This window comes from Phocoena sinus, chromosome 17 (genome assembly GCF_008692025.1).
Source record: "Phocoena sinus isolate mPhoSin1 chromosome 17, mPhoSin1.pri, whole genome shotgun sequence".
Classification (NCBI taxonomy): Eukaryota; Metazoa; Chordata; class Mammalia; order Artiodactyla; family Phocoenidae; genus Phocoena; species Phocoena sinus.
Genome location: NC_045779.1, coordinates 63618231 through 64093013, shown reverse-complemented (window position 1 = coordinate 64093013; position 474783 = coordinate 63618231). Strand labels below are relative to the sequence as shown.

Genomic DNA, 474783 nt, shown 5'->3' with positions numbered 1-474783 from the left:
GGTAAGACCAGATGACCCACAGCTTGGGGCTACAGCATCCCCACTGTTTGTGTATAACGTGCACCAAAATTTGATGTTCTTTCTCTCTTAAGAGTTCCTTTGTCCCTTTGTTCCTTTGTACATATCTCTAGTCACTATAGCCTATTCCATCCCATATACTCACCACCAGGCTGTGTATATATCACGGTTCCAGGGATAAAGTGACCATGAAGTCTCTGCCTGTTAGGGTCTGGCAGGATGGACCGTGAGTGGGTTCCTGGAAAGACAGCAAAGAGGGTTTTGCAGCTGATAATCAAATAGTGTCAGGATTTAAGACTATTAAAATAAGGATCAAGCAAATGCTCTCCTTCCCAAATCCATTTTGCCAGGAAATGGCTTTTGTAGTGAGTTAAATGGTGGCCTCCAAAAAGGTATGACCATGTCCTGATCCCCAGAACCTGTGAATATTACCTCATATGGCAAAAGAGTGAGTATTACATTATATGACAATAGATGTTATTAAGTTAAGGATCTTGAGTTGAGGAAATTATCTGAGATTATCCGGGTGGGTCTTAAATGCCTCTTCAAGTGTCTTTACAAGAAAGAGGCAAAGGGAGATAAGATGGAAGAGGAGAGGACAGAGACACACAGAGAAGGCAATGTGAGGACAGAGGTTGGAGTGATGTGGCATTAAGCCAAGGAATGCTGAGGAATGACGATAGCCACCAGAAGGTGGAAGGGAAAAGGAAGAGATTCTTCCCTGGAGTCTTCAGAGGGGGCGAGGCCCTACTGACATCTTGGTTTCAGATTTCTGGACTCCAGAACTGTGATAGAATAAATGTCTATAGTATTAAGCCATCCAGTTTATGGTAATTTGTTACAGTGGTCCTAGGAAACGAATACACCTTTGATGGTGTGGGAACAGGCATACCAGTTGCTTGTTAACAAATAAAAACAACAACAAGAAGAAGAGCTAGTATTTATCGAATAGCCACTCTTTGCCAAACACCGCACTGAGCACTTTAAGGCATCATCTCAATTAACTGCGTGATGACTTCATTAGACAGATGTCAATGTCATCCAGAATTTTCAGAGGAGGAAGATGAGACTTGAAGAACTGGGTTACAGGGCTAATAAGTGGAGGAGCTGAGATTAGACCCAAGGTCTGTCTGACCCTTTCTGTTGGGTATCATCAGTGACCTCTCAAATTACTCCAGGCACAGCCCATTCCATCGGGTGGGAGAGTCAGGGAGAAGAGAACAGAGCAGAGGAGGACCAGCAGCTGAGCAGAGAGAGGGCCAGGGTTCCCAGGGGCACTTCAGCAACTCCACATGAGCCACCCTCAAGCCCTGCCCGGGGAAGGGCAGGGCTCGGCAGGTCTGTGGTCTGTGTGGAGGTGGGAGGGAGTCCTGGGGTTCAGAAATCCTCTTGGTCACTATTTAGAGCCAAAGACTGTCTTCATGGTGGCTCTCACTCCCCATACCTTCTGCCTTGATTGGGAGGGCAGCCAGGAAGCACATATTTCACACAGAGTGACCGTTATTGACTGATGTCAGTGTGGACAGTCCTCTGTCCTCTTAGACGAGGCCAAAGAGAGTCTGCCTAGATCCTGGTGAAGCCCCCTGTGAGGAGCCTGCTTGTCATGTCATTGCCATTCATGTCACCTGAAGGCACTTTAAGGCAATTTTCACTTCCTTTTCTGAGGTCCAGTTTCCCCTTGATCTTACATACCTGGCTCTGGCCTATAAACTCAGCTTAAGGAGCTAATTAATGGCAGCTCACAGGAAGGGGGAAAGTTGAGCAGAGCTCTCTCCTATACCAAGCTCGATTCAAAGTTCTTCGGGACCACCTGGGCACGACGAGCTTTGTGACGTTCCGGAGCTTTGCTAACATCATGCCAGTGGTACTGGGAGCAGAGAGGGCTGGGCTGCGCTGGAATCTAGGCATTTGCATGTAATTATTTGGGATGAAGGAGTTGTTGCGTTAGAGTAGCAGAAACAGGCTGAGGACTCCAACCATAATTCTTTATTATAACTAAAGACAATTGAGAGAAACTTGATCTTTTCCTATAGCCCACAGCTCACAGTACTTACAAGGAACTAAACTAATGGTAGAGGACTCAACATTTACTGAGCACCTTGGTATGCCAGGTGTTTCACACATGTTTTTAATTTAATTTTTGAAACAACTCAAAAGCATTATTTCTCACATTTTGTCAGATGAAGAAACTGAAACTCATAGAATTTATGTCAGTTGATTTGCCAAATATAACCAGTAAAATGACAGAACTGGAATTCCAATACGAAGCCACAGTCTGTGTATTGCCCCATACCATGCAAAATAAACACTATAATTAAACTACAATGTTACCCTTGCATGTACAATAGAGATGTGTCAGGGGCACTTGAAAATATCCAAAAGAAACATATACTGTTGTGCAATTAGATATGTAAATTTAAAACACTTTTTTTGGTTATTTTGGATAAATCACCAGGTATGTGCTGAATTTTAAGCCAAAATATCCCCAAAGTAACATTCTCCAACCTACTGAAGGGCTAACTGGCAGTGGCCATTGAAAAATAACAGGCATTTCTGCAGAATAGCACCCATTTTCCCTGGGGAGTGGCTCATCCTTCTGTCAAACAATATTTATTGAGTTTTTTGATAACCCCACAGGGACATGGAGAACTAGGTGTTGGTAGGGGACACAGAAATATAACAGAGGATACTGAGTAATAGATGATTTGGCTGTCCATCAGCCCAATGGCAGGGGTCTGGACCAAATGATGTCCCAGGACCATCTTCTGCCTGGACCTTTCTAGGTGGTATCCACGACCTCCCTGCCACTCAGCTCTCTAGTGCAGTGTACTTCAGAATGTGGTCCATGGGTCAAGGCTAGTCCACCAAACGTTTTTTACCAGACTAAGAGGAAATAAGTATAGAAGCTGAGGGTAAGTGCTTGGAAACATTTATAGCAATTTGACATTCATGACAATTTTGTTGTATTTTCCAAAAGTATTGATTACAATAAATTGGAAATTAAAATGTCTGTTCCTTCAGCACAGTTGGAGAAGCCCATCTGAGCATGCAAATTTAGTCACGCATAAAGCCCTCTGACCAACTAAAAATAACCAAAAAATGTGTTTTGGATGTACATGTATAATTATATGAATGCATCTACTTAAATCAGATCTATTCAAGTCTTCCTGACTCACCTGTGTTGTATCTGTCACATTGTTTGTTTGTTTGTTTATATATATAATTAATTATATATACGTATTTTTAATATAAATTTATTTATTTATTTTTTTGGCTGTGTTGGGTTTTCATTGCTGGGTGCAGGCTTTCTCTAGTTGCTGCAAGCAGGGGCTACTCTTCGTTGCATGGGCTTCTCATTGCAGTGGCTTCTCTTGTTGCTGAGCATGGGCTCTAGGCACATGGGCTTCAGTAGATGTGGCTCGCGGGCTTCAGTAGTTGTGGCTCACGGGGTCTAGAGTGCAGGCTCAGTAGTTGTGGCACATGGGCTTATTTGCTTCACGGCATGTGGGATCTTCCCGGACCAGGGCTCGAACCCGTGTCCCCTGCATTGGCAGGAGGATTCTTAACCACTGTGCCACCAGGGAAGTCCCACATTGTTTGTTGTTCAAAGTATTTATTTGTTTAATTTCACCATAGTATAGTGAAAATAGCATTCTATTCTATTTTTCTCAGGAAAAAAAATCCAAAATCCTTAGCAGCAAGCCAGGCCCTTAACAATCTAGCCCCACCTCCCCTCTCTAGCCTCTTCATCATCGTCTTTCATACTCTGTGCCTTGTCCAGGATGCTTACTCTGCCTGGAATTCCTCTTCCTTTCCTTTGCCTGTCAACTCTTGTTTTCAGTCTTTAAGGCTCAAGTCAGACCTCATTTCCTTCCCCCAGCCCTCTGCTCTGCTTTAGTCATTTTCTAGTCTGTGATCTCATAGTACTTTGCACGGGCCTGGTTCATAAGGCATATGGTGGTATTTAGTTATACATCTGCTGCCAAGTCCACGTCCTCTCCCTGTGCACCTAGCCTGAAACCAGTCATGCTTCAAGAATCAGACCAAAGATCGTCTCCTCCATGAAACCTTTCCACACCACAAATAGATTTAATAGCTTCTTATTATGCACTGTGTTTTTATTATACATGGTACACAGTTCATTCATTCACTGAGATCCTGTGTTAGATTCTGAAGAAAGTTTCATCACCCAAGAGGACAAAGACCTCACATTCTAGCGGAAAGAGATTTTTTTTAAAGGAAACAAATAATAAACACAATCATTTCAGGAGGTGATAAGTACTGTGAAGGAAATAAACCAGGGTGATATGATGGAGTGTGTTGGAGATGGGCCAGGAAAGTCACAGAGAGGATGAGGCCCGAAGGATGAGGGGTAGCCAGCTATTGTAAGAACAGGGACAAGTGTGCTCCAGGCAGAGGGAAGGGCAAGGGCAAAGCCTCTTGGGTGGGAACACATTTGCCACATTCCAGGGACAGCCAGAGGTCTGTGAGTGGGGCACAGTGACAGAGCAGGAGTGGGGAAAGAGCCGAGGTCAGAGAGGGAGGCAGGGGTCAGATCCCTAGGTCTTTGTAGCCCTCGGCAAGATAAGAGTTTATTTTAAATGCAGTGGGAATCCGATAGAGAAGGTGTGAGCAAAGGAGTGGTATAATCTAGTTTATTTCTCTCAGAGATCATTCTGGCTGGTATGTCAGGAGACAGCACTGAAACACCACTTAGGAGGTGATTGCAATAGTCCAGGTGAGAGATGATGGTGGCCTGGACCAACATGGGAGTGCTGGAAATGGGGACAGGAGGAAGGGCCCAGGTTAAGTTTCGGAAGCTGGGCTGACAGGAATGGGTCATGGTTTGGAAGTTCTACTGTATGTAATATTAGGATGCTTCACTGAAGGAATGTTGGAGTTCTCTTTGGCTCTGAATCTGGGATTTACTGAATGGTCCAAACAGAAAATATCCCAATTACAAAAATTTTCACCAGGGAAACAATGCAGATTTGATTACGTACTAGCAGGAGTGTAGGTGTTGGCATCTGAGTTGACAGGCATTTTTCTGATCCAACTCTGCCCTTATGTCAGAGGAAGAAAATATTGGCCCATCTTGGCAGAAAAACATGCAATATAAAGCCCTGCCGCTCACCCCAGAGACTGCCCTCTTGGCTGACAATGAATCAATATGATGCCTTGTTTGAGCTCCATAGTTTTATTCTAATATTAATCAGGTAAAGGTGTCCAGAAGACAAAGTGACAGGTCTCTGGACAAGGAAGGGTATGACAGTCAAGGATTCACTTCGCTGTTTGGTCCTTGGTTTTGGCCAGTATTTCAGAACTCCTTAGGAAGCTGGTGGAATCAAGATTTGAATCAGCATGACTCCAGAGCCTATGCAATGAACCCCAGGTACACATTAGTGGTGACTGAACACATTATCACGATGGATTCGGACACTAACAAGCAGGTGGATTGCAGGTGAATCTGGGTACCAATCACATTTCACCTTCCTGTGCTAAAGTCTGTGCCCAGAGAGGAATATGGTCACAGCTCTAGCAATGGTGATAGCTTCAAATATGTCGGCGAGCCCAACAGATCAGAATTAATTTTTAAAATTGGGGCAGGAAGGGTGTCCCTGGTGGCGCAGTGGTTGAGCGTCCGCCTGCCGATGCAGGGGACACGGGTTCGTGCCCCGGTCCGGGAAGATCCCACATGCCGCGGAGCGGCTGGGCCCGTGAGCCATGGCCGCTGAGCCTGCGCGTCCGGAGCCTGTTCTCTGCAACGGGAGAGGTCACAACAGCGAGAGGCTCGCGTACCGCCAAAAAAAAAAAAAAAAAAAAAAATGGGGGCAGGAAAAAAAAAGGCTTAGCTGATGATGCTTATAATGGTCAGTAAGACAAATGCTGATCTTTCTATCTTAAGATGATATTTCAAAAAGGCTTCTGTGATCAAAATTCATCAGCATGGTATTCATTGCAGAGACAATTTTTGGAATACTGATGTATGCTAGCTAACCAGCGTATATTGTACACCTCCTGGGAGCTAGGTCTGGGGGAGGGGGAAGGAATAGAGAAATGAGAAAGTTGTAGTAAGCGCCCTGCAAAAGGTCAGTTGTTCAATTGAGTCAGGTTTGGAGGAATGGATACAATACAGTGGTGGGTGTGGTCAAACCTTGAATAATTGGAGTAAACAAAGGGCTCTGAACACAGAGAAGGAAGCCAACAGTTTGTATGATTTATAGTGCAGTGTAAAGAACATCAAATTTGGGGCCAAATAGACTATGTTAGGAATCCTGCATATACCACCCACCACTGTCTTCACCTTGGACAAATCAGCCTAACCTCTCCAAGTCTCAGTTTGCCCATCCCTGAAACGGAGGATAATACTTATCTCCAGAGTCTTAGTGAGAAATAGATGAGATAAAATATATACAGTGTCTAGCACATGATTGATGCTCAAAAAACGATAGAAAATGTTAATATAGATTCTTAGGGAGAGTATGGCTCTACTATAATTTCTTTTCTCTTTCTGATAGAAAGTCACCATATTCTGGGTTACCTTAGATTCTCCAGGGAAAATAGAGGTTCTGATGTGAGTATCTGTCCCTGAATATTCTAGATGGACAACTGTAAACCCATGCGATGGGATGGGTGATGGCTCAAGAGCTGAGATGCTACGCCCGGGAAAGAATCATTAGATTCCAAATAAGCAGTGGGTAGAAAGAAAGCAGATGGGGTCTCCGGGCAGGAGAATTAGGGCAGAGGCTCATATGCAGGGGCTGCAGGGGACCACAGGGACCGTCTCATCCCACCTCCTCACCGTGCCAGAGAGGATCCTGAAACTTAAAGAGATAGTAATGATTCTGAGACTCCAGAGGCAGAGCTGGAACTGCAGCCTGGGTCCGTGGATTCTGTTGTTTTCCCTTTTCCTGTTCCTTGTTTCCTGAAGGCTCTGAAGGCAGATGGCAGTGGATGATTCAGACACTGAGCTTAGAAAGTCAGAGAAGAATTTAATTTCTTAGCTCAGCTCCTCTGCTTAGCTATGGGAAACTGCTACTTATATTCCATTTGAGAACGATTCTGTAACCATTAGAGCGCACTTGTCCGGACACAAGGCAGAAAGAAAGAAGCAAGGGCAGCAGCCCCTGATTCAATGTGCTAGCTGGAGCATCTCGAATGGATTCTAATTGGCTGGTTGGTTGATTGACTGAACTCTGTCTCAAACGTGGCCCGTATAAAATGATGTTCAGTTGCCAGAAATCTCTTGGTATAATTTGGAGAAAGAAATTAAAAATCATAGACTTAAAAAAATGTTGGAGTACAATTATTACATAAAAACTACCTAACTAAACCTATTGTCTGAGAGAACACAAAGGAAACTCCTTTCACCAAGCCTCAGGGAATATGTTGGTGAAGAAACAACTGGTATCTTTGAAAAATGCCTGAGGTGCTATTTGTGACGACCAGGGCTGGTGATAGAAGGCACTGCAGTTGAAGGGCCTTCTTGATTTCACTGAGGATCTGTGGGGCAGTGGTCATATGGCTGCACTCAGACACCAGAGGCAATGGCTGTACAGTCAGAGTAAGCAGCCTTGCACAGGTGCTGGCCCTAACAGTCTGAACTTGGATCCACAAGGTGTCTAACCCTATGGTGCCTCAGTTTCTTCTTTTGTAAAATAAAGCCACATCTCTCTAATTTGCTGAAGGATGATACGTATAACATACTTACCTAGCGCCTGGCTCATAACAACTTCTAGATAAATGGTAGCTATTATTAGCTGTAATTATGGGATTCTAGGGGCTGAACATTAAGGAGATAAGAGGGAGCCTATTTTCACTTCCCCTTCAGGCCCTCCCATTCCCCGTCTCTACTTCTCAGGTTCTTTTTTTTTGCAGTACGCGGGCCTCTCCCTGCTGTGGCCTCTCCCACTGCGGAGCACAGACTCTGGACGCACAGGCTCAGCGGCCATGGCTCACGGGCCCAGCCGCTCCGTGGCATGTGGGATCTTCCCGGACCGGGGCACAAACCCGTGTCCCCTGCATCGGCAGGCGGACTCCCAACCACTGCGCCACCAAGGAAGCCCCTCAGGTTCTTTTAAGGACCCTTGTGATTACGTTGGACCCACCCACTCAGATTGTCTAGAATAATCTCCTGATTTTAAAGTCAGCTACTTAGAATCTTTTTCTTTCTTCTTTTTTTTTTTTTAAGAATCTTTAATTCCTTCAAACAGTCTTAATTCCCCTTTGCCAGGGAACCTATGTAATCCATACTCATAGATTCTGGGGATTAGGACATGGGACATTTGAGGGGGAGGCATTATTTTTTCACAGTCACCAAATAGGTATATTACCTTAGGCAAGTTACTTAAGTCTTTAATCCTCCGTTTTCTCATTTGTAAAGCAGGAGTAATTACCCACATGTTGCTGAGGTGCTGTAAGGATTAAATGAGATACACACGTGTGGAGTACTTAGCACCGTGCCGTGCGCGTAATAAATGCTCAGTCTTTGTCACGTTCTATTTCCTTTCTCAAAAACAAAGTACACAATGTAGAGCTCCAAAGCCATAACGTCCTTAAATGACGCTGACGCGATGTCCTGGCCTTCCTAACGGATGGGACAGCAGAGGCTCAGGGGCTGCCTTGCGCCCGGGTCACGTGGTCCTTCCCTGTCTTCTGGGCCACCTACGCACACCACCCTCCAGGTTTCTGGCACTTGGCAGTGATTGTCCTGGGAAGGAAGTGCTCTTCTGGTGTCCCCAGGGGGACAAATGAATCACTCAGCGTGGACCTGGCAAACAGTTCATTCTTCTAAGAATGACGACAGTTATCCAAGAGGAAACAGCACTCAGAGCCCAGAGACTTGCTCTGGACACAGACGAAACTTGCAGTGATATTTACTGTTCCAGGTCCCTCACATTCCTCATGTCACTCGAGCCTCCTAATTTGGAGAAGGGGGGATGGGAGCCACCACCACGCGGCCACTGGGGAAACTGAGGGATGGAGGGCAAATGGCTTGGCCGCGGTGACACCGCGTCTCAGAGCCTGGATCCCAGCTTCTCTCCACGCCTTTTTGCCTTAGTCTCCTCTCTGCCAACAGAAGGTGGGAAGGGGAGTGGGCGGCCTCATTTAAGTCTCATCTCCTTCTCTGGTTTGCCCCCAACCTGCTCCTACCTCCAACAAGGAGGTGTTGCCACGGAGCACTTCCTGACCACACACCTGGGTAGGGTCCATTCACCCCAGGGCTCTGATGCCTGGCGACCAGTCCGATAAAGCACTTGGTGCTTTATTTCACTCAGTCTCACGCTGTTGGCCGTCCTGTGTTTGATGCTGATTTCTCCTAATTCCATGGGTGTAACTGAATTAATGAAAAGAAAAAAGAGGAGTAGGGAATCCTCTATTCAATGGTTCTCACATGAGGCAGAATCATCCCCCACCCCCCGGAGAACCTGAGAGCGTCGTGCAGGGCATTTTGGGGTATTACTGTGGCCTGGCGTCCATGGGAAGGGAGGCTGATCATCCTCCAGTGTGCCGGGAACTCACTCAGCACGAGACAGCGAAGAACTGTCTCACCCAAAATGCCAACCGCACACCCACGGCTCTCAGTGGGCAATCAGCTCTCGTGAAATTAGAACTACCTCTATTTGATGATCATCGTGGCTTATCTTGTAACTCTTCCTTGGGTGAGAAAAGTTGTTAAAGGTAAAGAAGAGCTATTTTTTTCATGAAATGATCGATTCCACAGCTCATTCGTAGGTAGCAGGGTGTGGTAGATAGAGCAAGGGCTGGGGATTCAGGGGAGGAAACAGCCATCAGTAACACAGATTCTGAAGCCGTGCCGCCCTGGTCGATAGTGTGGCTCTATCATTACTAACTCTGTGATCTTGGCAGGTTAGTCAATCTCTGTGCCTGAGCTTTTACTGTTTGTAAAGTAGGAACAACTGTAGCTACCTGGTTTTGTTGCGCCTGGCACATCATAAGAGTCTACTAAATGTTTGATATTGTTATTAAAATCACTACCATCTGTGGAACCTTGGGCAGGGCACTTCTTGGCTCTGTGCCTCTGTTTCTTTACAGGCAAGTGGGGATAATAATACCGACTTCAAAGTGTTTTTGTAACATCAAATGGGAGAACATATGTAAAGGGCCAAGTATGACACATGTGGTGCTCATGACAACCTCATGAAGATATCACCCCCATTTTACAGGTGAGGAAATTGAGGCACAAAGAAGCTACATAACTTGGCCAAAGATACAGCACTCATAAGTAGGAGAGCTGAGATTGGAGCCAAGGCTGTCTGGCTCTAGAGACAGCATGTCCAACTGTCGCAACCATTAGCTGCTTTTCATTACGAAGCAGCTGGAATAATACTCGGCAGCCTGTGAGCATTCCTGGCTGGCAGAGAGACAGTTCTGACCTTTAGCTGTGCCCTCCACCAGGCAGTGGCAGGATTCCCAGGCTCTTGTCCCAGAGAGACAGTGCTGTATGAGGGGTAGCTGGGAATCAGGAAACCTGGAATCTGGTTCTTGCTCTGCTGTTGCCCTGGCAACCACCGGAGGTCATACAATATCACAGGGCCTCGGTTTCCCTCAGGGGAAGGAGGTGAGTCCAGAGATGCTACAATGATAATGGGAAACTGGTGAAGGGACATGCCTTTGTGTCCCACTGTCTCTGTTAGCGTGAGCACCCCCCTGGGATGGTGTCATAATGGGACTTGCAACACAGCCAGTTTGGAGCAAAACCTCTGGTTTTCCCTTGGACTATGCACAAATAGGAGTGAGTTTCTACAATAACAAAGAGAGTCAATGTAATACAGGGGCACCCTCTCGAGGACCAGACAGCAGAGGACAAGTGTATGAAAAGCCTCGGGAGAGCGCTACCATCCATTAAGCACCTACTATGTGCCACGAAGTTCGAGTTCCTGGTCTTAGTCATCGACGATGATGAAGACCATGGTGATCCACCGTGTTGGCAAGTAGTGAGGGACAGTGGTTATCGGGTTAAGTCAATTTATGACCAAGACTTAGAGTCAGATAGACATGGAGCCAGGTCCCAACCCTGACATTTATAAAGAGCTGAATACCCTCCAACAAGATGTGTAATCTCACTCAGCATCTTCTTTTGTCAGATAAAGCCGTATTCCCTCAACATGTGCTGAGAGATGATACATGTAAAGTGCTCACCACTTTAATGTAATTATGGGATTCCAGAAGGAGAATGTTAAGGAGATGAAGAGGGGCTTATATCTCCTTTCCCTTCAGTCCTTGCCATACCCCCTCCCAAGTACCAGTTTTATTTATCACTTTAAGCCCAGGACTGTGCCCCAGGCTGCAATGGCCTGTCCTCACAATACTGGGGATGACAAAGTCCTAAAGTCAGACCCTTTCGCTCCTGCAGCAGGGGCTTTGGACCAGATGGGAAGTCTCCATAACAAAGTGGAATTGGGTGGGGGGGAGGGGAGGAGGAATTCCCTCGGCTCCCAAGAGATGCAGACATGGTTCCCAAACTTCAGCAGCCGTCAGAACCACCTGAGAGCCTGGTTAGGCCACATGGCTGGGCCCTGGTCCAGCGTTTCCCATTCAGGAGATCTGGGCTGGGGCCAGAGAATTTGCATTTCTAACAAGTTCCAGAGCTTTTGCTCTTCTCACTAAGCTATGTTGACTCTTACCAATTTGAAAGGATAGTAAATGCACCTTATTGAAGTGGTGTGATGGCCGAAAGATATTGATGCTACCGGTTTGAGGACCACAGTTGGAGAATCACTGAGTTAAAGAAAGGGGGTGGACAGACCTGGATGCTTCCGATGAATTTCTCTTTCTTTGAGAGAGTGTTTTTGTTTGTTTGTCTTCTCTGAGTCACCTAATGAATCATCCTCGGCTCTGCTACTAAGTATCACTTCTGAGCAGGCTGCCTTGAGAGTGGGGTATGAGACAGCCTCTGAAACAAAGCCCTGCCTGCAGTGAAGCAGGGCAGGGGGCCTGGGGCCCCTCAGGAAGTAGGCTCCTCCTTCACTCAGCTTCAGGGCTGTCCCTGCCTGCCTGCCTGCCTCACCAGAGCATGTCACCCTTCCGGGGTCAGGCAGGGCTTTTGTCTGAGTTGGGCTGACTCACTTCCTAGAGCAGAGCCAGGGCCACAGGCAATCGCTGACAATCTGGGGTAACTGGACACTGGACTCAAATAGACCCCTTGAAGCATGGACCACATCTTTTCCCACAGTGGCTGTTGGCAGGACGGGATGACCTGTGCCTGCTGCGTGAAAGGACACTGCTGAAGTTTGGACGGAAGCAGCCTGGTGATTTTGCCAGGTTCTCAGTTCCCTTGGATCTGCTTACCACCCCCGCCTCCCCTCCGCCCCCCCGCCTCCCCCCCCACCCCGCCCCGTGAATGGCATTTGATGGCACTTGTCAGCTCAATGTCAGTTGTCAACGTTGTTCTGATTTTCCATTCCTCTGTCCCCTCCTGTCCCAGGCTCCACCGCCCGACGTAGCTTGGCGCTCTTGGGTCTCTTCCACACAGGTAACTCTGACTCAGTGTCCCCCATGACGCCCGCCCCCCTACCCCATCACTCTGGCCTGTGTGTCCATCAGCACGTGAGGATGGTGGTGTTTTTCCATATACCTCTTTGGCTGCCTTATTGTTGATATTAAGCCATTTCAGCAATACAGATTCCTCTCATGAGAGAACTTTGTGACACTCCAGTAAATGCCAGGCACGAGGAAAGGTTTCCATCGTGTGGAGCAGAGTTGTGCCCCCCTCACATTTGTGGCGGACCCCCCTGGAGTCCTGGGCACAGGAGAACAGTAGGGCTCTGCATCTGACAGGAGTCTGTTCTGCAGAATCACAGATAAGCTCTTCCCATTTTTCTTCCAATGCTGCAGAGAAATGACAAAATCCAGGACCAGAGTTTGCATAGAGTTGGAAGAGATCTGAGAGTTCATCAGGCCAAAGGGTGGCAAATAAATTTTATTTCGTGCCAGTTGCAACTGACTGAGGGTGGCTGCAGGACACTCTGCATTAGAAGCCCAGTTTGAGCCCAGGGGGAAATGCTGCCCTGATCTATAGTCATGTCTGTCTTGGGCAGAGGATGGGAGGGTGGCCATTTGTGGATCATACATTGCCATCGCTGACCCAGCTCAGTTCTCTTCATTTATGGAACAGGAGACTAAGTCCTGATGAAATGGAAGGACCTTCCCCAGTTCACATAATTTGTTAGTGGTGGATTTAAGAAGAGGACCCAGGTTTTTAACATTAATTCTATACTTTTCTATTTGCACAGGAAGAGAGACTTTGGAAATATCAATAGATAAGCCTGAGTTCAAATCCCTAACCCATCATTTACCAGCTGTGTGACTTTGAGCATGTCACTTAACATCTCTGTGCTTTGCTTTCCTCCTTTGTTAATGGAATAAAGGCACCCATGTTATTACTGGGAGAATTAAATGTGACAATGGTATGTGTAGCTCAGGGCCTCACGCATAAATGTTTGATTTCTCTCCTTTTCCCAACAGAAAATGATATCCATTATTAAGATGACCTCCTTGGGAGCAATTTGCACACCACAGCAATGATTTCATTGTATACTTGTAGATCTGGTTTGTTCCCTTGTGAACTCAGGGTTTGGGACAAGATTACCACCAAGATTCCTCTAGATTTAAAATTGCTATGACTGTAAGTAAATAACTTTAAAGGATTTTTCTTTAGTTGTTTCTATGAGCTGGTACTTGGTAAATGAGCCCTGGAGGATTTCCTCGAGTCAAACCAAGGTCTTTCCAAGTGCAAAAGCCATTTACAGCATTCTAATCTCTTACATGTTGTGCAACTCATGGCCTGGGACCTTGGTACGTCACACTCCATTGTAGTAATGGGTTTTCTTCTCTGCTGCCTGCTGTGGACGTGTGTCTTGCAAGGGCAGGAATTAGTCTGAATCATCACAGTGTCCCAGCACCCCACACAGGGCCTGGGTGCTCAGCCCGTGGTGGCTGGCTACATCTCTAGGGGTTGAGGACAGGTGTCCCAGGCTTTGCTGTGGCTAGGGCTTAGGACTTGCAAAGACCAGAAATCAGTTCATCTGGAACTCTGGGACTCTGGCCCATTCACTTCCTCTCACAGCCTCTTGACTTTTCCACGCATGAAATGGGGAAGCTGCTCAGTGACTCTTCTGTCCTTGAGGCAGGGGCTAAACGGGCAATCAAGAAAGGCTGCTGCCTCTTGACAGGGAGCTGGATGGAGCCACACACATTGGTACGAACAGCTGTACCTCCTCTGAAAACCATTTCAGGTTAACCAAAGCATTCTGCCCCTAGGAGGAAGGGAGGGAGGGAGGAGAAATTGGGCCCAAAGAACTGGGCTCAAGTGAGATTTATAAATAGGAACATGGAAACTCACGGAAGGAGCCAAGCAGGGCAAAGGAGAGTGGGCAAGTCTCAGCAAGACCATTCTAAGATGTAAATAGCTAATAAGAGAGGAGCCAGATTTCCTGAAGACGCTTTGAGGGCCATTATGTAACTGTTTCCCCCGACTAGGATCACAGAAGCAGTTTGCAGCTGAGAAACATGGCCAGAGATGAAAGAAAGCTTTGGCGCTTACACTGCTCATTCATTTATCCAGGCAACAAACACTTCTTCATTGCCTCGTGTACACCTGACTGTGCTAGGTGCAGGGGAAACAATCATAATTAAGGTATCATCTCTGTTTCCAGGATGCCAGAATTTCACCAGGGAGAAAGACACATAAATAGCTTAGAGAGGCAGTTGTAATGGTCGCTATGTCCTGACATACACTGCTTTGTATTCTATAGTGTCTCCTGTGGTGCACATCCATTGTTCTGTCTGCCTGGAACTCTTCTGCTCCTCCTTGGCAATGTATCCCCCTCCTTTGGCGGGTATTGTCCCCTAGCCTGTCGTAGTCTGAGTAAGAGTGTATGTCTCCATCTCTCTAAATGCTGGCGATAGTCCGAGGAACATGCACATGGCTCAAGTCAGGACAATCAGAGTCCTTCCCTGGCATTTCTCTAACTGGAACTCAGAGAAAGAAGCACCTTTTCTCTCTGGCAGTAGAGCTGTGTTGGGGGGATCTTGTGCTGCAGAGACAAGTTTCCTGCTTCCAAAAGGCTGGCAGTTGAGAGAATGAAAGTGATAGACAGGGAGAAGCAGAGATAAGGTACACACACACACACACACACAGAGGGAGAGAATGAGAGAGAGAGAGAGGTGGGCAGCTGAGGGCATTTGAGTCCCTGGTTTCAGCTTTTGCTCTATTTCTCCAGTGGTTTAGAAACACCAGCTAATCACTTCCCTTTTGTGTTTCAGCTCAAATTCAGTTTCTGTCACCTACAACCAAGGGTCTTGACTAACACACCCTGCCCCCACCAGGGAGAAAGCCAAGGGAACTGGCATTAAATACCAATAATGGGCCAAACATTATGCTAGACAGTTAGCAAATGATCTCGCTTAACTCTCAAAATAACCTGAAAAGTAGGGCTCAGTAACCCCATTTTATCCTTAAAAAGAGAGGCTAAATAAGTTGCTCACGGTCCTAGAGTGAGTAAGTGAAACCGGAGCAGGGAATGGTGCTGAGCACTGGGCTAGGGCAGCAATCAAGGCAAGTGCTCTTCCTGATTCAAGCAGTTACAGGATTAAACACACAATCACAGATAAATACTTATACATTATGGTAGGATTTTTGAAAACAAAGGGGAAGGGGGTAGAGAGAAGTATTGGCTTAAGTACTGAAGGCTAAAAGATGGAAAGGGAGGAGGGAAGTCGGCAGCTAGGTGGAAAGAACGGAGAGTCAGAGGCGCGCCGGCTGGGAGCAGGGAGACCAGCTGGGAGACGGAGGCGACAGTAGCTGAGGTCGGGGCGGCAGCGGCCAGCGCTGGCCTGGGCTGTGAGCGGTGGAAGGATCTGAGGGAACGGCAGAGTCGGATGCTGCAGGACCTGCTCAAGGCTCAGACATGGCGGGGAAGAGAAATCAAGGCTGGCTTCCCAGTTCAGAGAAGCAAAGAGAGACCTCCCCATGCCTCGGCTGACATGGTGGGACGAAGAAGGGGACCCATGCCCGGGGTGCGCCGCCATTTTGCCATAGGGAGGGTGAAATGAAAGACGTAAAGAAAATATGATATTGTACTTGACATTCTGATTGCCGTTTGGGGGTGTGGCCAACTTAGTATAGCAGGGAAGACAAAAGTAAATGCAGTAAAATCTGTCTTGGAAGTGGGATTCCTTAGCAGGTTGAATGTCCCTGCCCAAGAGCAATGGCTGTGACAGTAGGTCCCATGAGGCCTGTCTCAGAGGACAATTCTTTTTTTTTTTTTTTTTTTTTTCCTGTACGCGGGCCTCTCACTGTTGTGGCCTCTTCCGTTGCGGAGCACAGGCTTCGGACGCGCGGGCTCAGCGGCCATGGCTCACGGGCCCAGCCGCTCCGCGGCATGTGGGATCTTCCCGGACCGGGGCACGAACCCGTGTCCCCTGCAACGGCAGGCGGACTCCCACCCACTGCGCCACCAGGGAAGCCCGAGGACAATTCTTTGCACACATCTCTGGTACTTGGTGCCTTTTTTAAGGAGGAAGGAAGTGAGGGAGAGAGAAATATTCTGATTCTCTAAACTACACCTCAGTCAGTCGTCCAGCTTCCTAACCCGGAAAACTCCACAGTTAGTGGGAGAGCACACTGCTGGTTCTCCTTTCTCAGCACCTTCTGAAAGTTACGTTAGTTTAATCCATTAGCTATGAGATTATTTCACTGCCTTCAACAAATAACAGAAAATACTTCACTTGTCTGTTCAATCCAGATTCTTATCATGGCCTCAGCCAAATTGTAAAAGGGCTTCCCACTTAGTGGTAATGATGCGAAGTGAGTGCTGTCCAGCCAAGCAGGTGTGCCTTGCACAAATCCAGGCGGTGTCATTCACAGAGGTGACAGTGTGCCCGGTGTGCCCTGGAGCTGAGTGTGCAAAACCCACACAATGAAACTCTGGCCTTATAAAAGAGGATCTCAATTCAAGTTCCGGCTTGATTTCTTAATGGTTATGAGAATCTCTGAATGAACCCCTACATCTCCCTGGGACTTAGTTCCATTGGCTGAAAAACGGGAAAGGAAGAATGGACCAGATCAATTTTTCCAAAAGTATGTTTACTGGAACACTCAATTCTGTAGGCTATTACTAGGTCTTATATGGAAAAAAGATTCCAAGATAAACCAACAAACAAAAATTAGATTTGAAAAGTTAAGATGGGATTTTTTAAATGGACCTACCCTAACCTATATGATAATAATGTACAATATGAAACAATAAAAGTGGAATTAAAATTTCAGAGTTTCACCAGAGTTTGACGTTTTTGGACTAGGAATTTATTTTTCAAGGCATGACTGGTCCTATACTTGCTAGTACATCACTTTATGGCTGGAGTGACAGTTAAAAAAATTTTTTTTTAATACAAATTATTTTGTAAAGTTATGATACTAAAATTAGAAAATACAGATCAGTGAAAGGGAAAATTGAAACTACTCAAGGAATAGAAATATTTATAAAGTACTTCATTTCAATGTAAAAACTAAAATCACCTGCCATTCAGAGAAATCCACACAAGTAACATTTTGTGCATTGCTTTCTGGAGATTTTCTCTCACTATATATTGGTATTGCCAGATGGGAGGATGATATTTGGCAAAGATCCATGATCCCAGATTCCTGAGTCGTGACCACAAGAAAACATATGCATAAAGGATGAGGCCAGACAGCACAAGCTTTCATTACACTGAGACTTTTGCTCCAAGTCCTATGATGCCCTGGCCGGGGCGCATGGAGGCTGCCTTTTATCCAGGTTACATGTATTCCAAGTGGTGGACACAAGAGATGGTAGGCTGAGGAGACACCATGGTCCTTCCCCTGTGTCAAAACCACACCTAAGTGCTCGGTATCTTACTACTTCAACGGTGAGGAAAATGTGTTCAGAGGCAGCAAGAGAGCACGTCCAGAAGACCCAGACCAGAGTTGTCAGAATCTCATCACCCCAGACCTTCTAGAGAAGGGAACGCACCTCACTCTTATTGCAACAGCAGTCTGAAAGAGTGCAGAGAACCCCAACAGACTGAATCCAAGATGGGGAACATGTATGTGCACAAAAGTGGGGTCATGCCATTCGATAGTAATCACCTTTTTCTCGGGTCATTTAACCTGAGGATGGTGGAATAACTGCTGTTGTCTTGTGACCTCTTAGACCACAAAGTTGGCAACAATTGATGATAGAGTTGTTGGAAAGATCTCTCACATTCTGAGCAAAGGGTGGAGGTGGGAATTTGGCACGGGGAGACGGACAGGGTTGGGGGGCTGATCTCTGAGGGTCCTCCGGCACTTGTGGCCAATCCCTCTGAGGAGTAGAAGGACTTCCAGCCCTTAAATTAGTGTTTCCAAGGTATAGGATGTGCACACCTGGTTCTACTCATGAAGATTTAAGGTCATCTACAGGCAAGGCATGAAACAGCATCAACTCAGAGTGAGGGAACAATTCCCTTTTCAATTTTATTTCAGCCTTTCGAGTTATATCTAGAGAAAGCAAGCTTCAGCAAGCAACACTATCTAGTTGGAATCTGATAAAATTGCTCCGTTTTCATAATCATCATTTTAAGCGACCATCAGCTGTTGCAAGAATTACAGCAACAGGGAGAGATCTTCCCGATATCAGTTTTCCATTCATGGTAGTCATATAAAGTTTCCTTTTAAAATGAGCTTAAGTTAAAAAGTGACTAGATTTAAAGAAAGCTATTGAGTAAATAATAACATGGCTGGAATACAAGTATGACAAAAACATGAAGGTGGAACACAAATGATTGAAGGTGAGGAGAGACTGTGGAGGGTAAGAATTTGCGTGAGGTGGGGATGTGCAAACTGGGGATTCCCTAATAAGGAAAGACTGTTTTTGTCCACCTCCCAGATTGGTTTTTCCAGAAAGATAATGACGCACACTAGGGCCAGATTTCCATGTCCAGGGAATGGAAGAGACACTTCTCTGTGATTCTCAGGTACTGTGAGGCAGGATAGAAATGTTGGGTATTGGAAGTGGAATGAGAAAAGGGAGCTGGAGTGGCTGGCAGAGCAGGAGGGGAGGTATTTTTGATGCATCCCTGGGGAGAATCAGGACAGTGAAGCAATGCATCCTGGGACTTGGGTCCTTCTCTCTGTTCTCAGGAAGGGAGACAAAACAAACTAGACAGCTGGTGGTGGATTCTGCCATGTTTTGCCCTGATATTATCATAGGCAAAGTTTCAGGTCTGTAAGCCCAAGCATTGAGGAGGGAGTGGGCCTCCGTGATATCTTATCGAGTGGAGGAATAAACACCCTGAGTTTCTACTTACACTGTTCCCCACATCCTCTCTCTGGAGTCCTCACTGCTGTCTGGAGAGGCTATCACTGGGGTCGAACCTGAGTTTTCACTTGAAGATTTGCCTACTTGAATACATCCCCTGGAAAAAAAACAGAGCTGCCCAGCAACACCTGTGACATATCAGTTTGACCAGAAAAACTTCAAGTTCATGAAAAAACTCCTGATTTTAAAATTACGTTCACATACATTGTCACATTTCTGAAAAACACTTCCAACAGTGCCTGAGGCATATTAAGCGTCATAGAGATGTTAGCTTTGTCGCTGTTGCTGTTATTATTGTTATTTTCACCCTCGCCCTGAGAGGAAGACAAGGCAGCGGTCAATATTGGAGTCATTTTATGGACAAAGAAAGAAACTCAGAGAGATTAAGTAACTTGTCTAAATCTGTACAGTAAATGAATGGCAGAGCCAGGACTTGAAGCCAGGTTTTAAGGCTATAAATCTCAGCTTTTAAAACATGATGAAACATCTCCACTTATAAAGTTCTCTCAACTGTGACTCCATTTGTCACCTCACAAGCCTCTTAGGCAGGTAGCACTGAGGCAGTGGAAGAGCCAGTCACAGCTGTAACTTCAAGTTCTATCGCTCACCAGCCCTGTGACCGTGAGCTGGTTTCCTAGCCTCGCTCTGGGCCCCAAGATTTTCATGGTAGATGGGCTGTGAGTGAGGATTGAGGGAGATACTTCGGTGTACGTCGAATACTCAGCACACGACGGCAGCTATTATAATCACAACAGGGTCCTTCTTCAGAAGAGAAAGGAGAACACATGTGACCTGCCCAAGTTCTTGGGTTTCCCAGTTCCAAGTTCAGGTTCACTGCACCATTCTGCCTCACAGTCAAAGTGAGGCCGTTAAAGAATATTGTTAGAACTGGGAGTTGGAGGAAAAGAGAAGTGGTGTGAGCCTGTTCAAAACTGAAAGCCCTCTGACAAGAAGTGTGAGGACGACCAGTATTGAAATGATCAGAAAGATCTGACTGCAAGAACATTTTAAATTCCCATTTTTCTAAGTATCTTCTCCTTAAACAAGATAATGCAAGTGAATCAATAATAATGAGTTCTCTTTCCTCTGAACACGTCCCAGAAGTAAATAAACTGACCAGGAAAAAGACTTTATTTCTGATGTTACAACCTTGGGGGAAATAGACCAATGAGCATCAAGCACTAATTTTGAAGGACAGGAGGGATGGGTGGAAAGACAGTCTAAGACTTTGCTACCCAAATTCTGGTCCTCAGACCAGCAGTGTGGGCATCACCAGGGAGTTTGTTAGAAATGCAGAATCTCAGACCCTGCCCCAGACCTCTTGAATCTGAATCTGCAGTAATACTGGGTCCTACCCCTGGAAGGTTGAAAGTAATTGGTCTGGAGTGTGGCCTGGACATTAGGATTTTCAAAGCTCCCCAGGTGATTCTAAGAGGACAAGCAGGGAGAAGAGGCAGAGCAGCTATAGCTGGCCTACTGTTATTCTGTTGAGATAACAACTTCAGACAACCTGGGGGCTCTGATTTTAATTGGAGACACTCACTATACCAGCACCAGTCCACCTGGAGCCGCTAAAGTGCCTTCAGCCACTAGCCACAGCCGTTTTGCTGACGCCAGGACCACAAAGACACGTTGCCATGAGCCACAGGCAGAGGTGAGGAGTGAAAACGTGAGTATCAGGACTTCTGTCTATTTCTGCCATCATCTGCTGTACCCAGTCAATAAGCCCAGTTTCTTATTTTTAAAAGTGTCCTATTGAGGTCTCGATTTGGTTGACCCATGGGGTGTGTTAGGCAGCATTTAGATGAATCTTAGGCTCAGAGCTTATGAAACTACAAATCCTTCGAGAAGAGGTCAAAGGAAAAGCTACTTTCTTCAACCACACTCTACTGAGGATTAGTTTCCTCTTCTCTTTCTGGAGTTGGTTTGCTTATAAATTGAACAAGGAAACACTGGACCCAGGTGAAAGAGATTGACCTCAGTGAATGGAGTTAAAGGGTGAACAGGACTAAAATGTAGAGAGGGTCGGGTACCAGCCAAGTATCTGCTCCTGGAGACATTGGAGAACAGTCGACCTAAATGTTAACTCAGGAGCGACCACTGTTCTGAGGGCTTTGCAAGATAAGCTGAATCCTCACCATAGCCCTATAATGTAGGAACTGCTGTTTCACTTTACAGAGATTATCACTGAAGCTCAGAGGCATTCAGCCAGGCCTCCACGGACTCCCAAGCCCATTTCCTCCCCTATACTCACTTTCCACCAAGAAGTAGCACATCAGCATTCTAAGACGAGATCATTTTAATTCTGGAAAAATGGAGGGATGATTTGCCAAAGAGGCCACATGGGAAGAAGAGAGTTAGGTAAGGAATAATATGGAAGCACTCTTCCGTCTGAGCAGCATTTAGAAGAGAAAAAACTTCCTCTTAATTAATTAATTATTTTCGATTGAAGGGTAGTGGATCTACAATACTATACTAGTTTCAGGTGTACGACATAGTGATTCAATAGTTTTATAGCTTATACTCCATCTAAAGTTGTTACAAAATAATGGGTGTATTTCCCTCTGCTGTAACTGCAACTTAACTTGGATGAGTCTTCTTATGGGGACAAGGAAATGTTCTTGTGGTCTTCGGTTTAGCACAATTTCATTGTAACAGGGCCGTGGAGTCCTAGGTTCCTGAGGACAAATGCTCCATTGCTTTTTGCCATTAGCAAGTTACTGCTGTTAATGTCAAGTGGACGTTCAGTGATTATAAAGTAGCAAAAAAATGTTCAAGTGCTTGCCGGCTGCATGCATCTTTTGCAAGTTTATTCAACCAGTGTTCACCAAGCGGATGCCTTTGTCTCACCCTATATTTTGTGTGTTATGGACACTCTCTAATTCATCCCTGAGGAGTGAGCACAGTATTTTATTTTATTTCATTTCATTTTATATTTTCTTTTGTCATGCCACGTGGCTTGTGGGATCTTAGTTCCCCGACCAGAGATTGAACCTGGGCCCTCAGCAGTAAAAGCAAGGTGTCCTAACCACTAGGCAGCCAGCAAATTCTCAGTGTTCCATTTTAGAGATGAGAACATTGAGGTTCAATGAAGACCTGAATTTGGTCTCAGACTGTCTAACTGTAGAGCTTGTCCTCTTTCCTGGATACTCTCTTAACTTTACAGTCCACAGGTTCTTAAACCTCAGTGGACATTTGATGCACTTGAGGAGCTGGTTAAAAGGCAGACTCCTGGGTCCTCCTCCAAGAGATTCTGATTCTGGAAGTCTGGAGTTGGGCTCCAGAATTTGCATGTTCAGTGGTATCCCCTAAGTGACTCTAATTCCAGTGGTCTGAAGACCACACTAAGTGATTACTGTATCAGTGCTTCCCCCAGACCCAGTTCCAAGAGAAGGAGAAATCCACAGCCCAACTGGAGGTGGCAGACACACAATGGATTATTATAACACAACATAGTAATTGCTAAGTGGGGGACATGTCCTAGGAAGCTCAGACTTCAGTTGTCCAGGTAGAAAGAAACATGGGGGTTGGAGGTAGGTGGTACAAGGCATGGTTGGGGAGTGTTGCACTAAGGTCAGCAGAACGACGGACCCTTCCCAGCACTATGTTGACAGCAGATACTCCCTTTCTGAACACAGGCTTCATGCCCTTGTTTCCTAGCACTGCCCAGCCAAACACCATTCACACACATCCCCTCAGGAATTAAGTCCTGTTGGTGGGCACTTCCGCAGTTCTCTGAAATCCATCCACTCTCTTCCATCCCACTGCTGTTCTGCTGTTACCTTCATGCAGCCTGCTGTCTCTCTCCTCTGCCACACATTAGCCTAGTCTAAAACGTCCACCTTTGCTCCCCTCCATTCATTGTCTACGCAGGATCCAGCGTGATCTTTTGAAAATGCAAATCAGATCACATCACCCCACCCCCAATGTAAGCTCCTCTACAGATTAAAGCCCCCAATCTTTATATATCCTGGTCTGCAAGCCCCTTTGCTATCCGGCCCCGATTATTTGGCATCTGTGTTGCTCACTTCCTCTCCCCCCAGCACTTCTTGATCCCCCATCCAAAGTCCCTGGCCTTTTGCAAATATTGTTCCCTCTGTTGAGGATGCTCTCTCCTCCATCTGGGTAACTCCTAGAGCATCCTTCTTTCGGGGTTCTGCTGGGATGCCACTTCCTCACGACCCCCAGTGAGTTGGGTGCCTCCTCTGTCCCCCACAGTCCCTGCGTGTTGCTCCTCCTTGCACTCTGCACTCAGCACCCTGAATTTTAACTGCTCACATCTCTCTGCTCGCCACGGGGCCATAAACCCCGCAAGGACAACGGCCCGTGGGTCGTGACCTCCCCGTGTACCTGAGCCTTGCATGGCGCTGTGCTCAGTCTGCACTTGTTTCAAATTGTCTGAGTGCATGAATGCACAAAGGTGGGCTTGAGTGCCACCTGCCAACTAGCCTGGTGGTTCAGTCTCAGAGTCTCTCCCAGCCTCATGCCTGAGGCCCCCTTTCTACTCACTTTCTTCCTGGGCCTGACGACCTGATGCAGTGCCCTAGAAATCTGCAGTTTTGACAAGTTCTGTCAGTCAATGCTGATGGAGGTGATTCATGGATCTCACTTTGAGAAATTCTGCTGGACCCCTTTCAGGCAGACCTAAGGGGTCGGGGCTTGTCTTCCATGTGGAAAGTGGGGCAAATGTCTGACCATGGGCCATGGAACTGAAGGGGGAGAAGAAGAGAGGATAAAGGAGGGCATAGGCAGTTCCTGCTGGCTTGTCCTGACGTTAACAACAACAGTGACATGATAATAATAACAACGAATATCATGGAACACGTATGATGTATTAGAGCCCATGTTAAATGCTGTGTGTGTATGGTCTCCTTTAATCTTTACAACCACCCAGTGAGTTGGGGACTATCATCCCCCTCTCACAGATCATGAGGGTTAGAAAATTTAAGTAATTTGCTCAAGCTGCTAGTGAGTGGCAGATCTTAAATTCAAACTTATTGCCCAATAGTCAGTGTTATTGACCCATTGGGATGAAGGAGGTCACACACCAGAGGACCCATGGGGCGTCTTACCAAACAAAGGAAGGATAGAGATATTATATGATTGGGGCAAGTGTGGAGTGTAGGTAAAATTTACAGTTGACCCTTGAACAACATGGGTTTGAACTTCACGGGTCCACTGATTTGTGGGGTTTTTCCCATAAATGCACACCATACTACAAGATCCATGGTTGGTTGAATCCATGGATGTGGAATCATGAAAATGGAGGGCTGACTGTCAAGTGTTGCACAGAATTTTGATGGTGTGGAGTTGGCATCCTTAGCCCTGGTGTTGTTCAAGGGTCAACTTTAAAAGAAACAGTTTGAATAAGCTCAAAGCAAACCAGATCTGCGGATGTAGGATCAACATCAGCTCTGGATGCAAGGTGGATGCGGACTCTTTCACTACAAAGAGAGGGTAGGTATGGACAGCTGAGTCTAGAAAAGCCTTATTGGACACTGTACTTGGGCTGGAAATGGAGTCTGTTTCTCTGTGTCAAAGTAACTTAGATTCTCCAGGCAAGGGTGAGGCATTTCATTCTTGCTGATAAACTTCAAACAACCAAGTTTCTGATAGTGTATGATTTTAGAGCCCAGAGTCTCTCAGTGTAAGAAAGTAGCAGTCACAAAGAAAGGGGATGTTATGACACTTTGGGGGCTATCTCAGCAGTATCCTGTTCTGGGCAAAAATATTGTCTCCTAGCACTCAGCCGTTGACTTCATCAACAGACTTCATCTGTCTGTTACCTTATTATTATTATTTTGTGTGTGTGTGTGTGTGTGTGTGTGTGTGGTATGCGGGCCTCTCACTGTTGTGGCCTCTCCCGTTGCGGAGCACAGGCTCCGGACGCACAGGCTCAGCGGCCATGGTTCATGGGCCCAGCCGCTCCGCAGCATGTGAGATCTTCCCGGACCAGGGCACAAACCCGCGTCCCCTGCATCGGCAGGCGGACTCTCAACCAGTGCGCCACCAGGGCAGTCCCTGTTACCTTATTATTTTATCTGTGTCTTATCTGGATCTATAGCCATTATCTGTCCTATCTATCTTATTTGTGTCTAGTCTGATGAACAGCCAGACAAATTTTTACTTTCTTATTCTGGGCTAATTTTTATTTTCTCAGGGCTTGTGAGTGTATTAGCTTCTTGTGACTGCTGTAACAAGTGCCGTAAATTAGGTGGCTTAAAACAATAGAAAAATTTTCTCTCATAGTTCTAGAGGCTAGAGGTCCAGGATCAGGAGGTTGGCAGGGGCTGGTTGTTCTAAGCATACTGTTCCCTGCCTCTCTCCTAGTTCCTGGTGGTTGCTGGCATTCCTTGGCTTGTAGGTGCATCACTCCAATCTCTTCCTCCATCTTCACATGGCCTTCTGCCTCTGTCTCTCTGTCTTCACAGGGCTGTTTTCTGTGAAGGACACCAGTCATATTAAATTAGGGGCCCACCCTATTCCAGTGTGATTTCATCTCAGTTTAGTTAATTAAGGTCACATTCTGAGGTAGCGGAGGTTTAAGACTTCAACATATCTTTTTTGGAGGACACAATTCACCTCATAACAAAGAACAGGACAAACTTGTTCCTGAGTCAGGACCTAGTGAGAATTCGTGCCTTGCCATGACTCAAGTGTGGCACGCAGACTAGCAGTTTCAGCATCACCTGGACCTTGTTGGAAATGCAGAATCTGGGACACCACTGCAGACCAATGCCTCAGAAAGCTATGTTTCAACACTATCCCCAGGTGACAGGTTTGTACATTAAATTGTGAGAAACAATGCACTAGCTGACAGCACGTGAGTGGTCCTGTGGACATACAAAACCATGTTTACATGGCCAGATTTGAACCTGTGTGCTATTAGGAATTAAGATCCTGAACAGAAGCTGTCTCCCAAAGAAACTACTCCATACCAGCAACTCTAACAGTGGCAAGGAACCAGAGATAACTGGTGGATTTGGGTGGAAGTCTTGCTGGGGTCTTAGGGTAGGCTGATGGAGGAAGAAGAGGGGGAGCCGGTATGGGGGCTGCTAGAACTCCCCCAGCTGCTTCCAAACCACGTGACCACCACTTAATACTCTGACTTCACTGTTCTTGGGGGTAAAGTGGAGTGAATACCTCTTACCTTGGTGACTGGTCTGAGAATTAAGGGTGAAAGTATGCCTAGAGAGTCTAGTACAGCATCTTCAGGAAAAAATGAAGAGTGACTGGGTCCACCCTTGGAGAAGAGGAAGCTTGACAGGTGGGGTAGCTCATTCAGTCATTTCTTCATTCATTCAGCATTTGGTACCTACGATGTGCTAGACCCCATCCTAGGCACTGGGAATACAAATAGGAGTAAGTCCTCCAGTGGTTCCCAGTCAAAGGGAGGAGAAAATGAGGCAGATGTTGAGGCATCAACAACACAGGCTGAATCAGGAACTTCTCATGGGGTGTATGGCGGGTACCGGAAGGGGCCTCCCAACCCCCGCCCAGCTTGCAGCAGGCACGCTAACTCTGGCCCCCACTGTGTGGTTTCAGGGTTCCCCACCTCATTTCTTCTCATTAGTTTGGTTCCAAAAAATGATGGATGTGAGCCTGTAGCTGCCAGATCTTAGAGTCTAACTGATTAAAAACAACAGCAGTGACAAGCAGGCAGCTTTCATAGAATGAAAGCCAACTTAATCATTTATCAGATGTTACTGTAAGCACGATGCATGGATTATCTCATCAACTTTTTGAGGCAAAGCTTTTGAGGCTTATACCAAGCTCTGGCATCAGCAAACCTAGGTCTGAACTCCGGGTGATTTGGATGAGTTACTTAACCCCTCCAAGTCTGTTTCTTAACTCATTTTTTTTTTTAACATCTTATTGGTGTATAATTGCTTTACAATGGTGTGTTAGTTTCTGCTTTATAAACAAAGTGAATCAGTTATACAATACACATATATCCCCATATCTCTTCCCTCTTGTGTCTCCCTCCCTCCCACCCTCCCTATCCCACCCCTCCAGGTGGTCACAAAGCACGGAGCTGATCTCCCTATGCTATGCGGCTGCTTCCTACTAGTCTATCTATTTTACATTTGGTAGTGTATATATGTCCATGCCACTCTCTCACTTCATCCCAGTTTACCCTTCCCCCTCCCATATCCCGAAGTCCATTCTCTAGTAGGTCTGCGTCTTTATTCCCATCTTGCCCCTACGTTCTTCATGACCATCTTTTTTTTTTTTTTAGATTCCATATATATGTGTTAGCATACAGTATTTGTTTTTCTCTTTCTGACTTACTTCACTCGGTATGACAGACTCTAGGTCCATCCACCTCACTACAAATAACTCAATTTCATTTCTTTTTATGGCTGAGTAATACTCCATTGTCTATATGTGCCACATCTTCTTTATCCATTCATCTGTCGATGGACACTTCCATTGCTTCTATGTCCTGGCTATTGTAAATAGAGCTGCAATGAACATTTTGGTACATAACTCTTTTTGAATTATTGTTTTCTCAGGGTATATGCCCAGTAGTGGGATTGCTGGGTCATATGGTAGTTCTATTTTTAGTTTTTTAAGGAACCTCCATACTGTTCTCCATAGTGGCTGTATCAATTTACATTCCCACCAACAATGCAAGAGGGTTCCCTTTTCTCCACACCCTCTCCAGCATTTATTGTTTGTACGTTTTTTGATGATGGCCATTCTGACCGGTGTGAGATGATATCTCATTGTAGTTTTGATTTGCATTTCTCTAATGATTAATGATGTTGAACATTCTTTCATGTGTTTGTTGGCAATCTGTATATCTTCTTTGGAGAAATGTCTATTTAGGTCTTCTGCTCATTTTTGGATTGGGTTGTTTGTTTTTCTGATATTGAGCTGCATGAGCTGCTTGTAAATTTTGGAGATTAATCCTTTGTCAGTTGCTTCATTTGCAAATATTTTCTCCCATTCTGAGGGTTGTCTTTTCATCTTGTTTACGGTTTCCTTTGCTGTGCAAAAGCTTTGAAGTTTCATTAGGTCCCATTTGTTTATTTTTATTTCCATTTATCTAGGAGGTGGGTTAAAAAGGACCTGTATGCAGAAAATTATGAGACACTGATGAAAGAAATTAAAGATGATACAAATAGATGGAGAGATATACCATGTTCTTGGATTGGAAGAATCCACATTGTGAAAATGACTATACTACCCAAAGCAATCTACAGATTCAATGCAATCTCTATCAAACTAGCATTGGCATTTTTCACAGAACTAGAACAAAAAATTTCAAAATTTGTATAGAAACACAAAAGACCCAGAATAGCCAAAGCAATTTTGAGAAAGAAAAACGGAGCTGGAGGAATCAGGCTCCCTGACTTCAGACTATACTACAAAGCTACAGTAATCAAGACAGTATGGTACTGCCACAAAAACAGAAATACAGATCAATGGAACAGGATAGAAAGCCCAGAGATAAACCCACGCCCATATGGTCACCTTGTCTTTGATAAAGGAGGCAAGAATATACAGTGGAGAAAAGACAGCCTCTTCAATAAGTCGTGCTGGGAAAACTGGACAGCTACATGTAAAAGAATGAAATTAGAACACTCTGTAACACCATACACAAAGATAAACTCAAAATGATTAAAGACCTAAATGTAAGGCTAGATACTATTAAACTCTTAGAGGAAAACATAGGCAGAACACTCCATGACGTAAATCACAGCAAGATCCTTTTTGATCTACTCATTTTTTTAAATGGGATAAAAATGGTACTGACAACAGTGCCTGGAACATGCCGATAATATTATTGTGTTGAATAGGACTGAACATTGTGTGTGTCAGTGGCAAGGGAACAACCAGCCACTGTTCTCTTTGAGAGACAATGGTGTTACCTCTCCAGTTCTCATCTATCAGCTGGGTATTCAGGAGCCCCTGTGATGCTTCAGCATAAGTCTTACTGGATTGCAGGAGAGAAAGGAGGAATCAGGCTTTCTATTTAGAGTAACAGTCAAATCGACATTTCTCAGACTTATTTCTAAGCCATTATGAAGAACTCAATGATCTGTGCTAATGAAGAGACATGAATATCACCTGGGATGACTTTGGGCTTGAGCTTCAAACTCATTTTAAAATTTGGACTCTGGCAGTAACCCAATTACCTGATAAATTTTGCCTCCTGTTTTCTCTCTCTCCTCCACCTGCCTTTCAGTGGAGGGGATACAAAAGTCTAGAAGGGCAGGAAGAAGGAGGCTCAAGTTGATACAAAAGCAGTTGGAAGACTTACCATCATCCTGCTCTAGTTTTGTCCTGGAACTTCTCTGATAATTATAGGTTTTCTGCTTTCCCCCCACACTGCAATTTAAGCTCTGTGAGAGTAGTGATTGGCTCATTGCTGTCTCCCAGGTACCAAGCACAATGTCTGGCACATAAAAGCCCAAGATCAGGGACTTCCCTGGCGGTCCAGTGGTTAAGACTCCATGCTTTCACTACAGGGGGCGTGGGTTTGATACCTGGTTGGGGAACTAAGATCCCACATATCGTGTGGCACGGCCAAGAAAAAAGAAAAGCCCAAGCTCAATAAATATAAGTTGAATGAATGAAGGAAGGAAGGAAGGAAGGAATGACATACTAAAGAAGTTGTTTTAACCCCTGACTATAATTCAACAATACTGTGGGCTTTAAAAAAAATCCAAGTTTTCAGATTCTCCATCCTGGAAATTCTGATACAGAAAGTCTGGGCATGGGGTCCAAGAAAGGGCACTTCTTAAAATCTACTCATATCTCTGGAAAGATCCAAGAGAAATTAGTGACATCATTTGCTTCCAGGGAGGAGAATTGACTGGTTGGGGGCCATGGAGGGAGATTTTTAACTGAATGTCCCTTTGCATTTTTTGCTTGTGAGTCATACATTACCAACACATAAAAGAAAATAAGATTTAAATTAAAGATTAAAAAACACTCTAGATGTACACCCTGATGTGCAGCCGGGGTTGAAAATAACCAACTGAAGACAAGTTGTTATGTCTCACCAGGAGCTGGGATTGGGCAGCCGGTTCAAATGTGGGCTCCCGTGCTGCTTGTGTAATGGGCTATCGCTGAAGCAGGCCAGGAGGGGAAGTTACTGCGCTGAGGTATGAGGTCAGTTAATCATCTGGGGAGAAGGAGCGGGGCTATTGTCTGTCATTCCAGGTGCTCAGGGACCTCGCAAGCCTGGGTTTGAGTAAAATAGGCAGGAAATTTCCTGTGCTCTGTGATAGCCACGCATTCAACAAGAAGCCGTCCTGTCTCCCTCCCTTTTTTTTAAAAATTTTTTTATTGCGGTAAAAGTCACATAATATAAAACATATTATTCTGACCATGTTTAACTGTACACTTCAGTGGCAGTAAGCACGTTCACGTTGTGCAACTCTCACCATCATCCGTCTCCCAAATTTTTCACCTTCCTAAACTGAAACTCTGCCCCCTTTAAACACTAACTCCCCATTCCCCCTCCGCCCCCCCCCCCCCCCCCCCCCCGCTCTCCCCAGCCCCCGGCACCTACCAGTGTACTTTCTGACACCATGATTTTGACTATTGTACGTACCTCATATAAATGGAATCAAACAATATTTGTCTGCACCTAGTGTATATTGGAATGCATTTTTTTTTTTTTTTTTTTTGTGGTACGCGGGCCTCTCACTGCTGTGGCCTCTCCTATTGCGGAGCACAGGCTCCGGACGCGCAGGCTCAGCGGCCATGGCTCACGGGCCCAGCCGCTCCACGGCATGTGGGATCTTGCCAGACCGGCGCACGAACCCGTGTCCCCTGCATCGGCAGGCGGACTCTCAACCACTGCGCCACCAGGGAAGCCCAGAATGCATTTTTAAGGTTAACTTAATATATGTCCTGCAAACAGACTGTACCTTCTCTTTTTTTTCCCCTGTGCTATACAGTAGGCACTCATCAAGATGACTGGTGAGTGCCCCTTGTTTGGTAGTCAAAAGCTCACCAAAAAATCAGATAAATTTTCTTCTTTGGCTCATCAGATTGGCAAAGATTAAAAGAATAATATCTAGCATTAGAAGGCTAGAGAAACAGAGAGTCTTATACACTGTGGGAGAAGACTGTGCTACTGGCTTACTGGAAAGCGATTTTGCAATTAAAGCCAAAACCTTAAAGGTAGTTCATGGTATGTTTTGACTCACTAATTCTGAATGATCTATCTTATGGAAGTATTCAGCCAAGTGAACAAATTTATATACGTAAAGATGTTGACCATAGTATTTATAACAGTGATTATATTAATATAAAATTATATTTACAATTTTCTATTATAAATGATAGAAAAATCCACCAATATAGGATCATTTAAATTATGGTACATACACACAGTGGAATGCCTTGCCACCATCAAAAATGTAAGAAGGACATCATGATATAATATTAGATATGCATACTAATAGTTCACTATTGAAAAGGTAGAAGTGATTTTTTTTAAGCTAGGGGTATTTTGTTTCATTCTAATCTGAGTGAACCACACATGGGTGTATTTTTTCCTCTGCATCCACAGCCTCCCAGGAGAGCCTAGAGCCCTGGCTCCCTTTCCATCTTGAGGGTCTATTGTTCTGTGTGAAAACCTGAACTTATAAATCAGATATTTGAAGAGTCGAGTCTTTGCTCTGTAAAATAATTCACTGTGGGTTTTCTTTATCTATTTACAAATAGCAAGGGCACCAAGTACATTTTGAATTTCATTTGATTTACACAATTTAGGAAGTAAGAAAGACTTCAGGAACCGATCAAATTCCAGAACTTCAGGGTGTCTCTAGAATCTTTTTTACACAACTTCTCATTGATGACTATCTCTGGATGGATGGATGGATGGATCTCATAGGGATGACGAGTGGGGCTCAGCCATACTAACAATAATAACCACTAGTATGGGGGAAACCTACAGCTTTTCCTCCTGTGAATCTTTCTTTACCACTCAAACAGAACACTTCACTTCTGATGCTTCTGGTCACCAAATGTGTGAAGTTTTTTCCGCACATCAAGCAATTCTCCATGACACCAGCTGAGTGTCCTACAATTTAGTTCAGTTTGGATACTGTTTACTGTTAACTATATCATTGATTTCTGATCTTTTCTTTGTTATTTTCCTTCCTTGCACATGGGGTTTAATTGCTTATCTTTTTCTAACTTTTTAAGATAATTTAGATCATTGAGAAAGTAGATAATCTATTTCAAACTCTTCTCCTTTTACTTACTGAGATATGATTGTCATATAACATTATGGAAGTTGAAGGTGCACAACATGTTGATTTGATACACTTTCTATACTGCAATATGATTACCACTGTAGCATTAGCTAACACTTCTATCACATCACATAATTATTATTTCTTTTTTTGGTGTGAACAATTAAGATCTAGTCTCTTAGCAACTTCGAAGTTTATAATACGTTATTGTTAGCTATAATAACTATGCTGTGGATTAGAACTCCAGGACTTATTTACCCACTAGTTGCCTTAAACAGCATCTCCCCAGTTCTAACCCGTCAGCCTACGCTGTTTTTACAAGTTCAGTTTTTCAGTGTTTCACTTTTAAGTAATATCATACAGTATTTGTCTTTCTCTGTCTGACTTATCTCACTCAGCATAATGCCCTCAAGGTCCATCCATGTCATCTCAAATGGTAGGATTTCTCTCTTTTTTGTGGTTGCAAAATATCCCATTGTGTATATACATCACACTTTCTTTATCCATTCATCTGTTGACAGACACTTAGGTTGCTTTCCTATCTTGGCTATTATATATAATTGCATGAATATAATATTATATTACATATAATAGTGCAGATATCTTTCCAATATCCTGTTTTCATTTCCTTTGGATATATACTAGAAGTGAGATCGCTGGATCATATGGTAGTTCTGTTGTTAATGTTTTGAGGAACTTCCATACTGTTTTCCATAATGGCTGAACCTATGTTCATTCCCACCAACGGTGAATTAGTGTTCCCTTTTCTCTACATTTTTGCTAACACTTGTAGTCTCTTGTCTTCCTGATAAAAGACATTTATCAATGAGCTGATATCAATGAGCTTTGATTTGCATCTTGCTGATGACTAGTAATGTCCAGTATCTTTTCATGTACCTGTTGGCCCTTTGGATGTCTTCGTTGGAAAATGTCTATTTAGGCCCATTTTTAATCAGATTTTTAAAAATTAAAATTTATTTTGAGATAGTTGTAGATTCACCTACGGGTTTTTTGTTGTCATTGAGTTGTATAATGTATAGCGTATAGTGATGATGGTAGTTGAGAATTCTATCAAATAGTGAGAGGTAAAAAAACATGAAAGTTGTGTTAAAATACCCAACTATGATTGTGTATTTCTCTCTTTTTTCTTTTAGTTGTGATCAGTTTTTGCTTCAAGTATTTTAAGCCTTTGTGATTAGGTACATACTCATTTGGGATCGTTATGTGTTAATGAATTGATACTTTCATTATTTAGAAGCGTCCCCTTTTATCTCTGGCAATAATTCTTTATCTTGACATCTACTTTGTTATCAGTATAACCACACCAGCTCTCTTATGCTTAGTTTTTCCATGGTATATCTTTTTCTATCCTTTTGCTTTCAAGTTATCTATGCCTCTGTAGTTAAAATACATCTCTTATAGACAGCATACTGTTGGATCTTGCTCTTTTAATCCAGTTTGACAATACCTGCCTTTTTTTTTTTTTTTTTTTTTTTTTTTTTTTGCGGTACGCGGGCCTCTCACTGTTGTGGCCTCTCCCGTTGCGCAGCACAGGCTCCGGACGCACAGGCTCAGCGGCCATGGCTCACGGGCCCAGCCGCTCCACGGCATGTGGGATCTTCCCGGACCGGGGCACGAACCCGCGTCCCCTGCATCGGCAGGCGGACTCTCAACCACTGCGCCACCAGGGAAGCCCAATACCTGCCTTTTAATTGGAGTGTTCAGTCCATTTTGATTTAATTATTTATATGGCTGGACTTAAGTCTGACTTACTGCTATTTGTTTTCTCTTTGCCACATTTTTTTTTGTTGTTATTCTTCTTCTTTTGGAACTTTCCTAAACTAAGTTAAACTAAGGGCAGATCACCTTGTCAAATCAGGGACTGAAATTATTGGAAGCCTCGGTCCTTGGAAGGCATATTCCATTTCCCATTTACTGTTATTCCTAAGTGGCCTTCCTGTTGTCCAACTAAAAGCCTTGCATATTTTTCAAGGCCCCTTCTCTGTGGAGGATCGTGAACCCATTTTATTTCCCTCTATTCCTATGAGAATCCCAAAAAGCTCTACTCTCAAGCTCAGCTTTGGTTTTGGAATCAACAGTTGAACTGAATAGAAAAGGAGCTCCATTTTCTGGTGTCACTTCCCCTGGCTGTGCCAGACTTTGGTCCTGTAAATTCTCTTTGCCTTGGTAGCTTTCTGATGCATTCAAATACGCATTATTTTGTGTAGGTTTTCTTGTGGTCGTCAGTGGGATAGTTGGTCCTAGTCATTGATGATAGCAAAACGCACCATTAATATTTATAGAGAAACCCACTCAGAAATGTCAAGGCCTTATCTGGAAATCTAGGCTGTGTAATTTACTGCTGTATAATTTGGGTAAGTCATTGCCCTGCCCTGAAATCTGGGTTCCGCTACTGGCCAAACACTCAGAAATATCTGTCCTTCATGTGTTTTGGGGGGCCTTACAGGGGTTCACCTTGAAAAGGAATTGTTTAATATTTTTTCCCTTCCTGTGGAATGAAACTGCTTCATCAGTCGTTATGTAATTAAGTTTCTGAAGCAGTTAAAAATTTTTATTATCTGGAAGTGTCCATTTGATTTAATCACAGTGTGTTAGGCAAATCTTAATTCTGTTCTGTACCCATATCTCTCCACAAATATTATTAGTTTTAATTTTAATTTATTTTAGCATAATAAAGATTTGCCCAAACCGCTAGTGACATTTTCAGGACATAATTTAAAATGTCACCTGTTATCTCATCAGCTTGTGATATTTATGTTGTTTTCTCAGAGTTGGAAGGAGTTACGTGTCATTATTGACTGATTTATAAGAGTTTGATTTAAGGAGACTTACAATGGGAATGTACAAGTAATTAAGTAATTTTTGGTTTCAATCATCCTAATCTAAATATTTATCACGTTATGGACTGAAATTTTTGTTCCTTTTTAATTAAAAAATGGGGGGGGTGTATTATATAAGAAAGCAGTCAGTGAAAATGGAGCCCAGAAGCAGAATGGGAGGAGAGCGGCTGGCTGGGAGGGCGGAGGAAAAGGTTTGAAGAGACTTTGAGGATGCTAAGAGAGGAAATCTTAAAAGTTCTCGTCACAAGAAAAAAATATCCTGTACCTGTGTGACGTGATGGGTGTTAACTAGGCTTACTGTGGTGATCATTTTGCAATATATACAAATATCAAATCATTATGTTGTGTACCTGAAAGTAATATACCTCAGTTTTAGAAAAAAAGAAGAGAAAAATAAAGCAAAACAAAAAAAAGACAAAATTTGTCATGGAAAAAGCAATGGTTTGGAAGTTAGGAGACCTGAATTCTAGTCTCTGGGCTTCTCCTAAACATCTCTGAAGCTTTGGGCAGATCATTTCTGCCAATAGGAAGCTCAGGCTGGTGAGAGTAAGGAGGAAAACAGTTGTCCACAAGACTGGTATCCCAGGGAGGTGGAGTGTCTCTTTCCCCAGCTAACTCTGAGAAGGACTCCCAAAGGAGGGCTCTCTGCTACACGTTCCCAGTAGGTATCCCACGGCTACTGAGTGTACACACTCTAAAATCAATCTACCAGTGACTTCCTATCTCTAATCTTCAGTTTTATATTGATAGGAGTAAGGACATTGAAATCAATCATCTTTAAAGCCCTTTGTAGCCCCTAAAATTTCAAGATTTTGAAAGAGAGTTTTTAAGGTTTAACTCAGCTTTAGAAGCTCTGGCTACCTTATAAAATTGACGCACAATTTTATGTGTTTGAGTGCATTTGTACAGATGTGCATTTTTCTGGGGAGAGGGTTCTTAATGCTGTTACTCAATTCTAAGATGTGCCATGAGCGCAAAAATATCAAGAAGCAAATGGATAATTAATGTAATCATACTAATTCATTTCATTATTATAATCGAACAAGCAACTTATTGACTATCTTTTATGTATTCATATGAACATGTAGATGAATAAGACAATTTAGCCACTAAATCATCAACAACATTGTATGTATTGTTTCTCCTAGAATGTGTTAAATTGGGTCAATGTTAGAAATTCAGGCTTCTAGTCCTACCTGTGGTGCCTGGCTGTGACTCTGACTCTTAGTTTCTTCAAATGGGAAATAGATTTAATCAAGTACATCTTGCTTACTCCTTAGGGGTGCCCATTCAGTTGGTAGACAGATTATACATAGCCCTATGCATTAGGCACCTTGCTAAGTACAAGGGATACAGCCATGAATGACACTGACAACCTGCTCCCATGGAGCATACAGAACAGTTTTTAAGATAATATGGGTTTGATTTTCCTGGGGTAAATATGCTACAGTGTGGGGTTGAAAAGTGGGAAATAGCAATATATGCTCTTATTCACCTCAGATCAGAGCCTGAACAAGTGTCTTCATTTCCCCTCCTTTTCATCTCTCTATATTTAATTGAACCAAGGAAATAAAGAAGCATTTAGACAAACCATGGACACACCATGCTCCCTGAATAAAGAACAGTAACAGAAATGGTAACTTTGAGATTTCTCTAAAAGACAGCCAAGGGAGTTTTGCAAATTGATCTCTGGGCTTTTGGGGATGTCCTGAGATGGACTTCCTAGAGTCTGCTGGGAACTGAAAAGGGTTGAGAGCACATGGTCATACTTCTCACTCAAGATGATAGATTGAGCATGGGGGAGATGCCCTCATTTCAAAAACACATAGAAATAATAAAAATATTTTAAAATATTCACATATAATTAATGAACATTAAAATTAAAAAGTAAATTTATATGTATAACTGAATCACTTTGCTGTACACCAGAAAATAACACAACATTGTAAATCAACTATACTTCAGTTTTTATTTTATTTTATTTTTATTTATTTATTTATTTATTTATTTTTGGGTGTGTTGGGTCTTCATTTCTGTGCGAGGGCTTTCTCTAGTTGTGGCGAGCGGGGGCCACTCTTCATCACGGGGCGTGGGCCTCTCACTGTCGTGGCCTCTCGTTGCGGAGCACAGGCTCCAGACACGCAGGCTCAGCAGTTGTGGCACGCGGGTTCTAGAGCACAGGCTCAGTAGTTGTGGCCATGGGCCTAGTTGCTCCGTGGCATGTGGGATCTTCCCAGACCAGGGTCGAACCCGTGTCCCCTGCATTGGCAGGCAGATTCTCAACCACTGCGCCACCAGGGAAGTCCCAGTTTTTAAAATAAATAATTCTTTTAAAAAAATGTAAGAAGGTAAAATTGAAAAAGAAAGTAAAATTATGTAATAGCATATTAAAATAAGGTAAAGAAATCTCAGCCACATCAGATACCAGGAGACACTGGAGGATCAGCCTCCAAATGTTGAGCATATGTGCCTTTGGTTTGTTTTCAATGATAAAATGATGTTATGGCTTATTTTATACAAATACAAAAACTAACAGGCTCTTCCTTACATCAGATAATTGTGCAACAAGGATAATAAATCATTGTTAAGGTACATGACTTCAGAACATTCTTGGGAAGATTTCCAAAATCCATTGGCTATCTAACATAAAAACAAGCTCTTTATTGAAGAAATCTGTTGATATACTTGATAGGCAGTTTCAAGGAATTCAGTGTATATTAAAAAATAGAAAGAAAGCAATTAGAGGATACGTACTTTTGAAGCTGAAATTCCTTATCTAGCCAACTGTAAGCGAGCGTGAAGGAGCGCTCTATTTCCACAAGCCTTCCAGGTGATTCTCGGGCGCACTGAAGTTTGAGAACCACCAGGCTTGAGCATTCTCTTGGTAGACATCCTAGGAGGGCTTCTCCTTTCTGAACGATTCACTCTTAACTCCTTCCTTCCTGCAAATGTTTGGAATTTGACTCACCTAATCTTTCCCACTTTTGCCAACACCCAGAGTGGGTTATATACCAGGGACAATGTCTTTACCTAAAAGAATGAAATTACAATGGGGCTGAGTTTCAGATACCCATAAGGCAGGTGTGTGTGGGGCACGAGGGGCTGAGCTAAGATGTGGTATTGGGGGAGCTGGGTGGCTTCCAGCAGCTACCTCATTCGATGGGGTGGTGCCTTCTTGTGAAGCAGATCTGGTCCATGGGAATGTGAATCATCCTTATCTTCCCTCAGCCTCAGTCCTCAAGGAGTGGAGGTTCCTCTATCTGAGTGTGTCTGCCTATATGTGTTTAATTATTTCTTTGCTCCAAGACAAAGCTTGAAATGGAATTTGCCATAAACTTATATGAAGGGAATGAGACCCACCTGCTGTTTTTCAAAGGGTTTATTTTTAGTCTCTTCAGCGGTTGCCCCACAGAAGCTCTTTAAGGAAGATCTTTTCTTCCTGCTAATTCAAGTGTTGACTGTTTTCTCTAGGTCTGAGTCCAGTTTCCTGACTGAAGGACTTTTGTCAGTTATAAAGTGTTTATTTTTCCCTTTGGGTAAAAGGAAAGAAAAATGCAAGTTTCTATCAGTCACCAGTAGAGAAGTAGCTGGAAGTTTTGCTCTTCAGTCCTAGCAGACTTGTCTTATCATGGTCCCATTATTGTCCCAGAGCCCAGAACTAAGAGGGGTGGGTAGAAGGTGGTCTGGGAGCCTGCAGAATCACTGATACCTCTCAGACTCAGCCTCAGGTTAGAAACTACCTTATTCATCTTTGGGTCTCCAGCTCTGAGCACAGGGATGATGGTGCTGACCAGGAAATGCCTTTCGGATACAAGAATGGATGAATGAATGAATGAATACATTTAAAATTTTCTAGTTGGATTGGTTTCTATGTATCCTGACACCTACGGCAAAAAGTCAGTCCCTTGATCCCGAGTTGCAAATATATAGACAGTATCCTACAGTATACAGAGCACTCCCACACTCACTGTTTGTGATCGAGGTCCCCAGGGGCACTCTGAAGCTTGGGGGAAAAGCGCCTCCCAGCTCCACTCTGGTTGAAGAGCCTGAGTCTTGGGGACATTTAAGGACATATATTCAGAAAGCAGCTGAATCAAGACCAAAAATCCATCTCTGTAGAATCTCCCGTCAGTTAGGTGAGTAAGAGAGCAAATTGTATCTTCAACCATGCTTGCTCAAAAGGTAGCAAATGCTACTGAAATGGAGAGCATAACATTAAATCACACTTTCAAGTCAGCAAAGATATTTGGGAATAGGATAGGGAAGGAATAGGATGATATAGTCTGTTTTGAGAGAATCCAGAGAAGTACTTAAGTTGATTACAATTGAGAAGGGGAGAGTTGTGGAATAGATACTTCTTAAAATTTGCAATACTACCATAATCCAAAGGTCATCCAGGGTAAACTTGGAATATGTTTTTCATTTTCCTTACTCATCTTTCCGCATCAATTGATAAATACTTCCAGAGTATACACCCCATCTAGTGTACAGGAGAAAATGATCTCATTTTAAAAATGGGTTTTATTATATAAATTACTGATCTTTTCTTATTCTTTTTGTTTAACTATAATTTAGTGGGTTTTTTTTTTTCTGATTACCATGTTACAGATGTTTACTTTAGAAAGTTGGGGAAAAAAATAGAAAAGCATTAAAGAACTTAAAGATCACCAGTAGTCCCACCATGGAGAGCATTTTTTTTTTTTTGTAATTCTATTTTTAGGTATTTATTTTATTTTATTTTACTGGAGTATCGTTGATTTACAATGTTGTGCCAATCTCTGCTGTACAGCAGAGTGACTCAGTTATACACATAAATGCATTCTTTTTTTAATATTCCTTTCTATTTTGGTTTATCCCAGACTGGATATAGTTCATTGTGCTATACAGTAGGATCTTGTTGTTTATCCATTCTAAATGTAATAGTTCTGAGAGGAGTACTTTTGAAATTGAGGGTAACCATTAGTTAGATCCATTAAACTTGTAACCTGCCATCACTGATCAAGCGCGCTTTTACTATTGCTGCAAAAAACCGCGTGCCCTCCAAGTGTCACGTAGCCTAAACCACAAGATGTTTGCCCTAGTTGCTTTTCAGGAACTTGTAGTCAGTTGGAGCTTGAGCTGGTAAGATTGGTTAGGACCACTGACCTTCCAACGGGGCATGCATGAATGTCCACTTGGTGACCTTTTGACCTCAGAGGACCAAAAACTCTACCCTCAGAACATGTTAATGCACCCATTTGCTGAACACGAGTCCCATGAAAAAGCATGTAACTTAGCTACACCTGCGCAGAATGGCGATTACCTCACCTTTTCCTTGTCCCCAATCACTGTTCCCCTTGCTCCCCATGCCTCAGATTTACCCATAAATGTCCCAAGCCCCTCACCTTCCGGGAGGTGGATCTGAGACTAGTTCTCCCATCTCCTGGCTTAGCTGCCTTGTGAATAAATCCTTTTCTCTGCTGCAAACCTTGGTGTCTCAGCGTTTGGCTTGCTGCACGTCTGGGCAAACGAACCTAGTTCGGTAACACTGTTAAGGTGGTGGTGTATCTACCTCCCAGATTTTATCCTCTCACCCACATCCCATCCACTAACGGCCCCAGTTCTCATCAGCCTAGGGGGAGCCCTGGAGCCACTGTAGGAAGAAACCCATCTTTCCTTCTCTCCACATTGTAGTTCCCTCTTGAGAGAGGACATATTTGCTAAGGCTTGAGGAAAGTGCAAGGTGACCAACTTGTGTTCTGATTCATCAAGGACTTTCCGGTGTTAGTCTTGAAAGCCCCACATCTCAGGAATGCTTCAGCCCAGGCAAACTGGGATGGTGGGTTTCTCTCTGTCTCCTCCTCCCACCCCATGAGCAGACAGGAAGAGCATGGACTCCTCCACTGGAGGGCTGGTGAGAGGCTAGGCATTCGGCAGCCACGCTGCTCTGCTGGGCAAGGTCAGGGCGCTCATTCACGGCAGCGCTCTTGCCTCTTGTTGCATCTGTGCCCAGGCACAGGCAGCCTCGTGAGCTCACCATTCTCTGGCAAGAGGTAGATTGGTTAATAAGTTCATCCTACCGTACTGGCCCATCTACCTTCCATGCAGGGCAGGGCAGGGGGATGATTTGCTGGAAAACCACGACGGTAAGCAAGTTACGGGGACCTTGCTGTTATTGATGAAACTGATTCTCTTGTCCCTATTTGGCCCCTGTGTCTATTGTCAACTGGCTACAGCCCAGAGGGAAGGGGAATGAGTAACGTGTGGTCCCAATCTCCAGCACAGCGGTGTGCCCTGATGGACACACCCCTCGAAAGTAATGAGAAGACTCAGGTTTGGGGTGTGGACGCTAGGCTGGGCTTCAGAATAAGTTGGCTCATTGTATTATGACCTACAGCTAGTATTTCTGAGCACGAACTGGGTGCTTTGTACAATGGAAAATGGGAAATATGAGAAAGATTTTTCTTTGCAGGAGAAGCCAGTTGGAAAATGAGTGTATTGAGTTAATGACTTGTGACTTTTACAACCAGCTGGTGGATTTTCTAAGGGCAGGCAGGGTGTGGCTGGAGTTGGCAGCTCTAGTTCACTGAAGGCTGAATCAGGTTCGGAGATGAGGTGTCTAACTACACCCAGCCTCGGCAATTGTGAGACAGGTGTGTCAGTCTTTACTCTCTTCACCTACTTGCCCTTCTTTGGCATTGTTGGCCCCCCCCATTCCCCTCTTACCCCACTCCTTAGACACCAAATACCATTTTTCAGGAGCTCTCTCATGTTTGAACAACTCTTCTCATCAAAATTGATGCAATCTTGGCAGCTTCTTACAAAACTAAACATACTCTTACTATATGATCCAGCAATCATATTCCTTGGTATTTATCCCCCAAAGCTGAAAACTTATGTCCACGTAAAACCCCACACACAGAAGTTTATACCAGCTTTATTTGTAATTGCCCAAACTTGGAAGCAACCAAGATGTCCCTCAGTAGGTGAGTGGATAAATAGACTGGGGTACATCCAGATAATGGAATATTATTCACTGCTGAAAAGAAGTGAGCTATCAAGCCATGAAAAGACAGAGGAAACTTAAATTCATGTTACTGAGTGGAGGAAGGAAGTCAGTCTGAAAAGACTGCATACTGTATGATTCCTGCTATATGACATTCTGGGAAAGGCAAAACTCTGGAGACATTAAAAAGAGCAGTGGTGGGCTTCCCTGGTGGCGCAGTGGTTGAGAGTCCGCCTGCCGATGCAGGGGACATGGGTTCGTGCCCCGGTCTGGGAAGATCCCACATGCCGCGGAGCGGCTGGGCCCGTGAGCCATGGCCGCTGAGCCTGCGCATCCGGAGCCTGTGCAAAAAAAAAAAAAAAAAAAAAAAATAATTGGCTGAAAGCTAATTTTCTAAAAGCCAATTCACCAACTGACCAAGTCACTGAATTATTGAGGGGTTTTTTTTCACATTAAAAAAAAAGTGCTTGTTGTTTATTTATTTATTGGCTGCATGCACGGCTTGTGGGATCTTAGTTCCCCGGCCAGGGATCGAACCCGGACCCTTAGCAGTGAAAGTGCAGAGTCCTAACCACTGGGCCATCAGGGAATTTCCCTGAATTATTGAGTTTTTACAAAGCTTTAGCTTCACCCTTGCTCCTGCCCCTGCTCTGGCCTCTGCTTCTGTGTGATTGGTGCTGATGGAGGGGAGAGAGTTGTTCTTATATGTGAGTTACCATCATACATATTTGGATGTGAACTTCTGCTTCTGCTCCCAAATCTGGCCAGACCCTTCCTCTTGCTCTGCCTTTCCTCTACCAATTTTTACTCAAATGGGTGCATTTTTCCTTAAAAGCAATTTAATAGCATCTCTAATTTTGAAGACACGTGCCTTGCCATTCTGCATCATTAAGGATTGCTATTGACTGTAAGCCACAGAAAATCTATCAGGTTAGGGGTCGTTTTTTTCCCATGTAATGGCAAGTCTGAAGGGCACCAGTGCAGAGCTAAAGGCTCCTTCATGCTTTGTGATGCACTATCATTGATCTTGGCTTCCATCCTCATGTGGAGAGATGACTGCTGCAACTCCAAGCATCACTTCTATATTCCAGAAAGGAATCAGGGGATTAGATAAAAGAAAAGAACTGTGTCCCCCTTTTGTCAGGTGAACCAGAACAATTCAAAACCTCCAGCCAGTGGACTTCTACTTTTTTTTTTTTTTTTTTTTTTTTTTGCGGTACGTGGGCCTCTCACTGTTGTGGCCTCTCCCGTTGCGGAGCACAGGCTCTGGACACGCAGGCTCAGCGGCCATGGCTCATGGGCCCAGCCGCTCCGCGGCATGTGGGATCTTCCCAGACCGGGGCATGAACCAGTGTCCCCTGCATCGGCAGGCAGACTCTCAACCACTGTACCACCAGGGAAGCCCCAGTGGACTTCTTAATGTCTGTCACTGGCCAACATTTGTCCCATGGCCACCCTAGTCTCTGCTTCTGTCCGTATATCTGTTCCTGCCCTGCTGGAGGTGAAATGATGATGGGTAAACTGTCCTAGGCCTGGTTTAAGGTTTTATTTAAAAGCTTCTGGGTCTGAGTAATCGAATTAGACTTTTTAGGAGGCTGAGTTTCTATAAATCAAACTGGGTCAAGAGAATCCCGACTTTGGGGTTATTACTGTTACCATCATCACATTTCTATACATCCGTCAATAGGACCTAAGAAAACTCAGTATGCAGAGGTGAATAAGGCACGATGACAAGTACATATTGATTGCAGGGCCAGATAAAATGTGTCTGGATCATAGGAGGGGTCCAAACAAAGTATACCGGGGTTTGGCAGAAGGAAAGGTGGGGAGGACCAAATGAGCAGAGCCTCATGTACTTCTGAGCGCGTTGTAAACTGACACTAATGCAAATTGACTTCTACTTTGTGGCCACTGTTGCTGCCTCTACATGCCTGGATCCTAACTGCTAAAACTCCAGCCGAGCTTCCTGAGTCAAAGGAAGTAGAGGGCCACCTGGGTGTTTCCTAAGAGCCCCAGGTGGAATCTTAGGAGCTGTAATTGGTTCTGGTGAAGGAGCTCAGGAAAGCCATAAAAATGATTCACCACAATCTGAATCGTGTTGTTTTACTGAAAATCACTTGGCTTACAGTTAGCAAGCGGTTTCATTAAATCATCATAAACATCACAAAGACTGGTACAGGCAGAAAATTAGATAATTCTTTAGGGAGAACACAGTCTATATCCAGTATATTATAATGTAATTATGCAGCCAGCAGAAATTCTCTCTACTGTGTATTAGAAGGAGTGAAAACAACGTCAAAAACACCACCACATATGTTGACCTTCTAATAGCTACTCATGACATCATCCACATTTGTAATTCTAGTGCTATAGAAATCTGCTGAAATTCTAAAGCCACGGTTAAGATTTCCCAGGCAGACACCTGGTTTGGAATAAAATAGCACCAGACTCCCCAGCAAAGTCCCTGTGTTCTACATGTGTGTTGACATCTCTAATTGCAGGTTAAAAAAGAAAAAAAAAAACAACTGGAATAAGGAGAGAAGATGGTTTAAAACCAAACAGAACTTCATTGTAATTAGCTATGGAGTCCTAATTTTTTGATCTGTAAATTGCAAATAATCATACCCAAATGTGGAAAGCATTACTACTATTCACCAACATCTGGTTCTCCTCTGCCTCTGGGTACAGGGTGGGGGGATTATAGTTCCCTGCTCCTTTGAATTTGGGCATGTCCACGTGACTCATTTTGGCCAATGAGGTGTGAGTGGCAGTGTCATGTGTTACTTCTTATGGAAGGCAGTGTTGGAGTCTCATTGCCCTGTTTTCCTGGCCGCATATTGTGGAGTTAGTGTTGATATGGAGGGTCCATATGACCAAAGCAGCCTAGGATCCCGGGCAACATGTGGAGAGTTGTTCAGACCCAAAGCCAAATCTGTGAGTGAGAAAAATTATTAAGATCAACCTCAGAGATGTGGGAGGTTGTTTGCTACTATAATATATCCTAGGTTATCTTGATCATAGACTCTTCATAGGGTCATCATATGGATTAAAGAAGATTATCTATGAAAATATCTAGTTTCCAGCTGCAACAAAGAGCTGCTACTGTTAGTATTATGTATTAATGAAGCACAGAGAAACACTTAAAAGGTGAGGTTTGGGCTTCCCTGGTGGTGCAGTGGTTGAGAGTCCGCCTGCCAATGCAGGGGACATGGGTTCGTGCCCTGGTCCGGGAAGATCCCACATGCCACGGAGTGGTTGGGCCCGTGAGCCATGGCCGCTGAGCCTGCGCGTCTGGAGCCTGTGCTCCGCAACGGGAGAGGCCACAACAGTGAGAGGCCCGCGTCCCGCAAAAAAAAAAAAAAAAAAAGGGTGAGGTTTTCAACAAATGGTGCTGGGAAAACTGACTACATGCAAAAGCATGAAGTTGGACCCTTACCTAACATCATATACAAAAATTAATTCAGAATGTTTCAGAGTCCCAAACATAAGAACTAAAACTATAAAACTCTTAGAAGAAAATGTAAGATAAAAGCTTCATGACATTGATAATGATTTCTTTGATATAACATCAAAGGCACAGGCAAAAAAAGAAATGATAGACAAATTGGACTTCATCAAAATTTTAAAAATTTGTGTGTCAAAAGACACTATCAACAGAGTAAAAAAGCAAGCCACAGAGAGAAAATATTTGCAAATCACATCTCTGGTAAAGTATTAATGTTTACCTTCTGTTACCAAGCAGGAAAGAGAAAATAGATATTTGGTAAGTAGCTAGCAGTTTCTGGGATGGTTGAGTGCCTCTACCCTGCCTGTTTCTTCACATAATTTCCAAATCTAAGTTCTATGAGTTCTATGCCTGGTTTATAAAGAGCTCAGTTAAATGTCTGCATTCCAGAAGTTGTTTTCTGCATTAGGGTGGGGGGATTTCTACTGTAAGAAGTGGCAAAATGAGAAAAGAAAATTGAAAATATCTGTGGAGAGCATGGATGAGAGATGCCAGCTACATTCTCTAGCCATCAAACACAGTGGTTCAATTAAAAAGAGAGGCTCAAACATGCATCCACACTGTTGTGTGTAAGATACTTGAAAGGTTTTAGGGGACCTGGATGGACCCCTAGGACATGGATGGACCTTAAAAAAATCTCTGAGGAATTTTCTGACTGGAGGCGGCCCCACCCACTTTAAATCAATCATTAGGCAGCTGCTTATAAAGGAGAGAGCAGGAGGGCAGGGGCGGGGCGTGCGGCAGGAGGGAGGAGTCTGGGCTTGGATCTTAGATCTGTTACAAATGAGCTGGGCGATCTTGGAAGTCCCTGCAGCTGTTTCCTGTCTACAATGTGAGGCTGTTGAGAAAAATCAGTGAGAAGATACATGTATTACTTTGTAATCTATAACAGCACACAGCAAACATTAGTTGTTACTTAAATAATAAGCTCTCACTAATTTGGATACTATGACATAGAAGACAGTATATTAGACATTTTATAATCCTCTACCTCTATCCCCAGTAGAGGTCCACTACCCACAACCACAAATGCCCAAACACAGACAATCCTAATAAGATGGGTATTAGCTTCATTTTACAGATCAGAAAGACAGGATTCACAGCTGTTGAGTAACTTGCTCAAGGTCACACAGCTAGTGTCTACACCCAAGTTTCAGTGCTTTTATCTCAGTCTCCAAAACCCATTTTTCTTTCCACTAGTACAACAATTCAGTGAAAAATAGAGAGTGCTCTTTTCTCAGATTGCCCTTTATACACTAGGGAGAGGAGAGACACAGGTTTTCTCCTGAATTGGAAGGAACTACTGCTGTGTTAAAGGAAAGCTGAATTTAAGAGGCTTATTTGGAAACTCCTGAGGCAGAAATGTGAGAGGAAGTGGCAGGGTCTTTTCATAACCAGCTCCCAACACACCTCATCCATTGTGCTTGAGAGGATTTTAATGAGTCAGGGAGGGACTGAACGATCCTTCCTTTTTTTCCTGAGTCAATTGTTGCTTGAGAGGCTGAACAACAAATGGAAACATCTTGTTCCAGAGAGAAAAGCGTCTGTGGAGCCTCCTTACTTCATATACCATAATCATCCCACCGACTTTCAAAGCTCTGCTGAAGTGGCTTTCAGGGTGGGCTGAATTAAAATGCTGGAGTGATATTCGATGTAGTAGATAGAATAATGCTTCCCCTTGCTAAAAAATTCCATGTACTAATCCCTAGAACCTGTGCATATGTTACTTTACATGGCAGTAGGGTCTTTGCAGATGCGATAGTTAAGGACCTTGAGGTAGGGAGATTATCTGGGTGGGTCCAATGTACCCACTTGGGTCCGTAAAAGCAAGACATTTCTGGCTATAGTCAGAGAGAGGTGTGACCACAAAAGAAAGGCACAGAGGGATGTAAACTTGCTGGCTTTGAAGATGGAGGAAGGGGCCACAAGCCAAGGAATGCAGAGCCTCTAGAAACTGGAAAAGGCAAAAAAACAGATCCTCCCCTAGGGCTTCCAGGAGGGAAGGTAGGTCTGATGATATCTTGATTTTAGCTCAGTGAGGTCCGTGATGAACTTCTGACCTACAGAATTGTATGATAAATTTGTGTTGTTTTAATCCACTGGGCTTGTTGTAGTCTGTTACAGAATCAATACAAAATAAATACACTTGGGAGTATTATTGGTTGAAAGTTTCTTAGTCCATGTGCCAGAACATTTCTAAAACATGGGTCTGATCATCTTTCCTCACTTCTAGATACAACTAGACTCCAAATACTGCTGATTCCACCTGTAGAAATGATACTTATGACAGTAGCTACTATCCTTTGAGGACTGGCTTCATGCCAGGCACAGGCTACACATTTTACATACTTTTTCTACAATCTACACGACTCTTGCTAAGTAGGTAATAATTCCTTTTTTTCAGATGAAAAATCAAGACTCAGAGATTGTGACCTGCCCAGGTAGAAATGACACAGCCAGGATTCAAATTTCCCTGTCCTCTCTGGCAGGCATCTTGGGTGCCAGAGATGGGGGTGAAGGTTGGGGAACCTCAGCAATGTTCCAGAGTCTGCTCTTCCTCTCCATCTCCATGGCCATGGCCCTGACACAGGTCCTCATCTCCCACCAGGGTTTTGACTACTGCTTCCTAAAATGTCCCCAGCCTCTGGATCTCATCTTCATCAATCCATCATGCACTGCAGGCAGAGCAACTTCTCCAATACCTAGACTGGTTCTTGCCACTTCTCTGTTTAAATTCTTCCGGGGGTCCCCACTTTCTGCTGCATAAAGTCCAACCTTCTTGGCTTGGCATTCAAAGCCATTCATAATCTGACTCTGAGTACAGTCCATCCCACTCCATGCTACAGACCCACCAACGCTCATTTTGCCCCAGAATATGCCATGGCCTTTTCATCACAGTATATATGAACTTCCTTATGTGATAGACAAGGAAAGTATAGATCAGAGATGTGAAGTTAGCTGCCTTAGGTCACACAGCTTGTATAAAGTAGAGTCAATACTAGACCCCCAATTCCCCATTAGACCACCCTGGAGCCTTAGAGAGATCATCTCTGATCCCTCCTCTTCCCTCCTCTGCCACAATTACTGAGTGAAAATAATCATCCTCTCTTGTGGGAAGGACTGCAGTACCTCCAGTCTGTTCTCCATGTGGAATAAAAATCTAGTCATTCTTTTCTACTGCTTAAAAATCCTTTGCTATCCACTGCCCTTAAAATGAAGACTGAAGCCGTTAAGGGTGTGGGCCCTTAGATGACCTTCCAGCCCCATCTCAGGGTCCTTTGCCTCTCACTTGGTACCCACCGTCTTTTAGACCACTTCATGTGCCTCACTCCCTCCCGCCTCAGGGCCTTTGCACATGCTATTTTCCTCTGTCTAGCGTGCTCTTCTTCCTCTCCATCTTTCTTCCTTATCTTTTATCTCCCTTCAGTCATTACTTCCCTAGGAAGCCTTCCTGATGGCCAGACTGGCTACGGGTCCTCCTTTAGATGGTCTTTCTGCTCCCAGTACTTTGCCCCTATTCGATCCATCAGTCTGTATTTATCTGTGTGTGATTATTTGATTAATATCTTCTGTCTATCAAACCCTATGCTCCTTTAGAGCAAAGATTTAGTTTATCTGACTGTGTACTTTTGAGACCCTAGAGTTAATCACAGCAGTTGGAACAAGGATGGAACTCAATAATTAGCTGTTGAGTGAATACATTCCCCAGCTGTGAAGTCAATCCCAATTTCCACTTATGTGTATTTCTGAGGGAAAAGAGCAAGAAAGGCACCGTTTCAACTACTGGAGACACAGAATTGGATATCATGTCCTGTGAGTTGCTTGGTGTTGTTGCTGGTATTAATTATGTTTTGCTTAGTTGGTTTGGGAGGAAAGATTCAAATGTTGTTAACAAAACAAAACCAAACCAAACCACTCTGGACCAAATTTAAGCAGCAAGAACAACTCTAATCCGTCAAATGAATAGATTTAAATTAATCCCCTTTAAGGACACAAGTAGGGACTCATGACAACTTCTTGGGAAATGGGTTTTCTGCTTCAAAATCTTTTTAATTCTTAAGCATAGTATCTTTAGGGTCAGGGCTGCACAATTAGGCCTAGAACATTATTTTATTTTTTTATACACAGGACAGGCCATGAGCAATAACCCATGTGTAGAACACCAGACAGAGCTGATTCCTAAATTATGCTTGCTTACCCCTTCTCCTGGCACATTTCTTATGATACCATCTGATCTGAAAGTGTTTCAAATACTTTTGCTAAAGGCTTTTCAGCATTCCAACATCTTTTGACATAAAAGTAGATTTGATGAGCTCTATTTAACTTAGAAGAATTTTCAATGTTTAGCTTGTATTTATTGTGGATTTGAACAATGTGCATTGTTTTGTTGACCTGACTTGTCGTTTTACTGTCCAGAATCCAGAAGAAAGTATAATACCTTCCTTCCAAATCTGTCCTAAAGTGATGCTGTTCTTTTCCTTTTCAACGTCACCATAAATGTATGTTGTGCTTTTTCCTAAACCTCATCCATGAAACACATTCCTTACTTAGTGCTCTAGAAAATAATTTTCCTAAGTCAATTTGAGGTCACCATTGATTACTATGGGGTAAAGGAGCCATTATTTCATCCTGCCCATGGACAAAACCATGACTTAAGGCTTTTAAATTGGAAAGGTAGTGGCAAGGGTTGGGGTAGGGCAGGACTGCTCCTCTCCCATCTCCTCCAAGAAGAGCTGATCGGTCCTTAGACATAGGGAGTGGCTCTTGGGCCCTCTGGGTTTATCCTCTTAGCAGCCTGCACAGTGCCTGCACAGAGCATACATTCTTATGCATTTACAGATGAGGAAGAAGGGAGGAGTAGTAGAAAGGGAAGGTCTGGGTCCTCCATGACCCTCTACGACGAGCCCACAACGATCCTTTGGCTGATGGCTCCCGGCAAGGTGTAGATGAAGAGGGCCAGGAAGATGATGAGGACAATCAGAATGAAACCGATGATGATGTACTTCTTGTAATTCCTCCAGATGAGGTGGTACAGGCACTTGAAGGGGGTCACAAACCAGGAGAAGGAGGTGTCTGGGCGCCTGAGAAGGAAGCAAGAGAAGATCAGGGAAGGGGCCATGTTGTCAACACATAGGAGTCTCAAGACCTCAGGAAGGATTTCTGACTCCCCATCTCCAGGGGCCCACAAAGAGAGGCCCGAGAACGGGCGAAGACCATGTTGCCTTGAAGCAGAAGCAAGCTAACATTTTGGGTGATAATGATTCCTCATCATTTTAAAAGTTGGTCTGGAGGAGGGCAAGAGTTTGGTTAGGACCCAGCCAGAGAACTGAGGGCCCTCTGTCTGTCCCACCCTGACCAGCTCAAGCCCTACCTCTTCCATGAAGCCCTTCCTGACTACCCCAGTCCACAATAATTCCCCTCATTCTGAATTCCTACCTCACTCATGGCTTGACTTACCCACTTTTTGAACCTAGCATATGTCTTCCACACTCTGATGGCTGTCTTAGGGACCTGTGTGTTCTCTCTAAACAGACTGAAAGCTTCTGGAAGGCAGAAAGCTTCTGGAAGGCAGAAATATCTTATATTTCTTTGGTGTTCTTCAAAGTTTTTTTTTTTTTAGTAGGTACACATTATAGGAGTTTAATAAGTAATTTTGAATTAATGAAGCACCAGTTATGTTCCTGACACTATGATAGATGAAAGGTAGGTAGAGAGAAGGGACCACCTACTCATCAAGAGACACTTGGGAGTCCAGGGAGGGGTAGGACAAATACAATTTGAAAGAGTATTTTGTGTACACATTTCATATCTATATATGTTTACTTTTTAATTGATATATAACCATGGTTTCAATTGAATAGGGTGACACTTGCTGCTAGTAATTCTACTTCTGGAAATTTATTTTAAGGTGATAATTTATAAAGGGGAAACATTTTTATCATATTATAATAATGGAAAAAAGGTAGAAGTAAATTAAACATTCAGTTACGGGGTGGCAACCAACTCAATTATGGGTATCAAGTCTATGGACTATTCCACAGCCATTTAAAAATCCTAATTATGACAACTATGGCAACAAAGCAAAAATTTTCAGCAAAGGATAAGTGAAATATGAAGATAATTTGGTATGCATAATTAGAGAAATAGTAGAAAAAAAATTCATGTGAAACTTATATTCCCATGAAAAAAACAGCAGAAAAAAACATATGAAATTATTCTAGAAGTGCTTATGTGGTAGTTCTATGGAAAAGTGTCCTGTCCATTTGCCAAACACTCTATAATGTTTTTGGAATATTTTTCAATTATAGAAACAAAAAGTTACACTGATTGGATGGTACCTATTAACTCCTCACTTCTCCCAGCGGGATGCTCTAGAGAAATGTTTTCATCCTCTGATATGGGGACCTCAGAGGGTCCTTCCCATTTCTGATGTCCCCATCCCCACCCCGTGACTTCACTCACTTGGGCTTGGCCAGGGGCTCTGGCTCCTTTCGGGCTTTTCCAACAGGATTTTTCTCAGCTTCTTCTGCCGTAACGAGGTGGAACTCAGCTTCAACCTTGCCCTGCACAAAGACAAACTCTCAGTTTCTAGTCACAAAGAACTTCTGGGGGCAACGCCGACCTTCTAGAAGAAGTGTTATCATGTGGGAGAATGTCAGGAAGGATTTTGACTATCCTGCTGCTTTATTTTGAGGAAATATTATCTTTTCGGCCCTGGGAGAAGCCATTTTTATGACCGACAATAAAAGCCCTGGCACGACGTTACTCTTGAGCTTTGTGAGAAGAGGGGTGTCCCACGTGTACACATAGACACACAAATGCTCAGTCACAGGGACTATTTCACTTGTAATCATTCAATATCTGCAGAAGTAATATGAATTACAGAAAGTAAGAATTAAAAGGGGGACTAATTACTTGAGTGGCAGAACCCTTTTGAATCTGCTACCCTCTTTCTTCTCTGTCATCCTTCCTTGTTTCTGTTGTCCCCCCTAAGTGTTCTAGAATTACCCTTTTATTCTAGCACTCTCTCTCCCCTTCTCTTCCCTCAGTAAGAAACAGCCTCTTGGGTTTGAAAATTATGAGTCATATGCTTCTTCAGAGCATTGTGCCAAAGACAGTGGCAGAGATGTAAGTCTTGGGTTATCAAAGGATGAGACAGGATGTCTGCAAAAGGTAGGAGTTATTCTTTCTTGTTCGTTCATTACTTTTGGGGACCCCCTGGATGCCAGGCACTGTTCTAGGCCCTGGGGACTTAATGATTAAGAAAAATAGGACCCTTGATCTCCTGGAGCTCCCGTTCTTGGTGGAGGGGACCCTCTCTCCTGCCTCCTTTGGTTTTGTGGATCAAAATTCAAGGTGATAGGAGGGACACAGACGTGGCTGGAGACTGCAGCATCACCAAAGTATTTTAGCCCCTATGATTGCTGTTAAACCTTGTCTTTTTGAATCCCATGTGGATGGGGTATTACCTGACTTCAGAGGCATGGTTGATTTCCCACCCCAGTAAAAAGGTCTAAGATTCTGATGAACCAATGGTCTTGTGTTAATTTACCTATACTCTCTGAAAAAGCCAGGGCTTTTTTTTTTTTTTTTTTTTTTTTTGCGGTACACAGGCCACTGTTGTGGCCTCTCCTATTGCGGAGCACAGGCTCGGGACACACAGGCTCAGTGGCCATGGCTCACGGGCCCAGCCGCTCTGCGGCATGTGGGATCTTCCCGGACCAGGGCACAAACCCACGTCCCCTGCATTGGCAGGTGGACTCTCAACCACTGCGCCACCAGGGAATCCCATGCCAGGGCTTCTTAACAAGCAAGTTTAGTTGCTGGAAGCCGTGAAAATGTAATCATGGGAGAAATTAGAGAAAAGTAGAGTATTTGGGGTGAGTTTGAAGCTGGAGAAGAGAGGCAGAGTCATGGTTGTCTGAATCAGTAAAGAAGCACAGTGGGCTTTTATTACAAGTGAAGTCATGAGTTCAGCTGTAGGTGATCTCATCCATTCTTTAGACTAGTACCATGACCCGACTCAGAAGGCATTAAATTCCTATGATCCAGAAATATTCCTTTAAAATATGTATATATGTGCTCTCTCGTTCCCATTGAGAAATTCTGGCTCCATTGGCAATGACTTGCACATAAGGCACTCAGGAAGTATTTGAAAACCAGGAAAGAAAGAATATAAAGCTTCTATCCATTCTATCACATCTATCAACAGTAGAGCGATAGTAATATAACTCTAACTGTAATTGCAATGCTTTATTGAGTGCCTGTTTTGTCCCAGGTTTGTTCTTTTTATCTATCATCTATCTATCTATCTATCTACCTATATCTATCATCTATTTATTACAGTGACTAGCAAAGTAGGTCTCCTTTATATTGATAGAGAAATGAAGCCATAAAAGTCAAATAACTTTCCCAAGGTCACACAGGCAATAAGTTAACCAACTGGAATTTGAACCAAGGTCTGTAAGATTCCAAAGCTCATGCTCTTTCCATTATAGCAGGCTGCCTCCCAACTGCCAGATAATTGGACTAGAAGTTTTATGAGGACCTTCCCAGCTCTAACGTGAGATGATTCTATGACTGTCTTCATCATGGCCACCTAAAAGCATCTGTCTTCTTGGGTCTTAGTTTCCTCATCTATCAAATGGCCAGAGGCTCTTTAAAGCAACTTGGCTCTAACTTCTAGGTTTCATGAAAGGCAGAGTTAGAGCCCACGGTGCCCCTGTAAGATTTCACAGCTGGAAGAAACCCAAGAAGCCAGCCCAGAACTCATGGCAGAGGGGCTTCCAATCTGCCAAAAGGGTTTATTTCCGGATGTTTTCCAGAGATGATCTGAGCGCCACTGAGCAATATATTTATACGCTGGGAGCCTCATCCAACTCCTCGATACTTGATAGAGCTTAAGAGTCACTAACCAATTGCTGGGCTCCAAAACGTTTGAAAGAGAGGACAAAAATCAACAGAGAACAAGTTAGGACTAGAGTGAAAGGATCATAGGTATGTTCATTGCCTAACAATAAGCTCAGCCAGAGTGCTGTATAACTTGCATGGTGGTATGTGAAGACATTATTCCATTTAAACCATTTGACAGCCTGGCAAAACAAATGACATTTTTATTCCCATTTTACAGCCCAGGAAACGAAGGCTTGATGATGTTTGCTAACTTGTGTTATAAAACTAAGATTTGTACCCAGGTCCTCTGATACCAAGTCCCATCCTCTGCTATTTTATGTGTCCAAGTGGCTCCTTTTTGTGGAAAAAAGCAGCAGCCTATTTAACAGTGACTCAATATACCTTTTCTGAAATGTTCAAGAGGGGCCTCATAGTCATTGCCATGGCTCCAGCATTAGAATGTATTTTTGATGTTTCAAATAAAATGTTGAAAAACACACTTGCTATATAGAAACACTGTTGCACAAAAGAAGCCAAACACAAAAGAATACACGGATGTGTGATTTCATTTAGCTAAAGAAGGAAATAGACATGATCAAATGATGAGGTTAGAGGTCAGGAGAGTGGTCAGGACAGGGGCAGGAGGGGTCTGGGTCACTGGAGAGGTTCTGCTTCTTCATCTAGGTGCCGATAGGAGTGTTCAGTGCGTGGAAATTCATGATTGGCGCACTCTTCTGTAAGGTATACTACTCGTTTCTGTATGTAAGTATATTATATTTTAATAAATTGGTTTTAAAAAGAAAAAAAAGAACGTTTTTGACTTCCATCTAACGACTTGCCTTGGGTAGCTTAAGGAATAGTATAGCATAGCGTAGCACAGGAATTGAGTGGGTACGATTTGGTGCAGACAAATTGGCATCTGAAATCGTGCTCTACCACTTACTAGCTGTATGACCTTGGGTGAGTTACGTGCCCTCTTTGAGTCTCAGTGATCTGGGATGTTAATAGCATGTACCCCATCAGATTGCTTTGAAAAATAAATGATACAACACTTATAAAGTGCTCAACTCAGTGCCTGGTGAATAGTAAACTTAAAAAATCATAGTTGTTAACTTCAACACTATTTTATGGACAGAAACGCATAATTTCCTGAGAAATATATTTTGCCCATTCAGAAAACTCCCAGAGAAGTCCCAAGGATGCATATTCCCACAGGAAAAAAAAATGCTAAGAAAAAAGGAGGCAGAGGATATGAAATTAATTCTGCCCTAGGCATAGCAGTTGTCAGCTAATATCATGAAAAGCCTTGTCCCCGCTTCACTGCCCTGCCTGAGCGGTCACAAAGCATTTATCTGGTATCGCAGAGGCAGCAGGGGAAGGTGTTTACTGACATAGTCTGGTAAACGCTGCTCCTCCTTCCGTGTCTCTCCACACAGAGGGTTCCATGTCCTATTTCAATCATCAGTATTCAACCAAGTACCAGGTAGAGGTCTTAAGCTAATAATATCCTCCAAATGTAATTTTAAATCAGAGCTAGAAAAAATGGACAGTGTGAGAGACTATTAACCTAATGACATCTATGGATGGAAGAAAATGATAAGGAAAGGGCCTAAAAGACTAGATTGGTTGTATCGTATCCATTGTTTATGGGCTTCAAACTTCACTGGGCCTGGAGAGTGGACGCTGGGGGAGGCTGAGAAGTGATTGTGTTCAGGTTGGACATGCCTTCTTCAGCAATAATTATTGCTTATTAAACACAACTGTCACTCATATGAGATGAGGCATTCTCATACATTAATGGTGGGAATGTGTACTGGTAAATCCTTTAGGAAGAGGAATATACACCTATACATACATACATACATATATATATATATATATATATACACACACATATATGTAACTGCACACATATATATGTATGTGTGAGTGTATGTGCATTACAGTATATAGTCATACTCTGGACCTGTGAATTCCATTTCTGGGTAGCTAATTAAGGAAATAATTCAAAACTCAGATAAACCTTTAATGCACAAAGCATAGTCATTATTCTTTTGGATGTTCAAATTGTCCTATTTTTCACAATGAGATGTTGTGTAGGAGGATATCCATAGTCTCAGGAGATGCATAGGGAGTCTTTAGGGGTAAAGTGTCAGAATGTCTACAACTTACTCTTAAATGGTTCAGCCAGTGTGTGTGTGTGTGTGTGTGTGTGTGTGTGTGTGTGTGTGTGTGTGTGTGTGTGTGTATACTATAGCCATATATTCACATATACAGACAAAATAAATATATCAAAATGTCTACAAATATTAAATCTAGGTGGTGGGTATATGGCTGATCACTGTACTATTCTTTCAACTTTCTTTCTGCATGCTTACATTTTTTTAATGCATGTATGTTGAGGGAAAACACGATTTAACTGTAGCATTTCTATTTTGAGAATACAAAGAATTGATAATATTCATAATAAAATGTAGGGGAATGCTCATTGTAACACTGAATAAAGCAAAATGAACAAGGCGTTATTTTTAACATAGAATGATCACTATTATATAAAATTAACCGAAATCTATGCATATTGGGAATAACCAAAATGTTAGCAATAGTTTTCTTTGGGTGATGTGCATATGGGTGCTATTTCTTCCTTTCCACATTTTTGTGTCTTTCAAATTTCCTATAAATGCATATAATATACTTTGTCTTAAAAATGCTCTTCACATGAAAATACCTCCCCTCCTCCACTCCTGGAGAATCTGAATTTGCCACATACTATTTAGATGATTTGTCTTTCTACCAGCTGCCTCAGCTAAGCTGTGAAATTCTGGGTGGCAGAAATGTGTCTTATTGACCATTGAACCTTTCTTTAGCTGCTAGTGTACATGGCCACAGTAAATGCTGACAATTGTTTTTCACACTAACCTGGAGGCAGTTTTAGTAGTTATGCTCTTGGGACTTACCTGGGCTACCAACTGTAGACTTTGTGAGATTAACCTGTAAAAGAAACTTCCTGATCTCCATCTTCTAAAGGAGTGATTTCTTTGAAGGTTGCTTTTAGTAGGATAATGCATATAAAATGCATAATGCAATGTGTTTCATGAAGAACATGTTCAATACATATTCCCTTTCCTTCTCCAAGGGGTACCCATTCTTTTGCCATTCCACTGGAGCTGTTTTTCACTTACTATCCATATTCCACACTAGGAGCTGCGTGATCCAAATGTCTAAATTACACTGCTTGTGTGTACAGATAAGCAGCTTTAAAAATAAGCCTGGCAGGTGGCAGTGCCCATAAACAAATCCCTCCTGGCTGCTGGTAATTGGAATAAGACAACAATGATGTTCTGACTGCTGGCTTCAAGGCACGGGAGGGGAGTTCATGCAGAGTTGGAATTAGAGAATGTCTTTGCTGGAAACACACCTTGGAGGCACCCAGTCCGGACTACTCATTTTACAGACATGGAAACTATAAAAATTAATAAACAGAAATCTCAATTAAAATAGAGTTGAGAGACCTGAAAGGGGAGCTCTCATGCCCTATGCTGATAGCAGAGCCTAATAGGAAGAAGAAAGACTTTCTCTTCTCACCTGGCAAGAGCTCAGCCAATGAGAGACAGTCATGGCTCAGTCAGTGAAAAGCCATGGACTCTGTTAACTATAGCACTCCCAACTTCCTTTCCCCCTCTATAAAAGAGTTCTTTCCATTTTTGCTGGGGATTTGCACATGGCTAGCCATGGTTGCAGACCTCAAATTACAATTCTTTGTTAACTCCAAATAACCCAATTTTTGCAGGAGAAATAACTAGCAGTCTATTGTTGGAGCATCTATCAGCACTTTATTCTTTTTTATGGCTGAATTCTATTCCACTGTATGGATATACCTGATGACATATTTAAAGCCGTTTAAAAATCAAAATGGAGTAACTATGGTTCAGGCATCCAAAATGGAGCCCGGTGGGACCTCCCTGGTGGTCCAATGGTTAAGACTCGGTGTTTCCAATGCAGGGGACCCGGCTTTGATCCCTGGTCGGAGAACAAAGATTCCCCACGTGTTGCACAGTGCAGCTAAATAAATAACAAAATGGAGGCAGGTGACCATTGTGGATGCAGTTGCAGACATGTTGCTAAATCACTGGGAACTTGAATTTTCTGAACTGTATCAAATTCTAGGACACTACTGGCCATCTTCAAAACAGTATCTGCTAGCAGCTGCTCCCTGAAACCTTGTAGTTTCAAAGGTTCCCCAACCCTTTTGCAACAATGTAATCATTTTGAACCCCAACCAGTTCTTGTTTAATAAGCCCCCTTACTTCTTGCCAGCTCCAATCCTAGTTCTTGACAAACAACCTGTGTAACCTTGCCCCATTTTGCTTTATAAGCATCCCCCATTTTGTAGTCCAACAGAACACAATTCAAATACTTCTTGAATCTGTGTCTCCCGGGCTATGGTCCTAACAAACCCCAAATAAGCACCTCTTTACTTCAATAAGGTCTCTGTTTCTGAAATTTCGGTTAACATACCACATTTTGTTTATCCATTCATCAGTTGATGGACATTTGGATGGTTCCACTTTGGGGCTATTATGAATAATGTTGCTATGAACTTTCAGAACACTGCTTTTTAAAAAGGTCGCCAGGAGAGGTACAAATTATTATGTATAAAATAAGCTACAAGGATATATTGTACAACACGGGGAATATAGCCAGTATTTTATAATAACTGTAAATGGAACATAACCTTTAAGAACTGTGAATCACTATATTGTACACCTGTAACATATAATATTGTATATCAACTGTACTTCAGTTAGAAATTAATTAATTTTAATAAATAAATAAATAAAAGGTCGCCAGTGACCTCCACGCTGTTCAACCCAATCGACACTTCTCTGCTTCTTATGCAACCACCCAGGAGCATTTGACACAAAGACCCAGCTGTCCGCAAAAGACTCTCTCCTCTCTGGGTTTATGTCTCAGCACATTTTCATTATTTCTTCCTACATCTCTGCCTACTTCTCTTTCTCCACTCGTGACCCTCTCCCACCCATTGTCCCCATTGCAGTGAGGGACTGTTTCCTGTGTGAATCAGATCCCCTCACCTCCCTGCTAGAAACCATTCACTGGCTTCTTGTTGATCTGAGACTGAAACCCAGAAACTCTTCAACATGGAGTCTGAGTTCTGCATGATCCAGCTCTGGTTTCCTCTCCACTTCATTGGCGTCACCCTCTCTTCACCCTGCTCCAGTTGTGTGAGGTTTTTGCTTGTTTGTATTTTAATTCTTCCTATGCACTTAACTCATTCTCACCTCAGGGCCTTTGCCTGTGGTGTTTGCTTGGTGACAAATGCACTTCCATATTTTTCCCTATGGCTCACTACTTTTCATTCTTTAGGTCTCAACTACAAAGGTTCACAGAAAGGTCTCTAACCGCTGTATGGAGTGGGAATATCTGCCTTGGATATGCCTTAACTCAGCACTTCCCAGCCCTTGTTTTAAGAATTTGCTAGGCAGAGCAATTCTCAGAGCTCCCTGAGGGTCTCTTTCTCACACTGTAATCCTCAGTTTGGCTCAAATAAAATTCACTTTTTTCTCTTAAAAAAAAAAAGAAGATTTGCTTTCTTGGTGTGCCTGTGGGTGACTCGCTGTGCATTTGTGTGTTCATCTATTTACCCTTGTGTGTCTGTCTTTGACATTGGACTATATTATTCTCAGGGCCTATCCTTTAATAGATGCTCAATAAATATTTGTTGAATGAAATGAAGAAATAAATTACATGGAAAATAGTCAATTAGGATCAAATGAAATAACAGAAGGGATCTGAACATATTTGGCAAACTCTGCAGGGCTATAAAAATATAATAGATGACTGCCATTATGTAATACATATATAATCACTGCCGTTTGTTTCATAGGAAAAGGAATTATGTCAAAAGGTAAGAATTTGGATTTCAGGACTTGGCATTCCCCATTTCCTGACCTCATATTACATTCTGACTGACAACTCTGACCAGTGGGCAGTTAGCTGTCCCCATGGGGATATTTCATGACTCCAGGCTGCACTCATCATGGTTCTTCTACTTGGAGTAGACATTCTCCTTTTCTTTATCTAGAAAAGGCCTTTCATCATTCCTTGTTCTTGAAAAATCTGTGCTGTGCCCTGCTTGACCCCTCAACATCCTCAGAGGGGATTAGCTCCTCCCCTCTTCCTTCCCTGTGTCATTTTCACTTTGACTATTTCATGCAGAATGTACTGTTGATACATCTGTCCTCACTGGACTCTGAGCTGGTTGACAGCACAGGCCATGCTTACTTCATTTCTGAACCCATCCATTCGTCAATCAAGTCACTGACTGAGCATCTATTATGTGTTAAGCCGTGAAGCCTGGAGCGGAGTACAGAGGCTGCCACGTAGTAAAACCTCAACGCATACTTGAGGAGACTGGAAGGAAGGAGCCTGCTTGGATCCTTGTTCTTTTGATCCAATCCCACCAGATGGGACTGAATTGAGAATGGAGGGAAGAGAAAGCTCCTAGAAAACATACTAAGACTAGACACCACGGAGTCAGGTCAGCAGCTCCCAGTTAAGTTCAAAGAAATCCTTGTCTTGTACCCATTGAGCCCATAGCACAAAGAGAGAGTAAGCAATCAGTCTCTATGCAGACCTGCTACCTGAAAGGTCCTGACTTGCGTTCGCTTTTGCCGTTGGGCACTAGGAACAGAGGAGAGAACACGCTCACCCCAAGAGGAGGACAGCAGTGAAAACAGGCCCCCTATGCTGGCCCGGTCCCTTTCCTCACCTTCACTGAGCACTTAAGTCCTCCACCCTCCCTTACAGGGGAGTGACGAGCGGGCTGAAAGAAAGGGCAAGAGAAGCTTTCTTCCTACGATTTGTGAAAGGTCCGAGTTCCTACAGCATGTGTCACACAGTATGGACCAAGTTGGCTAGGCAAGCACAGGGGTAAATGGCTCTCCTTTCTGCTAGTATCCTCTTGAGCAAGTTTTAAAAGGATGGATCACTTTTTAAATGGAGTTTCACGTTTTGAGGGTGAAGGGATGAAGCAGTTGTATTAAAATTGTACATTAGTCAGGACTTTATGCGTAATTTCAAGAAATGTTGAAAAAAAATTAATGCCGGGGCATATGCTGAAGGTAAGAAGATAGAAACCCAGCCTGATATAGATCACTAGTAAATCAAGCATGCTGAATGGAAGGCACAATGCATTTATACATTTTTCAAAATTCTCGCTTCTCAACAGAACCTCTGCCCTAAAGGGCTCTATGTCATTTTAGGGCACTTGACTTGAAGTTTACAAAATGACTCATTTAAAGAATATGAGGTCCCCTGCCTGCCCCACCCTTACCCCATCTCCTACAGCTGTCACTTACCATGAGTTCTTTGCTTTTAGTGAAAGGCCACCAGCCCCGCACACGCTTTTGCTGGAATATGGATATCTTGCTCTCCTCACTTGCATTTTCAAACTTGGTGAGGTCACAGTCTTTGGCAGCCTTAGCTGCTCGGGGAAAACTATTGAGGTTTATCTCCAGGGAGCCTGTGAAGAGATGTCCTTAACAGTTATAGAAGGGCTTGAAAATCCATCATCATCCTCATTCACCCACTCATTCATCCATCCACTCACTGGTCATTCAGTCAGGACCACATGGGATCCACAGGCATGTGCCAGGTACTGAGGGCACAAATATGACCAAGACATGTTTGGTGCATTTAAAGCATTAGTAATATGGCAGCAGGTAGAAGACAAGGGCAGAGCTACCATATGTAACTTTCAAACCTTAGTTTCCGGTGTCATCTGTTGGGCCTCTTCTCTGCTCCCTGAGCGTGATCTGGATTACGTGTCTATCCTTTGAGCTGTTCCCTGCCTTAGCACAGACAGCCTGTAAGAACCTCCTCCCCCGACCATACCTCTGTCTCTGAGCCCACTAAACTGCAGGTTGGGGACTCAGTCTTACTGTCTTGGTAGCTGCTCTCCAGTACCATCGTGGGCTCTCAACACTGTTTTCTCTTTTTAAAAATGTTTTATACATTTTAAATGTTGCTTTCCATTTACAGTTATTACAAAATGGTGGCTGTATTCCCTGTGTTGTACGATACCTCCTTGAGCCTATCTCACACCCAGTAGTTTGTACCTCCCTCTCCCCTACCACTATCTTGCCTTTCTCCCCGTCCTTCTGCCCACTGGTAACCACTAGTTTGTTCTCTGTCACCTGTGAGTCTGCTTCTTTTTTGTTGTATTCGCTAGTTTTCAACAGTGTATTTTCAATGAGTGAATATAAGCCAGAGTAAGATAATGCCACGAGAATGTTCTATTTCTCTCTCCTTAATAACCTTTCCTTATTTCGAAAGTGATATATGTTAACTGTGAACATTTAGAGCATGCATATTAGTTGAAATCTTTTTTTCTATTATTTTTCCACCTCCCGAAAGTTGACGACTGTCCTACTTATTAGTTCATATCCTTATATCAGTCTTTCTGTCTCTTTGGCTATCTCTGACTATCTCTTTCTCCTATAAAAATAAACCTATTTTTTACCAAAAGGGGATTTTTTCCTATACACTTTTTTTCACTTAATGCACCCTGCACAACTATCCAACTCATTAAATATTCTAATATTTTAATGGCTGCAGGGTTATCACTTACTGAGTGCTTACTATGTATGAAGCACTGTCCTTTGTTTTTAAATTATATTATCACATTTACAGCTCCCCTCTGAGGTTGTAATATTATTATCCCCATTTTACAGCTGAGGAAAACTGAGGTACAGAGGAGACCAGTAATTAGCTCAAAACATAATAGCTTCTTAGTAGTAAAGCAAAGGTCAATTTTAGTCTGTTTGAATATGTATCTTCCACCATAGGGATGCACCGTAACTTACTGAGTCAATCCCCTATTAAGGGCTATTTGGAGTGTTTCAATATTTTGCTATCAAAATTATTAAATAGTATTGAAATTACTATCCCTGGAGCTAACTCAGACTAAGTTCTTCAAAAGCTGGGACAAAACCCTCAACATTAATATGAGCTTGATGAAGCCACTGGCTTACCCAGAAAATCATCTGAAGACAGCCTTTCAAAATCCCAAACCTGAAGCACCAACACAGCTGGTGTCTTACACTCCATTTTCTCTAAGGAAAAGATGTTCTCCCTCTTGGTAATGACCATTTGCTTCTCTGCTGGGAGATACTGAAATGGAAATAGAAAGCGCCAGTTGAAGTTCCCCTCTCCAGTCAGAGAGTTGTAATGCACGTCTGTTTCCTGCTTGTCATCTTCCAAACCCTTTAACCACCTGAATAAAGACAGAAAAAGAATTAAACACTCAGAGCACATTATTCAGGCATCAGTATAATCAAGAGCGATTTAACTAGTTTCATTGTGGTCACAGATCCATGGTTTTAAAATTATGATATAGTTAGATTTAGATGAAAGCTTCCATTGAATCCGAAAGAGATAAATAGGGATCAAAGGGTCGGAAACTGAAACAAGACTCTCGGTCTAAGTCAGGTTGGGAAATTGTCTTCAGTTCTTGGGTAGATCTGAAGCCGCACTCAGTAAAAAGGGAGAAGTCAGGAAATGTGAAATGAAAGTGTAATCTGAGTTTCCTCTCACCTTGGGCGACCTCTTTATAACACGTACCATTTCTGCACCCACTACATTACATTGCTACATTACATAGGAAAATTATCTAACCTCTCTGTGCCTTTGTTTCATCTGGAAAATGGAAGCAATGACAATATCTAGTTCATAGAAATTCAGAGGAATTATATGAGATAGTGTATGTACAGTGCTTTGTGTACTCCAAATGATCTATTATGTTATTTCCTCTTAGTATTATCTGGTCTTTTTCCTCCATGCCAAGTATAAAGTAAGCTACAATGAATACATTTTCCCCTAGTAATTTATCCACAGCTAACTAATTCTTGAGAAAAAAGGTATTTTTAATTCAAACTAATTGATAATGCCAAACCACTTGCTTTCTGAAAGCAGACATCCCTCCCTCCACCCCAACCCACCCTGGGGCAGGGGAGGGTAAATACCCTTCTATTCCCAGAGGAGTGGTACCACTCGGGGTATGGGCACAATAATTTAGCTAAAGATGGTGCTCGGTCAACCAATATATGTGTGGTATCTCTTACGAGGCAAGGAGTGAGCTAGATGCTAGGGGAGTGATGGGAGCAAACAGGGATGGTTCCTGCCTTCATGGAGCTACAGTCATGGAGGGAAGAGGATGGAGGGAGATACGTGGGATGGCAAAAGTCACCAGTGAGGGATGTGCAAAGGCCCTGTGGAAGAAGAGGTGAGGACCCATTCTAAAAAGGGAAAGAAGCTCGGTGTGACTAGAGAGCAGAAGGCAAGGGGGAGTATTGATCCAACAAGATGAGTCTGGAGACATAGGCAAAGTCTAGTCATGTGTGATATTTTAGGACATATGAGGGATTTGGATCTTTGTCTAGAGAAAATAGGATGTCATTAAAGCGTTTTAAGTACAGGACTGATGTGCTCAGGTTGTGTTTTGAAAAGATAACTCGTGTTTCAACAATAGAGAACAGATTATTGGAGGCAAGACTGAATAGGGAGAGACCAATTCAGATAGTATTGGTATTTCAGTGACCCTAGCAGGAAATGATGGGAGGAAAAGATGATGATGGTGATGCGGTGAGGTGAAGAGAATGGACAGTGCTGACAGCTATTTTGGGAGTAAAATGAACAAGACTTAATAGTGTACTAGAAATGGGAGTGTCAGTGAGGAAGGGGGTTTCTTGTTGGGGGAAAACAAAGAGATACCAAAATAAGGCTGAGATGAATTGACTGTTTCTGAGATGAGTTTTATCTGAGGGTACATGTTTAAGTCACACTGTTTCTGATTCTCCACCACTTCACCTCCCTCCCTGATTAGGGGTGAAAAGGAAACCTACAAAGACATTTGTGTTATAGCCAAGACGTAAGAGAGAGACACAAAATATTTAGTTTCCTGAGTCCTAGGTTGGTAAAACTAGCAAACGGGAAGGTATAAAGTTTAGCTTTTGTACTAGGCTTATAATCTTCTTAACACTTAATCTTTCATCAATAGCACTACAGCTCTCTACCTCCTTCTGGTGTAAACGTGTTTTGAATGTCATTCAAAAAGTTTAAGCATCCAATATTTAACTGAAAGAGACATTTATATAATAAGACTTCCTCACAAAAATATTTCATGGGATAATCATTCTTAGCAAAATGACCAAATAAGGCAAATATTTGACAAAGAAAGTGACCTTATCTAACAAGGTGAGTAAGATGGACTCCTTTTGTGAGATGGTTAGGGGTTAAAGAGGTGAAGAGAAGGAAAGGGGGTATGGAGTTTGCTGGTAATCTTACCCTTTAACATAAATATCACTTGATTTTTGTCCTGTGAAGATATTCTCATCCTCTAAAATGACATCTTCCGTGTTCCAGATGGTCACTCTCAATTCATACCTGGGATAAGGGAAGGCAGACTTAGGGTGAAGACCTTGGACGCTGAGTCGATTGGTCTCTATGTGATTCTCATACTGCTTTGAGTCTATAAGCTTCCTCAACTTTACCAAGTTGAAAAATGTCAAGACTTAAGGTCTTCATTCCATCAAAACCACGTGTCCCAGCTGGAATCGCCAAGAACATGAATTTCTCTGAGCACATCCTCCTTCCATTAACCGACATTTTTCAGAATGTTGAAACTCAGGGGCTCCTACCATAAAACAGGGGCCACCATTTCAATCCCCACCACTACTATTATCACCACCACTCACCCCCTGCTGTACTTGGTCGGGTGGAAAGTGAGGCACGATTATCAGGTGTCAGCTGATTAATGTAATGTATCAGACACCAGATCAAATGACATGATCCTTTAGTCTGAGACCTTGGTCTCTTTCCTTGAAGGTGGGGCTGCAGGTTACTTACCCTTTGGGTTTCCTTGGCGAAATGTCAACAGGAGGTCCAGGCTGAGGCATATCTTTGGGAAACATGTCCACCCACATCTGCAGGCGGCCCTTGTTAAGAAGACATCCTTTAGATTTTTTGCAGGGGGGCATTATCACATGGACACTGACCATTCACGGTGTTAACAGATCCCTTTACTAGTAATGGATATTAGGTACATATAATATAATATAATGTAATATAATAAGGATATTATCCATATTATATTCAGAATATTTGTTGACAAAGACAGAACTTATATTTTTATTAAAAATTAGAACATATATCAAGAGGAGTGTATATCAAGAGAAGGGGAAGGGTAAGCAAAACCTTATTGCGCACCTACTATGTGGTAGACGCAGTGCTATGCACTTGAAAAGCATTGTCTCATTAATTCTTCCAATATCCCCACTAGGTAGATGTTATTATTCCTACTTGGCAGATGAGAAAATATCTTGCCCATGTTTACACAGGCAACACATAGCAGAGCCTGGATTCAACCCTTGTCTGCTGACTCTAGAGACCCTGCTCTTCTTACCAACCCCTAAGGATTACAAAGATAACACTATCTGTCAGAAGAATCATGCTTCATTGCTTCCAATGTACCTTAACATCCATTATCTCCATCAGTGCTCACCCCCAGCCACATTTCTGTGCTACACATAAAAAAACTAAGGTTCAGAGAAGTCAAAGAAATTATCTGAAGTCCCGTGGCTAATTAGTGGCAGAACAGGGCCTTCCATCCATTGCTTTGGACTCCATACATCAAAATGTACCCTGTTGCAAGGGATGTGAGAGCCCAGGTGGGGAGAAAGTCCAGTGGATTCCATATTCAGGTCTGTTGTATGCATGCTAATTGCTCCATCAGCTCAGGCAGGAAGGTGAGTGATCAACAAGGGCTGGGATGGTCAGGGGAGATTTTATATGAAGTAAGTGGGGCTTCCAAGAGAGTGGGAAGGATTTGTAGGATTTGGGTGAACGAGAGGGGCTTTGGCTAGGAAAAAAAAAAAGAGAATTTCCATGGGAAGGGGCAATGTAGGCGAAGAGTTAGCGTTCGGGAAGAGAAGAACCAATTCAATGGAGGATTATATCCCTAGGTCTCTAAAGAGACATTAACATTCACCGTTAACCAAGAAGCTACATCTGACAGGCAAAATGAAGGATACCAGTAACCAAAAGATTTCAAACATCTGGTAGTAAATCTTAGGAAATAGTCATAAGCTTCTACATCTGATAAAAGTTTATCCTTTCAAGACACGCCCTCACACATGCTATCACAAGGTTTATACCCCAGCATTGCTGGGATAGCAGTGTGGGAGTTCCTGCCCCATTATATTCAAGCCCACATGCTTTGCCCAGACTACACAGCGAGTGAGTCCAGAGCTGGGACAGAACTAGGGACTCACACTGCCTGGGTTAAATCCCACCTCTACTTATTACCAGCTGAGTAACTTTGAGCAAGTTACTTAAACTCTCTGAACCTCAATTTCTTCATCTTAAAAGTAAGGATTATAATAATTTCACCGTGAGGCTGTATTAAGAAATAAGCGTGAGGTGACACACACACCGGTTTGTCTAGGAAAATCGTGGTGTGTGCCCCTTGTATCAGCTTAATTATTAATAGTGCCTTCTTTCACTCTCAAAATGGCCATAATTTGGATAACTAAATCTATGGCCATCCTAGTTAGGTGAGATAATTTCTGTAAAGGGCCTAGGACATAAAAGCCAAACTGTCTTTTCCACACAGTTGGTTTTGCCAGTTCTTCAAGGTAAGCCTCCATCTATTGCTTCTTTGGGAAAATTAGTGGGCTGTGTGGTTACTGATAGATCTTTGGACAAGGTCTTGGGCACATCAGATGAGTTTTGAAGTTTCTCAAATGTCAGGATTCTTCAGAAAGAATGTGGTAACTCAAATCATAAAAGGGAAAGAGCACTAAATCCTACTCTGATTTTAGGGCAGAGTTTCTCAATCTCAACATTCGTTTGGGGCTGAATAATTCTTTGTTGTGGAGGGCTTCCCAGTACAGAATAGGATGTTTAACAGCATCTCTGTCTCTTCCCATTAGATGCCAATATCACCCCCACCCACGTGAGACAACCAAAAATATTTGAGACATTGCTAAACGTCTGGGACAGGAGGGGTAAAATTGTCCCTGGCTGAGAACCATTATTATACAGCACACAAGATTAACTTGTAGGGGAAAAGTCATTCTCTTCAGGGATGAACACTCTTATTGGGGCCAGAACTGTCTTGGCCACTACCTGCTCCATTCCTGGCTTATCCCTGTGGTACAGTGGCCGAGTTTCTACGTGCTCAGGAACCAGCCTACACCCAACCTCCGGGATATCCTCCCAAGAGTGTAAAACGCTGAGGGCCAAGTGCTCGTACGACTCCACCGTCTCATCTGCATGGAAGAGAGAAAAATAAAGAGACTTGTCAGATGTGTTCCTGTAAGGTGATAGTCATGGGCTGTCAGATGCGTTTTCAAACACTCCCTTAAAGGTTCATTTAAATATACCAAGGAACCGGGAGAGAGAAAAGACAGTGAAAGAGAAAAAGGACGAGAGAATGGAAAGAGGTAGGAGTAGAGTGGTGGGAAGGGGAAAGAGATTGAAAGTTAAGAGAGCCAACCTATCTACAAAACTGAAACAGACTCACAGACCTAGAGATCAGACTTGTGGTTGCCAAGGGGGAGGGGGGAGGGAGAGGGAGGGACTGGGAGTTCGGGGCTGGTAGACGCACATTATTACATTTAGAATGGATGAACAACAAGGTCCTACTGTAGAGCACAGGGAACTATAGCCAATCTCCTGGGACAAACCATAATGGAAAAGAATATTTTTTTAAAAAAGAATGTATATATGTGTATAACTGAGTCACTTTGCTGTACAGCAGAGATTTGCACATCATTGTAAATCAACGATACTTCAGTTAAAATAAAAATTAATTAAAAGAAAGTTAAGAGAGTGGGAAATGAGATGGGTTGACCAAAAGATCCAGAGCTCAGTCAGAGTCTTGGAGTACTGGACTCCCTTCACCCCTTGAATCAGACTCCTTCAGAGTCTACGAATCACAAACTTGGCTGCAAGGGACGAGAGAGGGTGTGTTTCCTGGAGACATAAAACTGTTTGCTAACACCATAGTGGGAGAGGGCCCGGAGAACCAGTGTGACCCTAAGCAATGTGGTGAAACAGCCACAATGTGTGCTCATCGACGTCTCTTGACTTTTCTCATTATTGCTTGGGATCTCCCGTCTACCAACACTTACTCCAGAAAAGATTCTCTGATCTAGCATTTTACCAAAAAAGGTAATTCATGACAAAAACTGCCAGGAGAAATGATACTCACAAAATAAGGCAAAAATTGTTGATAGAATAAAATCTTCTTGAACAAAGTTTAGGATGGCCAAATTCGACATAGGAAAGTTGAACCAAAAAAAGGCTACCAAAAGAATCTCCCAACAGCAGTCATTACAATCAGTAAAAGTCAATAGGGATGAACAAGTAATCAATGAATTAAATCTTTGTCAAAAAGTTTCATCAGTCAAGAACTGATCTTAATGAATATAATTTCAGATTTTTGGTGGGCAAGTAAACTGGTTAATCGTGAAATGTAGAATACCGACCAAGGGACTAAAGTGGCTTAATAGAGTACATTACAAAAAAGTATTTTTCTCACAGAAATTCATCAATATCATTAATACACTAAATGTCAATAACTCTGCATGCATGAACCTCTAAGAAGTTCTTGGGGCCAAAACAACAAGGTAAAAAGAAATCTTGGCATTGAAGTGGTGGGATCAACAGAGTGTCAAAACACCCTGTAGCAGGTACTTAATCGGGCTTTTTGCATCAGGAGCACTGAACCATATATAGGTAATTTTTAAGCATCAAATGGACAGGTGTGACAGTACAGAAATTGTTCTATATCCTTAAAGTAAAGGTGGCTTTTTTTTCTTATCCTAAATTTATGAAAGGCTCTCTGGGATCTTCCTGGTATGTCCTATGTTGCTCATATGGAAAAATCTGTTTCTTGGTGTTGAAACAGGAGATTGGTTGGTATAACACTTATGGGGGTAATTTGAGTTGTGTCCAATTATTTATTTTATGTAACATTAATTTTAAGGTATTGTCTATCTTCTGACACAACAATTCTACTTATACGATATGTACTGTAGACACATCAGAAATATGCAAAAATATGTGTAAGGATGTTCGTGGTAGCATTAAGTGTCACTACAAAAATGGACACAATGGAAATAAATGTCACAGCCATAAAATAGAATATTATCAAGGATTGTTTCAAAGAACAGAGAATTGTCATAATCTATTGGAAATAGAAAATGCAGAGTATAAAACTGTAGATATGGTACATTTAAAATTATGTAAAAATGTGCCATATTGCACACGTACTGTGCAAAATTTATATCTCTGTAAAGAAATATACCAGCACGCACCATGGTTATCTCTGAATTTGGGAATTAAGAGTGATTTTCATCCTCCTCCTTACTTTTCCATATTTTCTATTGTGAGCATGCATTAATTTTACAATAAATGAGCATTGTCTTCAGTCACCAATACCACTGAAAACAGGCTTTTCAAAAGAAGAGCCATGTCAGCGGGATACATTGGGGGAGTTACCTGTGTCCTCCTCGGTGAAGACTGTTTTTCCAGAAAAGACCTGGTTTCCTATCTGTATTTTCCCAGGGCAGAAGTAGGGGCCATCCAGCTTGTTGTCTTTGCAGAGCTTGGTGAGGATTTCGGTGGGTTTGGACGTGTCTCTCCAGGCATTGTATCCTTCTCTGAAAAGTGGAGGAGGGACAGAGGGTGAGGTCCAGCCTCCCTGGGAGCCACATCTGAGGTCCCGGTAAAAAGGACCACCTAAGGATGATCTGTGTTAATCCTTCAGATTTAACTTGACCTTCTACATGCTTGGGGCTAGTGTTTTCATTTTATCATCTTCTCTCTCTTCTGGTCAATACCTCTGCATAGTATGCTTGTACAAAAGGCAGAACTTCTGAGCAGCTTGACATAAACATTCCTTACAGGTAGTTTTGGATATTTTTTTAAAGAAATGCATCCTTTAAAAAAAATCTGAAGTGAAATTCACATAACAAAATTGACTATTATAAAGTTGACCAATTTGATGGCCTTTAGTACTTTCACACTGTTGTGCAACCACCACCTCTATCTAGTTCCAAAAAATTGTCATCACCCCGAAAGAAAACCCTCTACCCATTAAGCAGTTACTCCTCACTGCCCCTACCCCACCCAGCCTCTGGCAGTCACCAATCTGCTTTCTGTCTCTGTGGATTTCTTTGCAGGTAGTTTTTGTTTACTTTGTTCTGTCCCTAGCAGAATAGCTATTTGGCTGCTACTTATTCTAAGAAGAAAGCCTAGCTCATCCTTCCAATTTCTCTGCTTCTTTCCTCCCTTCTCCTCCTCCGCCAACTCATGTCACAGGCAGGAAGTCTTGATGTGCCGTTTCTCTAATCAGTTATTTCCTAGTGGTGAGTTTCTAAATCTTTTCAACCCCTTCTTCCCTTAAAAAACTAGCTGTTTGGTTAAAAATTATTAACTTGCAATGAGATGCTCCCTAGGAACCATGACCAAGCTAAGCCTGGATTTCTCTGCGCCCTGGGATGCGGGATTCATCAGAATTTAATTTGTTTAAGCATTGAAATAAACCAAAACATGGCTATAAAGCAGTTTTCCTCCACTGGGCCAGAGATATGAGGATCCTGAAAAGACTCCAAGCCACCCCCAGAGCCATACATAGGCCTCCCCAGAAATAAGTGCTCTTGTTTATTTTTAAAACTTCAGAGAACAACTTCCCTGACTAAATTATCCTGGCCCCTGCTAGTTCTACTGTCAGGAAATTCTCCTGAACAAAAGATCCACCATGTTTGCTTGTGGCTTCCTTTACCGACTTCAGAGTGAGCACAGCTAATCATTCTCTGCATGGTACCCTCTCAGGGACTTGAGAATGATGCAAATACACCAGGAGGCTTATAAATTCACTACAGTCCCAAAACTGAACCGGCCTTCTAGGCTCAGAGAAGAACAGGCCAGCAGTAGAGACTTGTCTGAAAAATCATGCCATGGAGGAAATAGATGCTCAGACTGTGTTAATGAGAGTGTAAATTGGTCCAACCCTTCTGGAGAGCCATTTGGACATATATATTAAAAGTCTTTAAAGTGTGCATTCCTTTTAATGGAATAAATCCATATCTATGGATGAACACTGAATGAATTATCAGAAAGGTTTGCAATGGCTTTTGTATGGGAATGTGCATGGCAGCAATATTTCTAATGGAATAAGAAAGAAAAATATAAATGCCCTGAAATTCAGGAAGGGAAACTGGTTATATCATTTTATAGTAAATTTATATAATGGAACGCCACTATTAAAATAATGACTTTGAAGAATATTTAATGACATCATAAAATGTTTATAAGGGTATAAGTCCAACAAGAAGCTTACAAAATTGCATGGATAGTATGAGTCCAACTTTGGGGGAACTAGAATAGAAAAAAATACTAAAAGGAAATACATACAAATTTTTTAATGTAAATTTTATCTCTGGATAAAATAACTTGAGCATCATTTTGTACTTTCCGTATGTCCTAAATTTTCTACAAGGACTATATATTACTTTATATTCAGAATAAATATTTCTAAAATTATACCATGGAAATCTAATGGATGTTTTTATATTTTCCTAGCTGATATTTGTAAGAGTTTTCTTCTTAAGATATTAAATATATCATACTTTAAAAAATAAAGCTGGTCTCTGTTGCTCTGTCTCATTTCTAATTGAACATTAAGGGAATGTAGTATTTTGATCGTAACTCAGCCAATATCTTTATTTAGACGCCTGCTGCTATTTTTGTCTTTTATGAAATTTTTGTCACCAAGAAAGGCAGGATTACATTTTTTCCTTCCAGATTGAGTTGGTGTAGTGTATTCTTGGTTATTAAAATACTCATAGCTTTGGGACTTTGAAATAGTAAATATTCGTGGTGTGTGAAATAGCATGATACATAACTGTATGATCTTAATTACATAAAAATGGATGCTTAGTCATGTAGATATAAAAACAAGACCTAGAAGGACACATCAAACGGTAAACTGCTTGTAATTATGGATGACTCTGTTTTTTACCTCTTGTGTTTTGGGTTTCCTATTATGCACATGTTAGCTTTTAAGAAATAAATGAAAAAAAAAAAAAAAGGAAAAAAAAAGAAAAAAAAAGAAATAAATGTTATTTTAAAAGCCTTAATAAAAGTAAAAATAAAGCAGATAATTTATATTTTAAAATTAATCAGAATTCAAATATCTTTGTAAAGAGTGAGAGCTGGACCCACTTTTCCCACATGTGTAAGATGGGGATAACACCTTAATGGGTTTTGAGAGAACTGAATGAGATACTCCATGCGAAGTGCATGGTATATTGTAAGCACTCATGAGTGTTTGTTGTAATTAACTAGGATATTGGCATTTGTATTATATTAGTCATTCTTCCGGCATCATTCCCCACTGGGAACTCTGTCCACCAGGCCCAGCTGATCTAATGAACAAATACAATTCAGCTCTTGACTCTTGAAGAACCTGCCCTGGGTTCTAAATCAGTTTTGCTTCCCCAGCCCCAAGTACCCTCAAGTGCAGTGAGCAGTTGCCCCAAACTAGCCCTGCTGACATGGAGCACATCTGAGATATTAAATCTGGGCCTTGGCTGGCCTTCCCAGCACATGGGCTGCAGCCTCAGAACACCAACAGTGTCTCCATGGGAGGAATAACTTACATCTCATATTGATTCTGCAAGCCACAGATGGCTCGGTGTTTGCTGTAGAAGCGGTTCTCCAGGTCAATCCTTGTCTCACCAATGAGGTCATCCATCCCGATCATGTCATGGTCATAGATCAGCACAGAGAGCAAGGACTCCTTTGGGAATGTGGCCTGGATCTCAAATGACCTGCCATCCAAGCAGAGGTTTAGGAATCAACAGCATTTAGTGATACAGAGAACTTTTCCCTGCTTCACTTTTAGGCCACCTACAGTCCATATGAACTCTACACTCAGCAACCCAGTTACTACTTAATGGGTGTTTATGTGGTTTAATTTTTCATTGAGATGCAACCAATTTCCAACTCTTTTGTCAGTTTTCCAGTAGCCAATCATCTCCTCTTTTGTGGGCCATGCCTTGCAGTCTTCAACTAGGGTGACAGCAAGAGGGAGAGGAAAGTCTTAGATTTTGGTCTCAAACAGGACTGATTTCTAATCTGGATTTTGAATCAGCCACTTGCCGGTTGTAATACATCGGGAAAGTTATTTCGTCGCTCTCAGCCGCTTTATGTGTAAATGGGGATAAATATGTCTTCTTTATAATATAGCAGAGTGGCTAAATGTGATAGTGTTTGTATAAACACAGATTTTACTTCCAGGCATTCAACCTGGTGCCCAATAATTCCCTTTCTCCTCCATTGTTGCTTCATCAGGGAATACCAGCTGGGTTTATTTGAAATCCTACTGACAATGGAAAATCATTAGAACACAGACTTGCAGGACTGGAATGCTGTCTCTACAAGATTATTCTGAGCCCCTTGAGAACAGAGACCTCTTCATCTCCACATTACTGGAGGCTGCACTTCACCTGCAGAGAGTAGACACGATAAATGTTTCCTTGAACTGTAAGGGATCTCAGAAATCACCATATCCAATCGCTTCATTTTACAGATAAGGAAACTGAAATCCAGAGAACACAAGGGACTTGCCCAGGATCCTAAATCAGGTCAAACTGGGATAAGTACCAGTTTCCTAACTCCTGGTACCGTTCTCTTTCCACAATCTCACCCCAATGCAGTGTTGAAAAGAATAGCAATGCTGTCGGATTTCCCGTGACAATGCATTATCCGTGCTACTGAGCGTTAGAGAAGATAATTAAGAATTAAATTGGGAGTGAAAGCCTGCATTTTAGGGAAATGTGTTCTTGAAAACAAAATCAAGGATACACCAGTGTTTCTCCAGTTGTTCCTGTCTCTGTCTGCCCTGGGACAAGGTGGGGAGGCTGGTCTGGGAACAAAGGACAGAGAGGATGCGCAGAGGAGGGGAGAACAGAGGACCCATTATTTCCCTGCCTGTCCTCAGGCCTGTCTGGGCTGCTGCCGTCACGGTCAGGTCCACTCCCACTCTCCAGGTTGCTAGGGACAGCAATCACAGCACAGCCTGGAGCCAATTAGCCCTCCCCAGAGAGAAAAAAGCAGAGATGCTGGACAGCTCCAGTGCCTGTAACTGACTGATGCTGGCAGCTCTTGCAGGCCAGGGATACAGCTATGCAAAAAAGAAATTCGTTTCTTCCACCTGAAGACACAGTATTGCCTCTCTGGGGCTCTAAGATTTGGATTTGAAACTGTAACTGATATTCTAGAGGCATCTCACAAGAAAGCCCCCAGCCACCTCTGAGCTTGGCCATCACCAAGCTGCCGCCACCAAGGAAGGATTTATTAAGTGCTTAACTGCTCCTGGCAACCATGACAGAGGACAGAGGGCTCAACTGTTCTGGTCCATCTCCCAGAGTTGTGTGCTATGTGCTCACAGGTTCACCTCTCCTGAATTTTCATTAGCGCTGCCTTAGAAAAACTACCAAAAACAGCTCACCATGGTTGGACTTCCAGTCATTCGGGGATAGACTAGGCTTATACCAACGTGTGTGTGTCATTGAGATAGGATCCCTAGAAACAGCACTGGTGTGAGAAAAGAGAATGCATCCTGAAATGGGTGAAAACTGAGCCTTGTAGAAACATTCAGTACCGAAAGCTTCAGAGCAAAGATGTCTCACTGTTTCTTTGCCCATTCATTCATTCTTTTATTGATTCACTTGTTCATTTGACATTTATGAGATATCCATTATGTGCCAGGCACTGTGGTTATTAAGAACATGAGGAACGACCAACTCTGACCAACTCTTCAGACATGTAGCCCCTCGGGATGATGGGGTCCCATGAAATCCCACTGAAAACTGACTGAAGGGTAGTTTGTCAATCTGTTTGTTCATTTGCTCATTCTACAAATATTTAAAGAGCATCTGCTCTGTGCCACACCCTGTCCTAGGCGCTAGGGATGCAGCATTGAACAGACTAGACCAAGTCCCTGCACGAATGGAGCTTACATTCTAGCGGGGAGATGGGAGACAGACATAAACACACCAATTCATGTCACAGGTTATGAAGAAAAGTAAAGCAGACCAGGGGCCAGGGCATCAGGGGTGGAGCCTGTGATATCCTCCTATGGGGAGGTCTCAAAGAGGAGTTCCCCAGGCCCCAGGTCGGGGATGAGAGCCCTCCACTCTCCCTGCTGGAACACAGATTGAGCCAACAATGTCTGTCCCTGAGTAACAATTAAATATACATCCAACAAAGCATCCACACCTGGTGGGCTTCTGGAAGAGGCTCTGAAATGCCAGAGGCAGGAGGGACTATTCCATCACCCTCTTCTTTTGTTTACCACAGCCATAAACGGAGGCTATAAAACCAGTCTAATTCATGGCACTGTGGTGAGAGCAGCTCATAAAACGACTGCAAAGCACTTGACAAAATGAAGTGCTGGTTACGTAAACAGCAGGTAATGATAAAGGTCATCTCCCGGTCAGGGAAGCAAGGGTAAGTTTCCCCAGCATGTCTTTTAAATCATTCTCTTTCATCTGAACAGGCAAGATTGTTTATTGCCTTATTTCCTTGGGAGCAATAAAATGTAAGAGGCTGGTGCTGATCAAATGTCAGAGGGTCCAAAGCTATCACAAATGTGTAAATGAATTTAAATGAGGTGGATAAAGATTTCATCCCAGCCTCCTTGTTACTCCGGAAAAAAAGACATTAAATACACATGAGATGTGTGCATTGCTAAAATGATTTTCAAGGGAGAGCAGAAGGAAGCTAATGAGTTTTGAGTATCTACTATGCGCTGTCATAGACAACATGCTAGGTGCTTGTCATATTTAATCTTCTAAAGGCGTCTGACAGTCAAGTATCACTGCTATTGTTTTACAGATGAGAAAAACTAGGACCAGAGAGGTTAAGCTGTCTGCATAAAGTTACTCAGCCTGTATGTGGCAGAGTGAAACCCAGGTCTGCTTGACTCCAGAGTTATTGGCAGTCAAGAGCACAAACCCAAGCAGGGAACATAAATGTGTGACATACCCGTTTAGAAGATAAATGGGGTGGTGGGGTTGCTGTGAACTGGAGAATGCCTGGTTCACCTAAACATAACACAAGCGTGATGCATTGTAAACACTTCGCAGGAAAACAAAACACAGGCGGGGGGGTGCAGTTCCACTTTTTGACTGCAGGGGTCACCTCAAATGAACTGCAAGATGATATGATGGAAAAATCTCTTTGGTAGAAGACAAAAGACCAAACATCCGGCCCCTTCTCTTCTACTTATGAGCTGTGTGAACTTGAACAAGTTTCTAAACCTCTCTGGGCCTTGGTTATCTTGTTTGTAAAAAGGAATTCTCTCCAAGGCAGGAGGCTGAATCTGTTCAAGTGGTGTCTTAACTTTGAGATCTGGGAAAATCATTATTGGAAAACCATGGCCGTGAAGACCATGCAGAACCAAGCTGCTGAAGGGACCGAGGAAAGAATTTAGCCCTTCTCCATGAAGAGAGGCTTGATTGGCTGTTATCCCGGGCAGGAGTCGGCATTTAATCTCCTGCACTGTTTGCTCAGACCCACACACGTATCCACACCAAACACCCTACAGCAGCACCATAAGAACAAATGCAGAGAGGACAATGCAATGAGACCCAGGTGGCCACTGACCTTCCAAATACCGGGTTCAGTTGTTTAGGGATGTATTTGTCCCGGTCTTTGATTTCAGTTTTGCCAAGCTTGACCACAATGTAGGGATCCGATTTGCCATCTGGATCAGCTGGACTAAGATTAAATGCCTGGAGAAGAGAAAAAAAAGCCCTTTGGTCCAGTGGTTCTGAACACTGGCTGGCACCGGGATCCCCTGGGAGTTTTAAAAAATACTGATGCCTGAGGTCTATTCCCAGACATTCTGATTAAATTGGCCCTGGACTTGGGGATCTTTAGAAGCTCCCTAGATGATTCTAGTGTGCAGCTATAAAGTTAAGAACCACTGTTTTAGCCTCTCTACTCTGCTGTTAAAAGAAAAGTTATCAGCTTTGCCCAAGTTCTACTTTCTCTGGAAAGCAGCCCTTGGCACAGAGTAATGAGGAATCTGCTGGACCAGGAAGCAGATGGCATGAATTTGAGTTCCAGTTCTACGTAGTCATGTGATCTTGGGCAAAACATGTCATCTCTCTGAGATTAATATGTAAAATTATGGGGTAGACCTAAAGCCTCCTCCCAGAAGTAGTGGACTCTGAATCCATGACCCCGTCAGTCTTGCATTTAGCGCTTGTCAGCTGAGAAACGATCTGTTTCCGTCAGGGAAGACCAGGGTAGGGAGCTGGTGAGGAAGGACATGGAGAAGATGGAGAAACTGCAGAGATGAGAGCTGGATAAGAAACAATCGCATTTTTAGGACTCTGTCTTACAGACAGGAGGGTATAAGCACACAAAGCTATATTTTCAAGGTTGTTCATTAGAACGTTGTTTAATAGCTAAAAATTGAGAACAACCTATATGTCAATTACTTAGGGAGAAACTCCATCCAAAATTGTCCCTCCCCTGCTGGCCCCATGGTCTAGTGGTCAAGATCCTGGTTTCCATCCAAAATTGTCCCTTCCCTATTTACTCTCGTCACCACATTGCCCAATTTTTTTCTTTTTTACTGAAGTATAGTTGATTACATCCCCCAATTTTAATTCTTTATTTAGCAGTTATCTCTGACATTCATCTTGCTTATTTATCTGTTGTTTATTTTCATACCCTCCTAATGCCCACACCACCCCCAATTAGTTATAATTTTCATGAGAGCAAGGATACTGTCTGTCTTGTTCATTACATTAACTCCAGGACTTAGGACAGGGTCTTTCCAATATTTGTTGAATGAATGAATAAAGGATACTACACGTATCCTTTATTGGATCCTTTATCCTTTATTGGATAACTTTACAAGTTACTTCTCATCTTTCCAACTAGACTGTGACTTCCTCGAGGGCAGGCACGGTGTCTTTTTCCGTCACGATATCCGTAGTGATTAGAACATGCCTGGCACATGGTGGTCATGGCCATGATGACATTGCTGCTAATAACAAAGGAAACATGAGAACTGCATGATGGAAAGGGGATGTTTAGTTGTCCACTGGCATTAAAGAATAATTCATCTTTGTTTTATGTTTCATTTCGGTTTCTAAAAACGATTTTAGGCAATTTAAGCAAAGAGTTAATATAAAATATAATGACTACAATCAAGTAAGATTATGAAAATCAACTCCAAGGTCAGGAGATGAAAACAAATACATGAACCATAAATGTCTAGTACGCAGTTGCTTTGATTGAGCACCAAATTTGGCCCCAAGCTTCCTGGCAATCAGACCAAAAGTTTCACAATTAGTGTTTAGTGCTCTCATTATCAGAAAGGAGGAAGCCTAGGGCAGATAATATTTTTCTTGGAAATACACTGGAAATGAAATTTCTGACTGCGGCAGAACAGAGGCTTAGCCCCGGAGGCGGGGGAGGACTGCACAGTGGCAGCTGCCCTGTTCTGCCCTGGTTCTTCCCGCTGTCTTGCCTGTGAGCTTCCTGCTTCAGTGCTACTTGGTTTCCTGCCCAGCTAGCAGGCAACCACAGAGAGCAAATAAAGCTACACAGAGCAGTCCTCTCAGCCTGGGAAATATTTTCGCTCAGTGAAAAGCCAGCAAAGGTCCATGTTACCAACCAAACATCATACCCTCTGTTATGGACTGAATTGTGCTTTCTCAAAATTCCTATGTCAAAGCCCTAACCCCTAATGTGACTGTATTTGGAGATAGGGCCTTTAGGGAGCTAATTAAGGTTAAATGAAGTCATAAGGGTGGTGGTTCCCAGGCTGTGCTACCTAATCCGATAGAACTGGTGGTCTTACAAGAAGAGAAAGAGACAACAGATTTCCTCTTCTCTCTCTCTCTCTCTCTCTCTCTCTCTCTCTCTCTCTCTCACACACACACACACACACACACACACACACATACAGGAAAGGCCATTTGAGGACACAGCAAGAAGGTGGCCATCTATAAGCCAGGCAAAAAGGTCTCACCAGAAACCAACTCTGATGGTACCTTGATCATGCACTTTCAGCCTCCAGAACTGGAGAAAACGAGTATCTGTTGTTTATGTCACCAATCTATGGTATTTTGTTATGGCAGCTCTAGATTAAGACAACCCCTCAGAGTAAACAAGGATGCCTCACCGCAACAATGTACACCCTGATCAGGACTTTGATGGGGTGGTTGGATGGAATCCCTTGCTGGATTCTCAGCTGCTTGCTGTCCTTGATGCTGGAATCCTCGGGGCTTTTGTAGATGCAGAAGGAGCCCTGGAACCACAAAGCACTACCCATTGAAACAAGATAGTCATATGCCCCGCTGAAAACCAACCATGTAGAGGAATCAATTATTGATACACGCAACAACTTGGATGGATCTCAAGGACATTATATAAGTGAAAAGAGCCAATCTCAAAAGTCTCATACTGGAGGGTTCCATTTATACAACTTTCTTGCAATTACAAAATTATAAAGATAGAGGATAAGTCAGTGATTGCCAGAGGATAGAGACAGTCACAAGCAGGGCATAATTATAAAGGGGTAGCATGATGGAGATCTTTGTGGTGATGGAATAGCTCTGTATCTTGTTTGTGGTAGTGGTTACACAAATCTACATATGTGATAAAAATTACATAAAACTATATACACACTATCAATGTGGATATCCTGGTATTGATATTTACATAAGATGTAAACAATGGAGGAAACTGGGTGAAGGGTCCACTAGACCTCTGTCTACCATCTTTGCAACTTTCTGTGAATCTTAACTATTCAAAATAAAGAGGGTTTTTTAAAATTAAAAAAAAAAAATGTCTAGGGCATAGCGCTGGGAAAAGGAGCACAGCCTGGGAACCAACAGGACCTGGGGTGGTGCTACTCTTGTCCCCTGGATGTCCTCGGGCCATTCACATAACCCTCCTGTATCTGTGCTTCTTCATGGTACATCAGTGAATCAGTGTTGGTACAGTACCACCCTCCTCACGGGGCTGTTACGTGAGAAACGAATAGGAGCATCAGATGGAATCCCGAGTGCCTTTTACATGCAGGGTGCTGAGCTAGTGTTTCCTCCCATTATCTCATTCAATCTTGGCTTCAGTATTTCTATTTTCAGATGCCGCAACCGAGGCTCAGGGAGGTCAAGTACTGCTCAAGATCACAAGCTAGTTAGGATTTAAATCCTAAATGAGGATTTAAACCCAGACTGGCAAGCTGCAATGCCCATGTGATTTCCAACACATCACCTTCATATAAAGGGCCCAGGCGTGCAGTAGGTTCATAGTGAGTGTCAGCTACTGCTTTGTGGTGCTGACACCGTAAGTCTGCCAGATGAAGGGTTTGTGTTGTTTGATTAATTTAATCATTCAGCTGATAGGCTTGTATAAATCATATGTTTGGTAGGTCAGGGGGTGGGAAAAGCAGAGTAAAATTAAGTGATCCCTTTAGGCAATGACTCTGCCTCCTCATATTCCACAGACTGAGCTCCGATCCACTTTACTGGCCACAAATCAAATACCTTGAAAGACTGGGGCTAGGTCTTGTGGGGTTCTAGAGAGGGAGGGGCCTGCAGAGAGATTAAGGATTTTCCTTACAGACATCGCACACCACAGTCCAACAGAATTGAGTCATATCCGACATTTATGGACAGGAGAGCCAGATAAAAGTGTTAACCTTGGAACCTGCCTTAAACTTTCCTATGACTCGGTCTCTGTCAAGGCCATGGTCATCCTCCGTAGACTTGCCTCTGAGCAGCTCAAAGGTTTTCACCCAGTCTTCAAAATTGTTGAATTCACTCTCCAGATCCCCATTGTATATCTTTAGGGAAAAGGGAGAAGAGTGTGCTCAGAGGAAGGAAAGCCCAGGATTGATTTAATGAAAACTGCCAAGATTCTCCAAAACCAGCCTTCGTATATGCCCCTTGGAAAAATCTAAGAGGCGCTGTTAATTTATCTTCAGCAAAATAAGGAATATGATTGACTTGGCATTCCTAGAACTAAGTACCACTCTGAAATTTATAAAACATTTTTGATAAACTTTGAAATTCCAAGAACTATAGCTAAACCAACAATATTTAAAATATAATACATAAGTATAAATGTGACAAAGCTTTTTATAGCTAATTGATGTCATTGAGTTTTGGATACAGACTACAATATTTTGAGGACATTCAAATTAAAAATATTCATTGAACATTTCATTCTTAACACATGTGATGGAATATTTGTTTTTATTATAATGCATGTAGACATGAATTTTCCAAGCAGAAAATTACATATATATTTTAGAAATGGAAAATTGGATTGAGTTTTTGATTGAGTAATATAATTAAATCACTTATTCAAATTTCCCATCAAAATTACTTATCTAAATTCATTATCTAGGTACATAATTTTCATAATGCCAATTTTCATATCCATCAATATGCCTCTAGCTAATAGTCTCTGGCTAATGTTAGGACTGGTCTGACGAAGCTGACTTTTGTAAGAGTTAAAACTCCTGCTATGTCGAGTCTGTACATATCTGCATGATGATGTCAAGCCCTGAGAGGTGAACCCAGGGGAACTCACACGCTGTAAATTACATCGTTGCATCCAGGCTAACCAAGTGAAGTTATGCCCCTTCTCAATAGGAGGATGTAGAAAATAGAAAACTAGCAAGCTCCACTGTCTTGGCTTGCATGCTTGTTAGTTTGTTACTCTGCATCAATGATTATAACAAAGACAAAGTAAGTTATTCAGACAAAGGTATTCTGGAGTGGACTGAAGCACTAAAAGAACGCCCACCTCCTGAGTTTCCCACCCTAACCATGGCCAAGATGGCTGTGTCCACACACCTGCAAGACAGCCAGGTTGGGGATTTCTTTTTCTCTGAGTTTCTTCTTGAGTATTTTGTCTTTCTTCTTCTTTGGGCCATCTATATTTACCACTACCTCGTCTGGTTTTGCCTCTGTGGGTATTTAGTGAAAATGGTTAGACTTCTTATGCTGTTGAGATGAGAAGAAACAAAGTCAAGCTCCCTCTTTCCCTTTGCTCTGGCATGTGTCATGACCCTTCTTTTAAGAAAGAAATAGTAACATTTCACTGTAGGATTTCTGCACATAGCCCTGCAGACCGTGCACTGAAGGAGCAGAGGAGATACCACTTATGCAGCAGCGCAGTGTCAGTGGATGCCCTGGGGCTGGCAATGTGTTGGCCTTCCCTGCCATATGCAAGAATTCATTAAGCTAGGCACGGAGAGGGTAAGTAATTTGCCCAGTCACCCAGCTAGCAAAGAACAGACCCAGGATGGAGTGACACCAAAGCTTTAGATACATTCCCTCTCAGATCTGTTTAGGAACTTGAGAATCATCTAGTTCAACAACCTCAGGCTCAAATATGCTAAGGGTCTAACACAATGTCGCAAATGTACTTAGATTATTCAGTAATTTTTTAGGAGCAGATGCTGGAGAAAAATCACCCAAGCTCCACTATTTTCTAGCTGCATAAACCTGGGCAATTTACTCAGCCTCTTTGTACTTCTGTTTTACTATCTGCAAATCAAGATACTATTGCTTATGTCATGGGGTTGGTCTTAGAATTAAATATGCTAGTAGGAGTGGCCTGAGGAACTGAGCTTGGCTCTGTTTTTCTCACTTTTTGTGCCACCTGAAACAGCACTTGGTGTTACTGTTGTTTTTAGGCCACGACTTACCGTTGGCTTACATCAAGTTTGTGGTCATTTCAAATTCCAGGGCTCTTCATTTGAACTTCTGCCAAACCAGATCTACCCAAACCCTGTCAACTGAGTTTTGGAAGCTAAATCCAGGTCACCTGTGTTAAAGTTTATCATGCTGGCTTTGGCCTGTCATCCCAGCTTGCTCCTATTTTTACTCTGCTGTTTCTGCATTAAGACTGTCAACATAGGGACTTGAGCCAAAGGGTCGATTTCAGCACTCAACTGAACTCAGGAGACCTGGGATCTGGTCTCCGTCCAGCTCAAATCAGCTATGTGACCTCTTTCAAGTGTTGCCATCTTCCTGGGATTATTTCCTCACTAGGGAAATGAGGGCTTTGGGCTCCAGTGTTGTGCCCATGGCTCCTATTTTAACATTTTCTCACTCACATGGCCTTAATGCATGTTCAAATGTCCCCAGAACAGCCACTTACCTGTGTTGCCTGTTTGCTCCTTGGAATTGCTCTCCTTTTCCTTTGAGAAAAGAGGGAGACGAGATGATGGACACTGTCTTGTCTCATTTATTAACCCTGACTGCTAACAGTTCTCATTCAATTATCTCAGCCCTCTGCATTTTAGAAGAATATGCACACAGTTCTCAGTAGCCCCCAGATGAAGCCTCACTGTAAAGACCTAGGACTTAAGTGCAGAGAGATGCCCTGCCCTAAAGAAGAGGCACCCACACCTCCAAAACCAGTGCCACCAAACTGTGGACGTCCTCGTCCTCTATGTGCAGCCTCCTCTCAGCTGCTGGGAAAGCAACCCCTCTCCCCACTGTTCTTCCACATCCCTGGAGCATCACCTCCATCTGCAACTATGAGTTTTATGGGCTGCCATGTTGGGTTGTTGGGTTTGTCCTGGGACTGGGGAGGTTAGCAGAGACAGAGGAAAGGGCTGAACACTCACCAGAAGTGGTAGTGTCCATCGTAGTAAAACGAGGGTGTTTGGAAGCAGGGATTAACATTTAGTTTGTTTATTTAACTATATGTCAATATTCATGGATAGTCCTAGATGAAGAAGTTATGGTCTTTCCCAATAAAGAATCAGAAGAGTTGCTACTCAATAAAATATGATGATAACATCTGAATAACTTTCCTTTCCATTTTTACTCAGGGATGAGAAGTCTTACCAGATTCAGCCACTGAGCTTTTGCCTGAGTCTCCAGACCCACTCCCCACTGGTTCTCTGGCTTATAACTCAATCCGTTTCTTATTCCATGTGCATGAGGCCCTGCTGATTATTCCCATTTGCTAAGGCCAAGACCTCTGCCTTTACTTTGATAATTTCCCATATGAACTTAGAAATCTGCTGGAGACCTGGAGCCCTTTGACCTGGAATCTCCAGGTGAACCTGAAGCCCCCTTCGCTGATGCCCACCTGTCCAGAGACCCATTTCTCTTGGCTAGACCTCCCTGAGGTGGGCAGATTCCCTGGATGCCATGATAGACTGCACATCCTGCCAGCATTTACAGCAGAGCCTGTGTCCTAGGGCCAGCTCCAGCCAGACAGTGAGGATTTGGCAGTACTGGACCCTTGGTCCTTTCAGGCTTTGAACCCTTCAGCAGTTAACAGAACCACACCCAAGTAGGGCCTACCTATAGCGGAATTTAAAAGAGGGGACAATGCAGGATTTGGGGTAGGGGAGGGTGGTAAATGGTTCTGTGCTCTTATCGAAGCCTTGACTCTCACAGCCAGGAGAGAGTCTACCTTCTGTGCTTTCTTCAGGGAGGCATAGTATTTCGACCACCAGTCAATGACGTTTTCAGCAGATTCATCCGCTATGGTCCTCTTTCTCCTTTTAGTAGACTTCCGAGAAGGTTTCCTGGCATCCTGGCAAGGGATGAAGGATGGATTGTTAGGTGTCAAGGATCTGCATGCTGGTGGCTAAGTGGTTTACTAAGGAAGAGGACATGTAGGTACCCTCGGGGAAGTGGATGGAGGTGTCAGCAAGTTTTGTGATTGCAGCTCTCTGTCCCTCTTAAATCAATAAAAGTTTAATAATCTGTCATCCATTAATGAGTTTATTTGACATTTATCAAGCAGGTATGAGATTTTGTGGTTGACATTGGGGATGTAAGGGGTAGACATCATCCCTACTTTTGGGAAGCTTCGAATTCAGTGGAGGAGACAAGCAGGCTACATGATACAGTGTGATATAGTAGAAAAGGAATTAGCTTCTAAACATAATATAAACGTTTATGATTTTATGATTCTCAGTTTCCTCAACTAGGAACAATAATACCTGCTCACTTCACTGTCATGAGGATTAAGTGACATAGGTAGACAATCCCCCTTTAGCATCACTTCTGATTTGAACAGATGCAAATAAATGACACCTACAACATAAGTGATGGGGGGATAGGAGAAGCAGTGTGATGCATACGTGGCAGAAGGGAAGCATTTGGGGAGAAAGTTGTGTCATGCCAAATTTATCGTGTACTTATCATCCATTTGCTCTCAGACATCTCTCGGGTATCTACAATGTGCCAGCCACTCTATCAAGTGCAGGGGATACAGAGATATTTTTAAAAATCATCTATGACCTGGTGAAGCCCACAGTTTTATGGTGGCAACAAACAAACTGAAATTTGCAACATGAAGTGGCAGGTACAATGCTGGTGGGATGGAGAGAACCCCGTGGGCTGTCAGAGAGTCACGCTGAGCCTGGATGAGATGGGAAGAGCCTGAGAAAATAGCCATTCATCTACCATACTGTACCTTTTATTTCAGCTTTTATAATTTGCTGGGCAGGGCATCTCTTAGGACTTTCTTAAACCTGCTTTCTTCTTTAAGTCAGTTGCTAGATACACCAGGATTTTGCCCTTAAAACTATGACTTAAAAGATTACTCATGTCCCCATTTTATGGTCTTGTGTACTTATCCATCTCCCCTCCCAGAATCTCAGCTGAGGATAAGTCTCACTTTTATTTAGACCAGAAGACGCATCTTTTTGGTCCCACGTGACGTTGTACAAAGTAGGTTCAAAATATTTGTGGAATAAGCCTTGATGAGGAAACCATTGTTTTTCCAAGCTAATGAATTAAGAGTTTCTGTTCAATTAAATACTGCTGTCACATTTGACTAGCACTTTAATTTCACATACACTGACTTATCTGATTCTATGACAATGCTGTGAAGTGGGTATTGGTGTCCCCGTTTTGCCGATGAAGAAACTAATGCTCAGAAATGTGAAGTTGCTTGCCATGGTCACATAGCTAGTAGGTGGGAGGATTAGTATCTAAAACCTCTGAGCAAACTCTAACGTGCCTTATAAATATGAAGAGGGATGACATTCCGACCTTAGCTTTTCCGTCTTTGGGTGGCTCCTGGGCTGCAGGTTTGTGTTCCGTCTCCAGCATAGGGGATGGGTCAGGGATATCAACCAGGCTGGCTGCCTGAACCTGGGCCAAGTCAGGTACCACTGTGGGAGGCGGCCCAATATCCACAAAGATTTGATCTGTTGGGAGCTCCTGAGCAGAGCTGGGGGTCTCAGAAGGCTCAGTGGAAATTAATGAATCTGAAATAGCCAAAATGAAAGTACATTGGGTCAGGACTTCCCTGGTGGCACAGTGGTTAAGAATCTGCCTGCCAATGCAGGGGACACGGGTTCGAGCTCCGGTCCAGGAAGATCCCACATGCCACGGAGCAACTAAGACGGTGCGCCACAACTACTAAAGCCCACGCACCTACAGCCCGTGCTCTGCAACAAGAGAAGCCACCGCAATGAGAAGCCCGCGTACCACAACGAAGAGTAGCCCCCACTCGCCACAACTAAAGAAAAGCCCCGCACAGCAACAAAGACCCAACGCAGCCAAAAATAAAATATAAAAGAAGTAGAGGGGACCGCAGGAAATTCTTCAGAAAGATCCTGCAGGCACCACGGTTTTGTAGCCCACAGCGCTAGAATCTAGAAGGAGCTTCCTACCTTGCACAACTTGGGCTCCATCCACCTGTGAGGTGAGGGCAAGGGGCTCCCTGGATTTATACAAAAACTGTTTCAAGCAGTTGATGGTGTAGGTGCCCACGAGGGTGCTCCTCCCAAAGGCTCTCCAGTCCACCACGCAGATGCTCAGGGGTGGGTGCAGAAGCTCATTCTCAGGCAGCTCCTGCAGGGAGAGGCTGGGGTGAAGTGGGGCACTGCCTGGGCTGACCTGTCTGGGTGTAGGACCAAAGCAAGCCAGGTACCCATCCTTCCTCTGTCCCTGCCTGTCCTTTCCCTACAGGTCACCCCTGCAGCTTGCCAGAGTCTGGAGCAATGCCTTCTCAAGTCAGGGAGTCATTACCCAACATATGAGGGATGGCACTAACAATTCACCCCAGGTGTAAATTGCAAAAATCACACACTCCCAAATTCTCTATGGCAGTAGTCTTCAATCCTCTTACTTTGTCATTACTGTATTTATCCGAACTTTCATCTCAGATGAACATTTATCCAGACCCAAGATATAAAGCAGATGAGAACTGAGCCATTTAAGATGGAGCTGAGCGTGAGGGGCCAGCGCCCCATCCACTTCTTTACCCTGGTGGACCCCGAGGCTCAACAAAGTCTGATTTGGAAGGTTTGCAAACACAGTACACGTTCTTAATTCCAGTCCTTCTTCATTCAGAATGTGTGTCCATTGGAGCTGACTGGGTTAGACAAAGCAAACTTTGACTTCACAGTTGGTTCCAAATCAGAGCACAGAAATAAACCAAAAGCAACAGGTGTCAAACATTGCTTTTGACACGCTATGTACAAATAATTTTTAAAACTCTAACCATTGTAGTAAGTTCCGTGACAGTGTCTTCCAGGCCAGTGGTTCCCAAACTCCAGTGTGTATCAGAGTCACCTGCAGGGCTTGTCAAACCAGAGGTGTCTGGGCCTACCCCCCAGACCCAACAGTTCTCTGGTTCAGTAGTTCTGGGGCAGGGCCTGAGAATCTGCATTTTATAATAAGTTCCCAGGTGATGCTGATAAACTGGGGGCCACACTTGGGAACCGCTGTCAACCTTCTTTGATTTACTATATGATCTACACCCAGAACCTTTAAAACAAAACAACAACAAAAGTCTGTTTTATCCCATTCTGCAATTCTGGCTTTTACTGAATTAAACTGTTCTTTCTTTGTGAGTAGTGGGGCACCTGACACTCTGAAACATCTCCCCAAGTCAGGTTCAGGAAGGAGTGGGTCGCATCTACGGAGATGAAGGGAATGAGCGGGTGGGGCGGGGGAGGGGAGAGACCCGCACCACTTCGAAAGCATCTGCCTGGACGCTGAAGTTTGGGTTGTTCTGGTAGCTCTGATCACACAGGGACTTGACTCCATGCCCGCCACACTCGATGAGGACCTGGGGACGATCCACCGAGAGGAGCTGCACCTTCTTCATTTCCCGGACTCCCCAGAAGAGAACCTGAAGAGAGGATGGCAGGGCTGTCACACAAAGGCCCAGGGAGGTGGCAGCAGGTGTGGCTCAGGTGTGGGAAAGTCGGCCATGCCAGCCTGAGAACCACAGGATGTTCTTCCAGGAAAGGATGGGGCAGCTCCTCGTGGCTCCGTCCGATCAGCTACGTCTCCTTCCTACCCCTCAAGTCCCCTGACACAGTGCAGGCATGATTGCAATGCACCAGTGCCCTTTAGTCCCAAAGAACAACCCAGTCCTTCCTGGCCCCATACCTCCACTTGGTATTTACTCAGCACTGGCCGGATGCTGGCAGGAACAGGGTAGATCTGGGTGACATCGGGTGGGTCGAGGGGAGGGAGCCCTTGAAGCCCAGACGCAGGGACCTACCACACAGATCGAGCGCTGGTTAGACATTGGGAGAGGTAAGGAAAATGAACGCTGCCACACAATGACCTCATTGGAAAGACTGTCACTGTTTTAACCAAAGGAATGTTTCCAGCTTAAAATGTAAATCAAGATGATGCATTTTGTCACAGTGAATAATTTCTTAATTTACAAATGCATTCGTTCACAAGGGTAATCAACATTTAGTGAGCACTCACAATGTGTCACAAATTAATAGTTTCATAAGCTTTCAGCGAGCTCACAGTATAGAGGAGAGGAAAAAAAGACAGATAGATCCTCATAACCTCATTGTATTTCATTCTTTTCATTTTTTCTTGAAAATTAATTATATAAACACTTATCTAAAGTTTAAAAAGAGCAATAAATTAATTTTAAAGCTTCATATTAAAATTTTGGAAAAGCAAGTTTTCAATTCATAATATTTTCTAATATCCTTCATACTTATTCTTTACCCTGTGGGTAATTTAGAAGTAGTCTCCTTAATTTCTGAATTTATGGTGTTGTTGTAGAAGTACTGCGTGATTTACAGAGTGGTCAGAAAAATATACTCTGTAGGATTTTAAACCTCTGAAGTGTTTTGAATGTTATCTGACATTATTGGAAGCAAAAAATTCTAGTAACACCTTTGCAGATGATTTATTCATTAAAGAATATAAGCAGTAAATATATAGGATTAAACATTTAAAAAATATCTCTGGTATCTAAATGTTTGCAGATATTATAGAAATAGGAAATAAGTAAACCTATAGACATTAAATAATAACTGAAAAATTATGAGTGGTAAAGTAATGGTTGAATGTTTTGAGTATGTAGGATAAATTCAAGTATTTTACAAATGGCTGAAATCTACTTTTTTCTGTCATTAAAGTATATATATTCAGTCAAAAAAAAAAAGAAATGACAGGGGAATTACAGCCGTAGAATAGAGAAGGGTCTCTGATCAGATTCCAAACCTCTGAGACTTAACTGTCCTCCCACTGTGCACTACAAGAGATTGATTTAATCACATAGAGACTAGTCATAATCAGTAAAACAGAAAATGAAGTCTTTTGAAGGCAGACCTCCAGGAAAAGGTGTTATTTCCTGTGCATTTGGAGTTGACAAAACCGCAAGAGGACAATTGCTATGCTTTATTGAAATCTCACACAAAGGACTTAGAAAGTCTCCTAAGGAAAGGGCCTTTCTCGTTTGTGGGCCACCCCACATTACCTTCAAGACCTGGCTCAACACGTCCATCTTTCAAGAAGCTACCCCTGATTTGGTCCCGGCCACTGTGGCCATTCTCCTAAACTTCAGTCCTTGGAACACAGTGTGTCCTCTCTGGAGGCTTAGTGCAGAAACTAGTGGACTGAGCCCGGAAACCAGGCTCTGCTGTGTGACCCTGCATGAGTCCCTTTCCCTCTCTGGACCTCAGATATTGGGCCAGCTGACCCTTCAAGTCCCTCAGGAGCCAGATGTTCTATTAAACATTGCTTTGGAGCAGGAGGTTTTCCTCGCTGGGGGAGTTTGCCTGACTTGGCCAAGAGGAAGCCTTTGTTTACTTCATTAGTCTCAGACTCTCAGGTAATGCTCCAAAACCAGTGAGTTCTTGATAAACGTTTATTGGCTGACACACATTAACTCTGTATGCTTGAAAAAGCCTATTTGCCCATCAAAACCTGTAAAGCACAAACATATCACCATTTCTTTTTCACAGACATATTCTAGCTGGCATCGGCAGATGTGGTTCAGTTAATTATAAGAAAGCCCAGAAAAAGAAGACAGCAGTCACTGCGAATGCCAAGTAGGCTCAAGATAATGAAGCCGCAGAAGGAACCAAACCAGATCAAGGAGCCGGGAAAAGGTGAGGTGAACACTGCCTGGCGGCGAGGAGGTGAGCGATCCAGGCTGCAAAACATCGCCTCCCTGAGAAAGCTAATTGCTCCTGTGGCTCCAAACGTAAAGCCACAAAAACAGCTGTGATGGTGGCACAGGATGGGGTGGTGCCTCTGGATGTGCTTTTAAAAGCACCATACGTGGGCTTCCCTGGTGGCACAGTGGTTGAGAGTCCGCCTGCCGATGCAGGGGACGCGGGTTCGTGCTCCGGTCCGGGAAGATCCCACATGCCGCGGAGCGGCTGGGCCCGTGAGCCATGGCCGCTGAGCCTGCGCGTCCGGAGCCTGTGCTCCGCAACGGGAGGGGCCACAGCAGTGAGAGGCCCGCGTACCGCAAAAAAAAAAAAAAAAAAGTACCATATGTTTTGCTCGTCTTGGGGTCTCTGCCTTCAAAAAATTTACAGATTAAGGGAGACAAGCTGTAAACAATTGCCTTTATCAAAGCCTAGATTTGGGACTTCCCTGGCGGTTCAGTGGCAAAGAATCTGCCTTACAATGCAGGGGACGTTGGTTTGATCCCTGGTCAGGGAAGAAAGATCCCACATGCCGCAGGGCAACTAAGCCTGCACGCCACAACTACTGAGCTCGTGCACCTCAACTAGAGAAGCAAAAACCCACACGCCACAACTAGAGAGAAGCCCAGGCACCGCAAGGAAGATCCTGCGTGCTGCAACTAAGACCCAATGCAGCCAAAAATAAAAATAAATAAATAAATCCTAAAAATAAAAGCCTGAATTAAATAGAAAAAGAGGCAAAGTGACGTAGGATGGAAGAGGAGAAAACATTTGACTGAGGTGGGGGAGGGGAAGTTGCCTGGAGGAGGCAACTCTTGTCCTGAACTGTGAGGATGATCAGTTTCCTAAATAGGTAAATAGAGTGCAGGGGGTGGAGTTGGCAGAGCAGGGAGACATTTCGAAATAGGGTGACAGCATGGCCAAAAGCAGAGAAGCACATCTGTGTGCTGAGGTCTGAGAATTCAGAATAGTCTGCTGTAAAGAGGCCACAGTACGTGCAGAGTAATTGTGCTGAGATGTGAGCCTGAAAAGGCAGTTTGAAGACAAATTAATTTGGGGAAAGCTTAAATGCTAAGCTATGGAAATCTGACATTCTCCTATGGGCTAGATTTTCTTTTCATGAAATATTAAGAGTTACCATGCAAAAAGAAAATATTTGTACTCACAAACATTTGGGAAATGTTGAATTTCAAAAAAGAAAGAAATTTCAAAAGTTTCTTTATAGCTGACTTCTCAGAGTCTTTACTATGGTAACGGGCATTTCAAAGTCCCAAGAGGGACATAATATGAAGAATTTCCCAAACTTTTTTTTTTTTTTTTTTTTGCAATACACAGGCCTCTCACTGCTGTGGCCTCTCCAGTTGCGGAGCATAGGCTCCGGACGCGCAGGCCCAGCGGCCGTGGCTCACAGGCCCAGCCGCTCCGCGGCATGTGGGATCTTCCCGGACCGGGGCACGACCCCGTGTCCCCTGCATTGGCAGGCGGACTCTCAACCACTGCGCCACCAGGGAAGCCCCCAAACTTTGTTTTTACTGTATTTAGAGGGACTTGTGTTCCAAAGATACAGATTTTGGGAAATGCTCCTGGAGATAAGAAACAGACTGTCTAAAGAGGAGAGTGGTATGGTGGACTTGCGTTCTGGAAGGAATGCGGAGGATGAAGCAAACAAGGAAGAGGAGGAAGCTAGGAGACCAGGAAAGAGGCCAGTGGAACGATCCTGATGAGAACGAGGGTCTACAGGAACAAGGGACAGTCACCTGGCTGGAACGACTGGCTTGCTCATGGATACAAACCCAGAGTGAAGAATTACAGCTGAGTGTGAATTCTCAAGGCAGAGAGTCTAGGAGAAAAGGGGGACAGTGGGCCAGGACTGGGAAAACAGGGTCAGCTAGCTGGGTAGAGGAGGAAAATGGAGGTAAGGAATTCAGTCTGGGGCACTGAAGAACTCAGGTACTACACCCTTCTTCTGAGACAGGGAAGCCTTTCAGTAGTGGAGACAGACGGGCTGAAGGTAAACCACCCACAGACGGAAACAGATTTGTCGCCGCTGGCGACAAATGATGGCGTTTTCCAGCTCCTGCCTTCCCGGAGTGTAGGAGATCCACATGCTGAGAAAGTGGCGTTGATGATCAAATCAATTTTTGCACACGTAATCAACTGAGAGGAAGTCCTAATGAAACCCTAATGAATTGTGTCTCTTCGGTTGCTTGCCTCTGACACTCCACTGTCAGTAAGCAGCCGTATCTCAAACCAGTCTGCCCAGCTCATGGTGGAGGGAGGGCGGGAGAATCAGAGGTGGGGCCGTGGAACTGGGAGGAAGCCAGGACCTCAGAGGGCCTGTTGGGATCAGCTGGTCCAGCCCCTCATTGATGGATTAGGGGACTCCCTTCAGGAAGCTTCATGCAATGAAAAGAGCAGTTGACTGAATCCCATCCAGTAAACCCGGAGCCTCAGCTTTCTGACATGTAAAATGAAAGCATTGTACTCAAGCTGGTTTTCCCAAATCAGTCATTCTTCTACCACTTTTACCACCTGTGTTATTATCTAGTAAACATTTTCATTAGCTGTAATTTCATTTTTAGAAAGGAAACTTCAAGTTGCTAAGTAAAACAGGTACCACTGGCCATCAATGGAAAGTAACTTTAAAAAGAAAACCAACGAAAACAAAATAATGTTATTGGAATATGTCATGTGTAGCGTTTCTTAAAATTTCTTTTCGCTATGTTTGGAGGGGCCAGTGTTCCAAGAAGCAGACTTTGAGAAATGTTCTTGTAGATAACACTGATGTTTCTTTAGAGGCATTGAAGCTGAAGCCTATGCTTTCTGAAAAAGAAAGGTTGCAGGTTAAGAAACGTGTTATACACAGATGGGCGTGAAACTTTCTTCTAAAACTACTTAGAAGGATCCAAAAAGGCAAAATTCCATTTACAACAATATGGATGGGCCTTGAGGGCATTACACTAAGTGAGATAAGTCAAAAAGAAAGACAATACTGTATGATCTCAGTTATATGTGGAATCTAAAAATAGAAAACAAACACAGAAACAGAGAGTAGATTGGTAGCTGCCAGGAGTAGGGAGGTGGGGAAAGTGGGTGAAGGTGGTCAAAGGGTACAAACTTCCAGTTAGAAGATGAATAAATTCTGGGGATCTAATGCATAGCATGGTGACTACAGGTAGAATAGTGTATTGTACACTTAAAAGTTGCTATGAAAGTAGATCTTAAAAGTTCTCACACCACACACACACACACACACACATACACACACACACACAAAAGGTTAACTATGTGAGGTGACGGATGGATGTGTTCATTAACCTTACTGTGGTAATCATTTTGCAATATATACATATATCAAATTATCATGTTGCCCACCTTAAACTTACACAACGTTATATGTCCATTATATCTCAATAAACCTGAGGAAAAAATGGCGACACTCCCTCGACATTAATTCACTGTGATTTAATGTTCTACCTGGTTTCAACCTAAGATTTTGACAACCTAAGATTTCGACTCATTGACGGCCTAAAATCACCTGGACTCTCAATTAAGGAAAGACTAGACCAGCTGATTTTGAAGATCCCTAATTTTATCTCAATAAACCTGAGGAAAAAAAGGCGACACTCCCTCGACATTAATTCACTGTGATTTAATGCTCTACCTGGTTTCAACCTAAGATTTTGACAACCTAAGATTTTGACTCATTGACGGCCTAAAATCACCTGGACTCTCAAGGAAAGACTGGAGCAGCTGATTTTGAAGAGCCCTTTCAGTTCTGACAGTCCATGTTTCTGTGCAACACACATCCATCTGGTGAGAGCTGGTTCTATTAGACTCTCACTTGGTTGATCATCCTGGAATCCCAGAAGCTAAGATTTGTAAGACAAAGATTTCACTAGTCCTTCTCTCCTCCCCTCCTACACTACAAGCATCATAGAGCTGGAGCTGACGCCTGTGACCCTGCTACTCTGTCCCTTTAAGAGCTCATCCAGCTTCAGTTCCCCTGAGAGAGGTTGCTGTTTCTCCAAGGCAGCCACTCCAGCCTTAAAAAGTTCTTCCTCGGGCTTCCCTGGTGGCACAGTGGTTGAGAGTCCGCCTGCCGATGCAGGGGACACGGGTTCGTGCCCCGGTCCGGGAAGATCCCACATGCCGCAGAGCGGCTGGAACCGTGAGCCATGGCCGCTGAGCCTGCGCATCCGGAGCCTGTGCGTCCGGAGCCTGTGCTCCGCAACGGGAGAGGCCACAACAGTGAGAAGCCCGCGTACCGCCAAAAAAAAAAAAAAAAAAAAAAAAAAAAAAAAAGTTCTTCCTCAAGTGGAACAAAAACCAGACGACAGTCAAAGGCTGATTGGGTGCACTTCAGAATTCATCTCTGTAGTCATATGCAGCTCCCAGGCCGCACACCTGGGCACTTTGGATTTGAGTACAAGTGTGTCTAACCCCGTAGCTAGCTGTTCCCGTCCTCTAATGCTCTTCAGCCTCTTCAGCTCTCGGGGGGAATCTGTACACTGGATTCTAGGCTCCGACCTGCCATATCCAGCGAGCCATTACCGTTCTATCCAGCTCAATTTCTTCACCTGAATAAACAGATAGGACTAGATATTTTGCTTTAATATTCCATGGTATAATAATATTTAATAATAAAATAGGTAGCATTTGTTGAGTGTTGATTCCACGCCTGGCACTTCAGGCAGGTTAATTATCATCTCCATTTTGCAGGTCAAACAGAGAGAGATAAAGCAGCTTACCCACAGTCGCACACCAGTAAGTGGTGGGAATGAGATCCATATTCATGGGATCCAACTCCAGCACCTTCCCTCTTACTCATTTGCTACGTCTTGGGAATGTTTGTCTTCTAGTTTCTGTACTAGAGATTTTTTTAAATTGGGATTTCTGGAAAATGTGCTTTCCTAGAGAGGGATTGATCTGACCCAAAGGGTAAGTGCCACCTGCCCTCAGTGAGTGCGATGGTCAGGGAGAGAAATCTCTCTGATACAGGCCCACCTGGTCACTTCTTTCCAGGTCACCATTCTGTCCTATTTGGTCCTTGACTGGACAGCCAGACTTGAGAGGCTCAGCTTCCCTCCCTAAGTATCCTGCCATTGCTTTCTGAAAAAGTCCTCCTAGACATATGTTCATAAATTCCCCGATGTCTTAGTGGGACAGACTAAGAACTCAATGTCTTTGGGAAACTTTGTGATACAGCGTAAGGAGCAGAAGGCTTTAAAGGTCTAAGGTCAGCTCTCAGCTCAACCACCGACTAGCAGCGTGACAAGGTAAGTCATTCAATTACATTAATCCTTCAGTTTACTATCTGCAAAATGGGAATCATAATCCCTACCTCAACAGGACTGAGGGAGGTTTCAGTGTGATGAGAGGTATGTGAGGCAGCAAACACAACACAGGGCACGTGGGAGTGTCCACAAACGTTTGCTCCCTTCCCCTTTTATATCCTCCTGTGGTCTGTATGGAGCTCAGGGTCTGACGCATAGGGCTGCTCAAGCATTGCTGGCCAAATCCACGTGGATCTTTCATCCTGGGACTCTGACTTGTAGCACGGAGGCTCTGGGAATAACCCGTCACCTGAGTTCCTAAATGGCATCTCCCAGATCCCCAGAAGGAGCCGTCTCCAGACACAGGACAGCAGGGAGGGACCACGCATAACGTGATGGACATACACTTCCCATGAGGCTGCTTCTCTGGCCAGGTAGACTAGATAGACGGCCAGTGCAGATATCACTTCTGGTTCACTTACCTGCAGCAGTTCAAATACAGCAAGGAGGTCGCCTCCAGAAAGGTTCCCGCAAAAGATGGGGTGGTAACACAGCCTGGGGGGCTTATAGTCCTGGTCAGCGAGTTTCACAACAGGAGCAGCCACGGTGGCACCCAAATATTCTGGCTTCCTCTAGGGCAGAAAAGAAATGAAGTTTTGTTCCTGGTGGTCACCTACCTGGTTCTGATCTGCGTCGGTGTGATTTTGTAATTAATCTTCACAAAACTGTCAGCCTCAGTGTCTCCCTCCTGCTACTGTCTCACTCTCTTCTTCTGCTAAGCCCCTCCCACCTCTTCCCACAGCCTTGGGGGGCAGCAGAATCCATCTGGGCTCTCAGGGAAAACCCTAAGAGGGTCATCTTAGGGGCTTCCTGGCTCAAGGCGATCTTAGGGGTTATTCCTTTCCTCAGTGTATTGAGTTCAGTGGAATAAAGTAAAAATAATCACCCAGGGTAGACTTGAAGGGGAAAAGGAGAAATAAGGTGGCACCAAATATTCCAAAAGATCTCCAGAGCAGGGAACCCCTGTGGCTGGGAACACAAGTTTGGAGTCCAGGCAAACGTGAGTTGGAGTTCCCAAATCTATTGCTTTGGAGATCTATGGTCTTGGGCCAGTTACTCAACCTTTTTTTTTTTTTTGCGGTACGCGGGCCTCTCACTGTTGTGGCCTCTGCCGTTGCAGAGCACAGGCTCCGGACGCGCAGGTTCAGCGGCCACGGCTCACGGGCCCAGCCGCTCCGCGGCATGTGGGATCTTCCCGGACCGGGGCATGAACCCACGTCCCCTGCGTCGGCAGGTGGACTCTCAACCACTGCGCCACCAGGGAAGCCCTCTAAGAACTATTTGGTGGGGTCACCTCCTGCCTCTTCCTCATCCCTGCTCCCAGGAGCCTCAGTCCACATTCCCCCACGAGTATCATGGGGCTGGAGCATGGGGCTGCTTTGCTATTTATCTCAGGAACTGCTGTATCCCCTGGCACAGGGCAGGCACTCATTACATATTTATTCAGTGAAAACTCTTGGATAAATGACCTCCAAGTCCAAGGGCAGTGCCCACATTTTCTTTGGCTGAGGCTGGGTTTTAGTACCTGCACTACTTCATTGCCTTTGGACTCACAAACAAGCATTTGCATTCCCGGCTGTAGAAGGAAGCTTGGTTGAGGTGGAAATGGGTTTAGCTCAGTCACACTTAAAAACTAACAAAGTGGGGCTTCCCTGGTGGCACAGTGGTTAAGAACCCGCCTGCCAACGCGGGGGACATGGGTTTGAGCCCTGGTCCGGGAAGATCCCACGTGGCAGGGAGCAACTAAGCCCGTGCGCCACAGCTACTGAGCCTGCGCTCTAGAGCCCGCGAGCCGTAAGTACTGAAGCCCTCTCACCTAGAGCCCGTGCTCCGCAACAAGAGAAGCCACCGCAATGAGAAGCATGCGCACCACAACGAAGAGTAGCCCTCGCTCACCGCAACTAGAGAAAGCCTGCGCGCAGCAAAGAAGACCCAACGCAGCCAAAAATAAATAAATAAATTTAATTTTTAAAAAAACCCTCCAGTAAGCTTTTGAATCTGCTGTTTCAGGACACGGACATCTTTGGAGAGAAAGAGGTTTGGCTAATATCATAACAGAAATGAGACAGAGCTGAATGCATTGTTTCAGGGCTCGGAAGCAACAAAGAAAGAAAGAAAAAAAAAAAGGTCCAGTTACAAGTGCTGAATCAGTGACAATATATCCATTCCTTCCAACCAGGCGAAATCAGTAAAAGACCTTCTATTTTCAAAAGGCATGGACATTTTTATAAGCAGCAATAAGGTATAGAACTAGCTGGGGGCTGTGTATAATAATTATATTCCTGAAGAAGTATATGTGGACTGAACTTCTGTGAAGCAGATTCTATTTAAATTGCAATCCAAAGGGAAATCTAAGCAAAAAACCCTTTAGTAAAGCAAATGATCATCATCCATTTCCCAGATTCTGCAGATCAGTGTTTCCCAGGTGAGGACTGCCTCTGGGCATAGTCACAGGCTGGTTAAATAAAGGAAGTTAGTTGAACAGGGAGTTTTTAGCAAAAGGCACAGTTAGTGCAGCCCTGGGACACTCACCACTGCGTCACTGTCATACAACTCCACCACCACTAACGGCGGGGATCCTGCCAGTTCCTTCAGGTCTCCGTGCAGCACCAGGTCATTGAACAGCAGCATCTGGTTCCAGGTGGGGGAGAGGGTCTGGGAAATGACCTGGAAGTTGAGGCCAAAAGAAAAGCAAAACATGGCTCGACTGGGTTGGAGGGGGCTCCGTGAAGGGTAAACAGGACACATTCTCATCACCATTGCTCACTTATTCCACATTCAAGCAACGATGGAAACTGATGTGCTACTGAGTATCAGATGCCAGGGATGCAGATTCCCTTCCCTGGAGGAGCTTACATAAGCTTCACGAGTAGAACTCCCACCTGATTACCACCCAACTTGCAAGCATAATTCCAACTCAATCCTCACAGTAGTGCTGTGATGATAACACCAGCTACCCTTTATTGAGCACGTACTGTGTACAGGCTGTGGTACTTCACATACACTGTCTTGCTGAAACTTCCCAACAATTCTGGGAGATAGAAATGTAAACCAAGGCTCACTCGCCGAGAGCCGGCACACGGCAGAACTGGGATTCAACCCAGGTCATCTGGCACCAAAGCCCAGGCTGCTAACTTCAACCATCCTCACCAAGTAGATGCTCATATTGTCTCCATTTTATGAAAGGGCAAACTGAGAATGGGGAAGATCTAGTGATTCTTCACTGTGAACAAATAAAATTTCGTCATCGAATACTCGAAAGTGGATTTTCAATCTAATATTCCTTACATGGAATTCTACTGTTTTGTGCATATTTATTCGACTGCATTGAACTGACCAGGGTCTTCAAAATAACCTTAACCATTTTGCATGACATCATTCTTTCTTCCATAGCAAACTGTGACATTGGAAGTTGGCTGCACCCATTATGCAGATGGAGAAACCAAAGGACAAAGAAGGACCACAACCCGCATAACTGGTTCAGAACCATGAGTGGCTCACCTAGGAGTGACTCAGAGCCCCCTGCCAGGCCATTCAGGTGGTACCTTCAGAAGGTAGAGGGTAATGAGCTTGCATCCTCTATTTAATTGGATGTTTGGAAACATGCCCGTTTCATAGAGCTAAAGGCTAAGGTTGCTTGCAGGATAGGTGCCTGTACCTAGGCAGAAACTGCCGCATTCATGTGTGAGGCCAGTCCTGGAAAGAGGCCACAGTCACAGTCTCCTGTGCAGGTAAATGGGTGATTTCTCAGGTTAACACAGACTGCACAGCTCCTGCTGGGTCCTGAGGAAATTTCCACACCACCTCTGCACTCCACTCTTACCTCTCACCATTCTCTCCAGGAAGGACTGGAGAGAGATCTGGCCTGAACTAACTACTGCTTAGATTCCAAAGCCCAAATAAAACTGTCATCTCAGAGCTTTACATCAAGAGCCATTTCTAGTCATGACATTAAATCACTTGCACTGTGGTTGCGAAAAAATATTTGTATTGCTCTTTTTTATGAGTCATAAAATATGCATTCCACAATTTCCTCCTTCCTTGCTTTTTGCCTTTAGAGTATTTTATGCCTCAGACACAGTGAGGTTTTGAACATAACGTTTCAGAGAAAATCTTAATTTTTTGGACAGGAGGAGAATGGCTTCAACCAACCTATGAACAGCAGTTAAGGCATTGCAATGCAAAGTTCCCCTGTGTCGGTGACTGACATCACAAAGAACTATGTGCTTTTATGTTGCTTTTGAAAATAGAAATGTGATCTTTTCTGCAACCTGTACCCAACAGTGTGACACCAAAGCAATTTATGATTCTCACAGCATCTTTCCTACAGAAATATTCTGATGGCTTCCTTGGCACTTTGGGCTATAACTGCCACTTGATAAGATTCCAGAGGCCAGCATTCATTCTTTCATTCATCATATATTTATTCCTTCAAAGTGCTAGGCTCAGTATTAGGCACTAACACAGCATCCTGTGCTTAGCAGGTATGCAGTAGCTACTTGCATGACTAAATGAGTGGATTTTGGCCTGTTCCATGATTAAAAGGATGATGTGGCCACCTTCGAGAAGTACTAAAACGTTCACCCAAACAAAATATATTGTCCCACTTCTCTGCCAAGGTGAGTACAGCTCACCTCATTTCCTCGGGGCTTCCTTAAGGAGTTGTGCTTTATAAACTTGTTCGGTGATGTTGTTGGAGAGATTATGGTAACACTTAAATTTAACGCTTTGAAGAAGGAGTGAGATACCATGGATGGAGTGTGGCTTTAGAATCAGAGACCCCCTGTAATGGAACCCTAGTGTCACCACCTGCCTATGTCCAACTTGGGCAGGTGATTTAACCTCTCTGATCCTTAGTCTTACTCATTTCAGTGGGGTTAGTACCCACCTTGTAAAGTTGTTATGACCACTGTCTAAGATAAAGCGTATTAAGTGCCTGGCATACAGCAGGTGCTCAGTAAGTGCTTGTTGTCGGCCCCCCTCCACCCCAGCCACACTCATTTATAAATGAGTAAACACTTACTGAATACCTACCACGTGCCAGCGTTGGTCACCAGGGTAACTCGTATCTAACAAGAGACCACTGGTGTCCTCAGGACTCAGCATCAGTCTGACTGCTTGAAATCTCAGCTTCCATGCCCCCCACCCTCTAAGATCCCCTGTCCTTCTCTTCTAAGCCTCCCTCTTACCACATAGTCCTTCTCCCTTTCTATCCCCAAAACCTTTCTCTTTGGGAGCTGTCTCCCTTTCCCTTTATCCTATCATGTCCTCAGTGGCATCTGGAATAGCCGGATTCCCCTCCTGAAAGATTTCGTACCACTAAGTCACTTATAAAAGATTGGCTGCAGGACCCTCCCTTCAGAGATAGTTCTCCTTGAGCAACACGGGGTCCATTCAGAGAAGTGCTACCAGGTGTATGGTGGACCAGCTCAGCTATGACTGCAGGGCCCCCAGGCTCAGCCTTCCCCACCTTGAAGAATGCACGAGTGGGGCATGTCACACACAGATCAGTCCCACCGAGGCAGCACACACTGGAACAGGAGAGAGAAACCAGAACCCTTTCTTACCAAAACGGAAGCAGAGTGGTTAAGCAAAATGACTTTGGAATTGGACCAACCTGGGTATCCATCTTGGCTCTACCATCTTCTAAATAAAGAGTCTCCAAGCTGTACCTTCCTCGTCTGCAGAATGAGGACACTAATAATACCCACCTTGGGGTTGCAGTTAGACGTAACCAAAAATGCATATAAAAGGCTTAGCATCATGCCTGTCACAGAGGGAGATTTTAAATAAATGAGAGCTATTATTATTAGCAAAAATTAGGTACTTGGTACAAAAGTATGGAGGCAAAGTCCAGGGTTCAACAGAACTTGTTTTCCCTTTCAAATGATTATTTGATAAACAAATGTCATCTGTTCCTTTGAGATATGCATCTAAATCAAATGAATATACCGTGTGGAGGTGCAAAATAGAAGGAGAACTACATAGCAGCCAAGGGAGCTCACTCAAACCCCCTACCCCACCCAGAGCCCTGAGATCACCTCTGAGGGCTTGGAACTCCACAGCTGTGCAGGCAGAGGAGGTCTCCAGGGTTTCCGCCCGCCCCCCCCCCCCTTTTTTTAAATCACACTGTGTGGCATGCAGGATCTTTGTTCCGCGACCAGGGCTCAAACCTGTACCCCCTGAACTGGAAGCTCGAGGTCTTAACCACTGGAGCGCCAGGGAAGTCCCAGGGATCCCCCTTTTGAGAATCCCCTTTGTTTTTGGTGGGAAGCCTCCATGGCAATAATAACGCAGTCACACAGGAGCTGTTATAAACAAGGCACTGTACTGGGTGTCTCACCCTCTGGGAGGCATATACAATATCACCATCCCTATTTTACAGATGAAGAAATTGAGGACAAAGAGGATTTTGCTGTCACACAGCCGATAAATGGAAGGGCTCAGACCTGAACCCAGGCACTACGGCTCTAGAGTCTATACTCTTAACCACCGCGCTATGTACTACCTCTTAAAACACAGGGAGGAGAAAGGAGTCTGAAGTTTTCTCGTTCTCACGCTCATCACCTTCCCTCTGATGTCTCTCCCGACTTCCCTCCCAGGCAGAGAGCTAACCCCTCTCTCCCTGTGGCCCCTGGAGGTTCAGTACTCTGGGGTTTATCACAGTGTGGCTGATTCGTCTGTACAGAGCACTGCCGAGCTCCACTGCTTCGTGCACTGTGCAGGAGTGGAGTCCGGAAGATGGCGGCGTGGGAAGACGCGGGGTCAGCGTCTCCACACAACTAGGGCGCCTGCCGGCCGCTGGTGGGAGACCCTGACCCCCAAGGAGACAGGAGGGACCCGAGTGAACCGGTAGGACAGAGGGGGACCGAGGGGGGAGGAAAAGTGGAGGCCAGACAAGATCGGCGCCCCTGAGGCCGGGGAGATCAGGAGAGGCAGGTGAGAGGGAGTCTCCGGGAGGAGAGGGAGAGGAGCGGAGGGCCTGGGGAGCCTGCTGAGCTCCCAAGCTGGTTCCCCCTGCTCCAAGGCCCCTCCAAGCCGCGTGGGTCCTTGGGAGCATGGGGGGGGGGCGATCAGGAGACACAGGCTGGAGAGGGGCCCTGGGGGGCAGCGGGAAAAGAGCGGAGGGTGATGGCCCCGCCCACTCGGGCCCCGGAAGCCTGCTGAGCTCCCAGGCCGGTCCCCTGCCCTCCAAGGTTCCCCCTTCCCCACCGGCCGTACTGGTCCTGGGGGCATATGAGAGAGGCCGGGGGGATCAGGACAGGCAGTCGGGAGGGGCCCTCCCAGACCCCAGACCGGAGGAGCAGGAGAGGAGAGGAGGGCGTTTTTCCCACCCACTCGAGCCCAGGAAGCCTGCTGGGCCCCCAGGTGAGGTCCCCTGTGCTCTGAGGCCAGGGTGGGGGTCACGGCTGGGCCCCTTCTGTTCCTTCAGCCTAAGCCCCACTCCCCACAGGCCCCAGGGCCTTTGCGGCCCTGTGCGTCCTGAACATGGGCCCCGCCGACTGCCCAAACCTCGCCCTTGCTTAGGCTCCGCCCTCCACAAAACCACCCCCCTTTTTTTTTTTCTTTTTTTTGCGGTACGCGGGCCTCTGACTGTTGTGGCCTCTCCCTGTTGTGGCCTCTCCCATTGCGGAGCACAGGCTCTGGACGCGCAGGCTCAGCGGCCATGGCTCACAGGCCCAGCCGCTCTGCAGCCTGTGGGATCTTCCTGGACCGGGGCACAAACCTGTGTCCCCTGCATCGGCAGGCGGACTCTCAACCACTGCGCCACCAGGGAAGCCCAAACCCCCGCTTTTTTTTTTCTCTTCCCTCCTCCTCTTTTTTTTACTATTGTGGTACTGATGTACCTTCCAGTTGCTGATTCATCTATAATTTTATTTTTACATTCTTTCTAACATATCTGTTAGTTTCCTAACAATAACAAAGTATTTTTACTTTGTTATTGTTCTCTTTTTTCTTGAATTTTTGAATTTTATTTTTTTATACAGCAGGTTCTTATTAGTTATCTATTTTATACATATTAGTGTATACATGTTAATCCCAATCTCCCAGTTCATCACACACACACACCCCACCACTTTCCCCACTTGATGTCCATACGTTTGTTCTCTACATCTGTGTCTCTATTTCTGCCCTGCAGAACAGTTTATATGTACCATTTTTCTGTTCCACATATATGCATTCATATATGATATATGTTTTTCTCTTAATGACTTACTTCACTCTGTATGACAGACTCTAGATCCATCCACGTCTCTACAAATGACCCAATTTCATTCCTTTTTATGGCTGAGTAATACTCCATTGTATATATGTACCACATCTTCTTCATCCATTCATCTGTCGATGGGCATTTAGGTTGATTCCATGACCTGGCTGTTGTAAATAGTGCTGCAATGAACATTGGGGTGCATGTGTCTTTTTGAATTATGGTTTTCTCTGGGTATATGCCCAGTAGTGGGGTTGCTGGGTCATATGATAATTCTATTTTTCATTTTTTAAGACACCTCCATACTGTTCTCCATAGTGGCTGTATCAATTTACATTCCCACCAACAGTGCAAGAGGGTGCCCTTTTCTCCACACCCTCTCCAGCATTTGTTGTTTGTAGATTTTCTGATGCCCATTCTAACTGGTGTGAGGTGATACCTCATTGTAATTTTTTTTTTTTTTATAAATTTATTTATTCATTTATTTATTTTTGGCTGTGTTGGGTCTTCGTTTCTGTGTGAGGGCTTTCTCTAGTTGTGGCAAGCGGGGGCCACTCTTCATCGCGGTGCGCGGGCCTCTCACTGTCGCGGCCTCTCTTGCTGCGGAGCACAGGCTCCAGACGCGCAGAGCTCAGTATTTGTAGCTCACGGGCCCAGCTGCTCCGTGGCACGTGGGATCTTCCCAGACCAGGGCTTGAAACTGTGTCCCCTGCCTTGGCAGGCAGACTCTCAACCACTGCGCCACCAGGGAAGCCCCTTCATTGTAATTTTGATTTGAATTTCTCTAATGATTAGTGATGTTGAGCATCCTTTCATGAGCTTCTTGGCCATCTGTATGTCTTCTTTGGAGAAATGTCTGTTTAGGTCTTCTGCCCATTTTTGGATTGGGTTGTTTGTTTCTTTAATATTGAGCTTCATGAGCTGTTTATATATTTTGGAGATTAATCCTTTGTCTGCTGATTCATTTGCAAATGTTTTCTCCCATTCTGAGGGTTGTCTTTTCGTCTTGTTTATGGTTTCCTTTGCTGTGCAAAACCTTTTAAGTTTCATTAGGTCCCATTTGTTTATTTTTGTTTTTATTTCCATTACTCTAGGAGGTGGATCAAAAAAGATTTTGTGGTGATTTATGTCAAAGAGTGTTCTTCCTGTGTTTTCCTCTAAGAGTTTTATAGTGTACAGTCTTACATTTAGGTTTCTAATCCATTTTGAGTTTATTTTTTTGTATGGTGTTAGGGAGTGTTCAAATTTCATTATTTTACATGTAGCTGTCCAGTTTTCCCAGCACCACTTATTACAGAGACTGCTTTTTCTCCATTGTATATCCTTGCCTCCTCTGTCATAGGTTATTGACCATAGGTGCATGGGTTTATCTCTGGGCTTTTTATCCTGTTCCATTGATCTATATTTCTGTTTTTGTGCCAGTACCATATTGTCTTGATTACTGTAGATTTGTAGTATAGTCTGAAGTCAGGGAGTCTGATTCCTCCAGCTCTGCTTTTTTCCCTCAAGACTGCTTTGGCTATTCGGGGTCTTTTGTGTCTCCAAATTTTAAGATTTTTTGTTCTAGTTCTGTAAAAAATGCCATTGGTAATTTGATAGGGATTGCATTGAATCTGTAGATTGCTTTGGATAGTAGAGTCATTTTCATGATATTGATTCTTCCAATCCAAGAACGTGGTATATCTCTCCATCTGTTGGTATCATCTTTAATTTCTTTCATCAGTTTCTTATAGTTTTCTGCATACAGGTCTTTTGTCTCCCTAGGTAGGTTTATTCCTAGGTATTTTATTCTTTTTGTTGCAAGGGTAAATAGGAGTGTTTCCTTAATTTCTCTTTCAGAGTTTTCATCATTAGTGTATAGGAATGCAAGAGATTTCTGTGCATTAATTTTGTATCCTGCAACTTTACCAAATTCATTGATTAGCTCTAGTAGTGTTCTGGTGGCATCTTTAGGATTCTCTGTGTATAGTATCATGTCATCTGCAAACAGTGACAGTTTACTTATTCTTTTCCAATTTGAATTGCTTTTATTTCTTTTTCTTCTCTGATTGGTGTGACTAGGACTTCCAAAACTATGTTGAATAAGAGTGGTAAGAGTGGACATCCTTGTCTTGTTCCTGATTTTAGAGGAAATGCTTTCAGTTTTTCAACATTGAGAATGATGTTGGCTGTGGGTTTGTCATATATGGCGTTTATTATGTTGAGGTAGGTTCCCTCTTTGCGCACTTTCTGGAGAGTTTTTATCATAAATGGGTGTTGAATTTTGTCAAAAGCTTTTTCTGTATCTATTGAGATGATCATATGGTTTTTATTCCTTAATTTGTTAATATGGTGTATCACATTCATTGATTTGCGTATAGTGAAGAATCCTTGCATCCCTGGGATAAATCCCACTTGACCATGGTGTATGATCCTTTTAATGTGTTGTTGGATTCTGTTTGCTAGTATTTTGTTTGGGATTTTTGCATCTATATTCATCAGTGATATTGGTCTGTAATTTTCTTTTTTTGTAGTATCTTTGTCTGGTTTTGGTATCAGGGTGATGGTGGCCTCATAGAATGAGTTTGAGAGTGTTCCTTCCTCTGCAATATTTGGAAGAATCTGAAAAAGATGGGTGTTAGCGCTTCTCTACATGTTTGATAGAATTCATCTGTGAAGCCATCTGGTCCTGGACTTTTGTTTGCTGGAAGATTTTTAATCACAGTTTCAACTTCATTACTTGTGATTGGTCTGTTCATATTTTCTGTCTCTTCCTGATTGAGTCTTGGAAGATTATACCTTTCTAAGAATTTGTCCATTTCTTCCAGGTTGTCCATTTTATTGGCATAGTGTTACTTGTTGTAGTCTCTTATGATGCTTTGTATTTCTGCAGTGTCTGTTGTAACTTCTCCTTTTTCATTTCTAATTTTATTGATTTGAGTCCTCTCCCTCTTTTTCTTGATGAGTTTGGCTAAAGGTTTATCAATTTTGTTTATCTTCTCAAAGAACCAGCTTTTAGTTTTATTAATCTTTGCTATTGTTTTCTTTGTTTCTATTTCATTTATTTCTGCTCTGATCTTTATGATTTCTTTCCTTCTACTAACTTCGGGTTTTGTTTGTTCTTCTTTCTCTAGTTCTTTAAGGTGTAAGGTTAGATTGTTTATTTGAGACGTTTGTTGTTTCTTGAGGTAGGCTTGTATTGCTATAAACTTCCTTCTTAGAACTACTTTTGCTGCATCCCATAGATTTTGGATCGTCATGTTTTCGTTGTCATTTGTCTCTAGGTATTTTTTGATTTCCTCTTTGATTTCTTCATTGATCTCTTGGTTATTTAGTAACGTATTTTTTAGCCTCCATGTCTTTGGGTTCTTTATGTTTTTTTCCCTGTAATTGATTTCTAATCTCGTAGTGTTGAGGTCAGAAAAGATTCTTGATATGATTTCAATTTTCTCAAATTTACTGAGGCTTGATTTGTGACCCAAGATGTGATCTATCCTAGAGAATGTTCCATATGCACTTGAGAAGAAGTGTAATCTGCTGTTTTGGGATGGAATATCCTATAAATATCAATTAAATCTATCTGGTTATTGTGTCATTTAAAGCTTGTGTTTCCTTATTAATTTTCTGTTTAGGTGATCTGTCCATTGGTGTAAGTGAGGTGCTAAAGTCCCCCACTATTATTGTGTTACTGTCAATTTCCTCTTTTATAGCTGTTAGCATTTGCCTTATGTATTGAGGTGCTCCTATGTTGGGTGCATATATAATTGTTATATCTTCTTGGATTGATCCCTTGATCATTATGTAGTGTCCTTTCTTGTCTCTTGTAACATTCTTTTTTTTAAAGTCTATTTTATCTGATATGAGTATTGCTACTCCAGCTTTTTTTTGATTTCCATTTGCATGGAATATCTTTTTCCATCCCCTCACTTTCAGTCTGTATGTATCCCTAGGTCTGAAGTGGGTCTCTTGTAAACAGCATATATATGGGTCTTTTTTTGTATCCATTCAGCGAGGCTGTGTCTTTTGGTTGGAGCATTTAATCCATTCACGTTTAAGGTAATTATCAATATGTATGTTCCTATGACCATTTTCTTAATTGTTATGGGTTTGTTTTTGTAGGTCCTTTTCTTCTCTTGTGTTTCCTACTTAGGGAAGTTCCTTTGGCATTTGTTGTAGAGCTGGTTTGGTGGTGCTGAAGTCTCTTAGCTTTTGCTTGTCTGTAAAGCTTTTGATTTCTCCTTCGAATCTGAATGAGATCCTTGCCAGGTAGAGTCATCTTGGTTGTAGGTCCTTCCTTTTCATCACTTTAAATATGTCATGCCACTCCCTTGTGGCTTGTAGAGTTTCTGCTGAGAAATCAGCTGTTAACCTTATGGGAGTTCCATTGTATGTTATTTGTCATTTTTCCCTTGTTGCTTTCAGTAATTTTTCTTTGTCTTTAATTTTTGCCAGTTTGATTACCATGTGTCTTGGCATGTTTCTCCTTGGGTTTATCCTGCCTGGGACTTTCTGCACTCCCTGGACTTGGGTGGCTATTTCCTTTCCCATGTTAGGGAAGTTTTTGAATATAATCTCTTCAAATACTTTCTCAGGTCCTTTCTCTCTCTCTTCTCCTTCTGGGACTCCTATAATGCAAATGTTGCGTTTAATGTTGTCCCAGAGGTCTCTTAGGCTGTCTTCATTTCTTTTCATTCTTTTTTCTTTATTCTGTTCCACGGCAGTGAATTCCACCATTCTGTCTTCCAGGTCACTTACCCATTCTTCTGCCTCAGTTATTCTGCTATTGATTCCTTCTAGTGTATTTTTTATTTCAGTTATTGTATTGTTTATCTCTATTTGTTTGTTCTTTAATTCTTCTAGATCTTTGTTAAACATTTCTTGCATCTTCTCGATCTTTGCCTCCATTGTTTTTCCGAGGTCCTGGATCATCTTCACTATCATTATTCTGAATTCTGTTTCTGGAAGGTTGCCTATCTCCACTTCATTTAGTTGTTTTTCTGGGGTTTTATCTTGTTCCTTCAACTGGTACATAGCCCTCTGCCTTTTCATCTTGTCTATCTTTCTGTGAATGTGGTTTTTGTTCCACAGGCTGCAGGACTGTATTTCTTCTTGCTTCTGCTGTCTGCCCTCTGGTGGATGAGGCTATCTAAGAGGCTTGTGCAGGTTTCCTGATGGGACGGACTGGTGGTGGATAGAGCTGGGTGTCGCTCTGGTGCGCAGAGCTCAGTAAAACTTTAATCTGCTTGTCTGCTGATGGGTGGGGCTGGGTTCCCTCCCTGCTGATTGTTTGGCCTGAGGGGACCCAGCACTGGAGCCTACCCAGCTCTTTGGTGGGGCTAATGGCAGACTCTGGGAGGGCTCCTGCCAAGCAGTACCTTCTGCTGCCAGTGCCCTTGTCCTCACAGTGAGACACAGCCACCACCCTCCCCTGCCTCTGCAGGAGACCCTCCAACACTAGCAGGTAGGTCTGGTTCAGTCTCCTATGGGGTCACTGCCTCTTCCCCTGGGTCCCGATGTACACACTACTTTGTGTGCCCTCCAAGAGTGGAGTCTCTGTTTCTCCCAGTCCTGTCAAAGTCACAATCAAATCCCACTAGCCTTCAAAGTCTGATTCTCTAGGAATTCCTCCTCCCGTTGCCCGACCCCCAGGTTGGGAAGCCTGACGTGGGGCTCAGAACCTTCACTCCAGTGGGTGGACTTCTGTGTTATAAGTGTTCTCCAGTTTGTGAGTCATCCACCAAAGCAGTTATGGGATTTGATTTTTTTGTGGTTGTGCCCCTCCTACTGTCTCATTGCGGCTTCTCCTTTGTCTTTGGATGTGGGGTATCGTTTTTGGTGAGTTCCAGTGTCTTCCTGTTGATGATTGTTCAGCAGTTAGTTGTGATTCCGGTGCTCTCGCAGGAGGGAGTGAGCGCATGTCCTTCTACTCTGCCATCTTGAACCAATCTCTCTCTTTTTTTTTTTTGCCACCCCACCTGGCTTGCAGGATCTTGATTTGCGAGCCTGGGGTCAGGCGGAAGCTCCTGCGGTGGGAGCTCTGAGTCCAAACCACTGGACTCACAGAGAACCTCAGACCCCAGGGAATATTCATTGGAGTGAGGTCTCACTGAGCTCCTCATCTCAGCAAAAAGACCCAGCTGTACCCAATAGCCGACAAATTCCAGTGTTGGAAGCCTCAGGCCAAACAACCAGTAGAACAGGAACACAATCCAACTCATTAAAAAAAAAAAAAAAATGTCACAGATGAAGGAGCAAGGTAAAAACCTAATAAAGGTTTTTATTAAGACCAAGTAAATGAAGAGGAAATAGGCAATCTACCTGAAAAAGAATTCAGAGTAATGATAGTAAAGATGATCCAGAATCTCAGAAGTAGAATGGAATCATGGATTGAGAAAATACAAGAAATGTTTAACAAAGATCTAGAAGAACAAACAGAGATGAAAAACACAATAACTGAAATGAAAAATACACTAGAAGGAATCAATAACAGAATAACAGAGGCAGAAGAACGAATAAGTGAGCTGGAAGACAAAATGGTGGAAATAACTGCCAAGGAGCAGAATAAAGAAAAAAGAATAAAAAGAAGACAATCTCAGAGACCTCTGGGACAACACTAAACACACCAACATTTGAATTATAGGGGTCCCAGAGAAGAAGAGAAAAAGAAAGGGTCTGAGAAAATATTTGAAGGGATTATAGTAGAAAAATTCCCTAACATGGGAAAGGAAATAGTCACCCAAGTCCAGGAAGCACAGAGACTCCCATACAGGATAAACACACCAAGACACATATTAATCAAACTAACAAAAATTAAATTCAAAGAAAAAATATAAAAAGCAGCAAGGGAAAAACAAAAAATAACATACAAAGGAATCCCCATAAGGCTATCAGCTGATTTTTCAGTGGAAACTCTGCAGGCCAGAGTGGCAGGATATACTTAAAGTAATGAAAGAGAAAGACCTCTAACCAAGATTACTCTACCCAGCAAGGATCTCATTCACTTTCAATGGAGAAGTCAAAAGCTTTTCAGACAAACAAAAGCTAAGAGAATTCAGCACCACCAAACCAGCTTTACAACAAATGCAAAAGAAACTTCTCTAAGAGGGATACACAAGAGAAGAAAAAGACCCACAAAAACAAACCCAAAACAATTAAGAAAATGGTAATAGGAACATACATATTGATAATAACCTTGAATGTAAATGGATTAAATGCCCCAACCAAAAGACACAGACTGGCTGAATGGATACAAAAACAAGACCCATATATATGCTGTCTACAAGAGACCCACTTCAGACCTAGGGATACATATATACTGAAAGTAAAGGGATGGAAAAAGATATTCCATGCAAATGGAAAACAAAACAAAGCTGGAGTAGTAATACTCGTATCAGATAAAATAGACTTTAAAATAAAGACTGTTACAAGAGATAAGGAGGGACACTACATAATGATCAAAGGATGAATCCAAGAAGAAGATATAACAATTATAAATGTTATGCACCCAACATAGGAGCACCTCAATACATAAGGCAAATGCTAACAACCATGAAAGGAGAAATCGACAGTAACACAATAATAGTAGGGGACTTTAACACCCCACTTACACCAATGGACAGATCATCCAAACAGAAAATTAATAAGGAAACACAAGCTTTAAATGACACAATAGACCAGATAGATCTAATTGATATTTATAGAACATTCCACCCAAAAGTGGCAGAATACACTTTCTTCTCAAGTGCACATGGAACATTCTCCAGGATAGAACACATCTTGGGTCACAATCAAGCCTTGGAAAATTTAAGAAAATTGAAATCGTATCAAGCATCTTTTCTGACCACAATGCTATGAGATTGGAAATCAACTACAGGAAAAAAACTGTAAAAAACACAAATACATGGAGGCTAAACAGTGCGCTACTAAATAACCAAGAGATCACTGAAGAAATCAAAGAAATTTTAAAAATACATAGAAACAAATGACAATGAAAACACGACAACCCAAAACCTATGGGACACAGCAAAAGCAGTTCTAAGAGGGAAGTTTATAGCAATACAATCTTACCTCAAGAAACAAGAAAAATCTCAAATAAACAATCTAAACCTACACTTAAAACAACTAGAGAAAGAGAAGAAAACCCAGTCAGTAGAAGGAAAGAAATCATAAATATCAGAGCAGAAATAAATGAAATAGAAACAAAGAAAATAATAACAAAGATCAATAAAATTAACAGGTGATTCTTTGAGAAGATAAACAAAATTGATAAACCCTTAGCCAGGCTCATCAAGAAAAAAAGGGAGAGGATGCAAATCAATAAAATTAGAAAAGAAAAAGGAGTAATCACAACTGACACTGCACAAATACAAAGGATTATAAGAGACTACTACAAACAACTATATGCCAATAAAATGGACAACCACGAAGAAATGGACAAATTCTTGGAAATGTACAATTTTGAAAGACTGAATCAGGAAGAATTAGAAAATATAAACAGACCTATCCAAGTAATGAAATTGAAACCGTAATTAAAAATTTTCCAAGGAACAAAAGTCCAGGACCAGATGGCTTCACAGGTGAATTCTATCAAACATTTACAGAAGAGCTAACACCCATCCTTCTCAAACTCTTCCAAAAAATTGCAGAGGGAGAAACATTTCCAAATTCATTCATTGAAGCCACCATCATCCTGATACCAAAACCAGAAAAAGATATTACAAAAAAAGAAAATTATAGGGGCTTCCCTGGTGGCGCAGTGGTTGAGAGTCCGCCTGCCGATGCAGGGGACACGGGTTCGTGCCCCGGTCCGGCAAGATCCCACATGCCACAGAGCGGCTAGGCCCGTGAGCCATGGCCGCTGAGCCTGCGTGGCCGGAGCCTGTGCTCCACAATGGGAGAGGCCACAACAGTGAGAGACCCACATACCACACACACACAAGAAAAGAAAATTATAGACCAATATCACTGATGAACATAGATGCAAAAATCCTGAACAAAATACTAGCAAACAGAATCCAGCAGCACATTAAAAGGATCATACACCATGGTCAAGTGGGACTTATCCCAGGGATGCAAGGATTCTCCAAAATACACAAATCAATGAATGTGATACACCACATTAACAAATTAAGGAATAAAAAACATATGATCATCTCAATAGATGCAGAAAAAGCTTTTGACAAAATTCAACACTGATTTATGATTAAAAACTCTCCAGAAAATGGGCATAGAGGGAACCTACCTCAACATAATAAAGGCCATATATGACAAACCCACAGCAAGCATCATACTCAATGTTGAAAAACTGAAAGCATTTACACCAGGATGAGGAAAAAGACAAGGATGTCCACTCTCACCACTCTTATTCAACATAATTATGGAAGTCCTATTCATAGCAATCAGAGAAGAAAAAGAAATAAAAGGAATACAAATTGAAAAAGAAGAAGTAAAGCTGTCACTATTTGCCAATGACATGATACTCTACACAGGAAATCCTAAAGAGGCCACCAGAAAACTACTAGAACCAATCAATGAACTTTGTAAGGTTGCAGGATACAAAATTAATGCACAGAAATCTCTGGCATTCTTATACACCAACAATGAAAAATCAGAAAGAGAAATTAAGGAAACAGTCCCATTTACCACTGCAACAAAAAGAATAAAATACCTAGGAATAAACCTGCCTAAGGAGGCAAAAGACTTGTATTCAGAAAACTATAAAACACTGATGAAAGAAATCAAAGATGATATAAACAGATGGAGAAATATACCATGTTCTTGGATTGGAAGAATCAATATTGTGAAAATGACTATACTACCCAAAGCAATCTACAGATTCACTGCAATCCCTATCAAACTACCAATGGCATTCTTCACAGAATTAGAACAAAAAATCTTACAATTCGTATGAAAGCACAAAAGAACCCGAATAGCCAAAGCAATCTTGAGAAAGAGAAACGGAGTTGGAGGAATCAGGCTCCCCAACTTCAAACTATATGTCAAAGCTACAGTAATCAAGACAGTATGGTACTGGCACAAAAATAAGAATATAGATCAACGGTACAGGATAGAATGCCCAGAGATAAACCCACGCACATATGGGCACCTAATTTACGACAAAGGAGGCAAGAACATACAATGCAGAAAAGACAGCCTTTTCAATAAGTGATGCTGGAAAAACTGGACAGCTACATGTAAAAGAATGAAATTAGAACTCTCCCTAACACCATACACAAAAATAAACTCCAAATGGATTAAAGACTTAAATGTAAGACCAGACACTATAAAACTTTTAGAGGAAAACATAGGAAATACACTCTTTGACATAAACCACAGCAAGATCTTTTTTGACCCACCTCCTAGAGTATCAGAAATAAAAACAAATGGGACTTAATTAAACTTAAAAGCTTTTGCACAGCAAAGGAAATCATAAACAAGACAAAAAGACAACCCTCAGAATGGGAGAAAATATTTGCAAATGAAACAGACAAAGGATTAATCTCCAAAATATACAAATAACTCATGGATCTCAATATCAAAAAACCAAACAACCCAATCCAAAAATGGGCAGAAGACCTAACTAGACATTTCTCCAAAGAAGACATACAGATGGCCAAGAAGCTCATGAAAGGATGCTCAACATCACTAATCATTAGAGAAATGCAAATCAAAACTACAGTGAGGTATCACCTCACACCAGTCAGAATGGGCATCATCAGAAAAGCTAGAAACAATAAGTGCTGGAAAGGATGTGGCGAAAATGGAACCCTCCTGCACTGTTGGTGGGAATGTAAATTGATACAGCCACTATGGAGAACAGTATGGAGGTTCCTTAAAAAACTGAAAATAGAACTACCATATGACCCAGCAATCCCACTACTGGGCATATACCCTGAGAAAACCATAAAGAGACATGCACCACAATGTTCACTGCAGCTCTATTTACAATAACCAGGACATGGAACCAACCTAAATGTCCACTGACAGATGAATGGATAAAGAAGATGTGGCACATTTATACAATGGAACATTACTCATCCATAAAAAGAAACGAAACTGAGTTATTTGTAGTGAAGTGGATGGACCTAGAGTCTGTCATACAGAGTGAAGTTAAGTCAGAAAGAGAAAAACAATACCGTATGCTAACACATATATATGGAATCTAAAAAAAAAAAATGGTACTGATGAACCTAGTTTCAGGGCAGGAATAAAGAGGAAGACATAGAGAATGAACTTGATGACATGGGGTGGGAGGGCGAAGCTGGGGCGAAGTGAGAGTAGCATCGACATATATACACTACCGAATGTAAAATAGTTGGCTGGTGGGAAGCAGCCGCATAGCACAGGGAGATCAGCTCGGTGCTTTGCGATGACCTAGAGGGGTGGGATAGGGAGGGTGGGAGGGAGGCTCAAGAGGGAGGGGACATATGTATGCATATGGCTGATTCACTTTGTTGTGCAACAGAAACTAACATGGTATTGTGAAGCAATTATACTCCAGTAAAGTTCTATTAAAAAAAAAAAAAAAAAGCAGAGTCTGGTCCCCCAGCTCCCCTGAGCCCAGCATGGGACCTGGCACAGAGCAAGCGCTCCACGCATGCTGGTGAAATTGACAAGATGCTAGCTCACGTTATGCTCTCAACCTGTGTCATCAATCAAAACACCATCACGGCCTCACTTTGGGGAGAAATGTCAGCCCTCTTAACATCAGCCAATGTAATGGCCACTACTCCTCAATCTCTTTGTACACTTAACTTTTTGCTTCTTCTCAACAGCCCTATTTTAAGAAGACAAACTGAGGTTTAGTGAGTAAAGGCAGCTAGAGAGTAGATGAGGTAGAACGTGAGGTCAGGTCTCTTTGTGTCTTAATTCTGTCCTAACTCCCAGAGGTGGGCAAATCCTTTACGGAGCTTCCCTCCCTCAGAACAGTGAATCCTCAGAGAACAGAGTAAATCCTTAGAGAATACGATCTAATGAGAAAAGCAGCCTATTGGATATGCGCTCATTAGGGCCCCTTTTTCACATGTCTGCACTCAGTGTACAGGAAAGGGAGAAAGCCAAGGAAACAGGTATAGATCCGTCTCCTTTAATCCTCACAGCGTCTGTCTGGAAGTAGTATTTTCCAGAGAGAGACACTGAATCACACAGGTGTTAAAAGTGTGCAGAGTCCCCCAGCTAGAAGTACAAAGTCTAGGGCTTCCTGACTGCAGAGCAGGAAAGCTTTCCTCCCCACCAAGACCGCTCAGCAAAGACTGCACCAGAAGCCTCATGCAAGTTGTCTGAGCTGTTTGTTCATCCCACTGAGCTTGGCATTGTGCCCATCACTCCAGCAGGTGCTCTGGGTGCCAGATCCCATTCTCCCTCACCCCTCTTTTCCTCCCTCCCTTCCTTCAACTCTGTTGCTTGCCCTCTTGGCTTCACGACAACAGATCACATTGGATCAGTAGACCTTCCCAATGTCTGGCTGCCTTGTGCCCATGCTTTTGAGTCTGAAACACCTACACACCTACACACCCAGAGACACAAGTATTTGCAACGTGCCCCGGTTTTTTTCTTTCCTGGGGTTCTGCTGTGGCTCGGCTGTGGGCTGCGGGGAGAAAGCAAGTGGGCTCCCCTGGTTACCTTCGTGGTCTGGCAGTGGGAAAGGAATGTGACCTTGGCAAAAGGGTCTGAAAGTCCGTTGCTGTCAGCTGCGATGAGGCCCCGGGCTTGGTACATGTGAGCTCTCAGCTGGAAGACATGCCGGTCTGTGGACAAATAACGGGAAGGGGTGGCATTAGCAGGCTTCTGAGGAACAGTGAGTGCGAGTGGGTGTCTGTGTGTGATGCTCACCTGTGGGTGCTTCCGGAGACAGACAAAGGAGACCACGGGCACTGAAGGCCTCTTAGACCAAAATGGACACAGGGAAGATGGGGGGGAGAGGTCATGTTCACGGGTACTTTGGAGCCAGGCATTCTCCTTGGTGCATTCACCACATTGTGGGATTTAATCTTCATAACAAAACAACCCCGTGAAATATATATCATTATCTTCATTTTATAGATGAGGGAAATGGTTCATAAAAAGGCTAAAATACATTTCCAAGTTTTCAGAGCTAACTAATTCCAGAGCCTGGATTTCATTTCCGTCAGATTCCAAAATCCAAATCTCTTCCTAAAATACCACATTTTAAAAATCTATATGCAAAACGGCAACAGACTCACAGACATAGAAAACAAACTTGTGGCTACCAAAGGGGAGAGGGGTGGGGGGAGGGATAAATTAGGGGTATGTGATGAACGGATACAGACTACTATGTATGAAACAGATAAGCAACAGGATATATTGTACAGCACAAGGAATTATAGCCATTATTTTGTAATCACTTTATAATGGAGTATGATCTGCAAAAATACTGGATCACTGTGCTGTACACCTGAAAATGATATCATACTGTAAGTCAATGATACTTCAATAAAAAATTTAAAAAGACCACATTTCACCTCTTAGTAAAACCTCCTGTTTCCAATGGTGTGTGTGTATAAGGGGGACATTTCTTCATTTTTGCTTCCATAAACTCAGTAAAGTCTTGAGTCATCCATCCATCCATTCTGCCATTCAGCCAGCCAATGTCATTTTGAGCACCTACAGTACACCAGGCACAGTTCTGGCCTCTGAGGATTCTGAAGTAGCTAAGACAGCCCCTGACCTTGGGGAACTCCAGGGACGGGGCAGAAGACAAGCAAGTGCCCCAATCCCAGTGACAGGAGCCAGAGCTAAGTGTCCGAGCAGGAGATACAGGCAGAGGGCATGGGAGGTTAAAGGCGGGAGTGAGCACACCTGGTTGACGGGATGGGAGGCAGAGACAGGGCTGCAGGTGGGGCAGACCAGGGTTCAGTGGGGGAACCCCAAAGAAGAGTTGAGTTAATCATATGCCCTGTTTCATGGACTTTATGATCCTTTGCCCTTGCCTGGCCCCTCTTGCTTTTTATATTCATTTACTCCCTTTTACCCTCTTTAAAAAAAAATTATTTCGTTCATGGATCATGCCTTTGGTGTTGTATCTAAAAAATCATTGCCATACTTAAAATCATCTTGGTTTTCTCCTATATTATCTTCTAGGAGTCTTATAATTTTGCATTTTGTATTTAGGCTTATGATCCATTTTGAGTTAACTTTTGCAAAGGTCATAAGTTCGATGTCTAGATTTATATTTTTGCATGTGGGTGTCCAGTTGTTCCAGCACCATTTGTTGAAAAGACTATGCTTGCTCCATTGTATTGCCTTCACTTGTTTGTCAAAGATCAACTGAATATATTTATGTAGGTTTATTTCTGGGCTCTCTATTGTGTTCCACTGACCTATTTGTCTATTCTTTTGCTAATACTGCACTGTCTTGATGACTGTAGCTTTTATAGTAAGTCGTGATGTCGGGTAGTGTCAGTCTTCCAACTTTGTTCTTCTTAATATTGTGTTGACTCTTCCGGGTTTCTGCCTCTCCACATGAACTTTAGAATCAGTTTGTCGATATCCACAAAACAACTTGCTGGGATTTTAATTGAGATTGCATTGAATCAAGAAAAACACTAAGCAACAGAAGTATCTACTTAAAATTGGAACAAGGAGATAAAAGCTTGGATAAGTTACAGAGGTAAATCCTCATCTTTCACAATGAGTAGCTATGTGTTAAATGTAAAATCAAGAAATAGTGATATAAACATATCATGTAGAATAAAGGGAGATAATTACCTTAACAAAAACTGTTAAAAGTGTTTTTCCCTTTTACCCTCTTACCCAAGAGAGCTCCTTAAAAGGGTGACAGTTAACAAAGGAACATTCAGCAGAGGGTTGAGGAATTTCCTGACCAGGGTATGTCAAGAGAGCCCACGCTCTCTAAGCATTCCTTAACATGCTACATAAGTGGGCAAATTTCTCAGCTGGGAGTGAACTTGAGAATAGCTCATTCCCTGAGATCATCCACAAGGTGTCCCTGAAGTGAGTCACCCCAGAATTTTAGCAGAGCTCCCAATACAACCACATAGGCAGGACACTGCACACCTCCAGGGGTCGCCATTGACTTGGTCTAGGTTTTTGTTTTTCTGAAACCTTGAGTCTTACCAGCTCTGTTCCTTAGACTAGTAAAGCCAGCTTCCTCTTTGCTCCCATACTTTGGCCCATCTCTGTGCTGCGGCTCACTTTCCATGTGTGGTTATTAGAGACACGTCTGATTGCCCCCATTGGAGGGCCAGGATCACCTCTCCCACCACTCCTCATTCCCCACTAGTTTTCCCACCGTACCTTCCATATGCAGGTGCAAACTAATTATTGGTTGAATGGATATGTTCTGAAGCATAAAATGAACGAAGAAAGGAAATTCTCCAGGAGGTGTGGAAGGCAGCCAAAGCCATTAATGTCAGGGCACAGCTGAGCAAGTTTATTAGGTCATTCCATGAAAAGAACATGCTGCAGAGGGTCAGAAAGCTTTGGAAAAAGCCTTTCCTCTCCTCTGAATCGTTAGTAGCTGGGACAGCAAATATGTCCAGGTACCTTGGGTCTCTAGAGATAGTGTCTATAGAAATAAAAAGGTAACTTGATGTGGGTGTTTTCACCCAAAGATGAAAACTCTAAAGACAAGATGGAAAGCAGTGGAAATAAAGAAGAGTTTGGAGACAGTTTGTTCCATCATTTACTAGCTGTGTGACCTTGGGCAATTTCTAAACACTTCCAATACATCCTTTCTCCATCTGTAGAATGAAGAAACCACCCAAGGTTGGTGTGAGAAATAAATCAAATCCTATGTGTAAAGTGTATGACACAATGCTTGGCATATGGTAGGGGTTGTGCATTTTTCAAAAAGAGCTGAGTTTTCCTTGCTCTTACGCATTGATATTGGGCATGGCAACCACGAGCTGAACCATTGGATAAATATCTCTAGAACTCTGTCTTCTCTAAGTATTGAGCCATTTAGGTTCCACTGGCAGTCAAGTTCAGTCAACATCAGAGGAGCCTTGTGCAACACGGGAAACCTGGATTTGTAGACAGTCTTCCAGTGTTTCAGGCACTGGCTCAATTCAAAACTCAACTTCAGTTGAAGTGAAGGTAAAACTGTTCTACCCCATCTGAATTCAGCAGCAAGGATGGTGCAAATTGAAGCAATTTGGCAACAGAAAGCAAAATGCAACTGTAAGGCATTAATGATTAGAACAAAGTTCAAAATTATATGGAAATGGAAATATGATGGCACTCATAGAAAATACCTACGTAGAAGAGAGCATTACATAAACCATGCTGAACTGCTAAAAGCAGCCAACCCAAGAACCAAGCTAGAGAAACATGAGTGACCCCAATGATACCAGTTTCTACTGGGTCATTACTGGGAAATGTAAATGGCTGCTGTTTATGGGTCAAAACCCCAATGCCATGTAAAAGGAAATCTGCTTTAATTCCACAGGTCCTATGAGCACAAGAACTTACTGATGTCTCTTTAAAAGACATCTTTTGCTTTATTATTTTTAAAATTGTATTTATTTTTGGCTGCATTGGGTCTTCGTTGCTGCATGCGGGCTTTCTCTAGTTGTGGCGAGCGGGGGCTACTCTTTGTTGCGGTGCATGGGCTTCTCATCGTGGTGGCTTCTCTTGTTGCAGAGCACAGGCTCTAGGCGCGCGGGCTTCAGTAATTGTGACACGTGGGCTAAGTAGTTGTGGCTCGTGGGCTCTGGAGCACAGGCTCAGTAGTTGTGGCGCATGGGCTTAGTTGCTCTGCGGCATGTGGGATCTTTCTGGACCAGGGATCGAACCCGTGTCCCCTGCATTGGCAGGCGGATTCTTAACCACTGCACCACCAGGGAAGCTGAAAAAGACATCTTTTGCTTTAAATGCAAACTCAATCTATATAGTCTGTTAGCAAAGAAACTCATATTGCCTTCTCTCCATTAACAGAAAAATATAAATATTTATTCCAGATATGTTTAATAATTTCACTTTATTCTTTAGATGGGACATTGGAAGGTCAGAAAGAAAACTTAGAAACTGTATTAAAAGAGGCAAATAAGGGGGCTTCCCTGGTGGCGCAGTGGTTGAGAGTCCGCCTGCCGATGCAGGGGACACAGGTTCGGGCCCCGGTCCGGGAGGATCCCACATGCCGCGGAGCGGCTGGGCCCGTAAGCCATGGCCGCTGAGCCTGCGCATCCAGAGCCTGTGCTCCGCAACGGGAGAGGCCACAGCAGTGAGAGGCCCGTGTACCGCAAAAAAAAAAAAAAAAGAGGCAAATAAGTTGATCCTAAAATAATATGCAAACAGCTCATGAATGCCACCCCTCAGAAGCCCACCAGAGACATCTTATGACCCTCTTGGCCCAGTGGGCATCATACCTTTGTAGAGCAGGTTAGCTGGGGGTTTACTGATGCCAGCCCCTTTGGAGGACATTTCTGCTTCATAGCCTGCTGGTAAGTTGTTCAAAATGGCACTAGAGTGTCTGGTGGAGCCCAGCCACATGTACACGTCAATTTTCGCTTGCATCGACCAACCAGCTGGCTGTTTTCCAGGAAGCTGGGGAAAGGTTACAAGGAAGAGACCCCCTCATTAGTAGGAGCCATTGTGGGCCTCACTCTCTGAGAAAAGAGGTCCTTCCCTGGGGCTCCTATTAAAACGAGACCAATGACCCTAGTTGCCACGATGCACAGCTTTAGAGGAGGATCCAGGTTTAAGGGGGCCAGGACCTCAAACAGGCCCTGTGTGATCATTTAAACCTAACAGGTAGGTATGGTTATTACCCCTGTTTTATAGATGAGAAAACTCAGGCTCAGAGAGGCTAAATAAGTTCCTAAGATTACTCAGTTTTCAAGTGACGGAGCCAGGACTCGAACCAGGCGAGATGATACCAGATGTGGGCTCTGGACTCTGAACGCCCACAGCCTGCTTCTCTCCACACTGAGTTGAAATCCCCCTTCCCAGAACTTCCAATTGCCTTGAGTTCCAACCACAGCCTCTGCCTCTTTGCTGCTCAGAAGAACTCGAATTCTTCTTCCACAGGTCAGGCCCCTGTGGGCTTCGGGGCATCTACCTGCCCTACCATGTTGTTTCTTCCTGCTAGACACCTCTCATCCCTTCACCCCTCCCTCACGCAGTGTGGTTTCGAGTTCCCTCGCTACCCTGCTTTCCCTCCTTTAATGTACTCGGATTTGAATTTATATTTATGTTTGTTTGAATTTGTGTTTATGTGTGTAGTAGTGTGTGTGTGGTGTGTGGGTGTGTGCGTTCTCAACATGTAAAGGACACAACTCAATGCAGAGCGGCTCCTTTATTTCTCCATCACCAGGATTAGGGGCCTCCTCACGCCCATCTAAGGAACCTCAGGCCCCAGACTTGGCTGGGTGCAGGATTTCTGGCAAGGCTTTCGCTCGGAAAGTGGCCACCTCTCCAGATTTTGTTGACTCTTCTAAGTGCCTCTTCTTAGTGTTTCCTAGGATTTCCCATCAGTGCACAATTCCCCTTTCTTCTGCACCACTTGTTTTCCATGGAGAATCACAAAATCCCACTGGGAGAGGCTACCACTTGCTCTGACAATTTCCCAGGCACCCGTGGAAAGCCCCAGAACCCCAAACTGTGCCTGGTTCTTGGCCTGCCTTCCTGTCTTGCTCTGTGAGTTCCCCAAGAGGATTGTGAGCAACTCAGTTCAGCAGCTACTACCAAGTGCCACCAGACCTTGCTGAGGGAGTGGGGCCAGAAGCGCCTCACAATGACTGCGACACAGTCCTGGGCTTCCCTTCCAAGAGCTCACATCTAGACAGGGAGGCCGACTTGCATTCACTTACTCAAATGCGAGGTGTAAGAGAGAAGATGCCATAGGACCAGAGGAGAAGCAGGTATATCCATCCTTTCTTTAATACTCACATATTCCAGTAGGCTTTAATAAGTACTTTGGAGTTGGACTCCTAGAGAAGGCATCCCAGGAGGAAGGAAGTGCCTGAACAGAGATACAGAGGCAGGAGCTAACTGTGGTGATTAGGGCTGACGTTTAGTGAGCGCTTACTTGGTGCCAGGGACAGATTTGCTAAGAGCTTTCAGCAAAGAAAAAGCTGGAACAGAGAATGACACAGATGAGGCTGCAGAGTCCTGCTGAGTAGATGGAGGAGTTTAGATTTTATTCCTTAGGGAATAGGATGCCATGATTTATTCAGCTTTAAAAAAACAACTGGGGGGGGCTTCCCTGGTGGCGCAGTGGTTGAGAGTCCGCCTGCTGATGCAGGGGACACGGGTTCGTGCCCCGGTCCAGGAAGATCCCACATGCCGCGGAGCGGCTGGGCCCGTGAGCCATGGCCGCTGAGCCTGTGCGTCCGGAGCTTGTGCTCTGCAACGGGGGAGGCCACAACAGTGAGTGGCCCGCGTAACGCAAAAAAACAAACAAACAAAAAAAACAACTAAGGGGGCTTCCCTGCTGGCTCAGTGGTTAAGAATCCGCCTGACAATGCAGGGGACACGGGTTCGAGCCCTGGTCCAGGAAGATCCCACATGCTGCGGAGCAACTAAGCCCGTGAGCCACAACTACTGAGCCCACGAGCCACAACTACTGAAGCCCGCACGCCTAGAGCCTGTGCACCACAACAAGAGAAGCCACCGCAATGATAAGCCCACGCACCTCAACAAAGAGTAGCCCCAGCTCGCCACAACTAGAGAAAGCCCGCATGCAGCAACGAAGACCCGATGCAGCCAAAAAAAAAAAAGTGATACTTCCAAAAAATTAAAAAAAAAGAAACAACTAAGGTCATTTTGCTGTTAGTAAAGACAACTAGTCTGCAACTCATCATTTTAAAAATTATAATAAGACAAAACACCCTCAACTCATCACTTCCACAATAATAATGAAAATAGCTAAAATGCATTGAGCACTTGTTCAATCAGACAAATAGCTATTGAGAGCCTAAGGTTATTTTGTTGTAATAAAAGCAATCCCTCTGCCATCTGTATATATCCCGAGGACATCAATTCACAAAGGCAGGATTTTTGACTGTCATATCACAGTGATGTCCCCAGTGCCTAAAATAGTACTTGGCACTCAGGAAGCACTCAGAAAATATTTGTTGAATTATTTATTTCTTTTTCTAATAATAATATTTTACATGTGCTGAGCACTTACATTGTCCCAGGCCCTGGTCTAATGTTCCTCCCTACACACAGAACGGCCTATTACTTGCATACTATTAACAACTAATAGGTTATCATTCATCTTCATGACGACTGTAAAATAAATTCTTTCATTATGTGTATTTTAAAGATGAAGAAGTGGAGGTTCAGAGAGGTTAAGACAATTGTCCAATGTCACAAAGCCAGGCAGGGACGGAGCCAAGACTCAACCCTGCTCTACCTGGCTCCAGAGCCCATCCTCTTGGCCCAAGCTCCTCATACACTGGTACGTGTACCTGTGCATGTGAACTGCTGGGGCATCTGGTTAAAATATAAATTCTGACTCAGCGGGTATGGGGTGGGATTTGAGATTTCTCCCTGTTGGTGCTTATCCTGCTGGTCTATGGACCACAGTTTTAAGTGTTTGAGTAGCAAGACTCTTAACTCTGCTGTGTTGCCCCCAAGCAGGTCTGATTTCCTTTGCTTCTTAAAGTAAAACAAAAACACAAAACGTCCTTCATCTCTACTGCTATGAAAACAACCTGTATATGTGAATTCATGGCTAGAAACCAAAACTCAGCTAACATCTTGTGAAAATGTTATACAAGGACCATGGCTGCTTGCCTAAAGTTTGCCGTTTATACATCTTTTTAAAAATACACACCTTGAAATTGTTTGCAAGACAATGCAGTCTCTCACTTAGGAATCCAAGTTGGAACTCACGCACCATCACTGAGCACCTTTCTAGGTGCTCACAGAAACAACAACCCACGTTTCACTTCACGTGCATTTCCAGCCTCAGCTGTCTTCCCTGCCTTCCCCTCCCCCGCTCTCCCCTTTCTCTCATGTGCTCCTGAAGCCTGACCAACCAGAGCAACTTCTTTCCTTTTAAGAATAGCATGGCAGGGCAGGGAGGGAAAGAGAAAAACAACAACAACAAAGAAAAATAATTATAGAATGCAAAATTGCGTCAAAAAAGTATGATCACCAATGTGTAAAAACTGCACGAGACAGAACGCTGAAGTCTTAGCCTCTCCTGTAACCCACCCACCTCCCCTCCGGGGTCCTGGTGAAATGCCAGCTGTCTTACAAAAGAAGGGAAATCTTGGCCAGTCAGAAAAAGGAGAGAAAGATGGTCATTCACACAAACTGTGTTGAAGTTGGTCCATCAATATTAGTGTGAGAAAGGTGTGTTTGCCTTGTAGAGACTTCACTTTGAGGCAGGACCTGGAAGGGTGTCTGCAGCTACCACTTTCTGCTGCATCCTAGGGAAAGCTGGATGGAAACCTGGAGGCCTGAGAGGAAGAGTCTGGACTCAGGGCTGTGGAGCAGAAGCCAGGATAGAGGTGGAAACGAGACTGAGGAGTGGCGGACTCAGCACTGAGAGGTGACTCGAGGAAAAAGAAGATTGGGCCGCTGCATCCATCTCCCACAGGAAGAGTTTCCTTTTAGAATGAATGTCCTTTTCTGAGACTCAAGGGGGAGAATTCTGCTTTTCTGGATGGTGGATTAGGCTGAGCTCAGCAAATTCTGTTGCAGCATTTTCAGTAACATTATGAATATATTTAGATTAGAGAGAAAGAAAGATCATGGAACAGGGACCATGAAAACCTGACTGCCATTCCAGATTTACTATTACCTAGCCATGTGACTTCAGGTGAGGCAGTTTTGTTTCCTTTAGATTAATTAATATTCCCTCAACCTGGGCCCCCTAGGCATAGCAGTTTCCTAAAATTTGTAAATAGCTATTCTAGATGAATAAGGTTGACAAGCATGGGTCGTAAAAGATGATTCCTGACTGCAGGACATTGACTTTTCTACTGGTTGACAGGCACTGTGAAACTCCAAGAGGGGGATACAACGGCAGACTCTAAATGTGTTTGAACACGGGGTGTTTATGGCGCCACTCAAAGGACAGCTGTTCTGTGGAACAAACTTTGAGGCGACTCTGGAAAAAATCTAGAGATCTGAGAGATTTACATTCTGTGCTTTGTCTCACTGCACTTTCTAATTCCCCGTTAAGAAACCGGAGTGACCAGCAGGTGGGTGAATCCTTTGTCTCCCTGAAGCAGCTCTTGCTTTTTTCAGATTCACCAATTCAGTGAAGAGAAACAGGGCCTAAAGGGAGGTGGCGGGAGGGAGTTAAAAGCAGGGATAACAAACGTAAAGTAGATAGCTAGTGGGAAGCAGCCACATAGCACAGGGAGATCAGCTCGATGCTTTGTGACCACCTAGAGGGGTGGGATAGGGAGGGTGGGAGGGAGGGAGACGCAAGAGGGAAGAGATATGGGAAAAAAAAAAAAGAAAAGAAAAGAAAAGGAAAAAAAAGCAGGGGTAACAATCAGAACTGGAATGAAAATAGTTTTCATCTTATCAAGATGTTTCATCATGTCAGGACAATCGAACATGTTCAACATTTACAAAGCTATCACCCAAAGCAATCCCAATGACAAAAGGAAAATCCAGATAAAGAAGTAAGCCAAGGCCACAGGGCAAAGGTCCTGAATTCCCAGTTAGGTCTATTCTCTGGCTTTAGTTGACAGTTGTTCCCTGTTCTAATTTTAAATGATTCTGGGATACATCAAAATATTTAGGAAGGAATAACTTTATGCTGGTTTTCTCTTATTTTTAGCACTGGGCTTTCTGAAATGATTTGCTATTTTTAAGACAGGTGTTTCTTTCAACCCCAGAATTCCTTGGAATGAGAAAGCTGAAGAAATATTTGTGGTGAATAACTAGGGTGAGTTTTTCTTTTTCAGTTACAGTTTTACAGAGGTGGGTTTAAAAATCCTTTTGTACATATGACAGAAAATATTGGGTTGGCCAAAAAGTTCATTCGGGGTTTTCCCTAACATACAGAACCACAAACACTTCCCTGGATGTGAAGGGGGCACACAATGCCAGAAATGTCCCCTAGATGTTGGATTTCCATTTGTTTGAATGCCCACATTTATTGCGTGATGACCCCGGCGGACATACACTCTGTGTTCTTTTATGTGCAGTTATCCACTTAATCCTCAACATCACATCCCTATTTGAAGGATGAAGAACAGGAGACACAGAGATGTTACGTAACATTCCCCAAGTCATACAGCTCCTAAATATTAGCCCTGGAATTCACTAATAGGTAAAATTGTATTCCCCTCAAATGCATATGTTGAAGTCCCAACCTCTAGTACCTTAGAATATGACCTTATTTGGAAATAGGGTCATTACAGACAGAGTTAACATGAGCTCAATCTGGAGTAGGATTCTTATAAAAAGGACATCATAGGAAAAGAGACATGCACATAGGGAGAACATGATATAAAGATTGGAGTTATGCTCCCACAAGCCAAGGAGCTACCAGAAGCTAGAAGAGATGCTTCCCTAGCACCTTCAGAGGGAGCACGGCCCTAGCAATCCCTTTGTGTCAGCTTTCCAGCCTTCAAAACTGGGAGATAATAAACTTCTGTGGTTCAAGCCACATGGTAGCACTTTGTTACAACAGCCCTAGTAAACGAATACAAATTCCAACCCAGATTCACCTTATTTCAAAGCTCAAGTATTAAACCAGTACCTGTAACGCCTCTTCTGTCTGCCCCCCATAACAATCACATCAACAGTAGACTCTAGCCATTGGATGCGCTTTGAGGCTGTCTAATCCAGCTGCCCACTGCCATATTCATACCAAGGGGAGAAAGAACACATTGTGGACCTCCATTTAGGGAACTATTTCCCTGTAATGGCTCTCGTGGGGCCCAGTTCTAGCCTCTGGAAACACACACGTGCACGCGCACACACACAATCATCCCACCATCCACGTGGAAGCCCTACGAACACAAAATCTCTATCATGCTGTCAAATCTCTCTTCTAGTTAAACATTGTCATCTCCTCACCTATTCTTCACATGGCATGGTTTTGAGCCTTCTCATCCTCCTTCTAAGGTAGTGGAAGAATAATTATGTTGTAGCAAATAATCAGAACTCAGATTGGCAGGACAGCCCACTGTGAGTTGGGAAAGTTAATCAGTCAAATCACACACTGTTGTTGCCAGCCATTGGTGAGTGTTAAGCTTTTGGACCAGTCTTTCTCCATGTTTGCTCAAATTCTCTCCTGGGATAGAAATGTCTTTGTAGTAGAGGTAAAATACCCAGGGTCTCCAGGAAAGGCTCAAATCTTGATTTAAAGACAGTAGGATCGGGCTTCCCTGGTGGCGCAGTGGTTGAGAGTCCGCCTGCCGATGCAGGGGACATGGGTTCGTGCCCCGGTCTGGGAGGATCCCACATGCCGCGGAGCGGCTGGGCCCGTGAGCTATGGCCGCTGAGCCTGCGCGCCCGGAGCCTGTGCTCCGCAGCGGGAGAGGCCGCAGCAGTGAGAGACCCGCGTACCGCAAAAAAAAAAAAAAAAAAAAAAAAAGACAGTAGGATCTATCCAGAGATTGTGCCTATGAGCCTGTGTTCATGAATGGTGCAGGGACCCAAGATGAAAAGACTATCATATCTTTACAGTGTAAAGCCGCCAGGAATCCTGAACTAGCAGTTCTGTGGAAGAGCAACCTCTCCTCTTGTAATTTTCTTTGAAGTCTATTTTTTAAATATAGATGAACTTGTGTAAAATGATGCCATAGATAAATTACTCAAGAGAAAAGTAGAGAGGAAACTAATAGAAAAAATGTTCATTCTTCTTAGTAATCAAAGAAGTAAAAATTAAAATAACCTTAAGATATCTGCACTAGATTTTTAAAAAAACACCTTATATGTCTCTGGTGACATAGTTATTGGAAAATTGGAAAATATTCAGCCCCAGGATGGTCTCATTGAATCAAGAGGGGGCAAGATGTTCTAGTTATCCTCAGACTTTCGAAAGTCTTAGTGTCTAGTCAGAGATCTGGACACACACTAGGAATGCTGTGCAACCCAGGAAAAACAGACGTTCCCATCCTTGAGTCAAAAATAGTACAGACTGTGACCTTTGATGAAATACCAGAAATTCCATGGGGAAGGGCGTGTCCCTGGGCCAGGAGCCTGAGCAAGAGCCCCTCTCCTTGGTGAATGAGGGCTGAGCAGAGAGGAGCAGGGAGGAGTCTCTTCCCTCTCAGCAATGATGCATGGGGTTCCCTGAGAAATTGGCCTAGAAGCCAGGAGCCAGCTCTTCCCTTGCCATCTGGGACCCATTCATAAAAAAGACAATAAAAAGAGTCTGATCAGAAAAAAAAAAAAATAGTACAGACTTACTTTGAGGAAGTGAGTTTTGATCTTCCCGCAGTGTTGACCCATCTGCTTCCTGATGGGGGAATAGAGCAAGTCCTTGGCGGCGATGCGGGCATATGCCACCCTCCTGCTGTTGCTCAGCATCCAGATGAGGATGTCAGGGATGGTGTGCTGTGGCTGTGGAGAAGGAGGGGATGGATTTGAGATGTGGGTGTTTACACAGCACCCCCAGGGTTCTCCTATCCTGCACCAGCACCCCTTCTGCACAAGTTCTGTGACTTAAACTTTCTGGGTACTGAAACACCCGTGCAACCGAGCAAGTTAAGCGTGGCTTCTTTGAGAAAGTCTTAGGTCACGGAAGCCCCATACGCCAAACTGCTTATCATGCTTTGACAACATGCAAGTCGGACCCGTGACTTGGCATCTCTGGTGGCCTATTTTTCTCCATCTGCAGAACAAACGTTTGTTCCACCTTCCCATGGGTTTTTTCTTTGCAATCTTGTAATCATGATTTGGCTTCCAGCATTGGACCTCCTAAGAGCCAGGTAACATTTCCAGAACATTCAAATGAAACACCAAAAATCCATGAATGTCTTTGGATGTCTTTCCATCCGCTCTGAAGGAAGGAAAAACAATTTTACAAGGGATTTTATACCTAAAATATAATTGCTAAGTATTTTCGCTCCATTATAGGTGTTTATTCAGGAGAAACTGCACTCAGTTGCACAGAAAATTAGAATTTAAAGTTGAGCTAATCAAGGTAAGAATTGCAGAATTCCCTGCCAAGAGGCCTATTATGTTGTGAGTGTTTGAAATGCACATTGCTGAGCCAGTATAGCTTCCAAAACAAAAGGGAGGCACATTGTCATAAACTAGGCTTTGACATTGTCGGACTGGAAGCAGATACTTTTTCTAACCCCGTAATCCTCTAGTGTAATTGGTACCCTAAGAAGGCATCCCTTCTCTCTTGACAGGGAAACAGAGACATCCTCGTGGAGGTTTTCTGGCCACACGGTCAGTCAGTCACAGACCTAGTTTGAACCTTCTGGGTGCTTATTAAAATTCCTGCATTCCAAGGTGACTATCTCACGGCTTGTTATGCCTCCAGGGAATGATGAATTTGCAACAGGAAAAAAAGCTTTCAAGGACAACAGAAGCAGTAACTCTGTACCTCTCCCTGAAAACTTCCGCCACAAAATCTAGTATTTAACAGAAGCAAATACGAGGACTTTTTTTAGATCATTCTGGTAGTCACCAGAAGATACTGCTTACAATTAACTTTAAAATGAGAAGCTGTTTTAACTTTTACTGGACATGAGTTTCAATTTGCTTGCAGTTAAAAACCTATCAAAGATCCCATGTTTATTTTGACTTTTCTTGATCCTATTAAGGAGTGTGCTTTATTATTATTTATTAGTATTTAGGTATGTGCTTTTTATTTCAGCTGCATACTCAGGCTTCGTGAAAAAAATCAATAAAGCCATACATGTTTGGCTTAATTTAAAACCCCCTCCTTCACCCTTCAAGCGAATGGTACCTGCTCAGCTCAGCAGGGCTTGAGAGAAAACACTGCTCATCTTTCATTCTTATCAAACATTCAAGCCCCACTGGGAAGATATTCGGTCTCATCTTCCAAATGACCTTTGCCTTTATAGTTGATTACCTCATCCACAAGAAAGCGGATTTTTTCCACAAAGTTTTGGGCCGCCTGGATCATTTCATCAAGAGATAACTTTTTCTTCTGCTGCTGAGTGAGCCCCTTGGCCTCCTTGGCTATGGCCTCCTAAAACAAAACAAGAGTCGGTGTAGATCTTTCTAGAAATCTGGTTAGCGAGCACAGTCCTGTTGCTGGAGATTCCTTAAAGTGCTTGTAAGTTCCATGCTGAGACACTCATGAGGGCTGTTTCGGGCTCTGCTATGGGGCACGCTGCCCATTAACAGCAATTTGGTAGGACTATGGGGACAGTGAATATTATCTCAGCTTCATTTGACAGATGAGAAGCTGAGGCCCAGAGAAGCCAGAGGTTTGTCACGGTCCCATAGCTCTTTAGTCAAGACCTGAATCTAGGCTTCCTGATACTGACAACAACAACAGCTAAAATAGATTGAGCTCTTACTCTGCACGGGGCAATGTTATATCTGCTGTATTAACCCTTAGGACTCCTCACAGCGACCTTACGGGGTAGGTACTATCATTCCCATTTTACAGCAGAGGAAACAGAGTCATGCAGCTACAGAGAGGCAGAGCTGGACTTGACCCCCTGCTGAGTCCAGAGGCCATGTCCTTCATCACTGCTCTCACCACCTCTCCCCGGAGGCACAGTAGATGCTTCCAGACCAAGCTGGCACCAGGGAGATCTGTGTGCGTGGTTGGAGCATCTTAAAGTGTTTATTTTGATTTATTCATTCAGCCTGCATTCATGTTCTTAGGGGGAAAAAAACCAAACACTTTGCAGTGATTTCTAAGGCCCTGCATGAGTGGGTCCCGCCCACTGGCTGCCTCATCTTGGACTGCTTCACTCACTGGGCCTCAGGAGGTCCTAAAACACGCCCAGCTCCCCCTCCAGACTGGGATGCTTAAGGTTCCTCTTGACCACATGTTCTCCCTAGACTCTGCATGGCTGGTTTCTCCTCAGGCCTCCACTGCCATGATACCACTGTCATATATTCTCCCACATTTTCCCAATCACCATGGCCTTTTAAAATGCCCTTCATTAAAAAAAAAAAAAAAAAAATGCCCTTCATAATCATAACCTGTAATCGTTTTTATTTACTTTTTGTTATCTATCTTCTGTCTTCCCCACTCAAATGTTAACTTTGCAAGGACAGGGGGCCCCTCGGTCTTGTTCTTACCTTGAATACTGAGAGTCTGGTGGAGTTCCTGGCACATAGTGGGTGTTAAATAAATGTTTGTGAAATGAACAGACCAGTCAATAAATTCCTCAAGAACAAGCACCAAGTACTGACAGCCTTGTGTCTCCAGCACCCAGCACAGGGCCTGGCACCGAAGAAGCCCTCTGATTAGAGGACCTGAATACCTGCTATGCACCAGGCACCATCCCAGGAGCCAAGGCCTGGGACAAGAGGAGGACTCAAGCTTCCTTTCCTTGAGACTTTGACAGTTGGTGAGGTGAAAGCAATATATGCAAATAACTAAAATGTGTAATGCATCATGGGACCAGAGGGGCCAAAGCCAGGTTTTATGGATAATATGATATTTGTGCTGAGCAAAAAACGCATTGAATTCATCAGATGATAAGAAGAAAAAGTACAGTCCAGTTGGAAGGAACAATTACATATGAAGGCACGTAATCAGTGAGGGTTCAGAATCGTTGGCACATAGATACATGGGAAGGGAGCAATGAGAGACAAGGCTGGGAGACTAGGCTGGGACAAGACGGTGAACAGCCCTGTATATCATGCACAGAGGAATTTGGCCTTTATCTTATGAACAACTGGGAGACTCCAATCTTTTGTTTTTAATAAATTTATTTATTTATGGCTGTGTTGGGTCTTTGTTGCTGCGCGCAGGCTTTCTCTAGTTGCAGTGAGCGGGGGCTACTCTTCGTTGCGGTGCGTGGGCTTCTCACTGCAGAGCACGGGCTCTAAGCGCGCGGGCTTCAGTAGAGCACAGGCTCAGTAGTTGTGGCGCACGGGCTTAATTGCTCCGCGGCACGTGGGATCTTCCCTGACAAGGGCTCAAACCCGTGTCTCCTGCATTGGCAGGCGGATTCTTAACCACTGAGCCACCAGGGAAGCCCTCCAGTGGTTTTTTTAATCAAGAGAGATCTAAGCAGATTTGTGTTTTGGAGACCATTCTGGCTGCGGTATGGAAGGTGGACTAGGGGAAGATGACTGTGATAGCCCTGGCCAGAGACGCTAAAGCACTCGGGTTAGGCAGTGGTCCTGGGGATGAAGAATGGAGTGAGTGCCAGAGTCTTTAAGGGCAGGGGTCTCAACCCGGCCTGGGGTCAAAATGACCGTTTAGTGTGAGGTATAGCAGGGGTCCCCAACCCCCGGGCTGTAGACCAGTAGCGGTCCGCGGCCTGTTAGGCACCGGGCCGCACAGCAGGAGGTGGGCGGCGGGCGAACGAGTGAAGCTACATCTGCCTTTCCCCCTCACTCCCATTACCGCCTGAACCACTCCCACTGCCCCCCCTCCCGCCCCCATCTGTGGAAAAATCCTGTCCACGAAAGTGGTCCCTGGGGCCAAAAAGGTTGGGGACCACTGAGGTACAGGATTCAAAGTTGATTCTTAAGCTTCTGATTGGAGCAACAAGTGAGGCTGGTGGTACAAATACAGGACAGGGAACAAGCTTCGGTGGGCAGATGATGGGCTGAGTGGGATACGTTGAGTCAGAGGTGCTATGAGGCAAGCAGTGGACGTGTCCACCCAGAGGCTGGAAATGCGGAGACAGAGCTGGGCCACTGCAAAGCACGAAGTCTTGGGCTTGTTCAGGACAAGGACTGTCAGACACAGGAAACGAGAGAGCTGTGCGGGCTATCTGTGGAGGACGTGCACCGCAGAGACAGTCAGAGGTGCTGAGGAAGACATTCAGTAGGAAATAGATCTTACATACGGTGGGAATCTGGCCTCCTTGGAGTAGAGGAGGACACAAAACTTCACTTATTGTTCTGGAAAGCAGGATGAGTCAAGTGTTCAGAGACTCGGGCTTTAGTCTCTGGAGTATGATTAACCAGCTGTGACCCTTAAATAAAATCATTTAACCTCTGTGGGCCTCATTCACATCTTTAAAAATGTCCCTGGCCAAACATTGAGTAATTTTATTTTGCAGAATTATCATGGCCTCAAACAGGACGTCCCTTGGTGCCATTGCTGGAACTGAAGTTTCAAGGAGAGACAATCAGGGTCTGACTTGGTCTGGCGTTTGTCAGTCGTCACTCATTCAATAGCAACCGAACATCTCTAAGTCACTCAGCACTGTGCAGGGTCTCCAGGGCACAGAGAGGTACCAGCCACTGCCCTGCCCTCAGGTAGTGCTCACAGCTTTTCACACAATTCATAATGGGAGGACACCAAGGAGAGGTAGTTGAGTTATGTCTTTTTGTCTCTCAGCTTAGGAGGCAGAAGGTTAAGTGAAAGAGTCCACAGCCTTTGACAAAATACAAACGTCAAGAAAATGAACAAGTCCTACATCAGAACAGAATATAGCGCTGGTGGGCTTCTAGCTCATTCTTGTAAACATTCAGTAAATGCTAGTTCCTCTCCAACTCACTCATCTATTTATTCCCTTCCCATTCTTCTATATCACACAACTGTATAACTTTTAGAACTTTATCCTCATGTGCTCTATGACCTATGCTTCATCCATGAGGTTTATTTTTAAAGCACACGTTTTAGTTCTTTGCAAAAGTATAAATAGATTTTCACATACCAGCTCCTGCCAATAGAGCGTAAGTCGTTTCTTATCTAAATTGGTTTGGTTCAACATCTTGGGTTTCTTTTCCACTTCAGAGATAAAGGCACTATAAGAGAATAACAATTTTGAAACCTACTTAGTGAAAATTCATTTATATAATTCCAGAGGTTTGCAAGTATACTTTCTGTAATACAATAGGAAAGTTGATGAAGCCACAGAACCAAGATTTTTCATTTTGGATTAAGCAGTAAGGCACTAACTTTTCTATGAGACAAAATGAGAATGGGAAATAGTGCCAGGCCTCACATTAGTTTTGGGGATGTTTGTTTTTCTACTTTCTTTCAGTATATACCTATTGTGATTCCTATCCAAGTTCATAACAGCAAACACAAAATAATGCAGTTTTCCTTTATCTTACAAATTTAACACACACCAAAATGTTCCTGAAAATTGTATGTAGAGCAAATATTTTAGACTCAAAACTGGGCTATGTCTTCACATTTTTAAAACCATACAAAGGACTGAACAGTAACGTTTTGAGGGATGAAGTTAAAAAGGTATTCAATAGGAAAATGGTAATGGTTATAAATGCAATTGAAGAAGAAAGAGAAATGACTTTAAATTTGGGGAAATAAGATATTCCCTCATCAGCAATAAATTAAAATCGATACCATTTTCACTTACTAAAAACCAGGTAATATTCAAGGTTGATAATATTCAAAGGGAAATAGTCACTCTCCTCTATTATGATAGGAGAGTGTTAATTATTATAATATTTCAGAGGTTATTTGACAGCATCTATCAAAATTTAAATGTCCATATAATTTGATCCAAAAATTATACTAGAATTCTACCCTTCAAAAATAACTGAAGATTCTTGCAAAAATATGTTTACATAGTAATGTTTATTGTAGCATTGTTTATAGTAGCAAAATAAATCAGAACAACTTAAATATAAGGGACTAGTTAAATACTACATGATACATATCACGTGACCGAACACTGGGGATGAGTATTAGGTGCTACTGTAGAAAGATACCAGTGATACATTGCTGAGTGAAAAAGCAATCTGCTGAACAAAGTGTGTGACGTTTATTTTTATGAATGTGTGTGTTTGCAAATGCACAGAAAAAAAGGAAGACAAATCAAACTCTTCTCTCTGAGTGGGATTGGAGAGAGAGTTGAGAACACTTTTCCTTTATACATCCTGCATTTTGTTGTTGTTGAAGATGAGCATGTGGTATTTCTGTGATGAAAAGAATCAATTACAAAAGAACAAAAGGGGGTTCTAAGATGACACACCTTCCAGGGAGGGGTCCCACACCAGAGCTCTGCCTGCTGGTAACTGGAAACTTCAATCAGAAATTTTCTTTGGACATACTAGTCATTGCATTTTCTCTTCATTTTTAAAAAGAATAAAAAGGAGTCTATTTTGAGGAGGGAGTCTTGGTGCCACCTGTCTACCTTTCTTTCCTAGAGGCAGAAGGAATCCATTCCACTCCCAGGATGGATCAGCTCTAGGAAACATGGATGCTTCTAATCTCTCTCCCTTCCTCACAGGGGGAGAAGTAACTTATTTCCCCATCAGAATGGGGGTAGATGACTTTGGCACGTGATTCTGTCCATCCCTCATCTTTCAGACCCCGCCCACTGCCAGCTGTGGGCGGCCTCCTCACCTGTACACAGCAGGTGGCCTGTCCCTTCTGGTGGGAAGCCCCAAAGTCCAGCTGCTCAACCTCAAACAGCTGGGGGGACCACAAAGTCTCCTTGACCTCAGGTACAAACTTTTTTCTCAAATCCAGGTTTACCAAATATAAAATGAACGTTTGATCTCTGTCTGACCCTCATGAATATTTTTTCAGTTGGCTTTAAACTTGAAGAGAAAAGGGAATAATTATCACTTCTAAGTAACCCCCTAATAGAGAAAAGTTATTGAGCTATGAATTTGCCCGCAATTTCTAAAAATATGACGATGAAGCTTTTAAGGATGCTTCAAGGGATTTGCAGGTGACACTTAGCTCACAGCAGGAGTAGCCCTGATATATATTGCTTCTATATGAAAAACAGAAAAGAAAGAAAGAGAGAAAAAACTACATATTTATTTCTTTGCTTTCTTTTTTTTAAGTGAAAAAGGCTTGGGTAGTTGAGAGATTAGGAAAGACGAAACTTACAAAGCTGAACACAAGAATCTATTAATTTTTTTCTTTCCATCACATGAACAGCCATTCCTTTTCCATTGATTCTATTATAACAAATTCTCATTATTGCTCACGTCTTGACCCAATTCATCAGGTTGTTTCCTTATCGGGAAGGCAGCCTCTAAGATGGCCCCAATGATCCCCACCTCCTACTCTTCTTGCCATTGTGCAGTTCATCCCCTTTGAATGTGCACTGGTCCTAGTGACTCGCTTCTAACAGAAGACATCAAGACTGATGGGATGGCACGCCCAAGATTAGGTTATGAAAGACCGTGACGTCCATCTTATTGGCATGTTCTCTCTGACTCCTCTTTCTTACTCATTCTGATGCAGGCAGCTGCCATGCCGTGAGAGGTAGCTTGGAGAGGCTCACGTGGCAAGGAATTGAGGATGACCTCCAAACAACAGCTAGCAGGGAAATGGAGTCCTCAATCATCCTCAATCCAACAGCTCATGAAGAACTGAATTCTGCAAATGTCCGTATGAGTGATCTGGGAAGTGAGTCCTTCCCAGTCGAGCCCTGAGGTAACTGTAGCCTTAGTCAATGCCTTGATTGCAGCCTGGGAGAGGTCCTGAGCCAAGGACCCAGCTAAGCCACACCTGCATTCATGACCCAAGAAACTGTGAAATAATAAATGTGTAAGCCACTAAATTTGAGGGTTATTGTTACTCTGTAATAGATAACTAATACACCCTGTTGTTTCATCTTTTATTATATTGTCTACCTCCTGGAATAAAAGTCATTAATTGGTGCTTATTAATGTGGTGTATAAAAAATTCTATTAAATAGCATTTGATATAATTTATCCATCTACTTGCCAAATAGTTGTTGAGTACCTACCAGATGCAAAGAGCCATGCTGGACACTAACACTACCAGCATTTTTCTTGTTTCATAAAATGTCTCTGCAGTCTTTCTTGTCTTCTCTTTTCCTTTGTTTTTCCCCGCTTTGCTTTATGTTTTAGTTAAGTGTCAGGAAGCAGTAGTGAGCCCACAGTTGCAGCTAAATTACTGAACAAAATTAAGGTGGATATAACACTATTCAATGCCCGTATGAATGCACGTAAAATCGACCATTTTCTAAGGTAGTTAAAAGCTGATTCCGTATCTGCTGAGCTACCCAGATGACAGCTGTCTCTGCAGTACCTGCTTTGACTGACAAAGTCAGTGAGCACCATCTTCATTTTCTCTTCCGGGGCTTCCTCTGAAATCTTAATCAGTTCTTTCACTTCCTCTATACCTTCATCCTGAAAACAAACCACAGAGGTGGGGGGATGAGAGGTGGGAATGAGACACCATAGTGGAGATACTGATTCTAACACCCACAGAAATAATATCGAACTAATATTTTGTTTTGAAAATGAAGGAACATATCTCTTGTTTTTTCGTGTATGTCTGAACAGGGAAATGCTACTGCATTCTAACTTCGAACCTTCCTTTCTTAACTGGAATTGGCCCAGATTCAAGTCTTCTCCTGTGTTGTTCAAACTCATTGCTTCTGTCCCAGATTTATTCCATTTATTTAGAATCTACCTTGTGAGGGAAACCTAATGTCATGGGAAATACCTAACAAAGTAGAGTAAATTAGATAGAATTATCAAAAACTTTAAAAGCAATGTTCATGCCAGTTTGTTATAGAGGAGTATAACCACACTGGATAATCCCCGAAACTAACAGGCTATCAATTCTTCTGATTATGGGGGTTTTTGTCAGGGGTGGGGTGTTGAGGGAAAAGAAGACAGGTTGTATATGACATTGGCTATATGCTTGTGTACTTAATCTTTGTACTTTTCCTCTGGATCCTAAATTCTAGGGTTCCATTTCATGGCTTGGAGGAAAATGGCACCCAAGGGGCAGTGTACATGTCACCACTGCTTTGCTAGAATTTACAACAACAACATCCTCCATCACATGCCTAGGGACATATATTTCCCTCTTTCCCCCTTCACTGTAAGTACAGGCAACACTGTGGAGCGGTTAAAGGTTTAGGCTTGGGAGTCAGACTACCTACGACATCCAAATCCAGGTTTTATCAGGTGACCTCACCCACTTCTGCCCAGTTTCCTCATCTGTAAAATCTGGTAATAATGGTACCCACCTATAGCCCCATAGGGAGATATGAACTTCTTCAAACCGTGCTTGGTGCTTAGTAAACATTCAGTCAGGTTAGCCATGATATGCCACGCATGGCAGGGATCCTGGCTCTGAGAAAGAATTAGAAACAAGTGCTCAAGGCTACTATGGCCTCTAGGGATAAAAAAATTCTGATTTGTTTGTTCAAGCCTTTTAGAAATAAACTACTTTGTCTGAAGGAGAAGCAAGACCAACCGTAAAAGGCGAGTCCATGGCCTCCCCATGGCGTGACTCCAAACCCAGCCTCCATGACCGCTTTCAGACCCCGTCTCCACGATGCCTGCAATCCCCATGGCCAGAGGCAATACTGTGTTTTGTTTTGTTTTAATTAATTATATTTTTGGCTGCATTGGGTCTTCGTTGCTGCATGCGGGCTTTCTCTAGTTGCGGCAAGCGGGGGCTCCTCTTCCTTGCGGTGCGCGGCCTTTTCATTGCAGTGGCCTCTCTTGTTTGCGTAGCACGGGCTCTAGGAGCGCGGGCTTCAGTAGTTGTGGCTCGCGGGCTCTAGATCGCAGGCTCAATAGTTGTGGCACCCGGGCTTAGTTGCCCTGCGGCATGTGGGATCTTCCCAGACCAGGGCTTGAACCCGTGCCCCCTGCACTGGCAGGCAGATTCTCAACCACTGCGCCACCAGAGAAGCCCCCAATACCGTGTTTTACATAATTGGAGACAGAATTATAAAGCAAACGGGAGAGAGAAATGTGTGCTTTCCTTCGTGTGGGTTTTCATGGAATGAGAGGGATCAGACCAGGGTCCCCTGGTGAGGCACAGTGGGACAGAGAGGAGAGGACACTGCCCGTGAGATGTGTGGGCTGCAAAGAGGAATGTGGAGTAAACGAAAAGGAATCACAAAGGGAGGGAGATACCAAAGGAGCAGTGTTTCCAGGTTTTCTTCCCCCGCTCCACCTGGCAGGGGTTGGGTGGGACAGCCTAGTTATTTTTCACATATAGGTGCTGTTTTAAATACTTCCACACATTCAATTCCTCACATAATTCTGAAGGAAAAGAGCAGGATATGATGGAAGAGGGTAAAAGGGAGCGAGTAAGAAGGTTTCTCTGAGGAAGTGCTTAAATATGAGCCCTAGAGGTTGACTGGGCTTCACAGGAGAAACATGAAGGGGAAAAGCAGCCCTGACAGAGGGAACAGCATGGAGGTGGCTAGGAGGCACAGAGGAGCCTGGTTTCTTTGAGGCACTTGAAAGGAGACCAGCATGCTTGGAACACAGTAAGGAGGAAGAGCCCGTGAGATGTAGGACTGGAGAGGTGTCAGGGCTTGAACTTGGAGGAGCTGTCCACCGTGTTTAGGACTTAGCATTTTATATTAGTTGAAGCTAAGATCTATCAATTTTGTGAGAAAGCTGTCCATCCCTTGCCTTTGGAGATTGGGAAAGTGGCCTATCCCTAGGTCCTATAACAGTTAGAAGCAGAGCAGGGATTTGAATTTGGATAATTTGATTTAAAGTCAAGGGATTTTGCAAAATGTATTCTCGTTCCCCTGGGTCCGTGTGGTAGGAGCCAGGTGTCCTCCAAATGCAGCAGCCTCGATTCACTTGTATTTAAACTGAGGTCAAGACCCTCTACTGGGTGGAAAAAAATCCCCTTTGCCTCCAGCTTCCCAATATTCAAATCTATCACCTGTCAGAGTCACCTACCAGGAGGTCTGCCATTTTCTCCAGCATGTTGGACCAATGCAGCCTAAACGTCTGGTCTCCCCAAGAACTGATGAAATAGACACAGGGCTTCTTGGCCTCGAATGGCAAATAGTTGTAATTCCTGGGAAAACACATTAGGTCTAGAAGTTAGTTGGTGATCAGTGTTTTTCAGACAATCCCAGTAACCTGTTCATGTTTGTATGTTCTGGGTGGGTTGGGGGAAGGGTGACGACAAAATAGTCAAACTATTAATTCCATCCATAGCCTTTACTTGGGGATCCATAGACAATAAGCAACGAACTGTTATATGGCTACAGCGGTGAGGTAATAAAAGCTACCACCCTCTGACCCAGGGCAAAGTTTAGAAATGATCTCACAAGAGGCAAGGCAAGCCCTCTTCAAGGAGAAATTCTCTTTCCAATTGAGAGAAGAGAGAAAGGAGGAAAACTAACATCTTTTTCCTTTTAAGGTCTATATGCTGGGCCCTGACTGTGTAAGGATCAACCAAGATAACAGATGTGAATGTATTTTATAAACTGAAATCGCTAGAGAAATCTAAGAGGGTAATAATATTAATGAAGATGAAGTCGTGTGCTTCAAACTAAACGTCAGCATCCCATGGCTTGCCGTCCATTCATCCATCCACACAAAATGTATTGTTGCTGGGCATTGGTGCCGGTAATGCAGATGACCTGCTTGACTAAGCAGGGATGAGAGGGATGGCAAAGTAGCTGGAAGGGGAGCTGTGGAGCCAAAGAGAATGGCTGATGGCGATGGTTGGATGTGCTTAAATGATGATAAGAAAAAAGTTAAGAGGATGAGACTGAAGACAGAAAAGAAGGAACTAACCGGTAGAATTAAGTTCCCAAGGAGGAAAGGGATGGATGTGAAAGCAGGGAAGATGGGAGAGGTGTAGCAAAAAGCTGAAGTTCCCTGCCTAAAGACAGCGATATTCTTAACGAGGTTTGCCCCCAGCTGCCTGTAATTGTCCCACAAACACCCGGGTCTGTGTGAAGAGAAACGTGGAAGGCAGGCCAGTCTTGTCATGGAGGCAACAGACAAATTGTGTGTGTATGTGTGTGTGCACATGCGTGCATGTGTGTGTGTGGTGGTCTATTAGAAAATCTTCCAGTTCAGCTGCTACCACCCTGGCTTGCCACTATGTGGACAGGGCCTCAATATAGTGACAGGAATATAAAGCCCCAAAACACCAGCATGGCATCTTGGTCTCTTTGAGCCAGCCTGTCAGGACTAATGTGAGGTCCATCGGAGGGTTCCGTAGAGCTCTCATTTCCTCTCAAACCCTTCCCATACTACATCCCCTGACATCCCCTCCAACAGTCAACAACGGGCTAGTCTAACAAGGTGGGGATGTTTTCACTGCCAAAAGGATCCCAGCGAAAGGATGCAGAGTACCACTGAGAGTCTCATAAAAGCCTCCCAGAGCTGCAGATCCTGTTCATTGATGTCCTCAGTTTCGAGACTGGACAGAGAAGCCATTAAAGGGCTGGGAAGTTTGGGGTCCTTTTTGGTGCGTGTAAAGGAGGGTGGCTGCCAGGGACCCATAAAAAAGACCCCAAAGAAGGTGGTCTGTGGGAGGGGGAGGGTGGTCCATGGGAGAGACAGGATTTAGAAAATGTAGGCCATGCTCAAAAATTATTATTTTCACTTACTGCTTCCTACTTTGTCCCAGACAGTCGCTTTCTGTCCCTTAAGCTCGTTCTCGCCCTTTAGGATGCCGCCCTTGTTGTGACCTTTCCCAACTCTTCACCTCCTCCACTGCCCCCCTCTACCCACATAGTACCCTGTGCCCCACCCAGTTATAGCATGTCCTTAACTCATTCAGAAACAGTTATGAGCATCTACTATGTGCCTGGCATGGAGATGAGCAGATCCAAAGGTGAACAAGACACAGTCCTTTGCCCTCAGGGTACTCACAGTCTAATAGGGAGACAGACTAGTAAAGATATCTTAATGCAGTGTGATTAATGTTTGATGCAGGTGAGTAGAGAAGGTCCAAATAAGACTTGGGATTCAGGGAAGGGAACTTGAACTTAGTCTTGAAAGGTAACAGAAGCAAGCAGTTCTGAGGAGGGCGCTTGTTGCCTCTGGCAGAAGGAAGAGCGTGTTCAAAGGCCCAGACACAGCAAACCACAGGACCCATCGGGGGAATGGCGCTTCGGGAACGCTGGGGTTTGGGGAATACCCAGAGGTTATCGTAGAGAAGTGGGTAGGGATCAAATCAACAAAATATGTGCTCTGGGCTTCCCTGGTGGCGCAGTGGTTGAGAGTCCCCTGCCGATGCAGGGGACACGGGTTCGTGCCCCGGTCCGGGAAGATCCCACATGCCGCGGAGCGGCTGGGCCCATGAGCCATGGCTATTGAGCCTGCGCGTCCGGAGCCTGTGCTCCGCAACGGGAGAGGCCACAACAGTGAGAGACCCGCGTACCGCAAAAAAAAAAAAAAAAAAAAATGTCCTCTGAAATTAATTCTGAAAGCCACAGACAGCGAATGTATAATGTCAATCAGGGGACTGGGGAGTTCAGATAGATAGTTCAGTGAATTTCTTGAAACAGATCCAAGCCAGGTAAGAGGTGTTTAAAATAATTGAGGCCAAAGGTGCTGACAGGCCAGATTCAAGAAATGGCAATAGAGAACACACTGGAGAACTCGAATTGACCAGACTTCATCACTAATTGGATACGGGTAGGAAGGGAAAACTGAACATTTGCCAACTTTCTGATTTGTGGCTTGGAGGATGCAGACAATGTTATGCCCAGTCTCTGAGATGGGAAAGATAGGAAAAGGGGCAAAGTTGTCTGTGAAGACAATGAGTCTGGTGAATAATCCAGGGACCCCCAAATGGAGGTGTTTGGACCTGCTGCTCAGGAAAGAAGCCCGTCTGGGGAAACAGATGTGAAAGTCATTATTCTAACAGTGGTCGGTAAGCCATGGGTTCGTGCCCAGAGAGAGAAGAGCGAAGATTGAAGAGAACTAACGATGTGGTTCCCATCCCCTCACACGTGAACAGGGAGAGCCATGTTCTCTTATGACAATCCAGTGAGATCATATTTTTTTACTCATGGCATAAAGCTCAGAACACAGAAGAATTTCTCTACGTGTGGCTTTCCCTTCTCATAAACCATTTGGTTGACAACACTTTCTTAAGACAGTTCTATAATTTCACTTCTCTTTGCCTGTTGAAATGTTACTTGGATTAACGATCAGTGAGGGCACATGTAGGTGCCCCAGCAGTTTTCTGAAACGGTCTTTTCTGGTGGCTGATGCTCATTTTTGAGTTCTTCAGTTTGATGGTGGGCAAAAATAAGATAATAAATCATGTATCTAATAATTCCACCAACTTGAGTTTACATTATATTCAGATGCCTATAACAACTGTTAATAGGATTTGGGATTGAAATTTTAACATCTGACCTTCCTACCTTGTTATGCTTCAAAGTTATAGAATGAATGGAGCTTCAGATATGATAATAATAACCATCATCATTGCTCTGCCCTTACATGAATCCCCTGGATGTGTCGTTTGGAGAGCTGTCAACATGTTACTAAGAATTCAGGAGAGTGGCACTTACCATGTTGCCCTTGTTTGCACCTTGTTCTTTTTTTTTTTTTTTTTTGTGGTACGCAGGCCTCTCACTGTTGTGGCCTCTCCTGTTGCAGAGCAACAGGCTCCGGACGTGCAGGCTCAGCGGCCATGGCTCATGGGCCCAGCCGCTCCGCGGTATGTGGGATCTTCCCGGACCAGGGTACGACCCCGTGTCCCCTGCATCGGCAGGCAGACTCTCAACCACTGTGCCACCAGGGAAGCCCTGCACCTTGTTCTTATAAATAAGATAAAGAATGTTTCCAGTTTTAGGGAAGAACTGAATCAAACAGTCCCAGAAATTGGTCAAGCTTCTACTGTCAGAAACCCCGGCTACTCTCACCTGCTGTGTCTCCTACCTGTTCCCTTCTGTCACGAGTGGCTTCTCGGGGTGAGTGGTGGAGACCATGGGCATGGCTGCGTCCCCTTCTCCTTCATGCAGCAGTGGAAGGGCATCTTCTTCCGCTGGGTCAACTGACTTCTTCCTATTCCCATGATGCGATCCCCCATCAATCAAGTTCCCAAAGTTACCTGAAGAGCCAGTAGCAAGGGGAGAAGGGCCAGGTGTCAATAAGCAGAATCAGGCTGCTTGGCAGAAAGGATCCAAGTTTATGTCTTCCCAGGGCAGGGAAATAAGCTCTCAGTATGAAGGCAGAGTGATGGGCAGACCAAAGAAATAAGATTAACAATGACACTAAGCCATCATCAACATACATCTTAGGGGTTTTTTGTAAAAATTACTTAAGTTACAAATTAACTGGATTCCATCTCCATTTCCTTCTGCTCCACTGATGGAGAACTTCCCAAATATAAATCAAGACCTTCTCTGTTGGAATGCTCTTTCTTGGAGTGGTTTTCCCAGATGTACATCAGTCCAGGAAGATTGCTGGGAGTTATAATAACAGCACCTATTATATGTGTGGCATGTTGCATGCATTAACTCATTAAACCCTTGCAACAGCTCCAAGAGGAGTTATCATTATCCCCATTTTATAGACGAAGAAACTGAGACCCAGAGAAATTAAGTGAGCCTAGGGTAAGGGAACAGAATTAGTAGTCCAAGTCTGTCTGAATGCAAGGATTATATTCTTAATCCTTTTTTGTAAGTATGAAAATAAATCTATCCCTTACATATTGACACCAGAGTGGACAAGGATTTATTCATTTCTTCCTGAGGTGCAAACCTCCAGCAGAGTGCTACCATCCTCACGTAACACACTAATTCATTTATTTAAGAGGTAGGTGTAAAGTTCATGCCATGTGCCAGGCGCCGTGCTTGTCTGCACTTACCAATAGAAACTTCAAAGCTAATGGGTTTATCTCCAATCCTCCGGTCAATCATGGTAGCTTCAAAAAATGCTCCAAAGAGTAAAAATTCCTCTTGTTTTTCTGGTACAATCTATAGAAAGAAAAAAATACATTAGACAGGGCTCCCTCTTTATTTAGCAGGAGGAAGCTGAATTAGTGATGCCAACCCGGTCCAAGGTAATTTATAGAAACTTGAGTCTTGGTGTCAGCCTGAAATGGCACATAGTTTCCCCTCTAATCAGACTGGCAGAAACCAGGACCTACAAATTGCAAATCCAAATTCAGTCATTTATCTAGAATGATGTAGTCTCCACCTCCTGAGCTTCAACCTTACAATCAAATTTCCTTTTATTTTAAAGGTAAGCTTGGTATACATATCTTTCTAAGAGGTCGATTGTTCAAGGAGCATGTGTAGCTGGGACACCACATGACACAGCATCACATTTCTGAGCGAAGAGGCTGAATGAGCTGGATTTATAGTCTGCTCTTTCTGGTTTTACCCTTGGACTTATTAAACTCAGCAGAAAAAGCAATAGCGTTCATTTAAGGAAATAAAGCTGTTGTGGCTTCATAGATTAAGAGCTCCCTTCAATCAAGAGCCCTGACCTGTATTCCTCTCTCTTTTTTGAGACCCTTCCTTCACACACGAGCCTCCTGTGCTGTTGGCATCAGCAGGAAATGTTTCTATTGACCAGAAAATGTGGGACAGGGTGGGGACCTAGTGCTGGCTCTTAGTCACAGAGCACACACCACTCCCACCTGCCACCACTGTGTCCCTTGGCTGTAAGCCAGCCCCTTATCGTGCCTTCATGGGGCCAAGTTTACTATCTGGGAGGAGGTTAAAAACCACTCAGAGACCAGAAGGGAATGGAGGCCATAGAGCCTGGAAGAGGGACAGCAGGTTCCAAGGCCAGCCAATCCCCTCTTCAAATCCCAACTCTGCTACTTCCTAGCTGTTGACTTTGGGCAAGCCATGTCCATTGCCCGGGTGTCATTTTCCTTGTCTGTGAAATAAACATCATAGTAGGACCCACACAGGGAAGAAATGAGATCATCCATGTGCAATACCTATTATAAAGCCTACTCATATCAATGCTGCAAGTGGCAGTCACCATAAGTATTTCAACTATAATTCATGTCTTAATCCCACCCACCCTTCAAGGTCCAACCCAAATGCCTCTTCTTCTGGAAGCATCCATTGACTCCCTGAGTTAGAAAAATGATGATGGTAATGTTTACAGAACTCTTACTATGTGTCAGATGTGGTATTAAGAATTTTACCTACGTTACCTCATGCAATTCTCATAACTATCCTAGGAGGGGGATCTTTCTATTACACCCATTTAAAGATGAAGACACTGCAATTCCATGAAAGATTAAGGTATCTGTCCAAAGTTACTAAACATGACTAATACTTAGAGAGCACTTACTACGTGCCAGGCTCTAATAAGCACTTTGTTGTATTAATTCATTAAATCCTCACTGTGAGCCGATGAAGTAGAGGTTGTTATTGGAAATAAACCTAAGGAGCTTATGTCACTTGCTCAAAGATTCAAACAGGGAATGTTTGTCCAGAGGCTGGGGCAGTGACCACTGCACCATACTGCCATGTCTTAAACCCAGCTGTCTTACTTGGGAGCCCAACATTTTAATCATTATACTGCACTCACTCCAGGAAATAATAGCACTTTCTCTGTCCCTACTTATCACACTTATCACCTTCCACTTCCTGTATATTTATTTTGTATGTCTTATCTCCCTTTCTATAACCATAAATTTCATGGAGTCAGACTCTATTTTTATTCCTTCCAATGCTGAGGATTTAAAAATGAATACGAAGTTTGACCTAAGGGAGAAAAGCTTTGATGGTGGTGATAGGGTGAGTTTTGAAAGCCAGCAACATGGGATTTCATTTGTCCAGATATGCAATGAGAGTAAGGCTGCAGCAAAGGAGATTAGAGCTGGAGGACCCTGGAGAGCTAAAAAAGAAGATGCTGCAGAAAAGGGATGTTACCATGTTGGTAAGGGCAAACTCTGAGCTGTTGAGACTCTGGGAAAAGGAGGAGCCCAGTGTGGTGGTTTTAAAATATGTCCACAAATTCTTGGAAAATCTTCCCCTTAAAAGGTGAAGGCTAATTTCCGCCCCCCCACCCCTTTCAGCATGGCCTGGACTTGCTGCTCATTTCTAACAATTAGAATGTGGCCTAAATGTCAGGGTGTGACTTCCATGGATTTGGTCATAAAAGACATAGCAGTTTCTGCCTTGCTCTCTCTTGGATCACCCACTCTGGGGGAAGTCATCTTCCATGACGACACTCGAGCAGCCTATGGAAGGGTCCATGTAGTGAGGAACTGAGGCCTCCTGCCCACAGCCATGTGAGTGCGCCATGTTGGAATTAGATCCTACAGCTTGAGTCAAGCCTTCAGATAAGTGCTGCCCCTACCAACATCTAAATGGGAACCTCATGAGAGATTCTGAGCCAGACCCACCAAGCTAAGGTATTCCCAAGTTCCTCACCCACAGAGGAAATAAACATTTGTTTATTTCGTGCTGCTAAAATTGGGGGTAATTTGCTATACAGCAATAGATAACTAATAAACACAGCAAGGAACTGACCACAAACCAGAAAGCCAAGATTAAGAGAGGAGGGAGGAGAAATAAGGGTTTGAATGAAATAAGGGTCTGAATTTTCCCCCTCAGATCACACAATAGCCAAGATGGCCCCCTGGCCTTGTAGAAAAATGGATGCTCTACCCTACATAAGTTCCCAGTCACCCTGGCTTTCTGCTAGACTTTACTTTTTCAGATGACCTCAGCAAAATATCTTGAAGATATTAACTTAGGTTAAAGAAATCTTCAACTAGCCCCTTTCCACTTTGCAACCTCTGTTTAGAAAAGAATGGAACATTCAACAGGGACAGATACAGGGGATATCAGTTTAGGTGGCCACTAAGCTACCCACAATTTTTGGCAAAGTCCAAAAAAAGTCAAGCAGGGTGGAGAGCTCTGAATAACCTTCCCCTGGTGGTGGGAGTAAACCATAGAAACACACTGGTAACCACAGCAACAGCAAAGGTATTGCCTGCTCACCATGGATGTGCTAAGAACTCTGCGGACCATTTTACAACTATTCCCTCATTCACTCCAGGAGGTGCCTACGACAGAGGGACCATTACCACCCCATTCTGTTGATGAGTAAACTGAAACACGGAGGGGTGTTAGTATCAGAGCCATGAATAGGACCAATCCCCAAGATTTCCAACCCTGAGCTACAACCTCTCCCCCGCACTGTTTCTTAAGATTTATTAGCTCCCAGCAGTAAAATTAAGTGGCTCTTCCAAAGCTAAGGTGACCCACATACTAAAAATCCTTCCATCTGTCTAGTCTCTACCAGGAATGGACAGCTCAGGAAGACTGGCCATTACCTCCCTTCCCCATCTAAAATTATTGCCTGGATGACCTGAGAAACCCACTCCCAGAGGTAGAATCATCCAAGCTATAATCTACCCACCAAAACATAAAATTCCTTCGTTTGCAATTACAAAGTACTATTGCTGAACTAAACAATTGGGAGGATATTCATGGTCTGTATTCCTCTTGGAGCCCCAGATCTCTCTACCATAGCACAGAACTGGGCTAAAAAATGCTGCTGTGCATTATGTTGAATCACAAGCAAAGATAACCATTCCTTCCAGCTGTGATTTCCCCACAGCCGTGGGGGGGGGGGCAGGAGAGTAGGTTTCTCACTTTCTTTCATCCCACAGCTTGTCACCCACTCTTCTTCCTCTTCATCCCTCATCCCACATTATCTCACATCCAGAGCGTACGTTAAGCTCACAAAACTAAACAAAATTAGGCCACGGATAGACTTCAGTCCATCAACCCACCACCCACTCCCACCAGCTCCCCCAGAGCACTTTTATTTCTCTTTTACTTTGGTTGCCATGGGAATCCGTATTTGGGGGGGACGCGGATGGAATGTATCACGAGCAGATGGCTGTGATGTGAGCAGGAAGAGGCAGAGGACCAACCCCGGAATACATGAGCCAACACATGTTTTGGAGGGGCAGTGTCACCTCTGCGGGTCTTTGGAAGCCTGTGGCAGGTGCTGTCCCTGCTCTGGGCTCAAATCACAGACGCGGTGGAGCAGCGCTCAGACCTACCTCCAGAGGCGCATCGAAAGGCTCCACCTCGACCTCTGTTGAGTTGGTTTTGTGTGAAGCCTGCTGGGCTTTTCCATCAGTTTTGTCTTTACTTGAGTCTTTGGAAGATTTGGAGTCTTTGTCCTTTGAAGACAGCTTGAGCTCCTTGAGTGCCTTGGAGAATTTAAACTCTTGTGTCCCTCCCGAGAGGATCTCCACAGCAATCTCCACCAAAATTCTGCCCCTGAACGACACGCCTTCTCTGAAACCTTCATTCAATTCCTGGTAGTCTTCCATCAGACTTTGGCTCCTGGGTGAGCCATACAGGTTAATCCAGGCAGGTCCGAATGTGGGTAGAAAGCCTGTAAAGATACCAAGCTTCAGTCACCTAGTTATGCTTTCAAGCTGTGGCTATTTTTTGCTTTATGAAAATTGTGCACATTCATTTAGAAATGTAAAATATAAAGAAAAGACAAGAGAAAATATTTACAGAATATCCTGTCACGGGGAGTTCCCTCGTTGCCTAGTGGTTAGGATTCTTGGCTTTCACTGCCATGGCCCAGGTTCAATCTCTGGCTGGGAAACTGAGATCCCGCAAGTTTTTGGCATGGCCAAAAAACAAAACAAAACAAAAAAGAATATCTCGGACTTCCCTGGTGGCACAGTGGTTTGATCCCTGGTCTGGGAAGATCCCACATGCCGCGGAGCAACTAAGCCCGTGTGCCACAACTACTGAGCCTGTGCTCTAGAGCCCGTGAGCCACAGCTACTGAGCCCTCATGCCACAACCACTGAAGCCCACGTGCCTGAACTACTGAAGCCTGCTCACCTAGAGCCAGTGCTCCGCAACAAGAGAAAGCACCGCAATGAGAAGCCTGCACACCGCAACGAAGAGTAGCCCTCGCTTGCCTCAACTAGAGAAAGCCCGTGCGCAGCAACCCAACGCAGCCCAAAATTAATTAATTAATTAATTAAAAAAAAAAAGAATATCCCATCACCAAAAGCCACAACCACAACCACCATTTTGCTACAATCCTTTCTAGTCTTTCTTCCATGCATATCTACGCTTGTCCACAATTGTAGTAAGACTGAATGCCAACTTGCTTCCTCATCTGTTCACTCATTGATCAAACATTTATTGACTCCTAACATGTGCCAGGCATCATGGCAGACACAAAACACAGAGCCCAGTAGAGAATAAAGCAGATACAAACATTAAACAAATAAATATTCACATCACATTACAAATGCTATGAAGGAGACGTATCTTGGGCAGCAAGGACACAAAACAGGTTGGTGTGGCGTGGAGAGAGGAGTTAGGCAGAGAGAGAGGAGACAGAGTTCTGGGCAGAGGGAAGAGCACATGGCAGTTGGAAAGGGGCTTGGAGATAGAAGGAACTGGAAGAGAAAGCCAATGTGGCTGGAGTCCAGAGAGTGAGCGGGTGAGAAGAGTTTGGAGAGGTGAGCGGGTCTCGGGAGGCTTGACAAGGATTTTGGACTGTATCCTAGAAATTATGGGAATATTTTAGAGGGGTTTAAGCAAAGATGTGACCTAACCGGTTGTGTGTTTTTAAGATCACCCTGGTTACTATGTGATGGGTTCTAAGGACAGATGTGGGCCGCTATATGTAAAATGGGTAACCAACAAGGACCTACTGTACAGCACAGGGAACTCTGCTCAATGTTATGTAACAACCTAAATGGGAAAAGAATTTGAAAAAGAGTAGGTACATGTATATGTATAACTGAATCACTTTGTAGTACACCTGAAACTAACCCAACATTGTTAATTAACTATACTCTGATATAAAATAAAAAGTTAGAAAACAACTAAATAAAGTGCTAGGGCAAGTCCCGAATCAGCTATCTTCAAAGGTGGAAACAGAAGTCCATGCTGGTTTGATTTTGTTTTGTTTTCTGTTTTGTTTTGCATTCGTTAGTTTCCTGTTTTAGTACCATGTTTTTGTCAAGACTTTAGCTTTTCCCCTAAAATAGAAATAAGTAAATAAATAAATAAAAATTTAAAAACAAAGAATGGATGTGGGCACAGTGGTTCAAGCACTACTTCTCCATAAAAACTCAAGACGTGGGCTTCCCTGGTGGCGCAGTGGTTAAGAATCCACCTGCCAATGCAGGGGACACAGGTTCGAGCCCTGGTCCGGGAAGATCCCACATGCCGCGGGGCAACTAAGCCCGTGCACCACAACTACTGAGCCTGCGCTCTAGAGCCCGCGAGCCACAACTACTGAAGCCCCTGCGCCTAGAGCCCGAGCTTGGCAACAAGAGAAGCCACCGCAACGAGAAGCCTGCGCACTGCAACGAAGAGTAGCCCCTGCTCACCACAACTAGACAAACCCTGCGCACAGCAACGAAGACCCAACACAGCCATAAATAAATAAAATAAATAAATTTTTTAAAAATTTATATTAAAAAAAAAAACTGAAGACACGGGTGGCTTGGACCAGGGTGACGGTAGTGGAGATTGAGAGAAGTAAATATTCTGAGATATGTTCTAAATGTAGAACTGAAAAGACCTACTAATCTTAACTTACTCTTAGCATAAGTAGTTTCCCTTCTTAATACAGAGCATCTGGGAAAATATACAGTGTCTATGCAAACATCTCTTTGACAACAGAATATTCCATTTTGACAGGCAGTATATAGCATGGTGGTCCTGAGCTTGACTGCCTGGGTTCAAATCTCAACTCTCAGGTCTGCCATTTTCAAGCTGTGGAAGTTTTTTAACTTCCCAATGCCACGGTTTCCTCAATTGTAAAATGGGGGTGCTAATAGTACCTATCTCACCTATCAAGATTAAAAGAGATAATATTAAGTGCTTCACACAAGTCTTTAAGAGATGTCTAGAATGTTAGCCATTACTATATATCATAATTTGCTTAACAATCCCCTCGCTTTTTGACGAGGAAAAGTTTCCATATGCTTTAGTGTTATCAATAGTTTTATGCCTGAAAACTTCCTCTCTCCATTCCCCCCCGTCCCCCTCCCATGGCCCCCGATGTCTACTTTTTAAACCATTGTTATACATCTCCCTGAACCCATCAAGATGTTTCTGAAAAGTTGTGGGTAACGTGTTTGGTTTTTTTTTAATTTATGTATTTTTGGCTGCGTTGGTTCTTCGTTGCTGTGCATGGGCTTCTCATTGCGGTGGCTTCTCTTGTGGCGGAGCATGGGCTCTAGGTGCGTGGGCTTCAGCAGTTGCAGCACGCAGGCTCAGCAGTTGTGGCTCACGGGCTTAGCTGCTCTGAGACATGTGAATCTACCCGGAACAGGGCTCGAACCCGTGTCCCCTGCATTGGCAGGTGGATACTTAACCACTGCGCCACCAGGGAAGTCTGTGGGTAACATGTTTATGTCTGGTTGAGAAATCCTGTAGGTGGACAGAGTGTGCTTTCTGCAGAAAGAAATCCTGTGGCAAATCCTCCCACATCATGAATATTTAAACAGTAGATATTTATCAAGGCCTTTCTATGGTGTCACCCTGTGCAGGGCATAAAAACGTGTAAATCTCATTCTCTGCTTAAGCCACGCCTTCAGTATAATGTGTATGTGTGTGTGTGTATATATATACACACATACACACACACAAACATACACACATATACACAAATATATACATTGGTCAATGCAAATTTGTAGTGCAGAGGAAGACTGCATTGGGATTTAAAAAAGGGAAGGTAGATTGGGGTATTTAGAGAATTAACAGGTATTAATTTAGGTTTTATAAATAAAGAGCTTTATCTTGGGTGAAGACTCCTTTGCCTGACTCTGTGGATTAGCTGGGACTCTCCATTCTTGCCCTGGCTCTCTGAGTGCAGTCAGCAGGACCTCCCTGAAATACTCATGCTCTTGAGTTCCCATTGTGAGTTGAGGGCACCATATTTTTTGGACCATTTAAACACGTAAAAACCGGGACTTCCCTGATGGCACAGGAGTTAAGAATCTGCCTGCCAATGCAGGAGACACAGGTTCGAGCCCTGGTCTGGGAACATCCCACACGCCGTGGAGCAAGTAAGCCTGTGTGCCACAACTACAGAGCCTGCGCTCTAGAGCCCGCAAACCACAGCTACTGAGCCCACGTGTGACAATTACTGAAACCCGCACGTCTAGAGCCCGCGCTCCGCAGCAAGAGAAGCCACCGCAACGAGAGGCCCTCACACTGCAACGAAGAGTAGCCTCTGCTCGCCGCAACCAGAGGAAGCCCACACGCAGCAACAAAGACCCAACGCAGCCAAAAGTAAAAATAAATAATTAATTAATTTTTAAAAATAAATAAATAGACACGTAAAAACCATTCTTAGCTTGTGAGCCATACAAAAATACGTGGTAGTCCAGATGTGGTCCATGGATCACAGTTTGCCAACCTCTTATCTAATCTAAACTCTTCATTTTTCAATTAAGAAACCTAAGGCCCAGAGAGAGGGAGTGACTTCCTCAAGGACACACAGCAATGTTCCTGGAAGACATGGGACAGGGAACAAGCCTCGTGGTTCCCAGAGTCTGGCTCTGTTCACCACCCTGAACCAACCCAAGCCACAGACCACACAGAGGATGGAAGGTGCCTAAGACATTGCCTGCTCCAACCCTCTCTTTCTGAAGATGAAGGCTCTAAATCAATCATTTGGAGACCCAATCTCCAAGTCAGACACATGTGGCCTTACCTTTATCTCCATCCTGTTCATTGGAAATTTTCTTCAGGTCGATGAAATGCGTTGCCAGCACCGTATCACTCACGCTGCCTTCATCCCATACCTGGATTTTCACCCTCCGACACAAGGGAGGGAACATTTCCTTGAAGACCACCTGTTCGTGCCACACAGGATCGGCGCAGTTCTTCTGCACCGTGGTTCGCCCCTAAAAACAAAGCCAGGAAAATGTGAGCCATGGAAGGAAGTGAAAGGGGCCCTTGACCGACTAAAGAAAACTTCACACCAGCTGGAAATACAAAGTGAGTTGTCAAAAATAATGAACCTGATTCCACCGACACCCAAGAAAATCAGTTACACCCCATGAACATTACTGATGTTCTATTCTGTGCCAGACACTGTGCTGGGCATCTGGGACAAAGGTGAGTTGTCACAGGTCCTGCCCTCAGGAAGTTCTCATCATCCACTGGGTTGGGGTGAACTTGACACCTGTGTATGAAGGAGTGCCATACATCTCCAGGATTGCAGCAGATACAGTTAGAGCCTGACTTCATGTTTTATAAAAGTTGGACCTGGTGCAAATCCCTTCCCTAGTCTGGACCTCAGTTTCCTCGTCATACAATGGAGGTGGTGTTCTATATGGGGGTTATATATGTCCTATATATGCCAATGGGGTCCAAGATAGAAATAGTCCAAGATTCACCCTGCCAACGGGAGGGGCCGGGTGGAGACAACATGTGTGTCAGCTGAAGCTTCCAAGTCCAGCCAACCAGGATTAAGCTCTGACCATGTGCCCAGGCCCTAGCACTTCCAATGGCTCTTGAGCAGGGAACAGCTGGGAACAGGGATGTCCAGGCTTACACAGGACAAGGACTAGCTGGGTAGATTGTAGAGCAGATTGAAAGGGAGGTGGTAATCCTCTGGGGGCTGGGGACTGGGCAACAGCTCAGAGAAGCAGCCAGAGGTGAGGAAGGAGGCCTGCCTGCCTGGGTGCTGCACTGTGGTCTTCCCCTCACTTCTCTCCACGAGCTCCAGTGGTGAGGGAGTGGGTGGCCCTCCACTACTTTCCTGCCATGCGATGTATAACGTTTTTGTGACAAGCTTCCTCTCTCTGGGCGCTTCCTAATTTTGATTTTAACTTAATGTCATTTGACCAGCAGTGTCCTGGGTAAAGAGCAAGATTCCAGTCCAGGCCTGCCAGGATTGGTGATGACCCTTCCTCACCGTCTGTCCAGCAAAGGAGACCTCCACAAAGGGATCCACGAGGTCCTTACTGTCTCTCGCAAAGGCTTTGGTGATGTTCGCCATGATGCTGGAGTTCATTTTGGGCAGCCCTTCAGCTCTGTAGAGTCTCACGTAGAATCTGGCCCAGGGTCTCTCTGATGGAAACCCTTGTGGGATCAAAAGGTTCCTTGGGGGGGGACAAAAATAAGACATAAAAAAGCTTTCTCACTTGAAAGAGTAGAGAGAAAAGGTAGAGGCAATTTGGAGGCAGAAAGAAGAATTCTGATACAGGAGAAAAATCTGAAAAGATAGGAGTCATCGCTGATATGAGTTTTCTTTCTAGTGTAGATGACAGCACAGAGTATGAGGAGAGTGAACGCAGTACTCCAATAAAAATTAATTTAAAAAAATAGAGTGAATGCAAACTCGTTCAGGTCCTGGAATTAAAGAATAAACACTTAGAAGAGGCGCATAAAGTCTTCCCATTTTACAAGCTAGTGGCTGAAATTATTCTTCCTTCAAAGAAAAATCAACTAAATTCAGATCAATAGGATAGGCTCAAGAATAGCTTATCTATTATGGGTTATTATAGGAAGGCAGGCTGTTCTTGTCCTAGAAGCTGACCTCCCAAAGGATAGTGACGCCTTTGATAAGACACATCGTTGTGCCTCTGACAAAGCAGAATCCCCACTGGACAGGCCTTGAACTTGGAAGTTCTCATGAACCCGTAAGGAAAGGGAGAAGAAAGAGACATGGAAACTGGGACATATCATTTCTCTTGCATGGTCCTCAATGGACCTGTCTCACTTTTCTATTTGCTCCTTGGCATCAGAGGTTTTGGGATTGCGCGTTAAGACATCTCCTTTCCCAGTCACGCTGATGTCACACTTCAGGTACCCCTTCGTGCCAGTCCTGATGTTGCCGGGGTCCATTAGCAGGGCCCACTTGTCGGAGAACTGATGACCTGCAAAAAGTCCTGACAGCTCAGATATCCTGCACTGATGCACCCCGACGCTCCATCCAGTTCTCTTCCAACCCGAAGCCTCCCCACCGTCTACTCCCCAGGAGGGGCCAGCTCAGCACAGTTATTTCCAAGTCTTGTGCTGCCTCTCTCTCCTCCTTTCCTTCCTCTCCTCTCTTCCTACCCACTTCTCCATCTTTTTCTCCAAACTGCCACAGGGAGTTGGGAAGCCTTCAACGCAGTGGAAATTGCCTGTACAGGAGTCTAGATTTGACCGGAGAGGAGGACATTAATGCAGTGTAGAAGCCACACATGATTTCACAGGCCATAAACGCTGCTCAGGGATCTTTTTGTTTGACTTACACGGTGAGCCCAAACTTCAAAACTCTTACAAAATCTAGACTTCAGGCTTACCTTCTTAAAAACTGTTAGATCTGGCCACACGGAGCCCACATTTCCACACGACTGTAGGTGGTAAGGAGTTGAGTAGATGCTACTCCTTCCACAGGGGTTGTGAGCCCTGCCCCCCATTTCTCATAGCCTGTGTCACCCCTGACTGCATTAAACCCAGCCCACTGCACTCAGCGATGCTCACTGCCTGGCCCCCTTGGGGTCATGTGAGTTGGAATCACTGTTGAAGAGAAGGGGCCTTTCATGAGAAGATCTATGTGTGTTGTTGGTTCTGTTACTTATTAGCTCTTGACCTTGGACAAACTACCTAGCTCCTCTGACAAATCAGGGATAATAATAATAATTACAGCAAGCCCACAGATGGCATGTCACAGTCATTATTCTGTGCTAGATCCTATAAAGTGCTTATGTATACATTCTTATGCATATATTCACTTACGTATATATTCACTGAATCCTCCAACAACCCTATAAGGAGGTGCTATTTTATCCCCATTTTTACAGATAAGGAAACGGCAGCACAGAGAAGTCAAGTTATTAACCCAAGGTTGCACAGCTAGGAAAGAGCAGAGTGGAATGTGAAGCCAGGCAATCTGGCCCCAGAGTCCATATTCTTAACTTCTACACCCTTCCAACTTTCCTTCTTGTGTCTCACAGCAGTAAATTAGACAGAATTTATGAAAAAAAAATTTTTAAGCTGCTCGGATGTATGAACATATAAGATATTTGCATCATTAGATTGTGAACTTAGAATAAAAGAGCCACATGTCTTGCTCCACTTTGTAAAACTGGTGCTCAGTGTTATTGAATAAATGGATACATGGAAGAACACACAAACTAACTGACCTTCAGGTGTCACAGTAAGAGAAGAGTAACAGAGAGAGATTGGGAGGCAATGCTTTCTCACCAGGTTGGTTGTACACGGTCCCCAGGTCCACTTGGAAGGAGCCGATCAGTACACCTCCTATCAGCTTGTGGTGAAAGACCTGGGGAGAGATGGAGCGGTGAGTCTGACAACACTAGATTTCTCCTTGGAGATAAATCTGTGAAATGGGTTCATGACAAGCCCATTCAAAGAGGATTCTAGACCTTGAACCTTGTCTGGCCTTCACACTTATCTGGAGCACAGTGACATTTGGTTATCAAACCTCAGGGCTGGCTGTACAGGGCGTCCAAAGTATTGCAGCTGTATCTCATCTCCTAGCAGGATTTTAGCTAATTTTCTATTGAAGGACATGTATCAAATCTCACTGCCTAAAACGTGTTTTTTTGCTTGTTTGTCTGTTTGTTTGTTTGTAGCCAAAATGAACTCTAGGGCAGCCCACTCTTCAAACCCATCTCTGCCTTTTGAAATGCTATCCAGCTTTAAATGCCTAGAGCAAATGCTGCCTCCTCCAAGCAGCCCTCCCTGATCCTCCGCAGATGAAAGTATTCCCTTTCTCTCCTAAAATCCCACAACACTTTGCTTACCACTTTCTCAGAGAACTCATCCTTATTGCCTGGAGAAGTTTGGGACACGTACAATAGTCAGAACAAAGGAGGCTGTCATCCTCAATACTTTGATTAGAAGTCAACACAGTGCCTGGCTGGTTAGAGCAGCACATTTTTATGTTAATGCTATTAAGATTAGGAAGTTCTAAAGGAAGCTGGCAGAGCTGGGCCTGAGTCCAGAAGTCACACTGCATGAAAAACTGCTGAAGAATCAGGAGTAGTTTAACTTTTTTTTTTTTTTTTTTTTTTGCGGCACGCGGGCCTCTCACTGTTGTGGCCTCTCCCGTTGCGGAGCACAGGCTCCAGACGCACAGGCTCAGCGGCCATGGCTCACGGGCCCAGCCGTTCCACGGCATGTGGGATCTTCCCGGACCGGGGCATGGATCCGTGTCCCCTGCATCGGCAGGCGGATTCTCAACCACTGAGCCACCAGGGAAGCCCCCAGTGGTTTAACTTTTAACCCAGAAAAGAGAAAACTGAGAGTGTGGAAGAAAAGCAATGGTAACTCAAGTGTCTTTAACACTTGAAAATACTGCCATCTAGAAGAGGGAGGAGGATCCCTGTGTGGTTCCCAAGCTACAGGAAGAGAGATTTCAGCTCACTATAAAGGCACTTTTTATAACAGAACTTCCCAGCAATGGAATGGGCTACTCTAGGAGTAGTGACCTCCCCATCTCTGGATATAATCAAGTAGTGCCCAAGAACCCCATGTCATGTGTCATGGAGGTGGTGGAGAGGGATTCCTACGCCAGCTGGAAGTTGGACTAGATGGTCTCTGAGGCTTCCTTCTAACTGTAAAATTCTATGAGTTCCTTGATTCAAGTACAGTTTCCTACCTTCTTCTACCTACCACATGGCCTTGTTCGTAATAAACACTCAATAAACATTCAGTGAGTTAATGAGTGATTGACTAATTGAATGATGGATGAGTGAGAGACTTTTGTAGCTTCTGAACAGATCCTTTTGAAAGAGGCAGTAAGAAACAATACATTCAATTGATTTCAAAAAATGAAGAAAATGAGAGCCCTTCCCAGCTCCCTTCCCACTCTTCCTCCCTTGTCCAGAGTTTGCAAGGGTGTTAGAGAACAAAGGGGAAGTAAGGACAGTTTGGCTTCAGTTGAGGAGCTATTTAAATCCACAGGCACAAAACTCACCTCAAACCCCTCATGCTTAGAGCTGCTACTGCAGCTTCCCAAAGCCCTCAGCAGGAACACGAGCCTAGGGCTTCCCTGGTGGCGCAGTGGTTGGGGGTCCGCCTGCCGATACAGGGGACACAGGTTTGTGCCCCGGTCCGGGAAGATCCCACGTGCCGCGGAGCGGCTGGGCCCGTGAGCCATGGCCGCTGAGCCTGTGCGTCCGGAGCCTGTGCTCCGCAACGGGAGAGGTCACAACAGTGAGAGGCCCGCAAACCGCAAAAAAAAAAAAAAAAAAAAACAGAAAAACATGAGCCTAACTCAAGCTCTCTTCTCAGATCAAAGGCATCTTGGTCCCTATGGGCATAATGAGCCAGAGCCCCAGATGGATCTTTAAATAACAGGAGGCCTCCTCACATCATCCACCCTGTGTGAGCACCAGGCAATGCTGGTGTGGTCAAGCATTAGGTTACAAGAACAAGGGCATCTCACACACAGAGAGAAGGGGGCCCTGCATGCCTGGGGCCACTGTCAAGGGAAGACGGTCTTTGGCACCACCAGGGTCTGCTACAGCCTGGCTGTCCCAACAGCATTTGCTTACAGCACTGGCCCCCTTCTCCCACATGGAATTTTTTCTGGACATGTTAACTTTTGGTTCATGGACTAACAGAAAACTTATATTAAACACTCCCTTTTCAAGGGTAGTTTTCCCTTTAAAATCTTCAGTCTCTATCCCCAAGTGTCTTTTAGGGAGACCAAAGTATTCTTTTCTTCCAAGTGAGACGAGCAGAGATAGGCAATACCAGCTTTGATCCTCTGCTAAAAATCCACTTGCCCCGCAGAGAGTCATGACCCTTGTCTATGATGCCATATAAAACCTAGCTATTGGACTTCCCTGGTGGCGCAGTGGTTAAGAATCCTCCTGCCAATGCAGGGGGCGTGGGTTCCATCCCTGGTCCAGGAAGATCCCACATGCCACGGAGCAGCTAATCCCATACTCCACAGCTACTGAGCCTGTGCTCCAGAGCCTGCCAGCCACAACTACTGAGCCCACGTGCCACAACTACTGAAGCACACACACCTAGAGCCTGTGCTCCGCAGCAAGAGAAGCCACCACAATGAGAAGCCCCTCACCTCAACGAAGGGTAGCCCCCCCTTGCTGCAACTAGAGAAAGCCCACACGCAGCAACAAAGACCCAACGCAGCCAAAAATTAATTAATTTAAAAAAACCTAGCTATTAACTATTCATCTGCACTCTAGACAGTCCCCTAGGTGCCTGTTATAAAGCCGATCCCACAAACAGGTGGTTGCCTGAGTGATGCAATGAGACATCCTGGAAAACGCCCCACGTCCTGAAATATCTTCTCACCACCTGTCTTCACGCCTGAAATTCACGTGTGAAGAATGTTTGGCTCCTATTGACTTTTCATTACTCAAGAGTCACATTCTTCAAGTGCCCCCGGGAAAGAGAATATCACGATTCCACTATTACCTAAGCCTTAATGTACGACTTATATATAATATGCATATATATAATGTAATGTAATGTAATATAGTATAATTTATATAACAGAGATTGACTGGGTGATAATGACAGGCAAGGAAGTCTTCAAGACAAGTTTTGCCATCTTCATAACTCTGATCAGGGTTGGTGTCACTGTTCAAAACCTTTCCTCATTCTCCACACATCTTACGTTGTCACATAAAGTAGGAATTCTGTTCTTTCAGAATTTATTGGGAAGAGAGCACCTACCCTTCAAGCCCCCTGCCCATCCCCACCACTTTAAGGCATACACACCCCCACTGTGCTCTTCATGGGAGAAGCAGAGATTTCTCAGTCTGGTGAGATGGATGCAATGAGCCATCCACACAGCTCTCTGTTCCTTTACTGAGTGGTGTGATGTGAAGTTGGCAGTGATCCCGGTTGGCCTGCCCTACCCTCATTTGGACTAATACGGCTTCAACACGGGCACTCTCCTTCTCATTCCTGCCCTCTACATGGTGGGCCAACCTAGTAAGGCACCTGTGTGGACCAGGAAGCTCTCTCCATCTCTACTCCTCAGACTTGATCTGTGGAGACAGGAAATCGCCCGGCAGGGCTGCGGAAGGCTCTCTGTAGCCGACCCAACTCCCCTGTGGGCAGGTCCTGCTGTTTACACTCCGAGGCAACTATTAAGACTCCAAATGGCAACCACTTGCTGCAAATCACATTTTCCGACTCAGCATTATTGATATATTGGGTTGCTTCCTGCTTCTTTTTCCTATTTCTCTATTTATTACCAAATAGGAGGGGAATGGAGGGTGTGACTAACTATTATTAGCATGGCTATCACCCCAAGAGAGAAATACTAACATTTGCTTGATAAAAAGAAAGAAATCAACTCAAAATGGCAATCTATTAAGATGTCATTTATACTTCACGTATATATTTCACATTCCCACATTAGTCAGCTACACAATGGCTTGATGGTAGCTTACAACTTGCTTCCAGCAAGTATAGAACCTTTCTTGAGTCTGTTTTCCTTCCCAGATGCCTCTGCACTGATTATTTCAAGTTCTATTCTGTTGGTTTTAAACTCAACAACCCACACTCACACTCCTGAATCTATTCATCCGTAAACAGACTGAGCTGCCCTAGAGAGTTCCCAAAGCCTAGAATCTCTTCCACCTCCCCTCACCCCCACCAGCAATGATATACTTACTGAGATTTTGATGATCTTGTCAAAAAGATGCAATTGGGGCCCAACGAAGTCGAAGACAAAGTACTGGAAAACATAAAGTTCATTCTGCCCATAAATTCCTGGCTTGCATGTAAGAACTCTGTTCCTGGAATAGATTTAGATCTGCATTTTTCTAACAAATTGCTGCAAGGTTCTCAATGACAGAACTGTGTCACCAACTGATCGGCCCAGCCCTACTGAAAGTCATTTAATCTGTTTTCAATTGTTTTCAAGTAGAAAAACAAAGACTATCACCAATTACATCTTTACACAACACATTTTTAAGTTTTCCTCTAAAATGGACATGAGAATTGGAATTGTTGGGTCATGGCTCGTGTGTCTGTAAACTTTTAGTAGCTAGCATAAAATTTTTTTCCAAAGGAGCTAAGCCATTTTACGTTCCCACTGGCAGCATATGAAAATAGCCATTCCCTTGCCGACCCTTGAATTTTCAATTCTTTTACATTTATGTATCTATCTACCTATCTATCTATTTATTTGTTGCCTATATATAATGATGAGTGAAAGTATATCACAGTGTGGTTTTAATTTGGAGTGAACTTGATTAAAATTTGATTTTCTCAGGATTTTTCAGCTTCAAACGTCCCTGTGAAATTCCCAAGATTGACCAGGGAAAGAATGAAAAGAAGTTATGGGTAAGGGAGATTTCTAATTTGAGGAAAGCAATTGAATTCTACAGTTGAAGAAAATATATAGACTGCTCTCCATATTCTACAGTTAAAAAGACTGAAGATGAAAGAATTTAAAAGACATGCCTGGAGTCATATAGCTAGTTATTGCTGGGCTGGGGACCAAAGCTGAGTTCTCCTGAAGTTACTATAAAAGGAATTCAAGTGCTAGACGTTTCACCATTGGAACTTTATTGAGTGCCTCCCAAATGTGAGGTAGGAGGCTCCTCATGTAGAAAACTGGTGTAGTGCTTTGCTGTGGGTTGTGTGTTTTGAGGACTGATGGGGTTGGGAGAGGCCAGTAGGAAGTTGTTTCATGGATTGTTTTGTGTTTGAGCTGCAAGATGGAGGTATGACACAAGGACATTAGAGACAAAAATGACAGCAGTAGGAAAGGGAGAAGTGACCACTAACAGCCTGCCGTTAAAGGCAACACAGAAAAATCAAAACGTGAAAGCTGAAAGATGTCATCATATACCATAATAAGAGATGTTCAAAATGGCCATCTTTCAATATCAATGAAAAGTTACGTTATGTTCAGTGTCTCCTGTTTAAGAGAACAGGAAACTATGTATAACATTTCAGGAAGTTTTTCATATACATGTTTAAAGTTTTTAAGAGCTTCGGTGTTCAGAATTTCTTTTATGTCCAAAACACTTGCATGAAGTTCTTCATTCTCTGGTGTATGAGATGCTGGGGGTTCCTTTGGATCAATAAATTAGTTCTAATGTTTATTGCCTTCCACTGAGTTTCACATACAGTATTTCAGATTTAGCTGCCTCATATATGTTCCCTGGACCTCTGAACCCACACACATTTTTCTAGCTGGGAAATATTCCCCAGCCTCTACTAACTGGTTCCTTCAACATCTGATGATCTTTGGGCTTGAAAAATTAGAGTCCAAATCTGTAACAAAGATTTTAAATTCCACTTCTTTGTTTTTTACTTGATTTCCCAATGATTACACTTAGCCTAATTGAATGTCATTTAGATCCAGGACTTGTATGCACAAAGCAAACATTAATAAAATCGTCAACAAATCTGTAGAGCTTTGCAGTTTTAATGCATTTTCATGCACGTTATTTCATATCGCATTCAGGCCGAAAGATGTTATGGAGCTGAGGCGTAGAACAGAAAGGAGAAAACTGTCACTTAAACACATCGTAAAAGTCTCAGAGGCAAGAAAGATAAAGAGGAAAGGAGTTAACAGCTCAAATGTGATTTGGGAATTTTCTATATATATTATTATGCATACTCTCTCTGCCTGCCTTTTCAATTACCACTCTCATTAAAATATTAATTAAGAGTTTACTGCATTTTTGGACAATTCATGGTGTTGAAGTGCCTAGGGGGGAATGAGTGCTCTCGCACACTGTTAGCTGGAGTACAGATTGTTACCTTTTTGGAGGGCAGTGTGGTCATATCAAATTTTAAATGCATATACTCTTCACCCTAGTTATGCCATTTAAATATCATTATAAGTAGTACCAAAGGCTGAAAAAAATTTTAGTATCCATCAATGAGAGATTGGTTTAGTAAATTATAATATATCAATGCAATGGAAAACTCTACAGCAAAGAAGGGAAAATGAGATTGAACTATATGTCTTTTATATATATATATGTATATATATATAAATTTATTTATTTACTTTTTTTTTTTTTTTGGCTGTGTTGGGTCTTTGTTGCTGCACGGGGGCTTTCTCTAGTTGCAGCGAGTGGGGGCTACTCTTCGTTGCGGTGCATGGGCTTTTCATTGTGGTGGCTTCTCTTATTGTGGAACACGGGCTCTAGGCATGTGAGCTTCAGTAGTTGTGGCTCGTGTTCTCTAAAGCACAGGCTTAGTAGTTGTGGCACACGGGCTTAGTTGCTCCGCGGCATGTGGGATCTTCCCGGACCAGGGCTCGAACCCGTGTCCCCTGCATTGGCAGGAGGATTCTCAACCACTGCACCACCAGGGAAGCCCTGAACTATATGTCTAGATACAGACTAATCTCCAAGATACATTGTTTTGTGAAAAGACCTAGGTCCAGGACAGTGTGTATAGAATGCTACCATTTGGCTACAGTATCTGTTTGTATTCTTACGCAGGCCTGGAATATCTCTGCAAAGGATACACAAATGCCTGGGGAGAATGGCTGTCTCCAGGGAGGGGCACTATGGGATTAGATAGAGATCAAAGATCAGGGGGAAACACATATCATATATATTTTCACATATATCATTTTAAACTCTGTATCTCTGACCATTTTTAAAAACTGTTTAATCTTTTTATTTAAAAAGAAGAATTTAGTGTGTATAAATTTAGAAGCTTTGTGTCTCTCCTTGATGCTTTCCTTTACAATTTTTGCGCTGCTTAGAAAAATACCACTGTTGTACTTTCCAACACAGCATGCCTATTTCAAAATTAATAATTAAATTTTCAATGTTTCTGCTATGCAGAAGAATGTATGTCTTCTCCCTAACCAGCACATTTATTGGATATAAACTCAGAGCTTATGACAGATGAAGATGAGTTTATAAGAAATTGGTACAAGCACTATGGTAAACAGTATGGAGGTTCCTTAAAAAATTAAAAACAGAACTACCATAGGATCCAGCAATTCTACTTCTGAGTATTTATCTGAATAAACCAAATACACTAATTTGAAAACGTATATGCATCCCTATGTTCATTGCAGCATTATTTACAATAGCCAAGATATGGAAGCAACCTAAGTGTCCATCAACAGATGAATGGATAAAGAAGATGGGGTATATATACACAATAGAATATTCCTCAATCATAGAAATACTGAAATCTTGCCATCTGCGACAGCATGGGTGGACCTGGCGGGTAGTATGCTAAGTGAAATAAGTCAGAGAAAGAGAAATACCATATGATTTCACTTATATGTGAAATCTAAAAAACAAAACAAAGGAACAACTTACAAAACAGAAATAGACTCACAAATACAAAGAACGAATTGGTGTTTGCCAGAGGGGAGGGGTGTTGGGGGGATGTGTGAAATAGGTGAAGGGGACTAAGAGGTATAAACTACCAGTTATAAAGTAAATAAGTCACAGGGATGTAAAGTGCAGCACAGAAAATATAGTCAATAATATTGTAATAGGGCTTCCCTGGTGGCACAGTAGTTGGGAGTCCGCCTGCTGATGCAGGGGACACAGGTTTGTGCCCCGGTCCGGGAGGATCCCACATGCCGCGGAGCGGCTGGGCCCGTGAGCCATGGCCGCTGAGCCTGCGTGTCCGGAGCCTGTGCTCCGCAACGGGAGAGGCCACAACAGTGAGAGGCCCGCGTACCGCAAAAAAATAATAATATTTTAATAACTTTGTATGGTGACAGATGGTAATCAGACTTACTACGGTGATCATTTCATAATGTATTAAAAATTTAATTACTATGTTGTACACCTAAAACTAATATGATATTGTAAGTCAGTTATACTCCAGTAAATAATTTTTTTAAAGAAATAAGAAAATGGGTCTATTGAAAACACAGCAATGAATTTAATATCACGAGGAATTCCTTGCCTCTCCCTTCCATTGTCTGTAAAATTTTGGAAGGAGGCTCCGCGACGGCTTTTCTATTTGAAGAATGCTGCAGAGTGGTGGTGAAGAGTGTGTTGGTGGAGAGGAAGTTGGTGACCTCCGTGACTTACTTCATTGTAAAGTGGGTTGTTGGTTCCTTCCTTCACTGTGCTTTGCTTCTTCTCATCCCCAATTTCAATGATCACAACTGGGTCGATGTTCTCACCCACCAGCTGGCGGGCCTCAGTGATGTTTATGGCAATCTACAACACAAAGCAGCATGTACACACTCTGGGTCTGGCTGTTCATTCACACAAGAAGAGCTGGGGGAGGCTTGGTAGGAAGAGCTCATCACTTACTTGGTAATTTTGGGATCTGACCTCCCCATCGTGGATCTTAGTCAACAGTTTTGATCTATTGAAAGAAAGTTTAACATATTTGTTTCATTAAGTAAGAACCTACCTTAGATCCATAAGCCATGAAAATATTTTCCCAGGTATTTCCACATGCTTTTATTTATATCACATATTCTCTCTCCACCTCTGGAGGAGATAAGTATAGATGGACACATGACTTAACCTCTCTATGACTCAGTTTTCCCATCCTAAAATTGGCACTAATAATAGCCCTTAACACAAGGAGTGATTGCTACAATTAAAAGATGTAAGGCTTATAAAGGTTTAACCCAGTTCCTGGCAAGACTAAATGTCAATTCTTACTGTGAGTATGACTATCAGTATCATTTATTTTTTATTCTACAGAATGAGAAACTGAGATGCCTCAGCAAATCAGTGGCAGAGCTGGGTCTAAATAAGCATCTCCCTAATCTGCTGTCTGATCCTATCCAGAGGACCAATTTGCCATTTCTGGTAAATATAGCAATTCTGAGTTTCGTGATTGCTTTTGAAAAAAAAAAAAATTGGTAAAAAAGAAAATTGCAAAGAATGACCAAGATGTCATCTGAGCGAGATTTCACATTCCAGGGGATTTCATTTATCAGGACTGTCATGAGTAATTGAAAACAGATGTACAACACCTGGGCATCTAGAAATTGGATAATAACATAAAGAGGTGAAGAATCCCTGTTGCCACAGAAGCAGCAATGGGTGGGATATAAACTGAGCTCGAGTTCCTATTGAATTTTATTCTCTTGCCTTCTAGCAACACTGCCGCATTTGACTTCCTTCCATTTCTGCTGATTATAATTGAGTCCAGTAGAGAACAGAGTAAACTAGTAAAAGTCTCAAGGCTTTGGAGTCAGGCCGATCTGAATTAGAATATTTGTTTTCCCCAATTTTGTGATATTAACCTTAATTTCTTCATCTAAAAATAGAAATAACAATTTCTACCGCATAGGGTTGCTTTTAGGATTAAAAGAAATATTGCACGTAGGAAAGGGTAGATATCAAAGGGTATCTGTTCATCAATAAAACGGCAAACCTGTACTGACCATTTACCATGTGAAAGCTCTGTGCTAGTCTCAGAGGAAAAACAAACATGAACAAGCCATCATCTTGGTCCTTACAGAGCTAGCAAGCTATCCAAGGGAGAGAGGACCAAAGCAGATAAAGGGAGAACTATTAAGTGTAAGACATGTCGTAGAAAAAAATGTGATAGAACTTCAGAGAAGAGAGAAATTTGTGAGAGCCGAAGTAAGCAACAAAGACATCACTACAGAGGTCAGATTTGAATTGGACATTAGTAGGTGGGTAGAATTTTAACTGATGGAGGATGCACTGGCCAGGAGAAAGAAAAAGGCTCGTACTTCTTCCTTCTCTTTCTCCTGCCTTCCTCCACTAGTTCTATGCTATTATCTTAGCGAAATAAATGGCAAAGGATCTGTTAAAGGATATTAAAAAATAACTGAAGTCCTGATTCTGGGGTTTGGGGGAGTGGTAGCTGTCATGGTGCCGTGTAGGGGGGAGACATTGCAGTGAGTACGAACGTACAAACTTCACATCTTCTTTTAAGGGTCAAGCACTGAGCTATCACCTTTTCTGACTTCCATCTGTCTCCCGACCCCTGCCCCCCTCCCCATACACACATACACTGTGTACCATCCTGTCACAGCCCAGTAATACCAACTTAGGATGTGCCACACAAGGAAGCACTAATTTGCCCTACTGATAATAACAACTCTGAGTGGAAAAGGAAGGGATGGCATGAGGAATTATCATTAGTAAGAAATTGACATAAACAGATATGGTAGACTAAAAGCATTGATAGCCCCAATTATTGGCTTCCTTGTATCCAGGATTTTTACCCTGTAACTTGTAGCCTCCTCTTGCTGTGACATGGGCTAGACTTGTGACTTGCATTGGTCAACAGAATGCAGCAGAAATGACTTTTGCCAATTCCAAGCCTGGGCTCAAGAGATCTTGTGTACTTCCACTTTCTCTCCTGGAACCCTGCCATCACCACCATTGGAATAAGCTTGGAATAGCCTGCTGGAGGATCTAATACCGTATAGAGGAGAGGCCAGTGGTCCCAGGTAAAGCAATACTGGACCAGCCCACCACCAACCAACAGTCAAACTAAAATCAGCAGAACTGCCAAATGACAACAGACACATCAGTCATATACCTGTGACTACGTGGAACCAGTAAAACTATCCAAACTAACGCATGATAAGTGCTCATATTAAGCCACTGAGCTTAGGGGTTATTGGTTACACACCTATAGCTAACTGATACAACAAATTGCACGCAGAAGGCCAGTTTGTTCTGACTCTTTGTTGGGTAGTATAAGAACCACTTTCTCATTTGGGACAAACACAAAGCCAAGACATCTAGCATCTTGATGAATTAAAGAGCAGGTGAGGGACAGCACCTGATTCTGTCTCCTGTTGCTGCTGTCATTCCTGAACAATGAGGGACATGAGTACCTTAACTCAGGAAATTTAAGACGTTGGTAGAGCTGGGACCCTGGCCAGCACTGCCACAGAGAAAGTAGAGGAGACAAAACACTCAGTCTTCCTGCCTCAGACCTTCAGCTCCTGTAGACGGTGACTAGGTGTTATTCTCTGTTCTCCCAGAGCCTGCAGGAGTACCTGGCAGAGGGGAGGTGCTAGCAAATGTGTGCTGATTGCCCGTATCAATACTGTACCTTCTCTTTGGAGGAGCTGAGGGGACAGGAGAGGTGGAAGCATTGTCAGAAATCAAATCTCCTCCCAGGCCTTCCTGGTGAGAAAGCCCCTCCTGTGGTGCTTCTGCTTCTCCTTGACCATCTAGAAAAGCAAACAAAAGGGACAGATCTATTAAATATGACACACCGTGGCAATATGAGCCTCAACTCTGTGTCCAGGCTATGCCAGTCACCGTAAGGTGTACAAGGACTGGTCAAAGACAGTCCTTGACCGCATGGACCTTAACATCTTATTGGCAGAAAAGCCAGACACATACTATGTCTCTTCTGTTTCCAAAAAAGAGAGGGAGTAGATTTGTATGACTGGTATTGTGGAATTATGGATTATAAATTTAAAGATATGCTTTCGGGGTTTCCCTGGTGGCACAGTGGTTGAGAGTCCGCCAGCCGATGCAGGGGACACGGGTTCGTGCCCTGGTCCGGGAAGATCCCACATGCCGCGGAGCAGCTGGGCCCATGAGCCATGGCCGCTGAGCCTGCGTGTCCGGAGCCTGTGCTCCGCATCGGGAGAGGCCACAACAGTGAGAGGCCCGCGCACCGCGATGAAGAGTGGCCCCCGCTCGCCACAACTAGAGAAAGCCCTCGCACAGAAACGAAGACCCAATGCAGCCAAAAAGAAAATAAATAAATAAACTTTAAAAAATAAAAGAATGAGGAGCAACTCTTAGGGAATCAGGTTTACAGTGATCATTCTTAGGTACCTTATACATGCCAGAAACTGGGCTAGGTTAGATGTTCAGGATGGAGGAATTAACAAAACGTGGACCCCTCCCTCTAGGGGTTTACGTGCTGGAGGGTGAGACAGGCCTGCAGGCAGTCAGCTAAAGCATCATCCATAGCTAACTCATTCATTCATTCATTCATTCATTCTGTTCTCTCCAATCTACTCACCAAGGAGCTCCACTGCAACCTACTTTAAAAAAAAAAAATCATGCTTCTCTTTTGAAAACCCCTCCATGGCTTTCCACTGCACTTAGAATAAATCCGAAGTGCACACGCAACTCTAATTCCCTGTCCTACCTGGCTGCAATCTCCTCCTCCTGGCCTACCTGCCCCCCGGCCCTACCCTCAGTGCTTTCTAGTCACACAGGCTGGCTTCCATCCCTTCTAACAAGCTCTCTCCTGCTTGGAGTCTTTCTTCACAGGCAGCCCTCTGCCTGAGCTGCTCTCCCTGCCCACCCATCGGGGGCTCACCCTCGATGCTGTAACTTAAATATTACCCCCCCACTCAGGGAGCCCCTCTCAGACCACACTAAAAGAGATCCCCCAATAGTCTCCATGTAAGCACATTGTCTATTTTCTTTACAGCACTTTTCTCCACTTGTAATGCAGTTACCACATCAGGGTCCCCATGGATAACAGATGGCCCATCCACAGCAGAAAGACTTGAGGACTTTTTACAAAGGCGTGGGTGTAGGAAAACCACAAAGGGTTGTACAGCTATCTTTGGCTATGGCAGCCAAGCTGATACCACGTGGAGGCCCCCAAAATGAGGAGAGAGAACAGTTACCAGAAAGTGGTAGGAGAGGAAGTCGGGTCTAGTCGGCTTTCCTAGGTGGAGGGGCACCCATCCTCCAGTTGAGGGACACATCCAACCACTGGGTCCTGACCTCACACTCCTTCCTCCCCCAGACCTCCTTCTGGGGTACCCCCTTGGGGAAGGGACCTGGGTTGTGCATCCATAGAGGTCAGCCTCCTGGGACAGAGAAGAGGTAGACAAGGGTGGAAGATAGATCTGGAGGGGCAAACGGAAGAATCCTCCACAGGGCTGTCTTCCCTCTAAACTATCCAATGTCACCACTACATACCCAGAACCGAGCACAGGACCCTAGGCTCAGCAGACATTCTATTAATATTTGTTAAATAAATGAATGAATGATGATCATGGGAGGTACCCAACAACTACTCTTTGGGTAGCTAATTAATGGATGCGTCAGGATCATTGGAATTTTAGGAAATTAAGGCATAGCCATTAAGTCTCAAAATACACAGATGTAAGAGCCACAGACTTTGAGAATCTCTAAACATTTCACCCAGAAAAGTCCTAACTTCCCAAGTCAGGCCAAGAAGCAAAGACCAACTTGCACTAAGTTCTGTAGACTTTGTTTTCGCTGTCTCCCACAGGGTCAGCCCATGGCCAGTAGGATGGATGCTATTTACTTTTAGGAGGGCCCTGACTCCTCTCCGCCCTGTTTGCTCTGTGGGCTGAAGACTCTAATTCAACATTGTGAAAATGACTCTACTACCCAAAGCAATCTACAGATTCAATGCAATCCCTATCAAACTACCACTGGCATTTTTCACAGAACTAGAACAAAAAATTTCACAATTTGTATGGAAACACAAAAGACCCCGAATAGCCAAAGCAATCTTGAGAATGAAAAACGGAGCTGGAGGAATCAGGCTCCCTGACTTCAGACTATACTACAAAGCTACAATAATCAAGACAGTATGGTACTGGCACAAAAACAGAAATACAGATCAATGGAACAGGATAGAAAGCCCAGAGATAAACCCATGCACATATGGTCACCTTATCTTTGATAAAGGAAGCAGGAATGTACAGTGGAGAAAGGACAGCCTCTTCAATAAGTGGTACTGGGAAAACTGGACAGGTACATGTAAAAGTATGAAATTAGATCACTCCCTAACACCATACACAAAAATAAGCTCAAAATAGATTAAAGACCTAAAGGTAAGGCCAGAAACTGTCAAACTCTTAGAGGAAAACATAGGCAGAACACTCTATGACATAAATCACAGCAAGATCCTTTTTGACCCACCTCCCAGAGAAATGGAAATAAAAACAAAAATAAACAAATGGGACCTAATGAAACTTCAAAGCTTTTGCACAGCAAAGGAAACCATAAACAAGACCAAAAGACAACCCTCAGAATGGGAGAAAACATTTGCAAATGAAGCAACTGACAAAGGACTAATCTCCAAAATTTACAAGCAGCTCATGCAGCTCAATAACAAAAAAAAAAACAACCCAATCCAAAAATGGGAAGAAGATCTAAATAGACATTTCTCCAAAGAAGATATACAGACTGCCAGCAAACACATGAAAGAATGCTCAACATCATTAATCATTAGAGGAATGCAAATCAAAACTACAATGAGATATCATCTCACACCAGTCAGAATGGCCATCATCAAAAAATCCAGAAACAATAAATGCTGGAGAGGGTGTGGAGAAAAGGGAATACTCTTGCACTGCTGGTGGGAATGTGAATTGGTACAGCCACTATGGAGAACAGTATGGAGGTTCCTTAAAAACTAAAAATAGAACTACCATATGACCCAGTAATCCCACTACTGGGCATATACCCTGAGAAAACCATAATTCAAAAAGAGTCATGTACCAAAATGTTCATTGCAGCTCTATTTACAATAGCCCAGAGATGGAAACAACCTACGTGTCCATCATCGGATGAATGGATAAAGAAGATGTGGCACATATATACAATGGAATATTACTCAGCCATAAAAAGAAACGAAATTGAGCTATTTGTAATGAGGTGGGTAGACCTAGAGTCTGTCATACAGAATGAAATAAGTCAGAAAGAGAAAGACAAATACTGTATGCTAACACATATATATGGAATTTAAGAAAAAAAAATGTCATGAAGAACCTAGGGGTGAAACAGGAATAAAGACACAGACTTACTAGAGAATGGACTTGAGGATATGGGGAGGGGGAAGGGTAAACTGTGACAAAGTGAGAGAGTGGCATGGACATATATACACTACCAAACGTAAAATAGATAGCTAGTGGGAAGCAGCCGCATAGCACAGGGTGATCAGCCCGGTGCTTTGTGACCATCTAGAGGGGTGGGATAGGGAGGGTGGGAGGGAGGGAGACGCAAGAGAGATGGGAACATATGTATATGTATAACTGATTCACTTTGTTATAAAGCAGAAACTAACACACCACTGTAAAGCAATTATACTCCAATAAAGATGTAAAAAAGGCTTCCGGGAAGACGGCGGAAGAGTAAGACACGGAGATCACCTTCCTCCCCACAAATACACCAGAAATACATCTACACGTGGAACAACTCCTACAGAATACCTACTGAACGCTGACAGAAGACCTCAGACCTCCCAAAAGGCAAGAAACACCCCACGTACCCGGGTAGGGCGCAAGAAAAAAGAATAAACAGAGACAAAAGAATAGGGACGGCACCTGCACCACTGGGAGGGACCTGTGAAGGAGAAAAGGTTTCCACAGACTAGGAAGTCCCTTCGCGGGTGGAGACTGCGGGTGGCGGAGGGGGAATGCTTCAGAACCGCGGAGGAGAGCACAGCCACAGGGGTGCAGAGGACAAAGCGGAGAGATTCCCGCACAGAGGATCAGGGCCGACTGGCACTCACCAGCCCGAGAGGCTTGTCTGCTCACCCGCTGGGGCGGGCGGGGCTGCGAGCTGCTGAGGCTCGGGCTTTGGTTGGAGTGCCGGGAGAGGACTGGGGTTGGTGGCGTGAACACAGCCTGAAGGGGTTAGTGCGCCACGGCTGGCCGGGAGGGAGTCCGGGAAAAAGTCTGGACCTGCCGAAGAGGCAAGAGACTTTTTCTTCCCTCTTTGTTTCCTGGTGCGCGAGGAGAGGGGATTAAGAGCGCTGCTTAAAGGAGCTCCAGAGACGGGCCGAGCCGCGGCTAAAAGCGCAGACCCCAGAGACGGGCATGAGACGCTAAGGCTGCTGCTGCCGCCACCAAGGGGCCTGTGTGCGAGCACAGATCACTCTCCGCAACCCCTTCCGGGGAGCCTGTGCAGGCCGCCACTGCCAGGGTCCCGGGATCCAGGGACAACTTCCTCAGGAGAACGCACGGCGCGCCTCAGGCTGCTGCAACGTCACGCTGGCCTCTGCCGCTGCAGGCGCGCCCCGCACTCCGTGCCCCGCCCCCCACCCCCGGCCTGAGTGAGCCGGAGCGCCCGAATCAGCGGCTCCTTTAACCCCGCCCTCTCTGAGCGAAGAACAGACGCCCTCCAGCGACCTACACGCAGAGGCGGGGCCAAATCCAAAGCTGAGCCCCGGGAGCTGTGAGAACAAAGAAGAGAAAGGGAAATCCATCGCAGCAGCCTCAGGAGCAGTGGATTAAAGCTCCACAATCAACTTGATGTACCTGCATCTGTGGAATACATGAATAGACAACAAATCATCCCAAATTGAGGAGGTGGACTTTGAGAGCAAGATTTATGATTTTTTTCCTTTTCCTCTTTTTGTGAGTGTGTATGTGTATGCTTCTGTGTGAGATTTTGTCTGTATAGCTTTGCTTCCACCATTTGTCCTAGGGTTCTATCCGTCCGTTTGTTGTTGTTGTTGTTTTAATTTTTTTCTTTTTTCTCTTAATAATTATTTTTTATTTTAATAACTTTATTATATTTTATCTTACTTTACTTTATCTTCTTTCTCTTTTTCCTTCCTTCCCTCCTTCCTTCCTTCCTCCCTCCCTCCTTTCTTTCTTTCTTTCTACTTCTACTAATTCTTTCTTTCTACTTTTTCTCCCTTTTATTCTGAGCCGTGTGGATGAAAGGCTCTTGGTGCTGCAGCCAGGACTCAGTGCTGTGCCTCTGAGGTGGGAGAGCCAACTTCAGGACACTGGTCCACAAGAGACCTCCCAGCTCCACATAATATCAAACGGCAAAAATCTTCCAGAGATCTCCATCTCAACACCAGCACCCAGCTTCACTCAACGACCAGCAAGGTACAGTGTTGGATATCCTATGCCAAACAACTAGCAAGACAGGAACACAACCCCACCCATTAGCAGAGAGGCTGCCTAAAATCATAATAAGTCCACAGACACCCCAAAACACACCACCAGACGTGGACCTGCCCACCAGAAACACAAGATCCAGCCTCATCGGCCAGAACACAGGCACTAGTCCCCTCCACCAGGAAGACTACACAACCCACTGAACCAACCTTAGCCACTGGGGACAGACACCAAAAACAACGGGAACTACGAACCTGCAGCCTGCAAAAAGGAGACCCCAAACACAGTAAGATAAGCAAAATGAGAAGACAGAAAAACACACAGCAGATGAAGGAGCAAGATAAAAACCCACCAGACCTAACAAATGTAGAGGAAATAGGCAGTCTACCTGAAAAAGAATTCAGAATAATGATAGTAAAGATGATCCAAAATCTTGGAAATAGAATAGACAAAATGCAAGAAACATTTAACAAGGACCTAGAAGAACTAAAGATGAAACAAACAACGATGAACAACACAATAAATGAAATGAAAAAGACTCTAGATGGGATCAATAGCAGAATAACTGAGGCAGAAGAAAGGATAAGTGACCTGGAAGATAAAATAGTGGAAATAACTACTGCAGAGCAGAATAAAGAAAAAAGAATGAAAAGAACTGAGGACAGTCTCAGAGACCTCTGGGACAACATTAAACGCACCAACATTCGAATTATAGGGGTTCCAGAAGAAGAAGAGAAAAAGAAAGGGACTGAGAAAATATTTGAAGAGAGTATAGTTGAAAACTTCCCTAATATGGGAAAGGAAATAGTTAATCAAGTCCAGGAAGCACAGAGAGGCCTATACAGGATAAATCCAAGGAGAAACACACCAAGACACATATTAATCCAACTGTCAAAAATTAAATACAAAGAAAACATATTAAAAGCATCAAGGGAAAAATAACACACAAGGGAATCCCCATAAGGTTAATAGCTGATCTTTCAGCAGAAACTCTGCAAGCCAGAAGGGACTGGCAGGACATATTTAAAGTGATGAAGGAGAAAAACCTGCAACCAAGATTACTCTACCCACCAAGAATCTCATTCAGATTTGATGGAGAAATTAAAACCTTTACAGACAAGCAAAAGCTGAGAGAGTTCAGCACCACCAAACCAGCTTTACAACAACTGCTAAAGGAACTTCTCTAGGCAAGAAACACAAGAGGAGGAAAAGACCTACAATAACGAACCCAAAACAATTAAGAAAATGGGAATAGGAACATACATATCGATAATTACCTTAAATGTAAATGGACTAAATGCTCCCACCAAAAGACACAGATGGGCTGAATGGATACAAAAACAAGACCCATATATTTGCTGTCTACAAGAGACCCACTTCAGACCTAGAGACACATACAGACTGAAAGTAAGGGGATGGAAAAAGATATTTCATGCAAATGGAAACCAAAAGAAAGCTGGAGTAGCTATTCTCATATCAGACAAAATAGACTTTAAAATAAAGACTATTAGAAGAGACAAAGAAGGACACTACATAATGATCAAGGGATTGATCCAAGAAGAAGATATAACAATTGTAAATATTTATGCACCCAACATAGGAGCACCTCAATACATAAGGCAAATACTAACAGCCATAAAAGGGGAAATCGACAGTAACATATTCATAGTAGGGGACTTTAACACCCCACATTCACCAGTGGACAGATCATCCAAAATGAAAATAAATAAGGAAACACAAGCTTTAAATGATACATTAAACAAGATGGACTTAATTGATATTTATAGGACATTCCATCCAAAAACAACAGAATACACATTTTTCTCAAGTGCTCATGGAACATTCTCCAGGATAGATCATATATTGGGTCACAAATCAAGCCTTGGAAAATTTAAGAAAATTGAAATTGTATCAAGTATCTTTTCCAACCACAATGCTATGAGACTAGATATCAATTACAGGAAAAGATCTGTAAAAAATACAAACACATGGAGGCTAAACAATACACTACTTAATAACGAAGTGATCACTGAAGAAATCAAAGAGGAAATAAAAAAATACCTAGAAACAAATGACAATGGAGACTAACCAAAATCTATGGGATGCAGCAAAAGCAGTTCTAAGAGGGAAGTTTATAGCAATACAATCCTACCTTAAGAAACAGGAAACATCTCGAATAAACAACCTAACCTTGCACCTAAAGCAATTAGAGAAAGAACAAAAAACCCCCAAAGTTAGCAGAAGGAAAGAAATCATAAAAATCAGATCAGAAATAAATGAAACAGAAATGAAGGAAACGATAGCAAAGATCAATAAAACTAAAAGCTGGTTCTTTGAGAAGATAAACAAAATTGATAAACCATTAGCCAGACTCATCAAGAAAAAAAGGGAAAAGACTCAAATCAATAGAATTGGACATGAAAAAGAAGTAACAACTGACACTGCAGAAATACAAAAGATCATGAGAGATTACTACAAGCAACTCTATGCCAATAAAATGGACAACCTGGAAGAAATGGACAAATTCTTAGAAATGCACAACCTGCCAAGACTGAACCAGGAAGAAATAGAAAATATGAACAGACCAATCACAAGCACTGAAATTGAAACTGTGATTAAAAATCTTCCAACAAACAAAAGCCCAGGACCAGATGGCTTCACAGGCGAATTCTATCAAACATTTAGAGAAGAGCTAACACCTATCCTTCTCAAACTCTTACAAAATATAGCAGAGGGAGGAACACTCCCAAACTCATTCTACGAAGCCACCACCACCCTGATACCAAAACCAGACAAGGATGTCACAAAGAAAGAAAACTACAGGCCAATATTACTGATGAACATAGATGCAAAAATCCTCAACAAAATACTAGCAAACAGAATCCAACAGCACATAAACAGATCATACACCATGATCAAGTGGGGTTTATTCCAGGAATGCAAGGATTCTTCAATATACGCAAATCAATCAACGTGATACACCATATTAACAAACTGAAGGAGAAAAAACATATGATCATCTCAATAGATGCAGAGAAAGCTTTCGACAAAATTCAACACCCATTTATGATAAAAACCCTGCAGAAAGTAGGCATAGAGGGAACTTTCCTCAAAGGCCATATACGACAAACCCACAGCCAACATCATCCACAATGGTGAAGAACTGAAAGCATTTCCACTAAGATCAGGAACAAGACAAGGTTGCCCACTCTCACCACTATTATTCAACATAGTTTTGGAAGTTTTAGCTACAGCAATCAGAGAAGGAAAGGAAATAAAAGGAATCCAAATCAGAAAAGAAGAAGTAAAGCTGTCACTGTTTGCAGATGACATGATACTATACATAGAGAATCCTAAAGATGCCACCAGAAAACTACTAGAGCTAATCAATGAATTTGGTAAAGTAGCAGGATACAAAATTAATGCACAGAAATCTCTGGCATTCCTATACACTAATGATGAAAAATCTGAAAGTGAAATCAAGAAAACACTCCCATTTACCATTGCAACAAAAAGAATAAAATATCTAGGAATAAACCTACCTAAGGAGACAAAAGACCTGTATGCAGAAAATTATAAGACACTGATGAAAGAAATTAAAGATGATACAAATAGATGGAGAGATACACCATGTTCTTGGATTGGAAGAATCAACATTGTGAAAATGACTCTACTACCCAAAGCAATCTACAGATTCAGTGCAATCCCTATCAAACTACCACTGGCATTTTTCACAGAACTAGAACAAAAAATTTCACAATTTGCATGGAAACACAAAAGACCCCGAATAGCCAAAGCAATCTTGAGAATGAAAAACGGAGCTGGAGGAATCAGGCTCCCTGACTTCAGACTATACTACAAAGCTACAATAATCAAGACAGTATGGTACTGGCACAAAAACAGAAAGATCAGTGGAACAGGATAGAAAGCCCAGAGATAAACCCACGCACATATGGTCACCTTATCTTTGATAAAAGAGGCAGGAATGTACAGTGAAGAAAGGACAGCCTCTTCAATAAGTGGTACTGGGAAAACTGGACAGGTACATGTAAAAGTATGAGGTTAGATCACTCCCTAACACCATACACAAAAATAAGCTCAAAATGGATTAAAGACCTAAAGGTAAGGCCAGAAACTGTCAAACTCTTAGAGGAAAACATAGGCAGAACACTCTATGACATAAATCACAGCAAGATCCTTTCTGACCCATCTCCTAGAGTAATGGAAATAAAAACAAAAATAAACAAATGGGACCTAATGAAACTTCAAAGCTTTTGCACAGCAAAGGAAACCATAAACAAGACCAAAAGACAACCCTCAGAATGGGAGAAAACATTTGCAAATGAAGCAACTGACAAAGGACTAATCTCCAAAATTTACAAGCAGCTCATGCAGCTCAATAACAAAAAAACAAACAACCCAATCCAAAAATGGGAAGAAGACCTAAATAGACATTTCTCCAAAGAAGATATACAGACTGCCAACAAACACATGAAAGAATGCTCAACATCGTTAATCATTAGAGGAATGCAAATCAAAACTACAAAGAGATATCATCTCACACCAGTCAGAATGGCCATCATCAAAAAATCCAGAAACAATAAATGCTGGAGAGGGTGTGGAGAAAAGGGAACACTCTTGCACTGTTGGTGGGAATGTGAATTGGTACAGCCACTGTGGAGAACAGTATGGAGGTTCCTTAAAAAACTAAAAATAGAACTACCATATGACCCAGCAATCCCACTACTGGGCACATACCCTGAGAAAACCATAATTCAAAAAGAGTCATGTACCAAAATGTTCATTGCAGCTCTATTTACAATAGCCCAGAGATGGAAACAACCTAAGTGTCCATCATTGGTTGAATGGATAAAGAAGATGTGGCACATATATACAATGGAATATTACTCAGCTATAAAAAGAAATGAAATTGAGCTATTTGTAATGAGGTGGATGGACCTAGAGTCTGTCATACAGAGTGAAGTAAGTCAGAAAGAGAGAGACAAATACCGTATGCTAACACATACATATGGAATTTAAGGGAAAAAATGTCAAGAAGAACCTAGGGGTAAGACAGTAATAAAGACACAGACCTACTAGAGAATGGACTTGAGGATATGGGGAGGGGGAAGGGTAAACTGTGACAAAGTGAGAGAGTGGCATGGACATATATACACTACCAAACGTAAGGTGGATAGCTAGTGGGAAGCAGCCACATAGCACAGGGAGATCAGCTCGGTGCTTTGTGACCGCCTGGAGGGGTGGGATGGGGAGGGTGGGAGGGAGGGAGACGCAAGAGGGAAGAGAGATGGGAACGTATGTATATGTATAACTGATTCACTTTGTTATAAAGCAGAAACTAACACACCATTGTAAAGCAATTATACTTCAATAAAGATGTTAAATAAAAAAAAAAATGAGCCCTGGGGAGCCAGCTCCTCTGAAACGCCTATGGTCGGCTGCCCTAAATCTCCACCAGCTTGTTCCTTCCCTGTTGCAGTCAGTAAGGGCTCCTAACTGGAGGCTGACCCATGGGGTAGGAAAGCCTGGGCTCTGGTGTAAGACTGACCTAGCCTCAGAAGCCAGCTTCTGCACCTATTGGTTGTGTGACTTTTAGCAAACACTTATCCTCTCTGAACCTCTTATAAAACAGGGGCAAAGGAAACTACATTTCAGAGTCATGAATGATGTATGTCAAGTAAAAAACAGCCGGGGCTTATTCAATGTGTCATAGATATTATTTTTCATAAGGTCCTTGAAGGAAGGAACTGTGTCTTATTCAAGCTTGTATCTGCAGGACCTACTGCAGGGTCATAATTTCAAGGACACCAGGAAAGACCCCAGAGTCTTTTCTACCCAATCCCTGATACCTTCAACTTGAGTGAATAGACAAGTACTTCTATTAAGCTTTAAGCCTTGTCTCCACCTAAAATGTAATGCCTCTCCTGTCCCATCCAAGAATGACTTGATCGTTACCATCAACACTTTAATATGAATGAGTCTCTGTATTTTCCCATTGTAAGGTTAGGTTTTCCCTGAGGGTGAGGAGTGAAGCTTGGTGGAGGCCAGGTTGCAGGGCACCTGCAGGGTACGCGGTGAAGGGTGAAGGACGCACCCCTCCAAGGAGACGAGAGGGGTGAAAATAAAGCAGACTGACTGTACCATTTTGGTTTAGAAATGGTCCAGAAAGCTAGCCTTGAACCAGTTGCTGTCACGACCACCCAACGTAAGTTTCCAGACACCACCCCAGACCTGTCCATTGGAATCAGTTGATCATATTTGATTCAATACACATGAGTGTCTCCCTGATATGGGGCCTGGCCTCCACTGGCACAGGTCACACTGTAACTTGGAGCTTTGCTCCTCTGGAGAAGGAATCGCCCATTCTAAGCGCAGAAAGTCTGAGAGCCTGGATTTATCAATATATCCCAATGCCATTGCTTCCTGGCTCTGCACCTCCCACCCTCAAGGCTGGCTTCATGGGTCTGTGCAGCCCTGTAGGGTCCTGTGATCAGAAGGAACTCATTGCCCTTGGCCTAATGCTCTGCAGTCACCATCCAGATATTCTTAATAAGTTCTTAACAATGGCTTTGCATTTTCATTTTTCACTGAGCCCTGCAATTCTGCAGCTGGTCTTTTCCACACTTTACTTACTCTCTCTGCATCTCTGTAACCTCATTTGTGAAACTGGGATAGGCACACCTTCTGGTAGGATGACGGAGGGGTTAAATGGGACAGTATATGTAAAGCCTCCCCCAGAGCAGCTGCTACCCTCCCTCTGATTTTCAAAATCTCACTTGCTTCTCCCCATGATCGTGTGGTCAGCTCAGTAGCCCACGTCATGCCCACTTAACAAAGGGAGAAGCTGGGACTTGGAGCTGCTGAGTGACTTATCCTGGGCCACAGAGCAAATCAGAACAGAAATGGGAGCTTGAACCCTGTCACTGCCTCCTTGGGGGGAATCCTTCCGGGGTCCAGCAGGTGTCCACCCACCCTTGTTTGGCCAAGGGACCAGATGACCAGTGGCGCAGCGGGGGATCACTTTGGGCCTGCACTTGGGGTTGGCAGGGTCTGAAGACCCAGAAGGCAGCACAGTTCCCACCTCACTCCTCGGAGAATGAATCCCATTCTCAGCCAAGGGGGGGGTCAACCCTGGAGACCTGCAGGCCCCAGGGTGGTAGTCCCTCCCTACCCCTCAAAAGACTCACCTTGGGCACCCTTGTTGGCTAGGATTAACCCCTTCTCTGCTTTCTTCTTCTTCTTCAGCTTCAGCCCAAACATCTCCTTTCTGAAAAAAAAAAGAAAAATTAAAAAATACAGTGATAATTACTTTGACTCATTCAGACATGTTAAGAGAAAATACACACACACACACACACACACACACACACACACACACACACACACAGTGAGTTCTTCTTCTGGAACCTGACCATCCTCCTAAACCACCCAGGATGGGCATCAAAAGACAAGTATCAGGATGACCCAACATGCTCTCCAGACTCTTACAGAAACCACAAAACCCCCTCCTAAACAGAAATCCTGAGGTCCACCTAGAACCACAACAAAATTAATAACACTAGCTGTTTTCGTCTCCATTTCTCTTTACTCAGCTGTGCCAGGCATTCAAAACAAATGATATCATTTAATCGTCACAGAAACCCTCTCCTATCCATCTTGCAGATGAGGGGTCAAGGCCCAGAGAGGGTAAGTAAAGTTTCCAAGGTCACACAGCTCTTAAGTATCAGAGCTACCCCTGGAACCAGGCCTGTCTGATTTTAGAGCCCAGGCTCTAACCACAGGGTCACCTGAGCAGAATGAACACCCTCTCCACAGCTGAGCTCCAAACCATTTCTAAGGTCAAGAGGCTCTGGGATTTACTAAGGTCACTCCACAAGTGCACAGCTCAGCTGACATGTAGTATATGCCCAGAATGTTAGCTATTATTATTATTAGCCACGAGCAGGAAGCTGTTTGGGGGCCTCCTCCTCAGCCCTGGAAAAGGGCCCAGTCTGTTGTTTCTAACACCAGGAGCATCCCGACCCTCTGCCAGCCTGCTGAGAGAATCCATTTCTGGAGCTGCGCGGAAGGATGGAAGGTCAGAAAAAGTTCTGGCTTTGAGTCGGGCAGGCTGATGGGGTGGCCTTTGGAGACGGGAAGAAGAGGAACAGGGACGGAATGGAGGAGAAGGGAGGCGAGAGCAGCAAAGGCTCGGACCCTCTCAGCGAGCATCCTGCAGTCCTGAGCAATGTGAGGACAGTGGCAGAACAACTGAAGTTTTCCATTTTCTTACATATTTAGGACTCAAGAGTGCATGGACTGCAGTGGCCAAGATCAGGGCCTCCACAGCCAGACTGCCTGGGTGCTAATCCCAGCACCATCTCTGCGACCTTGAACGGGTCACTTAACCTCTCAAAACTCCAGGGTCCTCATGTGTAAATGAGATAACAAATGTAAAGCATTTAGCCCAGTACCTGAAACATACTAGTTGCTCAATAAATGTTAGCTATTCTTGTTATTATTTGAAGGGATAAGGTTAGAACTAATGAGAGGAAGCTACTAGGAGACATATGTCCCCTCCATTCACTTATTTATTTATTTCCTTATTTGTTTATTTATTCTTTTCATGTCCTGCCTTGATCCAGATGAGGAATTAAGGAGCCTTCCTCACTGATGCTGCCTGAACAGTGGAATGCACTGCACTGGGTGTAAGTGAGTTCCCAGTTCCTGGAGATGTGCAAGCAGAGACCTAAGGACCACTGGTAAAAGATGTTGTAGAGAGGACAAACATCAAAGGCAGGGGGCACTGGCCTAGGGGACTCCGGGGGTCCTTTGAGATCCTGAAATACAGTAGAATGATGGAAAGAATGGGTTCTGAATTTATAAGCAGCTCATGCAGTTCAATAACAAAAAAACAAAAAACCCAATCCCAAAATGGGCAGAAGACCTAAATAGACATTTCTCCAAAGAAGATATACAGACTGCCAACAAACACATGAAAGAATGCTCAACATCATTAATCATTAGAGAAATACAAATCAAAACTACAATGAGATATCATCTCACACCAGTCAGAACGGCCATCATCAAAAAATCTAGAAACAATAAACGCTGGAGAGGGTGTGGAGAAAAGGGAACCCTCTTGCACTGTTGGTGGGAATGTAAATTGATACAGCCACTATGGAGAACAGTATGGACATTCACTAAAAAACTAAAAATAGAACTACCATATGACCCAGCAATCCCACTACTGGGCACATATCCTGAGAAAACCATAGTTCAAAAAGACATATGTACCCCAATGTTCATTGCAGCACTATTTACAATAGCCAGGACATGGAAACAACCTAAATGTCCATCGACAGATGAATGGATAGAGGAGATGTGGTACACATATACAATGGAATATTACACAGCCATAAAAAGAAATGAAATTGAGCTATTTGTAATGAGGTGGATGGACCTAGAGTCTGTCATACAGAGTGAAGTAAGTCAGAAAGAGAAAGACAAATACCGTATGCTAACACATATACATGGAATTTAAGAAAATAATGTCATGAAGAACCTAGGGATAAGACAGGAATAAAGACACAGACCTACTAAAGAATGGACTTGAGGATACGGGGAGGGGGAAGGTTAAGCTGGGACAAAGTGAGAGAGTGGCATGGACATATATGCACTACCAAATGTAAAATAGATAGCTAGTGGGAAGCAGCTGCATAGCACAGGGAGATCAGCTCAGTGCTTTGTGACTGCCTGGAAGGGTGGGATAGGGAGGGTGGGACGGAGGAGACGCAAGAGGGAAGAGATATGGGAACATATGTATATGTATAACTGATTCACTTTGTTATAAAGCAGAAACTAACACACCATTGTAAAGCAATTACACTCCAATAAAGATGTAAAAAAAAAAAAAAAAAAAGAATGGGTTCTGGAACCACCCAGACATGGTTGGATTGGGTAAGTCACAGCACTTCTCTGAGCCAGTTTCCACCTGAGTACAATGGAGATAAATGACACGGTACATACTTTACAGGATTGTTGTAAGAATATAATGAGGTAAGTAAGCAAAGCACCTAGGACAAAGCAAAGCTGTGATAACAACATGCTTCTAAGTCTCCCAGGAATCTCAAATACACAAAGGAAATTCCCTTTTTTTCTGAAATTTCTTAAAGGAAATTTCCAATAATAGTTTTTGCTTTCCTGTTTTCAAAGGAGAGTTACCATGCAGAGAGTCCAGGCCAGTCCCGTCCAGACCCTGAATTACCACTGTGGTCCCCAAGGGCTCCCTGCTGTGATCATTTCACAGAGTCAGAATCTGATGTTCCTGGGAAATTGGCAAGCAGGCTCGACAGAGTACTTGAGAAGACTGAGTAACTTCCATCTGGAAACAGGAAGTTGCTACCAGTAAATGACAGTAGCTACCGGAGGGAGACTTAACACTCCTTTAGGAAGCTGACAGTTCATCACGGATGGCCTCAGCATTCCGAGCCCTCCCACAGGGCAGTGACTGAGGCATGGGGCATGCCACAGGCTACTGTCGTGGGCACGGGAGGAGGGAGAGATGCGCCACCTCTCAGAGTCAGGCACCCCTGCCCCTCCAAAACCAAGAGCTCCTAACCCTGCTGTCCATTAAACCCACCTAAGGAGTTTAAAATATACCAGTGTCCGGAACCACCTTCAGAGATTTTTAATTAATTTGGGAGAAGAACCAGTTCTCAGGAGGTCTGCTCTAGACACAGCTCAGACCCCATACAGAGGAAGCCAGAAACCTTCCAGTAATGCCCGAAGAATTTACAACCAGCTCTGCTCTCTGGGTGGATTGATGTTTGTTTCACAAACACACAAGGTTGTTTGCTTGAAACTCTGAGTCAGTTATCAAGGGCACTCCCAGCATGACTCCCAGTGTGAAAAGATTTCTTGATGAAAATTGATTTCTTCTCCTCAGCCCCGTGACATCCACAGTAGAGAGGGCACAGCTCGCCAGCCCTGAAAGATCTTGCCACTGGCAGATTGCACAGCCCAGGGTAAATTGGAGACACAAGACTCAGCTCAGGGCCCTGCTTGAAGCCACCTGTTAGCTCCAGAATTGGGGGCTGCATGCTTAAATCAGATGAACATGTTTCATTCTCACACAACACAGTATTTCTTATCAAATCCACAGGGTGATGTTAAAAAAGGAAACAATGCTCATACAATGTAAAACATGCTATAAAGTATTACAATGTTGATGACGAGAAAACATGCTACAATATTCCCCTGAGTGAGTTTTGAAGGTTTTAAACATGCTTTGACACTCAGCAAGTGCCAGGAATACCATGTTACATACATAAGCTCCTAGGATCCCCACCACGTACCACGAGGAGGATGCTATTATTATCCACTTTTACAAACAAGAGTTTGTCGGGGTTCCCAGCCAATATTTTGGGATCAACCAGTAAAGCAGGAAGACTTACCTGGTAAGTCTTCAAGGCAGCTGCCATCGTACCGGCCCCCCTCTCCAGTTTGCCGAGGATTCCGGCATGGGAACCTCCTGCCCCACTTCAAAGAAAGGATGGAACTCTCCAGTTTAGGGTCTACTGAATCTCCTCCCAGGGCCACCCCAAGATAAGTCAAGAGACACACAGCAACCCCCATACCACCCTGGTCTCCTCAGGGCGAAAGCTACCACAACTCCGATATCTACATCCAAACAGCGAGAGCATTCAACAGTGCGCATGTTTAACTTGCTTCCGCACGTCTGTTCGAGGCGGCGTTGCTTTACGTTGAGCCCAGGGCTCGCACTGCCAAGGAGGCAGCCAGCCTGGCACACAGAAAGAGGAGCCCGGCAACTGGAGTTTGGGTCTCATCAATGACACTTTCTAGCTATGCCACTGCAGCTGGCCACAGGACTTCTCGGAGCTCCAGGCTCCTCTTCTGCAGGAAGTGGTGGTAAAGTTAACACTGCTTTTCTCACTGGGATATTGTGTATGTCACCTCATTGAACCCTCATGCTGAACTGCTCTAAGCTCTACAAATAGCAACTTTACTGTCATGTCCACGGCTCAGGGGAGCCGAGATCAGGAAATCGCTCACAACCATGGTCACCTTGTGGTTTTCCTCTTGTGTCACCAGATTCCCCTTCTGGAATCACCTTTTCTACCTTCAGTGCAGAAGAGAAGCAGCTCAGGCCAAGAGGCCAAACACTAAGTTAATTGTATCAATGGATGTGACCAGTACTGGCCCCTGCTACTCTCCTTCGCAGATAAGAAGACTCAGGTCACCTCTGCACCTCACCCTCCAGTTCCACTCATAACATCCAGTGTGGGGAAAAAAAAAAAAAACACTTTGGGGCTTCCCTGGTGGCACAGTGGTTAATAATCCACCTGCCAATGCAGGGGAGATGGGTTCGAGTCCCGGTCCGGGAAGATCCCACATACCGCGGAGCAACAAAGCCCGTGCACCACAACTACTGAGCCTGCGCTCTAGAGCCCGTGAGCCACAACTACTAAAGCCTACATGCCACAACTACTGAAGCCTACGCACCTAGAGCCCGTGCTCCGCAACAAGAGAAGCCACCGCAATGAGAAGCCCGCGCACTGCAACAAAGAGTAGCCCCTGCTCACCACAACTAGAGAAAGCCAGCACGCAGCAACCAAGACCCAACACAGCCAAAATAGATAGATAAATAAAAAATTTATATTAAAAAAAAAAACCACTTTGATTTGTGAATTTCTTTATATGGGAACTCTTTAAAACTTTAAAATATATATATTTAATAAAATTCCTTTATCAGAAGAATGGATTTGCAGGTAATCAAGTCTATCCTAAAAAACAAAACAAAATCAAGCCTTATCACCATGTTGAGGTTATCCAGAGAGCCTTGGGTAAATTTCCCACTGCCTGCTAGGAAATACCTTCTTGGGTATATGCTATCTGTGTACTCATCTTACTTCTAGGACTGACATATATTTATTAAAGGCAAACCAGCAAACATAGAAACAGCCATAATGTGGGCTTTGACAGAAGATTGTTAAAATATAAATCTATGCGACATCTTGCCTTGTCAAGACTCCGAAACTTTTTTTCCTCTCTGCCCGTGATCGTCCCATTACTGCTCTCCTGATCATATCCGTTTACTTAGGGCAATGATGGTCAACTTCGGCTGTACATCAGATTCACGTGAGGGAGCATTCTAAAACTATCTCCCACACTACGGCCAGATCCCATCCCAAAGAGTATGAGTTCATTGGTCAGCACCGGGGCCAAGCTGCAGTAGTTTTTTAAGTTCCCCAGGTGATTCTAAAGTGCAGCAGGGTTGCAAACCCCTGTGGCTAAGTAATCAGTGCCAATGAGCTGTGTTCTCAAAGACAAAGTTCATATATATATATATTTGTGTGTGTGTGTGTGTGTGTGTGTGTGTGTGTGTGTGGTACACGGGCCTCTCACTGTTGTGGCCTCTCCCGTTGCGGAGCACAGGCTCTGGACGCGCAGGCTCAGTGGCCATGGCTCACGGGCCCAGCCGCTCCCCGGCATGTGGGATCTTCCCAGACTGGGGCATGAACCCGTGTCCCCTGCATCGGCAGGTCTCTAAGAACAAACAGAAGGGCTCCCAGCAGCCTGGACAGCAACAGAGTCCAGCTCAGTAATAAGAAAAAGAGCAACCGGTCTCACCTTGACCAGTGAAGGCTCCTGACCTTGCCCAGAAATACTCACGATAACTAACTTCTTAGTCTCAAGGCAGGTCAGCAGGGTAGGAGGTGCAGCATCCAGCGCTGGTCTTTGGGAGGAGAAAGTCTACCCTCTAGAATGGAGAGGGTCTCGGGCACGAGGCTGTCTCCTCCAGACGGGCAGATATCTCCCAGGAAATGCCCTTTCTGCTGTGTCTGCCCGGCAGCTCCCTATCTCTGTTTGAAATCCAGAGCCCAAGACTGGTCTGCAAACACAGCAGCTCAGAGCAGATCCTGAGAGGAGGGGCCTCCAGGGTGTTTTATTCCAAGTCAGGTAGCCACAGGTAGGTCAAGGCTCAAAGAAACTCCAGCTCCAGACAGTGCCAAAGCCCTGGATACCTTCTAGCTACCGTCCAGCCATCAAAGTTGGATTTTTAATTATTTCACCATCCCCTACTCATTTGCAGTAATGAATATGTTTTCACTTTACTTGGGGCCAGTTCTAGATACTTTTACAAGTATTATCCTATTTAAGTCCCACATCAGCCCTCAGAGGTAGGTATTATCACTGTGCCCAATGTACAGATGGTGAAACTGAGCCACAGAGGGGCTGGTAAGTGCTGGGATTTGAACCAAGGCCACCTGCCCTCAGAGCCTGTGCTCTCAGGCCCTCCAGCCTGCTCTCTGTGGCATTTCATTGGGACTTGTAGTCTGAGGTTATTTCAAAGACGTCAAGTTTAGAAAGGAGACAAATAAAAAGAAGGCATTTTGGTGGATCAGATGCTTCAGAAGTCATTGCCTGGAGTGGGTTGAATAGTGGCTGCCCAAAATATACACATTTGGGAAACTGTGAATGTGCCCTTATTTGCAAAAAAGAGTCTTTGCAAATGTAATTAAGTTAAAGATCTCAGGATGAGATCATTCTGGATTACATGAGTGGGTGTTAAACCCAAAGGCAAGTGTTCTTACAAGAAACAGAAAAGAAGACACACAGAGAAGGCCATGTGAAGACAGAGGCAGAGATCGGAATGATGTGACCACAAGCCGAGAAATGCCTGGAGCCACCAGAAGCTGGAAGAGGCAAGGAAGGATTCTCTCCCAGAGCCTTCAGACGGAGCATAATCCTCTCAGCACCCTGGTTTCAGATTTCTGGCCTCCAGAACTGGGAGAGGATACATTTCTGTTGTTCTAAGCCTCCCAGTTTGTGGTCATTTGTATGACAGCACCAAGGAACTGATCCACTGCCCTTTGTTACTTCCTCTTGCGCTTTTTTAAAAATTTAATTAATTTTGGCTGTGTTGGGTGTTCGTTGCTGCGTGCGGGCTTTCTCTAGTTGCGGCGAGCAGGGGCTACTCTTCGTTGAGGTGCGCGGGCTCCTCACTGTGGTGGCTTCTCTTGCTGCGGAGCACAGGCTCTAGGTGCGTGGGCTTCAGTAGTTGTGACTTGCGGGCTTAGTTGTTCCATGGCATGGATCTTCCCGGACCAGGGATCAAACCCGTGTCCCCTGCATTGGCAGGTGGACTCTTAACTGCTGCACCACCAGGGAAGTCCCCCTCTTGCACTTCTTAATGGCACCACATGAAAGGAAAGAAAGTGGGTGCACTCCACTGAGCCCCTCATGGGGAAGAATGGGAATTTGACGCCTGTGGGCCAGGCAGTGGTGTAAGAGCCTCCAAGGGGCAGGACAGCAAGGCAGGAAGGCAGCGGGGTGGGGAGAAGGTTTTGCAAGTGAGGACTGAGCAGGTTACAGAGTAGCTCACAAGGCAGCCTCGTTCAACATCCACAACTGAGCTCAATGTCTCCAGAGAAATGGGCCTTGGCTCAGGGGTTCACAGATGGGGCACAGGCTTCCTGAAGCATCCCACCTCCCGTTTTTGGTCATCATAGATTTGACCCCAATCAGAAGCAAAGATGTCAGAGATTACTGAGCCCCAACCTTACACGTTACAAAAGGGGAAAATGATGACTAAAGAGGTGATGTGGTCTGAGGTCACATAGCCAATCATGGAACCGTCAGAGCTGGAACCTTGTCTCCTGATTCCTGAGCCGTTCAAGGGAACCAAACCTCCTCCTCTTGTCTGATCTGTTCTTCACAAAAGAAGATCCTGTGGCAACTCTTTTCTGAGCTCAACAGCCCCAGGGGTCCCCAAGTGTTCTCTAGCTAAAGCTCAAATCCCTCCTCCTACGATTTAAGTTTATTTCTCCTTGTTTGCAGAATGACAGCCTTACCATGTGGCTGCTATGTCTGGCTCAGATACAAGTACACATCATAACAACAGGAGTCATCTGGCTGCACAGTACACATTCAATCATAAATGTTTGCTGATTGCTCATCGCAGGGAAAAACCAAATGGACAACCCCGCAGCCTTCTTTCTCTACTTAATCTCGTACTGCTTGCTCTCTCTGCTCCGACCACACCACCTTCCCTCAGCAACTTGACTGAAACATGCCCTTCCTTCAGGGTCTTTGCACATGCCCTTCTCTGTGCCTAGAATCCATATGCCCTCCCACACCTCTTTGCCCCATTAACTCCATCCCATCCCTTAGAAAGATGTCACTTAACATCACAAGGACACTGATGTATATAAAATTGATGACTAATAAGAACCTGCTGTATAAAAAAATAAATAAAATAAAAAACATCACAAAGGGCTTCCCTGGTGGCACAGTGGTTGAGAGTCCTGGTTGAGAGCTTAAGTTGATTTGCCCAGGATCAACCATCCTGCAGCCAATTTTTGTCTCTGACACCTTTGCTCTTAACTTCCACACTTCACTGCTTCACTATCCCATATTCAATGTATCCATAGGACAAGTTCCATTATTGGAGGTAACCTATATGTTATTTTGTTCTGTGCAACAACAACAAAAAAAAACCCCAAATCATACCTATACAGCACAGCACAGGGGACTCATCACCAAAACCGTCTACAGGGCAAGTCTCTTTCTGGAAAGTACTATCATGTTGTAAAAGATCCAGGAGAAACAGGCCATCCTCGTTCTACTACTGTTGTACAATGAAAAGGGGATGACTTTGATTCCATGGAACCGTAAAATTCTGATAGATTGAAGTGCATTTGAGAACGGTTACCATCACCCTTGATTTCTTCCCAAGCATACTGAAAGCTCTTAAAGGACAGAGACAAGATATATTTCACTTTTCTTGCCCTCAGCATCCCATCCAGTGTAGGCATCCAATTAATGTTATACAGAAGGTTTTGAAGCTCTGATAGATTATCTGTGTCTGCACCCCACAGCCTCTCCCAGACAACAGTGACTTTCCCGTGACCCGTTTCTGGAGCTTCAGTGATCAGTTAAGTCCAGTCCAGAACGTGCTGCTTTTTTGCCTAAGTTCTGGGATGTGTTTGCCAGTGCTGAAGTTGGGAAAAGATTTTCACCTTCCTGCTTTTTCTAACACTTTAATCATAAGAGGTTAGATATAACCTGGAAAGTCTATTCTGGAGAATAAGGAAATGCTCAGAAACCTATGGGAACATGTCGAAAGGACACAGGAGCCAACCTGAAGGGGTTCCCTCTGGCAAAATACGGAACAATTTGGGTATCAAAATCAATAACAAAAGGAAGGGATTATAACACATTAAATAATAATCCAAAAACCCATATTGATACTGAAAAGGGGGAAGTGTTGGGAGAGGAAGAGAGAGGGGAAACCTCTTTTTATACTCAGAGGTAATAAAGGAAATAAGATTATAGACCACCATTTACCATCCCTAGAGTGATTGCTAATTATCACTAAGAATCATCAGTGGGGCTAAAACCTGTCCCTGTACCCCCTAAAATCATTGCTTATTCCCCAGCCGTACGTGCCTTGTGTCTGTAACTGGGAAACAGTTCACTACCCTCCTCTTCACAACTGCCCATACTTAGTGTGTTAAGTCCCTGGTCTGCTGGGATTATAAGAATCTCCAAGGGGAGACAGAGACAGTAATATTTGATAGCACACAATGAATTGTTGACGAGGCCATCTGAAAGTTGTGGATGGAAAGAACCTTCCCAGGTTCTGTTCAATTCCATCCTTGAAAAAAAAAAAAAAGAAGTCTCTGCAGCTCCCCAGACAGGCCTTCTCTATGGTGGCCTCTCACAGCGGGTTTGACAGTTGGCAAAAGGATTTGTAAGGAGCTCTTAACTGGAATCCTGCTCTACTAACTGCCTTTTGTCTTTGTAACCCAAGATTTACTTTCTCATACAGGTGTGTACACAGCAAGGGAATGCTAATGGAACCAAGAGAGGTCCAGACACGCTAACTGCCAAGTCAGACCTGCAGCAAACACCCCTCCTCGATCACATGAAGAGGAAGTACATGAAAAGGGAGCTGATTCTTGGGAATGATTTCCTACAAGCCTCTTTCTTAGGAAGGAGGCCAGGCTGGGATAAAACTCACCCACTGACCCTGCAAAGTTTCGGTGAGGCTTTTGGTACACGAGACTGGTTATTCAGGAGGGCAGCCTGCCAGGAGGTTCATGAACCCCCAGATTCAGAAATGCCCATTAACAAATCACTTTCCTCATGGGATTTAAGAAAAGATGTAAAAAATGCCAGCAAGGTCTCCGGAGCCTCAGTGGGAGTGACCAGTGGGCGAGAACAACAGAACCACAGTGGGCTGGGGGCCAGGTGTTGGCTTTGGTCAGCCACCAGCTGAGAAACGTTTCCCACACCAGCCTCAAGGAGGAAGCCCAAGCCAGGCCTCCTCACAAAGGCAGATTGAGACAGGACCTCCCATCTCGGTCTCTGGAGGCCCTTCTCAAATTGCTAAAACCAAGACTAATAAGAATGGCACCTGCTCGTTGAGGTGAGTCTCACCATGTGCCTGGCACTCTGCTGAGTGTTAGACATGGCCCATTGTAGTTTGTCCCAAGGTGACCCCTGAAGTGGGTACAATGTCCTTCCTATTTTAAAGATGAGAAAACTGAGGGGACCTAGAGAGGTGCCCAGGTAAGACCACTCAAACAGTAAGTGGTGGAAAGGGAATTCAAACCGAGGCAGCCAGTCCTTCTTGGAGTCTGTGAGATTAGTCACTGTGCCCTCCAGCCCGAGTGTCCCCCGCTCACTGCTGAGCTCTGCGTCTCCTCCTTCTCTGACTAAGGCCCAGCTGTAATGAATGGCTTCATCCTCTGCCTCCGGAGGAAATATATTAATATAAATACAAATATAAAAATAATACAATATAGCCTCTTATGGCACTGTTAGTTCATTTATTCTTTATAGATAGCAAGGATACATGAGACAGAAAAGATAAAACCAGGAAGGGGGGGAAATATGGTTATAAAAATATAAAAGGTCAGGGCTTCCCTGGTGGCACAGTGGTTGAGAGTCCACCTGCCGATGCAGGGGACACGGGTTCGTGCCCCGGTCCGGGAGGATCCCACATGCCGCGGAGCGGCTGGGCCCGTGAGCCATGGCTGCTGAGCCTGCGCGTCCGGAGCCTGTGCTCCGCAACGGGAGAGGCCACAACAGTGAGAGGCCCGCGTACCGCAAAAAAAAAAAGTATTAATCTCTGGGAGTAGGATTTGGGTTAATTTTACTCGCATCTTTATACATTTTTCTGTGTTGTTTTACATTTCAATAAAGGCTGTGTATTATGTTTACAATCAGCAAAACTTGTAAAGTTCTTTTCGTTTTGGAAAAAAAAAAAGTATCTGGAACAAGGAGGCTCTTCCCAAACACTAGTTAAATGGAAAGTGACTCATGGTCCTTTCGGCACCAGCAGGATTATACAAATGGCATGAATAAATAAAGAGCTGAAGGGCCTTCCTCATGTTATATTGCACCAAAATGCCCTAGTCTGTTCCCTGAGTAAACACCACGGTAGTAATGTTGCTATTGATGTGGCGAGGACCCCAACATCAGTGAAATCCTTCACAGTTTTGAAAGGCTTTTGCTTTCAATGTCTCATTTGACCTTCAAAACCAGATCTGTGACTATTCCCCAAACTAAATTCCCTAAATGTCTGTCCAGCCACTGTTAGGCAACATTTCCAGGCCGGCGATGGCACAGTTGCTTGTTGGTTGGACAAATGGGTGGGTGGATGGATGGATGGATGGATGGATACTAAAGGAGTGAATTCTTTTCCCTCTTTTACAGACAAGAAAACAGAGAAGCAGAGTTGAAGCAACATGCCTAGGGTGATACAGTTAGTAAACTAGGGTGATACAGTTAGTAAATGATTAACTCAGGGGTTGGAATCATTCTTGTATATGGTTTCTTAATCAGCCCTCTTTTATCAAAATGCACCCACCAAATCTGTTTTCTTTGGGAGGAAACTCTTCACTATCACTGACAGACATATACTTGATAATCAGGGGTGATAGTCAAAATATCGGTGGCATGGGTATTGACCTGTCAGAATGGCACTGGTTCCTGGACACCTCCTGCCATGCCAGGCATTAACCCATTAATTGCTGGATGTAGGTGGTCCTGGGTGTCAGAAGGACATTCAGTGGGCTCAAGACAGGAGCCCACTCAGCCACTGGTATGGAGCTAGTCAGCCACTGGTATGGAACAGTTTCATTATTTTACCAATGAATGCAGCCATACAAGTGCATAACAGCTGGATATAAGCCCTGCCCCAAACCCTCTGCAACACTAAAGCGTTGGTCCCCACGTGAGAAGTTCTGCTCTCTCGCCACTCAGCACAGACCTTACCCCAGGCACTATTTATAATGCCACTTAAAACCTTCATCCTGGGCTTCCCTGGTGGCGCAGTGGTTGAGAGTCCGCCTGCCGATGCAGGGGACACGGGTTCGTGCCCCGGTCTGGGAGGATCCCACATGCCGCGGAGCGGCTGGGCCCGTGAGCCATGGCCGCTGAGCCTGCGCGTCCGGAGCCTGTCCTCCGCAACGGGAGAGGCCACAACAGTGAGAGGCCCGCGTAACGCATAAAAAAAAAAAAAAAAAAACCTTCATCCTGACACATCCAATCTGCATGCATAAATGAAATCGAATGCCATTATCCTCTTCTGAAAATTATCCTGAGCCCGACCATGACAGGGGATAAGGGCAGGCACTGGGAGGGAAAGAATGATTACAGTGAGGGAGAGGATGAGCTAAAATCGCAAAAAATACAAGACAGCAGCACAGAAGACCAGCCCTCACCATGAACCCAGTTCTCCCTGGACACACACACGCTGTGTAAGTCCGGCTTTGTTCTAGGCACCAGGTAAGATTCTGGAAGACAGACTGTCCCTGACCTCAATCTGTTCAGAGTCCAGGAAGGCAGCAAGAGAGACATTGAAAGTAGCTGTTGTATAAATGGAAAGTTTAGAGAGGAGAAGAGCACTATGGGATTTCAGAGGAGAGAGTTTCTTTCCACCAGAGGAAATCTAGGAAGGCTGCCTAAGGAAGGTGGCCTTGACCCAAGTCTTCTTTAGAAACAGTGGCAGTTACACTTGGGAAGGAAGGAAAACGTGCCATCAGAGATTAACACAAGCCAGTCTGGAAGCAAACATCATTGTCCAAGCATTTACCAGCAAAATACACAGAATGGACATCGTATATACTTAACTGAGCTTGTCATTCCCAAAGACATCATGCTTTCTTACCTCCCAGCCTTTACTTGTGCTGTGCCTTCTACCTGGAATATTCTCTCTCATCTTCACCTCCACTTCCACATTCAAGAATGTTGTTTACCATTCACCCTCCACTTCTCAGCTTAGATGCCCTTTTTCGAAGAAGCCTTCCGTGATCCTCCAGAATGGATGAAATTTCTCTTCCCACCCGGGTGTCTACCCCTATCATAATCTCACAACACCCAAATCATAGTCGTCTATTTTGTTATTCATCAATATCACTTGTCTGTAAGTGCTTTGAGAGAAGAATCTGGGTGATCCATTTTTGTGGACCCAGTGCCTGGTAAGGTGCTGTACTCATAGCAGATATATTTATTAAATGACCGAGTTTTCAAAAATGATTCAGCAGCCCAATCATGTACTTTTACCCCAACCCCGTCCCCAAGCAGAGCTGAGGGCTGCCCGTGTAATTCTACCAAGTTGCTTTGTAGATGAAAAGATACAAATGTCCTTAGATCCCTTTTAACCAGCCCCAAGCAAAATGAAGAGCCAAGTCATGTGTTCTGAACACACGACTATCTCCCCCAAGGCCCTTGTGGCCACAGGGGTGCAGGCTGAGCCCCAGCAAAGCTCCCCTGGCAAGTCCAAAAATGAGACCACAGGACTAAAAAGACACCACCTCTTATTCACGAACCGAGAGAAGAGATTTTGAGGCAGCAGGAGAAGGCCAGAGGAAGAAAAGAAACCACAGGCTTAAGGTGGCTTTACAGGATAGTGAAATTACATAAGGAAAGGTCCTGCTTTCCGAAAATAACAGCATTTAATATTAACCCTTTGTAGTCCAGTTGAAAAAATTAAAGGAAATTTTTTAATATTCAAAATGTTAACAATGGTTATCTCCAGAGATATTGTGAGTGATTTTTAAAATCCTCATGACTTCTATATTTTCCAGATTTTCTACAATGAAAATTATATATTTTCTCATCAGATGGGAAAAAATGTGTCCTTTAAGTGCATGATCAGGCCCAAATGTCCCACCTGGCCCACAACCTTTGCCTCCTAAGCCTTAAGTCTTAGTTAACCTTTAAGGGTTTTTTGAAGAGAAACCCTTACCCCCAGCTCCCAGCCCTTTGGCTGTGGCCACACCCAGAAGTCTTCACTTTAGGAGAAGGAAATATATTACTTGGCTTTGGATGGCTTCTCCATTCTTCCTCTTCTTGGTGGCTCCTCTGGGCTAGGAATTGGCACAGTCCTGGTGTCTGGCTTTATCCAGCTCCTGGGCACAGGTTTCTGAGTTTCAGAGTCATCTGGTGGGTGAGACTGTTGGGGTGTGGCTGAATCCACACTCATTGATGTGCATAGCTGTTCTTTAGCATGTTACCCAGTGTAATCAAAGGTGCAAAAGGAAACCGTCCCACGAAGAGCGGACCCATCTGTCAGGCTTCTTAACCACTCCCACCCAGTGGCATGTGTCTTAATTCCCTTCAATGACAGAATCAAAAGCTAAATGCCTTCAAGCCTCAAACTCATATTCTTCTAAGAATTATGTGATAAGACCACCTCATCTCAAGGAAAACACGCTATTAAGATCACTCAGGGGTACTTCCCTGGTGACGCAGTGGATAAGACTCCACACTCCCAATGCAGGAGGCCCAGGTTCTATCCCTGGTCAGGGAACTAGATCCCACAAGCATGCCACAACTAAGAGTTCACATGTCACAACTAAGGAGCCCGCCTGCTAAAACTAAGAATCTGGTGCAACCAAATAAATGAATATATATATATATATATATATATATATATATATATATATATATATATATTTTAAAGATCACTCAGGGATTCTCCGGAGGCCCAGCAGTTAGAACTCTGTGCTCTCACTGCTGAGGGCCTGGGTTCGATCCCTGGTCAGGGAACTAAAATCCCATAAGCTGTGTAGCAAGGCCAAAACCAAAAAGAAGATCACCCAGTTCTCCTAGAAAAGGGCTATTTCTTCGGTGATGATATATTTTATTATCAACACTGACCAACATGGTAGCCACTAACCCATGTGACTATTGAGCATTTGAAGTGTGACTAGTGCAACTAAATGCATTTTAAAAAATTAATTTAGGGACTTCCATGGTGGTGCAGTGGTTAAGAATCCACCTGCCAATTCAGGGGACACGGGTTTGAGCCCTGGTCCAGGAAGATCCCACATGCGCGGAGCAACTAAGTCCATGCGCCACAACTACTGAGACTGCGCTCTACAGCCCGTGAACCACAACTACTGAGCCCACGAGCCACAACTATTGAAGCCTGCATGCCTAGAGCCTGTGCTCCGTGACAAGAGAAGCCACAGCAATGAGAAGCCCGCGCACATCAAGGAAGAGTAACCCCTGCTCGCTGCAACTAGAGAAAGCCCGCGCGCAGCAACGAAGACCCAACACAGCCAAAAAACAAATAAATTTTAAAAACTAAATAAAATAAGAGAAACCAGGTTTATGAGCTCCTTTCCATAACAGCAAGCAAGACACAGAAGAAAGAGCCAAGGTGTTCTTGGCTTAACAACAGCCAAGTTACAATGGCCACCAAGTTCATGGCCATTGAACTTGGAGGAAGAGAGTGGTCTCAAACCCAGAGCTCTGATGCCCGTTCTCTTCCTATTTTGATTACAACACACTGCCTCCAAAACCATGCACTGCACTGCCATTCCAGATCACTGAGGTTGGCAGGGAAATTAATCAGTCAGTTCTAAGCGTTTAGCGTAATAGGCTTTCAACTCCATGGGCTTCTCCTTTTGAATTTCCATAGCATTTGAATGCTTTTTTGAAACTTAACCATAGTAACTACAAGCCCGGACTGAATCAAGACCCTAATACTTATTAACTATGGAAAGTTTGGTCATTTGCTTCACCTCTCTCAGTCTGTTTTCTCATCTGTAAAATGGGGATAAAAATTCACTGTATAGCCACGTTAAAAAAATTTAAGATGATTCCCAGAAATCTCTTCAAAGAGTGTCCAGCAGAAAAAGTCAAAGCTCTCTCTGAGATAACAAGTGTTCAAATTAATTATGCTTGTACACATGTGTGTCCCATGTGAAACTATCAATTTCATGAAAGCAAAACTTTGCCTCTGTTTCCTAACCACCCAGCATCCCCATGGGTGCAGAGCGCTCTAAGCACAGTGCAGGTACGTATGATGGTTACAAATGTCAGCTTTGGCATGAAGGCTACAGCCTGACTCCAGTACTCATTAAGCTTTTTTTTTTTTTTTTTTTTTTTAACACTGACAAGTTTCTTAACGTCCCTGGGTCTCAATTTCCTCATCTGTTAAATTGGTTTAATCCACTAACTTGTAGCTTAACTGTGAGAATTAAAAGACCTTGGTATGTGATGAGAACTCCATAAAAGCTGACTGTTGTGAGCATATTAATGTGTTATCTCTGCTCCCATCCAGGTGTGGTACCATGTGACATTCGTGCCGGAAGTGGCTAATACACAAGAATCGAGGGGTTGATTTTCAGTGAACTCCCTTGTTTACTCTATGCCACAGCTTTCTGCTTCCAAGAGAAGCCAGAGGCAAACCACCATAAACGCAGGGTGTGGGGCAATTCCAGACATCACAGCACAGCACACATGCCAGCTGTTCCCTCGGGAAGGCTAAATTTGCTCTGTAATTTTCTGGAATGAAACCAACAGCCTATTTGCAGGATTGCATGGAAATTCAAAATAGCTGCACCAGAGATGCAGCCTAATATAGAAGACAGGCTACTGCTTTGAGAGTCGGAGCCCTGAGTTTGAGAATTTGATCTCAACAGTAACTAGCTGTGTGCCCTTGGGTAGGCCACTTCATGGCTCTGGACCTCAGATTCCTTTTCTCTCACAAGAAGGGCCTAGAGTGGCCAATCTGCAAGGATCATTGCAGTCCCTCTGTTTCAGCATCCTAGGAAGAGCTAATCAGGTCAACAGGAAATGGGCACAGAATGAAGAGCCAAAAAGACCTGGGTTTGAATCCCAAGCTGTTCTACTCTGATCAAGCTACTTAACCTTTCTGGGCCTTGGTTTTCTCATGGGTAAAGTAGGGAGAATAAACATGGCTATTGGAGGATTCAAGAGTGAATATCAAATACTACCTTGTGCCTGGGTCACTGGAGATGCTCAGTAAGTGGCAGCTGCTGTGACGATTATTAGCAACATTGTCATCATTAATAGTATCACTTTTCTTTAAAAAAGTTAAGTCCCCAAAACATTCCAGTCCTGTGGTGTTGAATAGGAATATTAACTCTTCCCTAGTGATTTGTCTGAAACTAGTCCATCTCCTTCTCCTGTGTATAATTGCTATTGCTTTTTAAATTTTTCACCTTAAACATTGTAATTTTTGACACTTTAATTTCTTTTTTTTTTTTTAATTTATTTTTGGCTGCGTCAGGTCTTAGTTGCGGCCTGCAGGATCTTCGTTGAGGCTTGCGGGATCTTTCGTTGCAGTGCACAGGCTCTTTGTTGCGGTGCACGGGCTTCTCTCTAGTTGTGGCGTGCGGGTTTTCTCTCTCTAGTTGTGGCACGCAGGTTCCAGGGCATGCGGCCTCCGTAGTTTGCGGCACACAGGCTCTCTAGTTGAGGCGCACGAGCTCAGTTGTTGTGGCGCATGGGCTTAGTTGCCCCGTGGCATATGGGATTTTAGTTCCCTGACCAGGGATCGAACCCATGTCACTTGCATTGTAAGGAGGATTCTTTACCACTAGACCGCCAGCGAAGTCCCTTTAACTTCTTAATAATAGCAAACAATATAGATTAGTTTTGTTTATAAGGTATTTCACATACATTATCCCATGGACTCCTGGGCCACCACCATCATCATCATTATCGTCACCATCACCATCACCATCACCATCACACCTCCATTTTTCAACACCTAGGGTCCTGCATGGCTGAGCGACTTACCTCAATGCCCACCCAACCAGGAAGTCACAGGGCCTGGACTTCGAGTTAAGGCTTCTGACTCTGAAGCCCAGGATTATTCTACTCCACCATCAACTTCATGAATTAATTCAACTTTGTCCTCACTGTCATTGACTTGACTAGTCTTAAGATATCGTCCTTTTTTAAAGCAATGGCCCTTCTGTAAATGAGGAATTTGAAATGTAGTATTTTTCTAATGTTTAACCTAAACTCCTGAGTCTATCCAGTCATATGCCATCTCACTTAACCATATAAGCAAATTTTAGATGACCTCTGTTTTAAATTCAATCACCTCAAGAAAGATTATTCTCAGTTCAGGTGAATAGGGGTAGTGTTTTTATATAGCCTTTCGGTTTCAAGAGACTTGGCTAACTCAAGTGAAGGGTGAAGGTTATTTTAAGGATTCCCACTGAATGAAATTATATTGAACAAGGTAGTGGAAGCTGACGTGGCCTTGTGGAGGATGCAACTGAAGAGTGGTTTTTGACCTAAAGCCACTCCAGCGATGCTGGATGCCAAAGGTCCTGGATCTTCTCCCTACTAGCGTTCTTCCATCCTACCATCTTACCATTTTCCTTCTACCACCATACCATCTTCTCCCTAGTGGTCTGCCATGTTACTCATCTATCCCATTGTCCCCATGCCATAGACCGGATGCTTTACTCTTCACTTCCTCAAATTCCCTACAGAAATTACATCCCTGGCTCAACTAATTACCATTATTCCCATTTGGAAGAGTCTTTTTGACACGAGGGCACATCTTAGACCACTGATCAGCAGATGAACCCGCTGCTGCTGAGCCAGACGTGGCTTGAGGTGTCAGATGTGGCTGCCTCGGATTGAGCCCTCAGCTAGGGTAGTGGGTGGGTCCATTTTACCTAAGTGGCTGTAAACCACACTGTGTGCCATGGTTGGCACTGTTCATAGCAACAGAGTAAATTTTTCCTCTCCAGATGCAGCTATTGTTTCACATAAATCTAAAAAAAAAAAAGTCATTCTTTTTAATAAGAATTTTTCATGTCTCCTTATGTTTTTAAAGTCCTAACTGATGCAGAATCCCAGAGCTGGTTACGATAACACCAATAAAAATTGCTTCTACGGAAAGCTTGTCCTTCCCAACACAGCCCATACTTGCTGTCCTCGTTTCAAATAAAATTAGCGTGCTAACCACCACACCCCCCAAAAAGTCACTTCCATGGATACAGTCCTTCATGGTGGTGGCTGCTCTTTCATGCTCTCTGCTTCTCTCGATTGCTGCAGCATCCCGAGATGACAGAACAGTTATCATTGTCACCACTTGACAGAAGGAAAGCTAAAGTTGAAGAGGAATGATTGGCCTTGGGCCACAAAACTAGCTAGTGGTCTGTCTGTGACTTAGACCTCAGTTTCCTAAATCAATCTCTGAAGAAACAGAAAGCAACCTTTATTTTTAGCCAATCATGAATATTTTTTTGACTGTTCATGTATCTCACGAGTCCCCTTTAGTCTAGATTCAGACCCTCATCGGTTCTCACCCTGGATCTCTGCAGCATCCTCCTAACTCATTCCCTGTCCTCAACTCGACAACCTCCTCCATTCCTTCTTCCATAAGCAACCAAATAAGTCTTTATAAAACAGAGTTTTCAACAAACCATCTCCATAATCACAGGCTCCCCACAGCCCAGAATAAGATCTGAACTCCTACAAGTATATTCAGGTCTTGGGAGATACAGCTCTACCCAGCTCTTTTTCTTATTGCCCCCGACTTGCAACCACTCACATCCACATACTTTCCAGCAGTGCTTTTTCCCCGAGCATGGCTTGCATCTTTCTCCCTCTACATCTTTATATAAATCATCCTCTGCAGACTAGATTTCGATAGGTTTGGATCACATGATGTTACCGTGGTTGTTGTTTTATCTACTTCATTGACAACATTTAAGATTTCCAACTTCTCTTGACCCCAGAGCTCAGGGAATGGCTGGGATTGGAGACATAAACTTGAAAGTCATCAGCAGATAGATGGTGTTTAAAGCCATTATTTTCTACCTAATACAGATACTATTTTACACAGTGAGAACCATGAATATAATTTATGTCTTTAAAAAGGAAAAGCAAATCAGAGCAATATTCAAAAGCAAAATGGGGAAGGAGGGAAAGACATCAAGATAAAAGAAAAAAAACAGAAATTTAAAAATGAGAGACTCATGACTGTTCAGGCAAAAAAGACAAGTTACAAACCACTACCAGGACACATCCTTCCAAAAATCTTTCCAGGTTCAAAGCAGAAAGGCAGATTCCTTGCAGAAGAGTCAAATCTGCACAGTTTCAGAGTTCTCGTGAATAACACAGTATGTACCCACAATAATGAAAAAGAAATTCCATATGCTCGGCTTGATTTTACCTTTCTGCAGAGCAGAAGAAAGAAGCCAGACTTTCTCAGATGTTCAAATTAGCAGCATATACAATACCTAGGTACCTTTGCTTCAAAAAGGACTTAAAATCCTACTTGGAAGGAATAACACACAAAGGTGAGAGTATGTTGTTAGAACTGGAATCTGGAGGCCTTTGAACTGAGCGTGCTCCCCTTTTTTACCCACAGCCCCCCAGCTCTCCGTGGTACCCCTGGCTGGCTTCTCTCATTTGCCACCACCTAGGACGATGCTCTGTGCCCACACCCCTTGCCTTCCCCCTCCCAGGACAGCACTTGCTCTTTCTAGAGCTGCTGCCTCCAGAACAAGCCCTCTTTTTTTAACATCTTTATTGGAGCATAATTGCTTTACAATGGTGTTTCTGCTGTATAACAAAGTGAATCAGCTATACATATACATATGTCCCCATATCGCCTCCCTCTTGCGTCTCCCTCCTTCCCACCCTCCATGCCACCCCTCTAGGTGGTCATAAAGCACCGAGCTGATCTCCCTGTGCTATGCAGCTGCTTCCCACTAGCTGTCTATTTTACGTTTGGTAGTGTATGTATGTCCATGCCACTCTCTCACTTCGTCCCAGCTTTCTATTTGGCCCTGGAACCCTTACTCTGTGAACTGCGCCCCCAGGAGCCTGCACTGTGTGTGGTGTAACCCTGCCCTCACTTTGAACCAGGCATCGAGAATTCTAAGAATCTACCCTTATCCTCATCCTGTTTGCTCTGATCTTCTCATGTCTATTTCCCAGCACCAAACATCAATGTTCTTTGTAAATTTGATTCTGCATATCTTATTACATTGAGATGAGCAATGGGCAAGACCAGAGCTAATACATCCCGTTAATTTTTCTAAGATTGATTTCAGGAGTGAAATGAATGATTTTTCACAGCTCCTCCCTCAGCCCCATCGGGCCTCTGTTCAAATCCTCACTTGCTCAGTGAGGTCGTCCCTGACCACCTCATTTCAATCAAAAGCCAGCCCCCTGCATGCCCAGCTTTGGTCTTCTTCGTTAGCACAGGTCAGTCTCTGATCCACAATGTACTTATCTTATTTGTTTGTTTATTGTTTGTTTGTTTATTGAGAGGCAGTACAGTGCAGTGACAAAATCCCAGAGTCTAGAATCTGGACAATCCCAGCTCTGCTACCTACTTACTAGCTGTGTGATCTTGGGCAAGTTACTTAACCTCTCTGAGCCTCAGCTGCCTTATCTGTAAACTAATATTTACTAACTCATGGGGTTGTTGTGAAAAGAAAATGAGTTAATATGTATAAGACATACAGAAAAGACAGATAGAAAGGGAATTACCATGACCTAATCCTTAGACCATATTGAACTTTCACCAGTTGTGTCAGGGCTGTCCTTGACAGCCAAAGGAGCCAGGTCAGACTCACATATGCTTCAGCAGAGTCTGATATACCCCTGGTCTTGGCGGCAACGTAGTGATGGGTAGAAGGACAGCATAATAAAGAGAAGTACAGCCTGCCCCACAGTAGCCTTTAACTTCCACTGGCACCCACGGAGGAGAAGCAGCATCCCATGAGGGAGAGCATCTGGGAAACCCAAGTGACAACCAACAATATGTGCTTCCCGCAGAGCTGGAAAACATGAAGCAATTTACAAGTGGCCAACGCAGGAGAGAAATGAGATTAAACCTCCATTTTTCCAAATACATATTTGAGAGACAGAGAGAGAGAGAGAAAGAGAGAGAAAGAGTGAGTGAGTGAGTGTGTGTGTGTGTGTGTGTGTGTGTGTATTTCCCTGGTGGTCCTGAGATTATTTTAGGTGAGATTATATATTATTGAAACTTATAATAAAATTATTATAACTCTCTTTCTTCCTTGATCCTTGTGATTACAACAAAGGGACAGTCTCATTTTGGTGCTACTGTATCTTTAATGACCAAGCCTTGACAAATCTCACTTTTTAACAGAGAGAAGGAGGCCTCAAGCTCAGAGCCTGACACAGGGCACAGAATATAGCTAGAATTTAACATTGTTTTGTTTTCCTCATTTTTATTTTTAGTTACTTTCTTTTTAAAAACACATTTTCCATTTTCATTAGTTAACATAAAGTTTCCTTTTAAAACAGATACAGTTACATGTAAACCTTTATAGGACAGAAATAGGAAAAAAGTATTTGGACAAAGCAAAAAAAAAAAAGTAATTTATTTAACATACACATAGTTTTTGCTATGCGCCAAGCACTATTCTAAATGTTTCACAAATATTAACTTGTTTATCCCCAGAATAAGCCTGATGGATGAAGAAACTTACAGTCACATAGCTAGTGCGGGCAGGGCCTGGAATTAAGCACTCAGGGTGGGGTCCTGAGATGTGGCTCCTACCCCGTGCCTCTCCCAGGATCTCTGTCCCAAGGACAGAAGTCAGGAAACATTGGGACTTCCTTGGTGGTGCAGTGGATAAGAGTCTGCGCTCCCAGTGCAAGGGGCTTGGGTTCGATTGGGTAACTAGATTCCACATGCATGCCACAACTAAGGAGCCCACGTGCCACAACTAAGGAGCCTGCCTGCCACAACTAAGACCTGGCGCAACCAAATAAATACATAAAAGAAGTCAGGAAACACTGCAGGGGAGGCGGTAGGTAGGAGCTTGGGCCATAATGATGAAATCCAGGTCTTGCTCCATTGTCCTGTATTTAACTTATTCCCATCCAAACACTGCTCCAGGTTCTCCTTATGACTTTGACTCTAGGAACTCCAGCTATCCTTGGCCATTAAAGAGTTAAAAAGCACATTTGGGAGCAAAATGCTACCAGTGGGTCCCCTAAGTTCCCCTGCTCTAATTCTCAGCAGTCTTCAGCACAGCCAGCTTCTTTCTGTCTTTCATCTTTCCCCTTCTGGAACATATAATGTTACCGTATTCCCACCCCGCCATTCTCCCAGCTGTTTTTAATTCTAAGACTTGCTCTCTCTGGGAAACTGACACAAGACAGGTCAACAATCTTAAACCTGATTTCTTTAAGGACACCCTCCACTTTATTTAAAAAAATAATAATAAAATAAGTTAAAACAATTAGAGCATTAGATAGATTCTTTACAATACCAAAAAGATTGATGCAGAGCTCTCTCTCTCTTTCTTATAATGATAAATGTGCTTAAGCAAAACAACAATAATAATAATAGTTTGTCAGCCTCTATTACGTCTGGTAATTCTTTTTCATAATGGTAACAACTTTTTTAGGAAAGAATCAATCTTACTACAGATAATAATCCCATTTTCTTTGCAAGGCCAGGTAAAGAAAACAAAGTCATAGGAGGCTTTTTTCACATGCATATGCTAGAGGATTTTTTGCATAACATGTGATAGAGCTTTCTGTCATTGGAACAATCTTACGAACATGCTAATTCAAATCCTGAGCAATTTAGGCTCGAACAGATGGGGCTACCAGTGAGCACACTCACAGAACAGGTCTAGAAACTGCCTATCACAGCAGCAGCATGACAATGGCCCTTATCATGCCTGCCATTCCAAAGTGCTCTGCTATTTCTCCCCACTTCATCTCATTTGATACCAAGCACGTCCAGCTGAACTGAACTCTCAAGAGTCCTGAAACCCACCTGAGCCAGAGAACTCAGGTATGTGAACCCAGGACCTTCACCATTTTATACAGAGAAACAGCATCAATCAGAGAAAATTATATTGCTATTTTGGGAGCACAGAGGAACTGAGATATGGAAAAATGCGCTAAATAGACAGAGGTTGGATAAACTCATGGCAGTGAACAAAAAGAAGGCTAGCAATTCCAGACAAGTCCAATAAATCAACTATAATTAAAAATTATGTGAAAGCATGACTCTTGGGTGAGTGTACACAAAGTGCTTTCACATAAATTACATCATTTTGTCCCTCAGTCAGCATTTCTATGTGCCAAGTGTTGTGGTAGGTACCAGGGCTATGAGCAGGAGAAGGAAGAATTGGTCCGTGCTTAAGAAAGTCTTACAAATCAGTACTGGGAGCGGGGGGCAGGGGTTGGGAGGGGCTGGGACAGAAAGACCAATATGCTGTTACAAAGCCCTGAGCGTAGGGCACTTGGGAGCAGAGAGGAAGGAATGGCCAACCCATCCTAAGGTCCTAGGGGACGTAGGGTTGGTTCAATATTCCCTAGAAAGTGACATGTAATCTGACTCCTAAAGGATACACAGAACTTTCGTCCATACAGACATTAGCAAGGACTCTTCTAGATTCTTAAGGCTAAATCAGTGAACAAAAAGACAAAGTCCCTGACCTCGTGCAGCTTATATTCTGGTTGGGGAAGAAATATCAAAAACACATACTGAAGCCACTACTGCAAACAGTATGGAGGTTCCTTAAAGAACTAAACATAGAGCTACCATATGACCCTGGGTATAAACAACTCCTGGGTATATATCCGAAAAAGACAAAAACTCTAATTCAAAAAGATATATGTGCCTCAATGTTCACAGCAGCACTATTTACAATAGCCAAGAAATGGAAACAACCCAAGTGCCCATCAGCAGCGATTGGCTTAAGAAGATATGATTATATATATATTATATATTATATATATATGGAATTATTATATATATATGGAATATATATATATGGAATATATATATAATATGGAATGTAACTCAGGCATAAAGAAGAATATTGCCATTTGCAGCAACATGGATAGATCTAGAGAATATCATACTTAGTGAAGTCAGACAAAGACAAATATTATATGGTATCACTTACATGTGGCATCTAAAAAATAATACAAATAAATCTATATACAAAACAGAACAGACACACAGACACAGAAAACAAACTTATGGTTACCAAAGGGGAAGGTGGGGGAGGGATAAATTAGGAGTATGGGATTAATTGAAGATTCGGGTCCTGGCTCACCATTACTCTCTCCATCCCTGCTTCTCATAATGCCTGATGAATTTCACCATCCACATGGACGATTCTGCAGCATCTGACCTCTCCGTCTCCTGCCCTTTTCTCTTCCAATGATCTTGTCCTCTGCTCTACCTCAGCATCCCATTCCCAGGGTCATATCCTGATTTTATCAGTATCCATAATTGCATCCCCTCTGTATCTTATTCCATTCTGAAGGCTCTACCTTCAGAATATATCCAGAAGCTAATCATGTTCCCCACCTCTGTCACTGCCATTAATTATCTCTACATAAAATAGAGAAGCAACAAGGATTTACTGTACAGCACAAGATATATTCAACATCTTACAAGGTTATTATAATAACCTATAATAGAAAATAATCTTTAAAATACATATATATAAATATATATAACTGAATCACTTTGCTGTACACCTGAAACTAACACAATATTGTACATCAACTATACTTTAATTTAAAAAAAATTTTTAAACCTACATCCCTACATCTGCTGATAAGCACTATGGAAAAAAATAATCAGTGTAAAGGGAATAGAGAGTGATGGAGTGGACGTGTAGAAGGGATCGCTAAGTTGGTTAAGGAAAGACTATCTGAAAAAATAATATTTATACACTCTATTTTTATTGATTGATTGATTTTTGGCTGCACTGGGTCTTCATTGCTGCACGTGGGCTTTCTCTAGTTGTGGTGAGCAGGGGCTACTCTTCACTGAAGTGCACAGGCTTCCCATTGTGGTGGCTTCTCGTTGCAGAGCACAGGCTCTAGGCGCACGGGCTTCAGTAGTTGTGGCATGCGGGTTCAGTAGTTGAGGCTCGCAGGCTCTAGAGTGCAGGCTCAGTAGTTACTCTGTGGCATGTGGGATCTTCCTGGACCAGGGTTCGAACCCAGGTCCCCTGCATTGGCAGGCAGATTCTTAACCACTGCGCCACCAGGCAAGTCCTGAAAAGGTGATATTTAAATAAACCTGGGACTTCCCTGGTAGTCCAGTGGTTAAGACTCCCCACTTCCATTGTAGGGGTCACGGGTTCAATCCCTGGTTGGGGAACTAAGATCCCACATGATGCACAGCATGACCAAAAAACAAACAAAAAAAAATATATACACATATTTATATGTATGTGTTTGTATATATATATATATATATGTATATATATGTAATTCTGTACTTATACAAATAAAATTGTGTGCTAAAAAATTAAAAATTAAAATTAAATAAATAAATAAAACAAACCCGAGGAAGAGAGGAAGCAAGCCATACAGAAATCTAGGAAATAGCAATGAAGATAATTTGGGAAGAGGAAACAGCATGTGCAAAGGCCCCGAGGTGGGAGCTTACTTGGTATGTTCAATAGGAGCAAAGAGGGGAGTGTGGTTGGCATAGAGACAGGGAAAGGTGGCTTGATTTGGAGCCAGAGAGCTGATTGGGCTGGACTATGGAGGGTCTTGTAGAACACTGAACATTTTGGGCTTTTACTCTGAGTGAAATAGCCACTGGAGGACTTTGAGAAGCAGAGGGACATGATTTGACTTACATTTTTCAAGAATCACTCTGGATTCTGAATGGAGACGAGATTACAGAGAAGAACATGGGGGGACAGCAGTGAGACCTACTAAGACAGGTGACAATAGTGGTTTGGGTCAGAATGGCAGTGACAGAGGTGGGGAACATGATTAGCTTCTGGATATATTCTGAAGGTAGAGCCTTCAGAATGGAATAAGATACAGAGGGGATGCAATTATGGATATTGATAAAATCAGGATATGACCCTGGGCATGGGATGCTGAGGTAGAGCAGAGGACAAGATCATTGGAAGAGAAAAGGGCAGGAGACGGAGAGGTCAGATGCTGCAGAATCGTCCATGTGGATGGTGAAATTCATCAGGCATTATGAGAAGCAGGGATGGAGAGAGCCAGGACCCAAACCTTCAAGGAATGAAGAAGAGTATCTTGGGGTCAGGGAAGGTGATCTGAAAATGATTTCAACAAACAATTTTTCTTTTACGTATCACACTTGTTTGGTCATATCTAAAAACTTATCACCAAAGCCAAAGTCACATAGATTTTTCTTCTAGAAACTTTATAGTTCTGCATTCTACTGGAAGTAAAACTTTCCGAACAGTATACTTTATATATATTTTTTCCTTGTACTCCACTAGCTAGGCTTTGCAGTACTGTTGAACAGGAGTCATGAGCGAGGACATTCCTTGCCTTGCTGCCAGGCTTAAGGGGAAGTGTCCAGTCTCTCACCATTAAGGATGAAGTTAACTGTAGGGTTTTTGTAGATGTTCCATATCAAGCTGAGGATGTTCCCCTCTATTCTTAGTTTTTATCATGAATTGAGGTTGGATTTTGTCAAATTCTTTTTTTTTTTTTGCATCAGTTTGGTAGGATCATATGGTTTTTCTTCTTCAGCCTGTTGATGTGGTGGAGTACACAGACTGATGTTTGATTCATGAACCAGTTGTGCATACCCAGAATAAATGCCACTTTGTCATTGTGTATAATTTTCTCTATACATTGTTAGACTCAGATATGCTTTTGATATTCTTTGCCATGACATCAATGTTCAGGGTAGATTGATGAGAAGGGAGACTGGAGACCAGATGACTACTTGGAAGACTATTGGTTAAGAAATAGAAAGGAATCAAAATTCTCTAGTGGTAATGAGAATTGAAAGGATGAAGGGTTGGACTTAAGAGGTATTTAGAAGGTAGAATTGCAAGATTTGTCAACAATGGAATAAGTGAGAAGAAAGAGAGAAAGGAGAGTGAGTTGACTTCCAGGTGTGGAGCTTGAGCTTGAGGGACTGGGGAGTGCCATTTATCAAGTCAAATAATACAGCGGCAAATGGATTTGAGAGAAAAGGGATAGAAATGGTGAGCTCACCTTTGGACTTAACTACCTGCGAGATGATGGCAGGACATCCTGATGGAGATGCCCAACCAACATCTGGATATATGGATACAGGTGACGGTTAAAGCCATGGGTGTGTACAGGAAACAAGGGAGATCCTATATAGGCAATTATTAAGAATTCTAAAAATGTCTGACTCTACTGACAATAAAATAAATTCATTCTTGTAAAAGTGAAGAAGAAACTTGTCCAAACCTTTGCTTTTTCTACTTTCAGACCTTCTCCAACAGCAACTTCCTTCATTGTTTCTTTAGGAAAAATATTCCCCCCTATTATTCTATCTTAGTCACATTGAACTCCATTCAATCCCACCTAGAAGCAATCCCAACTCTGCCATAAATTGGATCTAATTGTAACTGCATCACTCAGGCTCACCTGGCAGGTAACAGCTGGCAACTCTCCCTCCCTGTATGAAGTGTTGATTAAATCACTTATGAATCTCTCTGTAGGGCTATGCTCTTTATTTCTTCCTATTACACCGCTCTTGAAATGCCTGGCAAGTCTCTGGTGACTTCCTGCCTCGTGGAACCATTAGCTCAGAATTTGTTTTGCAGCTCTGGTGAAAGATAGAGAAAAATGATTACCTCTATATCCTGCAATTAAGCAGACAATGACTCCTACGGGAATATAAAAATGAAGATGAACATGATGTCAACAGACTTTTACTTATTTATGGCACAAACATGCCAACAAGTCTGCAGGGTGGTATGCTTGGGGAAAGAAGTAGTGGGCTGACTTGGGGCCACCTCACAAAATGTTTGCAGGCAGCACAGATCATTTTTCTGGGAATGGAAAACATCTTGTACTTAGAATGTGTTTTCATTATATAAAGAAATGAACATCAGTTATGATAAATAAAATCACTGGGAGACAAATTCTAGAAAGGGCTCTGGTGAACAGATATCTCTGCTAGCAACTGGCCTGCTTTGACTCATTGCCCCGGAATAGATGCTAAGTACATTTTTATTTATCATTACTCTCTTTCTTTTATCCCTTCCTCAAAGCCCAAATCACTAATTGGCTCTTCTTACCACACCTGGGATTCTTCCGTGTCAGGATTTTAATAAGGCAGCAAAGTTCACCAAATCCCATTAATTAATCTAAGTAGCATATTTTCCTTTTTAAAAATTCCTATTAAGTCACCCACCCATGTATTTTCCCCCTGGCCTGGCACTTTATCCCTTTCCAATAAACAGAGAGAGACGGGGGAGTGGGAAGAGGGAGGGACGTGGAGTGAATGAAGCCAGACACACATAAAAAGTACACGTTATATGATTCTGTTATATAAAGTATGAAATGGGCATAAAAGAATCTATGCTGTTAGAATCATGGTTTACTCTGCGGGGAGTCGTGACAAGCAGGGAGCAGAAAGGGCTGCGTGGGTACTGGCGATGTCCCATGTATCAATCAGGATGCTGGTTATGAGGATCGGTCCAGTTGGCAGAAATTCATTAATCTGCACACTTATGATATGTGAGCTTTTTAATAAATACATTATACTGCATTAAAACTATTTTTTAAAAAAGGAAAATACTAGCCATCTTCACAAAAACAGCCACACACAAATATTGTGAGAAATAGTAACACCCAACATTTAAGGAGCATTGCCCTTGTACCAGTGCTGTTCTGAGCACTCTGCTGGTAAATTAATTCATTTTTACCCTCAAAAAACTACTCTACAAGGCAAATACTAAGCTTATTCCCATTTTACAGATGAAGAAACGGAAGCTTAGATGAATAATTAGCGCAGTGTCACACAAACAGAACACACTGTACTATGGGTTTGTATCCAGGTTATCTGACTCCAGAGCCCGTGCTCTTAACTGCTGCAACTTGTGTTGGAGAAGTGAGGACCCTGGGACCAGTGTCCTGTCCCAGGTCATCCTGTGTGACCTCAGACAAGCATCTTTCCGCCTGGGCTTTAACTCCCCTGTAAAATGAACAGTTTGAGCTAGTTGTTCTCTCATGGGACTGCACTGCACAATCCAGGACCTTTACCATTCCTGGCCCCTGCCCACTGCCTGCCCAGTAGTGAGCCAGTGATTGTCACAATTAAGACAGCACCACACTTTTCCATCTGCGTGGTCCCTAAGAGAACAGTACTGCCCTGATTGAAAACCATTGTGCTACATGACAATTGTAACAAAATTCCGGTCTGAGGGGGGATGTGGATTATGGGGGAAGCTATGCGTGGGATGGGAGGGGGTCTAGGAGGTATATGGGGCTCCTCTGTACCAGCTACCAAATTTTGCTGTGAGCTTAAAACCACTAATAAATTCTATTTACAAAACAAAACAATGACTACAAGCAAAAATGTGGACCATTTCTAACAAACATATTGATGAGCAAAAGAAACCAAATACAAAAGAGTACAAACTGCATGATCCCATGTATGTGAAGTTCAAAGATACACAAAGGCAAAGTAATAGAGGTCAGAATACTAGTTACCTCCGGAGGGGGGCAGTAGTTCAGAAAGAGTGCAAGAGAGTTTCCTGGGGTTTGGCAAATGTTTATTTTAGATCACACACACACACTGTATTTGAGTCTTCTGATTTCATAAAGAGGGCAGAGAGAGGGAAGGGTTGAGGGGCTATTCCATAAATACAGCCCAGCTGGAGCAATGATTTAGGGGTAAGAGAATCTATACTGAGTGACTAGCCAGGATTCTTTTAGTCTATCTTCCATAACGTCTCATCAGAAGCACATTTTATATCGATCCTAGGAAAACAATTTATTTTGTCATTTTTTCTTAACCTTTGAAATGGACTGAGTGATCTCAACTGGGGTAAGTTAATTTAGAGGGGGCTACGTCGGAGGGAATATAATCATGTGCCCAGGTTTCGAGTTAACTCAAACGCCAAAGATGGGCTTTTGGAGAGTCCCAGAGGTTTTCCTGTTTTTATTCAAACTGGCGATGCTGGTGAGGGGCCAGCAAGCTGCTGGAGGATCTGTTTGAGTTGTGACCGATTCATGCCCCTGCAGGACACACAAGGTCTGGAAATTTGATTACTGCTCAATCTCTAAAGAGAAATGATGTGTGACTGAAAAGCTAAAACCCTTCTTTATGAATTTTTTTTTTTTTTTTTTTTTGTGAAAAGGAATAGTTAGGTAGTTGACGCTGCTGCTGCAGAGGTGACATTAACAGAATGTTGAGCTGTGCATGTTTGGTAGGACTTACTGAAAGTGACAATGTTCTGTTCACTTTCTAGGCATCAGAAGCTCTCACTTTACCTTGTGTAATCCTTGCGTCAGTCTGTGAGGTTAAGTCTTATTATTCCCATTTTCTTGATAAGGAGAAGTGAAGCTCAGAATGATTAAGCAACCTGTCCAAGGTCACTTAGCCAGTTATCTTCAAAACTGATGTCCCAGCCTCTGTCTTTAGTTAAGTATGGTTCTGACAAGTGTCCTTACGAGAGACACACAGAGGTGAAGGCCACATGAAGATGGAGGCACAGATTGGAGTGACGCAGCTACGAGCCAAGGAACTGCTCGGAGCCACCCGAAACGGTAAAAGGCAAGGAAGGATTCTCCCCTAGAACCTCTGGAGGGACCACGGCCCTGCCGATACCTTGATTTACAACTTCTGGTCTCCAGGACGATAAGAGAATAAATTTTTGTTGTTTAAAAAAAATGTATATATATGGTTCCAAGGACCATTACCTCTAGGCTGCTGGTGGGCACTATTCGCCACTGTGACTGTCATCCACAGTGTGAAAACTAGAGATGAGTGATGGCTGGACTGAAAAGCCGTAACAAGATGGAAGGAAACACTCAGCATGGGGACATATTTGTGAGTGACCCCCACAGCCTGAAGAACTCACTGAGTTGATGAGCTTCATTAAGTGCGATGAACAGTGAGACACTCAAGGGTCTAAGTGATTCCATGGAATGGGAAAGTTTACTTATTTTTTATAAGTCCTTAAACTATGCCAGCCTTTTTTTTTTTTTAAAGAAGATGTTGGGGGTAGGAGTTTAGTAATTTATTTATTTATTTTGGCTGTGTTGGGTCTTCGTTTCTGTGCGAGGGCTTTCTCTAGTTGCAGTGAGCGGGGGCCACTCTTCATGGCGGTGCGCAGGCCTCTCACTGTCGCGGCCTCTCTTGTTGCGGAGCACAGGCTCCAGACGCGCAGGCTCAGTAGTTGTGGCTCACGGGTCTAGTTGCTCCGCGGCATGTGGGATCCTCCCAGACCAGGGCTCGAACCCGTGTCCCCTGCATCGGCAGGCAGATTCTCGCCACCAGGGAAGCCCAATGCCAGCCCTTTTAAAAATGAGACTATTCATCTCCTCTCACAGTAAGGAGTAAAGGAATATTCCTAAGAATAAAAGCACAAACTGGGCAAGAAAGGAGGAAATTTACTAGGCATCTTCATGCAGACCTTTCTGTTTACACTATTTCTTTCAATCTTTAATGCATCACGATGAGGGAAGAGGTACATCCCTACTTTACAGGCAAGGAAGTCAAAGTTCAGAGAAGTGGTAGAATTTGTCCAAAGCCAAACTATAAGGAAATGGTTGAACTGGTATAACAGAGAGAAGTCAGACAGCCCTGTGGGCAAATTTAACCCCAGTAATTCCTTGTTTGGAGACATTGGGTAACTTATCTCACCTATTTGAGCTTCAGTTTTCTGGTCTAATAAATAATTTATCATTTATGGTGCTTTGGGTTACATGTAATAGAAAACTCAAATCAAAATGCCTTAAACAATAGGTTTTTTTTTTTTTTTGGTTGCACCATGCAGCTTGCGGGATCTCAGTTCCCCAACCACCAGGGATTGAACCCGGGCCACTGAAAGTGCCAAATCCTAACCACTAGACCACTGGGGAACTCCCAATAAGGAAATTTTATCTCATCAAGTAAGAAGTTCCAAGGTCAGGTATCTTCAGGCTTAACTAATTCAGGGGATCAGTGACATCATTAGAGATCCAGGTTCTTCCCAATTCTCCGCTCTGCCTGCCGTCTTCAAAAAGTTACCTTTGTCCCACAGTCTAGCTGCCCTCATGGTCTCAAGATGGCTGCCACGGTTGCAGGTGTCACATTTAGACAGGACAAAATCCAGAGGAATGAGAGAGGCCAGCTCTTCTTATGTGTTTTATTCAACTAGCAAAGAAGCCTTTCCCAGAATCTCTACACCAGTAGGTTTGTTCTCAAATCACACTGTCAAGAATTGAACCATATACCATGTTTAAACCAGTCTCTGTGGAGGAGAATGGAACTACTACGGTTCACTTAGACCAATCAGGATTGACTTCCGAAGTAAATCCACCTAAGAAAGGGTAGATTCCCAAACAAAATCAGGTCATTCACTGCCGGCAAAGAAAAAGTTTATTGGATAGGATAACATGACGTCTGAGTTTCAGATAAATGGAATGTATACTTTTACAAGAAAAAATTGTTATCTATTTAAAAGCAAACCTAACTGGACACCTTGTATTTTTATGTGCTCAATCTGGCAAACCTACTTCTAGAATTTGCCAAGAAGAATAGGAGGAGAGAAATGTGTGGGGAGTAAAATTTCATCTTCTGGTAGAAACGGCCCTGGGTCCTGGTTTAAATTTGGTGAAAAGAATGAACAGGGCTTTTATAAAAATACAAACAAAAATGTGAAAGGAGAACTAAGGCACAACTGGTGCCTTTTATAGACTCTTATCGCTGCTCTTTCTTCATTCTGATCAGGTCATTTTCTGGCACAGAGCTACTAAGATCCTTGGAATTTTCTAAGCGGTGAGAGCGATAAAGGTCTTTTGTTATGTTAATGAGGTAATTTTTTGGAAAGCCTCTAGGTCACCTAAGGATGGGGGCTGGCGGCCAGGGGAGGCATTCATGTGATTTAGAGAACTTTCAGTCTCCTCACACCGCCCGGCCCCCCACCTCCTGGGAGGGAAGAGGGGCTGGAGATTGCATTTAACCACCAATGACCAAAGATTTAATCAATCATGCTTGTGTCATGAAAACTCCATTCAAAAAAAAAAAACCGAAAGGACAGGTTTCCAGTGGGTGAACACATGGAGATTTAATTTACATGGAGATTCAGGAACAGTGGTGCAAATAGAAACAAGACTTGTCTCACCTGAACCAAAATTCCTAAACATAAATTTCACTGCCTCAAAGAGCCTGGCGTCCTTGGATCACGTGTCTTGTGAGGCAGTTCCTAGGCTTCTGTATGTTTTAGATTTGAAAAAATTGTCAAAATCATCACCATGACAACCAGAGTCTGTACTGGTATTGCTGCTTTGTTTTCATTATGAGTCTTAGAAAAACACTAAATGCCTAACTTTCTTTTTCACTGGCTGTTTTATATTCGTCCAGTCAGCCCCTTCTATGGTTGAACCACAAGCATCAGATTTTTAAATTTTCTTTCTTGCAGCTCCTATGACAGAAGCCAGACAAATACAAAATCAGCATGTTTTGAGTACTGCAGATGAATGACAACTGGCAATATGTTTACACTTAGAAACTGTCCAAAACACTTTCATATAAATTTGTTGAAAACATCTGCAGGATGAGGCAGCAATTATAAATCTCTCTCTTGAAGACCAGAGGTTTTATTAAGCACAAAAAACAAATGACTTAACTCTAAACAACAAAAAAAATGTAAAAAAGAAAACTAGTTCATTATTGTTACCTTGTTACCAAATGCCCGGTTTCATTGTTTAGATGCAACTGAAGTGATGACAATGGGTAGAACATAGTCACGACTGTTCTCTCTTACACTAGCCTTGTTTTCTTATCTGAATTATTCTCCACAGACCTACATTATCCATTAAGCATAGAAGTTTACATTTCAGAGGGATAAGAGATGGACTCTGAAAAAAAAACAATTTGACAAGAGAATCTTTATCTCTTTATAGAAAATGTCAGGAAACATAAAGGAGAAAATGATTTAAAAAAAAAAGGCCATGGTTGAGTTTAATTACAAGAACTTTGTCTCAAGCTGATTAATTTATAAGGTATGGTGCGGGTCCCTTCAGTGATCTCAAAAGTCCAGAGAAAGAACATAAAACATAGAACCTCAAGAAACAAAATACTTATAGATCCAAGTGATTTACTTCATTTTCCCTGTAACCAAATGCGATTCCCTTCTCTAAGAGACTCATACTTCTGATTTCATATATTCCCTTTTCAGAAACAGGGCTTATCAAATCTTTTTTGCTTTCACAACACTCTACGGTGTTCAAATCAACTCAACACATATATTTTGACCACCAATCATGAGTGAGACCCTCAGTGAGACTACACAATGTTAGAATAAGATCACGCTTACCTTCCAAGAGCTCAAAGAACAATCTGCTCACACTATACATAAAATAGATAACTAGTAAGAACCTACTGTATAGCACAGGAACTCTACTCCATACTCTGTAATGACCCATATGGGGAAAGAATCTAAAAAAGAGTGGATACATGTATTCACTTTGCTGATTCACTTTGCTGTACAGCAGAAACTAACACAACATTGTAAATCAATGCTTGATGGTAATCTAGGTCTGTGGAGAATAATTCAGATATTAAAAATCGTAAAATAAGGCTAGTGTAAGAGAACAATCGTGACTATACACATTGTCAATCACTTCAGTTGTATCTAAACAATGAAACCAGGCATTTGGTAACAAGGTAACAAATAAAAATTTAAAAAAAAAAAAAAAGAAACTGCCTTGGAGCACTGCTAAGTGACCCAAAACTGGCCGAAGGTGGAGAGGTGGAAATTCAGGAGAAGGGAAAGCACTGGATGAATTTTCATGGCTTTTTAATTGAAGACATGCCCCAATTAAGTTCTACAAAGCACAGCTACCATTTTAAAAACCCACATATTTACTGGAGAATCAGAGGATAGGATTCAGTTCAACAACAGCTGCTGAAAAGGGAGGGAAGAATTCCCCAGAAGAAGAGAACCAGAGAGGGAATGCTCTAAAATCCGTGCCTGAATGCTGCCCGAGTCGCTGACTGACCTCTGAACAATGTACGTTCCCCCTCATTTTGAAGCTTTTCATTGGCTCTTCCTTTCCCTAACAGGTTCCTCTCACCCCCGCCCCGCCTCCATCTCTCTCCGCTAGCTCATTTCTCACACTTGAATAATTCACGTCCACATTCCCTTTCAAAAGGAGAAAGTCTTTCAGACTCTTATTGTTCATGAAAACGATTTTTTAGTATGTTACTTAAATATGTGGGCAGCGAATTCTTATGCCTCTAAATCCCATAAAGTTTCATAGCCAACGTGTATACAAATTAAATACAACAAATCTATAATATTCAAATCAACAGTATGACAAATGATGCTGTTGTGTAGAAAACTGACCACGTTCACCCTGTGACTATGGCCCTGCCTGCTCTGGCCCAGTCTTTGAGTTTTGCATAAGCTGACTCACTTCTCACCATTCCTCTCTATTCAAACTCCTACAAGACCTTCAGCCACAGAATGGACCCTGAGACGGTCTGGCCTCTTCCTGTAGCAGATATCATGTTGCCCGGCTTCACTTCTTACTTTCTGTATGTAGCACTCCTGAACTTAGGTGTGCCTCCTGCAAAATAGAGATAATCATGGTACTGTTGATTCTGTATGATCATCGTGAGGATGAAATAAATGCCTGCAGAGCCGCTGGCACATGTCTTATACAGAGTAAGTGCTCAGCTCATGTTTTTCTACTCGTTGTTCGGTGCCCACCACATAGCACTTCTGCTGTCAGATTTTCGAAATGTAACTTAGCCACAGCCATGTCCAAGAGCTGGAAATGCTCTACCAGAGGCTGATGTCTAGTTATGAAATAGGTAATGGGTTGGACTATTTCCTTGAATAGTGAATAATAAGTTTAATTTATATTAAATTAAACTATATTAACATAATTAATTACAAGTATAATTTTAAATTATATAATATGTATATTTAAAATTAGACTATAGTAATTAAATGATGGACCTAAGTTAAAATAAGTTTTAATTTTAAGAGTTTATGTGCTATAATTCTTTATTTCCTAATCTGTACTTTAAAAAAATACTTCCACTGCAAATAACAATCTAATTCAGAATGGCTTAAATGGGGGTAATTTTTGTCACGTAACACAGAATCCAGAAGTTGCTGACATTGGTTCAGCTGCTTAAGGATCATACCAGTGATCCTGGCTCTATTTTCTGCACTACCATCCTTACTTGTTGGTTTTTGTTGTATGCTTGACGCTCACGGTCATAAGAAGGCTGCTGCACCTCTAGACATTACATCCAAGTTCCAGACAGGAAGAAGGGGAGGGAAAAAAATCTTCTCACTCACAAGGCTTTGCCTGTCCTTCGGGAGGGGTGCCCTCCCCAGGAGACCTTCCCTAATATTTCATCAGCCAGAATTGGATCACACAGCCACTCTTAGACCAATTAAAGGACAGAGGTGACATGATCAAACCAATTTAGATCAGTCAGGATCGACTCCCTTGGGTTGAAGTAGGGGCTAACTCATGCTGAGATCCCTTCCCCAAGTGCCTCCATGGCAAAGAAGGGGAACCACCAGAAGGGAGACCATGGGTTGTGGACAGGGTCTGCTGCTCCAAGCATGACTTGGTTTAATCCAGGGCAGACCAAGAAGACAGCCAACTTGTAGACATAGCCCAGGACACTCCCTCTCATGAAGCTCCCAACCAGGGGGCCCTGTGCAAGCGCCAAGTGAAAATCACAGCACACTTATCCCCAGACAAACCCAGTGTCACGAGCCCCGGTGATATTCCCTTGGCCGGCCCTAAGGCCACCTGCAGCCTCAGCTCCTGTGAACTCTGCTGCCTTCCCACCCCAAGTACGGATGTCTCTCTCCCTAAATGTATCCTCAGACCCAGAAGTATGCTCAGCCCACTGTCAGGGCAGGTCAAAATGCTACCTGAAAACTGGGTTCGCCTCTTGGTGGGTGTCAAGCCAAAAGGACACAACCAAGCCAAAGAGCAACAGAAGAAAGGACTTATCATTTGCAGCAAGTAAGGAAAACACCGAGAATCTTTCTCAAAGCAGTGTCTCCTAGAGTAGCAAAATTGGGAACGTTTTAAGCTAAAGGTACGAGCATATTCATGAATGGGCTTGGGCGAGTCCAAGCCCAAGAGTCCAAGCTGTAGTTGATCGAAGTCAGGAGGGTTAGAAAAGGTCAACATGATCCCTTAGGTTCCAGTTCTGGTTGCTTGAGGCTTCAGGCTAATCTTTACTATTGAAACAGAACTGGGAGTCTTCACCACTGTTACATTATCTTTGCTATTGTTACTTCTCTTGCCTGATAAATTTGCCCTTTTGTTCTCTTAAGATCATTATTACTGACACCTGTTCAAGGATAAGCACTGTGGCCAGGCTTAGATCACAAAATGGCTTAGGCCAAAAATGGCTTCTCTTATGTCAAGCAAGCCATGCCTGTTTCTCCTTCTCTGGGGACCCCCTACCTTATCTGCTTACATTTTTGCAGATGCAGTTAAGGTAAAATAAGGAGATTTGGGGCCTGACCTAAGCGCAGGAAGCTTTCAATCCGGTCTGGAGGTCAGACAGGGAAGTCAGAGAGTCACAGGGTTAGAAGGATTCAACACAGGAAAGATTCCCCAGGGCTTTAGAGCTAGAAGGGGACTGTGTCTGGGAAAGCAGGCAGGCTTTAGGAGCTGCAAGTAGCTCCAGACGGCAGGCAGATGGTCAAGGAAACAGGGAGGGCAAGGATCTGAACCCTGCCATAACTGTGTGAGCTTAGCAGAGGCCCGGAGCCCCAGAGGAGGACTCCTGCCACCCTGACTCTGCATCTGACACTCTTGAGCAGAGAACCCAGCCATGCCATGCTAGGACTGCAGACCCCCAGAAGGGGGGGATAAATAAATGGATGTTGTTTTAAGCCACTACATTTTTGGTAATTAATACATAGCAATAGAAATGAAATACATCTGAAACATTTTCTTAAATGAATTTAAAAAATGATGGAATAAGTGTTCATCTTTGAGGCTCAGTAACACCCCTGCCACCACCATGCTGACTGTTGTCTCTAAGCCCCAAATCCACTCTTCTGTTCTCACTCTGTAATGCCCAGGCTGAGTCAGACGCTCCTGCAGTGAGATACCTTTTCTGGAAATTTATTCATAATCAACCTGTAGGAGTAAGTCCTCCAGTTCTCCGAGTAGTTTTCCAAACGAACTCAACCCACAGTTAACAGGACTGGGGGTGATGGGTGAAGAGGTGCTTACTCTGTGCTGTCCTCATGCAAGTTAATTCCCTCAGAGAAAGGAGGATTCAAAAGTGAAATACTGCCACCCACCGGAAGAGAAAAGCCTGCAAACAAATATTAACAGAAGCTACTGAAACAACTCAGGTCCTCAGGAGTCTGGACTCTTGAGCTTTCAACACAACTTCTGCACTTTGCCTGAGTCCTAATGCCAACACTCCAGGGACCTGGACGGTGATTTTTTAAACACCAGCAACAAAAACACTAAGAGATGAAGCTAAAAGTTTAATCCGGCAGCTGTGCCCTTTTGGCATTCTGGATTTTCAATGGTGTTCAAAAGACGGAGAGCAGGAATGGCCTAAAGGTCGGTTTTGACTTGACTGTCCTGTCTGGGATTCAGCAGATGCCTGCTTGGAAAATGAAAGCCATTCATACTTTTTTCTCATGAGCAAAACATACAAAATCAACAAACCATTTCAAAGCAGACTGCCACCATTATCTATCCAACACAATTTACCCCAGCTCCCTTTACCCCAGTCTCATCACATCTTGAAGTTCCTTGGACATGCCAGGCATGCTTCTACCTGTGAGCCTTTGCATACTGTTTCCTCTCCCTGGAACACTCTTCCCCAAATGTCTACATGGCCCACATTCTCTTTAAGTCTTTGCTTAAATGTCACCCGCTCATTGAGGTCTTCTCTGGCCAGCTACTGATAAAGTATAATTCCAATTCCTAGTGTTTCCCATCCTTCTCACCATTTTTTTTCCCCGTAGCAATTATCACCTTCTAACCTGCTACACAATTTACTTACTTTGCCTACTGTCTCCACTAACTACAGTGTAAACTCCATGAAGACCAGAATTTGTCTTATTCACTGATCCGCCCCTTTACTAAAATAGTATCATGTCTACCACAGTAGACATGATAGTAAATGTACAATTAGTACTGAATGTACAGATGAAAGAATATTATTCACCCTCTGAACAGTATGAGCTTAGAGTGCTTTAACTCTATGTAATCTCCTGACTCACATGACTTTATTTTTTAGGATTTTAGCCCTATTTCTTTACTTTCCCAAATTAAATATCATATTATTTTCATTCAGAAAAGAAGTTTAAGATTAATCAACATCTTTGCTCAGCATTCCTTCTCATATAACAGACATGCCTGGTGGAAAAATTTCTTTATTTGAATTTTTTTTTGAGGTTAGTCTAATGATAAACTTGGTTTTTTATATTTGAAACTGTCTTTTTCACATTTGTTCCTGAAAGATAGTTTTGCCAGATTCACAACTGTTAGGTCAAGTCATTTTCTCCAAGTACTTTGATGATGTAATTGAATTGTTTTCTGAGTTCATTACTGATGAACATTATTGATATATACTATGCACTGGATTCCTGTATCTCTGGATTCCCATCTTTCATCTGTTCTGGATCATTCTTAGCCACTTTCTCTTTGGGATTTATCTCATTTCATCTTTTTATCTTCCTATTCTAATCCCACTAAATAAAAGGACAGTAAGAGTACACTATGAAAAATAAATGCCTATAAACTCAGTAATCTAGAGGAGACAGACCAATTCCTTGAAAGACACAAACTACCAAAACTCACTCAAGAAGAAATAGCTAATAGGAATAGAGCTATTAAAGAAATTTAATTTGTAGTTCAAAACCTTTCAAAAAACAAAAGAAACCTGCAAAAGAGTGACCAACAAAAATCAAAGAAGTTATAAATAAATGGAGAGATACTTGTTAGAATATCAATCCTCCTCCATTTGATCTACAGATTCAATATAATTTTGATTAAAATCTTTGCAGGCTTGTGTGTAGATGCTGAAAAGCTGTTTCTAAAATTTATATGGAAAGGCAAAGGAACTAAAAGAGCCAAAATCAATTCTAAAAACAACAAAGTTGGATGACTAACAGTATCCAATTTCAGCATGGTATTAAAAGGACAGACACATTGATCAATGAAACAGAACTGAGAGCCCAGAAACAGACGCACACAAAAAAATGCCAATTGATTTTTTCAAACCACTTTACTGAAGTATAATTTACATATGATAAAATTTACTTGATTTAAGTGTACAAGGCAATTTTTTTGGGTAAACTTAAGAGTTGCACACCATCAATCATCGCAATCCAACTTTACATTTCCAGCACTCCAAGAAGATGCCTTATACCCATTTGCAGTCACCACCACCCCCATTTCCACCCCAGGCAACTACTGATCTACTTTGTCTCTATAGGATCATCAACTGATTTTTGACAAAGGTGTAATGGCAATTCAGTGAAGAAAATATAAACATGTATCTCATACCGCATATTAAAATACTGCATATTAAAATTAGCTCAAATGGGTCAAAGACCTAAACATAAAACTATAAAACTTTCAGAAGAAAATGAAAACTCTGCACCTTGGGTTTGGTGATGAGTTTTTTGATAACAGCATCAAAAGCACAACCGGTAAAAAAAAAAAAAACCCCAAACCAAGAAACCAGACATCGTCAAAATTAAAAACTTTTGTACTTTACTTTAAAAGACACTATTAAGAGAATGAAAAGACAAGCTAGACTGGGAAAAAATATCTGCAAAACACGTATCTGATAAAAGACGTGTACTCAAATACTTACTGAACTCTTAAAACTCAGTTAACACCTCGTTTTTAAAATATGAGCAACAAATCCGAACAGATACCTCACCAAAGAAGATATATGAATGGCAAATAAGCGCATGAAAAGATGCCCAACATCATTTTTCACTGGGAAAATTAGTTATTTCAACTACAATGAGATACCATTGCAGTGGGAACCCTCATTCATTGCTGGTGGGAATGCAAAATGGCACAGTCACTCACTTTGGAAGACAGTTTGGCAGTTTTTATAAAGTTAAATACACGCTTACCAATGACTCAGCAATCCCACTCGTCGGTATTTACCCAAGCAAAATGAATTGTTTGTATTAAAACCTGAACATGAATGTTAAATGATAAACAAACCGTAATACATCCATACAATGAAATACTCAGCAATAGAAAAAACAGAGCTATTGATTCACACAACATGTATGAATTTAAAATGCATTTTGCTATGCAAAAGAGGCTAGACTCAAAGGCTACAAACTGTACAATTCCACCATGTGTATGACATTCTGGGAAAAGCAAAATTATAGGAATGGAACAGATAAGTGGTTGTGAGGGGTGGGGTAAGGGGTTGAGTACAAAGGGGAATTTTTAGGGTGATCGAACCGTTCTGTGTAGTGCTGAGACAGTGGACACGTGACTGCGTTTGTCAAAGACGACGCAGAGTAAATTTTCCTAGTGAAAAATCAGCTGGGATGTTGAGAGATCCCAGATGGAATTCAGAGTGTGACAAATAAATCTGTTTTACAAATGTATGACATAACTTCAATGAAGGGAGTGGGGAATAAAATGAGCTGAACTAAGTTACTTTGGAAAATGAGTGAGTACTATAAGGCTAAAGACAAAACAAAGTACTTAAACACTATACCCTAGTTGGTCAATTTGTTTCTCACAGGGGTACAACGTTAACTATTCTGAAACCACTTTATAAGTATTCTAGGGTTGAACAAATAAATTGTAGGTAAAAAGAGCTAGGTTTCTCACCCTCAGAGAAAGAAGTTATGAACAAGCAAAGAGGCATAACTAGAATGAACCTTGTAGTGCTAGATGAGAATCAGTTTCATATACATACAGATAGATGGATCTAAAAATAATTATAGAGATGTGTACCTATATATTTGTTAGTATACATATTTATACCTCTTAGGTCATTTCACTGGAAAGTTGTAGATGCAGTAGCAGCAAGCACACCTAAACCACCACCTTGGTTTCTAAGTACCATTCTGCAATGAAAGGAACCAGGGCTCCTTGGAGAAATAGGCTAATTCTAGGGCTGGCATCCAGATAATACCTGCAGTGCTAGGAAGTAAGACTATGGTCAAAACAAAACAAAACAAAACAAAGACGAGGGTACACCAGAAGGCTTTAGGAGCCAACTTCAAAGAGTTCCCAATAGGCAAAGCTAAAACAATTTGCACAACAAAATAAATAACAACTGTACTGGATTTTAACCCGAAGTATAAAATAAATAGCCACGATTGCATACTAATATAAATAAATGATCAAATAAATAGGGGAAAGGAACAAATTTTTAAGAAAATTTGTAAAGAATATATATAGATATTACTCCTTCCCTTTGAGTGTGGACTAGACTTAGTAATTTACTTCACACACACACAAAAAAGAGTATGGAAAGTCGGAAAAATGGTACTTTACAGTGGAAAAACCTAGCAGACACCACCTTAACCAATGAAGGAACATCACCAATAATGCCTATTAACATTATGTACCCCATGATATAATACAGCGTGGAAGGGCACAGGACCGCTGTGCTATATCCTTCCTGATAAAGCACAACCTCAAGTTTAATCATGATAAAACACCAGACGTACCCACGTTGAGGGACATCTTACCAAATCACCAACTAGTGCTCTTCACAGTGTCATGGTCATGAAAGACTGAGAAACTGTCACAGATCGGTGAAGACCAAGGCGGCAGTGATGAGTAAATAAATGCAACGTGGAATCCTGGACGGGGTCCTGGAACAGGAGAACATGAGAGGAAAATAGGTGAAAACCAAATAAAGTCTGTAGTTTAGTAAATACTATTGTACCAATGTTAATTTCTGAGTTTTGACAGATGTGCCATAGTTTACATAAGTTGTAAACATTAGTGGAAGCTCGTGGAAGGATACAGGGAATATCTCCGGACCACCTTTGCAATTTTTCTGCTAATCTAAAATTACTATAAAATAAAAAGGTTATTTTTGTTTTTTAAAGTATAGGAAAATGTCAGCACTGAAAGCATGCCTGTATTTAAAATTAATGAAGGGGCTTACAGAAGATTATACACATTTTCACAGCAACTTGACCAACACCACAGTTTATTTGTAAACATATTATATGTGTCAATAATCAAATTGACAACACTTTATACATTTCACTGTATAATATTAACAGCATATCAGAAAAAAAATCCACGGTGCTCAGTTACAGTTTTGGTATTTTAAAATCTTTAAATACAAACCGTATTTGAAACACTGAACATAAAAGAGAAACACAAATGGCAAAGAAAACTGGAAACAACTAAAAGAAACCAATATTCCCCCCCAAAAAACAAATAAAATATCTGATTACACACTTTAAAAGAAAAAAAGGAATCAAGAAAATCAAACGATCATATATTTTTTTAACAACATAAAGTTACACTTCTTTAGACCTATGTGATAGGTGAAATTGTACCATACTAAACTCTATGTCCTTTTTTATATTTCTTTTTTTCTCTTGGTTTCTGAAGTTTGCCAATGGTTTAAGCTACTTTAAGGGCAGAAAAGAGGGGAGGCAGCATAAAGCCAAATGAAATTACTTTAAACATTTGCAGAAAAACTGGATAAAAATTCTTTCACAAATTTTCTTTGGCAAATAATAAATTCTGTATTTATTACCTTTTTGTTGAATAGGATCAACACAAGATTTAAGAGATGCATCTTTACATGAGTTAATGTATGAATGAAACAAAGCCAAATTCACAAAGTAAAGCATAAAAGTGGCTTTCACATTTTGCTAATAACAGCTTTATAAATGCAGATTATCCATCCTTACAAGTATGAGAGGTCTTCACCTGGGAATCAGAATCTTTCCTCATTCACATGAGAAACCGGAGTTGACTACATGTTTTTTCAGTACTTTCCCTAAAATTCATAATCATTTATTAGGTTCTATTTCCTCCTCTGTTAGCTCTCAAAGGAAATATAGCAGCAAATCACTCCCATATTTTAAGTTTTAAATTCACCAACAACTGGGTTCACTACCAACAACTACAAACACTCAATGCTTTATTAGTGTACATGTCATTACCGTAGGCTAAGCTTGTTAATAACAGAAATAAATAAAATAACTACAGTTAATCTGAACAAAGCAAATGAAAATGAGATTAAGGAGCCCTGATCAAATGAAATACTTACAACTTTCAGTTGAAAAACTGTAAAAGTTACATACATACCTAACAGCACTAGGAATGTACAATATCAATTAATGGAAAAATAAATGAGTGATTCACAGTTATAAGAAATTATTTTAATATTAGTATTTTTCCTTTTATACACAAACATTTATAACATACACTTGGTTTCTACCTCATATTAAGACAAAGTAGAATACTAAACATTACTGCATTTACCCAAACACAGCACTGACTGTGCCACAGGGAACCTGCTCCAAAATATTCAATAGGGAGGCGACAGTACTGAATGCATGGTTATGTTAACAGTTTGAAGAAAGACACATACTTCCAGAAGTATGTTAAATAAACAAATGTCAGTTCTATAAATAACAAAAATTATCAGCAAAAATGTTTAGGTTTAACCTTCCCAAATTTTCTAATGCTTTAAATATTTTAGATATATGTTGTTTGACCAGTTAGTTTGGTTAGTTTTAAACTAGCAAACCATTATCCTATGAGAAGAGCTAAACTAAACTATATAACACTGCACAAACTTCCCAAGGAAGGTAACTTGTAAAATCTAAAAAGTGATTCCAATTATTCTATTCAACATTTGAGATACTAAAAGAATCAATGACTCAAGAAACATTTTGAAATTACTCAATTTTTCTTTATCATTTCCTCTAAAACCAGTCACATAAACTTAAGATCCGGATTGCTTATGTCCTCACAGTAGGTTTATCACTAAAGTGTTCTGATCAGAAGACATAGCCTTAAGGCCTCTAATATGGAATTCTAAGCTGAAATCAAAATCCTTGGTTTGAAAACATCAAATCCAATTCCATAACATTCATGGGTAGAGCTACTAAACAAAAAATAAATCAGGGAGAAAACGTGCAGCAGCCACAGCTACAAGAGTGGAAAATAAATTCTATTTTTCCATAAAGACTCTATGAAAATATAAAGCCCAAAATGAGCGACAACAGAAGTCCACATATAAATGTTGTTTAAAAATAGAATGTTTTCCAAAGCTTCTTATGAGATGTCAATGTATAGTCATAGTCTGAGTTAAGACCTTCTAAATCAAGGTTAAGCCATACATAACTATGCTGATTTACATACCTTCAACAATGTTCAACCGATACACATAATTTACAAACATCCACAGCAATTCTTAATGCCCCATCAGATCACCTCTCAATAATGGATGTTTATCATTTTATAGTTTTGCTACTTTAAATACCAAGAAGCCTTTTCAGAGGAAGAGTTCTACCTCTTCCCACGATCCCCTAAAGAGTAGGTAACAAAATATAAAACTAAACAAGATTTATGTTTGATAAACTAACATATAAAATTACCACTGCAATATTCATAGTGACTGCTTATAAACATAACAGTCATCATAAAGCCTATAAAGTATATCCTCAGTTTTATAAAAGAAACGCAGATTGTCTCAAGGTAAAAAATACAGTGCAGACTGCTAAAAAGCTCTTCGTTGCATTAGGAGGTGCAATAATGAGGAAAACTTCAGAAAACATGAACATGTTCCCCGAACTTTAACTTTAACATCAGTTAAGCATGAACTGCACTGCAGCAGCAGGATGCTTTTTAGTGGCTGGCAATATAAAGCTAATGTTAAGAAAGAAAAATGGCAGAACGTGTGAGCAACAAATGATGTAACCAAATTATTGCAAATGGAGATTAGCAATAAGAAGTGAGGAAGGTGAACGTCCACTCCACTCTGTTAAGATGCCATCTTTAAATATTAAGTTCTTTGCAGGAAGTGGGACTCCCATGTCAGCACAGGAAGACTGTGAAAGCAAACTTGGAAAACTGGCCTCAGTGTGAATATCCAGTGTTGAAGCACCTTCCTAAAAGATCAAGAAACAAGAGAAAAAAAATTCTATTCAACACTTTACCAAACCACTTAATGTAGCTAATGAGAAATAGAGACCCTGATTACCTAAGAAATGTTTATGGAATGGCAAAGCACTATAGGAGATGCAAAGTTGTACCTCACAAACCCAAAATAATCAATGATAGGTATTAACGTGCAGAAATGACTAATACACTCAGATGATGACAAGTGCTTTGAAATAAACAGAAATAACACGCTATGAGAATATGGGGTGAGAAAAAGTTAATTCTTAGACAAAAACCCTCACACAACATTAAGCAACAGAACAATCCATCCACTCCCAGGGCTCTCAGATTCACACATTCAGCAGACTTCTCTCCAGAACTCCAGGCTCAAACCTCCACCTATCCAACATCTGTTCTTGGATGTTTCACCATAAATTCCACACTTAGCATGTCCATAAGCAAACTCTCAAATTTTCCCCCACTGGTTCCTCCCCAGCCTCCCCTACTCAAACTAGTCAAGAAATAGGAAAATTATTCTTTATCCTTCCCTTCCTCATCACAGCCTCAATCCTTCCTCACATTTAATCACCAAGTTCCATCAGTCTCCCTCCAACGTGTATCCCAAATGAGTTTACTTGACTCACTCACCATAGCCACCACCGTAGTCTAGGCCAGTGGTCTCCAAAGTGGGGTACTCACTCCAAAGTGGAGTGCAGTACCATGAAAATTTTTAAAATCCTGTATCTACTTATTGCATCTGATAAAATTCCTGGTTTTGTGTATCCTTTATAATATACATAATTTATTACATTATTACATGTTTAACAGTATATACATGTAATAAACAAACCTTTATTATGGATACATGCAAATTTTTTTAAAACTAAAAGGGTGTTCGGCCACCAACATCTCTTACTTGGGCTATTAGAGCAGTCTCCGAACTTACCTTGTTTCTGTGCTTGTCTGTTTTTAATCTATTCTCTAAACAGTAACTAATCTTTTAAAAGAGTCAATTAAGAATAATGTCATTCTCTGTTAAAAGTCTTTAACAGTTTCTCTTTGCACTCAGCATAAAATACATATTCTTTAACATACTCTAGAAGGCTCTCCGTTCTTCTTCAACCTCACCTCTTCCCATCATCCCTCTTTCACGAGGCTTCTGCCACACTGGCCTTCTCGTTTCCTTGCAGGCCGAGTGCCTTCCTGACACAGGACTTTTGCACCTACTAACCTCGGCCTGGAATACTCTTTCCCATCCTTTAGGTTTCAGCTTATGCATCATCTCTATGTATTTAAATTAGGTCTACCTTTGGATTCCATCAGATTTGAAGGAGCCTGGCTCCTTCAAAGCACTTACTGAAATCTGTAATTGCTTCACATATTTCGATGTTTACTCGACTATGGTCTCATACAACACTTAAGCTCCATTAGTGTCTTAGACATCATTGTTTCCCCAGCACCTGGTAAAGGGTCTGGCATAGAGTCGACTCAATCATTTATTGAAAGAATGAATGAAACCAAACTCCAAAATACTGATTTCATAATGTTAGAACAGATATACCAAACAAAAGTATTCCATTCTAAAAGTTTATCTACAAATCAAGTCTAGAGTATCCTTTCTTTCCTTGGGGGGAAGATAAAAGGTCTAGAGCACTGGCATTCACTACCATAACAGACAACCCCCCTCAGCAATGGAGAATCACTGCAGTTATTAATGGAAGTGTACTGACCCAAGAACCAGCACCTAGCACGGTGCATGGCCCATGGTAGATGCTTAACACATTTCCGTTTAATGAAGCACCAGCACAGAACAAACAGTCCAAGCTTCCTAAACACCTGGCCTGTGAAATCATGTATAAGTCAGTTAACTTCCTGAATTTCAGCATCTCTGTTTATAAATTAAAATGCATAAATAAGCATGAAATAATGCTTATTTCATGTCTTACTGCTGTGGAGACTCAGAACAAACATGGAAGTGTTTTGCATACTATAAAAGCCCTATGCAAATACCATTTGGATTTTTTTTGGTTTTTGTTACCTGGAATGAGTGAACAAAGTTAAGGACTTGTAGAGACAGTTTTCTACTGGAATGTAAGAGGTTCTGAAGGCTGAAAAAGAGGGGAAAAGTTTAAAAAAAATATGACAAGAACTAATATCTCACAAGAGTTTAATTTTAACAATTTAAACACATTTATATATGTATATACATCTTGGTTAATTACATACAAATTTTTTAAAAACAATTTCAATGGTTCCCGTTAATGAAATTTCTGCTTCTTTTAATAATACAGAGTAACAGTGCATAAAAAGACCATTTTGAAATAAAACATCATGCATAACCAAAAGTGGAAAATTATTGTTGAAAGTTTAAGCTACTACCAAATATAAATGTTAAATACAAGAAAACTTCTAAAATAAAAATTTAGGTACAGGGCTTCCCTGGTGGCGCAGTGGTTAGGAGTCCGCCTGCCGATGCAGGGGACACGGGTTCATGCCCCGGTCTGGGAAGATCCCACATGCTGTGGAGCAGCTAGGCCCATGAGCCATGGCCGCTGAGCCTGCGCATCCAGAGCCTGTGCTCCGCAACGAGAGAGGCCACAACAGTGAGAGGCCCACGTACCGCAAAAAAAAAAAAAAAAAAAAAAATTTAGGTACACATTTTTCAAATATGTAAATTGCTAACAATTAATTATAGTGGCAATCATTAAAACTATATAGTATTTCTTTTTTTATTCATGTATGCTATTTTATTTTCAGGATAGCTATTAAAATTATTTGTCAGTTAAGTACTTTTAATTTTCTGATATAAGCTACATTGAGCCAATTAAATTAATTATTTATTATCCAACTTTGTTTTCCTAAATAAAGATGTCAAGATCTGTGGATATCATCTCTACAAGCCACCCACCATGACAATCAGATTCAATGATATTCTTTTTGGCTAAACCAGACAGTCTCAGAACCTTTACAACGCTGACTCTAAGCAGCCATTCCCAATGGATCAGAGTTGGCATATGAGATAAAACCTACATGTCATTTCTGATAATATGTGCTCATTTTAGAAAATGTGGAAACTGAAGAAAATTTAGAAAGTCAGCCATAATTCCATTATTGGAGATAATCACTATTAACATAACTTGAGTGTATGTTAAGAAAGAGAATTTCTATTGATATTTACATATTAAAAAAAACTAGGTTCAGGGCTTCCCTGGTGGCGCAGTGGTTGAGAGTCTGCCTGCCGTTGCACGGGACATGGGTTCGTGCCCCGGTCCGGGAAGATCCCACATGCCGCGGAGCGGCTGGGCCCATGAGCCATGGCCGCTGGGCCTGCGCATCTGGAGACTGTGCTCCGCAACGGGAGAGGCCACAACAGTGAGAGGCCCGCGTAACGCAAAAAAAAAAAACTAGGTTCATACAGTCATATAAGCATGCCCATTCTAACTGTACTCTTGCCCAATCTGGGTAACTAAGTAAATATAATTAACCAAAACATGTGTCCAAAAGACTTGCATGTGCCTAATTTCTGAGACACTGAACTTTAATTTTTTTTTTTTTTTGCGGTACGCGGGCCTCTCACTGTTGTGGCCTCTCCCGTTGCGGAGCAACAGGCTCCGGACGCGCAGGCTCAGTGGCCATGGCTCACGGGCCCAGCCGCTCCGCGGCATGTGGGATCCTCCCACACCGGGGCACGAACCCGTGTCCCCTGCATCGGCAGGCGGACTCTCAACCACTGCGCCACCAGGGAAGCCCTGAACTTTAATTTTAAATTACATAGCAAACCCTTAAACTAGCCATTTTTATTCAATCAACAAATAAACACAAGGCAAGTACTATGATCATGTGTGAAATAAGACAATGTATGACATAGCAACTAATACTGAGAGCTTAAGAAGTCTCAGATGAAAAGATGACAACAAACATAAACCCTCACCTCTCTCTTCTGCAAAGGCCATGTGTAGCAATTTTTCTGCACACTTTCTGGTTTAATTCAGAACTAAACAGTGGAATTCCAAAGCACAGCTCGAGAGGAACCCAATCTGCCTCTGTTGTGGCAACTACAAAAGGATATATAAAGTTATTAATCATATATATATTTATATATATTATGACCAACCAGGGTTTCTTAACTGAGCTCCAGAGATTTTCATAGATTCTTCCCACCCCCCACTGACATCCACCAAAGGGCTTAGCAGGGGAGAAGACTCAGAGAGGGGATCAGTGGATCTCTGAAACAGGAAAGAATGTTTTTTGAGTATGTACATGCTTCTGGGAAGAAGGCCTACAGCTTTCAACAGATGCTCAAAGTGGTCTTTTACCAAAAAAAAAAAAAAAAAAAAAAAAAAAAAAGTAGTGCAGGACATCTACAAGATGAGAGAATCAACACAGGAAAAATAAAACATTTTTATTCTCAGATCATAGTTTTATAATATTTTAACTAACTTTATTATTCTAAATATATAAAATTCTTTCCTAGAAAATACTTTTGAAAAAGTCCATTATAATAAGAGCAGACAAACGATATCCAAGTGACTTAACAAAAGAGTCAAACCTCAGAAATTAGTCCAAGATTGCAAATAATTTTTAAAGCCTTACCAGAGTTTTGCTTTGCGGCTGAATCTATAGTTGCTTCCTCAATGACCATTTCAAATGACTCTGTACTCCCATTTACATCTGAGCCAGAAGCCAAATCAGGTTCTCCTTATAATTAAAGGGCATACACAATATTAGGATTCTAGTAGTTGGCACAGGTTGTCAATAAGTCAGTCCTAACATAAAAGAAGACTTCAGGCAACAGAAATGACAACGGAAAACAATGAACAGTCTTTAGCCTAAAGCAGTAGTTCTTAAAATGTTCTTAAAGAAACATTTAGCAATGTTCGAAGACATGGTTTGGTTGCCATGAATGGGGACAGGGATGCTACTGATGTCTAGAGATCCTAAACATCCAACAGTGCACAGGACAGCCCCCCACAACAAGGAATTATCCAGCTCCAAACATAAATAGTACTGAGCTTGTAAAGCCCTGACCTAAAAAAAAAAAGGATTAAAAAGGCAGAACACAAGTTTAGACCTTTTAGAGAATTACTAAAGTCATTTCTATCCCCATAGAAACATGCAGTCTGATTACATCATTCCTTCTCAAAATATTTTTTTTTGACTCCCTGTATCTTTCAGCATGAAAGATCCTCCAAGATCTTCTAGATCTCATTTATTACTTCTCTACTCTCATCTACTACTGCCCAACAAACTCTTTCTTTCAGCCAAGATGAGCTACTCTATTGCCTGGTTCCCTCTGCCTAAAGGTTGCTACCCTCTAAATAAACAACAATCATCTGTGTGTAGCGAACTCCTCACTTTTCAAAATTTAGTTCAAACTTTACCTTCTCTAAGAGGCCTCTCTGATAGCTCAACTGGGCTGGGATATGCCTTCTCTGTCCTACTTTAGCACTTCAAGAAGCAGACCCCCGTATCTCAGTCTTTTAACACTACACAGTAGGCTGATTCACTTGCTTGTCTCTCCTTCCAGGTCTTTATTCCCTAGGACTTAAAACAGAAATATCTCCAACACCTAAGGAGGTATTTTGTAAATGTTTATAGAATGAATGAAATAAAACATGACAGCTACAGTAGACATTCATTGAAATGACTGCCTAACCCACAGCCCTCTTCTCTAAAAATGCTCCTGTGATACCTGGCAGTCAACTGTTGAAAGTTACCCAACTCCTCTGGCCAAAGGTAAATGGACCAGGAGTGGATACTAATTCAATCCACTGAATGGCTAGCAATCAATCATATTTTCTCAGGATTTCAAACTAAGAGGCTCAGCGAATATAGTCAATCAATGATAGAGACTTGAATTAAAAGGTTCCCTAGAGTCGTGGACCAGAGGTGACATCATGGCAACCAAAGCCACATACAAGCCAAAATTATGCCAGAACAGAAACAATCAGTAACTATGAGAAGGTGATTTGAAAATGAATTTTTAAATTAGAAAGAAAAAGGTATCTAAGGAAAATTAGCTGTTGTCAATATGCAGGACAGGCTGGAGACAGAAAGAAGAGAATGGGGCCAGGAAGGCTAAGCAGGAAACGGTCACAATAAAACATGTATAAAGTATCAAAACTCAGACTAGAATGGCAGTCACAGAGAATTAAAGAGAAGGGGAAAGAAATGGATATAAGAGACATTTCTAAAGACTAATTCACAGAACTTGGAAACTAACTGGGTTGAGTAGGAAAGGAGAAGGTGAGATAAAGATATGATTTTTAAGGCCTGCATAACAAGACAATGGTGCCTTGATAGAAAGAGGAAAGCTGAAAGGGAAAAACTACTCATTCTAGTTTGAAAACAATTTTACAAAGAGACTAAAGTTTTGAAACCATCACCCCATACAGGAACTTAATTTAAAGCCTATAAACATAAATACGACAGTAAAGGGCTAAAACCCAATAACCATTCTGTATTCCAACCCCAGGTCATCACTTCTTTACTTATGCTCTTAGTATTTTCTCCATTTGAACAACTGATATTTGTCCCAATGATGTCACAGAATATTTTCTCATCTTTCAGTGGAAAAACATTAAGTATTAAATAAGTCAACATCCCCACAAAGGTACCCATGCTTTTTAAATATTAAGCTTGTGATAAACTCAGTACCAATTATCTTAGTTCAAAGAACCCAGCTAGTAGCTAACCTCTCTCATCAGAAGCATCACTGAGTTTTCTGTTTGCAAGTTGGCTAGAAGCATTCAACATGGTGACATATCCACAAAAATGCTGCAAGTCCACTTTGTTCCTTAACATCTGCAATGCTTTATGAACACCCATATTGACATGCGTAAACTCTAAGAACAAAGAGTTGACATCACATTATAAGTAAATAGTTTTACAACAAAACACCAAAAACTTAAATATACTTTCCTTTTATTAAACAATTCTTAGAACTACTTTTATATTTTATCAAGATTGATTCCAATGAAGGAGTATCTCTGGATGAAAAAGGATGCTGTACACATACAACATATTTACAGACTTCAGAAGGCAACTGATGTAGCAAAACAACTGACCTGCTAAGTAATCAAATAGGGCCAGTCAGTGGCAAATTCTCTAGGCTTCTCTTTGTAGTTCTATTCTGCCTCAAATACTTACTTAGTGGGTTTCTACCAGGAAATGCATTAAATACACATTTTTTTTAATTTAAGAAAAGTAAAAAGTATTCTTATTGAAACTAAAGCTAACTAAGTACTTGAAATTATATCCCTAATAAATTATTTAAATATCAGCTCATTCTCACAAATATGTGAACTTACAAAAGAGAAAGATGCTCTATAACCAAATATGAATATTCCTCTTTTTTAGAATTCGCACAGTAATCTCCAAAGGCAAGAGATTTCTTAATCAGTTCTTGAGATTTTGTGATTTTTAAGATCCTGCTGTCACTATCCTGTATCTTCTGGTGAACAATAAATTTTTCCATAGAATTTATAAAGTATCAGAGAATTAACTAGTGAAGTTTAGTTGCAGAGAAATACTTATTTCTGAATAGGGGCTATTTTTTGGAAGAGAAAACTCTCTTCTTCAAATTTTGTACACATTTATTCACAACAGCCAAAAGAGAGCATTTAATTTCAAATGTGAGCCTTTTGCAGCCTAGCCATGTGGAAAAGAAAAAATACTTATAAAAATCTTCTTCCAAAAAAAAAAAAAAAAAATCTTCTTCCTTTTCCCTGCTTTGGGCAAGGAGGGGCATTGGTGACTAACATTTTAGAAGAAAAGTTCTTATATGAATTAAGTTAAATTACTTGAACGATTCCCTTCTCTCTAAAATTCCAAGCAATATTCTAAGAACAAGAAAAATAGATTAGAGAATGAAAGTTTTGCATGGAGCAGGAAACATAAGTGCTATATAAATATACGTAAGTTTTAATCAGAGAGTATTTTTCTTTTGAATATACATACTTTCTTAATATTCAAAAGAGGAAAGGTGTATTTAAACAAAAGGAAGAATGATTTTGCGTTTATAGAAATTCTCCAGGCATCTTTCATCAAATGTATTGTAGCTCACAATTCTAAAAAGAGATAACATTAAACAGGCTTTTCACCCTTGATTCGAACCCGCTAAATTTAGCTCAGACTTTGCTATTCACTCAAGTCCTCTCTAATAGGAAAAATAAAATGTAAAAAAATTTTAATTAATTAATTAAAAAGTAAATTAGTGTTTTCTCATTTTCTCTACACAATGACTCTAGATTTGGGGCTTCTAATACTATAGCACAAACTTAAATCAAAACACACTGACCATTAGTAAAAGTTTTTTCAAAAAAACTTGTTACTGTAAAAAAAAAATGCTGAAACAAGAAATACATGCAAGTTCTCTGTAAACTGTAAGTTAGTATACAAATGTTCATTAGTGTCCATAAAAGCTCCTGGAAAAAACCAGTATGTAACACTGGGGGGAAAAAAAATCAACTTTCTAAGCGTAAAATCTTCCCTATGACTTGTCTTCTCCCCCAACCTCCAAATAAATAAACAATAAATGGAAACTAAAAGGCCAAACATACAGAAAACCTAGTCTTCCATCTACGTAGCTATACCTACTTAGTCTCTTCATCTCCAAGACAGACTAGTATTCCTTCTAGGCCTAGGTCCTAAATGAGTCTTATTCTATTAGTTCTTTGTAGGAACAGGCACATTACAGAAAACTACCTTTTGCCAATACTCTTTAAAAGCAGAATAGTTTTAAGACCCTAGAACTTAAAAATCTTAAGAATTTACTTCCTGCTATGTTTCCACCAAATTGTGGACAAGATTAATCATAAAGAAGTCAAATGGATACAACTCAAAATTCAGGTACCTCCTCGTAGTTCTGTCTCATCAAATGGGAAAGGTATGTGGACAGTTTCTCCTATCCCATGCAAACCATGTCCCTAAACACGAAAAAACACAAGTTGAAAGGTATATGCGAAACCTGTATTTCCAATAGTAGACACACAAACGATAAACAAGACTGTGCCTCGTGATGGTGTATTCCACATTAATACTCCATCAAAATGCTCTCAACAATTTTCTATTTTTCTCCAGCAAGTAAAGACAATCTGAAGTCTATATTAACCTATTAAGGCAATGTGTATCAAATTGAGTGTATGGGCTAATGAAAAAACAGGTAAATCTGGTGTCAGCCAAGTGAAGCCTTAATGAGATCAAGTGCACTCACACAAGGGTCAGCTGCAGCGCTGAGAGAGAAAAGTGGTGGAGGATCCCCATGATAACCTGGCATGCCATGGATTAGGAATGTAAATCTCAAAACCCTGCACTGAATGACACATACTGAAAATTACTTGCTGCAACATCATAATTATATACGATTGGAAACAACCAAAATGCCTGTCAGTAGGGGACTGATTAAATAAATTAATGTATGTATTTTCAATGCAGCTGCAAAAAAGAGCAAGCTCTCTACAAAGTGAAATGGAAAGTTCCAACTGCTAAGTGGAAAAAGCATGGGGCATCTCAGTGTGTAACCGCTTGCACATGCATAAAGAAATTCTAGGGGCTTCCCTGGTGGCACAGTGGTTGAGAGTCCGCCTGCAGATTTGTGGGCCATTCCGGGAAGATCCCACATGCCGCGGAGCGGCTGGGCCCGTGAGCCATGGCCGCTGAGCCTGCACGTCCGGAGCCTGTGCTCCGCAACGGGAGAGGCCACAACAGTAAGAGGCCCGCATACCACACACACACACACACACAAAAAGAAATTCTAGAAGGGTACAGCAAAAACTAATGCGGTTGTCTGATTTGGAGGAGAGTTAGGGAGTGGGCACTGGGTAGAGTGTTAGAAGGGCAGTGATACTTTTCTCTGTGCATCTTTTAATAGTGTTTTATTTTTGAATCATGTGAATTTACTATCAAAAGTTAAATTGAAAGAAATCTATGAGTCTAACCACGCCAGTCCCACATTACAAATAATAATTTACTTTCACCCATCACACTCAACTAATGTTGTTCATTTAAATTTTGTTAGTCTTTCATATTTAATTCCTAAATTCACTTTGGCTTTGCAGTTGTGTAAAAATGATAAGCATGAGGAATTTATGTTTACATGTATTTCAAATCGTTATAATAGAAAATTTAACACTGGGGATCTATACATTTTTTCCCTTTAAAAGAGACCCATACCTTATTCAAATTCAAGATACCGTGACATAAAAGAAAAAAAATAATTTCAGGGAAAAAAATCACATTCATTTATTTGGTTCATATAACAACTTGAATATATTTCTGACATCTTGCTTCTATTCCACTGATACATTTATGATTTCAACCCTAAACAAGATGGCTATTATAAAAGCATGGTTTTAATCAAAATCTTAATTTTGTTGTGTTTTAAGTTCCAGCAAGGTGAATTTTTCCATAAAAATTAATAAAAGAGGCATTCTTTTTTAGCAAAGGCAGAACTCCTTAACGACACTTTAAAACTCCTCTTACTCTTCTCCCACCACCACAGCGAACATTTTTTGAGATCTTCCGACGTGCTAAACAATGGTCTAAAGCATTTTTACGTAGATCATCCATTTCAGTCATTTTTCAACAATCGTATAAAGATAAGAACTGTTACCATCTCCGATTTGCAGGTGAAGTCACTGAAGTTCAAGGAGGTTATTTAACTTGCCCAACATTGCCAATAAGTGATGGAATCAAGATGTGAATTCAGGCAGACTGACCCTTCAGTCCATGTCTAACCCACTCTACTGTGTATCTCCCCTCATCCCTACTTCATGTCTGCCCTGGCTGGCTAATGCATCATCTCACGGTTTCTACTACCATCCACATGCTGATGCTGACACTCAAGTCAATCTCTCCTGTTCAAGCTCTCATTTGAATTTCAGAATAATTTCAATTACCTCCTAAATATCTCCACCACCCAAATGTCCCACAGGCCCAAAACACACCACCTCATCTGCCCCCATAAACTGGCTCTGTGTGATATCATCATTCTTCCACTTTCAAAAGCCAAGTACCTCAGGAATCATTCTTCTTCTTCCCACAGCCATCTCAGACATCTGATCAATTCTATTTATTTTATATTTGTAATAATTCTTCCTTTTCATTCTTATTACCACTTCCGTGACCTAGGCTGTCCTCATCTCTTATCTGGTCTCCAACACTGAATCCTAATCCTGTCTTCTCCCACCCAGCCATTCTCAACAGTCTTCAGGCTGATCTTCCAAATCAAAACTGACCATGTTTATCCCCTGCTCAGCACCCTTTACTGGCTGCCATCAATCTAAAGGGGAAAGTCTAAGCACTACATTGGGACAGTTAAGGTCCACTGCCCTCCAGGGCCTGCCTACTTCTCCAGACTCATCTCTGACCACCATCCCATCATACTTCAGCTCACCCCTCAAAATTACATAACAGCTTACAGGCCCTAGCACATGCTCCCACTTCGTATTCCTATTCATTTATTCAACAAACACTCACTGAGCAACCTCTACGAGTCAGGCACTATTTTTGGGCACCAGGGAAATAGTTATGAAGAAAAAGAAAAAAAATCTCTACCCAGAGATTTATTCATGCTGACCCCTCTGCCTGGCCTCGCTCTCCTCTAAATGAGCCTTTTCTATTTAGCCTGGGTCTCATTTTCTCTCAGGAGCTTTCCCTAAGCCTTTGTCCTTGTTCCAAGGCTAGAAAGATACTTCTCTTTAATGCTTGCACTGTGTAACTCTCTTTAGCGCTCAGCAAAAAAATGGAAGTGACTGCTTATGCAACTTTTCCCACCAGACTTTAAGTTTCTTGAAGACAGGGACATCTTATTTGTATATGCACATTAATTAGTACAGAATTACTAATTCTGTAAGGCAAGTACAATTGTTAGTTCAATGAATTAATGAAATCTTTACAAAGAGCCTATTACATACCAGAAAGTGTGCTACACACTTCATACACACCTTCTCATTTCATTCTCTCAACAATCCTAAGGCTAAAAATGCTTACCTTGGCATTAGCTGTCACTATCATTTTTTGTTGTTACACAGTAGATATTACCACCTCCATTTTGCAGATGGGAAACTAAGTATAAGAGGAGTATCTCTAAAATGTTACACACCACTTCACACCTGCTGGGGTGGCTATAATAAAATAATCAGATAATACCAAGTGCTGGAAGGACTGTAAAATGGTGCAGTTCCTTAAATAGTTAAACAGAGTTACCATATGACTCAGCATTTCCACTCCTAGGGATACACTCAAAAGTAATGACAACATGTCCACACAAAAACCTGTACATAAATGTTTATAACAGTGATTATTATTATTTGTAATAGCCAAAAGGTAGAAGCAATCAACTGATGAACAGATAAACAAAATGCACTTCGTCGTACAAGGGGATATTATTTGGCCATAAAAAGGAATGCAGTACTCACGCTACATGATGAACCTTGACAACAGGAAAGAAGCCAGTCACAAAAGACTACATATTATATGATTCCATGTATCTGAAATGCCCCAAGCAGGCATTCTAGGGAGACAGCAAGTACATTAGTCTTGCTGGGGCAGTGGGGGTGGGGGTGGGGGGTGGGGGTGTGTGAAAGTGGAATAGGGGAGTGAGAACTAAAGGTCCAGGAAAATGTTGTAAAATTGAGTGTGGTGCTGACTGTAGACATCTGTGAATACTCTAAAACCACTGAATCACTGAATTCAATTGGGGAATATGATATGTGAACTGCATCTCTATTCTAAGGCTACTATTAAAAAAAAATAGGGCCACACAGGTAGCAAAAGATGAGGCTGAAACTCAAGGTTGGGTCTAACTTCAAAGCCTTTGCTGTTTCCACCACTCCCAAGCTGCTAGACAAAGGCCAGGACTAAAACGCAGATCTCTGTTTCCTTACATTTCAGTTTTACAAATGTCAAATTACTGATGTCTGATTGCGACTCAGCAGAAAGCTAGACAAATTATGATCTTTAAAATAAAAATCCCAAACTGACTGTTTCAAATAAGGTAACTGTACCTGAATCAAAACCGCCGAATGTGTTAGGGCATCGTTCAACATCGTGAGCACATTTGATGTAGGAACAACCCCAGGATCATGACCCCAAGAAGTTATTAGTAATCGATCATAACCCTATGGGAAAGAAATAAATAAAACACAGCATAGTATTTAGAAACAAACAAAAAAAAATTAAGAAAGTTATCTATAATACTGCTTACCAGTTTCTATCCTCCTTAAAAATGATTTTTAAAAAAACCTCATTCAACATACCTGGAATATATCTGGCAGTTTTCGAAGTCTTGTACCTTTGGACAGCAAAAGAGACGGTGGTCCTTGCCTGGTGATGTGGTAAATGTACAGTTTAAACCAGACAGAACTGACTTCTGGGATAGCTGGTCCAATATGCTAAAATCATAAAACAGGTAAGAAAAAGTTGTAAATACTTATCTAAAGAAGCCAAATTTCACAAATGACCAAGTATATTCTTAAAGCTAATGCCTCATGTAAGTGTTAACTGCTATTATCCTCATGAAGATAAATTTTAAAGGATCCATTCAAACAGTTTCAAACTTACACTGGAATTGAGAAAGCATGGCTTATCACTGCAATTAAGAGAATGGACTCAGGCCAGTAGACGGCCTAAGTCTGAATCTTGGCTTCATCCCCTCAGCCCTATCACCTAAGGTTACTTAAGCGCTCTTGTGCCTCATTTTGCTCATCTGTAAGATGGCATAAAAATAATTAAAAAAAACCTTATCTCTTAAGGACATTGTTAAAGGTTTAAAATAGTACCTGGCAGCACATAACAAGCTCTATATCAAAGTGTTAGTTATTACAATCATTAATAATTTTTCTCAAAAGGGACTATGTATCCTTCCATCCATCTTACCATTCATCCATTCATTCAGTTCATGGATTCCTACCATGACCAGAGGCTGTGTTAAAGAACAGAAGGAAGTGTGTGTGTGTGTGTGTGTGTGTGTGTGTGTGTGCGCACGTGCGCGCGCGTGTTTGGGGGTGGGCCGCAAATCTACAATCACTCCTGCTTAACAGAGGACAAAACTGGGGTAAGGGGGGAGTGGGCACACTGAGGCAGCTAGATCAGCACAGGCAACAAAATCATCCTGGTACAAGAATCCCTTCCTTTCTTCTACACCATTAAACCTAGCACATCTAGGAAACCAGGAAGGATGTAGCACTGAAGAACAGAGCACAAAGCTCACTCTTTGAAAATGGTACATGTCACAGTGGCCTTGCTAAGTATACAAACAAATGCAACTGATCAATTTTTAAAAAGTAAAAGACCAGCAATCATTTTCACGATTTTACAGATTAAACTAGAGTTCTAGCTTTCAAGCATCATCTTTTCTTTTCAGCTTATTTAGCATCACAGCCCCACTTCCAAAATATTTCATTTTTCCTAATTAAATTTATCTTATCCCTCAAGGTAATCCAGGTTTCCTTCTCAGAGCAGCCAAAAACATTTTCTTTAAAATCCTGCATTCAAGAAGAAAATTTTAACTGAATGTGTCACTAGTTACTAGATAATACATATATAAAAAGTACCAATTATACCTCACAAACTGAACATAACATCTTACAACAGCAAAAAATACAAAACTGCTTTCTGAGTTGATGATGTTAATATCTGGTTATCTACAAATTGAGAATTAATACAATAAGACTGATAAACCTCTCCTTCAAGTCGCCATGAGGAAGGATGAAATGGCAGCAGAGTGAGCTTCCCAGTGAGTCTTTACCTGAGGGGTGCAGCTGCTGACAGGCCGGATTTCATTGGTGAGAGGAGCCATGGAAACAAGCAGTGTGTAATTTTTGTTTAGAACTCTGCTGCAAGTTGCAGGGTCCAACCCAAGAAGGCTTTCACAGCGCAAGAGATCCAGAGGAAAACCTGAATTATGATCAACCACATACATAGAATGAAAGACTGACAATGTGAAAAAAAAGAGTCTAAGATGAAACACTGATACCTGCCTTGAGATTTAAATTTTTTTAATAAGGTAGAATATCTCTATTAAAAAGCACTTTAGGGCTTCCCTGGTGGCGCAGTGGTTGAGAGTCCGCCTGCCGATGAAGGGGACACGGGTTCGTGCCCCGGTCTGGGAGGATCCCACATGCCGTGGAGCAGCTGGGCCCGTGGGCCATGGCCGCTGAGCCTGCGTGTCCGGAGCCTGTGCTCCGCGGCGGGAGAAGCCGCAGCAGTGAGAGGCCCGCGTACCGGGAAAAAATAAATAAATAAATAAATAAAAATTAAAAAATAAATAAAGCACTTTATTTCCTAGGAGACCAATAAGACTCTTTAAGACTTAAAGCTGAAAGTCTTTATTCTACTGGTGTTTCTTCAGGCTAACCTTATACTTTAAAAATATGTTTGCTTTATCTTACTTCCTCTCCATCATGGCAGTGGCATCTTATGAAAGCCTAAGTGCCATGGGAAAGCTGTATCCTTCCCTCCCCCAGTTTTCAATCTCTATAAAAACTTTGCAGCCAAGTTCTGAATTGACCAGAAGGGCAAGAATTCCTCATTTAGAAACATGTGCCTAAACTGTAGTCCATAAAGCAGGAACTCACTTAGCATGCAACTGATTTTAAGTGTTCCCATTCTTAATCCTTCTGGAAAATACCAGTCCTACTGCTCTCTAAAAAGATAAAGGGAATTTGGAGGGTCTGTCTGTGTCTGGCCTCTCACAGATAAACAAGGGGAGTGCCTGTGATCTTAACTAAGTTATATGAGAAAGGGTGGGTCATTGCAGTAAGCCCTTTTCTGAAACACGAAAGGGTTAGAAGCTTCAGGCAAAACTCAACATTGTCAATGCCAAGTATAGAAAATACTTAATGAATACTAGGATATGGAAGGAAGTCTAAAGAGTTGATGGTGGTTAAAACAAAGTTTTTACAACTGTGATTGCTTTTCTACAGATGAGGTTTAATTTCTAAACACTTCATAGTACTAGACTGCCAAATTACAAATAGTGGCTTTAAGGTCTCACTTGTACTGATCCTAGGGAAAAGAGATCTTTTTTAAAGACAAAGATACCTGGAAAAAATAAATTATGCTTATAAATAATGAAAAAAAGTTAGACCACACATTGTTTCTGTTTTTTAAGCAGTGCCTCATGCTGTCTAAAACCAAAAGATTACTAAGAAACTAGTCTTTTTCACACATATCAGAGGTTTGCTTCTATGACAGTATCAGAAGACTTTTTGCTTTACAGTGAATACCAAGTACTACATGATACACCCAAACTACAAATTATTAGTGACATTAAAAAAAAAAATTCTTGCTACTCAAAACAAGATGCTTAAACACCAATACTACAGAATTTCTTGTTTAAAAAGGAGATTATCACTCCTGGCACCTACAGAAAGTTACCTTTCTCAACATGGAGAATATTAAGCCCTAATGCCCTAAAAAGTTATTCTTTATCTGGAACGAATGACCTTCTTTTCTATGAATCTAGAATGGTACTAGTTATACGCCATTATAAGAAAAATTGAGAAACATCACTTAAATCATCTTCTGTGTTCTGTGGTTCTAATGAGGAGCCCCAGTTAAGAAAGGCTGGTTAAAAGAATGAAACTTCATAAACAATTGCTCATTTGGTCTCATGGGGAGGGAGGAGTTAATCACATTTTAACTTTGGAGCCATCAATTATTCTAAGCTCCAGAAATAGTCAACTATTAAATATACCTTAAAGGTTAGAATTATACTTTACTTTCACACAGGATAGGTTTAGGTTTACCATTTAACTTAGTTGATGATACACAGACTATTCATGGTGAAAAACAAAGTTTAGCCCAATCTATTAAACACGAATTGCTGATGAATAAATCAATAAAAACCTTAGTGTTCAAGAGAAGATGATGTAAGGAACAGAGCAAAGGAAAAAAATTCAAGAGACATGGATTCAAGTCCCCGCTCTTCCATTTACTAACTATATGGGTTTTAATGACTAAATGGGCAGGAGATTTAACCAAGATAAGCTTCAATTTCTTTACCTATAAATTGAGTTACCCCTGGCTGGTCACTAGCACTAATATTCTTGGACTCTATGATTGGCAGTAAAAGATGGCTATAACAGAATAGTTCAAATATTCTAACCCATTATCTCGATAAGTCACTAAAAAGTCCCAGAAATTCCAGGATTTGTACATCCAGAGACATATTTAAGACTGTGCCACCACTCACTGTTAGGTTACAATATCTAATATTTGGTAACCAAAAAATGGTTACTATTAACAAATGCTTATCAATAAGTGCTTCAGACTCTTGGTGTTTGGTGATTTAATATTCTCAGTTTCAACTGTTTATGAATAACCTCAGAAAGAGCTCCAGCATGGAAGCATTTGTAATACTGCTAATGCACAACACTGAACCAAACACCCCAAGGCTGAAGAAGTGAGTCACTAGGTACTAAGTGTGTCTAACCTCACTCAGCTAAATTACCCAGCATCTTTGTCCTCTCCTCTGCAACAACTCTTGTAAAGTGACAAGTGATTCTGCCCTAAATTTTTTTAGTTGAGCTGAAAAGAAAGCCAGATGCTGATGAAAGCAGTAGAACGAAAATGGATATGACTAAGAAAAAGATGGCTCTTGGCCAGAAAATAGAACTTTTAGGTAAATGAAAGAATAAGTGAAATTAAATGTGATACTGGTGCTAAGAATTCAGTGTCCCAAAATGCAACTCCTGTGAATGTCCAAAGACTTCACAATGTAATTACATTCACAGTGTAATGCTCTTACACTGGTGCCCAAGCTGTTGCATCTTTTTAAAAACACACATTCCTGGGTACCATTCCACAATTTAGGAGCTAATACCATCAGTTCAACTAAAGTTCGGGAATCCCTTTCTACCACGAAACTGAGAGAGCACACTAGGGCAAGAACCACATTAGAGTTCATCAATCGATTAAAACTGCTTCCATTTCTTTCTTTAACTCTTTTAAATGAGGTTATCTGTTCCCTTTTTTATTCTTTAAAGTAAAATCCTTTAGTAAATATTATAGCAGCATTTGAATAGGAAGACCCTGTTTATTATCTTTATATAACGAATCTTTCATTCTTGATATTTCATGCTTCCTAAATAAATTTTGGCATTTGTCCATCTCTCAAAACAAATGCCTATTCTATATCCCATAAGCTACTTAAACAAATTAACACTCCAACTCTTTTTGTAGGTAACTAAACAAATTTAGATACTACAAAAGTCAGTGGCACATAAGAGGAGAAACAGTAAAACAAGGTAAGGAACAGCTGACGAGTAAAGAAATTCACAGAACGAGCCAACAGTTATAAATTCAATGTGCTATCTACACAAAATGTTTTAAATAAGTGATGATTAAATAAGTGAGCATGACCTGTTTAATTTCTTAGAAAGAAGTTCCACAGGATCATGTCTTCAAAATCAAGTATTTTTATCATACCATAATTGGGTTGGTCTGGCAGTGCAGTTTGTGCAACTAGATCTTTATTATGACGCAGAAACAATATTGTGTTTCTCAGAGTGAGTGCATGATCAAAGTATCTCTGTGCTTCTCCTTCACCAGTGCTCTGAACCTAAACCAAGAGAAAACAAATTTTGCAACAAAAACCACTCTCATGCCATTCATTCTCGTATATAACCATACAGTAGAGATATTAAGATATTTAAAATCAATAAATCAAAAATTTGCCCAGGCGATTTTGAAACAAATGTTAACCCCAATCGGGGTTGGGCTTCCATGTGCCTATACCTTTGAAGATGACAGAAATTACCCCAGCAAGTAAAACCAACAACTTCAGCAACGAAGTAATGCTGAATTGTACCATTATACGTTGTATGTTCCATATATGATTCAAATAAGGTGCTTTAAAAACTCCAAGATCTATATATTCTGTTTCATCCAGAAAAGTACTCTAATCCATGGTCACCAATTATGCCACTATCTTATCACCCTGTTCACAACTTTGCAAGGAACAATGGCATACGTGATTCAACATAGCTGTTCAACATTGCTGAACATACAGCTTAAAATCACTCAACAAGGATTCACTGAGTCCCTATTATGTGCTATGACCTCTCTAGGATGTAAGGAGAGAGTGGTGGACAAAACTCCTGCCTTCACTGGGTTTACATGTGTGCTCTTCTGACACTGAGTCAGTCACCTGTTTAATATGTAAAAACATACACATTCCAGAAACAACACAAAAAACAGAAGGAAAGGTCTACAGGGGGAAATAACGAAATTAGACTTGCATGAAATTAATAAGATCAACTGATTAATCAAGATGAAGCTTAAAAAATAGCTAAGAAACTATTTTTAAAAACTAAACTTCAGGGCTTCCCTGGTGGCGCAGTGGTTGAGAGTCCGCCTGCTGATGTAGGGGACACAGGTTCGTGCCCCGGTCCGGGATGATCCCACATGCCGCGGAGCGGCTGGGCCCGTGAGCCATGGCCGCTGAGCCTGCGCATCCGGAGCCTGTGCTCCACAACGGGAGAGGCCACAACAGTGAGAGGCCTGCGTACCGCAAAAACAAACAAACAAAAAACTAAACTAAACTTCAGACTAAAGGGCTTTCCCAAGAATGACTATGTGGTAAAAAAGAATACAGATATATAAAGTGTAAAATGGATCTTCCAATTTGCTATACATGATAAAACACTAGTTGAGGTGAGAAAAATAAAAATCAGGAAAACACGTTAAAATGTGCTAAATATAAAAAATTTACTGGCAAAAGATGATACACAATAAGATATAGGGTTAAACAAGATATTAAAAGTATTGAGGAAATAATAAAAATATAAAGATAAAAGTTAAAGAGACAAATTAATAACAAGGATCATCTCAGGCACTAAAAAAGTAAAAATCCTATGGAGAAGGGGGAGTGGAAAAAAATGTTATGGTAAGTCTTTTTTCTGAGATGTAAAGGAAGTATAAAATCATAAAAAATTCTCTAAACATACATGAGTTCATCACTAAAGCACAAAAGTTACCAAAATTATTAGTCAAAGAATAGATTAGGCACACAAACTGCTTGCATAAACAAGTGCAGAGGGCAGAATAAAATATCCAGGGAATGAAAAACACCAAAAGGGCAATCAAGATTTAGAGCTAAGGAAAACTAGGTTGTATTCATGAGGAAAAAGACAGTTAAGAACAAATATGGCTGAAGTCTTCAAGATGCTAAAAGCGGTAGTGAGAGTGGACATAAACACGATACCCAGGGACAGACACTGTTCCAGATTTAAGATAAGTGGAACAAAAACTTCAAATAAAATTGCTTAAGAGTAGATCTTAGAGTCATACTGAAAAAAAAAGTTAAAGGCTACCTTAGAAAAGTGTAATTTAAAAAATTACACATAGACTTAAGATTTCTTCATTTTATCAAATTATGCTAACAGCTTAGATGAGGTAGACAAATCACTGTTTTTAAATCACAAAATTCATTCATCCGCTCAATATGTTTAAGCCTAAATGCCTGCCACGGTATTACAGTGCGAATGAGGTAGCAGTGAACAAGAACATACGAAAAATCTACATAATCAATAACTGATGTTTTATCAAGCAAGAGAAGATTCCAAATGCCTTGACATCCCATAATAAGCTATCTAGATTTACCTTTTCTAGTTCTATAAGAAAGCTGTCCAGAGACTCATCTGAGAGTTTGCCAACTTCGAACATTGTGACTGCATGGCTTTTCAAGTTCTGCAATAAAGAAACAAAAACAAAACTAAAATGTACCTTATTTGAGCCTATTATTAATAAGTTGTAGTTTTCCCTTAGATTTATATTACGCTTTCCAATACATTTAAACTTAAGGGTGGGTGAGGAGCTGATTTTTCTAATAACAAAAGTAGCCCTCACTAAAAAGTTCCGACATTCCTCTAAGGAATATAAGACAAAGGCAGCTGCATTTTTCCGGAAAAAATCTAGTACTTAAAAAAAGATATAAAAGCACTGAATTATTTTACATCTAATCTTTATTTTAAATATTTTTGTATTTAAACAAGAATCTGACTTACTGGTGAAAGGTTTCCCATCATTAAAAAGGCAGTAAGAGTTGAGTCAAACAGGAATGCAATACGCTTTGTATATCCTGTAGACAAACTCAAACTGCTTATACTGGCTGTGTCTGTTGGGGGGGAAAAAATCATAGTTTAAAAATCAAGTAAGTGAAAACTGTTCTTTGCTTATCATTTGGAATGAGAAAGTATTTCATTTCAGCTTCATTTAATAATCAGAAAGTACATAATATAGGCAACACTGTAGTCACAAGAGGTCCCAATCCTACCTATCTCCAACAGAGATAAAAAAAGTTAAAGTTCAAAAAAAAAATTTTTTTTAAAGGCACTCACTTTTGTAGTAAATATTTTGAAAACCAGTAATAAACCAAGACTTGATCACTGTCAGATCAATAAGACTATCTAGCCTAACCTCTACAGACAAGTCACCTGGCTCAGGTAACAGAGCTACTTAGGGTAGGAGCAGAAGCCCATGTTGTGTGCCCCTCTCCCCTCCCAACACAAAACCATGTGCAGCGTGCAGCCCGCTTGTCCACTATGCTTTGCCTCCCTCTGTGCTTAGCCCAAGCAATGGCCTTCCTGTACTCGCCAGCTGGCACGCTCTTATTCATTCTCAATCCAAAAATCATCTTCTCCATGAAGGCTCCTAAACCTCTCTAGGCAGAAAGAGGGCTCTTCCTCTTTGTGCTCCACAAGCACCATAATGCTTCTCACACTGTGGTGGTTTTTATGGTTATACTCTCCAGACTTAGTTTTTGGAAGGAAACTACCATATTCTTGTCAATTTTATACCCCTAAGATCTACCACAAGGTCCAACATATGGGTAAGTACTCAAAAGACTACTTTTGAATGACTGAAATCCAGAACAAACCACAAAATAATTGTAAGCCTGGAGAGTTTATGAGTGTATGTGCAGACGCATGGCTTATCTACAGACAGACTCAAACTGAGTTACTGCTAACCTGGATCTTCTTGACTATTTGTATCAGTGTCAGTAGCCGATGAAGCTTCTTGTACAGGACTCCTACTTTCCCCGCCATCCCATGATAGGAGCATCTTTTGTGGATCTAAAGTACTCCTATTAATGAAGAATACATTCACTTTTTAAAAATCATATAAATGATCATATATAAAAACAGCTACTGAAGTCAGTACTTAAATTATGAACATCCACCTAAATCCACTCTTACATTCAAGCCCCAAATTGAGACACAGTCCCAAAATACTCTGCACACACAGAAAAGGTTCTTAACTAAACCCATGGATAGGCTTCAGGAAATTTGAGAATGTTTAAAAATTATATGTAAAATATTGTATGAGTTTTTCTCTGGGGAAAGCATTTTAGTTTTCATCAAATTCTAAAAAAGATTACCACACACACGAGATTAACCACCACTAATATATATATGGTTCACCTCACTTGACAGGTTGAATAAGTAAAATTTTTGTATGTAAAGCAATGCTTTTTTCAAAAAGAAAATCTCCTACTAAATAAATGAGTTACTTTAATCTGTTTACGGATGGAACATTCTTCCACGATGAATGAAGTTGATCCAAATTTATTACTTGTCCCTTCTTATGGGCAAACCCCAATCGGCAGTACATTGACACAGCATTCTGAAAGGAATATAAAGGAAATGAACATCTGAAATAAACTAGACTTCAGAATGTTTGTAGAGAAAAAACTATTACGGACTATGCTTACAGTGAGCCTCAAACATTTTCATCCCGTAACTAGAAGAAAAAATTTTCAGTAGGCCTAGTCTTCCCCTAAAGTCTTCACATATGTAGGAGAGGGAATGCTCCCAACTGTCTGGCCTGGTCCTCCCTAGATCCATCCCCAAAGAAGCGGAAGTTGTTGCTTATCTGACTTCATTACAAGATACTGTGACTTCACTACAAGACACTGGTCAGGCTGCTTTCTTGTGGGCACAGACGTGTGAGTACAGCTTTCACTCCCTGGGATGGAATACTGGTTCAGGGTTCTTATTTTGCTCTTCTCTATCTTTGTAAGCACCCCGACTGTGCACACTTCCTCTGACAGCTAATAAGAATCTCACTGCTTCCGTTTCTCAGTATCAAGACAAAAATCTATAATCCATTCAGTATTCCTATCACAAGTGAAGAGAGTATAAAAATTACATACCTTAACCAGGGATAGGTCTATCTCAAGAACATTTGCAAGCTGGAAAATAAAATTTTTTAAATATTTTACATTCTAAGAATCATAAGCATATTACACAGTTGTAATAGACAATTTGACCATAATCAGAAAAATTTAAATTATTAATAACTGAGTCTGAATAAATTTTGTAATCAGAATTTTTTCGTTCCATATCTCTAAGACACTTAGAGGAGTACAAATCCAGGCAGTGACCATAACAACTGAATTACTTAGCCTTTAATTTCGTCTCATTCAAAATAAAAAAAAATTTCCAGATCAGTCAACTGTCTACAATGCTTTTATTATAAAGTCATATAAAGTTATTTAACCCATTCATAAGCTATTAACTAAAAAAATTTTAATATACATATGCAGGAAGTAACTTAAGAATAGTGAACTTAAGTATATTAATGGTCCAAGATCTAACCATGGGTGGACTTTGAAAATATTTTAATTATATCATTAAATAATTTTATCTACTTTACACAAACTTATTTTATAATCTTGAGGTTAAGTTTTTTCATAAGATGCTATCATACTTACCTCTGCAACATTAGTATGCTCATCTATTGAAACAAATATCTTATAGAGTAGAGTTTCAAAATAATCACCTTGCACTCGATTCATTACAAAACCTTCAAGAGGAGGAACTAAAATAAACAAAATAGACTTTTCTCAGTGACATAATTTTATAAAACAAGAAAGTTTAATTCAAACATCTAATTGAAAAGAGACCTCCAACTTAGGGACTGAATTCAGCTTTTGATTCATTTTACCAACTCCATAGCAAGTTTTCCTAAAACTCCCAAAGTAAGGTCATATGCAACGCTGTCTACACAGAGTGGACTCTTATGGCAGAGCATAAATCCTACAAAGAGTAATTTCATCCCCATGGACCTCTCAGCATTACTGAGGCAGAGAAGTGCTAGAGGCATGGATTTGGTAGAATGGCAGGGGCGCCGGTGCTGCTCCAGAATGGGGAGGCCTGCCAAGGGTGTGTTTCTGATGCATCTAGGGCAGCAGGTGGCTGGTCTAAAGCAGAGAAGCAAGAACTGCAAGTCACCATGCTACCCAAAACCAGGTGGACAGAAGGTATTGGCTCTCTGCCCTCCACATCATCCCTGCTCCATCCTGAGAAAAGGGGAAATTCATCTGCGTGACTGCCACATTTATCACTGGTATAATTTGCTCTTTGGGGCTTTCTATTCTGTAACCTCCTCGATGGGAAGAGGGTCAAGACCTTCTGCACAAGAGGCTGCCCGATCGATGCTCCCCACCTGTTTATTCATACTCACTTCTCTCCATCTCTTTGGTCCAGATGCTCTAACCCACTTTACTAGAATGCTCTGCCTGGCCAACAATAAAGAGGCACTATGCTTTCCTTTGCCATTCTCCCCTGTGGGCACACTTCCCCTGAAAACATCGTGGGAAGAAGGCGTGTGCCTAGGCCATAGCAGGATTTAGGTGTTCCTGTGTCCTCTAACCCTAACACCACCTAACTTCACCCAAAACCTAAATTATTCCCAACAGAGAGATATAAGACAAAATTCAGGTGGTCAAAATGAAGGCACTGTGAAGAACCACAATGTATACATGAGGATAGGCTATCTACTTTACAGCTCTGGCTCATGTCATTTTTTGATTTAGTGCTACCCATATTTCCAATCATCCAAGGACTGTTAAGGATCAAAGGTTTCTTTTTAGAAATATTTTAGTAATCCCATTTTTTTAATATAATTCTTTTCCTACACTCTCAGCTGTGTGAATACGAAGTGTAAACGTTTACTGAATGCTTACTAAGTGCCAGACTATACTACTAGCTACTTTATATATACAATTTCACTTAATCCTCTTAATGTTAAGAGTTGTTCAAAACTATACCCTATCTTAGAGATGAAGAAACAAGGCACTGGGCTTCCCTGGTGGCGCAGTGGTTGAGAGTCCGCCTGCCGATGCAGGGGACATGGGTTCGTGCCCCTGTCCGGGAAGATCCCACATGCCGCGGAGCGGCTAGGCCCGTGAGCCATGGCCGCTAAGCCTACGCGTCCGGAGGCTGTGCTCCGCAACGGGAGAGGCCACAACAGTGAGAGGCTCGCGTACCGCACAAAAAAAAAAAAACAAGGCACTAAAAGGTTAGAAATACACAATTTACATCTAGGCAAAAAGAATGAGGCAACTCTACATAAAGAGATATGGAATAGTATCAATATATAATTAAAAAAGCAAAGTATGAGCTGGATACACCACCTGCGTAAGAATAAAACCACACAAAAAAGGATATATACATATATGCCTATGTGCATAGTATGTTTTTGGAAGAATATACAGGAAACTTAGTGGCGGCTGAGAAAGGAACTGACTGGTTAGGGGCAGGCATGGGAATCAGACTTTTTATACTCTTCTGTAAATTTAGTATTTTATAATCATAATTACTGCCTACTCAAAAAATACATTAATAAAAATAAAGAAAAATACCTGGAAATAGCAAAAAAAAGTTATAGAAAAAAAAAGACAAGGAAGGCCTGGCCATAAACACATGGTAACACAAATAAAAAATAGAGGTCAGGACACACTAGACTATGATAACCTGATATGAGGGAGTAGTGCTGTGAAAAGCCCCCATTGTTAACAGTAAGGTCCCTGGGGTTTTGTGACACTTCATATTTGATTACACAATATCTTAGAATGGTAAAAGATATCACAAACAAGAATAATACCTAAAAGATATGATGGAAAACACACTTATAATACATAACCTTAAGATAACAAGTGCTTCTATAAATTGCTAAGAAATCTAATCTAGAGGAAAAAAAAAGCCAAGGATGTGTCCAAGAATGTTAACCACATCACCACTGAGGCAAAAAGTAAATAAATAAAATAAAAAAGAATAAAATATTTAAAAAAGGAAATGATCTAAACAACCAGCAATAGGGAAATGGTTTACTAAATTGAAATATACAAAGGTCTTTTTTTTTTTTTAAACATCTTTATTGGGGTATAATTGTTTTACAATGGTGTGTTAGTTTCTGCTTTATAACAAAGTGTTATACATATACATGTGTTCCCATATGTCTTCCCTCTTGCGTCTCCCTCCCTCCCACTCTCCCTATCCCACCCCTCCAGGCTGTCACAAAGCACCGAGCTAATATCCCTGTGCCATGTGGCTGCTTCCCACTAGCTATCTACCTTACTACGTTTGTTAGTGTGTATATGACCATGACTCTCTCTCGCCCTGTCAAAGCTCACCCTTCCCCCTCCCCATATCTTCAAGTCCGTTCTCCAGCAGGTCTGCGTCTTTATTCCTGTCTTACCCCTAGGTTCTTCATGACATTTTTTTTTTAAATTCCATATATATGTGTTAGCATATGGTATTTGTCTTTTTCTTTCTGACTTACTTCACTCTGTATGACAGACTCTAGGTCTATCCATCTCATTACAAATAGCTCAATTTCGTTTCTTTTTAAGGCTGAGTAATATTCCATTGTATATATGTGCCACATCTTCTTTATCCATTCATCCGATGATGGGCACTTAGGTTGTTTCCATCTCCAGGCTATTGTAAATAGAGCTGCAATGAACATTTTGGTACATGACTCTTTTTGAATTTTGGTTTTCTCAGGGTATATGCCCAGTAGTGGGATTGCTGGGTCATATGGTAATTCTATTTGTAGTTTTTTAAGGAACCTCCATACTGTTCTCCACAGTGGCTGTACCAATTCACATTCCCACCAGCAGTGCAAGAGTGTTCCCTTTTCTCCACACCCTCTCCAGCATTTATTGTTTCTAGATTTTTTGATGATGGCCATCCTGACAGGTGTGAGATGAAATATACAAGATGAAATATACAAGGGTCTTAATATTGATTTAACTTGGGGAGGTGGGTGAGGAGGAAGAGATAAAGATAAAAAAGATGGTAGTGACATGAAAATATAAGACACAGATATGTCAGGTAAAAATGAAGAACAAGGACTTCCCTGGTGGTTCAGTGGTTAAGAATCCACCTGCCAATGCAGGGGACACGGGTTCAAGCCCTGGTCCAGGAAGATCCCACATGTTGCAGAGCAACTAAGTCCATGCACCACAACTACTGAGCCTGTGCTCTAGAGCCCGTGAGCCACAACTACTGAGCCCGTGTGCTACAACTACTGAAGCCTGCGTGCCTAGAGCCCATGCTCCACAACAAAGAGAAGCCACCACAATGAGAAGCCCACACTCCGCAACCACGAGTAGCCCCTGCTCGCCGCAACTAGAGAAAGTCCACGCGCAGAAACGAAGACCCAACGCAGCCATAAATAAACAAACAAATAAATAAATAATGTAAAATGAAGAACATATAATTGTATGATATTACTGAATATAAGTAGAAACTTATGCACTGAACAAGGTTTAAAAGGTGACATAAATGCATAAAAACACTGGTTTGATTTAGGATTGTGAGAAATTTACCTCAGATTTCTGCTATTTTAATACAGTGCTTCCATGAACAGAAGATAAAAATGAAAGGAATTCAACTAAAACCACCTCAGTGAGTTGCAACGTAATGAGGAAGTAATGTTTTTCTTTGAAAAATTCTAACATCAAAGATCCCAGAATGATATGTGTCTAACTTAACAGGGTGACACACAGTGCCCAGCACCTAGTAGCCATTCAAAAAACAATGAGAAATATTAGCACATATTTACCTGCTATACAACTGTCATCAGATATTGGTACATCCAGATAAATAAATCCTTTGTTATATAAACCTACAGAAGCAAAAGTATCTTGTTTTAGATGAACCAGTAAACACTGTAATTTAAAAAAATAAAATAAAAACTTTATTCCTGATTTTCTGTAAAGATTCTTACAACTTAATGGTATAAGAAAAGGAAAAAAGAAAGATAGAAGAAAAAAAAATTACATCAAAGCTTTCAAATCTTGGTTTCCCTCAAATGCTCAGAACTGCAAAATTTTTCTTATGATTCATTTGTATAAATTTCTAATCTATGTGACTAATTATAGCCACACTGGAAAACAATGGACTAAGGTCACGTTTCAAACAATAACATTCCTTAGGAAATATTACTGTTCTTACCTAATTGATAAATAATTGCTATAAATTGCTGATGGCTTAAAATAATTTTTTATGTTGACGAAAGACCATTTCTACTAACCACTTACTATGTACTACATTGTAATCTAGTGATCCAGAGAGCTGAGGGCCTGCATCAATGATCTTATCAATAGCGCATTTCTCGGGCAAAGTGCATATCTAGGAAAAGCAAAATATTTTCAATTAGGTCCTGTCCAAATTAACTAACTGGTAAGTTTCCTGAAATCTATTCATGTTTAAACCAATGATTATAAGTCATTAGTTGAATGAACTACATATTTTTTTCATTTTTTTACTCTAGAATTCAAACAAAAAAAGCCACACACAACCATCAATTAAGGTGCCAAAATATGCTACCAACAGAACTCATACCACAAAGCAATTTTAAGTGCCAATACTTGCGGGTAAGTAATGTGCTCACTAATAAGTAGTAATACTGACTCATCTTCTTTGCACTGGAATCTGATCCATTTGCTGATTCTGGATCTCTCAAACCAGAAGTTCATTCACATGCCACAGGATTATTATCACTGACAAGATCACCATCTTATGACACAGTCTGACATCTCTGCTCGGAAGTAAATGCACTGAAGCAGAATTTCTAAGCCTTGCACTCACTGGGTTTATTCTGTCCTCGGAAGTAAAACAAAATGCCAACTAAAAAAAAATCCACACGCTCACTTAATTCCTTCAGCCACAGGGATATGACTGGTCTCTAGGCACATCGTCTGCTATTCCACCTTTTTCCCCTAAATCAACATCCCTTCTAAAATGTATAAAGCTTATAGCAAATGTGGTCTGACCCCTGGGAACAGTATTTCCCTTGATCTTGACACTACTCCCTAACAAGCACTTACCACTTCAGTACAGCGGTTCAGCACAGTGATTAAGAGCACAGCAAACTGCCTGGGTTATAATCCCAGACCTTTACTAGAACTGTGACTGGAGCCATTACTTCATTTCTCTGCGCTCACTTTCCTCACATGTGAAAGAGGCTACAAATAATACACAGCTCTGGGGTTGTGATGAGACTCAAATGAGACAATATAAAAAGCAGCTGGAATAGTGCCTGGCACACTGAGCACACAGCAAGTCCTCAAAAACCGTTGGCAATACTATTGCTGGTAGCTGTGGCATCACGTCACTTTACATGAAACATGTAAGTAAAATCCCCAGATGACTGTACATGAACCAAGTCAAGTCTCCCTGATGACTAAAGAGTATTTTCGAAAACTTCCAATATTCTAGCCTACTAAGATCATTTACAATTTTGAATTTAATTTCCTTCAGGAAAACCAACTAGTGTTACTTTTCGTAAAAAAGTTATGTAACTATAGTTAAAAATTATAATTTTTAAAATAAAAATCCTATGTTTAACTTTTAAAGTTATCTACCTTTATGTCATCTTCTGTGATATATGCAGCCTGCACCACCCACCATGCCTCTATGGCAATTTCCACCGGCTTTACTGGTAGAAGATCACGGGCCGTTTTCCGTCTGAAAAATTTCTGCCATGGTACAAACATCAGAGCATTTGCAATCTATCTAAAATTACCACTTTCTTTTTTTATTGATAAAAGTATAACAAGACAGTTTCCAACAGACTAAATAAATATCTTTTAAAATTCTCATGTCTTAAAATCTAAAGTATTCTAGATATACTGAATGGAGAAAGTCATTCTTAAATTATTTCAAAGTAAATTACTTCAAAACACTATCATTAAATCTGGATCTAAATCCAGAAATTCAAAGGAAACCCAGGTGAAAATGCATTTGTGTACTGATTTCACCCATGAAGTGAACCCTGGGAGTGGAATGAGCAGGTGAAAAGACCAGCAGAGCAAAGTTAATTTTTAAAAATAAATGAAATGTCTTATGCCTTAGATATTTTTAATTCAATAATCACTTAAGCTATAACCTAGAGATACTGATGAGTTGTTTCTGTATTAAGCATATTTTATTTGATGAAAGAAATCATAATTCATTATTTCTACTACTTAAAAATTTAATCAGATTGTGTGATAAGGAGGACAAGAAATTTAAGGGAAGGGAAACAACTAACTTACTTTTGATGATCTACACTGATTCATCAGATCAATGTACTGGTTCCTCCCTATGCCAAGAAGCCTTAGACCTAAAAGAAAAAGCCTTTCCTTTAAAATCATTTAATACATCTTGAAATGTCAGTACACTCACAACCTACTAGGAAAAAACCTTTGACTTTCATTCCTCTTTTGATTACTGACAGATGATCAATATCAAATTAAAAAGAATTCTTCAAACAAAATATAAAAGACAAGCAACTGGGAGAGGTGAATTCAAGCTGACACTTTGACAATGCTAACTGAGAAAATTTTTAAAAAGCAGAAGTCCTCCCAATTCCAGGAAGTCAAAATGTACTTCTCAGCAAAAGTTTCTTCTTAACACAACAGAACTATGTCACATTTCAAATACACACTTCATTAAAATAAGCATAATAAAACACCAGCAAATTATGTTAGTAACAACCATATATCATGCTGCAAAAATATTGTGCACAAATTTTCTTTCCTCATTTGGTATACACCACAGCCCAAGTAACAGAACTTCGTTCTCTAGAAACAGAGACTAGTCCCATTTTTCTGATTCTACCACTCCAAAATATTCCTCTCTTAGACATTTAGACTAAATCTTACACTTGACTTGTATCATCTGATAAAATTCCTATCAATAATGTTGCTTGCTGTTCTCATCTTTCAAGTCTTCCAGGTTAAAAGCACAATAATGAAAGGCAAGAGCACGCATGCACAAAGACACTCTAAACACTGCCTCGTTCTTCAGCATAATTAAATACTTACAGTCAGCAGCAGTGAAATTGGGCAATGAATCATAACTTTTCTCACTGTTCATAATGTCCTTTTAAAAAGAAAAAAAACGTAAATGTTAAAACACAAAATGTCCTTGCCACAGGAAGCACTGAGATCAGAGCCTGGCAACCTAGAGCATGCATGTGACAGTGTAGCATGTACCACGAGGTCCCAACCTAGCAACTGAAGGTCAGGCTTTCAGGTCTGGGTTCCTCACAGCACACTATGAAGCCCAGACAGTTGCCCAGAACCTCTGCCCTGTGGAAGCTATGCAAGGAATACCTCTCTCAGAGTTCGGGGTTCCAGGCTCTCCACACTTCATACCTGATCCTAGACTCCTACCCTAGGATTAGAGAGAATCCCGAGAGAAGGCCCAACAGTGTGTCATAGCTCCATTAACAAGCATCCAAGACAAGCACTGCCAACAAAGACCTTAACCGCTCAGCAGCCTCTGCTCCTCCAAATCCCAATCAGCAACAGAGTCAAACTCAGTATCCAGCTTCTTGCAACCCTCATCTGTTTCTCCAGTAATAAACCAGCTGTTTACTGTGGGGATAAGACCCATTTTTAGCCCAGGAGTTATACCCAATGGTATAAAAACAGATACCAGAGAACAGCAAGCACATGGATGCACTGAAAGCTGGTAAATGGGACAAAACCTCACTCTATTATCTCCCCCAAACCTGTGGATAACACCAGAAAAATAATCAGAGAGACAGCAACAAAACTATTCTACACACTGCTTAGCTGCCACCTTCATTACGCTACCCTGGTTCTAGGGAAAGGGACTGACAGAAACCTGGGCGGCCAGGCCTCAAGCTTTACTTTGTATTTCCTCCAAAACAGGGACACAGGAGACATGGGACTATAGAAGTGCCTGTGAAGAAGGGGCTTAAGAAGACAGGCAAAGGGAGCTCCTGTGAAGGCAGCCATGTCCTAAAGGGAGCTAACCTCACTGCTACTGCAGGCGCCCAACTCCTTCAGTTCTAGGCTGCCCTCTGCTCTTCAAGTGGCTGGTGAGCCCAGAACAGTAGCACTCAAATAGAATTAACAGCAAATGAATACTAGATAAATACTGCCAAGCTTTACATAAAACTCACTTAAAAACAGTATATAGGGGCTTCCCTGGTGGCGCAGTGGTTGAGAGTCTGCCTGCCGATGCAGGGGACACGGGTTCGTGCCCTGGTCCAGGGGGATCCCACATGCCGCAGAGCGGCTGGGCCCGTGAGCCATGGCCACTGAGCCTGCGTGTCCGGAGCCTGTGCTCCACAATGGGAGAGGCCACAGCAGTGAGAGGCCCGCGTACCGCAAAAAAAAAAAAAAAAAAAAACACCAAAAAAACAGTATATAACTACTATTTAAAGCTATTCAACACAGGCCTAAAAACTGCCTTTGGAAAAAGGCTAACATCTAAAAGTTAGTAATCACAGAAAGATTAGCAACCAGGACTACTAATACAATTCTATTCTTCTGAAACATGCATTATATAATGTTGGGTCTATACCATCATTTATTCTTTCTACAGTTAGAAAACAGCTAAATATATTAAGCTTCTCTGAGCTTAATGTTCAATTCTGTCACCCACATTTTCAACCTTAACAGTGTATTAAAAGCAATAAATTTTATACAAACTGTGCTAACATAAATGGCTGATTAACGCTACAACAGCACAAAGGGTCAACAACGTCTTCAAGAACACAGAATAAAGACAGATACTTTCCTGCCGAGAAAACACTGATAAGGACAACTACTTGCACAAGTGTGGCTACAACAGTTAACTTGTAAGCAACCGTCTTTTTTATACTATAAACTCAGAAACAATGTCCACCGTGGCTGAGTGCTGGTCATCATTCACAAAGTGTCCCCGACATGAAGTCCCATCCCATCCCTGAAGATTCACGTACACTGTAAACTCACCTCCATAATCCCAGTATAATATAAAAATGGTGTTATCCTCAGGCCCTTTACCATGATATCTGATAAATGGTAAGGGTACAGCATGAGATGATCTCGACTGTACTTTAACAGTTCCTCATAGTACTTGCGTTCATCTTTCTTGACATGTTTAACTGGGAAAGAAAGGGAAATTCTCCAGTTTTTTTTCAGATCTTAAATATAATTATAAATGCAAGGAGAAACACTTTACAAACTATATTAATTAAAAAGAGAAGTATGTAAATTGGAAGAAAATAAAACAATCTAAGTTGGAACAAAGAAACAATTACACCACAAGCAACAGACTTCAGAGTATATAAGTAAAATGTATGGGACAGAAAAGTAGAGAAATAATTCTTAACAAATCAAAAAGCAAAGAAAGTGAGCATGGAATGTCTCCCCCCAAAAACATAAGCTATAATCCATCCAATCCCTATGACACTTTACAAGACAGCCAATCTGAATGGCAGTTTTCTATGAAATCAAGTCTATTTTTAAAAATTATTTGCTGGTTTCTGTGTTTTAAATGTAAAAAAACCTCTGATTTCCATGGAATATGTTTTCACAGAAAACCTATCTCTGAAATACTATGCTTAAAATAAGAGTAACAAATGGGAGGGAAGACTAGCAGGGCAACAGAATAATCAAAGTAATCTGACAAATAAACAGCAAACATTTTTTAAAAAGTTTTTTTAAAAAAATGGAGCCAATTATGTTTAATATTTGTTCCAATTATTATAGAAAGAGTCTTCATTAAAGTTGTATTATTTGGAAAATTTATAGAGACCAAAACAAAACTCAAAGTCAAAATTCATTAAGAAGGAACGTACTTCTTTTCTGGCATATTTTCTCACTAAACTAAAAAGAGGACAACTGAATCAAAATTAATATTCTATAGGTAAAATCAATCTATAAACAGTACTCTAAAAAATAATTTTCATTGGAATTAGAAAGAAGAATCTACTTGCTAATGCAAATTATTGTTAGGTGTGATGGGTCATTATAGAATTTATTAAAGGCTGTACATGGAAAAATTTCAGTACTATGAAATATATAATGAAAAGATAGGACAGATTTATGAAAATGTAATTCAGCAGTAGTCATTTCTACCTCAATGTAAAAATGTCTCTACTTACCTAAGTTATTTCTGTATCGTAACTGATTGCGGATACTGTACAGGACAACCTGCTTCTCATATTCTCTCTGTGAATTTCCAAGACTCTAAAAAAAATTTCAAATAGATTTAAAATAGTTTCTAAACTAAACAACAGTACCTTTACCCCATAAAATTTCAATACCATGCCCCCTAATTTTATCCTGGAATCTCTAATTTCCAGAATTGAGTAAAGATTTTCTTAAATTTTATCATACAAACTTTCCTGCTACGGTATTAGAGCAAAAATTCAATGTGTTTATCTTCAGTCTCCCTTTCTAAAAGGATTTACTGAAATTATCTAAAGTATTTAATATCAAATAGAAGAGCAGTCTGAGAGCATAACTTCACTTAAGTTAACAAAAAACTAAGTTCTACTAATAAAGATTTCCTTCTTTTGTTTTTTTAAAACATTTTTACTGGAGTATAAATGCTTTACAATGGTGTGTTAGTTTCTGCTTTATAACAAAGTGAATCAGTTATACATATACATATGTCCCCATATCTCTTCCCTCTTGCGTCTCCCTCCCTCCCTCCCTACCACCCTTCCCATCCCACCCCTCTAGGTGGTCACCAAGCACTGAGCTGATCTCCCTGTGCTATGCGGCTGCTTCCCACTAGCTATCTATTTTACATTTGGTAGTGTATATATGTCCATGCCACTCTCTCACTTTGTCCCAGCTTACCCTTCCCCCTCCCCGTATCCTCAAGTCCATTCTCTAGTAGGTCTGTGTCTTTATTCCCGTCTTGCCCCTAGGTTCTTCATGACCTTTTTTTTTTTTTTTTTTTTTAGATTCCATATATATGTGTTAGCATACGGTATTTGTTTTTCCCTTTCTGACTTACTTCACTCTGTATGACAGACTCTAGGTCCATCCACCTCACTACAAATAACTCAATTTCGTTTCTTTTTATGGCTGAGTAATATTCCATTGTATATATGTGCCACATCTTCTTTATCCATTCATCTGTTGATGGACACTTAGGTTGCTTCCACGTCCTGGCTATTGTACATAGAGCTGCAATGAACATTGTGGTACATCACTCTTTTTGAATTATGGTTTTCTCAGGGTATATGCCCAGTAGTGGGATTGCTGGGTCATATGGTAGTTCTATTTTTAGTTTTATAAGGAACCTCCATACTGTTCTCCATAGTGGCTGTATCAATTTACATTCCCACCAACAGTGCAAGAGGGTTCCCTTTTCTCCACACCCTCTCCAGCATTTATTGTTTGTAGATTTTTTGATGCAATCCCTATCAAACTACTACTGGAATTTTTCACAGAACTAGAACAAAAAATTTCACAATTTGTATGGAAACACAAAAGACCCCGTATAGGCAAAGCAATCTTGAGAAAGAAAAATGGAGCTGGAAGAATCAGGCTCCCTGACTTTGGACTATACTACAAAGCTATAGTAATCAAGACAGTATGGTACTGCCACAAAAACAGAAATATAGATCAATGGAACAGAATAGAAAGCCCAGAGATAAACCCACACACATATGGTCACCTTATCTTTGATAAAGGAGACAAGAATATACAGTAGAGAAAAGACAGCCTCTTCAGTAAGTGGTGCTGGGAAAACTGGACAGCTACATGTAAAAGAATGAAATTAGAACACTCCCTAACACCATACACAAAAATAAACTCAAAATGGATTAAAGACCTAAATGTAAGACCAGATACTATCAAACTCTTAGAGGAAAACATAGGCAGAACACTCTATGACATAAATCACAGCAAGATCCTTTTTGACCCACCTCTAGAGAAATGGAAATAAAAACAAAAATAAACAAATGGGACCTAATGAAACTTAAAAGCTTTTGCACAGCAAAGGAAACCATAAACAGGACGAAAAGACAACCCTCAGAATGGGAGAAAATATTTGCAAATGAAGCAACAGACAAAGGATTAACCTCTAAAATTTACAAGCAGCTCATGCAGCTCAATATCAAAAAAACAAACCCAATCCAAAAATGGACAGAAGACCTAAGTAGACATTTCTCCAAAGAAGATATACAGATTGCCAACAAGCACATGAAAGAATGCTCAACATCATTAATCATTAGAGAATTGCAAATCAAAACTACAATGAGATATCATCTCACACAGGTCAGAATGGCCATCATCAAAAGATTTCCTTCTTGACCATCTCCAATTTGTGTAGATGGATAGATTATTGCACCTACATTTATTTAAATTTAAGAATGGCCACTAAGGACAGATCCCCATCTGATGACTACTTACAGTTGAGGGCTATGATTATTAAAAATTAAGATTCCTGGAGAATGTACACTTAAAATATACCTCTAAATACGATTATTTCTTAAAAACGTCATCTTACGGCCTCATCAGAAAACACTTAAGACAATTTTAGAATTTCCGATATATTTTTTAGTGAGCAAAATGCTTTCTAGCTGTGAATTTAGTGTTTTAGGTTCAAAATTGGGTTCTCATGAAAGCCAAGAATAAGTCTGTCTGATTATAGTTAACATATTCAATGTGAGACCATAAACTTAATTTAATATATGACTGCTATCCCCCTTCTAATTACTAGCTATGATCTTTCCAACACACTATAAAATAAGACATCTTAAGAGATTAATGACAGAAGGAACAGAGGACTCAGTTATTATACTTCTCACTCATAGGTTTCTGAAAGCCAAGGTAAATGTCCATGCACATACTTTCACTTAAGGCCATCTTCACAAAACAGATGAAACTCACATCTAAATAAACTGGCACACAACTGGAACTACTGGTGGGTAGCATTTTAAGAAAAAAGGGACATAACGTGAGAAAACTAAAAATCTTTCTTCCTGCATCTAGATTAATTGATTTATCACAGGTTGAACCATAAGCCACACTACTGCTGAAATGTTATGTGCTGACATTATTTTCATCCATTTTAACATTACAAGAAGTTAGGAGTAAAGTTCATTGTAGAGATACTGCTCTCCTATCTTTTATGTAGCACCAAAACCAGGGCCAGTATTGAAGATATTTAGGGGATTCAAAATATTAGGCTTTCTGTAAAATTTTAAAGGATCTCCTCTAGCTCTACTGCCAAATAAAAGTCTCTTTCTCAAGGAACAGAGAACACACACACTCACTCACACAGCAGACAATTTGCTAAAATCTCAGCAACTTCCAAACTTGAGGATTTACTCTTCTGTTTCAAAATAAGTCCCTTAATTTATTCTACTTACAACCGTTTTCTCCCTTTAAAACTCTGTTCCCAGTAACTCCAGGATAAAAAGTGTAAATCAAGCCACTACACAAAATATAAGGTCCCCATTATTTATAAGTTAATTAGAGAATACAGTATCTACTAAACATCTAAGTCTTTGCGCTAGTCATTAAGTAATGACTGGTCCTGATCGATACATGTGCAGACACACAAATAACTAAAAACTGCATTAACAGCTGATTTTATTCTCTCACTACCCTTGTACATAAAATATAATTGCTTTGTTAACAAGATTCTTTGGCTTCTCTTCCACGCCCACCCCAATTTCCCACCATCCACATTTTAAAACACTGCTGCCACTACAGGAGGCAACGAAAGAAAGGTCATTTTACTGGGAGACAGTGCAGACCCTGTAGAAATTCCCACCAGGTCTGACAAATGAAGCTGGGCTGCAGATAAAAGTAACTAAAACAGAAGGAGTGACATAGAAACCGGCTGTAAAACACCCACTGTAGATCAGATAATGCTAAAAGCATAAAGAATTCTTTCTAGAGCTTTTGCTCCTACAAACCCCAATGTGCACCACCTCCCCCAAAATACACAATAGTTTTTTTTAATTAACCCTCCTTGGAACCTCATCATAAAATTTCCCTTCAAATAAAACAACTATGAATTGTTTTGAACAATGAATACTGGTAAACTACATAGAAAGATCCTGAAATAATGGCCTGATCCATAACTTTTTAATGTATTTCTGAAAGTCTAGTATAGCTCACACCATGTAAAAATTTTCATCTCATTTATATAAAAACTATTTTTTTCAAATATTTTTTTAAAAAATACATTTAAAAAAATCTGGATCACCTTCCACCAGCTTTCAAAACTGGGAAATATGAGTCACTTTCGAATTAAACTCATCAAAACTTACCAGAAACTCTTATCAAAGTACTTAGTACCTTTAACACCAAAAACCAAATTCTTTCCACACAAGGACTATTCCCCACTTTTAAACTGACTAAGCTTTAGCTCCTAGAAAAAAATCTCAGACTGATACTATCACTCATTTACTGCAAAAGTATTTACTAAAAGCCAACTAAGAGATAGGTGCTCAAAATACAAAAGCAAAAACAAGTAATGTAACCAGAAAATACAACATAGTGGGGTAAGTGCTATGGGTGAGAAAGACAGTGCTGGGGCAGCACACCTGAGGGTCAACTACTCCAGAGATAGGTCAGGAAAACCTTTCTAGGGGAGTTAATATCTCAATTCAAAAAGAAGCAACATGTAATCTATGGAGACAAATAGAAATAGGACTGGGTTTGCATTTTAGAAACCTCAGCACAGTATAGTATGAAGAATGGATAGGAAGGTACTTTTCTGAGTGCTAGACACCAGACAGAAAGCTGATGTCCTAATCCAAGGTAGACCTAGGGAAAAAGAGCAAGGCTAGAGAAAATCCATGAAGTAATTTGTACAGATGGGTTTGCAACACCTTCTACAAGTGGAAGCTTATCCTAAGCTAAAACACCAATTCTTGTAAGTGATCTCACAAAAAAGTTTTAATTTAATGTCATGCTTGTGCTTAAGTATAAACACTGTCTGAGATTATTTTTAATAGTCATGACTAAGGTTTGGAAAGGTTTTGCGATATGTACAAAATAGATAAGAACCTGCTGTATAAAAAATAAATAAAATAAAATTCTAAATTCAAAAAAAGCCTTTTCCCAATACTAATTAAGATCAATTTATTTTCTGTTGGACATAACTGAATCATCCATCTTTCTTCTATTATGTTACATTTATTTTTGTGAAACAAAGAGTAGAGAAAACATGGAAACAAAGGATTGTTGGTTCTCCAGCTGTCTTGCCATATGCCACAAACGCTAAAAACAAAAAGTGCCCATCAAAGCCCTCATTCCAGCTTAACAAGAGAAACTTAGTCTTTCAGGTTTAGAGCTTTCTTCCTCCCATTCAAGATTAACGTCACATGGGCAGCCACTGCCACCCAAGAATTCTGAGTTCCTTAAATTTATCTTTCCACTTCCTTGTATTTTTGGTACCTTGAAGTGAAGTGTTTCTCTGCCACACAATGCACTGCCAGAACCTTAAATTATTCATTTCCTGGAACTAAGACCCCAAGCTGGGAGAGGATGGTATAATAATCCTTATACCATCACCACCACCAACCCAAACTTTCCAAATATGCCAGTGTCCAGCACCAATGGAAAACAGAATTTAACTCTCAACCAAGCAACATGGCGGGAACTTGAAGGTCCATCTATGACCAGAGAGAAAAAGTGCCTTCTATACAGCACATATCACTTCTTCATAATCTTTACCACCGCCCACCATATTATGTATTTATTCATTTATTTGTTAACTGTCTTTCTTTACTAAAACGTAAGCTCCATGAAGACAGGGCTTTCCCGTGTTGACTGTTGCAAATAACCCGCACCTAAAACAAGGCATAGCACATAGTAGGTGTTCAATAAATAGCTGTAAAACAACTGAGTAAAAATAACTCTCAAGCATTTGAGAACTACCTCTCGGACAAAAACCTCCTGTCGCTCTCTTGTTGCAACATCTCTAATAAACTCATCTTGTTGACAGACTGAAGTCCAACAAAACAAAGTCCGAAAGCCCTTTAAAATCCGGCCCTGACCGCTACCACTCCCCACGCACTCACCAAGCCCCACTGCCAAACACACCAATACATCTAAACCTCCGGATTCCGGTGATGGAGGAGGTCGCTCACTACTCTCAAAGCACGCTTTCACTCATCAAAGCTCCTTAAAATGACTTTCCCCTCTCGCTGGAAAATCTTGAATCCCTCTTATCTATCTCCTATTCGTCCTTTAAGGCCCAATTTAAATGCCTCCCCTACACAACGTCCTGACACTCCCTGGACGGTTTCTGACGCCCTCCTCTGCGCGCTCGCATATACTATCATGCAGGTTCGTGTGAGCTGCTATCAGCCTGTAACGGATTCATTTGTTTCTCGTCCCTTTCCCACCATCCGCAGTTCTGGAGGTCAAGAGCCGTGTTTTAAATTTGTTTCGAAGGTGCCTAGCGCAGTGCCCGGTTGAAGGGAGTCTGCGTGCGAAGCGGCAAGCGAGTCCACTGGACACCATCCCATCCCATTTCGAAACGGCCCCATCCTGCCCCTGTGGCCCCAGGACCGTCCCCTCCTCACCCGCGGGCTGCGGGTAGGTTATCTCAAGACCCTGGGCGGGCGAAGGCCGGGAGCCAGCCCAGAGGCGCCAGCCCTCGGCCCCGCGGGCTCGGCGAGCAGGTGACGGCGGGGCGGGACCCCGGCCCCAGGTTCCATACCTGCCTCACGTTTGGCCGGCAGCTTGCTCCAGGGTAGTTGTGCCGGATGTGGAAACTCCACGTCTATGTTCATGATGCCGGGAGCCCGGGAGGGCGGCGGCGGCCAGGACCGCAGCTGGAACGACGCCTCCCGCCTGCCCGCCCGTAGCCCGTCCGAGGAGCCCGCGGGAGGCCCCACGCCTCACACTAGGGACGGCCCGGGCTGCCCCATGGCCTGGGCTCCCGACAGCTCGGTGCGGCCCGGGCCACGGGGCACGGGAGCAGAGGAGACAGGGGGTCGGACGCCTCGTCCGCTCCAAGTTTCTTCCTAGTTTCGGCCCGCCGGAAATGGCTTTCGGGCGTGCGTCACTTCCGCCCGCCGGCGCGAGGCCAGGGGACCGAGGCCGGGGGGCGGAGCCCGGGACCAGCCTTCCTGCCCGCCCCCTGCAAGCTGAGGGGCGGGGCAGCGAGGTAGAGCCGGCAGGGACCCGGGTAGTCGTGCCTTGCTCGAGCGCTCCGTGTCCTTCTGTCCGTCTCTGGATGAATTAATTGGGTTTCTATTGCCATTGCTGGATGACCACTTTCCCCCAATGCGAGCCCGGGTGGCCCTGGAACGGGCGGTTACAGGCGCTGGGGGAGGGCCGGCCAAGAAGCAGCGACTTGGGAAAGGGGGCCCATAGTTGACTTAAAAACGGACAAGCAGGGCTTCCCTGGTGGCGCAGTGGTTGAGAGTCCGCCTGCCGACGCAGGGGACATGGGTTCGTGCCCTGGTCCGTGAAGGATCCCACGTGCCGCGGAGCGGCTTGGCCCGTGAGCCATGGCCGCTGAGCCTGCGCGTCCGGAACCTGTGCTTCCGCAACGGGAGAGGCCACAGCAGTGAGAGGCCTGCGTACCGCAAAAAAAAAAAAAGGGCAAGAACGGTGAGGTCCCGGGGGCTCTCAAGAGCCAACCCCGAACCAAGGCCAGGTGGAAGGGGTCCAGGCTCATGAAGGAAATGTGAAGTCAGCGCTTTCCCCCCAGTGGAATGGAGCAAAGGTCTAGCGATGCTTCATCCCCTCCTGATAGCTGCTACACCTTGTGGAAGAGGAACAGTTGGGCTCTCCTTCAGAGCTCCACATTCTTGTTTTGTTGCGGCCCGGTTGGCGGGATCTTAGTTCCCCCACCAGAGACTGAACCCCCTGGCCCTCTGCAAGCGCAGAGTCCTAACCATTGGACGGCCAGGGAATTCCCACAAAGGTCCAAATTCTTAAAATGTAGGGATTCAGGGAGTTGAAATGGTAAACAGCCGGTGCTGACGTGGGGGAGGTCCAGAAGTAATCTAGGAGATAAGATTCTTGCATGCAGCCTGTTACTGCTCTGCTCCTTACAGATGCTCCGGAGTCACTTTTTAAAGGCAGAAATTAAGACACTCTAATTTCAGTTCTAGTGAGAAGGTCTTTGGGGACACTTTCTTCCAGAATTCGTTTACACTGGCTTAGCAAACCATGACCCTTGTTACTGGCAAGCAACCACAGTATCTGTTTCAGTTTTAAACCACTGTTTATAAGGGCCTTCCCTGGTGGTCCAGCGGTAAAGAATCCGCCTTTCCAATGCAGGGTACAATCCCTGGTCCCGGGGAACTAAGATCCCGCGTGCTTGCGGGGCAACGAAGCCCCCCGCACCATGACTGCTGAGCTCACACTCCTCAACGAGAGAGCCCATGCACCCTGGAGCCCTCGTGCCACAACTAGAAAGATTAAAGCCGCACTCCACAACTAGAGAAGCTGAGCGCACGACAAAGATCCCGCACACCTCGACGAAGATCCCGTTGTACCGCAAATACGACCCGACACAGCCAGAAAACAAGGAAAATAAATAAATTTAAAAAGAAAAACAATGGTTTTAAATATTTTATTCCACACCTGACAGAGTATACTTAGAACTTTTTATGACACCTAGTGCACAGATCAGCAGCCAGCCTGACGCATGCAGAGACCTTATTATCTCTAATGGGTTGAAACAAATATGATCCACGCTGCCCTTGCATAGATATATTGGACTCGTGTTATCCAACTATAAGAGCCCATAACTAAATGCTTTGACTCCTATGACTACAGACCCTCGACATCATAGCTAAAATTAAAAGAACTCTAACCATGAGATGTTTATTCAACAAGTATTGATTGCCTGCCTGCCATGTATTAAGCCCTTGACTTACCACAGGTTATTTCTCACAACCTTATGAAGAATCCCCACTCTTAAAATCCAGTTTAACAGAGGAGGAAACCAAGGCTTGGCAGGGCTGCCTGACTTACTCATAAGATCATACAGGTGGTAGAGGCGGCGCCAAACTGGAGCCTAAGACTCTCTCCTGCCAGAGCCATCCTTTCAATTCCTTGATTCAGGCTCTCACTGAACTGTTCTGCCTGCTGTTCCAGTTCAGATAATGTTCAAAGTCAACAACATAAATCCCCCCTCAACAATATTTTTTTGAATAATTAAGTGTAGAAGAACTCATATTCTTCCAAAGTCTAACTTTGATTTAATGCAATGTAACAATGAAAATTAAAGTCAACATAATTTTTTAAATCTTTGTAAACCATTGTTTAGGGAATTATAGCAAACACGAGCACCTGCTAAATTCATCTTTTTTGTTTATCAACAAATATGACTATAGACACATCAAAAACTACAGAAGTAGACAGGAGATGGTGGAAGTGAAATTACACCTGCTAAATCAATAAGACATGGACCTTTGGAAACTTGACCATCAAAAGAAAAGAATCTAACTCAGTAAGTAGAATAGGGAAAGATTAGTATAGAAAAGATCCTAATGCAGCAAGTAGCTGAGAAAGAAATTTGAAGGAGGAAATGGTAATGGGTCAAAGCTATATATGGGAAAATCCAAACAACAAGCCCTTCTAAGTAGGAACTGATGACAGAGCTTGGCTTATGAAACACAGGTGCTAATTAAAATACTGATCTGCCTCATTTCCCCCAAGGCGCCAGTCTTTAAGAGACGGGAAACAAAGCAGTTCAGAGAGACCATAGGTTAATCCACAGGGCTCAAAGACCCCTGTGCTGGGAAGTTCAGGAACAGGACTGCTCCCTCAAACACCAGGAAGCAGGGCTTCCCTGGTGGCGCAGTGGTTGAGGATCTGCCTGTGAATGCAGGGGACACGGGTTCTGAGCCCTGGTCTGGGAAGATCCCACACGCCGTGGAGCAACTGAGCCCCGTGAGCCACGGGCCGCTGAGCCTGCGCGTCCGGAGCCTGTGCTCTGCAACAAGAGAGGCTGTGATAGTGAGAGGCCCGCGCACCACGATGAAGAGTGGCCCCCGCTCGCCGGAACTAGAGAAAGCCCTCGCACAGAAACGAAGACCAACACAGCCAAAAATAAATATAAAAATAAATTAATTAATTTAAGAAAAAAACCACCAGGAAGCAAAAACAACTCATTGGGCTCCACATGTAGCACTCATTACATCATAGAGCCTTTCTGGTAAACGATAATGTCCATCCTTTTAGGTCCTTGACTCAGACCCCCCTACTATTTCTGCTTCCGTAGGCCTTTGCTATTCAAATTCCAGAGAGGTCAGAAACTGCAGAGTGTTAGAAACCCGATTCCAGAAGCTACCATTCAATTAACCTTATGGGTAAACAGTGTGTTCAGAAATACAAGTGCAATGAGTATTTCCATCTTATCTGGCCTTTACCAACTTGGACTAAGGAAAATTACTCAAGTTGTCCTGAACAGCTGCCCTCAGAAAGACTACAGAACCATTTCATTCCCACAATTCCAACAAAAGTAAGGAGCAGAAACAAACCAGAAGTTAGGGCGCTATCTGGTGGACTATTTCACAAAGTCCAGAATATCACTCCCTGTGGTAAATAGAATAATAGCCCCAAAGATGTCCCCATTCTCATTCCCTGGAACCTGAGAATATGCTGCCCCTGATATGGCAGAAGGGTCTTGCTGGTGTGAGTAAGTGAAGGATCTTGAGATAGGGGTATATCCTGGATTATCCGAGTGGGCTTCAATGTAATCACAGGGGTCTTAGGAGAGGGAGGCAGGAAAGTCAGTCAGAGACGGAGACGGGACAATTGAAGCAGGGGTTGAAGTGACAACAGGGCCCCAGGGCAAAGAACATGGGCAGCTTCTTGGATCTGGAAAAGGAAAACAGATTCTCCCCCAAAGCTCCCCAAAAGATCATAACCCTGCCAACTCATTTGGAACTTCTGATCTCCAGAACTCTAGGATAATAAATTTGTGTTGTTTTAGGTCACTAAATTGCAGTAATCTGTTACCGCATCCATAGGAAATTAATATATTCCACAACAATCAAATCACTCCAACACCCAAACAGCTGATCAAATTCATATTTCATAATTAAATCAAATTTCATAATTAAACCATTGTAGTTGAAGTATAAATGCCCTTAGGAGGAATAATAGCTTTTTAGCCTTATCATTTTTTAGTATGTACAAGCTATCACATCTTTTTCTGAGAGGAAGTTTGAAAGAGAAAGAGCTTGGGGATTAAATGAGGCCAAGGAAGGACCTGTAGAGGAGGAAGGGGTGTCTAGAAAGAAGAAAGAGGAAGTCACTGCGAACCATTTTGTTTCACAGTTTTGCCTGGGCCCGACCTTGCCATGGTTTTTACCTCCTGAATGTGCTTTGCTCTGTTCCACGACCCAAGGCATCACCCCTGATGCTCAGCACCATGACCTAGCTTGTTATCACCTCACGGCTTTTGCCCTTGCTGTTTCCCTTGGCTTCGAATGTCTTTCCCAGACCTTTGCAAAGCAGGCTCCCTTCACTCCACCCATTGTCACTTAGAGTGGCCTTCGCCAAATTTCTCTGTCCGACCTAGCCACTTCTCCCCCACCTCTCTGCAGCACATTATCTTGGTTTATTTTCTTTGTTGCAAAGAATCACTAATGGACATTATCCTGCTGATTTCTTGTTTATTATCTGTCTCCCCAGCAAAAAATAACAATCTCCATGGAAGAAAGAACTTTGTCTCGTCCCTCAGTCTATCCCCAGTACCTCGAATCATGCCTCACACATAGTAAGTGCTCAATAAATGCCATTGAATGTATTGAATGAGTGAATCAGTTATGTGACATCCGAACTCTTCCATGTCACCTTCTTGATTAAGCCTTCCCCAACCACGTTATTTAAAACTGTAAAACATCTTCCAGTCCTTCTCAGCCACCTCCCCTACATTACTTTTCTTTATAACACTTATTACCATCTAATATATTTAATAATTTACTTAGTTTTAAAATTATTTGTCTCCCCTATCAGACATGAAGCACCCCAAATGTAGGAACTTCTGTCTGCTTTGTTCTCAGCCTTGGCCTCAGGCTTAGAACAACACATAGTATTGAATGAATGAATAGATGTTGCATAGGGAGCAGAATTCTCCTAAAAATCCAGATTTGGGGATCTTCTTGAAAATGTGGGAAATCCCACAGCATTGAACACCCTTCCCCACACCAGTCAGTGGAGCTGAGGACAGGCTACCCGGATTAGACAGAACGTGGGCTTTCTCAGGGCCACGTTCTCCACCACCCCTACCTCTGTTAAGAGGTTGTCAGTTGCAAAACCCATCTCACTTGTACTTTGTTTATCTCAGGGTAGAGAAATATTTCTCTAACCTTGTCTCTGTCCAAACTGAAGGAAATGAACGCTAGACTGGAAGGCCCAGCCGTCCATTCTCACTCACATTATAGACTACAGAAATACCAAGACATTTAGAATTCCCTAAGTGTGCTACACTCCTTAATCCCTTTGGGTCTTTGCATACAGAATACCCTGTCTGGAGTGCTTTTCCTCCATCTCCACCTGAAAACTTTCTCATCCTGACACTGTGAATGGAACACTGAAGGATCAGGAGGTGAGAATGGAGAGGTGGGAAGAAGCACGATCATATGGACCATTGTCCTCTACATTAGGGAGTTTCTAGGATTTTCTTCTACAAGTGATAGAAAACAACTTAAGAGCTGTCTGTTTTAGAGAGAAGCTGAGAGATCCTTTGCCATGTAGCCTGGGAAATATGAATATTATATATTTATATAATAAAGAGAATGTTATATTTCTGCCATCTGAAGTCAGTCTGTGTTCAGAACACTTGTGGTCTGACGTGGCAATGAATACTGTTCCAACAGCAAGCCACGTCACCTCAACACAAAGCCTGAACAATTGCAATCGTCACAGTGCCCACTAGGGGCTGATCTCACACAACATTTCTATACCTACAACCTAAGTTCTACACTTCCTCATTTCTGACTATTGACTTTTATCCACACCATTCTCTCAAGCCTCAAAGTCCTTGAAATTCTTTCTCTAATTTGTCTCCAGTATCTGATAGCAACAAATACTTCATTGGAAACTGATGGAGTTAGGACTGCTGAGCAGTGGTCCAGCTGAGGTTTGTACCATCTCAAGGTCACCATTGAGCCTCGAGTTTTGGAGCAGAGCTCCTTGGTAGCTCTGGTAGACAGGATAAGTCAGTCAGCTACAGGCATGGTTTATCCTTAACTGAAAATATTTTCACAATATCCATGATGGGGAGTAAAATCACATTTTGAGGGAATAGGATTTGTGAATTCTACAGTAGGTATGCAACTTAATTTTTTAAAAAGAGGTTCGACTAGCTGGAAAAATAACTATAGAGGTAAAATGGACACAGTTATGAAAGCCCAGAGAAGTGAGGAGGCATCTGGAGAGTTTCTCTTATTTCTCCCCCTTTACCTCATCAAATCAGTTAACTTAAGTAAGTGGGTAAGATACAGAATAAAAATTTTAATGCCATTTTTTTTTTACTGGGGGGAGAGGGTAGTTCTAGGAGCACGAGAATCACCTGCGAAGTTTTTTAAACTTACCAACATCCAAACCTCACACCAGAGCAATTATATCAGAATTCTTCAGTTGGAGCCCAGGTAATGCATGTTTTTTAAAATATTCCCAGGTGACTCAAAGCACAGTGTTGACAACCACTTCTCAGGCCTCTTTGGGCCTCAGGTACTCAATGAGCACTTGTTGAAATGAATTTGTAAAATGATGAGGTTAAGAAAGATGACTTCTACTGTCCATTCTAACTCTACAGGTCAATAAGTTCATGGCCAACTATAATGTAATTTTTTTCATATTCAAAATAATCCCCCCAATCTAGACTTTTCTGTACGAGAAATAAGCAGGCATCTATTCAACACTGGTATAGACTGAGGAAGTAATTTCTCTACCCCTTGGGAGAGCCATGAGATAAATGAAGAATTACATGCTATTGGACTAATATGGAAATTATCTGAGTTTGTGTTACACATACGGTATGGGTCCATCTCAGATCTTTTTAGCTTATTTGGGTGTATTGTCACAGTGGCTTAGAACTGGCTGAAATGAAATATTTTTTTTCCTTCTACATTGTGTCACTCAAACTTTACACCTTTAGCAACAGGTAATCTAACTGTCCAATAAGAAATACGAGTTTTGGGCTTCCCTGGTGGCGCAGTGGTTGAGAGTCCGCCTGCTGATGCAGGAGACACGGGTTCGTGCCCCGGTCCGGGAAGATCCCACGTGCTGCGGAGCGACTGGGCCCGTGAGCCATGGCCGCTGGGCCTGCGCGTCTGGAGCCTGTGCTCGGCGGCGGGAGAGGCCACAACAGTGAGAGGCCCACGTACCGCAAAAAAAAAAAAAGAAATACGAGTTTGTCTACTAGTATAATCTGTGATCAAGGATTAAATGAAGTATAATAGGACTGTTTCATGACCTCTGTAAATGAGATCTCAGTGAGAGACAGGATATTGTCTTGGCTCCCATTACAACTGATTCCAGGAAAATGGAAATTGGCTTTCTTGGCCCAGGTCTACGTAAGCATTTGTTCTCTCACTTTACAGAAGCAAATTCTCTTTCTTTTAGAATTTGCAAAGATTGAATTCAATGTCATTAGTGACCATATCTTTTTATAATTTGTATAGCCTTAATGCACAGCAATTTCTATCTTTCTCCCTTCCTCCCTTCCTTCCTTCCTTCCTCCCTTCCTTCCTTCCTTCCTTTTCTTCCTTCCTTCCTTCCTTCCTCCCTTCCTTCCTTCCTTCCTTCCCTTCCTTCCCTTCTTTCCTTCCTCCTTCCTTCCTTCCTTCCTTCCTTCCTTCCTTTCTTTCTTTCTTTCTTTCTTTCTTTCTTTCTTTCTTTCTTTCTTTCTTTCTTTCTTTCTTTCTTTCTTTCTTTCTTTCTTTCTTTCTTATCATTTTTAAAGGATATTAAAAAGCCAACTGAATCATGTACCTGGTAAAAAGGTAAGCCCAGGAAAGCAAAAGTCAGGAAAAATTAATTAAAAAGCAGTATCATCCACTTGCCTTTGAGCAGATAAGGATTATTACAGAGAAAGACAAAGTCAAGGTTCATCTTTTGAAATAAAAAAATAGGATTTTTGAGTCTAAGACAGTAGTCTTGAAAGCCAGGCTTTGTTGAGAAACAGTTTTCTGAATTAGTTTATTTTAGTTCCCACTGGCATATCTTGAGGAGAAACAGGTGAGAAAGATGAAATCTTCAAGGTGGAGCATAGCTGAGTAGAAACCTTGCCCCAATGAGATGGCTGTATTTAAAACAGGGAGAGACCGAATTAAGAGTAATGTATACCTGAAAATTAACACTATTATAAATTCAACTTACTTTAATTGTTTCAAGAAGAGTGTCTTAACTGGTAGATTTAAGGCCCCTACACCCTGCACACACACTACCCCTGTGGGGTGGGAGTGTGAGGACAAACTGATCCACCTTCAAAAATAAAGCAGCTATAATATTATTTGTCAATGTGGAATGGTCGTGTTATGAACATCCTCAACCCCCAAACGACGGCCAGCTTTACTCAGAGTAAGACTTATTTCTGCACAGAAAAGATCAGGAGCAAGGCTGCACTGGAGGGCTAGTCCCTCACTTAATTCGATGCAATGAATACAAGCATGGGTACAAGATGATAAGTGGGCCAGTGGAAAGAAGTGGTCTTCTGATTCATGAACTCTGGAAGCAATCGTGAAGGAGGTGACTTTTTTGTTGGACTTTAATGCTCAGATAGATCTGAAGGGATTGGAGGAAGGTTTTGGCTGGCAAAGAATGGTATGGGAGATGCCATGAAGGCCAGGGCACACTAAAATAAAAGGATTAGGTGATGCTCTTGCTAGACTCTGGTGTCTAGTAAAAGTTAATGATTATATGACCAGAAAGCCCAACCTCGAGAGATGATTTTGTCCTTTCATAGCTCTTCAACGTTTTTATATTATTAATACATCATGAACATACTACTTGATCATTGTATTGAAATCCTAACAACCATATTCAAATATAGAGAATGGACATAATTTATAATCTGTCCTATTTTTACAATAGAACCACTGCCCGCAAAATAAAAAAAAAGAGAAAAAACAAATTCTTGACTGTGATCAAACACCAAGTCAGGGAAAGAAACATGTACTGGCTTAAAAATCTAAAGAGACTGAGGTCACTGTCATTTCTTGCCAAGTGTACAGCCACTGGATTCTAGAAAAATGAGAAGCTGGTTGTTCATTTTATAAGTAAACCACAAAGTTAAAGATTCACCACATATTGCATTAAAAACCAATAGCTGGTACAAGCTGGTACTGTGTATTTCTGATACAAGAAATGAGCCATGCCTGCTATTAACGAATAATGACATGATACTATGGAAGACTACCTCGGAAAGCATACCAGAGCGGCTTAGTCGTATCATTTAATCTTGCTGGTAATTATTTCTGGGCTTCTCACCGAGAGACTTCAGAATTCTCTAGGCCAGGAGTTCTCAACTGGGGCAATGTTGTCTCCAGGGGACGTTTGACAATGTCTGGAGACATGTTTGGTTGTCACAACTGGAGAAGATATACTGGCATCCAGTGGGTAGAAGCCAGAAAGGCTGCCCTAAAATGCATAGGATAGTCCCACACATTACACACCAAAAAGAATTACCTGCTCAAAACATCAACAGTGCCGCGGCTGAGAACTCTCCATTGGCACGAAAATGATTACTCGAAAAGCATTCACCCCCAAATTTCTGACTCCAAATCCTAAATCAGTTCTGCAGATTTTTGGTGCTAATCATTGTACAGGAATTCTATACTCCACCTAAATATGCAGTTGTCAGGTAGACAGTAGGGGCATGAATTCAAATCCTCACTTGACTATTTATTGAGTGAACTCTCGTTTAACCCCTTTGGGCCTTAGGTCCTATTTGTAAAATGGGGGAAATAATCGTAACTATCTCGTAAAGTTGATGTGATGTTTAAGTCAATAAACAAAAGTAAAATTCTTAGAACACAGTCTTTGCCCACAACACTAAATAAATGTAAAATTTTGTATTGTTAGTATTAATTTATCATCATCATCATCATTACTTGCATAAAGAGAATGTAAAGGTTTTTCATTTACCTAGACTGATTTCCAAAGTTCAGTCATTAGAATAGTAATTTATTATTTCCAGTATCATCTAAACTACTATTTACTTAAGATTTTCCTTTAAATTGTCACACTTCACACCCTTCATAAACTTTTTCCTGTCCTTTGCAGGTTTGATACCTAACTGTAACTTCCTAATGCACATAAAATAATGCCATGCTATCAAAGCAAAGATTTTGTGTTTGACATAAAGTCATCTCATGTGTCCTGTGCCCCACTGGTAAACATGCCACAGTTAGACAGCCAACCCATTTACTAATGGACTCCTGTCATTCATTTGTGCTGCCCAACAGCAAATACATTTTATTAATCTTGCTGGAGGCAGAGTCCACCTCCCATCAAATGAAGTTATAAATGCCAATACTCCCTTTCCCAGCTGCCTTTGCAGCCGAGGCAAGAGCACGTGACCTCAGCCTCACTAATCAGACCGTGCTCGGCCAGAGTGTGAATCAGGAGCTGCTGCCAAAAGAAGCAGGCATGTGTCAATCTTCTCAGTCTTAGCACCATGAGCTTCAGTGGCTATAGTGGCATGCAGCCCTGGGAGGCTGAGGTGGCAGAGATTCTCTCGCTGACCCAAGATTACCCAGTATTGAGTGAATTCCCAGAACTGCAAACTCAAATGCTAGAGGGACCAAGGCAAGTAAATGTGCAACACAGAGCCAGGTCAGGTTGTAGGGGTGACGGTGCAATCTTGAGGTCTCGTATCCTCTTCTAATGTGGGCATCTACTGCTCGGTTCCAGCCATTGGTTTTCCTGTGGAGATAGAAGCCCTGTACTTACCAGGTCTGATTTTTTGAGAGAAACAGGAACTCTGAATTTTATGTGGACTTGATGGGCAACCAATTCAAACCACACAAATAAACACGCACCGTGTAGGGCATCATTGATGGGCAAGTGCCTGTGAGCCAGCTTCTGTCCTCAAGGCCACCTATATGCAAAATGCCGGGGTATTCCTAAATCCTCTCACTTCTTATCTCGCCTTCAGTGGAAGGGTTAATGAAGAGAGAAGTTAAAGCAGCCTCTCTATACCCCTGTAATATTTGTAAGACTTCAAGTAGCTGATAATATGAAGTAAAAAACATCATTAGTAATAATAATATTATTAAGTAGTAGTATCACTTATTAATATTATTAAGCAGTAATAATAACTGTAATATTAGTAAGACTTTGAGACCTCCCATAGTTTCTACTGGCCTTCTACGCAGAAGCCTTATTCCCTGAATACAACACAGTTCCATGTCTGTATTTTGTTCATGTTGTTTCATCTTCCTTTATCAGCCCCACTTTGCCTGACTCCTTTTCCTTCTAGACCCTATTCAAGGCTCACCTCCACCTGGAAGCCTCTCCTGGTTTCCTTTCCCACTTCTTCCTCCCCCACTCATCCACCTTAGGTTAGGTATCCCATAATAGGAACAAGGATAATGTTCCAAACATTTTAAAAAAGCAATGTCCTTTGTACCAATTCTCTAGAAAACAGCTAGACAAAGCTTACCTCTTAACAGTTTATCAGGGGGTATAATCCCAGGGGCCAGCAAGAGTAAGGGGGAAATAATTGGAGTCAGAAAGGACAAAAAACAAACATAAGATACTACGTTCCTAAGCAGGCCACCACTTCTCAAGAAAACACAGCTGGTTGCTAAGTCCTGTGTGATGCCTCTCAGATGCAGTATGAAACTGCTGTACCTCAAAGCAGTTACTTGGGTGGTAGGAGGGGTGAGGGATCCGTATTTTAGCTCCTTCCTGTCTTCAGGCCTCCCCATTGGTCACAATGTGAGCCGTGGGCTGGTGACGTCCCCACACCAGAATGAGTGGCCATGTGCCCACAGAACTAACAGTGGGCCTGCCTCGCCCGTGGCCACTTCCCCCATCATATGAAATGATGTGTATGTGCTTTTTTCAACAATTACACGGTCCATGACACCAATAGCATCCTTAGCCACCTTACGTTCTTTAGCATTTACATATTGCCCAGCACACAGGAGGGAGGGAGGTGAGTTGGTATTAGGTCGGCAGATATCTGTAAAACATCTAGAGGTTGTCAAGTGGAATGAAACCCAGAGGTGCGTGATAACCATGTTGAAATACAAAAATCCATTTTTTTGGCTGTGCAGCTTATGGGATCCTGGTGCCCTGACCAGGGATCAAACCCGGGCCCTCAGCAGTGAAAGCTCGGAGCCCTAACCGGTGGGCTGCCAGGGAATTCCCGATACCGCAGCTTTAACGGGTCTTGTTGTATTAGTCAGGGTTCTCCAGAGAAACAGAACCAACAGGATATATAGATAGTTATATATAGGAGGAGATTTATTATAAAAATTGGATCACTATATATAAGAGGAGGTTTATTATAGGAATTGGTTCACACAGTTACGGAGGCCAAGGTGTCCCACAGTCTGCCATCTGCAAGCAGAGAAGCGGGAAAGCCCGTGGTATAATTCAGTCTGAGTCCAAAGGCCTGAGAACCAAGAGCTCCGAAATCCCAGGGCCGGAGGAGACGAAGGAGAGCAGGAATTGGTTCTTCCTTCACCTTTTTTTGTTCTATCATTAGGGCCCTCCGGAGGATTGGAATGATCCCTGCTCACATTGGTGAAGATCGGATCTTCTTACTCAGGTCTACTGAACCAAATACTGATCCTCTTCCTAAAAACACCTCACAGACACACCCAGGAATAATGTTTTACCAGCTATCTGGGGCATATCCCTTTTACCCCCAGTCAAGTTGACACAGAATTAACCAGCACCACCTAGCAATCCAAGGTGTATGGGCTTCTGGCCTTGCCTCTCCATTCCTAACCACTCCCCCACTGGCCTCTCCTACCCCCTCTGGCCTCTCGGGGTATCTAGATTCTCTTCAGGTACCACAAGACAATCTTACCTTGGGTAGTGGCTCTGGATAAAATGCCACCAAATTAAAACAATCTGCAGTGTATGTAATATCTACCATTAGGCACCTGGGGTTTTACTCTTGTTGATGTTGAGTGATGTTCACACGCCTATACAATGCAGTTGACTTTTCTACAAGAAGGTTTTTGTGTATTTTTTCAACGAAATAAAAATGTTCCTTTTAATGGTCTCTATTGTACTAATTAGTTTTAAACACTTGCCCCCAGTAGAGTTTCTCTCCACCCCCAGAATTCCCCTGATGACACAGAACTAACAATAAATGAGCATTTTTACATAGAAAATGAGTCCTCACCCATATGGAATTTTTGTATTTATTAGGGGGTAAAAAGTACCTTTTGCAATTCTTTTCATGTCTCATTTTGTGCATCCACTTAGCACATAATTATTCTTTGTGTTTTTCTCAGCTATTTACTAGACATCTGGCTACATAGCACCTGGGTAGATCTCTTCACTCACTGATACTTTAAAAGGCTTCATGTTTTCTAGCCATTTAACATGTACTCCAAAAGTAAACTGCAGAATTTTCAATTTTCTCTTCTCCAGGGGCTAATAAATATACGAGTGGGATTAAAAGGTGGATTTTAAAACATAAATTATGGAAAATAAAATAAGTCACTGTATCTAAATTATGAATTAAACTCTTAGTAATGCTTGATTCCACTTATTACTTTAAGAATCTTATCTCTAAAAGTAGTCTTGACTATCAGGAAAGATAAAGAAACCTAGTTATCTGTTAAAAAGTGGTGCATAAAGTTCACCACTTCACGCTTTTGGCAACTACATTTTGAATGGCATATTGGTCAGCAGGTGATTTTTTAACTTTCTGTTGTATTAATTACTTATCTGTTATCACTATGCATGACTTATATTACAATTTGCTACAGCCTTTCTTTAAAGATAGTTTGGGAATATTCATGAGATCTGAAATGCAGGCTGAAAAAAAAGATTTTTATGGAACTGCATGACTTAGTCTACCTTTTGCCATGTGTAGTTCATCAAATAAAGCTTAATCAGACTGCTAAGAGGAGCCCACACAGGCTGTGGTCCTTGGGAAAGCAAAGGGCTTCAGAACAAATAACTTTCAACATGTACCTTCTTTATAGAAAGTTCAGGCCTTGAAGTCAGCCAGTAATATAGAGCCAAAATATGGGGGAGTTCAAAAGGCTTGGAACTCTTATCTCAGGCATCGTAGTCATAGCGTACCCTTAAAAAGTAAAATTTAATTTATAACATGAGTCAGGCTTTAAGATGCCATAAAAGTAACGGAGTTTGAAAGTGGGGATCCTGCATCTTGCTACTGACACTAGCTTTGCCCAGAAATCATGAAATGAAAGCCAGAAATAAAAATACTCTTTTGCACATTGACACAGGCAATGTTAGCCTTGGACCAAATTTTTGGATGACGACGAAAAAAAGTCTTTCATTGGTGCCAATACACTTTAATAAGAAAGGTCTCCATAAATGGACCTAGGTGGAATCATAGAATCAAAAGTCGTCTTAAAACAGAAGGAACTTTACAAGGTACTTGGCCTAACCCTCTTGGCTTAGAATTATAAAAATGGAAGCAACTTTATAAGAGGAAGGAACTTGGGTATGGTCATCAGATAGTTACAGAGACACGGGATGGTGTGGAGCATCTTGTGGCCGAGGGTGACCAAGGAGACCCACGTGTCCTGCGTGACCTTGTTTGTACACTGCCACCTGCTCTAACTCACTGCAATCAGGCCAACTCTGATTCTAATCAGACCTCTTTACACAAATGAAATTATATTTGCTAATTAAAAACATTAAATCAATTAAAGTTTATTATTAATTTGTAAGGAAAAAATAAAACCATCTGAGAAAAGATTGCTTCTGTTCATGTGATATGTATATTCCTGAAAATTTGCAAGGTTAATGTTTACAATCAAGTATAGTTTAGATACTTGTGCTCGCTTCATATGACTCCCAGGGGTACTCAGCAGAGTTAACTGCTTTCTTTCTTGAAACACTCTCTTATCTTGCCTTTCTAGCCACCACATCCTTCCAGTTCTCCTCTGCTCAAACTCACGGCTCCTTCTCTGCCTTCTGCTCTTTCTCTGTTCAGCAGGTGACCATTGGCACAGGTAAGGCTCAGTCCTGGGCCTCATTTCTCTTTCCTTCTCTCTCCTTTTCTCTCTCTTCACACTCTCTATCAATAATCTTCCTCTGGGTCTTCCCTGGTGGTGCAGTGGTTAAGAATCTGCCTGCCAATGCAGGGGACATGGGTTCAAGCCCTGGTCCGGGAAGATCCCACATGCCGCGGAGCAACTAAGCCCATGCGCCACAGCTACTGAGTCTGTGTGCCACAACTACTGAAGCCCACACGCCTAGAGCCCGTGCTCCGCAACAAGAGAAGCCACTGCAATGAGAAGCCCGCGCACCTCAACGAAGAGTAGCCCCGGCTCGCCACAACTAGAGAAAGCCCACACGCAGCAACGAAGACCCAACACAGCCAAAAATAAATAAAAGTAAATTGAATTAATTAATTTAAAATAATAATAATCTCCCTCCTGCTTATGACTTCATACATGCCAACGATTCCCAAAGTTTTCTCTAACCCAGGCATCATTCATCCCCAATTGCCAGTCTGCCGTAGCCACCTGGGTGTCTAATAAGCATCTCGAACTCAACATGACCAAAGCCCAAAATCTTGATGCCCTGCTGGGAGATCTCTTCAATTCACCCCAGCCTTCCTCACCTCACATCTGGGAGAGACATCTTTGATTTTCCTTTGCCCTCTGTCCCCACATCCAATCCATCAGCAAATCCTCTTGGCTCCACCTCCAAATCCGAGCCCACCTCTAAACTCCGCCTTTGCATCCAGGCCAGCTCCATCGCTCACCTGCTCAGCTGCAAAAGCCTCTTCACCTATCTCTTCTGCTCTGCCTACCTGGGATCCATCACGTACACACAGCAAGGGCTATCTTTGAAACGCTAAATCAGATCGCACTGCTCTCTTGTCTGAAACGCTAAATCAGATCGCACTGCTCTCTTGTCTAAAATTCTTTAGTGATTTTGCAATTCTCTACAAGTAAATTCCAAATCCCTCACCACAGCCCTCGAGGTCCTGCTTGGTCTGATCTGCTTTTCCCTTCTCTGCACTCAGCCCACTCTCCCCACCCTCCCCTCCAGCTGCCACAGGACATCTTTCCTCTGTTATTCAAAGGCACCAGAGCCTTTTGACCTCAAGACCTCTTTTGGCCTGAAATCGCCTCCCTTTGTCCTTCAAACGCTGTGTCTGTTCTTCAGGGCTCATCCCCCAGCCCCTTCCTCCTACTTGCCTCTCCTTCCTGCCCCCTGACAGGTGGCCTCCCCAACTGTTCACCTTCATATCACCCTGTTTCTTTCCTCACAGCCTCACACTTTTCACAATCTGTAACTATGTTGTTTGTGTCACTGTCTAGTCTTTATGTTTTCTCCAATAGAACGTGAATTCCACCAGGGCCGGGACTTGGTCTCATCAGCACCAACCCCCAGAGCCACTGGCATGTAGTAGATACTCAATAGATTATCTATTTCATTCATGAACTAAGTAGTGGATTAGCATGCGCTAATTCTCCACACTTACAAGAACGGTCATGGGAAACAATTTAAGAATTACAGAATCACTCACATGCACATACTTCATCTGTGGGTATGTAGGTGAGAATCCCAGCCTTTCTAACCTGCACTGGTTTAAAGTGAGAAAAACATGCACAGACACACACACACACACACACACACACACCCCACACCTATTTCCAGCCAAACCATCCAGTTATTAAAGGAATATTTGAACGAATTAAATTCCTGCTCAAGAAATTTTTCCATCCCTTGGGGTTTGTCATAACAAAATCTGGTCTGCGACAGACAGCTTTCTAAGGAATTCCTTCCTCTCACTCACTCACTCACCAAATACATGTTGTAAGTCAGCTGCCGTTATTTCCACATGCCATGTATGACAGGTGCCATACAAGCTCTGGATATAGAAGGGTGAAGTGGAGATATTCGCTGCCCTATTCCAGGGTGAGAACATGCAAACAGAGAAACAAATAAAAACAATCCAGTGGGGTGAGGGCTGACCTGGAAGAGACAGCCTGCCTCCCACGATGCTACATATGCATTTGTTTTATCTCGTTTCTTTTTTATCACTTTTTCTGATGAACCGTCTGACTTCTCTGATGGGCTCGCTCTTTCTTTTTTTTTTTTTAATAATAATTAACATTTATTAAACATTTACTAGGTTCCAGATATCATGCTCAGCTCTTTATATATAATATTTTTTATTTTTTTACATCCTTATTGGAGTATAATTGCTTTACAATGGTGTGTTAGTTTCTGCTTTATAACAAAGTGAATCAGTTATACATATACATATGTTCCCATATCTCTTCCCTCTTGCGTCTCCCTCCCTCCCACCCTCCCTAACCCACCCCTCCAGGTGGTCACAAAGCACCGAGCTGATCTCCCTGTGCTATGCGGCTGCTTCCCACTAGCTATCTACCTTACGTTTGGTAGTGTATATATGTCCATGCCTCTTTCTTTTTACCACCCACCAAATATGCTTTCTGAGCCCCATCTTCAGCCTTCTATTCCCTTTCTCCGTGCTCGTCCTCTGCACATCTCAAGACGCTAACACCCCCTGGGTGAATGGCTCCCTGACCTGGCTCCGTCCGTCCCTGTCTTCTCAGCCAGGCCCAGCTCTTCTTCCTCCAACTGCCCTCTGAACTCCTCTCTTTGGGGGTCTTCTGGAACCTTGGCTTCCACGTTTCCCTGCTAGAGTAGCTCCTTCCTTGCTTGCCCTATTGCTAAAGGTCGGCACCGAGTCCCAGTCACTCCCGTTGGAAACCTTGGTTTCAAGTTTTCCGTTTGCTACTATTCGAGTGCAGCCATTCTCATCCACATCAACTTTCCAAGGTCTCCTCAACTCTCCCCCTGTCCCCTCCACATATCACACTCCTAGTCGCCTCCTGATCATTCCCCAAACAGCATTCACCACTACCAATGCTGTCACCCCATGGCCTTCCCCCGCCCCTTTCAAATTCTTGCCACGTCACAGCCCCCAGAGTAAGGCTCATGCCCCCAGGAAGTCTTCCTCATCCCTTTGAGATAGTCATTTACTACCTCAATTATATCTTGGCTTCCAACTGTACTTTTTAATATCTATCCTCTGCAGATAAATGTTAAGTTCCAGAAGGGCAACCACTCCGTCTTTTACCTTCCTTTCTTCTGCCCCGTGGTGCCTAGCACAGCACTATTACATTCCTCACTTAGCGACTGATACATATGTGTTGATGAGTGAGTGCTGGGTTCTGAAATCCTGCAGTATAGACCGAACATGTTTCATCTTCAGAGAAGCACTGACAATGGAGCCCTGTCAACCAGTCAGCACTGAGGCAGAGCTCACAGGGGCAGAGTCTACAGGATGGAGCCATCAGGAGAGGGATACTGTGCAGTGACCTGGGCAGCTGTTGAAGGTGCCGGTGGCAGTGGCCAACCACAGGCAGATCAACCCAAGAGGATGCACAGAAAGCTGTACCGGAAGAGAAAGTTCCAAGGGAAGGGCACTCTGCTCCCCTTTTGGTGGCTCCAGTTAATTCTCAGACTCTGAGAGGCTTCAAAACACTCTGGGCTACTATTTCCACCTCTTCCTCCCATTCTCACAATTTCTCCTTTTTCCCTTTCCTTTCTCTTCTCTTACTCCCATTATGCCTTCCCTTTTGCCCTTCTGCAGTGGACATCTCTTGCTTTGGCCAGCCTACCATCCATTCACCCTCTTTTTATTTTTATTTATTTATTTACTTTTTTGCGGTACGCAGGTCTCTCACCGTTGCGGCCTCTCCCGTTGCGGAGCACAGGCTCCGGACGCACATGCTCAGCAGCCATGGCTCACGGGCCCAGCCGCTCCGTGGCATGTGGGATCTTCCCAGACCGGGGCACGAACCCGTGTCCCCTGCATCGGCAGGCGGACTCTCAACCACTGTGCCACCAGGGAAGCCCCACCCTTTTTTTACTAAGAGCACCTCAGTTTTCTCTGGGTGACCAGTCCCCCCACTCTCAGACCTCGTGGTTTGTGGGGGGGGGGGGTTGGCTCCACGCTCAGCTCCAGAGGTGACAGGAAATCCAGTCCTCACAACCTCCCTCCAGCTACGGTGGCCAGTTCACAGATGCGTGCTGAGTCCCAATTTGGGCCAGAGAATCGGACCAGGACATACAGTGAAACTTACAGGAAAGGAAAAGCTCTCGTGTTCTTTTCTACAGCTTTGGAATTGGGAGGATGAAAATATGAATCCGCTGGCAGTCATTTTGCCTGTGAGAGGGGGATCCCTTTAAATGGGGAGAAAGCAGAACTGAGAAATGGAGAGGGACAGTGGATCCTGGCGATATAGTTTGAGTAGCTGGATCCAGCTATGCCTGAAGCTAACTACTTTTTCCAGTTATACGAGCCATTAAATTCCTTGTTTAAGTTATTGTTAATCAGACTTTTAGTCACTTGCAACCAAAAGAGTCCCAACATACCTTCCTAAATCCAACTGTTCGTAGTATTTTAGGTCTGGAAGTAAATGTAGAGAGGAAGTCCAACTCTTACATTTACTTAGTTGAAACCCAAGAACTGGAGACTGTGACTCTGATAGTTGTACCAGAGACCAGCCTAAAATTCAGGTCTTTGCTCTCCCAGAGCTACGGTTTATTTTTCGGTTTGGAGGTTTTTTTGGCCACAAAATGCTACATTAAATCAAGGTGTTGTCTCTTATGTAGATGCTTTATCTCTCCAACCAGAACATAAGCCTCTGGCTGTGGGAACTGTGTCCGAAATTTTTCACATGCCCTGCAGCTTAGCATGATGTCTTACATGTGGTAAATGCAGTAAGTCCTTGTTAACCAATCAGTGAGTTAAGAAGGTATTTTGATCTGTGAGAGTTTTGCTTTTATGCTTACGAGATGAAATGTGTTACTTTCAGGGTTTTTACTACTGAAAAAAATTTGGAGTATGAAAATACAGTTGTTTTCAGAAACTATAATCATTTCCTGCAGATTTTAGTCTTTTTGTCTTAAGCAAGATTTATTAGCATCTACATTTATTATTTAATGTAGAGAAAAAAGTGTAAACAAACATGACAAAATATTAACTTTTTTGCTTTTGTTTATATGGAAGAAAATAGCAGTCCAGGGACTTCCCTGGTGGGGCAGTGGTTGAGAATCCTCCTGCCAATGCAGGGGACATGGGTTCAATCCTGGTCTGGGAAGATCCCACATGCCACGGAGCAACTAAGCCCGTGCGCCACAACTACTGAGCCTGTGCTCTAGAGCTCACAGCCACAACTACTGAAGCCCTTGTGCCTAGAGTCCGTGCTCCACAACAAGAGAAGCTACCACAATGAGAAGCCCCACTTACCACAACTAGAGAAAACCCTCACGCAGAAGCAAAGACCCAATGCAGCCCAAAAAAAAAAAAAAAAATCAGTCCAAAAATCAACTATAATTTTTGGGTTCTAATTAAATTACACTAAATAAAGAAAATACTATTAATTCTCCCTGCAGAAATAGATATTAGGCAAGTGTTCAACTTGACGGTTATATTTAGAAAATCAGCATCTGTGTATTTTTGTTATTTTGAATACTGTATGGCTACAATATAATCTGAAATACTTGTTTGTATTATCATATGAGCTTTCACCAGGGTATTTCTAAATGGATGTTTTATTAAATACAAATTATCCAGCATAATGTATTTGCTCTGAGAATCATAGCAACTGATGAGATTGTTTTGTTTGTTTTTTGAGATGTTGCATTAGTTTCCTAGGGCTGCCATGACAAAATGCCACAAACTGAGCAGCTTGAAACAACAGAAATTTATTCTCTCATGGTTCTGGAGGCTAGAAGTTCAAAGTCAACATGTTGGCAGGGCTGTTCTCCTTCTGAAATCTGTAGGGGAGAATCCTGCCCTGCCTCTTCCTGGCTTCCGATGGTGGCTATCAGTCCCTGGTGTTCCTTGGCTTGCAGCTAAATCACTCCAATCTCTGTCTCTGTCATTGCAAGGCCTTCCCCTGTGTGATGGAGTCTTTGTATGGCATTTTCCTCTTCTTATAAAAACACCAGTTATAGTGGGTTCTGGCCCATCCTAAGTATCTCCTCTTAGCTTGGTTACATCTGCAAAGACCCTATTTCCAAATAAAGTCACATTCAGAGGTACTGAGGGTTAGGACCTCAGTGTGTCTTTTTTTGGGGGGTGGGGGTGAGATACAATTTAACCCACAACAGATATATAAGTAACATTTTTAAGAAGTGTTAGAAACTTAACCTTGGTGGGCTAAGAAGGAAAGACTCTCTGGCAAGATTGATTTCTGACTTGCTACTGAGACACATAAAGTTAGATTAGAACTTTGGCTGGCATCACCACTTTGAGAACCACCAAAATCCAAGAGATGCAAATAAACAGGCCCAGTCTAATAAAGAAAGATGCAGCACCTGTAATAATTTAGAATCACTAAATATTCATAAAGATACCAAAAAAATAAAATCCCCAAACGCCTCCCATCACCCCTCCTGTGCCCTCTTTTCCTCCATCAAGTCTGCTCACTCTTCTTTCCTAGGCAGTTCTTTTTCTGCCCTCTGGACCTCCAGCTATGACATCCTTCCAGTAATGGCCTGGGGTCATAGGAATTCCCCCTTGCTGCTGTTGCTTGGAATTATCCCAGCCACCTCCTCACACTCCCACGGGGAAGGAGAAAAGGATGAGATGATACCAGAAATAGTTCTGTTTCAGTCAAATCCAAACTTGACTGTGGGTGCATTTAAATTATCAAGAGGTGGCTGTAGTGGTGGTGATCTAGAAAAATAAGGTGTGTCAGCTTCTTCCTTGGCCTCTAGGCTTTCTATCTTTCACCTCCCTGGAGCCATAAACCATATCTCTTCTTGATGAATTGCCGGTGTTCCATAACTGGGCAGAACTTATCTCCACACTGAGCACCGCACATCAAATTGCCCTTGTTCCTCCTGAACTTTGAGCTTCAACAGCCTGGGGTGGGAGAGGAAGGGAGGGAGGAAAACTGTCACTGATCAAGTTCTAGGAGGGGTCAGTGACACAGAGATCCATTCCAAAGCCAGCACGGAGGTAGGGCAGGGAAGACTAGGCCCTGAGAATACTGGGGCTGGGAAAAGGAGGTAGTGAAACTATAGAAGGCAAACTAGACACTAAAGGCAAAGTACTCATGAATGGTCAAAGCGTTCGTTGTTAACTTATATCTTCTTCCTTCTGCCCCATTCCACTGTCAGTACCCAGAGGACAGCTGTGTCTTGTTTACCACTGCATCTCCAGCACCCAGCATCCCACCTGGCACACAATGGACTCCAATCTCTTTGGCCAGCTTTCATTTCCTGTCATTTGCAAAGCCCTGTCTTATTTCTGAGGTGTAGCACAAACTAAAACACCTGACCTGGAACACTTTCTCCTTTCAAATGATGCCCTTCTTCTCACCCCTTGGTTCACAGCCTAAATGTTAGCTCCTTGAAGAGTTCTATCTCTGTTTAAAGTAAATTACACGTACTCTCGTGCACACACACTTTAGCTTCCATCACAGCATCCTGTTCGGTTTCTCCGTAGCCCATACAACAATTCGTAATGATTTGTTCTTTGTATATCTCCTCCACTTGGCTGTACATTCCAGAAAGAGAAAATTCATATCCCTTTTGTTCACTGTTGTAGTCCCAGCAAGTAGTCCATCCAAGAGACGCACCAGATAAAGGTTAAAGAACAAAAGAATGAATATATAAGCAGAAGGTAATAAACCTATAAGAATTTTCATACTATGTTACGTGGTAAGGTAGCATAAAATAAGCATGGTATCTTAGACCAGAAGAGGAAGGCTGGATTAATTAATAACTACCTAGGATCGATTGAATAACCAAAACTAAAGCTGAATCTATTTCTTCCTTATTCTACATCAAAATCAATTCCAAATGAATCAAAGATGTAAACCTTAAAAAATGTCGTTTAAAAAAAAAAAAACTTGAAGAAAATGTACAAGAAGTCTTAATCATCTTAATGCAGAGACTTTTTCTAAGCAAGCCAAAGAAGAAAAGATAGTTTTTATGTATTTAAATATATCTAGCACTTTCTTCACACACATATATGCACTGAAAACATCAACAGAGACAAAAGATAAATTGGGGAATTATAACTGTTATGCTTGACAAAGACCTGGATTTTATTATATATATTATTACAAGTATATAATGAAAAAACTAATAACTCAAAAATAAAGGACATAAACAAGCAGACCACAGAAGAATTCATGCAAATAGCTTTTAAGGATCGGGATATATAATTTTAAGAATATCAAAGGAAAGGAATGTAAATTAGTGCGATAACCATTCTTTATCTTTGAAATTGGCAGAAATGAAAAAGTTTGAAAATCTTCAGTGTTGGCCATTATGTGGAGAAAGGAGTACTGGCATATTACTGTAGGAAGGTATACACTTTGTCTTTTGAAAGTCAGCCTCGTGGGTCAGCTGGCCTTTGAAAGTCGTTCAGCATTTTTATGTCTGGGTATAGGACAACTTGGCAACATCTCTCAGAATTTTACAGCATATACATTTTGGCCAGCTATTGCATTCTTAGATTTTATTCTACAGATAAACATGCACACATATGCAAAGATGCATAAATGAAGATAGTCATTCAAAAGACCAAAATAACCTAAATGACCTTGATTAAATAAGCTTTGGTTCATACCCATAGTAGACGAACATGCGGCCACCGAAAAAGAAATGTGCCAATGTCTTGTATCTATTTAGTATATGAAGCCCAGAAGGCATGGAATAGAAGGCAATGTACCAACCCATTTGTTGAAAAAAAGCATACCAAAGATAGCTAGGCAGATAAACAGATAAACATGGCTGTGTATGCATACCATTTCTGGAAGGACTCAAACCACAGAGGGCATGGACTGAGTGGTCAGTAAGCTTACTTTTCATGGTACCTCTTCATATTATTAGGGGGGAAAATGTACCATCTGCACATATTACTTTTTAAATTTAGAAACTAGCTAAATTATAAAAATGATGTTAGCATAACTCAATGTAGCCTTCAAAAAGATCCTTTGTAATAATAAGGGTGATGTTAGTAAAATAAGAAGATTTTTCAGTCTTGTTTGGTTAATGCTTTTATCACTCCAAGGTATAAAATCTTAGCGAAAACGTACTTTTTTTTTTTTTTTGGTCGCACCATGCGGCTTGCGGGATCTTAGTTCCCCGACCAGGGATCGAACCCAAATCTCCTGCTTTGGGAGTACAGAGTCTTAACCACTGGACCACCAGGGAAGCTCCTAAAGGTATAAAATTTTAAATGAACACCTAAAATAAAAAATAATAACTCTTGCAATAATCCAGGAGTGAGAAAGGTTTAGTCCTTTAGCTGTGAATAAGATATTCAACTTGCAAAGCCAACACTCGATCTATTAATAAATATTTTAGTTTTAAAAGATGGCCAACCAAGGCAGCGTGGGCAGGTTAAGATCATTTGTAGCTGCTGCCACTCCCTACCCATCCCCAACAATGTATTCAAATGCAATGCCAAGGGTTACTTATTAAACTCAAGAGATATTATGCCCTGGGAAAACCATTATAAACTTGGCCTGTAGGAGAACTGATCTCTTAATGAAATACAGAACAACGATCTCTCAAAAAAAAGAAAATGGGCAATCGCCATGTAAGTATTTATTGCTTTCGGGAATCAAACCAAGTTCTAATTTTGGTTAGCATGTGGAGAAATTTAAACTATGAAATCATGATTGATACTTTTATACTTTATCATTGTGATCACTCCTAATTGTTGGTTTTCACAACGGCAAACCATGCTTTCAAAATGCATTTGGAATATATTTTTTCTCCGTTAGTCAGAAATCTCTTTGGAGGCGTGAAAGAGAAGTATTTAAAACAAGGTGGTAAACGGTGCCTTGCAGAGAGCAAGCAGTTAAAATAGTATTTAAGGAATATATGACTAAAGATGTTAGTTTGCAGCAAAGCTGCACAAAGTTTCATAGACTGTGCCCATCGGTGTTTTGGGAATACAGGCTCATGTTGCAAATATCAGTAGATAAAGATACAAGTATTCTCATAAACCTATACAACTTGGATTGAAAGGTGAAAATATCCCAGTATTTTTTCTAAACACACCAAATGACCAGATATTTGCAAATACTAATGGAATGGATTTAATATTTTACTTTTCTTCTGAAATGTCTAGGCTCATGTGAATAGCATGTCTATAAACTATTAATGGCTAAAAACTGACAAAAATACTACCATTTGGAGCCAACTATGCATAAGGCAGGTCAGAGTTAAATCTTGATTTTTTTTTTTTTTTTACAGTGAAAAAGGTATACTTAAAGCTATGGCAATAAGAATTTTAATAAGGTTTTGTTGCACCTAATGTGGCTTCCCACAGGAAGACGTATTTATTGTGTGTACACTAGGAGCGAAGAGAATAAAACTCCAAAATCTTCTGTAAACTAGAACTTTGTTAATAAGATTTTCTCCTTTGCTCTAAATCAAACTTGTGCTCAGATGGTGGCAAACCTACAAGCGTTTTCTTTGAAAAGACATTATTTTTAAAATCATCTGTAAGTAGCATTTTCATACTAGCCAAGGTTACGAAGCTTCCATTTAGATTATCTTTCAGAGAAACTGAAACCTACTTTTAAAATACTTCTGATCCCGGAAAAAATTTTTTAAATAATAAAATAAAATACTTCTGATCCTGCCTGGGCTCCCTGGTGGTCCAGTGGTTTGGACTCCAAGCTTCCAGGGCAGGGGTCATGGGTTTGATCCCTGGTCAGGGAACTAAGATCCTGCAAGCCATGCAGCACAGCCAAAAGAAAAAAAAATTTTTTAATAAATAAAATAAAATACTTGTGAACCATGCAGAGGACCTCAGGAAAAATCATTGGCTCCTGGTTGAGCAGCTTAAGAGGATGTTTTCACCCCTTGAAAGTCACCCCTTGAAAGAGGCAGCTGGCTTGTGTGAGTGGTCTAGCATTTTATGTATTTCTTTTTTGAATCCCCAGAGCCAATCTTACTCCCTGTCAGAAGGCAGGCAACCGTTGTACGAAGGGCAGGCCCAACCCTTGGCAGCCGTGCAGCCTCTCAGCCACCCATCAGGGAGCGGAGAGCCAGAGTTCCATCAGCCTGTAAGCACTTTATTTTCCCTCCAAATCATAGGTATGACCAGGCTTTCTCATGGGCCCATATTACTCACCAGTGACTTGTTATACTGGACCATCTACAATCCTCTGGTCTGAAAATGTCACCATCAGGCATTACTTCCAGGCAGGGAAATTTTTCCCTAGAAAATGGTTGTTATAATATTTGCAGCTAAGGTAAAAATGCAATTTAGGAACTCAGCTTCCCTTCCCAACAGTGTCCGCTTAATGGTGTACTGGAACAGAATACGTGATCCTACACCATGCCCCTGTGACATTGTAGAAAATATTAGTGGAATTTAACATGTGCATAAAGAATGAATATGTTCTAAGACTGTGTTTCTAGATGAGTAAATGCAAAACCTTTTTAAAGGACAAATTACTGCATTAGACAATGACTTGAATGTGTACAAACTTAAAACTACGATGCTTAGAGTTTTAAAGCAACTACACAACCAAAACAAATTTGCAAACTAAATGCTAGTAAAATTCAAGTCCATGATGTGCAAAAGTATGGTATTGATTTAGTGTAACAGATAATGTTATTTTGCTGAGATTAAATGTAAAAATGGCGCAGATTGCTATAATGTGGTTTTTCTGAGTTGCAGCATGTCTAAAATATGATGCAGTGTGTGACTTCTTAGCTCTCCTGTCACGTTTCTCTATCCAAACTACTGAGAAACTTTTGTTTGTATGACTCCCTGTAAGACAACTGGGCCTTCTCTTGGCTAAAATGCAGGCTTTTTATATTAAACCTCCCTCTGTTCTCTGTTCTTTCACCATGAGCTTGTAACAATTAAAGTACGGCTATTTGGCATGCTTTTTAAATAGAAACACAAATGCAGGCATTGAAGTCACGTGCTAGCCCCTGCTCATCCTCGTGATACAGTATGCTTTATATTTGTTTTTATATATTAGTTATTATCAGCACTAAAGACACTATATAAAAAGCCTACTAGGAAGGTTGAATTCCCAAAAATATGTCCACAAACCAGAGTCCACAGATAACTGTCTGACAGATATTGCTCTAAAGCCAATAGAATGTTGGCCAGGAAATTACATTTTCCAAGGTACTCTGATATGGAATCCTAGCCAATTCTGAAAACTGAAAAATTACTTTTTTTTCGCTTTCCTCCAATCCTTTTGCCATCATTTTTTGAACTCAAGACATAGTGTTTGTGCCTAACCTATTTGGGGCAGTAATAACGGACACTTGGATATTATCATTTGCTGAAACACAGTGTTCAGAGTTCGCTTAGCCTGGAGGCCATGTCCCTGTGCTCAGAGAGCTCTGTGCAGAGACAGAAAAATAGATCCACAGGAAAAAGCTTAGGTTCAGCCAGATGACTCTTCTATTCTACTGTGTGAATTGTTTTCAAGAGGATCACCATCTAGAGGAAAATAGAATATTGACACAAAGAGTGAGATGACTTTGCCATAAGAGTGTGGCTAGAGGTGGCAGAGTCATAGACAGAGAGCAAGATCTAGGGGTGCCATGGATAAATGTGGAAATAATCACAAACTTAAGAGGACTGTTGATTTCTGGAAATTTTTTTCCAGACTAATGCACAGGCGCTAGAAAGGACTGCTGCCTTGTTACTCATAGTATGGACCCTGGGCTAGCAGCAACATCCACATGGCCTGGGTGCTTCTAGAAGTGCAGAATCTCAGGCCCACTCAGACCTACTGAATCAGAATCTACATTTTAACAAGATCCTCAAGTGATTCCCATGCACATTAAAGTCTGAGAAGCAATGGACTGGGGAACAAGTTCTTAAACTGGGCTGGGTGTTGGAGTCACCTGGGGAGTTCTAAAATCCACTGATGCCTGAGTCCCACCCCCAGAGAGTCTGAATTAATTAGTCTGGTGGTTGGCCTGGGCGCTGGGAGTTCTAAATGCTCCCCAGGTGATGCTAATGAGCACAGAGTTTGAGAAACAGTGAACTGCACACCACGATCCGGACAAGACCAGCTCAGCACACCGCTGATGTCATTCTGAGGGTCGGTAAATGAAAACCAACTTGTAAATGTTAGAACATCTGCTCAGCGATCTGCCACGGTGTTTGTCAACATGCCACGTTTATGACTCACTTGTGGTAATATTTAGCCAACACAAATATTGTCTGAAATGGAGACTAGTTTGGGACTTGTAGCAGGAGTTCCGAACCAGCAAGTTCAGAAGAAGGTGGATCGGGAATACCTGGGAGCTACATGACAGGTGGGGACCGGGTCCAGATTCCTGAGGAAAGAAGGGAGGCTCTAGAGACAGGTGAGAATGTGTTTGGGAATTTCAGACAAAAGTAAGCACGGCTTGGGGCTTCCCTGGTGGCGCAGTGGTTAGAGGTCCGCCTGCCGATGCAGGGGACACGGGTTTGTGCCCCGGTCCGGGAAGATCCCACATGCCGCAGAGTGGCTGGGCCCGTGAGCCATGGCCGCTGGGCCTGCACGTCCGGAGCCTATGCTCCGTGGCGGGAGAGGCCACAGCAGTGAGAGGCCCGCGTATTGCCAAAAAAAAAAAAGTAAGCACGGCTTTAACCAAGAGTGTACACTCAACTGTGATCCTCAGCCTAGACCATGCAGTAATATCTCTCCTATCAGGAAAACTTTTGTCCCAGAAAGGTAGTCCTTCATATTACCACTATCCATAAGAGGAAACAAAAATGGCTTCTGATGTGAAAACATGACATGCACTAAAGCATACCTTCTCTATTTAATGACAACTCACCCACTTAAAGTCTAGCTACATTTTTTGGCACAATTACACGATCTGGGCTGTGGAGATTTCTTGGCTATAATAGATTAAAAGCAGTCATTTTAAAGAGGTGGGGGGAAAAGGCTGGCAAGGACAAAACCACTGACAGAAGGAAGAACATGCAAACTGAAAACTTGACCCAAGAACTCTAGTTATAGGAACCCAGGGTCACTTTGTGTAGGGGATGGATTTCTAGCATATCCAGCGCACCTGGGAACTCTGCTCTACAGCTCGGCAACATGAATCCAAAGGCCCAGCAAAGATGGACACCACTGTAGGTTTAAAGGGGCCTTTTGAAATGATGGTAATAACAGACATTTTTCAAGTGCTTGCTAGACTGTGCGCAGTTCTGAGAGCTGTGGTCCTCATGTAGGAGCATGGGTCTACTATCAGGTATTCCTCAGTGCAATAGTCCCAAATGTGGCCCCCAGACCAGCATCATTTATTATCGCCTAGGCTTTTGTTAGGAATGCAAATGATCAGCTCCCCACCCCCACATCTACTGAATCAGAAACTCTGGGGGTACTGTCCAGCAATTGCCACTGAAAAAGCCCTCCAGGAGGTTCTGGTGTTCCTCGGTGTTTGAGAACCAGCGTTGAAGCAAAAGCCTCCCACAGGCCTCACTAGAGCTGTGCCCTTGCTCTGACCACAAACCATCCCCACCCCTCAGCCTGCCCACATGCCCTGACCATGGCATTTCAAGCCTTCTTAGCCCCATGCCCTCCTCCTGGGCTTCTTACACCAAATGCAACCCAGAGAACTACCCCTTCCTGCTCCTTCCTCCACCCCAGACCAGGCCGCACACTCTCTCTGCCTTCCATCTCAGAGCTGCACAGTGAACTGGCGGCAGAAAGGCAGGGAGCCACTCTCCGTCCTCTCAGGCAGCTTGACATATTCTTTTAGAGAAACTACCAGAATCCAGGTGCTGTTTGAGGCTCTGGAGATAAAAAGAGGAATAAGATAAACGACCAGAGTCCATATGCCCTCAAAACAGCTCACAGTCTGGTCAGGAGGCACACAAATAAATAATTATAATGACGTGTGGTGGACACACTAAGAGAAACGTGTCCATGGTCACAAGGTTCAAAAGTTGGACAGAGGAGGGAATGATGCCCTGTGGGAGAAGTGAGAGTAGAATAGGGTCTCTAGAGTGGAGAAAGGCATTCTTTGTAATGCAGGAGCACAGAGAGGTCCAGGAAGGCTGGTGCTGCTGGTGAGTTGAGCTCTAGCCCTGCCAAAGCACTCAGCACATCACAGAGCAATTGCCTGGGCAGCTGCTACCCTGTCCCCCAGGCTGTGAGCTTCTGGGGGCAGACACTGTGTCTTACTCACTGCTGTAGCTCTGGGGCTTGACACATAACAGGCGTTCCATACATATTTTTGATAGAAAGATCGATGAGCAGGGACAGAGACAGGAGACAAGACTAGACAGGAGCACAGGGTTGAGACCTGAAGTCCCTTGCATGCCATGCAATGTATATTGGTTTCCTAGGGCTGCTGTGCAAACTACCACAAACTGGGGGGTTTCAAACAATGGAAATTTATTCTCTCAAAGTTCTGGAGTCTAGGGACTTTGAAATCAGCATGTTAGCAGGGCCACACTCCCTCCGAAGGCTCTAGGGAAGAATCCTTTCTTGCCTCTTTCAGACTCTGGTGGCCCTGGGGCACTGCATTCCTTGGCTCCTGGCAGGATAACCCTAATTTCTGCCTCCATCTTCACAGGGCCTTCTTCCCTATGTGTCTCTATGCTTTCTCCTCTTCTTCTAAGGACACCAGTCATTGGCATTAGGACCCTCCCTAAGTCCAGAATGAGCTCATCTTTCTTTTGTTTTAAACCACCTATAGAGGTTTGGCGTTCTTTCCTTATTTATCTTTGGCTGCATTGGGTCTTTGTTGCTGCGCGCGGGCTTTCTCTAGTTGCCTCTAGCGGGGGCTACTCTTCGTTGCAGTGCATGGGCTTCTCATTGCAGTGGCTTCTCTTGTTGCGTAGCACAGGCTCTAGGCGCACGGGCTTCAGTAGTTGTGGCACGTGGGCTCAATAGTTGTGGCTCGGAGGCTCAGTAGTTGTGGCACATGGGCTTAGTTGCTCTGCGGCATGTGAGATCTTCCTGGACCAGGGCTCGAACCCATGACCCCTGCATTGGCCGGTGGATTCTTAACCACTGTGCCACTGGGGAAGTCCTGAGCTCATCTTGAGATCCTTAACTAATTACATCTGCAAAGGCTCTACTTCCAAATAAGGTCACATTCTGAGGTTCTGAGTAGACATGAATAGGGGACACTATTCAACCCATTACACCAAGGAAATTGCGCTTTATTGCCTTAAGCTAGTAGTGGTTTTTAAACTTTACACAACAGATTCCTTTGGAAGGCTTGTTTAAACAGAGAGCTGGGCCCCATCAGCAGAGCGTCTGATTCAGTAGACACTCTATGGTGGGGCCTGAGAATCTGTATTTCTGACAAGTTCCCTGGTGATGCTGATGCTGCTGGTCTAGGCACCACATTTTGAGAACCACTACCTTAGGCAGTAGAGAAGCCCTAATCGATCTCAGACAAGGGAATGACAAGGTAAGCACTGCCCTTTGGATGGACCATGCTGGAAGCTGGTGGAGAAAGGTCTGGAGAGAAATATGACCAAAGGCAAGTAAAGCACTTGAAAGCCTGCAGAAAGATGATGAACCCCTGCCCCCAACTAAAACAGTGACGATGGGATTGGAGAGACAAGGACAGATTGGAGGGTCAAATCGACATAACTGGCTGACTGACAGGATATGGGAGGTGAGGGACAAGAAAGACTACAGAGGGACTCCAAGGTAACTGGCTTGTGCATGCAAGTGGATGATGGTGATGCACCCGGGGGATGAGGCAAAGTTTGCAAGGTGAGAGGATGAGTTTGGTTTGGGGATCTGTTGAGTTTGAGATTTCTGTGTTCCACCTGGGTTTAATGCCTAGCAGGTAGCTGGATCTGGAACTCAAGAGAGAAGTCTGGGATTGAGGTAATTTGTGTGTATAAATTCTGTTTTTTTGTCTGTTTTGTCTTTAAGTTAGTATGTATTTGTTCACAGACTACGGGACTCACAGTGGCTTAAATAACGAAGACTTTTTTTTTTAACATCTTTATTGGGGTATAATTGCTTTACAATGGTGTGTTAGTTTCTGCTTTATAACAAAGTGAATCAGTTATACATGTGTTGCCATATCTCTTCCCTCTTGCGTCTCCCTCCCTCCCACCCTCCCTATCCCACCTCTTAATGATTAACCCTAACAGGAATCTGAAAGGAGGGCACTCTAGGACTGGTTCAGCAGTTCAGTCACGTCATTAAGGACTCAGGCTATGTCTGCCTTTCCATTCTGCCACCTTGAGGTACTGGCAACATCTCCCCTCCTGGATGCAAGATAATGGCCATGTGTGTGTTCAAATTAGTAATCTCACATGATAGGGTCACAAGAAGGAAGGAGCGGGATGGAGAAAAAAAATGTCTTTCTCCTCCTGTACCAGTCCCCTATCAGTGAGGAAAATCTTTTGGGAATGCCCAGGCAGACATCCCTTTCTATCTCATCGGCCAGAATTGGTCAAAAGCCCATCCTAGACCAATCACTGGCAAAGGTGAAGGGGATAGTGATGGATCATGATTCATCTCCAGGGCTGGGGAAATCATCTTGTCAGCTAGTGTTCTTTCCTCTCTTTCTCCCTCTCTCACACACTCTTTTTCTTTCCATGTCCTAGCCTTATTCTCTCCTATTGAAAATGAACTTTTTCTTTTCAATGATGGGGGAGGCAAAAGGAGTTGATGAGAGGGAGGCCTGGCCACAGGTAGTTCAGGCACCACAGAGCGTTCCATGGCCTCACGTAACTCCAGATTAACTACCCCAAGGAATAGAGTTTTCTCTAAGCATCTACACATACAATGCCAGCGAAAATTCTGATTGGCTGAGGTACGTGCCTACCTCTTTGAATATCACTGTGGCCAAGGTTGACCTTACCTATCGTTAGGGATGGGCAACATTGCTTTATCAGTATTGCTTTCTTATAACTATTGTTTTTATTAATGTTACTACTTCAATGACTATGACTACTATTGGATGGACTGAAATAGAAAGAGAATGAAGATTTGAAGATCAGATGGGAAGGCAGTAAACTAATTCACCCTTTTTAGTGATGGATGGTTTGGATTGTGGTGGGAATGAAAAGGAAGATAAAAATGTAAGAAGAATTTTAAAGAAATAATTAATAAGTTTGGATCCAATGCATATTGCAACTCTCTACCAGGGGAAGAATGACATTCATTGTTTTGATTCTGGAGGAGGACAAAAACTTGCTCAAAGCAAATTTAGCTCTTTCACCTTGTTTCCTTTTCAGCAAATCTGAACTTGTTCACATACTGCTGGTTATGTCCTACTACACAGCACTATTCCACGCTGTAACAGCTCAGCTCAGCCCCCAATATTTTCACTTTTCAATTCCATCTGCCCAGTTATCATTGACTCTGGAGGATGCCAGAGTACACTAGCTTCCTTTTTTCCTGTAAGCGATGAATCCAAGTTCATACTCTCAGTGAATTGGCAAAAACGAAAGAAAAGAAAAAAACAGCCTTTGGCAATAGAAGAAGGAAATGGATAATTCTTTTCCAATGAGAAAAGTGCTTCATTTTTCATAACTCTTGAAGGCACGGTTCCTTTCACAGTTGAGAAATAGTTGTCACCTCCCCATCACCACCTTTCCCTCAACTTTTGTTGAGGCAGTACAGCAGTCATTGGATATCTAGAGGTGTAACCCTCTTCAGAGGTCTCTAACGCCCCAAACAATCAGTGGACAACCTCAAAGCAGACATTTTCCCCAGGACACAAAGTCTGGTTTCAAGACAATGCATGTTATTCTGCCTCGAGAAGAAATTCTGAGTTGTCCAGCCCAGCACAGCACTGAAGGGCCCCCAGGGATGAGCCAACTGGGGCTGCCAGTGAGGCTGTGATGCAGACAAAGAGGCAGGGGGTGATGACAGACTTCTCCCTTTGGACCCACTTTAACTCAAATTCTTCCTCCTAGTTACCTTATCCCACTACTCATCTTTCAGATTTGTCATCTGGGTTCCTTTGAAATCAAATCAAAGAGAGAAAGACACCATAGTCCACTTCTAATCCTCCCTTTTAGGTAACCACAGCGATGCGTTCTTTGTGACTGGGGACCTTGCTTTAGTCAGTACCTATGTACATTTACCACCAGAAGCTCAGCCTTCTCAACACCTTGAAGTAACATGTTGACAGAACTGTTATAGCCATTAGGTCAGGGCTGTAGACCCTTCACATACCAGATTTTTAGCACTATTGGCACTTGCAACCAGATAATTCTGTGCTGTGAGGGGCTGTTCTGTGCCCTGTGGGATGTTTAGCAGAATCCTTGGCCTCTATGACTAGACACACCACTAACACTCCCCTATTTGTGACAAGCAAAAATGTCTCTGGACATTGCCAAATGTCCTCAGGGAGGCAAATAGCTCCTGGTTGGTTGGGAACCACTTCATGAGACACAGACCCTTAAATGGGAAGGCTGGGCTAGTGGGCAGATGTCCCCATAATGTCTTTATGTGGCTGAATTTCCACCAGCGATGATGCATTCCTGCCCCTCTGGCCTAGGCTCTCCCTCACACTGATTTGCCTCTCTTGTCACAGGGTAAAAGCCAACTCATCTTGAAGCTTGACCCTTGTCCTCCTGTTGATGACAACGGCCAGCTGAGAGGTGGTGGTTTTCCCCCAAAAGGCTGTTAGCTCATAAGTTCTGATGGCCAGAATGCAAAGGGCCTCCCTGCAGAAATACCCAGTAACAGGGCTGCTAAGCTACTGGTTTTTCCTGCCTAGATGAACAGTGCTCATCTGGAAAGACATAATCATGAGTGAAATAATCAGGAGTCAATTTGCTCACCTCTCCTCTTGGGTGTAGCCCACAAAGGGCTTGCCCCAATAAATCGCCCTCTACCAGAGCTCAGGGCGTGGTAGGCCCATCACATTGTTTGCGTTTCTGAGCGTACTGCCAGTAACTTTGCAAACAACGGTACCCACCACCTTGAAGAGTCTTAAGTCCCACATGTCCTTAAGGTCAGGTCTCAATCCCATAGTCACTTTTGATGGTAAATATCACATTGACATGTATAACCCAGACAGCATAGCCTAAGGAAACTTGTCTTTCTGGAAATGACCTAACTATACCAATCTTCATTAAAAGGTGTTCTTAAAATGCCAACATAAAAATAACCCCACATTAGGAGAAAGATCACTTTTTTAATTCTAAAAAGTTTCACTTATTTTTCAGAACACACAGCATATGTAAGCATATATCATATTGAGACCTGATCCAAGGGGATGTTTTTTCTATTTTCAGCCTTATTGACGAATGATGCAAATATTTGTACCCATTTAGAATGATGACCAAACTACTAATAGTCATACCTGTCACTTATAACTGCATCTCTGAGAGGGTGAATAAACAGCAGCGAAGAGCTCCCTGTATTCTCAGCACCTTTCAAAGGTTTCCTAACACACTTTCCCAGCTATCTTGTCTACATCCTTGGCTAACAGACTTCAAAAGCTGATCCAAGTGAGAATAGGATCTAAGAACAGCAGATTCAGCTTTGTTATCACTGAGACCATGGTGACCATTAACTCTTTGCTCTGACAAACATTTACGTAGATTTTGATTTAAAACCAAAAAAGACAAGACTTTTAATCAAATTTATTGTTTCAAGGAAACCATGCCCAAGAAGCAATCAACTTAATTAAACAATATGCCACTAATTACCCAAGATTCATGTTTAAAGATATGAATGACCCCTCTATTGTGTTTCAAATTGCCCATCAGTGACTACTAAACGTATCTGTGGAAATGTCACCAGGATATTTTCCGGCTGAATTCAGTTTATTGACTTTAAATAGTGCAATACTTTGCATTCGTGCTAACTGTTTCAAAGTACAAATGAGTGACCAGTTAGAGGTGAAGGAACATTGTCCTGAGAGAGAGGAGTCCAGTTTTTTCCATAAGCAAGTAAGTGACCCTGCGCAGATGACTTAACCACCAAGCCTCAGTTTATCTGTAAAATGAGGGAATTTGGATACATTGAATAATGTTTCCCAGACTTCAGACTTAAGTGTGACCTTCTTGAACATTGCCAGATACATGTGCCACATGTTGTACTAATAATTCTAGTAACTATTTTCTTTAAATCCACTCATCTTTTTGACACAAATTTATCTTAAAAAGAAACTTTGTATTAGTACCATAAATGGAAAACCAATATCAGTTGATGTTAATACAGAAAGTGAGTGTATTACATTCGAACTAAATACTATTGCCAGCCAAAGGCTCAGATCCTGTCACCTGTTTTCTGATAAAAAAGACCTTTTGCATGAAATAGAGAAGGCGTTTGCAAAGTAACTATTTGAGGCTTTCTGGACCACACAACCTTTGTCGAACTACTCAGTTCTGCCACGGTAGTGTGGAAGCAACCACTGACCAAATGTATATGAGTGGGTTGGCTATGTTCCAATAAAACTTTACTTACAAAAACAGGTGATGGGCTGGATTTTGGCCCCAGCCTACAGTTTGTCAACCCTTAGGCTGGAGGAGTGTGAAAGACACACTATTACCTGGCAAAGACTGACTACTCAGAAGAATCTAGAGAGAATTTTACTTTATTTTATTCTTTTAACATCTTTATTGAGTATAATTGCTTTACAATGGTGTGTTAGTTTTCTGCTTTATAACAAAGTGAATCAGCTATACATATACATATATCCCCATACCTCCTCCCTCTTGCGTCTCCCTCCCTCCCACCCTCCCTATCCCACCCCTCTAGGTGGTCCACAAAGCATCGAGCTGATCTCCCTGTGCCATGTGGCTGCTTCCCACTAGCTATCTATTTTAACATTTGGTACTGTATATATGTCCATGCCACTCTCTCACTTTGTCCCAGCTTACCCTTCCCCCTCCCCGTGTCCTCAAGTCCATTCTCTAGTAGGTCTGCATCTTTATTCCTGTCTTGCCCCTAGGTTCTTCAGAACCATCTCTTTTTTTTTTTATTCCATATATATGTGTTAGCACACAGTATTTGTTTTTCTCTTTCTGACTTACTTCACGCTGTACGACAGGACTCTAGGTCCGTCCATCTCACTACAAGTAACTCAATTTCGTTTGTTTTTATGGCTAACATTCCATTGTATATATGTGCCACATCTTCCTTTATCCATTAAAAGGAACTCCTTTCCCAGTTGGAAACTAATGGGCTTTAATACCTTCAGTGTTCCATGTCACTCACTTTGAAAAATGCTTGGTTGAATTTCTACCCTAAGAATCTATGATAAACCTCTTCCCTTTATCTTTTGCTCCTTGGATAAAGTCTAGGATTTCTTACTTGTACAGCCCTCAGTGTATATATTTTTTTAAGTTGTCTTTCTCATTCACTGGGATGTCAATGGGAAAGTTCCTAATTTTTATCAGACCAATGGTTCTCAACCTTGGTTGCACATTAGAATTATCTGGAGAGTTTTGAAAATTCCAATAGCTAGTATATACCTGTATCTTAATGATTCTGATCTAATAGGCCCAGGATGTGACTCAGTCATTTGTGTATGCTCACAACTGGCTGTGGCAAACTTGCAAAGTCAGTCCAATCCAGGGTGACCAACTATGCCGGTTTCCCTGGAACGGGCCCAGGGTTAGCACTGAAAATCCAGGATTTCCTGGGAAATCCTCAACCTTCGGCAGTCAGACAGCTGTTCACCTTAGTGCCAGCCACCACTGGCAGAAAAATCCTCGACTCTCTCCAAGAGGATCAGGAACAGTTTCAGAGAGGAAATGAGGCTTCAGCAAATTTCCTTATGTAGATCCATTCTCCACTGTTGCCCCTAGAATGAATGGTGGGCAACCAGGTGTTTAAAAAATGGATGGGCACGAGGATCCGTGCTGTCAGTCCCCAAGCTTCTTTGGCCCTCTGAGGACTCAGGTAGGACAGTGAGGAATCCATCACAGCATCTGTCCTCTGCTTCCCCTACCTCACACTGATAGGCCCCTTGCTAATAAGACAAACTGGCAGTCATTTTGCATAGATTCTGTCAATAGGGAGAAGTGACCTTTTTTTTTCTTTTTTTTTTTTGCGGTACGTGGGCCTCTCACTGTTGTGGCCTCTCCCACTGCGGAGCATAGGCTCCGGACGCGCAGGCTCAGCGGCCATGGCTCACGGGCCCAGCCGCTCCGCGGCATGTGGGATCCTCCCGGACCGGGGCACGAACCCGCGTCCCCTGCATCAGCAGGCGGACTCTCAACCACTGCGCCACCTGGGAAGCCCGAGAAGTGGCCTTTTACCTGTGAAAATGTTTGACAGTTTATCAGGTTGGAAAGCAGTCACCCGAAAGGAGCAAACATCAGAAACTGGCCATCCTGCTGGCCTCATGCCTTTTCAGTCTTCAAAATGCCTCCGCTAAAATGCAACTCCCTGGCACACCGTGGTCCTCGAACGACGATCCCTGTGAGCTAAGGGCAAGATGCTTTAGGAAAGGGGGAACTGGAAGATTTGGGGTGAGATGGGGAGAGAAGGAGGAAGAGTCCTGAGAGCCTGTTGGAGACGGTCAGAAAAGCCAGTCCCTCCCTGGCCAGCTCTGATTACCATTATGAGATCTCTCTGCCCAGTACTCTCATTGTCTTTTTTTCCCCCAGCTTTATTGAAATATACAATTGACGCATAACATTACGCAAGTTTAAGGTGTGCACTGTGTCGATTTAATACACTTATAGATTGCAAAATGATTACCAGCATAGCATTAGCTAACACCTGCAGCATGGCACTTAGTTACCGTTTCTTTTTTGTGGTGAGAACATTTAAGATGCTTTCTTAGCAACTTTCAAGCATATAATACCGTTTATATATATAATATATATATTTATATATAATACCATTTATATATATATAGTTTCTGTATTATTTAACTATCATCACTATGCTGTACATTAGACCACCAGAACTTATTCATCTTATAACTGCAAGTTCGTACCCTCTGGCCAACCTCTCCCCCTTTCCCCTAGTCCCTGGTAACCACCATCCTAGTCTCTGCCTCTATGAGTTCAGCTTTTTTAGATTCCACATATAAATGATATCATACAGTATTTGTCTTTCTCTGACTTATTTCACCTAGCAGAATGACCTCAAGGTCCATCCATGTTGTCACAAATAACAGGATTTCCTTCTTTCTCGTGGCTGAGTAATATTCCTTTATATATAATATTCCTTTTCGGGCTTCCCTGGTGGCGCAGTGGTTGGGAGTCCGCCTGCCGATGCAGGGCACGCGGGTTCGTGCCCCGGTCCAGGAAGATCCCACATGCCGCGGAGCGGCTGGGCCCGTGAGCCATGGCCGCTGAGCCTGCGCGTCCGGAGCCTGTGCTCCGCACGGGAGAGGCCATAGCAGTGAGAGGCCCACGTACCGCAAAAAAAAAAAATTATATATATATATATATTCCTTTTCTTCCTTCTTTCCTTCCTTCCTTCGTTTCTTTCTTTCTTTCTTTCTACCACATCCTCTTTATATATTCATCCGTTGACAGACACATATGTTGTTTCCATATCTTGGCTATTGTGAATGATGCTGCAGTGAATCACACTGTCTTATTTTATCTTCCTAAGATGCTGCTGGCTACAACAGGTATTAGTCCCAGTTTACAGAAAAGAAGCAGAAAATATGATTCTATTGACTCCGAAGGAATATTGGGAGCAGAGTTTGATAATAACGCCTCTCCTGCACACACACTTTGCCCTGAGAGAGGCTGTCCCTTTTGCCTTGCAAATAGTGATAACTGGCCTTCATTTTTCATTTCACGTCCTATTTTCTCATCATCAAGAATATTTATTGATCCCATGGTCATGCAAGTGGTCCTCAGCTTCTCTGGTCAGCAGACAAGTCACAGGTCTCAACTGGTGTTTCTACTAAAAATACAGCATTCTAATAGTTGAAATGAGCTTTCTATCATTAAATTTTTTAAATAAATAATTTTGACAGGACCAAAAAAAAAATGGTTGATGAGAAGTCAATAGTAGAGTTTCTGTATCCAGACTGTGTAGGTTTGAATTCCATTACTTACTAGCTGTGTGACCTCAGGCAATTAATTAACCTCTCTGTGCTTTGATTTCCTCATCTGCAAAATAGGAGGTCATAATACCTACTTCATAGGGTTGCTGTGAGGACTGAGTGACTATACGTAAATTGCTTGGACCAGTGCCTGGCACTTAGTAAGTGCGTAATATTCAGCTGTCATTCTCAATTTGAAGTGTTTCTCCCATAAATTTCTCTTAAACTCTTAGCTCCTGCTACTACTTCTCTACAAGTACAAAATCGTTTCTGATTTAGGAGAGAATTATGTAATCAGCTATTTTAAAGTTGCCACACAAGGCACCATGTCAGGCGCTCATTCGACACTCAGCAGGAATCAGGTCAAAAGGGAAGGAAGTAATAAAAATAAGGCTGAGCCCTCCCCACATGCCAGCATCCGGCTCAGCACTTTTGATCCATATCCTCACAACAACCCACAAGAGACAGATACTATTATTACCATCTTTCAGATGGAAACAGAGACTTAGAAACGATAAGGAGAGAAATAGCATCACGCCAGATTCAAGGGTAGATATCTTGGAACAGGGGGGTTACCTATGTGATCAGAAAGAAGTCTCTCTCCCAAAATGAACCTCAGTATCCCCAAGTCTATACAAGGCGAGTTTAGCCTAAACGGCCAATGTTAACTCAAGTACCAGTAACTAGCATGGGGATGGTCATTGCTAACGCTGAGGAGAACACAGGCATGTCTGAGCCTCTCCCCAGCACGGCCTTCATTTTGCTCCTAATAAGAGCAGGCCATCACTTAGTTCTAATCCTGGCCCTCTTTCTAGTCTCCCCAGCCCCGCTCCTGATTCCATGTCAGCTCAAACAGTAGCCCTCTTTAGATCAGTGTACAGAGAGCCTTCTGCCCTCTGCTCCCCAGCGTTTCCTCGGAGACTTCCTGTCTCAGAGTCTGGATACCAAGCAACCACTTTTAAATATTTACCGAGGAGACTGCAGTCAGACAAGCCTTCTGGGGAGCAAACAATCCAAATGCCACTCCCATTACATTTTGATATTATTTCAGAGTTTACAAATGACCCTTACAACCTTATGTCACCCAGCATCCCACCTCCTACGTGCCACCCACTGTGTGCTTACTGTCATCCGGCACTGTGCTACTGCATCCCGGACACAACTGCATCCAAACTTCACACTTCCCATGAGCTGGTGCACCTCCACTGTGAAGATGAGACGACAAAGGCTCGGGGAGATGGGTCAGCTTGCCCTAGGTCCTACGACCAGCAAGAGGCAAAGCGTAACTGGACACAGTAGGTCTGACTCCCAAGTCCACATTGTGTCTTTATGTCACATTTAGATCAATCATGTTTGTTCTGCAGCGGCGCTGTGACAGGTCATAGTAAGCACACATGTACACAGACCCAGAAAGCAGCATGCTGTAGTCTCTCCCTGGAATATCCTTTCCCCCACCTCCACCCCTCCTCTTCCCCCTTTTTTTCTGCTTGCCTAACTCCTACTCATCTTTCAAGAACCAGCACACATGTCAACTTCTCCATAAAAATTCCCCTTTCTCCTCTCAGCTATTGGCAGCCAAAGTGCTTACCGTATCATAACGCAATTGTCATTGATCTATTTCCATGTTGATTTCTCTGAGGACAGGGGCTACGACTCATAGACATTGAGTGCCCCCCTCACCCGGGGTAGTGCTTGCGACGCAAGAGACGTTCAGTACTTGTTTGTTGAAGGAAGAGGAGGGAAGAAAAAAAGGAGGTGGAAGGAGAAAAGGGAAGAAGGAAAAGGGAAAAGAGAAGGGAGGAGAGGAAGCAGGGGAAAAGAGAGGAACTGTTCAGAGGATGGTCTAATTTGCCTGCTGTGTATTGCTTTTTAATGAATTCACATGTCTCTCGTGGGACAGTATATTCTTATTTTCCAGTGTTGATGTTATCCAAATAGAAGATGAGGTCACCTGATCAGGTCATTCCTACTGATGGGCAGGAGTGTATTTAAATAAGGGTATACGCAGGTTGGATGACCCACCTGGAAAATTTTGGTTACTATATAATGTATAGAGCAATGAGTTTGCAAACACAGCCCTCAGCTAACTTTTTCACACACCCCTTCCCCAGAGTTTGCTGTGAGTGGAGGCAGATTTCTGGAAACCCCCTTTCGATCTTAAGAGTTAAGCCTTCCTTGAACTGTACTGGGTCAGAAGCCTTTGAGCAGGTGTCTGTTGCTCCACTCTGGCCCTTCTGCCTGGGGGTATCAGATGCAGAGCCATGCTTCTTCCTGGGCGGTTGCTGTGCTGAAGCTGGCACATCCCTGAGTCATTTCAGAGTGGGTGTTTTCAACATTCTTTCTGCCCAGGTGACACTGCTTCCTAGGCTCCTAAAATTTCAGTTTATTTTCTCCGCATCCTCCCTCCAGAAAAAAAATCGTTCATTCGTTACCTTGTTTTAAATGCAAGAACATGAAAACACAGAAAACTGACATGTAGACGCACTAGAAGGAAGAACAAAACAGAAAAGCTCCCAGCGTAGTCACGCACCAGGCAGCGCCCTTTGTAGAGTTAGGAGTATTCGTTCCATTTTGAGCCTGACACACCAGCATGATGGCCAGCACTGCACCTGCCTTGTATCTCAATGGGACCCTCACACCCAGGGGTGCGAATTAGCACACTGGCCAGAATATGGTGTTGCGGTGTCAGCCCAGATCACCTGGACTCCACAGAGCCTGAATTTTTAACCATTTTACTGCCCTGGGTGAAATGCATGCCTGGATCCCAACTGCAGGCAATGAATGAAAAACTGATCCTCAGAGTGCCATTTACAAGGTGAAAACCCCTCAGGCAATATTCTGGAAAGGTCCTTACTGATCTGCCTTCAACAAATATTGTTTACATTTATCGAGCCCGTGCCCTCTGCTAGGCCTCATTTTAGATGTTTTGCATGAATGACTTCACTGAAACTCTCACAAGAGACCTATGAGATAGGGGGTATTATTACCCGCATTTTGCCATGAGGCAACCACAGCACAGAAAGGTTCCCAAACTTGCCCGAGGTCACAGAAGCAATAAGCAGTACCGCTGGGATTCAAATCTAGTCTGACTAGAAACCTATGTTCTTAAAGTTGACTATTATATCCTCGGTGGCTACCTATTATAAACACGGTGTCTGGGGCATTGCGAGATAGATAACAGATGGATAGATGGATAGATAGGTGATAGAATCTCACAATATCAAGTTTGGAAGATGTCTGTTTATTTCTATATGTATACCTTCCAAATTTGTCAAGTCAATATACGCAGAATCAAAACCCTAAATATCACTACAAGACAAAACCCAAGAGTTGGCCCAAAGCAGCAGAGGCAGGACAAGCTTGCCTGTGGTTCCTCTAAATATCTGGCACTGGAAATGTTATCTCACGTAAGCCCCAGATCTCAGAAGGCAGACACTGCCCCCATTTTACAGATGAGGAAATGGTGGCTTAGAGTTTAAATGGCCCAACTTTACATGACTGCTGAGGGGCAGGACCACATTCAAACTTAGATCCACGTGGGCTCAAACCCAGACTCTGTAATCTTTTTTTTTTTTTTTTTTTTTTTTTTTGCGGTACACGGGACTCTCACTGTTGTGGCCTCTCCCATTGCGGAGCACGGGCTCCGGACGCGCAGGCTCAGCGGCCATGGCTCACGGGCCCAGCCGCTCCGCGGCATGTGGGATCTTCCCGGACCGGGGCACGAACCTGTGTCCCCTGCATCGGCAGGCGGACTCTCAACCGCTGTGCCACCAGAGAAGCCCTGTAATCATTTTATTAACATCTAACATCATGTCTTTTTTAATGTGTCTTCTGAGTGTCAATGAAAATACTGTTTAAAAATAACAAATCAAAACAAACAAAACCAAAAGAAGGAATGTTGCCCCATCTCTTTTACACCTCGTAGTTGACAGCAGGCAAACTATCCATTTATTTGTCTCAACCCTCACAAACTCAACCCTCTGTCCCCATCCTGGAGTCCCCTGCACCCCCGTTTTGTGTCTGACTCACGTTCTCGCAGACCTGCTTTATATGGAAGTTCTGTTCAGCGGCCTCAGGTTTTCAAACACAAAATCTCCTGATGGGCAAACAGGCCCAAGGCCCCAAAGTCAGCTGCCTGGCCCACTAACAATGAACAATGGAGGTGGAATGTCCTTTCCGTGTATATTCCCGAGAAATTCGTTACCCAGATCATTGGAACAAGCCAAGGACACCCCTTGCATCAACACTGGCCATCGCTGATGAATGCATCCATTGTAGACACAGTCCCAGCCATGCCGAGGGGAAGATTCCTTCCACACAGACTGTTTTCTTTTTCTCTCTTTCCTTTTTAAATCACGTCACATGGTTCCTTCCCTCTGACATCAAATATCCTGCTGTTACTAGGAACAAGCTGGAATTCTCTTCTGATAAGGAAAGCTAACCAACATGGCTAAGAGTCATTCATTCCTAGAAGGGGACAGTGACTTCAACCTGCCCTGCTGAGGGTCATGCATCTGATACAGACTTCTACGCTGCATTATTTGTAAAGCAAAAAAGGAAAAAATTAAGTCTCAATATCATCTTTATTCCTAACATGGAGTTCAACACTCTCCCACTGCACCCCACGCCACCCCACCAGACATTACTATTATTTTGGACTAAAAGACATTTATTTTTACTCATTTTTTGGCCTTGGATAAACAAACTGGACATGTTCGGAGGGTCCTTTTCCCATCCCTCCACTCTTATAACTCTATGATATTTGTATCATGGAACCATCTTGCTAAAACAGAGAGGGAATGTCATTTCATACCTGACAGTCAGACAGTCCTGGTTCGAGCCCTGGCTCCGATTCAGCCGTTACCTAGCCAGGTGATCTTAACCAAGTCTCCTCATGGCTTCTGCAAGCCCTGACAGCATCTTTGAGCAAATGAGGAAAAAGTATTCCTCTGGGGGAGAAGCAGCCCTGCCAGCACAGAGCTTGGCAAGCGTATCCCCAGCAGGACCCAGCTCCCGCTGCCCTCAGGCCAGGCATAACCTGAACAGCCATTCACAAGTTCACAGCCATTCTCTGTTCCAACTTGTCAGTTGTGAAGTGGGATAGATAATAAGTCCACCAAACTCTTGCACCGATGAGGCTAAAATGACACACAGAATAGTTTATGAAGACTGTCACGAGATTTCTGCAGCTCCGGTTTAACTCTACCTCACTTCCTAGGTCGCACCTAATACTCCTGATGAAAAGCAAAGACACAATTTACTTCTTTGAGATTGCTACTTCCCACACTCCCACACCCAGAGAACCAGCCCTTTTAGAATGTGATCAAAAGGCAGGGTGGTCTTGGTCAGTGTGCAGCCTGTGCAGCTGCACAGGGCCCCACGCTCAGAAAGGCCCTGCTCTTCGTTTAATGCTCTGATGTCACCATCTGGAAATTCTTAATTATTTTTGAACAAGGAGCCCTACACTTTCCTTTTCCACTGAGCCCCACAAATTACGTCTCTGGTCCTCCCAACAAGCCTTCAGAAGCACCAGATAGCCTTCTTACAGCCCACAAAAGATTGGGAAAGGAACATGGGACACGCCATCGCTCTGCCGAACGTGAAGGCCCCAGTCATAATTAGAGTGTGAGGCAGGATGGTGCACGGGACCCAAGAGCATGAGATTCAGGAGGCAGACTGAGCTGGTGCAAACCTGCATCCTGCAAGACCACAGAAAAATTCCCTAACCTGCCTGAATCCAGGCTTCCTCCTCTGTAAAGCAGACAGCAAATGCCTACTCTTCCCTGTGAATAATGAAGAAAGGTCTGTCAATGAAGAAGTTGTCTAGCACATGGCGGGCGCTCAACAAATGTGAGTCCCTCTCCCAGCTTGTTTCAGGAATGGATACTTCAAGATGGGCCAATGGACTACGTTCCAAAAGGCAGTGGGGTCGATGGGGGCCCTGAGATCCCTTTGGCTCTTAAGATTATATGATTCTCCATTAACCAAAACCTAGAAGCCAGCCTTCCTCCAGTCCATAGTTATTCAACCTCAATCTTTCCCTCTCTCTTTCTCTCTCTCTCTCCATTTCCACCCTTCTTGTCTTTGCTTTGCTTCATTCTGAGCCCACGCTTCCTTCATGTAGTGGACAGCATGGCTGCCAACAGCCCTAGACTCACACTCTGTTGGCTTAGCAAACCCAGCAGGGAGAGACATCTCTCTCTCAATATCTATATATCAACCCAGGGAAAACTCTAATTGACCCTGCTTGGATTACATCCCCACTCCTGAACCAGTCACTAGTGCCAGAGTGACAGGGTGCGTGTCCACCCAAGGGCAGGACGATGGGAATCAAGCTTCATGACTGACATCCCCCCGTGAGACCACATGAAATGGGGGAGGGGAAGTCCCCCAAAGGACGTAGGGATACCAGGCAGATAAATGCAACTCGTCCTCTGTGCTTTATGTGGTTTACTGCTCGTTCGCTATAGGTGCCCAGAGAAATGAAGGGAGGGACAGGGAAATCGGGGAGTGTAGACAGTAGCACTTAAACCAGCCTTCACTGAAGGATGGGAAATAAGTGGCATATGTCATCAAAGACCATGTCTGTGAGGAAAGACAAAGACAAAGAGAAAACACAGGGTGTGTTCAAAGCTACTCGTTGCATGAGTGCAACTAACCTCACATCTTTAATTTTTTTTTTTTTTTTTTTTTTTTTTTTGCAGTACGCGGGCCTCTCACTGTTGTGGCCTCTCCTGTTGCGGAGCACAGGCTCCAGACGCGCAGGCTCAGCGGCCATGGCTCACGGGCCCAGCCGCTCCGCGGCATGTGGGATCCTCCCGGACCGGGGCACGAACCCATGTCCCCTGCATCGGCAGGCGGACTCTCAACCACTGCGCCACCAGGGAAGCCCACATCTTGTAAATTTTTAATAGCCATGCATTGATTTTTATGCTTACCTTTTGTTTAGGCAAGCAACACTGGTTTTCCACTTCAGTGCTAATAGAAAGTTTCTTTTTGAAAAATAAGCGAAAACAAAGTAGGTCAATTGAAAGAAAAATAATAAGCAAATAATAATAATGTAGACATAGATAGCTGTGGACATTCAGTGCATGTATTATGCCAATGACTGAAGTATGGGAAACATTAGTATATATACAGAACTTTTTCTCCCCAAGGAGCGGTAAAAACCAATAACTCTGTTATTGCTCGTCCATAGGTTTATCTCTGGCAAGCTAAATATTATGTCTCTCATTGTGTTAATGGTAAAGCTTGTAGCCCAGATTGTCAAATGGATCTGTAATAAGATCCTAGAATCCTCAGCTTCTGGCCAAAAACACCTGTTCTCTAGACATACTGTGTCTCGTGGCGAAGGTTGAAAACCAGCATTCCAGGACATTGGTCCGCTGTATTGCTCTCTGTTTCAGAGACAGACACACAAAGGTGGGGTTAATATGAAAATCACTTCTCCCCGACTTGTCAGGGCTGATTGTTCTCGAGAACACAGGGGGCCATTCTCCATGGTCATCCAAGTCCAGCTGGCTCCAGGGAGCACCAGCCATCTCTCTGGGGCCAGAGTTTCCCCAGCTGATTTCCACATGTACCCATGTGTAAAGCGGCGGCTGGTCCCTCGTTTGGATGACTGCTTGGTCTTCCCGTTAGCTGCCAACTTCAGCCAGAGATAATTATTAAATGCCTATATTGTCCACTCAACCTTTTCAATTATTTTTTTCTAGGCCAAAGAGAAAGATCAGGGTTTTGATGCTGATCGAGATGCCAAAAAGCTGAACAAAGCCTGCAAAGGAATGGGTATGAAAGATATTTTGTTTGCTAATTTACTACTGAAGTTGATTAAACTTGATCTCATGTCCAACTTTCCCACGATCTTAGGAAGATGACCTCCCACTTATCTCGTATCTTCCAAGCTAAGTTGATCACTTTTAAGGTTCCCTTTATAAAAGTTCCCAAAGTTATAAGCAGGTCCTATTACTTGTCAGGATTCAACATAACAGCTAGAAATTTAATATTATGACATTTAATTTGAACTTGAGATGGGGGAAACTTCATGAGAAGTGTCATTCATACAATTCTAATGTCATCTAAACCCTCTGATGCCTTTCATGGGAGTTGGTAGGGAATCAGGGCTGATGAGAACTGGATTAGGGACCTGGAAGCTGTATCTACGAGCAGAGCAAGTGGAGATAAAACTGTGGCCAAGGCTGAGAATCAAGAGGCAACACTGGAGCAACTATTTACATCCAGGCCTAAGTGCATGGCCAAGGATGGGTGACTAAGCAAGAGATCAGGAATAAGGTAAACCCAGGAACAAGGTGAGATGAGGGAGGGAGCGTCTAGGGCTAGGGCCATGAAAAGAGGCTCTGGAACCCAAGGAAGTCACTGATAAAACAAGGTTCTAGTCCCAGAAGCTTGGAAGAAGGTGGAATTTGAAGCTCAGATGGAAGGATTTACCTTGAGTGGGAGGGCAGAGGGGAGGGAGGGAAGACTGAGTGCAAAAATAGATACATTCATGGGTGTTGTAAGAGGAGAAGGCTGAAGGCGGTCATGCCTAGTAATGGGACATGGCTCCATGAGTGTGAGGCAAAGTTACCTGCTAAAGACATGGGTTTGACAGTGGAGTATGGAGTTTGGGTGATAATTTGGAATACTAGCTCTTGAGTGGAAAAGAAGTCGGAGGTGGCCAGTATCGACTTATGCTGAGAGCCCTACTGAATAAGAGAAGAAAAAGGAGGAGGCCAAAGAACAAACTTACCTGCCTTCAATGGTATCTTAAGTTCTGGAACTGTACAGAAAAGGCAGCTTTCTAATAATAGGTAATGTTTATTGAACTCTTTTGCCATACATTTTGCATGCATTACTTCATTTGACAATAGCAAACCTCATTTAATCCTAATTTTCCAGATGGTTAAAGTGAGGCTCAGAGGGGCTAAATGACTTGTCTGGACTCACACATCTAGTGAGTAGGTGGTCCAGCTAGCATTAAGCCCAGGCAGGAATTAATTTCCTGCTCTTGACCACCAGCTGATGACCTTCCTAGCTTAGGGCAGCTTTCATCTCCATGGGGGCCTTCAGAGCTCTTTAACACACATCACACATTCACTCAACAAAGCAACAAACACTTATTAAGCACCTTCTCTGGAGGGTCATGTGTGACATGTTTAGGGACCTGCACTTTATTCTGAAACAAGGTGGAATCGAGCAAGAATTCATCTGGAAAGCAGCACAGAGAATTGACGGGAGGACGGTGGGAAGGGAGATAGGGGGACAAGTTCGGAGGTGACCAGGGGACAGATGATGAGGCTGCTGGGCAGTGAGTACAGACAAGAAGGAAAAGATTTGAGGCATTAATGGTCAGACACCACAGGGGTTGGTCACAGACCAGTCGGCGTGCGAGGTAAAGTGAGAAGTCAGAAAGAACCCCCAAGTTTCTGTCTCAGGGAACGAGATAGGTGTTATCATTCATCGAGAAAAGGAGTATAAAAGGAGCCTCCAGTGTGCTGGTGAAAGTGTAGGGCTTACTTTAGACATGTTGAATTCAAGTGTCTGAGAAAATCCAATGGAATGACCCACGTTAGTAGAAATATGTCTAGAACCCGGGAGAGAGACGTGGACAGAGACGGTCGACTTGGGAGACACCAACACGTGGGTGGTGGTTGAAGCTATGGGTGAGGATGCGCTCACCCAGGAAGTCTGTGTAAAGAGAGGAGAGATGCAGGAAATCCCAGCATTTAAAGCAAATGTAAAAGTGAGACCAGGAAGGAGTGGCCAAAGAGACAAGATGGGAAACAGGAGAGAATGTGTCTCCAGAAGTAAAGGGAAAAGAGAGTTCCCAGAAGAAAGGAGTGGGAACCAGTATAAAACCCTATCCACCCTGAGGTCAAGTAAGATGAAGAGTGAGAGCTGGATTTTACAGCTAAGAATAAATTGACCATCTCTGCCAGAGTGGTTCTCAGCAGACAGCTGGAAGTAGAAGGCTCATTGCCCTTCACTGGGGTGAAAATGGGGATGAGGTTCTATCCCATCAGAGAAGAGAGAGGCTCACAGCTGACAGAATGTTGAGGTGACGGGAGGCTAGACACATAAAGAGGGAGTCCACTGAAAGGGAGAGCTTGTAAATACAGGAGGGAAAGGGGGTTGCTGACAAAAACAAGATTTTAGAAAGCCTGGAGGAGGGGGAAGTTCAAACCACAGATATCAGGATTGACCTTGAATGGAAAGAGGAGGTGCGACTGAGAGCTGGAATTGATACATTCTTGGGGGTAACGGGCAGAACGTTGAAGGAGCTCTGGCCTGGCAATGTGACATTGCTCAGTAAGGTGGGAGGCGAGGTTATCTGCTCAAAGTGTTGGGTTTGACGACGTAGTATGAGGTGTGAGTGGTGCTTTGGCATAGACGTTGAGTAGAGATGACCAGGAAATGACTGCTGGTCCCCTGTGAGGTCTCTGTTGCCTAGAGAGACCACGATTTCACGTTGGCTCAGCCCACACGGCTCTGTGATTTTCTCCTGCAGCCTAAAGGGAGGACAGGGGAAATGGATGTTAGGTTGACCCCGGGTTTGCTGATCAGGGGTTCCAGAGGAACAAGAAAGTGAGGGCATTTGAGGGGGCATTACCTTGGGAGAAAAAAGATAGAGGGACCAAGGGGCAAGGTTGATTAATTTCCTCAACTTTATTTTCTTACATCTACTGGGGAACTTTTAATATTCTAGGCATTGAGCCAAGCACTTTATATACAAAATCTCATTAAGTTATTCTCACAAAAATCCACTTTTCAGATGAGGAAAGAGGCTGTGACAAGTTAAGTAGCCCAAAGCCACAACCCCGTAAGTGGTGAACACTGGGATGGAACAAATTCCTATCATTGCCTGAAGCACAGAGGCAGCGGGTGGGACAGGGCTGAGAAGAAATGGCTGGTAGGAGCCATCTCAGTCCACAGGCTATTTTATTAAATTTTCCTTTTCCTTATCGTGCTATAATTCACCTAGCATAAAATCCACCCTCTGACAGCGTATAATTTAGTGGCGTTTAGTATATTCACAGGATTGTGTAATCATCACCTCTAATTCCAGAATATTTTCATCACCTAAAAGAAACCCCACATAGATTCACAGCCACTCCCACTTTATCCTCCCTTCAGGTCCAGTCAATCACTGGTCCATTTTCTGTCTCTATGGGTTTGCCTATTCTGGGCGTTTCATGCACCTGGAATTATACAATAGGTGGCCTCTTGCGTCTGGCTTCTTTCACTTGGCGTAATGTTTTATGAAGACAAGTGCCAGATTTTTACTTAGAGGTAAATCAGTGCAGATTTACTTTCCTAGGAATGGGTACTGTGGTAGAATACAGATGGCCATAAACTCTTTGTGTGACTCCAGAGAAAAGAACTGGGATCCACAGCGGAAGTTCTAGGAAGACATCTTTTGCTTCTGTATAAGGAACTATCTAACTATAGAACAGTCTGCCTTGCCCAAGAAATGCTGAAGTCCCAAAGGAGCTGGGGTGGGAGACAATCTGGTAGGAAAGTGGTAGAAGGGATTTCTACAGAGTAAGTATTGTTGAATAAATGGGTGGGGTGGGGCTGGGAATGAAGGATGACAAGCAGGTTGGTTTGGGGGCATCAGAGGAAAGCTCAGCAGAGAGGAGCTGGTCCTTGCTCACGTCCTGGCTAATCCTGTATTCGGACAACAGCTGTTGGGAGGTATGTCTGCCTGCAAGTGTCAGGATGTTTATAGTTCTGAGCTGTGCTGAGCGGCTGAGCCAGCCTCACAGGTGTCCCCCTGCTGCCTCTCGAGTGAGGGCCTGGCATCTGGATGTGGGTTGGAGACAGGAGCTGCAGTGGGTGTGGGAATGAGTCAGCTGTGGTTTATGATAAATCCCCAAGCTCTTAGCCACCACACTAGTTTAGTTCGCCAAGCACAGATGGAGCACCTACTGAATGCCAGCCCTGCCGTGTACTCCACCCCCTCCTGTGGGTGCGGCCACAAGGCGAGGCCATTCTTGTGCTGGTGACTGTTGGAGAGCCGCTTCTAGGTGCCAAGCTCTGTGCTGGGTACCACACGTACATCACCTTGTGTAACCCTACCAACACCCCTGTAAAGTTGTACTGTAATGACAACAGATGAGAGTGCCGAGGCTCAGAGGTTAAATACTTGCCCAAGGTCAAAAAGATATGAGATGAAGGTAGGGTGGCTGCAACCTAGGGCCATCTCGAAAAGATATCATTTGGATGAAGGTCTAGAATTCCCACCTCTACTAACAAGAGCAAGACCAAGCAGAATCGTACCATTGGCAAAATTCGTCTGCAAGATCTCGTTGCTATACCAGCCCTGCAAGGTCTGGATTTAAATGTCTAGGGCCATGCTGTCCAACAGCCACCAAGGTGAGGCATACCGGTCACTTTTAATATTTTTTTAAACAGACCTCTCTCAAACCGCTTTTTTTTTTTTGGCCACGAGGCACGTGGGATCTTTGTTCCCCGACCAGGGATCATACCCCCACCCCCTGCATTGGAAGCTCAGAGTCTTAACCACTGGACTACCAGGGAAGTCCCTATTTTTAATTTTTGAGAAGCCAAATTTTTTTTTAATGCTGGTGAAATTAATTTTAATTATACTTTAGCTAACTCAATACTGTATCAAAAATATCATTTCAACAGACAGTCAATATCAAAGTTATTCATGAGATACTTGACGTCCCGTTTCTTGAATTAAGTCTCCAAAAGACCGTATGTAGTCTATGCTTGCAGACCATTTCAACTTGACCAGCCACGCTCTGAGCCCTCAATAGCCACATGCATCCACTGTATCAGGTAGAGTGAGGTCAGAGGCCCTAGGCATCAAGAAGTTTATGTGCACTCCTCAGCCGTTCACCCACCTGTGCAAGTCAAAGTAATAAGAATGCTGTACCATAAAATAATATTTGATTCTTACAAATATCATAAAACTGACAATTTCCTTGTTTGTGGTTTCTTTGGTGCCCCTGCTTTCCTGGCTCCTAAGTACCTGCTTGGTCTGGGTTTTGGTTAACCCAGAACCCCCGACGCTGACACTGACAGGCCCTCCTCTCAGGGCTCCATGCCCACCCTGTTGCCCCCATCCCAGCAAGGCCCTTCTGAAGATGACGTGTGGATAGTGTGTGGACCCCAACATTCATTATCCTCTCTTTTTTTTTTTTTTTTTTCTCGGTACGCGGGCCTCTCACTGTTGTGGCCTCTCCCGTTGCGGAGCACAGGCTCCGGACGCGCAGGCTCAGCGGCCATGGCTCACGGGCCCAGACGCTCCGCCGCACGTGGGATCTTCCCGGACCGGGGCACGAACCCATGTCCCCTGCATCGGCAGGCAGACTCTCAACCACTGCGCCACCAGGGAAGCCCCTATTATCCTCTCTGAAATGTAAGAGGATGTTTGTCATTCTCCCTCCGAGAAACACAGAAACAGGGGCTTAGAGGGAAAAGCTGCTATGGAGCTGCTATGGGCAGAGACGGCTGTGGCTGGCTTTGGGGCCTGCTGGGAAGCGGCTCACTCATTAGGCACCAGAGTCCCAGGGGTATCGGGGAGGGAACTTCAAACCCAGAGGTCCCCACCCTGCTGAGACTCAGCTCGGTGTGTTCCCAGAAAATGGCTGGAAGAGCCAAAGCCAGGAGGCCCTGTGGCACTCCCGGGGTTGACGGTCACCCAGTTCTGACCTCTACTGTGTAATTACTGCGTCAGATGAACAGAGCTGAGGTTCCTTCTTTTCTCAGTTTTTTAAAAAGTCTTTCCCAGAACCACTGGGGACTGGCCCTAGTGCCTCAAATCATTGTAAATGTTTACAGGAAATTGTTCCACTGCACGGACTGCTTATATGACACACATACTGTGAAATGTAAAATGAGGTCACTGTTTGCTAAATCGCTTCTCAGTCGGGTAGTGGGAACAGCTCCCTGGATAAACCTGATACCCGGACTCAAAGGGCTCGAGAGAAATCTAGTCATTTCCAGGCTCTCCCCGACCTCCAGGCTGCTGCTGGGACATCCCCAGACTGCTTTGCTTTCTGCTCTCCTTTTAAAAAAAACACTCAGGAAGGAAAGTCTAAAACACCTTATTTTTAAAATTTTAACTCAATTTTCCTGAATTATGCAGATATGGGTTGACTATAGCGACAGAGTAGAGGATTTCCTATTGGTCCCTGCTACGTACAGGCCACGTGAGTAGCACACACAGCTTACAACTAAGCAGAGACCAGCTCCATCATAATGCAGTGCAAACTTCTCCATGCATGCATTTCCACATTCGTTCACTCAGCAGGTCAAGTCTGATGAACACTGAGAGCCTTCTCTGTGGATATTGCAATGAGCAAAGCCCCCTGCCCCCATGGGACTTGCAGTGTGGGGTGGCAGAGACAGGACAGAGGAGGAGGACAGGTAATGTGAGGGACACCGGCAGGTGTCCCAGGAAAGTCCAGCGAGTTGAGTCCTGAAAGAAGAATGGGAATAAAGGTGAGGGCTGAAGCTAAAGATGTTGCAGACAGAGGCAAGAGACCAGGCTGTTATTCTGGATTTGAAGGAGCCTAGATGGAAAGGTTCAGGCTGATCTGCTCCACAGAAAGGCCACTCTGGAGACTGTGAATGCTGATTGGAAAAGGTGAGAGTAAGACAGGAACACCATCTGGGGATCAGCTCTGGTGAATGATACAACAGAGGTGAGGATGGAGAGCGATGGGTGGGTCTCAGGGCTACCAAGGAGGTGAATGGTGAGGTCTTCAAATTAGATGTGGGGCGAGGGGAAAGAGAGAGCCAGGGGTGAGCACCCGCACCCCTCCATTCCTGGCTGGCACAATACAGTGAATGGGCCACCTGGGAGGCAGGAAGCCTCCTTCCAGAGATGACAACTGTAAGGGTAAAGGTCTGAGATGCGGAGGCCCTAGACCTGGGCTGGAGCAGCCCATGTGAAAAAAAAAAAAAGTTGGGGGACTGGATTCAGAGATTTTTTTTTTTTTTTTTTTTTTTGCGGTACGCGGGCCTCTCACCGCTGTGGCCTCTCCCGTTGTGGAGCACAGGCCCCGGACGCGCAGGCTCAGCGGCCATGGCCCACGGGCCCAGCTGCTCCGCGGCATGTGGGATCCTCCTGGACCGGGGCACGAACCCACGTCCCCCGCACCGGCAGGCGGACTCTCAACCACTGCGCCACCAGGGAAGCCCCAGAGATTTTTTATGAGAAAAAGAAATCCCTTTTGAGGTGAGATTTCTGGCACTCCCCTGGTTAAAAAGAAGCAATGTCACAGAGGAAGTAACTGGATACACAGTACGCAGGTGAGGCTACAGGAGGAAATGAAGAGGAAGGACAGAAATAAGTGCTGGAAGTGAGCCGGAATGAGGCAGGCAACGAACGCTGACTATTTTTGCAAGTGAACTCATCCTAGAATTTTCTGTTTCTCCAACTGGAATCAGAGAGCTAGATCTTCCCAGAACCGTAAAGGTGGAACTAGTCCTTGAGACTAGGTGAACAGTCCACGGACACAGAGCTGGTGGCTGTCCTAGGAGCAGCGCACAGCTCTCTCACCCCTGGGTCAGAGCAGTCTTTCTAAGTCCCAGCACTGCCTTTCCAAACGTGGCACTGAGGGCTGGGGCCAGAGTCAAACGCTTGAAGTCTTTGGCAACACCCCTTTTCTTCCCTTCCCCGTCTCCAGCCAGGTCCCTCTTCAGCCCTTCCCGCAACCTTGACCCAGATTTCTCCTGTTCCCAACCCGTCTATCAAAATGCATCTGCCCCGTGTTTTGTTCCTTCAGGATCCTGATCTCTCAGCGGAACAGGAGCTAACGTACAAGTCCAACTAATTCAATTCCACTGAAAAATTGCCAAGTGTGCTATTTACAGGCAGCAGACATTGAGAGGAGGGCCAGGAACAGGCTAATGTAGGAAATCTCCAGACTTTGGGCTGTGAAGAGGGGTTTTTTTTATTCCTTTCTTGAAGTCTTGAGATACTGCTGAGGACAGTGGATGGACTGGCTTCCTAGGGCTGCCATAACAAAGTACCACACACTGGGTGTCTTTAAACAGACATTTATTGTCTCTCAATGCCGGAGGCCAGGAGTCTGAAACCAAGAAGTCAGCAGGCCATCCTCCCGCAAGGTGCTAGGGAAGGACCATTCTATGCCTCTCTTCTAGCTTCTGGTAGCCACAGGCGTTCCTTGGCTTGTAGATGCATCACTCCGATCCTCCGAACTCACACGGAGTTCTCCTGTGTCCCTTCACACCATCTCCCTCTGTGTGAGTCTCCCTCTGTGCCCCAATTTCCACTTTTTATAAAGACACCAGTTATACTGGATTAGGTCCCACCGTAATGATTTCATTTTCACTCGATTACTTACATACCTTAGAATGTGACCTATTTCCAAATAAGGTCACATTCTAAGGTACTGGGGGTTAAGACTTCAATGTATTCGGGGGAGACACAATTTAACACATAATAGTAGGTGTCCCGCAACAGCCAGGTTACAAGAGAGGAGTCAGATGGGAGGTCTGCCAGTGCCAGGATGGACAAAGTGATAATATTCGAACAGAGCTTTACTATTGTCTAGATACGAATTTTTAGAGTCTCTGTCTCATCCTCTCACAGCCCCTACGCGATCAGATTGTCATAACTTCCTTCTACCAGAGAGTAAAAGTGAGACTTGGAGCGGCACTGCCCAAAAGAAACATAATGCAAGCCACACATGGAATTTCCAGAAGCCACATTTTTTAAAAGTAAAAAGAAACAAGTGAAATTAATTTTAATAATATATTTTGTTTAGTTAAAGACATTAACATTCTAACGGGTAATCAGTATAAAAATTATTGAGCTAGTGCTTCCCTGGTGGCGCAGTGGTTAAGAATCCGCCTGCCAATGCAGGGGACACGGCTTCAAGCCCTGGTCCGGGAAGATCCCACATGCCGCAGAGCAACTAAGCCCGTGCGCCACAACTACCGATCCTACGCTCTAGAGCCCTCCAGCCACAACTACTGAAACCCGCGTGCCTAGAGCCCGTGGTCTACAAGAGAAGCCACCGCCATGAGAAGCCTGCGCACCGCAACAACGATCCAATGCAGCCAAAAATAAATCAATAAAACAAATAATTTTTTTAAAATTAAAAAAAATTATTGAGATATTCTACACCCTTTTTTTACACCAAGTCTTTGAAATCCAGTATGCATTTCACAAAAACACATAACTATTAAAACCTTAAACGGTCCTAAAATGATCTTTCATTCCTTCAGTGGTATGCATAGTACCACACCCTAGAAGAGCAGATCTGACAGGCAAGACGGACCCAACAGCCCCACTCACCCAAGGAAGACGGCAGTACGTGGCACCTAATAGTACACACTACCTTTCAGTGACCACTCCCTATGGCCTAGGTACCAAGCTTAGAATGTCACATACATGCAGTCTTATGTATATATTATATAATCTGATGAAAGCTTACCTAACATGCAGTGACTCTAGAGATATATAAGCAATGCTCTTTAGAGGAACGGCGGGAGCAGAAACGTAATGTTTCAGGATTTCTGAAAGTGCCTGACCTACCGACAAATGTGGCTCCAGTGAGGTGAGTGAGGCTGGGTGTGTTTGTGGGCAGAGATGGGTCTAGAAGAGCAGTTTGAGACCGTGCTTCAGGAAGTCTCAATGTCACACTAAGGGACAATGATTTAGTTCTGGAAATCACGAAGCATCACTAGAGGTTTTAAAATTAGGGAGTGAAATGAGCACACGCGTACTTCCAGATGATGATTCTGACGGCAGTGTGGAAGGTAGGCTGCAGAGACCAGAGCCTGGTGTCAGGGAGGATGAAAACCAGCAGGCCTGTTACGCAGGGGCAGGGGGAATGAAGAGGGCGGAGTCATCTCGTAGCTGAGACAGATGGGCGTGGCGGTGTCGGAAAATAAAAGCAAACGGAAGGTGGGCCCTCAAAAGTGACTTTGGATTTTCTAATTCAGGTGATGCCACACACTGAGATGAAATTAACGGGGTGGGGAGTGGATTCAAGGATAGACGGGATGAGCTCTGCTTTAGCTCCGTGGGGAATTGAAAGGCCTTGGGATCTCCATGGGAAGCTGGCCACAGGCAGCTGGAAATAGGATCTAAACTCAGGAAGGGTAAGGGCTGGAGGTGCTAGTTTAGGATGCACCAGTCAAAGGGCAATGGTCACGGGTTGGGGTGGGGGGAGTGATGGCAATTAGCAAGGAGACCTGGCAGCTGAGTGTAGAGGGCAGGTAGAAGAAGGGCTGATGGGGGATGCTGAGAGGGAGATGGTGGAGGGGCTGAAGGGAAGAACGGAGGACAGAGGCAAAGCACTCAAGCAGAGAACAGTCAACAAATTCCAATACTGCCGAACAGTAAGGTACATGCGGGAACTAAGAAGAGGGTCTGAGCTGTGCCTCAGTTTCCTCCTCTGTAAATACGAGTTTGAGCCAGAAGGCTTCTGATGCTCCTTCCAGCTCAGTCACGGGGGTGACAGCCCAGGGACAGTGGCCTCAGCACAAGTCTTGCCTGGATCTGAGGCAGCCCTGGGGCACTTGGTCATGTATGCTCCCCGGTGTCCCAGGACCCATGTGCACCTCAGGGCAACCATGGACCCCTACTTGGATTTCATTCTCACAATAGCCTTGTCTATTATCACCCCCATCTTATAGGTGGGAAAACTGAGGCTTGGTGAGGCTAATTATTTGCCTGATGTCATAGGGTTTAAGGGATTTGAATCCAGTCCGAAGAAACTGAATTCAGGGTTCGCTGATCAAATAGTCTTTCTCACCCTCACACCTGCAACACCTGGGTCATCTTTCCAATCCTGTCTCCAGGTTCAAAAAATGATACGCTCCCCTTCTTTCTTAGTCATTATCATTTCAGTGCTGATCAAATACCTACAATGAACAAGTATTACTATGAACATCAGGGGAAAAATCGTTTTAGGAAGAGTGTGATTCAAAAGAGTTTAAAGGGGAACTGCCCCACATGCTCCCAATTAGTACTTCTCTCCTGAGATTAACAAGTTTATGGATGCGCTTAATACTATAGCAATTTGGGTCTATATCTTTTTTTTTTTTTTTTTTGCGGTACGCGGGCCTCTCACTGTTGCGGCCTCTCCCACTGCGGAGCACAGGCTCCGGACGTGCGGGCTCAGCGGCCATGGCTCATGGGTCCAGCCACTCCGCGGCATGTGGGATCTTCCCGGACCGGGGCACGAACCCGTGTCCCCTGCATCGGCAGGCGGGCTCTCAACCACTGCGCCACCAGGGAAGCCCTGGGTTTATATCTTAATCTCTTCCACTCCATTTGAAGTACTTGCAGACCAAGGAACATACCATATATTTTTTTTTTACAGTTTTTTTGAGGTATAAGTCACACACCATACAATTCACCCATTTAAAGTGTTCAATTCAGTTGTTTTTAATGTATTCACAGAAATATGAAACCATCACCACAATTTAGAACATTTTCATCACTTTAAAAAGAAACCTCCTACACTTTAGCTATCACACCTCTGCCCACCCCCTCCCCAGCCACTATTCTACTTTCTGTCTCTATAGATTTCCCTATTCCGGACTTCCATATGAATGGAATCATAATATGTGGTCTTCTGTGACTGGCTTCTTTCACTTAGCAAAATGTGTTTACGGTCCATCCCATTCATACTGTAGAATGTGTCAGTACTTCATTCCTTTTTCTGGCCAAGTAATATTCCACTGTATGGATATAGCACCTTTTAATTATCCATTGTCCACTGATGGACATTCAGGTGGTTTGCACATTTTGACTATTATGAATGATGCTGCTATGAACATCTGAATACAAGTTTTGTGTAGACATAAGTTTTCATTTCTCTTGCATTTATGCCAAGGAGTGAAATTAAGGAATAGACCATATTCGTTCCTCTTTCCACTACAGTGCCTAGCGTTGCGCTTCATGCAGTGTGAGGCCTCAGTGGGTATTTGTCAAGTGAGTGAAAAGAATACAGTTCTCAGCATAAGATATTACAGCCAAAGGGTCCACCTAGGTTCCACCAAAGCCTGTGACCACCACCCTGGCTTCCCCAGATTGACTAAAATAAACGTCCATCTTGTTTCTTGCTCATTGTGATTTTGCCTCTTTCTCCTGCACTTCAGGAACTGATGAAGCCACCATCATTCAAATCCTATCAAGCAGGACATCGAATGAGAGGCAACAAATAAAACAAAAGTACAAGACAACGTATGGCAAGGTGACGCTGAGGGTCCTCGGCCGTGTGCACACGGCCTTCGTCTTGACTGTCTCTTCTGCTTCTTTTATGTTCCCAAGACAGTGAGGACTATCCTTAAAGCTTTATTGAATTAGCCCAAGAGAAACAAAATGAAGCAACCATTTAAAACTTTAATTGACTTCAGAAAAACTGAAATGGCCTTGTTAACAGCCTGTAAAATCAATACTGGTTAACTCATTATTTTTCCAACTGACTTCTTTTTAAGTTGATTCCTCAGTCTTTTTTTTCCCACTCATTTGGATTAATTCCACATATTAACTTATAGATAGGCCAGGGATTTGAAAACCAGTTTTCACAGGTGGGTCTTTATGTAAGAATTCTTCATTTATTCAGATGTCTTCAAGAATGATATATTCTTCATAAGTGATTGTTACAAAAACTAAAAAACCAAAACCAAAAAACCCTCCATTTCGTTAAGCATCAACGCCTTTTTCTTTCTTTGCGTATCTTTTCTTTCATTCTTCTTGTTGATGGTGTTACATTTAGAAATCTTTAAGAATGCATTAGGCTTTCTGTTTTCTTTATTAATATAGCATGAACACGATTTAACATTTTCTTAATGTCATTAGAATTATCAGTTTGCCAAATAAATATGAATTATTATGCTGCGTTCTAATCCAAATTTATACTTCCTTTACAGTTTCAGTAACTCTATGTATAAATAGAGATAGAGATAGAGGTGGATTTTCTTACTTATTTGTCACTGGGGAAGCAACAATCTCTCTAGGCCTTGGTCTCCTCACAAAATGAAAATGGTAATTTGCCTCCCTTCTCAGGCTGCTGTGAGAATCAAGCAGGGTAATGCTGGCACCTACCAGTAAAGGGAGGCTGTGATAGGTGTGATTGTCTCCACCTTACAGAGAGAAAAAGTGGAGCGCATCTGTTTAAATGACTCATGCAAAACCCCACACTTAGTAGGAAAAGGAACCAGCATTCAAATCGAAGTCTTCCATCTCCAGGGCCAGCCTCCACTCCTGAAGAATCCATTGCCATGAGAGGAGCTGTTTATTTATACATTAAACAGTCCAGACAGCTGTGCTTTTGTAGTTCTTCTGCTTCCCTCTTCACAATCAGGCTTGTCAATGTCACTCATTGATGACCCTGGTGAAAATAAGTGCAGCTTCAGTTCAGCTGCATTTAATTGAATTGAATGACATTGAACTTTCATCCTTGTCAGCACGCCTGACTACAGCATCCTCTCAAGTGCTGTGTCTACTTATATCCTACCGATATGGAAAGTCAGATACAGGCATCTTAAGCTTTGGTGTAAAATAAGTGTAAATGGGTTCAAAGTGAGGACTCAGGGGCTCTGTGAAAGCATGCTCTAGCACAAAACTCTGCAACACCTACATCTGCCAATCATTTGCTTACTTTCCAATTCTCAGCTGTGTTTCAAACAGCTGGGACTGCCAAAGAAGTGATCGAGAATCACGCCACAAAGCTAGAAGACGTTAGAGACAATCAAATCTAAAGTCAGCTGAGCTCCAAAGAGAATAAGTATCCCAAGGTGACACAGCTAGTTAGCAGGAAACCAGGATTAGAGCTGAAGAATCCTGAGCTGGCTCCTAGGTCCAAACAGAATGTAAACACACGAGGATTTGTTTTCATCCTTGCGACGTACGAGAGCAGCCAGCTGGGATTTCTCTTCTCTACAGTTCTATATAATGCCCATCTGACTTGGAAAAATATTTCCAGTCTTCAGGTAGATCCACACCAGAGTACTGACCAAAGGCCTGTCTTCACAAGATCAGGTTAGACGCAGCAGCTGCCATGGGATGGAGCCAGTAATATCACAACCTGCTATTAAGACTGCAGATCCCAGGGCCTTGGACAAAAATCTTCTGGGATTTTCCTCCCACGTCCGGAGCTCAGAGGTTCATTTGAGAAATAGTTGATTTGCCTTCTCTCTGAAAGTTCCTTTCAACATGACATCATCATCAATCATCACTTATTGAACATTGAAAATGTGCCAGGCACTGTGTTCATTGTTTACAAGGATTGTCTTATTTAATTCTCCCAACAACCTTAAGAAGTAAGTCTTATTATTCTTCCCATTTTTCAGAGAAGGAAACTGACAGTTGGTGAAATTAAGCACCTTTCCTAGGTCGCAGAGCTACACGACTGTGTTGTTAGACACCATGCCATGGTGCTGAGTAGCCAGGCCCACCCCATGCTGTAATGTGGTCTATCGGCTTCCAGTCTGACCCACACGGGGCTGTCTCCGTGTGAAGGTCCTGCTCTGAGGTCCTGCATTTAACTTGGGACATTGTCACCTGAGAAGTTCATGCACTTCCCTTCCCCCACCTGAGTTCTTTCCCACGTGTGTCCCTTTCAGAATTTAACAAAATGCCAAAGTGACTGTATATCAGGTTTGCCCAGGACAGTCCCTCTTTAATTCCTGTTGTCACCCTGCCATTATTAATAGTGTCCCCCCTTTCACTGTCAAAAGCATCCCAACTTGGACAATGAATGATCTGGTCCCCTAGAGATGACAAGCCTGTATTTCAGTCCTCTCTAGCCAAGTATTTGGAGATGAGTCCTTTATCTTATTGAGGTTCAGTCCATGGGAATAATGCAATACCTCTCCTGCCAGGGCTGTTTTAGGGATCAGTGAGGAAGCTCTCTGAACCCCAAAATATTCTGCAAATGCTGGTTGTTACTTCGATTCATCTTTGGGGTCCCCAGCCCTGAGCAGGGGATCTTCCCTCTGCCAGCCTTGGCAGAAGATGGATGGGCACTTGGGAGACGACTGTCCTCCAGAGCAGGTCACTCATGCCTGTAGAGCTCCAGTCTAGATTGTGCCCCGTGTGTCCACAGCAGGTGTCCTGCGGTGGGGAGAGCAGACACCTGTCCCTCTGCTCTCAGCATGTTCCCAGACAAGACTCTTGCTGTCTTCCCACAGGACCTGGAGGAGGTGCTCAAGAAGGAGCTGAGTGGATGCTTCGAGAAGACAGCCTTGGCCCTTCTGCAACACCCCAGCGAGTATGCCGCCCGGCAGCTGCAGAAGGCCATGAAGGGCCTGGGCACGAATGAGGCGGTGCTCATCGAGGTCCTGTGCACGAGAACCAATAAGGTGAGTCCCAGCCGAGCCCTGGACCAACTCCCAAGGGAGCGTCCATATGCCCATCAGAGATGGTTACAGCAGCCAGAAGGGAAAGTCCTCCCTGCATTCCACCCATGGGGTGAGCAAGTGTCTGGGCAGAAACGCGTCCACTTGGTTCACACTGGAGAGATCCCTCTTCCAATCTTCTGATGGTCATTCTTGGTGTCACTGCTCCTGGCTTGACAGGATAGATCCTTCCAGAAGCACAGTGTCAATCCAGCTTTCATTTTTCTAAAGAGATGCACAGTTTTACACGAAGGAGGAAAGTTCTACTTTACCCTCCCAGCCTGACTTTGCCGGTCTCCTGGCACAAATAATACAACAGTCCAAGCATGGCTGCATCTAGCGGAGAGCACAAGAACAGGCAGGGGGGTGGGGGGTGCCAGGGGGGTCCCAGTGAACACCCCCAGGGCCGCCACCACTTCCCCAGAGGTTTCCATGTCCTCTACCCTGTCCTCCCCTGATCCCTTGGGCACATGCCACCATCTCAGGAGCTGAAAAGGACGTTCGTTAAGGCCCTCGCAGAAGCCCATTCATCTTTGGTTCCAGAACCCATAAGGGCCAAGGACTTCATCAGAAGAGAGGGCCCACAGGGCATTATCTGGGGAACCTCTGCCTCTTCCACAACACCCATCACATAGAATGGGGAGGTCCAGCGAGGAAATGCCAGGAAAATCCAACACTCTTGAGGCCTCCGGGTAGGAAGCAGAAACAGCACTTGGAGCAGATGGCGAGGAAAGCTGCCCCAGCGCTCTGACACTGCAGTGCCGTTTGAGCCGCTGAGTGCCTACCACCTGGGCTGGTTCCTCCTGCCCAGCCTGTGCCGTCCACCCACGTCTCCTGAAGCACCACCAGGCTCCACGCTAACGCTGTAAACCCCTTTCCTGAACATCTCTGGACTTCTCTTCTTCCCAAAGGATAATAAAACCCCTCCATTTGGGGAGTTTCAGGTTAGGATTGTGCCTTAAGGGAAGGTTAGCACAGGAGGGCGGTATCAATTCAGTCCAATAACCACACAACTCTCCTTACTCAATATTCCCATCCTTTCCAGAAGCACCAAAGTCCTAGCGACCAGGCAGCCAATATTTGGGCAGCCTGCCTTGGCAAGAAGGTTAATTTGGTCATTACTTTTCTAATCACACTTGCCTACACGTGGTTCACCCGCAGCCTAATTTCTTTCAGGTCCTGGTCTCAAACAATGAACAGGTTCTTTTTTTTTTTTTTTTTGCAATCAAATAGATCTGACAGTAAAAAGAAGAAAAGCAGGGAGAGAGCAGGCCCTGGGTTCAGGCAGATCCTGAGAGTGGGCTGGAAGGAGGAGAAAGGGGAGGGGGCTGCAGAGTCACAGATGTTCGGCCCCCACCTGCTTCCTCCTCTCTCCCACCCACCGAAGCAACATTGGCCTGGCCCTCATCTTCTATCGCTCCCTCTCCCTTCTCCCCATCACTGCCCCATGGCTTTCATTTTAAACAGTTTAGGAGCGATGCTGTAGGGAAATGCCTGCTCTTATACGCTGCTGGTTCAAGTGTAAACGGAGGCAGCTCCCAAGTGGGTCAAGCCATTGCAATATACAGCCATACTCTGTTTCATTGTGCTTCGCTTTACCGCGATTTTGCAAATAGCATGTTTGTGGCAACCCTTCATCAAGCAAGCCTATCAGCACCATTTCTCCAAAAGCATTTGCTCACTTCCTGTCTCTGTGTCATATTTTGGTATTTCTCACAATATTTCAGACCCTCCACTGGCAGAAAGATGACGTCTTGCTGAAGGCTCAGGTGATGGTTAGAATTTTTAGCAATAAAGTTTTTTTTTTTTTTTTGCGGTACGCGGGCCTCTCACTGTGTGGCCTCTCCCGTTGCGGAGCACAGGCTCCAGACGCGCAGGCTCAGTGGCCATGGCTCACGGGCCCAGCCGCTCCACGGCATGTGGGATCCTCCCGGACCGGGGCACGAACCCGCGTCCCCTGCATCAGCAGGCGGACTCTCAACCACTGCGCCACCAGGGAAACCCACAATAAAGTATTTTTAAATTAAGTTATGTGCACTGTTTTTTTAGATATAATGCTATCACACACTTAACAGACCACAGTAGAGTATAATCATAACTTTTGTGTGTACTGGGAAACCGAAAGATTCGTGTGGCTCGCTTTATTATGATACTCATTTTATAGGGGTGGTCTGGAACCAAACCCACAGTATCTCCAAGGTGTGCCTGTAAAGCAGTTCTTCCTGGCACACACCCTGGAGAGAGGCTTGCACTCCTGTACACAGCAAATTGTTTACTGAGTGCAGCCTTGTTTGAAGTAGAGAAAAATTGAAAATAGCCTAAATGTCCATCAATCAGAGGCTGGCTAAATAAACAGGGGCTTGCTGTAGGATGGAACCTTTTGTATCCATTTAAAAAAAACACTAGGTGACTAACTAATGTACAAGCCTAGCTGGACCTCCAAAACCTATTACTGAGTGAAAAAATAAGTCAAAGAACAAACAATATGAACAGTATTCCACTTTTTAAACACATACACAAAACAGTTCTATATATTTGCAGTAGCACAAACATATGTATACAAATGTAAAGGGAAAATATGCACTGAACTTCTAACACTGGCTACCTGGGTGGGGAAGGGAGAGTGAGATGGGGTGAGGGGGTAGTGAAAGAAGATGTTAGCTTAGCTGTAATGTTTTCACTTTTAACTAAGGATGACATATGCTAAAGGACTCCACACAGCTGGGGACTTGCTCTAGGCCTAGACCTTGACCTGTAGGGACAACCCCCTTTGGAGGAAGTCATAAAGGCATCCCGTGTCCAGAGACAAGCTCCTGCCTCTTCCCTTTGCTTGTCTCTGCCTATATTATTGATTAACCCCACCTCGGAGTATTGATTTTTTTTTTATTACCTCTCCTAGGAAATCATCGCCATTAAAGAGGCCTACCAAAGATGTAAGTGGACCGTTTGTTCTGACTTAAAGAATGTTCCTTCCAAAATACCTCTGGGAGACTAAATCTGCATTCTCTCCTCCTTTCTTCTTCCCCAAAAGTATTTGACAGGAGCCTTGAATCAGATGTCAAAGGTGACACAAGTGGAAGCCTAAAAAAAATTCTGGTCTCCCTGCTACAGGTAAAAGTAAAAAGGTCTAACCTGCCTTATGATCTTGGGAAACAGCCCTTGGCAGCATGGGACCATGATGAAAAAGGCAATTTCGATGATAAACATTTCCTTCTTTTATTAAAAATGTTACTGAGGGATCATCAACCTGTGTTCTGTCAGCCCAGCTCATGTGAAATTATTCAATGGGTATTTTTCCCATCATAACAATCCACCCAGTCATTTGCAGTTTACAGTTCCTTTTTGTTAGTGTGTTATCTCATTAAGCATCACCACCTCACTTTGCCAGTGAGGAACCGCTAGGTGTACACACAGTAAGACACAGCTTAGGAGCAAGAACCAGCCCATCTGACCCCAAGTAGGGCCCTTTTCATGACACAACTTACTTGCAGGATTCACCCCAAGTCTAGGCCTGTAAGAACTGCTGCAGGGAGCTTGGCCTCGAAAGCAGGGCTTTAAGAATTGGCCCTGCTAGGACACAGCGCCCGCGGCCCCCGGCCAGATGGCACCTGCACTCTCACGACACACCCATCTTTATGAGCTTTGTGTGTTTCCTCCGCTTCATTACCCTCGACGTGGAGAGACTGATAGCAGAGAATACACAGAGTAGGCTTCACCTGTAGCACAAAGAGTATGTAAGTGTTCTCCTGCTGTGTAACAACTTGCTGCAAACTCAGCAACCTCAACTACGCACACCCATGATCTAGCGGTTTCCATGGGGCAGGGGTCCTGTGGCGGGTTAGCCAGGGTCTCACCAGGCTGAAATCAAGGTGTCGGCCAGGGCTGCCATCTCATCTGAGGCCTGGGGTCCTCTTCCAAGCTCACTGGCAGTTGGTAGATTTCGGTTCCCTGTGGTTTTACGACTGATGTCCCTGTGTTCCTGCTAGCTGTCAACCAGAGACCACTTAGCTCCTAGAGGCCATCTGCAGTTCACTGTCGTGGCCCCATAGACAGTTCAGAGCGTGGCTATTTGGTTTCTTCCAGGCCAGCAGGAGTTCATGTCTCTGACTTCTTCCATCCCTGACCTTAACGAGCTCACCTGATTGGGTCAGACCTACCCAGGATAACTGATTAGGGATTTTAATTACATCTATAAACATCCCCTTTGCCATATAAACATAATATGATCACAAGAGTGGTATCTCACCATATTCACAGGTCTTACCCACACTCAAAAGAAGGGGATTATACAGGAGTGTGGGCCACCTGGGTCATCTTAGAATTCCACCTGCCACTAAGGGCTTAGGTTAGACCTCCAAAACTTTCCATGACCAACATTCAGGGCTCTTCAAGGCTGGGACCCTGAGAAGTGAAATTTGATATTCTGGAAGGAAGACTAATATCTTCCCAACAGACTCATTCTAGGGGACATAATGAGGTTTCTTAGAGGTCAGTGGGGTTTGTGAGTGACCCTGGTTTCTACAAAAAAAAGGGGAAAATGTGTTGTCACAGAAGCTACTGTTTATCAGTTGTGCCCAAAAGATGGCAGCAAAGAGCAGCATTGCCACTTTGCCAGGTTTTGTCTAGCTTCAGGGCCACCCCTCTGAAATCACCCCCTTTTCTAGGACTTTCCCTTTTTGTTTTCTGTGGTCAAGCAGGAACTCAAGTTAATAACAATGTGTTGATTTTTCTAGGCTAATCGCGATGAAGGAGATAATGTAGACAAAGATCTAGCTGGTCAGGATGCCAAAGATCTGTACGATGTAAGTATGCAGATGTGTCAGTCTCTGCAAATCCTTTTTTTTTTTAATTAACATTATTTTCAACAACTGTTACTTTATTTTATGTGAATTGGAATTACTTGGGAAATAAGTATGATCTTTAAAATATTTTTCATATATACGGTCTTCATGAACCTGAAAGAATTGCTTTTTCTATTCTTATATTCTGTTGTTAACCACCTTAGATCCACTTTGGAACAAGGGAAGGTATAAATAATATACATATGTGAGGTATACTTGTGGGTTAGAAGTTTAAAGTGCTAGATCGATCAATGTGGCTTAGATTCAGTGCATATTTTGTTTCCTGTAAGGGAGGCCTGGTCACAGCTCTGTTTATTCAGTCTTTTTGCAAAAGGCTTTTTCAAAATGTTTGCACTCGGCCCTCTAGGCAGGGGAAGGCCGCTGGGGCACGGACGAGCTCACCTTCAGTGAAGTCCTGGCCAAGAGGAATCACAAACAGTTACGAGCCACCTTTCAAGCCTACCAAGTTGTAAGTGATCCAGTACTAAGGCAAGGAGTTCACACGGAAACTGAGTCTCAAGTTATTTCCAAAAGAAGCTGAGTTCTGGGATGTGGAACTGGGCGGCAGGGGGTGGGGTGTCTTTTACAATAGTGGTTCTCAATCGTGGTGATTTTGCACCCCCCAAGGGATATTTGATAATGTCTGGAAACATGTGGGGTTGTCACAACAAGGTGCGCTGGGGCAAGCAGCACTGTTGGCATCCAGAGCGTCAAGGCCAGGGATGCTGCTGAACAGCCCACAGTGCCCAGGGCTGTGACAAACAGTCATTCGGCCCCCAGTGCACTGCTGAGTCTGGGAAACCCTGCTTTGCAGCAGAGGCTAGGGAAGCAGGGGAGTGTCAAGTTTAGGAGCAAAGCCCTAGAGCCAGAGGTTACAGGTTCAAGTCCCGGTTCTATCACTAACAAGTGACCTGATGTCACCATCCTCATTTGTAAAACAGGGACCGTGAACATCAACACCCCACCCTCACGGGGTTATTTTAGGTGTTAAATAAGATGAATATAAAAGGCTCAGGACAGTACCTGGCATGTGGTAAGCTTACATATGTTTGCTGTTACTATTATTCCAATTGACAGTTGGGCTAACAGTGCCTACTGCTCCCAAAACAGATGTGATAATACCTCAGAGATACACTCTTGGAAAGATGTGTATCAGTTACTTTTATACAGTTATTTATTTTAATCTAATGATAATTTTAAGTCAACGAGGTGAGTTAGCTATTTCAAGGCGCTTAGTGGTTAATCCTTCCCTGAAAATCAGTCTTTAATTGCAAGAAGACCTTTGTGGAATATCAGATTTTGTTTTGGTCTCCTATTTTATATTTGTGGAATGGTTTTAAAGGACATCTGTACCCTGTGTCTCATTTCAATTTCACAAGAATACTGTAACTCAAAAGTAGGCTGAAGAGCCATTGTTACCCACAACTGCTGGTGGAGGAAAATCTGTTACAAGTAAGGAACCATCTGTAACTTATCAGGACCACACAGCAAGTCAGTAGCAGAAAGTGGATGAGAATTCCAAGATTCCCCAGCCTGAGCTCCTACCTCAGCTAGAGCTGGCCGCTCCTCACTCAAAATAGCATTTCCTATGTGTTGCCAGCAGATGAAAAGACAACAAAGCTTTGGAATTTTATCATCACTGTATATAAGCCCTTAGGGCCCTCTGCTTTCAAATCCTGCCCAGAGCTGTGATCAAAGGCAGCTGACGCTGTACTCCCCTGGTCCCTGGGCCTGGAGCTGTGTAGACTGAGCTGGAAGCCTTCTCCATGACCTAGACCCTCTTCCCATAAGACTGGGGCTATGGATGGAGTTTCTGGGGTGGCTGTCATTGGAGATCACTATAGAAACACACATATGTGTGAGGGTGTGTGTGTGTGTGTGTACATGAACTACTGACTATCTAAGGATACTCCCTAGGCCAATTGTTCTCATAATTAATCCCCAAACAGCAGAATCCATATCACTTGACACAATGTTTAAAATGAGAATTCTTAGTGCCGGCCCTGGACCTACTGAATCAGCTTCCTTGGAGTTAGGGTCCTATAGTCTGTGTTTTAACAAATCTTCCAGATTCTGATACATGTTAAGGTTTAACAAGTCTGCTCTAGGCTACTAGCTGTATGACCCTGGGCAAGTTATTAAGGGTTCTGTGCCTCAGTTCCCCCAACCGTATAATAGGGATAATAATAGTACCTACTTCACAGGGTTAGTAAGGATTAAATGAATTAACAGATTTAAAGCATTTATTGCCTGGCATGAAGTAGGTGCTCAATTAACATTAGCAGTTGTTATGAGTCGCCTTATGTGAACCGACAGTGTCAAAAAACAGAGCTAAAACTCAAATGGTCAGTAAGAGAATCAATTGATCTGATAATTCTTTACATGAAACCAGCTCTAAAATGCTACCTATTCATCATTCCGAAAGCCTTGCTGGAACATTGTTCATCTTGATCTTTATCATCGATCTTCTGAGTTCATCCTGATCTTGGGAACCTGGCTCCATAAATCTTCTCATGGTCTCCGGCTAAAGGCACTAAGATGCTAAGGGTCAGATCAGTGAAGTGTGTCACACGGCATAGGCTGTCCTGGCATAGAGTCGAATTTTAATTTTTGGCGCAAAAACTCAGGGTTTTGTCCTTTATCTGCCCTCTAGACCTGAGTCTTAACTGTTGACACGCTCGGAGATCCCAACCCAAGCAACAAAGCTTCCCCAACTCTGCAGCATCATGAAAGATTATTACCGTCCCCAAATCTACCAAATATGAAAGGCTTGTAGAGTTATAAAGTTCCCAAAACATGGCTCAGTATAAATTGTAGGTACACATACCCATAGCCCCAGGTCACTGCCTCACCACCACACCCCTCACCAGAAAGTTCTCCCCTCCCCTAAAGTGTTCCTAAGCCCACTCCAGAACCTTTAGCCCTTTAACTGCTATAACCAAAGTCAGAGTGCACAGGGCTCTGCCGTGGGCACGCTGTCAGTTTGGGGCATTGGTTTTAAAAGAAACCTCTTACTCTTCTAATAATCTCCCCACAGGCAATGCTACCTGGTAAACTAGAAGCCTTTGAGGCTTGTCTGGAATCCACCCTGGCAATGGGTTTTTGTACCGAGATCAGAAAACCTGGTTTTGTCCAAAGAGCCCCCTAAGAATTAAGTGTTCCGATAAGTGAGAAGCATTCCATTTGCAAAGGGGCATCTCAGTAGCTTGGGCCAGTGGATTGTTTTCCATTTGTGCTCAATGGAGTCCCTGGAGGTGGCTTGGTAGCTACCAGGAGGGAATGGGGGGCAGGAGGTAGGTAGAGAACAAAGGGCAATGCCGTCTCACTGTATCTCATGAATAGTGCCCCCGGAGTTGGGCAGCAAAGAGACTGAGAGGCCAGGAACCTGGCATTACCGTCTAGGGCTGCGGTAAGGAGCCCATCTCCCGCCTCTCCAGAACAGCTCTGCTTTCCTGCTTTTATCTGTTGTGTAGGCTGAGATGCTACAGAAAATTTAAAAACACTGTTCTAGCCCAGTACTAACAATAATAATGGAAAGTGGTTTAATGTGAAGTTTTTTTTTTTTTTTTACTAAACACAGACCTGTGTGAGGACAATGTCCTCTTGAAACACAATCTCAGTCTACACAACAAGAACCCTGTTCGTGGGAAAAGTGATAGCAGTTTCTTCTGAAATCCCAGCTCCCACATCCAACCCCCAACACCTCAGAACAGCTAAGAAAGGGACTGAAAGCCCCCCCAATCCAATCCCCTTCTTATCTAGGTCGATTCCACACCAGACCTCTAGATGGGCCAACTATGATGAGGACATCAAGCTATGGGTTTCATTAAATCTGGACCCTCCTTCCCCCCATATCTATTGTGCTCGTATCACAAAGAATATGTTGTTTACCAGTGTTTTCAGAATAAACTACATAAACTCCACTGGCATGTCCTCAAAGGTCCCAATTATTTATAGACTCACAATTGTGTCATATCCTCAAGAGATAATTTCTAAGAAAGAAGTTTCAGTATTTCTAATGCTTAATTGCATTTCCCAAACCCAACCAAAAGTTCTCCTTTCTCTTTATATGCCTGCCCTGAGCTTGGCCCAGGCGGTACTTGTGTTAAGCGTGGTCACAATTTACTCTGAACTTCAGCTTCTATAAATATTTGGAAGGAAACCTAATGTGTAATGCTGTGCAGAGCAAGCTGGCGGTGAATATTAGATCATCTGGAGTCTCCCCAGAGGGAAAGAAAGCAGCATTTGACGTGGTCAGCCCCTGGCTCCCAGCCCAAGTAGCCCCACAGTATCAGAAACATTAGACCAAGTCCTTACCATGAACTTCACAACCTCTATTCATGTCACCCAAAGTGTAGGTGCCCGAGCTCCCAGTCTCAGTCCACAATGGAGGAAGGTGTGGGAGATGATTATAACAATAGCCTCCTGGAAAATTGGAAATGGAAAGAATTTTTATAAACACATAGGAAACTCAAGTACGATAGAAACATAAAGAATATTGTTGCAGTATTTATTCATTGTTTTTCCACTCCCTGATTTCACAGAGGAGGAAACTGAGGCTGAGGGAGTGGTCCTGACTGGGGTCACATCCATTAGGGGTCAAATCGGGACTAACTCCTAGGCCATGAGAGTCCCCACTCGAATGGCGGGCAACCATCCCCAGCCCTGCAAGGGCTGAGGCCAGAGAGGAATCCCAGAGTTCCTCTGGTCCTCACGTGACCAAATCTGGAAGCGTCTATTGCTTTTTGTAGAAGAACGAGCCTCAAGTGCACCAAGGCCAAAAGCAAAACCCGGACTAACAGCTGCACTTTCTTTCTCCAGCTCATTGGCAAAGACATCGAAGAGGCCATCGAAGCAGAAACGTCAGGAGATCTGCAGAAGGCCTACTTAACTCTCGGTAAAGTAAAGCTAGGAGAGCCCCTGATTTGGGTTGGGCTCCCGGGAACCAGACTTGGAGACAGAGGTCTGTGCGCAGGAAGCTTTCAGGGAATAGCTGGGGGGCCACACACCTAAGCAGCGCTGCGGAGGGAGAGAACGAACGTGATGCAGATGTAACAGGAGCTGTGCTGGCCCCCAAGGAGACCTGAAGTCAGGATGTCCAAAGTGGAGGCAAGGAGACCAGGTCTTCACACCCCACATCAAGCAGCCGTCAGGCTGCACCCAGGGAGCATCTGCAACCTTGGGGAAGACAGCTGCCTCTTTTGACTCCTAACAGATATGACCCCAGTCAGTCCCTCCCTCCTGAGAAGGGTCTCAACCCTGAGCAGCCGGCAGGTAACACTTGGCATGAGTGCCTGCTGTCCTGAAGACAGCAGCTGGGGGAGCTACCACAGCATCCACGACAGTCCCACTAAGATCATGGAGCCCCGAGAGCCTCCATCAACAGCCTGGGACCATCGTCTAGTCTCGTGGGGCGGCATGCGGTTCACGTGACACACACTCAAAAGCACCCAGGTTCGGATCCAGGAACAAGTTTCTGCGGGTGCCTGATGGCCCAAGGGTGACCTTTTCCATTTGGTTCCCTTCAACACTGGAATGAATGAGGTCTGTGTAGAAAGCAAGGCGGGGGAGACTAGATCAAGGCCGTGCCAAGCGAACGCCAGGCATTTCTCTCCAGGTGTTGCCTGTAGGCAGGAAATAGCAGAGAGATGGGTACCGGGCTGTGGCTGGCAGGCTCATTTCTCATTTTTGCAAGCCCCGGAATGAAGGCATTGTCCATTGTCCACACTCCGGTGGCGAGGAGGCCAGGGCAGCAACCCAAATGGCACGAGAAATGGAGAGAATATCCCCAGAAGAAGAGGAAGAACCAAAAAAGCAGCCCCTGGAAGCTACAAAATGTGCTCTCGCTGCCAAACCCTTTTGTTTTGTTTTTCTGATGGGATTTTGGGGGCAATGTCAGCAATTGATTTTTTTTTTCCACCCTCATTTTGCATTCAGATTAGCAGGTCTGCTATTGTTACAGAGGCCTGAACATCTTTAATGTCACTCCCGTCCCACAATGGATACACACAGATGACTGTCCTTAGGGCTATAAGGATGAGTGTGTTAAGTAAACGGAGAGATCTACTCATGGCCCAGCTACAAGGCTCCAAAGCCTTTCTGTACCTGCAGTGTAAAGAGGCAGGAGAACGCCAGAGTTCAGTCAGAAGATTAATAGTAATTCTTATTAGTATTAAGTATTAATGGTAATAAAGCCATTCAACCCTTTAACATTTACTTAGCACCTGCCTGGGCCAGCAGTTGAGCCAGGCGTGGGGATCAGGGGCAAATAGGGCCAGTTCCTGTTCTTAAGAAGCTTCAAACTCATGGCAGATACACACAAATCAACAGACTGAGCTACAGTAAAGATAAAACCAATCAGAGCAAAGCAGGTACAGAGGAAGGAAAGGACCCATCCCTGCAGTTGGGGGACCATGAAATGCAGGAGCTGGGTGGACTCCACTGGTAGCAAATATAAAAGAGATTAGAAAAGACCTTGAAAAGGAACCACACAAAGAGTGGAACATGACTTCATGACTAAATTCTCTACACACTCCCCACCCTACTCCCGCATAACTCATAAAGATGCCAGTTTGCCACTAAAATTGAGGAGGTGTTATGAGACCAAACGGTTCCCACTGCTTGCAGCCTTCGGAGCAGCACTTCTCAAAGTGGGGTCCATGGACCCCCTGCATCAGACTCACGTGGGGAGGCGTGTGAAAGTGCAGTTTCTGGAGGCCCACTCCAGGTTACCCACTTAGGACTTCCTGGAATGCAGCCCAAAGCCACACATTGACAAGCTTCTCCCGTGATCATCTTATGCCCCCTGGAGTTTGAGAGCCCCTGCTCTGCAGCCCAGGAGGGGCAAGAGGCACCGCGGGCTGGCTGGCTGCCCTTCCTCTCACACGCACGAAGATCTTTATTCCCGCCTCCTCCCAAGCCGGCCCCACCCAAACTTTCGGGGTATTCCTGCCGCTGCGAACAACAAAGGTTGTTCACCAGGCATAGACTGTATACGGTAGAAAAGTTGAGAGTTTTCTCCCCAGAATATCAGGAGGAAGGAGTGTCGGGGGGAAGTCACTGGTGTGGGGACAGAACGACGATCACTGCAGCGTCAGTTAGTACGAGCGCACAGGACGGGGTCCTCGGGAAAACCTTGTGAGGCCACTAGCTCAGAACGTCTGGGGGTGTGTGTCACAGTGAGTCTCAAACACACTGCTCCCCAAATTGCCAGGTTCACCCCCCACCCCATCACCACCACCACCAATCCAGCAGCTTGTGGATTCAGACTCCTGGGTCTGGGCTTCTCCACTGACACGCTGGTGGCTGCCACATGACCTATAAAATAAGGAGACAGACCACCCACCCCCACAACCTAGACTCTGCTTTCCTAATTCTGTTCCTCCCCCTTCCTTGTAAGCATTCTATCGGCAATTACCTAGAAGACAAGAGTTCTCACTGCAGGACATAATGCACATAAGGATGTGCATTCCACACTTATGCTGAATGTATTACTTATTATTTATTACTAACATCAAAAATGTTAAGTGTTCTAGGTAAATGTCAGCAACATAAACAGTAAAGGGTTCATTCTCCCAAAGTGTTAGTCCTGGTGGACCCATATGAGCCTTGGAGAAGGGGAGAGCAATCATGATTTATCCCCAGGAGCAGAGATGCGCCCCATCCCCTGATTGGTGAATAGAAACCATACTTTGTTAATCTGTGGATTAGATCATACTTTATTCATTTCTGGCTGGGGCAGGGCCAGAAAAGAGCAACTGGCAGCATCACAGAAAGGTGCTCTGTAGACAGGATCAAACACTGCATCAAGCCCACATCCCAGATGGAAAACTAAGATGATTGTGGGGACCTTGGAAAAGATTCAGAGATGAGGCTCACAAATAAAACCCAGTGAGGGACTTCCCTGGTGGTCCAGTGGGTAAGACTCTGTGCTCCCAATGCAGGGGGCCTGGACTCCAACCCTGCTCGGGGAACTAGATCCCGCATGATGCCTCAACTAAGAGCCCATGTGCCGCAACTAAGACCCGGGGCAGCCAAAATAAATAAATAAATATTTTTTAAAAATAAAACCTAGTGAGGAAAAACAAAAGAAAGGAAGGTCCAACTGAGCGTATCTTCAAGATTATGAAGTTTTATATGGCAAGGTTGCCAGCCAGTCCGTGTTTCCCCTCCAAACCCAACTCTGACATCAGAGATTTCTCTTAGAGTTGAGAAGGTATTCCTGCTGGTGAGAATCATGAACTTTACAAGGAGGACCTGAGGATGGTCACAGCCCTCCACCTCCTGCCAAGGGTCTTCAGGGAACAGGAGAGGTTCTTAGGTGTCTGAAGGGGTTTTGGTCGAAGAGTCCAGATGCCCTGACCCCAGGGGAATCTTCCAGATCCCATTATCAACAGTGTGAAGTCTGCCCCTTTCAAACACCGGCCTCACAATTCCATCAGCTCCAAGGGCAGCCAGGTGACACTCTGAGCCAGCTCTGTTCCTTCCCAGGGTCTCTGTGTTATTCCACAAAACATGAACACATCACGTTCTCTCTCCCTTTGCCCTGCCCAGTGAGGAGTGCCCGGGACCTCGAGGGCTACTTTGCTGACCGTCTGTACAAGGCCATGAAGGGTGCGGGGACTGACGAGGAGACCCTCATTGACATCATTGTGACCCAGGCGGAGGTAAGACGCACTCGTTGGGCTCCACCTTCTTGTTTTGCCACCACTGATGTCATCTACAGGTCGTTTTTAGTAAGAGCCTATTTACAGAAAGAGTAAAACAGAGAGGGCCCTTGCCTTCCCAGGCTTTGTAGAGGACAGTGTGCTGTGCTTCAGTCCGTTTCTTTTAATACAAATACAGTAACGTTAGCGGCTTCTATGTCTGTCATCTGTGGCTTCGGAGAGCTCGGGGTAGTGTGTGGAGGGAAACTGGAGGGGCTGTTCCGGATAGGGCAGCTCCATTTTAAGGAAGGTAAAACAGACACTCTGAAAGGTGAACAATGGACTAGATCACCCGAGCAAGTAATTTCCCGACTCCTGAGCTAGGCCTTTATTTCCTTAAACACATCCCAGAAGCACAATTTTGCACAAAAAACCACATCAGTACAAGACAATGTTTCTCAACCTTTTTAAAATTAGCGATCGCCCACCCTCCCCCCCAGGGAGCCTTCTTAGACCCAGTTTTCTCCTGTCACTCCCCTCCAAGAAATGTTAACACGACATACACTGTGTGAATCTGTTTATGTTCCCTATGTACATACGTAATTAATTTTACATAAAAAGATTAAGATGTTTTTTCACCCTCTAAGAACCAGTTTTTGCCCCCGTTGGGAACAATATCGCCCCCCTTTGAGAGTGCATGCGTATAACAAAGGCACAGGGAGAGGAGTGGCCAGAAGCTTGGGAGCAGCTGTCAAGACTCATATTCAGAATACAGGGCCACAGAGAGGAGGAATTGCAGAATAAATGGGAAATGGCATTTCATCCACAGCAGAGAGGCCTTGGAGAGTGAAGTGGAACTGGGCACTTGAAAACCACAGACATCTTCCCTCAAAAACGTGTTAAATGAGGGAGAAAAGACACCAACCCAAATTCTGGCCCCTAGCTTTTTGACAAATAATACTTAATATCTGACACTGTTTTGAAATATAACTTAGCAACACAACTATTCTTTCGTTTTTATTTCTATTCCTGGAATTTCTCCTCCCCCTCTTTCTCCTCTCCTCCCTCCTCCACAATTCATATTTCCCTCTCTCTCTTAAGCCCCTTTCTTTTTCCTCCTCCCCTCTCCCTCCTCCAGTCTCTCTGCCACTCTCTTTGTTTTATTTTGGTTGCTCTGATTCTCTGTTTCCCTTATCTCTCCAGGTCTCAGCCTTCTCTGTCTCTCTGTCTCTTAGTAACTCACCTCCCCCAGCCAGAGTCTCTGGAGATCCTAAGACGCTCCAAGGAGCAGGTTGGTGACAAAGCCCAGCAAGGATTCTAAAGACTCCAGGGGGTTGGACCACTCCGAGGGCTCCTCAGGGTGCCATATTCACTCCAGCATGCATGAGCTGTAGTGTGTTTATTCCAAGATGCTCTGTCCTATCTCAGTACTGACCACAGGTCCTGGGTCATCTCCACATGGGGACCATCCCCTCGGAATGCTTCCGGCCCAGCCAGATATATTGGCCAGATCCCCTAATCCGCCAAAGCCACCAGGTACTAGAACAGAGCCCCGTGAGCCCCACCCCATCCCTGCAGTGACCCACCCCTCCCACCACTTCCTGCCCCTCCCCCAGCTGAGCAGCCTACCAGCCAGGGGAGCAGGGATCACAGCCCACCTGCCTGATGCAGTCTCTCTCTTGTGCAGCATCCACTTCCAACAATTCCTCCCTCTCCTACCCTCTCCTGTTCTCATCTTTCTCTCTCCTGTTGGGCCCTCTAATTGGGGCAGGAGAAGAAAAGAACCAGAAGCTTGAGTAATGGTTTGTGAGTCTCTCAAGAAAGCAAGATAGAGTCTAAATTAAAAACAACGATAACAACAAAGCTAAAAACAAAAAACTCCTGGTTAAAGAGAGCTCTGTGCTTCTTTTATGAGACTTACTGTGTTCTTTCTGGAATTACATCTTCCATGGTGCAAGTATTATCTCCTTTACTAGGTGGTCAGAATCTTCAGAGCAGAACAATCTTTTTATACTTGTTTCTTCTGAGTCCTTTCCCCACCTCCAGCACCTAGGTTTTTCAAGCTTTTCAATGAGTTACAGTTGATCCCTGAACAACACGGATTTGGTGCACCCATATGCAGATTTTTTCAGTAAATAACAGTACCTGTATTTTCATTTTATGGATCTTTACATTAACTAAGTGTGGGGAGAAGCTTGTGCTCCATTAGAGATCACAATATGTAGAATCAAAAGAACTAGGGTTTGAGGCTTGATTCTATCCAAACTGTTTCAGCTTCCTGCCCTTGGGTGAGTCATTGATCAAATTCCTTTGTTTTTGAGGCAGAGATAGCAATACACAGATTCTAGACTGCACGGGGTGTCTGTGTTCCTAATTCCTGTATTGCTCAAGGGTCAACCGTAGATTCAAAATAAGTCCTAAAAATTGATAATGAATTGAATTTTGTTGTTTGGCACTAATATTCTTGCTGATCAGGGTACAAGAGAAAAAAAAAGGCATCATTTCAAACTGTGTTGACAATTTTCTTAAGCTTATACTAAGAGTCAGCAAACTGTGGCCTGCAAGCCAAATCAGGCCCACCACCTGTTTTTGTACAGTCCTGTTACCTGAAAATGATTATTTTAAAGTAACTGTAAAAAACTCAAAGGAAAAATAATATTTTTGTAACACATAAAATCATATGAAATTCAAGTTTTAGTGTCCATAAACAGTTTTACTGGAACAGACACACAGACACTGAACTCAGCTTTCCTATTCTCAGCCACGAGAGAGGAAGAATAATAACTCCGACTCTTAAGGGCTGCTTTGAGGCATTAATGAGCAAGTGAGAATGACGTGCTCAGAACAGTGGCTGCCTGTGTTTATGGTGAAAACGCTATAAATGTCCCAGTTGCTGTTGTTATCTCTCCTACAGGTGGACCTTCAGGGGATAAAAGCCAAGTTCCAAGAGAAGTATCAGAAGTCTCTCTCTGACATGGTTCGCTCAGACACCTCTGGGGACTTCCAGAAACTGCTGGTGGCCCTCCTGCACTGAACCGAGTCAGCACAGCCGGAGCACAGGAAGGAACCACCTTTGTCAAGAGCCCCCCCAAACCAGATTTGCAAGTGCCACTCCAGCACGAAACACTCTCGAGGGTCCTGGTTTATTTCCTTGGCAGCCTGAGCCATACGGCCAGGGCAAACTGTTCAAGTTAAGGGCAGCAGCCTCAAGACGCTTGACTAGGTCACCCTGAATGCTGGTTTAGCTAGTATCTGGGCTGCCTCTTAATTTTCCTTGAGGGCAGTCACTGAATGCTTTCTGAGCAAAGATGAAATCTGTAGTTGATGAAAAACTATGCCTTCGTAATAAAACATTTAAAAGAATACGTATCACACAGGGATATGTATGTTCTGGGTAAAGAGCAAATGGTTGAAGTACAAGAAAGACCAAAGTAAGCAATTCATTCATTTTCCTTCTGTGTGCTCAATTTCAAATCCTCCATGTTAATGGAAGATGTGGATTACGCCTACATCAGCTGCTTTTCCAAAGACTGGGTTGATTTGCTTTGGTGTTTGTCCTGTAAATAAATGACTTGTGAAATGTCAACATAGTTGGAAAATGCAAACAGTTACACTTATTAATAATCACCAAGGACAGTCACCAAGGCCAGCGGCAAGGAAACAACTGACTTGCCTATACGAAACGTAACGAGAGGTAAAATTCCCTGATCTGCTACCTGGTTTAAATGGGTTTTCTTGCTTCTCTAGACATTTAAGCCATTTGAGTCTTCCCTGGGATCTTCAAATACAATCAGGCTGGGTACAGTGCCAACAGGGTCAAGGTTAATGGTCTGACTCTCAAATGGATTGATCCTGCACCAGTAGCATCTCTGTTCCAAGGTGTTTGTCTCATAGCCACGTGCTGCTACACGTGAAGGGGTCTCTGTCATGAGAACACGGACACTTTGGTCCAATAATTATAGTCATCGTTCACTGGATGATTATTTGTGCCTGGCACTGCTAATTGGCTTACTTCCATACTTAATTTTCCCAACATCCCTATAAGATTCATATTACTCCCATTTATGAGCTGAAGCAACTGAGACATTAAGTAATCTGGCTAAACTCATTCACAAATGACAGAACCGAGATTTGAATTCAGGGCTGGTGACTCCAGAATCCATCTTAGTAACTGCTTTTCTTGGGAAAATAACACAAAGTACATGGAAATGGGTCTGTATTCATTCACCTGCTTAAGTTCCTACTATTTGCCAATCACTGTGCTGGGCTCTGGGGATACAAAGATAAAGAGAACACTGGCCACACCTTGGGCAGTTCATTCCCAGACCAGTAGTGTAGACGGATGCCTCCAATATTCATCAGACGCTGTCAGTGCATTGATACAGGCATGTAAAGCTCTGTACCCATGAGTAAGAAGAGTGAACACAGAGCTCTGCCTGGGGGAACTGGGGAATGCTTTACAGAGATGCAGTTGTGCTGGGTTTTGAATACATAGAAGCCTTCCAGAAAAACAAAGAAAGAAGCACATGGGTAGAGGCTCGGAAACATGAGAGAGCAGGATGTGTTCAGGAGGCGTTGAAATCCATTCTACTGGTGAATAGACGTGGTGAAAGGAAGGAGAGGGTCGGGGAGGCGGGTGATGAAGAGTATGTTTGGGTCACATCAGCCGTGGTTTTGCCTTCCAAGTGTGAGCTTGGTCTTCTGGGCAATGGTGGTCATTGGAGATGTTTAAATGAGTGAGAACACGATCAGATTTGGGTCTTGGGAAATCACTTTGGTGGTGTAATCAACACAGAGCATACCAGCCCAAGTACGCTGTGCTGTCTTTCTAGCAGCTGTAAAAGCGTGATCAACAAATTAAGGTTATGTTAACATCTGTATCCTCGACACACTGGTTTATCTACCTAACAGACACTGCTGTCATTATGAGCTTTAACACGTAAAAGGGTTCAGTGACAAAACACACTCATGTTCACTTGTTGTCTTTTAAAAAACAAACGAAAACAACCAGTTCTTGGGATCTGAGCTTACAGTAAGGACAGAAAAACAAACCAGTGGACTGAAAAGAGATCTATTAAAAACAGCCATCCTTTGAGTGCGTTGAAGGCCATGACTGACATGGAGAAGAGAGGAAAGGGATTTCACAGGGGAGGAAACAGGCTGAGTAAGATGGAGAAGCAAAGTCATTTGCTCAAGGTCACACACAGGAAGAATCAGGGCCAGAATTCAGACGCAAGTCCTTCTGACCCTGATGTCTGAGCTCTTAGCCAATTAGCTCACGTCCATGCGTGCTTTCTCCAGACCTTGCTGCTCCAGGCACCAGGCACCTCTCTGCCTGTTGCTCACCACTCACAGGCAGAAGCCAGTTTCCACCCTTGACCTGGGGGCTGCCTCACAAGAGAACTCCCCCGTCTGGTCTGTCCCCAGAGTGTCCCACCCTCCCTGTCATGGTCAGGAATTTCCTCCTTTTCCCTTCCATACACCCCTGCCTGGCCCAGGCTCCCCCTCCCCTCTCCCCAGGCCCCTACTCTCAGAGGGCAGGGCCTGCCTGGGGATGGGGAAGGAGGAGAGGACAAAGGTAGAAGGAAGGGGGGAGAGCAACCCTGCCTTGTCACCCTCCCGCTGCACAGCCCTGTCCCCCAGTCCACCCACCTACTTCCCCCAGGGCCACTGGGGAAATCCTAGCTCCTGCCACCCGGGTGTTCGGGTAGGTGGGGAGGGGGTCTGAATCCCTCCTCCAGGGCTGCATGGGGAGAGCAGGTCTTGTGGGTGCACGTGGTAACTCACCATCCATTTCCCCATGAAATTCTACCCCTCTTGGCATATAATCAATATAGCCATATAATCGATCCCTGTAAATCTAAGGAGAGTGTTTAAAAGCGAAGATTAAAAAGAAAAAGGAGACTAGAATAACGGTCCAGAAGAGGAGACAGAGGTTATATCACATATACAGAGATAGATGGTGGAGCAGAAGAGGGATATCCAGGCTGCCTTCAGGAAGACGTCAGCCCAATCAGAGTTAGATGTGTCAGCCCCCAGAACACCCCACCGTCCTCACCCAGAGGGCACTGGGTCCCTGCCCCAGCAGTGCAGAGTCTGGCTCCTGCAGCAGCAAAAGACCGATGCACGGGACTCCTCCAGGCTGCAAACTAGCTATTTCTCAGACCACACTACAGCCCATAAAAATGCCTCAGATAAGCCCCCAGAAACTAGGTAAGTCAAGAAATAAGGGTGCCGGGAAACCAGAAGTGGTATTTGGCTCTCCATACCAACCAGCGAGAGCTGCCACATTGTATGCAGAGAGATGTCAAGGCTGCCTGCTTGTGCCACTACAATTTCTTGCATGACCAGGGCATAGAGCGCTGACCACCATGTTAAGAGAGGGTCAAGACGAAGAAAAGTGGGTGGGGTGGGGGCAGGGAGAGAGGGTTTCAAAAGAAACTTTTTTTTATTTCTGTAAATTTTAGGTTTACAGAAAGTTGTAATTATACTACAGAGAGTTCCCATATATCCCACGCCCAGTTTCCCAAATGTAAGCATTATATTGTACATTTGTCACAACTTATGAAATAATATGGATACATTATAATTGAGTAAAGTCAATACTTGATTCACATTTCCTTAGTTTTTACCCAATGTCATTTCTCTGTGCCAGGGTCCCATGAGAATACCACATTACATTTAGTTGTTATGTGTCTTTAGGCTCCTCTAGACTGTGACAGTTCCTCAAACTTTCCTTGTTTCTGTTGACCTTGACAATGTTGAGGAGAGTACTGGGCAGGTATTTTGTAGAATGTCCTTCCATCTGGGTTTGTCTGATATTTTTCTCACGGCTAGACTGGGGTTATGGGTTTGTCTGGAAGATCACAAAGGTAAGGTGCTGTTCCCATCACAGCATTATCAAGGATACAAGGGTACATGCCATCAAGGTGACTTAACACTGCTGACGTTGATCTTCTGGCTCAGGTAGTGGACTGTCAGGTTTCTCCGCTGTACTCATTAGAAGGAAGTCACTGTGCATGGCCCATACTTCAGGGTCAGGGAGTTACGCTCTACCTCTCGAGGGAGCAGTAGCTACATTATTTGGATTCTTCTGTTTAGGTTTTGTCTGTTCTCCCCCATTTATTTATTGATTCAATAATTCCATTTATATCAATATAGACTTATGAACACTTATTTTGTACTTTGGGTTATAATCCAAGACTATACTATTCATTTTGTTGCTCAAATTGTTCCAGCTTTGTCTATTGGGAGCTTTTCCAGTCGGCTCCTGTGTCCCTCTGACATGCCCCCTCACTTTGCTTCTTGAGTACTTCTTTTGTTTCTGACACTGTAAGATGCTCCAGGCTCATTTTGCATATTCCCTTCCCCAGCCCTGGAATCTGCCATTTCTCCAAGAAGCCCTGGTCCTTTTATGGGAGAATGATATTAGAAAACAAAATCTGGGCACTGGGTGTGCTAATTGCTTCTAGGCCCACTCAGTGGACAGAGCTAGGAAATATAAGTGTATACACTAACCCATGTATACACACGTATCTATATTTATACATATATGTAGGTAGATGATACAGATATAGCTGTACAGGTATAGATGTAGATGTAGACATAGACATAAATCCACCTGTATCTATATTAAGTTAGACATGAGTTCATACAATGTCTTCAGCTTTCATTCAGTACCACACGGTTCATGCTAGTAGGATATTTGACATCTTGAAAACATCACAATGAGACAAGAGAGTGGGAGGGAAGCTCCTAGAAAAAGGAGCCATGGGGGAAGAAGCAAAGAAAACCACACAGTGCCCTGCATGTGCCACTGATTGAATGTATTTCCATTTTGAATGGCAGAGTTTGTGCCCAGATCTGGGGAGAAAGGGTAGTCCATGTCTGAATGGTCCTCCACTACCAGGTACCCAAGGAAATATCCTTAGGTTCTGAAGAGGATGCTCCACGGCTCCTTTGTGACCAAACCAGAAATACTGAAGTCTTCTGTGCCTAAGGTAACCAACTTCCAATGAGTTCAAAATGTGTTCCGCCAACACTGGTACCATGCAAAGGAAAGGGAAATAAAGACCATCTTCAGCACTAGAATGAAGAGACAGTGGGTTCTCATGTCAGTCTCTTCCTGAAAATGATTTTTTTTTCCCCTATAAGTGTAACTTTAGGATTCCTTAGAACAAGGATGTCTCAGAACAAAAGAGGCCTGAAGCATTTTTAGACTCTGGGCTAGAAGAAAAGAAGCACTAGTTTTGAATCGTTCCTCACCGTGAGTAATGTGGGCCAGGATAACATGACTCACAAACCAAAATGGACACACTAATTGGCTGAACTCTGAACCCAACCCAAGTATTAATTTTTTTTTAACTACACTGAAAACAAAATCAAAGTTGTTGTTTTTAAAATCCTACCAAACCAGTTCAAATTAGTACCAGTCTTTGGAAATGGTAGAGCCAGAAGAAAAAAAGAATTAGAAAAGCAAAATCATTTCCATACAAGTATTTCATTCAAGTGTCTGGCACATACAAATATGCACTGTCTATGTATTTCTATCAGTAGGAGCTCTTTTAAATGAATCTCACTTAACCTATTAGCCAGATTAAGTAACATGCCCCATACTCTCTATAAAGTCTATTGGTGGAGGTCCTGGATGCTCTGGAGGCTGGTGGCTTGTGGGGCACTGGGTAGGAAGCCCTCCCTTCTGGTGGATCGTGCACTTTGCAAGAGTGCATTGCATTTGTTCCCTAACCTGTCTATACCTGTTGTACTCAGTATTGTAATTACATAATTTAATTCAATATTAAATAAGTCGATCAACTATAAGTACAAAAGGAAAGACTTCTTGTTTCTATGAAAGCTAAATCAAATGTTTGGAAAGACTAGATAAAGGTGTGTTGCATTTAAAATAAAAAGACTGAACGGGGGCTTCCCTGGTGGCGCAGTGGTTGAGAATCTGCCTGCTAATGCAGGGGACACGGGTTCGAGCCCTGGTCTGGGAAGATTTCACATGCCGCGGAGCAACTAGGCCCGTGCGCCACAACTACTGAGCCTGCGCGTCTGGAGTCTGTGCTCCGCAACAAGAGAGGTTGCGATAGTGAGATGCCCGCGCACCGTAATGAGGAGTGGCCTCCGCTTGCCACAACCAGAGAAAGCCCTCGCACAGAAACAAAGACCCAACACAGCCCAAAATAAATAAATAAATAAATTAATTAATTAATTAAAAAAGACTGAACGACAACACTGATGCCCATCAATGGCTCATCTGCAAAGGAAAAGTACCCAGGACCATGTAGCAGGGTCCTATCAGTTCTATTACTCAAAATAGCTTCGACTTTCCATGTTTTACCACCTCCAGAGCTCTCACTCCAGGTCAAGCCTCCATCCTCTCTATCCTGAATCCCTATAATGGCTTCATATGTGGGTCTCCTGCTTCCCTGGTTGCTTCATCTCTGACTCCTTCTGGAACCTCCACTCTCCCCCCTCATTCACCAGGCACCGGCCACACTGACCTTTTATCTACTCCTCAAACTTGTCATGCTACTTCCTGCCTCAGGACTTCTGTACCTGTAGTTCTCTCCACCTAGGACTCCCCTTCTCCTAGACTGCCCTGTGATCCGATCGCAGTGTATGTCTCCCCCTCCAGAGGCTTACGCCGGCCATCCTAACTAGTCCCATTCCCATCACTGCCCTCAAAACACTCCCAAACTTTCCCTTAAACATTATCTTGTATTGTCTTCATAACCGTTGTCACCATCCATAGTTATCTTATTGTTTACATATTCACTGTCTACACCCCCCATCAGAATATAAGTTCAAGGAGGGCAGGGACTTTTTCTTATTATTTCACCACTGTAACCCCAGCACCTAGAACAATGTCTGGCGCATTGTAGATGCTCAATAAAATGTGGCTGAACAAATGAACACCTAACACAATTATTCTTTCTTCCCCCTTTCCAGCCAACTTTATCCTTTGACTTCCAAGTTTCCTTTCTGTTGCAACATCACAATCTTGCCTTGCCTGCCCCACCCTCATGTAGCTAGTCTCCCCTCTAAGCAATCCCTTTTACACAGTTCCATCAGAGCACTTAGGGTATTATTCTTCATCCTTCTTTGTCCATATCCCAACTAGACCAGGAGCTCTGTGAGATGGAGGACCACATCTTCCTCAGCCTTCCAGCCCCAACACACAGAGCAATTCTCTATATATCTCTCACCACCCTGCCAGCCCGGGACCGCTAGATTATTTCATATCTAATCTTTTCCTCCATCCTCTTCTCTATCACAGTGCTGCTTTATAGCACTTATCATCGCCCCAAATCATCTCATCTCTAGTTATTCATTTATTTGTTCTGCTTATCTACTGCCTGCCTTCCAAACTGTATCCCTAGTGACTAGAACAGTGACTGACACATAGCAGGTGCTCAATAAAGATCCGTTACAAAGGGCTCATTCAATGTGTTTGTTAAATGAAGACTAATTATCGATTAGCCACCATGACCACTATAAATCTCAGGACACCCAAGAACAGGGAGATTCGATGCTATGTTTTATAGCAGTTACTCATGGTTTCCAAAACAAGACACAGGGACACGATTCATGAAAATCACATTCTGAAGCAAATGTTTGTGAGGAGAGGGGAACGTGGGCAAGCAGACATTTCGCTAATGAGCAAAACAGGTCTCGAACTGCTCCAGGGCATCTACTGCCTGAATGACTGACTGGTTGCTTCTTTTGTTTGGCATTGAGACAGGAGCAGCAGGTCTCTCTGCAGCTCTATTAATTCTATGCCAATTAGTCCAGCTAGTAGCAGGTCTATAGATTAATTGCCCAGATGTTTGATTTCATCAAGGTTACATGGCCATACGCAGCCCAAGAAGATTCACATAGATCTTGGCACACAGAGGATGGAGGAAAGGGATGACACTCAGCAAAACAGGTCTCAAAGGCAAGTTCTTAGAAGACTTCAGGCAGTTTCAACAGCCCCTTTCCAAGAGGGAGACCTCAGGCCGCCTGCCTTCTCCAGGCCCCTCAACCTGAGCCAGCTGGGGAGTAGGGACGTGAGATTTGCTGGTGATGTCGGCTTGGCGTCTTCCATGTGACATGTAACGAATATCAACCATATTAAGTCACTCTAGGTCCCCAGCATTGCTAAAGATGCGATAAACAGAAGTTGGGCCATGCGGCCACCACAAGGGCAGCGAAAGTGGAGGCTGGAGCTGAGCCAGCTTATGTCTTATTATGAATAAGATAGGCCAGTTAATCATGCCTGAAGTTTGTGAGAGACGTGAGTGGTACCTAGCACAGTGCTTTCCACCCTCGGCTGCACAGTGGAATCACCAGGGAAGCTTACAGAATGCTGAGCGTGGGCCTCACCTCAAAGATTTGGATTTTATGGACTTAAGGGTGCAACCTGGGAATTGGGAATTTTTTTAATTTCCCCAGGGCTGAATGGGAAGCCAGGATGAGAGCCACTGCCCTAACACAGCTGCAGATTGAGGGGCTCTGAAACCCAGCCCCTGCCTTCACCCATGGACACTCCCCCAAACTCCCATCCCCCCTCCGGACTCATTTTAAGCAAAGAGGAAAGGGAAGGACCGCTCACTGACTCCTGTCACAAAAGGGCCCTTCTGGGGACATACAGTGTACCTCTATACAGCTTATATTGAAGTCCTCATAATTTCCTATAAAACCTAATTCCTTAAACTAGAATTCTGAGCCATCTATCTACCTGCTCATGCATTCCTCCAACAATGCATGAGTATCTGCTATGGACTCGATGTTCTTGCTTGCATGAAGATTTCATTCCATTAGGGGAGCCAGAATAACAATAAGATGTTACAAATAGAATAATTTCATTAAACAAAAAAATGTAATAAAAAATAAAACAGGTAATATGACATAGAGAGACAGGTGGGGGGACCACAAGCCACTTCAGGTGGCCAGGAAAGGTACTTGTGATGGAGGGAACGTAAGCCAAGTCCTGAACATTGAGAAGCCAGCCGTACGACTACCTGAGGGAAAAGCGAGTGCCCAGGCCCACTTCAAACTCCTCTGCTGTCCCGTGGGGTGTCACCAGCTCCCCCACCTTTGCATTTTGGCCTTGTCCTACCAGAAATGCCATCTTCCAATCCAAATCTATGACTGCTCAAAGAATCCCCTCCTCTCTAGCAGCTTCCCGGATCCAGTCCCTTCCTCATTCTGACCGCTCATTACCTCACCTGAAATGTTCTGGAAATGCCTTTGATAAATCACAATGGGTATAAAAGCATAAGACTTACTATTAAGTTCTTACTATTCATACCTCCTTAGCCTCCTGCCTGATTTGCCTTGAATCATCACACCCCTGATTTTGTGGTCTTGTTGTTTCACCTGGGTACAACCGGTCTCCTTCCATGGGATCATTGGTCCTTCTGGGCATAAGTCAGGTTTTCTGTTCCTTTGGTACTCCTAGTTGCTCCTCAAACAGAGCTAGGCATTCGTTCTTAGCCCCTGACCAGAGCTCTTTACAGGAGGATTTGACTAGGTTGGCAATTCAGTGCTTGTTTGAATACAAGAATTAATTAGTAAGCCTTGCCTCCAAACCACAGCCTTCATTCTCTTTTGTACTAGCATTATCTCCATTTTATAGGTGAGAAAGCCAAGGCACAGAGAGATTAAGTAACTTGCCACAGGTCACACAGTTGGTAAGTGGCAGAGCTGGGATTCAAACCCAGGTCTACCTGGTACCAGATGCTGGACCACACTGCATGACCTCGTCCTGAGAAGAATGCAGGTCAGTAGTCCCAGTCTCAACTTTTCAACAAAGAAACTAAAACTCATAAAAGAATTAACAGAGGGAGCCTGGTTCATAGATTGAGTTGGTGCCAAAGCCAGGGCAGTTATTCATGGCTGTGGATGCCAAGGCCTCCGGGCTTCTGCTTTGCCACATCCCTTCAGAAAAGTCAAAATTCTGGTTGGGATTCAGCCGAAGTATCAGATCATCACTGTGCCCTCTACTGAATTTCAGTGCTGTCAGGTTGCTGCTGACAATAGATGAAATAATGAAATGGTCCGTGGGCAGAGGGCCAGAGAATATTCATTCACTTTCAATAATATTTTCTTTCGTTTTTTCCTCTGTTTGGACTGCTGGAATGGTGGAGTTGGGGAAGGACAGGAGGAAGAAGCTAACATTATCCAGCACCCCGAGCCAAGTCCCATGACCTCATCTGCAGTTTGGGCTCAATGAACGGTTGCCAGAGTTAGCAAATGAAGATAGGATACACACTTAAATTTGCATTCCAGGCAGTGAGAACATATTTTAGCGTAAGTATGTCTTGCTCAATATCTGGGACCCTCCTTAACGAAACCTGCCTCCCAGGATTATGGTGAGGATTAAAGAACACACAGGACATACAGTGCTCACAGGTATCTGACTACGGCGAAGGGGTGGCACTAGGTCTGTTCAAAGACTGCTTTTTGTCCTTTATATAACAGCTGGCAACACACCCTGCCCTGGACCCTCATGCAAAAGAGAAAAATGGCCACCATGCATTATCGACTCACAGTTTAATAAGCAAATTCACCTAGAGAAGACACTGCTCCTTTCAGTAGGTGAGGCTGTCTTGCTCCACTTTGCCCCCAGGGAAAACAGGGTGAAAGGGTAGAATCCAGTGGCCAAACCTGGTAAGTTCAGAAAAGTTCCTCCTGAGAAACAATAATAGAAGAGATAAAGGGTTAGCAGTTTTGCAAACAGAAATAACTTGGCTAAGCAAAGGAGAAAATGAGGTGGGCAGATGGTAAGGGGAGGGGTGTAGGTGGGGAACAGGGCCAGGGGAGAACACGTGAAGAAAATTTGTGGGAGAGTGTCAAGTGGGAAAGGCCTGTCGCGCCTAAATCAGAACATCTGGGCGCCTTGTATGAGGCATGGGGAGGATGGGAATGTTTCTCAAAGGTCCTCAGGCACAGCTGTGGGGCAAACGAGTTTGTCTTCAACACCCTTTGCTCCGCCCTTTGAGCAGTAACTCCAGGTCCGGCCACCCCCCTGCCCAGCGATCCCCTCACATCTCAGAAACATTGTTCTAAGAAAAGCACCACCTTCATCCCCCACGCCCTCCCAGGTTTGGCACTGTTCTGTTTACTTGTCCAAAGTGCTCCTTCTAAGACCCCAACCCTTATGTGACAAACTAACCACAGGGCTGGAACATTCTTTCCAGGGATAATTCATATTTGGTAACTAACATCTTCTAGAATGATCTTTTTCCCTTCTCCCCTGCACTTTCCTCCTCATTGTTGTCTAATTCATTACCTGCTCTAATTGGCGGAAGGAGTGCTTTTTAGGGAGAAGAGAGGGTTACCGTGCGGCCTGGTAAAAACGAGATCTTTGTGTGTCTCTCCAAATACATTCCATGAGCAGTGAAGACAGTAGGTGTTCATTAATTTTGTGTTGGGATGATTTAATCAATTAGTGTGCGCTGGTGACTCTCCTAATTTCAGAAAAGATCATCCTCATTACTGTTCTTATGCAATCATTTCTGGAGGAAGATCCACTAACAATTGGGAATCTCAGTCGTGTCATCAGTTGCCCATCCCCCGTCTCTATAATGTTCTACTTTGGAACAGAGAAAGTTTCCCTTCAGGCACTTGTGTTGAAGAAAGTTCTGGAGATGACAGTGGGAATGATGTGCACATCTTCCAGGTAGAATGGCAGGTTTCTGGTTGCTATTATTACCACCAATATTCTGCACTGCCTTTGGGCGACCGACAATGCACTAGGTGTTATGAAAAGTTTAATTAGCAGACTCCCTGACCTCCAGGTCATGTCTGAAACTCCATGGTCTGTTCTGGCCTGCCCATTGGAATGGAAGACACAAGAAGATACTTCCTACTTCCTTACCCAAAGCCCTGGGGAGTTGGGCAAGCTTTCCTAGCAATGGGGGTTACCAGATCAACTGTGCTGTCTTTGCTCACTCTTTTTTTCTATCTTTTGATTATTCAGGTGTAGGAGAAAGTAAAGTGCTGACAACGGAAGCCTTTATCCAAAGGGCTCCTGGAATCCCTGGTAGGTTCTGAGGACTGAACCTCAAGAACAATGTGTGAAGCTAATACAAAACAGTGTCTCTCTGGTAGCATCTATTTCCCACCAAAAATGATTTACAAGGAATGGTGAACGCTCACCACAACCTCAGAAAGATAGGACTGATTACAACCCAATATCAGAATCAACTCAATATCAGAAGCAGACACGATTGGCTTGTGAGAAACAGTGAGTGATCTATTCACGCTTTATCTCACGAAAGAGAGGAGATTCAATTCTTTGAAAAGTCAATAAAGAGAGAGTTCTTTATTTCTACACTCCTACTCCTTGACTCAGAGACTAGACTAACCTTAAAACTGACCAGCTATCCTCTACTACACAAGTGACATCTTTTGAGGCAGCCAGAGTACAGCTTTATGCACACACACATGCACCCCCCAAAATCTTTCTGTATCCTTTTAGAGACTACAACTTACAAGCAACCAATAGTACAAGATGTGGAAGATGGTGGGGAGAGTCCCTGCCAGGGACCCTCTGCATCCTGAAGGTGGAATAGAGTTGGTAAAAATCAAATTTTGAAAGATGTGGGGAAGACAAGAAGAGCCTGTTGGGGCATTTTTTGGACAGTTGGGGGTTATAGGTTTTTTTGCATTGCAGATAGAAGAGAATCACACCTCAACCCAACAGGGCCAAACTTTGTGTATGTCACTAACCCTGGGAATGGAGCTAGGAAGTGGGAAGAATAATCAGCCATCCCTCCAACTACAGATGTAAGAAGGACATTCAAGTAGCACCCAAGGGGATAGTTAACCGTTCCAAAGGCAAGCTATATAGTCTGTTATTTGCCCATACCTGGGTCTGGATTAATCTTCTCATTCAAAGATGAATACATAAAGAAAAGAGACAGACTGAAAGTATACTGCAGGACATGAAAAGAGAACACCATTCTGAAGACTCAAGAGTATGTCCAGAAGAAACTTTTTCAAAAACTTCAGCGTCAACAGAAAGAAAAATGACATTCCTTCTGTAAAATTGGCAGAAATCCATTATGATCATACTGAGACAGAAAGAGAGTTAGAAGAGCTATGGGATTATTTTGGAGGGATAAAGATGCAATAACATATTTCAATACTGCATTAGAAGCAGCAAAGAGGAAAATTAACCATATGGAAAAGTACACCAGTGGTGTAAAGGGTAAATTTGGGTGAGTATTATAGAATGCAAAGACAAGCAAGTAAATATTTTAAAAGAGATAATAATTTAAATAAGGAGGCCAAGTTAAAAGAATATATCTGTGTTGTTCATGTAGGAACAAAACTGCAACAGAAGTAATAAAGATATAATTGAAGAAAAATTTCCTGGGCTGAATGAAGTCTGGAATATACAAATCAACAGCCATGTTTTATAGGCAAAATTTATAAAAAGAACATACACCTGGACATATCCTGGCAATGCTTTTAATTAAAAGAATAGAGAAAAAATTTTAACAAACAAAAAAGGATATAAATCAGTCAACTGTCAAACTTCTACTCTGCAGCACTGAACGTTTTCCAGGATAAAATGGGTGGTTTTCAGAAATTTTTGATGAAAATAATTATTTATTTATTTATTTTTAGTTAATATATAATTGACATATAACTTTATATTAGTTTCAGGTGTACAACATAATGATCTGATATTTGTATATATTGTGAAATGATCACCACAATAAGTCTAGTTAACATCCGTCACCACACACAGTCACAATTTTATTTTCTTGTGATGAGAACTTTTAAGATCTATTCTTTTAGCAACTTTCAAATATGTAGTACAGTATTACTAACTATAGTCATCATGCTGTACATTACATCCCCATGACATTTATTTTATAACTGGAACTTTGTTGTGAAGAAAATAATTCTTGACCTAAACTATTACACCTAGCCAGAATGTTGTCCATCGATGGTAGGAAACAAAAAGAGAATCTTAGATAAGGAAGGATTCATAAAAATGCACCTCCCCCATATTCTACCTAAAAAAATTCAAATCAATGAACCCCAGGTAATAGAAGGATGAGTCAGAATTAAGCATTTGAGAATGGGGAAGTTGTGCCATAAAAGAACTGGCAGTGAAGATGTAAATCAGCTAAGTATGGAGCTAAGTCTAAATAATTTTTGTAAATATGATTTAAAAGCAAATAATAAAGCCATTCTTTGAAATAATTTGATGACAATAATCTGGGCCTTAAATTCCAGGTTACCTTTACAAAAACCAGGGAGATGTAAGTAAAATGTTTCCAATTCTTTTTCTTATCTAGCAGGGAGTCAAAAATATTCTTTTATTTTTGATCATTAGAAAAACACAGATTAAAAAATGTTTTGGAAAACTTAAAAGAAAGCCACCAGTAAAAATATAAACAGGCTGGGCTTTGCTGAACCAAGATGGAGGAGTAGAAGGACGTGCTTTCACTCTCTCTTGGGAGAACACCAGAATCACAACTAGCTGCTGGACAATTATCGACAGGAAGACACTGGAACTCACCAAATAAGATACCCCACATCCAAAGACAAAGGAGAAGCCACAATGAGACAGTAGGAGGGGTGCAATCACAGTAAAATCAAAGCCCATAACTGCTGGGTGGGTGACTCACAGACTGGAGAACACTTATACCACAGAAGTCCACCCACTGGAATGAAGGTTCTGAGCCACACGTCAGGCTTTCCAACCTGGGGGTCAGGCAACGGGAGGAGGAATTCCTAGAGAATCAGACTTTGAAGGCTAGTAGGATTTGATGGCAGGACTTTGACAGGATTGGGGGAAACAGAGACTCCACTCTTGGACGGCACACACAAAGTAGTGTGCGCATCAGGACCCAGGGAAAGGAGCAGTGAACCCAGGAGAGACTGAACCAGACCTACTTGCTAGTGTTGGAGGGTCTCCTGTGGAGGCGGCGGGTGGCTGTGGCTCACCATGGGGATGGGGACACTGGCAGCAGAAGCTATTGGAAGTACTCCTTGGAGTCAGCCTTCCCGGAGTCTGCCATTAGCCCCACCAAGGAGCCCAGGTAGGCTCCAGTGTTGGGTCGCCTCAGGCCAAACAACTAACAGGGAGGGAACACAGCCCCACCCATCAGCACTCAAGCAGATTAAAGTTTTACTGAGCTCTGCCCATCAGAGCAACACCCAGCTCTACCCACCACCAGTCCCTCCCATCAGGAAACCTGCACAAGCCTCTTAGATAGCCTCATCCATCAGAGGACAGACAGCAGAAGCAAGAAAAACTGCAATCCTGCAGCCTGTGTAACAAAAACCACATTCACAGAAAGATAGACAAGATGAAAAGGCAGAGGGCTATGCACCAGATGAAGGAACAAGATAAAATCCCAGAAAAACAACTAAATGAAGTGGAGATAGGCAACCTTCCAGAAAAAGAATTCAGAATGATGATAGCAAAGATGACCCAGGATCTCGGAAAAACAATGGAGGCAAAGATGGAGAAGATACAAGAAATGTTTAACAAAGACCTAGAAGAATTAAAGAACAAACAAACAGAGATGAACAATACAATAACTGAAATGAAAACTACACTAGAAGGAATCAATAGCAGAATAACTGAGGCAGAAGAACGGATAAGTGACTTGGAAGACAGAATGGTGGAATGCACTGCTGCAGAACAGAAGAAAGAAAAAAGAATGAAAAGAAATGAAGACAGCCTAAGAGACCTCTGGGACAACATTAAACGCAAAAACATTCGCGTTATAGGGGTCCCAGAAGGAGAAGAGAGAGAGAAAGGACCCGAGAAAATATTTGAAGAGATTATAGTCGAAAACTTCCCTAACATGGGAAAGGAAATAGCCACCCAAGTCCAGGAAGTGCAGCGAGTCCCATACAGGATAAACGCAAGGAGAAACACACTGAGACACATAGTAATCAAATTGGCAAAAATTAAAGACAAATTGAAAACAGCAAGAGAAAAATGACAAATAACGTACAAGGGAACTCCCATAAGGTTAACAGCTGACTTCTCAGCAGAAACTTACAAGCCAGAAGGGAGTAGCATGATATACTTTAAGTGATGAAAGGGAAGAACCTACAACCAAGATTACTCTACCCGGCAAGGATCTCATTCAGATTCGATGGAGAAATCAAAAGCTTTACAGACAAGCAAAAGCTAAGAGAATTCAGCACCACCAAACCAGCTCTACAACAAATGCTAAAGGAACTTCTCTAAGTGGGAAACACAAGAGAGGAAAAGGAAATACAAAAACAAACCCAAAACAATTAAGAAAATGGTCACAGGAACATACATATCGATAATTACCTTAAACGTGAATGGATTAAATGCTCCAACCAAAAGACACAGGCTCGCTGAATGGATACAAAAACAAGACCCATATATATGCTGCCTACAAGAGACACACTTCAGACCTAGGGACACATACAGACTGAAAGTGAGGGGATGGAAAAAGATATTCCATGCAAATGGAAATCAAAAGAAAGCTGGAGGGCTTCCCTGGTGGCGCAGTGGTTGAGAGTCCGCCTGCCGATGCAGGGGACACGGGTTTGTGCCCCGGTCCGGGAAGATCCCACAGGCCATGGAGCAGCTGGGCCCGTAAGCCATGGCCGCTAAGCCTGCGCGTCCAGAGCCTGTGCTCCGCAACGTAAGAGGTCACAACAGTGAGAGGCCCACGTACCGCAAAAAAAAAAAAAAAAAAAAGAAAGCTGGAGTAGCAATACTCAAATCAGATAAAATAGACTTTAAAATAAAGAATGTTACAAGAGACAAGGAAGGACACTACATAATGATCAAGGGATCAATCCAAGAAGAAGATATAACAATTATAAATATATATGCACCCAACATAGGAGCACCTCAAAACATAAGGCAACTGTTAACAGCTGTAAAAGAGGAAATTGACAGTAACACAATAAAAGTGGGGGACTTTAACACCTCACTTACACCAATGGACAGATCATCCAAAATGAAAATAAATAAGGAAACAGAAGCTTTAAATGACACAACACACCAGATAGATTTAATTGATATTTATAGGACATTCCATCCAAAAACAGCAGACTGCACTTTCTTCTCAAGTGTGCATGGAACATTCTCCAGCACAGATCACATCTTGGGTCACACACCAAGCCTCAGTAAATTTAAGAAAATTGAAATCATATCAAGCATCTTTTCTGACCACAACACTATGAGATTAGAAATGAATTATAGGGGGAAAAAAGTAAAAAACACAAACACATGGAGACTAAACACTATGTTACTAACCAAGAGATCACTGAAGAAATCAAAGAGGAAATCAAGAAATACCTAGAGACAATGAAAACACGACAATCCAAAACCTATGGGATGCAGCAAAAGCAGTTCTAAGAGGGAATTTTATAGCTATACAAGCCTACCTCAAGAAACAAGAAAAATCTCAAATAAATAATCTAACTTTACACCTAGAAAAACTAGAGAAAGAAGAACAAACAAAATCCAAAGGTAGCAGAAGGAAAGAAATCATAAAGATCAGAGCAGAAATAAATGACATAGAAACAAAGAAAACAATAGCAAAGATTAATAAAACTAAAAGCTGGTTCTTTGAGAAGATATACAAAATTGATAAACCATTAGCCAGACTCATAAAGAAAAAGAGGGAGAGGACTCAAATCAATAAAATTAGAAATGAAAAAGGAGAAGTTACAACAGACACCGCAGAAATACAAAGCATCCTAAGAGACTACTACAAGCAACTCTATGCCAATAAAATGGACAAGCTGGAAGAAATGGTCAAATTCTTAGAAAGGTATAACCTTCCAAGACTGAACCAGGAAGAAATAGAAAATATGAACAGACCAATCACAAGTAATGAAATTGAAGCTGTGATTAAAAATCTTCCAACAAACCAAAGTCCTGGACCAGACGGCTTCACAGGCAAATTCTATCGAACATTTAAAGAAGAGCTAACACGCATCCTTCCCAAACTCTTCCAAAAAATTGCAGAGGAAGGAACATTCCCAAACTCATTCTATAAGGCCACCATCACCCTGACACCAAAACCAGACAAAGATACTACAAAAAAAGAAAATTACAGACCAATATCACTGATGAATATAGATGCAAAAATCCTCAACAAAATACTAGCAAACAGAATCCAACAACACATTAAAAGGATCATACACTGTGATCAAGTGGGATTTATCCCAGGGATGCAAGGATTCTTCAATATATGCAAATCAATCAATGTGATACACCATATTAACAAACTGAAGAATAAAAACCATATGATCATCTCAATAGATGCAGAAAAAGCTTTTGACAAAATTCAACACCCATTTATGATAAAAACTCTCCAGAAAGTGGGCACAGAGGAAATCTACCTCAACATAATAAAGGCCATATATGACAAACCCACAGCAAACATCATTCTCAATGATGAAAAACTGAGAGCATTTCCTCTAAGATCAGGAATGAGACAAGGATGTCCACTCTCACTGCTATTATTCAACACAGTTTTGGAAGTCCTAGCCTTGGCAATCAGAGAAGAAAAAGAAATAAAAGGAATATAAATTGGAAGAGAAGAAGTAAAACAATCACTGTTTGCAGATGACATGATACTATACATAGAAAATCCTAAAGACGCCACCAGAAAACTAGAGCTGATCAATGAATCTGGTAAAGTTGCAGGATACAAAATTAATGCACAGAAATCTCTTGCATTCCTATACACTAATGATGAAATATCTGAATGAGAAATTAGGGAAACACTCCCATTTACTGTTGCAACAAAAAGAATAAAATACCTAGGAATAAACCTACCTAGGGAGACAAAAGACCTGTATGCAGAAAACTATAAGACACTGGTGAAAGAAACTAAAGATGATACCAACAGATGTAGAGATATACCATGTTCTTGGATTGGAAGAATCAATATTGTGAAAATGACTATACTACCCAAAGCAATCTACAGATTCAATGCATTCCCTATCAAATTACCAATGGCATTTTTTATGTAACTAGAACAAAAAAATCTTAAAATTTGTATGGAGACACAAAAGACCCCGAATAGCCAAAGCAGTCTTGAGGGAAAAAAACAGAGCTGGAGGAATCAGACTCCCTGACTTCCGACTATACTACAAAGCTACAGTAATCAAGACAATATGGTACTGGCACAAAAACAGAAACATAGATCAATGGAACAAGATAGAAAGCCCAGAGATAAACCCATGCACCTATTGTCAACTAATCTATGACAAAGGAGGCAAGGATATCCAATGGAGAAAAGACAGTCTCTCCAATAAGTGGTGCTGGGAAAACTGGACAGCTACATGTAAAAGAATGAAATTAGAACACTCCCTAACACCATACACAAAAATAAACTCAAAATGGATTAGAGACCTAAATGTAAGACCAGACATGATAAAACTCTTAGAGGAAAACACAGGAAGAACACACTTTGACATAAATCACAGCAAGATCTTTTTTGATCCACCTCGTAGAGTAATAGAAATAAAAACAAAAATAAACAAATGGGACCTAATGAAACTTCAAAGCTTTTGCACAGCAAAGGAAACCATAAACAAGACCAAAAGACAACCCTCAGAATGGGAGAAAATATTTGCAAACAAATCAATGGACAAAGGATTAATCTCCAAAATATATAAACAGCTCATGCAGCTTGATATTAAAAAAACAAACAACCCAATCCAAAAATGGGCAGAAGAACTAAGTAGACATTTCTCCAAAGAAGACATATAGATGGCCAAGAAGCACATGAAAAGCTGCTCAACATCACTCATTATTAGAGAAATGCAAATCAAAACTACAGTGAGGTATCACCTCACACCAGTTAGAATGGGCTTCATCAGAAAATCTACAAACAACAAATGCTGGAGAGGGTGTGGAGAAAAGGGAACCCTCTTGCACTGCTGCTGGGAATGTAAACTGATACAGCCACTATGGAGAACAGTATGGAGGTTCCTTAAAAAATTAAAAATAGAATTACCATATGATCCAGCAATCCCATTACTGGGCATATACCCAGAGAAAACCACAATTCAAAAAGACACATGCACCCCAGTGTTCATTGCAGCACTATTTACAATAGCCAGGTCATGGAAGCAACCTAAATGCCCATCAACAGATGAATGGATAAAGAAGATGTGCTACATATATACAATGGAATATTACTCAGCCATAAAAAGGAATGAAATTGGGTCATTTGTTGAGACATGGATGGATCTAGAGACTGTCATACAAGTGAAGTAAGTCAGAAAGAGATAAACAAATATCGTATATTAACGCATATATGTGGAACCTAGAAAAATGGTACACATGAACCGGTTTCCAGGGCAGAAATCGAGACACAGATGTAGAGAACAAACGTATGGACACCAAGGGGGGGAAAGTGGCAGTGGTGGTGGTGATGGTGGAATGAATTGGGTGATTGGGATTGACACGTATACACTGATGTGTATAAAACTGATGACTAATAAGAACCTGCTGTATAAAAATAACATTCTTTTCTCCCAGTTAAAAAAAAAAATGAAATAAAGAGTCTGGAAAAGGCAAACAGTCTCCAGTGTCAGTCTCTGTCAGGAAATTCCATTCTTATTCTTCTCTGCCTTTCCTGATAAGGGCAGGGGAATAAGACTTATCCCTGCCCTCAAGGAGCTACAAGAGAGCTACAAGGAGCTAGAAGAGAGATGAAAACACGTTATTAAAATTCAGCCTGATGTGAGAGCTTTTCAAAGATGTGTGTATAAAATTCCCCTTTGGGGGTGACCCAGAATTCACGGTGGGAGGGGAGTGAGGTGGGAAGGAGAAAGGTTGAGGAAGGCTTCCCTTCAAAACACTTAAATTATTAACTTGTCTGTCTACCAGATTGTGAGCACCGGAAGAGCAGGGACCTTGTCTTACTCAATGGATAAATGGATAGATGGATGGATGATGAATGGATGAATGGATAAATGGATGATGGATGGTTGGACAGACAGATGGATGGACCCTTAGTTAATCAGACCAATTCAATTGGTCTTGCTCAATTCACATTTCCCCTAGGGATTCTAATTAATCCTACTTCTAAAGGATTAAAGTTCATCCTCCCAACAGACCTTCCTCTGTAGGTCATCCACTTTCTATACCACAGCAGCAAATTGCCAAACTATGCCTCAGTGGCCTAGGGAGAGTCAAGTTCCTGTCTAAATTCCTATCTCCCCATCAGGGAGTGCCTGCCCGGGAGAGCAGAGACGCCAAGGCAGTGTATTATTCTTTGTGACTCACAGTGCTAAAACAGGAGAATAAGAATGTATCCTTGATCGTATTATTTCTTTATTCCTGATTTGATTTAGAGCTCAGAAAGCTGATTTGTGGCATAAATGATGTATGAAGTCAGACTTTAGTTTGTGGGGAGAAGTGGGACCAGACAGCTGGGTTATGTACCAACCATCCCCTAGCAGTCCTGACATCATCTCTGTCGGCCTTTTTTCCCCCTTGCCCTCCCTGGGGGAAAGAAAATATGAAGATATTTTCTGGCAGTGGGACAGCATGGAGGAAGAGCTGGGAATGCAGTCATTTGCACGACTGGCCTAGTAAAATTAGCTAGGCTTTTAGCTCTCAGAGGACAGTCGTCATGGCAACCCCAGAATCAAGGAGCAGGACGCCTTTTGGCCATTGTCTAGAGCACAAAGTCCTTATTCAGCTTTCCACAAGCTGGTTAAACAAACATACCCAGACAGATAGGTACAGACGCCGATAGACAGGCACTCACAGACACAGAAAAGTTTTAAAATCACACAGCAAGGGGCAAGTTCCTTCCTACAGCTTTTGATGACCCAGATCACTGAAACCGTATTTGTCTGCTCCTCAGTTTTCTCCTGCACCTGCAGACTGTGGGAAGTGGAGATACTCTGATGCCATCAGAGAACAGTCTTCCAGGTCTCAAGGAGCTGTCCCAAAGCCTTTAAGTGTACATATGTCCCTTCTTGAAACACAGGTCCTGGGAACTGTCCCAGCCATGGTTCACTGGTTAGTGTGAAATAACACCTTGCCTTGAAGGGTTTTAGGAGGACTGGACATGTGTGATATAGCACATTTTGTGGCTTCCTTGTCTGTAGTTGTCAGACGTGAGGCTGACCTGAGCCAGCAGCACTGCCCTTCCATGGGAATCCAGGCCCAGCTCACCCAAACAGGAAAGAAACCGAGGCCTCCCAAGTCCGAGCAGCCTGTAATATCAATGCAAAACTCTATGGGGAAACTGAAGGCTTTCTGAATTTACTTAAAAGGGCAAAATAATAAGAATACCAGCTGGCAGCTTGACTGGTGTTCAGACCAGAGCCTCTGGCTTCAGGCCAGAGATGTGCAGAATCTCTGAGGAGGCCCCTTTGCTGAGGCTCAGCCCCTAGCATTCCCTTCTCTGGCCTTTTCAGGACACAAACCACAGGGTGAGCTGAGAAAGGCACAGCTCAGAAGTCACCTGCCCATATCTTCGTGGCCAAGTGAGAAAGTACAGAAAGGTTAGGTGACTGGTCTAAAGACACACAGCCTGTCCATGACAGAGCCTGGACTGGAATCCAGGACTCCCAAAAGCTGAATAGGTAATGAGGAACATAGCAATTGCTCAGGGCAAAGGAAACAGGTAGAGTGAGTAGGAGACTAAATTAGATGCTGAAAACTGGGCACCAGGACCTACTGGAATCTCATGAGATTATTTTCAGAGTAATGGTATAATACTAACCAAAATTTACTGTGAAACTACATTGTGCCAGCACTTTACTAGATGTTTCTCATACATTATTTCTCTGTGACAAGGTTATCCCCATTTAATAGATGGAGAAACTGAGGCTGCAAAAGTGGTTACCAAAGGGGAAGGGGAGTGGGACAGATTTGGGGTATGGGATTAAGAGATACAAACTGCTATTATAAAATAGATAAGCAACAAGGATATATTGTATGGAACAAGGAATTACAGCCATTATCTTGTAATAACTTTAAACGGAGTATAATCTATAAAAATACTGAATCACCATGCGGTAAACTAATATGACATTGTAAACCAATTATACTTCAATAAAAAAAATAAGCTACCTGCCCAAGACCACATAGATGCTGAGGGGAAGTGTCAAGATTCTCCCAAGTCTTCATGCCCTCGAAGCCTGACTCTTGGCTCCTTATGACAACAACTTTCATCACAAGGAGAGGTAAGGAGCTGAATGTCCTCATTTATCTTAAGTTCCCATATGTTCAGACCCTAAACTAAGACATCTCCCAGAGAAGGTCAGGACATAAAATTAAGACAAAGAACATAAAACTTTGGGAGACAAATAGATTCATGAATTGAAAGCAGCCGGCTGGGGTCACATGTGGTGGGTAATAGATACGTTTTCTGGATTGGGCTTAGTGTTATATGTGTGTGTTTGCTAGGAGGTAAACACCAAGATTATTTGTGTCTTTTCCTTACGTTTAATGTAGAGCCAGAATTCTCCTAGTAGGCCAGGCCAATGGAATGGGGCCTGTTTTTTTTAAACTTTAGAATCCAAAGGATTTATTAAAGTTGGTCAGACATTCAGGCTGCACACCAGGGCTCGTCTGAAGATTTGACAGGGCTGGATTCCAGAAGGTCTAATTAGTTAGAAAACGTAGGGGAAGCTTCAAGATTCCTGCCAATGGGTGGAGCCATGTTAGTTGCCCTCACAACAAGCTCTTGGCTTGCCCACTGGCTGGAAGAGAAATAATATAGTCATTTCAGAACAATAAGGAAGTTATTTTTTCCTTGTGCTGACTCTGAGGCCAAGGGCTAAAGCACTAGCTTTGGAGTTGAGAAGACCTCAGCTCAGTTCCCAACCTTGAACTCAACTCTTGCTCTGTGGTATAAAGCAATTATTTTACTTTTCGCTTCATCATGTTATTGGATTTGATCAAAATGAGGGACATCCAGGGCTGCTCCAGAGCACGGTTTGCATTGCAGTCTAATGGACACGCACCAAGCTGTACACGGCAGCCCTGCTAAACTTATACAGCAGGTGGGGCATGAAGGCCACCCAGCAGAGCTCCCTCTCTTTCCCTAGTCTCCATTCTGTTACGCTCAATTCAGGAACTATATATAATTCACCCACTATGTGTCAGGCACTGTGCTAGGTGCTGGGGACAGAGAGACAATTAAGACAAAGTTTTTGCTGTCCAGACACTTCCATTCTAACAAGAGGGACGCAAACAGGCAAACATAATTGCAATGAGGGTATGAGGCATGTACTATTGGAAGTGTGCAGAGGGTGTGGAAACAGTACAGAGGAGTACTGAGTACTGAGAGGGTCGAGGAAGACTTTCAGAGATGCTGATATACAAACAACGTTTTGAAGGATGAATAGTAGTTCAGAAGTGAAAATGGAAAGGACAGCAAAGGGAAGAGTACATACAAAGGCCCAGAAACGCAAACAGAGGGACCTCAGGCCCTTTCAGGAATTTGGCTACTTGCTCGTATGCCCCCAGCACGGCTCAGAAGTGCAAGAACAGTCACCAGTTCTGATAGCTGTACAAACAGCTGCTCTCTCCAGCTCCTTGCTTGTACCTCCAAGGGTCTCTGATCCACTTGGCTCAGATCTTTTGCTCCTAATTCCAGCCTCCAGGCGCCTGGCCCCAACAACATGGGATGGATGTTTTCCTGACCTTGATTTTCTTCTGGGCGTGATCTACTCTGTGATCTGCCACTATGAGAGACACTCCCCCTCCTCCCACCATGCTCCGTGGTGCCCTAAAGGCCAGCCCAGCCCAGCCTTCCCAACAGGGACCAGACACATACAAGGATCTGCAAGTTGTCTGAAGGAGCTAGAGTGAAAAATATAAGTGGGACAGGGGAGTGGCAGGAGACCAATATGGTTCCTGCGAAGGAGTATGGACTTTATCCTACAGACGGGGGAGCCACTGAAGGGCATGATGCAGTGGTGGGGGGAACGTGGAGACTGGCAGATTCTGATTTGTCTTCTTCAGGGTGACTCTGGTGGTGACGGGGTGGATGTACTGGAGGGAGAGACAGGAGCAAGGGGAAAATCAGCACAGGAGGCTGTTGCAATGGTCCGAGCAAGACTTGAGCAGGTGAGAAAGCTGGGCTTCCCTGCCATTCACTGCTGGTACCCTCAATCGGGACCTCCCTGGAGGCAGGGGCAGAACAGACCTGGGGTCCCTTTAACTCATCCTGGTTGTTCTATAACCCTCCATCATGGTTCTAACTCTTACATTTGAAGGCTGCATTCTACTCCATCACCATCATTGCTCTCCTCTCCTCCTCCCCCTCCTCCCCTCCCCCTCCCCTCCCCCCTCTCTCCTCTCCCCCTCCCCCTCCTCCCCCTCCTCCTCCCCCTCCTCTTCCTCCTCCTCCCTCTACTCTCCTCCCCCTCCTCTTCCTTCCTGTCCTCCTCCTCCCCCTCCCCCTCCCCTCCCCTCTTCCCCCTCCCCCTCCCCTCCCCTCTTCCCCCTCCTCTTCTTCCTCCCCTTCTGCCCCTCCTCCTCCTCCTTCTCCTTCTTCTTCCTTTCATTATCTCTCTCTCTCTCCCACCCACCCCCGTCTCCTGGAGCAACATATTTTGCCTCCTTCCTCTAGCACAAGCCTCCCTGAAGGGAGAAAATGGAAAAATAAAACAGAAAAGCAAATCTGAACTATAACAAACTAACTGAAGAATAGTCATCAGGGGTCTTGTGAGAAGCAGGTATGACCCACAAGACTACTGCCCTTGCCACTTTAAAACAGAAGCCCCCGTCATAAGGAGGATCAATAAAGGTTTGGTCTTGCCCACGTCTAGAAACTCTGGGAGGCTCCACAAATATTTAAAACAAGTTTCATCACAGACACCATCACCTTGGAGCCTGGAGGAGGAACTCTCAGCCCTCTGCAACGATCCTGCCAGCAGACAGTTGGAAATAGAGACCCACTAAACAACACCCTTGGGCCCATGTTCTGGCTTCCCTGTGACCATCTGCCACCTTCAACTTGCCCAGGACTATCTTCAGTGACTTTCCCCAGGTCACGGCAACCTGTTTACAGACATCTAGAATTCCCAGGCACTTTTAGGACAAGGGACTCGGGATGTGTCCAAGTGGGCATCAAAGTCTTCTCTAAGAGAAGCCGTTCCTCCAGATCTATTTCTGCCGATGTAAACACTTGCCAAAGAAACAAGGCATGTGGGCATGCGCTGGCGCTGCAGGCCCTCGGGTTGCTGCAAAAGGCAACTGGAAAGTCACATGTCATAACAGTGGAAAGTACATATGCAACTATTCTTAGCCCTGGAATGTATACACTGTCTCCCTGCCCAGCAGTTCTTTCACAAAGGTCTAGAAAACTGTGAAAGTGCCTTCAGCATAAACAAATCCAGAATTCTCCCAGGACAAATTATTTGCCAACTGAAGGAAAGGCCTGGGTTTATGGTTTCATTTGGAGCGAGAGGTGGAAACTCTCCGGAGGGACCAGCCGGAGCAGGTATCGGTGGATGTCACTGCAGCAAAACAAGGTAAATAGCTCGAATGTTTAATTCTTCTGCAGGTAGACGGGCAGCCAGATGCCATCCAATAAACCCTGTCCAGGGTATTGTTTGGTCTCTGCTTTCTATTTACCTCATTTAAAAAACAAAACCCACAAGACTCTGTGAAGTCATGCTTTAAAAAAGAAAAAAAAAAATCTCAAAGGTCCACTTTCATCCCTCATTTCTGTCTTGTTACAGAGGCCACACCCCCAGAATGACACCTGTGGGGAATGACTAACACCCAGAAAGATGTTTAGATGAGTTTACTAAATAACAGACATGCTGAGAAGCTGGAGAAAGGTTCACAGACTTCTGCTGGTCAAATGCACAGACTGTCATCTTGCTTCAGGTTAACATTTCAGACCACGTGACCATTTGCCACCTTCAACTTGCCCAACTTATCCAACCACCTTTTCTTTTTTTTTTTGGTTTTTCTTGTTTTGTTTTTCTCAGATTGTCCGCAGATGCTATTTGCCTGTTACCTTTGAGAGTAATCGTAACCTAAAAGAGAGGTGTCAGCTGTGAGGCCCACGCCACAGGTGGTCTCCCTTTCTGGTCTTCACTGAGCCATATTCTTGGCAATACCCACAGGCGTCTTGGTTGAACGGACATAGGTGCTCTAAGTCTTGGAGCCGCTGCAGCTAAACCCTCCAGCACGTGCTCCCTCTCGGGACTTCTCCCCATCTCTGTAGGATGGACGAGGCATCGCCAGATGGGCTGCTCTTCAAAGACCATGACTTCTCCTCTGACTTGTTGAGGCAGCTCAATGGCTTGAGGCAAAGCAGGATCCTGACTGACGTGAGCATCTGCACGGGGGCCTGGGAGATCCCCTGCCACCGCAGCGTGCTGGCCTCCAGCAGCCCCTACTTCTGGGCCATGTTCTGCAGCAACTTCCGGGAGAGCAGCGAGCCCAAAGTCCAGCTGAAAGGCCTCGACTCCGCAACTCTGGAGCGGATCATCCTGTATGTGTACACGGGCGAGGCACACATCACAGTGGAAAGCGTCCTGCCCTTGATGGAGGCCGCCTCCATGCTGCAGTACCCCAGGCTGCTTGAGGCCTGCTCCTCCTTCCTCCAGAGCCAGCTGGCCCCCAGCAACTGCCTGGGCATGATCAGACTCTCTGAAATCTTCAGCTGTGAGACCCTCAGGAAGAAAGCCAGGGAGGTGGCCCTGACATACTTCCCAGAGGTGGCCGCATCGGCTGATTTGAAGGAGCTCTGGGCCTTGGAACTGATAGACTACCTGGGAGATGACGGGCTCTGTGCGGAGGAGGAGAAGGTGTTCGAGGCCCTCATGGTTTGGATCAAGCATGACCTCCAGACCCGGAAGCAATACATGCAGGAACTGTTCAAGCAGGTCAGGCTGCAGTACGTCCACCCAGCCTTCTTCTACCACTTCATTGCCAACGACACCCTCCTGCAGTCCTCGCCCCCCTGCCAGACCATCTTGGAGACAGCCAAGAGGCAGCTATTTTCTCCGTACAGCACCACCAGTGCCCCGGGCCTCCAACCTCTGTGGCATGTCCCCCCAAGAAACTCTTACCAAGACTTCCTCATCCTCTTGGGTGGAAGGAAGGACAACCAGCAGACCACCAGGGACGTCCTGCTGTACGACGGACAGACCGGCCAATGGCAGAGCCTTGCTAAACTCCCGGCCCGGCTGTATAAGGCCTCGGCCGTCACCTTGCACCACAGCATCTACCTGCTGGGAGGCATGGCGGTGGACGCGGGGAACAGTGTGCCCAGCCCCAAGGTCTACATCTTCTCCCTGAAATTCAATCAGTGGAGGTTGGGGCAGCCCATGCTGGCAGCCCGCTACTCCCACAGAAGCACTGCCCACAAGAACTTCATCTTCTCCATCGGGGGGATTGGAGAAGGACACGGGGTCATGGGCTCCATGGAGAGATATGACAGCATCTGCAACGTCTGGGAGAGGATGGCCAGCATGCCACTGGGGGTCCTCCACCCTGCAGTCGCTGTAAAAGACCAAAGACTCTACCTTTTTGGAGGAGAGAACATCATGCAGAACCCTGTGCGCCTTATCCAGGTAAATGGTCCCTCCCACCATGGCTACACATACACACATATACATACATAAATACATGCATATACACATATGTACATGCACACTGCATACACAAACACATACATATATATACATACACATACATACATGCTTGTCAGTTGCAGGGGAAGGAGAAAGGAGAGAGGGAGAGAAGGAAGGAAGGAAGGAAGTTAGGTTAATTTCAGCCAGATTTTATCCATTTATGAATTCTTTTTGTATAAGATTAATACAAAGGTACATCAGATACATCTAAAGGTTCTCCCTAGAACACATCGAATGCCAGATAGTGAAGTCCTACAGGAATACTGCAGATGCTTCTAACCAAAATCAGTAAGGCCTTAGAAGAAGACTCCCAAGCACTGGTCCATAGTCTGTTACCAAATCCCCAGGAACCTGACCTCAGATCTGCTGAATCAAAATCTCTATGTATGGGGTCTTGACATTTACTGTACAAACGTTTACAGGAGATTCTAAGGCACAGCCAGGTTGTGGAACCCCTGCCTTAACGATAGGTAGATGCTAATTTCACTAACAAGCTCTCTGAGAAGTGTGATTAATAAAGATCAAAATGTCAGAATACTGGGTGTTTTCCACCTTGACACAAGTTCTAATCTCTGCAGTTCACCTAGATATGAAAAACTTCAAGCCTCTACGTGATATATAATCAAGGAGGCCCCTGAGATCTGCTGTGTTCATTTAGAGGAGTTATATTGGGTGCCAACCACAGAGAAGGCCCTGGGGACATGGACATGAGCAGTAAATCCCACTTACCCTCCAGGAGCTTATGAGACAACTGCAATTCAGATGCTGAATAGAGGGGTGCTCTAAGAGCATAAGGGGTGCCCTAAACCAGTCTCGAGGGAATCGGGGAGGGTGTGAGGGTTCACTGAACTTTGGAGGGAACTCTGTGAGGTTGGTTTAAGCTGACTTGAGCAGAGAGGCAGAGGAAGAGAGAAGGTAGGTGAGGATGAAGAGTAAAAGAGGAGGAGAGGGCTTCCCTGGTGGCGCAGTGGTTGAGAGTCTGCCTGCCGATGCAGGGGACACGGGTTCGTGCCCCGGTCCGGGAGGATCCCACGTGCCGCGGAGCGGCTGGGCCCGTGAGCCATGGCCGCTGAGCCTGCGCATCTGGAGCCTGTGCTCCACAGCGGGAGAGGCCACAGCAGTGAGAGGCCCGCGTACCACCAAAAAAAAAAAAAAGGAGGAGGACGCACAGGGTGGACAGAGGGCTCTGACGTGGACAGAGGTGGGCGGGCAGCTTCTCTGAGCAGACGAGCCTGCGTCTGCGTCTGGAACAGGAGTCACAGTCACCTGCTGAGGGAGGGGTGGCGTTCCCGGGTAAGGGAACAGCTGGCACAAAGGCCCCGAAGTAGAAAGGGGCACGGCCCTTCGCCTGGAGGTGCCGAAAGCATGACCAGGTTGCAGCAAGTCTGTGCACCAAGGCGGAGCTGGGGATGGTCAGTCCCCCCATAATCTCTCTCAGCCCCCTTCCCAAGCCACGCAAGCAACCCCCTCCACCAGACTGCTGCCCCTGAGACCCCCCTACAGAAATTCCAGAACATTCCTGGGGGGATGAGTGTGGAGATGAGGCTGATCTGGCAGGGCTTTCCAGGAACTGGGGTTCACGCCTAAGAGCAGCAGGGTCGGTGAAGTTGTCAAATTTGCATTTTTAGAATCTCCTGGACGCTTTGTGGAGAAGGCACTGCAAGAGGCGTGAGTGGACAAAGGAAGGAGAGTTGGGAGATTCTTCTAGAGGTCCAGGCAAGGGATGATGGCGGCTCAGACTAAGTTGGTGCCAGTGGAAACAGAGAAAAGTGATCATTTCAATGCAATCCTTTTCTTGTTTTTCTCTCTCCTTCACTTCTCCAGCCCATATTGTCGACTCTTCGCTGACCATCTAGGCAGATTCTAAGTCTGTTCCAAATCCCACTCATTTACTTGAGCCAAGGGAGACATGTTCTGATCCCCTCCAAGCTCTGGCCACACAACACAGGTGTAATAAAGAGCTTCTGTGTAAAGCTAGAGCCCCTCCTACATTTTTTTAAAACCATTTTTCAAAATAATGTCAACAAATATGTTGATGATTTCACATTACAAAATTGTTACCGATTCCTAAGAATAAATACAAAGCTCAAAAAAGCTTCTAAGCTACCTCATCAAGAAATGCTTAGGACGATTAAACAAGAAGCTTAAATAGCCAAAAAACGAAAACCAAAACACTAACATGTGAGAGATCCTTTTACACCGCAGTCATGAGAAGGGGAAATGGGGAAAGTATTAATTTGGAAGCTCTTCTTATCTACTTAGCATTAGCTTTGTAATGGAAATTGTACTCATTCAGATATCGTTCAAGATGGATGCTTGGGGTTACTTGATGGGGCAGGTTAGATTTTCAAGTATAGGTTCAAAGATTTCTTCATCGGATGGTTTATCTGCACGCAAGCATTCTTTTTAAGGACGAGGCTGCCATGGCGTTACTGTGCAAATTGTGTGTGTACGCGTACCTTTCTACCTGGCCTTCTTTCTACCCCTATTGCTGGATGGCGTTAAGCAAATCCTTTACCATAACAAAGTATCACTTCCTCCATGGGTCAAAGACCATCCTTTGTTGTCCTTGCCTCATCCTCTCTGGTGGCATGGTGAGGATTGTGAACAAATGTTTAATCTATTTTTGAAACCATCCCCAAAGCTAATAGAGAACAGAAAGCCAGGAGCCATTTACTCAAGTAAAATGCAACCAGTGTTTGCTTTTCCTCCAAGGACCTCCTGTTTCCAAAGAGTGTTGCCTACATATTTGCAGATGAAACCATGAGGCTTGACAGCCATTGTGGTTGCCCCTGTCTCTAGCTGTGGCCTCCTCTATGCTTCACCAACTTTAAGGACGGACAGAGACTTCAAGAGGGCTTCGGTCTTGAAAGCCTCCATCAAGAAAGCCACACCGAAGAAAAAGGAACCGTCCTGCACTGTTGGTGGGAATGTAAACTGGTACAGCCGCTATGGAGAACAGTATGGAGGTTCCTTAAAAAATTTTAAATAGAGTTACCAAATGATCCAGCAATCCCACTCCTGGGCATATATCTGGAGAAGACCATAATTCAAAAAGATACATGACCCCAGTGCTCATTGCAGCACTACTTAACACTAGCCAAGACATGGAAGCAACCTAAATGTCCATCAATAGATGAATGGATAAAGAAGATGTGGTACATATACACAATGGAATATTACTCAGCCATAAAAAAGAATAAACTAATGTCATTCACACAACATGGATGGACACAGAGATTATCATACTAAGTGAAGTAAGCCAGACAGAGGAAGACAAATATCACATGACATTGCTTATCTGTGGAATCTAAAAAAAAAACAACAAAAAAAGATACAAATGAACTGACTTACAAAACAAAAACAGACCCACAGATATAGAAAACAAACTTATAGTTATCAAAGGGGAAAGCTGGGGTGGCAGGGGGATAAATTAGGAGATTGGGATTAACATATACACACACACATATAAAATAGGTAACCAACCAGGACCTACTGTATAGCACAGGGAACTATACTCCATATTTTGTAATAATCTATAAGGGAAAAGAATCTGAATTCAGTTATATATATATATAACTGAATCACTGTGCTGTTCACCTGAAACTAACACAACATTGTAAATCAACTATACTTCAATTTAAAGAATCTACAAAAGGGACTTCCCTGGCGGTCCAGTGGTTAAGACTCTGCGCTTCCACTGCAGGGGACACGGGTTTGATCCCTGATCAGGGAATTAAGATCCCACATGCTGCAGGGCACGGCCAAAAGTACAAACCATCACCAAATATCTTTAAACACTACTAATACTGAAATAAAAGCAAATTAAAATAGTAAATGCTTTTTTTTAATTTTTAAAAAAAAAGAAAGAAAAGCCGCATCTCCATGGCCCCAAGCAGAGCCATGAGTGTGGTGGATAAAGGCACAGATTCTGGGTTCAATCAGACCAGCTCTTCTACTACTCTAGCTGTGTGACCTTGAGCATGTCATTTCACCTCTCTCAGCCTCGATGGTCTAATCTGGAAAATAGAGGGAAGTAATGGTATCTACATCATAGGATGGTTGTGAAGATCAAATTTGGTGAAATGATAAAGTATAAGGCCTTTAATATGGTGGCAAAAATATTTTGTACAGAAAGAATTTCCGGTCAAGAATATTGGAATACTTTGTTCCTTCGTTTCATCCTATATCTCTTGTGCTAAATTCTGCCAGTAATGCACTAATTGGCATTTGACACTTAAACTTTAAACTGCGGGATCTAACAGGAGCACGTGTTCTGGGCATCATGATTTGCTGCTCTATTTCAGACGAAGGCCAAGGAATCCTGCCTCCACCTCTTTGCTCTTTCTTCCTTTTCTCATGCTTACTTTCTTCTAGGATTCTAATGACTTTCAGGCATGACCTGTTGTTCAAAAGCCTTCCTCTTTTAGCCCTAAATTTATTCTTGGCCCTAAGAGGCTCTCGGATACGCTGGAACATTTAGAAATTTAAACATGAGCCAGAAATAAAAATGATTGAAAAATCACTGGTTTTACGCATGTTCAAGTTGCTCCATTTCTCATTGAAAGGAAAGAAATGAGCCAAGCAAGGTAAGCAAACACATACTACAAACACTTAACTCTTTCTGTTATTTAATTATATTTTGTTTACTGATAGTAAGATAACTACATTTTAAGAACTGGGAAAAAAAGTGAAAAGAAAGAGAAATCACTGCTCTTTCACCCTCTTAATTACTATTTCTATCTTTTAAAAACGTTATCACTTTAAAATGCAGTGCCGTGATTATATTTCTCTGTCAGGTTTATCACATTTCCAGAAACACGTGGTTCAAAATGGAGACGAGAATGATCAAGAATGTATGTGCCCCTGCCGTGGTACTTGGGGAGCGGATTGTCATCGTGGGAGGTGAGTTTTAACAGAAGATCGAGAGGCTGGACACGAACCTGGCATCTCCCACGGGAAAATGGTCACTGATGTTTTTCTACAAGACAGTCTTTCTTTTTCTTATAAATTTATTTATTTATTTATTTTTGGCTGCGTTGGGTCTTCGTTGCTGCGCGTGGGTTTTCTCTAGTTGTGGCGAGCGGAGGCTGCTCTTCGTTGACATGCACGGGCTTCTCATTGCGGCGGCTTCTCTAGTTGCGGAGCACGGGCTCTAGGCACATGGGCTTCAGTAGTTGTGGCTCGCGGGCTCTGGAGCGCAGGCTCAGTAGTTGTGGCGCACGGGCTTAGTTGCTCTGTGGCATGTGAGATCTTCTTGGACCAGGGATCGAACCCATGTCCCCTGCATTGGCAGGTGGATTCTTAACCACTGCGCCACCAGGGATGTCCCAAGACAGTCTTTTTAAAAGCACATAACTGAACCACTTTGCTCTACACCTGAAACTAACACAACATTGTAAATCAACAACTCCCCCACATAAAATTTAAAAAAATAAAATAAAAGTACACCCATCCAACTAGGGGAGTGTGGATGACTTGACAAAGCTCTTTTCTCATCCAGAAGTTTCTCCTTGTCAAACAAGGAATGAAATAATGAACATATTTCACAGAGTTGTGATCATAAAATGTGCTCATCTATCTAAACCACTTAGCACTATCCCAGACCCGGGGCAAATACTCAGAAAAACATTTGCTGTTGTAAGTAAGATTAGCTGCTAAGGGATCATTTCTCTGTAGTTGTAGTATAATACTATGGTTAGGAGGGCTGGTTTGGGGGTCAGATAGACCTGGGTTCAAATCCTGACTCTGCCACTAACTGGCTGTACATTCTTAGGCAAGTTATTCATCTCTTTGTGCCTCTGTGCGCTGATCTGTGAAATGGGGATCAGAAGAGTACCCACCAGATAGGGCTGTCGTGGGGACCCACTTCTGAGTTCCCAAAGGCTCCGTCTTGGGATTGTGAAAGCTCTTGGATGAGCATATGAGAAAGATGAAAAAGCTAACGAGGCTGAGAAGGGCACTGGAATCTCTGCTCCCTATCTAAGAACGAATGACATAAGTGTTGCCCTCACTTCGAGTTAAGATGCAGAGACTGAAGTCAGACGGATCTGGGTCCAAATCCCAGCTCTGCCACACACAAGACCTTGGGCAGGTTATGAAAACATTCCATGCTTTACCTCAGAGTCCAGCCTCAGGGTTAGGCGATGACAGAGATCAGACAGGTCCCTGGACCGCTGACCTCCAGTCCCAAATAAGCATCGCTGACCCTGTCGATATGCCATTTGTTTTTCAGGTTACACAAGGAGGATCCTTGCTTATGACCCTCAGTCCAACAAATTTGTCAAATGCGCAGACATGAAAGACCGGAGGATGCACCACGGGGCCACGGTGATGGGGAACAAGCTCTACGTGACGGGTGGGCGGCATCTGACCACGGACTGTAGCATCGAGGACTCGGCCTCCTTCGACTGCTACGACCCTGAGACCGACACCTGGACGTCCCAGGGGCAGCTGCCTCATAAGCTCTTTGACCATGCCTGCCTCACTCTCCGGTGCATCCCTCACCCCTCCACCACCCCCTGAAGCCCACGAGAAACTGAGAAGTCATCTGTCCTAGTCAAGATGCTCTTGTTGCAAGAGACAGAACACAGCTCCAAAAAGCTTAACCCTGGAAGGGTGTAGGGAGAGCTCACAGAACTGAAAGTTCCAGAGCCTGGAGGCCTGGGACCAAGCATACTGTTGACAGAACACTGTCTCTCTGTCTCTGTCTCTATCTCTGTCTCTGCCACTCTATCTTTTCTCTCTCCCTTTCCCTCTCTCCCTCTCTCCTTCTCTACTTCATCTCTGTTAGGCTCTACTCTACAAATAAGCTTCTTTATCCACACAGTGTGAGAACAATGGCAACTGATAAATCCAGACCCACACTCTCTAGCTTGGCATCTTCGGGAAGAACTTTACCATTATCCATATAGTAACTGCCTCCCAAAACGATGCTGATTGGCCCTTTTGGAACTCCATGCCTCCCTCTTGAGCCAATCACTGCTTCCAGGTTGTGCTACTAGAGTTGGCTTGTCCTGGATCATGTCTCTACGGGCAGAGGTGGGGTTAACGGTTGTCATTGACAACCTATTTGAACTGCACATAATGGGATAGAAATGGTTCCCCAAAGCAAGAAATAAATGCTGAGCGGATTAAAAAACACATCTTCCCAGAACATCACAGAAGTTCACAATGAGAGGGCAAAGACACACAAGAGGGTTTCTGGAAGCACCTGGTCCATGTGGCAGCAAGAGCAATTGCCATGACTGTGTTTCTCTGCGTTCTAGGATGTAGTGCATTGGAATTTCAGGAGAGTAAGTGAAACTCAGTATCCAGCGTTTGCAAAATTATCTGCACCAGCAGAATAAAGTGTGTTTCTGGTGCCAAATGATGTTTTTCTTCTAGCCTCTGTGGAGCTGTAAACCTACAGAATTAAGCAGGATTTTCAATTTGGTAAATGTTATGAGAATTGCTGTTCTGAGGAAAGCCAACAAATTCCTTGAGAGATTACCGCAATTACGGCCCTTCCAATGCCAGGGCTGACTTTCCCTACGGCCCTCTTTGTCTCAAAGAGCCTCCCACACTGGCTCAGTCCCAAACTCAGGAATTAGCTGAAGCTGCTAGCACATTACAATCACCTGGGAAGATGTTGAAAATGGGGTCACGTCCCATTTGGGATGGACAGACAGGGATTTTCACAGCTGGGACCAGAGCTCTGTATTTTTGAAAAGCAGCCCAGATCATTGTAATGCACGTGCAGTGAGGTCGAGAACCACCGCCCGCTCAGCTGCAGGCACAGAAGACCTTCACCTGCTGGTCCCATCCCCATCCTGGCCTGCACCCCCCACCAGCCCAGCAAGGGAGGCGAAGTCCTCTCCCCACCCGGGATGAGTCTTGCCGCCCTGAGCCTGGCACCACGGTGCCCCCAAGCTGACGCCTTCCTCCCCGTCCAGCTCTCCACGTCCATGTTCTGGACTTTTCCTTTCTTCCTAGTTTGTATTTCTTGCGCTCTTTCTCCTGCTGGGGTCTGAAGCTCTGCCCTGCTCCCCAGACCACTTGGTTGTGGTCCAGACACCCTCCCCAGATGGTCATCCTGGACGCTGTCACCTGAGCTGTTGGCTGGCCTTATTTCAGCCTCTTCTCTTTTTTTTTCAATTTTTTTTTTTTTTTTTTTTTTTTTTTTTGCGGCACGCGGGCCTCTCACTGTTGTGGCCCCTCCCGTTGTGGAGCACAGGCTCCGGACGCGCAGGCTCAGCGGCCATGGCTCACGGGCCCAGCCGCTCCGCGGCATGTGGGATCTTCCCGGACCGGGGCACGAACCCGTGTCCCCTGCATCGGCAGGCGGACTCCCAACCACTGCGCCACCAGGGAAGCCCAGCCTCTTCTCTTTGAGCCTCTTTGTTCAGGCTCTCGATCCCACCTCTCCCTCAAACTGTACTTGTGAAAGTGACCAGTGACTCCGACAGTGCCTACATGGCAGCCCATTTTCACTTCTTGTCGGACTTGACCAGTCAGCAGCATATGACCCACGGATGCTCCCTCCAATTTGAAATACCCTCCTCTTGGCCTCTGGGACACCCACTTGCTCTTGCTTCTCTTCCTCCTCCCTGCAGTTCATTCTCTTTCCTTGTTTCCTTGGCAAATACGTGGTGGCTGACTCACCCCAGTGCTCAGCCCTGAGACCGTTTTCGTATCTACTCTCACTCCCGGGGTGCGTGAGCTCTCCCAGTGCGCGCCTCTCCATACTGTCCCAACGCTGCTGACCTTCCAGCTTTCTCTAAGCCTGGACTCCAGTGCTCGCCCTACGTCTCCACGTCAGTGTTAAGCAGACATCTCGAATTAAACATGTTCAAGTTCACTCTTTCCTCTCCAAGACAACTCCTCCCACAGGCTTCTCCACTCTGGGACAGAACAAGACCTTCTCCCAGCTTCTCAGGCCCAAAGCCTCGGACACTACTCTTGGCTCTTTCTCTCACACTTCAGTCCATTTGTTCCAAGAACATGCAGAGGCCGACCGCGTCTCACCACGCGTAGCTCTGTCTCTGGTCCCAGCTGCCATCTTGACTCAGCTGGACTTATCACCATCATTTCTTCACTGGTCTCTCCGCTTCCACCTTTGCCCCGAACCTCTTCTCAACGCGGCAGCCTGTGTGATCTTTCACACATATAAAAAGTAAGTCAGCGTAGGTCATTCCCCTGTTCCCTCCAAAGCCTTCCCAGCTGTCTCAGACCACCTGCAGGGAACTGCAAGCTCGCTCACCCACCGGCCCTGCCACCTCTCCGCTCTCAGCTGCTGGCCTCATCTCCCACCATGTAACCCCCTCCCTCAGCATTAGCCTCCAGCTCACAATTCCCAGCGAGTCTCCACTTTCTGTTTCCACCCTTGCTGTGCCCTCCACCTGAAAACGCTGGCCCCAGTTCATAACCACGTGGCTCACTCCCTCAAGTTCTGCTGACGGCCCTCATCTGATCCATCAACAGGTCCTGTCCACGACACCCCTGAAATAGACCACGAACACCTCCAGTGCCTCTGTCTTCATTGCTGCTTCTCTGAGTGCAGCCATCCTCGCCTCCTACCAGCCTCCTAATAGACTCACCGCTTCCACTCCTGTCCCTCTGATCCTTCCTCAGGTAAGAGGTATTCTTTTTAAAGCACGGACCTGATCGTGTTACTTTCCTGCCTAAAATAATGTTGAGTCTTCCAGAGACATCTGCCCGAAGCCCCCAATCCTCCATCTAGTCTCTAGGGCCTTCCACGACCCAGCACCTGCCTATCTCTCTGCCCTTACCTGTTGCTACTCCTCTTCCCCACTCTCCCACACCCGCAGTCATCTCTGCTTCAGTCATCCTTTATTAGTCCCCCTCCTCTCTCTTGCCACAGGGCCTTTGCACTTGCTCTTGCCCCTGCCTGATACACACCTCCCTCACCTCTTCACCTAATGTAATTTCAATTTATACCTGACACTCCAGACTTTAAAAGTCACTGCATCAAGGAGGCCCTCCATGCCCCCTGCCACCCCAGCCTGGGTCAGCTCTCCTATATGTCCCCTTTGAGACCCTCACCCTATTTGTGATGACTTGATCATCATTTTCCCCTCTAGAGTCTTACATCTGTCCTGTTTTCCTCTGCATTCCCAGAGTCGGAGCTGGGCTCAGTGTCAGCCACATGGATCGCAGATCCCCAATAAACGTATGATGAGCGGATGAAAGAATTAGTAAATGAACGTGGAAGCTGAATCAACACTGTCTCTGGGACCTCCATCTCAAACTCAGAGGTAGGTCTGTGTAGGCACTAGTTTACGCCCCCTCAGGCCCTCTGCTAAGGAGGGCAGTCCGTCCTTCCCTCTTTCCCTCCCTTTGCCCCTCTTGAACTGAGTCTGGCGAGTCTGGTTGGCACGGCCTACCTCGGTCAAGGCTGCAGGGTAAAGGGCTTTGTCCAGAGGGCACTATTTGCCTGGGAGTCTTGCCATCTATAAACTCCTCCTGTGGCCTCCAATAGTCCTTCTGTCACAGAGACTTGCTAATGCCTTGACTTTCTTTTCCCTTCGTCTCAGTAAGCTGCCAGAGTTTGTGGTTACTCAGAAGCTGTCCAAGTCTCCCTGGGGCGTGGAAGAACTTTGTAAATTGTCTGCTGGGATTCAGAGAGAAAGATGGCACCAGAGCCAGACACATTCGGACACACACGGCAGGCCCGCTCGTGCATCGAATCAGACGCACCTGTGACAGGTGCACTCACACACCTGGGCATCCTGAGGGCCAAAGCCCGTATCTGAACTGGGCTGCACAACGACCCTCAGGACACGAGGGATCCTTTCCAATCTGCTGAGGATAATCTCAGTCCAACGAAGGAGAGAGAAGGGTTTGGCACAAAGCTTCCTTGGTCTCACTGGCTGAGGGGAGAGTCACAGTCCAGAGCTGAGGCCAAAATATATTTAGCCAGCAGCAGTTAAATTGAAACATTTCAAGTAGAAAAATGTCAACTAGCCTGACTGACCATCTCAACAGGCAACAAGGGAAGGTGGGAAAATGAAGCAGAGCTGAGTGCTAAGCAAGAAAACATCAACAAAAATATCAAACACCCTGTCCCAACACATCCCAGTGAGCAGGAGGGGGGCCAGCAGAGAAAACAGCACCAGAGGAAAGGAACTGCAGCAGGGGAGTGGTAAGTGGAGCGCTGGAGGGGCTGCTAGCTTCAGCACTGAAACATGCCCCTCCCAGCCCCAACTCCCAGCAGGTATCTTGGAAGAAGGTCTGCTGTGCTGAGGCCACAGTGCACCCAGCCATGCACTGACCAGGACATGGTCAGCAGACGCTGCACTGGCTGTCCCCTGGCAGAGCTACACGGCCCCAGCGGGAGAGAGTTGCTGGCATCCTGGCCCCATGCAAACCCTCCCTGACTCTCGCCCCAGGAGCAGTGGTGGCTTTGAAGGTGAACGCCGACCTGGAGCCTCCAGTCTCCCCTCCAGGAGGTGTCCTTAAGATCCTGCTTCATCCTCTTCTGCATCCATTGTGTCTGGTAAACAAGAGCAAGTCCCAAGTATCCACATCTTAAAACCAAAGTCCCGAGGTAGACTGAATTTACCTTTGCCACCTACAACAAAAATCTGTAATGTCCCAGAGGCAAGGGCTGTAACTAGCTTTATTCAAACACGTTCTCAGGACGTCTGACACCACCCTCCCCACCCGGCTCCAACATGCCCCCATGCCTTTGCACATGCTACTTCTGCTATGACGCCTTCCCCAGCGCCACCTACTGAATTCTTACTTGGCCTCCATCTCCTCCATGGAGCCCTTTCCAACCTTTCTACCCTCTTCCCTTCCCCCCCTTTATTCCAGCTCCTTTCACGTTGCAGCACCACAGAGACCTGGCAAATGGAACTGAAAGGGGAGCTCTTCATGGAGGCAAAGACAGACTCTCAGTGCCCTAGAAACCCCGGGCCAAATTCAATCAGCACTTGGCACGCAGACAATGCTGACATAGTTGTGGAATGAATGAGCGGCTGCACAAACGAACGGGTCCTAAACACCACTGGGGTGTCCATGCTGCTCTGGGTGAGAACAAGGCCTTAATTATCAAACGCATTGAGCTCTAAGTCAGGGAGGACCCCCGATGGTGTCTAAGCTTTAAACATTATTATTGCAGAATGAAACACATAGACTAGAGTAGTATGTAATATGGCGGGCAAGACAATGACACTGATTTTTACCCCAGGAACACTATTCAAAAGGGCACAGCTGATGGCCTTCAGATGATCCAGGTCCCCAGCACTCCCTGCATGCCTTCTGTCCTCTTGGATCATTTTTCAGAGAATCCCCCCTCTCCAGTCATCTGGACTTGGAAAGCATTAAATCCTTTCCCAGCTTCAGGGACCCCCGCTGACCTTCGCTTGCCAACAATTGTTTATTGGTGGAAGCAGCATGTGCTGCTGCAGAGAACACAAACGTGGGAGCAAATGAGACCTGGGCTTGGGCTCGGGTTCTGCCCCTCACTGGCACTGCAACTTCTGACAGGTTACCTCGACTCTCTGAGCTTCCGTTTCCACATCTGGAAAATGGGTGCATTTTTACCTGCCTGAGGGATTACTTGGAGAATGACAAGAAAGATGAAGACCGTTAACAGTACAGTGTCCGACACTGAGTGGGCAGTGAACACGGCCAAGTTCCTTTCTCTTCTTCCCTATTTGGTCCTGCTCCTGTCCCCATTACTGGCTAGTCTGCACGACCCCGATGAAAGACTTCCCTAAGAGCCCACTTTGACCAAGGAAGAGCAAATGACTCAGACAACCCTGAACAGCCTCTCCCCTCTGGCTGCCGTGGCTTCTCACACCTGAGGATCTGATTCCTGCATCTTGCTAACTGGTCCTCCTCTGGGAGCACTCTTGTCTTCTTCATTCATTCACTCATAGACTGTTATGCATGCAACAAATACTGACCAGAGACCCCTACATGCCAGGCACGGTGGTAAATATGGGGGTCATGGAGTCAACAAGGGGGTGAATGAGGCTCCTGCTGTTACCAGCCTCACAGACCGATGGGAGTTTTCCCAACCGGATGTGTTCAAACAGGGAAAGGATGCGAGAATGAGGGCAAGACTCTGACACTTGCTTTAGGACTCAGCTCAGACACTGTGTTGGTTCCCAAGCCTGCCATAACAAACTACCACAAACCTGGTGGCTTCAAACAACAGAAATTTGTTCTCCCACAGTTCTGGAGGCTAGAAATTCAAAATCAAGGTATCGGCAGGGCTGGGCTCCCTCTGAAGGCTCTAAGGAAGTATCTTTCCTCATCTCTTACAGATTCGGCTGGCTCCTGGAAAACGCTGCCATTCCTTGGCTGGTGGCTGCATCACTCCAATCTCTGCCTCTGTCATCACAGGACCTTCTTCTCTGTGTGTCCTTCTCTGTCTCTTATTGGACTTTGGGCCCACCCTAATCTAGTGTGATCTCATCTGGATCCTTACCTTATCACATCTGCAAAGACCCTGTTTCCAAATAAGGTCCCATTCTGAGGTTCTGAGTTGACATGAACTTGGGGAGGAGGCACTATCCATCCCACTACAGACAACATCTCCCCCAGGAAGGCATCCTGATGAGCCCTCATTGCCCTCTGTCCCCGGCTGGGCCACCAGGACACCGACACCTCCTCGTCTCCCCGTTTCATCAGGGGCATCTCGTGGCAGGGACCAGGTCTGAGAAGATACTCAGTAAATGTGTACTGAGCTGAACTAAACCATATCACAGGGACTAGCAACTCTTTAATGGATTCCAAGGTCAACGTATATGAGAAACAGCTTCCGAGTAGCTTCCCCAAAGTCCAAGGTGAGCAACGTCTGCCAAATGCCAATCAAGAAGGAGTTAGGGTCCATAAGGAGAAGTCCAGGGGTAGGCATGAGAAATGATCTAAGAGAACTAATCTGTTAGCATAATGTTACCACAATGTCTTATTCTCGGTCTTGCCAACATAAGCCTTTGGGGTGACGTGAGAGGCTGCACCTTAAAGCAGAAGCCAATGCTGTGGGTGCTGGAGGGAGGGGGTCTGGTTTCTGAAATGTCAGCTCTCATGCAGTCTTATAGGAATTCTAGGCTCCCATTCAAACACCACGTCATTCTCTTCATGTGGGGAACTGGGGTTTTGTTTTCCCTAAAGATAGGCACAAGTCTCTTTTCCTCTTCATTTCACTTGTTTAATTAAGATTCCAGGCCCTGCGGTCCAGAAATCTCCAGTAACACTCCCAGAAGAAGCTGATGGTCCAGAAAATGGTGCTTTGAGGACAGAGATTCAAGGACTCCAGGGGTCTGAGAGACACAAGCACAGAGGTAGGTCCTATTCGAAATCAAGAGGCTATCTCTGCAGTTTCCCCAAAGGACCCATTGGCTCTACTCACATTCAGAGACAAGAGGCCACGTCAGGGTAACTGCAAAATCAAAACCCTCTGAAAGGGGCTGGAAGGGAGGCAATGTGGAGACATCTATACTCAAGATAAGACCAAGGAGAAAATGGTAGAATTCATCAGCAGAGCCTCTGAGACACTTCTCTTTTGTGGAGTATTGGAGAAGAAAGCAGAATGAATCCCCACTTTGGCTATAGGTTTATTGGACTTATCTGAAGGGCAAAACTGAGAATGCTAATGGATTTGAAAGAGCCCAGATAATTCTCCACTTGAGACTGAGACTACCGGGGTCTGTGCCCATGGGTGCAACGATTAGCCCTCAGAAAACGTTTGCTGAGTGAAGGGATCCATGAGTGATGACTAATGTTTATTGCCCAATGGCTAAGCACCGTACCCACGATACCTGGCTCAGGTATCACAAGAATCTTCCGGCATCTCCTCAGCACACTTCCTGAAACCCTATATCCAAAACAGCCTCCAGCCCACCCACTGCATTATTCTTGCTCACCCCGTGTATCTTCCCTTCATACCTTTTATCATAATTATTTATTGTTTTATTTGCTTTCCTGAGCTTACTTAGTTGACGCCCTCACCCAAATGGAGGTTCCATGAGGACGGAGAACAGGGCTGCCTTGGTCACACCTGTTTCCCTGGTTCCCGACACAGAGCAATCAAAACAGGTTTGCTGAATGAATGAATGAATGGATGGACGAATGGCAGTTGGGCATTAGGATGCAGCGCAAAGGAGGGAGAAGGTAAATTTTTAGAATAGCATGGTGGGGGGGGCCCAGTATGAGGAAGGAGTTAACTGGCCCTGGGGAAGGCATGTTCCTTGTCCAGGTGAGGGCTACAGGAAGGTCACTCTGCAGGCAGCCAGGGGAAGGATGGAGAAATCCAGACAGTTTATTGATTTATTTTATATATTTATTTTTGGCTGTGTTGGGTCTTTGTTGCTGCACGTGGGCTTTCTCTAGCTGCGGCGAGCGGGGGCTACTCTTCCTTGCGGTGGTGCGCAGGCTTCTCACTGCGGTGGCTTCTCTTGTTGCGGAGCACGGGCTCTATGCATGTGGGCTTCAGTAGCTGTGGCACGCGGGCTCAGTAGCTGTGGCTTGTGGGCTCTAGAGCGCAGGCTCAATAGTTGTGGCGCATGGGCTTAGTTACTCCGTGGCATGTGGCATCTTCCCGGACCAGGGCTCAAACCCGTTTCCCCTGAACTGGCAGGCAGATTCTCAACCACTGCACCATCAGGGAAGTTCCCAGAGAGTTTAGATGAGCTGCTATTGCCAGTCCCTGGGAGGGATGATGAGTTCTGGCCACTAACATGACAGTGAGGAATAAAGGGAGGGGAGGACATGTGAAACAAGATGGCAGAGTCCACGGGGAACTGGACACTAATTGGATGCAGAAAGGGGAAGAGGTGGGAAGCAAGGAAGAGAGAGCGCACAGTTGCCAGCCTGCCAGGATGCCTGCGCCATCAGCAGAGAAGTGCAGGGCAAAAGCAAGGGGAAGTATGCCATGGGGCTGCCAGCCAGGAGGTGAAAGCCCCGAGACAGGTACAGAGGCATCCCATGTCCAGAGCAGTGTCCCGTGCCCAGGGGTTTGCACAAGCTCCATGGATCTGTAATCTTGCCTATAGTATGTCTCCCCCACTAGATCTTAGGGGTCTATCTTTCAGAACCCCTTTTGAAACTACCCAGTCACCACTGAAAACACCTCTGACAATGGCTTGTGTGGTGACCTTTCGCATCTGCAGAGGAGCCTATAAGGCAGTTTCTGAGTAGACGAGAGCACAGATGGGGCCAACGTGCCTGGCTGTGTGGCCCTGAGAAAATTAACCAACCTCTCTGTTCCTCAGTTTCCTCATCTCTAAATTGGGTATTATGATAATACACCTGCCTCCTCACAGAGTTTTTGAGAGAATTAACTGAATTAATATACATAAGTGCTGTCTGTAGGTTAGCCATTATTACCGTTTCTGTCCTTAAATATAATGCACTGCAAAGAGCTATCTGTAACTATGTGGCCTTGGGGAGGTCTCTTAACCTCTCTGAGCATCAGTATCCCCTTTGGCAAAATGGAGATGATGATGCTATCACTCTGTAGTGGGTTGAATCATGGCCCCAAAAGATAAAACCTTATTTGGAAAAAGGGTCTTTGCAAATGTAGTTACACAAAGCATCTCAGGATGAGATAATCCTGGATTAACTGGGTGAATCATAAATCCAGTGGCCAAGTGTTCTTATACGAGAAAGGCTGAGGGAGATCTGAGACACAGAGGAGAAGGCTGCGTGAAGACAAAGGCAAGAGACTGCAGCTACGCAGCCCACAAGCCAAGGATGCCTGAAGCCATCAGAAACTGGAGGAGACAAGGAAGCGTCCTCGCCAGAGCCTCCGGAGGGAGGGCAGCCCTGGCAACAACCTGATTTTGGACTTCTGGCCTCCAGAACTTGAGAGAATACACTTCTGTTGTTTTAGGCCATCAAGTTGTTTCAGCAGCCAGAGGAAACTAATACACTCCCTCACAGGATTGCTGTAAGAATTAAAAGAGGTAACATCCATAACGTAGCTGGCAATCAACAATTCACAACAATTATTGTTATAATTTACCTCCTTTCTCTGGACCTTCATCTCCCCACCTGTAAAATCAGAATTTAGATGGGATAAAAATGTCCAAGTTTTTGCTACCTTGTGCCGGCTCCCTCACCCCTCAACTCCCTCACAAGGGAGGTTGGGACCATGTTAATTTCTCGTCTCCCTTCTGTCCCAATGTCCCCAAAGGACAGGTCTTTACATCTCTGTGTCCATCACGGAGGATGGTGGGCACTTATCCTCATCTTCAAACTGGACGTGATGATGAGACCACAGAATCCTGAGCAGTCACCCTCCAAATCTTCCAACATGAAAGAAGATCCTGGGTATGTCACTCAACCCCACTAGGACATGACTGCCCAGAGTATATTTTAGGAATTATAATATTTTCCCCCTTCTCAGGGCTTGATGAGAAGGAAGCACTTCAAACGACCACATCAATGTCTAAAGCAAAAACAGCAACCACGAATGGTGGGAGTGCTAACAGACATAAAAGTAAAATGTGCAATGACAGTAAGAATGTCAGTGACGTTTAAAATTTACAATGACCTTGTAAATGACAACGACAGCAGAAAGGATGGGAGGAAGGAGATGGCGATGCTTCATGGGTGTACTAGACGGGGACCTCTCACCAGACTATGCAAAGAGGCCCTTTAACTACTCTCCCGGGCTCCATTCTCTCCTCTTCTCACTCTTGCCCTGCCACTCATAGTCAGGACTGGAGGGACACTCCTAGCAGAAGGGCGGGAACAATAGATCCATTTATCTTTCTAAAAAATAAATCTGGCCAGATCCCTCCCTTTCTTAAGTCCCTTTGAGGAATTCAAGCTCCACTTCCATACCCATGAAGTCCTTTGTATGTGTAAGAATAAACAGCCTCGGGGCTTCCCTGGTGGCGCAGTGGTTAGGAATCCGCCTGTCAATGCAGGGCACAAGAGTTCGAGCCCTGGTCCAGGAAGATCCCACATGCCGTGGAGCAACTAAGCCCGTGCGCCACAACTACTGAGCCTGTGCTCTGGAGCCGTGAGCCACAACTACTGAAGCCCACGCACCTAGAGCCCGTGCTCCGCAACAAGAGAAGCCACCGCAATGAGAAGCACGCGCGCCACAACGAAGAGTGGCCCCAGCTCATCGCAGCTAGAGAAAGCCCACATGCAGCAACAAAGACCCAACACAGCCAAAAATAAATAAAATAAAATAAATTAATTAAAGAAAAGAAAAAGAATAAACAGCCTCCGCTTGATTATGTAACATGGTAGCGGAGGTCCCACCCAAAAGGTACTCAGTGAATGCTAATTTCCTTGCTGCCTCCACACTCCCTGCTCTCTTCAACTGGCCAGAAAGAGAACTCTCTTATTTCCTATTAACAAACAATGCTTAGCTATTAGCTGTAGCTGCAGATACATAGAAACAGAGACTAAATAGATCTCAGATTCTTGGCCACTGGCTCCCCATCCTATAGGGACACAGTGACCTGCTCTTTCATGCCAAAGGCACAGGACATGCTTCCTACAAGGGCTCAGTCCCAGTGAATGTGGTCAAAGCCTTAGATTCTCAAGAAGTTTTCAAGGAAATATTTTTGCCCTCAAAATTGCCTCCTTCTTTTTATCTAGAATAATGATTTATTTTGTTATTCAGTGACTGAAAATTCATGAAATTTTGTGGTTAGAGCAAAAACGTGCAGTGGGGCTGCACGTTTTTGCTCCATATGTCCATGCAGTGGGGCTGAGAAAATCTGACAGTGAAAACCACCGTTTCTTCCCCTAGAGTTTAAAGGCCTCCAGCCTCTTTTTTTTTTCTTATAATACTTTATCCCCTTAAAAACATTGCTTTAAAAAAATCATAACTAGATACAAGGTTCTATAAATAAAGACAATGGTCAAAGCACTGTATTTTCTTAGATTAGTTTCAAGATTCAAATTCTCAAATGCAAATGTAACATTTCCAAGTCATAGACCCAGAAGTAGAACTGACAGACCAGCTGGTCCAATCCAGAGAGGCAACATGGAGAAATGGAAACAACGGTGGGTCCCATGAGAAGCAACCAAGGACCTGGATTTGAGGTTCAGTCCTCCCTGCACTAGGCACAGGACCTTGGGCAGGTCACTAAACAACCAAGTCCTGGCCTGTAAAACAGATGAATCTCATCTGCCCAGCATGCTTGAGAAAATTGCGATAGTAAATGGAAAAGCTGAAAGCGCTCTACAGTGACCAGGGCTAAATATTCTCCCACACTCTTCACTCTACCTCTCTGGACTCAAGGCCCACTTGGCCTGGGGAAACAAGAGTAAAGGGATAATTAGAGAAAGCCATGGAACACACATGCGTAACCAGCATCTAGATCAAGAATATTACAGCACCCTAGAAGGCCCCTCCACACCTTGTTCCAGTCATTAGACTTTCCAGGGGGAACCACTATCCTGACTTCCAAACCTCCTATTAGTTGTACCTATTTATGAATTTCATGTAAATGGAACTAGATAGGTTGAACTCGTCTACGTGACTTCTGCTCAACATTAAGTTTGTGAAATTCATTCACATTGTTATGTGTAATTATAACTTGTTCATACTTGTTGCCTATAGTATTTAACTACATGACAATATCACAATTCACGTATCTGTTTTACTCTTGATGAGCATTTGTGTAGCTTCCCATTTGGGGCTGTTATGAACATTCATGTGCATATCTTTTGGTGAACATTTGTGTGCTGATCTGTTGAGTGTATATCTACTAGTGAAATCGCTGGGTCACGGGGTGTGCATAAGTTCAGCTTCATAAAAAACTGACACAGCCAATCAGTTTCCCAAACTTGTTGTACCAACCTCTACTCCCACCAGCAGTGTATGAGAGCTCCAGTTGCTCCACATCTCAACAACACTTGATACTGTCTGTCTTTTTCATTTTAGCCATTCTGGTGGGTTGGAAGTGGCGTCACATTGCAGAATGATATGTTTAAAGTGTGAACCAGATTATGTTTCTCTGCCAATGGTTTCTTTCTGCAAGCAGAATAAAACCCAACTCTTCAACCTGACCTATCAGGCCTTGGTTACCTCTGACCTTCTCTCTGACCACTCACTCTACTCACTATTCCTCCACTCCACCACCTTTCCAATCTTCAGATATGCCAAGGTCATTCCCAACTCAGGTTCCTTATATTTGCTGTTTCCTCTGTCTAGGAAGTTTTCCTCCAGATCATCCCATGAATAACTACTTCTGGCTCACTCATACATTCAAAAAATATTACTGAGTGATTATCAGGTTCCTTCTCAAATGTCACCTCCCTCCAAGGATCTTTCCCTGATTACCATCAAATGCAGTCAAGATTACTCCATTACCACTACCACCACCACACGTTCACTCTCTAGCCCCTTATCTTGCTTTATTTTCCTGTTTAGTAATTATCACTACCTCTCATTTCCTCTTTTAAGATTTCTGCCTTATCACACTAGGATATAAACTAAGAGCAGAGACAGTCAGTGTATCTTCAACTAGAACAGTGCACACAGTAAGTATACAATAAATATTTATGGGATGAACAGAGAATGAAAGGGAAGGAATTCACATAGCCTTCTCAAAGTTAACCATAGAATATTAAAGCTAATGGAGCCCCTTCTATGTTTTTCTATCTTACTCCCCGCCCCCATCCCACCTGACTGATATAAAAATGAAGCTCAGAAGGATAAAGTGAATTGGTAAAGCCAGCAGCAGAAATGGAGTTTGAATCCAAGCTCATGATTTCTAGTTCTAGTATACTATTCTGCCTACAAGAACAGGGGACAAAGTCTAATCCCATTTGAATGAGTCTCTAATTACTGAATATTGGACATTAGGAACTGATTCAACCTGGAGAAGTCCCCTCTCATACCATGAAGGTAGACAACACATCAAGAGAATATGACACAGGAATCACTTCTGGTTTCCCCCCAAATCATCTCTGACCTTGGTTCAGAGGAAGAGGATGACACTGAGAGGGTAAATATGGACGAGGGTGGCTCTGAGTCTACCTCCCATTCTCTCAAGAAAGGAAAGTGAACCATCTTGGCAGGAATAATTTCCCTGGGCTCCAAGGGCCTGAGATCTACCAGGAGATCATGGCCTACCGGGAGAGGGCCCTGTCTCACATGCTTAGTTTGGGTGAGAATCAGGTTGTACCACAACACGAGCCTCACGGCCAGTTGCATAATTGGATATGTAATCAGTACCTTCAAGGACTTCAGCCAAAAACACTCCTGACACCACTTCGATCTTTTGCTGAATCAACTCCAAACCCCGTGACTGGATGGTTCACTGGTCTCCTCTGGGGTCATGACTATCAGGTGCTGACCCAGGAATTAGAACTAAATTCATAAGGGGAAAGATCCACTAGTTGGAACTCTGGTTTTTCCAGTGCTTCAACCTACTGCTCCTTGGGTTTCCAAGCAGTGATGGAGGCCATGCTGGTCTCTTCCTCATGAATCCAAATAAACGGAAGATAACCAGAGACCAACTAGATAAGATAGGGAGCTACCGTTTGGGAAGAAATCAACCAGAAATGATTAAAAAACAAAAACTTACAAAACCACAACCTCCTATCATAATTCCAAAAACCTCTGAAAACTGTTTTTTTTTCTTTTTTTTACAAATTTATTTATTTTTGGCTGCATTGGGTCTTCGTTGCTGCACGCGGGCTTTCTCTAGTTGTGGCTACTCTTTGTTGCGGTGCGCTGGCTTCTCATTGCGGTGGCTTCTCTTGTTGCAGAGCACAGGCTCTAGGCACGCGGGCTTCAGTAGTTGTGGCTCGCGGGCTCCAGAGCACAGGCTCAGTAGTTGTGGTGCACGGGCTTAGTTGCTCCGCGGCATGTGGGATCTTCCCGGACCAGGGCTCGAACCTGTGTCCCCTGCATTGACAGGCGGATTCTTAACCACTGCGCCACCAGGGGAGTCCCTGAAAATTGGGTTTTTTGCTTGATTGTTTTGTATATTTGTGGCAAATTCATCTGGCAGCAAATCCTGAGAGCGAAAACTGACATGAGACTATTTTTAGCCTTTATTTATCCTACTTCGTGTGCATACTCATACATTTTGATGTAGAAATATTACCGTTTGATTTTGAGGTGCTGAGTCAGACCCCAATGGAGTGATCAGAATATACAGTATATTGTACATCTTACTACTTTAATGAAAACTGAAAAATTCTTAATACCAAAACACATCTTGCTCCTAAGATTTTAGGTAAGCATGGCAGACCTGTAATTTTTCACTTACCTTATTTGTTCTGCACAAAAAACTAGGGCAGACAGTATTGTCCTCATTTAACAAATGAATAAACGGAGGCTCAGAGAAGTTATATGACCTGCTATCTATCACTGCATAACAAATTACTCCAACACTTAATGGTTTAAGACAATAATAAACATTTATCGCTTCACACAGTTTCCGTGGATCAGGGATTTGAGAGTGGCTTAGTTGAGTGGTTCTGGTTACAGGCCTCTCATGAAATTGTAGTCAAGATGTTGACCAGTTATCCAGCGTGTTTTATCTGAAGGTTTGACTGAGGCTGAAGGATCCACTTCCAAGATGGCTCACTCACATGGCTGTTGGCAGGAGGCTTTGGTTTCTTGTTACATGAATCTTTCCCTAGGTCCGCTTCAGTACCCTCCCAATATGGCAACCAGATTCCCCCAGAGCAAGTAACCCAAAACAGAGCAGGATGGAAGCCACAATGTCTCTTATGACCTAGACTCACAAGTCACATTCCATCATTTTCATAATATTCGACTGGTTACAAAGGTCAGCCTTTCAAATATGAGGAAGAACTACGTAAGGACATAAATGCCACCGCAATTATATAATATTCTGTTTATGTTTTACAGATGAAGTCTAAGCAACTGGTCCAAGGTTGCATAGCTCGTCAGATGCAGAACAGGACTTGAAGCCAGGCTGACCAGTTCCAGAGTCCATACTTTTAACTGCGACATGATAATACCTCCTTCAATTTACTTGACTGTCCTCTAATATATTGGACATTTAAGTAAATTCTAGTTTCTTGTTACTATAAATCATACTGAACACTTTCCACATAAATCTGTATCTCCAGCTCCTGTTCTTTTGTTAGGACAAATGCCTAGAGGCAAAATTGCCAAGTCAAAAGGTACGAACTTTTTAAATCCTCTTGACATATATTACAAAAAATAATCTCCAGAAAGGAAACACCAATTAACAAACTCAGTGAATGTTCCTGTGAATGCCTGTCTCGCTACATCCTTGATACAACTGAATATCATTATTGTTTAAATATGTTAATTTTATAGGCTATAAATACTTATATTGATTTGCATTTCTTCATATAGTTATTATTATTTATCTGCACATTTAGGAGTTTTGGTTGTAAGCAATAGAATTTGACTAATTTAAAGTTTTTTGTATCCAAAGAATACAGGTGGCTCAGGGAATTAAAGGGAAGGTTGGAAAATATGGCTTGTAAAGAAAAGGAGACCAGAGCATGCCGAGGGCTCTAGGCAACAGGAAGGGATGGATGGCCTTAAAGGCCACAATCACTGGAATGAGTCGGTTTCAACATTCTATCCATCCTTGGGTCAAAGAGCCCAAGCCTGAATCATGTATCTCACCTTAGGTAGGGCAGGGCAAGTTGCCTTGATTCAACCAAGACAGCACTTAGTGGGGGAGAGGTAATTACCCAGAAGTAGGTAAATTGCTGTTACCAAAAGAAGGGATGGATCCTTTACAGCTGAAGAGCAATAAATGTCTACTACAGGGTTCAATTTGATGGCTCCCAAACCCATGCTGTTAAGTTAAAAATTCTCTGCTCCTTATGCTGGCTCATCGTCTATTTTTATTCATTGGTCAAGTAAAATAACTTTACTTTGTTTTTAACCTAAGAAGTTCAGCATCATTGGAGTCCCCACCATGGACAAGCCAGGGAAGAGTTCTCTTTGGTTGGGAGAAAAGTCTAAAAATGTAGAAATGTGGAGATACGATGCCTTCAACTTTGCCAAGTAAAATAACCAAGAACAAAGGGATTAGACCGGCTCTGGTCTGAATGTTTGTGACCCCCCCACCCCCACCCCGATCCCACCCAAATTCATATGTTGAAATCTTAATGCCCTATGTGATGGTATTAGAAGGTGGGGCCTTTGGGAGGTGATTAAATACTGAGGGTGGAGCCCTCATGAATGGGATTAATGGTTTTATAGAAGAGACCCCAGATTGCTTCCCAGCCCAATTTCCGTCACATGAAAACTGATGCGACGAGAAGTTTGCAATGTAGAAGAGGGCCGTCACCTGACCATGCTGGCACCCTAATCTTGGACTTCCAGCCTCCAGAGCTGTGAGAAGTAAATTTCAATTGTTTATTAGTCACCCAGTTTATGGTATTTTGTTAGACTGAGATAAGCCCTTTACCAGGAGTTGGCAAACGTTTTCTGTGAAGAACCAGACAGTAAATATTTTAAGGTTTGAGGGGATAACATTCTCTACAACTACCCAATTCTGCTGTTGTAGCACAAACGTACCCAGAGACAATAAGGAAACAAATGGACCTGGTTGTATTCCAACAAAACTTTACTGACAAAAACAGGTGGCAAGCAGGATTTAGTCTTGGGGAGGGGGGGATACTTTCCTGACCTTGTCTTTAAACCAAACAACAACAAAATGTATAAATGCTTCTGTTTGTGGTTATTTTAATCCTGGCTCCAAAACTGTAACATTTCTCCTGTGGTTTTAAGGAATTTACCTTCAGATGCCAATATTTAGGACAGCGTTCACTTGGTTTATCACCTGCATTTTAACTATAAATTACTTCAGGTGATTCTGGCTTGGAGAAAACATGAGAGCAATAATGAACTATTTGGTAGGGACTCAATATCCACCTCAAGATCAACTTCGCTATCCATGTAGATGGGGACAAGCAGATGTGTTTATTCATTCGAGAACATTCAACATGCATTTACTCAGCACATATTATGTGCCAGGGACTGAGGCTAGATACACAAAATACACAGGCCTAGGCCTTAAAGACTTTAAGCCTGGTGGAGAAAATTACAGTCTAGAAAAATAATCCATAGTTGCTGAGTGTTACTCTAGTGGATAATGGATGGGTGTTACAGAGAACTGAAATCAGGTTTGAAGAGCTGTAACTGTCTGAAAATGGAACAGGGTGCCTCATGGACAGGTCGGAAGAACTCCAGCTTTTCGGGATAACCAATGCCCAAGGCCAATTCCTAATCTGGGTAAATCTCAGACTGTACTGCTCTGTAAGATTCTACAATCACCAGATATCCCTTGGAGTGCCCGCAAGATTTATAAGAATTCCCCCTTCAGTGGGTGTCCTCCTCAATATGTCATGTTGAGCTCCCAGCAGCTGAATCTATACTATGTTCTGAGGCCTGTGTTCATGATTGATTGATCCAGGGGTTGACAACTGACCCAAGTAGGGTACAGTAGGAAGTCTCCAAAGATGGCCACCATCGATTCCGTTCCTCGTTCTGTGCACATGCTACTCCTCACACCCAGAAGGGAAGTCTATTTCGCCTATGCTTGAATCTGGGTTGATCTGAGTGAATTTTCTGACCAAAGGTAATGGCAGAAGTGATGTTGTCTGACATCAAAGGCTAGGTCAGAAGACCTAGTCCTTAGTCCTTTGTAACATCTGCCCTTGGAACTCAGCTGCTGTGCTGTGAGGAAGTCAAGCAGCCCGATGAAGAGGCTCACATGGCGAGAAACTGAGGTCTCCCCATTGATGGTCTGGCTGAGATCCCAGCTGACAACCAGGAACCACCTACTAATCACGTGAACATGCCGTCTTGGAAGTGGATCTTTCAGCAGCACCAGCTGATGCTGCATGAGCTGCGTCGCTGAGCCCTGCCCAAATTCCTGACTCGTAAATCATGAGACGAAATAAAATCATTGTTTGGGGGCTTCCCTGGTGGCGCAGTGGTTGAGAGTCCGCCTGCCGATGCAGGGGACGCGGGTTCGTGCCCCGGTCCGGGAAGATCCCACGTGCCGCGGAACGGCTGGGCCCGTGAACCATGGCCGCTGAGCCTGCGCGTCTGGAGCCTGTACTCCGCAACGGAAGAGGCCGCGGCAGTGAGAGGCCCGCGTACCGCAAGAAAAAAAAAAAATCATTGTTTGAAGTCACTACGTTTTGAGGTACTTTGTTATTCAGCAACAGATCATTGGAACATGAGCCAACCACAGTCTTTCTCTCCTAACAATTTGAAATTTCGGTTGGAGATAAACAAAATATTGGAAATTTTAGGAGCTGAGTCTCATTAAAAGCAACCTTGGGGACTTCCCTGGTGGCGCAGTGGTTGAGGGTCCGCCTGCCGATACAGGGGACACGGGTTCGTGCCCCGGTCCGGGAGGATCCCACGTGCCGCGGAGCGGCTGGGCCCGTGAGCCATGGCCGCTGAGCCTGCGCGTCTGGAGCCCGTGCTCCGCAATGGGAGAGGCCACAACAGTGAGAGGCCCGCATTATCGCAAAGAAAAAAAAAAAAAAAAAAGCAACCCTTGGTGTGCATTAGAATCACATGGAGAAACTGTGTCAAATGTAAAGTTCTGGGCTACAACCCTTCCCCTAAAGTTCTGATCCAGTCAGACTGGGTAGAGCTTAGGGATATTTTAAGCAAACATTGTAAGCAAGCATCCCAGGTGCTTCTGATATCATGGACTAAAACCATGATTTGGATACACAACCTAGAGAAACAACACACACACATCCACTTAGATTTTCCCTCCCCTTGTGTTGCCAAACTGGCCTTGACTTGAGCCCCTGACAATCCAGTGTTAGCTATTTGTAGCCTAAAAACTGGTTGGATCTCAAGGTGAAGAAAAGCCCACATCAATAAAAAAAACTCAGTAGAGGAATGGTGGTGCTTGAATCCTCATGAACCCACAGTTCTCTCTAAATTGAAGACTTAATCATCTCCCTAATTTTAGAATCCTGAAATATCTAGGATTGCGAGATTAAAGACCTCTTTAAACTGCAATGTGAAATGTGTTCTGGTCCTTGCTATATTTTTTCTCCAAAAGGCAAATCCCATCAGCCACCTTGGGGATTCTTCTGGATTATATCACAGACAACAGGATTCTCTCAGTAAGACAAGCTGGCTGTGACTGCCAATGTCTGCAGACGGAATTTCAAAGGGCTGGTCAGTATGTGTGAACTCTAGTGAGGCAACTGCTTCGGGGGGAAGATTTCCTTTGAGGAGTTCAGATAGGAAAGCTGATTTACATGCACTGGACTCCCACAGACCTGCTCTAGTTAGACATGAATCGGGTCAAGGTCTGTGCGTTCTTTCCTGCTTGAAGGTTTATTGGGAACAAGAAAAAGAGAGAAAAAAAAATCTCTGTAAGTTAAGTTGGTGGACTCTTCACTTTTTCCCACAGCCAGTCCAAAGAGGCAAACACTATATAAATGAGTATTTGATAGGACTCAGAGTGACAAGCCTGGAGTTTTCAAATACGGGGTCAATGCTAGCAAACTTGGAAAGCAGGTGACATTTACTTCAGCAAACTTCTCCCAACTCTGTGCTTCATAAGACCTCTCCTTGCTTTACCCTCTGTCTTCATACTGCCCTTCTGTTCCTCAGTCTTCCCCACACTAAGGTTCCCCACCGAGAAGTAGCTTCTTTAGGAAGTAACTTAAGCTCCAGAAGTGTTTTCCTCCTCTTTCTTCAATCTGCCCAGCCCTCCATCAAAACACACCCTTCCCAATATCCATGTCCTCTGGACCCTCCTCACACCTCATCATGATTCATCCTTCTGGCAGCACTAAGTAGGGGAGAATTTTTATTATTATCCTTCATGTTTCAGCTTTGCAATTTATAGGAAACTGGAAGAAGCAATCCCTTGGGGTAACTAGTAGTTAAAGCTTCAGGCTCATAGCAGTGAGATGACAGGGTTTAAAGCAATGCATGGCTAAAGAACATATGATATGCGCGTGCGTGCGTGCGCGCGCACACACACACACACACACACACACACACACACTGGAATACTACTCAGTCATTAGAAAGAATGAAATTTTGCCATTTGCAGCAACATGGATAGACTTGGAGGGCGTTATGCTAAGTGAAATAAATCAAACAGAGAAAGACAAATACTGTATGATATCACTTATCTGTGGAATCTAAAAAAGACAACTAGTGAATATGACAAAAAAGAAGCAGATCCACAGATACAGAGAACAGACCAGTAGTTACAAGTGGGGAAAGGGGAGGGGGAAGGGGCAAGATAGGGGTAGGGGAATAAAAGGTACAAACTACTAGGTATAAAATAAGCTACAAGGATACATTGTACAACACTGGGAAGAGGACCAATATTTTATAATAACTATAAATGGGGTATAACTTTTAAAACTGTAAATAATTATATTATATCAAGTATATAAATACTTACATAATATTTTACAGCAACTATATTATCATTTTTTAAAATGTTTATAGCAGCTTTATTCATAGTTGCCTAAAACTACAAATAACCCAAATGTTCATCAACAGAATGGATAAAGCACAATATACATATATCATGAAGTTCTAGCCACATTAAGGAAGAAACAAACAACTGCTCCAGGCTACAATGTCAGTGAATCTCAGACATAATGAGCAATGTATATGTCAATTCTTTTAAAAAAGCACTGAAGGAGAAAAAAAAAGCAATGCATGGCTCCTTCTCTGTACCAGGCAAACTTAGAGGCTCAGGGGAGTTGCAGGGTCCCGGGCACTGAGGAAAGAAGAGTTCATTCTTAAATGAGGGTTTAACTGAATACATTTGGATTTTTGGAATAAAAATGACCTCTCCTGTAACTTAGAATCTATTTATTCTTCCCTGTGCAAATTAACAAAGCTTATTTTTAAAATCTGGAAAATAAAACCAACTCAAAAATTAAATTAAAAAAAATGGAAATCTGAAACTCACCCTCCCAAGGTTCTACTGGCTGACTCTGGGGCACATTTTTGTGGGCAGTTTACATTCAAGGCATGTCACTGCCCTTTGCCCTGGCTCAGCATGGAGAAGGGGGCACTGATCAGTCTGTCTGACCAAAGCTAATTTCCCAGCTTGTCTACCTTGGATCCCAAGATTTCCAACATAACTCTATTTTCACATGAAAAAAAATCCAAACTAGAAATCAGAAGACCTGTCTTGTAACCCAGGTTCTGCTGCTAAATATGGGGTCTTGAACTTAAGAGAAAAATGAAGAGTACAAACCTGGGAAATTCTCTTCACCCTAAAAAATCTAGGATTCCAAGATTGAAGGTCTTTGTTTAAAATACACATTAATTCCCTGAAAAGAGTGACACATTAATCATCTACTACCCACTGCCCCTAAGCTCAAGCGAACTTCCCAGCTTAGCTTATTCATCTTCTTCTCACAGGTCCTAAAGGAAGCCACAGAAGATGAGCAATTTAAATAGGATGATGAGAAGGGAAAGTTCTAGAATATGGAGGCTTCTCAAGGGAGGAGAGGAATGTGGTGGGAGACCCTGCTGGAGCAGGGGAAAGCATAAGGCTCTGGACCCCCACTGTGGAGGCACCGAAAGGAAAGGGAGGCCACGGACAAGGCACAGAAAAACGAATTTTTTCCATTTCACATTTTTTTCCCTTGGCTGGGGCTAAAGAAAAACTGCAAAAAGTCCATCATAGTGAGAGTTTTTTAGACCCTTGTGGATGCTTATTAAATGGTAAATAACTCCAGAAATAATGATCCCCAGGAATGCTAGTCCCATCACTGCCCTGACCCAAGTCAAAATAAGTGCTTTCTCTCCTTTTTGAGAAATGAGACTCAGCTGATGTGAGGTCAGCAGGGGTTAGGAGGGGGAGAAAAGAAGAAAATAATCAGCAGTTGCCTTTATCAAGCATCCACTCTGCATTAGGCGCCGTGCTAGGGTCTCTCGCTGGATGTGACAAATCTGCCGAGACGAGATTTATCATTCCCATTCTACACATGGGGACCACTGAGGCTCAGAAGAGGTCCCCTTGCCCAACATCATCCAGCTGTGATGGGCACAGCCAGGAGTTAAACCCACACCTGGGTGACACCAAAACCTCTACTCTTTCTACAATGACCACGGACAAGGAGTTTTAGCAAGTGAGTTTTAACTTTCCACTTAAGTGATAAGCAAAGTCGTACTAATGATTAACATCCAGTGAGGGCCCATTATTTGCCAACCACTGTGCTAAATGCCATCATTTATCGTGACATTTAATCCTCACTCTGACCCGATAAAACAGCGAATATTTGCCCATTTCACTGCTGTGGAAGCCCAGGTTAAGCAATTTGCCCAAGGACACATGGTTAGATAGCAAAGATTGAAGCCAGACAATTGGACACCAAAGACCATAATCTTAACCACTGCACAGAGCAAACTTATCTTAGTCCAATCCCCCCATAAATAAAAACGTGTTACTGCTCAGTGTATTAAGAGGGATGAAGAGAGAGGGGATTTTAACTACGATCCAGGCTGTTGACAGATCCAGAAATCGCTCTTTGACAGCAGCTTGGAGTGACTGAGGGGTGAATGTTTTCAGAGTGACAGCCCTGCCCCCAAAGCTATTCAGGCCCCAAACAAAACCTTCTCTGTGCCCCTGATGTTCTTAAAGAACACAGGCCAATTTCAACAATCCCGGACGAATGGCTGCCGCCGTACCACAGCCTGCAGAACAGCACCCTGACCCTCTCCTGGAAAATGGTTCTGGCATCTTTGCAAAGATGGGAAACCAGAGTGAGGAGGAGACAGGGAGGAGAGGTAAAGTGTGGAGAAAGCAAAACAAAAACCAGTGTCCACGTACGTAAAAGGCAGAGGGAAGCTGAGCTAATGAAAGAACATATTTCCACAAATGGAACCAAAACATGTCTCACAAACTCTCTCGGCCTTACAAAGGATTAGCTGCTAAAGGACATGACCGTGGGTACCACTCTCTGTTTACAAGCTTCTCCCCCATGCTGCATGGAGACGTGACTTTCTGTGTCCTCACTGAAGGGCTAATTATCTCCTTACCTGAACTGCCTAAACCCAACAATTCCCGGAGTCTCTAGGACAGGAGTCAAGGAGCAAGGCCTGGAGGGGCACTGGCTGTTGACACACATTCACTGTCAGCTGAGATACGTGTGTCTTCAAGAGTTTTCCCACCACAAACAACTAGCCTGTATGCTTCAGAAAAGTCGGTGTCATGAAAGACAAAGAAAAAAAGAAAAAAAAAAAAAGCTGAGGAACTGTTCCAGATTAGAGGAGATTAAAGAGGCATGATGACTAAATGCAATGAATGATCCTCCACTGCGTTTTGCACTGGGGGTGGATATTGCCATAAAGGATATAATTGGGACAACTGGCAAAATCTGAATATGGAGTTAGCTAACAGTGTTTTACCCTAAAGTTAAATCTGAACTTGACGGTTATACTGCAAAATGCAAATAGACAATGGCCAGACCATATCTTAAAAAAACTTTGACCCACGACCTGTAGCCACCTGCCCAGGAAACCAACCCCTTACCTACAATAAGGAGCCCAGGTACCCAGCCTGCTATAAATCAGATTTGCAGGAAGTCAGATTGCTCTCTCTAGTGACAATGAGAGATGCTAAACAATAGTTCTGTGACAACTGGCCCCAAATGGCCAGGACTTGATTAATAACTGACAACTTCCCTAAATTTTGTTCCTGTTTCCAACTTAGGACCAACCAGAGAAAGTCAATCATGCACCCCTAACCAATCACGTGGATCCCCCGCTTCTAGTTAGCCCGCCTCCAGCATCCCCACGCCAACAGCCTCCAATCAGTGCATACCTTAAGCTTTCCCTTTTCTCCACTATAAAGCTTTCTCAACTCCTCTGCCTTTCTTTGCATCTCTTTCAAAATTCAAGGGATGGTGGTCGACTCCCTTGCTATAGCAAGCTCAGAATAAATAACCTTTGCTTTTTTCATTTGGTGGGTCTTTGTTTATTTCCACAGTTTTGCGGTTATGTGAGAGACTGTCCTTATTCACGGGAAATATACGCTGAAGTGTTTAGAAGTAAAGGGTTTTCTGAACCTCAGTGGTTCAGAAATATATATATACATCGAGAGACAGAGAGGGAGAGATAAAGTAAATGTGGTTACAAGTTAACAATTAATGAATCTGGGCGAATGGTGAGGAAGTTCTTTGTATTCGTCTTGCAACTCTTTTGTAAGTTTGAAATTATCTCCAAATGAAACGTTTTTTTAAAGTGTCCCCCAAAAAAATAAAATAAAAAAATAAAGTGTCCCCAGCTGACTGCTTACATCCTGACCAGACAGACCACACCTATTCAGCTAAGATCTCAGATGATGGACTCGTGTCTTGTGTCACTTTATCCACCTGCTCCCCTTGCAGAACCACAAAGGCAGAAGCCAGGGCTCTCTTGACCCCGACCCCTGAAGAGCGATCACACATTCTCCACACTCACACTTTCCTAACCCTCTTTGGCAGTGATCTTTTCGGATCCCTGGCTGCGTAGAGAATCAGAGTGATCTTGAAGTCCCTTCTCCCTTCTTCCCTGGGCCAAGGGGCACAGAAGGGGCACAGGACGCTCCTCTCATTATCAGCCCTCACATGTACCCTGGGCCTCGTGATGCAAATGGCTTGTGAACTGAAGATTGCAAGGATGTTTGGAGATTGGCCATCAGTTTCTTAAGGCTAAGCTGAGTTCTTGGAACTGGCAGGACTTAACTATTACTTTCCAAAGCTGCTGTATATGACTGTTCCCTAATCTTGCCTCCTTCCTTTTCTTTCTTGCAAATTATTGGGGCTCCCTCTTCTTTATTAAGCCTCTCTTATCCCTTCACCCAATGGTTCCTAACCTTGGCTACACAATGGATTCATCTAAGGAGCTTTAAAAAGTACTGATGCCGGGTCCCGTGTCCAGGAGACTCTTATTCAATTGTTCCAAGGTGCAGCCTGGGATTGGGGAGTTTTGTTGTGTTTGTTTTGATTTTAAGTTCCCTGGAAGATTCTAACGTTGCAGCCAAAATTGAGAACCACTGTCTAAGGCATTGTCAAGTACATCTACAAAGCTCTTCTCTCCCAGGTTTCCCATCTTTCTAATTACTCTGGGGAGATTTCCGATCATTTGCTCAAACCTCAACGAAGCTCCCACATAGGGGGAATTTCCCTGAAGTGCTTAGAATACACTTCACAAGAGTGATTTATTTGAAAATCTTTCCCCAGCAATGAATTAAAGGAAGATGAGACACGCGAAAACCTGCTCCAGTTAGTAACAATCAAAGGTAACCATCCTCATTTCCTATAAATAAACTCACCCAGCCTATATTTACAGGGCAAAAACCCCAGCGGCATCACAGCACACAGCACACATCCCCTTGTGACTGCACAAGGTCTACAAGGCAGAAAACAACAGACCATCCATCCAGATGTAGATATAAGATACCGAGAATACATCGGGCAGAGGGATGATGAAACTGCACCAGATTTACAGCAACAGGTGGTGGCCTGTCCTAGCAGGCGTGTACATGGTCATCCAACCTCTCAGTCACAGGAAAGAGAGAACAAGAAGGTCCTGCACCAAGAAGTCTGTTGAAAGGTCTGTGGCTTGGATTCCAAACAGGGGGGCCTGGAAGAGGCTGGGAAGGCATGCCCTTGTGCAGTTTTCAGTCCAGATATTCAAACTTACGAAGGGGGCTTCTAAAAATGACTTGTCTCTCTCTCCTATCTCCTGCTTGGCCCAGTGAAATGAATTTTTGCGGGTAGGGCCCAGGCACTGGTATTTTTAAAGGCTCCCCAGATAGTCTAAGGTGCTGTCACGACTTTGAGTGTCACCTCTACGTAGAATCCTCTCGTCTCACCAGTCAGGGAGGACCCTGAGTCCCCAGGCCCCCTGAACCGGGCTCTGGAGCCACATCACTTCTCCTACCCCCACCCCCTTAAGCACTGCCTTCTCTTCCCACACCCCTGCTCCTGTTACACACACACACACACCCATGAACACTCACACTAACATATACACGAACCCACAGAGTGAAACGCCCAGCAATTCTGTGTTATTACAGTTTCTTGCATGTGAGTTGCTTCCCTAATTATGCTGTGAGTTTCTGGAAGCAAGTATCTCGTCTCACCCTGGGATTCCGCTAGATGGGTCTCAAAAACGTGTAAGTGCTGAATGGCTGAAGGGTCCATTGATCCATTCAGTCAGAACTATCAGAAGACAATTCACCTCACTGAGCCCAAGACTTGGCATCGTGAAGCTCAGTCAGACAGCTACTGAATATTCCATATCATGGCCTGGATTGGAGTTTTGGCTCCAACACTTAGGAACTCTGTGACCTTGAGCAACCGGCCTCAGCTTCTGTAGCCACCAAATGAAGATAATATTACTACCCACCTCACAGCGTTGTTAGATGATACTACACGCAAAGCACTTTGCAACTACATAGTGTCTGGCAGATAGAAAACACTCAGTGAATGTTTCAGTGAATGATTTCAATAGCCACATCTACGGACCAAAGTTTGCTCTAAAATGATCCTCAAAGCCCAACCTGAACTGTGTAATATCTTCTCTAAGCAGTGACAATGGTTAGCAAAAGTGGTCTCCAGATGGTACAGTGCCCATCACCCTACTGATGTGCCAATGTCCTGTCTGGGTGACCGTGCAGCTCCTGTTCAGACTGCTCTCAGTTTAAAAGAGCCACCCAGAAAGTGTCAATCCATGCCTCATCTGTTTCATTCTTCCCCTATAATGGAGTACAGAGCACATGGCAGAAACGTTGAGATCAATCCTGGAAATCGGACCAGTCTCAGAGATGCCCACCAGCCATGGGGAGCGGGGCTCAGGGAGAGGATCTTAAGCACGAATGACATCAGAATCACTTGCTGCATAGACAAGGGGTGGGCTCCACTGCCAGAAACTCTGATTCCACGGGTCTGGACTCTGTGATTCTTGCAAACAACAGTCCAGGTGATTCTGGGGCAGGTCGTTCAGACCATTCCTGAAGAAAGGTTGATCTTGTACGGTTATCAAGACAGAAATCACTAAGGGGGTCGGGAAGGAATGTGGCTTCTGATGTCAGACATATTCATTATAAGTTTGAATCAGTTACCTAATCTGTGAGTCTTAGTTTCCTCATTTGTAAAATAAGAGTAATAATACCCATCTCACAGGATTATTATGAGGGTCAAATGCCTGGGATTCCAACATGGGAGTTTATAGGATGGGAAGAGGAAGCCAGTCCAGCAAACAGACAAAAATATCAGCCAGAATCCAGGCGAAGGATGTGTCTTGAACAGAGAGGGAACAGCTGTGCCAAAAGCTGCTCATAGGTCAAGATGAAGACCAAGGATTTTGGCAACATGGAGGCAGCTGGTGACCTTGAAGAGCGTGTTTTAAGATCAAATATACTCTTAAAATATTGGAGCAGTTTCAAGTCAGAAAAAGTGGAAAAAATCTGCATTACTAGCAAATTGTACACTCACGTAACCCAGCAATTCTACTTCTTGTACCTACCATGCAGGAACTCTAGCACACACGCACCATAAAACACACAAGAAAGCTCCTAGGTACGAGGAGGACGCGGAACTCGCGTCTCCTCACAACTAGGGCACCTACCACGCCTCTGAGGGGCGGCTGGGGGAGGGCACGGGATCCCACGCTGCAAGGGGGAAACTGGGGAACCGCTGGGAGGGCAGAGGATCAAAAGGGAGCGTGGCCAGGTCTCCCCTGCCCACGTGGGCCCCCGGGAGCCTGCTGAGATCCCCGGCCTGATCCTCTGCCCGCCGAGGTGCCCTCCAGCCGTGCGGGTCCTGAGGGAGTGGGAAGGAGGGAAGGGGGAGCAAAGGTAAAGGCCGGACTTCCGCGACGGCACCCCTGAGGGGCGGCTGGGGGAGGGGAGGAGCTTCTACACCCAGCGGGATCCACCCACGGTTAGGGGTCCAGCAGAGACGAGGGAGACCCTGGGGGAGACGGTGGGGGAGGGGCGCGAAGGAACGGAAGGGAACCCAGCACTTTCCCTGTCCACTTAGGCACCGGGGAGCCTGTTGGGCGGGCGGGCCTAATCCTCTGCCCTCGGAGCCTCCCTCCTGCCGCACAGAGCCCAAGCCCCGCCCCTACATCCCCACCCAGGGCCCCACCTCTACACTCGGAGACCCCCTCCAAGGCACCCCCCAACGTGCTGGGCCTAAACCCCACCCACACACCCTCACTCAGGGCCCTACCTCCAAACTCCAGAATTCCACACTCCAGGACTTCCTTGCCACGTGGGCCACTCCACTTCAGTGCAGGTCCTAGGCAGAGGCCTTGCCCCACGTTTGAACGTCACACCCCCAGACATCTAGGTCCCACCCCTGCCTAAGTTCCACCCCCGCCTAAACCCCGCCCCCATAGCTGACTTTTTTTTTTCCTTTTTTTTTCCTCTTTTAGATTGGGGTTCTGTTTACCTTGTTGGTTCATTGTTGTTGATGCTTTTATATTTTTATTTTTCCTAATAAACCATTTATTTTTCTAATTTTATTTTATTCTTTATACTTTGTTATTGTTCTCTCCTTTTGGCTTGTTCCCCACCCCCCCCTTTTTTTTCTTTTATTCTGTTGTGGTTTTATTTTACCTTGTTGCAGTTGTTTCAATCATAATTTTATTCTTCCTAATATACTTTTTAGCTTTTATTTTTTATTCTTTGATATTTTACTGCTCCTTTTTTCCTTTCTTTTTTTTTTTTTTTTCACATGCCACGAACCTTGCAAGATCTTGGTTCCCAGGCTGGAGATTGGGCCCGAGCTCCTGTGGTGGGACCTCTGAGTCCAAAACCCTGGACTAACAGAGAATCTCAGACCCCAGGGAATATTAATTGGAGTGAGGCCTCCCAGAGGTCCTCATCTAAGTACCAAGACCCTGCTCTATCCAACTGCCTGCAAACTCCAGTGCTGGATGTCTCAGGCCAAACAACTAGTAAGACAAATACAGCACCACCCATCAAAAAGAGAGAGAAAAAAAAAAGAAACGACAAAAAGTTATGCTACAGATGAAGGAGCAAGGTAAAAACCTAAAACCAAATAAATGAAGATGAAATAGGCAAGCTACCTGAAAAAGAATTCAGAGTAATGATAGTAAACGTGATCCAAAATCTCGGAAACAGAATGGAGAAAATACAAGAAACATTTAACAAGGATCTAGAAGAACTAAAGAGCAAACAAACAGTGATGAACAACACAATTACTGAAATTAAAAATACAAGGAATCAATAGCAGAATAACTAAGGCAGAAGAACGGATAAGTGAACTGGAAGATAAAATGGTGGAAATAACTGCCAGAGAGCAGTATAAAGAAAAAAGAATGGAAAGAACTGAGGACAGTCTCAGAGACTCTGGGACAACATTAAACGCACCAACATTTGAATTACAGGGTTCCCAGAAGAAGAAGAGAAAAAGAAAGGGACTGAGAAAATATTTGAAGAGATTATAGTCGAAAATTTCCCTAACATGGGAAAGGAAATAACCAAGTCCAGGAAGCACAGAGAGTCCCATACAGGATAAACCCAAAGAGAAACATGCCAAGACACATATTAATGGAATGATCAAAAATCAATGAAAAATATTAAAAGCACCAAGGGAAAAACAACAAATAACATACAAGGGAATCCCCATAAGGTTAACAGCTGATTTTTCAGCAGAAACTCTGCAAGCCGGAAGGGAGTAGCAGGACATATTTAAAGTGATGAAAGGGAAAAAAACCTACAACCAAGGTTACTCTACCCAGCAAGGATCTCACTCAGATTCGATGGAGACGTTAAAACCTTTACAGATAAGCAAAAGTTAAGAGAATTCAGCACCACCAAACCAGGTTTACAACAAATGCTAAAGGAACTTCTCTAGGCAGGAAATGCAAGAGAAGGAAAAGACCTCCAAGAACAAACCCAAAACAATTAAGAAAATGGTCATAGGAACACACATATTGATAATTACCTTAAATGTAAATGGATTAAATGCTCCAGCCAAAAGACATAGACTGGCTGAATGGATATGAAAACAGGACCCATACATATGCTGTCTGCAAGGGACCCATTTCAGACCTAGTGACACATACAGACTGAAAGTGAGGGAATGGAAAAAGATATTCCATGCAAATGGAAATCAAAAGAAAGCTGGAGTAGCAATCCTCATATAAGAAAAAAGAGACTTTAAAACAAAGACTGTTACAAGAGACAAAGAAGGACACTACATAATGATCAAGGGATCAATCCAAGAAAAAGATATAACAATTGTAAATATTTATGCACCGAACACAGGAGCACCACAATACATAAGGCAAATGCTACCAGCCATGAAAGGGGAAATCGACAGTAACACAATCATAGTAGGGGACTTTAACACCCCACTTTCACCAATGGACAGATCATCCAAAATGAAAATAAATAAGGAAACACAAGCTTTAAGTGACTTATTAAACAAGATAGACTTAATTGATATTTATGGGACATTCCATCCTAAAACAACAGAATACAATTTCTTCTCAAGTGCTCATGGAACATTCTCCAGGATAGACCATATTTTGGGTCACAAGTCAAGCCTTGGTAAATTTAAGAAAATTGAAATCGTATCAAGTATCTTTTCTGACCACAACGCTATGAGACTAGATATCAATTACAGGGAAAAAAACTGTAAAAAATACAAACACATGGAGGCTAAACAATACACTACTAAATAACCAAGAGATCACTGAAGAAATCAAGGAGGAAATCAAAAAATACCTAGAAACAAATGAAAATGAGAACAGAACAACCCAAAACCTATGGGATGCAGCAAAAGCAGTTCTAGGAGGGAACTTTATAGCAATATAATCCTACCTCAAGAAACAAGAAAAATCTCAAATAAATAACCTAACCTTACACCTAAAGCAATTAGAGAAAGAAGAACAAAAAACCCCCAAAGTTAGCAGAAGGAAGGAAATCATAAAGATCAGATCAGAAATAAATGAAAAGGGACTTTCCTGGTGCTTCAGTGGTTAAGAATCTGCTTGCTAATGCAGGGGACATGGGTTCAATCCCTGGTCCAGGAAGATCCCACATGCCACGGAGCAACTAAACCTGTGTGCCACAACTACTAAGCCTATGATCTAGAGCCTCTGAGCCACAACTACTGAGCCCAAGTGCCACAACTACCGAAGCCTGAGCGCCTAGAGCCTGTGCTCCGCAACAAGAGAAGCCACCGCAATGAGAAGCCCGCGTACCACAACAAAGAGTACCCCCTGCTCACCACAACTAGAGAAAGCCCGCATGCAGCAACAAAGACCCCACACAGCCAAAAATAATAAAAAAATAAGTAAATAAATTTATTATTTTTTTAAAAAAGGAATAAATGCAAAAGAAATGAAGGAAATAATAGCAAAGATCAATAAAACTAAAAGCTGGTTCTTTGAGAAGATAAACAAAACTGATAAACCATTAGCCAGACCCATCAAGAAAAAAAGGGAGAAGACTCAGATCAATAGAATTAGCAATGATAAAGGAGAAGCTACGACAGACACTGAATAAATACAAAGGATCATGAGAGATTACTACAAGCAACTATATGCCAATAAAATGGAAAACCTGGAAGAAATGGACAAATTCCTAGAAAAGCACAACCTTCCGAGACTTAACCCAGAAGAAATAGAAAATATAAACAGACCAATCACAAGCACTGTAATTGAAACTCTGATTAAAAATCTTCCAACAAACAAAAGCCCAGGACCAGATGGCTTCACAGGCAAATTTTATCAAACATTTAGAGAAGAGCTAACACCTATCCTTCTCAAACTCTTCCAAAATAGAGCAGAGGGAGGAACACTCCCAAACTCATTCTATAAGGCCACCATCATCCTGATACCAAAACCAGACAAAGATATCACAAAAAAAGAAAACTACAGGCCAACATCACTGATGAACATAGATGCAAAAATCCTCAACAAAATACTAGCAAACAGAATCCAACAGCACATTAAAAGGATCACACACCATGATCAAGTGGGGTTTCTCCCAGGAATGCAAGGATTCTTCAATATACACAAATCAATCAATGTGATACACCATCTTAACAAAATGATGAAAACCATATGATGATCTCAATGGATGCAGAAAAAGCTTTTGACAAAATTCAACACCCATTTATGATAAAAACTCTCCAGAAAGTAGGCATAGAGGGAACCTACCTCAACATAATAAAGGCCATATATGACAAACCCACAGCCAACATCATTCTCAATTGTGAGAAACTGAAACTACTTCCTCTAAGATGAGGAATAAGATAAGGTTGCCCATTCTCACCACTTTATTCAACATAGTTTTGGAAGTTTTAGCCACAGCAATCAGAGAAGAAAAAGAAATAAAAGGAATCCAGGGCTTCCCTGGTGGCGCAATGGTTGAGAGTCTGCCTGCCGATGCAGGGGACACAGGTTCATGCTCTGGTCCGGGAAGATCCCACATGCCGTGGAGCGGCTGGGCCTGTGAGCCACGGCCACTGAGCCTGAGTGTCCAGAGCCTGTGCTCCGCAACAGGAGAGGCCACAACAGTGACAGGCCCACGTAGCACAAAAAAAAAAAAGGAATCCAAATTGTAAAAGAGATAGTAAAACTGTCACTGTTTGCAGATGACATGATATTACACATAGGCAATCCTAAAGATGCTACCAGAAAACTACTAGAGCTAATCAATGAATTTGGTAGAGTAGCAGGATACAAAATTAATGCACAGAAATCTCTTGCATTCCTATACACTAATGATGAAAAATCTGAAAGAGAAATTAAGGAAACACTTCCATTTACCACTGCAACAAAAAGAATAAAATACCTAGGAATAAACCTACCTAAGGAGACAAAAGACCTGTATGCAGAAAACTATAAGACACTGATGAAAGAAATTAAAGATGATATAAACAGATGGAGAGATATACCATGTTCTTGGATAGGAAGAATCAACATTGTGAAAATGACTATACTCCCCAAAGCAATCTACAGATTCAGTGCAATCCCTATCAAACTACCAATGGCATTTTTTACAGAACTAGAACAAAAAATTGCACAATTTGTATGGAAACACAAAAGACCCTGAATAGCCAAAGCAATCTTGAGAAAGAAAAACAGAGCTGGTGAAATCAGACTCCCAGACTTCAGACTATACTACAAAGCTACAGTAATCAAGTCAGTATGGTACTGGCACAAAAACAGAAATATAGTCCAATGTAACAGGATAGAAAGCCCAGAGATAAACGCATGCATATATGGTCACCTTAGCTTTGATAAAGGAGCCAAGAGTATATAATGGAGGAAAGACTTCCTCTTCAATAAATGGTGCTGGAAAAACTGGACAGCTACATTTAAAAGAATGAAATTAGAACACTTCCTAACACCATACACAAAAATAAACTCAAAATGGATTAAAGACCCAAATGTAAGGCCAGACACTATAAAACTCTTAGAGGAAAACTTTGTTTCCTTAGAGGAAAACAAAGACCACCTCCTAGAGACACGGAAATGAAAACAAAAATAAACAAATGGGACCTAATGAAACTTAAAAGCTTTTGCACAGCAAAGGAAACCATAAACAAGATGAAAGGCAACCCTCAGAATGGGAGAAAATATTTGCAAACAAAGCAACTGACAAAGGATTAATCTCCAAAATATACGAGCAGCTCATGCAGCTCAATATCAAAGAAAGAAACAACCCAATCCAAAAATGGGTAGACGACCTAAATAGACATTTCTCCAAAGAAGATATGCAGGTTGCCAACAAACACATGAAAAGATGCTCAACATCACTAATTATTAGAGAAATGCAAATCAAAACTACAATGAGGTATCACCTCACTCCAGTCAGAATGACCATCATCAAAAAATCTACAAACAATAAATGCTGGAGAGGGTGTAGAGAAAAGGGAACCCTCTTGCACTGTTGGTGGGAATGCAAATTGAAAGAGCCACTATGGAGAACAGTATGGAGGTTCCTTAAAAAACTAAAAATAGAACTACCATATGACCCAGCAATCCCACTACTGGGCATATACCCTGAGAAAACCATAATTCAAAAAGAGTCATGTAGGGCTTCCCTGGTGGCGCAGTGGTTGAGAGTCCGCCTGCCGATGCAGGGGACTCGGGTTCGTGCCCTGGTCTGGGAGGATCCCACATGCCGCGGAGCGGCCAGGCCCGTGAGCCATGGCCTCTGAGCCTGTGCGTCCGGAGCCTGTGCTCCACAATGGAAGGGGCCACAATGGTGAGAGGCCCGTGTACCTCAAAAAAAAAAAAAAAAAAGTCATGTACCACAATGTTCACTGCAGCACTATTTACAATAGCCAGAACATGGAAGCAACCTAAGTGTCCATCGACAGATGAATGGATAAAGAAGATGTGGCACATATATACAATGGAATATTACTCAGCCATAAAAAGAAACAAAATTGAGTTATTTGTAGTGAGGTGGATGGACCTAGAGTCAGTCATACAGAGTGAAGTAAGTCAGAAAGAGAAAAACAAATACCGTATGCTAACACATATATATGGAATCTAAAAAAAAAGGTTCTGATGAACCTAGGGGCGGGACAGAAATAAAGACACAGATGTAGAGAATGGACTTGAGGACACAGGGAGGGGGAAGGGTAAGCTGGGGCGAAGTGAGAGAGTAACATTGACATATATACCCTACCAAATGTAAAACAGATAGCTAGTGGGAAGCAGCTGCATAGCACAGGGAGATCAGCTCGGTGCTTTGCGACCACCTAGAGGAGCTGGGTAAGGAGTGTGGGAGGGAGACGCAAGAGGGAGGGGATATGGGGATATATGTATATGTATAGCTGATTCACTTTGTTATAAAGCAGAAACTAACACAATATTGTAAAGCAATTATACTCCAATAAAGATGTTAAAGGAAAAAAGAAAAAAAATAATGGGAACTATATTCAATATCTTATAATAACCTATAATGGAAAATAATCTGAAAAAGAATATATATATATATATATATATATATATATATATCACTGAATAACTTTGCTGTACACCAGAAACTAACACATCATTGTAAATCAACTATACTTCAAATAAAATTATCTTTGTACTTTAAAAAAAAGAAACGCTCCTAGTGACATTGAAACAACCCAATGTCCATCAATAATAGATCATGAATTGGGTATATTGATGTAATGGAATAATATGGCATCGGTGGAAGTAAACTCTCAGAGACAACAACACGGATAAATACCACAAACATAATGCTGAGCTTTTAAAAGAAATAAGACACAAAAGAATGCATACACTATTATTCAACTCATATAAAATTTAGAAACAGGAAAAGCTAAGCTATACTGTTCAAAGGATGTATTTGTTTTTAAGGACTTGTATGTGCTGTATCTTACCATTTAAAACAAAAGAATGAGAAAGAGCTATTCAACAAAAACTTTTCTTAAGCATGATTATGGTTGGCCACATCCTGTGCCATCCCTGGATGGACCGTGCTCAGAAGTCACTTTCTTACAAGGCCTTTGGGACCGCTCAGACTACACTAGCCCAACCTCATCACCTTCATTTCTTCATAGCACTTCTCACCGCACAAGAACATCGTGATCATTCACGTTTTACTTCATGGAGGAAAAAAGGAGAATGGGAACTGAAGAAATGGATACAGAGAAGATAAACAACTACTTCCATAATTTGTTTTTTTCCGAGGGAGAATAGAAATGTGGCAGGAGACGGACAAGAAGCCAAGGGAGATCCCTTCTCCTCTTCTTTCTTTAAGATGGTACATATCAATACATATGACGATGGATCTGTGCAATGAAGGGGATCATCCAGAAGGAAACGGGAAACGTGATGATGCAGAAGGAAGAGAGGATAACTAGACAGGCTAAGTGCTAGAGAAGGGGATGGGAGTTGGATTCAGAGTGTGAGCACAAGGCTGGGCCTTGCCAAGGAGCAAGGACCACAGTGGGAGGGGCAGTAGGGGATGATTGCTGGGAGGTCTGTAGACCTGGTAGTGGAAGGAAGAGGAAGTTCTCTTCCAGTAGTTTCTATTTTCTCCATGAGAGTGAGGATGAGGGAGGAGATGTGAGAGACTGGAGGAGAAAGGTAGTGAAATAGCCCTCTGGGAGAATGGGACCTGAGAAATTGATGAGAGAAATGCAGTAGAAAGCCTGTGTGTGCCTGGGAGCCTTCTTAAAAACGATGGTCCTCAACTTAAAGTGAGGTTAGTCAACATCTTTGAGCGATTTTCTCCAGCCTTATTCAGCTACTTGGTACAGATAAAGAGTAGGAGGAGAGGTGGAATTTTGTCAGTTGAATCTAACAGAGGGAGAGAGGGCAAGGGCCTGGTTGACTCGGCAACCAGGGGCTCTAGGCTGGGCAAGGAAGGACATGCAGACGGTAGCACGCTTCATGTTCACTATCACCACCATCTTCGACTGCCAGAGCAGTTGTTACTTTCATTTGTGTTTTAAAGCTATGGCAATAGAATTTACTGCAAGACAGAGTTATCTGCTTTTAAAACTTATTTTTTAATATCTATAAAGATATGAAAGTCCTTGGGAAAACTGGGCTTTTTGAATCTGTCATGACAGGCTCCGGTTTTTTGACAGAATCCTGATAAGACACAGGAAAGCCTGGGAACCACTATCTCCTGCAATCTTCACCCAAGTAAGGGTCCATTTCACAGGAACCACGTGCCCTGCTGATTAACAGCTCGGGCCACAGCAAGAGGTGGATCTGGCCTCCAACCCCCTCTCCATCACCAGCTGACTCTGGCCAGGTTTCTTTTCCTTTTTTCACTCTAGTCTTCTCAGTCATATAATAGGGATAACAGTAGTGTCTACCTCCTAGAATTGCTATGAGGATTAAGTGAGAATATCCATGTAAAGTGCTCAGCAAGGTGCTGGCACATACTAAACATTCAGTAAAAGATAATTATAGTCTCTTAGAGTAACTTCTCAATAAACGTTGACTGTTTGGGGCTGGTGGTGGTGGTGCTATTGCTGTTAACTTATTTAACCCCAAATAATGGGTTAAATGCTTGAATACCTGGGTGACAAGGAGGCCTCAATCTCACTGGCATTCTATTCTATAACTGGACAACCTTAATTTGATTCAAGACAGGAAGCATTTACGTTCTCTCAGCTTATATATATTATTTCACTTAACTGACACAACAACAGGATTCAAAACCAGATCTTTCTGCTGCCAAAAGCTATACTTTTGGCCCAATGAAACACTTCTTTCTGATAGTCTGTTCTAACTCTAATATGTTCTGATTCTGATTTGTTCTAATTCTGCTCACAGGAAGGACACCGAGGAAGTCAACTGCTCTTCTATGTGACAGTTACTTCCAAATTGAGCTCCAAATTCTGCAGAGCTGTTGATCACACCGAGAGGCTGTTGGGGAACTCAGCCTCCTGATCCACTGAGTCCCTCTCAGAGCCTCTACTTACTGCTGGAAACCTCTTCCCAAGGGAGGTCTCTCATCTAAAGTCATTTCCATGAAGTCCAGAGAATCTTCCTCAGGGGAAGCAACTTCTCCATCCAGTGAAACAAGAGGCTGCTGATCCCATATTCCCAGTATAAGAGCCCCATACATGACCCTGTGCCTTACGTGCATGTGCCATCATTCCGTCGTTCAACCAGCCAGCTTTAGGGGCATGCTTGCCAAGCTACACAGGCACTAAGGGGAGTGCAAAGGAAATGTGAGGTCTGGACCTTAAGGACCTAAGGACACACGATAAAGACACTCAGTAGCTTACGTGACCTCAGACAAATCACTTCACCATTCTAACCTTCAGTTTCCTCAGTGTGAAACAGGGATAGTAATAACTCCTAATGCAAGAGTTATTGTGAGAATTTAGTGAGACAATGCTAGCTGTTATTATAGAAGATACTCACACACAGACACCCTTCTTCCTTGTTTTCAGAACCCCAATTTTGTTCACGAAATCACTGTGCCTGCCCCAGACTCTGAATTAAAATTGATATGATATGGTCACAATAATCCTATTCCTCTGTTAGATACTGACTTTCCCACCTTCTGTTGTGCCTCGGAATGTCTATTTGACCTTGTTCTGGCCTATGAAAGTTAAGAGAAGTCATCTGAGAGGCTTCCGGAAATTTTTTTGCTTTCCTATAAAGGAGGCAGGCATGAGATAATACACATAAGTGTCCCCAACCTGCATGCACATGCACGCACATGTGCATACACACACACACACACACACACACACACACACATTTTCTTTCATCTTTCTTCCTTGAATTCAGATGCAATGCTTGGAGCTGTGGTAGCTATTTTGTGACCATGAAGTGGTAAACATGAAGGCAATAGTCAAAAGCTAAGGACAGAGAAGCTGAAATGAAGAATGACCCTAGATCCTTGATGAGACCCTAGAGCTGATGAACCAACCTCTGAATGTCTTCCTTCAGAGTTCTTAAGTGAGATAATAAATGCTTGAGTATTTAAGCCACTATTAATCAGTTGTCACTCACAGCCTAAAGCATCCCTAATTGATTCAATGATATTGTCTATTATCATTTACTCCAAGCTCCCATCACTGTTCCTTCTTTGACTTGGAGCAGGGAGCCAAGTACTTTGGCTATGAGAGGCAGTACTTTGGACCAGGTCATCCGCAGTAAAGTTGAGCCCCTCTATTATTTTGCATAAAGTCCTCCTCTACAAAGGATCCCAGCACAATCAGCAAATGAGCAGCCCTTAGCCCCATATGGCTCAAAAATGCTTCGCAGAGATTCCTCCCATATGACACCATATATATATATATATATATATATATATATATATATTTTTTTTTTTTTTCAGTATGCAGGCCTTTCACTGCTGTGGCCTCTCCCGTTGTGGAGCACAGGCTCCACACGCGCAGGCTCAGCGGCCATGGCTCACGGGCCCAGCCGCTCCGTGGCATGTGGGATCTTCCCGGACCGGGGCATGAACCCGTGTGCCCTGCATCGGCAGGCAGACTCTCAACCACTGCGCCACCAGGGAAGCCCGACACCATATTTGCACCCCCCCCCCCCGCCTTGACCAATCCCATGCTTCATGTGTCTCACATGTTATATTAACACTATTCTGGGTCATGTCCTGGGTATTCCTTTGCTCCAATGGAAAAACTTCTGAGAACCAGGTTTCACAATTGCCATAAGGGCAGAGAGATCTGAACATGAGATCAAATGCATAGAAACTTAACACAGTACTTACTTAGCACAGTGGCCGGTACCTAGTCATCTCTCAACGAAAGGCCACTGTTATTACCATCATCATGACCATTATCACTATATAACACAGTCGCTGTCACTTCTAAATTCAGCTCTTCCACAAAGGGATAGACGAGCCCTATACTTCTGAGTCCACCCACCCTCTGTGACTTAGAGATCAGGATTCCTTCTGACATGGTATGTTCCTAGTGCTGGGGGGAATACCAGGTGCTGGTAAGTGAGCAAGTGACTGATAGGTTACATGAAGAAAGAGGCAGGACTTAGACTGACCATTCAGGAAATGGCCCCATTCAGGGCCATGGTAAAGAATCACACCCTATCTTCCCAACCTGGACTGAAAGTCAGGATGAATTTTATATTATTCATAAATACCCAACAAGTATTTATTGAGGTACATGGCAAGTGCTCAAAATTGTACTATAAAATTCCCCTGGAAAACAAGGGAGACAGTAAGATATATACTGCAGAGGGGATTTATGGCTTGATTAAAGGCATTCATTCCAGGAAAACATCCTCAGGTTTCAGCCATTCACTTTCCGGGAATTCTTTTTTTTGTTTATTGGGGTTTTTAAAATTTATTTTTGGCTGTGTTGGGTCTTTGTTGCTGGGCGCGGGCTCTCTCTACTTGCAGAGAGCAGGGGCTACTCTTCGTTGCAGTGTGCGGGCTTCTCATTACGGTGGCTTCTCTTGTTGCAGAGCACAGGCTCTAGGCGTGTGGGCTTCAGTAGTTGTGGCACGCAGGCTCAGTAGTTGTGGCTCGCAGGCTCTAGAGCACAAGGTCAGTAGTTGTGGCACATGGGCTTTGTTGCTCCGCGGCACGTGAGATCTTCCCGGACCAGGGCTCGAACCCGTGTGCCCTGCATTGGCAGGCAGATTCTTAACCACTGCACCACCAGGGAAGTCCCACTTTTCCAGAATTCTAACTGAGGTACCAAGCTGGAAGATCCCCAAAGTTACACACCAAGTTTCCCAAAGAGCTCTCCTCTGAAATGTACACTGCAGCTCTACAAACAAGCCAATCCAAGGCAACTAAATGATGATGTGGTGGGACTCCCCTTTATTTGGTGCCAAAACAATAAGCAATCTCCTCATGCCCTGGGTCGCCACCCAGCCCCAGTGGGGAAATACTCGAGTGAGTGGTGTTAGTGCAAAGGGGGCAGGACTGTAGCCAGGACACCTGTAATCTCCATCTGCAAACCACCCTCCCCACCACCATTAAATCACTGCACAACTACAGGCAGATCACCAAGCCTCCCTGGATCCCCATCTCCCAATGTGTCAAGTGATGGGGCTGAACTCCATGACTCCTGTGATGGCTAATTTCATGTGTCAACATGGCTGGGCCATGGTGCCCAACATTATTCTGGATGTTTCTGTGAGGGTGTTTTGGGATGAGATTGACATTGACTCTGTGGACTTTGAGTAAAGCAGATTGCCCTCTGTAATGTAGTTGGGAGGGTGGGGCTCATCCAATCATCTGAAGGCCTGAATGAAACAAAGATTGACTTCCCCTGAACAAGAGGGAATTCTGACAGCAAATGGCCTTAGGACTCGAACTCATCTCGTCCCTGGGTCTCCAGCCTCCCAGCTTACCCTGCAGATTTATTTTAGATTCTTTCCAAGCCTCCATAATTGTAAGAGCCAATTCCTTTTTTTTAAAAAAAAGTATACATGTATATACGTGTGTGTATATATTATATATACGTATATGTGTGTATGTGTATACATCCTGTTGGTTCTGTTTCTCTACAGAACCCTGACTAATACACCCCCCAAAACTCTTTTCCAGTTTTAAGATGCTGGGAGTCTGACTAGTAGCAGAGGAGAAAGTTGGGGCCAATTTCTCAGGCCGCAGCTCCCCAGGGCAGGGATGTCAAAATGATCAGGACGATGTCCTCTTTCAGAAGGACTTATGCAATGAGCCTCCTTGGCACAGCAGTAAATACCAGTAGTTCCAGAACTGGGACACCACGTACTGTGGGGCTACGGAGAGAGATAAACTGATATGAATGCAGCCAAAAGGAATCCAACATAGGAGGTTATGAAGGCAGCTTCACGGCCCACCAGTTTTGCCATCTTCTGTCAGGACCTCCCCAGATACTTGCCGCATTATGACGCTGTTATCCCAGAGGCAGGAAGCAGGTTTTTTACTGTGATTGATGAGGTGTTGCTATAGAGCAGAGCGTCTGCTGCAGAGGAGACAAGGAGATTGTCTCTGCAAGACAGAATTTGAGAGAAGGAGGAGAAGGGAGAGTGGGAGCAGGCTGATAGTGAAATCCATCTGAGAACCACTGCATCAGAAGTGCCTGCCCCACACCAGCTGTTGTCTGGATGCTCCAGGACCGTTTCAGGGCTCTCCTTTAACAACTCCCGGCAGATACCAGCCACGGCTTTCGGAACTAGAGAGGCCACAGATGGGAGATGGCAGCTCATTCTCAAGCCCCACTGCTGTCTCTTCTTCCTCCTTAAGTCCTGTGTGTCACGTGCTCCAGCCATGGCCCTCTTCTCTTCCTTTCTACACCCTTCCAGGTTGCCCCGTCCATGCCCAAAGCTTCACCCCCGTGTGGGTGAACCCCAAATCTAGACATCCAGCTCTCCTGTCCTCTTCTGCTCCTGACCAGAGCTGCCCGAGAATGGAAGCTTCATGAGAGCAAATAGATAAGATAGAGCATCTAGCTTAATGAAGCAATCAGAAATATGAACAACAGGGACTTCCCTGGCGCTTCAGTGGTTAAGACTCCACGCTTGCAGTACAGGGGGCGCAGTTTCGATCCCTGGTCGGGGAACTAAGATCCCACATGCCTCACGGCCAAAAAGAAATGTGGACAATGATTTACATATAAGAACCATCATGTTAATGTTATTTATAACTAGAAAAAAAATTGGAAGCAACTTAATGTCCAACATTAAGGAAATAGCTGAGTAATACATGTCTCTTCGATACAATGGAATATTAAGCAGGCATTAAAAATAATGTTCACAAAGGGGTCCTAAAAGTTACGAGGAAATGTGGTGACATGTTATGCAAAAAATACATGGGAAAGGAACATCTCTTCAATGAACAATGTAAGGAAAACTGGACATCTACGTGCAAAAGGATGAAACTAGACCACTATTGTATACCACACACACAAATCAACTCAAAATAAATTAAAGACTTGAATGTAAGACCCGAAGCCATAAAATTCACAGAAGAAAACATAAGTGGTAAGCTTGATGTCAATTTTGGTGATGATTTTTTGGATTTGATACCGAAAGCCCAGGCAACAGAAGCAAAAATAAACAAGTAGGACTACATTAAACTAACAAGCTTCTGCACAGCAAAGGAAGCCATTACCAAAATGAAAAGGTAGCCTATCAAATGGGAGAAAATATTTGCAAATCATACATCTGATAAGGGGTTAATATCCAAAATATATAAAGAACTCACACAACTCAATAGCAAAACCAAACAATCCCATTAAAAATGGGCAGAGAATAGACATTTTCCAAAGACATTCAGATGGCCACGTCACTAATCATCAGGGAAACGCAAATCAAAACAAGGAGATCACCCCACATCTACTGGAATGGCTATTATCAAAAAGGCAAGAAGTAACAAGTGTTGGTGAGGATTTGGAGAAAAGGGAACCCTTGTGCACTGTTGGTGGGAATGTAAATTGGTACAGCCACTGTGGAAAACACTATGCAGATCCCTCAAAAAACTAAAAATAGAACTACTATAATGTTATATGTCAGCAATTCCACTTCTGAGTACTTAACCAAGAGAAACAAAGACACTAACTCGAAAAGATATAAGCACCCCCATGTTCACTGCAGCATCATTTACAAAACCAAGACGTGGAAGCCACCAAGTTGTTCATCACTGGATGAACAGATAAAGAAAATGTGCCATATGTTTACAACGGAATATTATTCAGCCATAAAAAGAAGGAAATTTTGCCATTTGTGACAACACGGATAAAACTTGAGGGCATTGTGCTAAGTGAAATAAGTCAGACAGAGAAAGACAAATACCATAGGATCTTACTTACATGTGAAATTGAAAAAAAAAAACAACGACTGAACTCATAGATACAGAGAACAGATTGGTGGTTGCCAGAGGTTAGGAGCAAAATGGAGGAAGGGGGTCGAAAAGTACAAACTTCCAGTTATAACATAAACGTCACGGGGATGTAATGTGCAGTGCCGCGACTATAGTTAGTAATACTGTGTTGCATATTTGAAAGCTGCTAAGGGAGCAGACCTTAAAAGTTCTCACCACAAGAAAAAAATGTGTAACTATGTATGGTGATGGATGTTAACTAGACTTACTGTGTTCATTTCGCAATACATACAAATGTCAAATCATCCTACTGCACACCTGAAACTACATACTGTTATATGTCAATTATAGCTCAATTTTAAAAATAATAAAATGCAATCTAAAAAAGAAAAGATACATGTAAAATAATGAATATAGAGCACGGTCGCAAACAGATAAAGAAAAATGTCTATATCAGAACAAAGGCTGAAGAGAAATTATCAAAGTGTTAACAGGGGTTGTCTCTACATAATGGAATTACGTAACTTTTCAGTAACTTTTCTATAGTTTTCTACAATGGGTCAATATTAATTTGTTGATCAAGAAAAAGGAAATGCAGGGACTTCCCTGGTGGTCCAGTGGTTAAGACTATGAGTTTCCACTGCAGGGGCCATGGGTTTGATCCCTGGTCAGGGAACTAAGATCCCACACGCCGCATGGCACGGTCAGAAAAAAAAAAAAAGAAGAAGAAAAAGGAAATACCGCAAAATGCTGGAGTAAAAATGAAAATTAGGTAACTGGTGCCACATTTTGTTTTTTAATTCAGAGCCCTTTTGGTTGATTCTGAGGCTAAAGAAGCCCTACCTTCTGCCCAATCGCTTTACCTTCCACTTTCCTCCTTCCTCTCAGGTGAAGTTTGAAAGGAAGATTCTGCTATCTCCTGGCCCCAGGCCTGTAGTCCCTTCCTTTCCCCTCATGGTTCCAGTCCCTTTCTCTCACTCCAACCTCACGCCCACCTTCTCAGAGACTCCTTAGCATGGATTCATTACACCTGACCCATGGGTGATAATTCTTCTAAGGAGATACTCTCTCAGGTAGGTGTGTCTCTGAAAGGATGTGACAAAATGATTCATATCCAGTGAATAGGATGTGTGGCGTGTGTTGTGATCATACACCACCTGAAGACTTTGGGAGGACAACCAATGACTTACCAAGACTCATCAATTCCACCTAGACTCTGTCTGAACTCTGAGCAGTTGCTACACACTTATTTGCTAATAAGTCCAGCACCGTAGCACATCTAACACGGAGAAACAGGTATGCGCATCCTGTCACAGAATTAATACATTTTCTCACCAAATACAGAGTTGCTCTTTACTCAGTAAACAGTGTAACCCTTTTATTAATCTCAGTTTCTTCTTGCAACAACATAGTAAGTGTTAGAACAAAGCTCACATAATTAATTGAAATACCCTTGTAACTAAACTGTTATACGGCCAAGTTCAACTACTCCTCAGGCCTGCTCCGGAATTGTACATAAAACAGACTGTTGGTGTTCATCGCCTCGGTAAAAATAACATTTATAATAGTAATGGCTCATAATGTGCCAAGCACTGTGCCAAACTCATTATTTCCTTTAATCTTCACAAGGACCCACACAGAAACTGAGGCACAGAGAGGCTGAATAACTTGCCCCAAATTCCACAGCTAATAATAGTAGAGCTGGGCTTGAACCCAGGCAGTCTTTCTCAGAGCGCCCTGTGTACTCCCTTCCCCTTCCATACGGTTCTATCCCATCGCTCCAGCTGTGTCTCCAAAGGAGAAATGGTTCTTAACACCCTCTGACAAATCGCACTCTTGAACTTCTGCTCTTGGCATCCTGAGATTCTCCCTGTTTTGTGACGCAAAAGAAATTGCTCTAAAACCTTAAACCTCCATGTCTCCAACCCCGGTATTTTTATTTTTTCAACTTAAGTATCTGTCTCATTTTCTAATGTGATTCTTGTGCATTAGTTTTTGCTTTTTCAGAAAATTTTTAAAGTGCCACATCCCCTCTCTTAAAATGTTTTTAAATTTTAAAAAGCCTACCTAGAGGAAGCACAGTGGAATCGTTCCAGGAGCTGGGTAGATGGTAAGTAAATATTTTAATAAAGGGAAAAGTTTGAATGAAACCGAGAGTATGCACGCCTGACGGTGGAATTTGGTTTGTTGGCGACAGTCTGCTAAAGAAGATATTTTTGAGTTACCTTCCAGGGGAAGCAAAACAAATCAAAACAGAGACTAGTTTTCTTGCTGCTTTTCCAGGCTTGGGAAACGGCAACCCACTAAAATTTCTACCTAATGATTTGACCTGCCAGGAATTTGCTCTGTCTGCTTTCAAAGGGTTGCCCTCCTGAGTCTGGCTGTGGTAAAGGTGGCAAGCATCAAGAAGTGACTCTGAAAAAAGAAGAATGAGACAGGAAAAGGAGAGGAAAAGAGCAGCAGTAGGTAATGTAATTGCTAAATTTCAGCCACAATAGTAAGATGCCAAGAGCTATTGTCCAATTGATAAAATATCGACAAATCAAAAAATAAAGGTATAACATTTAGGTTTATAGTTGTAACTATACCATTAATTTGTAAAAATTAACATTTGAAGATAGGGTAATGTGCCCCTCTAGGAAGTGGGGTGGTAAGGTCGGGGAGAGCAAAAAGCTTTTTAATTTTACATATACCCTTCTATACTATTTGAAATCTTAAATAGGGAATAGGTATTATTGCTATAATAGAAAAATAAAAGGACCAAAAATTATAAAAATGTGTGTATACATATGTCTGTCTACATACGTGTATACATGTGCATGTACATACACATGTGTACATGGAAACACGCATATCATGAATACATACACATCCATCCTTTCAAATATTCTTTTTCCCTTAAGGGTGTTTGTAAAGCTCATATGGGTACCTATTTTCAGACAGCCAATGCCGTCTTTTCATCAAGATCTGTATGCTTTCACACACAGAAAAAGAGTGACTCAGAGCTTCTAGTCAAAGATCCTTCTACTTAGATGAAGAAAGAAAAACACCCTTTCCACTAACGTTTATGGAGCAGCTACAATTACCAGAAGACGAGGTGCTAGGCCTCGAGAGGCAGGGATGAATAACTCCAAAGGTTTCTGATTAAGAAGAAGGTCAAAAATGCAAATGGCTAACTATGATGACAACAAGAATGCAGTAAGTGGCAAAACTGAAGCAAAGGGCAATTACTCAAGACGATGCCGGAAGAAGCACCAATCACAGGTGTGAGCTCTTCCTTGGCGGGGAGGTGTCCAGAAGTTACTTCCTCTTGTCCAGAGGTTTGGGACCCGAAAGACACCCACCTCACTTCTCCCCATTCATCATCCTGCTCCAGCCAGATCAAGGTAAAGCCGAGCCCAGGGATCCAGACACAAAGAGAAATCCTTTCCCTGCCTTTGCTTCACTAGAGCCAGGTTATTTTAGGAGCCAGGGAACTAGAGGACATTCTTAGTCTTCCTAGAGCCTAGATCCCTGGAAATCTGGGCCAATGAGCGAGTTCTATTCTTTCTCAGGAACTGAGGGTTTCTAAAAACAAGATGCATACAGACGGCCCCATGCATACGAAAAGTTGTGGAAACCTCCCTGGTAACCAGTGACACGGCAACCTGGTGCTTCCATTTCTACTCATCAGACTGACAAAATTTCTAAAGACTAAGCAAATTTATGTTGTTGAGGATGCAAAATAAAGGACACACCCATTCGCTGCTGGTTGTAGTAGAAACTGGCTTAACCTCTGGGAGGACGAGTGGAAGCATCTACACAAAGTTCACATGTAAACCCACAAGGACATCCTTGCACAAGGATATATGGACAAAATGCTCACGTAGATGCTTATAATAGCAGAAAACTGTAAACAACTGAGATGCCAAACAATAAAGAAATGGTTAAATCAATTGCAACCTATCCATCTTAGGGAATACCACGTGCAACAATTTAAAAGAATCAGGCAGATCTCTTTGTCTTGTCATGGGTAGAATGGTAAGTGAAGAATGTAAGTATGATAAAAGTACAGAGCGTGATCTTGTGTTTTTAAAAATCTATACGTGTTTGTGTAAATGCAAATGTCCAAGAGAGTAGTTGCCTGTCCCTTGTTATCTAAAATTTTACAACATGTATTCATATTTCACTTACTGCATTTTTCAAAGTGAGAGAAAAATAAGAGTATTTTAAAATATGACAAGAGAAAGTGGAAAGCATTTTTAAGCCACAGGAGACAAGCAGGCTGCCCAGAACTCCAACTGGTGAATTCGTCTCAGTCCAGGTGCTGGTCTTCAGCCTGACAGGCTAAGAGACTTTATTATATCAGACCTGAGAGTGGTTTAGTCTCCCAGCAGCAAATTCAAGCTAGCTTAGCTTGCAAGAGACTGATAGAGAAATATCGACTTGTCATTTACAGCTGAGGTGTCTCAACCTCAGCATTGTTGACTTTTGGGGGCTGGATAACTGTTGTGTGTGTGGGGGGCATTGTGTGACGTTTAGCAGCATCCCTGGTCTCTACTCTCCAGATGCCAGGATCACACTCCTTCCCCAGTTGTGACGACTAAAAATGTCTCTAGATGGTGCCAAATGTCCCCTGTGGGGATGTTGCCAGAATTGTCCCTAGCTGAGAACCACTGATTTACAGTGAGAAATATAACTGCCAAGAAAGCCAGATGCTGCACTGCAGGAAAATGACATGGGCAACCAATTACAAAGAAAGGTTGCTAGGAGAGCAGGAAGTCAGAACAAAGGCAGTTTTTTAAAAAAATATATGATTTAAATAGTTGATGACTCTAGCCTGGGATAGCCTGAGGCACCCCTCCCCACTCCCAACACACACACACACACACACACACACACACACTCCAGGGAAACCTCTGTCCCTGTACAGTACCTTGGTTGGGCACTTTTGATCAGCACTTTTTCCCCCCAGTGAAATCAATGTGATCAATTTTGCTAATGCTCCTTAAACATGCTGATGACCTTGAACAGCAGAGAAGTATAAACCCACAGAAGCAGGTGACATCTGAGGGCAGCAGAGCCCCAAATGCCCCAACACAAACACATCATTTCTCTGAAATTGTGTTTCACCTTAAAACTCGATGTGATTTTGCCTTCTGCTCTGTATTACATGTATATATTTATTTTAACAAAAAGCAAATACGTTTCCCAAACCCTAAATAGTAAACTTTGGGAAGGTACACAAGTTTACCTTGTGGCTTCGTGCACTCCCAGGCACCTGCCAAGGTATAAAGAATACACAACTTCCTGCTCTTCCCTCATCTCATCCATGGAGCTTGAAGTTACTTGGGGAGTCTTCTTTCTCTAGGGTGCCTTGCGCATCTATCTGACCTCCGTGAGTGTACTGTTAACACTCCCAAGTCCAAGGAAAGCCCTTTCATGGCTGCCTGTAATGAGTAGCTCACAGCTCCTGCCCCAGACGAGCTCCAGTAGCAACACAGACAAGAAAATGACATGCTAGGCCTTCTCTGTCTCCAGTAGAATTCTAGTTAAGACAAATACTCTACAATTTCATTCATACGTGTATTTAAAATTTTTTTTAATAAAAAAAGTGTTTTAACAAGCTAAATGAACAAACCAAACCATGCAAAACTGAACACGAAGATACAGAGAACAGAGTAGTGGTTACCAGAGGGGAAGGGAGATGGCGGGAGAGCAAAATGGTTAAAGGGGGTCAACTGTATGGTGACAGATAGAAATTAAACCTTTGATGGTGAGCACGCTGTAGTGTATACAGAAGTTGAAATATAATATAATATTGTATACATTAAACCTATATAATGTTGTAAACCAATTTTTAAAAAGACAACAAATGGCTCATTTCAAGCAATATTGCCTCTTGAGATTTTTTTTTCTTAAGAAATTTCTCTTAGCAAGAAAGAAAAGAAATTGGGGGTTGGGGACATGGGAGGCACTATTTCTTTCTTTTTTTAAAATATTTATTTATTTAGCTGCACCGGGTTTGTGGTGGGGTTTTTTTTGGTTTTTTTGGTTTTTTGGCTGCGTTGGGTCTTCGTTGCTGCACGCAGGCTTTCTCTAGTTGCGGCGAGTGAGGGCTACTCTTCATTGTGGTGAGCGGGGCTTCTCATTGCAGTGGCTTCTCTTGTTGTGGAGCACGGACTCCAGGTGCGTGGGCTTCAGTAGTTGTGGCACAGGGACTCAGTAGTTGTGGTGCACGGGCTTAGTTGCTCCGCGGCATGTGGGATCTTCCCGGACCAGGGCTCGAACCCGTGTCCCCTGCATTGGCAGGCGGATTCTTAACCACTGCGCTACCATGGAAGTCCCTGCACCGGGTCTTAGTTGCAGCACGCAGGATCTTCATTACGGCATGCGGGATCTTTTAGTTGCGGTGTGCGGGATCTAGTTCCCTGACCCGGGATCAAACCTGGGCCCCCTGCATTGGGAGCGCAGGGTCTTAACCACTGGATCACCAGGGAAGTCCCGGGAGGCTCTATTTCTAAATCAGACTCCTTTGGAATTTTATTTTCTCTTATTTAAGGGATTTCATGTTTTAATGTGGTGGGGGGCGGGCCGGTTAAATATAGTATATTTCAATCAAGGCTCATTTAAAGCATGTGTCAAGACTGACTTTTGCAGGGACAGAGGACTTATGGATGAAGAAAAACCACGGCAGGGAGCTGCTCAAGAAATGTTGAGCTTCCCTTGTCTGTTCTGAAGTCACAGTGCTGGGATAGGCCTAGGATGTTCTGAGACAAACACTTCTGAGGTTGCGTCATGATTTCATTAACCTCATTTCAGTATCGTTTGGAAGCCTACATTTTTTTCTTGTTCCCACCTCGCCTCGTCCAATCCCTTCTTTATTTATGTGCCATAAATACAAAATCCGAGAAAGGACAGAACTAGACACATCACTTTCCTCTGATTCTTCCCAGAACTGGGATGGAATTTCATGTTCTGCTCTTGCCTTCCTTACCCAATTCTATATGTGATTTTCATGTACTTTCATCCTTAAATAGTTTCCTAGTAGAACAAGATTTTCTATTTTTACAATTTCCTTGAAAAATGACTAAGAGAAATGGGCCCTGCCGTGCCACACAGCATGCGGGATCTTAGTTCCCTAACCACGGATCAAACCCACGCCCCCTGCAGTGGAAGCCTGGAGTATTAACCACTGGACCACCAGGGAAGCCCCTGTTTTTCTTTCATTAACAATAATCTTTTGGTGTTCCTACTACCTGGTTTCTTGAAAAAACCAGGCTATATATCCTGGCTCCCCCTTACCTCTTTAGAGCAGTCCGTCAGAGTCATCTGAGAGGCTGTCTTCCAGGCTTAAGTCCTCAGCAAGATCGTCAAATAAAATGTAATTCTCAAATAAAAAAAAAAGAGAGAGAGAAATGGGCCCTGGATTTTTCATCTTTTCTTCCCTCCAGAGTATTTTTCAGGGACTCAAATCTCAATCTTCTTATTCATCCTTGGAGTCACGATATCTAGGGAGGAGAGACCCAAAGTGATGGCAATTTGAAGCCCTCTTGAAAGTTAGCTTTGTGGAGAGATAAACGTGATGTTGATTCCTGCAGTTTCCAGGCCCGTGGAGAAAACACTCAGCCTCACCACGGACTACTTACACAGAGAGGAGACAGGGAGGGATGAGAGGCACAGTTCTGGGAAATCAGCTTGCATGTTAAGAAAAGTGAGGCCCAGCACCAATTAGGTGGCATGTCAGAGCAGAAAAGTAACCCAGTCCACTTCAGCCCAGAAGGAGAAATCAGGCAAAAAAAGGTCACACCACCATGGGGTCAGAAACACATGAGGATTCAGGGTGTCTGTTTTGGAGACAGGCAACTTTGGGTTCGAACCCCAGCTCTGCCATTGTATTAACTACAAGTTACTTAGTCTCTCTCTGCTTCAACTTCTCATATGTGAAATGGTGATAATTGTACCGATTCATTCAATAAATGTTTATGAATGTCTGGTATATACCAGGCACTCTTCTAGATGCTGGCAGTGGGGGGTGGGCAATGGAGGGCAAAACGTTCATGGTTCACTGCTCTTGGAGAGTTTACATCCTAGGGAGGAGTGATGAGCAATACAGAAAAACAGGATGATTTCCGTAACAAATGCTATAAAGCAAACAAAGCAGGATGGTGTGATAGAAAGTGGTGGGAGAAAGAGGGCAGTGAAACATTAGAAGAAACAGCTGAGCTGATGGATGAAGCATGGAAACAAAGCAGCCACGAGGAAAGGCACATTCGGGCAGAACCTACTTCAGAGGGTATTTCATAAGGACTCCATGAGATAAAGTATGGAAAATCTTAGTGCAGCACCAGACACAACAGATGGAAATTACTCAACAAACGGAGGCAACCATTATGATTCAGAGGGCTTGGGAAAATTCCCAGAGTCAGGTTGTGAGGAAACTGGGCAAGGTAATGACAAGGACGTCAGGGAGGAAACTGAAGCCGAAGAGTTGACTGTATATCCTCAAGCATGGAGGCCAGATGGAACGAAGGAGTCGTGGGAGGGCTGCGAAGGAGACCAGGAAGAACTGGAGAGCGCATGCCCCATCTAGAAGGAGGAACTGGGGCGCACTCCACTTCCCTCAATTACCCTGATCCCTATGGCTTGTCATCCTGGTCTGCACATAGCTTTACTTTCAGCTCACCCTACCCATATACCTCCCCTCCCTATACCTGGGCTGCCTCTGATCTGTCTGGCCTGGACTCTTGGGAAGCGGGTGGGCAAACAGGTCAAAGAGCATCTGCCTAATTTTCCTGTTTTATAGATAAGGGAACAGGGGCCCGGGGAGGTGGCGAGCTCCTAGCAGGGACACAGCTCCTCTCTCAACCGTGACTGAAGATTGTGCCTCCCGCAGTCAAGAGGCAGCGTGCACAGAGCAGCAGCGGAGAGAGGGGACGCCTGCCCAGCCCACCAACCCTGGCGGTCCAGGGGGTCACTGATGCCGCAGTGGAATATCCCCTACATCCAGAGCATGAAGCTCCAGTGGACCTAGTTTAAAGAACTATCAGAAGTATTTTCTGGCAGGTCATGGGGATGGAGAGGAGGCCATGGTCTCATCACCATCAGTGGTACTGACGGAGCAGGCCACGTACACAGCAGGGCAGGACGTCGGAGAGCAGCCCTAGAAAACAGAGCTGGTCAAGTGAACAATTCAATCATCCAAAGAGTATCAATGGTACAGCCTCAAACACAGAAGTGCAGAGGGTAAGAGAAGTAGTGATATCCCCTTCCATTTGAAAATTGCTTTCACATTCCTTGTCCCAGACGGCTTGCAGAGGAGACAACCATAGCCCAAAGAGGTTAACTGAGATGTTGTGACTCCCCCATGCTGTGCTCTCATGGAAGTCAAAGCCCATGATATTTGAGTATACCTTCCATGTGTGGGGAACGCGAGGTTCCCATCTATGAAACAACGAGAGAATAGCACCACGTGCACAGGACCACCCCAGGAGGACCTGCTGGTCAGTGCTCTGGACTTCTGAACCACTTATAATTTCTGGGTGACACCATGCTCTTTTCATCTGTAGGCTTTGTAAATACTATTTCCTTTGCCTGAAATCCTGTTTCTCATGTCTCTCTACAATATGATCTTCATTCGCCTGGCTAATCCTATTTATTTTGTCCCAACATAAGTATCACCTCTTCCAGGAAGCCTTCTCTGACACCCAGGGATTGGTGCCCCATTCATGTGCCTCCCTGGCACCTGATTCCTCTTAGAGCATTCAGCAACCACACTGTCCTATAATGACTTGATTGTCTTTCCGTTGTACTACGTTAGACTACATTCCGTGATGGCAGAGGCTATGTCGTATTTGCTGTTATATCCCCTGGCCTCACCAAGCACTTGATAGGTTGTCATTTACAGAATCACAAACAAGAGCAGAGCCCTGCCCTCTCAGGGCTCACAGTGTGGAAGCTCACAGCCCAGGATGTTTATTCCACAGCAAACTCGCCCTGACAGCCCCAGGCCTCTTATGGCTCTCTCGCTCTCCCTCCTTTAGGAATTTCTACCCTCCTTCATTGTCAACAACTCCATGTCAGTCAGATGAGATCTGGATAATGCCAACCCACTCCAGAGGCAGCCAGCTCCTCTCTGCAGACTGGGCACCAGTCCATCTGATTTTCTCCCCTCTACTGGCATGAGAGATCCAAAGGCAGCCAGGAAATCAGTCTTGGGAATGTTTGGCCTTTCCAGGCCCTTGGGCCCTTGGGATTAGAGTAGAAAAATCTGATGCAGGGAGACAAGCTAACAGCCCTTTCCCCTATTGATTGGTGGGAACTCCTTGCGTTCACTTAGCTACCTGCGCCCACCTATCTCTCTCTCATTCTCCCAGTTCTTTAGCACCATTTGTAGGTCAATTTTTAATTTTTGTTGGAGACTCTACGTAGAGGCTATGGTGAACAGCTTTTGGGGTGTCTGCCCAGTTTACATGACTCCTGAAGCATACTGCTTACCAGCACACCTCATACCCTGTGCTCTCACCAGGGCTGACTGGACCAGGATTGGACACCTGAACCAGCTGGAGCCAATCACTTCTCTCACACAGGATGTGGGACTAAGAGAGTCTAGTTCAGTCTGAGTTGGTCTCTCAGATGGAGGTGATGCAAACTAAAGACCTGTATGGTGACCCACTAACCAGACTGGGAAGCATAGAAGGCTGGTCTGCAGAGAAAGAAGAAGGAACCAGAGACACCAGATTCGGACATCTGGATTGGTTTTTCTATTCCTGGTTGCACCTCCTTTCTGAGGCCCAGTCTCATTCCTTCCCATAGATACCTCTTCAACATTCAACAATTATCCATCGAGCACCTACTATGTGCTGAGCGTGAAGACCTAAGCATTTGGTCTAAGTGATGAGAGAAAAATAGACAAAATCCCTGTCCTCACAGTATATACAATCTAATTAATCAAATAATTTTAAAAAAACTAAATATGTAATCACAAACTGGTTTAACTGCTACAAAAGAAAAGTACAGGAGTTGTCTTATCGATAGACAGATGGATAGATAGATGGATAGATAGGGAAAAAAAATACAGGAAGACCTGACCTAGTCTGCAGAATCAAGGAAGGCTTCCTTGAGGGAATGATGTTGGAATGAAACAGAGAAACACCTGTAGGATGGTAAAATAATTCCTAGACCAAACCAAAGCAGTAGAAGCAGGGTTTCAGGAACGAGGTGAGCATGAGAATATAAAATTAACAGTGAACAGGGAGGACCCTGGGTGTTCCACAGACCAAGGAAGGGGAATTCAAGTCAATCTCATCTTACTCTTAAGATACCCAGGCCCATCTGATTTACTTAGTCGGACTGTACCTGCGCAGTGAGAGCTTTTAAACTCCTCAGGTGATTCTAATGTGCAGCTACAGTGGCAAACTACCAACTTCTGGACCATGGTAAGGTCAGGCTGACAGCAAAACCATGACTTTGCAGCAATCTCAATCCTCAAGTTCGGGCAACTTCTCCGGCATCATCTACCAAAGCCATTCCATTGATCAAATCATGCACACTCTGTGTCATAACTAATGAGGCCTCTGCTATAGAGCATGCTGGGAACTTAGACCTCCCCCCCCAAAAAATGGAGAGTGAGCTGAACAGTCTGAAGCATGACCTAGGCTCATTAACAAGGAAAGAAGAAGAGCTCATATACCAGGGAAAGAAAGAGAAGGAGGGAAGACAGCTGGACCAGGGTGGGACTTACAGAAGTAAGAACAATTCTCCTAAGCCACCTAGACGCAGAATATCGGGAACTTGGGAGGCAGAAAGACAAGCAAGGGCACCCCCAAAGTCTTGCATGAATGCCAGAGAAAGATGTGTGTCAATGGCTGCAGCAGTGGTGTCCTGGTCAATGCTTAACAAACACCTCAGGGGAAAGCCCTGGTTTGTAGCATTTGTCCATTTCTCTGGTGTAAATACTCCCACCATGGCTGATTTCAAGTTATCAGAAGCAGAGCTGGGAAGAAACACAGCCGGCACTCTTGAACCAGCCCCAGCTCACCCCCTGGCCAAGCAGATAACCTGAATGAGTTTTGTAGGCTGGGTCATTCAGGAATTCCAGGTACCTGGCATCGACACTTAATCTTTTTTTTTAAAATAAGTTCATTTATTTACTTATTTATTTATTTCTGGCTGCGTTGGGTCTTCTTTGCTGTACGCGGGCTTTCTCTAGTTGCAGCAAGCAGGGGCTACTCTTCGTTGCGGTGCACGGGCTTCTCATTGTGGTGGCTTCTCTTGTTGTGGAGCATGGCCTTTAGATGCGCAGGCTTCGGTAGTTGTGGCATTTGGGCTCAGCAGTTGTGGCTCACAGGCTCTAGAGCGCAGGCTCAGTAGTTGTGGTGCACGGGCTTAGTTCCTCCGTGGCATGTGGGATCTTCCCGGACCAGGGCTCAAACCCGTGTCCCCTGCATTGGCAGGCAGATTCTTAACCACTGCGCCACCAGGGAAGTCCCCACACTTAATCTTTGACATATATAATAAATAGCACTTTCTGTTAATTAACATTCTATATGTGAGAGGGGAAAAGGTCACTTGTACTCTACTCTCCCTGCCTTCCCAAGGAGCGTGAATCCCGAAGAGGATGTGTCTGTCTGGCTGGAGAAGCTGCCAAAAGTCATGAGAGGATATTTGGGTAGGGGGGAGAGATAAGATTGCTAGTATTGGGAGAGGAACGCTGGAAAAAGAACAAAGATGCTTAAAACGGGAATTCTTTTTAAGTTTTGCTTTGTAGTATGCAACATTATCTTCCAGATTTCTCCGAGAAATCTTGAGTAAAGGCTGCATTTTTTTTCACTAAAACTTTTGGAGTTCAATTTGATTTGAGGAGAGATCCTGCAAGGTGCTGAGTGTGGTCTCAAGGTGGGTATGGAGTGAGAGAAAGGGCTGCCCGAAGGGACACAGTCACATTCAGATCACATGGAAAATAACAATAATAACACAACAGTAACAGTAACAACCCCACTCGCGGAGCACCAACCACATGCCTGTGTCTGCTCCACTCACTTTATGAATATTAACCCATTTAATCTCGCAATATCCCTATGCGGTAGGAACTGATTTGAAGCCAGACAGGCTGGTTGCAGAGCCCGAGCTTGATCGTTATACTATATGACCTCTCCGTGAAGTGCATGGAATACAGTGTCTCTTTTAGTTTTTTTTATTCGTTCTATTATTTTTTTTATTGAAGTATAGTTTATTTACAAAATTATATTAGTTTCAGGTGTACAACACAGTGATTCAATATTTTTGTAGGTTATACTCCATTTAAAGTTATTATAAAATATTGGCTATATTCCAATATAGTATATTTCAATATAGAACACCTCAGAACTTTCAATATATTTGTATATTGAAATATAGAATATTGTATATTTCAATATAGAACACCTCAGAACTTTGTAGTCAAGATGCTTGATCAGATATTCCCAGGAGAACTGGAAACCTAATGTACCTTTTGGTAAGCGTTGCTTTGAAGTGAAATGAAAGCCTTACGTGGACTGTAAGGGGGAAAGGGGGTTTCAGTCATTAATCAGGGAGGTGGATATTTTCTCTCTGAGGCTCCTGAAATCACTACAGAAATGCATTGTGCACCAGCTGCATACAATTCAATTCAACAGACATTATTGAGCACCCTTTGAGGGCTACATCGATGAGGATGACAGTTTCTATGCATCTCACTCAGCCAGAGGGATGGTGCAGGGAGTGGGGTGGAAAAGCAGGTACACCCTTAACTCTGTGATGGGGAGAGTGACGTGGGTGCATGAGAGGCAAATAAGCGCAGCTCAGGACGTGGCACAGGCATCATGAGAAACTTCACGGGCTGATGAAGTCGGGGCTCGGCTTTGAGGGACTCCAGCAGACACAGACGTAGGGACAGTGAGGGTGCTCCAGGAAGAGGGGAAAACCCGAGCAAGGGCGCAGGGGTGGCACAGACCAGGGTAAAGAGTGGCACCATGAGGAAGCTTTAGGCGCAGAAATCAGATGCTATTCTCGGGAGCTCACAGTCTGCTCCACATTGTTTTATAATAATTTAACGATGAGATGAAGAGATTAAAATTATCATGAAAATCGGAAAGGTCAACAGGACTATTTTCATTCTGACAAAATAAAGAGCACCTTAAAATGGAAGGAAACATAATCAATCTCCCACTAACCTTAATTCATAATAATTAATCAATAATGAACCAGTTCGTTGAGGCTTCAAATTTTAAAGACAGAGCAGAGTTGCTCTGTGCAGGTCCATGACACCATCAGTTTCTTTTATAAGTACCTCCAGCCCCTTCCCCTGCTCCCCCATCTCAATTTTTCCATCCTTCCACCAGTTCAGATCTTAAAGCTCCATATGCCCTACCCTACACTCTGGACTCCCTTCCATCTGGTCCTTTCAAGGTTGTACTTTCCTGATTGTGTCTTTTCTATCAAAAGATCATGTCTTTTCTGTCTTCTGTGTTTCAGGCGCTTGGAGTCTGAGATAGCCCTAACTGGAGCTTATGTGACAACAGCGATAATAATAATAATAATAATGATCCTCATTTGGGAATATATTGGCTTCAGAACCCAAAGTGCAGGAAATGGGAGAATGTCAGGCCAATAAGAGAGATCAGGGCGGGGTCTTCCAATACCCCTCAAATTACACCCAACAGGAGACTCTCTATTCCACCTACAGGGCTGGCATTGGTTGGGGAAACTGCTTTAGGAAACCAAAGGCCAGATTTCATACAAGAAAAGGTTACATGGCTACAGATTGTCCTCTATGCCCTCTTGTGCCCTGGTCCCTGTTTTCCTTCCTCCCCGCAAGGAAACGCAGAGATGTTTTTGGAATGTAATTCTAGATAACTCAGGCTATCTATCAAGTTACATTTCATCTGGCAATCCAAGCCGGCTAGATGAGCCAGCATAAAGAGAGACTGGAGGTGGGGGAGGGAGGAAAAAGCCACGGGGGAGAGCAGGGTAAAAAAAGGTGATGACAAGAGGAGCTTATAGAGGCAAAGACCTGGAAATCTGGACCCAGCAGGTTCACCTTCTGAGCCTGGTGTCCATCTGAAGGCCAAGGGCACTGCCAATAGCCCTATGGGAATTTCCAGCATTTCCTAATTGCCTTGGCCAGAGTCCACCACAACTCATATCTCTAGACATTTCACTGTTTACGGAGCCCTTCCCAGACAGAAAGCCTCACAACAGCCCTGGGACGAGAACTACTGCTATTAATATACCCATCGTACAGGTAAATAAACTGAGGCTGAGCAATCCAGTGATTCACCCCAAGGTTGCTCAGTGAGCAAGAAGGGACCCTGGGACTTCAGGTCCACTTGCTCAAAAGCCGGTCCTCTCCCCCCTGCTCCTCCTTCTTCTCCATTACCGTGGTGGAATGACTACCCAGAATTCTTGTTATTCCATTTAGAAGACATCCTCGGATCTACCATACAAGTAGATCCGAGTAGAATCCAAGTGGAACAAGTACCTGGTAGTAGCCAATGTCATAGGAAATAAAGAAATGGGGGAAAAAATTGTCCCCTCCCCTCAAGTTACAAGATTGAGAGATTTTGAAATAATGGTAAAGGGCCTTCTGGCCAATGTGCTTTCAAACACAACCATGAACTCCACTCTCCTTCAGAATTTCGCCCTACAGTCATTCATTCAATAAATGTTTATTGAGTACCTGCTGTGTATCAAGCCCTGTCCTAGGTGCTGAGGTTACAACGGGCACAGGACCGTTAAGGTCCTTGCTCTCATGAAGCTTAGATTCTAATGGCAGGGGACAAGTAAGAAACAAGGAGAATAAATAAATAAGCATGTGCTGAAACAAAAACAGATGCAAACAGAGCTTCTCTTGGGCAAAACAAGCTCAGATCATATGAATGTCAGGCTGAGCTTCACAAATCAGCCTAAATTAATACAAATCTTCTAAATTAATACCAAATTGGTTCTCTATTTACCAGATCATATGAAAACAAGTCCCCTTATTACAAAACTACAGAAAACACCACGTGAGCGCCCAGTCAAAAGTCAAACTGGGAAGGATGGCTACAAGACCTAAGGAAAGATGTTATTGCTGATAAACCACAGCCTCATCTTCAAGGCAGGAATGGATGCAGAGCCTGAGAAAAGGGCAGATTCATTCACGTTGGAATGATCTGGGAAGACGACATTATCTTTATGACTTCAGGGTCGAATTGGAGACTCTTGTACATTGAAATTAAATTATGCTTTCAGTAACACACACAAGGATTTCAGCTTCCAGGATGTCAAGATGTGTTTGTTCCCGTGTGGCTTTTATATTTCAGAAGATAATACCATCTGAAATTAGCCCAGCCCACCCCACAGACAGTGTTCTTTCTTTGAACTTGAGGCATTTGACATCCACTGTGCTTGTCTGGCAATTAACCGCACACTGTCCGTGAACTTGAATTGTTGTCTTGCATTGTTCCTTATCTCTTCCAGGGCTGAACTTCTCATGCAGTGATGATTCATCTACCAACTGACATTTACAGGGTAGACCTCTTGCAGATTTCAGTTGACAGAGAGAGACAGACGTTAGCCATCACTCAAATGAGTCTATAGTTAGATATTACAGACTGAGACAGCAAAATGAAGGAAAATAATTCAGTTCAATGAGAATGGGTCACATTTAGGAGATCCAACCTGGACTGGAGGGAAGGAAAGGACTCCCTAAGAAAGTGGTCCTGGAGCTGAGATGGGGAGCAGATGAAGAAGAATGTAGAAAGGCCCTGGGCAGGAGGAACGGTGGGTCTGTACAAAAGTTGACACTGTCGACTGACACTGAGGCCAGAGCAGAGACAGCAAAGGTGGCTGGAAGGGACTGAGGCAAGAGACTCAGGTGGCTCCTTGTAGAACTTTCCCTAAAAGCAATGAGAAGCCCTTGAGGAGTCTGATCAGATTTGCACATCAAAAAGGTCTCCTGCCTGCAGCACGGAGCAGCCTTCTCTAAACATTGGATTACACATCCTTAAGAGTAAAAAGGTTTTATGTAAACTTACGTATTGTATATTTGTATATTCATATATACTGTATAGTTCATGTACATTATAAAATGTACAAATATAGAAATGTTTTTAAAGGGAGCTAAGAAATAATTTTTAAAGTCTTGTCTTGGCAAAATGTTGATAATTGTTGAAGCTGAGCAATAGGTACATGGGGTTTCATTATTATATTTTCTATCTTGTGTATGTTTAGAAATGACCACAAAGAAAAGATTTTCTTTAAATCTTGCAAATTTTGATGATGACTAGATACTATCATTAGTTAATATCTCAAAGCACAATGTACACTTAGGGTGAGGTTTGTTACCAACACTAGTAGATGTTTGTCCGTATTTCATGTGATATTTTTGATCACTGAATTCGGGGGCCAACTTAGAGTCTGACTTGATTAGGTCATCATTGTCTTTACTCATTCGAGGAGATGTAATGGCTCAGCCAGTAGCCTATCATTCCCTCTTACTTGTCTTTAGTATTATCTTCAATCTACAAATGTGATGCAGGAATCTTATTAAGTCGCTTGTCCATTTTTTGAAAGTTCATTTAATTAAAGCTACTTAACGTAATCCTTAAATGGCTTCTCCAGGAGAAGATACAAAATGCAGCACATTGTAAGACGCTGAGAACAAATGGGCAGAGGACCTCAATAGGCTTTTCCAAGATGGCCAACAGGAATATGAAAAGATGCTCAACTTCACTCATCATCAGGAAAATGCAAATCAAAACCATCATGACAGATCACCTCACACCTGTTAGGATGGCTATTATCAGAAAGATGAAAGAGAACAAGTGTTGGTGAAGACGTGGAGAAAAGGAAACTCTTGTGCACCATTTGTGGGAGTGTAAACTGGTGCAGCTACTATGAAAAACAGTATGGAGCTTCCTCAAAAAATTAAAAATAGAACTGCCATATGACCTAGCAATCCCGCTTCTGGGTATATATCCAAACGAAATGAATTCAGGATCTCAAAGAGATACCTGCAGTCCCATGCTCACTGCAGCATTATTCCCAATAACCAAGACATGGAAACAACTTAAATGTCCATTGATGGATGAATGGATAAAGAAGATGTGGTACCTATATATGCAATGGAATATTATTCGGCCTTTAAAAAGAAGGAAATCCTGCCATTTGCAACAACACGAATGGACCTGGAGAACATCATGCTGAGTGAAATAAGCCAGATGCAGAAAGATAAATATTGCATGGTCTCAATTATATGTGGAATCTAAAATAGTCAAACTCATAGAGACAGAGAGTAGAATGGTGGTTACCAGGGGCTAAGGAATGAGGGAAATGGGGAGATGTTGATCAAGGGGTACGAAGTTTCAGTTATGCAAGATGAATAAGTTCTAGAGATCTACTGTACACAATGTGACTATAGTTACTACTGTATACCTGAAATTGCTAAGAGAGTAAATTTTAAGTGTTCTCAACACACAAAAAAAGGTAACCAAATGAGGTGACGGATATGTTAATTAGCTTGACTGTTGTGAATATTTCACAATGTATATGTATATATGGATGTAAAATCATATACATATGTATATAAAATCATCAAATTGTATACCTTAAATACGTACAACTTGTAATCATCAATAAAGCTGGGGAAAAAAAAAAAAAAACAAGCAGAAAACCAAGAGGGCATCCCCTGAACCCTGCCATGTTCTAGAGGCTTCCTCTTGATACCTCTTGAACCAAATATGACGTGCATCTGTCTGGCACAAGGATTAGGGTGAGAGCCCAGGTCAATCCATTTGTTGAATATCAGTAAATCTTTGTTTTTTAATTGAAGTATAGTTGATTTACAATGTTGTGTTAGTTTCTGGTATACAGCAAAGTGATTCAGTTATACATATATTTTTTCATATTCTTTTCCATTATGGTTTATTACAGGATATTGACTATAGTTCCCTGTGCTATACAGTAGGACCTTGTTTATCCATTCTATATATAGTAGTTTGTATGAATATCAGTAAAGCTTTATTCTTAATTTTATTAAAAATAAATTTTTAATAACTTTTATTTATTAAAAATAAATAAAAATCAAAATTCTGCCTGCACCCCAGTAGACTATACTGTATTCAGTTTTGGAGACACAGCAAAGTTTTGGAGACAGAAGCGACCCAGTGAGGACATCCAGGAGGCCACTCCAGTACGGAACGGAGTGATGATGGGGTGACAGTAGCGATGATGGAGGGATGTAGATGGATTCAAGAGATATTTGGAAGTATTGATACATCAATGCCAGATTGAAATGGGGATGGAGAAAAAGAAGGACACAGAAGCACTCCTGGGTTTCTGTCTTGCACAGAGTTATGCTTTCTACAGAGAAAGTACATTTATTCAAATGTTGAATTAAACTAGCACAGTGTCCTAAAACTGCAACCTATTTGTGCCATTTAAATGGATTGTTTATACTAATAGCGCTTACGGTGATACCTTCTCTGTTTTTGTTTCTTAATAGTTCTAGAAAGCGCACCAGGTTCTCGCTCAGCTAATTTCACTTGTGGGAAGCTTCTGATTTTGAACCCTGAGCCCAGGCAGAGTCTAGGAGACAATGGTAGATAAGCTGCACGTTCAAGCCTGTGCAGTGCAGCGTGCATCCCAGGCACTTTGACTTGGGTCAGTCCTTCCCCTCCCAGCACCAAGAACCAGCTTCCCTGACGGGAAGCTCGGTGTGAGGGCATATCAGAGTCAGGATGATGCGGAGAGGATGGTGAGGTGAGCCCCGGATATGGGCCGAGCAGATGACCACCTCCTCTAGTTTGACTGAGGGACCTCCAGGAGGACCAAGACCCAAAGGCCAACTTTCCTCTCCTATTCACCTGGCCCCATTACCTGAGATTCTCCCCTTGGAAGTGAATTACTCTGCATTAAGTATCATCTCCCAGGCATTCTGAAAGGAGTAAAACATTATCATTGTCGCCTTAATATGAGTGGGTTTATCAGATCACTTTTCTCATGGGCAGGAAAAGCCCGAAGTTTCATGACAACATTGTATGTCTGGCAAAGCACGGAAATGAGGATGCAGGAAACCCCCCCAATACAAATATCCTTGATGTGTCCTTGCCACACTACCAGGCTGCAAGGGGCAGGCAGACAGAGGTACCTCTTCCTTCTCACAAGCCAATTCCCCCAACTAGGGAGATTATGCCATTCTAGAATACAGAACAATAATGATAATATTGTTAAATTTTAAAAATTCTAATTTACTAAGAAATTATGTGTGCCAGGCACTTGGGAAAGCACTTTACAGGTAAAATCCCATTTATTCTTTACCGTAAATCCATGGTAGGTGATTATGATTGCCTGTACTTTACAGATGAGCAAAGATCAGAGAGGCTAAATACTTGTGTAATGATGAAGCATGAATGATGAAGCCAAGATGGTATTCAAGTTAGCAGGATGTTGTAGATTAAAGAAAACTGCACCAACGATCAAGAGACTTGAGTTTGAAATGCAGCTTTCCCAGGCAAGAGCTATGTGACCTTGGGCGACCTCAGAGCCTCAGTTTCCTCCTCTGTAAGATGAGAACCCGATGATGTCCCGGGCTCTCCCAGCTCTGACATCCCGTGAATCTACTGAGACATAATCTTCCATCCGCCAGGCCGCCCATCCAACCACACACTTTCTCCTGAGGCCAGTTTAATTAGCCACTCTGTGCTCTAGCTCAGAGGAACTTTTCAGAGAGCAACCAGATGTTACGGTGGTTGTCTTTCTTTAATTTTTAAATTAAACTGAAAAAAGCTACTCTAGTGCTAATAAGAGTAATGCCTGGGCATTCAAAGGGTCGGATGGCAAATATCAACCTGCTGACTGGGCATTCAAAGGGTCGGATGGCAAATATCAACCTGCTGAGCGGACAGGCTGATTCGAGGCAGGCTGGCGTGTTGCTGCCACTGTGTTCCCGTAACCAGGGCTGGGGAGGCTTAGCTTAGGGCTTCAGCTGTTCTATCAGCTGCGAACTATTCGTGTTTCTCAATTCTCAGAGTTACTCTGCCTTAGGCAGAATTACTTTCCACAAAGACACATGACAGCTGGCCTGGGGTCCCCACGTAGCACCCAGGAAAGCCGTAGCCACCAGGCCTTGCTGCAAACAACTTTTCAGAAGAGGAAGTGCCTTCCTTTATAATCCGGAGGAGCTTTCATCCGGGGCCTAGCTCTTGTTGATTCATCTCAAGTCAGCGTCGATCATCACATGTGAGCGCCATGAATAAGCTACACCTGGCTCTGGCCATGGGGTCATAAATCTCAGCTTTGCCGTTTATTAAGAACACCTGGGCTAAAATCCCAACTTCGCCACTTATTAAAAACATCACCTCAGCTAAGTCACCTAACACCCACAAGCCTCAGCCTTCCCACCTAAAAAATCGAGATTATAGTACTTTACAGGGTCGTTGAAAATATTAAGTAAGCGTTTACTTATATGGGAACACGTCTAGCCCAGGGTTAACATACATTAAGCACTCAATAAGTATTTGTTAAATCTGCATCATAAGTTGTAAGTCTCCAAGACTGTATGGGGAAAGTTAAAGATTTTATGTCACTCAGAGGAAATTGTGGAATTCTGCAGCCCTCAAGAGCCATTGGAAATTTAATTCCATTTTTTCTGCAAGTCTTTACTGAATGTCTACTATGTATCAGGCACTGTTCTAGGTACCAAGGATACAGAAAAGAACAAGACACACAAGAACTTGCTCCCATGGAACTTCTTTAGTGTAAGCTATTTGAAATTTTCAAAAGTTTAAATACATTTGGGGGACTTCCCTGGTGGCGCAGTGGTTAAGAATCCGCCTGCCAATGCAGGGGACACGGGTTCAAGCCCTGGTCCGGGAAGATCCTACATGCCTCGGAGCAACTAACCCGGTGTGCCACAACTACTGAGCCCGTGTGCCACCACTACTGAAGCCCACGTGCCTAGAACCCATGCTCTGCAACAAGAGAAGCCACTGCAATGAGAAGCCCGCTCACCGCAATGAAGAGTAGCCCCCGCTCGCCGCAACTAGAGAAAGCCCACCCGCAGCAACGAAGACCCAACGCAGCCAAAAATAAAAACAAATAAATTAATTTATTTTTAATAAATAAATAAATAAACCCATTTGGGGACAACAGTGTCGTATTAAGCTGTTAGGCCATTAAGAAAACCCAGTGTCCAGCCTCTAAGCCTGGCCTCAGCGGAGGGCAGCCACACACTTTTGCAACACTCTTCTTGGTGGTCCTATCACAGAGCACATTCCTGGGCTGGAAGACTGTGGCTCTGACCCAGTGTGACATTTCTTATGTCCTCGGGTATCCCTTCTGGCCTAAGTGGACAGGCCGTATAGTGTAACACAGCCTCTCTCCCCCCCAGTATATTCCTCAAGACATGACTAGATGATCAATGAGAAAAGAGTTCCTTGTCTACACAAGTTCAGGAAACAATGCCTCGAACCAAGTTCAATAGGTTTCTTTGCTTCAGGCCTTCTCAGAGGCTTTAGTAAGCTAAGGTACTGGTGAGTCTCAGAGAGGATTACAGTGTGCAGCCTTTGATCAAAGCGCTGCTTCGACCATGGAACACTTCTTTATTCTGGAGTGTATGGTAAGTCTGGCTTTTCCCAGCACATATTTTCAGACACTGGATTCTTGGAAAGAAGTCAGGAGTCCCAAGTTCTGGTCGCTGGATGCTGCTGACTCACTCTATGGTCTCAAGCAGGTCAAGTCACTTCCCTAGGTCTTAGTTCCCTCATCCAGAAAACGTGTTTGTGTGGTCAAGATGGGGCAAGAAGGTGATGAAGAGGAGGGACGAGGCTGGACCACATCAACTTGAAGATCCCTTTCAGAAGCACCAGTTTATCATCTGGAAGGTCACCAAGCTCCCTAGTGTACAAGCTGGCTCATGACTCTGTGTGTTGGCCCACGGGTTCCAATGGCCCCTCAACACTCAACGCCCCTGGGTTTGACTGTGACGCATTCTCCGTCATCCCAAAGACCACTCCTGCTTCCCTTCAGTTCTATTAACAGACTTTCCATTTTATGGAACACTAGCTCTTGAAAGAATTGCTCAGTAGCTTGGGTTAGCAGTCAGGTGGGGCCTTAAAGATGCTCCAGGATGAGCAAGAGTCAGCCCAATCCCATCTGAACCCTTTCTAGGGGACCTGGTGAAAATTATGTAAATATCATGAGCTAATACTTTTAACATGATCAACCATGTACAAATCAATATCTGTCTATCTAACTACCTATATATCTATCTAAATAGAGAGGGAGAGAGAGAGAGACATCTATATCTATTTATTTATCTATCACCCATCAAGAAACAAAGAGATGAGAGCCTGGAAAAAATTCCAATAACATATTAGCAGTGGTTTTCTCTGGATCGTGGATAATGCGTGACTATTTTCTTGTTGAAACTTTTCTATATTTTCTAAATGTTCATCAATAAGCATGTATTATTTTTATGATACAACAAAACTAATTCCCCCCCCCCTTTTGAAAGAGTCATCTAGGGCAGGTCTGGCTGTGAAAGAAACCATCCAGCAGATTTTGTCAGATTGCCCCAGCAAGAGTCCTCCGCGTTCCTGTCTCCCATTACCTTGGCTTGTTTCCCTGATTCCTAATCTTCAACACCAACTCGCAAGCACAGTTTTTAATAGCTCCCCAACTGAGTTGCTGGTATTTCCATGTGACCCCTGGCTATCAGCTTATGTAGGCCCCAAAGCCTTGGAGTAGCCACATATATTCTTGCAGGTTGTCCACTGCACAACTCCAGGGGTTACAATTATATAGATGACAACGTGAATGGTACCTCCTGAGTTGTTCAGTGCACAGTCCACACAACCTTACATGGCAGCCCTGGCTGCCATGAGTCATTTACTCATGCCCTGAGTCATTACTCATGATTGCCTGAACATTTTGCAGAGACAAGTGCTATGCAGAATACGGCAGTAGCTGGGCTTGGGAGGCATCTACCTAATGTATCACAGCATGGGCTCTGAAATCCAACTGCCTGGTTTATATACTAGCTCTGCCACTTAGCAGTTGAGTGACCTCTGACAAATTATTTAACTTCTCTGGCGATACAGCTTCAGTTTCTTTGCCTGTAAAGTGAGGTAACACTAGTACCTACCCCCTAGTGTTGTTCTGAGGATTAAACGCAGTTAAAATATAAAGCACTTAATTTCCTGTCCCATGGTAAGTGCTCAATAAATGGTAATTACTGTAAGTATGATTTGCTCTGAAGTCACACCTGGAGACAAGCTCTTCAATGCTAATTAAAACTTGCATTCTTATTTAGCTCTATCTGGGCGGGATAAAGGGAAAGCCAGCCAGGGAAGGGATGAGTTCTTTGGGGCCAGAACTGGATCATGGGTTCTCACCAAGGCAGCATAGGGTTCAGAGAGCCAGGGAGTCAAGCTGAATCAGGGCTGGTTAGTTAAGAACAGACATCAGTAGCAGGGGCAAGAGACAGGATGGAAATGAAGGCTGCGACGCCAAGACTGCAGCCGTCTGATGGAAAAGATGCTGGATTTGGAGAGTCAGGGGTCAGGAAAGAAGCTCCTGAATCATCACTGAAATATCCTTGGGATGCTCCCACCTTGTAGAGCCTGGATCTGTTGGACCTCCTTAAAGGTCAGTGCTAATGCCTCTTCTTCCTACAATAATTGGGATTGACTCCAGCTGTGAGTTTTGAAAGCACCCCTAATAAGAGTGGCTTGAACAAGATTGAAATGTCTCACTCAACTCAAAGTGTGGAGGTAGAAATTCCAAGGCTGGTCCATGGCTCTGCTCCCTTCAGCCCACACCTCCACCTTCTATGGGGTCTGGCCTCAGCATCATGGTCCAGTTGGCACCCACGTCTAGGCAGTAGGATGAAAGAGAGACGAAGAAGAAGGAGGGAAGGGGCGCTGCCTGCCGCCTGAGATTCCCAGGAGCTGCCACACACCTGCTCCGTCTACAACCAGAACTCAGTCGTACCCACTTGGATGCAAAGAAGCCCGAGCAGTGTCCCTTTTATTCCCGGCAACGTATTAGTTTCCTACTTCTGCTGTAACAAATTACAAACTTAATGTTTAAAACAACACAAATTTTTATCTTGTGGAGGTAAAAAGTCTGAAATGGTTCTCACTGAGCTAAAATCAAGATGTCATCAGGACTGGGTTCTCTTCTGGAGGCTCTAGGGGAGAATTCATGTCCTGCCTTTTCCAGCTTTTAGAGGTCACCCCATTCCCTAGGTCATGACGTCCTTCCATCTTCAAAGCTGGCACTGGCCAAGCGAGACTTCTCCCAATGCCATCTCTCCGGTTCTGACCCTTCTGCCAACTTCTTCCCCATGTACGGACTCTTGTGATTACATTGGGCCCACCTGGATAATCCATGATAATCTCTATTTTAAAGGCTACTGATTTGCAGTCTTAATTTAATCTGTAACCTTCATTCCTCCTTCCCATATATCATAACATATTCATAGGTTCTGGGGGTTAAGAGGTGGACATCTTCAAGAGGCTTAACATAGGCAACCATGGCAAAACTCCTATCACTATACAAGTAGGGCAAAGGACATGCCACACTGCCAAGAAGTCTGTGATCTCAGACAGTGGGTGTCATGACACCCCACCCACCCACTGCCAAGTTCTGCCATGCTGATGGCACGGGAGGCGCCCACTGTGGAGGAGGGGCCAGCATCTCTTAAGGATGCCCAGCATCTTCTTGTCTGCCCAGCATCTCTTAAGGATCCCGCTCCCCTATGTGCAGTTCAGGCAGTTCAGGTGGGATGGCCCCAACCCTCTCAGCCTCAGACAGTGCCAATCAGACTGCTCCTGGGTGGAACGCTGCTTCAGGAACTGGGCATGTGACCCAAGCCAGGTCAGTCATGTCATTCTTGGTAATTAGGCTGGAATTTGGGGAATGATGCTCTCCCTTTTATCTAGGATCACTGGCTTGGAGGACAAAGGAAGCTGGGAGGGGCCAATGGCCATCGTTGTCACCACTGAGAAAAGCCTGCCTGGTGTTGAAGCCAGCGCAGAGGTGAGCAAGTACCTGTGATGGGGAGAAAGAGACAGAGGCACAGGGGACCTCCAGCCATGCCCACAGCCTGACAGCCACCCCTGGGCTTTCAACGCTCCTGGGCCAATAAATTCCCTCTGCTCTTTTCTTTTTCCTTAAACTAATTTGAGTTTCTTTCACTTGCAGCCAAATGCCTCAGCTAATACGCTCAAGAAATACCTGTTGGGGCAAATCACAACTTCCCAGAGCCCTGGAGTGTCTCCTGAATCCCAGCTCTTCAATGCTCTGACTCTAAGCCAACAGTCAGGACCCACGAGGCCCTCCAGCTTCTATATGCCCTCACAGATACTCAAACACCTGGCCTCCCATGGCCTAGCTCAGCCCAAATGCATGTAGACTTTGCCAAGTCATTTACTCTGCCTGGGAAAAAACCCCATGTAACCAGGGGCCCTTCCTGGCCACTCAACTGCTCTTTTCCTTCTGCATCTGCTGGGAACACTAACAAAGAGTCCAGAGGTAACCAGAGACCTGCATGGCTCTTGTAGGACATCCATATGGAAACTCATGGCTGCAGAAGGAAGAGAGAAAAAACAACTCTCTTTCTCTGAGTGGCAGCTGTGAGAACATAACAGTTATTTCCTCTCTCCCGCAGCCCCCTCCCAAGCACAGCTTTTCCTGGCCTGAGTCCCTACCTGCAGTCCAGCTCTTGGCTCGGTTCCAAGTAAAAGACACTCCTTTAAATGTAACCGGAAGCAGGAATACCACCTCCAGGGAATCCAGCTACGGAGGAGGAATTTAGAAGACATAGCCATCCCCAGCCATCCCCTGTCCAAGCTAAGGTCAGAATCAGAGCGCTTCTGAGTTGCCAAAAGGAGCAATGGAACTGAAGAAGTTTACAAAGCACCTGGAGAGCTGCTTTGCTATTATGAGTGTCTCATTTCAAAATTTCCTGCCAGTAGTACACCTGGCTGGCTCATGGGAGCAGCTGTGAGCATCCTCTCTCAGACTTAAACATCTCCCAGCCCTTACCTTTTCCCAGCTGGATGGGGCAGGAGAGCCTATAAGACCCATCTGGGGGCTTCCCTGGTGGCGCAGTGGTTGAGAGTCCGCCTGCCGATGCAGGGGACACGGGTTCGTGCCCCGGTCTGGGAAGATCCCACATGCCGCGGAGCGGCTGGGCCCGTGAGCCATGGCCGCTGAGCCTGCGCGTCCGGAGCCTGTCCTCCGCAACGGGAGAGGCCACAACAGTGAGAGGCCCGCGTAACGCATAAAAAAAAAAAAAAAAAAAAAAAAAAAAAAAAAAAAGACCCATCTGGGTTCTGGTGTCTTTAAAGAAGTCAACACCCTCTTAGGTCAGTTATTAAATGAGAAATTAACTTGTACTTTGACTAAAATCAAGTGTGAAGTCATAGTAATCACTGCCATTTACAGAGTACCTCCCATGTACCAGGCACTCCACTTAACCTAACTACAACCTACCAGGAGGTTTATTATCCCCAATTTACAAGTTAGTTGCCCAGGAACTCACTTACAAGAAGGTATGTGCTCAAAAAGAACTCAAGCCCACTGAATTAATTAATAAATAAAATTTACCTAGCAGTACAGCTGTCAACATCTGATAGGAGTGCTCACCCCTGCTCCCCAGGGGACAGCGCCTCCTTTATTTGTCTTCCGTATGACTTCGTCCTGAGAAAAGTCCCATGGTGACACATCGTTTAAAGACCACTTGTAGAAAGAGCCCAGTTCTTGGCGAGAGAGAACGTCTGGGATTAAATTCTGGCTCTGCAGCTAACCAGCTGTGCAATTTTGGATAAGTCAAGTAAGCAAGCTGAGCTTCCAGTTTTCTCAATGAAAAACAGAGCTCGGAATACCCGTCTCTCTGGGGTTGTGCAGGGATTTGAGATAATATTTGTAAAGTGCCTCGCAGTGAGTACACGGTAAGTGCATGGTTTTATTGGTAGTTAGGCACTGTAATTGGTTGATCTGGGACAGAGTGATGGGCTCGATGAATGGGAGGATGTTGAAGGCAGAGAACCCGTTGAAAGAAGGCCCAGGAGAGGGCAGAGGTCACCAGACAGCAAGGTGCAAGGGGCAAAGTTACAGGGTAGACCAGGAACTGTGGAAGGAGCAGTGAGTGCCACTGAAGACAAATGGCTCTAGTACCAAGGTGCCAAGGATGCCATGGCCTGGAGCCCAAGAGCTGGCTGGAGGCAGAAGCCCCGCAGGATCTTTCTTCCAGAAGGACCACTCGTCCAGATGCTGAGGAGCACCAAGACCCTTGAACTGACTTCCTGTACAAAGGGGTGGAGACTCAAGAAAGTTCACTTGCTCTTCCATCGCCAGATAATCAGCCCCTCTGCCCCCTTCCCACCCTTCCCCCCATCACCCTCCAGGAGGCCGAGTGGAAACATTCCCCAGAGCCTCCTCTCGCTGCAAAGCCATGGGTAGGAGGCTCTTAAAAAGCAAATATTCAGCTTCATAAACATGTCATAAATTCATAACCAGTTCTCCACATTCTTTGTGTTTTTTATATGATGCATCTAATATCTTTCTACTCTTGACTTTGAACTCACATTTTTGGGTCCAGGTTACTAAGAAGTGGCTGTTCACAGGAGATGTTATTACTTCTGTGTGGATGGGGCGGTTGCTTCTTTTTTATTTATCTCCAAGAAAAATATATTCCCTGTGGCACTTAGACAAAACATGATATTAGACATATTTTTCTTTTTCTGAAGAAGTTGCTTCAACTTCTGGTAAGATAGCGTCTAACCTGGATCTCCCAGAGGCTGCTTGCTTTCATGGTTTCAGGGTGGGGGGCCACTGTATGGGAACCTATGTCTATTTCCTTCCCTCAGAATGAATGTGCTCAAGACAAGTGCCATCTGATGCCCAGCAGGCTCCTTGCAGATTCTATCCATAAATATGCATAAACCACAAAACAGGAGGGGAGCCAACACACGATTAACCAGTATTCAACCAACCAGAACTCTCAGTTAACCAAAACTCTGTACTTGACTTCAAAGGAAAGGCCTAAGAACGCAGAGGAAAGAAGCTAATACTGGAGGGTTAGCTTTAGAAACAAAGCTCTTCCAACATACAGATGGCCAGTAGGCACATGAAAAGATGCTCAACATCACTAATTATTAGAGAAATGCAAATCAAAACTACAATGAGGTACCACCTCCCACTGGTCAGAACGGCCATCATCAAAAAGTCTACAAATAACAAATGCTGGAGAGGGTGTGGAGAAAAGGGAACCCTCCTGCACTGGTGGGAATGTAAGTTGGTACAGCCACTATGGAGAACAGTGTGGAGGTTCCTCAGAAAACTAAAAATAGAACTACCAGCAATCCCACTCCTGGGAACATACCCAGACAAAACTATAATTCAAAAAGATACATGCACCCCTGTGTTCACAGCACCACTGTTCACAATAGCCAAGACATGGAAACAACCTAAATGTCCATTAACAGATAAACGGATAAAGATGTGGTACATATATACAATGGAATACTACTCAGCCATAAAAAAAAGAATGAAATAATGCCATTTGCAGCAACATGGATGCAACTAGAGATTATCATACTAAGTGAAGTAAGTCAGAAAGAGAAAGACAAATACCACATGGTATCACTTATAAGTGGAATCTAGAATATGGCATAAATGAACCTATCTACAAAACAGAAACAGACTCATAGACATAGAGGACAGACTTGTGGTTGCCAAGGGGGAGAGGGGGAGAGGGATAAAGTGGGAGGTTGGGGCTGGTAGATGCAAACTATTACATTAAAAATGGATAAACAACACAGCACAGGGAACTATAATTAATATCCTGTGATAAACCATAACGGAAAAGAATATTTTAAAAATGTTAAAAAAAAAAAACAAATCCTTTCCAGTAGCTGTTTTTATTATAGCCAATACTTAACCAGGAGCTCACGGAGTGCCATACACTAGGCTAAGTAGTGCACATGCGTTATCTAATTCAGTACTTGAAGGAAGTACTCTTATTGTCCCCATTTTACAGATCAGAAAACTGAGGCTCAGAGTGGTTAAATAACTTGCCCAGTCACACAAGACTGCCCTTAAACCCAGGATTCTGACTCTAGAATCCACAATCTTAACTGTTCTAGGAAATCAGTAAATTCAGTTCCAATGTCTACACCTCCTACAGACATATCTAAAACTAACAAGAGTCTATTTACCCCCTCTTTTTACAATCAAGGAAATGGATGCCCAAAAAAAGGAAGGGGTCAGCCTGTGGGCACCCAGCCAGCAACTGACAGAGCCAGGATTTGAAACAAGTTCAGCCCTTAGGACAGTACCCAGAGGCTGCATGTTTAGAAAGATGGCACAGCCAAGTTCCCCAGTTCCCACGACAGCCCTCTCTACTGCTCCTGGGGCTCATTAATACAGGACAGTGAGACCTTAGTTTTCCGATAGATTTTGAACAAGAATTTGGAAGGGAGTAAATTCGCCACTTAATTAACTTTTTAATTTATCCGTCAAGTAGCGGGAGCTAATTGAAGTTTCCTTTGGGTATTAGGTTCAATAAGCCAACATAATAGCCAGGATTCACCGAGCACACACAATGTGCGAACTCTACCCTGAGTAATTTACATGTTTTAACTTAGTTAACCCTCACACAAGCTGATGACTCGGGACTGATGTTATTCCATTGCACAGGTGATGAGACTGAGGCACAGAGAGATTAAGCACTTGCTCAGGGCCTGCGAAATGTATGTACTATTTGTATAAAACTGCTTCCACATATATTTTCTTAGTTAATGTCACAGCAAACTTGTGATTCACAAACGAGTATTTTATTTATTTATTTATTTGCGGTACACGGGCCTCTCACTGCTGTGGCCTCTCCCGCTGCGGAGCACAGGCTCCGGACGCGCAGGCTCCAGACGCGCAGGCTCAGCGGCCACGGCCCACGGGCCCAGCTGCTCCGCGGCATGCGGGATCCTCCTGGACCGGGGCACGAACCCGTGTCCCCTGCATCGGCAGGTGGACTCCCAACCACTGCGCCACCAGGGAAGCCCTTATTTATTTTTATTTATTTATTTTGGCCACACTGCGTGGTTTCTGGGATCTTAGCTCCCCACTAAGGAGGGATCAAACCTGGGCCCCCTGCAGTGGAAGCGCAGAGTCCTAACCACTGGACCGCCAGGGAATTCCCGAATATTTTCTTATTTTTATCACCTCCACTTTAGAGGAGGAGAGCCAGAGTTTGCACTAGCCCTGTCACTTTTGAGCTATGTAAGCTTGAGCAAGCACTTTACCTCTTCAAGCCCTAATTTCTGTAAAATGGTCAGGGTGAACCGGACGCTCTCTAAGATCCACCCCCACCTCCTCCAAGCTGGAATACCCAAGATAGTAAAGAGAGATGGCCTTGTTCTCTGGAATGTCCTTCCCCTATGTCTGGCAAACCTGAGGTCTCTTGGCTTAAATACAGGCATGTGGGCACCACCATAGTGGTTGTGAGTAACTATGCGACTTGACTATCCACGTGCCCAAGGGCAGAGGAGAGGGGTTGCATTTTTACACTGATCTAATCAAAGCCTGCTTCATTCAGGATGTGCAACAATTCTGATTCCATGAGCACCCGTTGGATGGTCTGGGGCCGGCTTCCCTTGAGGTGATGTTGAGGAAATGACACGGGGAGTTCACTCATGAAAAGTCCTGGGGCATCACCCAAGGAAAGAGCCACATGGGAGATGCACACGGCCATCAGGCCAAGCCTCTCATGGTCTAAAGCACCAGGGAAAGTCCCCGATTACATATGCACGGCAAGATCGGAGGCTGAAGCCCCAGTGTTTTTCTGGGTATATTTGTTTTGTTTTTTCTTTTCTTAAGGTACTCAATTCCGTTTACATTTAAAAGGGCACTGTGTTCTGGCAGGATTTGCTTTTAAAATAAAAGGTAGGGATAGATAAGAAATTAATAGGTCTCTTGAGTACATGATGACCTGTCATAGCTTTGACACCTGACATTTGGAGAGTCGGGAGTAGATGAAAAATAACACAGTAAAGCTTTCACTGACTCAAAAGGTTCAGAGAACTGGGCATTTTGTCAGAAGCTGTTGAACAACCATAATGTATTCAATTTGGAGAGATCTAGCTTGTCACCTATTACTAGAGTAAAAAAGAAAAATTTCTACCCAACACTAAATCTTCCTGTTCTAGAGAATTCCCCACTGAGAGTTCTGGGGTAAGGCAGAGCCCATCTCCACTACAGAAGTCTAAAAGATATTCACTTTCCCAGCTTCCCTTGCAGCTAAGTCACAGCCAATCAGCTGGGCCCATGAGCTTTCAATCAGAAACTGGTGATGCAAAGAAGTAGGGCCAGTGGGGCTCCCCCAGTCGCGCAGTGGTTGAGAGTCTGCCTGCTGATGCAAGGGACAAGGGTTCGATCCCCAGTCCAGGAGGATCCCACATGCCGCGGAGCGGCTGGGCCCGTGAGCCATGGCCGCTGAGCCTGCGCGTCTGGAGCCTGTGCTCCACAACGGGAGAGGCCACAGCAGTGAGAGGCCCGCGTACCGAAAAAAAAAAAAAAAAGTGGGGGCATTGCAAAGCTGGATTGATACTATGCATAGACTGTATGAAGCTGGAAGAGAACGTAAAAGTCATCCACCCACTCATCTTAAAGATGGGAAAAATCAAGGCGTACTGGAAGATTTTAGTGACTTGGTCAAAGCCACACAGATGCTCCTGTCCCCTAAGCTGTACATTTATGGCTCAGTCAGGACACATTTGGTTGTAAAGGGCAGAGCCAGTGAAAAGTCCACAGGCAGGGCTGGATCTGGGGGATCAGATGATGTCATCACAACACATTCCCACTCTCTACTTGAGGTAGAGACTGTCCTGATCTGCCCAGCACTGAGGGGGTTCCCAGGATGCAGGACTTTATGTTTCAAAATCAGGTCAGTCTGGGATGAGTTGGTCACTCTAGTTTATCTCTTCAGCTCTGCTGTCCTCTCCATCTTCTCTCACAGAGGCAAGATGGCTGCAGGGCTGTGTTCCACCCTCTCAGGAACTCCTGCAGAAAAGGGCTATCTGAGTATCACCAGCAGGGGTCCTGCAGCTCGCTTTGATTGGCCAGATTTGGGTCACATGTACTGAATACCTCACTATATCCAAGAGGTCAGGCTTGTGCTCAGCTTCTCCTAGACCTTGTAGGGAAATGATTATGCAAGACCACAGACTGGTCACCATTTCATTGCTGTAATTCGATGCCCATGTGCGACGCCTGGAACTGCATCACAAAATATATGTATATCAGTACATAAAAGACGATTGATACATAGATGACAAACATATAAACAACTGTATAACAAGATGGTGCTGGTGACCCTGTAAGAAATTGTTCCCAGGACCTAGACTTCAGATCCAGATGATATACCCTGACAAAGGCACCTTTTGCAATCATATGAAATGATGCTACAGGAGTTTCAACCGGAACTGACCCTGGACAGGCAGAAGCCCATCACCACAAATCCAAATGTATCTCCTAGGAGGAAATGGGGTGACCTAAAGAAGCAGTCCTCCCTTGGGACTTCCCTGGTGGCACAGTGGTTAAGAAGCCGCCTGCCAATGCAGGGAACACGGGTTCGATCCCTGGTCCAGGAAGATCCCATGTGCCGTGGAGCACCTAAGCCTATGTGCCATGACTACTGAGCCTACGCTTAGAGTCCTTGAGCCACAACTACTGAGCCCACGTAGCGCAACTACTGAAGCCCGTGTGCCTACAGAGCCGGTGCTTCACAACAAGAGAAGGCACCACAATGAGAAACCCGCGCATGGCAACGAAGAGTAGCCCCCACTCGCAACTAGAAAAAGTCCGCGTGCAGCAACAAAAACCCAACGCAGCCAAAAAATAAATTAAAAAAAAAAAAAAAACTTTATAAAAAGAAGCAGTCCTCCCAGTGCATCCTCCAGCCTGAAACTTCCTGGTCCACTTTGCTGAGATTGTACCCTTTGTGTTTGTCACAGCAAACTGTGCTATCTGTAAGATTCCGGGTTGGTTTCGTCAAGCCCCCAACCCTGTCCTGTGGAGAAATGCTTCACCAGGGCCACGTGCCCACACTGTCGCCTGTAGGTGAGGCAGCCCCATACAACACAGGTGAGTTAAGTATCAAGGACGGCGTGCTGTGGCCAAAAGAAGGGCGATGCATTTAAGAGTCCCAAAACACACATCCACCCCATCATTTCGTGCTGTTTAATTCTGCTGACTTTTCATATCACGATAGTCCCCTCTTATCCGCGCTTTTACTTTCTTCGGTTTCAGTGACCCGAGGCCAACCTCCATCCGAAAATATTAAACGGAAAATTCCAGAAATAAACAAGTAATAAGGTTTAAGTCGCACGTTCTGAGCAGCATGATGAAATCTTGCATCATCCTGCTCCATCCTGCCTGGGATGTGAATCATCCCTTTGTCCAGCGCATCCCATCCCTTAGTCACCTAGGAGCCGTCAGGGTTATCATCAGATCGACTGTCACGGTATGGCAGTGCTTGTGTTCAGCTGACCCTTATTGTACTTAATAATGGCCCCACACCCTGGCACACTGCTGATGGGGTGCACATTGATTAAGCCTCTCTGGATAACATTTGGACATCCCTGCCAAATTTAAAATTCCTATACCCTTTGACTTGGGAATTATCCTCCCAGGAATTTATCCAACAAATATTTTGGTAAGTGGGGAAAGGGTGTATATTCAGATGAATTACCGTGGCATGGTCAGGGAGGACTGGAAACCAGCTGTTAATGGGGGGGTCGATGAAATACACTGTCGTGTGTCCGCAATGGAATGAGACTTGCTCAAGGCATAAGGCAGCTCTGTGTTTACTGATGTGTATCTCTAATATACATCGGTAAGTGCAGAAGCGCAAGGTGAAGAATGGCCCACATAGTTATTTTGTATTATTCCTGGCATGGCTGCATGTAAATCAGACACTTGTAGATGAAATTGATTTAAATATTGTAGAAACTCTTTTTCAAGAAACGCTACTACATATTCTTCGAGACAATGAAGACTGCTTCAATAAAATGAATAAAATGAAAACGTTACGCTTCAGTAAAATGAAATCAGCTCCCAATTTGTATCACAGGGACCCAGCAGGTTACAAAACTCTGCTCAAATGGTTTAACTTAAGAGGTTTTAATGAGGGGATCAGTTACAGAGGTGTGGATAGAGTTTAGGGAGCCTTCAAGAGATGACGGCGGCAGGAAGCTGTTGCTACCTCTGGGTGGGTCTTCAAGGGCAAGGGGAGAAGAGCAATTCTGCAGAACCCAATGAGGTCTGAAATCAGGGCAGAGGAGCTGCCCGGCAGGAGTTAAAGTCACGGAAGGGTCAAGCTGATGGTGCCGAAGCAAAGAGGGAGTGAGGAAGAAACAGTCTGACTTCTCTCCTCCCACCCTCTAATTTTTTTGCCCATAACTTCCATTGACCAAACCGAAATGGACACCAGAGGGCAAGGGAGCCCAGGTAAGGTGATCTGTAGGGCTCAGCCCTAGGTCTAGAGAAGGACAGCACGTGGACTGAGGGGAGGCAAGGGGAGGGATGCTGACAGTCCCCTGCATGATCCACCCTGTTGCATCCACTCAGCATCCATCTTGCCCCTCACTCGGATGAAGAAACTCTCACCCCCAGCATTACCGAGACACCAAATTCCATAAACTGCCCTGTCGTGGAAAGGAGATGTCAATTCAGTCACACTGTCACTTGGAACCTAAATTGTAACACACCCTTCACGTGAGGTAGCAGAAAGGCAAGCAGAAAAAGGAAACTGTAATTGATTAGATAAGACATGTATAACAACTACCATCCACACCTTTTGGTCCCCTGCTGATCAACGGACTGAAATCAACAATCAAGCCTCCTTCTTCCACCACGCAATCCACCTTCTCCCTTCTCTCAGCACTGCAGATGACTAGAGTTTTATTTACTTGATAGGATGAGTCAACCTTTTATTTCCATAGGATTAGAGCCCTTAGTGACTCAGTATTCACTGGGTTGTCATGGTTTTTCACTAACCATTATTACTGTATGTGAGAGTGCTAAGAAGTGACCCAGTGAGTCTTCTGGGCTCTGGATATGGTTTTTTTTTTTTTTTTTTTTCTTTTTTGCCTTTGCTGGGTAGCAGTAACCTAATTTTCCTTGATAATGAGGATCAATCCCCCCAGTCAACACAGTAAGCTTCTATCTGCTTGTTGGTCCAGGGGCATGAGGAGCCTCAAATGGCCAGGGCCACTTTCAGCTTCAGCTCTAATAGAACTATGCCTGTGGTCCCTGATGGAAACCAGGGCCTCCAAACTCACCAACCAGGGATTTCAGGGATGGGAAGCCAAGACACTCTAAGTGGGTTATTAGGTGTAATAGTCTAAAAATGAGATGGGGTTACTCCCACCTCCCCCTTGGTTCCACGGACTTGTATTTTGGATATGGGGGAAACACTGTATTTACTATATTTCACAGGACAGAAGCCCCAAACTTTAAGGACGTTATTTCCCAGTGGTCTTTAGGTCATTCTACAGTTCTATTAAGCTTCTGAGTGGTGGGTCACATAGTATCAGCTAATTTTGTCACCAAGAGGCCAGTGCTGTACTTCCTCTGCCATAAGGTGAGTTCCTTGGTTATTTAGAGGTGAGATGGTATAGGACACCAAGGCAATTGAGGTTCCTTCAGAGTCCACATGGCAGCTGTGTTAAAAACCAGTCAGCTATGTCTCTGGTCCCGATTCTCCTTTACATGGAAGAAGAATTCCCTTCCTAAGGTCTAGCAGCCTACTCTCTGTTTTATCCTCCCTGTTGGTTTCCTGTAAACTTCAGGAGGTGGAATGGTGTCATAGGAAAGCACATGAGCTTTAGAGTCAAAAGTCCCAGATTCAAATCCCAGCTCTGCCCCATATGAGCTGTGAGAGTCTAACTATGCAGTTTCCTTGTGAATAAAATAGGCATATTACACCTACCTTGCAGGTTTTGGGGTGAATTAAATAAACTAATGTAGATAAAAAGTCAGGCACACAACACACATTCAATAAACATTCCTCCCTCCCTCCTGCCTTCAAACTAAATTCCACATCTGAGGCATCCATTTTAGGAACTGTTTATAACTATAAAACACGTACCTTAGGGAAATTTATAAAACACCAGTTGAATTTTCTCTGCCTCAGCCTTGCTGCCCTGATGATGCGCGTGGCATAGATTCATAATAAAAATCTAGGGCTTCCCTGGTGGCGCAGTGGTTGAGAGTCCGCCTGCCGATGCAGGGGACACGGGTTCGTGCCCCGGTCCGGGAAGATCCCACATGCCGCGGAGCGGCTGGGCCTGTGAGCCATGGCCGCTGAGCCTGCGCGTCCGGAGCCTGTGCTCCGCAACGGGAGAGGCCACAACAGTGAGAGGCCCGCATACAGCAAAAACAAACAAACAAAAAAAAATCTACAGCTCTCAGCTTTTCAATTCCTCATCTTTTACTTTCACACATGGCCAGCTCGGCATTCTTCTCTGTCTCAATGTTTCTAAATCTGCCAGTTTTGTGCAAGCCAAAATCCCCTGTCTGGGCTTGAGTCCAGTTTTCTCAGCAGATGATTTCTTTTGGTAAGCCCTAATACTTACAAATCATCCTCTGGTCTAACTCAACCCTTGGCCCGAGTTATACACGTAAGCACATGAGACTCTAGGGGGTTAGAGGAGAGAAGGGTGGACGGGAGAATGTGTATTTGTGTGTGACCCAGTCTTTGAATAACTTTCCTGCATGGGAGTTCCATACTGTCAAGATTGCTGTTTGCAAGCAACAGAAATCAGACTATCAGAGTCCATAGCATTGTAAAGAGGCTGAAGAAACAGATGTGGAAAACAGGTGGGAACCAAGACAGCCCAAGAGGACCAGACAGCAAGGACCATGCAAAGCTGCTGCAACAAGGACCACCTGAGTCAGCACCCCTTCCAATGATGCTGGCCAGGAATGCCTTCCAGTGAGGAACCACCAACTTCCTTCCATCATTCCCCGGGAGAGAGTGATCAGTCAAGTCTAAGTCAGTGCCTGTCCCTGGCCTGACCGCAGCAGGGAGCAAGAAAATCTGGTCCCTTTACAGGTTCTGTATCTGGAGGTAAGCACTACCACCCACCAAGACACAGTGGGGCCTCCCCCTAAGTCAGGGGGCTAGCAGGAGGGTGCTACTCACTGGATGGTAAATATATACACACAACAAATTTTCAACACACATTCATTCACTTGGTTTTAGGCAATTTACAATCCTTGGCTTATTTGTTTCAAAGAAATTTTGTTATAACTTATTTGTAGTGAGAAATAGCACTACATATATTTTGTAACATTTTTTAAGGCCTAAAAATGGAACCTTTCATCTCATGGTACAGGGCTGTGTGCTGTAACCACTGGCAGAGAAAAACCATCTCAGATGGATCAGATACAAGAGGGCAAAAGAGAAGAGTCCTCTAAATGTTGTTCCAAATAGAGTTCCTGCCTCCTTCTGGGCAGGTCTGGGCAATTAGGAAGAAGTCCTTCCAGAAACACAGGCAACCTCCCCCCAGGCAGAGGAAATACAGAGTTTGCTCTGTTCCCGACCCTAAAACCAGTGAAAGTGAGGCCTCACGCAAGCAGTGAGACTCTAGCCCTCAGCCTTCCATCCAACCATTCACTTCTCCTTTCATCTAAGCTAGAATCTTGAGAGCCCTCCTTGGTGCTTCTCTGACGTCACCCTTCGCATCCCATCGATCGCCAAATCCTGCAGTGTTTGCCTCCTACACACGTCTCAAGTCCCTCTTCTCCTCACACCCCCGCTGCCTCTCTCCTGGCTCTGATGCTCGTCAGCTACTGTCTGGAAACAGCAACATCCTCTAACTTGTGTCCTATCTCCTGTCCTTGTGCTTCTTCCATTCACCCTTCTGACATCCAAGAGAGAAGTACCTACAGCAAAATTGACCCATGTGATTCCCCTGCTTATAGCTCTTCCGTGGCTCCCACCGCTTCAGATCAAGCCCAGGCTTTCCAACAATCCTCACTGAGCCCTCTGCTGTCTGCCCGCAACCTCTTCATCCCCAGCTCTCCTCAGTCCCTACCTCACATTCTGACCTTCGCCGCACCCAATGCTGTTCCCCTCCTCTTGTCATTGGTCCATCTGTCTCCTCCGCCTGGGTGGCCACCCCACTCCCATCTTTATCTCCATTTGCTTCATCAGTTCTTACTCATCCTTTAAGACCCAGCTCAAGAGCAACTCCAGGAAGCCTTGCCTGACTGTTCCAGGTTGACTTAGGTGCTTTATCCTTGTGTGTGTCCCAACGACCTCTGTGCAAACCTCTCTCACTGCACACATCTCATAGTTTCAGGAGTACACACTTATGTGTCTCTCTCTCCCCATGGCCTCTACACCCCTGAGGGTCAATGTTCTGTCTCTCTCTCCCCATGGTCTCTACCCCCCTGAGGGTCAATGTTCATCTCTGTGTTCCCTAAGCTGCTTTAGATAGAAGAGGGCCAGGCACATAGCAAGGGTGTGATATAACCCTGCTGAGACAATGAATGAATGACATTCTATAATAAACTTTACAGCCTGTAAAATGATCAAAAACAGAACGAAAGATAACCACTCCTTTTGCTTAGCTGACAGAAGAGAGAAACAATCTAATTTATGTGCCATCTCTTCAATAAACACACAATTTGAAGATGTTTAGCAAAAGCTTTTATGGAATACCATTTTTAGCAAAGCAGATGTTTAAGAGACTAAATTATTTCTTAAATTACTATCAACAGTAAATCCTGGTTGAAAATATTAAGTCCCTTAAGGGACTGAATTTCTCAGGCAGTAGTCAGAATGGGAAAGAAGATGAACATTCTGTACTTCTTTTTAAATTACTTTCTTCTTCCTGAAATGAATGTACTGTTATTTAAAAGAAATCGTGGGTTCATTTTATTTTTATTTTTATCGAATAAACTGAGACAAACAGTAAAATGGTTTTTAGGTCATAGACCACAATTTCTAGGCTACAACTTAGAAATTCAATTCCACATACATGGAGACTTCATATGTGCCCGCTATCAGGCATACATCAATGAACAGAATCCACTTATAGACTTCAGCTTTCTGGGGAAAATAGTGGCTAAGACAGGCCGAGATATACAAATCACCCAAGAAAAGACAGGAGAGAGCTGTTTTTCTATTTCCCGATGAAAATTTGTAATTATTGTTATTGATCACCTTTCAACCAATGATGTCATAGAATCATTTAACGATCTCTATAACATGTACATGTACATAAATGTGAAAACCGAACACCAGATAGGTTAAGTGACTTCTCCAGGATTCGACAAATCAGTAGCTGACTCATATGAGGAAACACACTTAACATGACTCACAAACTTCTTCTCCAATTACTAGGGTTGACAAGTCAAAACATGCAGTGATCACAATTTGTCAAAATATAACAAACTGTAGATCTGCATTCAATCTGATGGTCAGGTAAGGACTTACAAGGCACCTGATTTTTCAAATCTTCTGTTTCTCTAAAGATCCTCGTTGACTTTGAAGAGGAGTCTCTCTAAGGGCTCAAATACCTGTTACTGTTTTTCTACTCTTTGGACCAAACTCACTGATGAGAAGTCCTGATAAAATCCAATCATTGGAATGTGTGAGTCAAAGGGTTTGAATTTTACTTTGAAATTTACTTTTCTCAGGGACATTGGCCAGTAGAAAAGGTTAATGGAATATTCTAACCTTATTAGTTTGGTCTCATGGTACCCAATTCCCAGGACTGCTACTAACCAGCTCTGTGTTCCTGAGTGAGTTTTTCTTCTTTGGAATTGGACTAGGTAACTTCTAAAAGTTGGTTCTGATTTTTATAAGCAGACTTTCGAGTAAGTGGTTAACATACCTGAGCCTCAGTCTCTTCATCTGTAAACTGGGAAAAAAACACCATTTTTCAAAGTTATGTGAATGTGAGTGATAATATAAGTAAGTAAACCACAAGACACAATGTCTAGATGAATTTCAGTCTGAGCTATTTTTGCATATGAGAAATCTCAGAATTAAAATTTGCTACTCAGCCATTCAAGATACCATTTGAAGAATTACAGATAGGCTACTTTTAACCAATTTCAGGAACTAATACTGTATTTAAAGCTTTACATCTATAACAAATGTAACAAAAGTTTAATATAACAAATTTAACATTCACATTTTAAAATCTGTGGATTTTTTTAAAAAAACACTAGAAGTCTGGGCTATTGGTGTAAGTGTTGTGGTTTTATTCATTTCCCTATATTATACAAAAGTTAGTAGTAGTTTTGTCTCCAAATCCTTTTTGCTACTTATCAAAAGAAAAAAAAGAATTTTCATTAAAATTGAGCCATTGAGCTATAAAAGGAGGAGGATTA

At 43.4% G+C, this 474783-nt stretch overlaps 4 protein-coding genes across 5 annotated transcripts; 2 read left to right on the top strand and 2 right to left on the bottom strand.

Moving 5' to 3' along the window:
- Positions 1-49902: 49902 nt before the first annotated feature.
- FER1L6 (fer-1 like family member 6) lies at positions 49903-229330 on the bottom strand. Its single transcript, XM_032610333.1, has 41 exons — positions 229253-229330; positions 184496-184575; positions 171530-171650; positions 168784-168838; positions 168556-168687; positions 164190-164252; positions 159770-159848; positions 158298-158454; positions 157491-157677; positions 156282-156474; positions 151625-151965; positions 147443-147551; positions 146512-146683; positions 142549-142669; positions 139910-140010; positions 136581-136671; positions 132848-132967; positions 131209-131361; positions 123240-123417; positions 118513-118637; positions 100236-100370; positions 98126-98275; positions 90347-90457; positions 89922-90083; positions 88618-88798; positions 87992-88209; positions 86400-86522; positions 85128-85167; positions 83816-83928; positions 82666-82797; positions 81130-81255; positions 78591-78718; positions 74579-74749; positions 71415-71575; positions 69036-69178; positions 66756-66844; positions 66195-66293; positions 63884-64125; positions 62210-62373; positions 52398-52498; positions 49903-51016 (listed from the first exon to the last, which is right to left on the bottom strand). The coding sequence occupies exons 2-41, from the start codon at positions 184566-184568 to the stop codon at positions 50830-50832; spliced, it is 5547 nt and encodes a 1848-aa protein (XP_032466224.1). The 5' UTR covers positions 184569-184575; positions 229253-229330; the 3' UTR covers positions 49903-50829.
- Positions 226783-273440, bottom strand: FAM91A1 (family with sequence similarity 91 member A1). Its single transcript, XM_032610334.1, is given in 25 exon segments — positions 226783-229378; positions 234682-234751; positions 236575-236698; positions 237237-237341; positions 239339-239488; positions 241498-241570; positions 245651-245764; positions 245903-246037; positions 247393-247541; positions 251076-251208; positions 253251-253337; positions 253655-253764; positions 254618-254733; positions 255160-255272; positions 255802-255840; positions 256363-256469; positions 260502-260564; positions 260980-261070; positions 262306-262419; positions 262978-263045; positions 263749-263806; positions 265675-265826; positions 266829-266913; positions 273368-273421; positions 273423-273440. Coding segments are annotated over 25 exon segments (2433 nt in total). The 3' UTR covers positions 226783-229273.
- Positions 273441-298322: 24882 nt separating this feature from the next.
- ANXA13 (annexin A13) lies at positions 298323-354127 on the top strand. Of its 2 annotated transcripts, XM_032610096.1 has the most exons (12): positions 298394-298408; positions 299766-299888; positions 321471-321543; positions 333871-333965; positions 336907-337077; positions 340013-340046; positions 340145-340224; positions 341847-341915; positions 342322-342423; positions 346776-346851; positions 350508-350620; positions 353514-353893. In XM_032610096.1, the coding sequence occupies exons 1-12, from the start codon at positions 298394-298396 to the stop codon at positions 353631-353633; spliced, it is 1071 nt and encodes a 356-aa protein (XP_032465987.1). In that variant the 3' UTR covers positions 353634-353893. The 2 variants fall into 2 exon arrangements, with proteins under 2 accessions (XP_032465988.1, XP_032465987.1); XM_032610097.1 differs by lacking the exon at positions 299766-299888 and having other exon boundaries at positions 298323-298408; positions 353514-354127.
- Positions 354128-380785: 26658 nt separating this feature from the next.
- On the top strand, positions 380786-388723 carry KLHL38 (kelch like family member 38). The gene is made up of 3 exons (XM_032609576.1): positions 380786-382138; positions 386998-387103; positions 388434-388723. The coding sequence occupies exons 1-3, from the start codon at positions 380786-380788 to the stop codon at positions 388721-388723; spliced, it is 1749 nt and encodes a 582-aa protein (XP_032465467.1).
- The last annotated feature ends 86060 nt before the right edge of the window (positions 388724-474783 follow it).

What these genes read in the sequence shown, in the direction of transcription:
- KLHL38 (XM_032609576.1), top strand. Translation starts at nt 380,786, where the DNA reads ATGGACGAGGCATCGCCAGATGGGCTGCTCTTCAAAGACCATGACTTC. An exon ending in ACCCTGTGCGCCTTATCCAG is followed by an intron (nt 382,139 to 386,997) that starts GTAAATGGTCCC and finishes TTTCTCTGTCAG; the next exon opens with GTTTATCACATTTCCAGAAA. An exon ending in GCGGATTGTCATCGTGGGAG is followed by an intron (nt 387,104 to 388,433) that starts GTGAGTTTTAAC and finishes TTTGTTTTTCAG; the next exon opens with GTTACACAAGGAGGATCCTT.
- FER1L6 (XM_032610333.1), bottom strand. Translation starts at nt 184,568, where the DNA reads ATGTTTGGGCTGAAGCTGAAGAAGAAGAAGAAAGCAGAGAAGGGGTTA. An exon ending in TGAGTAAATACCAAGTGGAG is followed by an intron (nt 90,084 to 90,346) that starts GTATGGGGCCAG and finishes TCCTCTCTTCAG; the next exon opens with GTTCTCTTCTGGGGAGTCCG. An exon ending in TCAGGGTGTACATTGTTGCG is followed by an intron (nt 78,719 to 81,129) that starts GTGAGGCATCCT and finishes TCTCTTCTCCAG; the next exon opens with GCATTTAATCTTAGTCCAGC.
- ANXA13 (XM_032610096.1), top strand. An exon ending in GAAGGCCTACTTAACTCTCG is followed by an intron (nt 346,852 to 350,507) that starts GTAAAGTAAAGC and finishes TGCCCTGCCCAG; the next exon opens with TGAGGAGTGCCCGGGACCTC. An exon ending in TCATTGTGACCCAGGCGGAG is followed by an intron (nt 350,621 to 353,513) that starts GTAAGACGCACT and finishes TCTCTCCTACAG; the next exon opens with GTGGACCTTCAGGGGATAAA.